The sequence below is a fragment of the Globicephala melas genome, chromosome 21 (genome assembly GCF_963455315.2).
Source record: "Globicephala melas chromosome 21, mGloMel1.2, whole genome shotgun sequence".
In the NCBI taxonomy this organism is placed as follows: domain Eukaryota; kingdom Metazoa; phylum Chordata; class Mammalia; order Artiodactyla; family Delphinidae; genus Globicephala; species Globicephala melas.
Genome location: NC_083334.1, coordinates 20,439,056 through 21,015,771, shown reverse-complemented (window position 1 = coordinate 21,015,771; position 576,716 = coordinate 20,439,056). Strand labels below are relative to the sequence as shown.

At 39.8% G+C, this 576,716-nt stretch overlaps 2 protein-coding genes and 1 pseudogene across 14 annotated transcripts; 2 read left to right on the top strand and 1 right to left on the bottom strand.

Annotated features, from left to right (window-relative positions):
• The first annotated feature begins 62,180 nt into the window (after positions 1–62,180).
• On the top strand, positions 62,181–127,928 carry TRMT9B (tRNA methyltransferase 9B (putative)). Of its 11 annotated transcripts, none has more exons than XM_060291546.2 (7): positions 62,906–63,278; positions 84,812–84,990; positions 88,599–88,791; positions 97,468–97,635; positions 103,972–104,126; positions 111,453–111,626; positions 117,183–127,928. In XM_060291546.2, exons 4-7 carry the CDS (start codon positions 97,616–97,618, stop codon positions 118,214–118,216), a joined length of 1,383 nt encoding a protein of 460 aa, XP_060147529.1. In that variant the 5' UTR covers positions 62,906–63,278; positions 84,812–84,990; positions 88,599–88,791; positions 97,468–97,615; the 3' UTR covers positions 118,217–127,928. The 11 variants fall into 11 exon arrangements, with proteins under 11 accessions (XP_060147531.1, XP_060147530.1, XP_060147529.1 ...); XM_060291549.1 differs by lacking the exon at positions 88,599–88,791 and adding an exon at positions 99,676–99,801 and having other exon boundaries at positions 62,907–63,278; XM_060291550.1 differs by lacking the exon at positions 88,599–88,791 and adding an exon at positions 99,684–99,801 and having other exon boundaries at positions 62,907–63,278; positions 97,468–97,665.
• LOC132594415 (regulatory solute carrier protein family 1 member 1-like) lies at positions 73,018–78,582 on the top strand (annotated as a pseudogene).
• Positions 127,929–172,016: 44,088 nt separating the features above from the next.
• Positions 172,017–570,295, bottom strand: DLC1 (DLC1 Rho GTPase activating protein). 3 transcript variants are annotated; one of them, XM_030832119.3, is made up of 18 exons: positions 570,107–570,295; positions 557,881–559,026; positions 472,418–472,567; positions 465,005–465,145; positions 377,887–377,920; positions 197,556–197,627; positions 193,499–193,580; positions 187,639–187,702; positions 184,502–185,925; positions 183,851–184,027; positions 181,252–181,411; positions 180,943–181,141; positions 179,068–179,281; positions 177,208–177,322; positions 175,413–175,631; positions 174,393–174,610; positions 173,498–173,671; positions 172,017–172,762 (listed from the first exon to the last, which is right to left on the bottom strand). In XM_030832119.3, exons 2-18 carry the CDS (start codon positions 558,901–558,903, stop codon positions 172,642–172,644), a joined length of 4,587 nt encoding a protein of 1,528 aa, XP_030687979.2. In that variant the 5' UTR covers positions 558,904–559,026; positions 570,107–570,295; the 3' UTR covers positions 172,017–172,641. The 3 variants fall into 3 exon arrangements, with proteins under 3 accessions (XP_030687979.2, XP_060147401.1, XP_030687999.1); XM_060291418.1 differs by lacking the exons at positions 377,887–377,920; positions 465,005–465,145; positions 472,418–472,567; positions 557,881–559,026; positions 570,107–570,295 and adding an exon at positions 346,341–346,572; XM_030832139.3 differs by lacking the exons at positions 377,887–377,920; positions 465,005–465,145; positions 472,418–472,567; positions 557,881–559,026; positions 570,107–570,295 and adding an exon at positions 213,655–214,035.
• Between the last annotated feature and the right edge of the window lie 6,421 nt (positions 570,296–576,716).

Here is a 576,716-nt window from a genome sequence, read left to right as displayed (position 1 = left end):
AAGACCAGGATCCTTGGTATTACCTTGAGGATTCTACTGTACCATCCCATGTGATCATTCAAAATGGCAGTTTGAACCAGCAATGGTATTGGTTTTAAAGCTATTGTTCTGGGATCTCACAATAATGAGGCTTGGGGCTTCCCTGGTGGCGCAGTGGTTAATAATCCGCCTGCCAACGCAGGGGACACAGGTTCGAGCCCTGTTCCGGGAAGATCCCACGTGCCGTGGAGCAGCTAAGCCCGTGTGCCAAAACTACTGAAGCCCGCATGCCTAGAGCCCATGCTCCGCAACAAGAGAAGCCACTGCAATGAGGAGTCCGCGCACCACAACGAAGAGTAGTCCCTGCTTGCCGCAGCTAGAGAAAGCCTGTGCACAGCAACGAAGGCCCAATGTGGCCAAAAATAAATAAATAAAATAAATAAATTTACAAAAAAAAAATGAGGCTTGCAGATTTTTTGAGGGAATGCATAGTGGCCACTGGAAAAGGGTTAGGCAGGGAAATGCCTTGTTAGAAAGAAGCGGTGAGAAAACAGTTAAGATGGTATTTTGATTTAAGAGGAGAAGCCCTGTTCTGTGCCGGCAATTAGACTTCATTCATTTATTCTCACCACCGTTATCACGCCTACTCACACTTGTATCACCAAAGCCAGCCTCGTCTGCAAGCGGAATATTTTCTCTTACTGAACATGGCAAGTTCCACCTATCCCAAGACAGACAGCAAACCGGCCATAAAGAACAATGAAAATATTAAAACAAATATTATCAAATGTTATGAATCCTACATGTACAGGTTACCACCAACAACCATCCATTCAAGGACAAGTCTTTTCCATTCACATGCCCCCAACCCCTTCACCTCAAAGCAGATATAAATATGGGAAAACAACTAAAAGTAACCCAACCTTTCAGTAAAATCAGTATTATGAAGGAGCACCACCAAATTAGAAGAGCTGACAATTGTGGAAACAGAGCTAATAGAGAAAACAGAACAACAAACAAACTCAGAGGCTGTAGGGAAAATGTTAATCACAAGGCAAGAACATCAGCTCTGACAGAAAAAGTTCAAAACAAGGCAAACAATATTAAAAGAAGGGTACTTTTTGAACTTTTAATTGAATAGGTGGCTTTTGACTTCACCTGCGTGCAGGTAAAGCTGTGTTTCCGCATGTCTTCTCTAGTGTCCTTAGAGACCTTGTGAATGAGAACAAATGTCAGGAGTTGCACATCAAAATAAGACTAAGCCTTAGTTAAAGGCGAGCCTTACCTTTTCTACCCACACGGGGTAGAAGCATCAAGGTTTTGGCCGTGACAATGTTAACATTATTAAGATTTTAATTTGAAGCTCTTAAGAAACAACACCAGAAGCTAGGGCAACAGAAATATAGTTGGAAAGACATTTTGAACAAAGTAATTGTAACAAGACTATAAAGTTTCCATGTTAGCCTACATGCCTTCACCCAGGGAAGTTACCTTACGTAACCTTACGTACCACTGTTTCTAAAGCTTACTACACCAGCTCTAATCAACACCAGACCAAAAGAAGACCTGTACATTTTCAACACCCACTAGAGAAAGGTCTATCATAACTGTTTCAATTTTTTGAAAATGTTTCTTTTCCCCATACTAGATCCCTGCATCTCTTAATATAACACGCACACACTCCCTCTTCCACTCCCTTCCTCTCTCCTTCCCTCCGATTGAAAGACTAAACTTTTAAAAATCCTAACTTCTTTCCCGCTTAATAAAAATGTCTTCCTAATTTAAACTTGCTGAGCAACAATCTTGAAGTAGAAAATGTGTCTGATAACAATGTGAAAAAGAAATAAGCATGGCCCTTTGGGAAAGAATTAAAAAAAAGAAAAAACTTCGCAGGATTGAAAAGTCTAGCCCATTACCTTACCAACAGCAAAGAGTTTTTTTGGTTTGATGAATAATACATAATTTCTTCAGCTCAAATTGTTATCTCCGTATTTTGTTTTAATTAATTATCGGAATCCCTCTGCTGAGGATGTTGTTCAATAATCAGTTGTAAAGTTTCAGAAAAAAAAAAACATTGTGGAATCTAGATGCGGCCCCCTCCCCAAGAAACCAGAGTCTCCTTGTGAACTGGACCAGAGGAAGAACAACTCAGCTGGTTCACGTCCATCCTAATTATTGAACTGAAACTCCTGGGGAATCTAATTGTTCGAAATCTGGCATTATTAGCCTCCTTGCTATTTGAACTTCAGTCCTGCTCCAAGTAGAACAGAATGAAATGTACTTAAGCACAGGGGAAGGAACAGTCCAACACAGAATGGATGACTGAAAACCCAACTTTCATTAGAATTTCAAAGCTAAACCAAAAAGACCAAATTTTCTGTACCTCTGCTGCCCAAGTCAGACTTCCAGAGCTTTCCTACAAATACAAGGTATCTCTCTGATCTGACATCTTGCAAGCATCTACCCTAAGCAGTTCTCGGTGAGTGATCTGTTGACATTGAGCCCAGGGGCAGATATGAATTTTTCAGGATTGGGACTAAAGGGATCTTCCAGATTCCACCCACAGTGGTTACACCAGTGATAAGACATCCATGAAAACATTTTTGGAGAACAGAACAGCAGTGAAGAGAACAGTAAAAGAAAATCGAGGAAGAGCGGACATGGATAAGTGAAGAACCTACTCATCTTTCAAAAGTCGTTCTATGGCTCTTTTACAAAGCCTTCCGAAATCCCTCCCCACCCCAAATGGAATGACCTTCTTCATTTGAGGCTCACTGCTCCCCATACCCCATTCTGTCAAAGCATATGTAACCCTTGGTTGCATTTATTATTCACATATGAACAAAATTTCTTCTATAAATGAAGCATTAAAAATGAATGAACAAATGAAGAAAACTAAAGACAATATTCTTGCACTGAGGGTTCTTTTTTTTTTTTCTCAAAATGATCATGACAAATTGGGAAATGATCACACTCAAAAAAATACAGAGGGGAATTCCCTGGTGGTCCAAGTGGTTAGGACTCCTTGCTTCCACTGCAGGGGGCACGAGTTCCATCCCTGGTCAGGGAACTAGGATCCCACAAGCCACGTGGTGTGGTCAAATAAATACATAAATACTACTGAATCTAAAAAAAAAAAAAAATACAGAGCCATAGTATTGTGAATTATCTTTGAACATTAAGAGAAGGTCTCTCTGCCAAGTTTTAAAATACAGTTTCAATTATTTCAGTGATTTGCTCTGACCCTCGTTAAGGCGTATAAACTCTTGGTGTGTCTATTTCTAGTTGGAATCTTGCTAGCGAGAGAAGTGTTCTGTAGATTATGAGACTCCCATTTATACAAAGAATCCATATAGAAATAGTACTCTGAATTCTGGGGTACCATGAAGAAAGGCATGCTACTACCCAAGACCCTGACATTTATCAGCTTTTCAGAAACTTAGAAAAGTTATGTTCGACATGGCAGATGGGAATTGTGCTTAAATATGCCAAATTATTTGAAATCTGTTATCTATCTACCTTGCTCTCTACCATCTATCTATATCTGTCTATCTAAAATTGTATGATAATATGCCTTACTAGAAAATGAAAATATGTGTATGCTCCTTTAGTGGGAATAATGACTCTCCACGTGTTTTAAATTTTAAGAAATAAGTGTGTAATTAACCATTGAAGACACATTCAACAACAGTTCAGTTATTATAGACCATCTGTTATGTTTGTGGACTGTCAAGTTAGAGCAGGTTTCAGAAGCCATAAATATCTCAGTTGTGTTCTTTCCTTGGGACAAGTATCGTGTGTGTGTTTGTGTGTGTGTGTGTGTGTGTGTGTGTGTGTATGTGTGTTGGAGTAGTGATAAAAGTAGGTCAAGGGGAGAGATGAGTGTGCCTAATTAGGCAGAGAGGGGAAGGACCAAGGTTTTGCTCCAATGCTTTAAAGTGAATTGATTTTCTCATCTCACACTCTTTTTTTCAGAAAATTTTCATATTATTGAATCTTTGAAACACAGTGGAGCAAAAATATTTATTTTATATATTTACCTATATTATATTTATTTACAGTTCTGAATAGCTGCTCCTTTAAAGTTAAAACCTCTTGCCTATTTGGTTTAAAATGGAATCCTACCATGTTTGCATTTTGGTGTTGTTTTGGGGGGGATCTATCTGAGGATAGAATGTTCTATAACAATATATGAGAGCATGGCTCTCAAGTGGGACTCTAAATTTGTATTCACAGAGGCTTGAGGGTTCTATGAGAGATGTTAAAATTTTTGTCTTCATTTCATTAGAAGTTTTCTCTCGAGGAGGCAAATATTTCTTTAAAAGGACAGGATGCACTAACCACAAGAGAAAAGATTGACCCATCTGAATGCTATTAAAGTCAAGAACTTCTTTCCAACAGAAAGACAGCATTAAAAGAGTGAAAGGCACACCACAGACCTGGAGAAGACATTTGCAATACACGTATCTGTCAGAGGACTCATCTTAAAATAGGAACCCTACAGTTCAATGGAAAAAGGACAACCCAACTTTTAAAAAATGGGCAAAATATTAAAATAGGGCTTTCGCAAGAGGATATCCAAATAGCCAATAAGCAAATGAAAAGGTTCTCAACATTGTCATCAGGGAAATGAAAATCAAAACAATGAGCTATATTATACACTCTCTAGAATGGCTAAAATTAAAAAGACTGAGATTACCAAGTCTCTCATTCCAGCTAGGAGAAGTTTAAATCATTGCACTTGGAAAACTCAGTAGCAGTTTCTACTAAAGTCCAACATACATCTATGGTATGACCCAGCAATTCCACTCCTCTATTTACCCTGGAGAAATGAATGCATATGTCCACCAAAGACATCTCTAAGACTTGTTCACGATAGCCCCAAACTGGAAACATGCCATCAACAGAAACAGATATGTAAGTTTGGTATATTCATAAATAAAACATAACAACACATCAATGAAAAAGAACAAACTACCTGGGACATGGTTCAGCCTTAGAGACATAATGTTGGCAAAAGTAGCCAGACTTAAAAATGTATATCCTCTACAAGTCCATTTATATAAAGTTCAAAAACAGGCAAAACTAATCCACAGTGATAGACTCACAACAGTAGTCACCTCTGCAGAGTTTTGTATTAATTGGGAGATGGCATGAAGGAACCTTGGAAGGTTCTGGAAGTGCTTTGTATTTTAATCTGAATTGTAGTTACATAAATACACCCATATGTAAAAATTTATTGAATGACACCCTTAATAAGATATGTGCAGGTATGTATGTTATAACCCAATAAAAAAATTTTTTTTAAAGCAGGGATAGAAAATGAAAGCAGAGCAGGGCCCATCAAGTTTGAGAAACTGTGCTAGAGCAAATATACTATATTTATGCATGAGGGAAGAAAAACATTAATATTGAGGAGAAAATTATTTCAAAAAAACTAGAAATGAATGATAATAAATATACATTATCTTAGATAGAAAATTTGTTAGCATTATAAATATTCCCTGTTAGAATATATTTACATATTAAATAACATTCCCAATTCTCTTACAATTATAAATGCAGTTAGTTTTATTTGCATAACTTAACGTTAGAAAGGAGCTCTTTTCTACCCTGCCATTCTAAAAGAAATCTGGATCTCTTCCCTGCGTCATTTTCACTTCATTAATTAGCATCTAATTTATAAGCATCTCGACAGTTGAAGCATTCTCACAAATAGGGCAAACTAAAATAAGTCTGGACATGTTTAAACATCTTGGCAATGCAAATGTCCCTTTCCCATTCTATTTGATAATTTCAAAATCTCTTCCCCTGTGAAGCCTTCCTGACTTGCTTAATCACAAGTAATCAGTCCATTCTTCATGTTCCTGTAACATTGTGTTCTAACGTCTATCATTGCATCTGTTCCTTTATAAATAATATTTGCTAAATTGTGAGTTCTTTGAGGACAGAGAATAAGCCTTATCAACTTTTTAATTTCAATTTTTAACATTAGGGAAAAAATTTTTAGCTTTATGGAGGTATAACTGTTCTGCAACAAAGCTGGACACATTTCACATTTACACCTCTTTTTTCTTGTTTTCTATATTCCCCACCCTGTACATTTCATACCCATGTCTCATTTATTTTGTAGCTGGAAGTTTGTACCTCTTAATCTCCCTCACCTCTTTCTCTCAAGCCTTATTAACCTTTTTAATGCCTTTTGCCTTATACACTGTGGGCATTCAATACATGTCTGTTGAATGACTGAATGCCTTAATAGACAATTCTCTCTAGAAACTTCCTGAGAGTCTTGGGAATAACTTCGCCAATAAAGACTGAGCAACCCTACCACCAGTTCCCTGAACTCCACACCCTTGCTTACACTGTCCTTTCTGCCTGGAATGCCTTTCTTCTACACGTCCATCCCCAGCCACCTTCTCTTGAATAACTTTTCATTTCTCCCAATTCAACGCACGAGTTGAGAGCCTCAGGTCGTCCACCTGGGACTGGGTTAGGTGTCACTGGTACCCACTTCTGTGAAAGCAGGTGTGGATCGCCCACCCAGCTCTTACCGAACTTGAATAGTTTTCTGCTCTGTACGTGATTCCCGCGTGTGCCCGGCCAGAACTCAAAAATCCAGTCCAGGTTTGAGGGCTTGCAAATGTGCAAAGGATATTCAGAATAAGGGCACAATTGAGTGGCAGATGCTGTTCCACTGCCTCACTCATTATCAGCGAGGGGCCTCTTCAAGGGATATAGACAAGGTCCCCGGGGGGCGAGGAACACTGCGGGTTGCAGAGCTCCTAGCTACATCTGGGGGTGGGGGCCATGGGGAGCCACGCCAGCACTCAGTGGGCTGTCTTGTACCCCACAAGGCACATTACTGCCCCTGCCTCCTCAGCCCTTGGCTTCTGTAGGGACCCAAGGGTCATGCCCAGAGCTCAAGTGATCACAAGTGACAATGCTGGTCCAGGTTCCTTAGCCCCGACTCATTTTGAATAGGAGTTCCCCTCCCCTCCGTGCCCAGGGAGGAAGGGCACACCCTCCTCAGCCTTGGACCTCTTCAGGGCTCCTTAATTTGAGGCAGTTTAGATGACATCACTGTGACCAGCCTTTGTGCCCATTGCCCTAGCAAAGGCTCAGGTCTCTTTTCAAAACCAGGGTTCTGTTCCTGACTCACCAGCTCCGCCATCTGATGGTGACAGCATCTCATCTCTGCAGTAATGGAGACTCCCCACAGGCCCACTAGCATGTCCTGGGTGATAGTGTAGTGGATGGTTCCCACCAGCTCTGCCTTAGCCGCCTGCTACAAGTCTAGATGCGGTGCTAGTCTTTGGAGAAGAAAGGCCACCACTGCTGTGACTCCCCTTCCTCGGAACCTCCCCACGGAATGAATGGGGAGGGACCCCTGGGATTTCCGAGAATGGCCGTGACAGCACAGCAGCTGGGACAAGGCTCAGGAGGGGCTAGAGTCACTGCCACCACCAGCAGGTAAGCTTCAGCCTTTGTCCCCAGCTAGGCAGCCTGAACCACGTGCTCCTCCATCTAAACCTTCTCCAGATTGATCTGTGTTCGGTTCCATTTGGTGTTGGCCAAGAGGGGGACTTGGTTGTGGCACAAGGTCTTCTACCTCAATCCCCTCCCACAATGCCACGTGCGTTCAGGGCACAGAGTCTGGCTGCTCTGGGCTAGAACGTGGAGGCCAAGAAGCAGGCCTCCTGAAATAGGCACATGAAAATATGCTCAACATTGCTAATTATTAGAGAAATGCAAATCAAGACTACAATGAAGTATCACCTCACACTGGTCAGAATGGCCATCATTAAAAAGTCTACAGGGCTTCCCTGGTGGTGCAGTGGTTAAGAATCCGCCTGCCAATGCAGGGGACACGGATTCGAGCCCTGGTCCGGGATGATCCCACATGCCGCGGAGCAACTAAGCCCGTGCACCACAACTACTGAGCCTGCGCTCTAGAGCCCTTGAGCCACAGCTACTGAGCCCATGTGTCACAACTACTGAAGCCCGCTTGCCCAGAGTTTGTGCTCCGCAACAAGAGAAGCCACCACAATGAGAGGCCCACGCACCGCAACGAAGAGTAGCCCCCCGCTTGCTACAACTAGAGAAAGTCTGTGTGCAGCAATGCAGACCCAATGCAGCCAAAAATAAAATAAATAAATAAATAGATTTATTTTTTTAAAAAGTCTACAAATAACAAATGCTGGAGAGGGTGTGGAGAAAAGGTTACCCTCCTACACTGTTGGTAGGAATGTAAAGTGGTGCAGCCACTATGGAAAACATAATGGAAGTTCCTCAAAAAACTAAAAATAGAGTTACCATATGATCCAGCAATCCCACTCCTGGATACATATCTGGACAAAACTATAAGTCGAAAAGATACATGCACCCCTATGTTCATAGCAGCAGTGTTTACAATAGCCAAGACATGGAAACAATCTAAATGTCCATGGACAGATGAATGCATAAAGAAGATGTGGTACATATGTACAATGGAATACTACTCAGCCATAAAAAAGAATGAAATTTTGCCATTTGCAGCTACATAGATGGACCTAGAGATTATCATACTAAGTGAAGTTAAGTCAGAAAGAAGAAGGCGAATACCACATGATATCACTTACATATGGAGTCTAAAATATGACACGAATGAACTTATCTACGAAACAGAAACAGACTCACAGACAGAGAACAGACTTGTGGTTGCCAAGGAGGGGTGCAGGGGAGGGTTAGATTGAGAGTTTGGAACTAGCAGATGCAAACTATTATATATAGAATGGATAAACAACAAGGTCTTATTGTATAGCACAGGAAACTATATTCAATATCCTGTAATAAACCACAATGAAAAAGAATTGAAGAAAAAAAAAAAAAAAGAAGCAGGCCTCCTGGCGGCTAGGCAAGCTGACCTTTACCCCACTCTTCTTGCTCCTGCTAAAGTGCAAGTTATGCTTACCCACCCTACTGACTCCGAATGACCTGCACCAGGCAATAAATAGCTGGTCCGAGATCAAAGACGGGAAAGAATGACAAATAGGATTTCAGTTGCTTTCACTTCTGTGAAATTCAAATCTGTAATGAGGCTGTGTAACAGATCTAGATCTAGATATGCTGGCTTTTCGAAAATTCACTTTACACCACTTAAACACTTCGCTTTTACAAAAGGCCTACATTAGTACCTGTTTTCCGTAACCAAAATAAGTCTGAAGAGGATATTCTCTTTTACGAAAAAAGGCAAAAAGCGAAAATAGCGTTTTGCAGCAGCCTTTATAGAGGCAGCATGTACCCTGTGCACCTGGAGTGGTCCCACGAGGCTCCTTCCCTGGGAACCACACTCAGCATCTCAGCATCAAGCCACCATAAGCTTTGAACTGTGTCTGTGGGCATCTGTGCTTCATCTTGATGTATTTTGAGCATCTGTTAATAAGATGTGTCCTAAGGTAATTGCTTCTTCCCTTTACACCGTTTCGACTTAGGAAAGGTTTCGTAGGAACGCTCCACTTTCGGACAGCGGGGGAAACCCATACAAGCACGCAGGAGAGTGGCCTCACCTCCCGCTGCCCCACCCAGTCCTCACAGAGGTGCCCCAACAGGAGTCTTGGGTGGGAAAAGGAAACCACCAGTCACAAGCTTGATGGGAAGTTCATGAACTTGCCTTGTAAATGTCAGGCTGGCTCTCCAGGCTCTAGCTACTTGCAGATAAGGCAGGTCTGCATTCTGCTCATCAGGCCTAAGAAGGCTTGGGCCCGGCCATCCACAGCCCCCCATCCTTGAGCTCCTTGCAGGAAAGAGCCACATCTTGTATCGCTATATTCCCAGGGCCCAGCACTCTACCAGGCGCAGAGGAGGCACCAGAAAATGGTCATTGACCATGAGTCGACGGACTGATTTGCTTTCAGCTCCACACCCTAGGGCGGATGAACAGCTCCCAGAGAAGGTGAACAAAACCCAGAGGAGTTGGTTAGACAGTCATGGGGGATGGTTCTCCTCTGCTGCACCACTGCTAGGTCTCAAGGATGCAGGAATGGGAGCCTGAGCTTTCCCACAGCTCCAGCGGGCCTCCAGAGGAGGGTGGAGGGAGCTCGTGTCTGAGCTGGAGTTACTCCGGGGGCATAAGATTTGGGGCAGAGACCAAATGCTATGATGAGGTTAACGCATATGATGATTAACTTAACTGAATCAAATTAAACCAGTAACTATCTATTGAGCAACTAGTATGTAGACACTGTAGAGAGAAAGAAATAAAGGGTGGTGTGGTAGAAAGAGGAACGAATGCAAACTCTGCCACTAGCTGGTTACAGGCCTCGGGGAAAAGTCTGTCTTTTGGCCCTTAGCTTCTTCAAAGTCATCTACTATGATTTAAAAACTCAATCTCAGGGCTTCCCTGGTGGCGCAGTGGTTGAGAGTCCGCCTTCCGATGCAGGGGACATGGGTTCGTGCCCCGGTCTGGGAAGATCCCACATGCCGTGGAGGGGCTGGGCCCGTGAGCCATGGCCGCTGAGCCTGCGCGTCCGGAGCCTGTGCTCCGCAATGGGAGAGGCCACAATAGTGAGAGGCCCGCGTACCGCAAACAAAACAAAACAAAACAAACAAACAAAAAAACTCAATCTCAGCCCTAAATGGATGAACGTTAACTGACAGTCAAAAACAAACAAACAAAAACTCACTTGCTCCTTTGTTCGAGATGATGATCACAAGGACGCCGCCAGTGTCTACGAGCTCGGAGAAGCCCCTCATATCCACGGGAGGGGAACAGCCAATGAAAGGAGGCCTTGCCTGGCAGCTGTTCCAGGCTCTGGCTCCTGAGAATCGTGTCGCCCTCTGTGCTGCATCACAAGAGCTGGGCTGAACAGCGGTCAAGCTGGGACGTCGGTGCCCAGGGGCTTGAGGGGGCAGCTCTATTCTCTGGGATGCAGTAGGCTCTGGGGATAGGAGAAACAAGGAGGTTACGACCAACAGGCAAGAGAAAATTGTTTTCTTTCTTCCTCTCTTGCTAACCTGACAGTGGGATCCATCTGTAGCCTGTGAGTCAGAGAATCAGGCTCATTATTTCTGCTCTATAAAAACACCTTCTGAACCTTGGTTATTTTCATTGTGCTTTTGTACAGTCGAACATAAAATGTCTAAAGGGAACTAAACCCATGCTAATTCTACATGCTAAGTGGACATACTTCACGTACAAAAAGGAGCATAGTTCTGAGCTCCGTGGTATAATGAGCAGTTCAACATCAAGGTGGAGTGTCAGCGATTAAAAAAAGAAAAACTAAATAACATGTAAACTCAATTAGCATCATTAGCAAACTTGCCACATTCTAGGCAGCGCTGATATTAGACCACAAACAAAAATAAATGAATCACAACCTAACAACCAACCAACCAACCCACAAAACAAAAAACCAAGAAAGGACCAAAACATAATTTTAATCGATTTTGTAGATTAAATTGATAGCTTGATAACAGAGTTACAAAATGACGCTATTTGAAAAATAAGATCTCCGCCAATAAAAACATATTTCTAATGCTCTGGTTAGGTTTGCAATGGCTACAAATGCAAATAAGTTTAGAGAAAGTAAAGTCAGAGTTGTCAAATGCAAGTCAATATACTTTTCTTATTCTCCTTAAAATTACTACCTGCAGCCTCTCAGTGTTATGAATGCTGAATTCTTGCTCTAGTTGATGATATCCTGGACAGGCCTCCCTCAGAGGGAGCTCCTTCACTCATTCCTTACATTTTAAGGAAGAACTTGGGGACCAGAGTCCAACGCCTGGATCCTGCATTTAGCTCTTCCACTAACTGTGATTCTGTACTAGTTACATCACCTTTCTACGCTCAAATTCCTTCATTTGTAAAATTATCTGTAAAATTACAAAATGATGTTGGAGTGCCTCTAGGTAACTTTTACACTCTGAAGTTACTCAATTTTATGTCAAACAGATGTAATGCCAAAATTCTAATAAATTAGACACTAGAGAGACTCCATGAACTCTTTCTGGCCACATGACAACTACTGAACACACATGAGACTCTAATACCAATACTCAATGATAAAAATTATTTTGTTAAGATGTAGAAACACAACTTAATTATCTACAAAGTGATAATAATAACCCTGGCTATAAAGCCTGTGGTACTTTTCATTAACATTAAAAACTATAATACAGTACTTGTGTAGCAAAAACCTACACTACTGAGTGTGTCTCTCCTTTACTTTCACACAACCATCACACTCAGAACGCTACGGACACTACCGTGTGGGAGTTTCAAGCCATTCTATGTAACACTAGCTGGGGGTCCTACAATTTAATAACTCAAATCTGACACCATTTACTGGGAGATGGCGTCAGATTTCACAGGTTAAGGGCTCCATCCCGCAAGATTGCCCTCATCCCACTTCAGACGCCGATAGCAAAGCCAGTTTGTCACTTGTGCTTCTGAGCAATTGGCTATACATCAGACGTTCCCATGATCCCTTCTCAGGTTTCATTAATTTGCTAGAGCAGCTTACAGACTCAGGAAAACAGTTTATTTACTGTTTACCAGTTTATTTTAAAAGGATATGATAAAGGACACAGATGAACACCCAGGCGGAAGAGATGTGTAGGACAGGTGTGTGGGAAGGGGCGGAGCTTTCATGCCCTGTGCAGGTGTGCCACTCTCCCAGCACCTCCACGTGGCCACCACCTAGAAGCTCTTCAAACCCCAAACTATTGGAATTTTCATGGAGGGCTTTATCACACAGGGATGATCAATCATTAACTCCACTTGTATCCCCTCTTCCCTCGCTGCAGAAGGGGATGGTGCTGAAAATTCTAAGTTTCTCATCATGGCTTGGTCTTTCTGGTGACCAGCCCCCATTCAGGAATCCACCAAGAGTCATGTTATTAGGACAAAGGACACTGTTTTCATCCAGGAAATTGCAAGGGGTTTAGGAACTCTGTGTCAGGATGGGGGCTCAAAGACCAAATATTAGAACAGAAGATGTTCTCAGTACTCTTATCACTAGGAAATTGCAAGAGTTTTAGGAGCTCTGTTGCAGGAACTCGGGCAGAGACCCAAATATAATTTTTCTGTTATCTCACAGTAGTATTAAAGAAATATCAGCAAGCTTTGTCTCTAACAAAGTAATAATGACCCACACGACAGCTGTCAACTCATTCTAAATTAATTTTTCATGACCTCTAGGTAAATGATTAACTTTCCTGTCCCTGATATGCACAATAGTCTGCTCATTATAAGGAAAAAATCCATCAAACTGATTTATGAGTACATTATAAAAATAAATTGATATCTGTGAGCTGGTGACTTACTGATGAATAGGAGGTTCATCGATAGCATGGGTTTTTCTTTATGAATTTTAGAATTGTATTTATTTTTTTATACAGCAGGTTGTTATTCGTTATCTATTTTATACACAACAGTGTATACATGTCAATCCCAATCTCCCAATTCATCACCCCACCACCACCCCACCACCACCACTTTACCCCCTTGGTGTCCATACGTTTGTTCTCTACATCTGTGTCTCTATTTCTGCCCTGCAAACTGGTTCATCGGTACCATTTTTCTAGGTTCCACATATATGCGTTAATATACGATATTTGTTTTTCTCTTTCTTACTTACTTCACTCTGCATGACAGTCTCTAGATCCATCCACGTCTCTACAAATGACCCAATTTCGTTCCTTTTTATGGCTGAGTAATATTCCATTGTATATATGTACCACATCTTCTTTATCCAGTTGTCTGTCAATGGGCATTTAGGTTGCTTCCATGACCTGGCTATTGTAAATAGTGCTAGATGAACATTGGGGTGCATGTGTCTTTTTGAATTATAGTTTTCTCTGAGTATTTGCCCAGTGATGGGATTGCTGGGTCATATGGTAATTCTATTTTTAGTTTTTTTTGGATGCTAAACTTTTTATTATTTTTTGTTTGTTTTTTTACATCTTTATTGGAGTATAATTGCTTTACAATGGTGTGTTAGTTTCTGCTTTATAACAAAATGAATCAGTTATACATATACTTATGTTCCCATATTTCTTCCCTCTTGTGTCTCCCTCCCTCCCACCCTCCCTATCCCACCCCTCCAGGCAGTCACAAAGCACCGAGCTGATCTCCCTGTGCTATGCGGCTGCTTCCCACTAGCTAGCTACCTTACGTTTGGTAGTGTATATATGTCCATGCCTCTCTCTCACTTTGTCACAGCTTACCCTTCCCCCTCCCCATAACCTCAAGTCCATTCTCTAGTAGGTCTGTGTCTTTATTCCTGTCTTACCCCTAGGTTCTTCATGACATTTTTTTTCTTAAATTCCATATATATGTGTTAGCATACAGTATTTGCCTTTCTCTTTCTGACTTACTTCACTCTGTATGACAGACTCTAGGTCTATCCACTTCATTACAAATAGCTCAATTTCGTTTCCTTTTATGGCTGAGTAATATTCCATTGTATATATGTGCCACAACTTTTTTATCCATTCATCCGATGATGGACACTTAGGTTGTTTCCATCTCCTGGCTATTTTAAATAGAGCTGCAATGAACATTGGAGTACATGACTCTTTTTGAATTATGGTTTTCTCAGGGTATATGCCCAGTAGTGGGATTGCTGGGTCATATGGTAGCTCTATTTTTAGTTTTTTAAGGAACCTCCATACTGTTCTCCCCAGTGGCTGTATCAATTTACATTCCCACCAACAGTGCAAGAGGGTTCCCTTTCCTCCACATCCTCTCCAGCATTTGTTGTTTGTAGATTTTCTGATGATGCCCATTCTAACTGGTGTGAGGTGATACCTCATTGTAGTTTTGATTTGCATTTTTCTAATAATTTAGTGATGTTGAGCATCTTTTCATGTGCCTCTTAGCCGTCTGTAAGTCTTCTTTGGTGAAATGTCTATTTAGGTCTTCTGCCCATTTTTTGATTGGGTTGTTTGTTTTTTTGTTATTGAGTTGCATGAGCTGCTTATAAATTTTGGAGATTAATCCTTTGTCAGTTGCTTCATTTGCAAATATTTTCTCCCATTCTGAGCATTGTCTTTTAGTCTTGTTTATGGTTTCCTTTGCTGTGCAAAAGCTTTGAAGTTTCATTAGGTCCCATTTGTTTATTTTTGTTTTTATTTCCATTTCTCTAGGAGGTGGGTCAAAAAGGATCTTGCTGTGATTTATGTCATAGACTGTTCTGCCTATGTTTTCCTCTAAGAGTTTGATAGTTTCTGGCCTTACATTTAGGTCTTTAATCCATTTTGAGCTTATTTTTGTGTACGGTGTTAGGGAGTGTTCTAATCTCATACTTTTATATGTACCTGTCCAGTTTTCCCAGCACCACTTACTGAAGAGGCTGTCCTTTCTCCACTGTACATTCCTGCCTACTTCATCAAAGATAAGGTGACCGTATGTGCGTGGGTTTATCTCTGGGCTTTCTATCCTGTTCCATTGATCTATATTTCTGTTTTTGGGTCAGTACCATACTGTCTTGAATACTGCAGCTTTGTAGTATAGTATGAAGTCAGGGAGCTTGATTCCTCCAGCTCCGTTTTTCGTTCTCAAGATTGCTTTGGCTATTCGGGGTCTTTTGTATTTCCACATAAATTATGAAATTTTTTGTTCTAGTTGTGTGAAAAATGCCAGTGGTAGTTTGATAGGGATTGCATTGAATCTGTAGATTGCTTTGGGTAGTAGAGTCATTTTCACAATGTGGATTCTTCCAATCCAAGAACATGGTATATCTCTCCATCTATTTGTATCATCTTTAATTTCTTTCATCAGTGTCTTATAATTTTATGCATACAGGTCTTTTGTCTCCTGAGGTAGGTTTATTCCTAGATATTTTATTCTTTTTGTTGCAATGGTAAATGGGAGTGTTTTCTTGATTTCACTTTCAGATTTTTCATCATTAGTGTATAGGAATGCAAGAGATTTCTGTGCCTTAATTTTGTATCCTGCGACTTTACCAAATTCATCGATTAGCTTTAGTAGTTTTCTGGTGGCATCTTTAGGATTCTCTATGTATAGTATCATGTCATCTGCAAACAGTGACAGCTTTACTTCTTCTTTTCTCATTTGGATTCCTTTTCTTTCTTTTTGTTCTCTGATTGCTGTGGCTAAAACTTCCAAAACTATGTTGAATAAGAGTGGTGAGAGTGGGCAACCTTGTCTTGTTCCTGATCTTAGTGGAAATGGTTTCAGTTTTTCACCATTGAGGACGATGTTGGCTGTGGGTTTGTCATATATGGCCTTTATCATGCTGAGGAAAGTTCCCTCTATGCCTACTTTCTGGAGGGTTTTTATCATAAATGGGTGTTAAATTTTGTTGAAAGCTTTCTGTGCATCGATTGAGATGATCATATGGTTTTTCTCCTTCAGTTTGTTAATATGGTGTATCACGTTGATTGACTTGTGTATATTGAAGAATCCTTGCATTCCTGGAATAAACCCCACTTGATCATGGTGTATGATCCTTTTAATGTGCTGTTGGATTCTATTTGCTAGTATTTTGTTGAGGATTTTTGCATGTATGTTCATCAGTGATACTGGCCTGTAGTTTTCTTTCTTTGTGACATCCTTGTCTGGTTTTGGTATCAGGGTGATGGTGGCCTCGTAGAATGAATTTAGGAGTGTTCCTCCTTCTGCTATATTTTGGAAGAGTTTGAGAAGGACAGGTGTTAGCTCTTCTCTAAATGTTTGATAGAATTAGCCTATGAAGCCATCTGGTCCTGGGCTTTTGTTTGTTGGAAGATTTTTAATCACAGTTTCAATTTCAGTGCTTGTGATTGGTCTGTTCATATTTTCTATTTCTTCCTGGTTCAGTCTCGGAAGGTTGTGCATTTCTAAGAATTTGTCCATTTCTTCCAGGTTGTCCATTTTATTGGCATAGAGTTGCTTGTAGTAATCTCTCATGATCCTTTGTATTTCTGCAGTGTTCATTGTTACTTCTCCTTTTTCATTTCTAATTCTACTGATTTCAGTCTTCTCCCTTTTTTTCTTGATGAGTGTGGCTAATGGTTTATCAATTTTGTTTATCTTCTCAAAGAACCAGCTTTTAGTTTTATTGATCTTTGCTATCGTTTCCTTCATTTCTTTTTCATTTATTTCTAATCTGATCTTTATGATTTCTTTCCTTCTGCTAACTTTGGGTTTTTTTTGTTCTTCTTTCTCTATTTGCTTTAGGTGCAAGGTTAGGTTGTTTATTCGAGATGTTTCCTGTTTCTTTAGGTAGGATTGTATTGCTATAAACTTCCCTCTTAGAACTGCTTTTGTTGCATCCCATAGGTTTTGGGTCGTCGTGTCTCCATTGTCATTTGTTTATAGGTATTTTTGATTTCCTCTTTGATTTATTCAGTGATCACTTGGTTATTAAGTAGTGTATTGTTTAGCCTCCATGTGTTTGGTTTTTTTACAGATCTTTTCCCGTAATTGATATCTCGTCTCATAGCGTTGTGGTCGGAAAAGATACTTGACACAATTTCAATTTTCTTAAATTTACCAAGGCTTGATTTGTGACCCAAGATATGATCTATCCTGGAGAATGTTCCATGAGCACTTGAGAAGAATGTGTATTCTGTTGTTTTGGGATGGAATGTCCTATAAATATCAATTAAGTCCATCTTGTTTAATGTATCATTTAAAGCTTGTGTTTCCTTACTTATTTTCATTTTGGATGATCTGTCCATTGGTGAAAGTCCATAGTAGGGGTGTTAAGGTCCCCTACTATGAATGTGTTACTGTCAATTTCCCCTTTTATGGCTGTTAGTATCTGCCTTATGTATCAAGGTGCTCCTAGGTTGGGTGCATAAATATTTACAATTGCTATATCTTCTTCTTGGATTGATCCCTTGATCATTCTGTAGTGTCCTTCTTTGTCTCTTGTAATACTCTTTATTTTAAAGCCTATTTTGTCTGATATTAGTATTGGTACTCCAGCTTTCTTTTGGTTTCCATTTGCATGGAATATCATTTTCCATCCCCTCACTTTCAGTCTGTATGTGTCCCTAGGTCTGAAGTGGGTCTCTTGTAGACGGCATATATATGGGTCTTGTTTTTGTATCCATTCAGCCAGTCTGTGTCTTTGGTGGGAGCATTTAATCCATTTACATTTAAGGTAATTATCGATATGTATGTTCCTATTCCCATTTTCTTAATTGTTTTGGGTTTGTTATTGTAGGTCTTTTCCTTCTCTTGTGTTTCTCACCTAGAGAAGTTCCTTTAGCATTTGTTGTAAAGCTGGTTTGGTGGTGCTGAACTCTCTCAGCTTTTGCTTGTCTGTAAAGGTTTTAATTTCTCCATCAAATCTGAATGACATCCTTGCTGGGTAGAGTTATCTTGGTTGTAGGTTTTTCTCCTTCATCACTTTAAATATGTCCTGCCACTCCCTTCTGGCTTGCAGAGTTTCTGCTGAAAGATCAGCTGTTAACCTTATGGGGATTCCCTTATGTGTTATTTTTCCCTTGCTGCTTTTAATAATTTTTCTTTGTATTTAATTTTTGATAGTTTGATTAATATGTGTCTTGGCATGTTTCTCCTTGGATTTATCCTGTATGGGACTCTCTGTGCTTCCTGGACTTGATTAACTATTTCCTTTCCCATATTAGGAAAGTTTTCAACTATAATCTCTTCAAATGTTTTCTCAGTCCCTTTCTTTTTCTCTTTTTCTTCTGGGACCCCTATAATTCAAATGTTGGTGCATTTAATGTTGTCCCAGAGGTCTCTGAGACTGTCCTCAGTTCTTTTCATTCTTTTTTCTTTATTCTGCCCTGCAGTAGTTATTTCCACTATTTTATCTTCCAGGTCACTTATCCGTTCTTCTGCCTCAGTTATTCTGCTATTGATTCCTTCTGGAATATTTTTAATTTCATTTATTGTGTTGTTCATCGTTGCTTGTTTCCTCTTTAGTTCTTCTAGGTCCTTGTTAAATGTTTCTTGCATTTTCTCTATTCTATTTCCAAGATTTTGGATCATCTTTACTATCATTATTCTGAATTCTTTTTCAGGTAGGCTGCCTATTTCCTCTTCATTTGTTAGGTCTGGTGCATTTTTATCTTGCTCCTTTATCTGCTGTGTGTATTTCTGTCTTCTCATTTTGCTTATCTTACTATGTTTGGGGTCTCCTTTTTGCAGGCTGCATGTTTGTAGTTCCCGTTGTTTTTGGTGTCTGTCCCCAGTGAAGGTTGGTTCAGTGGGTTGTGTTGGCTTCCTGGTGGAGGGGACTAGTGCCTGTGTTCTGGTGGATGAGGCTGGATCTTGTCTTTCTGGTGGGCAGGTCCACATCTGGTGGTGTGTTTTGGGGTGTCTGTGGCCTTATTATGATTTTAGGCAGCCTTTCTGCTAATGGGTGGGATTGTGTTCCTGTCTTGCTAGTTGTTTGGCATAGGGTGTCCAGCACTGTATCTTGCTGGTCATTGAGTGAAGCTGGGGGTTGGTGTTGAGATGGAGATCTCTGGGAGATTTTCGCTGTTTGATATTATGTGGAGCTGGGAGTTCTCTTGTGGACCAATGTCCTGAAGTTGGCTCTCCCACCTCAGAGGCACAGCACTGACACCTGGCTGTATCCTCATTTCTTAAACATCCATCATTGGTTCTTTCTAAACTCAAGGTTAGCAGAAACTAATGTTTTCATATACGTGAGCTAATGCAAATACACGAATTTCACAGACACCACTTGGAAAATTTGACCTTTGGATTGATTTTACTGTGCCTTCAATTTCTTGCATTCTACTGCAGGTAGAAAGTGTTTATAACAAAATGTTCCTTACCACTTGCAAAACCGTTTCTGCTATCCTGGTAAGATATTTATTTTTAAAATAAGTGTTCTCATGCTAGCACAAAATGATGCTATAAATAAGGCTTCTGTTGTTGATGCTGTTGTTTTTGTTTTACTTCTTTTTCCTCTGCTACTTTTTTCCTCTAGCCACTGGTTCTTATGAGATTTGATTTTAGGACAAAAGGCCATTAAACTAGGTAATAATATTCTAGCATTGGTTTCACAAGAGGATTAATTATTTATTTGCAGATATGCTCCAGAAGTCAGGTTTTCTGTCATTTCCATGCAGATTGTTATTTCGCTAATGACAAAACAGTATAAGTTAATTTCTTCAGTAAAACAGAATTATTAAGAAATGCAGGGAAGCTGTGTTTGGGATGGCATGTGGACACGTTCACCTCCTGTGGGAGAGTTTTGTCTGTTGCAATTTGCCATAAGAAAGAGCAGATTGCCTATAGTTTCTATCTGCCTATCTGTAAACATTCCTTGGTGCTAGTCATCCTGTAGATAATTAGGAAATTTTTATCTTAAATGTATTTTATCCAATAGATTTCCCTTCCTGGTTGTGATTGGCACTGACTCTTTTTCCAAAAGCTGTGTGTTTACCGGGCTCATGCTGATACTAGGGTGGTTCCAGAACTAGAAGATGTCCATTTCCCTCAGTTCTAAATTTTGAAGGGCTCTAAACCAGGGTTGAGAGAAGAACCATGGTGTCTGCATAAGTAGTGCAGTTTGCAACAGTTTACCAATCAGGTTGCTAATTGACTTGCTGAGACACTTCCTATTGTCTTCTTTAGTAATCTTTATGTTCTAGGTTGCGTTGACCATAGATTGTCTATGATGTTCATTTTAGTCTGATATAACTAGCACGAAATGGCTATGTTTGGGGAGGGGAGGTTTTCTATTTTCTCTGAGCATAGAAATGTCCTGGGTGGGGAAAGGAGCTTTGGATTAAGACCCAGAAGAACCTGAAATGGTGGGTTGACTTGGTCAACATGACCCTTGAGGTTGAGTGTCTGAATTTTGTTTCAGATGATGTTTCCATTGATTCACGAAATCTAACAGGTATCAACTCTTTCTCTTTGCCCTCCAGGAGTGGATTAGGCTATAGACTCTGATTGAAGGGCCCATCTCAATGCCTTCTTCATCACCAAGAGTATCCAGTTGCACATTTTTTTACTTACTGCCCAGAAGCCAGACATGATAACATCTAGTCCCTGTCAGAGGAAGCTTCAGAAGGACTTTAAAATGCAACTAAATGCTCTTCTACATAACTCTAAATAAGGTATTATGTTGTGAGCTCATTTGAATTATGATTCCCAATGCTATTCAAAGACAGTACTATTAATTAAGCACCAGGTATATGAAATATCTCATAAGCTAAACTACTGAAATATCTGGCATTAACCATTGCCTTAAGATGTTAACCTTGGATAGATGATCCTCACACTGCCTAGAACTGGGATTTTATCCAAAACATCTATCTCTCATAAGTCATGATATAAAACAAATACATAGTATTTGTATTTTAAATGCTTTGCATTTTAGTATTTAAAGTATGCATATGTTGTATGCCATTTTGAAGATTAAAATTCTCCAAAGTTAAATGACTTATCATGATTGTTGTAATCTATCACTAGACTTTTCTAATTACATTAATATATAGCCCTATTTTAGGAACATAGTCTAAGAATGGCTATTCTTAGTGAGCCATCACAGAAAGTTGTTATGATTTCTGAAAAAAATTAAACAAATTCCAATGCTATAAAACAGCTCAGAGTCAGTCTGTTGTCCCATTAACTAAGATGGATCAAGAGGACTCTGGTTTCCTACACCCCCAAAAACCAGTACCTCCAAAACTATTCACATACTGGCACACACAGAGAATGATGGAGAAAGTGGAGGAGTCTGCTCACAGCCTGAGATGAATGACCCCAGGGACTCTGACCATCTAAAGTCTCCCCCAGCAGCCCCAAGGGCTGAGGGGGTCAATAATTTGGCATATCTGTGACCTATGCTATGTATACCACACCAGATGAGAAACCCTGCCATGTACCTAGAATTCAGGATGGAATTACAATATTAAAGTTACACAAGTGCACATGAAGAGATACAAAACATTATTAGTCATTAAGGAAATGTAAATCAAAATCACAATGAGGTACCACTTCACACCCACTAGGGTGGCTAGAATGAAATATATTTTGAAAACAAAACAAAATACAACAAATGTTAAATGAGAAGATGTGGAGAAATTGGAGCCTTCATACATTGCTGATGAGAATGTAAAATGGTTCAGCCACTGTGGAAGACAGTTTGACAGTTCCTCAAAAAGTTATATGACCCCGCAATTCCACTCCTAGATATATACCCGAAAGAACTGAAACCAGGTACTCAAACAAGAACATGTGCACACGTGTTCATAGCAGCACTATTCACGATAGCCAAAAGGTGGAAACAACCCAAATGCCCATCAGCAGGTAAAAGAGCAAATTGTGCAATATATATTAAGTGGATATTATTCAGCTAGTGAAAGAAATGAAGTACTGATGTATGCTACACTATCGATGGACTTCCAAAACATTACGCTGAGTTAAAGAAGCCAGACACAAAATGTCACATAGGTATGATTCCATTTATAAGAACTATCCAGAATGGATAAATCCATAGCCATAGAACCTAGATTAGTGGGTGCCAAGAGCTGACAGGAAGGGGGAGTGGGGAGAAATGGCTTAATGGATAAAGTTTCACTTTGGAATGATGGAAATGTCTTGGAACTAGAGAGAGGTGGTGTTTGCACAACATTGTGAATGTGCTAAATGCTAATGAATTGTTCACTTTAAAATAATTTATGTTACATTAATTTCACCTCAGTCCGTTATTTTTTTAATTACACAAGTGAAGTAGAAGTGGACATTTTTAAGTTCTCCAGTATATTTCATCAATATAAATGCTAGGGATTTCCCTGGTGGTCCAGCGGTAAAGAACCTTCCCTCCAATGCAGGGGACGCGGGTTCAATCCCTGGTCAGGGAACTAAGATCTCACATGCTGCAGGGCAACTAAGCCCACACGCCACAACTACAAGAGCCCATGAGCCCTGGAGCCCGCGCCACAACTAGAGAGAAGCCCGCAACGAAGAGCCCACATGCCTCAACGGAGACCTTGCTTGCTGCGACTAAGACCCAATGCAGCCAAAAACAAACAAACAAACAAACAAATAAATCTTTAAAAAAGTATATAGATGCTAAGGCCAATGACTCAGGTGCAAATTTTACTTAAAATTATCCATATGGCCCAGAATGTTTTTTCCCATTAGCTAGAAGAATTATGCCAAGAAAAGAATGCTTTATTCCATTTCAATTGAGCACTCTTAACACCAGCTACTTTAAAAAGAAAAAGAGGTCAGTTTATTGGGTTAAGTAGACAAAGGAGGAAAAGAAGGAAGGTGGGAGAATAGAAGAATCAAGCATTCTCTTCATATTTTCCTACCTTTTCCCTAAAGCAGGATATATTCATGGTCTCTGCATTTGCTGCTCATGGGGGTAGATGTGCTAGAAATGAATGGGACATTAGAAATCTCTCCTGGAACACAGCTGGACTGCAGCCAGGCTCCACTTTAAATTGCTTGCTCCATAGAGAAAAGAATAGTGGTTGTGTCATTTGAACTCCTCTGAAGCAAATGATACACAACAGTGATGGTTAATTTTGTGTGTCAACTTGGCAAGAATATGGTGCCCAGTTGTTCGGTCAAACACTAATCTAGATATTACTGTAAAGGTAGTTTTATTTGATGTGATTAACATTTACAATCAGTTGACTTTAAAGCAGATTACCCTCCGTAATGTGCCCCATCCAATCTGTTGAAGGCCTTAAAAGCTAAGACTGAGGTTTCCTGGAGAAGAAGAAATTCTGCCTGAGTTTCCAGCCTTCGGACCCCAAACTGCAAATCCACTTTTACCTGAATTTCCAGCCTACTGGCTTGTGGTACAAATTTAAGACTTGTCAGCTTCCCGACTGCATGAGCCAATTCCTTAAACCTCCAGATAGATAGATAGATAGATAGATAGATAGATAGATAGATAGATAGATAGATAGATGGATGAGGGAGAGAGGGGGTGAGAGAGAGATCCTATTGGTTTTGCTTCTCTGGAGAACACACTAATACTACCACCTCAGCATCACCCCCCTTACACGGATCTTGGGCACAGGTCCTGGCTATTAAAATAAGGCCACTGCCACCTTGCCAGTCTCCCTGCTAAGGCCACTACATCAGAAGTAAGTGCGTAGCCCTCACAGGTATATTTACCTTAGACTCACTCACAGAAACCAGGGCTTAATGATTTTTGTTCCCTGATTCATCCTGCTTAGCAAGACAAGGCTTAACGGTACCAAAACCATAGAACACTGGTGTCATCAGGTCTCAGTGACGGCACAAAATGATGGTATGTTTTAAACCAAGTATATTCAATAGCTAAATGTATTCAGTGTTATTTCCTCCAAGAAAATACATTACAACAACATTCAGAAGCAAGAGGCTGACAGCTGTTCTTTTTTCATTATTTTCCAAGATGAGATAATAACAAACAGAACTTTTCAAAAATCCTATACACAGCCTGAATCAAATGAATTTGGAAAAGGCCAGAGTTTTATTTCATCTCATTCCAGGGAGACAGAAGATGTATAATGCAAACTTGTAGGAAAAAGAGCAAAATCAGCTCTTATGTGTGATATGCTGTAACTCAACCAGCTTCTTCAGGGGGAACAAATCTTCATAAGAGACCAGGAGAAAACCACGGTTCTTAGTGTTCTTATAAAATTGAATAGAGATGCTCTTTGTTTGAGATGTTCAGTGTTATTAATAGTCAAGAGAAAAATAAATTAGAAAAATAATGAAACCATTATCACCTATCAGATTTATAAAAATGAAAACATTTAAACCAGCCAGAGCTGATCAGAATGTGGTAAACTTCCATACTGCAGATATTGGTTTCAACTGCTAAAACATTTTGGAAAAAAATTCTGACACTATGGATTATATCTATTCACGTTTACAATGCATTCATTGGTCCAACAATCTCATGGGGAAATAAAAGCATTGGAACGTGGGGATTTATGCACCAGGATATGTATTAAAGCACACATGTAGTTATTAAAAAAACCCCAACAACTGAACATAACCTACACATCTATAAAGAGAGAGTGGGTGAATAAATTAGAACATCATCCTATAAAAGAGAAAGCATCTACCAACAGTAATGAGTTATACCTACAAGCATTAATGTGGAGGGCTGTTCATGAAATATAGTCAAGTGGAAGCATAAGCAGCAGAGAGATGTACAGAATGTGACTCCACTTTTATAAACATTCTTATGTTGGAGTCAGTATGTTTGTTTGCATATGTTTGCCAAGAGAGAAAAGCCTGGAAAAACACACACCAAAGTGCTAACTCTACTTCAGATGAGATGGAATTGCAGAACGGGGTGAGGGAGGGGATGGGTAAGTTTGTTATGTTTCATTTTTATGCTTCTGTTTGACTTTGTATTGTGTATATTTTAAAATTTTCTGTACATTGTGTTGTTTTTTGTTTTTTTGCGGTACGCGGGGCTCTCACTGTTGTGGCCTCTCCCGTTGAGGAGCACAGGCTCCGGACGCGCAGGGCCAGCGGCCATGGCTCACGGGCCCAGCCGCTCCGCGGCATGTGGGATCTTCCCAGACCGGGGCACGAACCCGTGTCCCCTGCATCGGCAGGCGGACTCTCAACCACTGCACCACCAGGGAAGCCCTGTACATTATGTTTTGACACCTTATAAAACCTTTCTGGCTGTGTAGAGACTGCCCCTCCCTGGTGTGGCCAGCCCTTTGAGACAGCAAAGGGCTCAGCCCAGCTTGCCTGTGACATGCAAACTCACCCGGCCAGGGCCACACTTTCTCTCTCTGGACCTTGCACATCTGCAGGCCACATTCCTCTGCCTTGATCACCCCAAGGCCAGGTACCAGGCAGCTGGGACCACCCGTGTACTTTAGAGCCCGAAGAAATTATTGCAACTAGCCAATTGCGAACTGTTTCCCCTGCCCTGCCTTGGCTTCTCGGGAATGCCCAGTACAGGCTCTGGCCTCGGTTTTCCCCTCGCTCTTGCTTTCTGTCTGCTGACCATCCTGAGGCTTCCCCACGTGATCCTGCTCCACGGGCTCTGCTTCCTGTATCGAGGACCTGCGGCAACCATGCACTTTGATTCCCTGAGCTTCTCCTGTGTCCCCTCCTGTGGCTGCACGTGACTGACTGTCACCCAAAAGACACAGGACAGGCATGTTATACAACCCTGTAGAAGCTGTCATTTAAAAACATCTAATATTTATTTATTTATCATTAATTGATCTTTAATTGAAGTATAGTTGACTTACACTATTATTAGTTTCAGATGATAACATTCCATATTTTTATAGATTATACTCTATTTAAAGTTATTGTGGGACTTCTCCGGTGGCCCAGTGGGTAGGACTCCATGCTCCCAATGCAGGGGGCCCGGGTTCGATCCCTGGTTGGGTAACTAGATCCTGCATGCATGCCGCAACTAAGAGTCCGCATGCCGCAACTAGGAGCCCGTGTACTGCAACTAAGACCCAGCACAGACAAAATATTTAAAAAATAAAAAGTAAAGTTATGGTAGAATATTGACTATATTCCCTGTGCTGTGCAATATATCCGTGTAGCTTATTTGTTTTATACATAGTAAAAGGCATCTTATATTTAAATAAACTCTAAAAAAAAAATCTAATATAAAAATTTAACATAGGGATTTCCCTAGTGGCGCAGTGGTTGAGAATCCACCTGCCAGTGCAAGGGACACAGGTTTGAGCCCTGGCCCAGGAAGATCCCACATGCTGCGGAGCAACTAAGCCCATGCACCACAACTACTGAGCCTGCGCTCTAGAGCCCTCATGCCACAACTACTGAAGCCCGCGCACCTAGAGCCTGTGTTCTGCAGCAAGAGAAGCCACCACAATGAGAAGCCCGCACACCGCAACGAAGAGTGGCCCCCGCTCGCCACAACTACACAAAGCCTGCGCACAGCAACGAAGACCCAGCACAGCCAAAAATAAATAAATAAATAAAAGTAACATTCAATTAAATCAAAAGACCTTTAACTTGGATTACTTTTATTACCAAAGGGATAATTACTGACATTTCAGGCATCAGATGGAGGGGGTGCAGGGGCAGAAGGATCTGAGGACAAAGTACACCCCTGTCTATATGTGACGAGAGAGGGGGGCGATTATAAAATGGGACTGCTAAGGAAGCATTGAGAAGGCCTTTCTCAAAGGTTCGCTCACTGTCTCACTGCACTCCTAACATCAAGCCCTTGATAGAGGACTATTTCAATTAGAAGTGGTATGAACTGCTGGGGGTGATGTTTAATTTTAGCTTCTCATTCTTTACTTTTAGTATGATTCACCCTATTTGTCTCAAGCCTTTGGCTTCATTTTAGGAAGCAGATGTTTAACCTCCTGTTCCTTGAGCTAGTAATCTCTATAATTAAGAGTTCCGAAAGAAAACTGGAAGGGGTACAACCTAGTTCTTGGATAAAATTGTATCTGTGCGTGGGAAACTTATTTCCTTCCGACTACTTAAATTATAACTTAAGCGCCTATAGCGTTTGTTTGGCATTTAAATTTTAACAACAAAGCTTCACTTGGAAAAAACTGTGGGGATTCTTGGCTGACTTCTTTCAAATTCATCTTTTATTTTCATTTACATATTTGCAGCCAGTACATTTTTATGGACTATTTTCAAGTTTTAAATGTTTAACAGACTAAACTAGGGGAAGGCTCTGCTCTGCCACGTGAATGACTAAACGCTTGAAACTTCAGTGGGTTTAATGTAATAGCTGCTTCACACAAAGTGAAGTAGACCAGTTGTTCCTCTTCCATTTTCAACTCACGTCATCTGGTGCACGGGGCTCTCCAAGGGTACCGGGGCAGGGGATGAGAGGGAAAGAAGAATGTATGGGGTCCTTTATGGACCAGGGCTTAAGGTGACTTGCTTCACTTTTCCCCAGATTCTAATGGGCAGACTCTCAACCCAACTTAACTGCAAGGGAAACTGCAACATGTAGAAGAGTAGATGAATATTTGTTCATCCAAAGGAAGGGGCAAGAGATGGAAGACAGACAGGGGAGGGATGTTTGTTACGTATCATCAGTGTCTACATTAGACAGAAATGTTTAAAATAACTTCCCAAAGCAGGAAAACAGAGCAGAAGAGAATGATGTTAACATTGTGCCTTTTCTGCTTGTTTGACGATGCTTTAACACAGCATATCAGAATTCTCTAAGGATAGATAAGGAGAGTACTGATTCTTACCTGGGACAGGCGAAACACCCATCATTGGGTGAAGAGTGTGGAGCAGGCAGTGAGGAGGGGTTCAGTTTAGAATGAAGTGAAAATTATACATAGCCCCTGGGAAGGAAGAGACCAGGGAAAATAGGCAGCGGGGCTGGGGTCTGAAAAAGAGAACGATATTCAATTTTCAAGATATTTCTGGAAGGGCCAGGAGTAGCTAGATTTTCAGTTTCAGGAACTTTTCTTCACACATTGAACCTTTGCTCATTCTTATTCCCTAGGATTGTGTCAATATTCCTTTCCATTTCTCTACTCTCTCTATTTCTCATAATTGGTCACACACAAAAAATTGAAAATTTAATTCAAGAAAAAAAAGGTTGAAGATTAGAGACAGGCTAATGTCACCCCAATTTTTATAAAGGAAAGAGTAAGATATCCAGAGACCCCAGAAGATGAAGCCTGAGGTCCACTTCTGTCATGAAGGATACCGAGATGAATAAAATACAGCTCCTTTCCTCAAGTAGCTCACAATCGGCTATGAAGAGGTGAAGACGCATAATACGACGTGGGGCCTAAGGGCTCTATATACAAAGCTACAGTGGGAGTTTAAATTGCACAGCAAGCACAGCTGCCTGGGGGGACAGGGACTTGTCACAGAAGGGATGTGTGAGCGTGTCTCAAAAGATGAGACATGTGCAAAGTCAAAGAAGGCTGAACTATCATGACTTGGTCTACAAGAGTGAGCCAAGCTGGATGTGGGAAAATGACGGGGATGATGCTGGAAATAGAGGCTGGGATCAAAGTGTGCAAGTCCCCCAAAGCCAAATTAAGATATTTGAACATTTTGGGGTGAATGACAGCAAGCCATCACAAGTTTTAAAGGAAATAGAATGATTATATGAGAAGCTTCCCAAACTGGTGCTGGCAGAACAATGTCCCTCACCGAGTCTGCAGTCAACGTGGTTTAGGAAACACATCACAATGTATCTCCTTCTTGGAGATTCACAAAAACTCTAATGAGCATAATATACACTTGAGAATTCTTTTTTTTAGCATTCAAAGGAGGATGTGCAAGGGTATTTGCACACCCACATACCTTGTACTTTATTTTTAACTTTTTAATTGAAGTACAGTTGACTTACTATATTGTGTTAATTTCAGGTGTAGAGAAGAGTGATTTTTTTGCAGATTATATTCCATTATAGGGTATTACAAGCTATTGGGTATAATTACCTGTGCTATACAGTAAATCCTTGTTGCTTATCTATTTTATGTACAGTAGTTTGTATATGTTAATCCCATACTTCTCATTTGTCTCCCCCCCTCCACTTGAGAATTCTTGAAATAAAGAAACTTGTTAACTCAGTTTAGCACAGTATTTCGAAAGTATAATTATGTACGTGTATTAGCTTTCTATTGCTGTGTAGCAAATCACTGCAAGTTTAGGAATTTAAAACCCATTTATTAGCTCACAGTCTGTGGGTCAGAAGTCTGACACGGCATGACTAGGTTCTCTGCTTCAAGTTTAACAAGGTTAACATCAACGTGTTGCCCAAGTTAAGTTCTCACCTGGAGGCTTTGTGGGGCCAGGGCTGGAGAGGGGAGGGGAATCCACCACCAAACATTTTCATTGTTGGCAGAATTCAGTTCTTTGCCTCTTTGCTGTTGCAGAACTGACGTCCCCATCTCCTTGCTGGCTGTGCACCGGGAGTTGCTCTCATCTTCTAGAGGTCCCTTTCAGTTTCCTTCCACATGCCGCCTCCCCTCCCCACCCCCTCCCCAGACAGTTCACAGTATAGCGGTTTGCTTTCTTCTAGGCCAGCCAGAGCACATCTCTCTGTTTTCCCTTCTCTGACTAGGGGCCTCATATGATTAGGTTAGGCCCACCAGGATAATCTGCCCTCTTAAAGTCAATCAGTTTGGGACTCTGATTACATCTGCAAAACCACTTCACAGCAGTAAGTAAATTAGTATTTGATTGAGTAACTAGAGTCCAGGAATCTTGAGGATCCATCTTAGAATTCTGCCTGCCACAATAATAAGCAACTTTTTTTACACAGAAAATATTTTAGGATACTGCAAAATAATGTTCCACACCTGCCCAGTTTGGTAAAAACTGGACGGATGCTGTAGAAAGAGCACTCTCAAGACAGTATCAGAAATCAGAGGTGTGGAAACTTGGAAATTGGTTAAGAGGCTATTATGGTTATCAAAATAAGCTAAAATGAGCATCTAAACTAAAAGAATTTGGAGATAGGCTCAAGATAACTCAATGAGGAAAGAGAGTAGGAAACTGGAAGCTTTCCAGTTTTAGCCCCAAACATCAAGTCAACTGTGATGGTATCAAGGATAGTAGAAATTCAAGACAAGGAAGAGATAATGAGTTTGGTTTTGAACGTGTTGAGTTTGAGGTCTGTGGTATATATGGGAAGAGAAAAGTTTGAAACTTTAAGGAAGGATAGGAATTGTGATACATATTTGGGAGTCATCACAATGCATAAGATGTCCTAAGTTGGGTGAGTAGAAGGAGAATGGAACAGGACTGGGGATGGAGTGAACAAACAAGTTCATTAAACTACAAGCGTTAACCTAAAACACTAAAATAGCCAGTTATTTTACCAGCAAGACAGGTTTACTTGGGAGCAGCAAAGAATTGCAACGTGCAACTATGGTGAACCATGTGCAAGTCAGTAAAGCAAAAGAAAGGAGACTCTTTTATAGAGGAGAAGGGGAAGTTGGGAGGGGCTGTCTAAACAAAAAGTTGATTGGAGGAAACTGGAAGTTTAGCGGCTTTTCAATGTCTAAGCTGTGAGAGTCTCTCATTGGCTGAGCTGTTACCAGATGAGAAGAGAAACCTTTTTTCCTCCTGCGGGTGGTATTAAAGTAGGGTCACTTCCGGCTAGAAATGCAAGGTCCATTTTTTCCTGTTGGGATCTGTATTGGCACTGTGTATATATATACATGTGTGAGAGCTCTCCCTGCCTTCCAGGCTCCATTTTAGTGAAGTTTCCCTTTATTAATTTTCATACAAGCAATGTCAAGTTAAATCCACAAAATCATTTACTTATTAGGGCAGTAGAATGCTCAGTCAAATTTATATTAATATTAGCAAAGGATTTAATAGACTATCCCATGAGACCCTTGCAGATAGATGACAGTAACCCAGGGGCTTTAAGAGCTGCATAAATATCTGTATTCAGCAGTGATGACTCATGATTCTTTGTCAAAAGAATTAGTGGAAAAGAGCACTGGTCTTGGAGTCAGGAGAGGATCTGGACTCCTCCATAAAAGTGAGTTCATGTAATAGATTAAACAACACACACACACACACACACACAATTTTTGAATAAATGAAAAAGAAGTTGTATGTCCTTGAACCATTCAACCCACCTTCCAGGTCTCTGTTTCTCATCAGTATGAATGTTGCACTAGATATTCTGAAAAATCCATTTATCTCCCAAATTCTAAGGATTATAAACTACAGAGGTTAGAGTGTTGTCTTGCAAAGTACCACACGGTTCTCATCTTTGCTCTGCCCTGTTTAACATTTTTAGCTGTGATTTGCGTATGTACATTTTAAGCAGTTATGTAGTTGAAATGAATCTGAGAGACAAGGCTAAGTGATATGGAAAAATCAACATTAAATTGTTGGCAGGAATCCGGAAACAAAACCACAAATAATTAGCCAATACTTTGACTAAATAAAGATTGCTGTTGGAACTTAGAATTTACTTCTTAAAAAATATAATATCAAAGAGTATAATATGGTTTTCAGATGAAGCCCTGCAGTTCTCTTTGGTCACTTCCTGAGCTATGGGGCTGTCATCAGGGGCTGAGCAGTAACATCACCTCGCTCTTCCCTGAGTAAGAAGAGCATTTTCCACCTGCCGTTGCTCGCCACCCTACATCTTCCATGCTCCAGAATCACTTACTCTCTCATTTCTCTACATGCCCTGCCTGCCAACCAGAATTTTCTTCTATGAATGATCTCAACTAGATGTTATTCTAAAATATTTTATTATTTTTAAAATTTTAAAATGATCATGTTAATACAGTGGAGTTACACCTTCCCTCTTAGGGCTGGGAGGTGGGTTTCCTCTGACCCAACCTACCTCATGCCCCTCAAACACAAGGTCCCTTTTCTGAGACGTTCCTTCCAGCCTGGAGGAGCTGGTCATTTGTGTGCAAGTTTTTCATTTACCAGCTGGGGACTCTTTACCAACGTGTATCTGCCTATCCATTTATAGGGTGTGTGGGGAAAGGGAAGGAAAGACGCCTCTAAATGTCCTCTATCATCTCTTTAGCTCTTATTGCTGATGTACACCTATAGGCAGCTAATCTGCTTTTGCTGAGTCTATTCTCCTAAAGTCAAAGCCCGAAAGCACTACTATTTCCTCTTGGTCCAGAGGTGGGTCCTGCCTAGTAAGAAACTTCCCTATCAGAGAAGGAAGATGACTCAAGCCTAGGCCTGTCACTGGAATTAGATTTAGAAATGAATGATTGCATTTAAAGGGCTACAAATCTGTTCAATTACTTTGATTTAATCTCTCCTACTGACTTAATACAAATCTTGATCAGAGGAATCAACCAGGAATACTATGTCATTTGCTAATGAAAAAATTGCATCAAAATAACAAGAAGGTTATGACCCAGCTGAATGCATACAGCTCCCAACACAGCATAGTAATATGGTCTTATTTATTCCTTTCTACAGACACGGAAGGAAGAAAGGAAGGAAGGAGTAAAGGAGGAAAGGAAGGAAGGAAAGAAGGAAGGAAGGAAGGAAGGGAGGGAGGGAGGAAGGGAAGGAGGAGGGGATGAAGGGAGAAAGAAAATAAAGAAAAAACTCAGCTCAATTAGAGGATTTCTTAGCCATCGTAACTATTGGTTTATGTAGCTAAAATTATGCCTCCCTTAAACCAGACCTTTAATGAAAGTTGACTGCAATGTGATATCCCAGAAGGTTTATGCTCCTTGACTGTCCTGCATCTATGGCCTGCACACGGATGTTTCCTGGTGGGTCTCTTTATATGTGTGGAGTTTGATCGATGGCCCAAGGAGCATGTTGACTTGACAGTTTCCTTACTGAGAAAATGTCAACAGACCATGCCCCTTGGTCCAACACCTACAGACCCTGGACTCAGAGAGGAGCATTTTAAATTTGCAAAGGCGATGTTTAGGAGCTGGGTTACATGGCTCTGAAGGTAGGACCATGTTTTTAATTTAGTGAAGCAGTCTCTGAGGATACTCTGTTTTCCTGTGAGAAAACACAAGACACTGGGGAGAGAATGGTCTGAGCACTCTTACCTACAGAGCTTCGGCTTGCTTCCTGAGATGTTAAAACCTAAATGCAAGAATCTTACTGCAAAATTGTACATAACTTCAGTGGACTCCATATTTTGGATCTCGTAAGTATTAGGTTTCTTCTTCACGCTTAAATATTTGTTGAATTCTTTCTACCATGCATAAGGCACTATGCTGTGTGTTCTGGGGTGAGAAAAAGGTATAAGGTACAGGGCTTCATCTCCAAGGGATGTGAGGGAGACAGATCTGAAGTGCAAGGAACGGAACAATATCTGGGGTGATTGGTGGTGGGCAGAGATGTGCAACTGGCAAAAGTCATTAGCAAGCCAAAAATTTTAGATTAAAACCGTAACAGGTAGATGCAGCTTTTAAATATTATCTCAGCATTTGACTGTTATTGTGTTTTCCCAGATCTGGGGGCTGAAGAGAAGATTGAGTAATGAGGTTAATTTAAAAATCCATTCCAGTGTCTGGGTTACAAGTACGAGTCCAACCAAGTACTGTCAATATCTTGAATCAATAGATACCTTTCATCTCTGTTGGCAAGTAAGTGCTTCAAATGTCATAAACTAAGAGCCGGGTGATGAGGACTTAAAAGAAGGATCTGACCCTATGGCTAAATCCCTCCAACGATCTGTTTCCACTTCCAGGTCTTCACAGACAGATGGGATAAATGCATTTTAATATGTCCTTGCTGGAAATCATCTGAACAAAGTGTCTCTGTGAAATTCCTGGAACAGTAAGACCAATAGACTTAAATATTTTACTGCTGTCAGGTTGGAAGGCTCTTGGAACATTGAATTTAAACAAACACATTAAGTTTAAGCTTTTCAATCTTTTAGCTATTGAGTAAGAACTGACTGATAAGAACATTGAGATGGAATTGGAAATATATCAAAAGAGCCTTTTAGATTGTCTTTACCATACTTTGATCCATCAACATATTCCCTTATGTGTGGCTCCCAAGGCAACTGATATAAGTCATCAGAATCCACTTGTAAGTTGTTATCAACTGTATTGAGAGGGCAAGGAACACCGAGATGAGCGGGACTGCTTACGTGGCAATGCTCTCCAATTGTGATTTAGGTATTTTCCATGATTGTTCTTAAAACATAAAAAGGATAAAATCATAAATCACAATAATTGAGAGCTGGAAGTAGGGAAGAGTAAGAACTGATTTTTACTGATCACATACTATGGGTCGGGCACGAGGCTAGACACATCACATTTTACATCTCATTTAATCCTCGAAACACTCATAAAGGCTGAGATAGTCTTACTAACTTATGTGATATAAGCTGAATGTCTTTGTTTTTTCAAATCCCTCAAGTGTTACTTTATGTAAGTTCTGATCACCTGAAAGTCCAATGTGTGCTGATCTTGAGATGGGAGGGAAGTACTGTATAACTTGGAGATGCCAGTACTGAATGGCTCTACTTAAGAAACGCAGAGAAAAATAGAGAGGATAAGAGAAAGAAGAGGCTGCATGAAACAGCGTCCAAGGATGGAGGGAAGGAAGCCAAGAGGCTGGCCATGCAGGAGAGGTGTCAGGAGGGGAAAAAAATGTTTATAGGATTAAAAAAAAATTTTCTTCCTAAATATTTGCACTATAAACCATTTCCTCCATTTCCACTCTTCCTTCCAAAAAATCCCCTATATTTTAATAAAATCAACATTGGATTTGCTTTGTGGAGAAACGTTAAGTCTTCAAAGAGGGCATGGCTGGGAACAGCGGTTGCTGAGGCTAGAGGGGTCTGGAGCAGCAGCTTGTGAAATCCATGGAGGTGGGGCAATTGAGACTCCAAGAGTTTGAGTGACGGCCTCGAGACACTACAGCTAGGAAGTGGAACCAGGATTTGGTACCGGGTCTGTATCATTACAGAGGCCATTCTTCTTTTGTCAATACTAGTAGGGAACCTGCAAGAAATGCAAATTCTCAGGCCCCACTTCAGACCTACTCAATCAAAACTCTGGGGGTAGGACCCAGCAACCTGTATTTTAACAAGCCGCCCACGTGATTCTGATTCATGCTCAAGTTTGGGAACCACTGTTCTATAGTACAGACGCTATACAATGCTGTCTCCCCCAAAGATTTAGGAAGCATTAAGGTCAACCCCATTGTCCTATAAACAGAAAGCTAAGATTCAGAAAAGTGAACTGACATTCCCAAGGTCAAGTAGTTAGTTTTTTTTTTTTTTAATAGGTAAAAGTGGAACTCAGATTTTTGTAGAAAGTTTTAACCCAATTAACTTTCCATATTTTTGTCAAGGTCTCCAAAAAACTCAATATTACCAAGTCCAATAGGACCTTCTCAATTCCATCTCACCAGACCTCTGGGCAGGGTTTTAAATAATTGATCACTTTTCCTTTCTTGAATCATTTTGATCTCCTGGCTTTGATGACACCACACTCTTCTGGTTTCCTCTGAGAAGGAGAAAGGCAACCCCTGACATCCGGGAGCTAGCCTGATGCTAACAGTCAGACCTTGGTGTTGCTAGGAGCTGGCCCTGCACTCACTGCTGGACTCCCCTTAAACATAAACAGTTTCACAGAAAATCCATCTCAAGCAAGGTCACTCTGTGACCACCAGGCATCAAAACAAGAAAAGAGTGCTTCACAATGCTGTGTTAACACAGCCCTATGTGTGAACATGGTCCAAACCACAAAATACTGAACATCCCATATCCTGGCGAATCCAAGGGACTGCTGCTCCTTTGTTAATTACAGCTTTACCCTTGCTCTTGTCTTCCCTTCTTCTCCACAGATTTATTCAGAAATCCAATCATAGGATTATTCTCTCTTTCTGACAGCATCCAAGCCAGATCAAAATCACCCCCAAAATCACCTAACACAAGCCCAAATCTTATAACAGATTCTAACACCCTTGTATCGAGACACCCATGGATCCCCGTGGCATGTGTTCACCTTTGGTGCAATGAGTAACGAACCCAACTCTGTTCAATTACAGGTGTGTTTCCTGGTGTCTTCGGCTGGAGGGCATCCACACCGCCTACCTCACCTCTGCTTTCCCCTGTCTCTTTTGATTTATCATCTTCCTGTTCCAAACGTCTGGAGCTTACTTTGGCTATATCCTCCCCCCTCCTTTTCTTCTCTCTTCACTTCCTCTACAGACAATCTCATCCACAGCATTTACATACTGCTAAATCCCAAATATATATTTATATATTTTCCAGCTTTGGCCGTTCCCATCAACTTGGTCTCTTGTTCTCACCTGCCTACACTACATAGCCACATGAATATCTAATAAATGGAACTGCCATTAATTCAGCTGCTCAGTCCAAAGAGCCTTGGAATCATCCTTGACATTCCTCAATCTCTAACACTCAACATTCAATCCATCCAAGTCCCGTGGGCCCAACCTTTAAATATATGTCCTGAATCCAAGCGCTTCTCATAACCCCACCTGCAGCAACCCACCATCCTATCTCCTGCAAGGTTCTGCAGAAGCCTCCTAGTTAGCCTCCCCCCATGGCTCCCTCTACTGAGGCAGAGACCAGAATCTAATCTCGCTAGTTTAGCAGAAAGGAATTTACTAGGAGCCGTTTCAGCACCTTACAGCAACAGTGGGAAGGCTGAAGAAACAAACACCAGCTTGACCCCTCATTAAAACTTTGATGATCCACACTGTAGAAGCAGGCCACCAACAGAGCTACTGCCACTACCATAATCCCTCAACTGGTAAAGTGACATACCCCAAACTATACAGCCTTGCCACAAACAGGAAGCCAGCATGATCGGAAGCTGCTTCTCCTGGCAATGATACTTGCCAGCAGAAAACAGAGGAACCAGCCAACTCATGGCCAAAACCCTACTAAATCTCATGTGAGTGCATCTGATTGGTGGAACCTACATCAACCCCAGAACCCCAGCTAAACAGGAACCTGGAAGATGCGGGTTTTAGCTTTCTGGTGTCTCCAGGAAGGGGAGGCCCTTTAGAAAGAGGTCGGAATGGGGGCTTCCCTGGTGGCGCAGTGGTTGGGAGTCCGCCTGCCGATGCGATGGACATGGGTTCGTGCCCCGGTTCGGGAGGATCCCGCATGCCGCGGAGCGGCTGGGCCCGTGAGCCATGGCCGCTGAGTCTGTGCGTCTGGAGCCTGTGCTCCACAACGGGAGAGGCCGCGACAGTGAGAGGCCCGCATACCGCGAAAAAAAAAAAAAGAAAAAAGAAAGAGGTCGGAATGGATATTGAACATCAAACCCCAGGACCTGTTATACTTCCCCATTTTCATCCTGTCAAGCATAAGCCTCATCATGCCACCACCCTGCCGGGTCAGCACCCTCACCAAAGGCGTGCCATTGTGCTCGGGATAAGATTCCAAGTCCTCACAAGACATGACCTGGCAGCAGGCACTCCTTCCACTCTCTTTCTTGCTCTTTCTGCTGTGGCCCCTCTGGCTTCTTACGGCTCCTTCAACATGCTAGAATATTTCTGTTCCTGGACCACTTGCTTTTCATTCTGCCCAGAAAGATTTTTCCTCAGATACTCACATTGCTTGCTGCCCTACTTCACACAGCTCTCTGGCCAAAAGGCCAGCTGGCCTCCCCTGACCACCCTGTTGAAACAGCTCTGCCGCTCAGCCTGCATCACTCCTCTCCCAGTTCACTCCTGCCCCTTATTACACTTGTGTCACTTTCTATGTCTGTATCCTGCTTTATTTCTTCTGATAGCGCTTAGACTGTTGGGGATTATATTTTTCTGTTTAGATGTTTATACAGTTGACCCTTGAACAACACAGGTTTGAACTGTGCGGGTCCACTGATACTCAAGATTTTTTCACTAAATCCGTACTACAGTACTACGTGATCCAAGGTTGGTTAAATCCCTGGATGCGGAACCGCGGATATGGAGGGCATACTGTAAAGTTAGACACGGATTTCCCTCTATTCAGAGGGTCAGAGCCCCCAACCCCCAGTTCAAGGGTCAACCGTATACTCTGTCTCACCTCATTAAAATATAAGTTTCACAACTTTGCTTTGTTATACTTAGAACCAGGAACAACAGTGTCTGGTACATGGTAGAGGTCAGAGGTCAATGTATATTTGTAAAATAAATTGATTATTCAGTCCATCAAGATAATTCCCAAAGTGTGAACTAAGAAATGTAGGTATCAGTAATGAAGTCAATGTAGTTCAGGTCCACAGTTCCTTATCCTTAATTCTGAACTCCAAAAACTCTATGAACTCAAAGTTTGGTAACTTTTTTTCTTAATAACTCATCTACTTTTTTCATGGAACACCATTTTTACTTGAAAGAACAAATGACAAGAAAACTATGGTTATTTAGACTTGGGTATTTGGCAAACATATTTTTTAAGTGGAATGAAGTGGGCCTATAGGTTCAAAGAAAACAACTGGCAGTATTTATTATTAATGATAAAATTTAAACTTTTAAGTGAAAATTAGAATTTTGAATAAGTTATATTCACCATAGTAAGCTTGTCAGCTTTCCAATACTTGACAACTTTTTTGATGAGCTCAGTGGTGATATTAATGAATAGAATTTTAAATTTTGTATTATGAAATGTGCTAATATTTGCAAAATCAGCATAACTCAGTAAACCAATATTTGCCAAATGGCCAATGCATCACGTTACAAAATGGATGGGTAAAAGATCTATTTAATGTGCAAGACAGGGCTTTCCTGGTGGCGCAGTGGTTAAGAATCCACCTGCCAATGCAGGGTACATGGGTTCGAGCCCTGGTCCGGGAAGATCCCACATGCTGTGGAGCAACTAAGCCCGTGAGCCACAACTACTGGGCCTGCGCTCTAGAGCCCAACAATCACAACTACCGAGCCCAAATGCTGCAACTGCTGAAGCCCACGGGCCTACAGCCTGTGCTCTGCAACAAGAGAAGCCACCACAATGAGAAGCCCGTGCACTGCAACGAAGAGTAGCCTCCGCTCGCTGCAACTAGAGAAAGCCCGTGCACAGTGACGAAGACCCAACGCAGCCAAAAATAAATAAATTTATAAAAAAATAAAGTGCAAGACAGATCTAGGGATTTTAATGAGTACAAAAATTTCATCAATACGATTTCATATTCCACAGTTTTACTAACCTCTATGAAGCTACTAATTATCAGGTTGTGGTGTAATATCAAAGAAAAATACTCACACTTATATGAAAAGGCTGTTAAAACATTCCTTTCTTTTCCAACTACGTATCTGTGTGAGGCTGAATTTTTTCATATATTTCAATCAAAACAGCATATCACAACCAACTGAATGAAGAAGCAGGTTAGGAATCCAGCTCTCTTTTATTAAGCCAAACATTAAAGAGATTTGCAAAAATGTAAAATAATGTCACTCTTTTCACTATTCTTTCTGTATTGGAAGACATAGTTATTTTTCATAATGAATATGGTATATATATATTTAAATATAATGTGTCTTATGGTTATTTTTAATGAATTAATAAATCTTTCTAAACTATCAGTTTTAATTTCTAATAAGGTAAATATTGATAGATACATTCCATATAACAAAAGCTCTCTGAAGTTCTATAATTTTTTAAGAGTATAAAGAGATCCAGAGACCAAAAATATAAAAACTGCTGTTTTAAAGCAGCTTATCAAATTAATATATAAATTAAATGCAGATGAAATCATAACAATAATGATATATTTTTATGCAACTCAACCAATTAATTCTGAAGTTCATTTGGAAAAGAAAATGTGCATTAATAACCAAGGAAATTTCGACAAAATACAACAATGAAAAGGGACATCCCCACTTATATTAAAACACAATATAAAACTACAGCAATTGTAACTATATTGTATTGGGTACAGAAGTAGATAAGTAGATCAATGGAACAGAAAAATGCAGAAATTGACTCAAAATGTAATTATGGACAGATTTGGGTGAAAAACAATGTTGGATCCTGTTTTGGTTCTTAGTTGCAGACAATAAAATCCACTCAAACTGGCTTAAGATAAAAGGAATTTATTAAGGGGTATGTGGTGCTCACAAAATTGTTTTAGTAAATAAAAAGAAAAAGATTCCAGGCTGAATTTCCAGGAATGACTACCAAAACCGAACCCAGAATTAAAGAGCTAAGGCACCTGATGCATGCACCAGAGAAAGCTGCAGAATTAGGAGCTGCTACCACAGCTGCTGCTCCAGAACTACACCCCTTTGCCATCTCAGGAAGCTGCCAAAACAGGAATCCATCTGCCTAATTAGAAGCAGCCACCATAGCTGCTGACTCTAGTACTTGACAGCTCTGCCAAGATCCAAGTCTGCGAAATGAATACCCCATGCCCTTCCTTTCGCTCTAAATAACTCAGTTCAGCATGGACATATATACACTACCAAATGTAGAATAGATAGCTAGCGGGAAGCAGCCGCATGGCACAGGGAGATCAGCTCGGTGCTTTGTGACCACCTAGAGGGGTGGGATGGGGAGGGTGGGAGGGAGATGCAAGAGGGAGGGGATATGGGGATATATGTATATGTATAGCTGATTCACTTTGTTATACAGCAGAAACTAACACAACATTGTAAAGCAACTATACTCCAATAAAGATGTTAAAATAAATAAATAACTCAGTTCAAATACAAGTCTCTTGTAAGTACCTCCTACTGGTAGAGCCAGACTCACATCCAAAAATCCTAGTTCTATGAAAATCTGGAAGGAAGGTGAAATGGTCTTTGAGTGACGCATTCCATTGTGTTAACCATGATCCTTATCTTGCACCATAACAACAACAAATTACAAAGGTGTTACAAGAAAATATAGGCAAGCATTTTTATAATCATGGGAAGGGGAAAGATTTCATAAACAAAATACAAACCCCAGAAACCCCTTATGAGCAACTGACAGCTTCAACTACCTAAAAGTTTAAAGCTCATATATGAAAAAAGATACACAAACAAAATTAAAAAGACTTGCAGCTGACTGGTAGACAATATATGTCATATGTTAGACCTCTGCAAGGAAGTGGGGCGGGAAGTCCCCCTGGTGCTGCCAGCGCTCTGCTGTGCGAGGCAGGTCATGCGGCTCCTCTGGATTTCACCTGCCTCAGCTGGAAAACGAGGGGCATGACCTAGCTGCTTTCCAGACCCACAGACATGTCCAAAGCTGAAGTCATCACCTGCTCCCAAACCTGCTCTGTCTCCCAGGCCCTCATCTCAGCCAATGGCCCTGCTCCCCACCCAGTCACCCAGACCAGAAACCTGGGGGTCGTTTAGAATGCTCCCTTCCCTTCACCCACCGTCTCCTCCGTTGCAGGTCCTGCCCCTTCTCCCTCCTACATGTCTCCCAGTGCGGCCATCTGAATTCCAGCCCCAGCAACATCACCATCTCTGCTGCCTACTGCACAAGTCCCAGCCTCCACTGCACCCTCCTATTCTTCTTCCACACAGAAGCCATGTGAGGGATCACACTTATATTAAGATCTGGGTTTTTAAAATTTTAAAAATACTCAACACAATGACTTTTAACGTCCAGAACTGATACTTTCATACTGTAGTTGGGACAATACAGCAGTGGAGCTTTTGTGGAAGGTTATTGAGGAACATCCATCAAATTTTTAAATGTACTATAAATATCCTTTTTCTTTTTCTTTTTTTTTTTTCGTACGCGGGCCTGTCACTGTTGTGGCCTCTCCCGTTGTGGAGCACAGGCTCCGGACGTGCAGGCTCAGCGGCCATGGCTCACGGGCCCAGCCGCTCCGCGGCATGTGGGATCTTCCCGGACCGGGGCACGAACCCGTGTCCCCTGCATCGGCAGGCGGACTCTCAACCACTGCGCCACCAGGGAAGCCCGTAAAACATCCTTTGACACTGATATTGTACCTGGCACTTTCCGACCTGCAGGAATACTCACACACGTGCCTATAGGGATGTATGCAGTGACCTTCACTACAGCAATTCAAAATAATAAATATTCAGTAAATGTAAATTTCTATCAATAGAGACATGATTAAATAAAACGCAGTAAATCCACAGGATGGATGTTGCAACCTCAGTTAAAAAAAGAATGAGGCAAATCTGTCTGTATGGATATGAGTTTTCAAGATATAATGGTTGAATAAATGAAACAAGTTGTAGAATAATACCTGCAGTAGGATAACACCTATGTGTTGAAAGCTGCTCTCCATCATATTTGTAGGGGCAAATACTTGTTGGCAACTGCACAGAAGTCTAGAGGCATAACACACACCCCTTAACAGAGGTGACTTCCGGGAAGGACGATGCAGCTGGGGTGGGAAAGAGGTTGTGAAAAGAGCCGTTTTTTAAATCTGTACATCTTCCTTATTGTTTAATATTTTACCAAAATATATTTGGATCTTACAGTTAAAATTTAAAAGCTTATTTTGCTGCCACTATGATATTTGGCAATAAATACATATTTTTACATTTCAGGGCATCATTTGGGGCTGTTCAGCACAATAACAATCATGGTAGGTGTTTTCAATGGTTAGCTATATTTTCTGAAATCAGGTTGTGCTTATATTTTGGATAACAGCCATATTCTTAATAATTAATTCCATGTAATTTTTAACCACCTTGCTTATTCATGTGCGACACATTTCTTGATTTTATAACTGCAATAGTACTAATTCCTGAGCCTTCAGCAATAGTGTCGGCCTCCCGGTTGCCACCCCATTACTTTCTCCCCAAATTATTATATCCGTATTTTCCACCTCCATATAACCATGAATTTGTGACAAATCACAGAAACCACAAGGGAAAAGGAATAAATGATAGAACACTCTCAAAACCCTGTCTTTCCTGAAATAATGCAGCAGTATTGATTTAGAACAGTTGACTCATTACCATCTCTTCTGTAAATACATCAATCAGACAGAAATAGCTCATGAGAACTGAATCTCTTCCTGCTTCAAAGTGCTCTGACTGTAGGGTAACTAAGAATCGTGGAAGATTTGAAATTGCAACAAAAGGAATTTAGGTCAAGTTTAATGATAGATTTCCCATCTGTGAATGTTATTAAATATTCACAGAATTATGAAACCCTGATGAACACCTATTCTAAGAAAAAAAAAATTGCACTTCTCTCCACCATCATTGATAGCACCTTAGCCATTCCACAAGCATTTTTTATTTTAATTTTTTAATCTTTTTTTTCATGGTCAAAAGCTTCTACCACAAACATTTATTTCTGTTAAAGCAGATTATAAATTCTCATCAGTACAAATATATATAACTTACATTTATATATACGTTCAAAATTAAAAATGAGATGGGATCTCATGTTGTTACGAGAGGTCAAGTGGCTGCAACTGGCAAATGGGATGTTCTGCTCACCACAGGGAGAGGGATGGACACACACACCCACACACACATGCAGTCACAAGCATTTTTTAAATGCGTCCCAGGTGCCACGTTCTGTGCCTGTCACTGGGAAATAGAGAAATAAATGACACCTGATCCTACACGCAAAGAACTTATCAAACCTGTAGGAGGAATGACATGCATTCATCTGCCCATTTGATCTTTCACTCAGTCATTTGTTGACAAGCATTACTGACTGCTTACAAATGCCAACACTGGGCTAAGACTAGGGATACAGTGGTGCCCATACCAAACTATGAAAGTACGGTAAGAAAACAAAGTTTGGTAACAGAGTAGAGCAAGATTATTCCATGTGACAGGAAATAAACCTTCACACAAAGGACATTTGAGCTGAGTCATAGGAAGGGTTTTAATAGGTACAGACACAAGAGGAGGGAATTTCAGGTTGAAGAAATAGTGGGAGCAAAAGGAAGAGAAACATGATAGTAGAGGATAGACTGGCCTAGAGCCTCAGGCATAAGTGAAACTCAGTATGTGACAAACACCGTAGGGTATTAGGTGCTTAAAAAACAACACCAAATCTCAGTAGCTCACATCCCATCACAGTCAAATTTAGTATTCAGTGGGTAGCCTTCCACATGGAGATTCATGGACCTATGCATCTACTATTTCTGTCTTCCATATGACTCTGTGTGTGTGTGTGTGTGTGTGTGTGTGTGTGTGTTTGTGTGTGTGTGTATCTGAGAGAGAGAGAGAGAGAGAGACAAAGAGAGACAGAGAGAGAGAGAGAGAGATCATGCCACAGAGGAGGTTGCAGGGAGTAAGACCAAGATCGGAAGGGCATACACATCACTTCTGCCCACATTCTACAGCCAGAAGTAAGTTACACGGACATGGTCCCACTAAACTGAGACGGGGCTAGGTCATTTCCCCGAGTGCCGAGGACGTAAGCAGACCTGGTTTATAATCACTTAGCATTGTCTGTGCCACAGGAACAAGATAATCTATGAAGGTAATTCATTTAAGACGATTCTTGCTTAGCATTTAAGTATTTAGTACTGGAGTATTAATTCACTGACTGTAATCACCATCATGTAAATTGCAAGCAGACGTTTTGCAAGTAACTGTTTTGCAAGACGATGTGCTAGACTCTGAACGTGCAAGAAGTGACAGAATACACTGAAAGAGCTTACAATCGAGGCAGGGATCAGGACTTACACATAATGAGAGAAGTAACACAGTGTAACATACGGTAAGTGCCACGGGACAGAGCAACACTGACTTTGGCTTTAGTTTCTGATTCATACGTTACTACAAAAAAGGAAGCACATATAATGTTCTCTGGATTTTCTTACAGTTCTATGGTAGGCTTACGGTGTTCTCCAAACACAGAGACACATACGGTATTGCCCCTTTAAAACTCAGAGCTTCGAAAAAGAAAACTGAAGACCTTGTACAGAGAGCAGTATTTGCTCTCTGAGGGGAGATACAATTCATACAGCTGTCACGGTGATTTATTCAGTAAGGCTTCTGAAGGAAGTTAATTGACTTCCTGACAAGTAAAAACAAAAAAGGAAATAAAACTTTCGACGTTTTATTGGGATCATTTACATTTGTCATGTAGAGGTGGTCTACCATAATCATTAAGAAAACTGGCGTTAGGGGAGGAGCTTCAAGATGGCGGAAGAGTAAGACGTGGAGATCACCTTCCTCTCCACAAATACATCAGAAATACATCTACATGTGGAACAATTCCTAAAGAACACCTACTGAACGCTGGCAGAAGACCTCAGACCTCCCAAAAGGCAAGAAACTCCCCACGTACGTGGGTAGGGCAAAAGAGAAAAGAAAACACAGAGACAAAATAATAGGGACAGGACCTGCATCAGTGGGAGGGAGCTGTGAAGGAGGAAAGGTTTCCACACACTAGAAGCCCCTTTGCGGGCGGAGACTGCGGGTGGCGGAGCGGGGAGCTTCGGAGCCATGGAGGAGAGCGCAGCCACAGGGGTGCGGAGGGCAAAACAGAGAGATTCCTGCACAGAGGATCGGTGCTGACCGGCACTCACCAGCCGGAGAGGCTTGTCTGCTCACCCGCGGGGGCAGACGGGGCTGGGAGCTGAGGCTCAGGCTTCGGTTGGAGCGCAGGGAGAGGACTGGGGTTGGCGGCGTGAACACTGCTTGCAGGGGGCTAGTGCGCCACAGCTAGCCAGGAGGGAGCCCGGGAAAAAGTCTGGAGCTGCCGAAGAGGCAAGAGACTTTTTCTTGCCTCTTTGTTTCCTGGTGCGCCAGGAGAGGGGATTCAGAGTGCCGGTTAAAGGAGCTCCAGAGACGGGCGCGAGCCGCAGCTAAAAGCACGGACCCCGGAGACGGGCATGAGACGCTGAGGCTGCTGCTACCGCCACCAAGAAGCCTGCGTGCGAACACAGGTCACTCTCCACACCTCCCCTCCCGGGAGCCTGTGCAGCCCGCCACTGCCGGGGTCCCATGATCCAGGGACAACTTCCCCGGGAGAACGCGCGCCTCAGGCTGGTGCAAGGTCATGCCGGCCTCTGCCGTCGCAGGCTCGCCCCGCACTCTGTACCCCTCCCTCCCCCCGGCCTGAGAGAGCCAGAGCCCCCGAATCAGCTGCTCCTTTAACCCTGTCCTGTCTGAGAGAAGAACAGACGCCCTCGGGTGACCTACACGCAGAGGCAGGTCCAAATCCAAAGCTGAACCCCGGGAGCTGTGCGAACAAAGAAGAGAAAGGGAAATCTCTCCCAGCAGCCTCAGGAGCAGTGGATTAAATCTCCACAATCAACTTGATGTACCCTGCATCTCTGGAATACCTGAATAGACAACAAATCATCCCAAACTGAGGAGGTGGACTTAGGGAGCAAAGCTATATATATATTTTTCCTTTTTCCCTTTTTGTGAGTGTGTATGTGTATGCTTCTGTGTGTGATTTTGTCTGTATAGCTTTGCTTTTACCATTTGTCCTAGGGTTCCGTCCTTCCGTTATTTTTTTGTTTGTTTTGTTATTTATGCGGTACGCGGGCCTCTCACTGCTGTGGCCTCTCCTGTTGCCGAGCGCAGGCTCAGCAGCCATGGCTCACGGGCCCAGCCGCTCCGTGGCATGTGGGATCTTCCCGGACCGGCGCACGAACCCCTGTCCCCTGCATCGGCAGGCGGACTCTCAACCACTGCGCCACCAGGGAAGCCCTTTGTTTTTACTTAAAAAATTTTTTTTCTTAATGATTATTTTCTATTTTAATAACTTTATTTTATTTTATCTTCTTTCTTTCTATTTTTTCTTCCTTTTATTCTGAGCCGTGTGGAGGACAGGCTCTTGGTGCTCCACCAGGTGTCAGTGCTGTGCCTCTGAGGTGGGAGAGCCAAGTTCAGGACACTAGTCCACAAGAGACCTCCCAGCTCCACATAATATCAAACAGCTAAATTGTCCCAGAGATCTACCTCTCAACACCAAGACCCAGCTTCACTCAACGACCAGCAAGATACAGTGCTGGACACCCTATGCCAAACAACTAGCAAGACAGGAACACAACCCCATCCATTAGCAGAGAGGCTGCCTAAAATCATAATAAGGCCACAGACACCCCAAAATACACCACCAGACGTGGACCTGCCCACCAGAAAGACAAGATCCAGCCTCATCCACCAGAACACAGGCACTAGTCCCCTCCACCAGGAAGCCAACACAACCCACTGAACCAACCTTAGCCACTGGGGACAGACACCAAAAACAACGGGAACTACGAAATTGAAGCCTGCAAAAAGGAGACCCCAAACAAGTAAGTTAAGCAAAATGAGAAGACAGAAAAACACACAGCAGATGAAGGAGCAAGATAAAAACGCACCAGACCTAACAAATGAAGAGGAAATAGGCAGCCTATCTGAAAAAGAATTCAGAGTAATGATAGTAAAGATGATCCAAAATCTTGGAAATAGAATAGAGAAAATGCAAGAAACATTTAACAAGGACCTAGAAGAACTAAAGAGCAAACAAGCAATGATGAACAACACGATAAATGAAATTTAAAATACTCTAGAAGGGATCAATAGCAGAATAACTGAGGCAGAAGAACGGATAAGTGATTTAGGAAGATAACATAGTGGAAATAACTACTGCAGAGCAGAATAAAGAAAAAAGAATGAAAAGAACTGAGGACAGTCTCAGAGACCTCTGGGACAACATTAAATGCACCAACATTCGAATTATAGGGGTCCCAGAAGAAGAAGAGAAAAAGAAAGGGACTGAGAAAATATTTGAAGAGATTATAGTTGAAAACTTCCCTAATATGGGAAAGGAAATAGTTAATCAAGTCCAGGAAGCACAGAGAGTCCCATACAGGATAAATCCAAGGAGAAACATGCCAAGACACATATTAATCAAACTATCAAAAATTAAATACAAAGAAAAATTATTAAAAGCAGCGGGGGAAAAACAACAAATAACACACAAGGGAATCCCCATAAGGTTAACAGCTGATCTTTCCGCAGAAACTCTGCAAGCCAGAAGGGAGTGGCAGGACATATTTAAAGTGATGAAGGAGAAAAACCTACAACCAAGATTACTCTATCCAGCAAGGATCTCATTCAGATTTGATGGAGAAATTAAAACCTTTACAGACAAGCAAAAGCTGAGAGAGTTCAGCACCACCAAACCAGCTTTACAACAAATGCTAAAGGAACTTCTCTAGGCGGGAAACACAACAGAATGAAAAGACCTATAATAACAAACCCAAAACAATTAAGAAAATAGGAATAGGAACATACATATCGATAATTACCTTAAATGTAAATGGATTAAATGTTCCAACCAAAAGACATAAACTGGCTGAATGGATACAAAACCAAGACATGTATATATGCTGTCTACAAGAGACCCACTTCAGACCTAGGGACACATACAGACTGAAAGTGAGGGGATGGAAAAAGATATTCCATGCAAATGGAAATCAAGAGAGCTGGAGTAGCAACTCTCATATCAGACAAAATAGACTTTAAAATAAACACTATTACAAGAGACAAAGAAGGACACTACATAATGATCAAGGGATCGATCCAAGAAGAAGATATAACAATTGTAAATATTTATGCACCCAACATAGGAGCACCTCAATACATAAGGCAAATACTAAAAGCCATAAAAGGGGAAATCGACAGTAACACATTCATAGTAAGGGACTTTAACACCCCTACTATGGACTTTCACCAATGGACAGATCATCCAAAATTAAAATAAATAAGGAAACACAAGCTTAAAATGACATATTAAACAAGATGGACTTAATTGATATTTATAGGACATTCCATCCATAAACAACAGAATACACATTCTTCTCAAGTGCTCATGGAACATTCTCCAGGATAGATCATATCGTGGGTCACAAATCAAGCCTTGGTAAATTTAAGAAAATTGAAATTGTATCAAGTATCTTTTCTGACCACAACGCTATGAGACTAGATATCAATTACAGGAAAAAATCTGTAAAAAAATACAAGCACATGGAGGCTAAACAATACACTACTTAATAACCAAGAGATCATTGAAGAAATCAAAGAGGAAATCAAAAAATACCTAGAAACAAATGACATGGAAAACACGATGACCCAAAACCTATGGGATGCAGCAAAAGCAGTTCTAAGAGGGAAGTTTGTAGCAATACAATCCTACCTTATGAAACAAGAAACATCTCAAATAAACAACCTAACCTTACACCTAAAGTAATTAGAGAAAGAGGAACAAAAATCCCCAAAGTTAGCAGAAGGAAAGAAAACATAACTATCAGATTAGAAATAAATGAAAAAGAATTGAAGGAAATGATAGCAAAGATCAATAAAACTAAAAGCTGGTTATTTGAGAAGATAAACAAAATTGATAAACCATTAGCCACACTCATCAAGAAAAAAAGGGAGAAGACTCAAATCAATAGAATTAGAAATGAAAAAGGAGAAGTAACAAGTGACACTGCAGAAATACAAAGGATCATGAGAGATTACTACAAGCAACTCTATGCCAATAAAATGGACAACCTGGAAGAAATGCACAAATTCTTAGAAATGCACAACCTTCCGAGTCTGAACCAGGAAGAAATAGAAAATATGAACAGACCAATCACAAGCACTGAAATTGAAACGGTGATTAAAAATCTTCCAACAAACAAAAGCCCAGGACCAGATGACTTCACAGGTGAATTTATCAAACATTTAGGGAAGAAAGAGCTAACACCTAACTTTCTCAAACTCTTCCAAAATATAGCAGAGGGAGGAACACTCTGAAACTCATTCTACGAGGCCACCATCACCCTGATACCAAAACCAGACAAAGATGTCACAAAGAAAGAAAACTACAGGCCAATATCACTGATGAACATACATGCAAAAATCCTCACCAAAATACTAGCAAACAGAATCCAACAGCACATTAAAAGGATCATGCACCATGATCAAGATCAATAATGATCACCATGATCATTATTCCAGGAATGCAAGGATTCTTCAATATATGCAAATCAATCAATGTGATACACCATATTAACAAATTGAAGGAGAAAAACCGTATGATCATCTCAATAGATGCAGAGAAAGCTTTTGACAAAATTCAACACCCATTTATGATAAAAACCCTCCAGAAAGTAGGCATAGACTACTTTCCTCAGCATAATAAAGGCCATATATGACAAACCCACAGCCAACATCGTCCTCAATGGTGAAAAACTGAAACCATTTCCACTAAGATCAGGAACAAGACAAGGTTGCCCACTCTCACAACTATTATTCAACATAGTTTTGGAAGTTTTAGCCACAGCAATCAGAGAAGAAAAAGAAATAAAAGGAATCCAAATTGGAAAAGAAGAAGTAAAGTTGTCACTGTTTGCAGATGACATGATACTATAAATAGAGAATCCTAAAGATGCCACCAGAAAACTACTAAAGCTAATCGATGAATTTGGTAAAGTAGCAGGATACAAAACTAATGCACAGAAATCTCTAGCATTCCTATACACTAATGATGAAAAACCTGAAAAAGAAATTAAGAAAACACTCCCATTTACCATTGAAACAAAAAGAATAAAATATCTAGGAATAAACCTACCTCAGGAGACAAAAGACCTGTATGCATAAAATTATAAGACACTGATGAAAGAAATTAAAGATGATACAAATAGATGGAGAGATATACCATGTTCTTGGATTGGAAGAATCCACATTGTGAAAATGACTCTCCTACCCAAAGCAATCTACACATTCAGTGCAATCCCTATCAAACTACCACTGGCATTTTTCACAGAACTAGAACAAAAAATTTCACAATTTGTATGGAAACGCAAAAGACCCTGAATAGCCAAAGCAATCTTGAGAATGAAAAACGGAGCTGGAGGAATCAGGCTCCCTGACTTCAGATGATACTACAAAGCTACAGTAATCAAGACAGTATGGTACTGGCACAAAAACAGAAATATAGATCAATGGAACAGGAGAGAAAGCCCAGAGATAAACCCACACACATATGGTCACCTTATCTTTGATAAAGGAGGAAGGAACGTACAGTGGAGAAAAGACAGCCTCTTCAATATGTGGTGCCGGGAAAACTGGACAGCTACATGTAAAAGAATGAGATTAGATCACTCCCTAACACCATACACAAAAATAAGCTCAAAATGGATTAATGACCTAAATGTAAGGCCAGAAACTATCAAACTTAGAGGAAAACATAGGCAGAACAGTCTATGACATAAATCACAGCAAGATTCTTTTTGACCCATCTCCTAGAGAAATGGAAATAAAAATAAACAAATGGGACCTAATGAAACTTCAAAGCTTTTGTACAGCAAAGGAAACCATAAACAACCATAAACAAGACCAAAAGACAACCCTCAGAATGGGAGAAAATATTTGCAAATGAAGTAACTGACAAAGGATTAATCCCCAAAATTTACAAGCAGCTCATGCAACTCAATATCAAAAAAACCAACAACCCAATCAAAAAATGGGCAGAAGACCTAAATAGACATTTCTCCAAAGAAGATATAGAGACTGCCAACAAACACATGAAGGAATGCTCAACATCATTAATCATTAGAGAAATGCAAATCAAAAGTACAATGAGATATCATCTCCCACCAGTCAGAATGGCCATCATCAAAAAATCTGCAAACAATGCTGGAGAGGGTGTAGAGAAAACGGAACCCTCTTGCACTGTTAGTGGGAATGTAAATTGATACAGCCACTATGGAGAACAGTATGGAGGTTCCTTAAAAAACTAAAAATAGAACTACCATACAACCCAGCAATCCCACTACTGGGCATATACCCTGAGAAAACCATAATTCAAAAAGAGTCATGTACCAAAATGTTCATTGCAGCTCTATTTAAAATAGCCAGGACATGGAAGCAACCTAAGTGTCCATGAACAGATGAATGGATAAAGAAGTTGTGGCACATATATGCAATGGAGTATTACTCAGCCATAAAAAGAAAGGAAATTGAGTTATTTGTAATGAGGTGGATGGACCTAGAGTCTGTCATACAGAGTGAAGTAAGTCAGAAAGTGAAAAACAAATACGATATGCTAACACATATATATGGAATCTAAGAAAAAAGAAAAAGTTCATGAAGAACCTAGGGGTAAGATGGGAATAAAGACACAGATCTACTAGAGAATGGACCTGAGGATATGGGGAGGGGGAAGGGTAAGCTGTGACAAAGTGAGAGAGTGGCATGGACATATATAAACTACCAAATATAAAATGGATGGCTAGTGGGAAGCAGCCGCATAGCACAGGGAGATCAGCTCGGTGCTTTGTGACCACCTAGAGGGGTGGGATAGGGAGGTTGGGAGGGAGGGAGATGCAAGAGGGAAGAGATATGGGGACATATGTATATGTATAACTGATTCACTTTGTTATAAAGCAGAAACTAACACACCATTGTAAAGCAATTATACTCCAATAAAGATGTTAAAAAAAAAAAAGAATACTGTCGTTAAAGTTAGAACGAAATCATTTCAAATCGCAGCCCCATCATTTATTGGCTTTGAGCAAGTTATTTAACTTCCTTTAAGCTCAGTTTCCCCATTTGTTAAAAAAAAGGATAATAATTATGCTGCCTTGGGCTCTCCTGAGGACTATGTGAGTTAATGCATTGTTGTACTTTGTCCAACACCTGGCACATGATAAATATCTTTAAAATTAATTTTTATGATTATGTTAAAATCAGTGTTTTGGGAGATTACTTAATAACATGTTGCACAAAGATACAATTTAAAATAAAAATGAATATAATATCCCAATTTTGATTTTAAAAGTATTAAACAGATGGACTCACACAGGCAGACAGGAAGGAAATGCACCAAAATGTGAACAATAGTGTCTTTCAGTGGTTGTTATGGGTTTTTTTCCATTTTCATGCAATTCTGAATTCTCAGATGTTTTTAGAGTAAACATTTATTTCTTTCATACACACTCTATTATCTCAAAAATTCCTTCCATCTCTTAAACTTTATATGCACACATAACTGTTTTATTAACATGATGTGATTCTTTTATGTTATTTTCTCATGAAATCAAGAAAACTTCTTGGAGGAAATTCCTTGCTTTACTCCTGTGTTAGAATAATCGGGCAGTAACGTTAAAATTTAACCTGCTGAGAAGCAAATGGTTTCTGCTCCTAGATTTTTTCTCTTTCAGTCAATAGTAAAGAGCTAAAATAGCTTTTCAAATCCTTGTTTTTCCCCTTCTTTCTCTAACATGCACCTGGGTCCGGAATGTTGGATTAATTCCAAATAATTTCTAAGATAAAAATTTCCCTAACAGTTGAACATGACAATCAGAGACATAGAACTCCAAGCAATTTCAGACTTTCTTTAAAGCTGGAGCTAAAATATACTGAATTTTTACATATGCTGTAGTTTATAAATTTAGGTGTAAATTGAATTTTTGAAAAAAAAACTTCATTTTTTTTTTCCATGTGAGATGGCTTTCTCTCTTGCACGAACATTTCTTCAGTCAAGTTAGCCCGTGGGTAAAGAAAATTCTTTTAACCTGGACTCAGTTTGGATATAGGAAAACTGTGCTTGGCATTTCTCTTAAATTGTTCTCTTCAGGTTAGACTGATTTGAGTTCCGATCAGATAAAACAGAGCTCACAAGGGATGGCTACGTATATTACATTACCCTTGCCTGTATGTGGCCAGAATAGTAAGTGCAGAAAAGCCTTGGCCTTCAGGAATGTAAGAGCCACTGTCCAAAATGATGGACGAGTTTGCTTCTGCAATAACAGAAAATGTTCGGGCCAAGGGCCTTCCCACCTGTCTGCCCCTTGGCAATGACTTCAACCTCTGGGCCAGTTCACTTGCAATCTTTCCCTTAGGAAGGCATTTTCTTTATTTTGTTATTCTTGTTAGGTGATGACTGTTCATTTTGCTATTAGACAACAAACAAAACAAAAACAAAATAATCTGCAAAAACCAAAATACCTTTTTCTGGCCTTTTTGTTCAATTGGATTTTTTAATCACCTCCCTACTCATTAACTTTATTTTATTTCCTTTTCTTCTTTCACATTAAATAGGAAAAAGGAAGTACAAATTCCAGGTCAGCAGGTATGAGCACAGTCTTACGTCTCAAGCCAAGGATGCTGTTTTCCCTGATTATCTGTACACAGAATCCTCATGGTCGTTGAGGCATATTCCCTGCTCTGGTCTCGGCCAAATGCCTTGAATAATGGAAGGAAACCGATCTTTGCAACTCTTCCCCATGTTAGTTTATATCTTTGCTTGACTACTATTTCCAAACTTAACCAGTTTCTTGATGAAACTAACTAGAGAAGGAAGGAGAAACCGGAGTGGCAAAGGCTATGTTGTGGAAATATCCGCCTCATTCTTTGTCCAAATGCCTGAAGAGACTTTGTGTTCTGCTGTTTCTCAACACCCATTGTCGATACCGCATCAAAGAATCCCAGCTCTGGAAGGGACTTTGAGATGTCTCGGAAGCATGAGCTCCCCTCTGATGTATGGATTCCTTCTGCAAGGATCAGCAATAAGTAAGCTGGCCTCTTCGTCTGCCTGTCCAGAGACAAAGATTTGTACCTGTTGAAGGAGCCAGCCCGGCTTCCAGGCAGCTCAAACTTTAAAACCTCTTGTTCTTATCAAGTCTAAATGTGCTTCCCCGTAATTCGCCTTCGCTGGTCCGAGTCTGCCCTCTGGAGCCTCTCAGAATAAGTCTCCTTCCTCTTCCATCTTGCAAGTTCTTCCTAAATTCTCCACTAGCTTCCACAGAAGCTAGTACCAGTTATTAACTCCACATCCAATCCTTTGAAATCCAGCTTGGAAAACAGGAAGCTCCTACTCAACCTTTAGATAATAAATGGGTAAGATAAACAAGGCACCAAATCCCCCTCTATATTTTACAACTTTCTAGATCCAGGCAAAAATGCTTACAGTTTGTTTTAAGAACTGTAAGGGACCTCAGTGATCTGAGGTCTAACTCAATTCCCTGAATTTTCAGGCGAGTAATCTAAGATCCAGAGATCTTGGTTGAGATTGGGGTCAAAGAACTCTGGTTATCGTAATTCTGGTGGTAGGACTGTAGGAGCGCAGTACTGTCTTGCTTGTTCTCAGAATATAAACACTGTACACTGACAATTACAAATAGTTTTCCAACAAAATTTTCTTATGGCACAGTTTTCTGAAGCTATTTTACAGTAAGTTAACTTCTAGTAACATATATTAGTACCTAATTTTAATTACTATTCTAGTCTAAATAAAAAAAAAATTTTTACCTCCCCCGAAGTTCCAAAAATATTGTCAGAGAAAAATAAAACCACTTCAAAATTCACCTTCCATTTGCCCCAGAATATCAAATCTCTAGGAACTACATATACACACATAAGTGCACACATAAGCACGTGCACACACACACACACACACACAATGAATCTACTTCTCCATTCTTCTTAGAGCTGACTTTCATATAAACTCAAGATCACCATTAACAATAGGTAGATGTAATCAAGATGCTTACCCAGGGAGCTGATATTTGACGGTACCTAACAAAACGTGATGTAAATACAACAAGTAATTTAAGCACAATACAAGATGGGGCACATATGGCTGTGTCTTTGACATAGCCATGAACAGCTTTCAGGTTTGGAAATGCTATGGTAATTGTGACTTCTATATTTAAAACAACTGGACTTACACTGCTGCGCTTGAGTACTTAAAATAATATTAAAGGAAAGGAACGAGAGGGCCTTCCACATGTTGATATGGCTTCTCACACACTTGATCGGTAACAGCAGGGATGCCAGATCAATAAAATCCATGAGGACAGAGTTGTGGCTACAAATAGGGATATGCCATGCTCTGAAACTACGCACAGTCCCTTTCTCCTTAAAAATATACAGAAGAACGTAAAAGTGAAAATTCCATTACCCAGAGGGAACCACTGTTAACATTTTGGTATACTTGTCCAGTATTTTTCCTGCACATATATGTGAATATATAATTTACCTAACCTAAAATCTTTTCTATGCTGTTTCACTTAACATTCTATTGTATTTCCAGGTCACTAAATTATCTTCAAAATCATGCCTCTGTATTTTTCTACATTCTAGATGTTCTACTTTTTATACGACACATTTTCTGTTGCTGGAATTTCTTTTTTACAGTCTTCCTTTTCCTACCATGAAAATAAGGTCACTTTCTCACTCGCTATCCATTTGAAGCTGAAAACAAACAACACATACAGAAAAAAAAAAAAAAATCAGACCTGAGTTTCTGTGTCTGAGAGTGCTTCTTGAAAAAGCATTATATAATAGCACTGCAAAAAAGTAGAGATAAAATAAACCAGGAGATATGTGTCACTTACTGCTCCAGCAAAAAGCTGACTCCAAAAAAATGACAGATCACAAACAGAAGATGATGAAAGAGCAACATGGCAGAAATGAAGAGAAAAGGGACGCAGAAACAATACTCACACAGCTACAGAGATGAAGAGGAAGTAGGAAAAGGACACAGAGGATGTCTGGAGGACGACACAGCTTCCGGTGGGGCAGAAAAAACAATGCTGTCTTACATCTTCAGCAAACGTTATGAACTATATGGAAGAGGGCTAAAGGGCTGGTACTGCTGAGACAGCAAATTATTAGTGTGTATAAGAACTTCTGCCATAAAGAATGTTCTTGATAATGCTACTGGAATAACAAGAATTCACATGTTGCCATGCTGGCAAAGAAAACAGGATGCTTTTCGAAACAGATGATCCATGGATTTGCGGTAATGGAGCAAAAGCCAACAGCTTAAGTGGCAGTGGGTTATCCTCAGCATTTGTCATGTATTTTATTCAATACTATGTAATATAGAAAAGTATCATGTCACTTACTTGTCGGAAGTAGATGCCTGTGTTCCTTCAACAAAAACTTTTTGAACACCTCCCTATGTACATACAGCTCTGGGCTAGACTTTGAGGATGAATCCTACTGCTGGTTCCCGGGAGGAGACAGATGGGACACGTGAACTCTCATGACATTCTGCACCTTTCCTCCCAGATACTTGCTTCAGTTTGAAATTACACATTTTATTTGTGATATCTGTGATTATTTGATTAATGTCTGTCATCTCACTAGACCATAAGTTCCATGAGGGTATGAATTTTATCTGTTTTGCTCACCACTGTTTTCCTAGCACAGTGCCCGGCATATGACAGATGTTCAATGAATACTTGTTGAAAAAAATGAATAAATACTTCAAAAAGTTAGTATTAGGTTTTATAAGAGGCACATAGATAAAGACTGCTAAAGTCTCTGGACAGAGTGATTCGGTTTTAGATAAAAGCTAAAAGGTTTTAAAGAAGACATGGTTTTGAAAGTCAGGAGACCAAATTAAACAATTATTATAATCATCTAGGTGAGAAGTAACAGGACATAAATGACTTAAGTAGAAACAATTAGAAGGGAGAGAAGTAGATAAATAAAAGCATTACAAAGATCAAATTGGCAGATGGTGGCTGCCAGTGGGATACGAAGGGCCAGGAGAAGCAAAGAGTTTGAGGATGCAGCAGGTGACTGGGAGGATGGGATTCATAGAGAAATGCAAAGAGCAGCTCGATTAGGTCCATGGAGAGCACAGGACCTCAGATCCAAATGTACTGAGGTCACTCTGAAGGGGACGTCAAGCAAGCTGCCAGCAACGTGGGTCGGAGGTTTACGAGAAGACCAACTCAGAAACACAGAGTTTTGAGACATCTTCACAGAGATTCTGCTTGCAGTCATAAAGGTGGATGAGGCTGTCCGGGGAAAGATCACGGAGAGAGAAAAGAGAACCAAGGAGAGGTGCTTGAGGAATGTTGAGATCTTTGGTGGGGTTATTTTTTTACGTAGTTCAGGAAGACAGAGAGGCCCATAAAACTCTATCAGATAAGAAACCATCTTATCTTCCATGTTGGGAAATTCACTATTTACCCCCAAAGGAGTCGTTCTGGGCTTCAGAGGTCTGGAGAATACCAGTTCTATGGATAAAAGAAACAGCACCAGACTCTCTGGAAACAAAGTGGTTGAAGAAGTGAAGGATTTAGGACTTAAGTGGACAGCATATTGGACCCCAGCCCTTGCACACCCCGAGATGCTAAGCAAAGCTTCTGGTCAGCACTCCTGTTTCCAAGATGTGCTGATTTATATTATCAACAGCTGTGAGCTCTTTGACCCCCCAGCCCAGTCTGACTGGTTTGTTGTGGGAAACCCTTTGAAACCAAAGAGGTCACAAAGCTTGAGCCTTGTCTATCCCTGTTCTCAGACTGCTTTGTCTCCAGTCTCCTCCGGTGATCTTTCTGACAGTGCCTCACAATTTCTTCCTGTAATCTGTGGCTAATCTCGCCTCAGTTTACCATTCCACCGGTGGAGAGATCCCACTTTCTTATGCACCAAGATAGTATCATGCTAAATGAGTTAAAATCACTCAAAAATATGGAATGACTTTGAAAGGAGGAAAAATGTGGGTAGATACATGGCAATATTTTTAAAGTCTCCATTGTAGTAATAATAGGTAAGCACCCAACATGGTTAATAGCCAGTACTTAGATCGAGGCCTTGTATGAAGTAGATGGTCGAGGTTGAACTGAATGGAATAGTTATATAAGCATCGTAGCAATACACGTGAATTCATTAATTAAAATACGTGCATTAACCTCAAAGTGCCAAGAATTGTGATAGAAAATGAGGACAAAATAAATAAGATAATGGTCAGAAGCTCTAGAAAAATAGCTTACATGAATTTCTTGCCTTAATTTAAGAAACCAGAGGTGTGGAGCTTAGGGCTGCAGAAGCTAGAAAAATCTCATGATTCTCCTTGGGCCTGGAGAGGTAGGTTGGGGTCGGGGCTCTGTATCCTATTCTATGGCATTCGTGGTACTTAATAAGCAACGGAGAACTGGTCATGGATGTCAAGCAGAAGAGACATGAAGTAATTTGGTTTTAGTAGTTATTCATTACATGTTTTTTTCATATTTCCATTAAACAAATGGTTAAAAATCATAGCTGCTAAATTCTGCATATAATTTTCATAATGGTTCAGGGGAAAAATGTGTTTTTTTAAAATTTATTTTACTTAAAAAAAGTCAATTGGAAAATGTGATTTGACTTGTAGAAATTTATTTGCAGATAACATGTCTGTTTTTATCGGGAGGAGAGAAGCCCACTAAAAGGGCAGAGCCACGGGCAGGACAGCTGTAGCTCCACTTCCTGTCATGGCAGTGTTACGGGCACTGTATGTTATCACACAGTGGTGTTCTTTCAGGTTATAAAGACAGAAGCAGGTTATCTACATTGCTTTATTACGAAGCTTACGAAGTAACGAAGAACAAGCAATAGTCTCTGCAGTCATAAGCAACTCAGAAGGTTCTGGAAGGTCAGAAAGGAAACAGTAGCCCCAGGTAGTACAGTAGGGTGAGCTCTTCAGCGTCAAGGCATCCATTGCTCCTACAGTGTGACTCAGTCATGCAAGTGGCTCTGTTTAACTCTGTCTTCGCTTCTTCTGAGGCTGTGAACAGAGTGGTTACCAACCCAGGCCCTGGAACACTCACTGCCTGGGTTTAAATCCAGGCCTTGCCTCTAAGGCTCTTGGGAAAAGATCTGATTGGGTCTGTCTCGTCATCTACAATACAGCACATACCTATACGGCATCGTTCTCCAGCCGCAGCCTTGTGGGTCACAGGACAAACTAGAGAGCTCCCTCAGGTGGGCATGAATCCTTGTCTGAGTTAGTCACATGATGGAAAGTATGGCAACCTCTGTGTAAGGAACCACTGTGGCTGCCTTTCTCAAAATGGGCAGAGCAGGTACTCAGAGGACCATGGCCTGCCATCTGCTCCTCAAGAAGTGCACGCTAGACGCAGAGTTAACTAATACAGGAACTGAGTTAATGAAGCAGTTGAATAATATTAATAAAATAATTAATATATAGTATTATATAATGTAATTATTATATCAATATAACACAATATTATATACAACATATATAATATGTTGCTATTACAATATATAATAATATAACATTGTTTAATAATATATTATTAGTTAATAATATATATCATAATATATTGTAATATATATTAATAATAAAGGCACTTAGTTAACTAAGCAATGTAAAATGAAGTTAAGTGTGAGTTTAGGAAGAAACAGGAGAACACTTGTTCCACAGTGGTCTAATTTCTGTTGAGACTATGGCCACCACAATTCATAATTCACTGTAAGAGAAAAACTATTACTTCTGTAGAGACTCCACTAATTAATAACCATCTTATAGATGGTAACACTGGCATACTTGTATTGTTTCCTTTTTTTTCCATACAAACTTTCCATTCTAACAAGCTGGGTTAAGAAACGTCATAGGATTGGTTATATCCACCTGAGACATAATAATATTTTTCATGAAAAATGTCAAGCATCACAAATAAGGAGATAATAACACGATACCCCGCAGCATCAGTGACTGCCAATGTTTGGCAGTCATATTTTATCTATGTCTTTCCCCCCAAAACCTTTTGCTGAGAGCTGAAAGTGAAATTCTCATGTACAAAATAATAATAATAATAATAAGTGTTAAAAAGGTCCTGCTTCAAAGAGGGAGTGCTTTGCTTCTGGTAGCGTGCACATTTTCTCTGTACACTTTTCTTTCCCGTCCCTCAGCCATTACTCAAATTCTGTCAGTGGCCATGGAAATGCCTCTTATAATGGCCTCAAATAGAATAATCTATTTTTCTCCCTGCCTCCCAACACGGAAATGGTAACTCATGTTCACAGACCTCTAGGGATTCCACAGATCTGCTTTAGCTAGTCTGTGAAACCCCAGAAAATGTATGCAAATATTTTTACATTCTTTTTTTTTTTAATATAGGAAAGTTCCAAAGCTTCTATCAGGTTCTCACATGGGCCTATTACCTACAAAAGGTTAAGAACCTCTGCCTCTGCCATATCTTGAAAGCATAGCAAACATACTTTCTCATTTCCATTCCTTAGCCAGTTCTGTGTAACAAAATCCTGAACCTGTTGCCTCCTTCAGGATGCCTCCCCTGACTTCGTCACCTATAACTGATTTCCCACATGTTTTCCTGCAGGATTCAAGCCAGGGCTCTTTCACATTTATCACATTCTGTTGAGGTCCTATTCACTGGACAAGTATTTTCTTAGGCACCTGCTATGTGGCAGCCACTGTATTACACTTATTTAGGTGTGCTTTGCCTCCTACCGCACTGTTAGAAGAGCACAAGCAACATCCCAGTATCCAGTATGGAGTCTGCGTCCAAGGAAATAGTGTAGCTCTAATTCCACTGAATGGAAGCAAAAATGAGCAGTGGCACTTCTGTGTGCTGGCATTCAGCTCAAGAAGAACATGTATCACCAGGCTCATGATTTTTTCCCCTTTCAAATGCAAAACGAAACGTTTATATAAAAAGGAAATGTCAATTTGATTATCCTTGGGCATTAAGATAGAGATGCCGAAGCAAAGGTTCCCTCCCCTACCCGGATATAGTGTGGCACTAGAAAACTATTCCAGAATCGCGAACTATATATGCTGATCTCCACCGCCCTCTTGGTAGCGCCTTAAATAGCATCACCGGTATCTATATGAGACATGTAGTTGGGTCCCCACAAAAAACTATGCCTGGAAGTACATCTCCACCCATCCACCCCGACCCCGGAGTCGGGAGGGTCAAGCTCAAACACAAAGAGGGTCAGAACAGTTACTAAACATGTTAACTTTCCCGTATTGGGTACGCGCCTTTTTTTTTTTTTTTTAAGTCATACGCCTCTTAAAATTACTGAGCTGTTTGATAACAGAGGTTGAAGACGACCAGTCTAAGGACCTGGCAGAAAATAGTTAACCCTATTGCTACAGACGCGGAGGGTGGGGGAGGGGAAATCTGTGTCCAGCTTTCGGCAGATACTTCCAACCTAAGTTCCATCCCTTCTTCTGACGGGTTTAGTTTAGAAAAATTCTTAACAAATTACGCAGGCCGTTTGAGCGAAAACATCGGAAAGTCTGACCAGTGGCACCTGGGACTTAACCCCTTTGATCGTCGGTTTTCCCATGTACCCACTGGGGGCCTTTCCGTGGCAGAAGGTGTTTGCCAGGATCAAATGAGAGAAGACGCGCTGAACCGTCACGCTGTTGTCACCCAGGTACGGCGTTGCTGCGCTCCAGGTGTGCTCGCCTCGGCGTCCTCTCCCACGTAGGACGGGCCACGCCGGGAGGCACAGACGAGAAGAGCGCGGGGAGCGGGCAGGAAGGTCACCCCGATCCCCAGGCCGGGCGGCGCGGCAGAGCCTCACTTCCCGGGCACGTTCGGGCGGGGCACTCCCAGGGGACCGGGCAGGCAGGCGGCACTCCCCGGGCTCCGCTCGGCGCCCGCCGCGCCTGCGAGGCTGGCCGCCCTCCCGGCCCGGAGGCGCCGCTGGCCTGGGTCCCCGGGCCGCCGGAGGCCGAGCGCAGCCCCCAGAGGTGAGGGCGGGTCAGGAAGGCGGGCACGGCGATGGGGGCGGGGAGCTGCGCCGCCGGGGCCGCGGGCGGTCGCCCGGAGGCCCCCGAGCCCCGGAAAGCCCGCACCCGGGCCGCGGCGGGAGGAGGCACTGGCGGAAGAGCGGCCCCCAGGCTCTGCCCGAGGCCTCCGGGGGCCGCGCAGCAACTTCTCTTTGGAAGCCCTGGGGGCGCGCGCGCGCGCTCCCACTCGGGCACGCGCGTCCCCGGCGCCCCGCTCCCCCGCGCGCGCTCCGTCTATTTTTTCCCATCGCTTTCATTCTGACACTCTAAAGTAGGTCACCGGGTGGAAGTTACAGCCGGTACAGACCCCGGCTTTGATGCGAAGGCAGATTTTCTCCCCCGGCCTCGGGCGGGGGGGATGCACTGCAACTATTCGGTTCCGTAGAGCTGCCCGCCCCCATACCTTGCAGCCAGCGCCGGCGACCGTGGCGTTGACAATGGTCCGCAGAGCGGAGCGGCGGGAAGCCTCTTTTCCACCCTAGTTCGGCCGGCCCTGCGCCTGCCCCTGCCCCGCGGACCGGGAGGAGGGGGCGCGACAGGTCGCCTCCCGCGCTCTCCGGCGTCCGCGTCCCGGGTCTGACCGCCTGGGTGAGTGCCTGCTCTTCCGCTGTCATTCCAGTGGCCGAGGGTAACATGTTTACCTTGAAAACTTAGACGTGATCCGAACAGCCAGCCGAGCCTGGCGTGCAGTAAGGGACTGCGGGGATGTGCTTCAGATGTTACACCGGATAAATCAGAACCCAGAGCTGTAGGGGACATGTAGTGTCTAAAGGTGAAAATGAATTTGTGTTTTCCTGGAGTACACGTGTATCTTTCCCTTTAGAAGCTATCACTTGGGAATTGATTTTTAACTAGCAGGAGGCGATGAACTAAGATAATTTGAAGCCAGAAAGTTTGTCAGAATATTTTTTAGCTGATTTGGAAGAACTTAACTGAAATAGCCCAAGCTAATGTCAAAAATACAGTCTAAGAAGGAATATCAAAATGCGATGGTAGGATTTGTATAATATTTGCTGTGTCCTTATGTATCATCTGGCTTCTCTGTGATAAATGTTATAAGCATGGGATGCTTTAGGTAGAAAGAGGGTAAGGTTGTGAACACCTCCATGCAAAGCATTTTATGGGTTGGTCTGCATGCATTTAAGTGTACACTGAACATTTCCTGTAGGCAAAGAGCTAGAATGTGACTATATCATTTTGAGGTTAAGGTTATTAGCAGTAATACAGGTAACAGTTGGCTTTTAACCCCTTGTTTCAGGAGCTGAAGTACTATTATTCACGTGACTCATCAGCATAGCGAATCCTTGACTAATGAATGGTTAATCTGTTTTGAAGTTGAGGAAGAGAGAACTGTAGGTTCTTCTGTCCTTGTTGGCCGGCTGAAAATGCAGATAAAGGACTCTCCAGGGATGGTGAGGGATGCTCTAGAGTAGCTCAGAGGGGAAGAGCATTTGGAGAGAATGAAAGTGACTCCCTGATGGCCACTGACTGCCCGTAACTTCTTTTAAAGTGGACCCTGACAGGTTGAAAAGGATCTACCTCCTCACTAAGGAAAACTGCTCCAGAGAACTGCTTTCTTAATGCATTTGGTAGGATTTGAGAGGGGAGCTGTCTACAGACGTTTCTCTTAATTCAAAAGAAATCCCTTTTCTAGAAAGATTCAATTACTGTAATGATGTTCTTTGGAAATAATTTGTCCTTTTGTGTGTTTGTCATCATATAGCAAGAGCACCAAGGTAGTTCAAAGGTTTTAGTAAAATTTTACTTACCAGAGGGATGGGAAATGGAAAATGCTATGTCTTCATGGTTAACTCTGCATTAAAATGGAGGGGCGGGGTGGGGGGCTTCCCAATACATCTTATATCTCTGTGTATGTATCACGATATCTTCTAAAGCCAAATCCTACTGGGGATTAAGAGGGCTGTAAAGAAGGTATTAATACTTTCAGTATTCCTGATAGGTGGATATGTGAATACTTATATGCGTTCCACTTGTAATGAATTAATGAAATTGTAATGAATGACATATCTTAAATGGGAACTGAGCTCTCACTGTGATTTAGCCCTTGGTATGATGAATTGTTGCGATCAGGCTGTCAGCACTTCTCTGTGCAATCTTATGTTTTTACTCGTAGATAAATTAGGAAGGGTTTTGAGGAGAGTGGCAGGAAAGGATGAAGGTACTGGTGATTTATTTAAGGGCAGACGGAAGGAACTAAATATGGAGGCTGATTCTGGCATACCTTGGTCACTGGTTGCTAGTCAGGCTCACAGTATGGTGGTGCTAAATGACCAGTTGAATGTCCCTCAGTCTGTGTGATTCTCTTCTCTTGATGTCATCAGACAGTACATAGCCTGGACCTCTAGCTAAGATGTATGCAAAAGGAGTGACACCATTCACTTTGGGTACTCACTTCCCATCCAGAGAAACTTCTAACCACTTGGAGTTTGAGCTCCATTACCTGGACTGAATCCCAGCTCTGAGCCATTTCCTTATCTGTGAAATGGGAATAATGATACTTCCTAACTAAGGTGGCTGTCAGGAGCAAATGGAGCATTTTACTTGGGGTAAAATGCACATTGTGAGTGGTCTTACAACAAAGAGAAATACTATGACTTAAATATCATCTCCTAGGGGCTGCGGAGGGGTTGCTGTGTAATTGATGGTAGAATTGAATATCTGGGTGAGTGGCTCATTCCACTGTCCTGGTATACTTAGTATACTCTCATAGAATATAGTATAGAGCACACTAGACTCTTAGTAATCAGTGTTTTTTGGGAGTTAGAGGCTCATACTGTGAAACTTGCATCTTCTCCCCCATGCACAGGCCTTTGGCTTACCTAGGTGAAAGAAGTTACCTGTGGTGGCTTTTGGAGATAATGATGAGATCGAAGGAGATGACCCATTGAAATTCTCAAATCAAATTTAAACCTTTAATTAATTAGTTTCTCTTAATGCCATTAGAAGTGTGGCCCTCATAAAATGATAACAGTCCGTAGTTTCCCCCTGGACAGTTATATATTTAGAAATGGAGTATTTGGACTTTGGGGCTGAAGCAGCAATATGATTCATGCAGGTTTTAATCATTCAGCACCCCAAGGCGCCATGCTAAGCCTTCAGAATGCAAGAAAAGCAGACCTGACCCCTCCTGGAAGCATGTCTGCTGGTAATACACAGGTAAACCTGTCATTATAACTGTGCTAAGTGCTATGCAGGAAACATGTCAAAGGCAGAGATGGGGAATTTGACCTGTGGAGGGAGGGGGTCGTGAAGGAAGGTCTTTGGGGAAGGAAGAGCATTTAATGCCCAGTGAACAGCACCTGCAGAGACTCTGCACATGGTGCAGGTTCCCTGACTGGGGAGGACGGTAGAGAGAACAGGTATCTTTGAACTGGCCCCCTAGGGCCATCATTGCCGAAGTCTGGAGGTTGGGATTCAGAGCCACCACCTGAGCTGCTGACATCAAGAGCACACTCTTTGAGCTGTGTTCCAGTGATCAGAGAAGCTGCTACAATGCGCCACTAGTAACGGAACATGGTTACCAACGTCAAAAACAAGATAGCAAACATCTTCCTTAGACACCTGGCTTCTCATTCAGCTCCTCTCACTGGCAGAACCTAAGCTGTGCCCAGGACCCTAGCTGCAAGGGACTCTGGGAAATGTGGTTTATGGCTTTCCAGCCTCAGAGATAGAGGAAGGCACACTTGAAGGAGACCAGAATGAATGCTGAGTGACACTCCATGTCTAACGCTTATTGAAAACGTATTTCATCAGAGCTAGAATATTTCATTCAAAGCAGGTACATGACATATTGTAAGAATCAAAAAAGGATCCAGTTGCTAACCAATTTGCATTTCAATCAGATGGATGTTATAGTCATTACTGGAAAATTGCTGGAAAAAGCATCAAGCAAGTAAATCACTAAAAATTACCAAGCGCCCACCTCTGCCTATGGTGGTTCTATCTGAATGTGAAATAATGTTCCTTTGTTTTGGTTTAATAATCAAAGTAAAATATTGGGAAAATGATTTTTAAAAGGTCCTCCCCGCCAAAGTCCCAGATAGCCTATACGTTTAATGAATAGCAATACAAAGGAAGAACCAAGGTCTGATCATGGAAATAATAGCTCCTGGCAGGCTGGTTCTTTCATTAGATGAACTATGTGTGTATCTGTGTTTGTACTGAATCCTTCTTTGCTCTGGAACTTTAATGGTGCTTTTTTTAAGGATTAAAAAGATAGAAATGTCCTGTTAATTGGAGATTAAAAAAGAGTATGCTTGAATTCACTTTAATCACTTATTTCATGCTCTAGAGCTTGTCAGATGTTTTTTCAAACTACTAAAGTAAATATGATCTTTACAATTTCTAAGTAACACATTATCATTTATTTTTACTCAAGAATTACATGAGCACATCTAGGAATTAGTCTTGATTACTGAATGAAATCATTTTATATTTGCCGCTGATATTTGGAGATAGAAAATGAGAGAAAAGTACCTGAGGCAAATGGAGTTATTTAGTGAATTTGTCAGTCTAATACATATATAATTTTTAAGTGCTTTTCATGTTTCAGAAAATGAGAGTTCATTCAGGTATCTTCTCTGATAGGTGATGAAAGCATTTAAATGCAAAACTACAAATGTTGCCTGGGGTAAACCACACTATAATATGAAGAGTATGTTCTTTGGGGTCCAGTGGTGACACCAAGAGTTTAGCCACTCTGCCCAAGCCACCAAAAATAAACATATCAAAATAAAAACAGTACTCTTCCTCTGTAAATGCAGCTTCAGGACAAATCCACTCTCTTCCATACTGAGCCCCCAACTGAACCCCACCTAAAGTGTATTCTCAGGAAGGAACTGCTTGAATCGAACCTTAATCTGATTAACTGCAGGGAAAAGTAAGTAGTATTCATCTTTCTATGTTACAGTAACACACAAATGACCTAATTCCAGCTTCCTTCCCCTCCCACAGTTTTTCTCTTTCATTCATATTTGAGTAAACATTCAAGAGAAAAACCTGGATTTTTCCTCCCTGTGGGTTACAAGCATGATGAGTTCTTGTCTTCAGCTATATGGAGCTGAAAGCTTATCCAGCTTTGTAGGATACAACTCCTTTTATGGATTGAAAATCAAAATGATCTTTTGATTTGCCAAGTGTATTATAAAGTAGAACATCCAAATCTGAAATCACTCTCTGGTTAGATTAATGATGTGCCACATTGAACTGGGGATGTGGATAGAGAGAGCATGGGCTTTCTGTACATTTTTTAAAGCAAAATTTGAGGACTAGTATTTGAACATCATTGAATGATTTGTTTATTCACTGACTCTGAAGTGGATATTAAGCACCTTTGTGTACCAGGATTGGTACTAGGTGCTAAAGATATATGGTTCTACCTTTGGGAGACTGATGCTCTGGGGGAGATAGCAATCAAGGGGTATAGTAATATGGTACTCTTATAATGAGTATGGAGAACGGTGGCTTTCTTAAAGAGAAAGAGGTGTATTTTCTCATGCTGTGGTGAAAGGTGGAGTTAACTGAACCATAAACATATTTCTGACTTCAAAGAATATCTACTGATATTTTTAAAAGAAAACAACAAGAAGTCAGCCAAGAGAGAGACAAAAAAAATGGCAGCTATCTAGGACCATGTCTTTTATCTGTTCCCTTTAACCCACAGAAATCAAAGTAAGTGAGCTTGTCAAGAGTTAGAAGGTTTCACCAAAGAATACAACAATACATTAAACGTATCATACCATGATCAAGTGGGATTTATTTCATGGATGCAAGGATGGTTCAATACTGGCAAATCATTCAACATGATACACCACATTAACAACGTGAAAGACAAAAACCATATAATAGTCTCAATAGATGCATAAAAATCATTTGACAAGATTCAAAACCCATTTATGATAAATACTCTCAATAAAATGGGTATAGAAAGCATATGTCTCAACATAAAAAGGCATTATATAACAAACTCACAGCTAACATCATACTCAGTAGTGAAAAACTAAAAGCTTTCCCCTCTAAGATCAGGAACAATACAAGGATGCCCACACTCACCACTCCTGCTCAACATAGTACTGGAGAGCAATTAGGCAAGAAAAAGAAATAAAATGTATACAAACTGGAATGGAAGAACTGTCACTATTTGCAGATGACATGATTTTATGTATAGAAAACCCCAATGACCCCACCAAAAAACTATTAGAAATAATTATTAGAAGTTAAGTTGCAGGATACAAAGTCAATATACAAAAATATGTTGCATTTCTATACACTAACAACAAACTAGCAGAAAGAGAAATTAAGAAAACAATCCCATTTACAATCACAACAAAAAGAATAATATACCTAGGAATAAATTTAACCAAGGAAGTGAAAGACCTGTACACTGAAAACTGTAAGACATTTTTGAAAGAAATCAAAGAAGACACAAAGAAATTGAAATATATTCCATGCTCATGTACTGGAAGAATTAACATTGTTAAAACATCCATATTACCTAAAGCAATCTACAGATTAAGTGCAATCCCTATCAAAATTCCAACAATATTCTTCACAGAAATAGAGCCAAAAAATCCTAAAATTTATATGGAGCCACAAAAGACCCCAAATAGCCAATCCTGAGAAAAAAGAACAAAGCTGGAGGCGTCATACTCCCTGATTTAAAATTATACTATAGGGCTTCCCTGGTGACACAGTGGTTAAGAATCTGCCTGCCAATGCAGGGGACACGGGTTTGAGCCCCGGTCTGGGAAGATCCCACATGCCGCGGAGCAGCTAAGCCCGTGCGCCACAACTACTGAGCCTGTGCTCTAGAGCCCGTGACCCACAACTCCTGAAGCCCGTGCAACACAACGAAGAGTAGCCCCCGCTTGCCGCAACTAGAGAAAGCCTGCGCACAGCAACAAAGACCCAACGCAGCCAAAAATAAATAAATTAATTAAAAAAATAAATAAATAAAATAAAATTCTACTATAAAACCATACTAATCAAAACAGCATGTTATTGGCAGAAAAATAGACACACAGATCAATGGGACAGAATTGAGAGCCCAAAAATAAACCCACGCATGTATGGACAATTAATTTATGGCAAAGGAGCAAAGAACATACAAGGAGAAAGGATAGTCTCTTCAATAAATGTTCTTGGAAAAACTGGACAGCCACATGAAAAAGAATGAAACTAGATTATTGTCTTATACCATACACAAAAATATCAACTCAAAATGGATTAAACACTTGAATTTAAGACCTGAAACCAGTACACTCTTTGACATTGGTCTTAGCAATGTCTTTCTGGATATGTCTCCTCAGGCAAGGGAAACAAAATCAAAAATTAAACAAATGGGACTACATCAAACTAAAAACCCTCTTCACAGCAAAAGGAAACCATTAACAAAATGAAAAGACAACCTACCAAACGGGAGAAGATATTTGCAAATCATATACCCAATAAGGGGTTAATATCGAAACTATATGAAAAACATACAACTCAACAACAGAAACCCAAATAACCCAATTAAAACATGGGCAGAGGAGCTGAATAGACATTTTCCCAGAGAAGACATACAGATGGCCAACAGGCACATGAAAAGATGTCCAACATCACTAATTATTAGGGACATGCAAATCAAAGCCACAGTGAGATATCACTCCACACCCATTAGAATGGCTATTATCAAAAAGGCAAGAAATAACAAGTATTGGAAAGGATGTGGAGAAAAGGGAGCCCTCATATTCTATTGGTGGGACTGTAAATTGGTGCAACCAATCTGAAGATTCCTCAAAAACTTAAGAATAGAACTACCATATGATCCAGCAATTCCACTCCTGGATATTTATCTGAAGACAAGAAAACACTAATTCAAAAAGATACATACAGCCCCATGTTCACTGCAGTATTATTTACAATAGCCAAGATATGGAAACAAAGTGCCCATTGATGGATGGATAAAGATGTGGTTTATGTACACAACGGAATATCACTCAGCCCTGAAAAGATGAAATCTTGCCATTTACTACAACATGGATGGATCTTAAAGGTATTATGGTAAGTGAAATAAGTTAGATGGAGAAAGACAAATACCGTATAATTTCACTCTTATGTGGAATATAGAACAAAACAAAATAAGCGAACAAACCAAAAGAACACAAACAAAGGGATACAGAGAACACAGCAGTGGTTATGGGATGGGAGGAGGGCAAAATGGGTAGAAGGATCAACTGTACAGTGACAGAAGCTAAACTTTTGGGGGTGAGCACACCGTAGTGTACACAGAAGTCAAAATATAATGTGGTACACATGAAACTTATGTAATGTTATAAACCAACATTACCTCAATTTTTAGAAAAAGCCAAAGAAAGAGGGGTTTGGTGTTTAAAGAAGTAAGGAGTTTGTAAGAAAAGAGGACTGCTTTTGGTATTTGGTCAGTGTTCAACAAGTCATCAATAATTTTTTTTTAAATGTTAAGGGTGGAAGTAAGGAAAGGGGGGCCTCAGTCTGATCAAGGATTTCAATCCTATGACCACAAGAAATTTAATTCAATTCCAAGAACTGGCCTGGAGGCAGATTTTATGCCAGAGCCTCTAGATGACAGCTCAGCCTGGCTGATGTCTTGATTTCAGTCTCGTCAGAGTCTGAGCAGAAGACTCATCCATGTCATGCCAAACGTCTAAGCAACAGAATTGTGAGCAAACGAGTGTTGTTTTAAGTTAAAAAATAAAAATAAAAAAGATCGGATATGTTTTCCGGGACATCGAGCTTGTAATTAGAGTAATTCTAGAAAATGCGGGCACATTCTAAATGTTAAGACATTTGCCAGTGAAGATGACAGTGCAATGATTCATGCAATTATGAAACAGATCCAGCGTGATCATGTGACTTATTGTTCAACCTGGGACACTTTTGAGAGGGAAAAGGGTGCTACAGGCCGACCTTGTTTTATTGCACTTCATTTTATTGCACTTTGCAGGTTTTGTGTTCTTTACAGTTTGAAGGTCTGTGGCAGCCCTGCACTGAGCAAGTCTATCAGTGCCATTTCTCCAACAGCATTTGTTCACTTTATGCCTTTGTGTCACATTTTGATAATTCTCACAATATTTCAAACTTTTTCATTATTATTATATTTGCTGTGGTGATGTGTGATCAGTGATCTTTGATGTTACTCTTGCAAAAAGATAAGACTCGCTGAAGGCTCAGATGATGGTTGGCATTTTTTAGCAATAAAGTATTTTCTAATTAAGGTATGTACATTTTTGAAATATATACTGCTATTGCACACTTAATAGACTGCAGTATATTGCAAACATAACTTTTATTGTACTAGGAAACCAAAAAATTCATGTGATTCACTTTATTGCAATATTTGCTTTACTGCGGTGGTCTGGAACCGAACCCACAATATCTTCAAGGTCTGCCTGTATTAATGATTGCCCTGGGGAAAAGAAGCACAAGTGGGCACTGCCCCAGCAAACCAGGACTTACGGTCACCCAAGATTAAGGTGCTAGTTGTGTTGTATTACTGCCTTAATTGTAATATTGATTTTTTTAAAACTATGGTAAAATATACATAACATAAAACTTACCATTTTAACCATTTTTAAGTGTATAGTTCAGTGGCATTAAGTACATTCATACCGTTGTGCAACCATCACCATCATTCATCTCCAGAACATTTATCATTTTTCAAAGCTGAAATTATACCTATTAAACAGTAACTCCCCACTCACCTCTCCTCCCAGCTCCTGGCAACCACCATTCCTACTTCCTGTCTCTATGAATTTGACTCCTCTAGGGACATTATATTACTGGAATCACACAGTATTTGTCCTTTTGTGACTGGCTTATTTCACTTAGCAAAATGTCCTCAAAGTTCACCCATGTTGTAGCATGTATCCAAGTTTTACTTCTTTTTAAGGCTGAATAGTATTCTTCTGTATGTATATACACATTATGTTTATCCGTTCATTACTAAATGGATACTTGAGTTGCTTCTGCCTTTGGCAATTGTGAATAATGCTGCTGTGAACATGGCTGCACAAATTTCTCTACGAGCCCTTGCTTTCAATTCTTCGGGGTATATACCCACCATATTGATTTTTAAATGAAGTTAAATGGAGGGAAAAAAGAACATTATTTCCTCTCAGGATCCTTTCTGGTTATACTCCTTCAGCATAATACTCTGTCAGGCTGAAGTCCAGCTATGCCTCTGCAGAATTCATCAGAAAAAGGAATCTGAGATAATCTAAACAAGCTGCCTGCTGGAAAAAACACCCAGGGTCTCAAATTCCACCCTCACACAAGAAAGGAAGCTAGCTTTTCTGTCACAACTACCATAATGCATTGACCACAGATGTCTCTAAGTGAAAAGGCCTGGCATCTAGAATGTCAGAGTTGGAGTCACATGAATAGCCTCCAGCAGCACAAGGAACTAGGGGATCAACAGCATGAGATCGAACAGAATTGGTCCACGTGACCAAAAACATAACACAGGGGACAGTGAACTTCCTGGAAACAGGCAACAGAACCAACAACCATCTGTTGGCTTGGAAGCTGAGATAAAAGGAGATGGGCTACAGTCATCGGCTGTGGACCTTCCACATACAGAGAAAAATATTCTTCCTTTGGCTGTGGAAGTAGATATCAATGTCAAGAACACCGGTGCACCCAAAACTTAGATAATCCCTTTATGGAAATAGATGCATTAAAATATGACCCTTCATTTGAAATTTTAGGTAATTTTATTCCCATTACAGATTTATAGCCCTGGAAAGTTACACCGACATATCTGCAACAAATAAGGAACTGCTGCATTTGCTGGATGGGAACTGCTCCCTCTCTTTAAATCTCAGTGGCAGATACCAGCCTTCTGTGGAGTCAACAAAGGAATCTCGTTCATCTCTAACAGCAGCCTTGAAGAAACTTAATAAACTTTTGGTAATGAGTGGTAACTGAGCTTCAGAAAATACATCTGTATGTAGAAGTTATCTGCCAGCCAGAGATGATAGCTGAGAGCCCAACAGGTGTTAAGGATGTTGAGAAAAGCAGACCCAAAGTGAGTATCTCATGGGTGCTGAAAATGAACAGCGTTCACAAGTCTGCTCTCATTAGACCACACCTGTATCGGCGAGCACTGAAAAATTAACAGGCAGGGGCTTCCCTGGTGGCGCAGTGGTTGAGAATCTGCCTGCTAATGCAGGGGACACGGGTTCGAGCCCTGGTCTGGGAGGATCCCACATGCCGCGGAGCAACTAGGCCCGTGAGCCACAACCACTGAGCCTGCGCGTCTGGAGCCTGTGCTCCACAACAGGAGAGGCCGCAATAGTGAGAGGCCCGCACGCCACGATGAAGAGTGGCCCCCACTTGCCACAACTAGAGAAAGCCCTCGCACAGAAACGAAGACCCAACACAGCAAAAATAAATAAATAAATAAACTCCTACCCCCAACATCTTAAAAAAAAAAAAAAATTAACAGGCAAATCCACACAAAAACCTGCATGTGCATGTTTATAACACAAACATCCCAAATTTGCAAATAACCAAGATGTCCTTCAGTAGGTGAATGGATAAACTGTCTGTCCATACAATGGAATATTATTCCATGATGAAAATATCTATGGAGCCACAAGAAGACATGGAGGAACCTTAAGTGCATAATTGCTAAGTCAATAAACCAGTCTGAAAAGGCTAAATACTGTATAATTCCAGTTATATGACATCTGGATAGGCAAAACTACAGAGACAGTAAAAAGATCAGTGGTTGCCAGGGGTTTTGGGGGTGGGGGAGAGGAGATCAATAAGTGGACACAGGAGATTTTTAGGGCAGTGAAGCTATTCTGCATGGTATGTGGGTGATTGTGGATACGTGACATTTTGCATTTGGCAAAACCCATAAAACTGTATAGTACAAATTATGAACTCTACTATATACTATGAACATTTATTAATAATAATGTACCAATTTTAGTTCATCAGTTGTAACCAATGTTCCACATCAATGCAAGATGTTAATTTTAAGATTACCTACATATTTTTAAAAAATTAATAGGCACTTCATGTGCTAGAGTAGAAAATGTTAACTTCAGGGGTCCAGGTGATGGCATGTCAGGTGGGAGGGAACATGGCTCCAACTCAGGGAAATTACTAAACAACAGCAGTTCTGTCATTCTAATCCCAGCTGAAACATTTCACAAGCTGCACTTACCTTAGGCAGAGAAACTTCACCCAGGCTCTTAGGAAGTGAGGAACATGTGCTCAATCAGACTTCCGAGCAAACTACTTCTTGCCATCCAGTTGCATGTGGGTTCAAGACTTGGATCAGAGGCCAGAGAATCCAATGAATGACAGGCCTGAAACCAGAGAAAATGTCGGTCTTGAAGCTGTAAGGCTTAAGCCTCGGATGAAGTGAAGTCAGTTTGCAAACAAACCAACCTGGGACCAGGATGTAGAGAGGAGGCTGCTGCCAGAGCCCAGAGCTGGAGGGGACCTGCCCTGGTTTCAACTCTGCTCCAGCCTAACAAGGAAAAGCCAGCTACTTTCGGGTCTCTGCCTCTGCCTTTAAGTCCTGATGTCCTTTTCCTCCCCAAGGTTGCTAATTAAAGAATAAAATTTTAAGTGGTTTCTTGAAGAAAGAAAGAAAGAAAGAAAGAAAAAACCTTCATTATCGAGGCTCTCCAACCTTCTACCATTAATTTTTCCTACTGCAGACACTGCCCGGATTCTCCAGGCTGGTTTTCTCTGCAGAAAGCTCTTGAGGCTTTGCCTCAAGTTGCCAGAAATGCAGACCTACCTTTTCTTGTTTTGCTAGCGAAGAATGTTGTTCCTATGTGACCATGAAAAACTGGGCCAGACCATCCGCCATTCCCTTAAAAAAAGCTACATAGACACAGGTGCACACCTGTATTTATGCAGTAGATGTAGAAACCTGCAAGGGGAATGCTGAGCCAGACATTTTTAAAGTAATTTATGATCTTTCAACTGATAATTTGTCTATTCTGCTTGTTAAAATTTAGGCCTCTTGAGATGCTTTGGCAATACGTGCATGCAGAAGCTTTTTATTTTCATTAGGATGATATATTTTGGTATACATGGATGGCTTTATGTATAACATACCACTTTAGGATGATAGTGAATGTTTGAAAAGCAGAAGCTACTAGAAATCCCACCACTTGTGCTGTTAAAAGCAGATGACTGTTGCTGTAGGCAAGACATGCCCTGTTAACTGTCAAGTGGCAGACTTTTAACCACATGTTTGGTGTTTTGAGTGACTCCCAGTGCTCTGTGTATTATGATTCGTCCTTTAAAACAGGAAATTGAAGAATAATTGAATATTTTTTAAAAATGGAGGAAAACGATACGATATATTTTGACATGGAAATTTTTATTACAGGTAATAGTAACCATTAAAACATTTATTCAAGTTTTTGAATACTTTGTGTACCAACTCATTTAGTTAAAGTTGTGACGACTTTAGGTAGATCATGGATCTGTTTATCTGAACTAGACTGCAGTGTGGCATGGTGGACCTCTGGGCTTGTAGAATCAGCACAGGTGGATTCTAGTCCTTCAGTTTTATTTACTCATTGGCTCTCAAGTATTTATAAGTGACACCAATGGCATGATTTTCACTTACTGTGACATAGAGCTTGAACCTCAGTCCACACACAGCTGGTATTTTCCTCGGCCCGACCACGCCAGCATCACATTCTTCCCTCTCCGCCCTTACATCCTGCAACCATTTCCCTTCAAGCCTTCCTCAGCATCCTGAATTCTTCGCTTGAGCAGCACATTAGCTGTTTGAGGCCTCTTGGCTGCTGGATGACCAGTGGCTTCAGAAAGACTACATTCTGGTCCACGTGCTAATGGTCAGTCCCAGAGGTGCCGGCAAAATGACCATCCTGTGGAATTCAACTGTAGTGTTTCTCCAGGGTGGTGTGGGCAGGAGAACCCAAGAGACCTTTGTGATAGAGTGTGTCACACGGCAACCAGGCTGCAGTGGGTTGAGAGGAGAATGAAGGACGAGGAAGCCGGCGGGGCTCATGGACCCCTCTTGAAAAGGAAAGAGAAGTGTAAAGCTTGAGGGCAGAAGGAGGGTCTGGGAATGGCATGCTTTGTGTGTGGTTTTCTGTTTCTGTTTAAGCTCTGTGTCTCCGCCCGCTGAGGAGAGGAGGCCACGGGGCCAGAGCCTAACGCTGGGATGGAAAGAAGAGGCTATTTTCCCCGGAAAGATGGGGTCAACGGAGGAGAGGGGCTAGCCTTGACAGGAGTCTGATGATTCAGAAACAAAAGGGATGTACAAGACTGTGGGGTAGTAAGAGGGAAACTGAAGAAATCTACCTTTTCTTAATGAAGTAGGAGCAGAGTCAGCCTGATAAGGCACCCTTTTGTCAATATCTCAGGCTTTCTGGGGAAATTGAGTTAGGTTCCCAATGTAAACAATAAAAGTGAAAGCTTTTTCTATCTATTTGCCCATATTTGACTTTAGTTTTCTCATGCATGAGCTGTGCAACTTCTCATTTTCCATCAATTTAGGAGGCCATCAAACAAAGATCTGGTGATCGAAGTAGACTATTGACTGGCCTTTCTAAGGGGAAAGCCACTTCTAAAAACTCAAGTCAGTATTGTCCTATTTTTGTTGTTATTTAAAAACTATTTATCAAAAACATTGTATTTCATCCTTATTTTTTAATATTTCACATTTCCACATCATTGGAATTGGGGTACATCTTACAGTTGATGACATAGCATCACCCTTCTTGGTAAAATAAGTGTGCCTATCACAAAATAGATGGTGTCTTCGTCCGCATGGTTGCCATGACCAAGTACCGTAGACTGGGTGGCTTAAACAACAGAAATTTGTTTTCTCACAAGTTCTGGAGGCTGGAAGTTCCAGCACAAGGTTGTAGCCTGTCTGGTTTCTGCTGAGAGCCCTCTGCTTCCTGGCTTACAGATGGCCACCTTCTCACTGTGTCCTCACATGACCTTTCCTCTGTGTGCACATGGAGAGAGAGAGCCCTCTGGTGTCTCTTATAAGGACATTAATCCTGTCAGATCAGGACCCTACCCTTATGACTTCATTTAATCTTAATTACCTCCTTATAGGCCCATTTCCAAATATAGCCACACTGAGGGTTAGAGCTTCAACATATGAATTCTGGGGGAGATGCAAACACTCAGTCCATGAAGATGGCTTCCTGGATTCCATTAAGTGTTGTATGATCATCACCAAGAAATATTTCCATCTTGCCATAGGTGCTTTATGTTAAATCTTTTGTCTTATTTAAGTTTTTTTTGGATTTTATACAGCAGGTTCTTATTAGTTACCTATTTTATGCGTATTAGTGTATGTATGTCAATCCTAATTGCCTTATTTAATTTTTAATTTAGAATCAAACTGTATTTAACTTGTTTTTTTAAGTAGATTATGACAAAACTCTGTGAAGGTTAAAAAATGGTATTTATAGTTTTAAATTAGACATGATAGACTGTATCCTTACAGGCTTATTGCTGAAGAAACAAACACTGTCATAAAATAGAGTATGAAAACTGAAAAAATTAAACTTTCCAAAACAGTCTGGTTTATTCTGGGCACAGACTTAATCACTCTTGCTGCTAGGAGAACTACAATTTGCTGCCACAGGAAAGCTTAAAATGTCAAACATATTCTTATAAAACACAATGCAAGCTGCCTGCAAATCAGACCACTTTTTTTTTCCACCTGGCATAATTCCTCCTTCTACGCAGCTTTCATAACTGTGGCACTTACTTTGAATTGAAAGCCTCAGGTGTGTGAGGTAAACGTTCAAACCCCGCTACTTGCACTGGTTGGTTTTCAGAGGTGTGGACTGCTACAGACAATGGAGAGAATTACGAGATCTGAGCTATCAGGAAGGAGCTCAGTAGAAATGAAACAGAATCAGCACTGATGCGAGCACACAGCAGGGAGCTGAGGTCAGTGGAGCTCTGCCTGAAAAACCAAAGGCTGACAATCAGAGGGCCAGCACCCGAGGATGTAGCAGGAGGCCACAGGTCCAGCAAGCCTTTTCCAGCCTCCAGATCATGACCCAGAACCAACACAGCCTGAGAGCCATCAGTACAGATAGCACCAAACTGGTTCATCCAAAGCTCACCCCTCTACTGACCCGAATGTCTTTTTCTCCATTTTTTAGGTAGGCTTCCAACAGATTTAGTTGTCTGCTCTCTTTTAAGCCCCAAGCCAACGAAGAGCAGCAAATTACAAGGGAGAAGAGAGAGACAGAGTGAAAAGTGACTGCCCACGGCAGGGTAGGGCAGAGAAACAGTCAAGATGCATTCAAAACCTAGTGCCACTTAGCGTAAATGCAGACACTCTGTTAGGCTCTGGAGAGCATCGCTGCTCTATAATACTTTGTCATAATTAACTCCTATGTTATCAATTTTAAAAAATGTGTTACATAGGCTCTTTAGAAAGACATAAGGGAATTCCCTGGCGGTGCAGTGGTTAGGACTCTTTGCTTTCACTACTGAGGGCGCAGGTTCAATCCCTGGTTGGGAAACTAAAATCCTGCAAGTCGTGAGGCGTGGCCAAAAAAAAAAAAGCCACATATACATAAAAAGATTGTGGTATATGTTAGAAAGATTTCCCTAAAAGTGATTAAAATAAACAGTACCTTGGTAATGAAAAGGGTCAACCTCAGCTATTTCTAATGTTCAATTATGTGACCTAGGTTTTTATTAAAATCGGTCTAAATTTTGAGTTCAGTGTCTGTCTATTTAGCACAGGGCTTCCCAGACTAGTACAGGAGCTGGATGGTACATGCTAATACCACCCACCCTCCCAAAGTAGGAGCAAGATGCGGCGGGAGATGGGAAAGCACTCTGGCTTCTAGAACAAGCCATCAGTTGGAAATGAGTGGAGCCCGTCTGCCCGGGAGTTGTCCCCTGGGGAGGTGCATGGGGCAGGGGGAGGGTGGGGGAATAACGGCCTCATTCCTCCAGATCAGAGAAGCAAAAAAATAGAGGTTACAACATCATCTCGTTTACATTTTTCATTGTCCCTTTCAAGTTTTAATTATGAAATTATAATCCAAAGGCATTTTAGGATTAGGTAGCATCATCGTCAGTACAAGCACCAATAGTTAATACTCCTGAGGTATGGGAAGTATAAGTAACAAAATCCAGGTAGCATGAAAATAAACGTTTTCACAGTACACAAAAAACCGGATTGAGAAGCAGAAATCTTCTGCAGATTTTGTGTGCAAACACTGCTTAACTGTAGGGCACAAGGTAAATCAGTTCCAGTATTTGTTTCCTCTCTGAAATGATCATCTAAAGATACGTACAGGGCCCCGAAATCTTCCACCAGTTAAATTAATCACTAGTGTGTTGAGCAAAAGCACAAGTAAAAAACCATCCAGGACTTTAGGAACAAGCGTGTTCCATGAGGGGATGAGACAGTGCAGGAGTTTAGGGCTTCAAAGCCACGTTCTTTACTCCTGTCCCACCCTATCGCTTCCACACAAAGACTGAGCCCCAGCAGAACACAGGGAAGTCAGAGAGACGATGACAAGTGTTTGGTCACCTCAGAGGTTTTTCTTGTAGTAGAGCTGACATTAAAATGACTTTCTCTGTTGGCATTTGACCAACTCAAGCCCACATCATTTCGATTATTTCTTAAGTTTTTGCCCCTAATGCACTATACCTAAGTGTATGTATCCTTTCTAATTAAAGCAGCTATTTAAAATTGGTAATTTCTAGGGAAGGCAAATTCTGAATTTAAAATTTTTCTTGTTAAGAATGGAAGCTGTCATTCCCACGGTAGAATAACAGTCACTAATCAACTTAGAAAGCCAGACCAGTACTAAATACATTTTTAGAACATTGTCTTTATACTGTATTGTGATTATCCATATGAAAGCAATAACTGGGACTAAGCTATTAACAAATTATGAATTTCTTTTGAAGCACTGTTACAAGTTTAGTTTACCACCGTCAATGTACAGGCTGAAGGACTTTGTGATACGGTTTCTAAAAAGGGACACAACACCATAGATGAATTTCTATTTTATTTATTTATTTTTTTGCGGTATGCGGGCCTCTCACTATTGTGGCCTCTCCCATTGCGGAGCACAGGCTCCAGACGCACAGGCTCAGCGGCCATGGCTCACGGGCCCAGCCGCTCCACGGCATGTGGGATCTTCCCGGACCGGGGCACGAACCCGTGTCCCCTGCATCGGCAGGCGGACTCTCAACCACTGCGCCACCAGGGAAGCCCTGAATTTCTATTTTAAATGAGATGCTACCCAGATCACAAACGACATACATGCTAAGGGACTATAAAGGTCTGCAGAATTATGTGCCCTTCCTGGGACGTGGCCTGTTCGATAAGGATGAGGTCAGAAGGGGAACAAAGCGGGCAGAGCTTCCTGATTTTTGTTCCTTTAATCTAGAAAGCCATGTGTTTGCTCTTTGGAATTGCTGGAAAAGAAGAATTTTCCTTTCATAAACAAATATTGATCCTTTAGCAATTTCTGATTTATCTGTCATAAGGAGCTACCATAGCTCTTTTAATTAATTACCAGAGTCTCTTCATGTTCTCTAATCTGAGGTCTGAATGTTTACAGAATGCAGTCAGGGTAAGAGGAATCCTAGTGATGTTGCGAGGTTCGAGCTGGAGTCCACGTGGACTGGGTGTTCAGCTGCCCATCCCCCCGGGCGGGACCGGTCCTTGGGATGAGGCGCACAGGCAGCCCAGGGGGTTCGACTCTGAGTCGCTCACAGGAGGCACCAGCAGGGCACCTCCACCTCTCCCAGTAGGTTTTATGCAATTTAACAACGTCGGTTAATTACGAGAAGAGCTCAGGCGTGATGAACAGAAAAGATGCCCTGTATTAACTACCCTGGCCTGGCCTGAGCAGCGTCACAGAGAGAAGCAACCGATCTGCAGCCCTTCAGAAGTCGTCACAGAGGCATCTCCTCCTCACACACTTAGGAAAACCAGAGTCCCTCCCTCTCGTGGTTACACCCCGGCTTCCATCCTGGGCTCTGAGACAGAGCTGCCTACTTCTGTGCCCACACAGGCTTGTAAGTCTACTTTCCTGTTTTGTGTCATTTATATATAAACACACACACACACACACACACACAGAGAGAGAGAGAGAGAGAGAGAGAGAGAGAGAGAATTCCTTGAGATCCTAGGCTCCCTCGCTGATAGTAAGCATTCCTTTTTAGCCCCTTCCTGGGGCCCCTCCAATACTACTTAGTTTTTTCCAGGTAAGAAAACCGTATTTTCTTATATATATTTTGTACACACACATTGTATTTTACTTATGTGAACAAAATTGTATGTAAACAACAAATTTACTCTGTTCACTTTTGTAGACATGTGCTATCGTTAAACAGACCAGTCTGTTCTTTCACTGTCCTTGAACGTTTGACTCTGTGACGTCTTTTACGTAAGCCTTTTTTTCCTCTGTTCGCGCTATTTCTACAGTAGCGCCGGGCCGACCTCTATACTGTACTGTATTCTCCGTCACACACAACAGTACAGACAGAGTGGTTCTAGCAGTTGTACTCCACTTTATATTGTACCGTTATTCCAGTTCCCTTTTTTTTTGTTGTTTTCGTTTTGTTTTTATTTTTTTTTAATTGGAGTATAATTGCTTTATGATGTTGTGTTAGTTTCTGCTGTACAATGAAGTGAATCAGCTATATGTATACATATATCCCCTCCCTCTTGGATCTCCCTCCCCCCTCCCCATCCCACCCATCTAGGCCATCACAGAGCACTGAGCTGAGCTCCCTGTGCTATACAGCAGGTTCCCACTAGCTATCTATTTTAAACATGGTAGTGTATTTATGTCAAACTTAATCTCCCAGTTCATCCCACCTTCCCTTCCCACCTTGTGTCCACACACGTCCGTTCTCTACATCTGAGTTTCTATTCCTGCCCTGCAAACAGGTTCATCTGTACCATCTCTCTAGATTCCACACATATGTGTTAATATACAATATTTGTTTTTCTCTGACTTACTTCACTCTGTATGACAATCTCTTGGTCCATCCACGTCTCTACAAATGACCCAATTTCATTCCATTTTATGGCTGAGTAACATTCCATTGTATATATGTACCACATCTTCTTTATCCATTCATCTGTCGATGGACATTTAGGTTGTTTCCATCTCCTGGCTATTGTAAATAGTGCTGCAATGAACATTGGGGTACATGTGACTTTTTGAATTATGGTTTTCTCAGGGTGTATGTCCAGTAGTGGGATTGCTGGGTCATATGGTATTTCTATTTTTAGTTTTTTAAGGAACCTCCATACTGTTCTCCCCAGTGGCTGTATCAATTTACATTCCCACCAACAGTGCAAGAGGGTTCCCTTTCCCCCACACCCTCTCCAGCATTTGTTTTTTGTAGATTTTCTGATGATGCCCATTCTAACTGGTGTGAGGTGATACCTCATTGTAGTTTTGATTTGCATTTTTCTAATAATATAGTGATGTTGAGCAGCTTTTCATGTGTCTGTTGGCAGTCTGTAAGTCTTCTTTGGTGAAATGTCTATTTAGGTCTTCTGCCCATTTTTTGATTGGGTTGTTTTTTTTGATACTGAGCTGCATGAGCTGTTTGTATATTTTGGAGATTAATTCCTCGTCTGTTGCTTCGTTTTCAAATATTTTCTCCCATTCTGAGGGTTGTCTTTTTGTTTTGTTTATGGTTTCCTTTGCTGTGCAAAAGCTTTGAAGTTTCATTAGGTTCCATTTGCTTATTTTTGTTTTTATTTTCATTACTCTAGGAGGTGGGTCATAAAGATCTTGCTGTCATTTATGTTAAAGAGTGTTTTTCCTATGCTTTCCTCTAAGAGTTTTATAGTGTCCACTCTTACATTTAGGTCTTTAATCCACTTTGAGTTTATTTTTGTGTACGGTGTTAGAGAGTGTTTTAATTTCATTCTTTTACATGTAGCTGTCCAGTTTTCCCAGCACCACTTATTGAAGAGGCTGTCTTTTCTCCATTGTATGTTCTTGCCTCCTTTGTCATAGATTAGGTGATCATAGGTGCGTGGGTTTACCTCTGGGCTTTCTATCCTGTACCATTGATCTATATTTCTGTCTTTGTGACAGTACCATACTGTCTTGATTACTGTAGCTTTTTAGTATAGTCTGGAGTTGGGGAGCCTGATTCCTCCAGTCCAGTTCCCTCCATGGACCATTATTCCAGTTCATTCTGTGGACCATTTTTCCAGTTCCTTCCATGGACTATTATTCCAGTTCATTCTGTGGACTATTATTCCAGTTCTTTCTGAGGACTATTATTCCAGTTCATTCTCATGGCTGCGTGGGTGCAGGGCTTTTTGCTGTGAGCCTGTGCTGCATTGGTCAGATCTTGGGCTGATGTCTTCTGGTCTGTCTGACATGTTTAGATGTCAGGGAAAGAGAAGAGTTCACTGCCCTGACCTGGTCTTCTTTGAGCTTTGCAATGTATTCCAATGTGTTAGATGTTTCATGCAGCTGTCAGTATTAACATTGCTCCACAGATTAGGGTCTTAAAAATATCCAGCCAAGTTTAAAAAGTATTAGCTACAGAAAATTATAATTTCATTTGGACCTGGAAATAGGAATTGGCACCAAAGCTTTTTATTTGACTGTCAGTCACTCCACACTTTCCCAGGCTCAGTCTGGGTGGAGTGATAGGTTTGGGGACTGTGATAAAAAGACATTCGAGTCTGGGATAGACTGTCGATACTTGAAAGTTATCTTGTGCTCTTGGGATGTTAAAGCACATTTCTATTTGAAGAATCAGAGTCTTAAAAGAAGAAGGGCACTTTAGAAATGATCTCTACTTCTTTATATCTAAGTTGAAGTCACATATACCAAGAAAAGCTAAGAGACTTGCCCAAGGTCACATGGCCAGTGACGACCTGGGCCTATGTCATCTCCCAATACAGTATTTTTTCATCACATCAAAATGCCCCGAGTTCTCCTTTTGAAGTTTTATTTGTGAAGTTTAACGTATTGGTGTTTTGATTTTTAAACTGTGTATTTTATTGATTGAATAAATGTAAAGGAAGAACACACTTGTATTTGTCTTCCCTACTCTCACACTGCTTCACTTCTGCTCCCCAGATGTGGAGGTTTCCCATACGTCTGAGAGTTCTGCCACACCAGCCAAGTGTCCTACAATTTAACTCAATCCTGACATCATCCACCTGCAAATAGACTTGGACACCACAAGTCAAGGGCTCAGTCCCACAAGATTGCTACCCTCCTGCCACACACACACCCCCACACCCCAGATGCCAATGGTAAGTCCAGGTTGTCACCTGTGCTCTGACGGACTGGTTAATAAATCGGGGGTTCCCATGACCCCCTACTCAGATTAGATTAATTTGTTAGAGAAGCTCACAGAACTCAGGAAAATATTTTACTTACTAGGTTACTGGCTTGTTTTTAAAAGGTAAAACTCAGGAACAGCCAGATGGAAGAGATGCGTAGGGCAAGGTCTGGACCTTTCAAGGCCCCAAGCTTCTGTCCCCTTGGAGTCTGAGGTGTGACACCCTCCTGACATGTGGAGATGTTCTTGTCCACCAACATGGAAGCTCTCCAAATCCTATCCTTTTGGGTTTTTAATGAAGGAATGATTGATTAAATCCTTGGCCCTTGGTGTTTGAACTCTCTGGAGATCTGGGGGATAGGCCTGTAGGTCCAACCCTCCAATCACGCACGTGGTTGGTTCCCCTGGCAACCAGCCCCTTCCTTAGGGGCTTTCCAAAGGTCACCTCAGTAACAGAAACTCAGGTGTGGTTGAAAGGGGCTGGTTATTTATTAATAACAGAAGACACTCATTTCGCCTTTATGCTCTTGGAGCTGTTTCAGGAACTGAGAAAAAACTAAATATTATAACAAAAGATGCCCCTGTGGCTCTCATATAGGAAATGATAAGGGTTTTAGGAGCTCTGTGCCAGGAACAGTGGAGGAAGACCAAATATATATTTCTTAATATAAATTGCAATATCACACTGACTGGCTACTTACGGATAACATGCCCTAATGAACAAGAAAAATATGGAGAAACCCCCACTGACTAAAATTATTAAACAAGAAAATGGGGGGTAAAGCACAAAATGGATATTGCTAAGAATTTCAGAAAGAGAGCTTTGCAAACTTCAGCTACATATTTTCCCCTTGGATAAATTTGCACGTGGTTTTAACTTTTATATATCGTAAGCACATTTTCATGACTAGAATTATTTTGGTTTTTTATGTTCAAATTAAATACTTCCTATTCATTTACTCAATTAAGATGATACGGGTGCCTGCTGTACGCCAGGCTGTGTTCACAGTGCTGGGTGTATAGGTCAGTGAACCAAAAACACCTGGTTCCATGGTGTCTACAAACCAGTTAAAGTAGACAGGCAATAAACAACTAGAGCTGGTTGTTGAAATGACACAGCTTCTTGTTTTCATTTCTTGCACGGAAGTGCAGGAATACAGTAGTATTAGTCAACATCCCATCAGGAAAACAGAAACCCCACTAGTTATGTTAACAGGGGGAATTTAATATAAGGAGCTGGTTAAACAGGCATTAGAGGACTGAAAGTCATAGAGGGAACAAGTAACGTAGGAATTGTCATCCTGTGCTGGGGGATCCAAGAGAAGAGAATGGGCTTTTCAGAACCTAGAAGCTTAGAGGAGGGGCCCCTGGAGCTGGGAACCAGCCCTCAGAAACTCAGAGAGGACCCATGGAGTTAGGACCCAGACTCTGGGAAGGAGGTGCTGGCTAGCTAGTGCTGTTACCTTGAGAGCTCAGACGGGGGGCCCTGAGTGGCTGGGAACAGATCTCTTGGCAGGAGTGCTGCCTGGCTTGGAGGTATCTCTCAGGGGTGGGCAAAGGGCTGGTGCTGGGAGAGTGGAAAAGAGCTGGGAACTGATTGCTCCCGGAAGCAAATGGTGCTGTGGGGTGCAGGACTGTTGCCAGGTTACACTGGCAGGAACAGGAAGCAACCAGAAAGGGGCTGGTCCCTCCTCCTTCCTCTCACCTACCGGACTCGCTTTGGTGTGGTGTGCTCTGTGTGCAGAGCCACTTGGCAAGGAAGAAATATTGTCTGCAGAGCCCCATGCCCACAACACAAGTTGTGGAGAAAGGGGGTGCAGGGACCACACTTCACAACAGGCAGGATCCCAAAGACGTTAGGGGGCAGTTACTGTCATGGGCTGAAACTACTTGCTACGATACCCAAGCAGGACTTGCAGGAGAAAGGGCAAAAATCTGTTAAAAATTACCATTTTAACCATTTTTAAGTGCACAGAGCAGTGGCATTAAGTACGTTCACATTGTTGGGCAAACAACTTCAAGAATTATTTTCCTCTTCCTAAGCTGAAACTTCCTAAACAGTAACTCCCCTGCTCCTCCCTCAAATTCCCCAGCACCCCCCAACCTTGACCACCACTCCACTCTCTGTTTCTATGAATCTGACTACTCTAGAAAGCTCACAGAAGCGGACCATCCAATATTTGTCCTTTTGTGTCTTACATCACTTGACATAATGTCTTCAAGGTTCATCCATGTTGTAGTGCGCGTCAGACTTTCATTCCTTTTAAGGCTGGATAATATGAAATCTGGTTTTGTGACCCTTTAGGCCAACATCCATGTTGAAGGACTTGAACACTGGGGAGATGACTGATTTACAGAGATTGTTTCTGGTGTGCTGTGGATAACCCCTTTCCCTGCTAACACACACACACACACACACACACACACACACACACACACGGCTCTTGGGGGAAGAGAGGGAAATGTTTGTTCCATCCTTGAGTCAAGTGGCAGCGCCCCTAGGAAACGTGACAAGGGATGGTGAAGCACGCTGGGGTAGCAGCTGGGAGCAATATTCACCCCAGGCCTGAAGGGGAAAGGGAAAAAGACTAGTTACTTGGCAAGAACTTTGATCTCTGGAAAGAGCAGCCCAGCGGAAGTTGTGGCCATCAGGAGAGAAACAAAGCCACTGTTAAACCCAGGCCCTTGTGGGAGGGAGTTGGCATAATAAATAAGTTCACCTCTGTCTCCTCCCAAATCCTGCTTCTGCCCTTCATTGGCCCAAACCAGATGGAAGCCTGAGGGCAAAGCAGAGCCTCCTGGAGATGGTGCTAGGAGAGGGTGTTGCTAACAGAAGCGTGGTAGGCAAAGCAAGAAAATACAAATCCAGATTGAATGTTTACCCCATCTAATTCCCCTCTAGCTGCTCCCCCTCCATGATGAAAAGGGGCCCCGGACAATCAACCTTTGTATCCCATCGTGGGCTCAGGGTTTACTACCTCTGCTGGTCGACTGAGCACTCGGTCACGGGGGCAGAAAGATCAGCCTGGAAAAAGGATCATATTATTGAGCGCATATATAGCCTCCATCCTTGTCAACGTGGCAGCCCAAGGAGTTCATGCACCCAAAGAGTCAAAGCTCTCGAGTGGTGGAGAAGGAGGTTGTGCTGGCCATCTTATATCCTCTTTTTTTTTTTTTTAAGATGTTGGAGGTAGGAGTTTATTTATTTATTTTTGCTGTGTTGGGTCTTCGTTCCTGTGCGAGGGCTTTCTCTAGTTGTGGCGAGCGGGGGCCACTCTTCATCGCGGTGCGCGGGCCTCTCACTATCGCAGCCTCTCTTGTTGCGGAGCACAGGCTCCAGACACACAGGCTCAGTAGCTGTGGCTCACGGGCCCAGCTGCTCCGCGGCATGTGGGATTCTCCCAGACCAGGGCTCGAACCCGTGTCCCCTGCATTAGCAGGCGGATTCTCAACCACTGCGCCACCAGGGAAGCCCAGCCATCTTATATTCTTGAGTTAAAGATTCTCACACGGTAGAGCCATTCTGAGAGGTCCATCCATTCGATTCTTCCCCAAACTGTGTTTCTCTGTTACTAACAGGCCAATCCGGCAGCCACTACATGGCGTGAAGCGCGTCATCTTGCCAGACCTTAGCTGATCTGTGGCCAAGCAACGTATGGCATCTCAATTCTGGCTGGGCCACCACTGAGTCCAGACTCTGAGGTACCTGATGGGCAAGCTCCTCGGAGCCCCTCACTTTGGGCAGGTTGGCACAGTGAATCCAGAACCTCTGGTAAGGGCGCCCATATGGGTAAATCTGGTACAATCTAAAATTATATTTCCCTCCTTTTGGCAGCCTCCCTCAGAATCCACACGTGTGGACATTTACCCCAGCTCTTTGTTTTCTACCTTCAACGTCTGTAATTCTCCTGGTGTGTAAGCCTTCGGGGTTTGACTTCGTCTCCCTGGGCCGTGCAGGAAAGTGACTGGGTACAGACCTGGGGACAGTGAGAGGTGGAGGGAATGTACGTGAGGAGGGGGCCAACCTATGTCCCTCTTACTAGAAACCCTCTCTGGTGGGGGAACTGTAGGGCCTACAAGGAAATAAGGAGGTGCTGGATCCATTATTTCTCAGTCCTGTTTTCAGGGCCCAGTCTATCCCCCCAAGAAATGTCCTAACTTTCTCATAAAATACTTGGTGACTCTGTGAATGCAAGTAATTCGGCAACCCACAAGCTCTAACTTGGAGATTAATTTTCAGCTGCTTTAGCTTCAAGAGATAAGAGAATCAGGCTTAAGAATGAAGTCATTTGAGTTTGTTTTACTCTTTCTTAAGCTCCCTGAATGTCTTATCTCCCTTCTGGAATTCCTTATCTTCTCTGTACTGTTCTCAGGGATGCAGAGTTGGTCCCCACAGCCTTGCCTCTTTAGGCACCTCATTCCTATGACCACAGGTGATTAACTGATTTAGCCTTTTGCTACTGTAAGCCATTAGATGCCCGATTCCCCTTCTGAAACATTAATGGTGGTTTTCAGAATCTTTGTATCTCTCTGAACGGACTGGACTGTAACAGCTACTGATATTTAAAAAAAATTAGTCGAGGGCTTCCCTGGTGGCACAGTGGTTAAGAATCCACCTGCCAATGCAGGGGACACAGGTTCGAGCCCTGGTCTGGGAAGATCCCACACGTCACACAGCAACTAAGCCCATGTGCCACAAGTACTGAGCCTGCGCTCCAGAGCCCATGAGTTACAAATACTGAAGCCCGCGTGCCACAACTACTGAAGTCCAAGCCCACGTGTCTAGAGCCCGTGCCCCGCAACAAAGACAAGCCACCGCAATGAGAAGCCCGTGCACCGCGACGAAGAGTTGCCCCTGCTCGATGCAACTAGAGAGGGCCCTGCACAGCAACAAAGACCCAACACAGCCAAAAATAAATAAATTTTAAAAAATTAGTTGAAGTTTTTAATTGCAAGCAGCAGTAATTAATCCTAGGCATCTTAAGTAGAGAAGAATAATTTCTGGAATACACTGGGGACTGCACGAAATCCAGAGAGTCTAGGCTGGAAAATGGGTACAAACCAAGACCATCTGTAAAAGACGTTGCCAAGTTCCCACTGGAGCCTCCAGGGGAGGGTCTGTCCTTGCCTCCTCCAGCCTCTGGAGGATCCAGGAGTTCCCTGGCTTGTAAGCATAGCTCCGACTTCTAGCCTCCAGAATTGTGAGAAAGTAGGTTTCTGTTGTTTAAGCCACCCAGTCTGTGGTACTTTGTTATGACAGCCCTACCAAACTAATACACCATCCCACCAGGTGAGGGAAGCGGGAAAACCTCCCTGCTTCAGTGGCCAGGGAGAAAGGCAAGGCCCTGCACCTCACCAGTGCTGCACACTAGAGGCTGTCCCTAATCACAAATACAGCTGGATGTGAGGCAGTCCAAAGACACAAGGCAATGGCCACCAAAATGCTAGTACTGATGTGTTTCTGTATACCACAGAGTAGACACAAGGGAGCACAAGGCAGTGAATCCTAGCTGGGGTCAGGAAATATGACCAAAGCTGAACCTTCAAAGAGAACTGTGTCTGGCAGGTGGGTTAGAGAAGAAAGGTAATTCCAGGCAGAGGGAAGAGATGAGCAAAAAGCACGAAGACCTCAAATGTCTAAACCGTTCAGAGAATCGCAAGTCACAAAGGTGACACCAGGTAAGGAGCTTGTGCCTGAGTGTGAATCAGCTAAGTTGATGGCCTTTTTGGGGACTGGCACTGTAGGGCACAGGGCATGGAGCTGGGGGGTGGGACATCACAAGGGACATTGCTGGGGGTGGGCTGGGGTCAGACTGTGGAGGGCTTTATGACCTGTTGAGATATTTGGACTTTCTCTTTAAGTCCGAAGAGGGGGAGCAAGACATGACTGTGACAGTGCTGTAGAGGATGGGCTTCAGGACACAGAGCTGTGAAGGCAGGGAGATTGGTGGGTTGGGAAACCACTGTATTAATCTGCTCTCCTAAACCCAGTTCTTTTTTTTTTTTTTTTGGCTGCGCCACACGACTTACAGGATCTTAGTTCCCCAACCAGGGATTGAACCCGTGCCCTGGCAGTGAAAGTGCCGAGTTCTAACCACTGAACTGCCAGGGAATTCCCTAAACCCAGTTGTCTATTCCAGTGTTGGTTTGTGACAGTGTTTTCATCAATCTGTAGTAAAATGATAACTTTTTTTTAAAAGGTAAATTTTTCATAAAGCTGAATTTTATTTAATTTTAAAGGACTTCTTCAGTTCAAAATTATGACCTCCCAACATCTGTGGGGATAAACGGTTTATTCATCAATGCAATCATGGTGTCAGTGAATAACAGGTTTTTTAAAAAAATATAGGTGTGTGCTAGCCTTCAAGTGAAGAAGCAGCTGGTCTCTCTGGTTCTCCAAATGTCCCTTTGAGATTTTCCGGGTCCGTGAAATCCACAAGAGTGTGACCTCCTGGATTACTAGGGGAGGGCTTAAGCTCAGGCTGAGGCAGCGGGGAAGGAGACGGGGAGACGCATAAGGGGAATAAGACGGAGGTGGAATCTACAGGACAACATACTTGACAGTCCAGATTTTACTGTACTTTGCACATGGACTCTCTTCCTGAACGTCAAATATACAATCAGATTTTTTTCAGTAATATCCCATGAGTGCCTCTTTTAGGTCAATTGTATTATAAACGTATTTTATAAAATACACCAATATATAATTCACTCTCACATTTCTCCCCTTAATTCCATTCTTAGAATAACCATCACATGATTTATAGTTTTACGGTTGACTACATGGGCTTCCCGCAAAAGCTCCTTCTTGAACAATCATTTGACAAGAAGATTCTAAAATGACCATGAGATTCCTTGTCATGCAACTTGCCGAAAGCTTCTTCCCTCAGAGGAAAGGGGATGGGTATTGTGCTGCTTCTCTTCTGGCTTTGCCTTTCGTGATATCAGAACCATCTTCTTCCCAGCTCCTGTTCTGGGAGCCTATTGCCTCGACTTTAACACAGACTGAGAGCTGGTTTCATCAAATTGTCACGAGCGGCAAATGCCGGAGGGCGGGAAGCTGGGGGTTATATTCTCATTTGTTTTAAATCTCATATTTGACTTTGTTCTTCTCTGGCATTCTCTAACCTACACAATCAAGATGAACTGTGACAGAGTCACAATGAATATGGCCCAGCCAGTGCCCACGGAGAAGCAGCCCTGGATAATAGATCTCATGATCAATATTGTGCTTCCTCATTTCCTACTTTTTTGTATTCTCCACCCGGAACAACCGCCCGCCCCTCACACAGACACACATTCCTCGCCTAGATGTTACCACCTTCATTTCCTTTATTTAGATTTTGGCGATACTATTCTACTCTGACACGAAGCCAATTTAGACACACAGTCTTCGAACATTTTCAAGAAAACCAAGTATTCTTTCGGACTATTTGATCTTTCCCCTAAAAGAACCCCCCTCATTTTGTCCACATTCTTTCCACATATATTTACTCCAGGGTAACCTTTCAGTCCCTGTTGGGATGACAGAGAGGGTCCTATTCTCCCAGTGCTACATATGTTGTTATTTGAAAGCCCTGAGTTTGTTCTGCTCATAGGATTTCAATTGGAAATGCCAGCTGCCCTGCTCCTACCATTTCTACTATAATCTCTGGTGCATCATTAAGTGGTTCTGTGTAGCATAGGCAATACTAATTAGAACAGCACCCTGGTTTACATGCCTCGTTATTTAGAGGGAGTAATACTCAGAGTTAAAGGATCACTCCAAATTATATTTATTTTATTTTTATGGCTACGGCTGGTCTTAGCGGCAGCACGCAGGATCTTCATTGAGGCATGCGGGGTCTTTTGTTGCGGCGTGTGGGCTTCTCTCTAGTTGTGGCGTGTGGGTTTTTCTCTCTCTAGTTGAGGCGCACAAGCTCAGTAGTTGTGGCGTGCGAGCTCAGTAGTTGTGGCGTGCAGGCTTAGTTGCCCTGCGGCATGTGGGATCTTAGTTCCCCGACCAGCGATGGAACCCATGTCCCCTGCATCAGAAGGTGGATTCTTTACCACTGGACCACCAGGGAAGTCCCCGCCCCAAATTATAAACGCTGACACTGCTTGCTACCTTTGCTGCTCTATCAATAAATCATATGCTTGCTCCCTATGGTGTCATTCAACCGTTAGTCGGTGTCACTCTCGTATTCACCTGTAGCTTCTGGAGAGTGAGCACCACCCATCTCTGTTCTCAGAGCTACCAAAAGCAACAGCCGCCTAGTAGTTTCTCAGTCGGTATTTCTTGGATTCAGTCTAATTACTCTAGAACCCTAATAGCACATAGCTAACCTCTCCTCTAACATGTATTGGGGCTGACTATTGGTGACTCATGGTCTCCTAACCTCATTTTTTTTCTTGCTCTGCACAATCTCTTGATTTAATTCACTCCCTTTCTGTGGTGGGCTGGGTTTTAAATTATAAATGCTAACTGCCTCCGGGTGAAAAAGAGTTTTTAATAAACACCTTATTACCTCTTCACTGGACCAGCCCAACAACTTTAATTTTTTAATTGTGCAGAGATTTTTCCATGTAAATAGAAATGATCGTTAACTGGTTCCTTGCCTTTGCCTCTTGGGTCCATCCCCTGGACCAGGCTGGTGCTCAGGAGATTCTGTTTTTTAAGCTATTTGAGTCAGACCAAACTGTATTTGGTTGTGTCTGAACACTATATGCCTTCTCTCTTTGGGAATAAATGGTAAAAGTTAAAAAAAAATGTCACTGCCAAGTCCTAGGATAATGATGATTTTTAAATGATTTCTAATCCAGTCTGCTCCCCTGAGCTTCATATCCTTCTTACTTGGTTGTCCTTCAGATACCACAAAAACAATACGTCCAAACCTGAACCCTCCCTTGGATGTATTCCCTCTGACAGTGAACTGTAGCACCATCTAAAGGGCCTTCTTTTTTATTCTTCTCTGCCTTTCTTCACATATTTTTACCACAGACACCGATTGAGTGCTGTGTAAATTGCAATACTCAACAAGGATGCAGTGATCATGAGATCCACTGTCCCTATCTGGAAAATGTTGCCGTCAATTACAGAACATAAGGAATATATACAAACAGCCCAGGCCATACTATAAAATATAATGTGTTACTGATCACTGTGGCAATTCCGTTACAACACCTAGTCCTTCTTATAGCCTCTTTCCTGTAGATGCATACCTCTTAAGGAAACTTCTCTGGCTGTATTCACATGCATTCCAAAGGAAGCGTTTGTCACAGTTTATATATGGTCATTACCAAAGTTTCCTTCTGTTTGCCTTTCCTTCTCACTCTCTCTCTCCCTTTATTTTAGGATGCAGGTGGTAGATCTTACAGGACCAGCCTCATCAGTATCACTGCTTCCTCTTCAGTGTGTTCTTTGCCTTAACTCTTCATCAGTCACCAAGTCCTATTAATGTGATGCTCTCTCCTTAATATCTCTTGTATTTTCCCCCTCCTAAGCATCCTTGATATCATTCTTTCTCTAAAGTATTTAACTAGGTTCTTTCTCTGTGAACCTGTCCAGGAAATACTAGTCTACACTCTTGCCATAGATTTCTGGAAACCAGATCAGATTTTGTCATTTCTCTCATTGACATAATTCTATGGCTCGCCATTATGTCCAGGATAAAATCTAACTCCTTAGAAAGCTAAACTAGGTCCTATGTGGTCTGACTCCTACATACTCTTACAGCATCACCTGTCCTTCCTCCCTCCCTCCCTTCCTCCCTCCCTCCCTGTCGACTGTCTAGGTAAGAGTGTGAACTCTGGAATCTAACCTTCTGGTTTCAAATCCTGGCTCTGCTATGTGACCTTGGAAAGTCACTTATGTTCTCAGTTTTCTTGTCTATAAAATGGGGACAAGATAGTTCCTATTTCATGTAGTTATTGGGTAGATTGAATGAGTTAATATATGTTAACTGCTTATAACAGGCCCTGGATGGTAGTAAATAATATATGTTGTGTGTACATGTATGTGTGTCTTGCTATTACTGTTAATTTACTTGAAGTTCATCAAAGATTATAATTAGTCTCATTTCTTTTTTTTTTGTATATGCTGCTTCCTATGGCTAGAATCATCCACTCCCACTTTACCTGACTTACCCCTACTGTCTTCGGAGCTCCAACTTGGTTGTCAGTCTCTCAAGGGAGCATTCACATGCGCCCCCCCGCCCACCGCCCACCCCCCCATCCCCCCCGCCAGGCTGGATGAGTTGCCTCTCCTACGTGCTCCTATAGCACCTGTGCACACCTGGATCATAATATTCATCATACCAGATGTGGGCTCTTGGCATTTGTGGTCTTAAATACTTGTGATGGCCCAAAGGTCCATGAGGTAGTAATTTGTAATAGGTTTATTTTATCTGTTAATCTTTCTGTCTATCAATCAATCAGTCTATCTATAGATCGATAGACAAAATAAGGCAAGGCATAAGTAGCTTGGGGATTCAGAAGCTCAGAAGCTCTCGGGATGTATCCATACCGATAGTGAAGGTTCTACCATATTTTAATTTTCTATTTCTTTGTATGTTTCCCGTATTAAATTTTGGATTCCTAAATTGGGGGACTTAAAAAAACCTTTATCCCTAGTGCCTTATATTTATGTAACAGAGGTTTAAATAATATTTACTGAGTGAATGAATGTGTATTTTTAATTTAATAGATTTTTACCCCCAAACTGACTTTGCCCCTGAGCCACAGTTCGAGGTGCTGACCCTCTTCCCAGGAAAATATACACACGTGGTTAACCTCAAAATTTCAGAAGGTTTGAGTCACCTTTGCCCTCAAGGACAGTTTCCCATTTATTCAAGGAGAAAGGGAGGAGGAATGCATTTTTTAATACTAAATACTCCAGAGATGTATGGCTGATAAAGTAAAAGGACTCATTTGAATTCAATTTTTTAAAAGATAGATACTACCCTATTTTGTCTTTGCCCAGCAACTTCTTGGAAAAGTTAACATGATTCGTTTTCAAGAGAGGCAAATTTGGATCATAATTTAGAAAACTTGTAGAAAGTCAATTATCTTTATAGGTGTTTGGGGGCTATGATTTGGGGATATAGAAGAAAAGTTCCCCACCCCTGCTTTCACCCGAGTAGCTCACACATGCCTGCTGCACTATCTGAAATTCTTTTCATTCACTACACTTTGTGACTAAGGCTTGGAACACTCTGTCCTCAGTGGCATATCTGAGAGGGTGAATGCATTTGGGCACTAATGCCTGAAGGAAAGGTGCTTAGACAGCCAGGATGGCTGGTGACAAAGCAGCCCCTAGGTCAGGGCAGGAAGGGTGAATCCCAGGGGACAGCCTTTAGCTTTGCCACTAGCATGGAGGCTCAGACGACAACATCATCTTCTTTATGATTAAGGCAGGTTCTAAAATTGCAAAAGGAAAGATGAGCTCTTTTGGCTAGTAGCTCTTTCAAGACTCTTCCTAAATGTTCTTCCTAAAAAGCCAAGCTTTGTGGCTCTCAGTGGTACAGATTGTATACCTGCATATGACTGAGAGATGTCTCACAGGTGTGAGAGATAACATGTTAAAATGTATATGCATATTCTGAAGACCAGACAGAAGCTTTCCAAAGCACACCCAAATCAGTGCTTCTTAAAGAGGGACCAAGAGTGGGGTGGATGGGGAGCTCGGGGGAGTTCGGGGACCATCCTGAGAATCACTGTAATAAAGGGGTACAGTTCGTGGCACTGAGGTGCACACACGAAGGATGTGAAGACTGAGGAAAATGGTTGAGAACTATGATCAAGATTAAAGTCCACGGGCCTCATTTACAGGTAAGGAATCAGGGCCCCAGGTGTTACAGGATGGGCTTTTCCTACCGCACCAGACATCTCTTCAGACCTCATTTTACATCCTAAGACCTCTCCATTACAAAGTGCTTTCTGTCATACAAGGTCCTTTTTTTTTTTTTTAAAAGTAACTCAGAGTCTTTTGATGAGCTTCATGACAGACCTGCTCTATTATGAAAAAAGAAAAAAGTAAATGCGAACAACGAAGAGTAACTAGGAATACTTGTCAAAGGGACATGGAAATAGCTGATGATATGAGCAAATATTGAACAGTTAAATTGTACTGGAATGACTTAATAACATTTAGTCGTATCTCTTAAATAGTTACATTTAATTAAACCACTGCATTCAAAGTTGACTCTCAGTGCTTGTAACTTTTTGAGGAACAAGATGAAATCATCCAATTTAATTTTGGGAGCAAGTACTGTATGTTCTACAGAAAGCTGAGGAATTGATTCAGAAACTACTCTTATAGTTCTGGTATGTTTCATATATTAACAGTTCTTTCTAATCCCTTCTTCTCTGGGTAATTTATGCATCTGTCAAGAGGTCAACCTGGGCTGTAGCTGGTTCAATATTTTTATTATGTAAAATGAACTTTCGTATTTGTTTTTTTCTCTAATAGGTCCTGTATTCCCTTCAAAGGCTCATACAGGGTGGTCTGTCGTGTGAAGGGCCTCGCTATTTGATTCCACTCCTACTACTTTGCATTTACATTACACACTGAGAAAATTATCAACAACAACTATCACTCTCTGAGGGTGGAAACTGCCATGAATCACAAAGACAAGAAGTAATTTTCTGTAATCACAAGATGACTCAGGTTAGTAGCTTTCAGCTATCCCAGCAATTCACATAATATGAGCGCATTCGGGAAACCTAATTAGTCCCAATTCCTTTCATTTAAAATTTATGACAATGTGATATAAGGTAAGCTGGAGTTTATTGTGTTTTATTAGAGAACAAAATGTTTTTCTAGGACTTAAGCATACTGTGAAATGATAGTTTCTGTCATTCAAAAGGTTGCGGTATAATTTGTACTTGAAAATAATATGTAGGTGTTACATTTGAAGTATCATATATTAAAAGGTTTAAAAATAAACCTATGTGTTTTATAATGAAGTCTTTTTATAATGTAAGCAAAGTCTTTGAACTGTCCAGACCAATTTGTATTTTCACTTTAGAATTATAGTTTGAATCTATCTTTGAGATTTAAAGCAGTTCTATTCTCTTTTTTAAACTATTGTGTCTTCTATGGCATTTATAACAAGAGAACAATTTACAGTTATTTATATTTGTTTTTAGTTATAAAAATGTGACTATTGTGTGTCTAGGGTATATCTCTGAAACAGGCCTCTGCAAGGGAAGGAAATTATGCAACACAAAACACAACCGGGAAAGCTCCGTCTTAGCCCTGCTTCCTGAGTGCCTCTTGACTCCTACCAGGGGATTAATGATTTATGACCGAATATCTGAGGACCAGTTTATCTGGAGGAAAGCACTGTTGTCTTGCATAGGGAGCTAAGGAAACAGCTCACTGATTCATTAGTTCTACAGTTAATTATTGAGTGAAGGCACTATGATATATATAAAAGAAAGATCAAATTTCAGTTCTGCCCTCCAGGAGCTTCTAATCTAGTTGGGAACATATACAAAGTTGAGAGTTCAAGACAGTATCAGGAGAAATGCTCTAAGAGTGATAGTGACAATAAATATGCAGTATATAGAAATACGGAGAGAAATTATTACTTTTATGGATAGCTATCCTTAAAGTCTTTATGGAGGAGAAAGAGGCTGAGCTAGACTTTGAAGGTAAGATTTTGGAAGGGAAGCATTTCAGATGAGAAAGAACAGCCTGCTGGCTTCAGCAAAGACCTGAACGATGAGCTATAAACAAGCCCCACTCAGGGAAAGGTGAGGAGAGGTCTTTGGGTAGAGCTGAGAATTCGAGCTGTGGCAGTTATAGGACATGGCTGGAAAGCTGGACTGGGACCAGGTCATGGAGGTTTTTGAATGCCAGATGGAGGAGTGAAAGCTTCATCTCAAAGAGGTCTCCTGAAGGGTTTTCAACAGAGAGGGGAGATTATCAAATGCACATTATAGGAAAATTATCCAGCATCGGCATGAACTAGAGGTTCTAAACTGCTTTTCCTGGGTTCATGGAGGGAAATTACAAGTTACAGCCATCAGGCTGAGAATAGCACACATGCAACGTGGTCTTTGCAGTTGCCTTTTACTATAGGAGTGTATGGTGTCTCCACCAAGTGAATAGTGATTGAAAAGGAGTATTGCAACCTCCCAGCATTACGGATATATTAGAGGTGACGGGTGTGAGAAGTGGGAGGAAGGCAAGGGGGACAGAGAGACCAACTAGAAAGCCGTAAGAACAGCTCAGATACTAGGTTGTGGCAGCACAGAAAAGAAAGACTGACAGGTGGCAAAGATGGCAGCACTATGACAACAGCTCTGATCTTCTCTTAGTCTAGCATGGGTTCCAATAGGACATTGCATCCCACCATGTTGTTGCCAGAGGGCTCCAACAGGAGTCCTTTCATCTATGTGTGGCAAGTCCTCTTGGGACTCTGGTGGCCACAGCACATCTCTTCCACTGTGACACCCCCTGACGTCCACGTGGTGATCGTGAAGATGAATTCAAGTCTGAAATAAAGTGCTTTGCCTGCAAACATCAAAACAAACGAGGAGGGATTTGTTGGGAGTATACTAAGTAGCTGATAGAACAGAAGAGCTGCAAACCAAACCTCAGCAAAGGTAAGACTTAGGAGAAACTGGAGGACATTTCTTTAGTGATCTGACTTCAACTACCTCTTGTCAGTTTCCCAGGAGAGAGAGAATGATTGTCCTAGATTAGGTCATGTGTCCACCCCTGTCCTACGTGACTGGCAGGCTCCAGCATCACTCGAAGTCCAAAGAGAGGTGCAGTTCCTCAAAGGAAGAGTGGGTAAGCAGAAATTTTAAAAAGTATTTAATCTCTGAAATGTCTGGGATTGTAAATAATGGTCATAAGTGCTTGGGCTCAGGCTTGGGGAGAGATTAAGTATTCCCTCGAATCTTAGATCTCCAAAATTATTTTTCACTACTACCTTTGACAGATTCTCTTCTTTTTCAAACTAATGTCTTACTGTTAAATACACACACACACAAGTTGACAGAAACCGCTTCCAGCAATACCTTGATGCCTTCACGCTTTCAGGTCCACAGATATTACTGTCCTTTCTCCCTGCCTCTCTCCTTTCCTTCCCTGGCTCACAATATTAAATTAAGTTTAAAAAAGTGGGATATAGAACCGTATTCTGTTTTCTCCCAATTTTGTTCTATCTACAGTAAAAAGTATTAGTATTTATAAAGAAAAGACAGGACAAACTCACATGGTAACAAGTTATCTTCTAACAGAATATGATTAATAGTTTTTACTTTTTCATTATCTAGATAGATAATCAAGATCCTTTATGATGAGCTGTTTGTTCCCTTGTTTTTGGCTTAAAACATGTACACTGTCCATCCATAAAGGGGAGTCACTCAGGGACCTGGGCTGATGTTTCCACGATCACAGAGACACACACTGGCTCATAGAGCTTCTGCCCAGAAGTGATTCACATCTTCTCTGATCACATGTAATGGTCAAAGCAAGCCCCATGGCTTTGCCTGAATCAAGCTGGGTAGACAAGTGTTATCCTAGTTACATGCCCAGAACAGGAAAAACAAACATCTGTGACCTGTTACTGACCACCCTGTGGCTAGAAGCAAGAATGCTGACGTTTCTCTCTTTGCTCCTCTCTCCATGGAAAACACACCAAGCCACTGACCTCTCCTATTAACTTCCTGTCACGTTCTCTCCTCTTTCCTGTTTTCCAAGGAACCACTTTCCATTGCACTTAAAGTCCAAAATAGTTCTTCAAGTTTTTGGTGCATTACGTTCTGACTTCTCTGTCCCTTTCAAATTACCTTCTCTTCTTTCATGACTCACCAACAAGGCATCAGCTCCAAGGCCTGGAATTTGTCAGCACACAGATTAAGACGCCTGGCTAAACCAAACCCTACCTGCCTAGCTCCAGCTTGAACCCTATGTTACTACTTTAGCACTAGTCTTACTAGCTTAGTCATATTACCGGATTCACAAGGAATTTGCATATGTGTATACTGCAGGAAATTTAAACCCACAGACTGTTGAAAATGTCATATTAGATGGCCCCAACTCTACAAATCAATTTCATGGTCAGCTATATATTCTGCAGAATATAATCTTAAGTGTAAAATAAACAAAATGGATTTATATTGTTCACACACTTTATAATAGCTCTTTGAGGTTACCTGTTTATAGTAGAAGGAGGGCAACTTGGGGGGAAGACTTAGAGAAAGGTCTCCACGGGGTGTTGTTCAGATACTACAGATTCTGAGCTTGTAGTTGGAGCCAGATGGAGGGGAATCGAGTTTATGCTGATTGCCACTTAACATTGGCAAGTGCAATAAAGTATTAAAATCTATTTGTTTTACGGTTCTCAAGACTGTATTGCCTGATTGATTCCTTGAGGGGGGAAAGTTTTAAACAGACTTAAGTCTACTGAGATTTTGATTAAAGAGAAAAGCGCTCAGTGTTTGGGTTTTTCTCATGTGTAGGCAGTTATAGCCAGCCATATGTTTACTTTGTAAATTCTAGTTGAGGGTGCAACATAAGCTGTTTCAGTTTGGGTGGAAGTTTTGTCAGACATCACAAATGAGATTTGTACTCTGTCAGGAGTTTGCCAGATTTTTTGCAGGGACTGTGGGCAGGTCCGTGGTAATTAGGGATAACCTACTGCTAGTTTGTTTTAAGAGTAAATCCTGAAAAGCTCTATCCTCACAGTTGAGGGAATGATGGAATTAGAATATTATCATTTGGTCATAGTATTACTCAGCCATAAAAAACGAATGAAATTCTGCCATTTGCAGCAACGTGGATGGACCTAGAGAATATTATGCTTAGTGACATAAGTCAGAAAGAGAAAGACAAACACCATATGATTTCACTTACATGTGGAATCTAAAAAATAAAACAAATGAATGTATGTAACAAAACAGAAACAGACTCACAGACATAGAGAGCAAACTAGTGGTTCCCAGTGGGGGAAAGGGGAGGGGCAAAAGAGGGTTATGGAATTAAGAGATATAAGCTACTACGTATAAAATAGATAAGCAGCAAGTTTACATGGTACAGCACAGGGAAATACAGTCATTACTTTGTAATAACTTTAAATGGAGTATAATCTATAAAAATATTGAATCACTATGTTGTACACCTGAAGCTAATACAATATTTTAAATCAACTATACTTCAATTAGAAAGAGGCATCAATGGATTGTATGCTAAAAGTGGCGAGTGAGATGATGAGAAATAGGATATTTACATGGTCTCAAAGTATCTCTCATATTTCTTAAATAGAAAGCCGGGGAGGGGTGGCGGAGGGGTAGGCACTTTACAGTGGAGTAACTAGTCAGATGCCATCTTACCCAAGTGCTTCCTACTTCCTAGACTGGGAGTAATGAGGGGGTGGGCGTATGGAGGGAACACAGAGGCTGTGCAAGGACAATACCTTCTCTTACCATATTCCCATCTACAAGCTTGTGGGTGTAGGGTCCCCTCTCTTCCCACACTCCCCAGGTTACTCTCTTCTACCAAAGCCAATGTTACCCTCTGTACTCAGAGTCCATTCTGCTTGTTTGTTTGCTTGTTTGTTCATTTTTTGAAGGTCTGCTGTGTGCTAACTATTGAGGATTCAGCGTTAAGTAAGATAAATCCTCATTACCTAGGATCTTCCAGCCAGTGCTAGAAAAAAATATCTGACAGACTGTTACAGCCCTTGGTAATCTGTAGAGGATGCATGGGATGCAACAGGAGTACAAGGGGCAGGACTGAGCTAGCTGGTATGCACGAGTAGGGTCAAATGGGTTCTTCAGAGATTAAAAATACTTTCATATTGATTGGTAAAAAGCCACATTCTGAGCCCTTCCCTGGGATACTACTCCTCACTCACATGCCACAATAATTAAAAGATCAAACCCCAAATAAGCAGAGGCCTCTAAGAGCTGCTCTTGTACTCTGCCCACTCCTTTCTGATTGCCCTTATCCTGCATAGAAGTCAGGGAAGTCTTCCTGGAGGAGGCGATGCCTATGCCAAGGATGAACAGGAGTTCGCCTGGTAACGCACAGCACCCGTCCAGCCCCTGGATGACACGGGCTGTGTCATGCCTGAGAAGCCACGATCACTGAGTATTACAGGTGCATCTGATGCTGGGGAAGGGCAGTGAGAAATGGCTTCAAGAGGAAAACGGAGGCCGGATCAAAAAGAGCCTTGTATGCCCCCTGAAATACCTGAACTTGATCAGACAAGCTATAAAATGCCTTTGAAGAAGTCTAAGGTAGGAAACAACACAGTAAGACTTATGTTGTAGAAAAACAATTGTGGCATAATTGAAGGAAAGGGATTGAAGCGCAAACAAACAAAACTGTTTACAGCCTGTTGAAGCAATTCAGGCAAGAAATGAGGACCTTTTCTAAAACAGAATCGGTAGGATATAGAGAAATGGTTGGAATCCAAAAAAATTAAAAAGGTAGAATCAATCGGGCTTTGTGATTGGATTGGAGTGCTGAGCGACATGCTATGAAATTTTAAAATCTATTTAGCATCCGATAGAACGATTTTATCCAAAGTGAACCTTTCTCTGAAAGAATTGATCTTTCAGAGAAACATACTATAATTAGCTCATTCCCAAATGACTGTTTTCTGAAGATGTGCAGGTAAGAAGGATGCATTTGCTAGCCTTTTGACAACTCTGGTGAGGTTCCAGTGAAGGCTGTGTTCTTTGCAGCTTATAAGAAAGTATAAAAACAGGGACTTCCCTGGTGGTCCACTGGTTAAGGCTCCGTGCTTCCAGTGCAGGGGCTGTGGTTCTGATCCCTGGTCAGGGAACTAAGATCCCACATGCTGCATGGCATGGCCAGAAAAAAAAAAGTATAAAAGCAACACAATCTTGGCAGTTGTAAGTTCCCAGTTTTAGGAAATCTGCATCCCCATCAGCCATCTCTGGTGCCTACTCTGAACTGCATTCCTTGGCATGGCCCTGTTTTCCCCAGGATGGATCATGCAGCCGCCCAGCTGGAGAAGCAGCACGTGCACGATGTGTATGAGAGCACCGCTCCTTACTTCAGCGACTTGCAGAGCAAAGCCTGGCCTCGTGTCCGCCAGTTCCTCCAGGACCAGAAGCCTGGCAGCCTCATCGCCGACATAGGTAACCTGGGGCGGTGCCACGTAATCTGAAATATATTCCGTCACGCCTTTCCTTTTCAGATTCATTTTTCATTTCTGTTCTAACCAGAAGTCTGAAATTGTGTCCTTGGCATGTCAGCTCCTGGAATATTCACTTGATAGCAGAAATTCATACAGTCAAGCCAGAAAGTAGAAAAGCCCCTCAAATCTACACATAGACAGTGGCAATTTTTTCAGAGCCTTCGTGCACGTCCTCCCACAAAAATCAACCTGACGTTGCTTGAATAAATCAGGATTGAAATGGCCACTTGTGAAACTGACCATTTTAAATTCAGAGTGGACTTCCCTGGTGGCGCAGTGGTTAAGAATCCGCCTGCCAGTGCAGGGGACACGGGATCGAGCCCTGGTCCGGGAAGTCCCACATGCCGTGGAGCAACTAAGCCCGTGCGCCACAGCTACTGAGCCTGCGTGCTACAGCCCGCAAGCCACAACTACTGAGCCCACGTGCCACAAGTACTGAAGCCCGTGCGCCTAGAGCCCGTGCTCTGCAACAAGAGAAGCCACCGCGATGAGAAGCCCGTGCACCGCAACGAAGAGTAGCCCCCGCTCGCTGCAACTAGAGAAAGCCCTCACGCAGCAACGAAGACCCAACACAGCCAAAAAATTAATTAATTAATTTTAAAAATACTTTAAAAAACACTGAATGATTTAAAAAAATAATAAACTTAGAGACATTCACATTCATGAATACAGTGTTTTGGCGGCTTACGCTGAGTAGCTCTCACGCCTTCTACAGGAGAGCCAGAACTGTGAGATTATAGAAGAGGTCCTGTAACCTCTTAGGAATCTCATGGATCCTTTCCCTTAACTATTCCTTAGGGGTCTTATTATTAGAGCATATCTTTAATTAGATCATATCTTCATAATCAAGCAAATAATGATTTGCTTGGAGGACTTTGGCTCAGTATCTTTTGGAATCTAGAAGTGGTAAATCACAGCCCAGGAGATCTAAGATTACGTTTTAAGACATGGTAGGATTCCTATTTGAAGCATGCCCACTTAAAACTGCTTTCTAGCAATTACATGCATACGGCACCGTAAGAATCGTAAGTCTACAGTTACAAGTTCCGTCTAATTTGACATTCCCTCTAAATTTTGGTAAGAGAAACAGATGTGCCCAGGGCTTTTGGCTTGTTAAAGATGGTGCGAGCAGTGTAGAATCTGGGGAAGGGGTACATGTCACGTAGAAGTGGAGAGTCTTTAAAAACATCTCTATCATGTCAACTTTAAAAAAAAATCTGGTTTCATAAAATGCAGTGAGTTTGGAACTCTTACCACTCATAATATAAGCAAAGTACCAGAATCTTAAATCAGTTGGGAGGAAAAGGTTTGGGGACAACAGAATATATACGCTACTTTCTCATACCTTCCACCAAAAATTCCAAATGGAGCAAAGATTTAAGTATAAGAAAATGAATTCATTAAAGGACTAGATGATGACTATAAAATTTAAAAAAAATTCTCAAAAGCAAAAGGCCTCTCAATGTATGACACAAAAAAAGGGAGAAGTCATAAAATAAAATACAGTTGATTGTCATTATCCACAGTAGTTAGGTTCTATAAAGTTTCCGTGAACCCTGAATTAGTGAATACTGAGTTATTGCCCTAGGGGAAATACTGGATTAGGTTCCTAGGAGCCTGTGGTCACAATGTTTTTGTCAATTGATCAATACCTAACCTTGTTTCACGTGTGTTTCTGTTTAAAGCTTTACACGCATGCGCTGCCAGTACAGACTTGGGCCCTGCAAATAAATTTTAGCAATTAGGTGAAGAGGCAGATACAGAGTCTGTGAGTAATGAGGGTTAATTGCATTGGTATTTTTGACAACACAAAATTTAAAAGGTTCTACAAGGCAAATTTCTAGACAAATATATAAATGAAGTAAAAAACCAAAAACAAACTAGGTAAAAATATCTGCAATATATCTGATAGAAAAATAGATAGTTTTCTTACTCCGTGGAGCCTTCTTCAAAGTCAGTATGAAAAAGACCAACAACCCCCCTGCAAAATGATGAAACCATATGAACAAACAATTCAAAAATGGGGGGAATACAAATTGCCTAAAAAAATTTTTTTTTTTTTTTTTTTGCTCTACGCGGGCCTCTCACTGCCGCAGCCTCTCCCGTTGCGGAGCACAGACTCCGGACGCGCAGGCTCAGCGGCCATGGCTCACGGGCCCAGCCGCCCCGCGGCATGTGGGATCTTCCCAGACCGGGGCACGAACCCGTGTCCTCTGCATCGGCAGGTGGACTCTCAACCACTGCGCCACCAGGGGAGCCCCTAAAATATTTCTGATAGGTAATCCATTTAAATGGCTTAACAACAAGGTACAAAAAAAATGTACAGTGAAAAATATTCTCTCATCCCAGTCTTCCAGCACCAAGTAATCCACATCAGAGGCACCATGCTCTTAGCTTCTTGTATAACCTTCTTGAGGTATTTCACATAAATATAAGCATATTTGTGCATGTAAGTGTGTGCATGGGTGGATTTCCCTTTTTCAATTACACAAATTAGTATGTTACACAAACTGCTATACACCTAGCTCGTTTCTTTTAATATACTGAGATCACTCCATGTTTGTTCTCATAGAACTGCTAACTATTAAAAGCTGCATAGCCTTCTATGCTGATAACACCATACCAACAGATATGTATGTTGTTTGCTACATTTTGCTACTACAAATTATGGCACAAATAATATTCTTTAAGTACCGCTGTGCAAATCAATAAATATATCTAGTAAATATTATTTTACCCATTTGTATCTTTTGATTTTTGTACTATTTACACTTTTTACCACTCAGTAAGTAGATAAGAATATTTTGATTATACAGTGAAAGACAAGTTTTAAAATAAAATTGAAATGAAGAAGAAATCAATGAAAAGGAAAGAAAGAAGCCCAAAGGGATTAGTAGAAAAAAAAGGAAGTAGAACAATATGACTATCTCCAAAAGGAAATATTTTTTCTTTCTAGGTTTTCCACTTAGGTAAAATCATCAACAGTTTAATCTGACTGGTTATTAGATTAGCAATTTATAATTAATGACTAATAAAACTTTGTATAGGTAAAAAACAGGCAGAGGTAATCGGGTTCCAGTTGCCCATACAGGAATTATCTAGCTGCTTCGCTATTTTAGTGGTGCGATTTTTTTATTGGCTAAATTTTATTAAGCTCATCACCCCACTCCCAGCTGATCTGCTGAGATGTGTGATAATGGCTCCTGATGGAACCTAACTCTTCAGGGCAGGTATCAGGAATGAAGTGAGCAGGAACTGTAGTTTATATATAAAGAGCGTTGATGATTCAAAGACAGCAGAAATGCAAAGGACCCTCAGGAAATCCTGCGATCTTTGCAATTAAGGCAATACCTTTTCCTGAAATGGGCTAGTAATTTAAGGCCATTAGAAGATGGTGCATGCCAGGGATAAACTGGGAGTTTGGGACTGACATATACACATTACTATATATAAAAGAGATAAATAATAAGACCCTGCTCTATAGCACAGAGAACTCTACTCAATATTCTGTAATGGCCCATAAGGGAAAAGAATCTAAAAAAAAAAAGAGTGGATATATGTATATGTATAACTAATTCACTTTGCTGTGCAGCAGAAAGTAACACAACATTGTAAATCAACTGTACTCCAAAAAAATTTTTTTTAAATAAAATAAAATGGGCTTCTCTGGTGGCGCAGTGGTTGAGAGTCCGCCTGCCGATGCGGGGGACACGGGTTCGTGCCCCGGTCCGGGAAGATCCCACGTGCCGCGGAGCGGCTGGGCCCGTGAGCCATGGCCGCTGAGCCTGCGCGTCCGGAGCCTGTGCTCCGCAACGGGAGAGGCCACAACAGTGAGAGGCCCGCGTACCGCAAAAAAATAAAATAAAATAAAATAAAATAAAATAAAAAATAAAACTGAACCACATTTGGTTAACCAAACCATTTTATTATAACCTTATCCCTATATATATATAAAACCCATATTTCTCTCAATTCAAGCAAATATTAAACTAATCAATTATGAATAAAAATGGACTGTAACATTTAAGAAAAAAAGAAGATGATACATGGAAGGTGTTCTGTGGTTTGAGGGCTTTACTTGGATTAGTTTAGGAAGCAGAATAAAGACTAGAACTAGATTCTTTTTTGAGCAAGGTGACCTTTTTACGTGACATCAGAGACAACTATCCTAATGGTATTGAAATTTTTATTTTTGTATACATAACTAAAATTAATTTTTCAAGAATTAAAATTCTTCTTGCCTTTTAACTCTCAATTATTTATTCCCATAGTCTATGGTCAGACTTCATTTGCTAAGTTATTCTCTAATTACCATTCCTTCTCTGAGTCAATAAACATTTAGAGCTCCTACTAAAGGGCAGGCACCAGGCCTGCAGAATAAAACATATTGCCTCATCTCTGACTTCAAAAGATGTACATAAAAGGAGAAAGAAATAGGCTATATTCTTCCTTTTCCCATAGCAAAAGAGAATTCTCTTTCAGATAAGGTCTTAGCAAAAAACTCTTAATTTATAAAATGTAGTTCTTTCTGCAAACTTCAGAGGGAACATTCAGATTAATTATTTCTAGCAAATACTCGCCCACCATGGGCCAAAATACCTTGTTGAATTGAGGCAATTATCTGTTTTCTTCCTTAGTTGTAGTGAGGTGCAGAATACAAAATAGAGGGGAACAGAAGCAATGCAGACACTTGCTACGGTATCTCTGCAGAACTACAGAAGGTTATCACTGAGATTTTGTAAAGGAGCATGACTGTTGTGTACAGGAGCTGCAGTACCAAAAATGTTCTGATTTATTTCTTGCATGTTTAAGATAATGAGGGACTAGCCTTGGCAGTATTCTTGATTTCCTCATTAGGATAAAATCTCCCCTCTCTAGCATCTCGGTGTCTGCACTTTGAAAATGGATAATTGCATCATATTCAGGAGTTCCATTACTATCCTTAAAAATGAATGCCATTAGAAATGAATACAGGGGACTTCCCTGGCAGTCCAGTGGTTAGGACTCAGTGCTTTCACTGCCGTGGCCCCGGGTTCAGTCCCTAGTCGGGGAACTAAGATCCCACAAGCCTCGCGGCATGGCTGCAAATAAAAAAAAGAGAGAGAAACAAATACAGGATATCAAAGGTATCAGGGGCACTGGAAACGTTTCAGGAGATGATGAAATCTGAAAAGACCTCAGTTTCCTCGTTGTTACCATATGCTCTCTGAACAAGTCCCTCTAGCTCCAATGTTCTATGAACCTGTTTTTATTAGTATCTTTGAAGTAATTTTCCCTTTCATTTCTCTAAATGTATCCCCTGAGCCAGTTCAAAACAGCAAAAAAATTTACAAGATGATTTTTCTTAAAATATGAGCATCGTCTTTGAAATGTTCAGGATTTCAATTTTAAAATACTTTGTGAATTATATCTTCCCCATGATTGCCCTCAAATATTGGATCCTTTTTTGCAAAAGCATTCTTAGAAACAGTGGCTACGAGATCTAAAATATTTCCAAGACCTCAATCATTTACATTGAAATAATGAAGCTGGAAATCTTATTTTTTATTCACAAGCTCTCCACTGTCTCAGCTGGCATCAATGAATCTTAATTCTGCTTTTAGTGTCTCATAATTTTGAATAGCACCTATTAAGGAGGAGTTATCAAAGAGTGTTGAGATGTATTTCAAAAGCAGCAAACTAATCATCTTTGAATAGTGGTAGATAGTTTTCAGGCAAAAAAATTTAGAGCTAATGCCAGCAGGTAGGGATATCAACTCTAATGACATCTTTAAATATTTCTGAAAAAGGAAATAGATATGTCTGTACTAGAATAAAATACTAGGTACTAGATCACAGAAGGCTTTGTTTCAAGATGATTATTCCTTTACGTTACTACCTTCTTCACCATAATATCTGTGAGATCTGACTGATCTAAATCTTTGGGCTGTGTAAATCTTGAATTACTTGGGTCTCTGCCACCAGAAAGTGAATGTCAAAAATGGTCTATTTAAGGGACTTTCCTGGTGGTCCAGTGGTTAAGACTCCGAGCTCCCAATGCAGGGGGCCCGCGTTCAATCCCTGGTCAGGGAACTAGATCCTGCATGCTGCAACTAAAGATCCCGTGTGCTGCAACTAAGACCCGGTGCAGCCAAGTAAACAAATATATATTTTTTTTAAATGGTCTATTTAAGAAAAAATAGTTCTTTGTCAGAGTTGTATTCAGAGTTAATGGAGATCATTTAAAACCTAGCACTGACAACAGATTGGATAAAAAGATGCTGAAATCCTTTTTTCATTCAAATTTTAAATTTTTGAAAGGCCTGTTTTATTGTGTAAGTTATTTTATCTATACCCATTGAAAAGTTGTTGACAGTAGTCTGTTTTATATAGCCAGCAAGTGATGAAGGTTTGGCAAGATAACACAAGAATAAATGCCCAGAACATGTAGACCTAAACATAATGAAATATGTGTGTGAAGGTAACTTTTGTAAAGAGACTGGACCTTGTCACTAGGATCCTAGGGAACTATTATTCTCTGCTGGAGGCCAGCTGACATTTCTTGATTGTGCTATCCTGTTAAGAAAGCCCTGTGGACATGACCTCATTAAATATACAATAAATAATATTTCTTTTTCCCATTTTCGTTTCCTCTTATCTCCTATATAAAAACATGTATGTGCTCCCTGAAGGCTTTTCTTTTTGTTTTTGTGTGTACCTTCAATCCATGTTGTGTTCTGTCTTGGTTAGTTAATACAGGCAGACCTCATTTTATTGCACTTCCCAGATTCTGTATTGTGTTTTGTACCAACTAAAGGTTTGTGGCAACCCTGCACTGAGCCAGTCTATTGGTGCTATTTTTCCAACACCATTTGCTCACTTCGCGTCTCTGTGTCACATTTTGGTAATTCTCACAGTATTTCAAACCCTCCACCAGCAAAAACATTATGACTTGCTGAAGGCTCAGATGATGGTTAACATTTTTTAGCAATACGCTGTTTTAAAATTAAGGTATGTACATTGTTTTTGTAGACATAATGCCGTTGGACACTGAACAGACCACAGTATAGTGTAAATGTAACTTTTAAATGCACTGAGAAGCCAAAAGAGTCATGTGACTCGCTTCATTGTGACATTCGCTTTATTGCAAGGGTCTGGAATGGAACCCGCAGCATCTCCGAGGTTTGTCTGTATCAATTTATTTCTATTCCCTGTGATAAGACAAAGTAACCGACAATGTTCCACTTTCCATTAAGGATAGCGTGTAACACAGGTTTTTCTCTTACAGGTTGTGGAACTGGAAAGTATCTTAAAGTGAACAGCCAGGTACATACCCTGGGCTGTGACTACTGTGCGCCATTGGTAGAGATTGCCCGGAGTAGAGGATGTGAAGTCATGGTATGTGACAACCTTAATCTCCCCTTTAGGGATCAGGGCTTCGACGCCATCATCTCCATAGGAGGTAAGGCAGCCCCGTCACGCATTCACTCTTCACCATGAGAATAACATTACCTGGTTGAGGCTGCTCTCACAACTCAACATCCATTCTTTGTAGAAAGATCTATGTAATTCATTTTATCTAATTTTTAAAAATATTGCAACTGAACTATTTAACTAAGTTCAAATGTACTTATGGTGGTACATATGATTGTTTTTACTAGTTCAACCCTCAAACTGTTGTTTTCTTCTTTTTGATGACTCATTCCAATTTCTTTCACTTACGAGTAAGAAAGTATTGGAGGAATTGTACTCATTGAAAATAGTACTTTGTTCTATTGAAATGAAGCCAGATTCTTTCAACGTGAAGTAGATCTTTAGAAGTCATATTACCTTTTCCAGGCCACAGGTGTGCCCTTTATTAGCAGAATATTGTGGGACTAAGGCACTGAATGTCACTGGAAGGATGTGTCACCAACCTGCCACTCACTGTACAAAAGTCGCTGGGGAAGATGGTCCCACCTGGTCCCAGATTGCCTTGTTTTTATAGTGCCACTCTGCTCTCTTACTGCCAGAGACTGTTCATAAATCTAGGGAATACATTCCTCATATTCCCCCAACAAGTGTGCCCATGAGATATACATGCCAAAAATGAAAAGAAACAGCAGAAATCCATGCTTGAAATATACACAGGTAAGGGTCATTTTACTCAATACATACAGTCCTGAAACTTAGTGTGTTAGTCATGTTTAAGTATGCTGGGGAATCATGTTATTTAAGGAAATCTCGTGGCAAATCCTTTCCCCAAGTGAAAAATCTTTTGCAGGGCAAATTATTTCCTCCAACACACTTTAAAAAAATTCATGTATTTGAATATAACAAGCTTTATCAAAGCAAGGTGAATCTATATAAAACTGACTGCAGATAAACATATGGAATAAGACTGTTTGCTCCGTCCTGGACTAGATGAGAAATCGGTATTTCCACCATTAGCTGGGGCCTGTATCTTTGCATAGTGAGGGGATGCCGGCTTGGATGCCATAACCTTGGAACTAGTTAGGACTGGCAGGAGGTGGTTGCCATGGAAACCTGCTCTTTGACAGCCCTACTTCTTTGCTTAACAGTTTGAAACTGTTAAGTCCATTTGGTTTTACGCATTAAGAGAAGGGATTCTTGTTGAACCAAGCAACACTATACAATGCTCTGAATCTTTAGTAGGAAGAATTTTTGGTTTGGTCATGCCACCTAAAGAACCAGAAATTGGAGGGAGGTCAGAGAAGTGTATTTTTTTGCTCTTCTATTGTTTACTTTAGTTGTAGAGTCTATACAGCTGGCTACCTACAAAGAGCCTGTGCTGCTGAACCACTGTTGCAGGCGTGGGGCTACTGACCAACTTTCTTACTTTGGGGAAATGCTCCATGTTGTACATGGTTAAGTCTTTCTTTTCTTTCAGTTTAAGTCTCCTGCCCACAGAGGAAATGGAGCACACCTGGTTGCCATCTTCCAATGAAAAATACTTCCTTAGGTGGAAACCCAGCATGTGTTTTTATGAACTGTAACTATAAATTAACGTGGTGCAGTCAGTTTCCAATTAGATTTTACATTTAGAACTATATTATGAGAACTTTCAATAAACCATCTCTCCTATGTTCATATATATTTACTTCGCTATTTAGAATTCTGTATGTTGGCATTTCTTGCTTAACATGAAGCAATATAGTTTTAAATATATAGTTTTCCATGTCATTTAATAATGAGACAGTACACATCATACCTAATTATACATTCCTTACGTTTTACTCACAGATTACAAAAAGAAACAGTCTTTCTGCTTACTTTTAGAATAGTATGACATGTGTCTGGAGAGCTGATTCACTTTGTTATACAGCAGAAACTAACACACCATTGTAAAGCAATCATACTCCAATAAAGATGTTAAAAAAAAGTATAGTATGACCAAAATTTTATAAAAATTTGTTCATCTGTTGAAATAGTGTCAACCAACTATTCGTGCCAGTGGTTCGCAACTCGCGGTTACACGGCCCCCCACCCTCAGGCGATGCCTGTCAATGTCTGGAGACATTTTTGGTTGTCACAGCTGGCTATGTGTATGTGCTGCGGTCATCTAGTTGCTGCCTCCCCAGCTCCCACAAGAAAGAATCATCTAGCTTGTTTACAAACGCCAACAATGCTGAGGTTGAAAAATTCTGCTCCATGCTAAGCCCACGGATTCTGAATGCTTCCAGTTAGATGAGACAAACACCCTTGAAAAATTAAATAACAATACATCATAAAATCCCAAGATATAACAGGACTTTAAAGATGATCTTGTGTAATTTCTGATTCTGGAGTCCAGTCATTGAATTCTACCTACCCACTTGTTCAATTCAACACCCTATCCTACAGGATACATATACTGAGTACTACTTTTGCCTTTAAATTGTGATTATGATTTTTAAACAACAGGGGACATTTTTATCCTTTAAAATTCAACACAGTTTCCTGACATTGATAAAATTCATATAAATATATGTTTAGGTCCCATTTGGGTTACATTTACAATGTTTCTTAATAGAACATGTATGCATAGGCATGTATAATACATTTTCTATGTAATGAAAACTTCATTTGTAAATTTTTTCTTTTTCAAAAGCATTTGGCTTAAAAGTTACTTAGTATTATATGTTAAATATAAATATAAAATATAATATGAAAGATTCGGATATTTCCTGGGTGAGATTATGGTATTAAAATGGATTATCGCATAACAAATATTTCAGGAATGAAAAATATAAAGATGTTCTTCCTTAAAAACAAAACTTCTGGGGACTTCCCTGGTGGTCCAGTGGCTAAGACTCCGCGCTCCCACTGCAGGGGCCCGGGGTTTGATCCCTGGTCAGGGAACTAGATCCCACATGCCACAACTAAAGATCCTGCATGCTGCAGCTAAGACCCGGCACAGCCAAATACATAAATAAATATTTAAAAAAAAAAAAACCAACTTCTGAAGCCAAAAATTCTGAAATGTTGAAGACCTATAAATCTGATAAAAAGAAATTACTGTATTAAAATAGTCCTGGTTTAATAGCGTTTTTTGTTTAATGGCCAAAACACAAGAATACAGTCAATTCTCATTATTCACCGCGGTTATCTTCTGTAATGTCCCATGAACACTGAATTAACAAATACTGAACATTTGCTCCCAGGGGAAATATAGGATTAGGTTCTTGTAAGCCTCTGGTCACAATACTTTTGTCAACTAATCAACACCTCATCTTGTTTTATGTGTGTTTCTGTTTAAAGATGACTTATTTAATTTTGAACTCATGCCAGCAGCACTATAACACCCAAAAGGAGCTCATCTAATTCACATATTTTCTCTGTAAGACACATCGCAGCCTTACGGCTTACGAACCCTAGACAGCACTTCCACCCGGTGCTGGGGCAGGGCTGTGAGGGATCGTCAACAGAGAGACCACCAACAAAACACCAAAATGCGAAAACACACGGCACGAAACAGACTGTGAAAAGGACACTTGTTGACAGCACCAGAGCTGAGACAGGAAGGCAGAGCGTCTCCTCGCTGGACCCCAGCTGGGAACGTGTGCCTTGGGAGGCTCAACTTTCTGGCTGTTCTATGCATGTCAAGGAATGACTACAAAAATGCTAAGCATACTGAGTTCTGAAGTCACAAGACAATTTTAGCAAGTAGGCAAATTTGCAGATACAGAATCCACAGATGACGAGGACCACCTGCATTTAGAAAACACACCCATGGAAGTTCCAGAGCGAATGAGGTGCAAGTTATGGGGGACACTAACGGCCAGGAGTAGTCATAGATGTGAACGTTAGTACTGTCCTAAGCCTTACTCAGTCCTGACTTCTCTGCCCCCTTTTAGCTCATTGACCACGACACTACTTCGAGAAGTGTAAGCTTTCAAACTGACCATTATAAAGGGCCCTTTCTTTGGGGATGGGGATTGGGGAGAACAGCCTGACACCTAGTGAAGTAAAGTAATTGGTCAGAGATCACAAGGCTGGTCACTGGTAGATCTAGGACAAAATACAGTGGTGTCCTGTTGTTTAAATGCATTTGAACCTAATACCTCTCGCACTGCTGCATGGTACAGTAAGAGAAACAAGGGTTTGTGCACTGCTGATAGGAAAGCAAATCTGATTGGGAACAATACAAAGTGTGCCTCTCGTATAATCTTCCTTTGACACCTTTAGCCATATAATCATCTCATTTTAGGCACTTACTATCTCTCTGTGGCAGGTAAACTAAAGAGATGTATTTGCCTGAAACCATTACTAACGTCTGGATTATGCTGAGCTTACAGGAGCTGTTTAATCTTCTCTGTTCCCTCTCTACTCATATCTGAGCAGTAGTGTCCAGACTTTCCTGAGTGCTAATTTCCTACCTGAGATAAGTGATAGGCATATGTATGGAAAAATAATTTGATGTTTTCTCTTGACACAGTGTGATTAAACTCTAGAAGCTAACAGACCAGTGCTTTCTATATACTGTTGGATAAAAATATGCCTAATAACCCACCTAAGACTAGATACAGGCAGTCCTGCTTGACTCTCACTTTAACTTTGCAAAGACTGCAAGTAAAATGATGACCTATAAGCTGCTTTCTCTTAAGTATACACAATTTCATATTATATTAACATTATTAAATACTATAAGCAATCATTACTACATGTCAAAAGTGCATCATACTAAGTGAAGTCAGTCAAAGACAAATATGTGATATCACTTATGTGTAGAATTTTTTTTAAAAATGATACAAATGAACTTATTTACAAAACAGAAACAGACTCACAGATTTAGAGAATGTACTTCTGGTTACTGGGGCGGGGAAGGGTGGGGAGAAGGCATAGTTAGGGAGTTCGGGATTGACATGTACACGCTCCCATGTTTTAAGATAGATGACCGGCAAGGACCTACTGTATAGCACAGGGAACTCTGCTCAACATTCTGTAATAGATAACCTAGATGGGGAAAGAATTTGAAAAAGAATAGATACATGTATATGTATAATCACTTTGCTGTACACCTGAAACGAACACAATATTGTTGATCAACCATACTCCAATATAAAATTCTTTTCCTGAACTTTATTTTATTTATTTATTTTTTTACATCTTTATTGGAGTATAATTGCTTTACAATGGTGTGTTAGTTTCTGCTTTATAACAAAGTGAATCAGTTACACATATCCATATGTCCCCATATCTCTTCCCTCTTGCGTCTCCCTCCCTCCCACCGTCCCTATCCCACCCCTCCAGGCGGTCACAAAGCACCGAGCTGACCTCCCTGTGCTATGCGGCTGCTTCCCACTAGCTATCTACCTTACGTTTGGTAGTGTATATATGTCCAATATAAAATTTTAAAAAATAAAGCATACCTCTCTCTTTACCATTCTTCCACCCAGAAAACAGTTGTGATATAATTCTAATGAAAGTCTTTATTTGGGAAAAAAGATGCATCATTTTTATATGGAAAATACTAGCCTATAAACGTGTAGGTTTACGTGTGTATATACCCACTGAGATCTAGTTTCTTCTTTTTCAGTCATACATCATTTTTCTACAAAACAAAGAAGAATCAGAGCAATAAAGGAAATGGCCAGGGTCTTAGTTCCTGGAGGCCAGCTGATGATTTATGTTTGGGCCATGGAACAAAAGAACCGGCACTTTGAGAAGCAAGACGTCCTTGTTCCATGGAACAAAGCCTTGTGCTCCCAGCCCCTCTCGGAATCCAGCCAGCCTGGGAGAAAGAAGCAGTGCGGCCATCCAGAAAGAAGCCACCCCTACCCCCCTCCCTGCTCTGCGTGTCGCTGTCCCATTTGTTTTAAGGGGCGCTGTGATTCGAGGCGGTCCCGCAGCGTGGACCGTGACTCTGCTCTAGCTGGCACCTGCTGTGCAAATATTTCCAAGGAAGGCGAGGAAGAAAACGGATTCTATAACACGCTGGGGAAATCTTTTCGTTCCTGGTTTTCCTCTAGATCTTTGGATGAATCAACTCTGAGGAAGCAAATTGAAAAAATGAGACCCTTGAAAAACACAGAAAGTTGGGCCAATAGCACGATATCCACCCAGCCTTCAAGACACTCAAGTTTCGACTTAGATCATCCAGAGCCATTTTCGACAGGAGAGCAACATTTAGATGAGGAAGTGTTTGTGGAGACTTCTCAGAAACGCCTGGAATGGCTGAGAGCGCCCGCCACACACAAACACCTAAATGGAGACCATCCAAGAGGCGTGAGGAGAAATGGAGATGGGAATTTTCTGGGTAGCACCAATACCGGGGAGAATTGTACGGATGCAGGTAACTTAGAAGAGGGTACCCCTTCTGCTAGTAAAATATGGAGGAGGATATCTGCAGCTGATTCCAAAGATTCCAACCCAGGTGACACCATTTCTGTCGAAGAACAACAGCCCGACATTTTGGAATCTGGTGCCTTTATGCGCTATTACCACGTGTTTCGAGAAGGCGAGCTCTATGGCCTGCTGAAGGACAGTGTGTCGGAACTCCATATTCTGAGCTCTGGGAATGATCATGGCAACTGGTGTATCATTGCAGAGAAGAAGGAAAGTTGTGATTGATCGGATCATTTCAGACATCTCCTCCAAAAGATGAACCCCATTCTTCTCACTGGGTCTGTGATATGGTCCCCTGAATGGGCATCCAATTTCGTCATTTGGTCTGTATTGAATCCATTTATATTTTGGTCTATAGAGACTATGAATTCATCATCTTTTTAGTCTATAGACAAGCACAGTGCTTGGCATCTGAAGCATCTGACAAAGAGTATTTGTGGTTAAATGTTAATATAAGAGATCTGAAGAAGCAATATAACATGAACTTCAATACAGCTGAATCACTACAACAATACATGTATACTGGTTTTCAGTATTATATAGCGACTTCAAAAGATTCTGCTTTTAAGTATACCTTTTAAAAACATCATTTGTATATAGGAAGGGGGTAATTCCTACTTCTCTGGTTATAATTTAGATCTGTGTGCAAGATAATAGGTAAACTTGTACCAGGGCACAAATGTAATTTGAACCAGGTGATAAATTATTTCGTTGCCAAGGCCTTGCTTCTATTTAAAGTCTTCAGAAAGGTGAGAGATGGTGGAGAGAGACAAGAAGGGTTCCGAGAACTTTTCTAGATGATAAGCGAACTTGCTTCACGTTAAGTAAATAATAAGGTTTTTGATGTTGCTCAGAGGCTTTAAAGGCACTGTCAGCATGTAGAGAGCGGAGTATGTGGGCACAGGGAAGTTGTTGCAAGTTACCCAGGTGGTATTCTTCCAACTTATTAGAAGCAGGAATATCCAGTTACGGCAAGACCAAGATTGACTAATGAGTTTTCATCTGGAATGATGCTTTACTTATGCATTGAAGGGATACTTAGGAAATGAGAATCTGGTTGAAACAGTGCTTTTTATTGGTTCTCAAAACAAACAGATCATTAAGGTACAAGATATTTGGACTTGGTGGAGGACTGATTGTTGGACCGTTAAAAATAATATCTGGGCATTTATCTTACTGAAAGGGACTACATTTTAATAGTTATATTAGGGACTTAGGTAGAATCAAGTCCTATTAATTAAAGGTTCAATTTTTGCCACTTTATAGACAAACGAATAGCTGGGCACTGGTCACCACATCTGTTTGCATTTAACCATGGGTCTGTTTAAATCCATGTCGTGGATTCTGAGACACAGATATAATTAGGAGAAGCAAAAGTAAGTTGACCCAAGAATACAGTTTCAGGCAGTTCCTTAATGAGGAGAGAATCAACACTTGACAAAAGGCTTTTTACTGTATGGGCCACTGTAAACCCAGAGGAAACCCAATTCTTGTTTTGTTTTCCACTGAAATTACTAAAATAGTATAAGATTTCATTTGTGTTGGGTTTATTTTTCCATTCGGTGATTGTGCTCTAACTTAAAATAATGATGCTACTTTCAAAGAAATTTAAAGGACTTTTAAAAAAAATTTATTTAATTTATTTATTTTCGGCTGCATTGGATCTTCGTTGCTGCACGTGGGCTTTCTCTAGTTGCGGCAAGCAGGGGCTACTCTTCATTGTGGTGTGCGGGCTTCTCATTGCAGTGGCTTCTCTTGTTGCGGAGCACGGGCTGTAGGCTCGTGGGCTTCAGTAGTTGTAGCACGCGGGCTCAGTAGTTGTGGCTTGCAGGCTCTAGAGCACAGGCTCAGTACTTGTGGTGCACGGGCTTAGTTGCTCCACGGCATGTGGGATCTTCCCGGACCAGGGCTCGAACCCCTGTCCCCTACATTGGCAGGCATATTCTTAACCACTGCACCACCAGGGAAGTCCTAAAGGATTATTTTTAATGTGCATCTGAAAAGTACTGGTGTTTATTACTCTCTCGTGGCTTCGAAATAAGATTGCATCATCACCTTTTCGTTTGATGAGGTTGTCGGGTGGAAGTGAGATCTACGATTTATATTGTTCGGCACACAGTTTGCATCAGAGGGACGGTGAAAACAGACATAAAAGTGGAATATAAATTAAAATTTAATTTAATGTCTTCCATTTCTTAAATGAGGACATTAAGTCATGAGTGTTAGTGGGGGTTTTTGGTGGAAAGAAATGTTCTCAGAGTCAGAGACATTCTTACAATTAAGGCTTGATGACCTTTTTATTACGAGTGGATTTTTCCTCTCCTTGAAGCCTGTTGTCACATGTATCTTTAATCCCAGCCTTGCTGCTAGAAATCTGTTTCAAGTCAGGGCTTTCTGGTGGTAGCCCACCACTTACATGGAACTCAAGTTTATTAGATGGCTCCAGAAAAGCTTTGAGCAAACCTATATGAGCAACTCCACACACACACACACACACACACACACACACACACACCACTTTGTATAAAATGACTCTCTAGAATAGTTCTTTAGAGAGGAATATTTTCACATAATTTTGACAGGGCTGTAAATTTAAAAAACACTAATAATAGCGATCTTTCGCCCTCCATCTACCAAGCACAAGAATTCTATTCATCCAGACGTTATTTCGTATGCAAATATTTGACTTTGTGGTTGATAACATCTCTTTGGTATTCATGTGCAAAGCACTCTTAAATCTAACTTCTGCCTTTGGAGATATATACATACATATATATGTATAAATCTCCATGGATATATATGGATATGGTATATCCATATACTTCATATATACATGATATATATGCCCTTGAAGACCCAACCTAATGTAAATATCTTGATCATTTAAAATAAATTATGTTCATATTAGGACTGTCCTTAAAAGGAAATACAAATAAGTGAGTTTAAACATACACAGGTTATTTGTGAGTATTCAGTCGGCCTTAACTTGCTCTATTATAGATTTTGCTAATCTATCTGAAGTACATACTTTGAAAACTTAGACTCTGTTACTAACACTGGATCAAGGAGTGTCTTTCCTGTCCATTCCCCTTTACTTGTTGGCATCACTGCAGAGTCCCACTATCTGAAGTGGAGGTGAGCATGTGCGGGGGATTCTTGGAAGGGCCTTAAAAACCTCTGCTGGCTTATTGATGCCTCACTGGCCTACCTGAGGAATTCCATAAACAGTCAAACGATTTGGGGGAAGTGCGTTAACATGGACAAAGGATGCAACCAGGCGAGCGGCCCATTCAAACTATTATTTTTAAAATTGTCACCAAAGTGATTAAATGACACCAGCAAGTCATGGTAACTAAGAAACCATCAACACACGTCTTGGATTATCAATTTCATTTGTTCTTCCCTTCTCACCACACATCCCTATATACAAGATGGTGTGTGATTTCTGTTTTTAGTTTGCCTTTCTGTGTCCTTCCAAATTCTAGATGTCAGTACTTCCTCTGGGTTTTAACTGACCATCAGTTGAACTGGCAAAAATTAGCAGTAATCCAGAGAGAAAATAATCCAGATTTAAATCAGCTAGTAATGTTAACGTACTTGTATATTAATGGCCATCAAAAGAATAAGCACTGGGCTTCCCTGGTGGCGCAGTGGTTGAGAGTCCGCCTGCCGATGCAGGGGACGCGGGTTCGTGCTCCGGTCCGGGGAGATCCCACGTGCCGCGGAGCGGCTGGGCCCGTGAGCCATGGCCGCTGAGCCTACGCGTCCGGAGCCTGTGCTCCGCAACGGGAGAGGCCACAGCAGTGAGAGGCCCGCGTACCGCAAAAAAAAAAATGAGTTGTGAGCACTCAGTTTGGGAGGGAGGGGGAAATGGGGTATAACCACTGGCCGGGCAGCTGCAGTCTGGGAAGAACAAATTAGGGCAAAAGCCTGAGCATGTCTCTCGTATTGTGTAGGAAATATGAAATAATAACAGCAGCTAACTTCTTAAATATCTAACATGGATTATTTTATCTGTAATCCTCACCATTGCTAAGTATACTTATTGCTCCCACTTTGCAGATTAGGAAAACTGAGTCAGAAAGAAATCAATTAAATTGCCCAATGCCACATTCATCTAGTAAAGGGCAGGGCTGAATTTCAAACCAGGCAGCTGCCTCCCAGCCTGTGTTCTTACCCACAACACTGTAAACCCCCAGTCATGATGCAAGGCAGATTATGAGAACATTTCAAGGGAAGTGTGATTAGCCCCTTTCCAAATAAGCTTTAGTAAGGTTAAGCAAAGATTTCACAGTTATACAGTAATTGGACAGGAATCCCTTATATATTTTTCCCTATCTTTTATATTAACTTTTTTCATTTGTAATTCTCTTTCCATTTGATTTTAATTAAAAAAAATAGTAACAAAATGCTCTGTGATCACTTTTATCCAACTCTTCGATCCTCTAAAAATTGGTATTATTGTTTTCCCATTTTATAGGTGAGAAAATAGAGGGCTATTCAGATATTTCATTCCTTCCGTTTGTTCACTGAACCCTGTTATGTGCCAAATACATAGGATAATACGGCAAAGAATATCAGGTATATCGAGGATACACCGAATATAAGAATTAACTGAGCAGAAAGTGCCAAACTGGAGCAGTTTTTTTCATATTCCTTGTGCACCTACTACTGCATTCTATTCGTTTGCTTGAGAAAAGCAATTTACAAAAACCCCTCTTAGAGAATCTCAACGCATATGAGCATATTTAAGGCTTCCCCTAAAGTAAACTGGGATTTGATTTAACTGAGCTTGCCCTCAACATGGTAACATCCTCTGGCACAAGCATTCTGTGGAATACATTTCAGAAAATAACACACCCAACAGAGTAAAATGCAGACTCCTTAGGATGGCCTGCACATCCCCCACTTCATAAATTCTCTCAAGTGTTTTTCAGGCTCATCTCTTGCAATTGCAAACATTTTTTTTCTGTTTTGCAATCTGCTGTTTTAAACAACACTTTCATTAGGATTTACATAATGACAAGTAATTATCACATCCCCTGGATATAAACTTGAATTTTAAATGCCAACTGTAATCCTTCTCCAAAGAAAAATGCATGAAACAGACTGCATTCTGTCAATTCAAAGGGCATCTGAGATAAGTGTCATCACACACCCATCCAACAGATGGAAGAACCATGGAAGTGGAAGGGAATTACAGAAGCATCAGCAGACCTCAAACCAGAACACTCAACCCCCCTCATCCCAATCTCAACTCAAATTTATGATTACTGGTTTGATATTATAGACTCCATATCTGCAACCTCGAATAGCTACAAAACTGGAGTGGGAATATTTTAAAAGAACTCTTACCAACTAAGGACTGAAATGGTAATGCACATAGAAAGCATTTGGCATGGTATGGGGAATGCAATCACGGAAGCCTAAGAGAGCTAATCAAAGAGCTCACTGTGAACTGCCTATTTTTTATTCACCATGGTCCTCCAGTATGTGATGCATTCGTAGGAATGTGAATCATTTCAGTTATAACCCACATTCTGTTCCCCTCTAGAAGCAGGTCTTTCCCAATTGCTTATGCCTTGTCATCACTCTACCTGGGTGGGAGCAGAGCTATAATGTAATCTACATGGCCAATCTGACGGACCGCTTGTGAGAGGTGATTGTCAAATTGGATCTCTCATGGGGCAAATCAATATATATTTTGTCTCTCCTTCAGCTAGAACTGGCAAAAATATAATTTACCCAACCCAACTGATTATTAATTAATCTACATGTAAAAATATATTTTCTCCACACAAAACATTTATTCTTCTCTGGATATTACCTCCATAAAGAAAAGACAGAGGGTCACTGTCATTAATCTGTAGCCAGTGTAACTGAATGTTGAATTCCATGAAAAATTTACATTTGTATTTATGCTCGCCCAGAAGGGAATCTGGCTGAATGACAGGCATTTCTCTAATGCAATCATACCACTTCCATGAGATTTTCTATTAACGTATGTAGACGGACACCATTAGTAAAGGTTTGCTTTTCTATTCTACTTATTTACACTACTTATTACCCTGGCAATACTTAAGGCTCACTAATGTGGACCCCAGTGGAATTTCTCAGATACTTTGAATATGTATGTAAAAACTGTCCCATTTTCTTTAGATGTTCTCTTAAATATGTATTATGTAAATATATATGTATGTATATTCCTCGACATCTAGTGTTTGCTGTCACTAGTGACCTTCTTATGCACTTGTAAAAACGTTAAATTAGCAATTACACTGGAAATGTATTTCATTGAATACATTTTGTTTTGGGGAAATATGAAGAGAACTGTCATATATTATTGTGCCTCCTCTGGTGTTGACGTGTATTTGTATCAAAAGTGCAAAAATCCTTTTCTTCTACAATATAGTTAGTTACTTTAGCTTTTCCCAGATGAAGCTAGCAATAGTTCTAAAAGGACAAGTTGATGTAAAATATCGTGACGTTTGTACTAAGTTGGAGGTATTTTATTTGCATTAACCAATAATGTTTAGGATCTTTTGTAGTAAGTATTATTAAAAATAGTGTAATTTGTATGCCTATGAAATGTATAAGATAGTTTGTTATGTCTAAATGTACTTTCAAAAATGTTACTAGATGAACAAAATTCTGCCTTTCATCTCCACTCTTGAGTGTGACAGGACAGGTATTACCCTCTTTCCATTCACACAGGCACCTCTCCTTAGACTCAACAGAACTGGGCGAATTTGTATTTGGATTCTGTTAGCTTTGTCGAAAAGAAACGAAGCTAGCCATTTAATAACACAGTGTCATTAAGGGGTTAATAAAGGGATATTATTGACTAAAGCAAAAAGACATCTTTTAAGATGAATAAAGATGTATTAGACTATCTGAAAGTGGGCATGTGTGAAAATACAATACTAATATTGAAAGAGCATCATTTTTTATGTTATTGGAATGCAAGCACTTTTATTCTTTTTCCTGACCTGCTCCATCTGCAGGCTGTCAGCTCATTATCAGAGTTGGGGGTGTGACGTAAAAGGGGATTGAGGCCGGCACTGCTGTGGCTCCCAGCAGGGCCGCGTTCGAGCAGCAGATGGTGCCCTGGCATGTGCAGCCCTGACCACCTCCCATCCCTTCAGCATCTCCCCGAGCAATGGAAGAAGCTACTGCATCTCCCCAAGCATCCGTGTGCTGACGAAAACTGATGATGTGGGCTTGGTCCTTGGAGTTCACTGATCAAGGGTTAAAATGAAAACCAACCAGTGACCAATTATCTAGCCATCAGTTACTAGCCCGAGCATGGCCGCTTGGGAGACAAAAATGAAAAGTACCGACGACAAATGAAATACAACCTGTGCCCATCTTTTGGCAAGAATCAACGAAGCCTCCATCATGCACTATGCACTCTTTGGCAGAAATCTCTCAGTTTAAAAACATCACTAGTTCTTGTCTTTAGAAACCATCACTTCTTCCATCTTTGTGCTCATCTTGCATTTTTGAAACATCTAAGTGTAAATTCAGCTTTAAAAGCTCTATGCGTCACGGGTTTGTTAGCAGTTTTTAGAGTTTTCTCGACGGTTGGAATCAGAAGGAAATCACCAGCTTCAGTGCCTGCTTTTTACTGTAGGCATCGCTCCCCGCCCAGTCCCCAGGGTCAGGGCACAGAAGACAGTCCCCATGACGATGGTGTACCTGGAAGCAGTCTCAGGGGGTGGGAAACTGACAGATGCTTGAGCTGCCAGGGACCTAAGCTGTCACTGACTCCAAGAAGGAGGGACTTGCCCCAGCCAAGAACCAGACCTGCCCTTCCCACCACACCACACTGTATTCCTTCGGGGGCTTTCGGCCCTTTGCATCCATCCAGGCCTTTGTCACACTGCAGCCCCCAGCTCAGGTCCCATCTTCAGGGAAATCACCCCGATCCCACTGCTACACGTCGATTCCATCTTCACCCTCCTACAGCCCTGTGCATTTAGGGTAACTGACAGCATTACTTTTCCATATTCACCTTTAGCAATGAAAAAGCCTTCCTGCCTCATCCATGATTTTGTCCCTTATGTCTCTCCAATTAAAAACGAAAAACGGCAAGTTGACTAACACCTTTCCAGCTCCAGTCACTTTTGCACCTGGTGTCTTTCTTCTCCGTGTCACCCCCAACCCTGACCTCCAGAAACCAACCCTCATTTGCCATTTTAAATGGCCCACCTAAATGGACGTAATAACGGAGCTCTCCCACCCACCGACGACTCCAAGCCTGGCTTCTGAGCACGAGAAAGGAAGAGTCCAGCTCTGGCTGCTGGAATTCCACTCCTGGGATCAGCTGCCTGTGGAGGGCTGTGTCTCAACTTCACTGACTCCCCGCATTTTGAGTCTCCTCCCAAGATGTCTTCTCCTCATAGATCCCGTACTTCTAAGTCCTTTCATCTTTCTCTAAGGCTCCCAGGTGGGAAGAGTTAAGTGTTCACTTATCTGTGAGATTTTTATTTGAGGACTGATGATAACTGATGCTGTGGGCTTGGTCCTCGGAGTTCACTGATCAAGGATTACAACCACCAGTGACCAATATTCAACCGTCCGTTATTGGTTTTTTCTTTCTCTTGAAGAGAAAGAGGCCACGGTATTTGGCTAAGTATACAATGAAGGGCATGAGAGTTGGAGATACAAAGGGAAATCCCTTCCTTCCCAAAAGTCACTCCTGAAAACTCAGGGCAGCCAGACCTTCATGTTCAGGGCTCCCTTGCTCCAGAGGAGAACAGGACCATGAACTTAACCCGATCCATGCCTTTGAGAGGCCGGGGCCCCCAAAGGGTTGATCAATGGAGATGCCGCATTAAGAGGAAGGCTGGAGCAGCCCCACGGGCAGGGAGCCAGTTGGGGCCCCCAGTGCTGCCCCAGGGGTGGAAGGAACCTGCCGGGGGGGAGCCCCACACGTACCACGAGCCTGAGCACTGGCCCCATGTTTGGGAACCTTGGCAAAGATTCCTGTGCCCAGGCTTCGGGCTTGGCATAAAGTGGGTGGAGCTGTGACTTTCAAGGGGCACAGTGGGGCCATTTCCACAGGCCTTGTTCTTGCCCTGTAATGAGAGACCACCATCCTTGTGCCCCGGACAAGGCAGTGGGCTGCTTGTGCGCATCCTCATCAGAGGCACCTGAAAGTTTCTCATCAAAAGAAATGCAGTTGGGGCTTCCCTGGTGGCGCAGTGGTTGAGAGTCCGCCTGCCGAGGCAGGGGACGCGGGTTCGTGCCCCGGTCCGGGAAGATCCCACATGCCGCGGAGCGGCTGGGACCGTGAGCCATGGCCGCTGAGCCTGCGCGTCCGGAGCCTGTGCTCCGCAACGGGAGAGGCCACAGCAGTGAGAGGCCCGCGTACCGCAAAAAAAAAAGAAATGCAGTTGGATCCCCAAAGTTCCATGAAACGAGTTGAAGTCCACGTGAAGTTGATCGTTAGGGTGTCCTCATCCACTCCCACACCCCTCTGTTTTATTAACGGGGGACCTCAGTGTGTGAGCTCAAGTGAGCTGCACACTCCATGCAGGAAGCGCTCCCTGCTCTGGGGGGAGGCACAGCCCAGCCATCCTGAAGAAAGTCCCCCATTTCACCTTGTGAGGCCTCAGCGCCCAGAAGTGGGTGTTTATGGAGAACCTGCCTGGTTTTCACTACCGTGATACATCAGTACAGGCAGACCTCATCTGGTTGTGCTTCACAGATATTGCATTTTTCACAAATTGAAGGCCTATGGCAACCCTGCATATGTATCTGTGTCACATTTTGATAATTCTCGTAGTATTTCAAACTTTTTCATTATTACTGTGTTTGCTGTGATGATCTGTGATCAGTGATCTTTGATGTTACTGTTGTAAAAATATTATGATTCCCTGAAGGCTCAGAGGGTGGTTAGCATTTTTTAGAAATAAAGTATTTTTAAATTAAATTATGTACAATTTTTTAGACATAATACTATTGCACACTTAATAGACTACAATATACTGTAAACGTAACTTTTATATGCACTGGGAAACCAAAACATCTATGTGACTTCTTTTATTGTGATATTCACTTTATTACCATGGTCTGGAACGGAACCCACAATATCTCCGAGGTCTGCCTGTAACGGATTCAAAGTGAGTGGAGTAACCACCCCAAGAAGGGTACTGAAAACATAGCAACAGACAGTGCTATTTTCTCCATCATTTTAAAGATGGTGCTTTTAAAACTCTACATTTCTTTATATCTTGTGTTGGACAATTTTTAAACAATTCCTTTCGGCAAGGAGCTATCTAGGGACTGTTGGAGATCTTATGGGGATAAGAGACAGTCCCTGGTCCCAGAGAACTGAAAACTAGCAGGAGAGATAAGATGTGCACAGTTCTCTCTTTCTGGAATATTCTTCCACCCCCCCACTTGGCCTGACTTAACTGCACGTCCACCTCAACTTAAATGTGCCTTTCTGGGGTCGGACCATGCTAACCCAGACCAGATACTAAGTCATGTTCCTTCTCTACGTTCCCAGAGCCGTGTGCAGCCTTCCTCTTGAAACTGGTCACACACATTACTTCCTTAGCATGTTCTTTCTCTAGCAGAGTATCCGTGCGGCGAGGGCGGGGACTCTGTCTCCCCTTCCACTGCAGAAACTTACAGGCCTGGCAGAGTGCTGGCCCCAACAGGAGTGCCCAGGAAGACGGTTCATGGTTGCCAGGCTCAGGCTCAGGGCAGGAGGGGCTCCCAGAGGAAGATGCAGAGAACCACGGGGCCCCGGGGTAGAGGAGGGTTGTGTACGGGAGGTGACACAAGGCTGGACCTTAGACGGTGGCACATCGACAGGTGAGAAGGGTAGAGATCTGGACAATGGCGAAGAGGGTGCAAACTGACGAACTAAACTGACGAAGATGATGGTAACAGTGATGGTGCCCTTTATCACCCGGACACTTTGCGCCAAGAGTTTCATTAATTGTCACACCGACCTGAGGGGAGGCGTTGCTGGGCCCCATGAGTAGAGGTGGGCACTGGGGCCTAAGAGGTCGGGCCACCTGCCAGAGTCAGGGTCCTCCGCTTTGCACTTGGGCTTGTCTGTGCAAACGCCCTGGTTCTACCCACTCGGCGGGGAGGCAGCTCCTGCCAGAGGGAGAAAAGGGCAGGGAAGAAGACAGAGCAGGTGGCAGCTTTGATTCTCATAAGCCTTGAACACCTCACTAGGGGGCTGGGCTTCAACCTAGAATGCTAGAGAGGCTGGAGGATTTTCCAGCAGACGCTTGGCCAGAAGACTGCGGAGCAGCGCGCAGGTGTGGAGGGAGGGGCTGAGGTGGAGGGTCCACGGCGGGGCAGAGGCGCAGGGCGGGGCTGGGCCAGTAGGTCTGGGAATGAAAATAAGACACGTGCGGAGCTCAGGGAGAATGAGCGAGAATCTGATTAGAGAGCCAGGGAGAAGAAAAGGAGGAAATGGCTCCCATATCCCCCCTGGCTGCCCAGGAGGCTGGGAACAGAGCCCAGCCGGGAGCTGGGAGGAGAGGCCCTGCAGCGAAGGTGGAACTAGGGCGCCCTCTTCTGGACAGTAAAAGCCGGCTGTGCACCGTGCTGTCAGCCCCGGCCCAGCACCACCTAGAGGTCTTTCCAGAACCGGCAGATGCTGAGTCATCACTAACTTCCAAACACTTGGTAACTAAGAAGCTGGTAACCAGGTAGTAATTCAGACCAGTCTGTGCAGAGACGAGAGGCGGTCCAAGCCAGCTGCTGCATCTTCTAGTGCATGCTACCTCACACTCAGAAGCTGTTCAGTGATACCAAAGAATCACACTCGACAGAAAGCAGAAGAGAACATAATCTGTGGAAGAAAAATAAAGGCAGGTCTCCCGGGGGATGTTAAAATACGTGCAGAGTTGATAGAGGACTGAAATCGTGATCATTAGCGGCTAAGGCGACACTGGAATACTTAAGGCTATCAACTGTTGAAATGCGGAAGGTGTGAACAACTTAAGAACATTGCGCTTAAGAATTTGCAATTTGGCAAAGAGAACAGGAGGAGAAGGAGACTGGGCTGCACGGGTGGGAGGCGACTCAGTGGGAGGCCTCTGGGGCTTCCTTGCTAGACACACCTCAGCACCCAGCTCCCTCATTTCCACATCCATCCTGTGACAGACACGTGTCCTGGGCCACTGACAATGCCAGTGAAATGGCTGCTCTGGCCTGAGAGTCATGAGAAGAAAACTGTCAGCGACCTTCCAGCACCTACTGCTCGGACCCCATTTCCCTCCAGTCTCATCTCTTACTCTGCTCCCCTGTGTCCGCAGCTCTGGCCTTACTGCCTCCTTGCTATTCCTCAGACATTTCAGGACTCAGGGATTCCGCACCTGCTGTTCCCTCTACTGGGTCCCTGAAGTGAAAGCAATGTTCCCCTCACTTCTTTCCAGCTTTGTCTCGGATATCGGGTTCTCAAAGTGGTCTTCCCGATCAACCCATTTAAAATTCCACACACATACACACTCCCTATTCCCCCTCCATGCTTCTTTTTCTCCCCAAAGCCCTCACCATCTTTAAATATTACATTTTACTTGTATATGTTATCTGCTCCCCACTCCCCAAGATGCAGGGCTCCAAGAGGACAGGGCTTTTGTCCTGTGGTTTTGTTTTTTGTCTGCTGCTCTATCTCCCACACCAAGAACAGTGCTGGCCACAAGGCAATCACTCGGTAACTATTTGATGCGTTCCAGTGAATCAGGTCTTGGCTCGGCAATGCCCAGCGTTCACCCCCATGGAGACTACGCGACTGACCTTGGGCCAACTGGGCTGGGGCGGGGGGTACACCTGGCGGGGGGTTCTCTGCAGCCTTTAATTACCTACATCTGACTGCTCCTGCTTTCTCCTTTCCCAGGCTGGGGGAGGTCTGTGCGGAAGCGAGAAAAAAAAACACTTTGCCTTTCACCTACGCAGGAGTTTAGAGTTGGAAAACCGAGAATTGGGTGCCTCGATTTTCGGATTGTGAAGGGATGCCCCTTCTCAACAGCTGAGGGTGATCACCCCCGGCTGGCTGCCTGGGAGATGGTGTTCAGGACACAAGTGGAAAACTACAGTGAGCACGGCGAGCTTGGACCAGGGGGAGATAAGAGAGCAGATGGCTTCCTTTCTCTGAGGTGTTAAGCCTCCCCTCCCAGGTTCTATCTCTCGCTGCTGGTAAGACCGGCGGGCTTAACCAAATGGCCTGACCCATCCTGAGCCTCAATTTTCTCACCTGTACAATTTCTTCACCTGTAAACTCAGGTTAATGGTAACAGTCCTGGGCAAACTGAATAAGATACAACCTGTGTTCGCGTTTCAAAGCATCAGGAAAGGGAAGAGCTGTCAAGGGAGGCTGCGAGCACAGGGTCAAATGTAACATCCTCTCCAAATGGGTGCCCCAAACATCTTGTTTTAAAGGACAAACAGGACAAGAATAACTGGTGAGTAATGATGCTGAGACATCTGTCCTGTTCTTTCTAGTTGTAAAAAGAAAAACATTAGAGTTTTGTATTGAATAGGAAAAAAAGAAACGAAATTGAAAGAAATAGAGGAAGCAAGCATTTGTAGCATCCACAGATCAAACTCCAAACTTCTAGGTTTTACAAGGGCATTTTCCCAGTAACATATCCAACTAGAAATTGCCCGATGGTGTCAGGGCCAGGTCAGGGCCAGGCTTAGGCAAACCTGGGCAGCGTCCCCACTGGTTTTCACTGTCCCCCCACCCCCAGCACTCTGTGCCCACTCTGGTTCCTCCGTGCCCCCAGCAGGCATTGGTGGTCCCATGCTATTCCCAGGAGCCCAGGGACTCCAAGTGTCCTACAGGCCATACATCCCTGGGAAACGTCTCAAGCCCAGAGCAGTCAATTTCCAGAACTCGGCTCTCTCCTCTCCAACCAGCGACGTCATTCGCTCGCGCCCAGCTTTCTAATCCACATTCATTCAACGGCTAGACGAAACTCCCAAAGCTCCCCTCTCCGGGGAACTCAGGCCTCCTCCTCTACTGCTTCATCCACTGCAGCTCCACGCGGCCGTCAGAGTCGCCCAAAATGCACACCTGCTTTAAAAACCTTTCCCAGGTTCTCCTTTGCTTACAGAAGTGGTTCTCAGCCTGGCTGCAGATGAAAAATGCACATGCCAGTGAACAGAATCCACTCCAAACCCACGAATTCAGACCCTCTGTTTCTAACTCAACTCGGATGTGCAGTCGCAGTTGGGAACCTGGCTCCTGAAGTCCCAGCTCCTCTTCCGGCCACAAGCCGTCCTAAGCCAGGGCCTCTCTCCCGCCTCCTAGTTCACCGTCATCTGCACGAACAGCCCGGGGATGCTCCCCAAATACACCTGACCACTTCATGCCCAGGCGGTTTTGCACATCCCTCTGTAGGTCTAGGACCTCGTGACTCAAAGTGCGGTCCCCAGACCAGCAGCATCCACCTCACCCGGGAACCCAGAGCCGCAGCATAAGGAATCTGCATTTTAGCAACATCCCCAGCTCGCATCTCTGCAGAATTCACATCATGCTTCCATCTCTCACTCGAGTAACCCTTCTGCGAAGTCTCTCCACCCTCATCCTCTTCCCTCCCAGCCCTCTCCCCCAAGGAACTAACCCTCCCCACTTCACGATACCACGTCTGTAGCACCCAAGCACCCAAACCAACGTACTTCCCTGTGCCTGTGTTAAGTGATGTTAGGACCAAACAAAATTACCTAGCTGTTCGCTTCGGGAAATACATGCTCCTAGAAGAACACAATGAACCAGCTAGACAGCTGACTTACCAAGACTCATAGCCTGTGCATCAAGAGTGGCCCCAGGTCCTCACTTCACGGTGCCCGCCGATCCAGAGAAAGCTAGGAAGGCGGAACTCGGCCCAATCCTGACCCCACCGTGCAAGACGCACCTGAAACTCACCCAGCCCAGGGCCTGGAACCACACAAATACCCTGCCCTCATCTCCGCTTTCGAGACACTACCAAGACGATCAAGGTTACGTTCTCCCTCATCGTGATGGATCTAATAGACTTAGCTCTGCTGAAGCAACAGGTTTGTCCAGTGGCCTTTCAGATAGCTGACAGGCAACGCACCAACCACAGAGCACGGCAGCTGTTTATCTGTATGGTGGATATGACCCCATTCCCGCGGCACTGCCCCTTCCTGGGTTCTCTCTCTCTCTCTCTCTCTCTCTCTCTTTCTCTCTCTCTCTCTCTCTCACACACACACACACACACACACACACACACACCCCACAGACTCACACACAGAACATCAAAACAACATAACCAGATGACTGAAAAGCTGAGCTGGCAACAAGAAGAGAGAGGAAAGCAGAGTGAAAGGAAGGATGGGCCAAGGGGCAGCTGAGAAGAGAGACGGGGCCAAGGAGGGGAAGTTTCCCATCAGGCAGCTCCTGGGCTGAGCTTAGCAGGACTCCTGCTCACCCCTCCTCCCCCGAGGAGCTCAGGACGACTGAATTGAATACGGCAGAGGAGCCAGTTTCAAATCCAGACAGCCCAGTGGAATTTTAGGATGGAATATACAACTTGAACCTGAAACTAAAGACTCTTCTGTATATGCTAAGAGATTTATTATCTGTATGGAGTTGTGAGTTACATGTACTGAGTACTGAATACATGTATAATATGTACTTGATCACTCAACTGCATGTGTGTGTATACAGATATATAGAAATATACATATATATACATTTACTGTATATATATATATATACACATTTACTATATATATCTACACACATACACACACAGTTACTCTATGTATATATATACAGTAAATGTGGTACACATATATCAGCTTGGGTACCTCTGTGTAAGAATGCTTCTATTCCTTCAATGTTATGTGACCTCTCTCTCTCTCTTTCCCTCTCTGTCTGTAGTTCTTTGAGAGCTATCAAGACAGAGAAAACATAGGTTAAAATTAAATAATAGAGACAAAAGAATCTTTTGAGCTTATGTTGAAAGGATAGGAGCAAGAATAATTACAAAGTCATGACCTTAGTAGGAAAAAACGTACTTGGATTTATCCAGAACTTTCTAATCCAAATATGAAAATATTATCAGGTAATTTTTCAGCACTGATGAATTAATTATCTATTGCTACATAACAAATTACCCCCAAATTCAGTAACTGAAGACAACAAACATTTATTTTTTCACTCAGCTGAGTGACACAGCTGAGTGGTTCTGAGCTAGTGGTTCTGGGTCTCTTACAAGGTTGTGGTCAAGATACCGGCAGGGTCTGCAGTCATCCAAAGGCTTGACTGGGGCTGGGAAGCCACTTCCCATGAGTTTCACTCGAAGGGCTGTTGGTAGAACATCTCAGTGTCACGTGGACCTCTACAAGAGCCCTCACAGTTTTCCCCAGAGTAGGCCATCCAAGAGGAAGAGCAAGCAGGAAGAGCCCGTGACTTTATGAGCTGGTCTCTGAAGCCTCACACTGTCACCTCCTCTTGAGTCAGTCACATACACACTACTGTATATAAAATAGACAACTAATAAGGACCTATGGTAGAGCACACGGAACTCCACTCAGTACTCTGTAACGGCCTATATGGGAAAAGAATCTAAAAGAGTGGATATGTGTATACATATAAATGATTCACTCTGCTGTGCCCCTGAAACTAACACAACATTTTAAATCAACTAAACTCCAATTACAAAAAGAGAAGTGAGTCAGTAAGTCCAGCCCACACTGAAGTACATGGTAATGAGGCGCCTCCTTTTGAAAGGAATGTTAAATAATTTGTGGACATTATTTATTTATTTGTTTATTTATTTATTTTTGGCTGTGTTGGGTCTTCATTGCTGAGCGTGGGCTTTCTCTAGTTACGGCGAGTGGAGCCTACTCTTCTTCGCAGTGTGCGGGCTTCTCACTGCGGTGGCTTCTCTTGTTGCGGAGCACGGGCTCTAGCTAGGCGTGCGGGCTTCAGTAGTTGTGACTCGTGGCCCCAGAGCGCAGGCTCAGTAGTTGTGGTGCACGGACTTAGTTGCTTTGTGTACATAGTTTAAACCATCACATTCCTCCCACATGCAAAATACTCTCATCCCTCCCAACACCTCCCAAAAGTCTCAACCCTGTATAGCATCAGCTTAAAGTCCAGGATGTCACCATTTATTTATTAAAATATATACTTTACTACTTAACTCAACAATTGTTTACTTTTTTTAAGATTTTTTTTTTGATGTGGACCATTTTTAAAGTCTTTATTGAATTTGTTACAATATTGCTTCTGTTTTCTGTTTTGATTTTTTGGCCCTGAGGCATGTGGGATCTTAGCTCCCCAACCAGGAATCGAACCTGCACCCCCTGCACTGGAAGGCGAAGTCCCAGCCACTGGACCGCCAGGGAAGTCCCCAGGATGTCATCATTTAAACCAGGTCTCAGGACAGGTGAGTCTCCTTAGGTGAAGTCTTTAAGTACGGATCTTCAAGTAGAGTTCAGACTTTAGTTATGAACTAAAGATATTATCTGAAGCATCTATTAGTTATCTGTCACTCTGAGACAAGGTACCCCAAAGCTTATTGGTTTAAAGCAACATTTATCATCTCCGTTTCTGTGGCTCAGGAATTCAGAGATAGTTTTGCTGGTAGGTCTGACTCAGTGTCTCTCAGGAGGCTTCAGTCAAGGTATCAGCTGGGGCTGTGTCATCTGGAGGCTTGATGAGGCTGGAGGACTTGCTTCTAAGATCAGTCATTGACATGGCTGTTGGCCGGAGGCCTCAGTTTCTCACCATGTGGACCTTTCCACAGACCACTTAAATGTCCTCATGACATGAGAGTTAGCTTTCCCCAGAGTAAGTGATCCAAGAGCAAGCAAGCAAGATGGAAACCAGGATGTCTTTTATGACCTAGTGTCTGAGTTGACAAATCATCACTTCTGCTGGGTTCTTTTGGTCACACAGAACAACCCTGATATGATATGGAAGTGGACTACACAAGCGGACTACACTTATGAATCCAGGAGGCAAGGCTCATTAGGGGCCATCCTGGAGACAGGCCAGCATGCAGGCTAATGAATTAATGTTAGAAGCTGGACCCAGGAGCAATGTCAGAGGCCATAGAGTCTTGTAATGTTTCTGCCACTCTTCATATGATCTTCATACAGCAACAAAACTTATGGGTACCATGAAAATTGGGGTCTTATATAATAACTGTTTCTACCAGATGAATGATTATTGAACGGTGATGACTGACCAAGAGGAGTTGTGTGAAAACAGCCCACAGACACAGGTGTTGCAGACACATGTTTATCTGCAAAGAGGGTACTTTAAAGTCACGTGAACCTGGCAATTGTGGTCTTGGAAAAAAATCACTGGCTTTCTCTCTTCCTTGGTTTGTCTTCTCAGCTCCAAAAAGAGCAAACAATAGCTTCTTCGATGACATTTTATAGGAATTCAAAATTACATGTGTAAGGCAAACAGCAATTATTAAATTAAATTAAAAAATAACTATTGTAAAGATTACTTCATATTTCATGATATTGTATGGTAACCATGTGAGTTGATCGATGTCTTTCAGTTTTTGGAAAGAAATCTATAAATTCATAAAACATAAATCTCTCCCATTTTATATCTCATATAACCACATTTCAGAAAACTAATAAAGAAAAAAATCATCCATTACCCTGCAACTCTAACACAACCTCATCACCATATTTCCTTCCAGCCTCCTTTTCTATGCACTTTTCCCGTAATTGAAGTCAAGAGTGTACATAGGGGGCTTCCCTGGTAGCACAGTGGTTAAGAATCCACCTGCCAATGCAGGGGCCATGGGTTCGAGCCCCGGTCCAGGAAGATCCCACATGCTGTGGAGCAACTAAGCTCATGAGCCACAACTACTGAAGCCCGTGTGCCAACAGCCCGCACTCCGCAACAAGAGAAGCCACCTCAATGAGAAGACTGCGCACCACGACGCAGAGCAGCCCCCACTTGCCGCATCTAGAGAAAAGGCCCGCACGTAGCAACGAAGACCCAACACAGCCAAAAATAAATTAATTAAATAAATTTTTAAAAATTGTACTTAAAAGTCTGCTTTTTGTTTCTTTCACTTTATGTCAATACAGAAACTTCATATAGAGTTTGACAAAGAAGCTCTTCAAAATGTGTCACACTCGGGGCAGTGAGCTGAGGGTGGGAGTGGGAGGTGAAAGCTGGGGGAAGGAGGGAGGCATCACGGGTCAGTAAATGCTCAAGAAGGCTGTGTCATGATCAGCTGAGGTTCTGAGAAGCAGAAGTCTTGGAGGTTATAAGAGGCCAACGAGGGGAAACAGTAGGAGGTGCTGAGAGATTCTGGAAGTTGTGGTCTAGAGGTGAAATTAGTTACCTAACCAATCTTTGGTCCAATTTCTCTTCTATAAATCACAGATGCTACGTGCACCTACCTTTATAGGGTTGCTGGTGGGGGGTTAGTCAAATTAATATATGTAAAGGGCCCAGGATATAGGAAAGATGTTATTACTACAATGATAAGATTCCATGAATCAGGATCTAGGGTTTCCCAAAAACTGTTTAGCGGCCTAAGAATCCTTAACAGACCTCTTGGGCATACAATTTAGGCCCTAAAATAAGCTAACTCATGACTAATTTCTATTGTTTAATATAGGACGGTCCGTCTGGACATCAGGTCAGTGTAGGACTGATCATTACTCAAAACCATTGATAACAAATGCCAATGACGACAGGAAGCAGGAGGGCAACCCAAGGACAGGATGCTGGGAGGAGCATGAAACCTGGAGGGTGGAAGCCCACCTCCAGGGGGCAGCAGCTACTGGCCTCATTGCACTGTGGGAGTGTAGACTAGGTTGCCAGGTGACAGCAAGAGAACATTTTCATCATTCATCAGAATTAATGTGCTATCCCACAAAGCAAGGTGGTGCTACAAGGATGTTTTTGGAAAGTTACACACACAAACCAACAGTGGTTAGGTAACAGGGTTCCCAGCACAGGGAGAAGAGCTACACTTTCTGTCTTATCCCCAACTGTTGGGGGTTATTTGATTTGTATATTAAAATACAGTTAATTTATAAATTTTTTAAAAAGCACACAGACATACAAAATGTTTCAAGCAGTCCTACACTTAGAGCCAAGAAACCCATTAACTTTATTCAGCCCAGCAGTTCTCATACCGTTTGACCTGGAAGCTTTGCGTGCCTCATAAAATGTCACCCTAGAAAGCACACTTTGGGAAAGGCTGCTCAGCTTTCAAAAAGAAGACCCAAGCAAACCAATCAACAAAAACACATAGGATGTTGTCACGGTGCCATATGCCCGGAGCCCCCCAGAGCTGTTCCTCCAGTGGTGCTGGCAGACCTCTGCCACCTGCCATCCTTGTATCATCAGCTGGGACACAGCAGTTACTCCTGAGGGCCTCTATCTCTTCTCACTGCTCAGCTCACAGCGAACAGGTCTGAGCATCACATTAGCACTTAAAAATGTGAGTTTCCCCCTGAATCCTTGGAAAAGTTTTTTTTCGTTTGTTTGTTTTTTTACTATTTCTCTAACAATCACCTTACTACAGAGGCTTTATGAGTATGTGAAAGATAGAGAACTAGCTCCTCCAATGAGGCTTGAATACACTTGGTACTGTTGGAACCCTGCCAATGGTGTTATGATGAATTATAATGACAACAGCATATTTCTCACTTGCTTCTCTTTTATCTTCTTTATCAGCCTGTGAACATGGAGAGCAGGCTGTGGTAGCCTTAGATTCCTTGTCTGTAAAATGAGCATAATAATATTCATCTCACAGAGTTCTGTCAGCAAGAATTTTTTAAAGACCAAATAAAAAGGCAAATGTGTGTAAAACAATACCGGAGATGTAGCAGTACCCGATCACTGACAACTACTGATATTCTTTCTATACTTCCTCTTGGAGGATGGAAGGAACCATGGATCTGACGTGTGTACAATCACTAGAGTAAGTCACAGAATTGTAGTGCTTGCAGTTGGTTGAAATTTTTTAAAAGGTTGGAAGGATTTTAGAAATGATCTTTTACAGATGATAAAGAGAGAAACTGAGGCTGAGACAAATCAAGCAACTTGACCATGTTTTTCACATGCGTGTAAATTACCACCCCCCCAACACTTGGATCTCACACTAAGAACACAAAACCTCACTGAAAAGTTCAAAACAACATTCAGGACTCATCTGAGGTGAAGACGCCCATAAATCTTCACTTCACATGGTCCCAGGGATTCTGTAATTTACAGAAATTTGAATGGTTAATAACACACTAGAACTTTCTGTATATCAATACTAAGTGACCTGCTGCAGTTCCCAGTATGTTACTTAGGTCCCTGTTTGCCTGTATTTCACAGTGCACAGGTTCTCTTAGGCAGGCATTGCAGGAATTAGGCAGCAAAAGATCAGCCCATGCCATCACTAGATGGCGCTGCACCCACTCGCGGCGGATCTGGGGAAGCCGGCAGAGGGAGGGACAGCCCAAGCTTGAGGAGAAAACAAGAGAAGTTTAACGTCCGGGTTCTATTTTAAATGTTCATACTGGGCCAGGACAGCAGATGAGTTAAGTTTGCCATTATCCTGCATACTTCAATCTAATTAAATTTAATAAAAATAGAGCACAGCTGGAGAAGTGGCTGCCAGCCCAGCCTCTCTGGGCTCTATTGTGGGCAGAGGGAGGATCCTGACAGAAACCAATCTCCAAACTCTAGATCCGCCCCCAACTGAACAGGAAGTGAACGCACTCTGGACCTTCTTTCTAAGAAAACGGTGAAAAAAAAAAAAAAAAAAAAAGAAAACGGTGACCATCTGTAATGTTATTTTAGAGGCAATGGGAACTGAATGATAAGAGCTAGTGAAAGAGAACCATTTTGAAAGAAGTTAAATACAAGAGCACTTAATGTTGGGATAATAAAGGGACATGGAAGAGGACAAACAGCACATAGAAAATAAAATCAGAAAGAAGAAAAATGAATGTTTCAGAGCAGCAAAGTGTGGTGACTTGGAAAGTGAGGCTTTTATAAGAACTCCAAGTTGCAACATTTCAGAGCTGGAAGGAACCTTATAAGGAAGCAGAATTGGGCCGGAGAACTAAATAATTTGCCCCGAACTACGTAGATAATTCGTAGCAGACAACCACTGGACCCACATTTGTGCTAACCCAGAACTCTTTCCACAGAAACACGTGGCCCTCTGCACATCTAACTGAAAACCTTTCACAAAATCCAAGGAAAACCACGTAGAAACACCCTCCCTTCTGTCTCCACGGGCGGTGTGCACACACATCCACCATTCCAACAATACAGGAAATTAATGGAAGCCATCCGAAACTTCAACGGCGGGCACAGCTGCCACAGATAACATATCACACGAAAGGCTGGAAATCCGTGCCGTGCACATTCACACAGGAAGCCCAACTCAAGCTGTTCTGACCCTATTTAGTAATCAGTTACATGCTCACAAAAGAATGCCAGAGCAAAAACAGAAGGGAAAGAAAAACCACACACACACACACACACACACACACACACACACACACACACACACCTTTTTCTTAGGAAGAAGAATCAGTCCAAGCAATTTAAAGAGAGGCCCAGCTGGTTTATAGTTTTGCAGGAAATCTGGTAACTATTCTGTGATGCCATTGTCTCCGCCAGCCCAGGGTGATGGCACAGCAAGGCAGGCACTGGGGTCATTCAAATACATCAAAACTGTATTTACCTCAATCACACTTACATTTCAAGTGAAAGTATTTTGGACACTTACATTTACATTTCAAGTAAATCACACTTACATTTCAAGTGAAAGTATTTTGGACCTAAACATTTCTGATAATTTTCAGATGGACTGGGGTTTGACAGGAAGTGTTGGGCAGACCTGTGGTTCTGCCACCCACTTCAGGGCTGTGTGATCTTGGGCAAGGTACCTAACTACTCTGAGCCTTTCTTCTACCAAAATGGGACTGAATACCTATGACCTCACAGGCTAGGTCTGAGGAAGAAGTGAGAGCCGACTTCCTACAGCACAAAGGAGCATCCATAGATATTCACCTCCTTCCTTCAGTACTTTTTTCTAATTCACTTCATTGGTGTGGACGTGGCCTCAATTAAAGAGAAACGTGAGAAGAAAACGGTTCACTCTTTGGAGCCACTGCTGAGTTCTTTTAACCCTAATCTAGGCCAGGGGTCCTCCAAACATTTTGGCCTCAGAATCCCTAAACTTTTTTTTTTTTTTAACACTTACACTCACAAAAGGGGATTCTGAGGACCTTTTTTAAAAATGTAGGTTATCAGTATTTACCATATTAGACATTAATACTGAGAAATTTTTAAAATATTTATCAAAAAAATAATAATGCATTACATGCTAACAAAAATTATGACAGTTTTCCCAAACAAAAAGTTTAGTGAGAAGGGTGATGTCATTTGCAAATCTCTTTAATGTCTGGCTTATAGAAAACAGCTGGATTCTCATATCTGCTCTGCTTCTACATTCAGTCTGTTGTAATGTCGTGTTCTAGTTGAGGTTTATGAAGAAAAATCAGCCCCCGTGTGTGAGAGGAGTTTAATAGGTTTTTTTTTTTAAAAAAGATAATTGTACATATCCTTTGATACTGCAACTAAATTGCTCATTTCTTTAAAGTTAATTTTCAGTGTGGAATCTGCAACCTTGTCAATGAACTTTTAAAACTCTTATATGAAATCCATTCATCTATTTTGCTCTTTGTACAGTTCATTTTCTCATGCATGATTCTGTAACATTTGGAAAATTATGACTCACTGAACTATATCGATCATTCCAAATGTTGACCTATTTTATCATACAACATCAAAAAAATCCCACTATTCATATATCACCACCAATCTCAACAGAAAAGTCTCTATAAGGAAGCTCTCAAGCTTCCTGTGACGGACACAAGTTTTCCATAATTCTAATTTTCTCTTGAAAGTTAAAATTTTATTGCTGGCAACTGATAGTGTCATTGTTTCACTTGACAAGCTCACTTTACTCATTTTTGGCAGAATATGTGTGAAATGCCCAAGTCTAAATAACTATAGTTTGTCTTTCCTTCTCTAAAGTAAAAATGATGTTCCATGACAAAAAAAAAAAGAGCCAATTTAGCTCACGATTCAATTGCCAAGTGTTCTTCCTCAAGGAAATCAACATATTTCACTATTCAGCAGAAATGTTCTATGTGTATTTCCCATTTCACACAGAATATGAAATAGACACGAGGTCGAGATTTCATAAAATGAATAGCTTTCACTGATTTATTGAGGACATTCTTCAATGAAACTGGAATCTGTTTTGCTGTGAGTGTGTGGTGACAGTTTGGTGCCTCTGCTTTGGTTCATGCCCTACCCTCTTTTGCTTCTGTGCCATCAGTGGAAATGTCACCACAGTGGAAAAGTCAACATCTTAATAAGGTTATGAAAATAGTTTTGACGTTACAGACTCTCTGAAAGGCTCTCAGAAACCCCTGCTCCCGGGGCTCCGCAGACCACACCTTGAGAACCTCTGCGCTAGCCTCCTTCCCACACCTTGATGTTCCTCCTTCCTCGACTCTCCAGTGCTCCCACCTTCAGTGAGCTCTGGCTGCTCTGAGCTCCCCCCTGGCAGCACTCAGTGGGATGTCCTATTTCCCCAAGTTCTCTGGTTTACAACTGACGATATCCTCTCTCTTCTTCAACAACAGCAACAAAAACGACTGCATACTATTAACGTGCCAAACACTGTTCTCAGAACTGAAAACACAGTCATCAAGAAGACAAGCGAAGTCCTTGCCCTCATTATCTTTATATTTTCGAGGGAGAAGAAGAGACAATAAACTTGCAAATAAATTACATACAAGATAGTTTCCAAGTCCCGCGATAACCATGGACTGATGCTGACGGAGAGAGACAGGTGAGGCCGAATGAGATGGCCCCAGAATGAGAGGTGTCACGTTTGTGCACCCAGTGTGACTAATGGCAATTAATGGGTACAAACGGGGATGGGTGACGTTTCCAGTAAACTAGCTGGCGTAGAGCTGGAATACCTCATGGGAAGCTGGGAAGAGGAGGAGGGGAGAAGGCATGGTTCTTCGTGTTTCAGAGGAGGGCTACCGTGGCCCTTGCTGGGGCAGGGGGGATGGCAGCAACCAGTCCTCCAGGGGGAACGCAAGGCACTGGGGGGAAATGAGCTAAAAAGAGTGGCTGGGACTTGGACAAGAAGCCACTCTGCCCTCCGAGGGCCGATGTGGGGCTGCTGAAGTATTGTACTAGGTGCCACCTGGTCTGCCTGGAGGCTGGTGGGAGGGGACAAGGAGGGAACGGAATTACCTGTAATAGCTACGACCTTCCAATACCCTGGTTGCCACACCCAACTTACACTGACATCCAGAAGCTGGCTGTCACTTCTGCTCCCAAGTATTACAGAGCCACTTCTAGGATACACTAACGTTTCCATCCAAACAGTACACACCTAAATTAGAATAAACAAATAAAACTAAAAAACAAAGAAATCACACCTAACTCGAAAGAATGACTTGGAGTTTCCACTAAGAGAAGCACTTCGCCGTGGAGGCAATCATGCCACGCCCTTGAGAAGGTCTCTCTAGAATTAATTCTTGCCTGGCTTTCCTCTTGCCTTTACCCCAGCAAGACCATGCCGTGGTTCAGGCTGAAGGAACGTGTCCTCTGCGGGGGGGTGGGGGTGGGGGTGCAGCTCTCCGGAAGTTTCCGGTGTTTTCTCTCATTGAAGCTTTTCTGCTTAGTCCTGGGAGTGGTCTCTCCTCTGGGGCTCAGCTTTTCACGCCTCCTTCCCCTGCTATCCCTCTCCTTTGACTTCATGTTCCTCCCTCCAAGACCCACAATTTTGTTTCACAAGTTTCGCACTTTTCCCATGAATTATTGTAACCGCAACAAAGGTATATTTTTCTCTTTCCCTGGTCACGTCTCTTTAGCCACTTCCTGTTTTTCAGAAGGGACACACTGGAGAGGTCGCGGGTCTCTCCGCAGGATACCACACTTTAGGCAGATGGTGTATAAGCGACTGGCAACGTGAAAAGCCTCCCTGCTCTAGAAATGCTCATCCAAGGGCATCCATGCAAACCCGTCTACCCATTAAATCACCAACGATTCCCTCTCCTAATGAAATCATAAAATTCTGGAGGGTGGGGACCTTTATATCGCTATAGCCCCAGGCCTTGAGGATTGCTGAGGCTTTTACGAGAAGGATGTCAGAAAACACGCTCCACTCTACTACTCAGCCTTCTTCATGCTGTTCCCAGAGGCAGCTGGTGTGGGTGGCAGTGATAAGGGCAGTGGGAGGGCGGGTCTTTCTCTAATCTCTGTTCCAAGAACTACAGTACTTCTGCTGTAACCTTCCCTGATCACGTCGCTTATCATATGCTCCCCTTTTGCGTTGCCTCTAAAATGTTTAAAGCCAAATTTCTACGCCACATTTAGCAGCCCTCCAGGACCTTATCACCAGCATCTTAAGAATCAGATACATGCAAGGCAAAGGACCACAGCTTCATCATTTCTGCCCCATCTTCCTTTCTGAACTCTGACCTGTGTCTTGGCTACAGTTTGTCTTCCGAAAATAGACCCTTGTATAAACGTTAACAAGCTGGTCCTGCATCTCCATCGCAGGGACATTTTTCACTTTTCAAAATCCCATGAATCACAGTGAGCTTTCACTTGGGGCCCTGGGGAACAGGGCAGGGAAACAGCACATTTCAATAACGTTAAGGCAAGTCAGCGTCACAAGGGAGCCAGTAGGTTCCCACAGCTGCCTAACCTAGTCCGATACCACCAGCTCGCACTCTAAGTAACACGTCATCAGCGTTGGCTGCCTACTGCCTAGGATGGGGGTAGGTGGAAGCCATGAGGGGGTGGGCGGTGGCCAAGGGTCAGGGAAGCCAGCAGGAAATCACAGAGAAAAGAAGCAAAGCTAGAGATGAGCTGTCCACTTTTCCTTTGTCCATTCTTCTGAGAACTCCTTTATAGTAAATTCACACCCTGCAAAGTGCATCCTAGCTGGTCCCTTTATCCCTCTTCATCCCAGATTTTTAGCTTTATATCATCTTTAATCCATACCTCCAGCTTTTCGGTTTCTGCAAACAGCTGATTCACCTCTTAGCTTCTTGAAATGGAGCCTGCTTTCTGTCTCATTGAGTCTGCTCAACCCCTTGCTGTGAGCGTCTCCTTACAGCCTTTGAGAACCCTAAGAAACCACTGGCTCCATCGCCCCTGGCTGGACCAGTAACCAGTGGTAGGCCTGGGAGAGACTGCACTCAAAGATCTGATCAAAACCATGCTTCTGCTTAAAATCAGTATTAAAAACTAAAAACAGAGTTACCATATGATCCAGCAATCCCACTCCTGGGCATATATCCGGAAAAGACAAAAACTCTAATTAGAAAAGATACATGCACCCCAATGTTCACAGCAGCACTATTCACAATAGCCAAGACATGGAAGCAATCTAAGTGTCCACTGACAGATGAATGGATATAGAAGATGTGGTACATACATACAATGGAATACTACTCAGCCATAAAAGAACGAAATAGTGCCATTTGCAGCAACATGGATGCAACTAGAGATGATCATACTAACTGAAGTAAGTCAGACAGAGAAAGACAAATATTATATAACATGTGTGGAATCTAAAAAAAATTATACAAATGAACTTATTTACGAAACAGAAGCAGACTCACAGATTTCGAAAACAAACTTATGGTTACCAAAGGGGAAAGTGGGGGGAGGGATAAATTAGGAGTTTGGGATTAACATATACACACTACTATATATAAAATAAACAACAAGGATTTACTGTATAGCACAGGGAAGTATATTCAATATCTTGTAATAACCTATAATGGAAAAGAATCCGAAAAAGAATATATATATATATATATATATAAAACTGAACCACTTTGCTGTGCACCTGAAACTAATACAACATTGTAAATCAACTATACATAAATAAAAATTTTTTTAATCAACATTAAGTAAATAAAATGAAAGTTGTATTTTTTGCCCAAATCTTAACTCTCCAAATATCTTCCTTCAACTTTTTCACTTAATTTTTTCAGTATAATTAAGCTCATGGAGACGTGAAATAAAAGAAGCTGAAATCCTAACCCAGGTAGAATTTCTATTGTGTAATATCTGCTCATTTATTTTTAGATGAAAATTTATCCTGTTTTGTAACCTTCCACCCAAGGCCTCCACGGAAGGTAGTAAGCATCGATAATGTTCAGTTTTAAGAAGCTGAGATTCCACAGTTGTTATTTTTCTTCAGCTCCGCACAGCCGAAGAACGAAGCCTGCACACAGCCTCCCTGCGGACACTCCGGCTGCATTTACACCGTTTCCTAAAGCAAGCGCACTCTGGCAGTCTCTGTTAAGGAAGAGGAAACTTTCCTCAGCTTCACTCCCAGAGTACAGAGCTTGAGTGTGTGGGAGGAATCAAGTGGACTTGACAAACACGTGACACTCACACCAGGGGGACAACAGATGGACGGCTTCAGCCTTACCTGCCTAGGTTTGGTGAGGATATTTCCTATAGAAGAGGACCAGTGTGGCCCAATGGAAAGAACAGCACATTCACAGGTACTTTGACGGATTTAATTTTGGTTTTGGTTCATCACTCCAAAAATTGAATGTGTGAGGAAAAGCACTCATTCCCCCACAATGTTATGAATTACATGGCTATGAGCAGAACAACTGTTCTGGTTTATATCCTAGTAGGTGGCCACCAAGGCAGAGCCAAGGAACCCAAAAGCCAGGTATTAATCCCCTGTCCATTCCTCACCATGCCCGTTCCATACTGTACTAGTCGGGGTTCTCCAGAGAAACAGGATCAGTAAGATGTATCAAGAGATTTATTTTGAATTATCTTCTCACACAACTGTGGGAGCTGGCAAGTTCAAAACCTGTAGGGCAGGCCAGGAAGCTGGAATTTCCAGTAGGAACTGATGCTGTGATCCAGAGTCAGAATTCCTTCCTCATCAGGGAAACTCAGTCTTTCCTCTTAAGGCCTTCAACTTATTAGATGAGGCCCAACTCACATTGTGGAGGATAATCTGCTTTACTTCAAATCTACTAATTTAAACGTTATCACATCAAAAAAATATTCTTATAGCAACATCTAGACGAATGTTTAACCAAACAATTGGGCACCACAGTCTAGCCAAACTGACACATAAAATTAAGCATCACACCCAGTAAGTGCTCAACAAATTGATTTGATTGGATAGGAAACCCCAGACAAAACATGTTCCCGAGCCACTATTTCTTCAGCTGAACAACGTAAGGTTTAGACCTCATTCCTCCAATCCTGGTAGTCCAAGAGCAAACATTTAAGTCTTGAGAATATGGAAAATCTATGGCCTCTGGTCTCCTTGGATGAGTTGATGACTTTTAAACAGATGATAACACCATCACCACATGGTTACCCCCAGTGTCCACAACAACAGAACAAATACTATATAAAGTTCTGCAAGGCAAAGAGCCACCTTCCTGCTGTTGTGGTTTTCTCTGGCCTAATCACACAGAGGGGCAGGCCTCAAGTTGCTTATGGTGTCCAAATCACCAGATCTCCATGGGACAAGGGCTCCACCTCTAAGAGTGAACAGGCTGCTCAGGAATTTAGAACCTAGGAGTAAAGGAAACGCCTCTTAGATTGAAGGGAGTTCCCAGAGAAGCTTCCAGAAAGGCTCTAGTTCCATCCTTTACCCCTGGTTCTTTGTTGTTTTTTTAACCAGTCCAGGAAGGAAATAACATCCAGTGTCTTTGGCAGATTATCAGAAGAGGGCCACCGAGGAGGAAGGAAAGTCAAAACACAGTCATACCTTTTTCCTCATCTTGGTGCCCCGATCTGCTATTGAATTCTTTTCACCAGTTTGTTGTATTAGTTTGCTTGGTAGTTCACAACAAACTCCCACAAACTGGGTGGTTTCAACAACAGAAATGTATTGTCTCAGAGTTTTAGAGGCTAGAAGTCTGAAGCCAAGGTGTGAGAAGGGTTGGTTCCTTCTGAGGGCTGTGAGGGAAGGATCTGTTCCAGGTCTCTCTCCTTGGCTTGTAGACGGCCGTCTTCATGTCCACATGGTCTTCCCTTTATGGGTGTCTGTCTCCAAATTTCCTTTTTGTAAGGACACCAATCATATTACCTCTGTAAAGGTCCTATACAGGTCACATCCAAATAGTCACATTCTGAGGTACTGAGGCTAGGACTTCAACATATGAACTTGTGGGGACACAATTCAACCCATAACACTTGTTCTCTGCCTATGGCTGTTAGTTTCCCTTCACTGTAGATGCAATAAAACAGTATCATAGGAAACTGGTATTTCTGTAGTACTTTATGTTTTTCAAGGGAGATAATAATCTCCTGGATGGAAGGAACCTCATCTATTTACCTTGAATACCCTAGAGCAGGAGTCCCCAACCCCTGGGCCACAGACTGGTACCAGTCGGCGGCCTGTTAGGAACCGGGCCGCACAGCAGGACGTGAGTGGCGGGCGAGTGAGTGAAGCTGCATCTGCTGCCGCCCATCGCTCCCCATCTCTCGTATTACTGCCTGACCATCCCCCCACTTCTGTGGAAAAACTGTCTTCCACGAAACCGCTCCCTGGTGCCAAAAAGGTTGGGGACTGCTGCCCTTGTCCGTGACACTCAGTAAGTGTTTGTGGAATGGACCAGTCATCCTCTCATTTTATACTTTCCCCACCTCTCTAAATATTTTCTTGAGCCCCTAATCAGAGGTAGCATCCAATGCTATGCTTTGCTTGGTTCAACCCAAGGTTCAAGCAGATGAAACCAATACAAAGGAGACCCTAAACACCACGGCAAGTCCTGCTCTGAATCCCTACATCAAACACAATGGGCATTTCTTTTAGGTGATGTTCCACAAGGAGAAAAAAGGCAAATATTTTAGTTCAGTTCTGGTAACACACAGATCTATTTCTGTTTCCTGTCCGACTCCATGCATATGAGGACTTTCCACACCAGGAAGGCAATTTGGTTCAGAAATGTTTTCTTTCATTTAGGGTTCTGTTTGTTTGTTTTGTTTTCTGAACTTTCAGATCACTGATTGTGCCAAATAATTAAATCATAAATCTGGCATTTTATGCATGTAGATTACATCTTTTCAAAGTTGTTTTTGTATGTGGAGTTTATCTGAAGCAAATGTACAGGCAAGGAGAAACCCCTGGATTTACTGCCAATAGAACTGGGCTCTTATGAAACCCCAGATGTCATGTAATTTATTTCTACAGTGTAGAATAGATGGATAAAGCCAATGGTTTGTTTTCCATGAGGCTTTGAGGGGTACTATACCTTAAAGGGGTTAACACAGACACAGGTCTGGAATTTCAAAGATTAATTCTGCCATGTTGGATCAAGCCCAGGAAAAACCAGCCTCCGAGTTAGGTGATGTTAAGAGCTATGTTCATTACCCTTTATAGCTCAGAGTCATCCTTCTCTACCAAAGGGACATAACTCTCAAGTAAAATAGATGATCACTTCCTTAGTGATACTGCTTCCTAAGGAGCAAACAAACTGGTACCCGGAGAGAGAATAAAGGGATGCGGGTCCTTACTGTTGGGTAGAGAAAGGTTCTTTTTTAAAAGAAGATAACATTTAAGCTGAGACCTAAAGAGCAAGAAGCCAGCTGTGTGAAGCTCAATTTACAGACTTAGTGATGGATAAGATGAAGGCAAGTAGGGGTGAGGGAGAGGGAGAAATCATGTAGGACTCCCAGGCGTCTGTCTTGTGCACCTGGCTTGGCGGTGCTAATGTTCCCAGAGATCGCAGAAAGTGGGGAGCAGAGGACTGAAGGAAAGTCAAAGGTTACGCTTTGGGTATGTCATGTTTGTGATGACTGTGAGAATTCCAAGGGGAGATGTCAAGTAGATACGGATGCAGCAGGATCCTGGCTGGAAACCAGGGTAATTCGAGGAGAGTTTAATAGAAGGACTATTTACAAAGGTGTGAGCGGAGTTTAGGACAAGCAAAGAGAGACTGTGCGGTACATCTCGAAGCTAGTAACCACGCATAGGCTTGAAAGAGCGAGTGAAAGGGCCAGTAACTGGTAGAGAGAGAGACAGAGAGAGACAGTGCTGGTTAGATGGAGAGGGCGTTCTGGCAGGTGCCGTGGCCCTCACTAGAGAGATGCAGTCTGAGGTGAACCACAAAGAAGGAGCTAGGTACTAAATTCATTGACCTCACTCTCCTCCTGCCTTTCAGCCTTCTGCTGGAAACTTCTATTGGCCAAACCCAGGTGAAGTGAAAGAGTCTGTTGATGTGGCCCACAAAGGTCAAAGTGCCAAGGGCACAGAGGAGGGTCAACAAGAGTAGAGAGTGGATCTAGAAGGACAGACAAAATATACAACACAAGGCAGTTGGATATACTGAGCTCTATTAATGGCAAAGTAAAGTGGTGCAACCTCTATGGAAACAGCATGACAGTTCCTCAAAAAAGTAAAAACAGAATTATGACCCAGGGTCTTGAAGAGATCTTTGTACATCTATGCTCACAGCAGCATTATTCATGATTGCCAAACAGTAGAGGCAACCCGAGTATCCACCAGCAGACAAATGGATGAACAAAATGCGATATATACATAATGAAATATTATTTAGCCTTGAATAGGAATGAAATTCTGACACATGCTATAACATGGGTGAACCCTGAGAACATTATGCTCAGTGAAATAAGCCGTCACAAAAATACAAATACTATATGATTCCACTTATATGAGGTACCTGGAGTAGTCAAATTCATAAAGACAGAAAGTAGAAAGGTTGTTGCCAGGGGCTGAGGGGAGGAAGAAAGAGGGGGATGGAGAAATGTTGCTAAATAGTATAGCGTTTTAGTTTTGCAAGATGAAAAACGTTCTGGAGATTGGTGTCACGACAATGTGAACGCACTCAACCCTACTGCACTGTGCACTTACAAAGGGTTAAGATGGGGACTTCCCTGGTGGCGCAGTGGTTAACAATCCTCCTGCCGATGCAGGGGATACAGGTTCGAGCCCTGGTCTGGGAAGATCCCACATGCCACGGAGCAACTAAGCTCATGCGCCACAACTACTGAGCCTGCACTCTATACACTGAGAGCTACAACTACTGAGCCCACATGCCACAACTACTGAAGCCCGTGCGCTATAGGGCCCGTGCTCCACAACATGAGAAGCCGAGCACCACAACGAAAAGTAGCCCCTGCTCGCTGCTACTAGAGAAAGCCTGCGCACAGCAACAAGACCCAACGCAGCCAAAAATAAATAAATAAATTTACTAAAAAAAAGGGTTAAGATGATAAATTTTATGTTACATGTATTTTACCGCAAATTAAAAATTAAAACATTTTATAATTTTGTTTTACTTCATTTAAAAATATCAACTGAACATCTTTTCATATCAATTGAACATTTTTTCGTACTACCTTAGCAGTTACATAATAGTTGATTTTATTACTGCATATCTTATTTAATCAAATCACTGTTTTTTGAAATTTAGGTTTTCTACAAAACCAAACATCATAAACAAACTGCAACGGACAGCGCTTAGCTACCTCTTTGACACACATGCAATTATTTCCCTAGAATAAATTCCTAGAATGGAATTGCTGGGTCAAAGGAGAATATGGCTGTGTCAGGGGTGAGACTGGGGTGGGCAATGCAATATGAAAGCTGAAATATGAAAACCAATCAACAGAAACCTGAAGTGGGGTGCGATATAAATTAAGTGCTATATAAATATTTCTGATTGGAAAAGGAAATGTGATTTACTCATTCATTTATTCCTTATACAAAATGTACTGAGACTGCCATGCACCACTGTTCTAGACACTGTGATATCACGTTGTCCTATTAAACACTCTCTTCTCTCTCAAGGAACTTAAAGACTAGGGAAGAGAGAAACAAGTAAATCACCAATTTCAGTGCAGCTTGGTACATGAGGGAAGGGAGAGATGCCCAAGGGCTAACGCAAGGAGAAGAGGAAGTTCACCAATCAGGGGAGGCTTCTCCATGGAACTAGCTGTGTGTCAGTGAGCAGGGTTTTGAGGGACAAGTCAGAGTTATTCAGACTTCGAAAGTGGATAACCACATGGCATAGCCCCCCTCCAAGATGGCGCCCAATGACCCTCACCTCCTGGTTATTTGTGCCCTCATGTAGCCCCCTCCCACAATGGATCAGGGCTGTTCTGAGCGCCCAATAGAGAACGATGGAGATGACAGTGTGTGAACTCTGAGGCTAGATTATAAAAAGCACTGCAGTTTCCCTCTTGCTCTACTGGATTGCATGCTCTGGAGGAAGTCAGTGCCCAAGCCATTCAAGCAGCCCTGTGAAGAGGCCCATCTGAAAAGGAACTGAGGCCTCCCACCAACAGGCAGCGCAACTTACCAGTCAGGTGACTAAGCCATCTCAGCAGGGAATCCTCCAGCAGCAGTGGTGACTGCAGCCCTGGCCAACATTTAACTGTGGTCTCACGAGGGAACCTAAGCCAGAACCGAGAGTTATATAAGTGATTACTGGTTTTGTAAGCTGTGAAAAAGTTCTGGGGGATTTGCTTCTTGGCAATAGTTAATTTAATATACTACGTATCAAGCAGAGCTTAAGATGTCTAAAAGTGGGAGATATTTGGAGTGACCCGAGAGAAGGTTACATGTGGGGAAAGCGCAGGAGCTGGAGCTGGAGAGGAAAGCAGGGCTAGATTATTCCTGGCCGTGGTACACTCTGCCGTCCTCCCCTTCCTCCTTGCCAGCGGAACCAACCTTGCTGACGTGTTAGGTGGCCATGTGGATGAGGTCACACTGCGAGGATGCGTGTTAACAAGGTCAGTGGGCTGAGGGTAAGGCCTTGGCTGGAGGAAAGCCCTCCAAGGGTGAGCAGAGGCAGAAAATTACAGCTGCCCAAGAGTGACCAATGAAGTAGGAAAGAAAAGGAGAAAGTAGAGTTCCAAAAGTTAGACTTTCAAAAAAGGGGGAAGGTTAATGGTGTCAAAGGAAACAAAGAAATCTAACAAAGGGACTTCCCTGGCGGTCCAGTGGTTAAGACTCCCTGCTTCCACTACAAGGGATGCGGGGATGAGGGTTCGATCTCCGGTTGGGAACTAAGATCCCTCCTGCCACGTGCACAGAGCAGCCAAAAAAAATTTTAAAGAAAGAAAATAACAAGGCCCGAGAATTGGGCACTGGAAGGGTCACCATGGCAGCCCCTGTGTCCTTTGTTGGGACTGTGGGAGCTTCAAAACACTGGGTCCAACCCTCTGACTCTGGTAAAACCCCTCACCTCTCTATCTCACCCCTTTGTCTCCTCCCATTTTCTCTTTTCTTCGCTTCCCATTGGCCATCTGGCCTCTTCCCTGCTCCCACCTTAAATGTCTTTGCTTTTTGCCTCTCAGTGCTTGGAAGAGTTTCCCCACAAAGGTCCACACTGCTCTCTCCTTCGCCACCTTCAGGCTGACGCCCCTGTCGTCTTCCACGTGCCTGAGTTGGAACCTCCCATCCCCACTGACACACATTCTCTATTCCGTCCTCCCCCCTCTTGCGCCCCCTACTGATCACTCTACAGGCCACACCTTTTACTTGATGGTGCTCATTGCATCTCCCCTTCTCTAGGGTGTCAGCTCCAGGAGTTTGAACTGTATTCCCAGAACCCAGCACTCAAGTGTTCTTTAAATATCAGTTAAATGCTGCAAAAACAAGGCACAGTTCCTGTTTTCAGGACTCGTGACCTCCAACCAAAGTGTGACAGCTGCTACCTTTAAGGCAGGCACAAAGCACTAGGAGGGCTCCGAGGAAAGAATGACAGAGGAAGTAACTTCTGAGCAGAGAATACAGGAGCAGGGGAGGTGGAAAGTGAAAGGGACATCATATTCCGATGTGTCTGGACCATGGGGTGGGAGTGGAGGCGGGGCGTGATTGAGACCAGACTGTAAAAGGTTTGGAGACAAGCACACTCAAGAGCCTTACCTTTATCCTACAGGCCAGAGATTTTCAAACTGTCCCCTGCGGAGCCAGGCCACTCGATGCATTCCAGCCTCCACTGCTTTACATATCGGGCTTCTGATTAGTCCCTCTTTTGAAGGCTTCAATTCCACCACCAGACTTTGAAAACCATCTCTGTTGGTAGTGGAAACTGTGGTCTTAACCACCACGTGCAAGTAGTATCAATCACTCCCTTTGATTGAGGGCAGGCAAGGTCGGGGGGGGGGGGTAGGGGGGCGTGAGAACGTGCAGGTTTTCGGGCTCAGCTTTGACAGCAGTGGGGCGTAGGAACCGAGCTTGGGCTTTGAGTAGAGCTCGCACTTTATCAAGGCTCAGCAAAGGACAGCGGTGGAGCAGACCTGCCTTCCACGCACATAACACACAAGTCCCGCTGCCTCGGGGTGCACCTGCGGTTAGCCCCTGTTGCACTCCCCGCTTCCCAAGAGATGAAGCAACTCGCTAAAGACACACCCTCACTTGCTGGCGAAAGTGGGGTTAGCTCTCCCAGCTCTGCCGTTTTTAGTGCATTGTTTCAAGTCCTAAGCCACCAGATAAAAATAGTGCAACGGCTGGAGTGAGTGAGGCAAGGGCAAAGAACGAGGGGGGGAGGGGCGGGAGCGAGGCGGGTAAGCAAGGGAGTGCGGGGGGACTGGGCCGGTTCCATTAGGACCAAACTCGCTTCCTTATCTGCAAAACCGGAGAAACTCGTGCTCTCTGAGCCACCTGCTCATTCGGTGACACTTCTTTGCTTTCAAAAAGTGTATCAGATACACGAATGTGCCAGATTCCCATTTTTCTGTCAATTTCTAGGAAGATACACCTAAGGGAAGGAAAGGAGGAGTTTTCCCTTCCTGTATCACACCCATAACTCAAAGTGCTGACCTTCAAGAGTCCGCGCGGTCCGAGGGTGGCGCGGAGCGGACTGACTGCCTAGTGGCTACGTGACTGCGCGCTCGCCGCGCCCCTCGACTCCCGGGACGCGTGCCGCGGGCTGGCTCCGCCCCGGCGACCCGGGCGAGAAGGGGCGGATCCCCTCGCCCTCCCCCTCCTCCCCCGCCCCCCTCCCCGCCTCCTGCGCAACTCCTGGCGTCCAAGTCGGGGGAGCGTGCCATGCAGACGCACTTCCAGACGCACGCACCTCCCCCTCCTTCCTGGATCCAAGACGCCCAAGGTCGGCAGCCCTGAGTCTTGGCTTCCTGGTTCATAGACTCACGACTTGGTGAGGCTCCCTGAGGGCCCTTCCAGCTGCTCTAAGGTCTGAGGCTGTGGTTTCATGAATGATGCTTTTCCACTCTGCAAACATTAATGAGACCATATCTGTGAAGTGCCGTGAGTTCCTTGGGATAAAAATGCTGATTAATTTGTCATTCATTGCTTATAAAATCCACTAAAAATGGCATTTTAAAATCAACATTTACTTAGATATAACAACCTTCCTGTACAGCTTGCCAAATACTTTAAACATCAGGCTGGGCTCTGAATCATTACTTCATTTTTACGGATGAGGTGAAACATTGTTTCTTATAATCGTAATCATCATGATATCATTATTACTGAAAGTGGTCCATTCTGAGTGAAAAACATAAATTGCTAAATACATGGATCTCTGAGAAACTCTCCTGGAGCCACTTTCAAAGAACGCTCCCCATCTGACCTTAAACAAAAGGAAAGGGCAAAGCGATGTTATCTTTTAAGTCAGGAAAATAAACAGAGTTTTCTATTTTCTTCCCTCTTTTGTAAGCACTGACATTTGAGAGGTTTCTCACCAGCACGTGAGCCTAAACAAGGCTGGGGCCATCTGGGGGGGCACCCTACTGTATAAGTTGTGAGGCAATGGAAAGGGGGGCTGCGGTTTTTCGGGAAATATCTTCCTGATCTCTTATTGGTTGCGTGGCGTTGTCTCCCTGACCCCTGAAAGTGAGGCAGGGTAGAAAGGAATGAGATTTGTCGGTATCTACTTGCTCCCTTAGTGAGGCTTGGGTGATGAATGTCCAAGGAACCCCAAGGGTAGAGGTCAAGCTGCCTAACTGGTCTGGTGTGGGCGTGGTGAGGGTGATAAAGGAATCCCATCTGCAGAGCCCCTTGGATGCAGTTTAACCTGTACTGCAGGCCTAGGAGACAGACTGCCATGATTCTCTCTGTGGCATAAAGCCCAGGAAAGTTCCCTCAAGTAAAACAGCTGGGAAGTCACACAACCAGCTTTCAAATCCAGCTATCTGAACTCCAGCTTCAGAACTGTCTCCTTGTACTCCAAAGACACAGACATCATGAATGTTCTCATGCATCATAAAGTGTTGGTCCTGGGATGGCAGAGACTACGGGGGAGGGAGATGTGGGTCTCTCCAATCTACCATGATCTGGCTTCAAAGCAGTGGGATTCATGGAAAATAAGGCTACACAGCAGGAGTTGGCAGACTATGGTCCATGGGCCAAATCCAGCCCGTCACTGGTTTTTGTGTGGCCAGCAAGTTAAAACTGGATTTTTACATTTTTTAATAGTTTAGCGGGGAAATAAAAGAATAATATTTTGTGGCATATAAAAAATTATGTGAAATTCAAGTTTCCATGTTCACAAAGGAACTTTTATTGGAATGCAGCCATGCTCATTGCTTGCATACTGTCTATGGCTGCTTTCGCATTAGAAATGCAGAGTTGAATGGAATCAATGTTCCGTAAATCAGCAATACTGAACCATTGCCCCTAAGGGAAATACAGGGTTAATTTCCTGCAAGTCTCTGGTCACAACATTTTTGTGAACAGATCAATACATAACCTTATTTTATGTATTTCTGTTTAAAGAAACTTTATTTCAATATATATTGTTCATTCATTAAGGCTGAACTCATGACCAACTGGGGTGTAACTCATGCTTGGACAGAACTTATGTAACTCATGAATTTTCCCCTTTTAAAGCACATCACAGCGTTCTTACACATAGGAACACTAGGCAGCACTTCAGAGCACTACACTTGGGGGCCGTTTTAAACAGCAAAATCACCCACAAAACGCAATAAACGTGCGTGACACTAAATAGATCCCAAAAAGGACGTTTGTGTACAGTGTGAGAGCTGAAATACGGAGGCAGAAGTTTGCCTTGTTCACCCTCAGTGCTGGGAACATGGGTGTCCGGTGACGCATTTTTTGCTGCTCTGCCCACACGTGACTGCCAAAGCACCAAAGGTATTGATTTGGGGGTTACAGGTAAATGTTAGCGAGTAGGGGGCTTCCCTGGTGGCGCAGTGGTTGAGAGTCCGCCTGCCGATGCAGGGGACACGGGTTCGTGCCCCGGTCCGGGAGGATCCCACATGCTGCGGAGCTACTGGGCCCATGAGCCATGGCCGCTGAGCCTGTGCGTCTGGAGCCTGTGCTCCGCAACGGGAGAGGCCACAACAGTGAGAGGCCCGGGTACCGCAAAAAAAAAAAAAAAAAATGTTAGTGAGTAGGCACATTCACAAATACGGAACCCAAGAATAATAAAAATCAACTCTACTCGCAACGAAGACCACATGGCCTGCAAAAGCTAAAGTATTCACTGCGTGGTCCTTTACGAAAACAGTCTGCCATCTCCTGCTCACCAGTATTCTCAGGCTTTGCCTGAAGAGAGTGAAACAGGCAGAAAGGAACTGACTCCTCCATAACGGTGTCCAAACTAGCGGGAGCTCAGAAAGAAAAGCAAAACAAAACCAGTCACGAGGTCAGGAAACTGGGGGCTCACGTAGTTGAATGTGGGGAGAATTTTCAAACTGTGGGGCAAAGCTTCAATGTCTTCCGTTTGCAGATCTAGTTTTCATTCAACAAACATTTATCTATACCTTTGAATTTGCAGGAGTTGGTGCTGAGAGTTGGAAGCCAATCAGTTACTAGTTTAAATAGGAACGCCCTCCCTTCGTCAGTGTCCTGAGAACTGAAGTGTAAGGGGCCGCTGGGAGGAGAGGAGACTTGAAACGTAAGGCCTGGCCATTTTATAAGTCGAATCATGGGTCTCTGAAACGGATTAAGCACTTTCTTTGCTTGTTAGGACTTTCTAATGTCCAGAAAGGGTTGGAGACAGCTCACAACCCAAGCACGTGCTACAGTAGGAGGAGGGAGACTAACAGGATAGGTGCAGAGGTCTGAGGAGTGATGCAGTACCATCAGGCAGGCAGGAGGGGCCACGGACTTATTCCATTGAGTTTCAACTTAAATTCTGAGGCTCCATCTCGAAAGACAAGGACAGGGGAGAGAAAGTCAGTTCTGAGAGCACACTCGGTGGGAGACAGGCTTTCCGCAGCCCTTAGCAGTAAAAGCCTTTTCTGATTGAGGTCTCTTCTGGTGGACCCAGAGGATGGAGGGGCCCCAGCGGCACAACCCAAGCAGATCCAACCCAATGCCTGACTGCGTCCTGCTCTCCTCTTGGGGCTTCCCGAATGAAAATGCAGCTCTCTGTTTTCTTTGGAACCTAAGGATTAAATGTCTAAGTATTTACTTTTCTGGTGTCTGGCTGTATCCAAAGAAAGAACTCGAAGTACCAAGAAGAGTCATGGACTGCATAATTCTGAAAAAACCCTTCACAAGGAACTCTTTCTGGCCTAGCCTTTGGATAAGAGTTAGAAGGCATCCGTTCATGGGCTTAGAGAGACCCTATTTTGTGTCATTAATTGAGGGGGGATCCATAGACTTTAGAAGTATTTGAGTACTGTGGAAGGTGAAGGGATCAGAGGCCAAGCCAGGAATTTTTTTCAGGAAACAGTTCGGGGTCCGCCCTAGCCCATGAACAAGTCACAGCTTTATTTCACAGAGAGGGCTCAAGGTGATTTCATCCTGGAAGATTTTCAAAGTCCACCACCCCCGGAAAAAATTCCAGCAATGCTTCTACTGTACAGACAGAAAACCGTGTTTCTCCTAAGCCCCTTGTAGAGTCTAGTATACCTGAAGTCCCTTTATGCTTACCCTGACCCTTCATCTAGGTGACGTATTTCTTCGTCCTGTTTCTTGACATGGAGACAGATACTCAGAGAGTTTAAGAAGTAGAGTTCTAAAATTCTGATCCCACTGAATTTCCCCATTAATCAATCATGTCCTGTTTCTCCCAACTACCGGTACTTAGTGGTATCAAAAGAGTAGCCATGAATGGAAGATTAAGCCATGGGATGTAGGCTGGATAACGACAGCGTGACCTTCCCCATCTTCCACCCCACAAACACACACACTGCAGAACTGGCATCTCAGCCTGGACATAAACTGATGTGATTCTCCAGCACTGCAGTGTGGCCTTGAAAATCCTTGCCGGGGGTCAGAATGCATCCTAGCCACCGAAGCACTAATCGTCCACTTTAGCATCTGATCTTATGAAGTGGATCTCCCTTGAGGAGTATCATACCGTGAGTCATTGGACTGGATCTCTCTGCCTTGAAACCCATTCCTCCCTTCCGCCTCCCCGACCCCTACACTCCATCACGAGCCCCTGCATGTTTCCAGGCAGCTTCTTATACCTGAGACAACCAGGTTCTAAAGATAATGCTAAAAAAAAAAAAAAAAAAAAAAATCAGATGCATAGATTATAAGCCCTTTCGTGTAGAGGATTAATTTGAAGGATTTGTCAAGTCCAGAGGTCTCTTCCTGGCTTGGTGGAATCCCAGACTCCCCTTGTGGACCAGGCTGGAGAATTCCAGTCTGAAATCTCATCTTTGAATCAGGATGCAGCCTCTTCCCGTGGTCCAGGCAGTTTACACTGATGCGCTTAAAGGACACAGGGAGGTAGGTGTAAGTAGCAACTGGAGTCTGACCCGAAAGCCTCCGCCCTTCAGCCTCATTTACATCCTTTTATTTTTTCCTCCCCAGATTGTTGCGACCACATTAATTCTCTTCATGGCTCCTAGTTGCTTCTTCCAGAGGTGATGCTTTAGGCAAAGATAAGAGGATATGAGGAGAGGCCCCTTATCTGGGAAGAGAAATGTAGAATAGAAAACAGAAGGTGGTAGTTAAATTACATACAATACGTTTCTTATCCATTAGGGACAGATGTCTGGCAGTTCAAAGATTTTAAAAGTAGCCTTCCCCCAAATGCTTTTGTAAGCCTAGATTTCTATTTGTGAACTGTTTGTGCTGAGTGAAATAAATAATCTGAAGACTCTGCTGCTTGTTTTTTTAAAAGGAGAGCCACTTGGGTAAGTGAGTAGGTAAATGACTGGAGAAGTCAGCTAAGAAGGAGTCACACCTACCAGGATGCACATAAAACAGAGCTCCGCAGAAAATGGGCAGAGTAATTTGAAGCAGAGACAGGAATGCAATTACAAACAGATCTGGTAAAGCCGGAGACAACTGAGATCTTCATCACAAAGGGGGAGAAACACACGTAGCGAGCATCTGGAGTTGAATCTTACTCTTGCCATTTGCCAGAACGGGAAGACCCAGCATTCAATGCAAATACTTTTGTCCATCTTTGCCCTAATTAAAATCTCTTCCAGGCTCCACTAGTCCTAACTCTGAGAATAAAAGCTTATTTAGATCCATTGTCTCATAGGGTGCAAACTGATAATCCGGCCATCCAGTGCTCAGCTGCAGGCATGGCCTGGAGGAAGAGATTCCTGTATCCAGCACACCCAGACTGCAAGGTGGCCTCCTCTCCTCCATCTTGCTGAGCCCAGAGCTGCCGCTGGAACTTTCGTGGTAGAAAATACCCGTTCTTCATCCTCTGTCTTCAAAGGCAAATCTCCTTGTAGAGCAGATTGTCTGTGTTCTGCTCCAGACACATTTTTGGAGCTCTGGAAATATGCCAGGCACTGTGTTCGGTGTTGGGAACAGAGGCAGGAATAAGGTAACGTTTGCCCCTAAGAGGTTGCTGTCTGATAGTAGAGCCAGACCAAAACCAAAACAAACCGAAACACAAACCCAGACAATGACAAAAGAATCTGGCAAAACAGAACCCAGAGGGAGACTTCACCCACCCTGGTGGGCTTCTTAGAGTCTCTGGAAGGATGACTTGGAGTTAGCTGGGCAGGATTTTAAATTTTCCATTCATCTCTTTCACAGAAGTGTTTGGAAATGTGAGCAGGCAGGACCCTTTGGTCACCTCAGGAGATGCCTGTGGCCCTGCCAGGTGGCTCCCAGCTCACTAAGTAGGACAGTGAATAAGAGCAGAGCATTTGCTATGGGTTCCCAGACTTTTTGCCAGCCAGGATATCATTTTATTTTTATTTTTTTAATCCTCAGAAACTTCACGTTTTGAAAACTGATGTCTTTCAATTAAAGTGCGTTAAGTATACCTAACTAGTTTTCTCATAATTTAAATAAGTTAATAATTTAAATGACATATAATTATTAGTAATTATAATTTAACTGCCAGTTGAAGCTTCTGCTTATCACAGGATAGCAAATGACACTACACAGGGGAGGATGTAATTTCTTATAAAATCAACCAAGTGTTTTAATTAGTTTGTACAGACTTACTGTGCTAAGGCATGATTTGAATTAGCCTTTTCTTGTCTTTTTTTTTTAAGATATTGAGGTAAGAACTGGTTCTTTTCTCTGGGAAACACTAACTTGGTGAATCAGGGACTGGGTCTGATATCAGAGAGTCTGGGCAGGGCAATTTCAGACTTTTTTTTTTTTTTTCGGTACGTGGGCCTCTCACTGTTGGGGCCTCTCCTGTTGCGGAGCACAGGCTCCGGATGCACAGGCTCAGCAGCCATGGCTCACGGGCCCAGCCGCTCCATGGCATGTGGGATCCTCCCGGACCGGGGCACGAACCCGTGTCCCCTGCATCGGCAGGCGGACTCTCAACCACTGCACCACCAGGGAAGCCCCAGACGTTTTTTTAATTGATGTGCACACGTATTCCACTTAATTGAGTTTTCTGGTTGCTGCCAGTCACTCTGTTCCATTCCACTTCTCCGTGACGCCTCCAGCTCCTTATGGAAGTGATGCAGAAACAAAATTCATCATCTCCAATTAAGCTAGGGCATTCGGGAACCTAACACATCAAGTTATGGAGAAAAACCCTTAAGTTCCTGGTAATTATCCAGGAAACTTCTCCCCTTCCCACGGCCCTGGGATCTTTCGTACTGTGACCTCCAGGCACGGTGGCCTCTCCGTTCTTCTCCGGGTCAGGACGTTCCACGGTTTCAGCTACCGTTTACCCTTCTTCCATCCATGCCTTACGCCAGGCTTCTCTCAGGAACTCTTGTCCTATATCTTGTCCACCACCCTCAGGACAGCTCCGCTGAGATGCCCTCAGAAGCCTCAGTGCTCTCACAGTTGAACTCACCGCACATTCCACCCTCATCTCCAATGTGTTTCTGCTCCTGATCTGCGTATCTCAGAGGCAGCTGCAACCCCTCCATCCAGGCTCTGGAGCTGTGATTTGGTGTGCAATCCTCACCCCCAATAGCTCATTCCAAAATGACTGTCACCAAGTCCTGTTGATTCCACCTCCTAATTAACTGTGTTCCCAGTACCTAATCCCCTCTGTCCCCATGGCGCTCTCTGGGTCCTGGTACTGGTGATCTTGAGAGGGAGGATTTCTGAAAGGGACTCAGTACTGCCTTCCTGGCCTCCAGCCTTCTTACCGAATCCACCCTCCACACCACCTGCAGACTTTTCCTTTAAAAAGTCAGATCTGGACTTCCCTGGTGGCGCAGTGGTTGAGAGTCCACCTGCCGATGCAGGGGACACGGGTTCGTGCCCCGGTCCGGGAGGATCCCACATGCCGCAGAGCGTCTGGGCCCGTGAGCCATGGCCGCTGAGCCTGTGCGTCCGGAGCCTGTGCTCCGCAACGGGAGAGGCCGCACCGTGAGAGGCCCGCGTACTGCAAAAAAAAAAAAAGTCGGATCTGATTCTATCGCTCCCTTCCTTAAAAGCTCTGCAAGCTTCCCATTGCCTGTAGGGTAACGTTCAGATTTTCTAGAAGGGTATGCAAGACGCTTCTCCATCTCACAGGTCCCGCTTCTCCTGCCACACCTTCCCTAACAGAACACCTCCTCCCTCCTCCCTCCCTGCTTCCTCACCAAGCCAGGCTCCTCCAGGCTGCCCAGCGTTGCCCCTGCCTGGAATGTATTTCTGCCCTCTCCCCCTCTTTCATCCTTCAACACCCAGCTCAGATGTCATCTCTTTCTCTGGGTGTTGGGGTGGAGTCTGCACTCCAGCACATTTTATTGAAATGATTTCTCTGTCTCCTTGAAAAGACTAGAAGCACCTCCAAGTCAAGAGGGATGACTTATACTTCCGTGGCTTTCCTCTGTTGGTACCTAGTAGGTATTCAACAAATGTTGGTTGAATGAATAACCAAGTAAAAATGGAGGGCTAATGCTGCTGAATTCTAGAGACCCCCATAAGGAAACAAAGCTGTCAGGTCTTCACCACTCTGCTCATGGTGTCTGGCCACCCAGGCTTGGATGGTATTAATCTTAATTAATATTAATCTGATGCATATGGATAGTTTATTTTAGGCACAGGTTTAAACTAGGAAAGAATAAGAAACAGACATCTAGAAGGAATGATACTTAGTACTTACTATGCATTGCGCGTGGTTGTAATTTCTTTACTATTATTATGTCTATTTTACAGATATGAAAACTGAGGTTAAGTAACAATTTCCCTGAGATCACACCCTTAGTGTCCATGGTGGTTTTACTCTGAGAATCTGTCCAGAGTCTGTGCTCCCACCTGCTACATAAAATGACCTCTAGTATAATGTTAAAAATAACAACAGCTAACAGACTCTGAGTGCTTACCACATGCTGGGCTCTGTTCTAAATGCTTGATGTGATTTATCTGATGGGAACGCAGACAGTTTAACCAAGTCATGCTCTGTTTTCCTTATCTGTAAAATGGGATGATGCCTCCAACCTTTTGGGTTTGCAGCGAGGATTAAGTAAGAGAATACATGGAAACACCAGAATTGTGCAGACCTACCTGCTTAAATGCACAATTATTCATGCAACCCAATGGCTACTCACAGCTTTAGGGAATAACGACGGAGAAAGTGGAAATGACACTCCTGGCTGACAGCGAAGTGGGTCCCAGGCCTAGAAGAGTCAGAAGTGTGAATGAAAGTCACACCAGAGCACCCGATGGAGGTAAACTCAGAGAGAAATGGCTATCACTGCAGCATGCATGTGCTGTTTTATTGGAGAGAAAAACTTAAGCTCCTCCAGGTGACCGCTGTCACCCTAATGTGACTTCTAGCCCATTTGTTGCTGCAGTTTGAAACCTCAGGGCAGTCATAGCCTCTCTAACCCTGCTTCCACTTCTGGAAAATCAGATGGTGGGATTTAGTTATGTTGAAAGTTTCATCCAGTTCAACATTCTCTGATCACACAGCCCAAGGCTCTGGTTGACCAAAATCCTTTATCAGCCTATCCTTCCTTGCTGTCCCAGAGCAAAGCATCCTCCTTTGTTCCTTAAAGTCACCCTCTATCCTGTGAACACATTCTTTCCCCATCACAGAGGGACTATGAGGCTCTCTGTATTCCCTCTATCTCCACTGGCAAGTTTCCTTTGTCTTCAAACCTGTGCACATGTGTCCCTGAACTTAACAAAACTATGCCCAGATCTGCTTTCTCCGACTACCCGGCTATGGCTTTACCTGTCTAGCTTAGTGAAAGACCATTAATTCTCTCCCCAGTGCCTTACCATGTCTTGTAACCTTCCCTCTGTGACAACTTCATATAGCTGTCCTTGCCCAAAGAGGGCAACGGATAAAGAATTCCTTCGCCTATCTAGCAGAGATAGATTGAATACCTGTAAATTAATAGAAGCAAGAGAAATACAAAGTGACCTCTCTGCTTTGCATTAAATTAAAGGAAGCCTAAGAAACTACAGTGGTTTTTTTGTTTTCTTTTGGTGTGGTTTGGTTTTTTTTTTTTTTTTTTTTGAGGGATGTGGGGTGGGAAGGGGAGGCACGTGGAGACATGAGAGATGGAAAGAGATGAAGGAAGAGACAGAGGGAGTCGTCCAGGCCACGTGGGAGGCCAGGGGAGGGTCCGGGAGTAAAGCTGGTTTGAAAGAACAAGAAGAAAAAAGTCATAGGAGAGAGGAAGCATTCGTGTGAAGGAACAGTGGCCAGCGTGAGGGGAATCCAAATATCAAGAGGATGAGAAAAGGAGGAGGCCAAGGAGCTAGTGTGAAAATTCAAATAAGAAATGGCATTTTATTAGGCAATATAAGAAAGAGAGTCTGGCGTCTCCAAACACAGAGGTAGGTACAGGAGGGGTGATGTAGGCTTAAGAATTTTAGCGAGTATATTTTAGCCATTGGAAACCCAGCACTGGTCCTTCTTTTGTTTGCTCCCTCCCTGTACTGTTTCTTTCTTCTTTTGTTGCTTCAATGAGGGTTTTGTTGGGAGCCAGTGTCCCTTATATTTCCTGATTTTATCTCTATTTGTACTATTCTTGGCATGGAATGGGTTTAGGATCAGAGAAAACGAGAAAGTGGGTGAAACCAAAGAAACGAAGTCATCAGTCTTGGAAATTACTTTCTTATTCTGTTGGGTCTGCTTTGTCATGAAATGGCAAAAAAAAAAAAAAAAAATCACCAAAATTTCAATCCTGAAATTTAAACGGCCGCTAGTCCTTTGATGTCAGGCTGAACTGTCTCCTGGAGTCGTTGAAAAGGGGGAGTTCATGGAGGGTCCTGTTGGACCTCTCAGGGTCAGCCAGGTGGAGGCGTCCATGGGTGACCCTGTGGCGAAGATTAATCTGACGCAAGAGTGTTTACGGCATTAGGTTGGTTAAAGACAAACAACAGCTGTATGCGTATCCTGCCTTACCAGTCAGGTTGCTTTGCTTCTGGAAACTTATCTTCTTTCCTTTCCGGATGGTGGCAGGAAAACATATCCCATTTTCAGTATTCTGGGTCATGGGGTGAAATATCCTTTAGCTCTTTGAGATATTGCAACATTTTGCATGGTCCCAGGGGCTTCACATCTCTTCTTGCTTTAATAATCTTTACAGTCTGTGTGAACTCTTCATTTCCTGCTTTCCTGGAATGATATTAATGATCTATTCATATATTTACATTTTAAAATACTGCAACAAAATAGAGCTTGCCTTATGTTTGTTGTTGAAAAAAATACATCCTATTGGCCAGCCTTGGAAGTCAAGAAAACTAGTTTCTCTGGGGCATGACATTAAATCCCCCTTTTCCTTGATTAATTATCTGAATATCAGGGCTAGGAACCATCACTCAGCTACAGACTGGTGATTGGGAGGAGTCTATGGCCTTTGGACGGTCTTCAGCTTAAAAGACTTCATAAGCTATTTTTCATTAAGAAAACTCTCAAATCATGTGCCAATAAAAGTTAGTTCACACTTATTTCTAAGACGCCTCTAGACTTGATTAGCAGTTTTAAATAATATGTATCTATATTGAAAATTTTAAAAAACACATTACTTTTTTTTTTTTTTTTTTTTTTTGAGGTAAACGGGCTTCTCACTGTTGTGGCCTCTCCCGTTGCGGAGCACAGGCTCCGGACGCGCAGGCTCAGCGGCCATGGCTCACGGGCCCAGCCGCTCCGCGGCATGTGGGATCTTCCCAGACCAGGGCATGAACCCGTGTCCCCTGCATCGGCAGGTGGACTCTCAACCACTGCGCCACCAGGGAAGCCCAAAAAACACATTACTTCTTAGTAAGCTCTACTGTTTAATACCACAAATATTTGACAACTTTGAAAAAGACTGGAAGGTGTTAAGAAGTATAGTGAAGAGTCCTTGGAAGCAAAAAGCTAGGACCCCGTGTGGAATATGTATCTTTACCTTAGAGCTGTTACCACTGACTTTTAAGTTCAGACACCTCACCAAGAACTCTTATCAGTGAAGGATACCTTGGGCTCTGACAGCTGCTGCCGGGTAGCTGGTCTCACCAGCCTGCAAGAAGGCCTGGACACCAGCGACAAGGAAACCGAGGGGACAGGAGCCGACCACGAAGGGACCACTGTGGTTGCTGGGACCGCAGCATCTGTGAGGATGCCGTGGCTTGCAGCAAGCCGAGGAGAATATTTTGAATTACAGAACGTTCTTTCAGATCAGCTACAGCATTATCTGTGGTTTGGTGATGTACAAATACTCTAGCAGCAAAGAAAAGAGATCATCCAACTCAAGCTTGAGAAGTGCGGGAGCTGGCCACAGGCTGGGGGAGACACAGTTTCAGTCTTGTGGCTGGTGGAATGTTGGGTGGGTATTATCTGACCCGAAATATGGATTTTTACAACTATTTACTATATTTCTTTTTCCTTCCTTCCTCCCTCCCCCCTCTTTCTTTCCTTCCTTCCTTCCTCTTTCTTTTCTTCCTTCCTTCCTTTCTTTCCTTTCTTTTTCTTTCTTTCTTTTCTTCCTTTCCTTTCCCTTTCTCTCCCTCTTTTCCTCCCTCCCTCCTTTCTTTCTTTCCTCTTCCTTCCTTCCTTCCTTGGAGGATTATTATAGGTGGAAGAGAGAGAGAAGAATTGGATTGCTTGGAATTATCCTCAGATCTTTGGAACAAAATTTATACTGTCCAGTCCAGTAGCCACTAGCTACCTAGAACTGTTTAAATCTAACTTAATAAAAATTAAATAGAATGAAACATCCAGATCCTTAGTCTCATTTGCCACATTTCAACAAGAGCCGCATGCACTAGAGCAGGGTGTTCTGCCATGCAGTGCTGTTCTCGAATTTCTTGAGTCCCTTTGCAAATACTACATAACTACTTTATTTCTTTAAGCGTTCCTGCCTCTTTAAAGTTTTTCATTTATAAAACGAGGCTAATAAGTTCTCCTTCAAAGGAATGCTATGGGATTTAAATGTAATATTAATTGAATAAGGCATATATTTCAGTACCTAGCACATTATTAGGCTTAATAAATGGTAGCTCAACAGCAAGTCCTCTCAGATGTGAGCCAAACACGTTTGTATTTGTCAAGTACCTGTAACCTACAGAGCTTTTAACAACATTTTCCTTAGGAATCAGACTATTTTTATGGGAACAAGTCACTATTTTTGTGGGAACAACATCACCAAATCATGGCTGATGATGAGTCATGAAAAGAGTAAGGCTTTTGCTTTCCACAGTGCTTTGTATCTTGATAGGAAAAGAGAAAGAAATGAAAATCCCCTATGAGGAACATTTCTTGCCCTCATTTTTTTTTTTTTTTAAGTCTAATGAGATGAAAAATCTCTGCAAAGAGGTGTTTATACTACAGTTGTCAACACAGCCTTGGGTCCACACAGGCAAACCGGCTGCTCTAATGGGAACTGTGTATACACAGAGAGGGTAATTACTTTGGGCTACAGCTGCCAACATGATTTAGCAAACTCCCAGCCTGAAAAAAACTGATCATTCCCTGCAGAATGGGCCCAATTTCACTGCAACTGCACAGACCTACCTGAGCTTTCCCTGCCACAGGCTCTTTGAGGTTTTTTGTAATTTGCATTCCTTAGGCAAATGGAATTTAAATTCCGTAGGCAAATTTCATCCTGATGGAACACCAAGATGACATGCATGCCATGATCTCATGGTTTAGGATTTCTGCTTTATAATCATTTATGTATGCTTCAACAGGCAGGTGGGGAAAAGCATTTGGGCTAAATTCCACTTTGCTTTCATGAAGGCTCCTTTACCTTTCAATAGCTCTTGGTTTTCAAAGCACCTCCACAAATATGTCAGTTGCACGTCATGATATTCTTGTGTGGTGGGCAGCACGACGAATTGCAGAAAGTCACAGGACCGGCCTTCTGGTCCTGGGCTGCAGATTAAGAAGACTGTAAGTAGTTATGCCCCTTGTATCCATGAAGCAATGCAAGCTCAGAGGGGTTGGGTGGGTTGCAATCTGACCACACGTCAGATCGTTCTGCGCTTGCAGGTGGGGAGGAGCAGGTCCTATGCCTCACAGGGAGGCATCCCTGGAGTCTCAGTACACTGCAAATCACGTATTCAATTTGCAAACAGAACTACAAATTCTTTCAACCTGAAACAACACTTTGGCCTCACCTTTATCTTGACCTCCTTAATTTCTCCTTAAGCATCTCAGTAATCGGGTGACAGAATAATTTCTTGGCAACCTTGACTAATGTGGTTATTTTGCTAGGGATCTTCCTTTTCCTTGCATTCTTCCCAATTCTGATGCTGATGCAAAATGAGTGAATCGGCCCTTACTGTGAGTTTGCCTCCGGATTAGAGAAAGATCGGCAGATGGGAGACAGTCTGGGGTAGAGGTACTGAGCTGGAATTTCAGCTGCTCTTTCTGGCTCTGGGCACCTTAATTCGTCACTAAGTCATAGCCATAGTCCTTAGAAGGATAATACCTATGCTTTGTGGGGTGCGTGTGAAAAGTGGACAAAGTTGGCATAAAGACCCATGAGCGTAACGATAACATCCCACACACCTCTCTACTGCCTTTGTTTTCCCCTGGACACACACACACCCCTAACCAGAGGTGTTGGAAAAGCACCGATATGGATTACCTTCCCTAGTTTTTCCTCAGTTTTTACTTTCCCAAAATCTCAGCTGTTCCCCTTAGCCCTGGGAGGGGGAAAAAAAAAAAAAAACCCTCTTAAGAATCCATTTAATTTTGTTAGACTCTTTCAAGTTATGCCGTCTGTAAATTGGTAGGCAGGATGCTATAGGGCGTTATCATTTCTATCTTAGTGTCTCTGAGAGCAGATTTTCAGGGCTTTGGAACCTTCAGGTCTGAGCACTGTGTGAGCTAAATACAAATAGATGTTGGAATAACTGACAAATGAGGTAAATAGGGAAATGGGTCGCGACCAAAGCAATGTGAATCTGCCTGGGTGCCCGCGAGAGCACCTCTTCCATCCTGGTAACCACATGTAGCCTGTTACTAACTCATGACTCCAGAGCTGTGCAAACAACTGAATTATTAGGTATTTCAGACATTTTGATTTTCCATTTTATGTGGCTCTGAGGAAGCCAGGACTGGAGGCAGAAGTAAATAAAAAGGCTTTGGTCTGTGTGTGTCTTTTAAAAAATTATATTGAGATTGGTTTTTCTCCTTTACTACGCCCAGAGTGAGTATTTGTCAAAATCAAATCTAAGATGCATATCACATTGTATCGGAGGAATGAGACTGGTTGAAATTCCAGCACAAAGAACTCTCTAATTTAGAATCCGGAGCATCTCTGTAGAATATCTATGTCATCTTCGCCAGTTTTTGAACTTTAAGATTTCACTAGGTTTAACAAGTTCCAGTCTCTGCCATCTCAAAATGGGCATTGATGAACCAAAGTGAGGACTTAAGACAGACAGCATCCTAGCTTCTCTTCCTTTTCAAATAACAGACGCTGATTCAATCAATTCCATTTGGCAAATAATAAATTTATTAGGTGCCTACAAGTACAAAACACTGAAAGCTGCTGTAGGGGATTATAAAGACGTGTAGAAGAGCCCTGCTCTCAGAGAGCTTACAACCTAGGCAATTAGTCGCAATTAGTAAGTTGTGGCAATATCACTTTAGGTGGCTTAAAGCAGAGTTCTTGAAAATGTTCACATCCTTCACATTCTCCTCTGGTCAAATATGTAAGGAATCCTTTCAACAGGAAAGCCAAACAGTGGGAAAGAGACCTTTTGTGGAATGAATCGGTGACCTTGGCTTTGCTCATGAGCATCTTTCGGTTGCTGTTGCTTATTCTTGTAACTTTCTCAGTATCGTTTCCTCGAGACCTTTGTTTGGAGAGCATCTCTGTGCTTCCTGAACCTTCACCAGGGTTTCCTGTTTGTTAGTGAGTGGCTCAGTTGCAGTTTGGCCTTGGAATGATTTGCAGTCCGATTTTTCCTGTAGCAAATCTGTATTTTCATTTTAGTTGATGCTAGGATGGTATTATGCCTTGCCGTCTGTGGCTTTATGGGTGGGAGTGAGATGTGATACAGTGGAAAGCAGGCCAGACGTTTCCCTTACTTTAAACATTTAATAGTGCACTTATTGATTATATTCTGTACAGATATAGAGCAAGTTATAAACCTCTTATTTACTTTTTTTCACTTAGACTGTATTCATGTAAAGTGTATTTACATTAGCAAAAAACAAACGAAAAAAAAAAAAAACCAAAAAAGCCTTGAGGTACAAAATCCAAAAGAATATCTGAGGTATAAATACAAGCATATTTTAAATAATAATCTTTATCATGCTTTATCTGTGTTGGAAAGCACAGTGGACAGGTAGGCGTACATGTTTCTTAATAGAATGGTATATACAACATATACTCTTACAAATCTCAAAGCCATTAAAGTTGAATATACAAGTATATCTTCATGAGGCACGCTAATATCCAAAATACTCAAATTAAACTCTGATCTGTCCCCTGCCCCCTAATTCTTCAAAGAACCTTTGAAATAACACTGACAATGGTAACTAAATTATAACAAAATAAAAGTCCTTCTTACAACTCTCATTCATACATTATTCACTTTTGATCCACATAAAATAAATTCACTAATACTGTCTTTTGAGCCAACCTTTACCGTTACAGTAAAACCTGTATAAAGACCACCCTTCCAAAGCCCTGCACTAGTGTGTTTTTGATTGTTTGTTTGTTTTTTACTGTGATTACTACTTTCCATTACTACTAAAATATATTTCCAGGGGCTTCATAAAGGAGAAGAAAAAGAAATGTAGGAAAAACAAAATTTAAAAAAACCCTATTTGCTGAGAAGGACAAATCCAATTAACATATGCAGCTTTCAAAAATGCTGTTAATAACCATAACAACAAGCAACTTTTGTGGTTGGGTTAAATTTACAAGGGTTTCCTTGGGACACAGTTTCCTGTGTTCCCATACATAGTGCCTTAAAGAGTTTCTCCTAACATGGAAATGCAAAGAATTTGCGGACACGTAAAAGGTGTTGATATTTGATTCAGGAGTAGATGTTAAGAGTGCTCAGTTTTCACATCTCAACTTAAAAACCAAAAAACAGAACTGTGCTTTGGAGCTAGCAAGGGGGAATTTCCATCCCTGAATTCACCTGTACTGGATAAAAACAACTTTGCTATCTGCAATCAGGTCTAGAGACAAACTGTGTTTAAAATGGGCTATCCAAGTAAATTTATTACAATCACTTTTAAGGTAAAGAAGAGGTTGGTGGAGACGGAAAGTGTTTACTAACTCAGGAAAAAAAAAAAAAAACAGACAAGGGTGGGTTGTCTGACACCCCAAAATAAATGGGTTCACTTTCTGGATAATTCCATGGGTATTAACCTGATGCATCACGATCCTTCTTGGAGGTGTCTCAGTGTGCCAGACACTGTAGCCCAACTTACACATCTATGCCATTCGACCAGCAACAAACACACATACACACACCCCTCTGTGCAAACCTTTCTTTGCTCTTCTCAGCGAGAAAATATGTCAAAGAGGACCAACTATTCCAGTGGATACACCAGTCCCTCCACACACTGCAAAGAAAATGACATAGGTACACGTACACAGACACCGACATCGCAAGAGAATGACGTCTCTTCATTATCTTCCCTAATGTATTTATAGTTTTGCTTCTCAGAAGCAATTCGAATAGGAATACTTTTTTTTTTTTTGCACAGTCATATATTCCAGTCAAGGTCCATAATACAGACCTTAAACGAATAGAAAGCAGCTTTAAAAATGTATCAAATCACTATAGTCAATTCCCACACTCCATCTTGTAGTTTTGTTTCAGGATCAGACACTGAACCCAATCTTCCAAGGACTGGCAAGGGTTCTAGAAACAAAGGCCCAGATAATGGACATGCTTCGGGAATCACCTAGATTTGGTGTCTTTGGTTTCAGTGCTCTGATTACTGAAGGAGTCTCGGATCTTGACAACTTCAGCTGCACACAAATGTCCAAAAGATTTCGTGTACCACTCTGGCATGTGGCCCCTACGACAGACAGGAAAGGAAACGCAAATAAATTATTCGAGTTGGAAAATCCTGAATCAGCTGAAGGGAGTTCTGAATATACTTCTATTTCTTGATCAGCAAAATGTGCGAGCAAAGATCCCTCTTATTATTCCAAAGTAATCTGCTGGCATCTCCATTACACTTTTGGAACCAGAAGTTTCTCAAGGAACAACATATTGAGTGCAGATACTGAGTGAAACTGTTCAGGAAAGAAAGCTCTGGCATGTAGAACAAAAACAGACCATACAGATACTTGCAGTACGGAGCTGTAAAGACTTCAAATGAGGACTTATTTAACAGGAGAGCCACTTTGGAAAGTTTTTAGAGGTTTGTTTTTTTCTTGTTGGTATTGCTGCATTTCGTTCATTTTCTGATAAGAATTCGCACTGATCTATGGCACAAAGTATAGGTCTAATTAATTACTAAAAGGGCATGTCACATTATTCAAACCTCTTTGAATATACAATGAGAAACATCTGATTGCTAATTCGAACTCTCATTTCCTGTGGCTTTAAGTTCATGGCAGAACCACCACATCCACATTGCTTTAGTACCATATTCTCTAAGGGGTGGAAATTAGTAAGTGGTACCCAGAGGACCAAGAAACATGAAGGAGTTACTTTATAAGCACCGCCCTTCACAGAGCATCCAAGATGCAGGGATGTATTCACTCAAGATGTCAAAAAAAAAAAAAAAATCAGCACTAGAACATACCTTAAGTCAGCTCTGCACATGTAGGTGAGTTTGGATTTCCCTGACCCGCAGGGTTCGATTAGATACCTGGCCAGGAGCACATTGACCCTCACTCCCACCACAGGGGCCCGGTCGTGGTCCACGGAGGTGAGTAAAAGGGCACAAGCTCCCTTGGGTAAATTAGTCCTCCATGTTCTGTAGGGACAAAACGAGAGGGGAAAAAAATGGAGTTTCCTGGAAGCCGAGTTTAAAACGGGGCCTCACTCTTAGAGAAGGCAGCTGAAGGGCAGGATGGGGGCCACGCCATGCATCCATTCTTGTGCAAGGACTCCTGAATGACTAACTTCAACAGAGCCCCTTCTGCAGCGGTATTTAAGCTCACACAGGCAGTTCTTGGAAAGAGGACCAATCTGAAGTGGGTCTGAAAACCCTTTTTCTATTTCACAAATGTATTAGAACATGGACATCCAAATGTTAGTCCGTTGGAGAAGTTCTGGACTAATGATGTGACATTTCCTCAAAGATTTTTGGAATTCTTCTTTCAATGATATCTTCAGAGAATTTATGAATCACACATGAATCAGCCTTAACCACAGCTCACTTGGGACCCAAATGTTACTTCCTGGCTTCTGCTGTTTCTAACGAGAAAATCTATCCTAAAGGGGGCAAAAATCAGCTACCACTGAACACGTTCCATGGAATGTGCCTCTCTTTCTGAGCTCGGTTCCAAAAGAGCTCAAACCATTTTCAGGGACGGACACTCTGTTGGAATAAACGAGGATATAGTTTTCATAGTTGGAAGGGTTCAACGCTTTTCTGGAAGCAAACGTTCTATTTTAAATAATGTTGGCATCTTATAACATTCAGTGCCACAGAGGCTCACCCTTGCCGCAGTAATCAGCCCGGAAGCTCTCACCTCAGAACAACGTAGTCCCGAGCGGGGTGGGGCGCCATACTGTTTTGCACATACTGGTAAATCTCAGTTCGGCTGTCCAGGATCTCAATCACTTTTGAATCCAACAAGTCCACGTCCCAGAGGTGCTGCTCTTTAAGTAGGCGCTTTAAGATTTCCTCAGGCGATGCAGGGACTTCAATGGTTGCCCTCCAAAGCCTTAGAGGTGGTCCTTCACTCACCTGGAAAGACGATGTACTCGTCAGTGCTGAGACCATTCCCACACACCTAGTCTCTGAAGGCAAACTACTAGCTGGGTACGTCGTCCTAATGTTTATTTCTGGCTTTAATAGGCTGCTGACCGCAAGTACATTCACGATCAGGCTAGAAAGCAAATAGTACTGCTGGCGTCACCTCCGGTTGTATATGTTTTCCTGGGACCCATATTAGGGTCAATGTAATAAAACTAAGATTTATCTGCACTCCCAAGCCTGCATGGCCATCCGACTGCTCTCATTGTTTCTACTCAAGGTGGTAGAGACAAATCAACAAATACCTCCATGCACCTATCATGCAAAGCAATACAGGATGCCTCTGCCCTTAAGGGGCTTTCAGGTTAACCACCCACCCACCCAGCACTCCCTGCTCATTAAAGGGCCAAGAGAAGAGTGACGGAGAACAGGAGAGAGCCCAAGGGGATTCCAATCAAATGATGGAAATATCTAGGCACGTCACAAAATGCCCAAAGGCCCCATACCATTAGTAAAACATTCCAGGGAATTCTAGTGTGTTTCTGTGGAACCAAAGTATTTCACTAGATATTTTGATTCCCCTGACACATGTTCAATGAGTACTGTTCCTCACTGAACTGGTTTCCACTCTTACCTGGGGAACATGGATCACCTGGCTGCCTAGCTCTATAAGGAAGGGAATGGGTGACAGATCCCCAAGGAGAACTGTGTTGGCAAAAGGGTATCTCGTCTCTGATGAACCCAAGTCCTGACCACTAGAATTCAAATGGCTGACAACGGGGAGATGACATACCTTCTTATAGGATAGCTCAGCCTGCTCAGATGTAGAGTAGCTGACCCAGCCTTTGAATTTCTCTTTGACCTCTTTAAACAGGCTGTCCACACAGTCCTGGAGGAAGTGTTGGTAGCTGGCTGACTCATCATTACAAAGGCGTCCTAATGCTTCTAGGGTAAGTGGCTTCAGCTCTTGTTCGGTGTAGGAATTTCGACATCGGCTCATTTCCTCAGGAACCTGGGAGGGACACGAGAGACATAAAGGAGGTTTGTTGCCCATCAGAGGAAGCGGCAAGATTCTCAAGGCAGTGCAAGCAGTCCAGTCCCCCTGCTTCCAACAGATGGAGGAGTGTCCCTGCCGACCTCATGTGGTATCGTGACGACGCAAGCAGATCACCTTCATAAAGGTACCTAGAAAGCTTATTTTTGTCTGAGGTCCTCTTCTTTAGAAAGTTACAGTAGGAGAGTAAGTGATTAAAATAGGGTGTACGTTGACGAAGACAGATTTTTTTTTAATTGAAGTACAGTTAGTTGATTTACAATAGTTTCAAATGTACAACATAGTGATCCAAAAACTTTACAGATTATGCTCCATTTAAAGTTATTGTAAAATATGGGCTATATTCCCTATGCTGTACAATATATCCTGTCGCTTATTTATTTTATACACAGTAGTCTGTACCTCTTACTCCCCTTGCCCCCCACACCCCTCTTACCTTTCAAGCCACTAGTTTGTTCTCTATTCCTGTGAGTCTGTTTCTGTTTTGTTATATTCATTCTTTGTCTTATTTTTTTAGATTCCACATGAATGCAATAACATACAATACTTGTTTTCCCCTGCCCGACTTATTTCACTAAGCATAATACCCTCCAGGTCCATCCCTATTGTTGCAAATTCAAAATTTCATTCTTTTATTTTTTTAAAATTAAATTAAATTATTTATTTATTTATTTTTGCGATATGCGGGCACTGTTGTGGCCTCTCCCGTTGCGGAGCACAGGCTCCGGACGCGCAGGCTCAGTGGCCATGGCTCATGGGCCCAGCCGCTCCACGGCATGTGGGATCTTCCCAGACCGGGGCATGAACCCATGTCCCCTGCATAGGCAGGCGGACTCTCAACCACTGCGCCACCAGGGGAGCCCCTCATTCTTTTATTTTAATGGCTGAGTAGTATTTCATTTTATACACACACACCCCCTCCCCACCACATCTTCTTTATCCATTAATCTGTTGATGGATACTTAGGTTGCTTCCACTGGCTACTGTAAATAATGCTATGACCATTGGGGTGCATGTATCTTTTTGAATTAGTGCTTTTGTATTCTTTGGATATACTCAGGAATGGAATTGCTGGATCCTAAGGTAGTTCTATTTTTAATTTTTTAAGGAATGGTCATACTGTTTTCCATAGCGGCTGCATCTCAGATACAGAATTTATTTCAGATAATTGGTTACTTCTGCTTTCTAAGTAAAGGGGTATGGAGGTAGGCAAGTTCATTAACATATTAGCTCTAATGAGCTTATACATTATAAAATATATAAATAAGACATTCTCAGACTACATATATAACCTTCAGCTGTGGAAAAGACCTTTTGGTTAAGATGTGAACAAGTTGGGACTTCCCTGGCAGTCCAGTGGTTAAGACTCCACTCTCTCAATGCAGGTGGCACAGGTTCAGTCCTTGGTTGGGGAACTAAGATTCCGCATGCCGCACACTGCGGCCAAAAAAAAGATGTGAACAAGTATGGTGCCCAAGATTTTGTCCTCATTTACATCATCCTTGACAAATAACAAAACTTCCCATCTCCTTACCTGGAAAAGCTTCTTGCACTCAGCAATCATATGGGCTAGCCCTTGAGTGGCAGCAAGATTTTCATTCAAATCTTTCTGATCTGGTTTTCCCAAGCTTTGTTTTCTTTGCATTACCCTAGAGAGAGAAATAAGGGAAGGGAAAGATTCAAATATATATATATATATATATATTTTTTTTTTTTTTGCGGTCCGCGGGCCTCTCACTGCTGTGGCCTCTCCCATTGGGGAGCACAGGCTCCAGACACGCAGGCCCAGCGGCCATGGCTCACGGGCCCAGCCGCTCCATGACATGTGGGATCCTCCTGGACCGGGGCACGAACCCATGGCCCCTGCATCGGCAGGTGGACTCTCAACCACTGCGACACCAGGGAAGCCTCGAAGTATTTATATATTTTTAATCAATGTGTTATTCGAGGAAACCTAAAGGAGAGAAAAAGACTTTCACTGGAGGCTGTCATTAAGTGGTTAAGGAGAGCTTTACTTTGGTGCACAGAAAACATGGAAGGGACTGTCTCCGATGAAATCTAGGTTATTTAAAACCATCACGTTAAATAGGTTCCTATTTAAACAGGGCAGCTTGTAAGGTCTATACGGTGTGGGGTGGCAGGAAGGAAAGGCAGCTTTGAGGAGTATGTGGGTGGCAGGCACTTGTCAAGGGGCTAAACCGGATCATTCTTTCCAGTGTAAATAAGCAGAAGCCCCTCCTGTCAGTGAGAGAAAAGTCTATTGTTTCCTAGAGCTTTTGTCTTAATCTTATCTAATCTCTCTCTTCTGCTCACCTCTAGCTCTCTATCCCATTAAACACAGAACTAGTTAATTAAGCATCGTATGGCTTTCAGAAGCAAAGCTAACTTCACTAGCACAACCAGGCCTCACCCTACAGCTGAGAAATATTTGTCAAATTCCTTTACAGCTGAGGAAAAGGATCAGCAGGATGAATTTAGTAGAAAGGGGTTAGTGACACTTTACCATGAGGCCTTTATACGAAATATTCATATAAGTAAGATGATCCAACTGGTTCTGCCATTTTTTCCTATCAGCATAGGCAAGTTATTCAATACTTACTCAAGTGACCTGCCCTGCAGTCTTGCCTCATGTGTAAAACAGATACTAACTGGAGCTTCACCTCCTACGATTGTTATGAGGATTAAAGAAGATAATCAATGTCCAGGGTGTAGCCCCATGCTGGGGACAGAGTAAGTGCTGAGCAGAAGAGCCTTTGTTATGTTCCAGATTCCTGGACCTCCACAGTCACTTCGATCTTGTCTACATCTAAGGAGAAACTTTGCAACAATGGGCTCAGCTGACTCTTAACTTTGAGGCTCAACGTCATCCTTAGTCATTTCAGATCCAGCTCCTTTCAACTTTCCCATACAGGCCGGCAGCTTGGTTCTACGGAAGAAGCCAAGGCAGCTTGGTTTTATTTATGCAGAAGCCAAGGCAGCAGGGCTCTCGTTCCCCACCCAGTTTTTGAGGTCTGTAAACTCTCTTGTCTGTTTGCCGGCAGAAAGTATGATGACGATGTTACAGAGAGCACTGGGGGGAGGATCAGGGGACACACCTGCCACGGCAAAGCAGTGATGCACATCGCTCTCAAAACCTGGTTGAAACTAGATTGTCTAGGAAGTCACGCCCCCAGGGCCGAGAAGAAAGAATGGAAGCAGCACAAGGGAGAAACTCCTTTTTTCTGGATTCGGGTATGAACCCAACAAAAACACAGGGACAGCCCTACAAGTAAACGGAGGCTTCTTCTGTCTAAAGAACGGAGCATGCGCGTGCGTGTCTCACCATGCACGTGTGCGTCTCAACACCACGCGTGCGCGTCTCACCGTGCACGTGCGCAGCTCACTGGACCCGTACCTTGGAGAGGAATTCTCTCTCTTGAGGGTGTTGAGGTGGAAGAGGGAAGGCGCCAAGCACACGGCCAAGTTGGTGGGAGTCATCTGGTTCTCCTTCACAGCTGCTGTGACATCGCTCAGGAAGTAGAGGAGCGTCTGCAGGACCTCCCTGTTCTCGTCAGGCAGGAGCATGATGGCGGCCTTGATCGCCTGGAGGCGCTGGTCCTTGGGCACATCTGCACGACACCCGCATTTACCCCAGTGATTTTCCATGTACGCTCGCAAGGAAACGTCCCAAAGCAAATAGCGGCATCAAAGACCTCAGCCCAGCACTGAACAAGCACTTGCAAAAAGTGTACTTGAGGTTAATACGGAAGAAATTAGGGATGGCCACCAGCGTCACTACCCTCAAGTGCTTCCTGCCTGTGGAGGAGTTACAAGTTTTAAAAACCCACAACGCCAATATACTCCTGAATCCACCTCAGAGTGCAGCTCCAGATGATGCCTGCTCTTCTCTTTTACTTTACAGTTCTTTACGGTTCTTTCTTTTCTAAGTACTTTTTTGAAACTCCTAGTTTACCATTCTTAATTACTGAACATTATAGGCTATACTTTAGTTTCAACGAGAAATCCTATCAAAGACATACAAGAGGATGAGAACCGAGATTTCTTCACCTTGACTACAAAATGTTCAGCATCTCAGCGGACTCTCCCAATTTCAACTGATCTGTTCATTCTTTAAATGGGGAAAGGAAGATGCTAATATATTCCATTTAAACAACAGATATGTTTAACTAGTAATTTCTTTAAGTTTTAGAAAGCCCTACTGAGAGGCTACTAGAAAAATACACGCTTGAGAAATAAACCCATAAAAATATATAACAATATAATGTAATGTATTATAACATTATATAATATATATGTATAATACAATTATAATGTATTATATATAAATGAATAAAATAATACACGTAGAAAATGTGGAACACAACTTTCAGGTCTCCTTTACTAGGCAAATTTTTCTTTTAAAAGGCGTGCGGTGGAAAACTGAAGTCACTCAAATGCAGCTCCATAGGACAAACTGATTAAACAGCTCCATGGTTACAATACATAACAAATACCTTGGTGGGGGAAATGTGACCTGTGTTTTCATAAAATCTGAAAGGACGAAGCAAATAATGAAATAATCCAGACCAACTCCATTTCTCATAAAATAAAGTCCCACGTGCCAGTTCTAAAGACAATTCAAGCACTGAGAGAAGCTGCTTTTAAATTACATTGCTGTAATAACACACTGAGCCAAGAAAAACACAAGGCTGTAGGAGCTATAATCCTGATCGTGATCATTAATTCAGACCACTGTTTGCTTTAAGCTTTACTTAAAAGTGAGATGGGCATGGGTATTGTTTTCCCAAGTATTTCTGGTAGAAGCTGAGATGAATAGCAGAAAAAGATTATTTATTCGTTTTACAGCAAGATAAAACACACAGACACCTGTGAAACTTTAAACACAACAGGCCCTGCTAGAGAAATGTGAAGCAACTGAAATGCCTACAGACAAGGCGGAGAGAGAGATCTCGGAATCTGCTCTTTTAAGTATCTTAGATAACACTGTTCTGGAAACGAATGAAAAAAACGAGCTCCTGGATCAGAATGTAAAAATGCATAGTTGCTTCGGTAATTAGAGAATGATGACGAGGGCAATTTATTTTTGCATTATTCAACAGGTACACAGAAACCTGTTCCACAAACAAGAAGGCAAGGAAGAAAGAAATCGATGATGTATTTCTAAGAGATCATCATGTAGGTCCAAGAGAATGACATCAAAGGAGGTACAGGTTTCAGCTGACCCCACTTTTCCCCACTGCCAACAACGTCAAGATCAAAGAACACTTACATTGGTAGATCTGCAGAAAGGTTTCCGAGAGTTTGTTCGTCATTAGTGGCTCAGGAAGATCTCGAAAATACTGCTTCAACATGTCTGCCACATCATAAGCAGACTGCCCCTCATAGTTGACACAATCTATGGTGCTTTCATTCATCTGGCGCAGAGCCTGAATCCGGGATTTGACACCTGATTTTCTGAAGAGTCCAACCTATTGTAAAAAAAAAAAAACATTAAGCGTTTCTTCACTGCAAAACTAGAAGAAGATGCATGCATCTGGACTCCCATGATTAAGCGGGACCTGCAGGCAGCGGCTCTCACCTGATCCAGACAGTGGTTGCGGAGGTAGCGCATGGCCTGCTGAATGCTCTGGGGGAGGGGCTGTCCTGTGCGCTGCACGTTGACCGTCAGAGGGACCCCGAATACATGCCGGTCCTTGTAGTCTGGAACCTTGATCCTTTTCATAAACTTGGGCACAGCCCTATTGAAAAAATATTGGGGGTTGGAGGGATGTGTTTACTTGTCTATGTTTCTGTCCATCTGTGCAGTTAAACCCTGTGGGCTCTAGATCTGTGCTAATAAGGTAGCTATTTAAATTTAAATCAAACAGAACTACAAATTCAGTTCCTCAGTTGTATCAGCCACATTTTAAGCACTCACTAGCCATTTGTGGCCAGTAGTTACCATACTGGACTGGGCAAATATAGAACATTTCTACCACCACAGAGAGTTCCATTGGACAGTGATGTTCTACATCCTCTAAGGGCTGGGGCTGTGAGGCCCAGTAACAGCTCCTCAGTTGGGGATTCTCCTTCCACTGGTAACTCTGAGAACTGGGTTTGTGTTCTTAAGGGAGGTGATGGGCTTCCTTACAAAACGGCGGCACAGGAAGGAACAGAAGGAGAAAAGAACAGTCAAGACCCTAAGTAGGAGCTTCAGGACAGAGTTGAAAAACAAGTTCCTATTTGTCCTGAAAATGGACAAGAATCATTTCTAGGTTCTCGATGAGATCCAAAGTATTTAGGGTAAAAAAAAGATCCGGATGAGAAAACAGCAGATGCATGATGTTGGCCTGACATAATGAGAACCAACTCCAGCGCTCAACAGTGGGGGCCAAGCTAATGACCCGAAGTCAAAATAAATTCTCCTGCTGATGACCCCAGAGAATATGACATCTTTAGCTTTCTAAAGGAAGCCGGAGAAGAACAATGAGGGTTTTGTGAGCCTACGCCAGGCTCCCTGGAGTCCTGACACCAGGTCCAGCCGGAGCAGTATATGCAGCAGCAGGAAACCAATGTCATGCATTTAATGCTGTGAAGCAGAAATTTCAGCTCTACAAATGACCTCTCTAAATGGGACAAGAAAGGGCAAGGCCGAACAGGAAGAGAACTTTGTGTAGAATTTCTCCTCACTCCGTGGATTCCCACAGTGCGAGGCTTTAACATTTGGTTTGGACTCACTGGAAAAACTGCCCAGAACCCAGGAGGTATTATGGACTTTCAGATTCTTGAGGGTTCGGTGGTGCTGGTGGGGGCAACCCAGAAATGAGAGCGTAAAGTATGCAGTTTTAAATAGCCAGCCGGGAAACCCTGACTCGAAGCACAGAGGAACACGGCGCGAGGCAGACTGCCTTGACTTTCGAGTGCTTACACAACAGCCATGGCGCGTTACTGTTTATAGCTCTAGGAAAGGTGAAACTGAAGCACACAGCCAAATTTGTGTTTCCATACAGTTAAGTATATGGTATCACGGCTATAAGTGTGCATAATACTCGCTTTGTCGGGGGAGAAAAGCCCAGCGGCGGAATGTGCAAGGAACACATTACGATCTCCACCGAGAATCTGAAGCATGTGGGGATAAACCAGTCAATACTTATTTCTGTCATTCAGAACAAACAACTTCTGTATTTAGCAGGGCTCCCATAATAACAGCCTTTGAACAGGAGATGCTTTGATGCCCAAGTTAACCTCACTATGAGTCCCAAGGAGGGGAGGAGCTGGAGGGAGAAGGGTTACATTGCTCCGCTGACTCTCTGGTTTGCTACCGAGCACTACTCATGAATTGGGCCACTTCTCCATTTTTATAAAGAGCGGTAATTGTGCAACTGGATAATGAACACTTGGACCGGTGAAAAGACTTCAGGATACGCAGCTGACAGTGCAGAATGCGCTGGGATGTCAATGTACAGACATTTCTCTGCTTTGCACTCAGTAGGAAAATTAAAATATGCACATAATGGGTCCTATCCATGACCCATCCAGCCCGACAGTCTGCATCTCACACCATACACACCAAGGGCCATACTTCTGAAAGTATGGACAGCTCAATAAATTTTATCTTCATATATTATTTTAGTCTATGATATCTTAGAGTGGTGAATTCCTTAAAATGATTATCCACTGCTTAAGAGTCTGTTGGAAAAAACAAAACTAAACTCTTTAGTTCAGGTAGATTCTTGTGATGCTGCAAATACTCCCATCAAAAATGATTTCTAAAAATGTGCACAAAGAGGGGTACAAAACCAGGTACTGTACATGGAGCATGTCAGAGTTGGTCTCATAACCTTCTGACCTAAACAGTTTTCTTCCTTTCCTTCCCAGTTATGATCTGATCCTGTACGTGTATTTGCCTGTGGTGGGCTATTCCCACCACTGGGAAGGAAGCGCCTGGACAATGAGATGGAAGAGTCGAGCATGCTCATCCCATCAACTGGCACTGAAAACTCAACCAGCCCTGATGGAAACTCCCTAAAGCTAGATTGGCTTAAGCAGGGTCAAAGGGAGCCTCAAGAGTGCAGAAACTGACGGCATTAGGATGATGGACTAAAGATCCAGGATGCAACTGTCACATCCTCAGTGTTGGGAGAGCACTGGTTGAGAACATTTTCAAATACAGTTCACTGGACAGTTTAAACCCTTACCAGCTAAAACCATGCTTATTAGAAGGCGTGTATTTCTCCAGCAGGGCGGTCAACTTCAGGAGGGAGTATTTCTGCAGCAGGTTCATCTGGGCCACAGATTGGCAGTTAATCTGCAGCGATACAGAGTTTAAGCTCGGCCGATGAGAGCTCTGGAAACTGTGCCATCTCAGCCTGTGCCTGAGAGAGAAGGCGGGGAATGTGAGTGAGTACGAAAGCTTTTTAATGGGTCGATGCAGAGTCAGCAGTGGGCCGCTCACCGGCCTCTTATCTTAGGAACTGAGAAGACTCAACTTCCATTCCAGTCTTTTTTTCCCCCCGTGGTAAAATATATATAACGTAAAATTTACTGTCAACCACTTTGAGTGCACAGGTAAATACACTAAGTATTAAGTACATCCACAGTGTGGTACAACCATCCGTACCATCCATCCACAGAACCTACTTCATTCGTCTTCCCAAACTGAAGCTCTGGTACCCACTGAACAGTGCTCACTCTTTTAGGGTGGTAGGATTTCCCCGTCTGTCACTTTCCTTAGCAACTTTCGTGGCTGTGAATGTCGGACTTATTCCCACCTCCCTACGCAACAAGCAGAAGCAGCCTCCTGATCCCTCCTCCTCAAACTGGGTGGAGAAGGGAAGAAAAGCTCTTACCTGCTGGACCGAGTCAGGGAGGCCCCGACCCCAGAATCCCTCCTTTCCGGGATGTCTGAGGGCTCCTCGGGTTCGTTCAGTGAGTTGCCCGTGCTGTCCAGGTCGCTGGGGGTGGCTCGGTCATTGTCGACGTCCAGGTGTATCTGCTTGGGAGAGGACGGGCATGGAGAGACCGAGTCCAGGGCCGAGTCTGAGTCTCCCTCGTCTGAAAATTTCTCCGACCACTGGTTGACTATCCTCTGCATCCCCTTCACGTGGTAGAGGATGTCGTCCAGCTCGGGGAAGATGTCCTCGTTCTCCAGGTCGGCCAGGTCACCGGAACTGGAGTAGAGGATGGAGCCGGGCACGTTGTCATAGATACTCAGGCGGCTGGTCATGGAGCTTGAGGAATTGCGTCTCTTAAGCTCCTTGGGGCTGTCGCTGCTGTTTTCCCTCCTCAGGCTGATATGGCCAGGGCCGTGGAAGCTTCCAGTCCTCCAGTTCACAGAGCTGCTATTCCCTGAGGGAGAGAAGTTGCCGTTGGAGAGGGCTTTGGGGAAAGTGCCAGGCTTGTGATCTTCTGGGATGTAGAACACCGCGTCCTCCGGGTAGCTCTCGCAGTTTTTAAAGTTCTGTTCCATAACGTTGTTGAACGTGGACTGATTGAACGGATCGAAGCCCTCTAGGTACATGCCTCCCCGCTTGTTGCAGGCACTGAGGCTCCGGGTCCTGGTGACGGGACTGGGCGTGCTGACGTTGCTGCTGGTCTCGGACTGGCTGCTGCTGCTGCTCGTCTGCGTGGAGTTGGAGACGCTCCTCTTCCGCACCGCGGGGACGTTGATGCGGTTGCCGTTGAGGGCGGAGATCTCCACGCAGTTCAGCTGCTTGAGCTTCTCCTCGTCCACCCCCTCCTGCAGGATGGGCCCGCTGATGATCAGCCCCAGCTTGGACGGCACCTTGTGCTTGCTGTGGTGGGAGCCCTTGAGCCTCAGGCTCTCCATGCGTTTCAGCAGGCTGTGCGTCTTGGACTTGGTGTTCTTCTCGTGGCCTTTCACGCTGAAGCTGAAGCTGGACAGTTCCTTGGGAGAGGGCAGGCTGCAGAAAGAGTCATCGTTGCCGACGAAGGTACCGGAGGAGCAGACGCTGGTGACGGAGTTAGTCCGGGCCGTCGCCGCGCCCCCGAGGTGGGTCGCTTGCGTGGCGAGGCTGCTGGTGCTGCTGAGGCTGCGGACAGAAGCCACCTCCTGGCGCTCGCTGAGGTCCGTCAGCACGCTTTCACGGCTGGGGGCGCTCTTCAGGTGGGGATCGTCTGGGGACCCAGGGATGGGGTCCTGCTTTGGAGAAAAGACATCGAACTCTTCAAGCCGGGACCACCTCTTGCTGTCCCTCTGGAAAGTCCATTTGGCACTTATCGCGCAAGGCTCATCCTCGTCCGAATCCTCACTCTGCAGAGACAGAACAGAACCGCTCATGCCCTGGGACTGGCAGGCCGCAGGGGGAAGTATGTGCGCCAAGGGCCAGGGGCCAGGAGACTGATCATAACGCCAGCCGTGTCACTTCCCCCTTGCATCTTTATTTTATTATTTTTTAAAAATAACCAAGATGTATGTAAAGAATGTAACAGGAAGAAGCCTGACCATGTGTTTCAAGCGAAACAGGAGTTATTTAATGGAGACACTGGGATCTATAGGCTGCTCTTCAATTGCTCACAGAGGAAACCTCTGAGATCTGTGAAAATTCCAGGCATGTAAAATATTTTGAACTGGAGTTAGCAATGGGTAGGACTCCCTCTGGTCTGCCTTTAATTTTGCTGTCTGTTGATAGTATGTGTTTATATTCCCTTTTGCAATTAAAATGGTGGTTTTCAAACACTTTAAGAAGAGGGGTCACCGAAATCTCTAGCTACCCTAAAAGTACACAAGATCTCCTCTAACAGATTAACGGAGACACAAAGCAAGGTGAGCCGTCCCATCTCTTCAGTGGGTCAGTGGGTACTTCTCAGCCTCTTACCTGTTCCTTTTCGTTCCCTCCCCCACCAACACGGGAACCAGAGTTAATGCCACAAGTGTCTTGTGACGTTTCAACCTCAGACATGCTCCAGCCTTTTAACAAGGCTTCACAAGTACCCAGTCCTGACAGCACGTAACATTCACAAACACGAAGTAACATCCCCGCTGCTGATGCCTGATTTACCGGTGGGACTCAGGGTTACCGTGTGACAGACTACTGCGTCAAAGCCCTTGAGGCGGGATCTCAAAAGGCACAGTTCAGCGTGAAGCATGTCCTTCCCACTGGTGTGGAGAATCTCCTGTGACCAGAGTTTCCCAGGACAGTGAGTGGAGAGCATTAAACGCTGACTTGCAGGCTCCTCTCCACAGCTCAGCGGGTGTGAGGTTCCAGCTCATTTGTTTAAAAGGTTTAACTCCCCCAAGAAGGCAGCTTGCTGTAGGTTAGATAATTAAAATGGGTACTCTGAACAGTCAGAAATATGTTCTTTGACCACACTTACTCCTGTTTACTCTAATTTGTGGCACTCACTCCCACTACTACACCCACCTCTTCTCCTAAGATCTCGTAAGACGTCCTCACATTTCATACACAGAAGAAAATACCATCTGAATCAGTTACGTGCCACCATTTCACTAGAATGTGTGGGATTTCCTGTCCTCCGTCTTCCTCCTCTCATTCCTTTTCTCCCTCCAAATCTCTATTATTCTTCCATATCCTACCAGCCAGCCTTCACTGCCATCCCTACGGCTTCAAAACACAGTTACTGTTACATATGGGAAGACAGAGTTCCCAAGAACTTCCGCTTTAATTTCTGGAAGGAGGCAATGCAAAAGCCACCGGAATTCCTTAAGCCTCATCCGTTTAATATGTCATAGGCATTGAGCTAATGGGGCAAAAATCACAGATGATCTTTTCAGATCAAAAACAGCAGGCAAGACACAATTTACTGGCTGGCCGCAGCTCTTGGTTTCCACTACATAAGGCCACACAGCTTTTGGTAAACCTGACTGGATTATAACATTTAAAATGTCGATAGTTTTGGACCACGGAAGTAAGAGTTTGAGAGACAAAATGTATCACAAAATTCAGAACCCAGTTGTTGATCTGCCCCCTTTCCTCCCACCACGCTCTCCATGTTATACACTCACTCTCTTCCGATGAGGACTAATTTCCAGCTTCATCACCGCGCATTTGTTTAAAGTATTCAGACGCCTACAGAGCAAAGAAATAACATTAGCAGAGACAGGAAACCACTGATGGGTGGATCAATATTTTTTCCAAACAGCTGACGTGTTTAATCGAGCTTCTTTGAATCCATTAATATCTATAATATAGAAGAGTACTTGAAACTTCTTTAAAAAGTGAATAGTTTAAAAATATTTATGTTTCACAAGTTTTCTCATTTAAATTTAATATTACTATTTTATAGTAAAATGGCACACTGTGGTGGTTCTGTCCGGTGCCTCTTATTCCTCACAGAACAAGCGACCCTCAATGAGGACAGTTATTCTTTCAACAACCCCTAGGTTGAGTCATTAGGTATCTCCACCCAGTGCCAAGAAATAAAAGGCAGTGATGTCTTCTTTCACAGAAAAAGAAACATGAACAAGGAACCAAGCAGAGTTGCTCGTAAATAAAGTGTATTCTATCTCAAATCAAAGTTCAAATATAAAAATAATCTCTGACAAATAATAACCTTAGACAGCCTGTTAAAAAATGCAGTAAGTTCTGTATAGAAGTGTGAGCCCTCTTTAACACCCAATTCTTTTTTACAACTTCCCATACAGGACAGGATAATGCGTGGTATAGCCGCAGCAACAGCATAAATGACTAATTTAAAAACCTGTATACTTCAGCTTCAAGGGTCAACATCTTTAAGAGTTCAAACATAAGCACTTGAATCAGATTCTTCTTTGGAACAGGAGTCACATTTTTACTCTGAATATTTTTTACCCCTGCCAAAGAGTAATAATTTAAAATAAGGAAAGTAATTTAGCTTCACTGAAAATGAAGTACTTAAAACAAAACAAAACAAAACCCACCTCAATGGTAAGTAATGAAATAGCTGAAAAAAAGAAGCCCTTTACACGTGCAGGAATAAATGGCACGTAAAAGTCTGCAGGACAGCTTTTCAAGCCCCAGTTCTTTCTAACATCTTCCAGATGATCATCGCTTAGTCTTCCTCAAACGGACCTTTAACCTCTCTGCCGTCTGGTACCATCAGTTTTCCAATTTTTCCTAAGATTGCAATTCTTCCACTTCCACAGGACAAGCGCATTTAATTCACACAAACTCAAACTGACCATGAGTCCTCTTCAAGGCTCTATCTTTCTGATCCTGTTCTTGCAGCCTGTCTAACAACTTGGATGCAGGAGGGTAGAAAGTATTTTTGCCTGCTGATAAGACTGCCTTTGATTTCACAGATTATGTGGTAGCCTGCTTATAGGATAAACAAAGATAACCCAGAGCACCTATGTTCAGGAAAATTCTCTCTCATGATGGAAAGGGAAAGAAAACAAAATAACTAAAAAACACATCCACAGACATTAAAACGAGTGGATATAAAGTCCCTCTCTAAGGGGCATCCATTACTTAAATGACTTCTACCCACAGTGTTTTAGTTCTCCAATGTTTTTAAGATTTAAAGAATCGGGAGGGTCACAGCTAGTCTTAGGTCTGGGTTTCATTAATCAAACCTGTTAATCAAATACCCATTTGACATCATTTGGGCTGTAATGGTTGAGGGGTGTTTATAACCCAGTTTACTAGGCGTGGATGCCTGTAGGGGTGGGGGAGGGACTTGCTTCACAAGCTCCAGATTTGAGTCAAACGGAAGGGGCCAAGGGGGTCATTTTTGTAAAGGTCAGTGTTACCTTTTTCTCTCCGTAGCACCCAGCTAATGGCGCTTCGAGACTGAAGCCCAGAAGTTATTCCCCGAGGTCTCCGTGGGATTCATTTGACCCCTAGGAACCTCCAAAGTGGTGGGGTGTTACCGATTTAGAGACGTTACGGACACGAGGTAGCAGTTCTGCCTTGCCGAGTCGGGGCCGCGTTCTAGGTCAGGCATTGCGCCTGGAGCCTCATGTGTGTTATTTCGCCTTGATCCTCACAACAACCCTATGGTAGAGATATTACTATTTATCTTCATTTTATAGATGAGGAAATGGGGGCTTGGAGTGGACACAAACCTTGTCCAAGGCCACATGACTAAAACATGGTGGCTCTGGCCCTCAAAAACAATACCTTCTGCATTCCTTTCTAAAATAAATGTTAATCGTGATAATACAAGGGAGCAGCTTCTATCCTAAGTACGGCTCCCTCCAGTGAGTGGCAGAGCACTGGTATCTCCCACTGTCTGTCCAGAAGCCCTGGCCTTTCCCACCCCACAGGGCCCTCACTGGCTCAGCTCCTCAGGAATGTGTCAGTCTTATCTGCTGGGCAACTTGTACTCTGCTCTGAGGGGGGAGGGAGCACAGGGTGAGCCATCAAAGGTTCAAGAGCTTTGCTGGAGGGAGCCGCAAGCGCCCTGATAAAAGCATGGCAGGCAGGGATCTGGGCCTCAAGTATTCCAAGTGAAAACAGGGAAAGCAGAAGAGAAGTGAGAAAGGAAAAAGGAATGATTTCCCAAGTAGACCTGACAAATAAAAATTGTTCCAATCCTTTCTTGGCAATAATGCAATTGCTTTTCTTTTAATAGGACCAAAACAGTAACGTAGTTGAAATCTACTACGTGGCCAGCTGCTTCACAGAGCTTAGGCACTTCAAGGGCTGTTTTACAATAAAGTGCAGACTGGAGATGATACTACGGATATCTATTTGTCATTACATGATTATCACCTTATTTGCATAATTCTTTGCTGTACTCATAGGAGTCAGTTGTAATCCCAAAGGAAGATAGCGAGATGGGATATTTTTCAGAAACTATAAAGAGAAAGAATATTTCATAAAAGGTATTGTAAGAGTAGGTCACAGTTTGCATTATCACCTGTATACGCGTCAAGACAAGCGAATTACTCCTCCAGTATTGATACTGAATGTGATACTCTCAGAATCTGGGCCTTATCATCAGGGTTGGATTATACAGCAAAGCTAGCAAGATTGGGACAAAAGGCAATCTCTCCAAGGAAACAAGTACGTTTATCCCTTACAAGTGTGTGTGTAAGAATGCTGGTTAGCAATCTATACCCCAAAAATCTAGTGGTTGCATACTTACAACTTTTGGTCATTACAAACTATTGAAGACAGTATCATTAACATTCTCAAGAAAACATTAAGCTACAAGTTTTCTGCTCTAAGTAGACTATTTTAAGAGATCAGCTCCTACCAGATTTTTGACCAAAGGAGCTTTAAGATTTGCAAAAGTTATAAGTACATGAATGTTTATAATAATCATTAAGCAGAACATGGGAGTGTATACTAGTGTGTACATGGGAGTACTCCATCCGTGTGTATGTGGGGGGGGCTGGGGTAGGGGGGCGGCAGGAAAGAGAAACCATGTAACAATTATTTCGTTCAAAACAAATCTAAAAATGTTTTACTTAAAGTAAAAATATTAAATATTTAATAATATTTTATTAAGGTAAAACTTTTCAGCTGCGTTTTTGTAACTAATTACCGTATATATTTAAAATCAACTGCTCAAAATATTTCAACAAGGCAAAAGATGGAGGTCTACAAAAAAGTCCGTCCGTCTAGAAAAAAACTTGACAAATGACAAGGCAAAATTTCAAACACTGTAGATTCAAGATTTGCTGGCCCTTTGAATTTCACGGGCTGAGAGAGTACATGGAAGAGGCCAGTCTAGCAGATGAGATGAATATCACATCATCAGTTAAACAAGTATCCTCAACTACTCTGCTGACAGCTCAGGACCTGTAGTGCCTTTTCAAGGAAGATGCCTGTCCCCACCTTTTTCTTCAGAACATTTGTTTAGCCCTCTCGAAGGAAAATCATTTGCCATGAGAAGTCTATTTATGCGAACACGTGGACAAGAGACCTTGGGTTTTCCATTACAAACAAGCTGATGACTGTTCCTGTGAATTCTGACCCCAACCTCAAGCCTTTCTCCACATACTCAACTCTGGGTGTCGGTTTTAGGCCTAATAATTTTTAAAGCACTTGACATCCATCACTGCATTTCCTTCTTACATTTAACATATGAGATATTATTCTACACATGAGAGAAACTGAAGCCGAATCAGAATACACTTGCAGAATCCAAAGAGATCAAGGTCTAGTTGTTTTCAGGCTCTTCTTTTTGCAAAAGATCTAAGAGTATAGATTTACTCCTTTTAAAGGGAGGCAGCTTCTCTGATGGCGTTAAGAGCCAGTGTAGCCAGTGTGAATCACAAAGTACGGAGGATGCCCTTATCCCCAGAAGAGGGTAACTACGTTTCAAACTGATATTTAAAAAAAGAAAAAGAAATTCAAGAATCTAATCACGATCCTTTGGGCTGCAATGCTGCAGTGATATTTTTATGACCCAGGAATTCCTAAGCTGTGGCTGCTGTTCAGAGGGCACGCTCACTAAGTAGCCTGAAATGTGTGAAATGCATGATCTGACGCAGTAACCTAGTAAATATTTCCTAGGTTACATCTTAGGAGTGATGTCATCTCTATGCATTATCACCCATGATGAACTGAAAAGAAATTAATTCTGCTCCACAGCTAAGCATTCAAACATTTCAAAAATGTCTGGAGTAGTTTATATTCCAGATGCAGACTCCTTCTCTCCTAAACTGTGTTGGTGAAATTTTTTCATTCCAGATGACATAGCTATGATATTACACTCTAGGGAGTGGGGTGGGGAGTTGGAATTAAGTTTCTTCCAGAAAAAGTGTACAAACCCTGGACATTTCTAAGCAATCATTCCATTGGATTTGAAAAGTGACAGTATTTCTGTGGTTAATGTGACATTTTTTTCTTTCTTAAGCCAGGAGAACTAGTCTATTACTCCATTTTAAACATCCTACCTATCTTCCCCTAAAACCCTGCTTAACTTAAGTGCTTCAGAAAACACTGTATTACATAAGAGAGGCAAAAATAGTACTTTCACAAAGCTACAACTGCATTCTTTGCCTATAAAGGGGAAATAAATCCCGGGTGCCATTCAACCTTAATGATGTTTTTCCAAGTTAAAATTAATATTGAAATTAAAAGAAAATTGTTTTAATTTTACGATCAAATCGACAAGTGAATTTTGTTCATGTATAATTTTTTTTCTCCAGAGTTCAGCTTTGATGGTTTATAGGTTTTGAGAAAAATTCAAAGGATGATTAACTTAAAATGAATAATATGTCATGAAGAGTCAGCGAGGAGTATCAGTGTCCTGTCATTTTCTGCTGCGTGTTTTATTACTTCCATTTCGTTAAACCCTGCGAGCTGCTCCTCCGCCTGAAGATCCACCAGCACCACGAACGTGGGTTTCTGAACAGTTTTGTTCACATTTCCCATCAATGCTCCTTTGCTGCCTGTCTACTTTATGTTAAAGGCTGTGCTGAGTTACTTTACAGCCTTAGTTAACCCTACTGTTAGGACGGTGTGCCTGGGGAAGCTGAAGAGTTGCGGAAATGCTTTCCTGGAATTCAAGCAACGGCCCTCCTGCCACTAGTCTGCCACAGCCCCTACTTCCATCTGTCCCTCTGAGCGTCATTTCCATTCAATACAACAGAGGCTCTGAGTTGGCGAGGGTACCTGGCTGGGACTGCACAGTCAACTGCACTGCCTTAACCCCCCTATTCCAAGTTTCCAAACTTCCTGGACATTGTCTGCTCTAGCAGTCGTATGAGCACATTCCAGGACAGTGCTATTTGAATGGCAATACTAAATGACAGGAAGTTACTTATTCTAATCAAAAGGCCTATGATTTATAATGAAGTAAATCACTATATCCATTTACGGATCAAAACCTTGACATATTTAGAACAAAAGCAATCTCATCAGTGATAAGTACTATGTTCTTTAAAAAGAAGAAAAGAGAAAGAAAACACTCAAAGTATTTCCTTTTACCTGCACAAAGCCTCAATAGCATCTCTGTCCAAAAAATCATGCTCTCTCTTGACCAAGGAAATATCAATGGGGAACAGGAGATCTATAAGAAAAAGAAAAACAAATACGTTTATTGAGCACCCAAGCTCTTGCCAATCCAGCCCAGTTTAGCAGAGGGAAGAAAACAAGGTAATTTATTGAATACTTACTGTTTGCAGGACACATCACTCCCTATCAAGTGCTGTGGGTATGTAAAGCAGCTTAAGCCAATTTCATCAGTGTCCTAAAGGAGCTTGGAATAAAGTGGTCTGCAGACTCAGATTGTCTGTTGTCAAAGATAAGTGGTTCAAAACACTGTTCCACCTTTACACACATCAGCAGGCAACAGACCTCTGCCATGAAAATTATAATTTAAACCAGAATGAATACCAGAAGGATGTTCACGGTAATGTGGCTGTTTTTTCCCTCCCATGTGTGTCTTTGCTCACATTTGGTCAGGGAAGAGGCCACAGAAAACCGGGCCAAGGAAAGATCTAGAGAACTATGGTAGTTGTCAATGGAATCCAACCATTTGCATGACATCAAAAGCTAAGGAGAATTAAGGATGTGCTATTTTTAAACGAATACTAGCACTTCCATATGGCTTTCCAGGAGCTTATATAACTCCCACTAAAACAAAAGGCCAGCTCTAAAGCAGCTGTAGAACAATAGAATCCCAAATCCTTTCACCCTTGGAAGAGTTCACGACTCTAAGAACACGTAAGTTCTATTACAATCGAAAAGCAAAAAGGGGGGAAAAGTCAACTCCATGAAAGAATTCCCTTCTCTGTCCCTTGTTGATAAATATACTCCAGGAAGAGCAGGGAGGAAGAAGACCAGCAGCCCCTCTGCGGAAATTTGCAACAGCTCTGGAATTGCCACTAGATAAAAGCAAGTTATCCCTCTTTGGTGTTCCAAGCACTTAGGGTAAATAATGGGCCTTCCTAGTAAAACACTTATAAAATATCATGAGGGAGAGTCCTGCTATGCAACTCTGTGGGTCAGGAATAGGCAAAATAAGAGCACTGCAGGACACCAGGATTAACAGAACCAAAAACTCGCTTTGGCCCCCGAAATGGCAAATGCTGCATACTGAAACAGACATGGCTATTGGTAGTTTGGGAGATGCGAGTAGCTAACAATGTTCTACTTCTGGGGTTGACTAGGGAGCACGTGACTGTTCCTTACGTTTTTATGGTTTCTAACTTAGGATCATTGGTTTTACAGGATGGTATGGAGCTCCTTATTCTTGGTCATCTATTTTCCAGAGATGACACTTACGAGTACCTTTTTTTTTTTTTTTAAATAATGTTGGAAACTAACATAATGAGTATGTGGTCTATTCTTTTTTCTGAAGGCTAGCATTAGATTAGTGATCCTGTTCTCTGAATGGTAAGACAGGCAGACCAATGAAGTAGCTAGAGCCTAAAGATTTATGAAGAAATTCATAAAATTCAGTATCACAGGATTTATCTCTTCATTACCTTATAGACCGAGTCTCTCAGGCAAATGATTAGTGGCACCACTATAGTGGCAATAGAAGAGAAGACTTAAAGTGAACGTGAACTATTAGTAAATACAAGCAAGCCAGACTGTAAAGCTGTTTGAAGGTTCTGGCAACTGTATTTCACTTTGAACAGATAACCTGCACTCTAAGTATTAAAGGACAGACCTGATATTAAAAAATATATTTTTAATCCTTAACAAATGTAAATTGTAAAGTTCACATGCCTGTTACATGCATCTGAGAAAGCAACTCTGTTATTTTAGCAATTCCTAACTCAGTGTACCCAGAGCTGTATTTCACTTTCCTGATCCAAATTAACTTTAAAATTCTGTTTAAAAAAAAAAAAAAATTCTAGGATAGGTAGGGACTAAATTCAAGAGAAGAGTGAAATAATTACATCTTTTTTTTTTTTCAGTATTTCTCAGAGTTCTTCAGGTTAGGATTTAATCTTTCAGCTTGGGTTTAAGGGCAGGATGTTTATATTGTCAAGGACCGAAATAAAGGTAAACAGGAATCAAGGAATGAGTGGGATGGCATGTGGTGTGTGTGTACCCACCCTGCACATAGGGGTAGGATGAAGGGGAGAGATTATAAATGCTCAGAACAATGTACAGTATAACTTCAAAAGTAGGTTTATGCTTCAAAAGACTTATAATGTCAAGGGACCCCAAAATGTAACTTGTGAAAATACAGTCTGCATTTTAGGATTTGGAAAGATGTAAGACACAGACCGGAACTGGATCTTAGCAAACATACACATCACAAGAAAGGGCTTCTTGGCAGCAAATCAACACCAAAACTTGACATAATTGAAGGAAATTTAATTTCAAAACACAAGAACAAAAGGACAGCATGTTACTACCACTGCAAATGTAATTATCCTTCCTTATCTCCAGTAGAGCTGTGAACTGAAAATCCAATAGAATGCTGATCCGCACCCCACCGCCACCAAAGCTCTACCGAGAGACAGAGATGCTGTAAACGGCAACAGGTCAGATTCTCCCAAAGGAAGGATAAGCAGCTCCCCACCATAATAAACATGCAGGTTAACCAAACACCTTAAAAAAAAAAGAAAGACGAAAGGAAAAAAGAAAAAGGAATTGGAGATATTCTCTGAAATGGAGGAAGAGTAAGATATTCTACATAGTCTAACTATAAAATAATTTTAAACCCATCTTCATGGAGAAATATCTTACATTCAGTCTGGGCTACAATGAGGAAGGGCAGGCATTATAAACGAGGTAAGGAATTAAACAAGCCGAGTGAGCCAGGGAAGTAAAACGACCTCTGTGGTCTCGCCCCAGTTTGCTTCCGGGGAGCACCCCCACCCCCTCTATATCCCTGCCGACCATGCTAGCATTTCCAAGCTGAAAACCTGTGTCCGTTCTTAGTACGGGTTCATGGCGTTTTGCTCGTGTGTTAAAGAAGGATGCTGGTGACCACCAGCTCCAATTGAGAGCCCACTGCCATTGCTACAGGAAGCAGCCTGCTTGTTGTCATCCTAGAAGGACGGAAGAGCAAAAGACACGTTTTAAAATCACTATTTATCGTGAGAAGAGCTGAACATCCCTGGTGAAAAGACTGAAGAGACATCATTTAACCTGGATCTTTCAGCAGTTTTGTCACATCATGGCTAAATGTCTCCCAGCATCTCCTTCCTCTTAAGTGATAATAAAAAAGATGTATTCTTTAAATGTAAATTAACCAATATTACGCTTGCTTTTTGAGATTTTTGGCAATTTCTTTGAGGTATGAACTGTTTTATTTCTATAAAATATGAAGCGTCTACCACAGTGGTGGGTATCCCTGTTGGTGCAGAATTAATACTGGCTTGTTGATTAGCTGAATGGATGGCTGGATGGCTGGAGGGATGAATGGATGAATGGATAGATGGAGGGATGGATGAATGAGAGACACCAGGTGCTGTCGTCTCGGTACAGTTAAGGAAACAAAGAATGCTCAAGTTGGAAGAGGCCTTAGAAGTCATTTATTCTCAAGGTAGGAGTCACTTCACTATCCACCCAACCTTGGCTTGCAAATCACCCATAAAATAGAGCTCACGAGTTCACAACTGTAGTTTTTTTTTAATGATTTCATATAGAGAACAATAAGCCTCCCTTTTAAATAAACAGCATCTTCCCCTCACCTCGCACAGAGCACACTCTGCCCACCCTGGGCAGCCTGAGGCTCAGGGCATGAGCGAGACTCAACGCGCTCCACATGCTGCGGAGCAACTAAGCCCGTGTGTCATAACTACTGAGCCCGCGTGCTGCAACTACTGAAGCCCACTCGCCTAGAGCCTGTGCTCCACAACAAGAGAAGCCACCGCAATGAGAAGCCTGTGCACCGCAATGAAGAGTAGTCCCCGCTCGCCACAACCAGAGAAAGCCTGCGCACAGCAACGAAGACCCAATGCAGCCAAAAATTTAAAAATAAAATTTTTAAAAAAAGTGCAAAACTTATAAAAAAATTATAATCATGAACCAAGGATATGATTTTGTCCATTAAAAAAGAATGGCATTCCCGGCTCACCTTCATACAACTGGGCGTACTGGGGGAATCCTGCCGCCCGTAGCCAATCACAAGCTTCTTTGGCTTCAATTTCTAGAATAGAACAGAGGACAGACAAACATGTTAGTCACGTGTAACTCAGCGTACTTCTTCTTCCTTAATAAACTCTGGTTTTGTTATATAAGCAAAAGACGACATCTGTTGAAAAGGGATAAGCAAAAAGCGAAAAAGAAAATCCACTTATTCAAATGGTTTCGATTTTTGTGCATCTTTTCAGACTTTAAAAAATATATGTAATTATCCATCTTTCCTTTAAAAGACAAAAAACAAAAATGGAGTCCCAGCAGTAAGTTACTCTGTGCTGCTTCTGTGTTCTGGTTATAAATGATTAAAAAAATAGGGCTTAATGAGAAAGTTGAAGAAGGGTTAAATAATTATTAATTTTAGGCCTAGATGGACTAACTTGCTTTACTTTTCACATCAATAAAAGGCCACCAAGTACATCTGACACCCTGGAAGAGCACTAAGTTGACCAAAGGGACTGAGCTTCTGCCACCCAGTGGGATGCGTGTAACTGCCCAGGGGCTGTGAAGGTGTGCCTTCGGGTGCATCAGGCAGTAAGAGAGGCCTGGGCAGTCAGGGGCCCTGGAGGGCATTAAGTCAACAAACCCCACAATCTTGGCAGGCTGAGATGCCTAATAAAGCTTCTACTTCCCCGTGGTTAACATCTTGTAGATAGTATTGATAAACAGAAAGGCCAAGAGCAACTAACACACCTGCGTTCAAATTCACTCAAGCACTTATTTACAATCCCGTTAGCACAGAGGAGGTCAGCACAGTCATTAGTTTCTCAGTTTGCACAAAGAATATTCTTTCAACCCTCTTCCCACCTTCCTCAGACCATTAGAGTACTTAAGGTATGTAAGGCTAGTCACTCATTTATAAATGTCTCAACATTGCTTAATTTATTCCAGATTCAAATCTTCATTATGCATCTCTCCTCTGAGCCAGATAGGAGGTTGACAGTCCATCGCGGAGAAGTATGTAGATATCACTTTTGTCTAGTGACTTTATAGTTTCAGAGCATTTTTTAAACTATTATTTTATGAGTTCCTTGGGTCTTTAAAGAAAAAAGAATTAAGAACACTCAAATTCATTAAAGCAAGTAGGAATGTCCTTATTGAACCGACATGCCAAAGATAAAAGCCTGCTGCTACCTTCTGATGAGCTAGTTAACACCCAAACAGAAACAATTATGGCAGCAGAGAAGCAATAGATGACACGGCAAGGTTTGTTACTTTCATGAATCTTCTCAGTGTGGCGATGAAAGTAGCATCATAAAACACAAGATTCAGGACTGAATTCGGGGAAGGAGGATAGAGTGACATGAATGTGTAAGAATCTCGATGTTTGTACTAAATCATAGAATTGTCCAATGTGAATTACCTGCGCTAACATTTTTTCATGTATTTATAACCATACCTTGTTTCAGAAAGGAATTAATGAAGATTTATATAAAATCATAAAATAAACATTTTCCAGAGAACTATATTGCTGGAAAAACATATAAAAGCTCAACATTTTATTTTAAAGGATGTGGAAACTACTTTTTTCTCTATCCCCATGGCCCTCGCTCAAAGATAGATATGGAAAGAAAAAAAGCTAAGTGTTTTGTTTTTTAAAAATATTTTAAATATCTCAATTCTTCTGACTATCTGGAGGTTATTTCCACTGAACACATTGTTAGACATCGAACAACAGATTGCTAAAAAGTAAATGTATTCGCTTTCTAAATATTTTACTTAATAAGTGGTGAGTAGCCAGAAATTCTCAACGTCCACCCTTTCTGTGGACACCCTTTCTGTGTGTCATACTCAGATATGACAACAGATCAGTGCACATGCGCATGTGCGCACACACACACACACACAGACACACAGACACACACACACACCTTAACTGGACACAATTCTCCAGCCAGTATCACCACCTACTTAGAGAACGTTCCTGATTTCTTATTAAAATGGCTTCATGCCAAGAGGCACGAAAGATATAAGGTATTATTTTTCTAAAAAACCTTTAAATTTATATAATACTTTACAAATCACAAAGTGTTTTCACATATATTACTCACTTAAGGCCCCACGTAACTTCAGGAACACATAAATGCCTACTGCTGTGTTGTCATCCTTATTCATTTTCCACCACTACAAAAAGAAATGCCCCCAAATGACCAAAATCGATCAAAAAAGCTGTGTTCAAACAGCCACTCTTCTTAGGGCCACTTGGTTAGAAAGAAATGATGTGAACAGGCCAAGGTTTGCTTCTTCAGCAGATAATTTAATGAAAGGTCTACAATGGCTAAAAAGCAGCACTTCCAAGAACTACAGAGACTAGTAATTTTACCTGCCTTTTCCTTTCCCTAAAATAGATGAGAATGTCTTTCTTTTAGATATGAAACCATGGGAAACAGACAAGCCTGTACATTTAACAAAGTCCATTCATGAAAACTTAGGCTGCATAATAATAAATGAGAACTTAAACCCACTGTTTCTATAGAAATCAGAATTAGAAAATTGTAAAAATTGTAAAAAGCTGTCACTGTTTTTTTTTTTTTTTTTTGTGGTACGCGGGCCTCTCACTGTTGTGGTCTCCCCCGTTGCGCAGCACAGGCTCCGGACGCGCAGGCTCAGCAGCCATGGCTCACGGGCCCAGCCACTCCATGCCACGTGGGATCCTCCCGGACCGGGGCACGAACCCGTGTCCCCTGCGTCGGCAGGCAGACTCTCAACCACTGCGCCACCAGAGAAGCCCAACTGTCACTGATTTTTTAATAAATGAGACAGTTACTGACTTCACTCCCACCCCTTTCCAGTTACCAAGTGAAAATGATAACGATCTAAGTACTGATTTTTAAAAAAATCAGTATTTCCATTTTATTTAACATGAAATGAACCTATGTCTACATCCAGGTCAGTTAGGGATTTACCCCTTCTAGTTCCCTGGATCCAGGCCACAACTTTGACTCTTATCCTAACTGAAACTCCAAGTTTCCAATTCTCTCCTCTCTGAGACTCCAGCCACCAACCCTGCCTCATCAAACTTCCTGCATTACAGTTTTGATCTCGTCTCTCCTGCAAAAACTTCCCTGGAGCTCCACTGCTTAGAAAATCAAGTCTAAATATCTCCCTAGGTTTTCAAGGTTCTCCATGTGGCATCCAAATGAATCGTTCAGCTCCCTGTACTCCCTCCATACCCCAGCCAAAGTAAACCTGGCCCTTCCTCATCTCCCCACACATCCCTGGCTGGAAGTTCTCTCCTATCCCCTCATTATCCTTCAAGGCCTAGTCCAAGCGCCACCTCCTCTAGGAAGTCTTCCCAGATGCCTCCTGACAATTCTGTCAATGGCTAACTTTTCTTGAGCGCTGACTGTGCACAAGGCCCAGTTTAAGTACTTAAGGCATATGAATTCCTTGACCCCTCATACTGATCCTAACACGTGGGTTGCACATATCATCCCACATGGGTTGGGAATATCATCCCCAAGATATGCAGATGGAGAAACAAGTGGAGAAACAACCAGCTCTCCTCGAAAACAAGCTTCCTTTCCATTCAAATGCCCTAGTGAACAGGAGAGCTAAGGCTTGCAGACATGAGCAACACCGGATTTTCCTGAGAAAATATGCAACAGTGAACAACATGTAAAATATTAAACAAAACCAGGTAAACATTGCATTACTGCTGTCACTTTAACTCCCCATGCCTGTTTTTGGAGGCCTCTAACCAGTTCTCAGGGTGTGACTTTTCCTTCAGTGGTCGAATGAAAAACTATCAGCACGGTTTTTAAAAAACATTCCCCACCAGGCAGAGGCGCCATCAGAAACTGGAAACACAGTGGAAACACAAGGACACTTTTAGACTTGGGTTTTCTCTTAGCAAACAACAGACAAATGTGTGAAGGAGGAAACAGGAAATTTTTATTGGCGCCACCTTTAATAATTAGTTGTATTAGATGAATGAGGTTCAGGACACCTTTGGTGTAAGGCTTGGGAACCATTAGGCCATATTTGCATGCTTCCTGGCATGATGGGATGACCCTATCTTCCCCTTACCTCTCAACAGTAAGTTAAACAGAAATTCCCCAACACCGTCATCATTCCGCTGAACTCGCTGATCTTAGCGGCTGAGCAATGGTAATCGGGTCAAAGCAGGATGTGATTACTTCCATCTTCCCTTTCCTCTACCTTCACAGTGCGAACCCTCGTGCTTGCTTCCTGCCTTCTTTGCAATGTGCTCCTGAAATCAGGGCTCAAGGCAAAAGCTCCATGGACTTTACCTCTTAAATAAAATTCTAAGGAATTGGAGGAATGTAAGAAAATTCAAACATTTTCTAGATTCCTTGGATTCCCCCAACTATGGCAGACTTGCGGGCAAAGATCCATGGAAATGTTGATGTTCTTACAGCCATGGAGAAGCACGTCAGCTGTGTTAAGGCAGGCAGTGCTTTCTGATCTAAACCAAGATGCCTGCCCTGGTCACAAAAATTCCTTCAAATGGAGGAGTAATTACTTCAAATGATCAGTTCTCTCGCCTCCGTTCAGGTAGCCAATTTTACAGGACTGCCGTACAGCTGGGCACCAACAGCTTAACCTCCCCGGGCACAGGGTTTCACAGGGCAGAGAAGCAAACCACAGCCTCAGACACTTGATCTCAGTGGCTCTGAGGCTTGGATCCTAGTAGGTATCACCTTGGGGAGCTTTCTAAAACCACCCACCACTATCCACTCCCAGGTATTCTGATTTGCTCCATCTAGGGAGGGCCCAAACAACATCTTTTTTAAAAAGCTCCTAAGTAAATGTAAAGGTGGCCAGGATCGGGAACCACTGAACCAGACAACATTTCTTTGCATGCCTTTATCCCAGACTCTTTCTTCCCCAATTATCCTAACAGCCTTCCAACTGAACTCTCTGATAACCCCTGCCCCCAAGAAATGTATCCTAGTCCAAAGGGTTCCTGAGCCCTGGATTGATTTGTATGAAATACATAATTCATCACGTCACTCCTCTGCTTAGAATTCTTCCATGACTCTCCACTGCCTTTCACATACAATACAGTCCCAACTCCTCAGCAGACCCACAGCCGTCTTAACTCGGCCTCTGCCCAGCCATTCCGCTCCTGGAAGGTCTCCAAATGCAAGCTCTGCTCCCGTCTTCCTGAATTCCTTGGGGTTCGCAGGATGCATATGCTCTCTTAACACTTCAAGTTCTTATCTCTTCTCTCTCCTGCCGCAAACAAATTCCCCCTCTGCACCCCATCAACCCCTCTCCCCCACCCTCCTCGTATGGTGAGGTGCAAATACCAGAAGCTTCTTAATTCATTTGTATATCCTGAAAGACTACTTTTTCCACATTGGAAGCACACATACATTTGTTTGAAGGAAAAGAACCCATTAAAATTTCCCTTCCTTCAAAGACAGACTTAGAGAACTACAACTTAAACCCCTGTCTCTTTGCAATTAATAAAAATAAATGTTCAACACATACACTGTCAAAGACTGGTTATCGGGAGTTACCTATGTAAAGTGAATTCCTGGTTGGGCTAAGTCAGATAGCACAACATATATATTAATATTTATTAAACTCTTCTGTTATCTAATCACAGCAAAGATTATGACTAGCCACTAGCAACATTCCTACCCTCAGAAGCCTAAAAAAATTCTAAACATTTGCTGTGCCTATTCTGAAAGAAACCAGTTAGGAAGCTTTTGGAAGACCGGTCAATACTAATTCAGTTTCTAGGCCATTTGGCCTCACAGGAGCTGACCCCAATCCACCTTCAGATATATTCTAGTACAGCCACACATTTATGTGAAGCCAATCACCCTTCATTTCCCCCCTTAACTCAATATTTATTTATTGAACATCCACCGTCTGTGCTGCCAGCTGTGCTCAGGGACAATCAAAGGCACAGGTTCCTGCCCCGAAGCTGGAAGCCAAAGGGAAAGGTAATTCACAGTTAAGGGCATGATGTCAGATGATCCTCTACTTAGGAATGAACTGGTTTCCTAAGGGCTCTTCTGAGATCCCTGTATTTAAGTCCCAAGGGACCCTGTCTGGGCAGCACCTAAGAATCCCCACTTCACAGGTGAGAGCCAGAGGTCTAACGATGGCCCACCCAGCCCAGCTCCTTCCTCTACCCCTTCTGTCACCCCATCTACCTCCGGCTAACCGATCCAGCCTTACTGATCTCACACACCCCATGCCCCCTTTCCTGCTTTATTTTTTCTTCTTCCAAAACGTTTATTGTGTGTATTTTGTCTCACCCCTCTGCAAACTCGCAAGAGGCCAGTTTCTTTGCCTGTTTTACTCTTTGTTATACCCCAAGCACTGCCAACAGTGTAGCGCACATAGTAGTTACTCGACAAATAAGTATTACATAAATAAATAAACTGCAATGTGATTTTCTTCCAGTGAAGTTGTTTTAATTTTTCAGACCAGGATCCACCATAAGAAACACGTTTTACATTGTAACCTGGCATACACATATATGCATATGTGTATACATGCACCCATTCATGTACACAAACACACGTGTGTGTATAAGCATATACAAGAGTGAAACAAGTTTCCCCAAATAACACTTACAATAAGTAATGCAGTCTTACATTTTCCCACTCTATTTTAAAAAATACTATTTGTTACCTCCCAAAGCAACCCATTTGAAATACACTATTCTCACACAGCTTTTTCTTAAAGAGAAAGGAAGGAAGGAAGGAAGGAAGGAAGGAGGAAGGAAGGAAGGAAGGGAGGGAGGGAGGGAAGGAAGAAAGGAGAGGAGAAAAAAAAGAAAGAAAAAGAAAACAGCAAACTAAAACACTTCTGTATAGTACAGAGGAGATTGTGATGTGACAAAGACACGTTATGAATTCAGAGGTGGGAGGGGGAGAGAGGGAGGGGGCTGCTTGGGCACTCATTTTAATGCTCAGCCTCTATTTAAGGAGGCCTTATGATATTTTATATAAGATTGGATTGCAGGAGAGGAGATTTGGAATAAAAGAAAATAAGCTAAGCGGAGAGCTGGCAAAGCACAGGTGTGTGTGAAGGAATGGTACGTAGTCTCAATTTACTGTAACAGAGAACAAAGGAAGGGGAGGCATGCAGTGGAAAGCGGGTTATGCCACAGAGCAGATATAAGCGTCTCCTTAGCCTGGTTACCCAATGAGCAACCAACACTATTTCCTCAGATGTAAAAGAGCTTTGCATCTGAGTTTCCCAAGTTCCTTCTAATAATCCATCACAGAAAGGGGGCAAAGTATGACCTGTAACAGCTCAGGAAAATAGGTCCAGGAAAGAATCCATTGCTTAGTTAAGCAGCCTTAAGAAAATAATCTCTCTGGACCGGTTTCCTCATCTGTAAAATGTGGGATTGCTATAGGCTTCGTAAATTCCCTGTTTCTGACTCTAAGAGTTCCTTTATGCCCATTTCCCTTGCTCTCTGAGACAACCTTTAGACTAGGTTCCATTTCTGTTAATTTTCCAGATTTATCATCAATTACATGGAGACATCCTTCTTCCTTCAAAAAGTTAGATCAATAGTAACTACTTTGAGTTCTCCAATTTTGAAAATTTACTGGCTTATTGCTGAAGTATCTAATTTGCTTCTTAATAATCAATTTCTTTATTTGTCCTATGAAGCCAATGTTCATATTACAGAGAATTCAAAACCCTAGGTGTTTTTGCTTATGTATATCTACAACCCTCAAACTAAAATTAGTCTTTATAGGAAGAAAACACTTCAACCCATAGAAAACTTTGAGTTTTACTTTGTTTATTGATCCTGTACATTCGTGTTTCAGTTAATAGCACCATCCTGGCATCTACCTAACCAGTGAATTGGGGGCTGGAAAGCATCTTGGAACTTTTCATGTTTTCTCTTTACAAATGAGGAAGCTGGTCCAAAGTTTAGGTAATTTGCTTAAGGTCCAGAGCCACCCAGGCCTCACTCCTGTTTAGAGAACTTCCTGCACACTGCAGTCTTGCCTACAAAGACCACCCTCACTTTTAAATCACTAGACTGTTTTCCAGTACAAGTAAGAACTGGGAGTTTTGAGGGAGTTCTCTTTTTAAGTTTTTTCCCCTCTCCTGCTTGAGATCTGGAGGCAGATATGTCGCTTTCTAGTGAAGAACATTCCTAGAAATAACATAAAAGGGGAAAAAAGGACCTATCTCCCCCAATGATGTGATGACAACTTAATAAATGGCTCTGCATCGAAAAACGGAAATCTTGGGACACACAAGGCAAAGCTACACCTGAGATTCTGCACAGGAGGCCACACTCTAGCAATGCAGAGTTAAATGAATTGAAATCCCCTCTGGGGGTCATTTAGGTCAAGTGTTTGCAAAACACAGTTTTTAACACACAAACCGGGAAAAAGCAAGTAGCTCATATCAAAAAATATATGCCCTTCCCTTGCAAAGGCAAACAGCTCTGTATTCGTTTAAGCCCAGGCATGACCAGGCACCTTCAGGCACTCCAGGCTTGAGTTGATCTAGTTATTTCCAGGAACAGAAAACATCTCCCAATGAATCAAACATTGGCACTTACTACCCAACACAAAATAGTCAAACTGAAATGAAAATAAACTATTAAGGAAATGGATACTGCATCATCACATCTTTCTACTTCATTTCAATCTGGGGTGGGGCAAAAAAACCTTCCATTTACACACACATACACACACACACACTTCTAGTATTTTGCATCAAATATTTATGCATTTCAAACCATGCATTACTAAGAAAAGTGATTTGAAAGAGCTCTTTAAATACTAAGTCCTTTAAAGATGATAATTGGGTAGATTAAGAAAATAATTTCAAGAAAGGAAACCATCTTAAACCAACTTTAAGGGCCTTATTTTTCTGAGCCTCATTTTTTTCATTAAGTGAAGTACATGGTTTACGATTACGTAATCCACTTCCTTTTAAACTTATTTTTCAAGGCAAAAATACCTGGTCACAAACCTAAAATAACAACTACCTCCCTATCTTCACCATTAAAGACTGACAGGCTCATCAAGTCTTTCTTTTACATATGTTAGCAAAGCTTATTCTACTAAACAACCCTTCCCCAATCTTTGGCCTTTTCCCTAAGTTCTACAGCGTTATAGCACAGGAGAGAGAAAATATTGTGCAAATTGTAGTGTTACAAAAACCTTAAGTTAGAAATAAAGAGAATAGTGAGAGATTCTAAAGAAACTGTTCACTCATATTTCAGTGCATCCTGACAGAGAAAAAAGATCTAGAATTGAATGAAACATCAAGTTGCCTTATCAAAGACCAATGAAAATAAAAACATGGCAGATACTGGTTAATACAAGCAGCTTTTAGCCACTCCTACGTCTAACCTCAAACAGGAAGCACTACAGGCAGATCTCATGTTACTGTACTTTGTAGATACTGCAGTTTTTACAAATGGAAGGTTTGTGGCAACCCTGTGTTGATCAAGTCTATTATTGGGGCCACTTTTCCAACAGCATTAAAAAATGCTGTTGGAAAAATGCTAAACAGCATTATGTTTAGACATAATCTTTTAGACATCACTTTTTTTTTTGCGGTACGCGGGCCTCTCACTGTTGTGGCCTCTCCTGTTGCGGAGCACAGGCTCCAGATGTGCAGGCCCAGCGGCCATGGCTCACGGGCCTAGCTGCTCCGCGGCACGTGGGATCTTCCCGGACCAGGGCACGAACCCGTGTCCCCTGCATCTGCAGGCGGACTCTCAACCACTGCGCCACCAGGGAAGCCCCAAACATCACTTTTATACGCAATGGGAAACCGAAAAAGTTCACGTGACTTGCTTTACTCTTGTGGTCTGGAACCGAACCTGCAATACCTCCAAGGTATGCCTGTGTTCAATGTGACTTTCTCAGTTTTGTGCGAAAGGTGTAAGAAAAATAAGTATTACTGTTTTCTAGGTGAGCTAAAGAATTATTTTCATCAAAATCGCTCTTGACACCCAGCCCCCCAAACACACAAAATCTACTGGTCAAAATGTGACGCAGGTCCATCTGTTTAGTTTAAGAACATTACTGGTTTTATAACATACATTTTTCCTACAAACACATTAAGATCCTTATTTTGTTGTTTCCCCGTTTTGTTTACACATGGGGCAGGAAGGGGTCTGAAGTTCCATTCAACTCACACATGACCTTGGACTAGTCATTGAACGTCCAGGCAACTCAGTTGCCCCCAGTAGGGAAGAGGCAATGTTTTTCCAGGCTGCCTTTGCAAAGTTCTGTAATTTCACATGGAATGACTTTTACAAATGCATAAGCACAATACAAGATCCCTTTTTGGTGCCACACAGTTTGAAAAGGGGAGTTGTGAGGAGATGTCCTTTTATGAGTTGATGACTTCTCCAAACTCAGGACGGCAGGTGAAGATGATTTCAGAATTTCTGCATCTTCTATCTACTTCGTCACCTGAGTGTGACAACGGGCATAGCAAGGCTGGACTGCACCTCCCAGGTCCCTTCCTCTCTGGCTTCCTAAGTGCTGCAGCCTGGGAAATGCTACAAACTCAGGGTGTGGAAAACTTTTGTCCCTCAGACATCCTCTAGAGACTCCTACAAGGAGGAGGAAGGCGCCTTTCTGTCGAGCTGCAGGAAGCAGCCTCCAGCCCTCTCCACAGGACACTCAGAGGTGGGGCAGGGAAGAGAACAAAATGTGGATGGGAGGTGTCAAAGGCATCTGAGGACTCCATGCACTGACCTCAGCCTTCAGTTCGCCTTTGATTTTTCTCCTGGAGGTGGGAGGGGGTAAGACGTGAGAAGGCCATCAAGTTGAGGTATGTGTGGACAGAAAAGGAGCTTACTTTCCACTATGAAACTCACTCTAGTAGCAGCATTTTAAAAAACAAGGATGAAGGATTAGAGAGAATGATTCCCATTGTGTGTTGGCTTGGCTTTAGTGAGGAATAATATTTTACCTTTTGGTGCCCAAGAACACTATTTCCTGGTAGGTAGGCCTTTTCAAGATGCCATTCAAAATGTTTTCAGTGACGGCTGGGAGAAAACTTTCCCTTAGAAATATTATTTTGGAATACTTTCACTGAATTTCACTGAAGAAAGCACTGTTCAGTACAGTCAATAGGGGCTAGGAAATGGTATCCCAACCCCCTTCCCCAAATATTAAAGACAGAGGCTCGAGTTCTCCATTCATGAGGCCCCTGAGACAGGACGCAGAAACCACTCATTTGTCAACCTGGGACCCTAACATTTCAGCTCTCTACCTACCAGCACAAGCCCCCTAGGAAACCGCAAAGTAATTGCAAGGTTCTATTTGGCCACTAAATATTGTTTCCTCAATTGAATCAACTCCTGCCAAATATATGTCCATAACTGGAATCTACGGCCACACACACCTGGATGAAATCCTAGCTATCATGTACAGCAGGTGATCTCAGGCAAGGTAGTGAACTCCCCCGAGCCTCAGATTCCTCATCTGTAAAATGGGAATAATTATATCTACTTTGTGAGGTTGCCGTGAAGATTACATGTGACAATGAAAGCAAACTTCACAATAAATTTTAGCTTCTATAATGTTATTACTATTCTGTCAAAAGTCTGTGGATTTTTAATAAAAATTAAAAAGGAGTATCCACACTAGAGAAGGATGACTATTGTTTATGTGTGTATCTATCTATCTATCTATCTATATACATATGGGCTAAAAACTCAAGACTTTCTTCCTACCCATTGTTAATTATGATGGCAAGAAGGGAATAGCTAGTGAAAAAAATGTTAAGACACAGTAGACCTAATTAAAGAAGCTCCAGCAGGACTACACCCTACTTATCATTGATCATGATAATCCTTAACAACAACACAGGCTCCCACAAGGAAAAGTACAAACAGACAGGAAGAGCCTTTCTCATCTGGGAATCTTACCCCTTTTACATTAATGAGATTTCTGACTAATTTGAGGCGACAAGAAAACACCACTGATTGTACTCACTCCAGCCATCCGTTCTTATAAAACATATTTTAACCCTATAGCACTGTCCTTCTTAAAAGAGTAAGAATTACCATCAAGTCCCGGAACTCCTCCCTACACAATGGCCACACAATCAGATACACAGACAATTGTGAAAATCCACTGCAGAAGAGCATTTTCCTCCTAATTTCACAGCCATGGAAAAGAGGCACTTGGGACTGTGCTTTTTAGGACACAGTGCTGGATATTTATACTTTATGGTTGAGTATAAGTTCCCCCTGACCACCAGCAAAGAGGACAATTTTTGATGTCTTGAACGCTGTATAGATTACTCCTTTGTGTTGTAGCCCCCAATGCCAAAGTAAGTGTCTTAGAGGTAAACCCAGCTAAAATGAACACTCAGAGAAACTCAAGAGAAATGACTAAGTTTAGAAATTAAATTCTCTCTCCTCCACTGGATTCTAACTCATATAATTCTAAGCATTAGACTAACCCAACTTTAAAAATGAAAATCACCCTTCTCCCCGGGTCTGCTTTATAATTTCAACAGGCTTGGCATGACGTGAGCCTCCCTGACAGTTGTACCATGGGCCAGCTTGTGCTATAATGTTCTAAAGCACTGAGAATTCGGTCTTTAGCGATTTGGCAATGTCCAGGGAGGAAGGGGAAACATCTGAAGTTATTTTTATTTTTGCAAGTCCTCTGGTTGTACAGGGTGAATGCTAGGGTGGGTCAAGTATTGTCTGGAACCTTCAGGGTCTTTTTTTTTTTTTTTTTGCATGGCCTCATTTCCGTCTTCCTGTTGCTAGGAAGGAGAGCTAAGCATGAGAAACGCGTGTTTACAATACTGGACCATCCTGTCCAGCACAAGGCTCTCTTCAGAAAAGTACGATTCACTTCACCCACTGTACTTTGGATGCCCCCATTCTTCTGAACCAAATCACCCTCCCCTGAATATTTTCAAATTGCATATTTACCCACCTAAGTCATAAAAATACCACTCTCATTTGAACGTTGCATCATGGCTTAAAATCTCCATGGGGACACCAAGGGAAACCCAAGTACTTATTTTTGTATTTAAAACCACCTCTTGGAATCCCACCAAGCTTCTGATTGCAAGGCATCTCACTGGGGCCTCCCATACCCTCTTTAAAGCACCACACCAGTTTTACAAGGAAGAGTTTAAGTACTACCTACATTTTTCACCCACTTCACAGGGATAAATTGTTTAATCATAACAAGCTTTTCTATTAATCTGGTATATTTTCCAGAAGCAACCAAACACCCCCCTTTAATGTAAAAACACCCTTAAACTTTGCTTGGTCTTTGGTTTTTGAACTACAATATAGAACAATAACAAAATAAAGAAAAAAAGGCTTTAGTTTTAAAGGGGCATCCGGTCTCTCAGAACCTTTGCTCCAAAACTATAGGAAAATCCTTTGATTAGTCCAGTGTATTAAAACTTGGAACACCGCCTTCACTTAGCCATAGTTAATTGCTTAACAGTGTAACATTTTCATTCTTTAAGGAGGTAAATGGTGTTTCTCATAAGATCCACAATTAGGAAGTTAATACATAAGTAAGTCACTGAAATGACGTTTCTCATCCACTCTTGGGAAAGATCAAGTTGGAAGCTACTTAATCTCATTCTGTGGAGTAGGGAAACCATGTCAGCCCCCTTTCTTGAGCTTCCAGTAAGTTTGGTAAGGCGGCGGTCCCCAACCTTTTTGGCACCACGACCGGTTTCGCGGAAGGCAATTTTTCCACAGACCGGGGTGGGGGGATGGTTCCGGCAGTAACGCGAGTGATGAAGAGCGATGGGCGGCAGCAGACGCAGCTTCGCTCGCTCCCCAACCACTCACCTCCTGCTGTGCGGCCAGGTTCCTAACAGGCCACGGACCGGTATGGGTCCGCGGGCCCGGGGTTGCGGCCCCCTGGTGTAAGGTGGCTTGAAATAAAATAAAATCTGGTTTTGTCAAAAGCAAACTTTTAAAAACAGCTGGGAGAGAAAGTCTGCTGTGCTTCATTTTAAACTCTGAACAGTAGTGCTAATGAAAAAAATATGCACCTAGGATTGGACCACGCTGTAAATCTGGCAGGCCACAATAAAAATTAATACACACAATCGCCAACATTTTCTCAGAAAACGTCTCGAAATAACGTCTGAATGCACACCTGCTAACTATTTGACACTCATTTCCCAGGACTTTAGTTCTATTAGGGGGGCTGTTGACTTACGGGGCACCCCTCGGACCATCTGCTGCAGGCTGCAAGCCAAGATGGCACTGGGTGCCTGCATTAATTCCACACTTATGCTCGGCAAATTATCTCTGCGGAGGACCAGCCTGCAGTCCAGATGGATGCTGAATTAGTCAACCTCTTGGAGCTGCTGATAGATTTACATCCAGAGTTCTGCTGGGCTATTATTTTCCCTCATCCCTTCAGCAAACAGAGTTTTGCAAAAAAAAAAAAAAAAATGTAATTTGAGACTCAGTATTCTGCCTTCTCCATAGCTGTGATTTTTTTCCATCCAAATGCGTCATATATTCCGCCCTCACGCATCTTTGCATAACGGATGGCTCTGCCTGGACTGCATTCCTCCATCTCACCGGCAATCACTGAGGCAGCTTCTGAATCCTAAGAATGTACCCATTTGCTAAGCAAGTTGAGTGTAAAATGACTCAGTCAACGCAAGCATGAGGAAAGGTTTTCTTCTCCACAGTACAGATTAATGACTATATGCAGGGGCTTACTTCTACACTAATTAGCATAAATTGGGTACTGAACATCAGTCCCAGACACTGGGCTAAGCCCTTGTATTAGCTCGTTTGATCCTCAACACCTCCCCACGCAGTAAACACAGTTATTACCCCCATGTTGCAGATGAAGGAGGTACAGAGACGTCCTGTCAATTCCCAGATTCGCCCAGCAAGCAGGCTGCAGACCCAGGATTCCCACCCCGCCGGCCTCACTCCGGGCTCGCTCTGACTCCCCTCGAGACAGGGGCTGTGCGCTGGGGAAGTAGCGCGGAGACAGTAAGTTACACGTGGCGGCGTCGGTTTGCCGTGGCCAGAGGTGTAACTCCTCTCGAAGGATCAAAGGCTCGGCCCGCGACGCTGGAGGTGGGGACAGGGACACAGAGGGGGGTAGGGGTCCAAAAGGCCGTCGCCTCGCTACGGAAAAAGCCGGATCGCGCGGTGCGCTTCCTTCCTTTCGCCGGCCCCGGGACTCTCGGCGCGCGGGCGCCTCCTCCGGAGCCAAGGGCGTGGGCGTCTCCATGGGGCATTTTAGGAAACCCAATCCAACGCCCCAGCACGTGAAGGCATAGCCTTCCAGCAGGCGCCCCACATGTTGGACTGGCTAAACACCTCCAACATTCTCCAGAGGCCGGCAGCCACCAAAGCGAGACTTTCCTGGCTAAGCCTGAGTTATTTTCCAGCGTCTAAAATACTTGAACAAAGACGGCTGGAAATTAAAACAATTTTTTGGTGAATTTACTTTAAAGTAGTTAAAAAAAAAAACTTTCCAAGGGTCACTACGGTCTAAACATCCCTAAATAAGATTCTCAAGAGAGTCAACGTTGATTTTGGACTTGCATGGTGAAGGACAGCAAGTACGGAGCCCGGAACGGTCCTCGAAGGGAAGAGAGTAGAAAGAAGATCGCGCCGCGACCCTCAGAGCCAGAGGCCACCGCCTGGGATTTAGAAAAGAATAGAAGGGCCGCCAGCGCAGCTGGGCAGGAAGCCAACGGGTCCTGCGATCCCGGACCGGCCCTGCGCCCCCAGGCCGGGCGGGAAGTTATTGTGGGTTTCACTTCATCAGTCACGGTCGCCTTCCAGCCCGCAGCCCTTCCCGGAGCCCACCGGGCGTGCCGGCCCGCGGCCCCCAGGGGTCATTACCCGAGATTAAGACCTCCCTCCCCGAACTACGACCCTTGTTTTCCCCACACTCCACCTCCTCCACTCCAAGAAACTCGGGCGACACTGTTCCGAGCCTCCTCGGAAAGCGCTGCAAAAGCACAGAACGTCAGGCACCGACTTGACAAGGCAGGGTGACATTTCCTCCGCGGCGGGTCCCCTCCGCAGCTGGCTCTTGCGGCCGGCCTGACGGCAAGGCACAAGTCTAGCTTACGTGTTAGGATCATGGTGTCCGGCTTCTCTCTGCACATCAAGTGTGGCGGGGGACGGCGGGCGCGCAGTGGGGAAATCGAGGCAGCCCCACGCAGCTCGGCTCCGGCGCCCGGACCCACGGCGGCACCCGAGACGCGCGACCCAGCGGTCCTCAGCGCATCCTTACTCGCCACTCCGGAAAGAACTTGGTGTCTGCCCGAGATCGAAAAGGGAGAGCGCTCAGGGAGCTGGGCGAGAAGCCCGGGAGCGCTGGCTTCCTGAGAGTACGGCCATGGCCAGGACCAGAGCGAAGCGCCCTCGCACTAGCCGCTGGAGCGCTCTGCCTCCCGCGTAGCCAGCCGGCCGCGCCCTCCCGCACCGCCCACCCCTGAGTGGAGGGACCAGGCCCTGCGCGTCGCCTCCCCGCTGCCAGGGTAGCCAGCAGCAGCCTCTCGCAGGCCTCAGGCCCCACCCCGCTCTCCTGGCCCCGCCCCACCTCGAGCTCAGACACCTCCCCTCCCCTCCTCCCTGCGGCCCGACTTGCCCACCGCCGCCTCAGGCAGTTCCCTGGCCCCGCCCCTCCTAGCTCCGCTCCGCCCGGCTCCTCCTCCGCCAGGGTCTGGAATGCTTTCCTCCGGCCCGCGAGTCTGCAGGGGGAAGCCCCTAAAATTCTCCCAACTATTGGCAAGACAAAGGCTGGACCCAGGAGGCATTTACTTGCTGGGGAGGTCTGGGCTCCACGCTGGGACACCACGCACTTTCCCCCTCATCTTTTTCTTGGTAGCTTTGCACACTTTTTTTTTTTTTTTTAACCTCTGTTATTCTGCCTCTCTTCCTGATGGGAACCGCATAAATTCCTGGGAACGGAGGCGAAGTGGGGAGGTAGGGGTGAGTCAGTGTTTCGCCATGTGTAAAATCGGGAGAAGAGGACCTGTCCCTGGGACATTCATCATTCATTGCTAAGGTGCACAGGGGTACAGAGCAAAAGTAAATAACTGACACTGTGGTAGAGAGGGACAACTTATACTCAGCACGTGCTGACTCTGCAGTGTGCAGTCAGAACCAGTGTTTTCCAAACCAAGGCCCTTGGGCCACAACCCAGTGCAGCTCCTGGAACTGGTAGAGTGGACTCTAGGCTGCAGAATTAGAATCTCTGATGTTGAGAACCTGCATTTTTTAACAAGCCCTCAGGTGATTCTGGTGCACTTTAATTTGAGGACCCCTGATATAAAAGGAAGCCTCATTTTAAAAGATCACAATTGACTATAATCTTTGTAAGATTTTTAAAAACTCAGACCTGGATTGCATGAAAATTTCCTTTGGGGCTAATTGATGCTTTCTGCCTATTACCGCTGCGCAAAGAAAACTACTAACCTAAACTCATTCATTCAACAAATATATCCAGAGCATTTATTTACCGTGTGCCAAACAGTGTTCTAGGCTCTGGAGATATAGCAGGGAACAAAAAATATAAACATCCCTTCCCTTCTGGAGTTTCCTTCCTAGTGGGGAAGATGCACAATAAACAAAATAAATAAGTGAAATATATATAGTGTCTTAGATGGAGATATATAAAGGGTAGGGGATACGGAAGCTTGGAGCAGAGTCTTTTTAAGTGGGGTTAAATGCAAATGGGAGAATTTAGTCTCTTGATTATAGTTTAAAATGTATTGATTTCATAGCTGTGTCTTAGTTGACATACGCAAGACTCTTTTTCACCCCATTTTTTCAAAAACAAAATAAAAACACTCATTTCACGACTGACTTCCTTATTTACCCAAACCAGAATTGGGCTCTGAAGAGTGGCATCTCTGGAGGGCGAGGGGTTCCTTTACTTCACAGGTATTTCCAGGGCTTTTACCTACTTAGAACTGCTGGGGACACCAAAATAAGCAAGGGCAGGCCCACTTCTGCCTGCTCAGAGTTTAATCTGCTGAGGAAGCAACAGGGGCTTATGAAAAAGAGGTGCTGTGAGGGCCCCAGGAAGTGGGGACCTGACCTGGCCCAGAAAGACAAGAAGAGGGAGCTTCCCTCTGAAATTCGTAAGCTGCAGGAACTGTCAAAACACCCACAGTGGGCTTCCCTGGTGGCGCAGTGGTTGAGAGTCCGCCTGCCGATGCAGGGGACATGGGTTCGTGCCCTGGTCTGGGAGGATCCCACATGCCGCGGAGCGGCTGGGCCCGTGAGCCATGGCCGCTGAGCCTGCGCGTCCGGAGCCTGTGCTCCGCAACCGGAGAGGCCACAACAGTGAGAGGCCCGCGTACCGCAAAAACAAAACAAAACAAACAAAAAAAACCACCCACAGTTGCCAGCAAGGGGGAATGTGATTCAGGGGATACTGGAAAAGTAAAGGCAAGAACTTTCAATTCCCTGCATGACTGTGTTGAGGAGTTTTAAAAATCCTTAACAGCAATAAACAGTGAGAAGCCACTGTAAAGGAAGAAGGCATCCCAGGATCAGATTTGCATTTTGAAATCTTCGTTCAGGCTGCAGTGCGTACTTCGAACTTAGGAAATAGGAGTATACCACCTAAACTTCTCTTATACACTAACTTCCCTTATTTATTAACAATCCAAACCTCAAAGTTACAGATATTCTAAGCATCTCCTCCAAAGCATATCAATTCTCAGAATAAATTCTTAATATGTATTATTAGCTGGGTGAAGTTGTGGTTTTTTTTTTTTTGCGGTACGCGGGCCTCTCACTGTTGTGGCCTCTCCCGTTGTGGAGCACAGGCTCCGGACGCGCAGGCTCAGCGGCCATGGCTCACAGGCCCAGCCGCTCCGCGGCATGTGGGATCTTCCCGGACCAGGGCACGAACCCGTGTTCCCTGCATCGGCAGGCGGACTCTCAACCACTGCGCCACCAGGGAAGCCCTGAAGTTGTGTTTTAAGTGAATTGGGTTTCTAGGGTCTGTGCAATCTTGATGTACCACCTGCCACTAAGTATTCATCTTCCCAGAATAGAACCTGCTAATCTTTTTGTCTCTTCTTGTTCAAACCTCATTCCTTTTTCCTTGATCACTGATGTTGTCTCCTCTGGATCTTCTCTCATTTCATTCCCTCTCTCTGGAGGTTTGTGAGATATGGATTGCTCATCACCTAGTAGTATTAATAATTCCCGACACATTTTCCTTGGTGATGCATTGGTCTGCATTTGACCTTCCCTGAATCTCATCATTTTCTTCCATTCTTTGGTTTATTGACACAGCCTGTGACCTGGGCCAAATCCCAAATTTTATTTTTTAAATTCTTACTCCTGTTAGAAATGGACATGCTACATTTTGAAAACTGCTACATTTGTAGAATATGGTTGAAAGAAGGACTCTTGGAAAAGGCCACTTATCAGCTGTGTGATGAGTATAGTATTTAGCCTCCCAAACTTCGGTTTCTTCATCTTTGAAAAAAGAGGTTTAAACAATGCATATCTCATGAGGTTTTTAATGAGGATTGAAAAAGCTCAGGAACATTAGTGCTTGGCACATAATAAGCACTCGACAAGGGTAGACATTATTATTATATATTACTAAGTGTTCACATCAAACTAAGCCATGCAATTAGTATTTAAATAATCATCTAGGAGAAGATGAAAACAAAACAAGACCTTGACTTCAACCTTTGGGAATCTGAGGAGTCTTTACAAACTGGGGGAAGGAAGAAGTGAAAAGTCATTAAGAGTTAAACAAACAGTGGTCCTTTCCAGATGAAAGAGGGTCCCCAGGACAGAGCAGAGTCCTTCCTCTCCATGTAACCTTCAACTCATCACCCATGGTGTCATTTGTCTGTCATTGGAAGATGCCATTAGACTGGGTTTGTTAGCTGATGCATGACATGAGATTTGGGTATTGAAACACTGGACTGTAAGAGGCAGAGATTAATGTAGCACATTCCCCAGCCCGCAGTATATATGGTCTTCTGGTACCCCTTCAATACATGAGAATAAAAAGCCGTCACAAATTACACCAAGTTTTTTTGCTACCGTTGTTGCTGCTGTTAAGTATTTGCTCTCAATGGAGGTTAAAACAAACAACAGCAAAAGCTTTGACATGAGGACCTGCGCTGCTGCTGTTCACTTCCTGCCACGCTGTTCTCAGTTGGAGCATCAGTTTCAGGAAGCTGTTCACAGGGATAGCTGTGCCCTGTCATCTACATGGATGTTTCCACATTCAAGTGTTGTATTACCAAGGCCACAAAAATCACAGAGCGAACTCCTAAGCTGCATGACAGAAGGCTGAGTGGCTAAGTGGGCTACTCTCTGGTTCCTACTCTATTTTAATGATTACTATTAGATATCATTGATATTGTCCAAGGGCATTTGTCCTCTTGCATTTTTTCCCACATTTTTTCCATTAAAGAAAAAAGAATAAAACTTAGGTGTCTACAGGCACTCAGGCAGGTAATGCTGGTGAGGGAAGCAAGTCACAGTGGGATGGTGAAAAGTGAGGAACCCAGAAGCCCTCCAAGAAGCACTGCCACTCAGGCTCACTTGGTTGTTGGCTGTGTTAACACAGCAACCCATTGTTCTGGGTTTAGAGATTGTTTTTCAAGAGCCCATAGATTTCTAAATTTTTATACCACACGTCCCAGTTTTTAGATGCTGGCACTAATTAAAAAAAATTGAAACACATGCCAAGTAATTTCAACTTTGGGCTTCATTTAGCCCTGGGGTAACTAGTTTAAACCTCTGCTCTAGTGATAGGAGCCAAGCAATCTCTTTGGAAATTTATTTCTCTCCCACAGGAACTAAAAGACTGATGCTTGGAAAATGTAATATAATTTGTGTTCAATGGAGCATTGTGAAATGAGTGCGGAAAATAGTTTTTTATTTGTAATGTTCGAAGGAAATATGACAAATAGTAGAAAGTTGTTAAAATAATTTGTAAACAGTATCCAATTCAGAGAAATAATTAAATTTGAAATTTAATGGTTGTCCTTAAAACATTCATTTATGGTTAAGCTTCCATGAACCAAGTGTGGGTTCTTTCCCCACCATCTACCCTGGTATTTAGCCTTTTCAAAAATATCTGAAACCCAGATGCCAGGGGTGTAGGATGGTGAAAGAGGAGAAAAAGCAAGTGTTTAGGAGGTGAGATAAATTAGCCTTCTTTTAATTCTACCTAGAATAGCTCTCTTATTCAGTCAGACCTTTTTTTGACTACATCTTTTGAACAAGTGAAGTTAAAAATATGGGGAAGGTTAACTTAATCTGTCAGTGATGGTTTTAGTTCAGAGTGGGGAGTCCCTTGTTCCTGCATAAGTGTGATATAAATCTACTTTCTGAATAATCACTTAAGCCCCAAATATGATCTAGCCTGGCACAGAACTTTTATCATTCAACAACAATTTATTAAATCCTAGAAAGGCAGTGTGCTGATGAAACAAAATTGAACAGGAATAAATAAATCCTGGGATGTCATGTAGAGCATAGTAACTATAGTTAATAACACCGTATTGCATATTTGAAAGTTACTAAGAGGGTAGATATTAAAAGCTCTAACCATAAGAAAGAAAATTTTTTGCAATGATGTGTGGTGATGGATGTTAATTAGACTTATTCTAGACTTACTGTGGTGATCATTTTGCAATATATACATATATTGAATCGTTACGTTTTACACCTGAAACGGATGTAATGTTATATGTCAATTATATCTCAGTTAAAAAAAAAACTTCGGCAAATGACCAACAAAAGAATATAAAAAGAGGGCTTGGAGAAGAAAGCTCTTAGGTAGAAAGTAGAAATAGATACAGTTCTGTCATAGTTCACTGGTGGGTTGGACATAATCCTGATTTGGTAAATCAGTGGGCATGCTTTCCTGAGATAATTACAATATTTACAGTAGAATCTCCTTTGAAAGGCTATTTCATTTAATAGCTTAGATAGCTGATCAGCCCAAGGCTTCACAGCTCAAAATGAAAGAGAAGGGACCCCGGGACACCTAGTCAGTGCCTCTGCCACCTCCAACTGTCATCTGAGCTTCACCAAGGACTGCTCTGAGTCTTTCAAGTGGCTTCTGACAACACAAATGTCAGGCCAGAGAAAAGTAAAAATCGCGATCCTTTTTGAATCCACAAAAGAAACTGGGCTACTTTCCCACTGAATTAGTCGATTTTAATGGCATGCTTTTGATTCTTTGTTTATTCTGACATTATCCTCAATAGTACAGGTTTTTTTTTTTTTAGTCTGTAGCACATTATTGAAAGCTGAGGATGGACAACATTATTTTATAAGCACTAATAATATTTAATATTTTGCTTTCTTATTATTTAACTTTTATGATTATAAAGTATTTATTGTTAAAAAGTTTAGGAAATAGGGAAAGTATAAAGAAAGAAACAAAACTCATAATCACACTACCAGAGACACTGCAGATGATTTACATTTTTATGTCTCTCTTCTCAGTCATTTTTTAAAAAATAAATAAGTAAATAAATTTATTTATTTATTTTTGGCTGCGTTGGGTCTTCGTTGCTGCACACGGGCTTTCTCTAGTTGTGGCGAGCGGGGGCTACTCTTTGTTGCGGTGCGCGGGCTTCTCATTGCAGTGGCTTTTTTCTCGTTGTGGAGCACGGTCTCTAGGCACGCGGGCTTTAGTAGTTGCGGCACGCAGGCTCAGTAGTTGTGGCTCGCCGGCTCTAGAACGCAGGCTCAGTAGCTGTGGCGCACGGGCTTAGTTGCTCCAGCAGCATGTGGGATCTTACCATACCAGGGCTCGAACCCGTGTCCCCTGCATTGGTAGGAGGATTCTTAACCACTGCGTCACCAGGGAAGCCCTCAGTCCGTTTTTTAGGACAGATACTTTTATTGTACAGCATTGAGATCATAGAATATATTGTTTGTAATATTTTATTGCACTTAAAATATTGCTGTATTGAAGAATAGAGGTTTTTATAGTTGCTTCATATACCTTCTTATGGATACGCAACAAATAAGTTAAATGTTGAACTTTAAATTTTTCACCATTTTTCCTTTAGTGAACATCCTTGTATAATAAATTTTAAAGAGCAAGAATGGTAATTTCCGGGACTTCCCAGGTGGCGCAGTGGTTAAGAATCCGCCTGCCAATGCAGGGAACACGGGTTCAAGCCCTGTTCCAGGAAGATCCCACATGCCACAGAGCAACTAAGCATGTGCGCCACAACTACTGAGCCTGCACGCCACAACTACTGAAGCCCATGTGCCACAACTACTGAAGCCTGCGTGCCTAGAGCCCGTGCTCTGCAGCAAGAGAAGCCACCACAATGAGAAGCCTGTGCAACGCAACAAAGAGTAGCCCCCACTCACTGCAACTAGAGAAAGCCCGCGCGCAGCAGCGAAGACCCAACACAGCCAAAAATAAATACATTTTAAAAAGAAATTTTTAAAAAAAGAATGATAATTTCTTTAGGCAAATTCACTTACTTTGACTTAAGAGGTCAAAGGGTATTAGGACATTTGATATATATTTCTGAACTAGAAAGTAATTACCTATTTTACATTTTTACCAGTGTTTGAATGTACCTATTTCTCTTCATGTTAAGTATTGCCAGCATTATAATTTCCATTTATTTTGCTAATTTAATAAGCAAAAATATATTATCTCATTATTGTTTAAGTCTATGTTTGAATACTAAATGGGATAAATTTTTTATTGTGGTAAAACATACATAACAAAATTAATTTTAACCATTTTTATGTGTACATTTCAATGGCATTAAGTACATTTATATCATCGTGTAGCTATCACCACTATCCATCTCCAAAACTTTTTCATCTTCCCCAGCTGAAGCTCTGTTTCTATTCAATAATAATTCCCCATTCTTCTCTTCCCCAGTCCCTGGTAACCACTGTTCTTCTTGCTGTCTCTAGGAATTTAACTATTCTATGTACCTCATATAACTGGAATCATACAGTATTTGTCCTTTTGTGTCCATTCCTTTTGTTATACTGGTTGAGTATTTTCATATTTATTAACCAGTGGTAATTTTAGGATTTGCCTATTTAATCTCATCGCATTTTTTTGATGAAGCATTTTGTCTTTTCTTAGCAATATTAACCATTTGTCATTTATTATAAAAATATTTTTACTAGTTTGTTATCTGCCTTTTAAGCTTGTTTATTTATGATATTAAAAAATTAACAAGATTCAAACAAAATTCAAAGATCTTATTTGTTTTTTTAAATGATTAACTCGGTAGTTTTCTCTATGTGGTTTGAAGCCAAAAATGCTAAGACACAAAATCAATTTGCAAAACAAGGTCACTTAACAGGTAGGATTTTTTGCTTTAGTTATAGGTTTCATTATTTACTCAAAGAAATATTCTAGGTGTCTTATTTGATTTTTCTATCTACTCTAGCATCACATACAGGTGCCGTATATAGAGTAAGCCCTCCGTAAAGATTGCAAAAGGCTGGCAGGGTCAGTGTAAAAGTTGGAGACCTAGGGGCATTGAGTTTCCATAGTTTTGAAAATCTGTGTGAAATCACTCATGAGTTTGTTTTTACTAAGGAGATGTTTTGTGTTCACTTGAGTTGTAATGTGTTGCTTTTCTTCATAGCAGATTGGGTCCTAAAATAAAAATACTATGGCATGGGTTTGGGCAACTGCCTGAAAAATAATAAACAATTCTCTTTCTCAGCTGCTAATACAGCATGTTGGCCATTATAGTGTTATTTCTGGAAACTCCTACACAGCTCCAGATCATCAACTTACTTTAATGGCCAACAGGAGAATGAAGCCGCAGTAAGTTGTCAAGCTTGGCTTTTCATGAATAACTAATTCAGTCAATTATCTCTCATGGATTCAGCTGAATTAAGCTGTACAGGGGGGAACTGCAAGGCACCAACTTAGACATTTTAAAAATAGCCCCGGCAAGAAGAATCATGAATTGTGAAGGACTGGCGATTGAAGATTTATCAGAAGACAGAGTAGATTGGCTCTCTCCTATACAAATATTCTACTGTTGGACTCACAGCTACTTCTGTGCTGATTATTGTTATCTTTTTGATGGGTTGACAAAACAAACATATAATAAAGGTAAATTTCATAACTGAGTTTTCCGGGTCTGAGTTAGAAAAATGAATCTTTGAGGGTCTGTAAGTCCATGCATGTGTAGAAGAAAGAATGCTGATATAAATCATGTTCCTGACCTGGTCACACATATTATCAGTGACCTTGAGTTGCTCACATAATAATATCGCTTGTTCCTTGGTTTATTTTTAAAATTATATATATTAGATATATATGATATATCAGTATTATACTTTATTACATATAAATAAAAATAGATATAATTTATATGACAAAACAAGGATACTGGATCATTTAGCTAAGGATTTTAGGTTGAAGACATAATATAATTTGGAGGTAAACATTATCACAGGTAAGGTATTTAACTCAGAGAGGTTACTTAGTAGCTTGCTTGATTTCACACTGCTAATAACTGAGGAAGCAAGGACTTGAATCTGGGTCTCTCTGCAATGATAATCATGACCAGGGCTTTAAAGTCAAACTATGTGAGCTTGGAGCAGGATTTCAGGTCTCGCCTTTACTAGAATGTAAAATGAGGGGATTGGACCAGATGTTCTCTCCGGTCCCCTCAGCCATCTATAGGTTCTCGTTTGTCCTGATTTACAGTGTAAACCTGAACTTATATTCACATTCACTTCCTTGTATAGGGCTCTAACATATCCAACCTTCAAAAACTCTACTAATTAAAAAAAATGGTGGAAAGGAAGAAGCATCCACTCTGTCGGCCACCATGCCTCATACCAATTCAAAACAGAACATGGTAGGCTTCCCTGGTGGCGCAGTGGTCGGGAGTCCGCCTGCTGATGCAGGGGACATGGGTTCGTGCCCCGGTCCGGGAGGATCCCACATGCCGCAGAGCGGCTGGCCCCGTGAGCCATGGCCGCTGAGCCTGCGCGTCCGGAGCCTGTGCTCTGCAACGGGAGAGGTCACGGCGGTGAGAGGCCCGCGTACCACAAAAATAAAATAAAATAATAATAATAACAAAACAGAACATGGTGCCCCACTGAGCATGCTGCTGCAAAACCCAGAATGATAATTAGAATGGTAATTTCCGGGACTTCCCCGGTGGAGCAGTGGTTAAGAATCCGCCTGCCTGTTCTCGGAAATCCAGAAGTAAAGCTTTTCTCCTTCTTGGACAACTCTCTTGACTATCACTGAGGCCTCACGAGGTATGTGGTGTGGTCCCTATACTTGCTCATGAAATTCAGGCCATGCAGTTTAGTTTGGTAGACTTTCAAGGCGCTGCACCCAAATGACCTTCTTAAAAACGACCTCTTCCTTTTCCGTTTCTCCTGTGTCATTGCTCTAATTTGCCAATCATATTTTGATTTTAATCTTCCCATCCAGATTTTTATTTTTTTTAAGATTTATTATTTATTTATTTTACTTTAGTTTTATTTTTGGCTGCGTCGGGTCTTAGTTGCAGCAATCAGGATCTTTGTTGAGGTATGTGGGATCTTATGTTGCGGCACACGGGCTCCAGGGTGCGTGGGCTCTGTAGTTTGTGGCACACACAGGCTCTCAGTTGAGGAACGCGAAATCAGTAGTTGTGATGCGTGGGCTTAATTGCCCCATGGTATGTGGGATCTTAGTTCCCTGACCAGGGATCAAACATGCGTCCCCTGCGTTGTAAGGCAGATTCTTTACCACTGGACCACCAGGGAAGTCCCCCACCCGGAGTTTTAAATGGAATGTTTCTATTTGTGTGATTTCTTTCACACTTTTCACTAAGAGTAATTTTCCACTTTTCATACACTTAGTCACTCTTCTAAAGTTATTCTCCCTTCCAAGAAACCAATTGTGATTATTATAAAAGAATACAAAACCACCATCCCAAACTATTACTGATAGAATATTTTGGACCCATGCCTTTCCTCACAGTGACACAAACAGTTTTAAAACAACTACCAAACAAATAAAAAGATGACAATGCGTGTGCTGGCTGTCTTGTTTTTATGCACTACAACCTGCTACATCTGAGCCGTTATCTAATCTGTTTGGTATGTAACAATACTCTTTATTTGCATAGTATTCTTAAATATAAATTTCATTTCCCATAACATTCAGTAACTGAGCAAGATATTTTGTTGTATTTTCTTCTTATCTTTTCCTTCTCTCACCTTCCTTCTCCCACCTCCCAAACATGTTTTTTCCCTTTTATAGCCCAACTATTTTACATTCTGGAAAAGGCAAAACTATGAAAACAGTAAAAAGATCAGTAGTTTCCAGGGGATAGAAGGGAGGGAGGAATGAACAGGTGAAGTATAGAAGACTTTTAGGGCAATAAAACTACTCTGTTTGATACTATAATGGTGGATACATATCATCAAACATTTGTCTAAACCCATGGTATGTACAACACCAAGAGTGAACCCCAATGTTAACTATGGACACTGGGTGATAATGATGTGTCAATGTAGGTTCATCAGTTGCTATAAATGTACCACTCTGGTGAGGGGTGTGGATAAAGGGGGAGGCTATACATGTGGGGAGGGGTTGGAGTTATATGAGAAATCTCTTCCCCTTCCTCTCAATTTTATTGTGACCCTACATCTGCTAGAAAATATGAAGCCTATTAAAAAATATAAAAGAGGCTTTAGGTGAACATGGAATATCAAATGATAAGGTCACACATAAGTGTTTTGGTGTCCCAGAAGAAGTGAATATAGAGAATGGAGCACAGAGGCAATGTCTGAGTTCATAGTGACTGAGGATTTTTCAGGACTGATGAAAGACATGAATTCATAAGCACAGGAGGCACACAGTATACCAAGCAGAATAAACAGAAAGAAATCCACACCCAGACACCATTTAGTGAACCTACAGAATAGTATAAGAAGAAGCAATCTTAAAAGCACTTGAGAGAAAAGAGAGGTCACCTACAGAAAATGGCAATTAGGTTGATGGCATACTTCGCGACAGCAAAAATGCAAGTCAGAGAACACTGGAATATGTTCAAGTTGAGAAACACATAGCGAGAAAGAGAGAGAGAGAGAAGTTAACTTTGAAGTATGTGCCCAGAAAAACAATCTTTTAAGAATGAAGATAAAAAACATTTTCAGATAAATAAGAATAGAGGCAGTTAACAATGAATACAACTTTACTAATGGAGATTTGGAAAGATATACATAAAGAAAAGGGGGGGCTTCCCTGGTGGCGCAGTGGTTGAGAGTCAGCCTGCCGATGCAGGGGACACGGGTTCGTGCCCTGGTCCAGGAAGATCCCATATGCTGTGGAGCGGCTGGGCCCGTGAGCCATGGCTGCTGAGCCTGCGCGTCCAGAGCCTGTTGTTCCGCAACGGGAGAGGCCACAACAGTGAGAGGCCCGCGGACCGCAAAAAAAAAAAAAAAAAAAAAAGGGAAAATGACCTTAAAATCTGAGATTCAAGAAAGAATGGAGAGCAAAGAAAATGGTAAAATGCAGGTAAACTGGGAAAAAAACCCTTCTATGGAAAATAAAAATATTATTATTAATAATAAAAAGTTTAATTTGTGGATCTTAAAAAAAGACAATTCTAGAGACAACAATAAGTCAGGGAGGAATAACTGGAGTAGAGTATTCTAAGGTCCTTGTGTGTATTTACTGAGTATGCATAGCAAAATTTCAAGAACAATCTCTAGATTAGAAATGGTCCATTACTTCTAAATTAGTATAGGGAAAAACTAGAATATGAAAACAAAGATTTTTAAATGTTTTGAGGCAAAAAAGGCAGAGCATAAAGACATAGGAGAGAGCAGGTCAAATGAAAAACACAAAATAAGGGGGCATATGTGTTCAAATATGTCAGTATTTATCAGTAATAATAATAATAAATATAAACGGTCTCAAGTTGCCACTTAAAAGCTGAAACTTATAGATTACACTGGTCTCCTAAAAATAAAAATCCAGCTATATATTGTTTATTTGAGCTACATTAAAAATTTTGGGACATGGAAAGGCTTAAAGTAAAAGCATAGAAAAGAATATACCAACCAAATACTAAGCAAAAAAAAAATTAGGGTAGCTACGTAAATAGAAATAAAAGGCTTTAATCCAAAAAGTACTCTAAATGGTGAAGAGTTACTGCATAGCACTAAAAAGCTCATTTAATGAGGAAAATAAAGCGATTCTGAAGTTGTGTGCCTCTAATAAAATAACCTCAAAATTTACAAAGCAAATATTGGTAGAATTAGAGGGAGAAACTGACAAATAGCATATTGGTGAGAGATTTCAACAGACTTGAAACCTATTCCGGATAGGTTGAGCAGACAAAAAAAAAAAAAAAGTAAAATAAGAAAGTTTTAATGACCACATATAGATATATCTGTACCCATCAATAAGAACATATACATTCTCAACACTGCAATATTAAGACCAAACAAGCAAAACAAAACCACTGAGCATATAAATACTAAGCCATAATGCAAATCTCACATTTTAAAGAAGTGGTATCATATCAACCCCTGTGGTGGTTTTAAAACATGCCACAAAACCTTTTGCAATCCTCTCATCAGATGATGGAATCAGTGTCTCCTCTCCTGGAACCCAGGCAGTCCTTGTGACCTTCAATGACTAGAATGTGGCACAAGGGCTTCTCCTTTACTTCCAAGGTGGGTTAGAGAAGGTCATATAGCTTCAGCAAGTTTTTCTTGGACAGTTGCTCCCTCTGGAGTCTTCCACATAAGAAGTTTGGCTACCCTGAGTCCCTAGAGCCTCCAAATGGAAAGGCCAGAGAGTGAGAGATGCCAGAGGAAATCCAGCTGTTTCAGCCCACAGCTGTTTTGAGTTTTCCCAGCCCAGGCACCAGTCATGTGAATGGAGATCCTAATTCCAGCTACCATCTGACTGCAACTGCCCGACAGACCCTGAGGAATGCCTAGGAATGCCTAGCTGAGTCCAGTCAACTCCCAGATCCATGAGGAAAATGCATAAGTGATTGCCATTATTCTATGCCCCTGTCTTGGGATAGTTTGTTATACAGAAATAGATAACCAGGACAGCCACATTCTCTGGCCAAAATGCAATTAAGTTAGAAATCAGTAATGTCAATACATATTTTAAATATTTTTACTTATAATTTAAAAAACTACTAAATATCTCATGATTCAAGAAGAAATTATACTAAAAAAATTTAATACTGAATGATAGTGAAAGTAATGCATATTTAAAAATGTGAAATATAATGGAAACCAGTATTTGATGAAATATATAGCTAAATTATTTATATTAGCAAAGAAGAAAGGCTAAATATTAATTAAGCACCCAGTTTATTTTTTTATTTAATAAATTTATTTATTTTATTTTATTTTTGGCTGCGTTGGGTGTTTGTTGTTGCGCACAGGCTTTCTCTAGTTGCAGCGAGCAGGGGGCTACTCCTTGTTGCGGTTCACAGGCTTCTCATTGTGGTGGCTTCTCTTGTTGCAGAGCACGGGCTCTAGGTGCGCGGGTTTCAGTAGTTGCGGCACGCAGGCTCAGTAGTTGTGGCTTGCGGGCTGAGTAGTTGCCATGCGAGGGCTCTAGAGAGCAGGCTCAGTAGTTGTGTTGCACAGGGCTTAGTTGCTCTGTGGCATGTGGGTTCTTCCCGGACCAGGGCTCGAACCCGTGTCCCCTTTATTGGCAGGTGGATTCTTAACCACTGCACCACCAGGGAAGTCCCAAGCACCCAGTTTATAAAAAGAACAAAAGAATGAACTCAAAGAAGGCAAAACAAAGGAATTAATAAAGAAAAGAGCACAAATTAATCAAATTAGAAGATATGAAAGGCACGGAAAACAAATAGTGAATAAACACATGACAAAATGCTTAAAGTAGTTAGCAATAAAAAAATGCAAGTCAAGACCATAATTAGCTACCACTTTACATGTACTAGATTTACAATGGAAAAGTCTGGCAATGCCAAGTGTTGGAAAGATGAGAACCCATATATATTGCTGGTTCAATCTCCGAGGAAAGCAATTTTACATTCATTTTAAAGCTGAATACTGACTATGCTATGATCCAGTAATTCTTCTGCTCTGAGATTTGTTCCCTAGAGAAACTCTTGCATCTGTGCATCTAGAAAACTCAAGAATGCTTACAGTAACATTGTATTAGGAAAAGCTGGGAATAACCTAAATGTCCATCAACTGGAGAAGAGATCTTTTAAAATGGCGTATTTATACAGTGGAATATTACACAGCAGTGAAAACGAGTGAGCCGTAGCTACATGCAACAACACGGACAAATCTTTGAAACAATGTTGGGTAAAATATCAACATTAAAAATAAAGTGCTTACATGGTAAAAAAATTTCATAAAATATGAAGGGAATAATAAATTCAGCATTCGGGACTGTGATAGCCTCTGGGGTAAGGCAAGGAGATGAGCTAGGGAAGAGTGTATGGGTAGCTTTAACAGGAAAGGTAATTCTAGTTATTCAGTTGGGTTTTGGGTTAGTGGCTGCTATCTTATTATACTTTATAATTTATATTCACATATATTTTCTTGTTGGTATTAAATATTATGTAACTAAGATTTTAAAAGTGAAATAATCCTGGAGAAAGTTTGCTTATTATAACGATAAGAAAATCAACTTTAGAGTCAAGGTCTAGATTTGAATCCTGAAGGTGCCATTTATTTGCTGCTTTACCTTTTGGAAAAGTTACTTTATTTTCAAATCTTATTTTCCTTGTCCATGACATGGCAATAATAATACCTCCTTCGGTAGTTGCGAGGATTGAAATAGATTATGTTTATAAAGGGCTCAATATTTACTTATATATGAACTTATTAAGAAATAGGAACTGAAACCTTAACTCAAAATCTGTTTTGGGGGTATCTGTGTGTGTGTGTTTTATCTGTTCAAGCTTCTCAACCTACTATGATATTATTGTACTAGTTATCCTCTGTTGTAGTGTTATTATTGAAAAGTTCCAGAACTAGTGAATTAGTGATACTGAAAATAAAAACCATTAACTTTATAATATCTGAATTTATGTCATTCAAAGCAATCCCCTACACCTATTTCCTCCTTTTACCTTCATTTGCATTATGAAAAGGTAAATAATATTAATAATAACGATAATGATAATAGTAGTAACAGTAATTTGACTCTGTAAAGGAACATCTACTTTCCAACGTTAAAATTTATTCCTATTACACAGCGTCTAAGACATGGGACTTGCATGCATGTTTATTTCAGTTCTATGTTTTTTTAAAAAAAATGTGTCATATTTCTATTGCTCATACTATTAGAATGTTTAAAGTTGGGAGGATAAAGTCCAAGATAGGGTTATGGAAAGGTTTCTAATACTCCTTAGCCCAGAGGTCCAGAGGGAAAAGCAAACCAGGAAATTGAATCTGGAAGTGACAGGACATTCCTGGTTAGTTTTGACTTAACCTGGTCCTAATCTAGCCCTGCTCCGAAATGACACTTTGAAATCTGAATTGAATTTAGAAAGAATGAAAGAACACGATCAATGTGGTATAAATTTTAAAGCTCTCTGGGATGATCAGTCTCATGCTAGGCGAAATGAGGGCAAGAGCTTTTATTAGCATCCTCTAAACAGTGTTAAATATGAATCTACCAGCTCGCAATTTATATATTTTTTCTTTATTTGTCTCTTAGGGTGGGTTTGCGTGTCTGTGTCTAGGAGCTACACTTCAGTCAAAAAAATGTTTTTCCTCATGAGGTTATAATAGAAACTGAACACATCAGTCGAATCTCTGGGATTCTTGCTCAGAACTGAGCTTTTAAATAACAGTCTCAGTCTCCTGGGGGAGTGAGAGATCTAACCAAAAACCCTGACCTAAATAAATCTCCAGGGCGGAACTGAAGAATGGCAAACTTAGGGAAGCTAAATTAGTATGCATGGATTTTCTTTTCCCCTTTTCAAAATGAATGTAGTGCTTCTTGGTACTAACAGCTTTGTGACCCAAATTGTTCTATCCACACAGCTTTTATTCCATCACCAACCTCAAATCTTGGAATCAGAAACGGAAGTTCTTTCATGCTGATTTTCAGATCTTGTGGCTCATGCTGACAATGTTTCATCTGGATATTCCACAACTAGGAAGAGGCAGGAGCCTTTACCTGAAAATTGCATGTGCGAAGGAGCAGATCTACTGCAACTGAGGCTAACGTTTAAATGGCGTTTGCTGGGATCCTCTGTGACTGAGAAAAGGAGGGTGTCAGGGATGCAGCACATCCACCTTAGGTTTCTAGGCCACTAACAGCCAAGCAGGGACTATAAGGAGAAACTTCAACTAAACCCTGAGTGTGTGTGTTTGTGTGCAGGTGACATGATACATAAATGGGGCACACACACGCTGGCATTTCTTCATAAAGGACTTAAGAGGGCTTTTCCTAAAGACTTAACCTTAAGCTTTTAGCCCTGATGCTCTCATTTCTCACTCTTCCAGGCATTTCCTGGAGAGCAAACACCCAGTTTGATCAGTAATAATGCGAATAATATTTTTTTATGATGCTGATTGGAAATCTCTCAGCAGAAACAAAGTACAGAAGGCACAGTCTTAATTCCTAGTCTCCTGACAAAGCTTAACTCAAACAAACTTTCAAAGCCCCTCCATTTGCACTTCCTCATTCATATCCCACCCAGGAATCAAGCTCTTTTTTCCCTAGCTTCTTGCTCATATATGAACCCTATTCTTTTCCTTTAATTGCCCTGAAATTCCAAAACAGTGCGACTAAGCTGACCCATTACAGTCTAAGCATTAATAATCGCCTCATTTCCTACTCCCAGAACTCGCTCTGAAACAACCTCTTTCTTTCCTAGGGACAAACTATCTGACTCAACTTCTTCTCTTGCCTCCTAGCCCTTTATTGAGGCAAAGACCAGATGACCGTTAGTTCGTAAAAATATTCATATTTGTCCTCTCTCCGTCTACTCCTCACCTCGTTCTACACAATCTGATCTGTGTCCTGCTTCCTGGCTCTATGCAGACCCAACTACAACTTCACTCTCCCCAGACAAACACAGACAACAGTAATGTTACTCTAGTGCTCTTTGATGGTGGATGACTTTTTCCTGCATCTTCAGAAAGGCAAAGAGATATGTAAACTCGGTCAGCCTTCCCACCAGCTGGAAGAACATCTGTAAGTAGGAAGGAATGAGATATAAACAAACTTACATTCCGACTGGCTGGGGCTGGAATAAAACAGGTGACTGTGAGGCCAAAGGCTCCATTAACAGTCACCAGGGTCATCGGGCCTCTTGTTTGCACTTGGTTTGGGAAGGCTTGCCTAAGTGAATTACTCGAAAAGTCTGAAATTGAGACTCCATGCTAGTGGTAACCACAACGCTTGTTTATAGAACTCTTCCAAAGGATGTAACAGGCATTTCCCAAGATCTGTCAGCACTGGGCCAGGATTAGATCAGCCATTTGTCTCTGAAGGGTGTAGTATTGGCCATGAGACCAACACCACCTAAATGTCTTTTGCAGTCTGGGGTGTATACATGTATGTACAGTAAGTCCCCTACATATGAACCTTCAAGTTGTGAACTTTCAAAGATGCGAGCGTGCGTTTGCATGTCCAATCACGTAAGTTAGTTCACGTGTCTGGCGTACACTGTCACGTGCGTGCATCCTCTACAAGTGGTTGTGCTTCTGTGTACTGTACTGTACAGTACTGTATAGAGTACAGTAGTACAGTATCCTTATAAACAGTACTGAATCCAGCAAGGAACCAGAACCTGTGCCATCCGCGTCAGGCGTGAGGGAAATGGCAGCTCGCCCTCCGTCTCCTATTGCTGATGATCCTTCAGCTCTACCATCCCCCACCTCCTCTCCCTCCTCCAGTCAGTAATTCTTCTTGCCTGTTCACTCGATGCCAGCCCCTGTATGCCAGCTGCTGTACTGTACTACTGTACTTTTCGAGGTACTGTACTGTAAGATTAAAAACGTTTTCTTTATTTTTTGTGTGTTTGTTTTTTATGTATTATTTGGGTGAATAGAATTATAAACCTATTACATTACAGTACTATATAGCCGAATGTGTTAGTTGGGTACCTAGGCTGACTTTGTTGGACTTACGAACAAACTGGACTTACAAATGTGCTCTTGGAACAGAGCTCGTTTGTATGTAGGGGACTTTGTGTGTGTGTGTGTGTGTGTGTGTGTGTGTGTGTGTGAATATATATCCCCCCAACCCTCTTAGCAGCTTAAGAGAAACACATAGGAAAGACAGGACTACGGGTTGGGTCTGGGGAGGATCTTCTTTTATTACATACCATCTATTTTCAACAAACATTTTTTTTTAATTAGAAAAAGTTTAATTAATGAGTGTTTTCTTTTAAAATTCATCTCACCCTAAATGTAATCAAGGAGTCATAACCAAGGAGAACTGACAGAGAATAATAATTGTAATGGCTTGTCCAGCAGGCCCAATTATTCCTTTAAAGGTATGTTTCTTTCTTCTAATTACATTAGACAGTGATTGGAAGGATGGTAACTAATAATAAGGGTTTCATTGTCTCTCTTTTTTTCTTGGTCGCCCCTACTAATGACTTACTATATGGTCCTTTACAAGGAGCTCTGGAGGAACCCTGGTGTGGAACCCTGGTCATGTGGCTCACTGGGACAGACATGAGATTGTCAGACACAGGACTGGCTGTAAACGAAAGGAGCCTGGGATGGCTTTAATATCCTGTGAGACAGAAGCATGACAGATTAGTGGGGAGCTCCTTCCTTCTCAGGAAACCAGGCCTCTGGCTATAGCTTTGTCTTAGCTCAGTCTTAGATCTTTATAAACACTTTCCCCTGAACTTTAAAGGACCCATGCTTTTCAGTAACAGTTTAATGCCCATGAAACAAAAACTCAGATAAAGGGTTCAAGCATAAAATCATATTGAAAGGTCTGATTTCTCAAGATACTTTCTATAAACTCAGACTTCACATCCAGAAAAAGATTTCAATAGCGAACTTTTTCACTAGAGAAAACGCCAGTCTTAAAAATGCTTGAGCCTTGGTACATGATTTGGAATCTCAATCGTTTTAAAGAAATACAAAAACTTGCTCCACTAGGGACTGGTAGTCAAGGCCCTCTGTTAAGAGTCCTGGATAAGGGATGTTTAAAGATGGAGCAAGGCGGTTGTGAGGTAATAACTAGAATTCCAGGGGTTGGAATCATATGATGACGAAATATCCAGGGAAGATGAATTGTAGAGAGGGGAATGTGAATCCTCATAAAACACGGATAAAGATCTGTGGGTATATGTCTGACACAAAAGAAGACTTGAATATATAAAAACAAGCACATGATATTTACTTGGGGAGACTCAATATTTACATGTCAGTTCTCCCTTAATTAATCCATCAATTTAATGAAGTACCAATAAAAACAACAACAGTATGTTTTAAGAGTAATGATCACTAATATGTATTACATGTTATGTCAAGTACTTTGTACTTTCTGAGTGTTACATTTCTTAAATAGTTCAATCCCTCAATAATCTTATGATTATTCGTTTCCTTATTTTATAAATGAAGAATTTAGGCAGAGTTTAAGCAACTTGCCTAAGGTCACACAGCCAGTAAGCAGTAGAACTGAGATTCTTAACCCAAGGGTTCAGGCTCTAGAACTTAACTGTCATCCATACTTTCAAGTCAATGGAACTGAATAGTGAGTCTAGAAATTGACTCAAATACAGGAATTTAGATGGTATTAAATGTAGCACTTCATAACAGGGGAGGAAACGATGGATGATCATTCAATACCTAAAGTTGAGGTAAGTAGTCATCTGGAAACAAATAAAGTTGAACCCTAGCCCACTCTTTACTCCAAAGTATTTTTCAAATGTATCGAAGATTTTAAAATGTAAAATGAAAAGAAAACCATCTGAAGAAAATCCGGGTGACTGAATGACAGGAGTCGGGGGAAGACGCTTAAATTTTATACTATTGGCATTTATTGTCCGTTAAAATTAATTACTTTAAAAGAGAAAGAAAAGAAAGTGGTAGGGCTGCCTAACTGTGTGTGTTTGTGTGTGTGTGTGTGTGTGTGTGTGTGTGTGTGTGTGGTGTGTATTAATGCTAGTGCTATTCAGACCTGCTCCTGAAGGAATAGATCTCTGGAGGTTTACCCAGAAAAAGCTGACTGTGTAATAATAAGTAATATTACTTAGTGTAATAATAAGTAATAGTCTTGTGTCTATTCCTATGGGATGTTATAGATGGCTCACTTTTTATACTTTCTTATTAATTGAACAGGATGAACTTTTCCTCCAGGTTACTGAATACAGTGTGTGAGTTGCTTTGACTGAGAGACAGTGCTAGAATTTGAGGCATGCTTTGGAGAAGTGCGGTGCCTATAAAAAGTGGCAATTATGCCAGATTTTCTGCAGTATACATCCTGGTCCCCAAGACGTACTCTCAAAAGGCAGATAGTAGTCAGTCATTGCTAACCATAGTTGACAAGTTTGTGTGCTTTTCCTGACAGGCACTAATCATTCTTTTGGGTTCATTTGCAAGTTTTTCGGATAGAACACAACAATTCTGAGTTTATAAATATATATCCAAAAGAAATGACTCAGTAAATTCGATGGGTTTTAATGATGTCTCAAATAAACCTTAATTAAAGAATCTTCATTTAATGAAGTTACAGGTTGTTCTCGGTAAAGGAAGCAACGGTTTTAATTTGCATGGGATACGGAGGCAGCAGTGGGAAACAAGCTGAACTGTTCCCAGTCAAATATCAGTTTTTTAAAAATCGGATTGATTGTAAGCTCTGATATGAAATGAAATGAATGTTGTATCTTTATTATGCATAAGAAATGGCTGTATGCAACCACTTGGGGCCTCTTCATCAATTATCTGAAAAGCTTCTGCCATTTTTGCTGTGGGGAATTAGCTGGTAAGAGGAATTTGCTTTAAGCTTATGACCTAATCATAAGGCTTGGAACTATGGGGCACTACACACTCAGGAATTTTCCTTCCCACTCTGTTGCCTTTGTACATTTTCCCTCTGCTGGGAATGTTCTGTTCTCTGCTTTAGCATTTTTAAAATTAATTCTTTATTACACAGTTACACGTACAGAGTGTGGAAAAAATAAACAATACAAATGATCAACAAAGAAAAATATAGAGAAGTAAGCACTATTAATATTTTAATACGTAGATAAGGGAACCCTATTACATTGTATCAATCTCTTTTCTGCAAATTGAAAAAAGGTGCATATACTATATGCTCCCATTTAGAAAATCAAATACAGAATCAAGTGAACTCAAAAGTGAAACTCCCCCATTATTGAGGTAGCTAATATGGTTATTCAAATAATTTTCTATGCAATTACTAGTATGTTTTATATATTCTCTCTATATTTACATAAACACATTATTTTTTTGTTCACAAATTTCTATGTGAACTGTTCCACAACTTGCTTAAAAATATACATATACATATATATAATGTACATGTCTTCATGTCAATGGATATAGATGTACCCAATTTCTTTTAAAGTTTGTATAGAATTCTGTTATATGGCTATATCCTAATCATTTAACTAGCCCTTTTTAACTTATTTGGCTACAGCGGGTCTTAGTTGCAGCACGCTGGATCTTTCATTGCAGCACCCGGCTCAGTAGTTGCAGCACAGGCTTAGTTGCTCTGTGGCATGTGGAATCTTAGTTCCTGGACCAGGGATCGAACCCGTGTCCCCTGCATTGGAAGGTGGATTTTTAACCACCTTCCAAAAAGGGAAGTCCCCCAAAATGAAACATTTTTGAGTAGATGAAATGGAGACTAATCCTGTTTAATTTTTCATTCTGAATCCTAATTTTTAAGATTTAAAAAAAAGTAATATGCTCTCTAGATTTATTCTGAATATGGCATCCCTCCATTTTTGACTTTTCAAATTTGAGAAAATGTAATAATTTATTCTCCTGTTGCTTTGCTTAATCAGCAAGGAGAATCAACTCAGCAATCTAGCAAAGATGTGGCTACAGTATTTAAGATGAATAATCTCTAAAATACAGTACTATTCTTTTCTACTGGAAAGTTAGTTTCAATGAACATATTGTTAAGCTCATTGGTGACCAACCACTCCAACCCTTACCTCAAGCTGTGTCTGAGAGCAAGTTCCTACCATCAATATGATGCCCCAAAGGCCATCCCGAAGGATCCAAGTTACAGTCACACAAAGGATACTGAGTGCATAGTTTTGTTCTGAATGTCTTCCCACTGTGCCCAATGATTACAAGGTTAGGAGGTTAAAGTGTGCTGGATGCACCAGAGGCTTTTTATATATTAGGTCTAACTTTGCCTTACATTGTTCTGCCTTGTGAGACGCCCTGAGGAAAACTCTTCTCTTCCTTCCCACCACAGCCTAGAAAAACCCATCAGATATTTTCTCTCGGAAATTCTGACTCTTGAGTCATTGGTGGGCTATGTACTCACACACTTCCCGTCCCTTCCTTCCAGGGTTTAATCATAGTTGTTGGTTTGAAGGAGGAAAGGGTGGGTTCCCACATTTATAAACTCTAGAATGAGAGGTTATGAAAAGTCCAAATGTCGGTGTATCTGCTCTGGCTAAAGAGAATGTTTGCAACTCCAAAGTCAGGGATTTTAGGCGAAACGCTTGCTGAGAGAGCATCCCTGGGCAGGATGCTGCCAGCATGTAATAACTATTACAAGATCTACTCAGGAGCAACCTGATGCTTCTCTCCCTTTGAAAGTGAAAACCTGGCTGAAGTCAATGTGTATTTTCAGAGAATACATTAGGGAGAGAAAGAATAGTTTCCTCCTATTGCCTTTCTGAGGGAATAACGAAAATGTCAGGATTCACTGCAGTGACTGGAATTTGATTCCGAGACAGGAAGTGTAAACAATTGTGTCAATGTTGCTCACGCAGAACCTTCAGACTGATTTACTGGGAGCTCTTTGGGACTTCTCAGGCATGTCACACTGACCTTACAAGCTCAATTCCTAAGTCAGAAGAGGCAGGGTGCTTCTCCACACTGTTACTTGCAAATTAAGTGCAGCTGCCCACTGCAACGACTTTCCCAGTTTTGGTAGAAACCATCCAGTAAGTTTGCAACACTTTGACACATTAAGAACTCAGAGACTTAAGACTCTTTGGAGGTAAAAGAAAAAATGAAAACTTACATGCAACTTGAGGAGGTGGGGTTAGGGAAAGTGCATGAGTGGAAAGTGAAATTGAGCCTGGAGGAGTGCGGGAAAAGAAAATTCACCACTGAGAAGAAGGACATGTGTTTTTGCAGGACAGCCTGCTAGTAGTTAGCTCCAGAGGGAACAATAGGAATAAGTAGAGCTATGAAAAAAAAAGTAAAAAAAAAGTAAAAAAAAAAAGAGGAGGCCTTGATTAAAGGTAATTTAGCATTTGAAAAATAACAAAGCATCGGTAGGTAATCACCACATAGCTATTTATTGGCTTCCAAATCATAGGCTAAAGGAGCTTAATCTAGGCAGGCTGAGTGAAGAAAGGTCAGACCGTCTGTCCCTTCACAAAAATAATATATTACAGGGGCTGCGATATAAGGACGGAACTTCAAAAATGATGTTCTGAGCTCTAGAATCTAAATGTCTAAATGTCTAAATCTATATTTAAAGTCGATCTAAATGTAAAACCTTGGAGATTCTCTGGTATACTTTTCACTCAGAGTGGGAACTTAGCTTTTATAATTTTTACTACATTTGGATCACGATGATATTCTTTTTCCTTTCCCACCAGAGCAATTCACATTCTTCCTCTCAACTTTTACTTGTCACACATACTACTTTATATCAAAAATAAAGCAAATTTTTAAAAAAGAAAAATCTCTTACCAGTTTAGTTTGTCCACTAGTTTACAGCAGTAGCATTCTTTGAAACTAGATACCATGGGAATATTTCAGGGTTTAGAACTTGTGCATATAAACCAGCTGGGCTTTGTTGAAAATTTTAAAGCCTTCAAATATTTCACTGAAAGAAACCCAAGGTATCTTTTTCTATGGATGTCAAGAGGTCACATTTTTATTGGTTCATCTGTGTGTCATATAAAAAGTCCTCAATATTTTTAACCATAGTAGGTCTCTAGGTTCTCTGCCCAATCACTCCATATCATCAAGACGGGTTAATTGTGAGTCTAATTTTTGCTAAAATACAGTACTAATTTGTGGAAGCCACATTTAGCCAGACTTGTTCATCTTTCTATTATTAAAAGGAATGGAAGAGGGCTTCCCTGGTGGCGCAGTGGTTAAGAAGCCTCCTGCCAATGCAGGGGACACGGGCTCAAGCCCTGGTCAGAGAAGATCCCACATGCCGCGGAACAACTAAGCTCGTGCGCCCCAACTACTGAGCCCACGTTCTAGAGCCCGCGAGCCACAACTACTGAGCCCACATGCCACAACTACTGAAGCCCGCGCGCCTAGAGCCCGTGCTCCACAACGAGAGAAGCCACCGCAATGAGAAGCCCGTGCACCGCAACAAAGAGTAGCCCCCTCTCGCCGCAACTAGAGAAAGCCCACGTGCAGCAACGGAGACCCAGTACAGCCAACAATAAATAAATAAAATAAATAAATTTATTTTAGAAAAGAAAGGAATGCAAGAAACAAAAGAAGCAAAATTTTACAGAGCACTTCCTCTTCGTGGGGGTAACCAGGTTACACTTCAATTTAGAAACAGTTGTGAGGAAATAATTTGCATATTTCGGGGAAAGTCATGGTTATTCAGCTAAATCTTTCCCCTAACTTCTTTGTTCTCCATGAAATCTAAGATGGACATTGTTGTCAGATAGGCAGGTGAGGTTCTGGGTCAGATAAGAGAGGGGGAAATGCATCCCATAATAACAGGTTGTTCTTCCCCAGGTCAAACAGTTTATAAGGGGGGGGATATCTGTGAAGCTTGATGATCCTTCCCATAGTGAAATCTGGAACATTCTAAAAGAAGCTGCATATATACTTATTTTCAGCTATAGCCCTATTTCTCTTCCAATGCCCTCTGTAAGGGTTCTGCACTTAACCTTTATTGCTAGTTCCTATTCACAACCAATACACACACACACATACCACACACCTTTCTGTCTGTCTCATTCTTCTTTGATACCTCTGTATCATAGGGCAGTGATTAGCTTCATTTTATGAAAGCATGAAATGAATCCAGGGTCGCCTAGCATCGTCAACAGAAATAAGACCAGTACTTAAGAGTCTGAGTTCCAGACCAGGCATGAGTGCCCTGTGCCCCTTGATGAGAGGTGCTACTTCTGGGAACCAGATCTGTATTCATAGAAACAGCTGCAGAATCTAGCAAGGAAATTTATGTAATTAGCGAAGCAGGCAGAGATAGGATTTTTGGCTTCAGATTCAAATTCCACTTCATGATTCCAAGGTGGAGAGTGTTTTGTTATCTACCCACGTGGGACTGATTTCCCTCTTAGGCCTCTAACTCAAATACCAGGACTGTGGCAGGAGCCCAAGAAACTGTAAGAGATCGAGGCAGAAAATTCTCGTGCGTCCAGTCCACGAATCTTTGGATTCGCAGTTTCAAGTGAAATTCAAGCAAGGGAAGCAAGGCTGAGCATTTCATACTATTCCCCTTGTTAGGCAGTGGTGTTAGCGCCCCCAGAGGCCCAGAACTGGGTCACTCAGGATGACTCCAGAGCAGTGTCCTTTATCACGGGAACGGGACTCAGCAGCACATTCTTGCTTTGAGGTTGTTCTAGGAGTGGGGAAGGGACTTGATTAGCTCTCCTTGTTCTGTGCCCAGACATGAAGCCTGAGAACCCTCTCCCTTGCTTGAGGCACCATGGCATTCAACATTCCCTCTGTAACCTATAGGCGTATCGCCTCAAACATAAACCCAGACAGGGGCTATCCCCTCCCCACGCCCCCATCCCCTGTCGCCTAAATAGTTCTCCTTGGGTGAGCGGGCACAGGTCCTGTGGAACAGATCCCACACATGTCCACCGTCTTTCCAGGTGGCATCCAGGGCAATGTCTGCCTCCATCCTGGAGCCCTTGGTGGGTTAGCTGATGCATGGTCCTCGGAATTGTGAATCTGAAGGGCAAACAGCAAAGAGGAAGAAAGGAGGGGACACGGGGGAGGAGTGGAAACCTGGCAAGAAAAGGGTAACGGGAAGGACCACAAGCACTGTAGTGCCAGCTTTAAGTCATGAACATTTGAGTCATAAAGAATGACTGATGAGTGAATCAAACGCTGTTTGACTCAGAGAGTATTCCAGTACCTGTCCCAGCTTGATTTAAAACCTTGACGTGAGGGACTTCCCTGGTGGAGCAGTAGTTAAGAATCCACCTGCCAATGCAGGGGACATAGGTTCGAGCCCTGGTCCAGGAAGATCCCACATGCCACAGAGCAACTAAGCCCGTGCGCCACAACTACTGAGCCCGCATGCTACAACTATTGAAGCCTGAACGCCTAGAGCCCGTGCTCTGCAACAAGAGAAGCCACGGCAATGAGAAACCTGCGCACTGCAACAAAGAGTAGCCCCCCTTCGCTGCAACTAGAGAAAGCCCACGCGCAGCAACGAAGACCCAACATAGCCAAAAATAAATAAATAAATAAAGTCTATTAAAAAAAACAAAAAACGACGTGTTTCTCATCATCTGCACATGGCTTTCGGGGGTGCTGCCCTCCTGGACTTGGTGGCTAGGCGGTCCCATCTCCATTTCACCTCACTCAGAGGGCGAGGGCCCTGGACCCATCTCCCTACTTTCTACCTCTTTTCCTCTCTCTCTCTCTCTTACTTGGCATCGCCTAAACCTCCAGAATGATTTGGCTTTGAAACCACACAAAGCTTACTGCATACTCTAACTCTCTGTCAAAAGAGAGGACTTTTACCAGGGAGGAGAGGGGAGAGGTAATGATTGTCAACGCCCCTCACTGTTTTGGGGAAACACTATGTGAAGGAGGAGGGGTGTTGGCAGTGGGGGAGATAAGCCTATAAGAGACTATTCTCTATCTAACCTAACCTAATCTAGTTTCTCCTCACCTCAAAGGTACCACCTATGTGTACATGAAACAGGACTGAAACCTCGATGAATACATTCATTCACAATACTAACATAAATAGCTACAACAACAACAAAGCTAGACATTGTAAGAGCAGTCTTCAATGGAGGACAGAGGGGTGGGGGTCTTTTAGCATAACCTGTGCGGGTTTCTTTCAAAGAAAAGTCCTCATCCTGATCCTAAATTACCCCACACTCCCCATCTCTGCCCCTTCTGGAGTGAGACTGACTGGTTTGTGTGCCTCTGTCACTTATGGAAATGTAACACATCCCTTAGAGAGAACAGCCCCTGGCCGGTATCCCTTCTGAGATACAGAACATATAGAACACATCAAACAATAGAACGGAATGGGGACCCACACTAGGAGCCTCGCACTTCATGTAAAAGGTCCATAAATCAATATCTGTAGTATTTACAGACTGAAGGGACAAACTATTTCATTCTGATATGTACCTTGTTATTAAAATACACGTAGGGGCTTTCGTGATGAATAAAACACAAATTCATTTCAAAGTGTACTAAATTTATAGCAGCTTTTTTTTTTGGTACCACATTTCAATCAACAGGAAATAAAAAGAAAGATAAAATTATGCAGGTATTTGCAAAAGTTTTTTCCTTTAATAAAGAATGTATATCTGAAAGGTTAGGAAGCAAGACTAAAGAGTGCCTACCTAGATAAGGGAGACTTCTGATAAAAGAAACACTGTCATTACTGTTACTGGAATAGCTTTACTGCTTAATAGAAACATCATAAGAAGAACTTCAGGAAAAGATAAACAAGTGTAGGGCCCTGGCAGAGGAACTGAAACAATTCTGGAGATTGAAAAGTATCAAAGTTAAAGCAATTATTATCTTGGCAACTAAATGTTGGTAGATTATAGTTTTACATAACTGGGTTTGGGGATGCTTAAATGCTTATCAAATTGGCAGAAGATCTCCCTCAGAGCCATTGTCCACACTGGTGTGTGAGGTTGACACCACATAGCCTCCACAAGTAAGACTGAGCCTCCCTAAGTCATAACCAGATATTATTAGTAGTACAGGCATACTCATTACGTGCATACACAAACAGCTGACGGACAGCCAGGTAGCATATGATTTTAGACCCAACCCTATATGTGTGTTACCTGGCTAGTAGTCCATCCTTTTTTACCACACTTCCTTAATATAACTTAAAATTGCAATATAGCACAAATATTAATTCATACCTTTATAGCACATTTTACCTGCATTCTATTAGTATTGGATTGTTTGGTGAATTGCATGATTAGCTGATCAACTTTGGGAGAAAGGAACATAATTCACTTTGCGTTCAGCACCACCTGCGAGACCTCCCAGAAAGTACCCAGGACCAAGAAATGATTCTGAAAATGAATGGCAAGCTCCTTAGTCTAGGGTTGGCAGACATTAAGGTGGAGGAAAAGTGGCTCCTCCAATCTCATGTAAGGGATTAATTCAGCCAGATGAACAAGGTGCCTGTGGCAGCACCAACTGGGATGGTTCTGCCCCTTGTGTGTGTGGAGCGGGGTAGGGAGGTCATGGGTGGTGGTACATTGTGGTGGGTGAAATAGTGGGAGGCAGAGGAAAGGTTCTTACTGCTTCTAGAACAAGGTGGCTAAAAGTATTCAGTAAGGCAGTCTGGGGAGAAGGAGCTAGCAAGATCAGGATGGTATTCATCATCTCAATGTGGTGAGATAATATTCATCCAATCAAAGCAATTGGGCTGGTCTTTGGGCATTATGGCCTCACCTCTTCCCTTGCTTTCTTAGCATCTTCCTGTAACATCTCACCTCCTGATGTTCCCTTTGAAGACTTTCTGTGGCATTGACTTCAACCCAATCTTATCTCTATGAAAATGTTAACTGGGGACCATAGGTATGGGACACAGGGTGCGGCTTGGTCTAAAAACTTCACCCCTCTGGAGCTAGCAAGGCATACCTGGAGCAGACCCTCATACACCAGAAGAAAACTCTTTTCATAATTATGTTTTATTCCAGAGACTTCTCCTTCAAAGATTTTGCAAATGTTCTACAAAGAAACTTGACTGTGTTGGACCAGGACTAAAATTGTTTGTCAGCTTGGATAATTCAGTAGAATAACTTGTAAAACTATATTAGTGAAGAGGGAGCTATGATGACTGTGAAATTAAATCCAAATCTGAAGAGACTGTGAGCTGGGATTTTCCACTTCCTGGTGGGTTTTGCTGTGTTTTGTGAGCACAGGTTTACGTGCATGTGATAGCCCTGGAGATCAGTAAGGACACTATCAGAACAGGTAAGTTGCAGAATGGAGACAGAGCTGGTTCTGGGATTGGTTCTCAAGTTGTTTTCTCTTTATAGTTGAGCTGCAAGATAAAATGCAGGATGCCTAGTGGCACTGGAATTTCAGATATATATCAAGTAATTTTTTAGCATAAGTATGTTCCATGTGATATTTGGGATATACTTATACTAACCCCCCCCAACAAACTTCATTGTTTATCTGAAATCCAAATTTCGCTGGGTGTTTGGTATCTTTATTTGCTAGATCTAGCAACGTTACTTTATACTGTGGTCTTAATGGATTCTCAACGTTAAGTTAAAAAAAGTAGACAAAAGAAAGATAAGTGGCCTCATTCAGAAGGCAAAGAACTTGAAGTGGTTTGGGCATGATGCACTGAAATGGCAGCTGCTAGATAGACGGCATATGGACTGAGAAGCAGTATTTCCATATTTCCAGAGAGATTCTACCTTGTCACAAAGTACTCCAGTTCTGAGCGCTCAGTTTCAACTGCCAGCGAGTGGTCTCTCCCTCAATGTTCTGTTGGCACTTCTAACACAGCACTGTTAGTTGTGAAGGTGGAAGCAAGGCCAGGATTTCTGTTTGCCGTGACTCTTTTGGAAGGAAAGACTTGGCCCGGATCCCTGAAACTTAAACAGCTGCTACTTCAGCTACATTTTCCTGAAGAGTATAGCCAAAGCAGTGGAAGCTCCAGTGAAAACATTAGCCTCCATACCTCCGTGGATTCCCCTACCCTGGCGAAATGGGCTGACCACACATGGGTGGCAGCGATTCTCTTTCCACTCAGTGTTGTGGCCTTGACTAGAAGTAGGGTGAATGGCCTCCTTGGGTCCATTTCCTTAAGGACACATCGTTATATTGGCTCATCTGGGTCACTCAGATGGTTAGGTGAGTTCAGAGAGCAAACCCAGGAAAAAATGTTTAATCCAGGTCCGTTGCTATTACTCCCCCTAGTGGTATAGACAGATACTATATCACTGATTATGCCACTGAGTCGGGCAGTTTCCTTAGAGGTGGGAAGGCTGCTATGGAGACTGTGAAGACGTTGTACCTCTGCATCTTAAAATGTATGGCCAAATAACATTTTTTTTTTTTTCGATACGCGGGGCTCTCGCTGTTGTGGCCTCTCCCGCTGCGGAGCACAGGCTCCGGACGCGCAGGCTCAGCAGCCATGGCTCACGGGCCCAGCCGCTCCGCGGCATGTGAGATCTTCCCGGACCGGGGCACGAACCCGTGTTCCCTGCATCGGCAGGCGGACTCGCAACCACGGCGCCACCAGGGAAGCCCCCAAACAACATCTTCTTAACTAAACTTAACCATCTTTCCTCTCAGTCTTTCCTTAATGGCATGATATCATACAAGTCACACAGGCTCAGGGCCCTGGCAACTTTTTTGACCACCTACCCCTGCATGTTATTCTCTTCCCGCACAGCTGACGAGTTATTAACCCCAACACATTTTATCTCTGCAGTGCATCTCCCATTGTTATTGCTACTACCCTCATTCAGGCCATCATTACTTTTCACCAGGACCATTGACCATTAACTAGTCTCCTTGTATCTTATTTCTCTCTCTTTTAAGTCATCATATTTGAACTGATTAAATAAGCCAACTTTAGACTGCTGACTAATTTTTCTCAAACACACCTCTGATTATGAGCTTGGCTATTTAAAATCCTCCAAAGACTTCCCATCTCATACTAAGTCCCCCTATGGAAGAGGAAGCAGGTGGGGGATGACAGGTGAGTTCAGGGGCTACTGGGAATTTGCTGCCCTGTGGCCCTTGAGAGAATTCCTTATTTGTCAGAACTGGCAGGAAAGCAGGCAGCCTTCCTGAGCCATGAACCCACTTCCATATGATGAAAATGAAGAGAGTTAGGGAAATTTTGTCCAGTTCATCTCCTTTCAAAGGAAACAAAACCCCGAAAATGGATTGAATTCTGAATGAACAATCAGAAGGCTCCACGTGAGCTGAACTACACAACTAGGAGGAAATGAACAGAAGACCTTTTCTAGTGGAAGGAATCTGTGTACATTCTAGGGTAAACACTCAGCAAGAAGATAATTTGGAAAATGGTTACAAAGGGAGTTAAGGGGGTAAAAGGTACAAAAGCTAACAGAAGCAGACTTTGCTAAACCGCCCTTTGTCTTAACATTTCCTATGTTCTTAAGTCTAATTGGTCAAGACTTTTTCTGAAGGTTGCAAGGGCATTTAATCTTTATGTTAGGGATTTGGGGACCCTTTAGTAAGCGACTCTGATTACACAGAATTGCATATATCATGTGTGTGACCTGGACCACAGCTCCCCTTGGGTTTACCTGGAGTTCTTACACTCATTTCCCTGAGGATTACGGATTAAAACTGAATGGCTTCTCAGTGGGGAAAGTTGGGTATTTTATTTAATGGGTCTTGGCTCTGTTATTTGTGGCCTGATTGACGATGCCTGAAATCAGAGTCCAGCTCCCGAGGAGAGCACAGCTTTTCACGTGAGCCTTGCTATGTGAGAACTCACCATGGCAGCTACGAAAATCATTTTCTAATAACAACTGCCATTGGATCAGTGACTTAACTACAGAGGAACCCCACTAAACAGTATTTCTTGGGTCCAGCAGTCCTGCCTACGGCATCACCTGCATGGATTATTTTAGCTGTTAAATCTCCAGCTGGGCATTTCATAAAACCATGATTTAAAACAAAAGCAAAAACTAAACTTATTTTTAGACCACTCAATCCAACAAACTGGTCTTCTAGGACTCACAATATCACTGAGTACCATTTACTTAGTCCATGCAGAATCTTACTTTGTTTTCTAAAAAAAAATATAACAAATCCAACTTTTCTCTTCATTTTTTCTGGTTTAAGGGAAATTAAGCTTCTGAAAATGAGGATCTGGCTAGAAGTTGTCACAGATAAGGCCTCTCTATGCCACAGTGACAACATTTCTAGTATTGCTGCCACACTGGACTCAATCTCCATTTCTTATTTCTTAGAGCTCACATCTAAGACAAAAACTGTGTCATTAAGGCTTTTCTTAAAAAAGCAAAGCAGCACAAATAGTTTTTAGTTTAGAGTTGCTCCTCTATAAGAAAATTTACTCATATGAATATTAGATGGCTTTCCAAAATTCCAATAGTTGGCCAAGCTAATATTACTTCCCAGGTGAAACTCTTCTTCTCAGAGGTCTAATCTGCATGTAGATATTGTCCCAGATACACTTCAATTCACTGTATCATCAGGTACCAGATAGGAAAATCTAACAGGGTTTTAAAAAAACCTCTTTTGGGCTTCCCTGGTGGCGCAGTGGTTGGGAGTCCGCCTGCTGATGCAGGGGACGCGGGTTCGTGCCCCGGTCCGGGAAGATGCCACGTGCCGCGGAGCGGCTGGGCCCGTGAGCCACGCCGCTGAGCCTGCGCTTCCGGAGCCTGTGCTCCGCAATGGGAGGGGCCACAACAGTGAGAGGCCCGCGTACCGCAAAAAAAAAAAACAAAAAACCTCTTTTACCCCCAACAGCAGCATGATACCATTCCTATTGTCCGTGTCATGAAAATAAATGAGACAAGTCTTCGAAATTGATTTTTATGCTAAAAATACATAGATTAACGGTCAGGATATTATTGCCAATCAGGAAAGGGAGGGGAGAGGAACAGAGGAACCTCAAAGGAAAGGAAAAGACACGGTATCTTTTGTCTTTTGTTCTGAGATGGAAATAAACCTCTCCAGTCTTGATAAGCCTCCTTTTGATCTTCCTCTCGGAATAAAGAGAGGTAAACAACTGGATGCTTTACAGTTGCTCTTATAATTCAAAGTGAAGTCCACACCAAACCAACTGCTGGTGGGCATTATTTACACCAGTGACCTTCTCGTTGTTCTATCTATCTGCTTTCCTAAGGACCCTCCCCGAACCTCCACAGCAGTCAGGAAATGGACTTGATGATTAGAGGGCTGCTTTTCCTGATAGCGACCCTGCAGTTACGACTGCTGGATGGAAGACTCTAATTTATGGTCATAATGTTAGGGGGAGCTCATACCCCTCTTCGCATTGCAGCAAAGGTCATGGGTATAGGATATAGGATTTAGAATTTTCTGTGAAGTTTATTATTAGTCCAAAAATAGTACATAGGCAAATATCTTTTTTTTTAAGTCTTTATTGAAGCTGTTACAATATTGCTTCTGTTTTATGTTTATTTTTTGTTGTTGTTGCAAGGCATGTGGGATCTTAGCTCCCCAACTAGGACTGAACCTGCACCCCCTGCATTGGAAGGCAAAGTCTTAACCACTGGACCCCCGGGGAAGTCCCGGCATATATCCTTATCTTCATCATTTTATGGGTCAGAAGGAAATGTGACGTGTAGTACTTGGACATTTGGGGGCTTTACTTCTAGATAGCTCAAGGTTAGAACCTAACAACACTGCTCATTTTTAAGTTTTGATGTGTTTGTTTCTCATAGATCAACGACATCCAATGAGACACTGTTTTCAGAATATTTAGGTTTTAATATCTAAGAACTAGAAAGAAAAGCACTGGAATGCAATACTTTTTTTTTTTTTTTTTTTTTTTTTGCTTTGCAGTTTGAATATACAGGGATTTAAACCTTGGCTCTGTTGTTGAAATACTTATGAGAACTTTGGCAAATTACTTAATCCCCCAGACTTGAGTGTTTTTGTAAAATGGGGAAATAATCACTACCTTGTAGGGGTTTATTGCTTTTAAATTGAGAGCTAATATGTGTAAAATACCTTGGAATATTGCCTGGATTTTAGTAGAAATGCAGTAATGAATAGCTCTTCTTACTTATAAAAATCACAACTGGTCAGGTGTCAGAGTACCTAGGTTTCAGTCCCTACTTGGGTCCTAGAACTTGCTTGTGGCTTTGGTCAAGTCTTCACCTATGGAACCTCAGCTGCCTTCTCCAAAAAAAGAAAGAGGTGGTCTAAATCAGGATTTTTTTTTAAAAGCCTGTTGTTATTATTGCCTTTCACCAAATTCTCCAAGAGATTAAGAACATGGAAGAACATTTTATGATTTAGATAACTTAAGCACTGAAATCCTGTGATTTATACAATAAAGCTGATTTCAGTAAGTTGAAATCTGATTTCAATAAAGCTTATTTAGCATAAAGTTTTAATTTTTGCTCATTGTTGTTAGGCCATGCCATGCTAGACAAGGCTATTGATGTATATAAAATTCTTTAGAGATAAAAGATATGATAGATGCATTTCTGCATGTTCCCTAATATTTGAAGAGCCAACGGTTCTCAGATGATGAGTCAAACATAGTAGAATGTCTCATTTAAAATGTAGTCATAGTCACTGGGAAGAAATTGTATTAAACAGTCTTTCACAGTTTGAAATCAATAGAAGTCTTATGACTTGAGAGTTACTTAAGATGTAAATGGGCATGTACTATTGATTCCAGAAGACCGCTTTGAAAATATTTCTACATCTTAGAGAACGCATGGGCTAACTATTTTGCAGACATCTAATGCTAGAGGAAACCCTCATTTAGAGTGTCTGTGAAAAAAAATGTAGCCTAGGGGTTTTAGCCTATGGGCCCAACCTTTCATATACCACTCAAGAGGTGTGAGATCCACAGGAGACCACACTGTGGCTGAGGGTCCCCTACAGCTCCCAAATTCTGTGAGGTACAAAATACAACTCAGTGTTTAACAGAGCATGTTAATTTCACTGTTCTTTACTGGTTATTAGAACATGCTATGGGTAGCTATCTCAGGAGCTGCTGAAACAATGGGAGAAAGTAAATTGCTAAGCTTATCAAAGATTTAGAAATCCTTCAATGGTGTAGGGTGAAAAAGGGAACACCCTTCCCCCCTCTAGTTACAATTGAGGATGAAGGCAAGAAAGGAAGAAATAAGGAGCTGCTATGAAACTATCATCTCTTCCCAATAGGGTTTTTTATGAAGGACTAAGTGAAAATTTCCAGAATGGTATGATTTATGCCATTTAGGTTGAACCAACCTAGGTTTATTCTTATTCTCAATTCATGTGATTTTTAGATTTTTTGTTTGTTTGTTTGTTTTGCGGTACGCGGGCCTCTCACTGTTGTGGCCTCTCCCGTTGTGGAGCACAGGCTCCGGACGCGCAGGCTCAGAGGCCATGGCTCATGGGCCCAGCCACTCCGCGGCATGTGGGATCTTCCCGGACCGGAGCACGAACCCGTGTCCCCTGCATCGGCAGGTGGACTCTCAACCGCTGCGCCACCAGGGAAGCCCCATGTGACTTTTAAAAAGTTTCTAATAGATGTGAAGTCCGTGGGGACGGAGGATTCACTGAGCTTTCACACGTGCTCCATTTCCTCTTCAAACATCGTCACGTACCGGAGAAAGCGGGTTCCTATGTAAGGTCTAGCACAGAGCATCTAATTAAGTCCTTCCAAAGGGCACTGCTCAAGATTACTTTCAGGCTCAGATCCCTTGAGGGAAGTCAGTGTTTCCAGCGAAGGTGATGCTCCAGATGAGGACTTTTTGTGGACGAGAGAAAGGAAGAAGTTTGGGTCCAAAGTGAATTCCTAATGAATCCTACTGCTGCAGCTAGAGGGATGGCTGACCTTAGGAGCCAGCTTACATCCATCATAGAGCAGAACTCAGAATTAGTTTACGGGCTCAGGAGTAAGTCTGAGATCAGTAAGTCTAGATGCAATCACCCCCATAAAACAGCTGATCCTAATACCATCAACCCAATAGGAACAATAGTTATGCTTCCTCTATATGGCGCCACGCTTCTGAGAAAAATGTATTTTTTATAGACACCATTCGGGTGATATTTTTATATCTAATTTATAGAGTCTGGGGAGTTAAAGATGTAATTATTTAAGAGTTAAGTTCTTAGCCTTGTAAGACACTTACACAAATATTTCAGTAATACACTTTCAACCTCACTAACAGACCCAGACAGACTGTGGCCAGCGGATCCTTAAACCAAAATCCCTGCTAGGAAAGTATTTGAATCAGAGAAACTGAAGGAAGGAAATCAACAGTTACTTAGTACCTAGTATGTTCCAAACACAAAGGGTTGGGTTTTTTTTTTAACATTTTGTAGCTCAGTTATTCCTCACACTTAATCATTTCCTGTGAGATAAGTAGTAGTATTTTAGTATTATTGTTATAGTAGGATTAAATGAGGCCATATGTATAAAGAATTTAGATCTGACTTGGAAAATAGCAATTCCTCAATAAATGTCAGCCATTATTATGATTCTCTTTTATAGATGATGCAATTTAGACTCAGTTTATTTTAGAGATTTCCCCAACTCACATAGTTAGCAAGTGACAAAACAGGGATTTGAACCTGCCTCACTTCAGTTGGTCAGGAATAGGTACTATTTTGAGCAAACTTCTGATATAGATTTATTTATATTTTATTTTTGGCTGAGTTGGGTCTCGCTGGTGAGCAGGGGCTACTCTTCATTGTGGTGCGTGGCCTTCTCAATGCGGTGGCTTCTCTTGTTGTGGAGCACGGGCTCTAGGTGCGCAGGCTTCAGTAGTTGCGGCATGTGGGCTCAGTAGTTGTGGCTCACAGGCTTAGTTGCTCGGCGGCATGAGGGATCTTCCTGGACCAGGGCTCGAACCCACGTCCCCCGCATTGGCCAGGGGACACTTAACCACTGTGCCACCAGGGAAGTCCTGATATAGATCTGTATGATTGTTCAAAAATCAGAAAATGTAAGTTCTATTCTTTGGTAGCTTAACTGATCTAACAGGAGTTTCCTAATCCCCTATCAAAAGGAACACAGGAATCAGCTACCAGAATCATCCAGAGACAGGAAGATTCAATTTAACAAACCTCAGATTACTTTCATCCTGAGTTTAGTTTCTCTTGTTAATTTCTTCTACTTCTCTAACTTTGTCAAATTGATGTTGCTGCTTCTCTGATTTCAGACCCTCACCAGGTCACCCAAAAACCATTAATCTATATACAACATTTCCTTTTCTCTGTATGTTTAGTGATCATTGGTACTAAACATTTCTTCCCAGCACAGCTAGGATGATTGTTTTGAAATGTTCTGAACTTTGAATAAACACACACATTTGAAAAATCAACATATTTTTGAAAGATGCATTCTGGAATTGTCTTGAATATATCAAAGCGAACAAAGATTCGAGCCCTATTTTTAAAGGTCCCCATCAGAGGTTTGGCTTCTTGCAAATCGGTGGGGGAACCTCTTTCTGGACACACTCCATTATTCCCTCAGAGCTCATGTGGGACGGGAATTTCAGCACTCCACGTCGTCTCCTTTTTCAGACCACTCTGATTAGTTAACTTTTGGTGCTTCTAAAGAAACCAAATAACATTTCTTTTTCTTTCTTCTGCCTCTCTCTCTCTCTCTCTTTTATTTTAAGCTACTGGATTAAGGATAGAACTATTTAGTATATTGAATTTAAAGTACATATGAGACTAGAGATTTGGAATGATTTGAGAATTAGAATGCATTTTGGAACCTGTATTCATTTAGCTGGTCCATGTCTCCACCAAATGTTAAACCATAAATAAAGTCCACTTTTTCTAATTTAAACATTGCAGACAGATGTTTAAGTGCTTATCTTCAACCTTTAACCATCTGCCCACACTCTCACTTCTGTTTTATAAACATGCATTTTAAAAAGGTCAACATATGTGTGAAATAATTATAGACTCACAAGAAGTTGCAAAAATAGTTACAAACATCACTCAGCTTTTCACAATGTGCATTATCAAAACCAGGAAATTGACTGGCCTAATACAATTAACTAGACTACAGACTTTAGTCAAATTTCACAATTTTTGCATACCTTCATTTTAAAAAAAGTCTTTGTGTGTAATTCTATGACCCTTCATCACATATATGTATAGATTCCTATAACCATCACCACAATCAAGATACACCACTGTTTTGTCACAAGGGAATTCTCTCCAGCTGCTCCTTGAAAGCCACACCCTCTCTCCTCTTTCCTAACCCCTGCAAGCACTTATCTAGTCCCCATTTCTATAATTCTGTCTTTCCACAGAATGTTATATACATGGAGTCATACAGTTTGTATTGCTTTTTCATTATGAATAGAGAATAAACTTAGCCACTTTTTAGACATGAATCTGTAAAACTCAAACTTCCCTTGGTCTTATTTTGTTAAATTATATTTCTAGCTTTCTGCTTTGTTTTTCTGGATACAGACTTTCTTATTGTATTTCATAAAAAGTAAAATGTATTACAGTCAGGTTAGGACCTGGTTTGGTTATGGCTTCTGAAGCAAGATGTTAATATGCTTTCCATTCGTTCTCCATTTCCTCTAGGGGAAAAAAAATGGAACAAGAAGTTTTAAATTGCCAAGAGAAGGATGAAAATTGCCTACAAATAAGAACTTTCTTTGTTGTAGAAAAGACGGCTGTGGTAGGAAGATTAATGCCTCCCTCCTCCCCTGCCTCCAATTCCATGTCCTAATCCTAGGAACCTATGAAGATGTTATGTTACTTGGCAACAGAGAATTAAACTACAGATAGAAGTAAGTTTGCTAATCTGTTGATCTTCAAAGGGGGACATTATCCTGGATTATCCAGGTGGGCCCAGTGTAATCACCAGGGTCCTTACATTCAAGGGACATAGAAGGTTGGAAAGATGCAATTTGAGAAGAGCTCGCTGGCTGTTGCTGGCTTTGAAGATGAAGAAAGGGGCTGTGAGCTAACGAATGTGGGGCAGCCTCTAGAAGGTGGGAAATGCAAGGATTCTTCCCCGGAGCCTCCAGGAAGGAATGCAGCACTGCCAACACCTTGAATGGGGCCCAGTGAGACCCCTTTTGGACTTCTGCTTTCTAGAACTATAAGATGATAAATTTGTGGTTTTGAAAGTTTGTGGTAATTTTTTATACAAATAATAAATTCATTTTGGTTTGAGTCCTAGAAATATTAAGTAATATGAAGTTAGAAAACTAACACAATGGTCAACCTTAAAACAATTAGAGGAGACATTTTGTACAAATATTTCTCCATGATCTTTAAGAACAGAATAAAGTTTTGCCTGTTTAGACTGGTGGTGAGTTGGCATAGGGAGTTATATCAATTATTGTTCAATAACCTAAATGGAATGTAGGCTGCAAAAATACTGAATCACTATGCTATACACCTGAAGCTAACACAATATTGTAAATCAACTATACTTCAATAAAAAAATCTATTTCCTGCAAAAATGAATTCCTATTTGAACCACTAAAACAATAAACATTTCTATTGTGTCAGTGCACCTTTGCTGTGTATGTGCATTTATATACATATATAAATAAATGGATATATGATTTCATATGTGAAGTATGCATACATATGCATTCAATGTTGTTATTTTTATTTTTAAATTAGATAGAACAACTTTCCAAAGTGAAACAGCATACCCCTGTGCCAATTTTCAGAAGACAGGTATGTATGTAAGAGACACTGGTAGAACTCAGGAAAAGCATTAAATAGTAGTTCAAGTAAAAATACCAAAAATGGGGAAGAGTTACTGCCTCAGCATATTAATGAGTATCAGAAATAAAATATTTTGAAACTGATTATGGAAAAATTCAAACATAAACAAAAACAGAGAAAAATAATATAATCAATTTCTATGTACCAAACAGTCAGCTTTAACAATGATCAGTCAATTCACTGTCAGTCTTGTTTTGTCCAAATCCCGCTCACTCCATCCCAACTTGAATGGCTTATTGTGAAGTAAACCCCAAACTTCACATCATTTCATCCATAAGTATTTCAGAATGTATCTCTGAAAGCTAAATTTAAGTTTTAAAAAACTTAACAATAAACACACCTAAAAAATTTAATGATAGTTTATCATAATATCTATTAAACGTTCAAATTTCTTAACTCTCCCACAATTTTTAAATTTTATTTTTTACAGTTGAGTATCAGAGTGGAACAAAATATTTTTATGTGACAATAATATATTAGACATTGAGTCTACTGACTCTGAGGGTTTCAAGTCTAAATTTTGTTTTAGGTACAAATTTTGTTGGATACTTGGGTTGTATGAAACTTCATAATATATTTCCCACCTTTCCTGTTATTCTCTGAAAGTCTTTTTATAAGAAGAGCTGGATAGTGGATGATATTGCCATTAAATCTTCTATGTATCATCTGTTTACTTTGAGAAGTAAAAATTTTCATTGTCTTCATAATTAAAAGAACTATAAAGAACTAAAATGCACATTTAAGTTATTTAAATATAGCAGCTCTCAGCAAACTGAGTGTATTGCTTATAGAATTTAATAAGTGCAGTAGTCTCTAACCATACTTCCCTCAAATTCCTGCATGAGAGATGTGGTAACACACTTGAGGTTTAGAGGCTTATTGGTATATAAATTACAAAGCAATCACTCTTTCAAATGGAATTTGAAGGAAATAATGCACAGTGATAGCAAGGGCTGCAAATGAAATTGTGGTGGTCTAGAGCAGCAGTGCCAACATTCCTGTCCACTTTGCTATTTTATATTTCAGATGTTTTTCCAATCATTAGTGTAACCAGGAGAAATTCTGGTTCTTGGACTGAGGAGCACATAAAAACCACGTGCTATTTCTGGACAGAATGGAAAATGCAGAATCACAGTGGAACTACTCCAATTTAATATCTGTAAGATAGATTTATAGTAGTGAAATTAACTTATTCCTTCTCTAATTTCCTCCCTACTATTTGCTGGAAATTTGAGTTAGTCAAACACACACACACACACAAATGCCCCTGACACTTAAACTAAGATTTCAGATGACAGAAAACATTTAAGATGATAGCATATAATTGATTCTTACTCATTTCAGTGGATATAAAACAACTTAACTGAATTTAAATAATTGCCTATTTTAATAAAATGGTTCTGAGTCATCTGGATATCCATACAGGATAAAAACTTATCTCAATCCTGATCTTATAGCAATTAAAAAAAAAAATCAATTCCATGAACTGCAGATCTAGGCCTGAAAAGTAAACAATATGGCTTTTGGAGAAAAAGTAGAACTTCCTCCTGACCTGGAAGTAGGCAGACTTCATAGATAACCCCAAAACTGCCCACTAACGATAGAAGAAAAGTGATAGATGTTTTATATTAAAATTAAGATCTGTTCATCAGAAGACAGCATTAAGAGAATGAGAGAAGATTTTTCACTATATGTACATCCAACAATGGTTTTTATACCCAGAATGTATAAAGAATCCTAAAAATCAGTAAGAAAGAGACAGACAATGCTCTACACATCCACCAGGATGGCTAAAATGAAACGGATGGGAAATATCAAGTGTTGGATGTGTAGCAAATGAAACTCTCATAAACTGCTGGTAGGAGGATAAAGTGGTACAGTTTGGAAAACTATTTGGTAGTATTAATCAGCTGTGATACAGCAATTCTACCAAATATATACCAAATAGAAATGTACATATTTGTTCACCAAAACGCAAGCATTAGAACATTTATAGCAGCATTGTCTGTAATAGCCCCAAACTGGAAACCACCTAAATGCACATGAATAGTAGAATAGATAAACAAATTGTTCACCTTTGGGCAACATGGGGGTTAGTGGCGCCAAACCTTCACACACAGTCAAAAATTCACATATAATTTATAGTCAGCCCTGCATACCCCGGGTTCCTCATCAGAGGATTCAGCTAACCTAGGATAGTGTAGTACTCTAGTATTTACTACTGAAAAAAATCCTGCGCAGTTCAAACCCAAGTTGTTCAAGGGTCAACTGTACATCTACACAACGGAATGCCACAGAGCAATGAGAACTAATTACAATGACGCACAGCAGTACTGGACGAATCTTAGAAGCATGGCTCTGAGTGAGGGAAGCCAGACGCAAAATAGTGCAGACTGTGTGACTATGTTACGTGAGGGCAATCTAAGCTCTACTGTTAGAAACCAGGAACCTTGGTAGTGGGTAGTGGTGGTGACTGGAAGCGGGTGTGAGGTGTCTCCTGCAAAGCTGGGGATGTTTCGTCTTCTTGGAGTGGCTTCTCAATAAACAGGTGTGTTCAGTTTTTAAGAGTTACCAAGCTCGACACTAACACATGCATTTTTCTGCGTGTATATTATCGTTTAATAAAAAGCTAAAAAGGCAATAATTACTTTGCATGCGTGCTTGGTGTGCCTATTTGGATTGATTCTCTTTACATAAACACGTCCTTTGTGATACTGGATTTGCTGTGGATTACTGGATATCAGTGGCAGCCCCAGATGTAAACCGTGAGTTTGCAGTGAGTTCATATAGACTATTAGTAATCCAGGTACTTATCAAATGCAGATTCTGTTTGCAAACATTCCTATACCTCCTAAACTCACATTTCAAAGTATCCACTAAAGGCTGTCTCTTTCCTGAAGCTGCCCTATTGCCTTCAGCCCAGTAAAACTCATTGTCCTTTGCTCTGGCTTCCATTGTTCTTGGTTTGTACTTCTGTTATAGCACCTACTCTGTTGCCTATGAAGTTGTACTTAGTTGTTTATGCATCTAAGCTTACCCACTAGATTGTTAGCCTCCCCGAGGGGAAGCACCTTTTCTGAGTCACAGAGCACAGTGGCTTATACATACCAGATATGAAATAGATGTTAGATTGTCTTTAGGACTCCAGAGTTGTAGTCTTTTGAAGCCAGGCATTGCTAAAAAGCAAACCTAAGTTTAACCTTCAGAATTGCTGCACTGTATTTTTTTATGAGATCCATAACAAAATGTCAGCAAAATACATATCATATAAGCAAATAAGGAGCTACAGATTCTGTGCAGAAGGAAGGACAGGAGGAGGGTTTGCTTTGCTTGTTCTGGTTGTGTTCCTGATGCTCGTCTTAAGAAATGCACAGACCAATGCCATAAGCCAATAAATAATTCAGATAAAGGACCCCTGCTGAAACTGACATTTGCTTTAGGCATAACCAGATTGTGCATTTTATTGACACAATCACATCAACAATTTATGACTTATTTATGAATATGAGAATCTATTGAAGCAGGGAATGTGGTAGACTGACAAATCTGTAGATACAGGGGTCAGAACACAAATTCTGAACACAGATTGAAATGCTTCTCAACTATGTTTTTCAGTGCCTCATCTTGCATGAAAGATCATGCTTCCACATGGCAAAAGTCTAAAGTTTTAAACACCTTTGGAATAAGGAATTGATCTGAAAAAGATTTTAGCAGAATGCACTTAAACTGAGCACTTTCTTGAAGTTTTTCACTCATTCAAATGATATTAAGACATATTTACATAAATATCTATTAATCATCCATCCATCCATCCATGACCCCGCTTTATTCCTAAATAATGACCTTGTTAAAAAAAGTCCATTTAATTATTTTGGATAAAAGGAACCAAAAGAAGCATTTTGATAATCTTCAACGGATAATTCTTACTTTTTCCTTTTCTCTTTCGCACAATCTCTCCCTACAGAATTGTTTAATGATAAATTATTGTTAGATGTAAGAGGTTAAATTGTAACACCTAAAGGAAAATAACTTTCATACACTTTGCTTAAGAAATGTAATTTAAACTAAATTTGAAAATTCTTCTTCAATAGCTGCTGAAGATTAACTAACCAAATAAATGCTTTGCTGTTTTCCAAGTGTACAATGAGGTAAGCCCGCCTTTTAAATTGTTCTCCATCATGACTAGACTCCAAAGCCTTATGTGGCTTTCAGAATTCAAACTGAAGTTACCTTTGGTTTTCAAGACTTTCTGTTTTGTGGCCATAGCATGTGTTCTATAGAAGAGGGTCCTAAAATTTCCACAAGGGTATAAACTTAGGCTAATTATTTAAACTCAGGGAGTTTCACTTTAAAATGATAAAAACAATCTTCCTACAGAAATGTTGTGAGGCCAACTACCTCAGGAAAGGGTAACTATTATAGTTATGAACTCCAAACTAAGCACTTTGGGGGCCATTGTTCAACAGACCATGAATAGAAAGAGTGCAATTTTGGCAATTCAAGTTAAATTAAGATGTTCCTAAAATGAATTATGTGGGACTGGTCACTAAATCAAGTCAATCATATATAGATACCTGCTATACCTTCTATATTCATTGTACAGTTTACTTCAGTTCTTAGGCTTATATAGTGCTATATTGACCAATTTCTCATTAAGAATCCTGTTAAAACCAAACAATCACATGAAATTAACTTTCTGAAATTAGAACATTTGCTGCATTTAAATCCTGAAAATGGTCAGTTGCCCCATGTGGGTAAATCCAAACTTTTACTATCAGATATAAAATGTAGATAAAGAATCAATTTTATTTTCTCATTCAGAATTTCTACATATTATTAATTGATAATTTTTTGCTGTTGAAGATATGTATCTCTTTTATATGTGTACATACGTATACACATATAAAATTTATCAGCAGTAAGGTCCCATTTTAGCTGAAATATATTATTATTATCAATGTCTAGTATGGGATTCCTTAGCGGTACAAATAATCAATGGGAACAACACGAAGTTTTAAAAGGTAAGATGTAAGTCCAAATGTTTTTTTTGTGCGAAGTGGAGCTGAGAGAGGGAAACACTTCAGTATGATAATTTCCTACTGTCTTCATCTCTTTCATCTGTGCTTATTTGCCAGGTTGTCATTAATCTCATCTCTACATTCATCTAAGAGTAAGCATAGACTGGCTCCCCCCTCCTCTTGCCCACTCAAGGGCTCCAGAGATCCTCCCTCTTTCTTTTCTCCTGCATCACCACATTCTCTCTTTCCTCTAAGTCATTCCCATCAGCAGAAAAACCCTCTCTTGAATTTGTTTCCCACTTCAGGGAATCAATTCATCTGCTTGTTGCCTTTACTGTAAAACTCTGGAGAGCCTTCTACACTCAACTGTCAATTCCCTCCTTCCTGTCTCTTGTGAACCCACTCTACGTCTCCACCAGAACCGCTCATCTGGAGGTCACCACCGACTCTCATGTTACCGGATCCAATGGTTAATTCTCAAGTCTGCATCTTCTTGACCTACCACCATTATTTGATAAGTTAATCACTTTCAGTCATCCTTGAAAAACTTGTTTCTCTTGGATTCCAGAGCACTACCCTCTCCTAGTTTTCTTCTTACCTCACTGGCCGTGCCTTTTCAGTCTCTTGCTGGGTTTTACTTTCCCAGACTTTTCATGCTGGAGTGCCTGAAGCTCAGACAACTTTGGCATCTTCTCTAGTTAAACTCTCTCTTTGGTGAGCTCATCCAGTCCCATGGTCTTAATACCATCTACATGCTAATAACTCCTAAATACATATCTTTACTCCAAACATCTCCCCTGAATTCTACTGAACGGCACAAACACTTGGATGTCAAATAGGCACGTAAAACTTAATTACTGAACCAATAATGAACTCCTGATCTCCCCCTCAAAACCTGCTTCTCCCTCAGTCTTGTCCATCTTGGTTCCTGATAACTCCATTTTCTTTTCAAAATGTCTTCTAATTATTCTCACCTCCTCTCTTTCTCTTATCCCCACCCTCATCCATCAGTAAATCTTATTGGCTCAATCTTTAGCCACGGCTAAACCCTTCTCACCATCTCCACTGCTGTCAACTTGGTCTAGGCCAGTATCATCACTTGCCCCGACTGTTCCAATAGCTTCTTAGTTTCCTTCCTTCTACTCTTGTCCCATTTGAGTCTATTACAGTATAACAGGGTGATTCTATTAGAATTTAAGTTAACTAACATCACTCCTCTTATAATCCTCCACTGGCTTCTTATCTTAGAGTAAAAACCAAAGTCCTTCCAATATCCTACCAGGTCCTTCCTTCCGTTACCTCTCTGACCTTTTCTTCTACACCCTTTCCTTCGCCACTCTCATTCCCATACTGGCCTCCTTGATGTTTCTTAAGAAAGAACCTTGGTGAGAAAAAGGGACCTGAGGCTTGCTCTCACTTCAAGAACTTTGCACTTACTCTTTTCTCTGCTTGGAAAGCTCTTTCCCCCAAGACCCACAAGGCTGCTGCCCCACCCTTCGTGTCTTCACTTAAATGTCACTTTCTCAGAGGGTCCTTCTCTGACCACCTTGTTTCAAATGCCACTCACATTCTCCTTACCCTCACCAGCTCTGTACTCTTACTTTTTCTCTGTTTTATTTTTTTCCCCATAGCACTTTTTACCTACCAACATAATAATATATACACAATATATAATTTACTTATTTATTCTCTCCTTGATTTGCCTCTCACCAGTAGAATGTAAGCTCCATGACAGCAGAAATATTGTTTCAGTCATTGATGTGTCCCCAGAGCCTAAGGGCATTTGACACATAATAGGGGCTCAATAAATATTTGTTGAATGAAAGAGTCTCTTTAATCTCTCTGCTTTTCTCACTAGAATAAACATAAATTGCTTTCGGGCAGGGATCATGTCATGTTCATCCTTCTGTCTTCAGAGCTTAATATGGTATCTGGCAAAGCGTAGGTGGCCATTAGTATTGAAGTGAACTGTTGAAGAAAAAACACAGTCTATGATTCTTTGAGTACTGCGTTCGAAGATGGACAGAAGGACTGGATACATGATAGAGAGGAGAGACAGAGAAAGTCTCAGTTAACCAACAAATACACAGATATTAAGTTTTACATTACATAAAAATGTAGACAGAATTTGGGAAATAAATTGAGGCTAGGGAGATTCCGGACTTTTACTATCAGGAGAGTAGGGAGTGAGGATATTAATCATAAGTACCTGGGAATATTTGAGGGATTTAACATCACTACCTCTTCGGGAGAGCCACTAACATTTATGGAATATTTATTATGTGCCAGACTTTTGGATGCGATTTCCAGTGGCTGCCTACTGGTGTTTTCTTGGCCCTCACCCCTCTAGCCCCAGCCTGAATAATTGCATTTCTCTATGTGGTGACACTTCCTTATACAAGAAGTAAGATCATAAAAGTTAGTAATATTTTTTCTCTTGCCCCCTTTCCTCCTCCTCCTTCTCCTTAATGGAAAAGTATTCGTAAAAATAGAATAGTTGCTTTTGGAGTTTAAGTTGCTATATAGAATCCAGGATAATTATTTTAAGCAGGTCCATACAACAGAGGCAGCTTTTAAATGGCTAAACCAGCTTTTAAAGCAGCTCCATTGGCAGTAAAATTTTTACTAAAAGGGAAGTAATGATAAACATGAAATTTAGACTAGTGGTTACTTCTGGAAGGTGAGAGGAACGTTCTAAGGCATTGGAGACACTTAGTTTCTTAAGCTAGATAGTGAGTATATGCTATTACTTTTTAATATATTTCTATGAGACATATTTTATGAAATATTAAAAAAAGGAACTGCTCCTCTGGACCACGACTTTTCTCGAACAATCATTTAAAGATCCTTAATGCATATTAGAATTAAACTCACCAAAGTCACTTCAATAGCATAAAAAGTCTCCACAGTAAAATAATTGTAAGCATTTCAGCTCTCCCTGTGGAAAGCTTTTATGAAACAGTCTTTCAACAATAGAATCTAAAATAGCCTCTTCTGGGCTTCCCTGGTGGCGCAGTGGTTGGGAGTCCGCCTGCCGATGCAGGGGACACGGGTTCGTGCCCCGGTCCAGGAAGATCCCACATGCCGCAGAGCGGCTGGGCCCGTGAACCATGGCTGCTGAGCCTGCGCGTCCGGAGCCTGTGCTCCGCAACGGGAGAGGCCACAACAGTGAGAGGCCCGCGTATGGTAAAAAAAAAAAATAATAAAATAAAATAAAATAGCCTCTTCCTATGAAGGTTGTATACAGATTCCTTTTGTTTGTTTGTTTATAAGTCATTTGTTTTAAACTCTAAATATTCTTCTCTTAGTGCCAATATGATTGGAATTGCAGCCAAGAGAGAAAAAGCCTATTTAACTCAAAGAACTCTAGTGATGGGCTTCCCTGATGGTGCAATGGTTAAGAATCCGCCTGCCAATGCAGGGGACACGGGTTCAAGCCCCGGTCGGGGAAGATCCCACATGCTGCGGAGCAACTGAGCCCATGCGCCACAGCTGCTGAGCCTGTGCTCTAGAGCCCACGAGCCACAACTACTGATCCCACGAGCCACAACTACTGATCCCGTGCGCCACGACTACTGAAGCCCCCGTGCCTGGAGCCCATACTCCGCAACAAGAGAAGCCACCACAATGAGAGGCCCATGCACCACAACAAAGAGTAGCCCCCGCTCGCTGCAACTAGAGAAAGCCAGTGCGCAGCAACGAAGACCCAACACAGCCAAAAATAAATTAAAAAAAAAAAAAAAAAAGAACTCTAGTGATGATCATCAGGCTCTAACCACTAAATGTAACTATAATTAAATAAAAATGCATTCAGATCCAAGCTGGGAACACAACTAGCACAGGGGCAAAGGAATACGGGACTCTTGGGCTTTTCTTCCCTACAAGCTCCGGGCTTTAGCAGGGCAGGAGAGAAGCATGTGGCCTGACATAGGTGTGTTACAAGAACTTGGAGCTATAGGAATATGAGGTAGCTACCTTTGTCATTTAAAATTTTCTAGGAAACACTTTAAGAAAAGAAACAGGTGAAATTAATCTTAATAATACATATAGTTTATTTAACCCAATATATCCAAAATATCATCATTTCCACAAGCGATCAATATAAAGATTATTAATGAGGGATTTTACATTCTTTATCTCACAGTAAGTCTTTGAAATCTGGTGTGTATTTTACATTTCAAAGAGTGGATTCATTTGTGAGACCTACTGCTTTGCAGTTTTGGATGATGCCCTGTTTAACAAGAGGACGACAACATTACTAATACAAAATTAGATATGAAAGTGAATATCAATTTAGAATGAAAAAAGATATCACAAGGAGTTACTGGAGATTTGAAGTTTCAGGCCCTTTTCTTTTGATATCTCTCTTGGCAATTTACCAGACACACTTACACAGAACTGTTTCCTGATTCCAACCTGGCTTCCCCTCCCCAACTTGACCAGTACAACTCCTAGCACTCACAGGGGCCCATCTAAGTCAGGGTGTCTGAAGTGTTTAAGTTTCATTAGTGTAACGGGCGAAATTATGTCTTTGCAAATTCACATGTTGAAGTCTTCATCCCTAGTACCTTAAAATGTAACTGCATTTGGAGATAAGGTCTTTAAAGAGGTGACTGAGTTAAAACGAGGTCATCAGGGTGGGCCCTAATCCAATATGACTGGTGTCCTTATAAGAAGAGGAAGAGACACGGAGAGGACAGGGCACAGAGGTACGACTGTGTGAGGACAAAGCAGTGAGAAGGTGACTGCAAGCCAGGGAGGGAGACCGCAGGAGAAACCAACCCTGCCGGCACCTTGATCTTGGACTTTCCACCTCCAGAACCATGAGAAAATAAATTTCTGTTGTTTAAGCCACCCAGTCTGGGGTACTTTGTTACGGCAGCCAGAGCAATCTAATACAATTAGCTTCTTTTTTTTTTTTTTAACATCTTTATTAGACTATAATTGCTTTAGAATGTTGTATTGGTTCCACTGTAAAACAAAGTGAATCAGTTATTTGTTATACCTATATCTCCTCCCTCTTGGGCCTTCCTTCCACCCTCCCCATCCCACCCCTCTATGTTGTCACAAAGCACCGAGCTGATCTCCCTGTGCTATATAGCAGCTTCCCACTAGCTATCTATTTTACACATGGTAGTGTACATACGTCAATGCTACTCTCTCAATTCATCCCACCCTCCCCTTCCCCCTCTGTGTCCACAAGTCCGTTCTCTACGTCTGTGTCTCTATTCCTGCCCTGCCACTAGGTTCATCAGTACCATTTTTCTAGATTCCATATATATGTGTTAATATACGGTATTTGTTTTTTGCTTTCTGACTTCTCTCTGTATGACAGACTCTAGGTCCATCCACATCACTATAAATGACTCAATTTCATTCCTTTTTATGCCTGAGTAATATTCCATTGTGTATATGTACTACATCCCTCCTGCACTGTTGGTGGGAATGTAAATTGATACAGCCGCTATGGAGAACCGTATGGAGGGTCCTTAAAAAACTAAAAATAGAACTACCATATGACCCAGCAATCCCACTACTGGGCATATACCCTGAGAAAAGCATAATTCAAAAAGAGTAATGTACCCCAATGTTCATTGCAGCACTATTTACAATAGCCAGGACATGGAAGCAACCTAAATGTCCATTGACAGATGAATGGATAAAGAAGATGTGGTGCAATTAGCTTCTTGATAAGCTTCCTCTGCTTATGGACTTTGCTCTTTCCTGCCTCATCCCCTTGCTAACCAGCACCCTCCTCCTCTCGGTCTGTTCCGATACAACACAACCTGAGCCTTTTCTCCTTCAAGTCTTCCTAACGGAGAGACCTCACGGGCTCAGAGTGCACTCGCACTTACTGACCCTCATTATTTGGCTGGGGAATGTGAGTTTCCATGTGACTGCTCCTATATTAGTCCCACGCAGTGTTACTTTGACTTTTCAATACATCTCTTTTCTCCCTTATGAGATGAGTCTTTTGAAGACTATCAGGGACAATGTCTTATATCAAATCGGAACATTACAAACATTTCTTTTTTTTTTTTTTGGCCTCGCTGCATGACCTGTGGGACCTCAGTTTCTTGACCAGGGACTGAACCTGGGCCATGGCAGTGAAAGTGCCAAGTCCTAACCACTACACCACCAAGGAACTCCCTCAAACATTTCTTGAATAATCTTTTTTGAATTAGGAGGGAGGAGGCCCATCTAATACTGTGGATGATAAAACAAAAAAAAGGGGGCTTTTAAAAAATGTTACTTTCAAAGTTAAAGGAGAATGGACTCTACCATATTTGCTGATAGTTTAGTGCTATATCTGCACTAAACAGATAGAAACAGCATAACAACTGTTATGGCTGAAGTCCCCTAATCCCTCCCACTGCTTCCTACTAATGCAGTGGGTCAGGGGCATTTATCTTTGTTTCTGCTGCAGCCACCCAATCCTGGTTGTTGCCTTCTGTTTTTCCACTGCTTACAACAGTAACGGAAGTTCACAAGAATATCTTCCAAAGGGCTTTGGCCAGAACCAAAGGAAGTGAGTACATTCAAGGGTGAAAGGATGATTCAACCTCTTTGAGTGCTTAATTCTTGGTTTGGTATCCCTTCTGAAATTGCTGAAAAGAATGCCAACAAGTTGTAATTACCATGGTGCTCCCTGGGATGTGGAAATCTGCCAATATTCATTGGATTTCAACCAACAAATCCATTTTAAGTAAGTCTTCAAAGGAAATGAGTATCTATTTTGGTTATTTATAGGGAATACTTGTGGCCCTTCCGAAGTTCACAAGCATGCTTGATTTATGCTTCTTATCAGCACTGTTCTGGGTGCAGGTTTAAATGTGCACTAAATATAATATAGTAGTTCATTAAAGGGTTGATAAAAGAGAGTGGCCAGTACTTAGTCCCAGAATAACAGCACCCCCAAATCTGCATTAGCTACTCATAGAGAAACTGCACACTTACTCTCCTAGTAAGAAAACATATCTGGGTTCAAAATATTTATCAAATGCCATATTTTTCCAGTGAACCAAGGTCCTCTAGGGGAGACATCCATCACCAACCTCAGGAAAGTGAAAGGTCTGCTTTTGCAATCAGAACAGCTTTCCAAGGCCCTCGTGCCAATTGCTGCGTGGAATGATTCCACCTCAGCTTTGGAAACTTCCAGGGGAGCTGAGTGGGCAGCCATGAATCATTTCTCACCCTTTACACTTATCATTACTGATTTCCTTGGAATATTATATGAAAATAATACTTTGCATTTTTGTAAAGAATGCTTTTCCTGATGGCATTAGACAGTCCCAGAGTAAAAAAAGCAGGCCCTGGTGAGCTGTGTACCCTGAAATTGGATATATTCCAAAAATGTTTGCAAATGCTATTCTGAGTCTGAGTCAACACACCTGATCTGGAGGGCTGCCTGTCACAGGCAGAGGCTGGTGGTGCTGGCAAAAGCCCAAGGACTCCGTTTTGGGAATGAAAAACAAAAATCAAAACAAAACAAAAACTAATTTTAACCCCTTCATAGGCAACTTGAAAGAGCACTGTGATCTTGAATTGTCTCGTTTTGTTATGGATAAGAAAGTAGACCTAAGAAAACAACCTCTCCTTTAAAAAATGCTATGCATACAGTGAGAAAAATACTGAGAGTGGTTTTTCTAGCTATTTCTCATTTATTTGGCCAAAGCTGATGTCATAATATCCTATGATGTGGGAAGGAATAGCTGGAACCTCGAAATCTTTGGGTGCTAATGCCAAACTCATCACCAGTTTGCCTTGTTGTTTTGGAGTTGCACAGACTCCCTGGGATACCTGACGAAGTTGACTAATATAGTTTGTAGCAATTGGAGATGGCAGTCATTCTGTTGCAAGATCAAAAGCAGATGAGTCTTCTCATCAAAATGTTCTTACAAGTAGCAACAGCTGCAATGGCGTTTCTGAACCTTCATAGATAAATAAAGAGCTCCTGTCAGTGGTGAACATCAAGCTGAAGGGATTGTGAATGCAGCTTGTTGCTACTGAAACCATGTCCCATGAAGAACAGTTGATGGAAATGAGGATACTTAATTTGTAAAAAAGAAGAGTCAGAGAAAATCTAGTAGTTTCTCTGTGTGATTGAAGGACTTCTGTGAAGAAGGAGAATTAAATCTCAAAATATAGAACATGGCCAACAGCAGAAGCCATGTGGAAACAGATTCTAGACCAACTCAAGGATTATTTTGTAACACAGCTCCTTAAAGATGATGCCACAGTACCAAATGACATGCCCTTTCCTGGAGGTGTCCAAGTAAGATGTTACGGGAAAAAATCTGAACGAACCCTTTGGCCAGCCCAGTAGCTGCTTGATGGTCATGTGGCAGAAACACTGTGATTTAACTACAGAAGTATTCCCCTTTTCCTAGATTTCAAGGAGCATCTAAAAATAAGCAAAGGGTCATTATAGAAATATAGGCTGCAGCTTTTTAATTTTGCCACTTAAGGATATTTTAATTGCTATTTATTACTACCACCGTTTAACAGGATAAAGGATAAAGCCAAGAAGAATAGGAAAGAAATAATCTAAGAACAAAGAATAGTTTTTGAGTAGTAAATAAATTCAGCTCTATGAAAGATGTACCATCTATGTAACTGTAAACACACAACAACCAATACTGTACATTCTATGTTGACACACACACACACACACACACACACACACACAAATGGGGATGGAAGAAGAAATGTCAACTCATGACAGTGGAAGGGGGGAGAAAATGGGACTAGAGTGGTGTTTAAAAAGGACGTCAACTTTATCTACACTATCTTACTTCTTTATGTAAAAAATAACACAAATATGATAAAATGTCCACATTTGTCAATTCTGGGTGCAAGAAGCAAGAACGTTTGTTATCTTTTTCTTTTGTATTTTTCTGTATTAAAATAATCACCCTCTTTTCCCAAACAAAACAGAACACCAAGCTTTACTGCATTGTCTGCATTTTTTCTCATTTCAACATGCACTAACGTAAATGAAATTCTCTATTACTACTGATCCACAGGTCATTATTTGGGAGACAGGAGTCTTCATTTATCAACTGTATCTTACAGCCTACTGCAGGCCAGGCACTGTGTCTGTGCATCCTCTAGTCCCGTGAGTCTGCGGTTCTACGATTCTTAATTTTCAGCAGATACACCTTTTACAGTTTCTTTCAGATCTTACATTTCCTCTGAAATCAGGAAAAAACTGCAATTATATCAACGTAGTTTGTTAACAGCAGCTATCCTATGCTGATCAGACTCCCTAATTGTAGCTATTTAAGCCCTTGATTTATTTTAAAAAGAGGGAGTGAGATTGAAGAAAAAAGGTTTTCAAGAAAAAAAAAAGATTGAAGAAATCTCCTAGACGCTAAGGTCAGTCTTAGAAGAAACTCACTATCAGGAATAATAATTATTATTAATTATATAACATATAATATATTAGTAATTATATAAAAGTATATGATGATATATAATAATTATAGCTATATTAATTTTAAAAAGAGTGTTGGGAGAGGACAAAGAAAAAAATGTTCACTCCTCAAATTAACGTCAGGAAGTCTCGATACCATAGCTCTGCCATTTGCTTTGAATTGGTACCGTTTATAAGGCAGCGTAGAGATGGTGCACCTGGTTTTAGATGTTACTTTGTCCCAACTGATCAACACCTCAGATAAAAGCCGCAACTCCTCGGCATGGCATTGGCATCATGAAGCTCAACCAACCTATACAACTAATAGCAGTTTACAGCTTATAATGAACTTTTACACATAAACTCATCCCTAGCCACTCATCACCAAACGTGACTTTTTTTTTATGCCACTGAATACACTGACTAGCAAATTTCTCCTCGTTCCTTAGAATACCACTGAAACATCACTTCCCCGGGAGCTTTTCTTCCTGCTCCGCTAGTCCACGCTTGGTGCTCTCTTCTTTTCGTTCTCACTGTTTTGTACATACTTTTATTAAATAGTTCTCACTTTATATTAAAAAAGTATTCTTTTTTTATTAAAAATAGTTCTTATTTTATATTTAAATTATATTTTATAAAAGTCTTCCACACAAGACAGTGAGGAGAGGATGTCATTTCTATGGATTTATGGATGATGACATAGAGGTTAGGGAAATGAGTAAAACCACAGAGCTGGTCAGTTTAAGAGCCTGAGTTTGAAACTAGGTCTTCTGTCTCCAACTCATGCTCTTTCTACTCTGCAGCACTACTCTTTTTTTTTTTTTTTGCTGTACGCGGGCCTCTCACTGTTGTGGCCTCTCCTGTTGCGGAGCACAGGCTCCGGACGCGCAGGCTCAGCGGCCATGGCTCACGGGCCCAGCCGCTCCGCGGCATGTGGGATCCTCCCTGACCGGGGCACGAATGCGTGTCCCCTGCATCGGCAGGCGGACTCTCAACCACTGCGCCACCAGGGAAGCCCAGCACTACTCTTTATAGCATGGTAGGATGCTCAATTTCGCTAAGTATTACAAGTATCACCATTGTTTTTGTTTCTTAAAATTGTAGTAATTAAAAATTTTAAGATAAGTAACAATGATTCTAACAGTCTACATTTATTGAGGGTTTATAATATGCCCACAATGGTCTAAGAGATTTAGATTATTAATTCATTTAATCCTCATAAAGATCCTATAAGTACTATTAATATCTTTATTTTACAGGTCAGGAATTTGAGATGCTGAATGGTGAGATAACTTGCTTGAAGTCACCCAGCTAAAGAGTGGCAGAATTGAAATTCACACCCAGGTGGTCTGGCTTGGGCACCCATATTCTTAACGGAAGTAGACTTAACTACTGGTGTTTTCTCTCCTCAATGGAATTTTGGCCATGAACACTGTCTACAAGATTGGTTTCAATTTTGATTCTATACTTACTATGGAACCAAGATTTGGCTCTGGTTTTCCATTTATAGCCTCAACTATAATTATATAGCACAAAAGAGAGATGGAGTTGATTCAGATGATTGAGTACATTGCGTTTCATGTGGATAGTTATTATGAAACAAGTTGGTTTTTTATTTTTGAATTTTTCCCCCTCCTACCCTACAAATAATAAAGGAAACTGGCAATTGAGGGAGAAAAAGAAAAAAGAGAAAACAAAGCAGACAGTCTATTTCTGATTTGTTTGGGACTCCATTCAAGGTTGTAGGAATCATTCAGAATTGCATTTCGAGTGTCCAAAGCAACTGTTCTCCTTTGAAATATCTTTGAGATGAAAAATAAAATTGTAAAACATGTTGTGACAAGCTGCCATATGAAAGACTCTTTACATGTAGAACAATAAAGAGTGGAGCAAACATCTTCATTACAGTTTACCTTGTAAAGACTACCCGAGTATAAAACCTAAATAATAACAAACTAAAAGCACAAATAAGAACAAATCTTCATAAATATTTTGTGCCATTTGATAGTAATCAGAACTTACTTTATTAAGAAAGTAAATTTAATAAGGCAATATTGAACAACAATGAGAACCATAAAATATAGCTGAGAATGTGTCCAGGAAGAAAAACTTCTCATTTCTAACATATTAAAATAAAATTCACAATCACTATTACAGTTATTTAAATACTACTGTAGTTCAGTAATTAAGAAGGAAAAACAATTTATGCTGCTGAGATTTTTGGAGTCTCCAAAATCCCTGACATATATTCTGGACATTCTCATCTATACTTTAACAATACTGAATATACATACATCTCTCATTGTTTCCCTAAAACACATCTTGAATGTTATACATAAAGTTTTATTCCTAGACATTTAGGCCAAATGACCTCGTTCTTTATTCTCCAAACTTTCTTAAATTACTTTTCTGTCCCTACATTTTTATTAACTTGCCTATCTCCTTCACTTCTCCATCTTTTCCCCCCTTATTAATTCACCCATTCATTCAATATTTATTTCACTTCCTACACCATGACTTTGTATTTATCAAAATCAAAGCTTCCCCCTTTTAACACGTTACATTCGTTATCTTTTTCTAGGACAGCTTGAGATTTCAGTTACAGAGTCAGTCTTTTCTGAGAAATGAATAGTGGAAAAGTAGGATCCACTCCTATGCCTCTCCTGAACACTCATCTCACTCACTTTACCTTTGACCTTCCTTAAACCTAAGATCATGTGGACCTCATAGTTAGTTAGGTGATGTTCACGTACATACTGTCCTATTACTAATTTCTGTGTTTTCTGTTTCAGGTTGTAAGATACTAGAGGAACTCAGCATGAAGTGTCAATACTCACCATGCTTACTTCTTTTAAAATTTTTATTGGGTGATTTTTTTAAAAAAACAATACCCGGGCTCTACTCAGCCAAGATAACGAGTAGGGAATTTCACTCAGAAATGAGAAACAAGGAAGATAAGTAAGAGGTGAGAAGAAGTGTCTAGATTGCTTCTGTTGGCTTTGGAATTATGCTGGGATGAGTATTTGTAACTTTGGACAATTCCCAAAAGGGACATGAAGAATGAATTTTCTATGAAAAGGAAGAAAGTGAACAAACCTGAAGTTGTGTATAACCCTGTCTAAACGAGTCAGCTGTCTGTGTGGCCTGATAGAGTGAACTGGTGTCCCATCCGTTTTTTTGGCTGGTTTTACGCTAAGAATATCTTTTCCCTCCTGCTGTACTTAGTTGTAAACACAGGGCCCTGCTTTTTAAGGTTAGTGTTCCTCAGGGTTATGGACAGAAGAGGAAATTCCTTTTAAAAGAGCTTTGTGATAGGACTTTTGTCCTTTACACGAAATAAACCTTTTGGGAAACAAAAGAGAATGGATGGGAAATAACATGATAAGAAAAGAGCTCTGTAGTTTTGTGTTAATTTTAAATCCAACCTCTTCACCAGAGGAGTTGTTAAAAGCCTGTTGCTGACTCATTTCCCTGCCTGGGCTGTTACCCTGCGGGGAGACACCATTATAAGTCTCGCACATACTCATAAGCATTAGTAAATTCTTGGGTCTTTGATGTGTTTTGGGTCAACAGAATCATTGCAGCGCACCTATCATGGGAGTGGCTTTGAAGAGAGTCTTGAGGCTTGTAGAGGCAAAAACACTCAGGGAGAAAAACTCCTGTTAAGAAACATATTTCTGTAAAGCCAGAAATATTTCTGAAGCCTTCATTCAGTCTAGGGAACTCCAAGGACAAATGGACCCATGGACTAATAAACTCTGCTGGGTGTGGGCTAGGGGGTTGGAAAACAGAGGGCCTGTGGGCAGTGCTGAACTCTGACAGTAGTAAATGTCTCGTTACAAAGTTCACTTTCAGATATTTGAAGGTCAAGGTAATGAGAACCCCCAGCACAAGTTAAGGTTAAATACACTATTTCCCTCAGACTTTAAAGATAGCTTTAGTATTCTGTTGATAAGTATTGATATGGGTAAAGCTCAAATTCCAGATTTAAAAAAACATTTCTATGTAGAAATAAATAATTACTGTAGATCTAGAAAATCTCAGGGTAATTTATATATATACATATATATGCACATATATACACACACACATATACTCACAGGTTTTAGAAGCAATAAAATATTTTATTAAGCTAAAGTCATGGCTATTTCATTTTATTATGAGTAGGATACTTTACAAATAAAATAAATCATCAGCAAATAAAATGCTGCACTTTAATGATCTTAAAACAACATCTTTTTAAATGGTCACTAGATATTTTGCCGATTTCGCCAATTACTTGTCACACTCTGGCCGGAAATTCTCAACCATTCCATTCATTTATTAACTCAGCCAGGGAACTGTTTTTAAAATTTATGAGAATGCTTGTGGTCAAATTCCTCCATTGCCTTTACTTATGACTCAGTGAAGAGAATGCTTTTCAATTGGTTACTGGTACAAGCACCTGTCTTGCATTTTGGACCGTAACTGTAACTATGACACTAATTGGCTTGCTCCTTAGCACCTTCTTGATCATACTGCCTGAATCGGGCCAGTCTTGTAATGGAGCATTCTGTGATCACATGTTAAAATGAAAGTATTATAGACCAGATGGCATTACTGAGAGGTCACACTAGGAAAAACAAAACGGCACTGCAAGTTTTAATTTTCTATAGGAAAACAGAGTTCCTTTCAGTCTGCAGTGCAGTCTAGTATACATCATTTGCACCTCTAAGAATAGCTAGTACTTATTGTAAGGCAGGGGTCCTGAAAGGCAGGGGCCCAGTGAGTGTGCAAGATGATTCTTTGGGGTCTGGGAAGAAAACACGATTAACTTCTACTTATATTTTATTAATTTTTTTTGATTAACGGAGAATGACATTAGGCTTTGCTAATATTTAATACATAGATTGATGTTGATTCCCACCTTCATCCACATGTCATGTGTCACTTACAATACTCAGAGTCTACTCTGGGAAGACTGTGAATTTCATGTCTTGGATGGGTTATCAGTCTCTGTTACGCATCGGCTTTCATCATATACATATACATTTCAATTTACCTATGAATAAACATAGGTAATCTTAAGAGATTTAAAAGATATCTTATCTCACCTGAGAAGAAATTTGACTGAAAATAATGCTAATCAGTCAATACATAATGAAAAACAAGATGAAGTTGATATTTCTTCTACTCCTAATATAAACTCTTGATATGTTGGCAATCTGATCAGATTTGGCAAAATGTCGGCCTCCACCTGCCTCCACCATGAAATTATCAAGAAGACTACCAACATATTGATATTCATGATTTTTCAGAATGAAGCTTGACCTGGGAGAAAACTGTGCCTTGAGATATCAGATAAGGATAGAATAAAGTTATAATAATTAGCATGATGTATCCATCCTATGCATCCAAAGTATACTCTTTTGATTTCTTCCATGATGACTGGTTATGTGATACTCAATCTAATGTTTAATTTTAAATGTTTAGAAGCCACACTTGAAAATTTTCACTTAATAGCCAATAACCTAAAGACACATTAAGGAAACACTTGCTCTTCTTGCCATGATAAAAATGCTTAAAATAATCCTAGAAAAATAATATGATGTCAAGTTAGATTACATTCCTTTGATAGTAAAAACTAATAAAAATGCACAGTAAATATTATTAAAATTTGAAGAAACAAGTTTTATAGCAAATTATGTAGTGTAAGAGATGTGGTATAGTTAAATGAAAGTACAGATGTTTCTAATAGTTCTCAGCTTATATAGTATTTGCTAAATTTTATTTCAATGATGGAGTATGAACGATTACCTTTTCACTTTTATTATGAGTCACTAAAGGAAAGAAAAACCAATGAGGTGATATTCTCAATAATAAATGGCTCTTTCAGTAAAAATAATATTTTTCAAAAAAGCTGTTAATTTAACCACAGAAAGTATTCTAGGCTAAGTTTACAGAGATAACATTGCAAAATTAATAGGTGAACTATTTTAGCAAAGAAGTAAAAGCCAAAAGTGTACAAAATGCTACAGGATGATAGTGACATTCTAGTATTTTAATTTAAAAATCTAATAAAGTGTAGTGAATTCTTTACAATATTTGAAATGAGGTAGGGAGTGACCACAAAAATCATTCTTTACCATACAGTGGTTCATTGGTTATTTCATAGGAAAGAACTTGAACCTGAAGATGAGTTATTCATCTTTCTTTTAAAAAAAGGTATACATTTCAAATTTGCTAACATTTCTGTGATGGGAGAAGTTGCTGTTATTATTATGTTACCTGAGCATACATTTAAAAAATATCCTATATGATTTGTTCTCAAAGATAAAGGTGACATTTGAACAATGAGGGAGGAAGTAACTGCTTTTAAAAGCAGACAAACAACAACTTGTGTTATCTACAAAGCATTCTGAAAATATTTTGGTGTGCATTGGTATGTGAATTTATTATTGAAAATGGTGTGTATGTGTCACCTATTAAAACTCCCATAAGCAAACTTAAAAAAAAACAACAACCTGAATACAGTTTTCTAACCAGCTAAAATATTTTTCTAAATGAACAGTTGCAGTAATTTCAAACATACATGTTAAAAATATAAAAATGCAATTTCTTATTTAATCTTAAAACATCAACACAAAGATGTTTTATTAATAAAATTTCAGCAAAATCCTTTTGTTAGACTGAATGGACAATTTTGTATCATGATAGAGTTAAAAAGTTGCATTTCGTCCAACTGAAGCTACCTATCTTTTTCTACCTTTATGGCCTTTAAATTCAAGTACTGAAATAAACTGAAGTTTGAATCAGGATGCCACCTCTTGTGAAATTAAGATTTAAAAAACAAGTTGAAGCACTTTCTGTCACATTTCTTGCCCTAAAAATTATTAATGATAACATTTATATAGAAAGCAAAAAAAAAATGTTTAGCACTACTAAAAAGTAAAACTCAACCTTAAAACAAGGTATTTTTCATGTTCGCTTTACATAATATATTAGTATTATTACCTATAGAATTATGTGTAGGTGATTTAGAGTAGCGGTTCTCAATTGGGGCAATTTTGCTCCCCAGGAAACATTTGGCAGTGTCCAGAGATGGTTTTTGGCTGTCATAACTGAGCAAGGTGCTTTGACATCTAGTCAGTAGAGCCCAGGGATGCTGCTAAATATCCTACAATGCACGGGACAACCCGCCATGACGAGAATTATCTGGTCCAAAATGCCAATAGTGCACAGGCTAAGAAACCCTACTTTAGAGATCTATAAATATATATAATACATAGTATGTACTCAAAAATATTTTACTCATGTGTGTACTCAATTTAAAAAGTTTGCAGACCACTGTGAGTTATGACTTCTCAGAGGCTGAATTATGAGTTGAGATGCTGTTTGGTTTAAAGTGCAAAATATCTGGTATTTGCTTCAATTCACCATAATATTTTTCTTCAAAATTCACCTAATTTTTACCCCTGTGAATTATAAATCGTGGGTTGACAAGAGAAGGACTTCTCAGTAAGCAAGGTCACATCTGTATGATATCTTCAGAGCTGTTTTGTTGTTGTTTTTCTAAAGTACCAAAATGTTTAAAACAAAGTTAGATTTTCATGAGGTTATATATACATTTGCATACAGAATTCAAGAAATGTAATCTCAAGGTAGGGGCACTACAATGAATTGCATAAAACTTATTCATCTTATCACCTATGAGTTTCCAGGCAGAGAATAACTGAATTTAGAAACGCAGCTAAAGAGTTTTGCTATCAGGATCTTTGTCTCTATTTTGGTCAGTCTTCACAAGAAAATTGTGCAGATAAACATGATTGTTAGCAGTTACCAATCACTTTTTTTTCCAGTAAAAGGGTATTAAATCTTACAAAAAAGTTGCAGATTCACAATTTCAGTTTTAAAGTCTAGTATATTAGTTTTCCTGTCTTTGGTGTAGGGGTTGGGGATTAAAAATTGACCAGAGGTATGAGAATCACTCTCTAATTTTAAATTTCTCTTCTCTGATGGTTTATCAAACTTCTGTTTCCTTTCTGCAATGCCCAGAGTTTCAGATCAATCATGAGTCATGATTTCGGACCAGAGATTTAGGGACTAAGTTATAAATTTAAAAAGGCAATGGACTTTTGAATATAGGACCAGACAGATGGAGACAGACAGACAGACAGACAGACAGACACACACACACACACACTCACACACCCCTTTTTAATATGCCTGACAAATGCAACGAAGGAAGATAGTTTTACAAGTATTTCCTTAGAACCTGGAGGAGTTGATGATGGAGGAAGGAGATCATAAAAACCTTCTATCAAAAAAGAAAAATTAATTGTGTAATATTCATTATTTGGGGTTGGGGGGAATGAGTTATTTTAGCTTCAGTAGCTTTGAATGTCTGTGGGGCATGGTTACATTCCTGTGAGAATCTGGAGGAAGGTAGAAGGAAACCGACTTTGAACACCACCAACTTAAGTTGTGAAAATGTTATTTATAATTGTCTGTATTGATTAAATTCCATATATTATTTTGTTTGAGTTGATGTTAAAAAATATAAAGAATGTTAAAGAATATGGAAAGAAAGAGAATGCTGAGTCACTGACGGCTTTGTTTTTTTCTACTTATTTTTCCTAAAGCCTGTACATTCTAGAAAAATCAATATTCCCTTTGAAAAAAAATTTTTAGGTGGTAGTGGGGAGGGGGGAACTGCCTGTTTAGGAAGGGCCTACAGTTTAGTAGATATATACTGATATGCAGGAGTACATCTGTGAATATCATTCTATCTTTCTTTCTAGATATATATGTAGACATATCTATAAAGATTATCTCAAGATTTTTGAGAATCTATGTAGTCTTAATTTCCACAATTGTATATAATTTTCCCCATTAAAAAGCATAGGTTTTTAGGAGAGTTACTGAATATGAAACTTTAACCAGAGAACAATAAAGTTACAAAATATAGATGTTGAGAAGTTGGTTAAATTCACTCACAAGCTAGATGACTTCTGCCCATAATCTTTCTGACAAGAAATTGAAAGTTATTTGAGATTATGGCATTGCTCACAGAAATATCATAGAAGAAAATAGAAAAAGTATCTGTAACAAAATCATGTAAATGTTCAATATAAGAATGGCAAGTCTAGGCAATAAGCTAAAATTGATTATGAGCTCTCCAACGCAAGGATTACAGTTGATACATTTTAGTATTTTGGGGAGGATGGTGAGTAGAATATAAGTGTTTTTATCTTCTTTTCAAGTTTCCATAGTTAAATGCTACAGCAAAGGTAGGAAAGTATGACAAACTTGTCACCCATCTGTCATTATTGATTGCTTGCTAATAATTTCTTGCCTTTATTTTCTTTTAAATCGTTAAAACACACCATATTCCCACAGTTCTCTCCTGTTCTTCTGTGCTAAGCAAATGGTTTTTTTCCCCCCAATTGTGGCTATTTTTAAATAGTGTTTTAGTAATACCAAAATATCCACTAAAGGAGAATATCAAAGGTTACAGCACTGAAATATATCAACACAGCTTATACAGTATTTATTGGGAGCAAAAAACTTCAGAAGAAGAAATAAATCAAAATACACTGAGGCTGCTAATAAATTGTAAAATTGGAACATAAAGTGAACAGAAACAATGGATCTGATCTTCGACAGAGATCCATATTTCAAAAACATTTTTGCAAATTCATTTACCATGTTAAATCAGTTTTGGAAATGCTCTTTCTCAGACTTTTGGAAAGAAGGAAATTGATACTTTGGTATCGCAAGGCAGATGGTCCTTATTTGTTATTTGGTACCTGGTGAGTCAATAGAACCACTTTAAATTTTCCATCCTTTAGTGACTTGATAGTTAAACACGTATTTTGACATCTTTTGGAGAAATTGTTTTATGCCTTCATTATCTTCAAAATGAAAGCTACATAAAGCATCTGTCATTCTTGCTGTTTTTAAATCTCTTTCTCTGGTTTGAAGTTCTTTATATAAGCCTTAAATAATCTATTAATCTAGGTCATTTCATCTGTAAGAATAGAAATATAAAACGGATAGAATTTTAGTTTTCTCATTCTTCCAGACTGAAAACTACCAAACAAATAATAGGGTAAAAGGTGGGGTAAAAGGAAAGAGAAGGAGAGCAATATCTTCTGCAGGGAACTTTTACGATGCGTATCAACCTGTTACTAAAACTCATCGGAAGCCACTGTATTAGTTAACAACAAATACAAGTCATGTTTCCTCTGTCTACTAGACAAATAACATAATAATACCATACCATGATTGGTAAGGGAAATACCAAATTTTTTTCTAGTTCCTTATCATTGAAACTATTTGTTATTACATGATAGCTATAAAATAGAAATGAAAACTAGGCTGGCATTGAAGAGAACAGAAGAGGAGAGGAGAGGAGAGGAGGGGAGGGGAGGGGAGGGGAGAGAAAAGAAACCCCCAAACTGAGGAGTGGGGGGCTTTTTCTAAATCTACACGAAGTAGATGTGTTGTATACATTAGTGTTCTAGAATGAAAATTGAACAGAACTCACACATTGTATGTTGGCAAACTGAAGCTGATCAAGAGTGAGGTTAAATAAATCATAACCACAGAAAGGTTCTCCTACAAACAGTTGGCACCTTGCCTGATGGATAAGAAATAATCAGTGCCTTCCGTTTAAACAAACAGTGGTATAAATATGTAAACACTCTAGGGAGAATTTAAGTTAATAATACAAAGACTTCCACCTCAGTTGAACAACAAAATAAATGGCATTCTTTTTATTTTGGTCATATAAGACGACCAGCCATGCTGGCCTTCCAAGCTTCCAGAGTTGCCTCTTCCCTCTCTGTATCCCTTATTCTCTCCTGGAATAAGTTAGGTCACTCTGTTAAGACACAATTCAATAGCACTCTGCTTTTCTTTGGAACACGCGGTAATTACTGTTTTTTCTGTTGAACTGTAAGTCCCATGAGGGCAGGGGTTGTGATGGCACTGTTTATTGATACGTCTCTAGCACCTAGGACAATGCTTGACATATATGAATGAGTGAATGGATGAACAATGAACCCATGTTTGTTCATTTCCTAAGACCATATTTTCTGCTTATCTTGCTTCATCTGAGGGTTTGGTTTTGGTATTGCTTTTGGCACTCATTTTACCAAAGAAGACTGATTTAGAAAATGTTCATTATGATGTGATATTTTAATGTCATAAATTTGAGAGAAAGATGAAATGGATGAAAAATGATTGTCTGGTTTTAATGACAGGCTGCCTGGTATCATTGACAGTGCTTGTGTTTTCTCAAGTAGCTTTCTCAGAATAGTTTCAAGAACTTCAAACATGCCTTTCATCCTTGTATTATCTCTGAGATACGTGAAGTATTTTCAATATCACCATATAACAGCTGGGAGGCAGGCAGGTCTGAAAGGCAGAAGTCCAGAAATGTTTTCCATTTGACCAAATGTTTGTTTCTACTTCTGGATTTCACTCATTTTCGTTTGACCTAATCAAAATTTGCTTTATTCCAGGTACTGGATTCATTTTTGTTTGTATAGCTTTCTATTTGCTATAGTAGAGATTTTTAAAATGGCTTATGCTTTCCTTTTGAATCTTTAAGTTTCCAGAAGAGATGTTTAATGTGGTGGGAGCTTAAATATAATTTATTTGTAATTTCACAATTACAAGAAACATTTATTCACATTAATTTTACTAACTTATTGCCCTTCTTTATAGTCTCAGAGACAAGGTGAAAGACTTCTAATAAAAATTCTGCAGGATAATATCAACATTAAAAATGCCCTAATAATGAACTTAAAAACACTGAGAAAACAGACTTTTCCTCAGGAGTAATTACTGGCTATAGGTAGTTTAGGAAAGCAAAGTGACCATACATACCTCATGAATGTACACGCATACCCACTGTGTACAGGCTCACAGTTGTGTACCACACACCCTCAAGGACACTGTTCCAATCTATGACACTGTATTCTTGAAATACATAGACCTAACAACATATACTCCTATATTTCTATATAAAGATTGAAAAAGAAGCCCTGGGACTTCCCTGGTGCCGCAGTGGTTAAGAATCTGCCTGCCAATGCAGGGGACACGGGTTCGAGCCCTGGTGTGGGAAGATCCCACATGCCACGGAGCAACTAAGCCCGTGCGCCATAACTACTGAGCCTGTGCCCTAGAGCCTGTGCTCCACAAGAGAAGCCACCAAAAGGAGAAGCCCTCACACCGCAACAAAGAGTAGCCCCTGCTTGCCACAACTAGAGAAAGCCCGTGCACAACGACTAAGATCCAACGCAGTCCAAAATAGATAAATAAATAGATTAAAAAAAAAAAAAGCTCTCACTGAATTTATCAGAAATCTTCATATTTTCAGAAAACATATAACTGGGAAGATGTTGGAAAGTTATTGGTTTTTAACCCAAGGATACACTATTTTAAAAGACAGCACATTAAGAAAGAAAACTAATAAAGCTGGCTTCTCCCATGAATCAAATCTGAAATAGAGGGCTCCCGTTTCCAGTGAAGAAATTCCCCTCCTTGACGCCTCCTCAGTAATAAAACTGTATCTTTTAGGAGCCTTGGCTATGTCTGCAGTAAGGTTCCAACAACGCAGTAACATCTCAGACTAATGTTTCATGAGAATTTGGTACTTTAATGCATGTTACACTAAGTACCTTTTTTGTTTATTTGTTTTCCTTTATAAGAAGATACATCCTTGAACTTCCCCCCATACCACACGAAGAGTTCAGGTATCATAAAGAACATCTTGCAAGCTGATGCAGAAAGTGAGGAAACATTATTCATGGCTAGGAAATACTCAAAATGGCTAAAGAGAATGGAAACCATGCAAATGTGGGTCATTCGAACCATGGAGAGCATCCTTAAATGATTGAGTCAGTGTTCTTACATTGTTTCAGTAGTTCTTTAGGAAAGCCACGTTTTACATTTTCAGAACTCTGATGACAAGCTGTCGAGATAACTCTCCTCTTTGCTTTGTTTGGTGGACTTGCAGCCCTACCTTGGGAAGTACAGCCTGTGGCCTGTGGTGACTGTTGGTGTTCCAGGCTCCTCTTATCATTGTAGAACTGACGTATTGTCAAGTCTTACTGAAGAGCCCTTATTTCTGTAGCCGCCGAGGAGGTTGGAGTGCAACGGTCCTGCCAGGCGCGCACCCGCCCGGGTGATGTTTTCTTCCTCGGGAACATGGAAAGGCCACTTTTGGGGAAAGGTGTAAGAAGACAAACCAATTGCCACTTCCGAGGGGGAAAATTTGATCCCTTTGTGCTCATATCTTTATCCACTTCCAACGTTACTGATTTACCTCTGCTGGGTTCCAGAGGAGGTAAAAAGGGGAGGGGAAAACGCTTGATTTGAGTGCCCATGGCAATGAACCAGTGAAAGAGATGGGTCTCAGTGGACAGCTTTGATAACAGCCTTGGTTCACGATGGTGGTCAGATACTGTCATGCCCAGCCCCACAGATGCACACAGCATTTGATCAATCACACAACCTAGGAAGAATGCACAGACAGCACACGCTTCTTGTTCATTTGTACATTCATTCATTCATTTGACAAATAACTTATTGAGTGCTACCGTGGGCCGGCACTGTCCTAAGCACTAGAGTTATAGCAGTGAACAAAGCAGCCCCAAATCCCTGCCCTTTCAAAGCTTATATCCCAATGGAGCCTACATTCAACAGTCTCAACAGTTTTATGCCATGATGAAACCACTAGGCTGTTTCTCAAATGTCATTAAATAAATTATTTTAATTAAAAATAATTAACGTGTGAAATTTTCTGCCTCAGTGCCAGGCTGGGGAAATTTGAATTTAAGGACTGAACGTGGGAAAATTAAACCTCAAAGAGCTATAAACACACATTCCATTATCTATATATGCTTCAAAAAATATTACCATTGTAGTGCTCTGGAAGGTGGGACAAATTCAAGGAAAATTCAGAATCTACCTTTTCTTAGAATTCTATGTTGATTATGAAATATTAAATACTCAGCCTTAGAAACCACATGTATTGGTTTCACTTGTTCAATTCCACCTTATTATGTAGGACTGGTGCACAAGCTGGTGGAGTAATCTGCCTGTGCTTCTGTCCATCTCCGCAAAGGGCCACGACTCACTCCCCAATGTATCCCCAGAAGAACCTCTGGAGTCAGTTTACTGCCGACAGGTCTCTGAGGTGCACCCACAGGGCAGCAGCTGCCTGACATGGTGGGGTGGGGCCTTCCCCCAGCTGCCTCCACTCTGGTCCCTCCTGTGCTCATGCTGTTTCCCCGGAAAGGTGTCCTAGATGGTTGTCCTCACCACACCCTCTCCCTGCTCCCTTCTTTCCTGCACACTGTGACAAAACAAACCGCCCATAGCATCATTCTCCTCTAACACCTTTCCTGCTCCAGATGGTCCCGTCAGACCCAACCTTGTCTCCTTGCCAGGCTTTCAAGGCCCTGACACTCTGCAACCAACTTAATTTGGTAACAACCACAATCATAAAGTTACCAGCAATATTTTGTATTTTTTCTTATAAATCGATTGTACACAGAAGATCTCATTTGATTAAAATGATCCCCCTTGAAAGAGGGTTACACTGAATTTCAGAAAGGTCAAGTGATTTGCTCCAAGCTGCCCAGCTGGCAAGTGGAAGAACCAGGGTTAGAGCCCAATGCTTCTGAATTCCAAACCAATTCTCTGGCCGCTGCTTCTCCTTTTCATGACGTACACTTTGCTCCAGTTAGCTCCAGTCCATTGCCAGTTCCCACCACCAGCCACACTCCTCCTGGCTGGTAATACTCTCTTGCTCAATTTGCCCCAAGCCTGTCCCAGCTGGACCTGCCAACACTCTTAGGGTCTCTTCCTTGCCGTAGTCTTCCCACACAGTTGCCTCTTCTTTCTCTGAAACATTTCTCTAGTGAAGGTTTATTCGCCTAGGGTTTCTCAACCTCAGAATTATTGACATATTGAGACAAATAACTTTTGTTGTGCAGGGGCTGTCCTGTGCATTGTAGGATGTGTATCAGCACCTCTGGCCTCTACCCATTAGACGCTAGTGGTACCTCCAGGTGTTGACAACTAAAAATGTTTCCAGCTATTGCCAAATGTCTCCCGGGGGCCCAAATCACCCCTGCTTGAGAGTCACCGGCTTAGCCTGTAGTTATTCTCTAGTTGAATGATGTGGGTCTGGTATGTCTCCTCATGAGTTCTGAAGTGTGGGCAGAATGTATTTCCTTTGTATTCTCTGAAGATGTTCTGCACTCAATATATGTTATGGACCCTTGCCTCCCCTTCCTGTTTCAAATGGGAGCCGCTGACCATATCTTCACATTTCTGATTGATTTTAAGCTCTATGGCATAGTAATTAAGAGCCTAGGTTATGAAATTTTAAGAAATGGGCATTAATATCACCTCTCTCAGTTATTAGTTTGTAGCTGTGAGGTACGTGCTTGGTTTTCTGTTTGTCTATGCTTAGTGTTGACCAATGGAAACATGAGCAAATCACATTGAAAGAGTAAGAAGAAACAAGCAAAATTAATTTCATAATACATTTTATTTAATCTAATACACCAAAATATTACCATTTCAAAATGTAATTAATATAAAAATTATTAATAAAAGCTTTGACTTTCTTTTTGTGTTAAGACTTTGAAATGCAGTGTGTATTTTACTCTTACAGCAAACCTCAAGGACTGTTAGCCACGTTGCAAGTACTCAATGACCACGTGTGTCTAGTGGCTACCAGATATGCTAGTTTCCCTCATTAGACTGTGAGCATCTTGAGGGCAGAGACTGTCTTATTAATTTTATATGTAAAAGCATTACAAATTGTCTTTTAAATAAATTACTGATTTTTCTGGGTCAAAAGCTTAAAAGCTCTTGGGTTCCTTTTTTCCTTCTCTGGAAACCATTTTAGCCCTTAGATAAAATACTGGACATGAAAGAAGTTAAGTTTCCTCTCTTGAATGGGTTCCTGTAGACTAAGAGAAAGAAGACCTACATGTATGAACAACTTAATAAAAACAATGTATAATTATTAAGTAAAATGCGTTCAACTAGAAGCTTTCAAAATTGAACGACTGAGAGAAAGAATAGTCTCTTCAGCAAATCACGCTGGAGGCCTACATGCAAAAGAAAGAAGCTGGACCCTTTATATAATATACAAAAACTAACTAAAAATGGATCATAGACCTACATTTAAGAGCTAAAACTACAAAACTGTTAGAAGAAAACATATGTGTAAAGGTCCATGATCTTGGACTTGTCAATGGATTCTTAGATATGACATGAAAAGCAGGAGCAACAAAAAAGAAGTGAGATTAATTGGACTTAATCAAAATTAAAACTTCTGTGCACTATCGAGAGAGTAAGAAGACAACCCACAGAATGGGAGAAAATATTTGCAAGTCAATAGACGTTTCTCCAAAGAAGGTAATGGCAACAAGTACATGAAAAGAAGCTCCAGGTCACCAGCCATCAGGGAGAAGTAAATCAAAACCACAATAAGATACCACTTCACACCCACTAGGAGAGCTATAATTTAAGAAATGGAAAATAACAAATGTCAGTGCGAATGTAGAGAAACTGGAACCCTCATACATTGCTGGTGGATGTAAAATGGTTCATCCTCTGAAAAATAGTTTGGCAGTTCCTTAAAAAGTTCAAAATAAATAACTATATGACCCAGCAATTCTACTAGGTATAGATACAAAAGAATTGGAAATTGGTGTTCAAACAGCAACTTGTATAAGAATGTCCACAACAGGGGGACTTCCCCGGGGGTGCAGTGGATAAGATTCTGCGCTCCCAATGCAGGGGGCCAGGGTTCGATCCTGGTCAGGGAACTAGATCCCATATGCATGCCGCAACTAAGAGTCCGCATGCCACAAGTAAGGATCCTGCCTGCCACAACTAAGACCCAGCACAACCAAATAAATAAATAAATATATTAAAAAAAAAAAAAAAAAGAATGTTCACAACAGCTGAACGATAGCTAGTTAAATATTGGCTTGGCCAAGAAGTTCGTTTGGGGTTTTCCATAAGATGTTATGGAAAATTTCACAAAAAATATATTTTCACAATAGTTAAAAAGTGTAAACAATCCAAATGTCCACTACTGTATGGACAGATAAATAAAATGCAGTATAATCATACAATGGAATACTATTCAGCCATAAAAGGAATGAAATACTGGTACATGCTGCAACATGGATGAAAATTTAAATATTATGCTAAGTGAAAGAAGCCAGACACCGAAGGTCACATATTGTACAATTGCAGTTACATGAGATATGCAGAATAGGCAAATAGAGAAAGCAGATTAGTGGTTTCTAGGTGTCGGGAGCAATGAAAATGGACAGTGACTGCTTACTGCGTTTGGGGGTTTCCTTTTGGGGTGATTAAAATGTTTTGGAACTATATAATGTGATGGTGCATAGCACTGTGAATACACTAAATACTCCTAAATTGTACATTTTTAAATGGTTAAAATGGTGAATTTTGTGTATTCTGCCACAATAAACAAAATTGAATGATAATGGTTCGGCAGCAGGGGTGTCAGTAAGGACATTTTTGAACAAGGTAGGTTTCTGAGCACAGAGGAGATGTAAAGTTTGAATTTTCAGCAAAGAAAGATAAGGGTGACGCAGATAAAGGTGGAGGCCTGGGTAGAATGGCCGGTAGGACACGTGGGGTTCGTGTAGAAATGCTAAGGAAAGTCCCTTTATATTCTACAATTTTGATCCAAGCAAGAATTGCTTCAAAACACAAAGTGTATATTAATCAGATACTAAATGCTCCCACACTGTTAAATACAACCATCAATAAGTGAACACATAAAATAGGATGTTATATTCTTTGGATTTTGTAATCAGATATTGTCTTATTACCCTTAAGAAAAGGAGCAAATACCCTCAGGATCACTCACAGTTCATCAATTTTTATAACATTTGTTTTATAAACACTGTGCTCCTGTGAAGGAGAGAGGTGTGGACACACATAGCATATTTATTTTTTCTACATCAGAGTGGATCCATACATCACTGCTTTGGGAACTAAATACAGTCTTTGATTTACTGTTGCATTAAAGTGCCCCCTGAAATATACAGTTTAAATAGGGACTGTTAACTGTTCATGTGGAGATCAATAGCCTCGGGAGGCGTGACTGTGTCCTGTAGGTGAAGCTCGGTGACAGCCACACAGTCACAGCCCAGGATGTCGGCAAGAAGGGCTGTGGGCTGAGTGATGAAAGGCAGCCCCACATAAGCAGGTGTTAGGTGATTGCATTTTAAACCTAATGGCGTAGACTTGGGCCAAGGGGGTACTGGAGGTGACTCCCGTGCACAAGGAGGTGAAGGGACTAGCTTTCAAGTCTTCAATTCTTAGCCACTTTAAACTCATTGGGTTTTCTCAGCCCTGAACTAAGGTCATCACCTTTCATGAGTTTTCCCTACAAACTAAACAAACGCTGTTGTGTCGCCACCGCTTTCTCTCCATGGGAGATGTTAGACACCACTGACCCCGATGATTGCTGCTGGCAGCACACCCAAATAGAGACATCTAGATTGGAAAGAGACCTCAAAAACTGGCTGGCAACCAGAATCCTTACTCAGGGACCCATTCCGCACAATGGGAAAAATTGCTTCCAAAGGCTTCCATTTCTTAACGCCAAGGAAAGCATTGCCAAGTACAAGTTAGGCTTAGTTCTTCTTTTAAGAGACAACAAAGAAGATTGAAATTCTGATGTCTAAGAAGGCCTTTTTATTTTATTTTTAAATTTTATTTTAATTAAAAAATTTTTTTGATGTGGACAATTTTTCAAGTCTTTACTGAATTTGTTACAATATTGCCTCTGTTTTATGTTTTGGCTTTTTGGCTGCGAGGCATGTGGGATCTGAGCTCTCCGACCAGGGATCGAACCCCGCACCCCCTGCATTGGTAGGCGAAGTCTTAACCACTGGACCATCAGGGAAGTCCCAAGAGGGGCTTTTTATTATTTTCATCAATTAATATTTATTTGGTAACCTTTGGCATTCACGGTACTGTGTGGCAGAAGATATCACGGACATATTACATGAGGAAATTTAGGACCACCCTCAAAAACATATATTTTTATTAGATCACTTAATCACCCACCCTTGCTATTGTAAATAAGAGGGGGGTAGAGGAAGCACCATATCTTCAAACCCTTCAGATTATGGTAAGAAAATTAAACCAAAAAAGGTAGTTAGTATAGATTATCCTATGTTGGATTTTGAGACATTGTGCTAAAAGTGTTTTGAGAGAGGAAATTTACATTCCACATCAGTATTTTGTTGAGTATACTGATAATGTTTTATGTAGGTTAGATACATCTTTTAAAAAGGCAAGTTAAGATATTAATTTTAAAAATTTTCCCCTAAGACCTTGCCATCCGATTGCTCCTTCATCAGAAGCTCCCAAAATATACTTGCTAAAACTTCAAAAGTATTTCTAAAATCCAAAGACCACGTGGTGATTCCAGAACTCTTTGCTTCCTACCATAGCTTCCCTCCTGCTTCTGCCGCTTGTTTTTCTGTGATACTGTCCTTCCACATGATTCTGCTGTCTAGGAACTGCATCTTCTGTCTCCGTTATAATGAGAGGAGCTTAGGATTTGGAATCAAACAAACCTGGTTGAAATCCTAGTTCTATCAGTTACTAGTTGTGTGACCTTCTTCAATCTTCCTAAATATTTGTGCCTTAACGCCTTCATTTGCAGAATGGGGAGACTGGGGAGAGTAACACTATAGGTTTGTTAAAAGATAGTGTGAAAGACTATATTTAAATCGCTTAGTACAGAGTACTGCACACAGTAGGAACTCAATAAAAATCATTCCCCTGGCCCATCAGACAAGAACTATACCTCCCCCCCCAGGCCCCGCCCCACAAGCCTCTCAGTTGGTGCCTAATATCTTGTGTGGTATCTCTGCACATAAGGCAGTTGTGCTTTTTTGAAAGAACAATAAATGTTCATTTAAACTAACATTGTAATCTGTTTATGTCTGTGAAGCTTATTTTTTGTGTTATGTCTATTTTTCATCATTCCCTTGCTACTTTTCTGCAATGCCACAAGGATTAAAAAGTCTAGAAGAAGAAACTGACCACCAAGGATATTCATTAAACATGGTAAAAAGAGAATACATAAAACTAACTTTAGTTTAACTTAATGTTCCAAACCAAACTATCAACATTAATTGGTATAGAAACATTTCTTTGTACACATTTTTGAGCAGGAAACTTTAAAAAAGAATTACTTGGTTGGTTAACACCATTGGAATGTCAATTTCCATTAACCAACAAGCACTCCATTTTATTGGTCTGCTAGGAATACATATATATATGAAAGTAGAGCATTATAATTTGAAAAATTTATTTTAGCCTTAAAGTCTTTAAAACTGGCTTCAACTGTTCCTACTTTTATATTGCTTTTAATTTTTCAGTAGTTAATACATTTCAGTAAAAGGTGGAGGGTTTTAGATTACACAGTAAAACAGAAACAAATCAACAGATTTCCTAAAAATGTGAAGAATGTCTGAAACCAACTCAAATAAAAAGGAAAATGTACAGAGTATGTTTAAGAAGCTCTTTCTTCCTGCATTTATTTTACCCTGAATTGCCATGACCAGATTATTTAGTTTTTGGAATAACTATAGGCTCTGAGGGCATATAAAATACCTGACAACAAAACTTTTTCTTTTTGATTAAAAATATTTGGGATCTTTTGATTATAAGAAGTTACTTAGTAACTTCTGTTACTAAGTAACAGAACACTGTTACAGTGTTAGTAACACTGTTTCTGTTTAATATCTGATGATGTTAGAGTGTGGTGGTCATTAGGGATGCCCATCAGAACTTCAGTTCTCCTTTTACTGGGCGTATGTCAGGTTTGTCTTTCACTACCTCCTTGAAGACAAATGTGTCCACGTGGCTTGCTTTGGCTAACAGAACATTTCTAAGTCGAAGTCTTTAAGAGCTAGTGGGCAATTCACCCATTCCTTGGCTCTACCACTGTGGAAAAATTGCAGGAAAAAATGATGTCTGCTCATCATATATGTTTATGCCAGGGTGAAGGAATGCAGAGTATAAGAAATGAGAGGAAACCTGGAGAAGCAGTGGTCAAGGTTATGGAGACATTCAGGGCCAAGTAAAGTGTTTGAACTCTATTTCAAAAGCAATGGAGGAACTTCTGAAGGTGTGTGAGCTGGGGAATGAAGTGACCAGAGCTGGGCTACAGTAGAAGCTGGAAAAGTTTTCAGGTGCACGCTAGAAAAAGCCTAAGCAAAAAGGCCACTGTCACAAATGGACTGTTCAGGCCAATTCTGATGAGAGCTCGGAAAGAAAAGAGAAGTGAGCTCACAGAAGAGACTGAATCTGCCGGCACTTTGATCTTGGACTTCCTGGGCTTCAGAATAAAATAAATTAAATATGTTTGCTCCTAAAGCAACCATAAAGCTTTTATGAAAATAGTGAATCTTCTGTAAAAACAATGACTATCTACTAGTTTTCTGAGACGTGTACACTAAACCAGAGCTTATTTTCTAGAGGATCTCATTGCCTATGAGCAGATGGCAGTCTTGCTGGCCAGAAGAGCTTATTCATGAACTAAGGGGTCACTAAATCTCATTAATGTTTTTTGCTTCTTGGCTGTTATTGGAGGAATGTAAAATTCTCTGCAGAGTGTGAACAAATGGTGTAGACTCATCTATTTATTAAGGACTTGAGAGCCTAAGTAGTATCTGAGAGCTACAAATGCCAGTGAAGTTGATTTTAGAACATTTGTGATTGTTTATGGGCAGGGCAGGCTTGGACAGGTTTTGACATGTGTATCCCTGTCCAACAGGACTCGGATACGGCTTGGGGAGTTTTAAGTGGTGGTCAAAGGTGAATTCTATTCTGGGAAGGCTCTGATTTGTTTTTCCTGCACTGCCCACTTCCTTCCTTAAGGAGTTACTTCTTCCTAAACAACATTTCCTTGATGCAAATTAGCACAGGGCAGTGTGTACACTAAGGGTGAAATATGGCAGTATCCACAGGGGTGTGTACTTACAGATTATCTCTCTTCCTACTATGTCTACTGTAGCTGCTCCTCCAGGGCCAAAGGTCAAGTTACTCATCGCACAAATAGTATAATGCATGAAGTAAGTTAACCACCAAAGACAAAACCAAAAAATGGAAGCTTCTTTAGGAATTTTCTAGGTAATTTCAGAACATGGGCTCTTGGATTAGGGACTCAGTCATTCATTTCTTTGCTAGGTTTTCAATGAGTTTTCCTATCTATATCAGGAAATGAAAGGCCAATCTGAAGAATTCTTGGAGAGCTCAGCCACTTAATCTCAACTAATTAAAGTCTGTTGCATAGGCAGCAATGTCTGTCTCTTCAACACTTCTGTGCGATTTTAAATAGAAAGCTGATATTCTTTTGTAAAGGTGGGGGTTCTGCCGGGAAGAAAACCATACTTCTTTGTCAAAGTGGCTCTTGACTGAGAGCATGTTTCCCCTGGACTGTTGAAATAGTCCCAGGATGCTTTCAAAGGCTTCATTCTCCAGGCACTCCAATCAATGTAATCATCACATCTACATCTGAAGATTTCCCAAATAGGGTTAAGTCAAGAGACTGGTCCAACAGAGTTCAGGAAGGAATGTGAACAGCCTGGCTGGCATCTACAACTAGAGCGGGCAGATAGCTCATTCACTCCCTTGCCCCTGCACAGGTATTTCTGAACTCACCACTGGTTAGAAGGGAGCTAAGGACTCTAAACGGCATGTACAGCACATAGAAGGGGAGGTGCCCATGTCCAAGAGTCCACTTTGGGGGGAAAAAAATAGAGATTGCCTTTTTTCCTGCAGTTGGAGAATTACTTTTTTCCAAAAATTGATTACTTGATTTGAATGTAACACTCTTGGTTAATATTATTTCTGACTTACATTTTGAGTTTTTTCTAGGGAATTAGAGGTACTTTCACATATGCTTTCATATTTTGGTAGAGATATAGAGAAATCAGTGCTGTTTACATGATAGTGAATAGCACATTTACACTACACTTTATGAGATATATATCCTATACATCGTTCTATACATTATAGAGATCTGCCCCATTGTTTCATTTAATATTAATAAATGCTGATAGATGGATTCAAATAGACTTAGAAGTTACCCTTTTCCACAGTTGACAACATGGTTAGCCTGTATGGTCAAGTCTCAGAACTTAAATTCTGGGAGTGTGGACTTCTCTTTCCTGGCTCCAAGTCTGTCCTTTGGGGGACATGCCAATGGCAGGCTCAAGAACATGGCAATCATAGGTCCTAGATTTTCCAGGGTGGTCTGTATATACAGTACTCTCTATTGTAAGACTATGTGAACTATTTTGTTTCAGAAAATATTTTTCTTTATATCAGGATAGAAGCTACTCGGATTTTCTGTCACGAATTTGAGTCTCCCTGACTCTTCATAGCTTTGGGAAATGCTTGGACTTTGGTCTGAGGGAAGATTCTAGTGCACTTTAGTAGATTGTCCTGGGTATAGACTTGATTCTTTCTGAGCTTTCCTCAAGTGGTTCAAATCAAAGTCTTGAGTACAAACCAGATTGGAACCCCAAGGACTAATACTATGAGGTAGTAACTGCCACTATCAACCATGGCAAATAATAGGGCACAAGTGAGAAACAGTTCATTAGTCTTCTGTGTAGACTACGGGGAACGGGGACAGGACTGATTACTGAGCTTAATCTGAATTTTCTGCTTGCTTCAGTGAAAATATTAACACACACAACTCATCCTAGTTCTACATGTAGTCTCACATGCTGCTTAGTCAACAAGACCTGTATCACCATATCATTACTGCTACTTCTCTCCTATGCAGCTACCAGGAGGCCACGTCTTCTCTTATGCTCCTTCCCCTTTTATTTAAGCCCTAATCCACATCATTTCAGAGCTCACGGGGCAGAAACCCAGAGGCCTGAGGGTCTAGGGACAGGAATCTCAGTGGATTTCCTAGATGATGAATTTGAGGCTGGGAGAAGTTTGTGGTTTGCCCAGTTTCACACAGTAAGTTAATGGCAGAGTAGAGTGTGTGCACTATTTTCTCAAGTCCATGCATTACTATTAGATACAAACTCAAGATACAGCCTCCATGGTCATGTTGAGTCCCTTAACAGCAATCAATGCACACTCTCAGGGGGATAGACCTATGTGTTGCAAGACATGATAAAAGATAAATTAAGTTTTTTGGATATTCAATATCTGTAGTTATACCATGGCTAATTTATTGTGACACTGGCTACTGTTTTAAGACTCATCTCACATTTAGGCATCACATACAAAGAGATAAATTATTTAAAAAATCATCTTACACAACTAGTTTGATGGCTTTTGTATTTCATTGAATGGACTTTGGCCTGTATATTCTGGCATTTACGTAGCGGGTGTTTAGGTTGGACTTAGTCTTAGGCGTGAGAAGGTACTTTACTGAATGTCTCTACCCCGTTCCCTTCCCTTCGTTTTTTTCATTAGTAAATGGGATAATTGTAATATTTCAGAGAGCTGTTAGGAAGCCTACCACAGAGTATGTATATCAGGGTACTTTGTAAACTCTAAATCTATAAACAGACATGAATAACTCTTGTTGCAACAAAACTGAAGGGGCTATGGTAACGACTTACTAATTTCTTGTTCTAATATTATTATTAGAGATTTCTTCTCTTTGAATCTGTATATTTGGCAAAAGGGTGCTCTGAAACATGTTTTATTTCCTCTATTGTGACTCATGGTTCCTTTTTAAGGAGTTTCCTGTTCATATTAACAGGAAACACACAATTACCATAGAACATGTAAACAAAATTAAAAAGAGAAAAAATTTGCAAATTATGTATTCGAGGATTCATATCTAGAATACATGGAGCACTCATAACTCAATAATAAAAAGACAACCCCGTTAAAAATTAGGCAAAGGGGCTCCCCTGGTGGCGCAGTGGTTGAGAGTCCGCCTGCCGGTGCAGGGGACATGGATTCGTGCCCCGGTCCGGGGGGATCCCACGTGCCGCGGAGCGGCTGGGCCCGTGAGCCATGGCCGCTGTGCCTGCGCGTCCGGAGCCTGTGCTCCGCGACGGGAGAGGCCACAGCAGTGAGAGGCCCGCATACCGCAAAAAAAAAAAAAAAAAAAAAAAAAAAATTAGGCAAAGGATCTGGATGGACATTTCTTCAGGGAAGGCATACAAATGGCCAATACGCATAAAAAGATGATCAGCAGTATTAGCCATGAATACAGAATGGGAAATGTAAATCAAAACCACAAGAAGATACCATGTCACACCTGCTAGGATGGCTATAATCAAAAAGACAGACAGTAACATTTGTTGGTGAGGATGTGGATGACTTGGAATTCTCATATGCTGCTGATGAGAATGTAAAATGCTGCTGCTGCTTTGGAAAATAGCCTGGTAGATCCTCACAAGGTTAAACACAGAGTTATCATATGATAGAGCAATTTCACTCTTAGGTATATACCCAAGAGAAATGAAAATATAGGTACACACAACAACTTGTATAAGAATGTTCATAGTAGTATTACTTATAATAGCCCAAAGCAGAAACAACCCAAATGTCTATCTACTGATAGATGGATAAATAAAATGTATATACATATAATGGAATATTTGGTAGTAAAAAGAAATAAAGTACTGACACATGCTACATATTATGAACCTTGAAAACTTTAAGTGAAAGAAGCCAGTCGTAAAGAACCATATTTTGCATAATTCTATTTATATGAAATATTCAGCACAGGCAAATCCATAGAAACCAAAAGTAGATGAGTAGTTGTCTAGGATGAGGGGGCAGGGAGAGGTTTGGGGGAAGAAAGGAGAGTGACTGCTAATAGGCACAGGGTTTCTTTCCTTTCATTTATTCCCTCTATCTTTGTTTCCCAACTTTATTTAGATAAAATTGATTTATAACGTTGTATAAATTTAAGGTATACAACGTGTTGGTTTGATCTAGGGTTTCTTTATGAGGTGACGAAATGCTCTAAAATTGCACAACTCTGTGAATATACTAAAAACTATTTGGATTATACACTTTAAAAAGGTGAATTGTATAGTATGTGAACTATATCTCAATAAAGCTTTTGAGAGATGGTGGGGAGGGGAAATACCCTTCTTTTTCCTGGATTCTAAATTGCATTTTTCCTTAGGAATAATGGATGACTTCACAAGATGCAGGAACCAAGAAGCTCTCTACCTCCAGACTGATGAAGAGAACCCGGGCCCTAGAAACTAATGATAAATTCGGGAAGTGTTCATTTCCTTCAAATTGGTGACTTGCAGTTATCGGGAACATTTCTATCTTAGACCAGATGGATTAGTAAAATGAATTTGGTGCCATGCAGACCAAAGAAACTAATGGTCAAAAGCTTTGATGCTGTCAAACAACTAAGCAAATAACACGTTAGATGAAAAGAAAACAGACGCACAGACACCACCAAGGGAGGCTTTGATCTCCTCTGCGGTGACTGCAAGCTCCTAAAGGACACTGAAGGCTGTTGCTTTTCCTAATGAGCCTCCCCTGCCTTATTAGGGTCACTGACTTCATGCGCACCAAACAGGCGGGAAACTGCACGGCCTTCTAAGAGGGGACTTTGAAGTTTTACTGATACTAACCAATAAACCATTTCTTGCACTGTCAGCCAGTAAATAGTGATTATAGGATATCTTCAGAAATACTATATTTAGCCTCTGCTGGTGTTGCAGCCAAAAGTCAAGAACACCTCGGAAGTCCTAATCAGACTCATGCAACAGTTTGCTTTTTCTAGTTTATTGCCCTTTTTTTTTTTTTTTTTAAAGCTTAAAAGTCATTGTTTGTCTCATGATCCTGGTAATTTCAACAGTAAATCGTAAAGCAAGGTTAGGTTGTGATGCATCTAGGAGAGCACACGTCACTCCTCTTTTAGGTTTTGACACTTGGGGAGTTGAGGGGAGACAGGCTGCTTACGTGGAGTGTATGGAGTATGTATAGAGGTGGCTTTGATCCAGATAGACAGCGTTTTCAGGATTACATCACAAAGAAACACCACACCAGAGGGTTGTAAGTTTGCCACTTTGTGGTTGAAGAAGGGGCTGGTGGGTCACTGTGTCACATGCACATGTGACTAACAGGGGAGATACACTGGGGCCAGGATACCCAGCACAGGAGAAAGCGGGGCTCGCCTATCACAGGACTTGTGTACTACACCAATAAGTGCCTGACCTTCAAGTTCTTTAAATTCCTGGTTTTACTGCTAAGTGTCGATGTCTTTTAAATCCTGACAGGAAGACAAAAAAAAAAAAAAAATCAGGAGAGGGTTTTTATTTTTGTTAACTGTTGGAGATGATTGCCATTTTCTGTCTAATGTATCACCAAAGAGCAACAGCCTTGGGGTCAAATGAATTTGGTCAGAATCCTAGATTCACCATCGACTACTGTATATACATTTGGGCAAATTACTTAACCTTCTTACTCTTCCATAACCTCATTTATTAAATGAGATGGTCTCTAGTGCTTCTATTCTTCTAAATATTTTAAATTAAAATAGATACAGATAAGTTATTAATTCCTAATTTACAAAAGGAATATGTGTTCTTCGCAGAAAATTTAGAAAGCACAGAGAATCAAAGAGTTGGAAATTTCTTTCCCTTTTCTCGGTCACTGAGTCTTTATAATCTTGTACGCTTCAAGTCAAAGATTATTAGAGCAGGGAGGTACGGCAGCAGTTATCTTGTCCAACCCTCTCACTTAGCAGATGAGGAGACTGAGATATGACTTCTCCAAGGTCGCACAGCATACTTGATTGAGCACATCACTGTGCTCAAATTAGTTTAAAATGTCTTGTTCCCTAATTGTCTGCAAATGGCATTGTTTGATATTCCCCTTGAATGTTCTCTACAAAAGTGGGAAATTTGAACCATCATTTCTTCTATATAGGTATGCTTGGTTGCATTTTCTTCACAAAGGGAATCTTTGTAGCTTTAAAAAAAACTATATATCTGTGTCCAGCTGCTGGCATCTCCAGAAAACACAAATAACCCAAGAATCCCTGCATATCTGGCATATCCGATTTAGCCCACTGTGTGTACGTTGGTTCACTCTAAGTCTGTCACAGTGGCCCTTCTTCTTGAGTTCTTATTTCTTTAATCAGTGTGGTGGCAGCTGTTCTCCTAAATAGAGAGGTGACCCTATCTCACTTGGCCACTGGTGTCTGCAGCAGACACAGTATGGGGTCAGGGGTAAAGCAATATCAGGAGAGGAAAGAGCCAAGCTTACAGGATGGGGGATAATGACAGTTCTGGAGCAATGAATGTTGGAGCTGGGCTGGGGGATGATGTGTGGGGACAGATTAAGATTCTCGTTCTCTGCAGTCAGCCACACACACTATGTACCCAGTGTTGTTTTTTTTGGGGGGGCTGTGCTGTGCAGCATGTGGAATCTTAGTTCCCAGACCAGGGATCGAACCCATGCGCTCTGCAGTGGAAGTGTGGAATCTTAACCACTGGACCACCAGGGAAGCTCCTGTGTAGCCATTCTTACTTATTGATTTCCCATTCTTAACCTGACGATTCAATTAAAGTCACAGGGTGTAAAGACAGCCATGGCTGAAAGGCCACCCGCCCATTACCCACCTTCATTTCAAGTGACATAAAGGTTGCCTTGGCGATTGTAAAAGACTCGTTTGCCTCATCGTTTTCTGGAATTTTAAAGTCAAGTACAAGTAAGCTGTACATTCATAAAATACCACATTGTATTAGGGTTCTTAAAAATAGCTATTTATTTCATTTTATTGTCTTCTTCTGTAATAGGTGAAAATTCTTTTTAACATGAAAGAAATAAAGCTCTTCCATTATTGGTTCTGTTTGTTTGTTTTCTCTGAAGGAGCAATAATACTTTGGGAGAAATAATGGAATATTTAGCAAAATAAAGTATTAAAAGTACAGTATTTATTCACATTTTTGACTACTGCTAAATAGGTATTTTACAACTCTGGTTTATATTTGTTTACAGCCCTTGGCCATTGTTATCCCCACTTCAGACAGATACTCCTATTTTCAACTGAGAGAAATTTCAATACATTTTTAGTATGTTATCTTTCTTCCTAAGAGTTAACAATTTTTTCTCAAAAAATAAGGTATTTTAAAGACTATTATTTTTAATATTTTATTCAAATCATGGAGTATATTCCATAGAAGGAAATTTGCATAGGATAAGAATGTATTCGGTAGGAATTTCAAATAAACGTCCTATAATCCCACTATCAATATGTACCTCATCTTCTATCACAGTGCTTCAGTTTCAATAAAATATTTAAACACATTAATGAAAGTGTAATAATTTGTCCTGTCATCTGGATATTTCATCAATGCAATGTTTTGATACTTCGATATGCCTGAATTGTTCATTTTCATGAAGCTGTTTGATATTAAATAAACATGATCTTCATATGCCATAAATACTTAGAGCAAGGGAGTCTGGGATTGGGGATCTGGTTGCAGGGAGATGAATTCTATTGGTTTACTGTCTCTCTCTGAGGCTAACATCATAACACTGAATGCCACAAAGTCTCAACCACTCACAAGCTATAACAATTTAATGTTTTCTTTGTCTTTTTTTTCTTTCTTATTATTGAAATAATGGGGTATATTCAAGGCATGTAAAACCTTGAATCACACTGTAGTTATTTTTCACACAACTTATTTGTGTGTATTCAAAAAAACTGATAACAGCATGCAATTCACTCTAAGCTAGATACTGGTCCCTCATCCATTAGTTGAAGAGAAACGCAGGTTTCAATAAAACATTTAGTAAGCAGCTGGGTAATTCAGGACAGGTCTATTTCAAGCCTATTTCCTGTTTACATAGGTATCCTAGTCTAATTTTAATTAGCATCCTGAGATCAGCCTTAATTAGTACTTATATTTTGGCTATGTAGTTGTTAATTTAAGATGACACAGACTATGAAGAAAAGATCTGTATATATGGAGATCTGAAGACAATATTACAAACGAAGAAAACTGTTTCTAAGCACTACGATCTCAGAGCAAAGGAGGCTATCCAGGAGAACATCTGTTAAGTGGTAGAAATACCTTTGCTTGGTTCCTTTTTTTAAACATCTATCTTAGGTTGAACTTAAAACCATGGTGCATGTACATTGCATTTGTCAAATGAACATTGGAGAGTTGCATGGATTAAATTTTGAAGCCACACTCAACCAGAAAAGGCACACAAATGCTGAAAAGTTGAATTTTCTGGGGTCGGTTTGCCATGGGATCCTGGCAAAGAAAAGAGTTATGTATTAAGAAAAAAGAAGTCCAAATTACTGACTTATAAATAATGTTGTTTTAAAAGAAGAGAAACCAAGGGCTTCCCTGGTGGCACAGTGGTTGAGAGTCTGCCTGCCAATGCAGGGGACACGGGTTTGAGCCCTGGTCTGGGAAGATCCCACATGCCACGGAGCAACTGGGCCCGTGAATCACAATTACTGAGTCTGCGCGTCTGGAGCCTGTGCTCCACAACAAGAGAGGCCGTGATAGTGAGAGGCCCGCACACCACAATGAAGAGTGGCCCCCGCTTGCCACAACTAGAGAAAGCCCTCGCACAGAAATGAAGACCCAACACAGCCATAAATAAATAAATAAAGCAAACTGTCAACTAGTAAAAATAAATAAACACTATAAAAAAAGAAGGAGACAAACCAGAAATTATTTTGAGACCTTTAGTTAAAAGTATGGATGGTCAAGACTGAATTCTGGGGCCTGTAGTCTTGACCAGCCTTATCTGTTAAGTGCTGCTCTTATTCTGCTTCTTTCAGGAAAGGAAAGAGAAGGAAAACCTCACTTCCCAAGTGTTGGCTGTGTTCCAGACACTACAGTCAGAGGATGACCTGAGGAGTTGTCTCATTTAAACACTATCACCATTCTATAAATTAGACATTATTGTGCCTATTTTTGAGGTGAATCACAAAACTAAGATTCAGAAAAGTTAAGTATCTTGCCCAGGCCATTCAGCTATTAAACTACTGAGACAAAATTTGAACCTAACTCTTATTTATTCCAAAGCCCATGTTCTTTGCTGCTTACACATTTGGCAGCCTCTAAAAGTTGGTCTGAATTGATAAGGCAGAGGCTGAATTCTGAGTGGAGTCAGGAGCCCATGAGACAATGAGGCCAGGCTACCTGGGACAGGCCTTGCTGTGGGGACAGAGAAGTGGGTGGGAAGTGGTGCTCCTCTGCATCCCTGTGGTGGAGAAGACGTCACACTCCTGCTGCTGACCTGTGAGCACTCTGTATTATCTACAGGAGTCACCTGTACTATGCAGGTAGGACAATCTTCATTACTGTGCACGTCACACTCAAAGCACCAATTACCATGGTATGTTAATATTAAAAGGTAAGGTAGGAGATTGGTTCAAGATGGTGGAGTAGAAGGACGTGCTCTCACTCCCTCTTGTGAGAGCACTGGGATCACAACTAGCTGAACAATCATCAACAGGAAGACACTGGAACTCACCAAACAAGGTACCCCACATGCAAAGACAAAGGAGAAGCCACAGTGAGATGGTAGGAGGGGCACAATCACAATAAAATCAAATCCCATAACTGCTAGGTGGGTGACTCACAAACTGGAGAACACTTATACCACAGAAGTCCACCCACTGGAGTGAAGGTTCTGAGCCCCACATCAGGCTTCCCAACCTGTGGGTCCGGCAACAGGAGGAGGAATTCCTAGGGAATCAGACTTTGAAGGCTAGTGGGATTTGACTGCAAGACTTCGACAGGCCTGGGGGAAACAGAGACTCCACTCTTGGAGGGCACACACAAAGTAGTGTGCACATCGGGACACAGGGGAAGGAGCAGTGACCCTATAGGAGACTGAACCAGACCTACCTGCCAGTGTTTGAGGGTCTCCAGCAGAGGCAGGGGGTGGCTGTGTCTCACTGTGAGGACAAGGACACTGGCAGCAGAAGTTCTGGTAAGTACTCCTTGGCGTGAACCCTCCCAGGTCTGTCATTAGCCCCACCAAAGAGCCCAGGTAGGCTCCAGTGTTGGGTCGCCTCAGGCCAAACAACCAACAAGGAGGGAACCCAGCCCCACCTATGAGCAGACAAGCGGATTAAAGTTTTACTGAGCTCTGCCCAGCAGAGCAACAGCCAGCTCTACCCATCACTACCCACCATTACTGAGCTCTACCCACCAGTTTCCCTCCCATCCGGAGACTTGCACAAGCCTCTTACGTAGCCTCATCCACCAGAGGGCAGACAGCAGAAGCAAGAAGAACTACAATCCTGCAGCCTGTGGAACAGAAACCATATTCACAGAAAGACAGACAACATGAAAAGGCAGAGGGGTACGTACCAGATGAAGGAACAAGATAAAACCCCAGAAAAACAACTAAATGAAGTGGAGATAGGTAACCTTCCAGAAAAAGAATTCAGAATAATGACAGTGAAGATGATCCAGGACCTCGGAAAAAGAATGGAGACAAAGATTGAGAAGATGCAAGAAATGTTTAACAAACACCTAGAAGAATTAAAGAACAAACAAACAGAGATGAACAATACAATAACTGAAATGAAAAATACAATAGAAGGAATCAATAGCAGAATAACTGAGGCAGAAGAACGGATAAGTGACCTGGAAGACAGAATGGCGGAATTCACTTATGTGGAAGAGAATAAAGAAAAAAGAATGAAAAGAAATGAAGACAGCCTAAGAGACCCCTGGGACAACATTAAACACAACAACATCTGCATTATAGGGGTCACAAAAGAGAAAAGAGAGAGAAAGAACCTGAGAAAATATTTGAAGAGATTATAGTCAAAACTTCCCTAACATGGGAAAGGAAATAGCCACCCAAGTCCAGGAAGTGCAGAGAGTCCCAGGCAGGATAAACCCAAGGAGAAACATGCTGAGACACATAGTAATCAAATTGGCAAAAATTAAAGACAAAGAAAAATTATTGAAAGCAACAAAAGAAAAACGACAAATAACATACAAGAGAACTCCCATAAGGTTAACAGCTGATTTCTCAGCAGAAACTCTACAATCCAGAAGGGAGTGGCATAACATATTTAAAGTGATGAAAGGGAAGAACCTACAACCAAGATTATTCTAACAGGCAAGGATCTCATTCAGATCCGACGGAAAAATTAAAATCTTTACAGACGAGCAAAAGCTAAGAGAATTCAGCACCACCAAACCAGCTCTACAACAAATGCTGAAGGAACTTCTCTAAGTGGGAAACACGAGAGAAGAAAAGGACCTATAAAAACAAATCCATAACAATTAAGAAAATGGTAATAGGAACATACATATCGATAATTACCTTAAACGTGAATGGATTAAATGCTTCAATCAAAAGGCACAGGCTTACTGAATGGATAGAAAAAAAGACCCATATATATGCTGTCTACAAGAGACCCACTTCAGACCTAGGGACACATACAGACTGAAAGTGAGGGGATGGAAAAAGATATTCCATGAAAATGGAAATCAAAAGAAAGCTGGAGTAGCAATACTCATATCAGATAAAATAGACTTTAAAATAAAGATTGTTACAAGAGACAAGGAAGGATGCTACATAATGATCAAGGGATTAATCCAAGAGGAAGATATAACAATTACAAATATATATGTACCCAATAGGAGCACCTCAAAACATAAGGCAACTGCAAACACCTATAAAAGAGGAAATCGACAGTAACACAATAATAGTGGGGGACTTTAACACCTCACTTACACCAATGGACAGATCATCCAACAGAAAATTAATAAAGAGAAGCTTTAAATGACACAATAGACCAGATAGATATAATTGATGTTTATAGGACATTCCATCCAAAAAAAGCAGATTACACTTTATTCTCAAGTGTGCATGGAACATTCTCCAGGAGAGATCACATCTTGGGTCACAAATCAAGCCTTGGTAAATTTAAGAAAACTGAAATTATATCAAGCATCTTTTCTGACCACAACGCTATGTGATTAGAAATCAATTACAGGTAAAAAAACGTAAAAACCACAAACACATGGAGGCTAAACAACACATTACTAAATAACCAAGAGATCACTGATGAAATCAAAGAGGAAGTCAAAAAATACCTAGAGACAAATGACAACGAAAACACGGTGATCCAAAACCTATGGGATGCAGCAAAAGCAGTTCTAAGAGGGAAGTTTACAGCAATACAAGCCTACCTCAAGAAACAAGAAAAATCTCAAATAAACAATCTAACCTTACACCTACAGGAACTAGAGAAAGAAGAACAAACAAAATCCAGTTAGTAAAGGAAAGAAATCATGAAGATCAGAGCAGAAATAAATGAAATAGAAACAAAGAAAACAATAGCAAAGATCAATAAAACTAAAAGCTGCGTTCTTCGAGAAGATAAACAAAATTGATAAACCATTAGCCAGACTTATCAAGAAAAAGAGGGAAAGGACTCAAATCAATAAAATTAGAAATGAAAAAGGAGAAGTTACAACAGACACCACAGAAATACAAAGCACCCTAAGAGGCTACTACAAGCAACTCTATTGCAATGAAATGGACAACCTGGAAGAAATGGACAAATTCTTAGAAAGGTATAACCTTCCAAGACTGAACCAGGAAGAAATAGAAAATATGAACAGACCAATTACAAGTAATGAAATTGAAACTGTGATTAAAAATCTTCCAAAAAACAAAAGTCCAGGACCAGATGGCTTCACAGGTGAATTCTATCCAACATTTAGAGACGAGCTAACACCCATCCTTCTCAAACTCTTCCAAAAAATTGCAGAGGAAGGAACACTCCCAAACTCATTCTATGAGGCCACCATCACCCATTCAACACCCATTTTTTGATACCAAAACTGGACCAAGATGCTACAAAAAAAGAAAATTAGAGACCAATATCACTGATGAATATAGATGCAAAAATCCTCAACAAAATACTAGCAAACAGAATCCAACGACACATTAAAAGGATCACAGACCATGATCAAGTGGGATTTATCCCAGGGATTCAAGAATTCTTCAATATATGCAAATCAACCAATGTGATACACCATATTAACAAATTGAAGAATGAAATCCATACGATCATCTCAATAGACGTAGAAAAAGCTTTTGACAAAATTCAACACCGATTTATGATTAAAAACTCTCCAGAAAGTGGACATAGAGGGAACCTATGTTAACATAATAAAGGCCATATATGACAAACCCACAGCAAACAACATTCTCAATGATGAAAAACTGAAAGCATTGCCTCTAAGATCAGGAACAAGACAAGGATGTTCACTCTCACCACTATTATTCAACATAGTTTTGGAAGTCCTAGCCACAGCAATCAGAGAAGAAAAAGAAATAAAAGGAATACAAATTGGAAAAGGAGAGCTAAAGCTGTCACTGTTTGCATATGATATGATACTATACATAGAGAATCCTAAAGATGCTACCAGAAAACTATTAGAGCTAGTCAATGAATCTGGTAAAGTAGCAGAATACAAAATTAATGCACAGAAATCTCTTGCATTCCTATACACTAATGATGAAAAGTCTGAAAGAGAAATTAAGGAAAAATTCCCATTTACCACTGCAACAAAAAGAATAAAATACCTAGGGATAAACCCACTGAGGGAGACAAAAGACATTTATGTAGAAAACTGTAAGACACTGATGAAAGAAATTAAAGATGATACAAACAGATGGAGAGATATACCATATTCTTGGATTGGAAGACTCAATATTGTGAAAATGGAAAGGACCCAAAGGAATCTACAGATTCAATGCAATCTCTATCAAATTACCAATGGCATTTTTTACAGAACTAGAATAAAAAATCTTAAAATTTGTATGGAGACACAAAAGACCCCGAATAGCCACAGCAGTCTTGAGGGAAAAAAACAGAACTGGAGGAATCAGACTCCCTGTCTTCAGACTATACTACAAAGCTACAGTAATCAAGACAATATGGTACTGGCACAAACACAGAAATATACATCAATGGCACAGGATAGAAAGCCCAGAGATAAACCCACACACCTATGGTCAACTAATTTATGACAAAGGAGGCAAGGATATACAATGGAGAAAAGTCAGTCTCTTCAATAAGTGGTGCTGGGAAAACTGGACAGCTACATGTAAAAGAATGAAATTAGAACACTCCCTAACACCATAAACAAAAAGAAACTCAAATTGGCTTAGAGAACTAAACATAAGACTGGACACTATAAAACTCTTAGAGGAAAACATAGGAAGAACACTCTTTGACATAAATCACAGCAAGATCTTTTTTGATCCACCTCCCAGAGTAATGGAAATAAAAACAAAAATAAACAAATGGAACCTGATGAAACTTCAAAGCTTTTGCACAGCAAAGGAAACCATAAATAAGAGAAAAAGACAACCCTCAGAACGGGAGAAAATATTTGCAAACGAATCAACGGACAAAGGATTAATCTCCAAAATATATAAATAGCTCATGCAGCTCAATATTAAAAAAACAAACAATCTAATCCAAAAATGGGCAGAAGACCTAAATAGACATTTCTCCAAAGAAGACATACAGATGGCCAAGAAGCACATGAAAAGCTGCTCAACATCACTAATTATTAAAGAAATGCAAATCAAAACTACAATGAGGTATCACCTCACACCAGTTAGAATGGGCATCATCAGAAAATCTACAAACAACAAATGCTGGAGAGGGTGTGGAGAAAAGGGAACCCTCTTGCACTGTTGGTGGGAATGTAAATTGATACAGCCACTCTGGAGAACAGTATGGAGGTTCTTAAAAAACTAAAAATAGAATTACCATATGACCCAGCAATCCCACCACTGGGCATATACCCAGAGAAAACCGTAATTCAAAAAGACACATTCACACCAATGCAGCATTATTTACAGCTGCATTGCAGCTGTATTGCAGCACTATTTACAATAGCCAGGTCATGGAAGTAACCTAAATGCCCATCGACAGACAAATGGATAAAGAAGATGTGGTACATATATACAATGGAATATTACTCAGCCATAAAAAGGAACGAAATTGGGTCATTTGTAGAGACGTGGATGGATCTAGAGACTGTCATACAGAGTAAAGTAAGTCAGAAAGAGAAAAACAAATATCGTATATTAACGCATATATGTGGAACCTGGAAAAATGGTACAGATGAGCCAGTTTGCAGGGCAGAAATTCAGACACAGATGTAGAGAACAAAGGTATGGACACCAAGGGGTGATAGCAGTGGTGGGTGGGCGTGGTGGTGTGATGAACTGAGAGATTGGTATTGACATGTATACACTAATACGTATAAAATGGATAACTAATAAGAACCTGCTGTATAAAATAATCAGTAAAATAAAATTCAAAAATTCAAAACATAAGTGGCTATTATGTATTACTGATTCACTTTGCTGTACACCTGAAATTAATACAACATTGTAAACAGCTATATCCCAATAAAAATTTTTAAAAAGAAAGATAAAAAAAGGTAAGGTAAAGTTTAGCAGATTTAAAGCAATAAAAAATGGTTTAATTTGTGTACTTTTAACATTTGCTGCATTATATCAGCCATAGTTTTCCCCAAAGGAAAGTCAAGGTGTTTCGAGCATATAAATAAGCTGTACAGGGGTATATAACACATTTGATTAACAGGAAATTTACTCATGATAGCTGATATCTTCTGGTCATTTTTATTGTGATAGGTTGTATACAGCATTTAATAAAAGCATGTTTGAGGTTGCTTGCATTTTTATAAGCATATCCATTTAGTAATGAAAAGCTTGGAGTGAGGCAATAAAAGGAACAGGTATAGTTTATCTTTTACTCTAATTTTACAGATGAAGATGCAGTATCTAATGTCTCTTTGACTATGGAGTGACATTCAATGGGCCAAAGACAATGGTGGCCTTATTTACATTTATAAAATGAGGTAATAACAGCTAAATGCTGGTCTAAAGCTGGTACCTCTTTTCTCTGGGAGCTATAAGGAAAATGTGGGGAGAATGTATTGCATTTCCCTCAAAGCTTAAGGCCAAAAGGAAATTTGTATGTTCAACTAACTTATCATTTTCATCTTTGCAGAATGATAAATTTCTTCAATGAGTGATATTCTGAGACTGTGTATAAAAATATCAATCTGGGGCTAATTTGTGTTAATTTTCTTGTGCAGTAGAAATAGATGAGATGTTGAAGGACAGATCCTCCTAAACAGAAATTTAACAATAATTAATCCATAGGTTTAACCCAGAGGATAACTAGAGTCTTTTTTTAGCTGAAAGATAATTAAACCTTCTCCCAGCAATCATTCTCTTGGAGGATATTTCCTAAGAAATGGAGCCAGATGGCTCATCATTACCCACCAGGCCACAGTAATAAGTCAATTTGGACAAATTGCCATGTACACATTCAGCCATGGCGGCCTTTAATTTCTAACAGGTTTAAAAGCATCCATTAAAGCAAAAGAGAGGAGAAAGGACTATAAATAGCTGACAGTTTTTAGAAGGACTGTTTGAAGACTAGAATCTTGAATACTTATTATACAAAACGCTAATAGTAGGAAGCAGGAAGAAGCAGTAAAAGGTAAAGTGAACTTTAAAAGCCTACAAGTAAGGTAGTACCCATTTTCTGATGTTAAAATGGAACCCATTTTTGAAATTTTGAATAATTTATTTATAGTAAATCTAAAATATATTCTGCTAACACAAAACATTTTAAACCATGTAAAATAGAAGGAATCATTCATTTACTTAAAGATTAAAAGAATGCAGAAGGCAGGCTCTACTGTGCTGTTCCAGCAGTGGAAAATACTGCAAAATCAAGGTGTGTAAGTCTTTCTTTGGATATAATCTCTTCAAGTCTCATTCACTTTTCTAAAATTGTTGCAGATTCTTGGTTTTCTGTAAACTTCAAGGATTATATTTATTACTTCAGTTCTTTGTAACAACCTTAGTTCCAGTCGATTGCCATCAGTGAACGACATTATTATACCTTAACTAATGAGAAATGTGATTATAAGATTCTGTCTGCTCCTCTTTGTAAATTGATGTTAAAAACAGAATTAAAACTTAAAATCCCCAACTCCCTAATTAGGCTGTCAACCTTGTCATAGAGTTGCTTTGCCCACATCCATAGGAAATTACCTATATAATGTCCCCAGTGGAAAAAAAAAAAACAGTAATTCATTTGAGTGTATTAAACCACAGATTCTTGGATTCTTTTTAAAAATTTATTAATCTCTGACAATATTCCTTTTACCACTCTGAGCCAGGTAAGTCTTATTGTATGTGTTTTGGAGATGGATTCAAAAGAATAAATTAGAGATATTTAGGATAAATTTTGTGCAGGGCAATGATTATTACTTTTTATTATGAGTTTATCGAAATAAATACAACCTGAGGTTGATATTACAATCTCATCTCTCTCTAAAAGAATTTACTACTTGCCCAGGTGAACTGTTAGGTTCTGGAAAAACAAAGCTATAGCTAGATGTTCCTGGTTTCTAGGAGTCAGGGGGATAAAGGAGACGTGGTTGGCTCTGAAAATAATTTGACCTTTCTAAAATAAGAAATAAAATACAAAGCCTTGAGCCTTTTCAGATATCAAGTTTTTTCTCTGTGAAATGAAGAGACTGATGGCTTAGACGGCTTCAAGGTCCCTTCCAACCCTAATCTTCCGTGATTATATACCAATTATCCTCATACGGAAACCCTTACATCCTTTCAGGTGTTTTGATTGTTCAAAGAACCTGCAGTACAGTGGACAGAACCAGGCACAATGATCCAGGGGTGGAGGCACTCACATTGTACAAGGGGAGGACAAAGCTTTCTATTGCTCAGATTTCTCAAATTTTCTTGGAGTTTCTGACCACACAGGAGAAATATTTATAGTATTTCTAGAGTAGAGCAGTCAGAGTCACACATCTCTTCCTGGGTTATGACTGATCAATTTTAAACAGTATGCACCTAATACATATGCTGGAAGAATGAATGAATGAATAAACAGGTAAAAGTATCATTCTTTTTTTTTTTTTTTTTTTTTTTGCGGTATGTGGGCCTCTCACTGTTGTGGCCTCTCCCGCTGCAGAGCACAGGCTCCGGACGCGCAGGCCCAGCGGCCATGGCTCACGGGCCTTAGCCGCTCCGCGGCATGTGGGATCTTCCCGGACCGGGGTACGAACCCGTGTCCCCTGCATCAGCAGGCGGACCCTCAACCACTGCGCCACCAGGGAAGCCCTAAAAGTATCATTCTGACATCCTCTGGAATAAGTTAATAAATATTGGGTAGCTCTATGCTCTTAAACATTCAGGTTTGCATGTATTTTCATTTTTACCCCAAATCAAGTTCTTCTTGTGTGTGTGTGTGTGTGTGTGTATGTATAAATATGCATATGTTAACACATGTATTTATATTGGTATACAGAAGCAATTTATGGTTTTTTTATTATTTATTTATTTTTTGGGCTGCGTTGGGTCTTTGTTGCTGTGTGTGGGCTTTCTCTAGTTGGCCGTGAGCGGGGGCTACTCTTTGTTGCGGTGCACGGGCTTCTCATTGTGGTGGCTTCTCTTGTTGAGGAGCACAGGCTCTAGGTGTGCAGGCTTCAGTAGTTGTGGCATGCGGGCTCTAGAGCTCAGGCTCAGCAGTTGTGGTGCACAGGCTTAGTTGCTCTGCGGCATGTGGGATCTTCCCGGACCAGGGCTCGAACCCGTGTCCCCTGCATTGGCAGGCAGATTCTTAACCACTGCACCACCAGGGAAGTCCGCAATTTATGTTTTTAAAGGAAATCTAAAAAAAAAAAAAAATCTATATATACTCTGTGATAATATAAAACTAAAACCTATCAGCTCACTAAACTAATTGTGATCATCTTTCCTCCTCCTATGTTAGACTTGAACCTCTGCTAACCCACACAAAACCATCGAGGAAATTAGAAAATGTGCCCTCTCAGGAGCCACTGCCCCATAAGTATGTGGCTTAGTGAGGTATTAGTACCTTTTAACAAACTAGAAAAAAGCTTCCCTTCCTCTGGTGGAGCTGCTCCCCTCCAAGGCTTGGAGATCTGAGGACGGGCTGGACTTCAGCTCCCAAGGGTCCTCTTGGCTGGGAGCCCTTGAGCAGGGCCACTGCTGCCCCACCGTGGCCCTGGGTTATAGAGTTAGCAACTGGAGTCAGCCGAATTTCCTGGAAGCTCATAAAAACTGTTCCTCTCCGGAACCCTCAGAAGCTGAGCAGGCATTTGCTGAGCCTACTGTGTGCCTTGCACTCTGCTGGGAGGTATGGGACTGTATAAGTGAAGGGAAGACAGGTCCCTGCCTTCAGAGCACAGTCTGGCTGGAAAGTCAAAACAAAACTAGGCAACGTGGTGTGATTGGAAGTCGGGTTCTGAATACACAACCACTCGGTTTTTCTCTTTCTTCTTTATATAAAAAGGAGATTGGGCAGGAGGATTTTGAGTGTATCGACCTAGAGCAATAGGTTTCTTATCTCTGATCTACAAAGAACAATTTCCACACGTCATATCTAGTGTTTGTGGTGAAGATACAACTACAAGAGTAGCTGTGATGTGCAGATGGCTGGGGAGGCTTCCGAGATTAAGGACTTAGTGTTCAATCCTTGGAGAAGACTGGGGTGAATATTCCAGTATTGGGATGCTGTGGAGCAAAGGCACAAAGATAGGAATTGCTATGTGTGTGAAACATTGAAAAGCCCAAGGTAACCGAAGCAGGTGTCAAGGTTGGGTTATACAGCGGGAGGCAGGTAGGGCAAGACCAGACTGGGGTCTGCCATTCTATCCTCTCCAACGGATCCCAGGCACATAATTGCCAAATGATTTAATATTGTTTGGGGACATAAGTTGGATCTGTCGCCATAGAGCAGCCTTCCTCAGTGTGAAATGTTGCAGGACTGAATTCAGGATCCTGGCCAACATTATACCATATTCTAAGCACCCAATGAAACAATTACCCAGCTCAGACACAGAAACACACACACACACACACACACACACACACACACACACACACACACACACACACATACACACCTCAACAGGGAAACAATCCTGATCTGTAATCTCAGGCCTGTGCCATGTTCTCTACTTCAAAGAAGAATCCAATGAGGGGAAGTATTAGAAATGGGAAGTTTTCCAGAAGCAGAGTGTTAAAATATTGGCTCCTGCAGAATTGTAACCCAGAGAGAAATGTTCTCCTCAAACAACAAAACAATTTACAAAGTGGCTTGAAGTCAGTCAGAGAGAAAGCAGAGTTTGGGAGGTGAGCCAAGGAGCGTGCATTTCTATAACGCTTGTTCTGGTGCCAGTGATAAACATGAGTGCATCCCTCCAGCCCTCTGGCCACTGCAAGCTATCTAAGTGGCTGCAAGGCTCTCCAAACATAAATAATCTTAATCTTCAAATGAACAGTAGACACATGGGAACAAGATTAGGGGGACTTTTTTCCTTAGCCCTTTATGGAAACTTCCAGAGGAACAAACTTCAGCCTACTATGGAAATTTCACTTGAAGTAGATGTTTCTGGAGACCCGGGTGTATCTCTGTGCAGTTTACCAGACTGGACTTGCTCTTTTCCCATAATAGTGTCCTCTAAGCCACAGAAGCTTTAAAAGAAGTAAAGGGCTTAACCAGATTCAAAGGTGCAGAAAGGGCTGCTTGTTCAAAGGAACAGGAAAATGACCTTTGCCTGAGTCATGTGATGGTTCATCTAGTCTTCCTTAAGACGTTTTTAATTTTGGTGGAGGAAAAGGATACAATAATCACTTGGTAATTTTTTTTTAGCAACTTTGGATAACCAAGTTATTCATGACCGATTTTTATTCAAATGGAAATATAGGCATTCTCTTTAATTTCGTAGTATCTTTGCTTTGGTGGGGAAAACCCCCGGATGTGTAAGATCTGAATCTTTCCTGAAGATGCACATTACCAGCATAGATCAGGCTGTTTGCTTCCCACTGTCACACTGGCAGCAGGTAAGGGTGGCTCGGCATGCAATCTATTCAATTATGAAGCGTTCTGGATAGTATTAGGCTCTCTCTCCTAAACGGATTCAGGAGGCTGAGAAAGACAGGGTAAGAAAGGCCGAAGAAGGGACTGAAGAGAAAAGGGATAAATAAATCTATGAGGAGAGAGAGAAGCAGACAGCTGGGAAGGAAAGGAGAAAAGCTCTGGGGCTTTTTACATCTACATTATTCTTGCACAGACTCAAAGTCTAGTTGTGAAAAACTGCACTTCCACAAGGGGGCTTTGGGAGGTCCAATTGCGGATTTCTATTGTCCCTGTATGCACACTTTGAACTTCTCTTCACCTGAAATAAAAGCAGATGTTCAGATAATATCCCAAGAGGTGAGAAGGGCTTTCAGTTAAGACTTAAGGTCACTTAGGAAGGTATTATTATGCACATTTCTATGGGAAACACCTTTCGTGCAGACAAGCAGGAGACACTATCACACTTGCATACACGTTTTCCCAGGCTAAAATTCCCAGCCTGATTTGGGGTACAGTTTTCTTTTTCCTTTGGTTTCTTTTTCCTCAGTTCCTGGTCTTCAAACTCATTATACCCTTTCGTATGTTTTTATATTCTAGCTCAGGTTCAACTGTAGACCATAAAAGGAAGAGATCTGGAAAATGAATATTTTGGTAAGAAGCTCTATGGATGTAGCAGAGAAAACAGAAGAAAAGCTTTTTCCCTTTCCGTCTTCATCCCCCCCCGCCACCCCCATGTTCTCTAAAGGGCAAAGGAACACTGTGAAGAGCAGCTCTCAGTCTTTTCAACAGGGACAAAGGCTGCTGGTGGAGAATCTCCCTCTTGGTGACCACACCCCCCCAGTTGGTGAGGTCTCCTTCTTAGGGGACCCTGCTGAGCTGTTAGGAAACAAGAGGCATTAGCACACCACTCACTATTTTTCCGGGGCCAATTAGCCGGTTTGGACTCTCCAGGCTGTTGGTCCCTTTCCTTCCCCCTTTAGCAGCTTGCCTTCTGCTCGTCTCCCATGCTTCATTAGCAGGGGGAAGGTTCAGATCTGCCCCTGTGTCTCCCTTAGGGGCGCTGATGGGAGTGTTCTTGGGGAAGGCAATTGAAGCCACTGAACGGATATGTGTGGATTACCTATGGATTTGGATTATCTAAACCAGTGGCTTTCAACCCTTTTAACTAGGAGTCCTTTTATAGATTAAAAAGCAAAAATAAAAACAAAAACTTGTGCACCCTGACAGGACAGTAATTATACTGTTTGTGTCTGTTGAGGAAGGTGAGCATGTGCTCAGACAAAAGAAAGGCTTGTTCATCTTGTCTTCTTGGTCTTCAAACACATTCTGTTCCCCTGCCAACTCCTCTTGGAAAGAGATCTTTCCTAGGGCATCAATACTCTGAATTCCTTGTGGTTCAGATTCAAGCAAAGCAATGAAGATTTACAGGAGAAGCCTGGTATCTATCATCTGTTGGAAACTCTTACTGACACACAAATACAGATTGTTGAGATATTTTGGAATAATGAAAACTAAATACCAAGGGAAAAGGAAAGAAAAATCTCTTTCCATTTCATGATAGGTGTTTCCATGTGTGAAGGCTTAAATTTGAAGATGGTAAATGATTTTCTTGCTCAGTGATGATTCAATATATGTGTGAATCCAAAGAAACTGAAATCAACTGTAGAGTGCTGATATGACGGAGAGTATGACCCTAACGTGTTTTTAGCAATGTTGTTGCCTAGGCAGTGATGGGCCTCAGGGTGAGACTTTCAGGGTACAAGTAGAAGGCATGCTAACATCAGGAACAGTTGCAAAAACATGCATGGTACTAAAAGAGCAAACTTTTTCTCCTGTGCTGTGATCCACATTTGTTTTCTCTTTGTTCACTGCTTTGCAAATTGTTCTCAGTATTTGGACTCCATCTTCTCTCAGCAGATAACTTTGTCTTCATCATCAAGAAAACAGAGATGATCAGGTGTGAATTACTTCAAGTTATTAGCGACATCTGCATTCTTGGAACCAAAAAAGCTGCTCTTGTCTTTCCATGGATTATTTTACTCCCTCATTTTTTCCTATCTGCTGATCACTCCCAAATCAGTATCTCCTGCCCCATCTTCTCTTTCCAGTTTGGACTCAGATATGCACCTGACCACTGGCCATATGCACCGGGATGGTCACAGGCACCTCATACTCACGTCTTCCTCCTTAACCTGCTTCTCCTCCCAAATTCCTCATCTCACTGGGACCACCATTCCTTCAAGCATCCAGGGTAGGAAGCTGGTGGTAAATTTAGACTTCTCTCTTTCCTTCACTCCACATTCTCGAGTATTGTTAATATTCCAGGTATTATTTTACTTTCTAAATATTTATCAAATCCATCCCCTACTGAGGAGCCCAGCTAAACTTCCTTCATGCAGGCTCTTGTAGTCTTTGCCCTGGATGCTTACAGGGACACTTAATGACTCTCCACCGCCTAAAAATAAGGTCCCTGCCTGTTCTTGTGACATTCAAGACTTTTCATGACTTTCCGTTTCCACTTTCATCTGCCACTTTCCCTGGTCCACTTCACCAAACTGCACATACCAAGTGATTACTTTTCTTCTTCTACTTGAAATCTCCTCCCTACCTTTCTTCATCTGATTGACTGTAACCCACCTTCTCTGACTCTTATAACCAAGCTAAGTGCCAGTCCTCTGCAACCCTATGATACCTTGTACATACCTGTCTTTTATCACCTGCATGTTACATTATATTCTAATTATCTGTTAATTCATATTCCCTCCCACACCCCCTCCCTTTGATGCTTTCAGTCAAGAAGACAGATGGCTGCCTACACTGTGATGCAATTTTTTGATTTTAGAAAAAATGCTGGAAGTTTTTGACATACTTTAATTGAGAGCTGAGCTCCAGTCTCCCTACCCCCTTGAATCAGGGCAAGATTACCACTTGCTGATGACCCACAGAATGTGGCTGCATGACTTCTAAGGTTTGGTCAGAAGAGGTGATGCTGCTTGGCCTTGTTCTCTGGGCCACTCGTTTTGGGGCCCTGTTCTACCTGGTAAGGAGTCTGACTGCCCTGAGGTCAGCCCGCTGGGAGGAAGCCCAGGTCATATATGAAGAGGCCACGTGTAGGTGCTCTGTTGAGCCCCAGCCGAGGTGCCAGCCGACCGCAAGTATCAAAACCACCAGCCTTTGAAACTTTCCACCCGAGGCCCCAGATCTTGTAAAGCTGAGGCCCCTGTGTTCATCCTAACTCCTGACCCACACACTCTGGGAACATCATTAATGACTGTTTTACACCGCTGCGTTTGGGGTGGCTTTGCAGCGATGGTAACCGAAACACACACCCACAGCAGTAATCTGCTCATTAACTCTGTATTGGTTCCTCACTGATCTCTCCTCCTCATTCTTTCATTGTGCTCCTGGAATCACATCCTAAATAAGCTAATGTATTCACATCATTGTCTCAGGGACTTTTTTTTTTGCGGTCCGCGGGCCTCTCACTGCTGTGGCCTCTCCCGTTGCGGAGCACAGGCTCCGGACGCGCAGGCTCAGCGGCCATGGCTCACGAGCCTAGCCGTTCCACGGCATGTGGGATCTTCCCGGACCGGGGCACGAACCCGTGTCCCCTGCATCGGCAGGCGGACTCTCAACCACTGCGCCACCAGGGAAGCCCCTCAGGGACTTTTTTAAAAAGGGAAATATAGGTTAATGTAAATCCCAGCCCCCACCTTCAGAAGTTATTCAGGTGGATGTAAAACATTTAAAAATGCTTTAAGTAACACTTTAAACAAGCTATAGTGGTCCTAAGAAAGCACAATTACCAGAGAAGGCAAAGTAGCCTGCTTTACCTCCAAGGCTAAATACCAAACACTAAAGGCTTAAGGAGTCCAGTAACAACTTTTGCCCAGAACTGAGATTTTTAGAGGCCGTTTGCAAAGATGGCAAATTAAACGAAAGAATTGAGGTTAATGATATGTTTTCATTTATTTTTCATTTGGAGAAAAAAATAACTTTCTTTCCAAAGGTCTGAAAGCATGCCTTCCAAATATCTTAGATTTTCTTTTTCTATAGGATTCTCAGGTAACTATTTAGAAAAGACTGATTTGACCAAGACAGAATTAGGAATTAAGATGGCAATAACTTTACTCAACCCTTAGTGTTGAGTGAAGTTATTGATAATTCAACATATACAGTGTTCTTCCTTTTACTGGGTAGATTCAGTCATATGGCAGCATTATGGATTGGGTGTTTGTGCGTGCGTGTGTGTGTGTGTGTGTATCTCGTCTAAAATAGAAGAATTTGATGCTTCAAAAGCATTAGGAAATGAAGACCACTCAGAAATCTTATTGAATGAAGAGTCCAGAGACAGAGGTTGACCTCAATCTAGTATTCATAATAAAGATACCTAGGAAACTATGACTGTTTTACATGACCACATTCCATCATCCAACATTCCCCTGCAGACCACTGCCTCACTCATTTCTTTACCACGTTTACCTGAGTTCCTGTCTGAATATCTGGAGATAGTCTGGGGAGAAGGGCTATGTCCCAGGGTCTAGTGCAGCCCCTGACACTTATTTATATTATTTGCTGAATGAATAAAGCAGGGCATAAGGTGATGCATCCCATCATTTAGATCATAAATACTGTTCATTCCTGTTTTGTTGTCAGTACAGTGCCCCACCTAGAAGTGACCTTGATTGCAAAACTATAACGAACAAAACCCAGACTGAGTGTCTCTCATCAACACAGGCCGAAACAGCCTCCTCTGTTAACGAGCATACCATCCTGATATCCCGTGCCCTTAACCACGTTGCAAGGAGTTTCACCTACTGCCCAGAAAGGAGCAAGCAAGTCGCTTTTTTAAGGTAAGTATTGAATGCAAGACCACTGCAAGTAGAGAGAAAAAGAGGTAGAAATATGGCTGAAATGATGGCAAGGATTCATGACTTGGTTGGATGCCAAGTAAAAGTCAGTTCCAGTTGTTCCATTAACAGTCCAAACTTCAGGCACTGCCAGACGTTACTATCTGCTTGTGCAATTTGGCACAGTTGCTACTAGGTCAGGATTATAATTGCAAAGCTAGTACAGCCGATACTTTGCCCTGCAGGATCCACTATAGAAGATACAACACCTTTTAAAAGAGCGACACACTGTATGCAATTACAATAACTTAACACTTACAGAACACTGAGAATATGCCAGGAAGCTTTCTAAGTGCTTTGATTAAAGTGACTCCTTTCACCCTCACAACAACCTTATGCGGTAAGATGTGTTAATATCATGCCCATTTCACAGATGAGGACACTGAGGCACAGAGAGGTTAAGTAACCTGTTCATACTTACCCACGTTGTAAGTGGCAGAATGGGGATTCAAGCCCCGCAAGTCTGCCTCCAAGATCCATGCTTTTAATTGCCACCCGCTACTGCTTCTGACAACCACAGCAGCGCCTGCCCCGACGCAGCGCAAAGGCCTGACTGTGAAGACATGTTACGAGTACACTCAAACAGGTGCAAAAAACAGATCTGCTTTACCTCCAAGGCTAAATACCAAATGCTGAAGGCTAACAATGGTGCTAAAATAATTTTCTAACCCAACTAGGCAATATTTTGTTAGTATTGTAACTAGCCCCATGGTCCTACCTGAAACTGCTCAAAGTTAAATGTTCTTTCTGGTCTGCAATTCATCTTAGTGGGATATTGTTTATGGCAAGTCTAGTAAATAACATGTAAATACTCAGATGTAGTTTTGCAGTCACATGAGACCACGCCTCTGTTCTCTATCACCTCTAGTTATGAAGCAAAAGGCAAACCATTTGATAATGAAGCTCCAGGAAGGCAGGGACCTGGTCAGTCTTGGTTATCAGCTGTATCTGCGCAGAGCGGGGCGCTCGATAGGTAACTGAAGCACCTCTTACATCGTGTTGCCCAGCATTTCCTCACACCTGCCTCCTTGCTCTCATCCGCCTCCCAGTTCTTGTTCCTGTATCATCAGCATCCTCACTTAATTGTTAACATCCTCTCTTGCATCCCCGTTTGCTGCAGTTTCTGCTCCGACTAGAGACCTGGATCTCCCCGAAGCACACCTCTTCTCTTGCAGCTTTCTCTTGCTTCCATATCCCATAAAGTTATCTGCAGGAAGAGCTGTTCTCTCTGAACTGCTGTTTCCTAATCCTTAGGCTCCCACTTCTTTTGAAGTTGAGGCCACCAACTCTATGTCAATCTGCTCTCTTGCTGCTCCTCCTTCTTCATGGAAGACTTTAGCCCTTAGTTCATACACTTCCCTTTCACTCCAACTCTGACAGACTCACCAGGAGGCAAAGTCCCTGTAGACACTGCAACCTTACAATTCCATCTGTGCTGTAACCTTGCAATTCCAAGACCATCACTGGACATAGTCTGGGTCGTTTAATCCCTAGAGGGCTTCCTTCAGAAGTTCTCAGCTCCAATACCTCAGTCTGATATCAACCTCCCATCTTATCTCTCTCCTTCCACGGCTGGGCTCTGGGTAAGCCACTCACTCCTTCCTCTCTGACACTCACCCTCAATTCCCTGGAATCCTGGCTTCTTACTGCCTTCAACCAGAAAAACCTCCATATTGAATTAAAGTTGCAATTCACCCCTTCTTTTTCCTCCCTGCGATAGTGAATTACTGCTGGAGAAGACCCCATAGCTTTGCAGACAAGGAGCCATTACCACTCCAAGCTCTCTAACCTCAGTGGGGCTCTTGACTCATTCCTGGACCTTTCCCTCTCCACCCCTTAGTGATTCCTCCAAACCTTCCCCACTCATCTCAAGCTCTGAACCATTTTTAGTAGATTGCATTGCCCGAACTGCATTAAGAAAGTTGAGACTATCAGTTACACTCTATGTCAGCTCCCCAGACACTCCTTGCCAAGTAATCTCTTACCCCAACGATCTCCACCCCATTTCCACTAGTCTCAGGGTAGGGGTGCCCTTCTCCTAGGCAACACTCTTCTCCCCTGTGCTTTTCATCGTCTTCAGAATTCTTGCTTTCACCATTTTCTTATCGCTTTCTCAGAGTTTCAACTTCTATTTCTCCCTTCCTCCCTCCCTCCCTTCCTTCCTCCCTCCCTCTCTCCCGTTCTTCCTTCCTTCCTCTTCCTCCTTCCCCATCTTCATCCTCTTTAACTGGCAACTTCCCCTTCAGCTTAAGTCTCTCTCATCCTGATTAAAAAACAAACAGTCCAAACCAAAATAACAAAAGCAACAATTAACAGAAAACCAAAACATATCTGGAACCAATTCTCTCCTATCCCAAACAATCCCCGTCTATCACTCTTTTTCCATATCAGACAAATGTCTCCAGATGACAAGCCTCCACTAATGTCATCCCTTCCTTGACACACCTGGCTGTTTCTTGTCTTTCTACGTGTCATCCACTCTCCCTGAAATATCTTTGCCTGCCAGGACCCTCTAGGCTGGGTTGGGGTTTCTCCCTGGAATTGCTTTGGGACATTGTGCCCACTTCTACTACTTCCACCATTTCTATCTTCACTCTACTTGAGTAGTAGGCAGTAAGACCCTTTTGCACATGGAGCATGCCATGTTCATTGTTGTATCTCCGTTGTCCAGCACAATGCTTGGCACGTGGGAGAGCATCAGTAAGTGTCTGTTGAATAAATGTTTCCATATAAAGTTCTACCAAACGGCTCTGTTCCATTCATTTTACCTCTTTATTGCTTTAATATGATTTGATCATTTCTGACCCAAGTAATCACTGCTCCCTGACAGAACAATATTGCTCCCATGTGCTTCATTAAGCTTCTGCAAATATCTTAGATAGTTCTTTGTAGTTCAGAGTTCTGGTTGAAGTCAGCTGGCCAACAGAACATCATTTCTTCACTCATGTGTTCTCCTCCGATGACTTCTGCACTTAGGGAAGTCATAGACTAATAAAATTTCCAAACTATGTGGGCACAGGATCTGATTGCTAATTTTTATTACCTTAAGTAAGTGCATTAATCCACATAATCCAAAACCAACTTCTAGATCACTATAATTTCATAAAAGTTAGGATATTCTAATACAACAGAAAAGTAAGAAGGAATAAATAAAGACAGAATAAAGGACAAGACTCTAAATTGAATGCTTAAAAAATTAATACTGATTTAGTATTAATTTAATAAAGTATTAGTGCATTCAATACTTTCAAAAATTCAGTATGTTGCTGTATTAGTCTGCTCAGGCTGCCATAACAGCATACCAGAGACTGGGTGGCTTAAACAACAGAAATTTATTTCCTCACAGTTCTGGAGGCTGGAAATCTAAAGTCAAGGTGCTGGCAGGGCTGGTGTCTGGTGAGGACTGTCTTTCTGGACTGTAGACAGCCACCTTCCAGCTGTGTCCTCACACGGCCTTTTCTGTCTGCGTGCGCTCTCCTGGTGCCTCTTGCTCTTCTTCTAAACGCTAGCCTTACTAGATTAGGACCCTGCCCTTTAGACCTCATTTCATCTCAGTTACCTCTTTATGGGCCCTATCTCCAAATACAGTCACTGAATTCTGAGGTCCTGGGGGTTAGGACTTCAAAATATAAATTTGGAGGGGCCACAATTCAGTCCATAATAATTGCTCATTTCTCATTTTGTTGTAGGTCACTGGAAATTTCATCTTGGATTGGCACGAATCTGCAGGCCAGGATTTGGGAAACATGGTTCTAAACATTGCAAATATCACTATACTGCCTCTAAAAAATTACTTATTTTATTTCTGTATAGGTTTAGACCTTTTTGCCATACCTCTTGGTAGTATATAGTATTTAATTTTTGTTCTTTGTGAAATTTTCCATTTCTTTTAAATGCAAAATGCTTTGAGGCAAAGTCCTAGGATGCAAGGATTTCTTGGACAAATTTATCTGTCCTATCAAAAATATTCACTGAGCACCTACCATGTAAATAGAATGCAATTGAATCCTGTCAGCTGTGGTGTCATGGAAAGAAAACTATGCTTAAAATAATAAGATCTGGATTCTAGCCACCTCTCTGGGACTAAACTTCTTCATTTTTAAAATAGAGATAATAACATATGTTTCCTTAATATCTTTGAAGGGATTCCATGAGGGGGATTTATGTTGAAGTTTTTTTTTAATGTGTAAAGCACTATACAAATAAAGGTACAATAATAATTATTAGAGATAACATAGTTGGGTTAAAAATATCTTGAAACATGAAAGAATTAGGTGAAAAGGCAATTGTGTAATAATACACAATCCACTTTATAAAGTTATTAGACTACTTGATCAGGGAAATGGCCTGCCTCCTGATTTCAGCAAAGCATTTTACAAAGTTTTAACGATGTTCTTTCAGACTGGATGGGTGCTGGGAACAACTAGACAGAGTCGTATTTTGGCCAAGCAGCTGACTTTTAAGAGTATTGATAACTGGATGAATATGGAGACAAATCTTTATTTTGTCATTGATCTTGTCCTAAGTAACATTTTGGTTAAATAAAATAAAAAAATCCTTGATTATCAGTTCCAAGTGGCATGCTTACAAAGTCTATGGATGTCACAAAGCTAAAATAAAGAGCTGGTATATGAAGAGATAAAGACTCAAAATTATCTCAGGAGGCTGGAATGATGGGTAAGGGGAGGTGTATGTAAAGTAAGCAAGATAAGATTTAACTGGGACATATGCCAACCCTATATTTAGATTAAGAAAAAAGCAAAACAAAACAAAACCCTGCTGCACAAGAGAAAAGGCTTGAGGATTCTATGTCCTGTTAAAAAGACCTCTTGCTTATAGGTGATCAAAGCTTATTATGAACCATCAATATGATGTAAGTGATAAAAAGACAAAGAATAAATATATAGCAATTATAGACTACATTAATACTGTCACAGGCCTAGACTAAGGAAGGAAAGAATCCTACCACGTCCTACCTTGCTCAGAGCAGATGGAGAGTATCTTATTCACTACACAGGGCTTCTAGCAAGCTAGGAAGCATCTAGAAGAGACTGTTTAAAGATCCTGAAACCCTTCCCAGTAAGAAAATGCTGACATAATTAAGGAGATACACCCTGGAAATAAGAGATGGTATCTTTCTTGTCTTGCTTTCAAATATTTGATGGTTCATCATGTAGAAAAGTGAGCAAACATTTTATGTGATGCTCCAAAGAATGGCCCCATTATAACTGTCCTGCTAAGGTGTCTGACCAAACGGTAATAGCACAATACTGTGAGTAAGAAGAGTGTCTTGACCCTAAAGGCACACTTGTATTGAGGCTCAGGATTTACACAAAGAAAAGGTAAGTTTGATCAAGAGCTGTAAAATAGTTAGCTGGTTGGAAGCAGCAGCAGAGCCCAGGGAGATCACCTCGGTGCTTTGCGACGACCTAGAGGGGTGGGATAGGGAGGGTGGGAGGGAGGCTCAAGAGGGAGGGGATATGGGGATGTATGTATGCATATGGCTGATTCACTTTGTTGTGCAGCAGAAACCAACACAGTATTGTGAAGCAATTATACTCCAATAAAGATCTATTAAAAGAAAAAAAAAAAGAACTGAAACCAGAAAGGTAATCTCACCATGGATAGACCACATAGGTTCACTCTTAAACTACCATGTATATCTTAAAGTCCATTATCATGAAGCTATAAAATGTTCACACAAAGTCATCTGAAGGACTGAGGGAAATGGGAAGCTCTCATATGATCCCCTCCTCAAACCTTGCAATAGCAGAGCAGAACTTGGGGTAACTCCCAGAAAACAGTCGGAATAGTTTCAGGTTAAACCAAAGCTGAGCTATTAACACCAGTCTGAAAGCGTTCGGAATGCATGTGGAATTCATTAGCATGAGAGGTGAAATCAGTTAAAATTATGAATAGCCACGCAAATATTATAGATAAATTAATGGATACAGAGCTAAAATGAGTTTTGAAGGAATACATTGTTATTGGGGATTTTCTGAACTTCTGGTCATGCATGTCGGAGAGTAACAGTAACAATGCTTTTCCCAACTGTTCTGGGATGTTCATTGTAACGTGGATCTGCTCCAATGTGGTTGCTCTTGTGTGAGTTCTCCTCTAGAACAATAAATATTGCGTGCGTGCGTGTGTGTGTGTGTTGTGTTTATATACTTACAGATGTACAGGTATGTGTATACATACAACTAACATCAGATGAAAAGAAAACAACTACCAAAAATTTCGAATATTTATTATTGATTTTATTCTTTTTCCTGTTTCCTTACTACATGATATTGAACCTAAGAAGAGTTAACAAACCACATAACCTGTTTTAACTGAAAATAGCAACTGACTAGAAATATCCTTATCTGAGCAGGTCCTGGGGCTGGTCTTCCCACTGCACATCCTGTGATGGCCTGAAAGTGTGCTTAAAAAGAGGAGGAATTGTTACTCTAGGCCTCTGCCATATGCTAATTTCATTTCCCCTCTTCTCTAATACCATCATGTATTAAGAAGTTAGAGTCTGAAAAACAACTACAAAAAAAAAAGACAAAGGCAGCAGATGCTTAGGAGTAACAAAAACATGGCTAAGTTATAACATCTGGACTTCATCACTGCAACCCTGATGTCAGGACACAGCCCAGATGTTAACTATAGTAACCATCTAAAGTTTGGGTGAATGTGGTCTTTCCTTTAATTTGCAAAATCCTTTTTGCAAAAATCCTTGAAAACATAACAGCTTAGGGATAGAAGTAGTCTACCAAATATTTAGGAGACCAACTTTGGGATCACACAAATACACTGGCTTTCTACGTGCATTCATCTCCTTGGCATGCTGTGGTCACCTACCTGGAATCCCACTCCCCCAGCCCGCCGGCCCCCAGGAAAAGAATAATGAAAAAAAAAATACTTGGAAAGAATAGCAAGAAGGGAAATTGTGAATGTAAAAATGAGAAGTGACTAGTCCTGAGCCTTAACAGACATGTGGATATAAATCAGGACACTCTTCCTACACACTCAAGGGCAGGCTGTCTTGTCCAGTTGTAGCCTGCTGGGATGAGCATCCAGATTTCCGTGTTTTATGTATAGTCTCCACATTTTCTAGGCAGTTGAAGAACAAGGGAAGACTTATTAGAATGCAGATGGAAAAGAAAACAATAAACTATATCTTAAATTTCTTTCCGCTTTTGATTACTATATTGAATTAATGGGTAATTGACGCCTTATATACTTTTGTATAGTTAATGAAGCTATGCTACATGGGCTTGTCTTTGGGCTGATATTGAAATAAAATGGAACAAAATTTCATTCCCTATCTCCTAACCCCCCCACACTCCCAACTGTCAAATATCACTGGAGAAACTGATTAGAAAAAGACCAAACTATGGTTAAAAATCTGACTTACTCATAGATGGAAGTTCTGAATATAATACATATACCTTTCTGTGATTTCATATCCTGGGGCTGTGACATGACTAAAAGTCACTTTGCATTTAACAAAATATTTAGAGTTCATTTAACAAATACTTAGAAGGCAGAATAGTGCTGGTTAAGGGCACAGACCCTGGAGACAAATGATCTGGATTCAAACCCTGACTCACTTACTATATGATCTTAGAAGAGTTACAGCCTTCTGGGAGGAGTTTAGAATATCGCTGAGTGTCGATTTATGTATTATAAAATGGGGAAAGTGATACTTAACTTACTGTATTTTTGTGAAAATTAGTGATAAATGTATGAAAAGCCTACAGTAGTACGTCATAAAACAGTTCAGTACATAGCAACATTCATCATATTAAAGGCAGAGATAAGTCCTGTCCATCTTTGTATCCCGATATACAGTGACTTGATAAGTGTTCAGCAAATAGTTTTTTTTTTTTTTTTTTTTTTTTTTTGTGGTACGCGGGCCTCTCACTGTTGTGGCCTCTCCCGTTGCGGAGCACAGGCTCCGGACATGCAGGCTCAGTGGCCATGGCTCACGGGCCCAGCACCTCCGCGGCATGTGGGATCTTCCCGGTCCGGGGCACGAACCCGTGTCCCTTGCATCGGCAGGCGGACGCTCAACCACTGCGCCACCAGGGAAGCCCAGCAAATAGTTTTTGAATACATAAATGAAAGAGCAAAGAGTAAATGAACAGATTCAGGGGTTGAAACCACAGCCTTCCACTGTAGCCAAGTGAGTTTACCCCAGGTTTCCTGAACTAACCCGGCTATTGTTTTCACTGTCTCTGTGCCCTTTGCCAGGGTTCACAATGTTTCCTCCTCTTTCTGCATCTTGCCCACTTTTGCCTGAATTTACTAGCCTAGTCCCATCCTGTCACGATCACTTTGCAGATGACTTCAGGGATGCCTTCCTTGTAATACCCACAGCGCTGGGCATTAATGTCGTCCAAAGTCATCTCTGCAGTGCATGGCAGAATGCCTAACCTACAGGAAGTTATTAATATTTGTTAAATAAAAGAATATTGCCTTTTTTGTTGTTTAATGTCTAATGTACCTGTCTTGAGAGTAGGGCCTCTGCTCTACTTTTCACCGCAACACAGCATCATGATGCACAAATACCTAGGCACATAGCATATTTGGACTTGAAGGACATTTGGCAATAACGTAATTGAACCCCATCTCTACAGATGAAGAACATGAGGATTCTATAGGTTAACGACTTGCTCAAGTCTCACAGAACTGGTCTAGTCCCAGAGTGGGGAATACAAATCAGACCTCTTGACTAATCATGTTTGATTGAACAGATGGAAAAAAAATGTCCTAAAGGAGGTTTGTAGTGATCACATGTATTTATTACTAAGTAACTCAAATTTTCAAAATTCCTGAGAACTCAAACAAGGTCTTACTTAGATTAAGTTATTGCAAGAACAACAGGTTTTTTGGTCACAGATTTCTAAAGTAGTTAAACTAGTCAACAGGCAAGGGCAGCCTCCTTGGAGATGGCCATAGGTGACTTGCAATAAAAACCAGTAACATATTGATTAACATGCAGAATGAAGGATACTCTTAAAACACATTTTGCAGGCTCTGACCCTTCTATTATCTGCAGTCTGTGCACTGTCTTGTTTGTATTGGAAGGTATTATCAGGGACCAAGTTCTCCCCTGAACCTCTTTCTGCAGCACCGCAGTCAGGATGGTTGTCCATGGTGGTCATGACTTGTGTTGCAAGACCAAGTTTTCTGACGAGAATTTTCTATCTAATCTTCACAGGCAGTTCCCAAGAATGCAAATGCTTATCTTAAAAAAGAAAAGCCAAAAGTCTGACATGCCCATTGAGCAAGTGAATAGCACCACAGCTATTGGTAGGGATGGATGATCTTGTGTGATAATCTATATGTTTTAGTCATCGTGTGAATGGATGCTCTGGTTAAAATGCAGATTCATGAATAAGAAATTGTTTGCTGAATTCAGCATTAAAAGCTTTTTAGGGGGATATCCTGATTATATCAAACATGTTAGCTGCATACAGGATATGATGCTGACTTTGTTTATGTCAGCTACAGAAAAATTTTTAAAAGAGGAATAGAAGCTGTGGGAAAGCTGTACGCTGAAGGTAGAATGTTCTCTTAATCCTAAACAGCTGTCCTTGTTTGAATGCATGGGAATTTAATAGCAATCTCTCTCTTTCTCTGACTCTTATAATGTGCTTGGTGAGTAGCATGCTCTGTATGCATTTTACCATAGCAATGGCAAAGCTGTTTTCTAGCCACCAAAGTGTCTAAGGCAATGTAAGAGGGAAATATTGAAATGTCAACTTGAAACAGAATATATGTAAGTACCAACAACAGACTTCTCTAAGGATGTTAAATGCCAAGGAGCCACAATTAAGTAATTACTGAAACACAGCAAGTTTCAATTCACTTAGACTGCTTTTAGAGTGGTTGCTATCTCAACTTGAATCGCCCCAGCAAATCACAAGTGCAAGGGTGATAGAAACACAACATTCCAGTACCTGAAGATAAATAGTCTAAGTGTCACACTCCAAACTCTTCAGATCTTTCAACTACTACTCCTTCACATTTTTCTTTAGGGACTGACAAATTATAAATCCTTGACTTCACAGAGGAAACTGTAGCTTTACTCTGGATCTCTTGAAGTAACAGGTCAAGAGGACAACCAGAAGTAAGGAAAGAAATAACATTTTTACTTTTGGTTTACAAAATTATGCTATGGAAAACAATATGTAAGGAGGAAGCGATTTCGACTTTTGTTAGTTTCTAAAAATGGTTACCCACATATGTCCCCATTTATTTATAATATCTGCTTCCTGAGTTTTGTTTCATTCCTATAAGGTTATAGGAACATCATGGACTTGGGATTCAAGAGAACTGAGCTCACATCCATATTTAAACTCTTACTAGTTATGTGACTTTTGACAAGTTGCTTAACAGTTTGGGCTTGAGTTTGCTCACTCGTCCATGAGGAAAGGCTATCTGCCTTAAATGGCTGTAGCAGCACTCAGAGAGATGCATGTCCCATGTAAACTACTGGGCTACAGCAGGTCCTCAATGAAAACTGGTTTCTCTCTCTTCTGATATTTCATTCCTGTGATTTCTCCAATGGACAGGAGACTGTCTAGAGCTAGCCTTTAGAACACTCAATTTCATTTTGCAACTAGGGAAACAATGACAAAATAAAAAAGTTTAAAAATTATAATTACAAAATGCCCACTCAGTTACACCAGTGGTACTTGGCATGAAAATTACGACTATAAAGAAAGATCTTGGCCACCCCAATACTATCCAATACGAGAAATTATGAATGTCAAATGCCCACAGACAAACCAGTGCCGTGAATCATAATGAACTGTAATGATCCGAGTTGAGTGAAGTTAGAAATATCTTAATTTAACAAATTTTACCAAAACATTTAAACACAGTGCTAGGATTCCCTTACGACCTCAGAGGGATGTGGGCAAGTGAGGGACTCTGAAAGTCATTAGCCTCATGTAAATCTGCCTCGGACTGTGGGGTGTAGGCAATCAGTGCTTTTTATTATTACTATTATTTTTAAAATAAAGATACTACAATCTTCAAAAACTTTACAACTCTCCAAACCCATCATATTTCCTTTGTTTTTTTCCCACCTGCCCTACTTGAATTGGCATGTAAACTTGTTTCTTCTAAGTAAGTGATGGGGATGTTAACTTGTTTGAACTGGTGTGTGTGTGTGTGTGTGTGTGTGTGTGTGTGTGTGCGTGTGTGTGTGTGTGTGTGTGTGTGTGTGTGTATGCTGCCTGAAGAAAAAGTACTGGTATGCTAGGTGGGTGCATACCAGCTCTATATACAAGCACCAGAGATGTTTTTTTCTGTTCAAGTAGATTCCCATCTAGCTGGGTGGAGAAGACTAACATATGAAATAGGAACAAAGAGACGAAATAAATAAAAAGAAGTATATAATTGATTACAGACATTTAAAAATTCTGTGTTACAAGACTGCAAATAAAATGAACATCAGTAAAGGCTGACATTGTTCTAAATGTTATAAAAGCAAGAGAATTGAAAGGTGGAGATGACTTGGATTAGGGCATCCTGCTCCGTTTGTTGGAGGAGAAATGAACACAGTGCTTTAGTGGAACCTAAGGAGAAAAGGATGACTAGATAACAGAGGACCTTCACAAACACATAGAGGTGTTTTGGTTGTGAGTCTGAAAATTGCACAACACAAGGTTTCTGAGCAAAAACAGTAACAAAGTGAAGATGGCAGTGTCATGCAAGATGGATTGAAGTGGTAGATGCTGGAGTCATAGGGACAAGCTTAGAAGAATAGTTAGACTTTATCTATGTAAAAACAATGGCAGTCTGTGCCCTCATGGTAGATGTGGAACTAGAAAGGAAGGGGCAGACACTGAGATACACAGAAGGCAGATTTGACAGGATTTGGTCACTGATGTGGTATGAGGGATGAAGGGTGGGGGAGGCAACCTATAGAAGGCTATGAGGTTAACCTTGCAATTGTTGAGTTTAATCTGATGTTGCAAGACCTCCAACATTTACTGGACATGTCCAGTAGACAGTTGGAGATAGAGGATTAGAGTTTAAAGGTGAGGACAGGACAGATAAAGTTGGCTAGCTAGCTGGCTAGCTAGATGTGTAGATCGATAGATAGACAGATAGATAGATAAAGGAGAAAGACTCAACTGATGTTGGATGGATACAAGTGTAACTATCATATCATTTATATATATATATGGTACTTTGAGCTTTAGGAATTATCAACATAGAAGCAAGAATATAATCCAAAAATAATTCACAAAAAAACAATATATGTGATGTACAAGGGGGAGGGTACTGATTCAAATAGCTTCTGAGTGTGTAGTTGATTGAGAAGGAATGTGAGGTAGACGTTTTGCCTCAACTCCCTGATACTTATTTTTTTCCTTTTAGTTGGTCCTATACAAAATGAACTTGTATATTTTGATATATTATATTCATATATGCATTTCTGCATTTGGCAATATGTGTATGTGCATTTGGTTTTGGCTTCAAAGAAGAATGTAGATTCTAGAAGGAGAGAAAGAGAGACAATAAACACACATACAACATACTGGGATAAATGGATTGCAATTGGTTGATAGGAGAATGCGATTTTAATGGAATGAGCCAGAATGGCCTCTCAGTCGAGGTACCATTTATCAGAGACCTGAATGAAGTGAGGGCGAGAGCCATGTGACTATCTGAAAAAAGAGGTTTTCCGAATGAGGGAACAGCAACTGCCAAGGAAGAGCAGAGGTCAGAGTGCATGGAAAGGAGTGAACTGGGGGAAGAATATAAGAAGGAGACGTAGGAGAGGTAGGCAGGCCCCAGGTCAGGTAAAGACTTCTTGGCCACAGGATGGATTTTATTCTAAGTGTGAGAGAAAGACACTGGAGGGTTTTGAGCTGAGGAGTCACGAGACATAATTTATATTTAAAAACATCCCTCAGGCTGCCACGTTTGGAATACCTTACTGGAGGGGGGCAGGGGTACCAGTAGGGAGGCCAGTTAAGAGGCGATGGTAAGAATACAGGTTGGAGATGATGGCGGCTTGGCCCAGGGCGGTAGCACTGAGGATGGTGGTCAGATTCCACATGCATTTTGCAGGGAGAGCTGACGTGATTGGCGGATGGAAGGAACTTGAGGTACGAAGGAAGAGAGAAGTTACCGATGAACTGAGATGAAAAGACAAGTTTTATGAGAAAGTGAAGAACTTGTCGATTTTGGACATGTTACATGATTTTTGGCAAGTTACTTAACCTCTCTGGACATGTTTCCTCATTTGTAAAACAAGGATAAAACAGGGCTAATAAATCTACTTCAGAATCTACTTCATCGTCTTATGTAAGCATTAAATAACAATGCAAGAGAAGCTCTGAGCAGAGCCCTGCACTGCATGTCAGGGGCCCAGCTAAAATTAAATATCAGGAAGTTGAGGAAAACACTTCAGTCTTACCTTCTTTCTGAGTTTTAAAATAAAAGCTTAAAAACCTTTGCTACAATTTCTTCCATGACCCTTCTTTTGGGGTATGGGTGCTACTGTTGTGGGAGAGAGTGTTAGTTCTAAATGTCAAGTATGCCACGTGTGCTAAAAATAGAATAATTTTGATGGTGATTGTCATTGAATAAGAAAATTTAGTATAAAAATGATGGTTATTAGAGAGACGTTCTAACTGCAATTAGGAGACTTCAAAGAAGAGATGGAGTTTATATTTTGAAGAAAAGAACAGAGAGAATTTACAGAATTGCTTGAGGGGAACATATTCCATGAGAAATGATAAAAGTCATTAAAATAAGGAGAAACATCGATAATCATGTGATTATGAAGAAAATCAACACATGTTTTACAAGCATGGCTTGTTTCCATCTGCATTTCACGTTCTCAAAGAAATGACTTGTGGTCAACTTAGTAACATGAAAAGAGATCATTTAACTAAGAAAGCTGTAAATTCACCAATATTGTCAGGCAACTTTGAAGAGCCTATTTTCACAATGACATTTGAGATCTTCACAATACCATGCAGTGCACTGCTCCCAACTTGTCGATACGATAAGAAGAAAGATTGCTAGGTGGATGGATAAATGCATGCACAGTGGTCACCTTGCCCTTACTCAGCAGTCTCAACTTTAAAAGTGAATAACCCTCTTTAGTTATGTATCTCTGAGAAAATGTCGAGGGAGAGACACCGATTTTTAACATGCATATCATTCTAAAGCATGATGCTTTGCCTACAAAAGACATCTTAGAAATAAAGTATTGCTACTTTACTCATTTAACAGAGAAGAATGAAAAAATAAAATCAAAACTTATTTTTGCAAATTAATGCTTCCTCCACTTGAGGATAATTATCCACTGTTTGAGGAAAGACTTGCTCTTCAGTGACATTTAAATAGTTGGTCCCCTAGGCCAGGTTTTCCCACTTAATTCCACAGAACCCTTGGTCTTCATGGAAGCCTTCAACGGATTCTTTTTTTTTTTTTTTTTTTGGTGAAGAGGAGGTATTCCGTTGGGTGTTCTTTTTTTTTTTTTGGTATGCGGGCCTCTCACCGTTGTGGCCTCTCCCTTTGCGGAGCACAGGCTCCGGTCGCGCAGGCTCAGTGGCCATGGCTCACGGGCCTAGCTGCTCCGCGGCATGTGGGGTGTTCCCGGACCGGGGCACGAACCCGTGTCCCCTGCATCGGCAGGCGGACTCTCAACCACTGTGCCACCAGGGAAGCCCCTAAGCATTTCTTAATATAGGTTATTGTGAAAATATTATTTCTGAATATTTCTTTTTTGCTTCCTCTAATTCTCAGACAGACTCTCCTTCCATTTTTTATCCTCATCACCTACCTAAGCGGCATCTGTACCCAATACAGGCCCAGAACAGGCATAAATGAACTTGACATTTATTGTCACCTTTAAACAGATACTTAATTACATTTAGCTCAAAAAGCAATGCTAAAATGAAATATTATTTATTATTTACAAGCTTCATTCCAACCCTTATTTATCTAGTCTTTGCGTAATTCTATTAATAATTTTAAAACTCTTCATGACGTACTTATATATGAAATATACAAATTTATATATGTATATGACCATGTATATATATATGGACACATATATTTATGTGTATCTATATATGCATATTTATATATATATATAAATTTGACTTTGTTAATATCTATACTATTTACATTTGTGTTTTTTTAAAGTAAATATTTTATGACTTTTATAGTACTTGAAAAATTCTCTTCTATATTGGGTATTCTTATATACTATTGGTGGGTGTGTAATACATGTTGAACAGTTTGGCCACATAAGATGTGCATATCTTACTATGAAATTCCATCCTTAGATGAATTACTGTGTCATAGAGAAACTTCTATACATATGTACACAGAGGTGTAAACAATAGTATTCATACCTAATAGCAAGTGCTTGTAATAGTGCATAACTGGAAACAACCTAAATGCCTTCCAACAGGAGGATGAATAAGTAAATTACGGCACATTCATATAATAGTAGTAAGAATAAATGATCTTTCTGTTTCAACATGAATAATATAATTCAGAGGAAAACATAGGCAGAACGCTCTTTGCCATAAATCTTGGCAATATTTTTTTTTGATGCGTCTCCAAAAGCAAAGGAAATAAAAGCAAAAATAAACAAATGGGACCTAATTAAACTTAAAAGCTTTTGCATAGCTTTTAAGGTATGCATCAACAAAACAAAAAGACAACATAATGAAAGGGAGAAAATATTTGCAAATGATATGACTGATAAGGGGTTAACACTCAACATATATAAACAGCTCATACAACTCAACATCAAAACAAAAACAAAACCAAGCAACCTGATTAAAAAATGGGCAGAAGACCTGAATAGACATTTTGCCAAAGAGGAAATGTAGATGGCCAATAGGCACATGAAAAGATGTTCAACATTGCTAGTCATCAGGGAAATGCAAATCAAAACCACAAGATATCACCTTACACCTTCGGAATGGATATCATCAAAAAGAACATAAAAAACAAATGTTGGCAACGATGTGGAGAAAAGGAAACCCCTATACACAGTGTTGGTGGGAATGTAAATTGATGCAGCCACTGTGGAAAACAGCATGGAGAGTTCTCAAAAAACTGAAAATGGGGGACTTCCCTGGTGGCGCAGTGGTTAAGAATCCACCTGCCAATGCAGGTTCAAGCCCTGATCCAGGAAGATCCCACATTCCGTGGAGCAACTAAACCCATGCGCCACAACTACTGAGCCTGCACTCTAGGGCCCGTGAGCCACAACTACTGAGCTCACGTGCCACAACTACTGAAACTCGTGCGCCTAGAGCCCGTGCTCCACAACAAGAGAAGCCACCGCAATAAGAAGCCCGAGCACTGCAACAAAGAGTAGCCCCCGCTCTCTGCAACTAGAGAAAGCTGGCACACAGAACGAAGACCCAACGCAGCCAAAAATAAAAAACAAAAACAAAAAGCTGAAAATGGAAATAACATATGACCCAACAATTCCACTCCTGAGTATATATCCAGAAAAAAACAAAAACAGTAATTAAAAAAGATACATGCACCCCAGTGTTCATAGCAGCATTACTTACAATTGTCAAGATGTGGAAGCAACCTAAGTGGCCATCAACAAATGAACGGATAAAGAAGCTGTGGTATATATATACAGTAGAATGCTACTCAGCCATAAGAAAGAATAAAATTTTGCCATTTGCAACAACATGGATGGACTTGGATGGTATTATGCTAAGTGAAATAAGTCAGACAGAGAATGACAAATACTGTATGATATCACTTATATGTGGAATCAAAAAAAAACCCACAACAAACTAGTGAATATAACAAAAAAGAAACAGACTCACAGATACAGAGAACAAACTAGTGGTTACCAGGGGGGACATACAAACTATTAAGTATAAAATAAGCTACAAGGATATATTGTAAAACATAGGGAATATAGACACCATTTTATAATAACTATAAATGAAGTATAACCTTTGAAAATTGTGAATCACTACACTGCACACCTGTATATAATATTGTACATCAACTGTATTTCAATAAAAATTTAATTGATAAAAAATATAATCAAAAATATAATTCTGAGGGCTTCCCTGGTGGTGCAGTGGTTGAGAGTGTGCCTGCCGATGCAGGGGACATGGGTTCGTGCCCCGGTCCGGGAAGATTCCACATGCTGCGGAGCAGCTGGACCCATGAGCCATGGCCACTGAGCCTGCGCATCTGGAGCCTGTGCTCCGCAACGGGAGAGGCCACAACAGTGAGAGGCCCACGTACCACACACACACACACTATATATATATATATATATATATATATATATATATATATATATATATATATATATTCTGAGCAAAATGTGTTGCAGAAGGATATTTGCAGTATGGTCCCACTTAAAACTTCTAAATGTGCAAAACAATAATTACTATTGTTTTGGGTTACTTACATACGTAGTAAGAGTACAAAACCAGCACGGGAATGATTAAATCCTAAATTCAGGATTGGAATTTCAGGGGGAGTTGGGAAGGAAGTGGAGGGAGGGAATGGGATCCAGGAGGGGCATGCAGTAATTTTAAATTAAAAATGTTAAAACAGTAGCTTTAATGTTTTATTACTTTAGTTAGTGGTTGATACATGGGTTTCTTGTATGTCTAAAATATTTAATAATGATAATCTTGCTATTAGTTAATTGATAACATATCTAAAGATGTTTTTGGACAAAAGAGTTTTGGAAAGCAAAGGTACTGATTTCAAATGTTACCTGAACTCTTTCTAATCAAAAAAACGAGTATGTTATGAAAACAGCAACTTAAAGCCACATGAGACACTGTGATCAAATGTCCCAGGGTAGGACTGCATGGACCATTAGCTAAAGCAACCTCACCTTCATTTTACAAAAGCAATTAGTACATGCTTCAGTCTTCAAAGTGAGCAAGGATTACCTACTCTTAAAAAGTTAATAAAAGCACTTGGCTTTTGACCCTTTGAGCTCAGCTGGTCCAAGATCTGGGTCAGCTTTTTTCCACTGTAATAAAAGTTGCAAAATGTCATTTTCCTAGACTCCTTTTAAAAGCAGAGACGTTACATAAGTTATTGTGATTCAAAAGCATGCACTTTTATGTAGAGACAAGTGGATAGCTCATGTCATGGTGTTTTATTAATCAGTTAAAATACTTTAAGTCTGAGTAGGGAGAAGAATATGGAACAAGGACAAGAAAGCAGGCACACACAGGACAGATTATGCATTCTGAGCTGACTCAACTCAGTAGCTCACTTTCAGTGCAAATTGGGTAAAGAAAAAGAGCAGACAGTCACAAAATCAGCTGGAGTCAGGGTCTGTGTGGGTCGGTGGTGGGATTAATGAGCACGGAAGGCCACGGAAGGTTCACTCCGGGAATACTTCACGGGCAAAGTGGGAGTTGTGCTCTGGGTCACAGAAATCAAAACATTTTCTGCGAACTGACCTCACAAGAATGGGAACTCGGAATGTGTGTGGCGGTGGCTGAGAAGGTGGGTGCGCTGTTTTGACCCATCCATCCTGGTGGCATCAGCGGGCGGGGGTTTACCCTCACCTCCCCGTTAGGGCCATTCCCAGACTCCATTTTCTTATTTTCCTTTCTTTCTTTTTTTTTAAAAAATTAAATGTTTATTTTTTCCCCTTTCCCAGCTTATTAACACTTGGCTCTGATGTGGCAGCTAATCCTTGGGGTATGAGCAGAGTGGCCAGTCACAGACTGTTGTTACTGTCTTAAATGGGGCAAAAGGGCATTTACGATAGATTTTCAGGCTCCGCTTTGAAATCATTTTTCTGAGGTTTACCCTCCATGTTTACCTTCCGTTGTGCAATGATTATCCTGTGCCAAAGAGCTTTGGCTGGAAACACAGCCTGGGTTTTAAGTCATCAATTTATATGTATCACTGAAGGAAACTTTCTCTGTTCTTACCCTAGCCAAAAAAGAAGAAGAAAGAATCACTATTATGCACAAGATGTCGTACGTAAGTTGGAATTCATTACTGAACGTACATTTTATAAACTTACAATATCCTATGTGTAACATTTCCAGTGTTGTTCTCATAGTATTGCTATCAGTGCCATCTGCATACAAAGGACACAAGGCAAACACTTTGGGTTGTCTTGTCACCCCTCTACATTTTCCACCCTGGTGCTCCTGGCTGCAGGCAAGTTTTGTTGGTGTTTGGTTGCATGTGGTCTATAGCCCCAGCATAAAAGAAAGGGCCTCAGTCTTTCCCTATAACTCAGTGGCACAATATTCCACTCTGTTGGGTTCTGGCTCTTAAATAAGCCCTCTGCATAGTTCCAATAAATCAATAACTCTTAGAATACGAAAATCTACCCACATAAAATAAGACTTGAGAAGGCCTGGTATCATACTCATACCCACATTGCTCTGGGTTTGGTTCCATCACTCCCTTCTCACCCCCATTGGTTTGTCATCTCATTTGTCCACCCAGGAGCTACACATGAGTCAACATGCGCGTGCTAATTTCATTTGGCTGGAATTCACTAAATGAAATTCTAGCTTCTTGTAATAGCACAAAGGAAAGATGTTTCTATTGCAGTCTGAAAGTTACATGTTCTAACTTGTTTCCATCAGTGAAAACTTATAGTCCAAAGTCTGCCTTATCTGAGTTGAAAAGCAATACATTTGATGGCATCCTTTTCAACCTGAGATGGGGTTCGTTTTCAAAAGTTTTACTTTAAATATAGCATATTGTAAAGGTATATTAGGAATGTCCTTACTCATCTGGTTTAGTTCTCTTTTTTTTTGCCAGATGTTTATGTTGGTGAGAAACCAATAACACTGTCTAGACCTCTAGGATATAGTAATCAAGCACGAATGGAAAACATTCAGAGGTCACACTTCAATCTGGACCTACAACATCCTGCTATTCAAAACCAGATTAGAGATGATGGCTCATGATAAACGGAACCACACTGAATGCTGAGTCAGTGATTTGAGAGTTGTCTGCAAAAACTAAATATGTCACAAAAAATCTGAAAGATAAAACAAAGTCTAGACATCATTAAACGAGTTGAACCCCTGCCCCCACTCCAAGTTGTCAACAACCAGATGCTACATTGTGACTTTTACATCGGCATCCTGTAAATCAGGACTCCTTAATCTTTTATGAAGAGAGGTTCCCTGAAGTCATGGCTTCCTGAGGGTGTGTGTGTGTGTGTGTGTGTGTGTGTGTGCACAACTGCCTAGATGTGTTCATACTAATAATAAATCCTCTAAAGAGACAGAGAGGGAAGAGAGAGAAAAGTGATTTGTGGTGTTAGGATGTTCAGAGATCACCAGGTGAGATTTTCAGCAAGCAATAATATGCCATGGGTTTTTTGGCTATGTCCTGCTGATTTCCATTGTCTAGAAGTTGTTAATTTGTTTTTTATTAATAGTGTTTCAGTTCTTGACTGAAATAGTTTACTGATTGGAGATTCCTGCAGGAGAGGATCAAAACTGACACCCCTCTGTCAGGATACTGAGTTCAACCCAAAGATATTTTTACTGTCAAATAATGAGGAGACTGGGTCAGTATCTCAGCAAGTCATAAAAATGGCCTTCTGCTCTCTCCATTTCCTGGCTGCCACTCTCAAGCTCTTATTGAACTTTCGACCTGGAACACATCTGTGTTATACTGAATGCAAGATGTGGGTCAATAACTGTCTCAAAAAATGGCAAACCTTACTGCTTCCCAGCCTATACTGGAGTAAAATCATGGTGGAGTCCTTTATGCTTTTATTTTTATTCACTGGAGGAAGCAACCAGGTGAAATCAGTCCAGTTACTAGCATGAGAATTGTTTCAAATGTTGAGAAACATCCAAATAACTTACCTGGCTGAACATACCAACGCTAATGTGAAAAACATTTTCAATATGTAATCCCTGTATTTACCACCCTCCTGGCATACACACATACACACACACCCTACTACCGTCACATCCTCATAGTGACACAGAGGCTCTTCTCTGCAATGATTCAAATGTTTTCATTTCCATGTGAAATAATGAGAAAGTGATAATTATGACTTGAAAAGTTAGTTACGTCAAGGAAATTTTCACTTATAAATAATGTTCATTGGGATACAAATGAGCATGAATACCAAAGTACAGAAAAACCAGTAATGATGAAATAGTGTGGATATCCTTTGTTACAATGAACTTGGGTCAGCAGTCAGTTCCTGCTGAAGAGAGGAGAGAGGGAGAAAGGTAAAGAGGGAGGGAGGGAAGAAAGGAGGGGGGACAGACACTGGCTCAGCAAGTACCTTAGGGTATCTGTCACACCATGCCTTAGAGGCTAGTTTTCTCTGTAGGTTACTTCTTTCCTGCCAAATAGACTCTAGACTACTGAAGTTCGGAGACAGTTTTGAATTTATCTCTATCTTTTCTACCACATAGCATTATACTCAGTGCACAATCAATATTAGCTAATTTGTAGTTAGTACAAGGTTATGCCCATCCAATATAAAAACCCTCTGTTACTCTTTGCTTCAGTGGATGCTGTCTGCCTTCTTGATTGTACAGTGTCTGAGCCACGTCTCACGTTTTCTCTGTTTCTAAGGACCCTTATTTGAAAATGAAACGTTCAACCTTAAAAACTTTCCTGCTTTCTTTCATCCTTTGGCCTCTCTATCTGGGAACAGTAAGATGCCACAATTAACTATATTCTTTGGAATACATTAGTGAAGTCACTTCTAAGAAAAACAAGGCCATGATATATGAACATATTGTCAGTATTCAAAACATGCTTTAATTAAAATGTGGAAGCTGATAAAAGAAGTACTAATACAAATCATATTTTCTTTGGTGATTTTCTCATTGATTTAATTAACCTTTGCATTCAGTAGATAATTGATTTTCAAACTACTGAAAGCTATCTAGAATGTCACTGATCTGAAATGAACTAGAATTTTTTGAGATCATTTTATATATATGAAAATATAGAATTGCTTCACTATGATTGAATACTTAATCCTCAAATTCTATTATCTCAAGTATTTTTCTGCTCAGAGTGTGACAGAACCTTGGTGACTGGTAAACATTTAAGAATATAATAATTATGTCATAGTTTTAATAACTCATCTATCATTTTTCTTTTTTAAAAAAAGATCCAAAATAGGAATATCTCTCAAAGTTATTATGGGCACAAAAGATGTCCTTACTTCCAGATTGGTTCCATAAGAAATTCTGTGAAATAACAAAAGACTTAGGACAATCTATTTCAGGTCTATAGCCCATGTATATTGAGATCTGAGACCTATCTTGGCAATAAACTTTAGTTCATTCTGATTTCTGAATCAGTCAAAAAAAGCACCCTGTTTTAGATAGTAATATATTTTAAACTTTAGTACACTTCAGCTCTGTAAAAAGGTCAGTATCTCCTCTTAAAACAATGATTAAAGATATGACCTCATAGCACTTTGGAAGTAACAAGTTTTTGTCCCATAAAAAGAATGGCCAGTTCTTTAGGAAAGATGCACTCATTTGTCTGATCCTTCTTTGCAGAGAGGGTCTCCCTGGTTCCACGGGGGCACCCACCGATGGTTTGATTTACTGATTTATGTTTACAGGTTAATCTGCTCATGAGAGGAGCTGGGCCCACAGGGATGCGCAGAGCAGTTTAAACGTGTTTCTCAACCTTTATGCTCATGTCCCGTCCCTCCCACCCACCCACGATTTCTCTATCTTCAGCATTTTGTAAGATGCAGTTTGCACTATGAAAACAATAAATCAATCGTGTATATTTTTAAAAGCTACAAGTGCTCTTCCCATCACTGCCCCTTCCAAGTGTGTCTTTTCTCATCCCCCCCGAGAGTCACTGGTTTAAAGATCAAATCAGTGATGAGCTTCAGACTCCCCTCAGTGTCCAAGAGACACTATATAGTTCCTCCTTAATAACATGGGGCTCACACTGCCCAAGCTGGGCCCCTCTTAAATTCAAAGGTAGAATTCAGATGTCATCTTCATGGCTGGCAGATAAGGACTGTGTCTGTCTTATTTGTCCTTTGGTGCCTAGCACAGTGTTTTGTGTACGATAGGTTCTCAATAAATATTTGTGAGATTAATTAATAATTATGGGCAGATTTGGATATTACTGAGTTTTGTCCGTGGACACCCACGAATGGATTTTTAAGGTATTGCCAAAAAATACCCTAGCTTAAATGGGGATAAAAATGGCAGTCTATACCTCTCAGGATTATTTTGAAGATTAAATGGGAAAATGCCTTTAGAGCTCTCAGCACAGATTCTGGCACTTAGTAGGCAATCAAATGACAAATTAATTATTGTTATGATATTATTTGTCATAAAGAATGCATCCAATGATAATAACCACCTATGGCTGGGTGTCATGTTTAGTTCATATTACAAAACAATTTAGTTTGTATTAGCTGCTTAGTCTTTGGCTGTGCCTGAGAAAAGCAACAGTAGCACTATAGTTGTGAGTTTGATTATTAAAGGGATGTGTAACTTTGGTTTTCTTCCATGGTTAGGTCTTCATCAATAATTCCAACCAAATGCTTCAAAAATATCAGTGGTTGTTCACAAGCAATGCGGGAAGAGCAGAGAAGGATCAATGCAAACCCATCATCATCACAAATAAACGGCTCCAGCACATGCCTTCTGGACAGCACATCCTCTTTCTTCAAGAATGGCAGATTATTATTAAGTGACGGGAACCAGAAATTGAAAAACACATACAATGGCAAGCTTAACTTCAATCTACTCCTTAATCATTTCTCTGGAATAGAGACCTTCCAGTGGAATGTTCTTTTAAATCCAGTTTTGGCTTCATGATATAGCTTCTGATGCTTAGGCAGACCTGTGACTAATATATCCGTTCTATTAAGCCTTTGACTTTGGACACATCCCATTTGTGTAATTATAGTGACCTTTGGCAAACTATGCAGACTGTTCCTACATACGATTTTAAGTGAAGAAAGTGACAGAAGTTTTGCTCCAGAAACAGAGGCGTGCGAAATATCCCTTCAAGTGGCAGCCTTGGTGTTGAACACACTCCTTCCCATCCCAGAGCTGGGCCACGTGCTTGAAATCTCACCTGCTGGTACCGCTGCTCTGTCCCATGTTTGCCTTCATCTACAGAGCAATTTTCAAAGCAGGTTCCAACTCGCTTGGGAAGACTCTCAGATATCGTATACCTAGCCTGACAAAGTCATATGCGAGGACTGATTCCCTCATCAATGTGCGAAAACAGTTATTCTCTAGTCACTTCATTTTGGATTTCAACACGGTCTGCACAAAAGTCACCTTCATTAGATTCTTCTTTGTTTTGCCCCGCAGGTACAGAAGTAAATCCCATTTCCATTGAAATGTTACCTTTTCTTTTCATTTTTTTGGACTTGTTGAACTACTTTTGCCCAAAAGGCTTAGGCAAGTTATAGGAATGTCACACTATAGTGGTGAAGCTTCCTTGCAAGCAGGGCATAAGGAAAAGAGAAGTCAGACCAACCAAAACTGATGGAGGGTTTACTTTCGCCAATGACTTTTCTGAGTACTTTGCAGAGTAGCTCATATGGTCCTTAAAATAATTTCATGACACAGGTACTATTTTCATCCTTTTTATATTGGTGAGGAACAGACCTGCCCAAAGTTACCCAGTACAAGAACCAGGATTCAAACCCAGGCAGTCTGATGTCACAGCCAGCTCTCTCAGCCACTATAGTATATTTCCTCTCATCAAAGCTGGCCTCAACAACAACATGCTTCTCTTTTTATTGAAACAGTCACATCTAATTTAATACATGCTCATATCCACCCTCCAGAAATGTGACCGTGTCTCATGAAGCATCATTAATGGCTGTCTCTCAGGCCCTTCGAAATGTTCTATCGCGTTGCATTCTTCTAGAGAAGTCTTTGTTTACTGGAGGAGCCTGCATATTTTGAGGCATACATCACTCTTGGTTAAAAGGCATTCTATTTGCCCTTACTTGCTTTTCATGGTGAACCAATGAGCAGAAAACAGTTCACAGGAGTCAGTGTTTGTGGTTGCCTGTCATGGGAAATGGCCCAGAATTCTTGATGCCCTACTGAATTCGGAGCCAATATACTGCACAGTATGTTAAGCATTCTTTTTGCTGGTGAATTGGAGACCTGGTCAGCTGAAATGGAAAAATCTATTTCACAAAAGACAGAAGATGCTGAACATCCAACAAAATACCCCCAGGAGCAGGGGTGGGAGGAGGGTCCAATCTAACGTATATACTTGAAGCATTTATTTTATGTCCATTGAATATCATCTGGATTGAGACTGGTCTAAATTTTCCTAACTTCTTCATAGGCAATTCAGTTTCTCTTCCTTCTCTTCAACGTTTAGCAATGGAACTACTGACATGTGTTCATAACATGTTGAGGTGTTTAGATTTTTTTCTCCTTATGTTTCCCTAATAGAGAGAATAGATTGAATACTTTTTTAAAAATCAGTGTTTTAAAAAACACACTATAGAAGTTGTTCTTACCTTATTAGATGTTTTTAAATAAGAACTAATAATTTCTTTTTGGTTTATTTATTCATTCCACTTTCCAAATTGATGAAAGCGACATATGTCTTCTGGCTTTTGCCTTACTTTCAGTCTCTCTCTGTCTTTCTCATCTGAATTTTAGTTTCTTTTCTTTTTCCTTAGAGGCAGTCCTATTGGTGCATCAGTCCAAACCTGTTTGTGGAGCTTTGTCAAATATACACCAAAGAATTCCAGCCATCTCATGTAAGACAGCCCAGCATCTCAGGCTATAAGAATTTTTGACTATAAGTATTTGAAAGCCACAGTAAGTATTAAGCAGGAATTTTTAATTTAGGGTCTATGGATAGATTTCAAGGTGTCCATGAACTTGGAGGAGGAAAAATTACATTTTTATTGTCACTAAACTTTAATTGAAAGGTAGCATTTCTTCCAATTATGAATGCTGACAAACTGCCGTCCCTGCACACACAATGGTACTAGCTGTCCTGTGACTTTGTTACCAATAGAAATTCGACTTTTCCAAATCACATTACACTTGTTGCAGATATCACAAAATCTCATTTACATTCATCTCTCCTCCACAGTTATGGTAGCTGTCAAACCCATTCCAGAACATACATGACTGCAGTTTTTCTCTCCACAGATGTTCATGGGATGCTGCCGGCCCCATTCAGCCACTAAACAGGAAAGCTGAAGATTTGCATGTTGGTCCCCTAGATATGGATGTTGTTCCCAAGGATTTCCTCTCTACTATAATGGTTGGTGACAAGGAGATGAATCAAAGATGACTTTCAGTTTAATGCTATTAATTATAGCTGCAGTAACAATCTTCACGCTGCTATCTTTAAAAAACATCAAATTTACATTTACTTCCCTATATTTTGAACACATTATCCTGTTACAGAATTCATTCATCTTATATTGCCATATCAGAAAATTTTGGTTTGAACACCTTGATCACTATATTTCATTCTAATTGGTTTCTGCTATAACTCTATATCTTTTATTTATATATTAAAAATACTTTTCTGAGAAGTGGTTCATATGCTTCACCAGAATGCTAAAGAGATCCATTGGCACAAAAAAGGTGAAGAAGTCCTATATGAAAGGATTAAGGGGTGACAGGTTTTCAGGAATAAAATGCTCCCTGGAACCAAGATGTCCTTGTGCCCAAGGGAAGGAGTGGCAAGGACACAGCAGACATGTAAGAAAGACGCACAGTTTGCCCAGAGGATGGTTGTCGGCCCCATCTGTCACCCACTGTTAACCTCAAAGTTCTTATTGCCTGAAAACACAGTGCCATCCTATGCTTTTAGGAATAATGGTTGCAGAGGGAACAGGAGTAAGAGAACCCCTGTGGGCTGTGGGTAGGCAGAACATAACAATTACATATAAAGGAAGATGCAATTAAGACAGTCTGTTCCACCACTCCTCATGACTAGAAGGCCTTTCCCTAGCAGCAATTCTGTATTTTGTTTATATAAGGCTGTGAATCCTTAAAAATAACAGACGGAATCCTTGTTTTATACATAAGGAAGTTTAAGGCAGGCAGAGGTAAATGATGGTTTGCGTACATAACACAATTTGGGGTAGAAGAACTGGGAACTTCTAAGTTATGTAGGTGTGTGTGTGTGTGTGTGTGTGTGTGTGTGTGTGTGTGAAAGAGAGAGAGACAGAGAAAAATAGAGAGGTAAACTGATTGAGAGAGAAAATACCTAACAAGGAAACAAAACTTTGTCCCATGGCCAAACAGTCCAGTCAGGTAAAACCTCTGAAAGAAACTGAAATCTCAGGTTAGTTTTTGAGAAACTTGGTGAAAGTCATCAAGGTAACAATCATCATGGAAACAACATTCCAGGTACTATTAACAGAAGTATTTCCCTCCAGAGGCTTCCAAACATGTTTTACCTGTCATCTCATTAATTTCACAACATAAGAGCAGCAGGAGGTTTGGACTTTCTACTGTTCTCCATTCTGCAAGAGAGGGCAAAGTGGTGTGATGTAAAATAAAGATTGGATCTGATGTTTAGAGAAGTGGCTTTTTGTGGATAATTAACAGCTAATACTTAGCCTTTGTCCAGTGAGAGGGTGGGGTGCAGAGGAGAAGTTTGAGGGAAAGGATAGAAGTAAGTTGTCTTGAGGTCTGGATGTGCACCAGATGGGTCTCCACTTGATTGAGCTATGAGCCTAGGATAAGAGAGAACACAGAAAGAGTCCAAGTCCCCAGTAATCAGAGGCAGTTGTGGTAGCCAAAGTCCTTTCTTTTCAAGTATCATGTCTGGATATTCTACTGTGTGAATCACCAAAGAGGTCATATTTGTCTTAGAGAAACCTGGAAATACAAAGAATTTCTTCCTTCAGTGGACCTGAAGCAAAAGTCCTACTTGCTGTTAGAGCTGGGGAAATGTTTAATTTTTCATCACATGTAAAAAGTAACTATTTTTCTCTAAGTGCTCTTCATTCAGTGCTATATTTTGGACTCCATACAGATCCTCAATATATAACAGATAACTGACTAGGCAGAGACAGCAACTTTCCAGGGATAGTATCTTTTTTTTTTAAAGAGGTCAACAGCTGTCAAAAGCTCTTCATTTATGAAAATTTAAGAGGAGGTCTGGGAAGCAAGACTGAATCAACCTTAGTCTCAAATCAAAACACCAAGCTACAATAAGATATTTTTGTGTTATCTTTAATAAGGCATTATTTGTGGATTCTTTCCATTTGGGACGATGGATTTATCAAGAAAAACAACAATGAAGCAACAATTTTTATTTTTTGTCCAAGGCTCAACCAATTACAGTCATGAATTTTATACTCTCATATCTTATGTCTTAAACTTCCTCTGGCCAACTGGAAATTGCTATCCCTTAAATCTACCTTAAAACCCACTTATTGTAAAGTTGGATTTCTTTAAGGTATCACATTTTACTCTAAAGCTATAATAAAATGATTAAATTTAAAATAGTTTACTCTCTCCCCTACCTTATGGTAGGCTTGACATTGTTTACTCTCTCCCAGTCCTGGGCAATAGGGTTTAGTTTAAGAAAGAGAAAGATATTCATGAGCATTTGGGACAAATTTATAGCCTACAAAGATATGTTATCTTCCTAACCTGCTTTATCACAATCACAAACCTTAACTTTCACCTCTTCAAGTAATGTCAGGACAATTAGGTCTAAGTTAAATGGGCTTTTATCAAGAACACACAGCACGGAAATCTGGACTGACACTTGGAGGCCACATCTAATACTTTTAACCATTCAGAACTTCATTCAATATATGGAAAAACAACTGGATTAACCAAGAAGGTTAAGAAAACACAATCTTTGACCCATCTATGCAAATGACGTAAGTATACAGACTTAGCAAACAAGGAGCCATTAAACACTACTGGGGTACCTTCCCTGGATTCGGAGAGGATTTTTTTTTTTATTGCGGGATGCTATTCTTTTAATCAATTTATGAATATTCTTAATACCAGAATCAAGCAGAAGTTCCCTTTTCCTTAATGTACCCTTTCAAACAGTCTGCCATTTGGTGGCTGTCACATGAGCCCTAGAATGTTTGAACTGAACACTGTATTTATGTTTTATTATATTTCAAACGCCTGCCTCTAGCATACCTGACACCCTCTCGGACCTCAGAGCAGCCCCGGGCTGCCAGAGGAAATACCAGCAGGCTTTCACCAGGCAGGGCACATCACTCCCCTGCCACTCAGCCTCCCAGGCCCCTCTCCTGCTCGCGCCAGGCCACCTCCGCCAGACAAGCTCCACAGCCGACCCTCACCAGCCGAACAGACCTCGGTGCTTTTGCCTGGTGGTGTTCATCACCACTGATTTCCTGACATTTCAAAGGACCTTGCTTTTCTTTTCAAGGTTAAAAAAAAAAACAAAACCCCACAAAACCTCTCATAAAACCTTATCTAGAAATAACAAGACCAGAAATCAGAGAGGCATTGGAGTTAAAAAACGAAAACAAAAACAAAAAACAAACCCACTCCAGAAACGTTAAGCCCCAGAACAAGGGAGATTGAAATCATTGCCATGACAGTGATGAACTTTATCCAGCTGATGAGATCATGAATTATCCGAGTTAATAACTGTGCCTGTGTATTTCATTGTTTTGCTTTTCAAACCTCTCGTCCTCACCCTCCACCCTTCACCCCTCACCTGCCAGCCGTCTGTCTCGGGTGTTTTTCCAAATGACATCCAGGGCTCTGGCCGTGGAGTCTCGGATGTGATCACTGAAGGACCTCCGGAGAGGGGCTCTCAGGCGCCGCGCCATCACGTTGGCCTCGGGGTCCCCCATCCGCCGCAGCTGCAGAGGACTTTAGCGCAGCCTTGGCGCAGCGACCATCCCTCGGGGCCGCTCCTGCGGAGGTCCCTCCCCGGCTGCGGGCTGTCGCCGTGCCAGGCGGCCGGGCTGCGTGCGCGCCGGGCCCGGGGGCGAGCGAGCCGCGCGCGAGCCCTGCGCCCTCAGGAGCCCGGCATTGCGGCTGGGCTCGCGCAGCTGCCCAGGGAACGCCGACTGCAGGCGGTCGCCTGGCCGGCCGCCAGGCCCGCGCGGCAGCCACATCTGGAAAGGCTTACAAATGAGCCCACGACACCCTCGCGCAGCTCTCGAGCTGCCTTCGTGGCTGTCTAGATGTTTCTCGCTTCCTGTGTAATCCAGTTACTTGACTTGGTAGAGCTCGGCTGATGCTCTGGTCAATAACGTGTCCCCCTGCCCTGGCAAGCCAGGTCCCCTTGCAGTTTTGAAGGAAAGGCCGGGCAGGAGGCAGAAAAGGGAGGGAGGGGGAGGAGGGGTGGCAGGTAGGGTTCTCTTCCATTCTCAAGGATAAGTCTCACTCACATTTATGTTTTATCAACTCACTTGTGTTTTCAGATTGGGCTGTTTACGGGACAAAGTCCAACCTTTAGTCGTGTTTGTGGGAAGGAGATAGGCTGTAATGAACGTTCTTCACATCGGTCTGGATTCCGGCTAGGAAGCAGACACCTGAGTTTTAAACTTAATATTGATCAGCTCCTCGTAATTCCCCTCTAACTATGCTTCTACTTACATTCAGTGGTTTCATCAGATAATTCTAAATAAGGATCAAATGTCCCCTGATTTTGTGAATCTTTTGGTTCCCAGTAAGCAAACTTCATCGTTATAATTGCACATCAAAAATTCTGCCCAAAAGAATTTAAAAACTAAGTAGTGCCAAGCACCATGAAATCAAAATATTGGCCTACTGCTTCTTTTACAAGATATGTTCTTGAGTTTCCAAAATGCCAAATGAATCAATTTCTCTGCCAATGAATTTGGCTGATTTTTTACCTTTCAATGCATTAATAATCCTCTCTTTTTTTTTATTGTCCCCTAAATACAATATTATAATTTTCAGTGTTTGGCATGGAGGCTTAATTATGGCATCAGATAGTATCTAAGGGCTAGTTCGTCACCTTTGCAAAATTACATAATGCTGTAAAAGCACTTCATAAGCATTGCGGCACCACGCAAATGCTAATGATTATCATAATTATTTTTATACATGAAATCATCTTTCAGTCTCCAAATTTTCACAGCGTGCATCCTCTTTCCCATCAACTTTGACAGCTGAATTATTCAAAGGATGATGATTAAATTAGTGCAATTGTGCTCATGAGTTACAACTAACACTAGTACCACTGCTTATTAGTAACCCATGTGTCCTAAACTGTATTGTTTCCAGATTGTTCATGCTCTACCAACGTGCTTCTGGTAGATACTTACTTCTCTGCCTTATTATTGGGCTGGACATAGATTAGGAGGCAATAAGTACCAGCTGCTGAGGCGTGTAGACCTCTGTGCCTGTGGAAGCCAATCCCAAGGGAAAATTCTCCATAAAATCTCAAAAAATCTGACTGCCTAATACCCGGGTCCATTTTAAAGCGAAGTACCCAAAGTCTGTGTGTGTGTGTGTGTGTGTGTGTGTGTGTGTTTCTCCTTCAAAGAAGTCTGGGTACCTTGAAGCAGGTTGACTCATTTCCTGGTCACATGGACCAGGACAGGTCTATGTGGACCCCTTTTGCAGAGGAGCAGCATGAGGCAACCATAGCACTAGCAGCGAACCACACACTGTGTTAGGCATGGGGATGTTGAGGATGAATAAGACACTGGCTCTGTCTCTGAGGAGGAAGAATCACATTGGCCACAAATAATTTCAAAATAGTGTGATTTGTTCTATGATCGAAGCATGTGCAAAGGAGCACAAAGAAGGAAAAGGTAGCCCGGATTCCTAAATCGTCTTAGGCACTGACTTCACCTGAATTTCTAGAACTATGACAGAGTCAGGGGCATACAGTCATTCCGAGCACCGATATCAACAACTGATTGTCTGAGTCATGCAAAGTGACTGACTGTAATGGCACAAAGATTTTCTATACCCAAACGCAGAAAGGAAGGGAAAGCAATAAAGGGGAAATAGCATTTACTGAGCACCTATGATGTACTACAAACTCTTCTAGCACTGGCTATAGACTCATGTATATAGACCACTATTGTTGTTATACAGACCACTATCGGTGTTGTTACCTCCACTTTAGAGACGAGGAAACTGAAGCACAGAGAGAAAAGGTCAGATAGTAATTGGCAGATCCAGGATTCATACCCAGAACTGTCTGCATCCAAAGCTCATTAGCCCCCCAATCAATTTGAATGGTCAGAAATGAATGATAGTGATGGTAATGACTCATTAAAACTATCCAGGCTCAGTTGATACTAAGCTATGGGCCAAAGCTCCATAATCTTACCCAAATAAAATCACCGCTGGACCCATGGTATAGAGGAAGAAGCCTGAGCTTCAGATGAGCTTTAGGTGATGCTAGCTATGGAAACTCAAGGGCAATGAGTCAAGAGAACCAAGACAATCAAGTCAACACATACTGTCTAAGGATGGAGCATTCAAGTCTGAGCTCCAAAGTGTTCCCAAATGACCCTCCTTCTCCTCTGCAGCACTCGCTTTCCAGGACAATACTCCTAGTACTTTGCTTCTTGGAAAAAAATCTACTTATCCTAAGTACAAGTTCCATTAGGTAGAATGACCTAAGCTATCTGAAAGGTTTTTATGTCTTTTAAAAAAGGAAACTTACCAACATAAATGTAACATTTATCGATCGATGATTGGAGAGGAGGAACACAGCTAAATGTTTTCCAGCAAGGTGGGCTTTCATTATTGATTTAACCATAGCCCAAAGTGGGGCTGGCAACTTGGTCCCTCATTTCTAAAAACTCATTAAATCCAAATTTCATTGTGAGGCTATTTCAAGTCCTTATGGATGAATCTTGGCCACATATCATGGGTATAGTGTAAAAACCATTCTAATAGACAGCCAATTTTAAATTATTTTTATTTCTGTTTTCTGTCTGCATTTATTGGCTGTTAGAAATGTTCCACACAGAAAAAGTGCTTTTCAGAATTCACTGTTTATAGAATAACTCCCCAAGTTTTATTTCTACAAATTTGAGATAATCCAAATCTCCTGTAACTGTGAGAAGTGAAGATAGTATGTGATAATTAGTGTCGGTCTCAGCTTGGCAGATGGGAGGAGTGGGAATATGAGAAGTCATTTGGTGTTTTTCAAGATCCCACTGGGAATTTTAAGAGCAGTCAGAATAGCAACATTATGCTCTGATTGCTTTTCAGAGCCTTCTTTTTGTGATAAAGGGCTAGTTTCAGCCATTGGTGGAGCTGCCCTCTGACCTGGGGAAGCTTTGCAAACTCTTCTAGATCCCTGGAGAGCAGAGATTCTTGTCAGTATACTAAGCTAGAGATTCTGGCTTAAGTACATCTCTAGTATTGTCCATCTAAGAAGATCATCCCACTTTGGTAATGTATTACAGATTTTATCTAATTTTGTCTAATTTATAAATTTCATCTTCTTACTGCAAACAAAACTTTTAATTTTATAGTGTTTCTAGGCACTGTGTGCTTCGATCTAATGACAGGGACATCTTCTTTTCCAAGCCCGTATAACATAAATCCACTTGGGCCTTATGACCACTCTCATTTGCTGATGTAACTTATTTATGCCTTCTTTGGAGCAGTTACAACATTTAGGATTACCTGAAGTTCTGGTAGGTTCCTTCAAAACAATGTGAATAATGAAGGGAAATGGAATGTTTATTTAGAGTCACTGCCATGCATGGATCTAGGTCTTTGGTGCAGGAAGGAAATTACTAAAACTCCATTTGGTTAAGTCTTGTGAGTGATCCAGCCCCTGCAACAGGACAGCTGGTTTAGTGAATGACAGTGTCTACCCTGGCCCTACAGGTTGGCCTCAAGGGCTGTAACTCCACAAAGGGAGTTCTCTTCCATTAGGTAGGTATCCAGAAGCCCATGACAAGGAGAATTCATAATATGAAGCTTCTGAAATTCTGGGGAAGGTGTAAATGGTTTCTGTTTGCCCCAGTGAACAACATCTAGCATGTAGATTACATGCTGCCAATGACTGTTTCACTTTGAAATTTGTTTAGTTAGCATGACCATCATTAGTACACTTGCTCTGGCAACTTTATTTCTTAATTGCTTCTGCATTTGGGACCCTAAGGGTTACACTGAATTCGTTGAGAATCTCTTTTGTGACAAACTCAAATGTTCTCAAAGGGCTCAAGTCAAGGTTGTGTACACTGTTAGGTATCTATTTATGCTTGATAGACCAATAGACCACAATGACAATTTTCTTCAAATTGGTGATCTCTGACCTGGGGGCAGACAAAATCCTCCTTAGAAGGCAGGAAGAAAATCTTAGAATCTGTATCTATGTATATAGTTATTTAAATATTTCTATTTTTGTAAAATGTGCAAAGGATATAAGTATAGTGATTTATGATCTAATTTATAAATAAGTGTATATGCTCAGAAAGTTTTACTGACGGGAGTTAGTGATCAAAGAAGTTCAGAGACTGTTTCTCTGCAACTACTGATATATACCATATCACACTATCTTTCAGAGTAAAATCAACTTGTTTGGGGCATAGTGTTGAATAAATGTAGAAGAGGAAAGGGTGTAATAGAACAGGAAGTGAATATAAGGAAAGAGAGAAAGACTTCCTTTTCTTCTTGACTGATGCAACAATACTTTATTTCCTTTTCAACTATGGAATCTCATTACTATCTATACTTTCTGAAACAAAGTTCACCTGGGCTGAGAAAATTCACCTTGCTTGTGAGAAAGGAAACTGCTATTGACTAAATGTTTGTGTCCCCCCTCACAAATCCATATGTTGAAACCTAATCCCCAATATGATGGCATTAGACGGTAGAGCTTTTAGAAGGTGATGGGGTCATGAGGGTGGAGTCCTCATTAATGGGATTAGTGCCCTTATACAAGAGACCCCAGAGAGCTCTCTTATCCCTTCTGCCATGTGAGGGCTCGGCAAGAAGATGGTGTCTATGAACCAGGCAGTCAGCCCTCACCAGACACTGAATCTGTTTGCACCTTGATCTTGGACTTCCCAGCCTCCAGACTGAGAAATAAATTTCTGTTGTTTATAAGCCACTCAGTCTATGGCATTCTGTAAAATCAGCCAAAACAGACTAAGATAGAAACAGGCTTCATTTCAGTCCTGCCCCTTGACGGCTTTGTGATCTTGAGACAGCATTTTCACAACTGCTAAAGAGGGGATTGACTAGTTCGCTGATTCTGGCCCAGAGCAGAAGATGGAACTGGTGAATATCAGACTCACACAGGATAAGGCCTCTCCTATTGAAGTGGAACAAAAAGGTTAAATAATTCTACTGGGCTAGATGGTCTCATTCCACTTCTAAAAATTACCTCAACAGAATCTTAACTATTAGTAAATTAATTGCCCATTTTTATCCTTTCCTCAAGCTATTTTCAAGTGGCTTTGAATATATTTCTTTGGAATTGTTCATTTGTTTATTTTGGTTTACTCCTTTCTCAATTATTTCTTTTTTATTTTCTGTAGTTGACTCATTTTCTATACTGGAATTTTTGGCAAAGAGACAGGAAATAAAAGATACTAGGGAATAGGAAGAGGAAGTAATGATGTTCCCAGAATTTTTTTAATGTAATAATTTCAGATTTTCTTCTATGTTATGATTTCAGAAGGTTAAAATATTTTTAATTTCTATAGAAAAAACAAGGATGCCTCACCAATACTAAGACTAAAGAAATAATGCATCTATAATTTATATTTCCTTATAAAAGAATAGGAATAATGGTACCATAAATTTTAGGTACAGTAAAAACCTCAGAGAAAATGATTTCCTTTTTCTTATTCTTCATTTTCTTTTAATTTAAAATTCTTCCTTTTATCCTTTTAGTTTCCTATCCTTCATTCTTCAGTGTAAAATTCCAGTATGTTATTAATTAAAGGAGTCTAGCATTATGACATAGAATTACAGTGATTTCTCTGCTTACTCAGAAGTATATTATGACTACTTGAATTGCTTTTAAGTTGTATTAATTTCAATTCATACTAGCTATTTTATGTATATTTCTATTGAGATTGGGACAAAAAAAAATAACCTCTTGCTGATTCTGAATTATAAGACTTCCTTCTGAGAAATAAATAAAATATTCAAATGTTTTATTTTACCTTTATGTAAGTCCACTGCCACAAATCTCGGTAAAGAATGCCAGATAGGATTATCCTCTGGATTATAACAATCAACAATAACCTCAAATAACATGCTACACTAATAATAAAATCAAAAGCAATTTTGGATGATGGCTGAATGGTATATCAAGCATATACATTCAGGCATAATTTCAAAGTCAGATGAAATAGGAATCCAAATATTTGTCTATGTTAATATAACCTATTGATTACACCCTTCCAATAAATGTCATATATTGTGACAAGACCCAAAACACTGCCAATACTAACAGGCTTGAATGTTTTTGTAAAAAAACTCTTTTACAGTTTGACTTAGCTTTTGTCCATGAAGGGATCCTGCTCATAAACACAACACACACACACACACACACACACACACAAATACAAAACACTGTTTTTCAGAAAATGTAAAATAGGTAATGCAGGACTGTAATCTCTGAAAGAAGGTTAAAAAAAACAAATAGATGAGCTATACTGCCCCAACCTACTGCCTGGGAGAAGTTTCTGGGCCACAGAGTAGAAACAGGAAAACCAAACATAACCTGGCAGTCTTGAGGTGAAAAAGATCAGAGTTCATGGAGACTGAGGCAGCTAGAATTTGCAGGTCAAAGGGAGCGGCATAGAGAGTGAGCTCTGCAGATCTGCAGGGGGATCTCCCCAAAGCTTTGACTGAATACTGATTGGCACAGGTGTAAGAAGGAATTCTCCCAAGCCGAGGAAAGAGGTATTGGAAGTCAGTAGGCAGATAACTTCCTGGTCACACAAGGCTAGGATTAGTTTCTGTTCCCACCAGCTGGCATGAAGAGACCTTGTGTAATCTGGGGCACTGGGTGAAATCCCCAAAAGAGTCATGCCTCAGTAGTGGGGCTAAATTAGTGGCAGAAAAATGGCTCCTCTGGATCTGCCAGCAGAAGAAAGGAAATAATAAAGATAAAAGCAGAAATCATGGAAATGGAAAATGGATAAACAATGGGGAAGATCAAATCTGTTTCTTTGAAAAGATCAATAAAATGGATTAATCTCTAGTTGGATTAACTAGAAATAAAAGGTAAGTTTAACAAGGTCACAAGAGTCAAGGTCAATATACAATAATCAATTGTATTTCCATATACTAGCAATGAACAATTGTAATTAAAATAAATATCATTTATGATATTAAAAAATATGAAATACTTAGAGGTAGATTTAACAAATATGTATACAAAAACTTGTACACTAAATGCTATAAAACATTGCTGAGAGAAACTAAAGACCTAAATAAATAGAGAGATATACCATGTTCATGAATTTGAAGATTCAACATTGTTAGGGTATCATTTCTCTCTGTAATCATCTATAGATTCAACACAGAATCAATCAAAGTTCCATAAGGTTCTTTTTTTTTAACTTGAGAAGTTGATTCTAAAATTTATTTGGAAATACAAAGGGCCTAAATGAACCAAAAAGATTTTGAAAAAGAAGAGCAATTTTGGAGGATTTACACTACTTGATTTCAAGACTTACTATAAATTGACAGTAATCAAGGAAGGGTGATACTGATTTAAGGACAGACATATAGACCAATGGAACAAAATAAAGATTCCAGAAATAGGTCCATACCACATGTTCAGTTGATTTTTTATAAAAAGCCAAGGAAGACAATGGGGTAGGATAATCTCTTTCAATAATGTTGTTGGGACAACTGGGTAACCATATGGGAAAAAATAAACCTCCACCTTTACCTCACACCTTAAACATTAGCTCTAAATGGACCATGAGCCAGAGATCTAAATATGAAGAGTAAAACTCTAAGACTTGTAGAAGAAATTTTGTGACTTTAAGTTAGACAAAGCTTTCTTAGGCCTCAATAAGCATGAATCATTAAAAAAAAAAGAGAGAGAGAGAGAGAGAGAGAACAAAATGGAACAAAAACCTCTGTTCTTTTAAAAACACTGCAAAGAAGAGAAAAAGTCAAGCCACTGGCTGGGAGGAAATATTTGCAAAACACATCTAATAAAGAATTTGTTTTCGGAATATATAATGGACCCTTATGATTCAATAACAAAATGGCAAATAACCAGACTTTAACAAAGGGGCAAAAGTTTTGAAATGACACTTTATAAAAGCAGATATATGAATAGCCAGTAAGTACATGAAAAGATGACTGACTTCATTAGTCATTAGGGGAATGAAAATTAAAATCATATTGAAATACCACTACACACTAAAATTAAAAAGACTAACCATACCAAGTACAGTATTGGAGAGGATATGGGGCGGCTGGAATTTTTCTTCACAGCTGGTGGGAATATAAAATGGTTTAACCAATTTGGAAATAGTTTGGAAGTATTTTATAAAGTTAAATATGCCCTTACCAACTAACTCCCCTTCTGGGTATAACACAAGAGAAATAGTAACATGTGTTTACACAATACTTGTATGAGAATATATATAGCACCTTTTTCCATTTATAGGTAATTCTACAAAAGGCATGACTATAGTGACAGAGATGGGCTTGCCAGAGTTTAGGAATGGGGGTGAAGGCGGGGTGAGATATGCTATAAAGTACCTGAGGGATTTTTTGAGGGTAATGAAAAAAAGCAAATTGGAAAACAGGAAAATAGTTGCAACATAAGTAACCAATAGAGTGTTACTCTCTATAATAAATAAAGCGCTTCTACAAATCAAAAAGAGCAAAAAAGAAACCATCCAACTGAAAAAAAATCAGTGGATTTTGTGAACAAGCGTTTTGCAGAACATATGGAGGTGATAGAATTGGGAAATAGAAACTCAGTATTCAAATTTTGATCTTGCTGAAAATTCTCTGACAAAAGCAAATCATCAGAACTCTGAATTCTCTGAAAATCAGATACACGCCTTCACAGAGAGGTGGGTACGGAATTGCTGCTTAGAGAATGATCACTGTCTTGGAGTATGTACATACAGAAATGACATTCCCAGTGCTGTGTTATTAGATCAAATTATATAAGAGAATTATAATAAGGCACTTCAGATGTGATCAATAATAAAATGGATTTGAATAGTATCATGAAAGGCTTATTCTATGAATAGTTATTAGTATCATTTCATGCAGTGTTATTAGTATTGGCATGTTAGTAACCAAAACAATAAAAACATTTCAACTCAATAATGATAGTTTATTATTGAATTGCACTATTATATTAGGATATAATATATCCTAATTGTGTGGCCATATATTCCTTTTCAGCGTACCTAATGGAACTTTTAAAAATGCTTATTTAAGTGAACAGGCATTTTTCTAACAATGTCAGCAAAAGAACATATGGTTTCTTCCTGATAAAAAATAAGCCAAAAATCTCTTCTTGAACATTTTAAACAAGAAGAGAGAAAAAAGGAAAAAAGTGAAACTCTTACTCTTCTGACTGGCTTACAAAAAGCTAAAGAAAGACAAGTCAGAAGAAGAAAGTAAAAAAGAAAAGCCTTGAGAAAAAAAATGGTAGAATTAAGGGAGATGAACATTAGCAGTCATTTGCATAAATTAAGCGGTACAGGAAATGACAGTGTGCAAACTTCACTGAAAAAGGGCATCTGAAGTGAAGGTTGAGCTGGTCCCCACTGAAGGAAAAAAAGAAGATGGTGAAGGGCAGTGGAGTTTTTAGCAAGTTCTTCTTTTGGACAAATTCCTTTTCTTTTGTTTGTTCCTGCACTGCTTCCCTAAACATGAATTGGAGACTTGGGAAGTTCTGACCCTAACTTCCCCTCACACTCATTGTTGCCTTGGGCTTCTTGGTCTCTGAGACTATTCAATGTGTGGCCAGTGGCCACAATGTGTGGCCATCTCTGACCATCTGTTCAGACGGTCAGGGTCTGGACAGATGGTCAGAGATGAGCACAGAAATAAAGAGGAAGCATTTAGAAACAGCTGTAGTAGTTTGACAGAGTAATTCTATGTCTGTTGAATCTAATGATAACATACTTTGGCTTCTATTTTTTTCTGTTTTGTGTTTTCCCCCCAATTTTATTTTTCTAGCACTCTTTTTTTCATTATATTTTGAAATGATATGTGTCCATGAGAGATTGAAAAACAGTTGGTCACCATAAATAGTTTAGGAAACCCTGCTCTAAATGTATGTATAACACATCTAGAGAAAATGATTGCTTGAGTATTTCAAGGGGGTGATACTTCAGCTATCTTGTATCTACATAGAGAGAAAAAGTAAAACACTGTTTTGTGAAGTGTTTAATCAGCCGCTGAATTAAACAATTGTCAGTATTTGCACATTTCTTGCTATTTGTTGCTTACAAATAAAGCAACATGGGAAGAATTGTTAATATCTCAAATTGGAAATTGAAAAAAAACATTAAAGGAAATGGAAGTATTTTTTGCCTTTGGAAATTTCACGCACAGTAAGTGGTTCATGTCTACCACCAAGACTATAGATCATCGGTGATGCAAGAACATCCAAAACTGAAATATTTGAAGAAAAACAGAGGATGGATGATGGTAGGAAACAGATCAGGCGATTTTGTCAGTTAGTGTAAAATATGATTGTTTTAAAGTAAGCCTCCTTTTAATCTAGCTAGTTTTTAAGAAATGGTTAGCGTTTCTTAGGAGGATGATTTGCTCTAAAATCTTTAGAAGCAGCTCTTTTCTTTAGTTCTCTAAATTCATATGTTATCTCTTTTTTATCTTAATGGTGTCACTTGTTATTTATTATCATGAGCAATGGTCGAATTATAATAAAGCAGAATCCAAGTTTCAAAAGTGTATCATCAAAACAAAAACATAATTCAAAATCTTCTGACTTTTTTCTAACCTCTTCACTAAATCCACTGTGATGTATACATATTAAAAGTCCTCTTCAATAGTGACTACAGTTGCTATCTAATGGGTTTCTGGTATTGTAGCTCATCACTGAAAACCATTTCTGTCTCTTTTTCTAAACTGCTTAATAAAGAGTTAAGAATAAGGATGTCTAGATCTTTGCAGCTGGGTTAATACCACTGATTAATTTTAAAAGATTGACTATTCTTAGTGAAAATTATAATTACTCTCTGAGGCCTGTTGGAGTCTGGACTCATCCCATTTTTCCAGTCTTCTCTCCTTCCAAACACAAACTCCGTGCTCCTGCTGGCTGGGCTGCACCATTGCATCACGGTGCCTTGTGCATTCCCACTAGCCTAACTTTGCCAATACCATTTTCCTTGCCTAGAAATGGCTCAGATCGTCCTTTCCAGTTTTTCACAGCTTTCTGTTCCCCCAGATCCTTTCTGGATCACTCCAGCCCAGGTGACCTCTCTCAGCTGAATGTCTAGAATCTCCTGACTTTCTTACCACTTAGCTGTTGCTACTCATCTTGCCCAGCAGTCTGGAGGCATTCTCAAGGGATGTGTCCTCAAGGTCTAGAACAAGGAAATCCTGAGCCAACTAAACAGAAGAGGCAGGAAAAGCAAGATATATCGACATCACCTGTTCCCAGTCCTTCCCCTCCTTTAACCCTGGCCCTCAGCTTTTTGGTGGAAGGAAGAGAGAGAAAGAGGGTAAGAATGGGCTGACATTTGCCTGGACTTGGATTAACCTGGAGTAGGGATAATAGGGTTCACTGAGGGGAAGCTGAAGACTGTAGACTTACTAAATAATTATAATATTTACATCAGTTGTCAGCAATATATGGTAGTGATTTTTCAGTGTCACTTGGGCTGTTTCTAGGATTCCAAAATTGCAAATAAGGTATGTTTGTTTGTGTCATTCTTCCATTTCCCTCTCTGAACATCTTCACTCCTGAAATCTCTTCCTTTTCCTTAAGTCATCCAGGCCTTCTGTCATCTGACTGTTCAGAGTCACCACTGCACAGTTTATTCCTTCACCTCCAAATACCCCCCCATCTCACAGTGGTTGGAATTCCTGTTATGGAGTGCTTGTTAATACTTGCTGGGAGATTCCAAGATGAAGGTCAGCTCTGTGAGAGGAGGAGAGGGGTGTAGGGCTGTAGAGAAATTTATATCTAAAACAAGAACCTGGTCCAGATAAACATCTCCTTATCAAATGTGAGTGAGGGAACAACCAGGACCTCTAGCTCCTCATTGCAGTCATTGTTCTTTTTATCTCCTCCTATCATGTCTGCATCTGGAATTATTTCCACTGCTTTAAAATGCTGTTATTTTTGTTTGATTAGGCAATGAGTAGGCTGGCTAGTGGCAAATATGTGAAACTATATGACACAATAGGGCATCTCTGATTACTTTGCTTGTTCAATCAACTTCTCATATGTGTGTATCTTTTCTCTCACCTTTACCATAAGCTCTCTGACGCTAGTGTCTTAAACAGTTTTATAAGCCCTGCACACTATTTGGTAAAAATAGACATTCAGAAATATTTCTGATTATATTTATAAAATATGACATTTCTCTAGTCTTTCAGTGTCATGATAATTTTTCTTAAGCCTTAGGATTTTGTTATGCAGTACAAACTCTGAAGTACATAATGAAATTTATATGCATGTGGAAGAAGAATAAATGGGAAGCTTTCATTGACATTAAGCAATGATCCTTAAACTTCAGTGTGGATAAGAATTCCCTGGAGAGTAGATTACATTGAAGATTCTTGGGCCTAAGAAACTCTGATTCAGGAAGCGTGGAGGAATCCAGGTATCTGCATTTTAAAACAAATATTCTAGAAAAATTTGAGGCACATTTTAACAAATCTTACATTAAGAGAGTATGCTTTTACTTTCAATTAAAAACTCCATTTTTCTTTCAAGCAGAAAATTTATAAATGTTCTTTATGTATAAGACATTCAAAGATAAATCAGACATGGATTTTATTATATAATATGAAAAAATAAGCCCTAATAATCATAACAAAAGGCATAAAAGGATAAAAACCTTGTGAGAACTTCAAATATAGTATTGAGAGTTCCGGGAAAAAGGGCTCATTTCAGAGTAGTGGAAATCTTGGAAGCTTTCAAAGAGGAGGTATATACAGAAATTTGAGATAGTATAAAAGGAAATTTTAGGAAAAGGTAACAGTATTAGCAAAGACACTGAAGTAGAAAGTGCAGGATGTGGAGAGTGTGGGCATTCCTGTGATGGAGTCTCAGGGGCGGTTGGAAATGAGGTGGGTAGTTTGGCTGAGTAACTAGGGCTGGAGAGTGTGCAGACATATCTTTATTTGGATGAGACCCCTAAGAGAAAGTGTAAGGACAGACAAGAAAAGAAAATCCAAACATCTAAGCCATGTAACATTTTTAAGGCTTAGGAGGGGATTCAGTGAGATTCAATCATAACTATTATTGTTAATTATATTAAATATGGTATAAATGAGTTCTATGATACGAATATGTAACTTTATTTCTTTGTGCTCTATGATATTAACATCTATTATTTGAGGCAAACAAAATAAGACTCCCAAATTGTAAGATTAACACCAGTATTCAATCTATTAAAATAAAAATCAAAGCACTGTCTACCTAAGGTATTTCTAAAATATAATTCCATAGAATTGACCAGACACATATATATTTTTTAACGTCTATATCACTTATGCAGACACTTAAACAAATATAAACCAGGCTAAATTCTAGAGAATCACAAAAACATTATGAGATATTCCTTTGCTCTCCTTCCTCTTAAAGACAAAACAAAACAAAAACCTGAAACCCCTAAGGGTTAAATAATTTCACTAAAGAAAACAGAAAGGAGATAAGCTGAAGTCATGGGAAATGGTAAAGAAAGAGCAAGAGGCTGGAAACCTACCACAGATGCAGCAAAGATTTTCCAGATGTGGAATTCTTCCTATGGATCTGTGCTGTCAGCCTGGCTCACTTAAGTTCTACCAGGAAAAAAAAAGGCTTCCTTCTAATTTCTATATGTAATCTAACTAAACCTCCTTTGCTGAAATTTTATATTTTGTTTCCTCTAGGAAAAAGTCTTGCTATCTGTGATCTGCAGTTATTTTTTAAAAACTAGCTTCCATTCCAGATGGGAGCGCCTTTGGAACGCCTGAAGGTATTTGTCTGTGTGTCGGATATCTCCATTGCGAAAGACATTTCTAACGTCTCTTTGTCACAGTCCTTGTGTCCACATCACAGAAGGCCAGGGCGCTGCCTGCATGTGAGGATGGCAGGGTCACTGCTCTGTTTATGTTCTGCTGTCAGGGACCATCTGGAAGCATGGCTCCTGATTAGCTGCAGAGCGATGACTGCCGTCTCAGAGTCAGGGCCACACATCAGACTTTTTTTAAAAGGCCCCCAGATTTGGTGCTCAAAAATATTACAAAACAATGACGGTTTCATGATATAATAAATAAGCTGGCACCTCGATTCACCAAAGTCACAAAATAAGAAAATCCTTATATCCCCCCTTCCAGTCACCTGGCTGAACTTTGTTTTGCACAGAGGAAAGCTACTGTTTCCCTCATTGCAGCTGGAATGCAGTCATTGGTGGTCTTAGGGGAAAAAAAGTCATAGAAATGCCCCCACATCCCACAAACGTAGGTGACTTTTTAAAATAAAAAAGTGCTAAGTCATAAAATACAAGTAAGTCTAGTAGAATTCAGACTTTTTTCTTTTAAAGGCAGCTTATTTTAAAAAATGTATCAACTGTCTCACTCCCTGATCATTTGTTTGTTTGTATTCTTTCCTCTTTTGGTTTTACATTGTTAACTCTTATTATTTAATATCTTACTAATTACATTTAGTGGAATGAGAGAATGTGAAGCTAGTCTACTGAAAATATGAAATTGTTGAGGGAAACAGCACTTGACTGAAACAACTTACAATGCACATTAAAAACCAAATGGCATGGTCAGGATGACGTTAAGTGATTTCAAAAGGTAAATACAAGATATGATGGTGTTGACGTGGTTGAGGGTGGCTGAAAGAGGGGAGACATGTTCTATGGGCTGAAAGGTAATTACAAAGTAGTGATATAGTTCTGTGGCCTAAAAAGGCAGTATAACTGTGAAAAATTATAATTTTATTGAACATCCACTATATATGTAGTTCTTGTTAGATCTTTTAGAGTAAACTATAAACAGGAGACCAAAATATGCCATGGTTCTTCACTGTGGCTGATTATAACATACTTTGAAGGCTTCATATATATATGAAGCAGAAAATAATGTAAGACAGGTAAAATTAAATGACAGACTATTTTTGATACTAATTATATTCAATAGGAATTTGGAGAAGGATGTCTAATCATCTGAGTGCAAGGAACTCTTTCATGTTAGGTCTAACTAAAAGCCTGAGGCGTGAGGATACAGAGATACCCTGCAGGTGTGGGGTAGGGACCTCCTGAGAGTTGCAGCTGACACCTAGGGAGTCACTGGGACAGATGCAGCTAAATTTTCCATCTCTTTCTCTAGTTTGCATTGTCTCTAACTTTACTTTATTGGCTCAGTTGTCCCATTATCCCACTCCTCTTTGCAGAATGGTTTTCTCTATGACTCCACCTAACACTATATGTGAACTTTCAGCCAAAGCACTTGTTGCAGGTTGATTGAGTCTGTCTGGATTATAATATGCAGGAGAGGGAGAGGGAGAGAGGAGGAAGAGGACGAGGAGGAGGGAAAGAAAGAGAGAAGGAGACTGTCCACCTGTCAGGTCACTCAGTTTTTCTCTGACCTTGAGTCACATGTGCCCCTCACCCCACCCGCCTGCCCCCAGTCCAGTGGACTCCGGTCATGGGTTAGGATAGGGGGGTCACAGTGCACATAGGCTGCCCCTTTCCAGGGCAGAAGATAAAATGAGCAGTGAAATCTGTCTGACTCAAAGGAAGAGTTCATCCAAGAGAAGAGCAATTGAGGAGGCCTTGGGCAAAAGAGGCCCTCAAGCGAATCCTTGAAGGAAGCGTGTCATTTGGAGAAAAAAATAATAGAAGAGTATTTGGGGGACATTAAACTTCAGGAGCAAAGGCATAAGGGCAGAAATATGTAGATCATATAAACTATATGAATTATTACAGTTTTATTAATTTTGGTCATACTTTTATTAGAATCAATGGTGCTGTTAGGTAGGAAGAGGTAGAAAAAGCATCAGCTTTGGAGCAAGAGAGAGTCATGTACTGTGGAGCTTAGTGTGTACTAAAGATAATGCAGAGGAAGCATCTCAGAGATGGCAAGGTAGGTACACAGCAAATAACAGCTGTTGATAACATATTTAGTAGTAGTATTTTTCTTTTAAAAACTTGGAGAATTCCGAAGGAGAGAAATGAAGAAATCATGATCAACGGTTAAGAGAAGAGAGTTACTTTTGCCTAAAGAAGAAAGGATAAAAGTTAACAAAAGTGGACTGTGTAATATATTTTATGATCAATGAGTTTAAAAAGTTTTTACACTAAAAATGTGTTAAATAAGCACCTTTAACTGTGGTATACCCAGACAAAGCAATGTTAATTCAGTACTTAAAAGAAACAAGCTATTACGTCATGAAAAGACATGGAGGAACCTGAAATGCATATGTGTAAGTGAAAGAAGCCAGTATGAAAAGCCTACATGCTGTACCATTAAAGCATCACAGAGTAGATTCCCTGCCCTAAAAATCCTGTGTTCCATCGATTCATGCCTCACTTTCCCTAACCCCTGGCAACTCCTGATCTTTTTACTATGTCCATAGTTCACTTTAAAAGAAGGTCATATAATTTGAACTGTACTTCCCATTCAGTTTTTCTGTGAATCGAAAACTGCTCTAAAAAATAAAGTCTATTAATTCAATAATCTCCTCTTTCGTGCACACCAAGTGTTTTTACATTTTTTTTTTAATGATTGCTCTTATTTATTTATTTATTTATTTTTGGCTGTGTTGGGTCTTTGTTGCTGCATGCGGGCTTCCTCTAGTTGCATCGAGCAGGGGTTACTCTTTGTTGCAGTGCATGGGCTTCTCATGGCAGTGGCTTCTCTTGTTGCACAGCATGGGCTCTAGGCATGTAGGCTTCAGTAGTTGTGGCACGTGGGCTCAGTAGTTGTGGCTTGCCAGCTCTAGAGCGCAGGCTCAGTAGCTGTGGCACACGGGCTTAGTTGCTCCGTGGCATGTGGGATCTTCCCAGACCAGGGCTCGAATCCGTGTCCCCTGCATTGGCAGGTGGATTCTTAACCACTGCATCACCAGGGAAGTCCCAGTGCTTTTTAAAAGGATGCTGACAAAACTGTTGGGAGGCAAGGCTGAGACAAATAACACACTCCATGGACAATGACAATCCACATGTGATTAAGAATGAAAATGACCAGTACAGACTATATATGCTATAGATGTATCATTTCAAAAAATATGAAATTATCATGAGCAGGAGTTGTCATAGGAGACTTCAGGGTGAAGGTGGGACCCAAATGAGACCTTGTGGGATGGGGGAGTTAATTTCTGGAAGGGAAACAGTTGGAACAAAGGTCAAGTTATGCAGAAGCAAATTCAGGAGAAAAGCGAGGCTGCTACCATGGTTACAGCGGAAGGTGCAAGTTAGGGGAGGATGGGAGATAAGGTTGGAAAGGAAGGGAAAGGTCTGATTAAGGAAAAATTTGTTCATCAGCCTGAGGAGTCTTGGCACTTAAACCACTATGTACAGCACAGTGGTTAAGAGCAAGCACTCTAGCCTGTGTTGCTTGCTTTGAATCTTGCCTTGGCCATAGGGTGACTTTGGTTATTTTAGGAAGCCTGAGTCTCAGCTTCCTCATCTCTATAACGTGGAAAACATTATGTCTCCCTTATATGGTTGCTAGAGGATTATATGAGGTCATATCTATAAAGTGCTCAGAAAAGTGCAGGCACAGAGTAAATGTTTGATATTATTATTCATTCCACCATTCATTTGACAAACACTACGTCAAAAATCTCCTAAGAGGCTGGCACTACATAGGTGCAGGGAAAATGTCTGCCTTTCAGGACATCACAGCACAGCAGGGAAAATGTCTGGATAAATATATAGAAGACCATAGACTTAAAAAGGTAGATAAAGAAATGATGAAGTGTACTGTGTTGTCCTCCATTTATCTACTTCCTTAAATCCATAGGAAAGACTGATTTAACATTTGTTTTAAGAAGAAGTTTATCACCAGGATTAACAAAGTGTTGTAGGTAAATATACTTCAAAAACAAACAAACAAGCAAACAAACAAACTCATAGAAAAAGAGATCAGGTTTGTGTTACCAAGGGCAGGGAGGGGGAATCAGATGGAGGTGGTCAAAAGGTGCAAACTGCCAGGTATAAAATAAATCAATACTAGGGATGTAATGTACTACGTGATTAATATAATTAACACTGCTGTACGTTATATATGAAAGTTTTTAAGAAAGTAAATCCTAAGAGTTCTCATCACAAGAAAACTTTTTTTTCCTATTTATTTTGTATCTTTATGAGATAATGGATATTCACTGAACTTATTGTGGTGATCATTTCATGATGTATCTCTGTCAAGTCGTTATGCTGTGCACCTTAAACATACACAGTGTTGTATGTCAATTATATCTCAAAATTGGAAGAAAAAAGAAACAGTTTACAAAATTAGCAGTTGGGAGTCACTGGAATGTGTTTTCTGGGGAAGCTCAATGGTTAGAAAAATTACAAAACAAAAAGCAAACCCCAATTTTGTGGGCGAGTGTGGGCTTTTGGTGACCATTTTGTTTAAACATCACTTGTAGAATTCTATAAGATCATTTCTACCTGATTACAGTAGTCAGGACAAAATAGCTTCTTGTATTCATAATCCATTCTCCTGAAATGGCCAGATTGGTGCTCTGGACAGCCTGCATACAACAATATGGGTACCAGCCTTTTCTTGGGCATTGGTTAATTTGTTATGGTTGTTAATTACTGTCTTAGATTTCCCGCTTAGATAAATCATATCTCAAAATCATATATTAATTCTAAAACACAAATGTTTATGGATCAGTCTGGAAGAGATGTTGAGCTCAAACTTTTGCCTACAGAAACACAAATCAAAGCCCTTCAAACCAATGGAAGGTCAATAAGAGAAAGAAAGTACAGTCACACCAGCAGAATTTTAGGTCATTTCATACTCAGACAGGTCAAAGTAATACCTAGTTATAGGTACTTTTCCAAAGTAAGTGTACCTCTCTGAAGAAATTAGAATTAATGTACAATTAACTTGTGGGTACATATTTGTGTATATATTCAAACTATAATAAAAATAACTGAACTGCAAACTGGGCAGTCTATAAAGGTAAATATTTGAAGGCATCAGATGATCTGATATGATGAGATATGATTTCAAACTAAATGAAAGTTGCATCGCTTTGTAAATAAAACTGATAGAAAGAGGCCTTTTCCTAAATTGTATTTCTTCAGGGGAGATTGAAAATGACAAATAAATATTTCTGCTAATAAGGTCAGTGTCACAGTTCTAAGAGGGAAGTTTATGGCAATGCAATCCTACCTCAAGAAACAACAAACATCTCAAATAAACAAACTAACCTTACATCTAAAGCAATTAGAGAAAGAAGAACAAAAAAGTCCCAAAGTTAGCAGAAGGAAAGAAATCATAAAGATCAGATCAGAAATAAATGAAAAAGAAATGAAGGAAACAATAGCAAAGATCAATAAAACTAAAAGCTGGTTCTTTGAGAAGATAAACAAAATTGAAAAACCACTAGCCAGACTCATCAAGAAAAAAGGTGAGAAGACTCAAATCAATAGAATGAGAAATGAAAAAGGAGAAGTAACAACTGACACTGAAGAAACACACGGATCATGAGAGATTACTACAAGCAGCTATATGCTAATAAAATGGATAACCTGGAAGAAATACACAAATTTGTAGAAAAGCACAACCTTCTGAGACTGAACCAGGAAGAAATAGAAAATATGAACAGACCAATCACAAGCACTGAAATTGAAACTGTGATTAAAAATCTTCCAACAAACAAAAGCCCAGGACCAGATGGCTTCACAGGCGAACTCTATCAAACATTTAGAGAAGAGCTAACACCTATCCTTCTCAAACTCTTCCAAAATATAGCAGAGGGAGGAACACTCCCAAACTCATTCTACGAGGCCACCATCACCCTGATACCAAAACTAGACAAAGATGTTACAAAGAAAGAAAACTACAGGCCAATATCACTGATGAACATAGACGCAAAAATTCTCAACAAAATACTAGCACACAGAATCCAACAGCACATTAAAAGGATCATACACCATGATCAAGTGGGGTTTATCCCAGGAATGAAAGGATTTTTCAATATACGCAAGTCAATCAATGTGATAAAACATATTAACAAAGTGAAGGAGAAAATCGATATGATCAACTCAATAGATGCAGAAAAAGCTTTTGACAAAATTCAAACACACATTTATGATAAAAACCCTCCAGAAACTAGGCATAGAGGGATGAATGAATCAATGAATTTGGTAAAGTAGGAGGATACAAAATTAATGCACAGAAATCTCTTGCATTCCTATACACTAATGATGAAAAATCTGAAAGAGAAATTAAGGAAACACTCCCATTTACCACTGCAACAAAAAGAATAAAATACCTAGGAATAAACCTACATAAGAATACAAACGACCTGTATGCAGAAAATTATAAGACACTGATGAAAGAAATTAAAGATGAAACAAACAGATGGAGAGATATACCATGTTCTTGGATTGGAAGAATCAACATTGTGAAAATGACTATACTATCCAAAGCAATCTACAGATTCAATGCAATCCCTATCAAACTACCAATGGCATATTTCACAGAACTAGAACAAAACATTTCACAATTTGTATGGAAACACAAAAGACCCCAAACAGCCAAAGCAATCTTGAGAAAGAGAAATGGAGCTGGAGGAATCAGCCTCCCAGACTTCAGACTATACAACAAAGCTATAGTAATCAAGACAGTACGGTACTGGCACAAAAACAGAAATACAGATCAATGGAACAGGATAGAAAGCCCAGAGATAAACCCACACACATATGGTAACCTTATTTTTGATAAAAGAGGCAAGAATATACAATGGAGAAAAGACAGCCTCTTCTATAAGTGGTGCTGGGAAGACTGGACAGCTACATGTAAAAGAATGAAATTAGAACACTTCCTAACACCATACACAAAAATAAACTCAAAATGGTTTAAAGGCCTAAATGTAAGACCAGACACTATAAAACTCTTAGAGGAAAACATAGGGAGAACACTCTGTGACGTAAATCACAGCAAGATCCTTTTTCACCCACCTCCTAGAGAAATGGAAATAAAAACAAATATAAACACGTGGGACCTAATGAAACTTAAAATCTTTTGCACAGCAAAGGAAAACATAAACAAGACGAAAAGACAGCCCTCAGAATGGGAGAAAATATTTGTAAATGAAGCAACTGACAAAGGATTAATCTCCAAAATTAACAAGCAGCTCATGCAGCTCAATATCAAAAAAACAAACAATCCAATCCAAAAATGGGCAGAAGACCTAAATAAACATTTCTCCAAAGAAGATATACAGATTGCCAACAAACACATGAAAGGATGCTCAACATCACTAATCATTAGAGAAATGCAAATCAAAACTACAATGAGGTACCACCTCACTGGTCAAAATGGCCATCCTCAAAAAATCTACAACAATAAATGGTGGAGAGGGTGTGGAGAAACAGAACCCTCTTGCACTGTTGGTGGGAATGTAAATTGATACAGCCACTCTGGAGAACAGTATGGAGGTTCCTTAAAAAACTAAAAATAGAACTACCATATGACCCAGCATTCCCACTACTGGGCATACCCTGAGAAAACCATAATTCAAAAAGAGTCATGTACCACAATGTTCACTGCAGCTCTATTTACAATAGCCAGGACATGGAAGTAACCTAAGTGTCCATCGACAGATGAACGGATAAAGAAGATGTGGCACATATATACAATGGCATATTACTCAGACATAAAAAGAAACAAAACTGAGTTATTTGTAGGGAGGTGGATGGACCTAGAGTCTGTCATACAGAGTGAAGTAAGTCAGAAAGAGAAAAACAAATACCGTATGCTATATATATGTATGGAATCTAAAAAAAAAAATAGTTCTGAAGAACCTAGGGGCAGGACAGGAATAAAGATGCAGACATAGAGAATAGACTTGAGGACATGGGGAGGGGGAAGGGTAAGTTGGGACGAAGTGGGAGAGTGGCATGTACAAATATTCAGTACCAAATGTAAAATAGCTAGCTAGTGGGAAGCAGCCGCATAGCATAGGGAGATCAGCTCGGTGCTTTGTGACCACCTAGAGGGGTGGGATAGGGAGGATGGGAGGGAGATGCAAGAGGGAGGAGATATGGGATTCACTTTGTTATAAAGCAGATTCACTTTGTTATAAAGCAGAAACTAACACACCATTGTAAAGCAACTATACTCCAATAAAGATATTAAAAAAAAAAAGGTCAATGTGAGTTAAAATATGGAAATGCAGAACTGCCTTATTAGCCTGTTCTGGTAGTTCATAGCCACCTCTTCAAAGCTGACAAGCCATTCTTTCAAGGGATCAATGGGGGAGCAAAATGTGCAGAAGACTTTTTCGAGGAAGAAATTTCAAGGTTGTCAAATACTGTGAAAAGTTATGGTCATTGACAGACCAGAGATTAACAAAGTGCCTGCATGAGTTGTTTGGTATGTCACATAAATGGATTAATTTAGAACTATTTCTTGAGCATCTGCTCTGTGCAAGATCATACACTGGGTGAGGGGCTGACAAAGATGAAATGTGGGGTTTATGCCTTTAAGGCAGTCACAGACTGACAGGGAAGAGACTACATTAATCAAATTTAGGAATCACTAAATGCTGTAGAAAGATACAGCTGCCTTTGGATAACCACTCTAAGTGCAGGAGGTAGGATATATATGTGTGTTTGTGTGTGTGTGTGTGTATATATATACACACACACACATATATATACATATATATTTTTAAATTTTAAACAGTTCTTTTTAAAGGAATTTTTTTCTTTTTAAAAAAATTTAATTAATTAAATTATTTATTTATTTATTTTTGGCTCTGTTGGGTCTTCGTTGCTGTGCGCAGGCTTTCTCTAGTTTTAGCGAGCAGGGCTACTCTTCGTTGTGGTGCACGGGGTTCTTATTGCAGTGGCTTCTCTTGTTGCAGAGCATGGGCTCTATGTGTGTGGGCTGAGTAGTTGTGGCTCGCGGGCTCTAGAGTGCAGGCTCAGTAGTTGTGGCGCACGGGCTTAGATGCTCCGTGGCATGTGGGATCTTCCTGGACCAGGGCTCGAACCCGTGTCCCCTGCATTGGCAGGTGGATTCTTAACCCTTGCACCACCAGGGAAGCCCGGTAATATCTGAATTGCAACTTGCTAAAAGAGAAATTATCGTGTACTCATGTTGCTTGCAATGTAATTGAGAAGAAAAGGAGATATGTTTGATTGGTTCTGGTGATACAGTAGCTTTGTTTTACCTACTTGGTAATAAAAGAAATATCAATAGAACGTTAAGAAATAGATTTTAAAAATTATCTGTATTGAAAAATATCCTATGAATTCGAGATCTCTGGCATTTAAGAATAGCTTACTTGTATTTTTCATGAATTCCTTGATACCTAAAAGCTAATGTGTTTCCTCTCAACAGCCCGCTCAGCACAGCCAACTTTTCATGGATTAGTTTACATTAAGTTTCAGAAAAACTGAGAGGTTATGTGTGGGCATACCCTAAATTCCTTTCTCATAAAAAAGCAGGCAAGCAGAGACCATAATACTAAGAAAAATGAAATAAGTGAGTGTTCATAAGCCATTAGTAAAGAAATAATGAATTTCATTTTCTGAGGGTGAAAGGGAATAAAGAATTTGGAATGCTGGCCAAAGTCCAGCCTGGCCTGATAAAGACAATTTTCAGATCCTGTCCAACCCTGTAAAACAGCTGGGGGTCTTTGCAGTTATAGAAAGTGCTTCACCTACAATAGAATGATAGGATTCTACATTTAGCTTTGGGAGTATTGTGCATATAAAGTATTTGCCGATTTATTTATTTATTTAATTAAAAATTATTTATTTATTTAATTTAAAAAAATATTTATTTATTTAATTTTAGCTGCGTTGGGTCTTTGTTGCTGTGCATGGGCTTTCTCTAGTTGTGGTGATTGGGGTTACTCTTCGTTGCAGTGCATGGGCTTCTCATGGCAGTGGCTTCTCTTGTTGTGGAGCATGGGCTCTAAGTGCTCAGGCTTCAGTAGTTGTGGCTTGTGGGCTCAGCAGTTGTGGTACACGGGCTTAGTTGCTCCGCGGCATGTGGGATCTTCCCGGACCATGGCTCAAACCCGTGTCCCCTGCACTGGCAGGCGGATTCTTAACCACTGTGCTACCAGGGAAGTCCCCTTTGCCAATTTTTTTAATATGTCATTTGTTCTTTCATTTCCCAAACATCAAGCAACTACAATAATGCCAGGCACTGGAAACAGAATTGAATGAAACAAAATTCCATCTTTCAAGGTGCTTACGGGCTAGTGAGTGAGACAGCACTAAAAACGACCTGATCTGTACTAAAATAGAGACATAAAATAAGGCAGTCTTTCAAAGAACAACGCTGCAATCTAGCAGTTCTAGTTTTGTCTTTTCATCAAATCCCTTTGGATCTATTGATACTGGAACATGACAGAGTTGAATAGATCACACTGGTAATTCTCTGAATCAAAGAAATGATGATCAGACTAGAAAACGAGGAATGTCTTTGCATTTCAGTTTTTTGTGGGTTTTTTTGGTTGTTTGTTTTTGGTCCTCTGCATTTCCCTTCTCCGTGGTCAAAAGCAGCCAAGAAAATTAATACCAAAAGGCGCCAAGTCTGGGCTTTGTTATTTAGTATGTTTACAAGGAGCTTGGAATGAAATTATGAAAATCCTATTTTTCCCCCTCACACGGGTCACAAAGAAGTGCTTGATTTCTATGTTCTGCCTTACTAGCCACAACACAAAGTTTGGAGAGACTATGAACCTGTCATAGGCTTCTGAAAGCTATCTTTCACAAGTGTTTCAGGCTATAATTATTCATTATCTTGATTTTTAACATTTTTCTGGCCAACAAAATAACCTAGAGGCAGGAGAACAAACATTCTAGGAAAAATGACCAAGGAACGTAACCAAAGTTGGATTCTGAGTCACCTTTCTCAATGGTGCCCTTCACACACTTGTATGCGATAGATCCCCAAATAACATCATTAAATAGTTGCCCAGCTGAGATATTTGGCAGTTGTGGGGGCAATAGGCATAAAGGGGGGGCAGTTTTAGAACCATGTTAATTCTAAATGATTAAGATGGGAGCCAAAGCATCTTTGTGATAATTATAATTAATTGGTTAATGTGTATTTACAGAACACCCACTATGTGCTAATAGCTGTTTTAATTACGGACCATGCAAAGACCATATTCCTGATCTAGAAAAGCTCACAACCCAGAGAAGAGAACATACAGCAAAGCAAGATGATAAGACTGTAATTGAAAACACAGAGTGTTCTAGGAACACCAAAAAATCAAGGACTAGCCCTGCCTGGGAAATAATTCATTAAGGAGGTGTTATTGTTGGACAAGTAGAATTTTCAAGACAGAAAAGGCAAAAAGAAATTTGCCATTTTTGGCTCATGATTGTGGTCTGTTTTCTATGGGCTGCCATGTAGTCTGACAAAATTTGTGTTCTATGATTTAATTTTAGAATGAGAGATTTCGTATTACTCCTTAATACTACTTCTCAAATACGCTCAGAGAGTCACATTTTGGTGACTAAAATGCAACTCTAATTTTCTAATTTACATGCTTCTAGGCAATAGGGAACACATTCTAAATCATAAGGGTAGATATTTTTCTCCTTCATGTGATTGAATGAAACTATATTCATTTAGGATGAAGAAAAACACGGTCCGTATCTTCTCTTTTTCTTGGATAAGTCATTTCTCTCTTTCTCCCTCTATCTTTACCTATCATCTGTATTTTTAAAAAGGCAGGGCACGATCTACGTAGAAGTAGAAAGATCCAAAGTTAGAAGGGGTTCTGTGGCTGTATGTTGTGGCTGAAGTTGGACAAACCAACCAACCAATGAACACAAAGGAATAGAAAGAAGAGTAAACATTGGTAGGTCTATCAGTGAGACTCCTAGCAGGAAACAGATGGCACCCTGGATAAACTGAGGGGAGTTTAGTAACAGAACTATTGATAAAGGTGTAGGGGAACCACAAGGCAAGAGGAGAGAATGGTTGTCAGAACCTGGTAACCTGGGTGGAAAAGGCCAGCAGTGACTCCTCGGGAAGCCGAGCGGGGAATAAACTACCCAACCTCACAGCCGTACTGTCCTCCCAACCGTCAGTCTCTTGCTGGGCCTCCTCACTGGTGCGACAGGAAAACTGAAAGGAGGGCAGCCCATTGATTTTGCCCACACTGGTCTGCCTGCAGGTCACAGAGCTGGGGAGAAGCAGGGTGGAGGGCGGGTCTGAGGGGTGAACTGGGCATATCCAATACCATATACCACACCCAGATTACAAATGGCCCGCTACGTCAAGCAGGAAAGTTTGATCTTATCCTGTCATTAGTAAGGAGGCCCAACAAAAGTTGAAGTAGAAAACGATATGATCAGGTGATGCTTTTCAAAGATAACTTCGGTGACAGCGTAGAGAGTGAACAGGTGTAATGATCAGTTAAGGCAGGGAAACAGCTCTGGATGCCATCTCAAAGTCCAGTGCAAAGTGAAGGCTGCTTTAAAACAATGGCAGAAAGAATGGACACGGGATGATTAGGTGGCAGTGTTGACAGGACTGTGTGCAGGAGGTCAGGGAGGGAGGATGGGAGCTGGGTAGACAGGATCCAATTACCCCAGGGTCTAGGGATGCTGGGGAGTCCTAGGAAAATGGGACTCAGGGTGTACATTTCTTAGGGACTAACCTTTTGTGAAAATCAGATTATCTGTTCACTAGAGAGAATTTCACCTTAATTGAGCTAGGAATTTCTAAAGAGATGTTACAATATGGCCAAGTCTGCCTATGCTATGATGACCTCTGTCTGAATTAACTTACTCAGAGGCTTTTGGAGAAAGTGATCTCTTTCTTCCACATGGACAGCTGGCTCAGCTGTTAATTGGTGCCCCAAGGAAGCATTTAAGAACTCTTGGAGCATGGGAGGGAGGGAGACGCAAGAGGGAAGAGATATGGGGATATATGTATATGTATAACTGATTCACTTTGTTATAAAGCAGAAACTAACACACCATTGTAAAGCAATTATACTCCAATAAAGATGTAAAAAAAAGAACTCTTGGAGCAGACCAGAGCAGCAGTAACACAGCTAGCTTCTATTTGGCTTGCACACATACTGGTTATAAGCACAACTCATTACCATAAGAAACAGCTACCATGTTTTAGAGCCTACTTTGTGCCAAGCATTGTTGCCTTACAATAACAACATGGCAACTTCTTTATTTATACTTTAGAAATGGGACAATGAAGAGGTTAAGTAACTTGCTCAAGGCCACATGGATAGGAAGCAGATGTGCTGGAAAATATATCAGTGGCACTGGGCCCATTCTTTACAGATTCTGGTGGCATAAGGGAAGTTAAATGAAATTATTCTGTGTTGGATACAATTACACATATTGATGCTTGTGTGATTAATTCTGATTTTTAAAAACAAATTTATTGGACTCTATTTCAGATCTGGAGAATACACATTCCGATATAGGATTTCTTGAGAACAATATTTTTATTTGATTCTTTTCCTGGGAAGCTTTCTGAATAACCTGGGTTAAGAATTTTTCAATTGAGAAGAGGAAAAGGGGGACGCTGGCCCAATGAAATATGCTCAGCTAGAGTTTGAGTTCCTTCCAGGCAAGGACCATGCCTTGTTCATAACTGCTTCCTTGATAAAACCTAATATGATGCCTACTATATGTGGCTGTTCAGTAAGTATTTGTGGAATAAATGAACCAATGGGATGCTGTTTCAAAATAGTCTCCCCTTGGAGGGTTTTGTCACAAGCAGCAGAATGATTCCACTAGGCTGAATTTACACAGCAGCACGGATCAGAAGAGAAGATGGTTACTTAAAGCACACACTGGGGCTTCCCTGGTACCACAGTGGTTAAGAATCCGCCTGCCAATGCAGGGGACATGGATTCGAGCCCTGGTCCGGGAAGATCCCACATGCCGCGGGGCAGCTAAGCCCGTGTGCCACAACTACTGAGCCCATGTGCCACAACTACTGAAGCCCGTGTGCCTAGAGCCTGTGCTCTGCAACAAGAGAAGCCACCACAGTAAGAAGCCCACGCACTGCAATGAAGAGTAGCCCCCGCTCGCAACAACTAGAGAGGGCCCTGTGCAGCAACAAAGACCCAATGCAGCCAAAAAATAAATAAATAAAGCACACACTGGGGCAACCACACAACTGCAACTCAAGAATTATTAATGGAATGTTCCCAAAATGATTTTGTTTAGAGCTTCACAAAGCCTGGTGGAGTTGGTTCCAGTTGGCGTGGATGAGAGGTCACATAGATTAAAATAGATTTTCTTAATAAGAAACAATAGGCTACATTCATCTAGCAAAACAGAGGGGAAAAAAAAAAATGACAGGCCTTATGGGTGGGAATGAAGCTTAACCCTATTTAGAGGCTCAATTAACCCCCAGAAGATTCAGTGGGTCCTCTGCCTTCCTTGCCATTCCTCTGTCTAGCAGAGCTTAAAAATAGAGATTCATAAAGAGGAATAAAGAGATTCACATTTGTGCATAAAACACTCAAAATATTTTAAATATGGCATAATAAATTTTAGAAATAGAAGAAATTGATTGGACTTTCATGGTCCTTTAAAACTTTTTGAAATAAATCATACTGTCTTTTGAATTGGCAAATCCGTTACCAACTGAATAAAATATTCAAACATAACCCTTTATCTTGACATATAAATTCATTGATTAAAAAATCATTTCTTTCTTATATTTATATTGTCAAACAAAATTGTATTTCCTCTTAAAATAATCAGTACATTCTCAAGAAATCTAAATTAAAATCCATTGTGGAGTAAATTTCCATCATTCTAATATTTTAATACACAGAAGCCAGGTTCTGCAGAAATCAGCCCATCCTGGGTTAAACATCAGAGATGGGACATCCAGGGGCCTGGTTAGGTCATACATATCCATTGGTGGATCCTACCTTTCATAGATCGTCTTGCAGAACCTCTGTGAAAGGAAGTTATCAACTTTTAAAATTTGTGCCCCAGCAGTATAGAAATGACCAAAAGATATCATTAAATAGTGACAATTAATTTCATGTTTTTGTTTTTGTTGGGGAGGAAAATATCCAGGATTATGACAAAAAGTGGTGGTTGCATTATATTTATGCTCTCTGTTTAATTAGCTCTTTGATTTAATGAAATTATCTTTAAGAGAAGCTTGATAACTGAAATGCTTCTCCCTATCAGATTGACATCATTTTAGTGGCAGAGGGAGAAGTCTTTGCTTCTCCAGTCCCTCAAGCAATGGCATTTCCATCCCTCCTCACTCTTTTCCTCCAGCCAAGAATTCCTATTCTAATTTTCTCCTTGGGGTATGAAAGAATTTGCTGATTTTCTGGAATAAGATGACAACTTTGCTCTGTTACACACTTTGTTTAAATTGCAGCCACTTTTGCGAATTACAGAGAATGTCACAACTCAAGATAAAGCACAACTTTGGCTAAGTTTCTTTCTCTTTGTGATGCAAATGCTCTCTTAACCATTTATGTCTTGTCCGAATGAGATAGCTGATACATCTATTATTGAAGGTATTAGAGCTCTGGAATGGTAATTTGAATTCGTTTAGTATATATTATTAATCCAAGTAATACCAATGCATAGATAAACTAAGCAGTTTTTCTCTTGAACTGACACATGATGCCAGTTCAATATTTTCCTTCTATTCTGAAGGCTTACCTTTCAACGTATTAGAGAGAAGAGGCCAGACACAGCCTAAACAGAGGAGAACACTTTAGCTCATGGAAGAACACAAACTATGAAAACTTGTGTGTGAAAACTATCTGGCAGCAAAAATCAAATCACTGAACTTGACAGAGAACATTCCCCATATAACAATCCTATCAGATCAACTCAAATGCGTTAGTGTAAAGTCACTTGAAGTCGTGACACCTTTTAGATGATACTCTAAACTTTTAAATTGGCTCAAAAATTACACATGTCTAAGAGCTAAGTGATATGCTTCAAGTTTGGTAAAGCACCTTTAATCAGTTTTTTAAAAAGATGATTATTATTACACAGAAAACATAAGACAATATTGAGGAGGATCAAAAGATTTTTAAAAAGCACATAATTCCATCAATTCAAGTCTAATTTTTCTGTATTTCTCATTAGTCCTTATCCATTTCCCATAATACTGTTAAGTAGTTATTATCATAGCACAAAGCATAGAAAATATTATAATTTTTCTCTAGTACAACTATTCATATTGCTTCACAATTATATTTTTGATGGTATCAGCTTTAAACAAGTACAACTTTTTCTAGGACTACTAAATAAGCTACTAAGATTTTTAAAAATCTTGATAATTATAGTCTTCCTTCAGTATCCGCAGGGGATTGGTTCCAGGACTCCCTGATGGACACCAAGATCCACAGATGCTCAAGTCCCTTATATAAAATGGCCCAGTGCTTGCATACAACCTACACACATCCTCCTGTATACTTTAAATTCATCTCTACATTACCTGTAATACCTAATACAAAGTAAATGCTATGTAAATAGTTGCCTTTATGGCAAATTCCAGTTTTGCTTTTTGGAACTTTCTGGAATTTTTTGTTTTTTCAAATATTTTCAACCCAGGTTTGTTGAGTCTGTGGATGCAGAACCCATGGATACGAAGGGCCAACTGTATTAACAACAGATGTCCAAAGACCATTCCTCAGTACACTGAATGACATCTAATTATTTTCCTCAAGAAAAAAGTTGTGGTTGCAGTTACAGTTAATGCTACAAGAAGTACACACCTTATTCTAACAAAATGTAATCCTATGCTAGAAAACCATATTTTTTCCTACATTTTGAGCAAAACTTATTTTTCAGGAATTCAACCATAACTTTTGCCCAGAGACTGACAAGATGTATACATTTTAGATATTTAATAAAATATCTATACGAAGATGGAATTTTATTCTAAAATAGGTAGGAGTGAAAACACAACCAATGTCAACTTACCAGCCTTTTCCTTCTCTGAAGTACCTGGAATAGCCTGAAAGAGAAAAAAAGCCACAAAATTGTGGTATTATTAGAAGGAAACAGCAAATAACTTTATTAGGAACAAAATGATGTCCCATAAATGAAGCAAAAATTAAATAGAACCTGACACTAGAAATATGAGAGAAGAGGAACTGAATAAATATTTTTTTTCCAAAGAAGGCATACAAATGGCACATGAAAAGGTGCTCAACGTCACTAATCATCAGGAAAATGCAAATCAGAGCCATGATGAGACATCACCTCATACCTGTAGAGTGGCTATCATCAAAAAGAAAAGAGATGACTAGTATAGGCAAGGATGTGGAGAAAAGGGAACCCTTGTGCACTGTTGGTGGGGATGTAATTTGGTGCAGCCAGTATGGAAAACAGTATGGAGCACAACTACTGAGCCTGCGCTCTAGAGCCTCGAGCCACAACTACTGAGCCCGTGCCATAACTACTAAAGCCCTCGTGCCCAGAGCCCGTGCTCCACCACAAGAGAAGTCACTGCAATAAGAAGCCCATGCACAACGAAGAGTAGCTCCCACTCGCCGCAACTAGAGAAAGCCTACGTGCAGCAACAGACCGAAGGCAACCAAAAATAAATAAATGAATTAATTTATTAGAAAATGAAAAGAGGATATCAAAGAGGTATCTGCACTCCCATATTCATTGCAACATTATTCACAATGGCCAAGATATGGTAACAGCCTCAGTGTCCATCAATGGATAAATGGGTAAAGAAGATGTGGGGTGGGTGGGTGGGTGTGTGTGTGTGTGTGTGTGTGTGTGTGTGTGTGTGTGTAACGGTATATTATTCAAAAATGAATAAGAAGGAAATCGTACCATTTGCAATAACATGTACCTTGAAGGCATTATGCTAAGTGAAATGAGCCTGACAGAGAAAGACAAATACAACATGGTATTTTTAATATGTGGATTCTTTAAAAAAAAAAAAAAGTGTGCAACTGATAGTATGAGAGAGTAGAAAAGTGGTTGCCAGGGGCTGGTGGAGTGGGGGAAATAGAGAAGAATTAGTAGAAGGGTATAAACTTTCAGCTGCATGATGAATAAGATCTGATGAACTAATGAAAGCATGGTGATTACAGTTGATAACATTGTACTATATAACTGATATTTGTTAAGAGAGAAGAACTTAAATATTCCCACCCCCACAAAAAGTATATGAGGTGATGGATGTGTTAATTAACTAAAGGGGGAATCCTTTCACGATGTATACATATATCAAATCACTACAATGTACACTTTAAATATCTTACAATTTTATTTGACAACTACACCTCAATAAAGCTGAAAAGAAAAAAAAAAAGAGTTGTGGAACTATTGGTAAAGTCACTACAGCCAGTTATGCTAATGCTAAATCAGTCATGTAATTGTTTTCCTCTCTGAAGACAGACCCATCTTACCCTTAAAAGATACTGGCAGTAAATGAGACTAAAACCACGTTCGAATTGGGGTTGAATTTTTGTGGTTCGATTTCTTTGTCCTATTTGGGGAGGCAGAAAAAGTAAATTGTTTGGTTAGTGTCTGGGCTTTCAAGTCTCTGCTCTGTCCCCTCGAGGTTCAGATTCCTCCCTTATAAAAGGGGGATAAACACCTCTACTTCACAGGGCTGCTGAAAGACTAAACGTAGTAGCTTCTGTAAAGCACATGAGGTCCCTGGGAAAAGGGAGCTGCTCTTACTATTTGTTACTATGGGCACTGGGCCAATGGACCAAATTACCGATATGAGAGGTTTAGAAGTTCAATTCCCAGTATCTATTATCTATCCCTATTATTTAGAAAATAGAGTTCAGAATGAGAGGTCTTTAACAGACTTTAAAGTAGAACAGTATAGTTCTACTCCTTGTCAATATCCTAAAACAAACTAAGGAAGTGAGCTTTTGGTTGCCATTCACCTCAGTTACTTATGTATAAAATACAGCTAACATGAGTGTATTAACTGTTATTGGAAGCCTTTTATAAATCTATCTGGCCCACTGGGATTTGACGCCTTCTACTCCACAGCCACTGACCACATAAGATGTCTACAAGCATGTCTCTCTCCCCTTATTTAGGGGACAAAGTCTTCAGAGTTGAAGTAAGAAAACTAGGCTCAAATGGGTAATTAATTTTGTTGCAAATGTGTGTGTGTGCACACACGTGTGTGTGTGTGTGTGAGAGAGAGAGAGAGAGAGAGAGAGAGAGGAAGGCTCAGGTGCACCTCTGTTGTAGATCAGCCTAAGGAAATGATAATATCAATTTTCATTTCTGGAAATATCAAAGATCAAGACACCTATATCTTTGTGAGATATTGATTATTTTTGAGATCCTCACCTTTGGAATTTACAGGATTTGGAGATTGAAGTAATTTTTCAAATAAGGGAAAAAATCTTTCTACAGATAAAAAAATAGAGGGTTTTTTTTTTGGCAAGATTGATCTATAGTGAAAGCATATTTTGACTTAATCTTGATCTACATTTAGTTGTTCACTTTTTGTTCTCTGGGTGTGAACACTGACTCTGTGTCCTGGCAAAGATGCAGCCATGAAGAGAATATTAGGTTATTAAATGGCAGAGTGGAGAACCATGTCCAGAGACCAGGGCATCAGAGGGACTGTATAGGCTGTAAGCATCTTCCTCAGCATCCTTTCATTTATAGCAGGATCATCGGATTTTTCCTTTGTTTCAAGAACTTCTCTGATTCTATACTCCCTTGACAAGAAAGTCTTCCTACAGTTTTAGTGATGTTTGATTACTTTTTATGTCTATATTTGGGGAAAAGTCTAAAAATGGAATTAAATCCATACTATATATTATATTTTAAGCCTAGCCCCTAGATTTGCCCCCTGACTGGAGATCAGGGCTTTTAAATTAAATTTTCTCTTTTGTTTTAAGCAAATAAACAACAAAACAAAACAGAAACCCTTTCATTGACTAGACTGTAAAGGTTGGTGATAGGTAATTAAAGGACGTTCATGGAGAAAGTCCCTCAGTGTATGAAGAGCTAACACTTACTAGGGTCTCAGAATGTACAAAGTACAGTTTTAAGCTCTTACCTGCATAAACTCACTCAATCCTTAGACCAACTCTGTGAAGTCTTAAAAAATAGAGTAACTTTTGCAAGGTCACAGTAATGGAATGGAAGCCAAGACACAACAACTGGCATGCTGACCTCTGAGATCACTAACACTAATTTCAAAATACTAATCAGAATATTTTGAAATGAAGGAGGAGAAAGGTTTGGAGAGGTCCTATGAGAAGACATTGACTTAGATTACAAAATATTTGTGCAGGAGTATCTGTATGAGACATTTAGAAATTCTCTAAGTAAGCTCTCTCTTCTTATAGCTAAGGCATTTTAGGCAAATTGAATGTCTTACACCAAATCACAAGTTGACCAGTGACAGGCCTTTTCCACATTTTATTCTACTTGATTACAAAATGTGTAACCAAGCATGGATAAGTAAATATTTAATAAAGATGTTAATCAATGAGCTACCCTACAAACAAAAATATTTTAGCCTCCATATAGCCAAAACCAATACGTCATGTAGACAATGCCAGTTACTTTAGAAGCTTACCCCATGTTCTGCATGAATCTTTAAGCTACCAAAGCTCACTTCCATTAAATAACTTCAATGGCCATATTATTATGTGGAGAAAGAAAAGTCAAAGTTTAATGTACCCAAGATTTAATAACTTCTCTTTTAAAGTAAAACCACATAGTAATAACAGCTGGATATCCCTCAGCTGATTTATCTTTGAATTTGAGGGAGAATTGTCTCTTTAGAAAATGGTTTATGAATACATTGATTAGATTTGTGAAATTTCCCAGTGTTGAAAGGCATTAACTTAAAAAAAATGCTGACACTTGGTTTTCAATTAATTAAAGCTATTGGTTGATTCTTAATTAGATGCCTCACGTTATTCTATGTACAAAAGCTGTAAGCAAAGTTTTCTTCTTTGTGGAATTCATAATCCAATTGACGAAGATACATGAGAATAGTTCCATGCAGAAGTTGCTGAATGACAGTGATTAGCACCCTCATTGGTGTGACATTAATAGGTATAGGAAGATAGTAGGTAATTAGGACTACCTGGGTGGAAATGGAATGGTTTTCCTGGACATTGAACCCATGGGGAGGAAGTGCTAGTGAGGAGATTTCTTTTTGTCTTTGACTCCTGAGAAGTGGCATGGCTAGATCTGGGATCATGTCCTGAGGTTTCATTGTCTAATATCTGTTCCTGGGTTTGGGGAAAAAACATTTCATGCAAGTTGCCTGTGTCATCTGGTACAGAGTAGGTGTTCATCAAACCTTTGTGGGATTAAAATGCCAAGTGTGTATTTGTATATATAGTTTAAATAACATGTATGACTTGCTTATGAGAAAGCTCCCATAAAAAGCATATTTTTGAATTCATTAGGGGTTTTTGTTAATAGCTGCCATATGTTTCATTTGAACTGTATCCTCAGGAAGTGATTTAACATTTCTGGCAATAAAGCAATTAAAGAGGATTTTCCTGCTGGCCATATGGGTTCGCTGTAACTTCATATTTTCTTCTCTCATTTCTCAATGGAACAAAGGGAAGTCTACTAATAACTTCCAAATGAGAGAAGAAAATTATTCATGGTCTTTTGTTATTTTTCTCTGTGATATTCAAATGATAGGATAACAACTTTTCCTATGGCTGTACTGACCCTCCTGTAGTTCTCCACATGCAAAGATTTTCATTTATGTTGATTTGTTAAGGTATTTTACAATTGAATTTTTAAAAAGCCATTAAAGAGAAACTTTTTAGTAAAAGGGGAGGAACCAATTTGCTTTCTCTAAATGAGGTCTTTTAAAGCTGTGTGTGGGAGCCTGGACTGTGTGTGTGTCTGTTTATGTTTTTAGACATGAAATGTGGCTGGGGAAATGCTCATTTTGACGTGCCCTGCGGAAATGTTGTAGACATATGTTGATTCATTTGGTCTGTTGCTAGAATGGCTTTCTGCACTTACAGAAGGACCTCAGCTGGATACCTTTTAGGAATTTACACCAACTACACAGAAGCTGCTAACATAAATGGTAACATAAGTAATGGGTGTCGTATCTGAATCCATTTTCGTATAATGACAATTGAAACATTCTAATTGATTCAATTTCATCTTCATGATTTCAGGTGAAAATAGAGTAGGATTTTTCCTCTTTAACATGTTAGTTTTATTAATATGTCATGTCATATAAATTATTTAATATAAATTAATATATATAATATATATTATATAAATGTGTTTATATATCACCTATATAAATTATTTTCTTCTTAGTGTTTTATAATCGGGATGATAGACTACTACCATTAAGAAGGCCCTTTGAGGGAATTCCCCAGCGGTCCAGTGGTTAAGACTCTGTGCTTCCACTGCAGGGGGCACGGGATTCTATCTGGCTGGTCCCACAAACCACGCAGCACGTCCAAAAAAAAGGCCCTTTGAAAGTCAACCCCTTCAAATAATGGACACGCTGAAAGATTCTACGTGTAGTTTCCATGTAGGGAAAAAATGCTACCACTTATTTTGTGCTTTCTCTCTTTATAGGTAGTGCTTGTTCTGCATGTTTTCAAATATTAGAGATGCTCATGCAGAAGTGTCTGGAATATTCTGTTTTGTTCTATAGGAATTTCCTCTATTTGCCTTTTTAAAAATGGGAAGAATCAGTGACAGTAAATTATTCCTTTCCCTTGGAAACATTCACTTTTATTCCCACAAAAATATTTTACAGTAAATTTCAAAATGGTTAATTACATCCTTAGAAATTGCAGGCAAATGCCCCTCAGTGATGGAACGGCCTCGGTCTCAGATGAGAGCACAAGAGCCCATTGGGGCACAATGAATGTCCCTCAGTGATGGAATGGCCTCGGTCTCAGATGAGAGCACAAGAGCCCATTGGGGCACAATGAATGTCCCTCAGTGATGGAATGGCCTCGGTCTCAGATGAGAGCACAAGAGCCCATTGGGGCACAATGGACAACAGGAAGAGGTTGGGGAGTCACATTTTTGGGGAACACATGAAAGACATTAAAGAAAAGAAGGTACACTGGAAAATGGGTTTGTTTCCATGTCTATTTAAAGACTCTTTTGAAATCACTCCAGTCTGTGATATTGTTAACCAGTCAATGATTTCTGTTTGCTTTCATCTGAACAAAGAAGTTCATTGAGAAGCTGTGTCTGATTGGCAATCTGATATCATCTGTTTTGGTTTACGAAGTCTTTCTCCAGCTTTGACAGTCATCGTTCTTTCACTGAAAACATAGACTTTATTTTTAGAGCAGTTTTAGGTTTACAACAAAACTGAGAGGAAGGTACAGAGTTTTCACTTAAATCCTCTGCCCCACACATGCAGCGCCTCGCTATTAGCAACAGCCCCCAGCAGAGTGGTACATCTGTCACAACTGATGAATCTACACCATCACATTATTAGCACTCCAAGTCCATAGTTTATATTCGGGGTTCACTTTTGGTGTGGTCTACTCTACAGGTTTGGACAAATGTATAAGGACACGTACCTACCATTATAGTATCATACAGAACAGTTTCATCGCTCTAAAAATCCTCTGTGCTCTATTCATCCCTCTCTCCTCCCTAACTCTTGGTGACCACAGGTGTTTTTACTGTCCCCATAGTTTTGCCTTTTCCAGAATGTCATATGTTAGGAATCATATGGAATGTAGCCTTTTCAGATTGGCTTTTCTCACTTAGTAATACGCAGTTAAAGGTTCCTCCATGTCTTTTCACGGCTTGGTAGCTCATTTGTTCTTGGCACTGGATGATATTTCAATGTGTGCTGAAGGACATCTTGGTTGCTTCTAGGTTCTGGCAATTAATTATGAATAAAGCTCCTATAAACATCTATGTGCAAGTTTTTGTATGAACATAAGCTTTCAACTTCATTGTATAAATACCAAAGAGTACAATTGCTGTAAGAGTATGTTTAGTTTTGGAATGTTCATTTTTTTTGTTTGTTTGTTTTTTGCGGAACGCGGGCCTCTCACTGCTGTGGCCTCTCCTGTTGCGGAGCACAGGCTCCGGACGCGCAGGCTCAGCGGCCATGGCTCACGGGCCCAGCTGCTCCGCAGCATGTGGGATCCTCCCGGATCGGGGCACGAACCCGCGTCCCCTGCGTCGGCAGGCGGACTCTCAACCACTGCGCCACCAGGGAAGCCCTGGAATGTTCATTTTTTGATGACATAAAATTATGAATAATTGTTTTAATATACGTCAGAGTGGGTTTGCCCTTATGACTTCTACGGTCTCGTCTGTGACAGTGTGTGAGATTCATGCGCAGAGAACAAAGTTCTTACTTTAATATATGGTTATATTCTAAAGACAACTAGGGATAAACTGACTCTTTCCCTGACCCTTCCCAGATATAATCTAACAAACAACTCCCTTTCAAGAACAGCACATAGGTTGCTCACTGGTTTAACAAAATGCACTCAGACCCAAGTGGCTTGGGACAGCTGACTCCTGATTTCAGATGCCCTACCCATCCTTGGTGCACCAGCTAGCTGTGCTCTGGTGCCATCTGCAGCCTGCAGAATACACAGAGTCTGATGGGGTAGGAGGGAATTGTGGGTTAGGTATATGTGACACATGCATATATTAAATATGCAGGGAGGCAGAGGTGGAGCAGTTTCGTCACAGAATGTATAGAGTAGTAGAGGCTTTCCTGCTACAGCTGTATTCGTCATTTATTGAATGGTATAAAAATCTACAACAGTTATGTAATTGTTGGGTAGCAACTTTCTTTTTTTTTGCAGTAGTTACAATTTTAACAACTCCTTTAACTCTCAAAAGTGTCCCAGTTTGGATGATAAATTATATGGGAACACTTTGCATGGACTCCATCAACAGCATCCCATGTCTCCGGCTTCAGGGTAGGTTGGCCTATGGGGAGCCCCAGTAGGGGATATAAGGCTGTAATATTGTCATTTATAATAAGAAATACATCTTTTTTTTTTTTTTCCCTGTACGCGGGCCTCTCACTGCCGTGGCCTCTCCCGTTGCGGAGCACAGGCTCTGGACGCGCAGGCTCAGCGGCCATGGCTCACGGGCCCAGCCGCTCCGCAGCATGTGGGATCTTCCAGGACCAGGGCACGAACCCGCGTCCCCTGCATCGGCAGGCGGACTCCCAACCACTGCGCCACTAGGGAAGCCCAGAAATACATCTTTTTGATCTTCCATCTCATTCCTAGCACAGAGCTCTTAAAACCCTTGGAATATCCTCAGTTAGGAGAGTGATAAAAGTGTCTTTTGTTACGTTAATGAGGTGGCTCTTTGACCCCACCCAGGATGGGGGCTGGCTGCCAGGGAAGCCAACCAGCCTCTTGGGAGGGGAGGGGGCTGGGGATTGAGTTCAATCGCCAGTGGTCAATGATTTAATCAATCATGGCTATGTAAGGAACCTCCATGAAAACCCAAATGGACAGTGCTTGGAGAGCTTCTGGGTTGATGGACACTTGGAGATTTGGGGAGACTGGTGCACTTGGAGAGGGCATAGAAGCTCCTCGTCCTTTCCCCATACCTAGCCGTTTGCAACTCTTCCATCTGGCTGTCCCTGAGTTACATCCTTTTACAACAAACAAAGTAAGTAAAATGTTTCTCTGAGTTCTGTAAGCCACTCTATCAGTTTAATTCAACCCAAGGAGGGGGTCATAGGAGCCTCTGATCTATAGCCTGTTGGTCTGAAGCACAGGTGATAACCTGGGCTTGCAACTGGCAACTGAAATGGGGAGGGGGGTGTAGTCTGTGTGACTGAGCCCTTAACATGAGGGATCTGATGCAATCTCCAGGTGGATAGTGTCAGGATTGAGTTGAATGGTAGGACACCCAGGAGGTGTCTGGAGAATTGCTTGGTGGTGTGGAGGAAACCCTCTCCCTCATTGGGAATTGGTTCCAGAACCTCTTCAAAGGGGGAAGGAGTATTTATTCCCCTGGATCCTACATGGCGTAGTTGCCTTGAACTCGTTGTGTCCTTTTACCCAAGGTCATTGCTCTTCTCAAGCAGCTGACTTTGCAGACTTTTTCCCTCTGGGTTCTGTTAACTGTTTACTTCTCTTTGGGGCCTTGAGGTGGTGACGGCTCAGCTAGGACAAAGCCCCACAGGTTACAGCACTAACCCTTGTGTTTCTCCTTCTGCACACCTTTGTAAATAGTTCCTTTGTAACTAATCCTTCCCCATATAATCCTATTTTAAGTGTTCCTTCTATTTCTTATTGGAGCCCTGACTGGTACACTTCTATTCCTTTCTTTCTTCTATGAATGTGCATGAAAATTCCATTTCTCTTCCTGTCTCCCTCTCTCTGTGTGGGGCATTATGTAGGGCACAGATTGTAATAAATGAAAAAGTCTTAAGAACCACTGATGTGTCTTTAATGTCTTAGTCCCAGAAAATTGCATTTCAAAATGGTCAGTGAATTCTGAGCCTTCTGTGAGATGAAATTTGTGACACTGACACATTTTCCACTTATGCTAATGTTGACAAGGTTAGAATCATTGAGTATAATATTTGGGGAGAGTAATGCACTCAGAGAGGCCATGAAAGCTTATAAGATATAAGATTAAGTAATAATATTACAATTAGCCACATTTTTGTTTATAAACTTAGATGCAAGAATAATTATCCATAGCAAGCATGAAATCATTAGTGTCCTGGTTGAATTGCTTCAATACTAATTTTCTGTAGAAAACTTGTTAAGTGTATCTTGCACATTAGCCATAAAAGTGAAGACTTTGTAGACACAGCACGGCTAACTGAAATTTACACATAACTTTAGAAGTTAGATAAAAATTTGACATCATCATTAACTAAATGTTTTACCAATATGTTTCCAACAAATATTTATCAAAGGCTGAGTAGGAGATAGGAGATGGTGGGAGAAGGCAATGATTTAGAGTTCTAGGGAAAAGACACGGATGAAATGACCACATGCAGCACTTTTTTAACCAATATCACTAAGGAATGAGTGCTCACATCTTTTGGGGGCTGTGTATAGAGGCGGGGAAAAAAAAGGCAGGGTGGGGAGGGCCTGGATTAAAGGCACTAGGCAAGGCCAAATAGGAAGGGAGAGTACAGAAGGGGAGATGTTTGAATCTGGACTATTAAGAGACCTGCATTTACAAGGGCAGACAGAAGCCGAAGAGAAGGGAAAGAGGTTGAGAAAAGAAAGGCAGAGAGAGAAGCTGGTCAAGAAGAGGCACGTGAAAGTAGGCATCAGAGGGTCAGCATTTCATGAATAGTTAGACAAAATGATAGTAAAATGCCTCAATGCCACAGGGAATAGGCAACACATAGTAAGAGGTGACCCTTATCCAGCACATCCTCTGTGCCAGGCACTTTTCTAAGCACTTGGCACATTTTAACTCATATAATATTAATAACTAATCCTACAAAGGGAGAACTGTCACTATTCCACTTTATATATGAGGAAACCAAGTCATATAGAGACAAGGCGACTTACTTGCCCAAGGTCTCACCACTTGTAAACGGTCAAGCCAAGAACTGAATGCACTACTTTAGCCCAGATTGTCTGTGTTCTTAACCTCTATACTACACAGCTGCTTTTGGACTTTTCTGTAAATATTTTCCACCATAGGTAGCAACAGGAAAAAAAAAAAGGAAGTTAGAAACCAAAGATATTGGTATTCTTTTTAATTACTGGGGAAGAAAAAAACCTAACTGGAATGTGGGCTTAAAGGAGTAATTGACCATTCATCGTCCTCGAGATGCCTAAACAGGTAGGTGCTGTGGATCTGAAAGGAGCAGGGAACTTTAACACAAAGTGAGCCCTGGCACATTTTCCTTTTCTACATGTCAGTCCTGGGCAGGCTGCCCCTTCCCCCTCTTCCTTTGCAATCAGACATTGCTGGCTAAGAGCTTGTGTCCTGGAATAAAAGGAGAAATCACTTAATTTTTATGACCACATTACAAAATGTTTATACAATTTCACGAGACAGTTGAATGCTCTGTAGTTTAGCCTCATGTAATGTCTCTCTTCCAAAGAATCACAACTAAGTGAAGCTCTATCCAAAGCCGGTGCTGACAAAGGAGCACTTCAAATGGTGCTAGTTTTTACAGATCTGGAATATTTCATCAATCAGCAGGGATGCCCAAGGGTTGATTTATACTTAGAACAGGTATACCTTTCATCAAGGTCAAAAGTAACTGGTTTAGTGGTTGTTTAGTTTATAAACATGTTTGTGATTATGAGTACATCAACAAAATAAAAACATCCCACAAAAATGAAAGCAATATAGGAAGCATAGTATAGACACTTGACCCTAGAAAGTAACTGCATGATAACTGAGATCCCATTCTCCCCCGTGGCAAAAAATGCTTGCGAAACATCGTGCTGTCAACACCACCCCATTACTGTCTGCTTTCCCCAGCCCACTCCTTTCAGGATCCTCCTCCAAACATTGTTCAATTCTGTGACTTGCTATTAAGGCTGACAAAAAGTTGGTTTGGGTTTTAAATGATCAAATTGGCACTAAGTCAAATGATTTCTATTCTAAACATCAACAAAATGCTGCTTTATTATCTTAAACCTCTTCCTGATCTCTCCATTTGGAATATTTGGCCTCTTGGTGACTTCTGCTCTCTATGAAATGGGTTAAAAACTTGTTCTATCAATTCTTCACTTTGAGAACTCAGGCTCCTGTTGGGGTAACTCTAAACCTTTGTATTGAGTGCCCAACTTCATCCAATGATCTATTTTCTGTACTTAACAAACAAACATATTTGGCAACATGTTTTAAAATTAAAATATGAAAACAATGTCATATTTTCCTTTTTTAAGGATTACAATGCAGTGAAATCGCCAAACCACAAAACTGATATCATCCCAATTACTTAAAATGCAAAATCTAGTACTAGGAAAGAATAACACATCTTTGAATATTTATTAATCTATGCACTCAACAGGGAAACAGTCAATAAAGGGACTGGAGATGGTAAAGTGATTCCAAAGTGAAGCAGTTCAGTACATTTGGGTAACAAAGAGAACAGTTCCCTCTGTAATGAGGCCTTTTTTCTCTTTCCTATGAGCCACTGTCTTTTCTATAGGAAGTTACCATTATATGAGCCCTGACTCAGGAGCATAATTCATCCAGTTCTCAGGGTTTTCTGAAATTTCTATCTTTATTTAGGTAAGAAACAAATATACTCTTTAAAGTGTCTGTTATTTGCAGGCTCTCCTGATAATGATTCACATCAAATCCACATGGCCCAGATGAAAGAGTGACCTATTTTTAAGTGTCTTTTGTAGGAATTCAGTTAAATGTACTACATTTTCTGGTAGGCCTACTTTTAATTCCCACAACTGTTTTCCTTACTATTTGGGTCAAAATTCAGTTAACGAACAGTACTTTTCCATATATTCTCCACGCTGAGAACCTTGAGTACTGGAAAATGAAAGATTTATTGAAGTAGGCCTGAAAAATATTTCTATTCAAATGCCTTATTTCCATTAGGGTTTTGAACATGTATTTTTTTCAAGAACTATAGTAAATTTTCTTATTATGGGCAAAATTCAGAATAAAAATAAATAAAAATTGCTTTTATTATGCTTTAATTTGTTAATCAAGATATTTAAGATAATATCTACTGGCTCTTCTAGCTGGTACCTACTGCTATACAATACCCTTGATCATTTTGCCTTTGAAAAACAGCCATATGTCAGTTGCTAAATTAAACAAATACTATAGTCTTAGTTGTTATACTTAAATGTTTGGAAGCATTTTGCTCTACGTAGGCAAGGACCGTAGTATATTTATCTATTTTTACCCCCTGTAAAACTTTCGTACTCTGATGGGCACAAACTGTTACACTGAATTTAGATTATTACCTTGGATTTCATATAGGGCTAACATTCTACCATATAATTAACCCCCAAAAGACTTAAATTGGGTATATAGAAAACTCAGAGCTAGCTCTGTAGCCTCAAGAAAATTAAACACTTTAGATCACAGTTTTTTTAGTTATAAAGTTTTAGCATATCTTTAAAGTTCCAAACATTAAATAATTCTTAATTTGTGCTGAAACGTCAGAGTTTCTCTTGAAAATGTCTGTCAGCAAGAAACTTAGCCAAACTGAAACCATATGAGTTCTAGGAAGTAATATTTCTTTACTGCATAGAGATGGTATCACCCATAGAGTTTACTGTGATGGTTTTTATATATGTTCACAAATCTTTGACTCTCCTTCCTTTAAAAGGTGGAGACTCATTCCTTTCTCTAATAAAGTATGGTGAAGTGTGACTTCTGACATGATGTTATACAAAGCATTGCAGCTTCCCCCTTGCGCTCTCTTTTGTGTGGCCTGCACTGGGATAAGCTAGTTGCCATATCATGAGGACACTTAAGTCCCCCTATGTGGTTCACGTGGCAAGGAACCAAAGTCTCCAGCCAACAGCCAAGTGAGTAAGCCATATTGGAAACAGATCCTCAGATCCTAGTCACGCCTTCAAAAATCTTGACAGCAACCTCAGGACAGATGCTAAAGCAGAACCATCCAACTAAGCTGCTCCTGAATTTGTGACCCACAGCAACTGTGTGGGATTATTCATTGTTATTTTAAGTTGCTAAATTTTGGGGTAATTTGATATGCAGCAATAAATAACAAAGCCATTTACCTATATATTTAAATAAGGAGTTTATGAATATCTTTTGTACACATCTGCAAAACTATAACTAAACTAAAATTCACCTTATTTCCTTGAGATCTAGATTTTGTCATGCTCCTTTAAAAGACTGTTTCATGCTCAAAGACAGTAATTTACCCCTAATGTTCAAAATCACAAATTTCCCCTGCTACAATTAAATAGCATGTTCTTCATGGCAGACCTGGTGGAAACAGGAAGAACAACTGGCCTCTATTCTTCATTATTTTTCTCTTTCATCATTCTTTGCAACTAAGTGTTCTGCTTGGGTTGATGGCCATCATTTATTAACTTATATTTAGTGAATTCCTCTGCACATTTTAAGCAAAAATAAGAACTATATACAGCATAATACAATAAAAACTTAGTTCTACCATTAAGGAACTTAGATTTTTCAATCTAAGAGTGATGTGAGTGTAAGAGTGATGTGAGCATACACAGGCATATGGTGTTCATACCATACTGACATATACACAGAGATAAGGTAACGCAGCAAAGTGAATACCTATTGTCATTATATATATATATATATATATATATATATATATATATATATATAGTATCTTAAGTAATCCTTACAGTAATCCTATGAGGCATCCAAAAAGCGTTTCACTCGTTGGTGGTATTATTTCTTTTGAAAATAGATTTCCTTCTGATTATTCTTCTGATTTTAAGTATATCTTAGAGACTTAAAAAATACGGAAATATACTCTAATGCAGTGTTAGTGTAAATCAACCCAGCAAGCTGGCTTCTGAATCATGTGAAATAGCTACTGTATCTCAATGCATCCCATTCCGTGGCTTCATTAGAGCCTGTCAGCAGGTGCCACTGAGCACAGTAGGGACAATCTGTTACTTGAAAACACTCCCTACAGAGTCTGACAAATCAGACTGAATTTTGAGTCTTACATCAGACAGAGATCTGGCCATGTTTTTTTACATTTTTTGTTGTTGCTGCTGTTCTCTCTCAAATGTGTTCATAAGGAAACTCTCTAAAATGCAACTGAAAGCAAACAGAAGATTTTTAGTAGCTCATATTATTCAGGAACATGTAGGAGACATGTCTCTAGGGAAATTCCTTAAAGGTGACTTTAAAATAAGTTCTAACTTGATCAATAGGATACAGCATCCTTCTTCGTTTTCTTTTCTGTGTTAATCTGAGTAAGCCTTAGCTTCCAAACCAAATTCAAACCAAGTACTTGTGAAAAATGGAAGATTGCTTTTATAGATTAGAATCTTATTGCACATCAAGCATTTGTAGAGACTTTACTAAACTAAAATATTTGGAATTTAAAGCAACCAAAATGCAATTATAATTGTGTTTTCCTTGATAAATATCAAAAGTGTTATGTTTGCGTGTAGCATGTTTGTATTTAAATATATACACATGTATGCATTTTAAGGCAATCATTAGAGTATCAGATAGTCTTTTGACGATACCTTGGTGATGCTATGTAATGATTATTTACCATAAGATAATCTAACTGATTGTTCGATTTGTTTAAACACTAAGTGCTAAAAGCAGTTCTGCTTTTCTTGAAATTACATGGGCATGTATATGACTACACAGAAAACAGACACAACTGGGAATGAGGATCATAACAGAGAATTTTTTTAAGAACCTTGTAACTGATGGCAATTATTTTACAAAACAATTGGAAAAAATAAACAAGAAAAGGGAAATCTCAGAAGTTGGTCAGTCTTTGCCTGTGTAGCTTGTTTAGAGCCCTGATAGCTTGGAAAGGAAGTAAAAGTGAGGCTAATGAGCTTCTGGTTTTTGGACCAGAGCCGGTCCCTTGAGGACACTGTTGGATTATTTCAAGTATGGTGAGTAAGGATAATATGATACATAGAAAAAAATTTTGTCTTGCTTCCAGTAGTCCTACTAAATTGTACAATCCTTCAACAACACTTCTCAAACATTTAAACATATTCTGGAACAATAATTTTATACATACACAAAGAAAATCTCAAAAGGCCATAAATGTTGTCCTGCTACATGAAAGGCTGACAAGTGGGTGGTTTCTAAGGACCAATCATAAGGTAGAGACATAAATGAAGCAGGCTGAGTAAACAATTTTCAGTAAATAATTGGTCTTTCATGTGAAGACAAACAGCTGCTAGAACTTTTTGGAAAATTCTATAGAGATTTAAGAATTCATTGAAAAAGAACTTTGGCACTATAACAGATGTAAGTTAGGACTGAATGATCTCTGGGAAAAGACTGCCTTCTTGCATCACATTTTAAAACATCCGGTGGTTTATATTTATTCCAAATTAAACTAAGAAAATGGCTCTATCAACCACTCACTCAATATATACCAAAACTTAGTATTACAAGGCAATGAGGAGGATATTAAAAATTATGAAGTATAATTCCTAGTGTCAGGAAACTTGAGATTTAAGAGAGAGAAAAAGACATCCACATGCCAATTTCACTAACAATGCAATAAACTAAGGTGATATTTGACAGTAAGAGGGGCTAGCTCTTTATTTAAGGAAGCCTTGCACTCAGATTATTCTATGAGTATCAGCTGACCTCTACTTAGAGTTTGGAATGTGGTACAGTAGAACACCTAAAGGCTCACAAAAAAGTACACGTAAGTGTATATATATCTTGTCACTCGAACTCAAAAGTCACCCACTGCTTTCCCCAGTCAACTTATTAAGTTGGACAAGCAACGCTGGGCCCCAATCTCTTTCTTCCACAAAGCTCCCCAAAAAAGCCTGACTAATCGGTATGTCTAGGTAATAAAACAGGTAAAACTGGGACTTCCAGGCATTCCCATCTCAAATTAACTGGATCAGTGGTTCTCAAACTCAAGTGTACATCAGAATCACCTGCTGGGCCCTGCTCCCAGAGTTTTCTCATTCAGTCAGTAGGTCTAGGGTGGGGCTCAAAAATTTACATTTTCTTTAAGTGATGTCACTGCTGCTGTTCCAGCGACTGTACCTGGAGAACTGCTGAGCTAGGAGACCACAGTGGTTTGGTTCTAGTTCTGAAAACAGAATCTGTGGCTGGAGTCTGGTAAGTTGATGGAAAGGATGGCATGAGATGATGCTACAGAATTAGGTGACGACTAGGTTATACAGACCTTGTAGCTTATGTTAAGCCCTGACAATCTCTCCGTGGGTTTTAAGTAGATGAGTGATGTGATCTGATGTGCAGTTTTCAAAGACTACACTGGCTGCTTTGAGGAGAACGTATTGGGAAGAAGAGGATCAGACCCATATACTGACAGGTAAGAGGTGACAGTTCAGGAAAGAGAAATGACTGCTGCTTAGGCTGCAGGGCTGGTGATGATGGTGGGAAAAAGTGGTCAGACATCACTTACATTTTGGAGGGAGAGTCAACAGCAGACACTTGGCAATGGGTTGACTGTGGGAGCATGGGAGAGGCAGATGCCAAAGAAGACGGTCAGCCTCCTGTCTTAGGGATCTAAGAAGGTGGAGTAGTGGAGGCAGAGCAAACTGCAGGGTGGGTGGGCTGGGTGGTAGCAGTAGCCAATTTCCATTTTGGACAAGCTCAATTAGACTGTTTTAAACCACTGGTTACAGGAGTGTGGAGATCAGAAGAGAGGTCTGGGCTGAAATATGAGTTTGGTGGGACCTGAAGCTGGGGAGATGAGGCTTTAGAGTATGGGGGTGCGATGTGGGAAGGGAGTAGGCCTGGACGCTGTATTTAAGGGCCAAGTCAAGAAGGAGCCAGCATGGAGAACTGACTAGGACTGGAAGAGAAGAAAGTGAAAACCCAGAAGTGTATGATGGCGTGGAAGCTGAAAGAAGCAACGTTTTTGAAATGAGAGGGAGCAGTCTGGAGATGGGAGTGATGCTGAGGTCAAGGAAGAGAATGCAAATGTGATCACTTCATCCAGCAACAAGGAAGTAGGGGAAGGCTGGAAAAATCAGCAGAGGCGAAGTGGATACCTGGTGGGGAAGAGAAGCTGGACTGAGAGAGCTGAAGAGTGAGAGGGAAGGGAGGAATCAAAGACGTTTATTCACTGAGTCATTGATTCAGCCATGGATTCATCCAATTCAGTTTTAAACAAATATTACGTGAGCTCAGACCTGGGGAAAAGAGGAAGAATTGGGTTCCTGCCTTGGAGTGGCTCATTACAATCTACAAGTGGAGACAAAACAGCAAACACCTCTCCTTTCCCCCTCTCCCCAGACTTTCCTCAAAGAGTATTACTTTCTGGAGTCATGACTATCTGCTGATCTCACAGAGCTTCCCAATGTTTTCATGTTGTGTCCTAAACAAACACACCCCTATCCTTGGCTCAAGCCTGTGGGATAAGCAGAATCCTTGTCATCCCAGACTGGTTCAGTCTGCTGTCACCTCAACCCAGGTATGGTCTGTTCTATTCACATCTAGGCTCCAGCCATCAACACTATGGTTCAAGAGCCCTAGTGGAAAGAAAACTTTTCCAGAAATAAAGAATTTTCTACTGAATTTTGGGGTGGCCTGGCTTTTGGGTATTTTCTTGACCTCTCCTCTGTTCTATGAGTAGGAAATGTTATCACTACTAACGTAGTATTTATCTGATATATATTATTATTTAAAAATCTTTTTACATATTCCTATTATATATTTATTATTTCTCCATGGAAACTCTAAGATCCTCAAGGACAGGCGCTATGGATACATTTTCTTTCTTTTTGCCCTGCAGTGTAGTGTCTTGCACACAGTAGGTAATGCTTATTGATTGATACACACACAGGCATGTGAAATCCACATTCCATGTTCAGGCTTTGTTTGTAGTAGAAGAGAAAGCATTGCTTTCTTATCCAATGTTTAAAATCAACACTGATTTTTGCCTTTGGTTGGTGGACTCATCTGAAACTAAAAAAACCCAGCAAAAATCTGGCTGAGGTGAAGCATTAGCAGACTGTGGGCACACAGTCTATTTTTAGAAAACTGATTATAGATATTTAACTCAATACTTGTGAACTTTTGACTGAACACGAACGTCTACCTCACTAAAGTAGGGGTGGGGTCTGCGCCTCTTTCTCTGTGCCACATTTTTTGAGTAGGATGTTGAATATTCTGTGAGCTCTGAGAAAATGTTAGTTATAGTTAATAGTTTTGAGGCCAACACATTCAAACCAGTAACTAGTTACCTTTCTCCAAGTCTTCTTGGCCAACAGGGACCTTCCTATTGTGTGGCTGTGATACTTCTCATCACATTCCCAGGCCCCCATGTCCCAGGTGTGTGACAACACTCAAGGAGAGGTTATGAGGTGACCATCTAGTCAGGGGCTACGATCACATACATCTGTCTTTCCTCAATACTCACCTTTTAAATTTTACTTTTGTTTGCTTGTTTAACTTTTCTCCAGACTCTCTGTGCAACAACCGGCTAAAAACAGCTATTCCAAAATACTTTCCTCACAGCAGGGTGTCCTGAGCCTATGAACAGGTCAGCCTTACAGGTGGGGTTTCCTCTCTCTGAAAAATGCTTGCACACTTGAAATTAGGTTGAAAATAACATAAAGAATAGATACGAAAAGGAAAAAAGATAAAGCAAAGAATATGCCCCCCAAAGCTTAAAATAAAGACCATCTAGTTTGAAGAATTCTGAGGATAAGGTATTGTTTTGTTAAAATAGCTATTGTCGTGGAGGGTTAAGAAAGAGAAAGAAATCAACATGCCTGGTTTTGTCATTTAGCTGTATTCACTCTAGAATGTCTTCAAACGTAAAATGTCTATGTTCTAATTTAGAAATGATGCAGATAGAAACATCAAAAAAGAAATAAATCCCCAAACCAAAAAAAAAACCAAAACCAAAAAACCCAAAATGCTAAAACTCAGGATATTCCACTTTTTCTTGAAAAATACAATCTATTTTTTTTGAAATTTCTAAGATTTTAGAAGCATAAATATTTTTACATACCAAAAAGAGTAAAATATTGATATTGGCATCAAGTCAGGCCTTGCTCCTTGTTTTAAGTGGCTTTAATATTATCCTTTCCTTGACTTATTGCTTTTTGCTAGTCTATTCCTTGACATAACGCATTGAGAATGTGACCACCGGACAATGTGTGTAACTACTGAAGATGAAGACTCAAACCATGTTAGGTTGAGTTCAGCTTCCATAAAATACAACAGAATTTTTTTAAACTTAAGAATTAGCGGACTTTCCTGGTGGTGCAGTGGTTAAGAATCTGCCTGCCAATGAAGGGGACACGGGTTCAAGCCCTGGTTTGGGAAGATTCCACATGCCCCGGAGCAACTAAGCCCGTGTGCCACAACTACTGAGCCTGCGCTCTAGAGCCTGCACGCCAAAACTACTGAGCCCATGTACCACAACTACTGAAGCCCGCAAGCCTAGAGCCCATGCTCCACAACAAGAGAAGCCACCACAATGAGAAGCCCACTCATCACAACAAAGAGTAGCCCCCACTCACCGCAACTAGAGAAAGCCCGCATGCAGCAACGAAGACCCAACACAGCCAATAAATAAATTAATTAATTTAAAAAAAAAAAGGATTAGCTTCAGCATTTTTAATGACCTTTCAGTTGCACATAATAAAATCTTGATTGGCCAGACTATTTTGGAAACGGAACATAAATTGCATTTTTTCCTTAATGTAGCTTTAAATTTAAAAAAGGAAAAGTTTATTTCAACCATTGTTGAAAATCACTGGAAAGTGGATCAGGATATTTTCTTGCCCTAGCAAATAAAGCATAATGAACACAATGCAATCTTTCTTTGAAGACTTTCGTTCTTGCAGTGTGTTCAGCTCCTTATCATCTGAGCTGCACACCCCACCCTCTATTTTCAGGAAGTAGCTGTGAGGGTCAGAGAATGAGCAGAGTACACACAGCATACCCTGGAAGCTGTTGTAATAGTAAATATACACTGTAGGTGATCTTCTTGGGTTTGCCTTTTGTCTGAGAGGTAAATTATAGGTAACTTGATTAACCCAGGTTAACTGACACTTTCGAGAATTAAGATAGTTTATGTACAACAATATATTTAAATGTGATGTTTTCTGAATTATACTGAGTCTCTACTAAAATGGATGCATAAGGGTGATTCTGTGATTCTGGAATCTCCTGTCCAGAAGTTAACAACAATGGGATCTCTATCCTCCCTGAAGACAGAGAAATGGATTAAATCACCTCTCTGGAATTTCTACAGCACTGTGAGTCTAGAATTACTTAAGTAAAATTTAAGTAAAAGTTATTTAAGTAAAATAACTAATTAAATTTATTTTTTTAAAAGATGATGTATTTTCATATAGGACTTATTACTTCTTCATATATAATTAAAAAAAATTTTGTTGTCTTTATTATTATTAAAATGCATGAAAAATTCTTGCAAAATATCTTTTCCCTACCAATATTATATGAGTTTTTCTTTGAGATGCAGAATAAGAATTTTGTGACTCAAACTGCTCAAAGGGAGAATTTATTTATTTTTTCCCATTTATTTAATTTTTTCTAATTTAATTTTTACATTATAGTTGACTTATAATGTTGTGTTTGTTTCAGGTGTACAGCAAAATGATTCAGATATATATATCTCCATTCTTTTTCAGATTCTTTTCCTATATAGGTTATTATAGAATATTGAGTAGAGTTCCCTGTGCTATACAATAGGTCCTTGTTGATTATCTGTTTTATATATTTTATTATCTATTTTATAAATAAATATATATATATATATATATAGTAGTGTGTATATGTTAATCCCAAGCTCCTAATTTATCCTTCCCCCCACCTTTACTCAAAGGAAGAATTAAAGCTGCGGTGGGAAATGGCTCTCCAATTTCTTACAAGATTGTCCTTCGTTTCTTCCCATTTAAAATAGGACTTTATTTAGAATATATAAAACAAAAAGCACAGCAACCCAAACTCAATGCGAGTTCCTAACAGGTTCAGAATGCCTCCTTCTCCTTCATTACCTAACATCCACTTGTCAGATATCTACAAACACGGTCACTTTCTTAGGCTCTACATCAGCGTAGGAAACTCACTATAAGATGTTAGCAAGCCCAGAGTTAGTCAGACACAAAGCATTTTTCGAGCATCTTCTCTGTGTGCCAGGCACTGTTATAGTACTGGGAAAACCATGACAAACAGAACCAGAAAAGCCCCTTCTCTCAGGAAGCTAACTTTGCAGGAAGGGAGATTGACTAGAAACATCAAAACAAATAAGTTAATGTCATATTCAGATAAATATGAGGAAGAAAATAAAATAAGGCCACGTGGTTTTGAGTGACCTAGGCTGGGACAGTGAATGGGAGGTGGCTTTAGCCAAGGCAGTCAGGGAAGTCCACTCTCTGGAGGTGGCATTAGAGCTGCAAGCTGAGCAATGAGATACAGGGAAGCACCAGCAGGTGCAAAACCTTTGGGATCGAAAGGAGTCTGGTGTGCTCTTAGTACAGAAACTAGGTTAGAGTCGGTGTAGCAGAGTGCAAGATGGGGGAGAAGAGAGGAAGAGGTCAGGGAGTCTGTGAGCCCTTGTAGGAATTTTATGCTGGCTGCAGGGGAAAGCGACTGGGAGGGTTTAAGCAGGAAGAGTAGCTTGATCTGATTAGTGCTTAGAAAGATTACCCTGTGCCCAGGATCCACTGAGGGTGGGAGGGAAGGCAGGGGACCAGCTGGGACACTGGGAAACAATGGAAACTTGAACTGGGACTGTGGGAGACAAACATCACTTGTCTCTGGCCAAGGATAAGGAAAGGGGAAAATAGCGGAATTTTTTTGTTGCGGAAGTGGGCGGAACTTCCTGAGGCATGGACTAGATGGGTCATTTGAAGGAAAGTGAAGAATCAGAGATGGCTTCCGGGTATTTGGCTTGGATATTGGCTGGAAACCTGGGTGTGTGGAGGAGAAGAAACCAAATGTCCTGCTTTGGGCATGTTAAGCACGAAATGCTTGGTAGATATCCAAATGGAGAGAGGTCATAATTTTGGCTATGCTTTCTCCATGTCTGCTATGCACCAGACACTGTCCTAAGCCCTTTCAGGCACAATAGCTAATTTAGTCCTCTCAGTGATAGCTGCACGTAGGGGCTACTATTATGACTGCTAAGTTTATAATAAGTGGCATAGTCTGAATTAGTCCCCAGAAAACCTGGCTCAGGACCCGAGCTGGTCATCACTGTGCTGAGCTGAAGGAAGAGAGAAGAGTCTGGGCTTACAGGAGAGATCTAAATTTCACACATACATTTTAGAGTCAACAGCCTTCAAGGTGTCTTTAAAACCATGGGGCAGGATGGGATCTCCCATAGAAAAGGTGTAGATGGAGAGGAAAACATGGCTGAAGACAGCATCTTGGGGCCTTCAGCAGTTTAGAGGTCTCTCGAAGAAGGAAGAGCAAAGGAAGGTGAGAAATAGCAGCTAGTGTGATTGGAGGAAATTAGGCAAATGGATATAGAATCTGTCCAAAGTTCACTGGCATTCAAGTATAAAACTTAAAAAAAATATTATGTTCAGAAGTTATGGAAACCAAGGACATGTGTGTCCAACATTCTTCTCTATGAGATTTTAATATTTTTAGAGAAAGCAATGTGAGCACACAAGAATTTCTTTTCCAGATAACTTCATGTTTCCTATCAAGTCACGAGGCTTTCTGAGGTTAGGGTAGAAGACGATTAAGGGAGGGTTATCTGAACCCTGACTGAATTTCTCAAAGTATATTTGAAACTAACATCCTATTTTCCCTCATGGTAAAGTCAACCCTTGGTCAAGCTGATGAAAAATCCCTATTTTTCATAAGAATAGACTTGAAGAAGTATAGGATAATATATATCACATATTCTGCCTTAGAGAAAACACTGTTAACAAAATGTTCAAGCCAAATCTAGATCTATTGTTCCATAAAACCACAGCACCAGTTCACTCATCCACACGACATAATGTCTGTCATGGTGCATGACAATATGAAGAAGAAAAATTAATCAGCCATTGTTCACTGGACCTATACTGAGACATGTATAATTATAACTTTATTAATTTCAAAACAACCTGACCTTTTGACAAGAGATAGGTTTTCATAAACAATTGCTTTGCAATTTATGAAAAAAAATTTTACTTTATATTTTTGTTTATGAAGGTACATTTTAGCACTTATTGTACTTGAGTTATAGCTGGGAGAGGAAAAGATATGATATGCAGAATCCTTCCAAAAATTGAAAAGAATGCATATTTCCAAAGGCTCATCTTTCTTGTGAAAATATAATTGAGAGAGTTTTTTCTTCTAAACCTTCCAATAGGAGCTAGAGCTCATTCATCTAAATCTATGAAGCATATTTCATTTCTGCTAAAATTCAGGGAAACAGATCCTTTAATAAAGTTTATTTTTCTAACAAATATACAGTCCTAAGGTGAAGTTGCTTGATTATGAGATAATATGATTTATTATCGGGACTAGAGGTTGAATTACAATGTAGAAATTATAATGTATCAAGATGAGTTATGATATTTGCTAAATTATTTTAATATTTCAGACTAGGAAATTTAACAATTCCAAGGGAAGTTTTTTAACCTTCAAAAAGTGAAGTCCTATTTTTCTCAGCGTAAGAGATTAGCTTTTGCTTTGAAGTTAAGTATACAGCTATTGAGACCTTAGAGAGAGAAAGCAGTCAAGATTAAGCAATTGTATTAGCGCACACAGGTAAGCCATGTGTTCTACTGTGGGGAGCTGCTGTGTGGTTAAAAAGAATTGGACTTATCAGAAGGCTGAGTTTGAATACGAGCTCTGTCACTTACTAGCCACATGTTCTTGGCTTTAACCTCATCTTCTTTATCTATGAAATAAGAATAACACAGTATTTGCAGGGTTGTTGTGATAATTAATAAATAATTTTGAAAACACTATGTAATATGCACCCAAACATAAACTGATATTACTACTATGTGACATTAATGGTACCTCGAGAAGACAAAACCAAAACATTAAGACTGGAGTCAGGCTTGTCATTTTTTTCTAATACACTATAGATAAATAAGTCATTGAATAGAAATGAATGATTTACTAAATAACCAGCTAAAGGAGATAAAATAGAAAATATAAACAAAGTATAAAAAGAACCAATTGTTTCTGGCCAAAGGCAGAAGGGAAAGTATAACCTCCTTCCTCGATGAAAACATAAAAATAGAATGGAGACTTGTTCAAATACTTGCTTGATGATACCTTGCTGTAGAACTGAATTCCAGAATATTATAAGAGCATTTAATTTCTTTATATTTTTTCTATCCTAAAATCTTGATTATATAGCACTTAAAAGGTCTATATGAAAGAATATAGTAAATGGATATTATTTCCATAACAAGCATTGGATATTTGCAGTATGGTTTTTGAGTTCAAGTAAAGATACTTCTGATTCAATTAGAATTATTTTTAAATTAAATTACTCATTATCTGCCTCATTTCAGAAAAATGAATTACCTCATTTGTAATTAAGAATGAATTCACTCATAATTACATAAAATAATTGGTCCAATATTTTCAAAGGTCATGATGCAGGGTAGTAACATATTCTAGGAAATTTGTATTTTGTAATTAATTTTAATGCCTTGTTTTGGTTTGATAACCATATTAGCATCACCAATTGTAAACAGAAAAATAGTGGGTGGATTCTGGTGTCTTGTCATGTTGTTCAACTTTACTGCATATACATGAGAGAATTTAGGAGGATAAGACAAAATAAAGAAAACTGAATTTCCAAGGTAATATATATATTACAATATGTATATACATAATTGTACCTACAAAGCACTTTTCCCATAAATTTGGTAAAATGAGACTAGGAAGTGTAACATTACTGATGTTTAACAGAGATAGATTTGCAGCAGTAAAGAAAAACTTAATACAGTATTAACTAAATTATTGAATCAAGCAAGAGTCCCTTAGTGTCAAGAAGTAAGTCCCATTCTTTTGCTCACCTCCTTCTATAACATGCTGTGGCTCTATGCCCACATCACAGGTGAGTTACTAGTCTGACCAGCAAATGGTAAGCCTCTGCTTACTCAATTCTTGAGACAGTGGAGTAATAATAAATAGCTTTTATTGTTGGTTTGCAGAAATCAAACCATTCTATAGAATCAGCAATAGTTATGGACAGCTAGAATTCTACTTTCGTATACTTTGTTTGATTTTTGTTTTTCCACATAAAATGTCTGTAGGTTAATCAAGTGATTAAATCAAACACATTTACGGATTTGGATTTTTTTTTTTTTTTTTTTTAACCAGAAGCACTTCATATATAACTATACATGTGTTTGGTAACAAGAGAGGGAAATTTCCATAAGAGCAGGAGATCAGTAAATATTTTTGGAATGACTGATAATGAATTAATTAACTCAGCAGTCCTCAACCTTTTTGGCACCAGGGACCGGTTTCGTGGAAGACAATTTTTCCACGGACAGGATGGGGTGGGGGGGGGATTGTTCAGGCGGTAATGCGAGCGATGGGGAGCAATGGGGGGGCGACTCTAAATATAGATGAAGCTTCGCTCGCTAGCCTGCCACTGACCTCCTGCTGTATGGCCTGGTTCCTAACAGGCCTCGGACTGGTACTGGTCCATGGCCTGGGGGTTGGGGACCCCTGAATTAACTGAATCATCCTCTTGCTCGTCAGATAGGAATTTTACAGACTAAACTACTTTTATTATAGAGTTGCTGTGAAGTTAAAAGACAATGAAATGATGCACATAAGAACAAGTTTCAAATTGAAAACGGCTATAACAAAGGGATGAACATAGCTCAAATGATACAGTAATTGACCTCTAAGTCAGAGAGGACAAGGTGTGACTTTTAATTTATTTATTAATTATTTATTTTTGGCTGTGTTGGGTCTTCGTTGCTGCGCATGGGCTTTCTCTAGTTGTGACGAGCGGGGGCCACTCTTCGTTGCAGTGCACGGGCTTTTCATTGTCGCAGAGCATGGGCTCTAGGCACTCAGGCCTCAGCAGTTGTGGCATGCAGCCTCAATAGTTGTGGATCACAGGCTCTAGAGTACAGGCTCAGTAGTTGTGGCACATGGGCTTAGTTGCTCCACGGCTTGTGGGATCTTCCCAGACCAGGGATCGAACCCGTGTCCCCTGCATTGGCAGGCGGATTCTTAATGACTGTGCCACCAGGGAAGCCCAAGGTGTGATTTTTCAGGCCTCTGGTAACAATCTTTCTAGCGTATTTATAAAAATGAGACGATGCATGTGAAGCAGTCAGCAGGGCACCAGGCAAAAAACAAGTGCCCAAGAAATAAAGTATTATCTTTTCAATTCTCTAGCCTCAGTTTACAGCTTGTTCCTTTTATAGGGTACATCAGGCAACAGACCACAATTTATTTTAGAGCTTTTGTTGACATTTGTGTGTGCTTTAAAATCACCCTTCATTTCTGACTTGATACAGGGTAGATATGTCCTGTCGTTACTTCATTGTTCTTAAATAAAAAGAGTAGATGGCTCTCATTGCCAGAAAATTTTATTAAGAATTACAGATTATTGCTGATTTAAGTTAAAAAGTTTATTTTTACAAAAGTAAATCTGTAAGCACATAAAGCAGGGTTTTTTAACCTGGGCCCCTCATTTTCGAACCCCTAAAATTGCATGCCAAATCTATTCCTGCATGTGTACGTTTACTTCTTCAGAAAACAATCCCTCAGCTTTCATTAAATACACACAGGGATTATGATTCTCTCCAAATTCAGAATTATTGGTATAGAAAGTCTATAACAATGAAATAGTTTATGATATGTTTCATTCGTGGCTCAAGGGTTCACATTCATTTCTTCTTTCTTTCCTTTTCTATTTGTTTAACAAATATTGATCGAATGTCTACTATGCGCTTAAAGCAGTGGGAACACAGCAGTGAATAAAGCATATAAAATATCTGCTGTTCTCATTGGACTTATATTCTAGAGGGGGGAGACAGACAAAAAGTAAATAAAATACAATATAAAATCATGTAGCAACAAGCGTTATGAAAAAAAGCAGAGCCAGGAGCAGAGCATGATTGGTATGGCGTGGGAAACCAGGGGTTCAGGGAAACCTCTCTGGTAATGTGTCCTCAGAGCAAAGACTTCAAAGAAAGGCAGGAGAAAGCCATTCACATTAAGTGGTGAGGACCATTCCAGGCACTCTTTTAAGCTAGAAATCATCTTCAATTTTTTACGCTGACTTTTCTCTTGTCTGCGGTCCTGTTTACTTTTTGTTGCTCCTTTTTTTGGCTGTTTTTTTTCACAGGCCCAATGCATGTGAATTTTGGCTCTCCATTTCCTCTCCTGTAAGACGAGGGTGTTTGACAAGCTCGTTCCTTAACATGTTAACATATTGTGCTACCTGTTGTTGTTTTATTATTTTTATAAACTTCACAGGTTTCAGAGTTCTCCCAAATTCGGTGATAATTTGGCCTAAGCCATACATTCCATAATTAATTCATCCACCAAAGATTCACAAAGAAGTAAAATGTATGTCCTTGCCTCTGAAGAGCTTAAAATCTGACAGCAATAAACTTCCTGGGAACTTCCCTGGTGGCGCAGTGGTTAAGAATCCGCCTGACAATGCAGGGGACACGCGTTTGATCCCTGGTCCGGGAAGATCCCACATGCTGCGGAGCAACTAAGCCCGTGCACCTCAACTACTGAGCCTGTGCTCTAGAGCCTGCGAGCCACAACTACTGAGCCCACGTGCCACAACTACTGAAGCCCGTGTGCCTACATTCCGTGCTCCACAACAAGAGAAGCCACTGCAATGAGAAGCCCCTGCACTGCAGTGAAGAGTAGCCCCCGCTCCCTGCAACTAGAGAAAGCCTGCGTGCAGAAAGGAAGACCCAACGCAGCCAAAAAAAACCAAAAACAACTTCCTGGAACGTTCAACTGTGCTCTATGCCTGTATCCAATTGTAAAGAATTGTTCTCTTATTCCTCGGGGTGGTTTTGCCAGCACAAGTGTCTGTCTGAGATTCCCTACGTTGTGGCACCAAAAAAAGGCATAACCTCCTCAAGCTACAGGGATGTCCAGAATCAATATTGCTCCTTTGAGACTCATGCTGGGGGAAACAGGTGTTTGGTAGGACTGGAATAAAAATAATGGATGGAGGGTCACATTTCAGCAAAACTACTGTTTTTCCTGTTGAACCAATTTCTCTAACTTAGAATCACAACATCATACAAAAGGAACTAGTGACAAAGAAAAAAAACAGAAAAGAAAAGAAAGGAAAGTGAAAGAAAGCCCTTAAGATATTGGAGAGCTTGACGCATGCCACCACAGAGAACAGAATCACTGGGAATTGTCCATTGTCTACTGTCTTCCGCAAAACTGAGACCAGCCTGCAGACAGGAATGAAATCAGCGGACCTGTAATGCAGCCGTGAGTGTCACTCACACTTTGGGTGTGGGCACACGCTGTGCCTTTAGCTTAGAGCAGGTATTGAAACTTTTGAGGGTCCCTGAACTCCAGTGTGCATGGGGATCCCCTGGACGGCTTCTTGAAACACAGGTTACTGGGCCCCAGGCATAGTCTCTGAGGCCCAAAAGTTCTTACTTCTAACAGTTCTAGATGACGCTGATGCTACTAGACCACATTTTGAGAACTGTTGGCTTAGAGAATTCCCAGATAGTTCCTGATTGGAGAACTGCCACTGGGCTGCTGAGGGTGTCGCAGCAGTTGGAATGTCATAAGGAATCCTTGCAGAAGGCCTTAAAAACAGGGCAGCCAAGGTGGTGACTCCAGTAAGTGGAACAGGCAGGCTCATCTTCTTGGTATGCAGTTGCTGAGATGCAAGACGCTTTTCAGACACTGTGCAGCTCTTAGGTTTGTGCCCCAGGGAAGAATAGGCCCCGTCAAGGCCAGTCAAGAGCAGACTGATTACATCTATACCCAAAGTGTGAAGGTCCAAAAGTCATCCATCAGATTCTCTAATCACACATGAACACAAGAGCAGCTGAACAATCTTTCAATAAGTAAAATAATAAAATACCTAAACTGTTTGCCACTGTATAAGCCAGGCAGTAATTATCCTAGCAATAAAGAGACTTTTGAAATTGAAATGTATCACATCAAGAGGGTACATTTAGCTGGTGTGAAATAAAAGTTTATTTGCTTTCAATCTGTGAATTCCAAACTAAAAATCATTTCTGATCTTGAAGAATCTAAATATGATTGATGAGCTATGACAAAATGAAAGCAAAGCCCTACCTTTTCTTATCTGTAAGAAAGGTGAAGTAATCCACAACAGGTGATAGGAACTACCCTATTTACAAACTATTTAATGCTTCTATTAAGAAACTATTACTTCATATGTCAGGGAAAAGTGTTTAAAAGTACATAGGAAATTTGGAGGAAACTCCAGAAAATTCTATATGATTAAAATAGCAAGCCAACAAGGGAACTATACTCAATATTTTATAATAACCTACAAGGGAAAAAATCTGGAAAAAAATAGACATATATGTATGTACACCTGAAACAAACACAACATTGTAAATCAACTATACTTCAATTTAAAAAAACAAGATTAAAAAAATAAAATAGCAAGAAAAGTAAACAGTTTGTCGCGCAAGGGATACGTGAGAGTTACTTTCATGTGTCAACTTGGCTAGTCTATGGTGCCAGTTGTTCAGTCAAACTGAAGTCTAGATATTTCATAAAGGCATTTTTCAGATGTGATTAACATGAAATCAGTTGACTGAGCAAAGCAGATTACCCTTCATAATGTGGGTAGGCCTCATCCAATCAGTTGAAGGCCTTTAGAGCAAAGACAGATTTTCCAAAGAAGGAATTCTGCCTCAACATAGAGACCTTGCCTAACTTTCCAAGCTGCTTCCCTGTGGAATTTGGACTTAAGACTGTAACATCAACTTTTTCCTGAATTTCCAGCCTGCTAGCCTGCTTTATAGATTTCAGACTTGCCAGCCTCCAGAATCACATGAGTCAATTCTTTAAACAAATCTCTCTCTGTCTCTGTCTCTGCCTGTGTCTGTCTCAGTGTCTGTGTCTATCTCTCTCTCTCTCATATTACATCTATCTATCTATCTATCTATCTATCTATCTATCTATCTAATCTCCTATTGATTCTATTTCTCTGGAGAACACTGACTAACACAGTATATAACAAAGACAAAACAAGACCAATCAGGCTAGAATTACTGGACTTCAGACTGTTTTTAATGTGACTATGGTGAATGCCACAATAATCTTTGACTACTTGAAGGTGATTTAATTTTCCTCTTAATCTCCATTGTCTCCACCCTTTACCCATCAAAAAGCAGAGACACGTATTGTCTATGTATTGATGATACTTCTGTGAAACAGGTTCACCTGTGCTTTCTATAATTTCATTTGCTTGGAAGATGTCAAGAGCGGTAGATTTATGATTCTTCAGTGATTTGATCAATTTGAGAGATTGGATCATCCTCTGCTGTGCTTTCTCCAGGTGTTTCATGTCCTTTGCAGCCTTAAGTGTAGCTACACCAAGTCATTATTCTGGCCAGAAATTAATGGCTCATTGCCTGAGACAGGGACATTATGTATAAGGCCATCTTCCACAACTTCTGGGACTGTGCGATGTGGTAACCCAAATCAATTATGGTCACTGAACGGAAGAAAGCATTAAAGCTACATGTCTCTGTACATTTAGAGTTAAAATGTGCTCCAATAAAAGTTATAAGATGGGGAATATTGTCTATTCTGTGCAAGGCACTATGCAAAGTAATTAGATGAATAATCTTATTTGATTTTTTAACATGTCTATGAAGCAAATGATGGTGATGACAATGACGATGATGAGTCTTATTTTCTGGGTAAGAAAAAAAAGGTCAGAGATATTAAGGGACCTCTGAAAGTCAAACTGTTAGTAAATGAAGGGACATGAATTTAAGTCATATCTGATCCCAAAGCCTGTACTCCTTTCCTACCCTAGGAAAGTTAGACTTTTACATAGTTTTAATGCCTTTAGTTCAATTTATAGATACGCCATTCTGATTTTTCTCAGAGAGGCACCCTTTCTAGACATTGACCTGAAAATAAGTCTATAGCAGGTGAATCTAAGTTAACACTGCATATCATTCTGAATTACCTAGCGACCCAAATTTGAAATAGCTGATGTTTACGTTTCCAGGATGGCAGCACAAAATGGTCCAAGCCATCAAGATGTTTGGTTAATACCATTTTCTCTGGGAATGTGGTGAGTGTTTCTCAGAATCTTGGGATTTATTTTGCTTTGATGTTTTCTGAATCTATGTATCCTCTAAGCCACACATTCATTTACTCATTTATTTTTTCATTCAATACTCACTGAGTACTTATTATATGCAAATTCTGTATTTTATACTTAGGAAGGTATGAAGATGAATTAGCTATAGGTTCTCCTTTTACAGTACTTTCAACCTGAGGAGAAGTTCTAGTAAATAAGTGGAGGACAGAGCACAGAGTGACAAGTGGCTTTTGATGTCTGCCACAAAGCATTACCAGCAAAACAGTTCTTGGAAAACAGAGGCAGAAGTGGTTATGCAAAAGGTTAGCCACTGTTCCTCTAAATCCATCACGATGAAGACCATGATCATAATAATACAAGCTAGATTGATCTGTTAGGACAGCAAGTATAGATAAAAATTGTTTGGGTAGATTTTTTTTCCTTGTGGCTAGAAATAGAGAAAGAAAGTAATAACCATAAAAGTGAATTTCACTTTGTAATTAGACATAGTTTGCATGTGGTGTGAAAGGAAAGATGTCTAATTGTGTGCACACATTTAACCTAGTAAGTCTAGTCAACTTCTAATTATTTAATTACTTCACCAAGTTGGATGATAGGTGGATAATGAGAAATGATGAAAAAGTGACTCTGGTATACTGAAAATGCAAACAGTATCTATAATTCCAGTACAGTGAAGTAGGACAGGAATTTAGAGTCCTCCCTCCCCACTAACTTTGCACACGAGGAGAGTAATCCTCAGAGGGGAAGCACACTTGCCCATGTGTGACAGACAAATTAGGGTAAGAACTTGGGATAGGACTTGAGGGGCAAGGAAAAAGTGGGGATGGAGCTTGTAAACTTGTCCCCCTATCCCCCCACCCCATGACAATATCCAACTGTCATGTATTGTGCCAAACATGTCAGGAGTTGCTGTAATTACAAGCAAATCGAGAATTAAAAAGAGTTGATTTCAGTTCCCCTAGAGTGAAAACAAAGTAATGATTGCAGAGAAAGTAAAGGAAATGAATCTCCTTGAGGCACTGGTTAAAGCCTATCTTGGGAATGAGAGTGAGGGAGGGAAGGAGTCGGCAGACGGTTCAGAGGGTGGGACCTCTTGGAAGAGATAATAGGCTTATGTGGTTGATCAAACGTTAGCTGAAGTACATTTCTCATTCGCACTTTAGAACTCAGCAACGAATTAGGGTAAAAAGATAAAGTTTTCATTTTAACTTAGAAAAGGATGACTTCATAAACCTTTGGTGATGTTGTTTAAGATGCTTATAAATACTATAAAGCCATTCACATCTGTTATTGGGAAGTTGTGGTCTGTGCATCTGCCATATCATGTTACATAGGGTAGGTACCTTCTACCATATTATGAAACAATTTCACAAGAATCTGACACATGAGAAAATATTCTGAAAGTATGTCCTGAGTGGTACTTTGGGACTATACAGTGCTATGCTTGGAGAATATATGTTACCTGTCCCTAAAACTTTGTTAAATATTGAGTGTACTTTTTTTTTAATGTAAAGAGGTTCATAACAGTATTAAAATAGGCTCTTTCACTTCAGCTGGAGTTCTGAACCGTATTTCAATTCTACTGGGTTTGAGAGAAGTAAAATTGTTTACAATCATAGTCTAAGATTTTTCAATTAGCAGGAGGAATGAAATGTAGGCTAATTTGAATTTGCAAACAAGTTGTGATCTAAATGTCCACTTTCAAGTCTGCTATTTGGAATTCTGAAATCATCTTCTTATAGAAAAACAAAACTAAACACCTGACCTGGTAGCCCAGATTGCCAAGTCTGCTCACTAAATCCCTTTAGACAATAATGTACCTAAAATTTAACTGCTTTTCTTGTTCTTTGTAACATAAGCCACAAGTACAAGAACCTAATGGCAAAGTGCATAGTTCCTCTAATGTATGGACTTACTGACCTTCCCCTTGTACAGAGTGGAGTGTGTCTAGGAGGGAGGTGACAGAAGGAATGAATAGTCTTGCCAGTGTAACCCCCCAGCACACACTCCCCTTCTTATTTCACAGCCCCTGTGATTGGTTCTCCTGATTCCCTTTCCAGGCACAGCAGATATTCCTGACTAGGTTTTATCTCTTCTTGGGTCCAGAGCAAGAGGAAACATACTTAAACCAGAATCCAGAGGGATCTTCAAGATGGCAGAGGAGTGAGACATGGAGATCACCTTCCTCCCCACAAATACATCAGAAATATATCTACACGTGGAACAATTCCTACAGAACACCTACTGAACGCTGGCAGAAGACCTCAGACTTCCCAAAAGGCAAGAAACTCCCCACGTACCTGGGTAGGGCAAAAGAAAAAAGAAAAAACAGAGACAAAAGAATAGGGATGGGACCTGCACCAGTGGGAGGGAGCTGTGAAGGAGGAAAAGTTTCCACACACCAGGAGCCCCTTCGCGGGCGGAGATTGCAGTGGAGGAGGGGGAGCTTCGGAGCTGCGGAGGAGAGCACAGCAACAGGAGTGCGGAGGGCAAAGCAGAGAGATTCCCGCACAGAGGATTGGTGCCGACCAGCACTCACCAGCCTGAGAGGCTTGTCTGCTTACCCGCCCGGGGCGGGCGGGGTCTGGGAGCTGAGGCTCGGGCTTCGGTCAGAGCACAGGGAGAGGACTGGGGCTGGCTGCATGAACACAGCCTGAAGGGGGCTAGTGCACCAGAGCTAGCTGGGAGGGATTCCAGGAAAAAGTCTGAATCTGCCTAAGAGGCAAGAGACCATTGTTTCGGTGTGTGCGAGGAGAGGGGATTCAGAACACCACCTAAATGAGCTCCAGAGACAGGCGTGAGCCGCGGCTATCAGCGTGGACCCCAGAGACAGGCATGAAACAGGCTGCTGCTGCAGCCACCAAGAAGCCTGTGTGCAAGCACAGGTCACTCTCCACACCTCCCCTCCCAGGAGCCTGTGCAGCCCGCCACTGCCAGGGTCCCGTGATCCAGGGACAACTTCCCCAGGAGAACGCACGGCGCACCTCAGGCTGGTGCAACGTCACGCCACCCTCTGCCACCACTGTCTCACCCCACACTCCGTACCCCTCCATCCCTCCGGCCTGAGTGAGCCAGAGCCCCCTAATCAGCTGCTCCTTTAGCCCCATCCTGTCTGAGCGAAGAGCAGACGCCCTCAGGCGACCTACACACAGAGGCAGGTCCAAATCCAAAGCTGAACCCCGGAGAGCTGTGCGAACAAAGGAGAGAAAGGGAAATCTCTCCCAGCAGCCTCAGGAGCAGCAGATTAAATCTCCACAATCAACTTGATGTACCTGCATCTATGGAATACCTGAATAGACAACGAATCATCCCAAAATTGAGGTGGTAGACTTTGGGAGCAACTGTAGACTTGCGGTTTGCTTTCTGCATCTTATTTGTTTCTGGTTTTATGTTTAACTTAGTTTAGTATTTAGAGCTTATTATCATTGGTAGATTTGTTTACTGACTTGGTTGCTCTCTTCCTTTATATATATATATATATATATATATAAAATTTCCTTTTTCTGTTTTTGTGAGTGTGTATATGTATGCTTTTTGTGTGATTTTGTCTGTATAGCTTTGCTTTTACCATTTGTCCTAGAGTTCTGTCTGTTTTGTTTGTTTGTTTGTTTTGTTTTTTGGTATAGATTTTAGTGCTTGTTATCATTGGTGGATTGGTTTTTGGTTTGGTTGCTCCTTTCTCTTTCATTTTTCTTATTACATTTTTTTAATAATTTTTATTTTAACAACTTTATGTTATTTTATTTTCCCTCCCTCCCTCCCTTTCTTTCTTTTGTTTCTTTCCTTCTTTCTTTCATTCTCTCCCCCTCCCCTCCCCCTCCCCCTCCCCTCCCCTCACCCCTCCCTCTCCCCTTCCCCCTCCCTCTCCCTTTCCCCCTCCCCCCCCTTTCCTTCTGACCCATGTGGCTGACAGGGTCTTGGTGCTCCGGCCGGTTTCAGGCCAGAGCCTCTAAGGTGGGAGAGCCGAGTTCAGGACACTGGACCACCAGAGACCTCCTGGTCCCACGTAATATCAAGTGGCAAAAGCTCTCCCAGAGATCTCCAGCTCAATGCTAAGACCCAGCTCCACTCAACAACCAGCAAGCTACAGTGCTGGACACCCTAGGCCAAACAACTAGCAAGACAGGAACACAACCCCACCCATTAGCAGAGAGGTTGCCTAAAATCATAATAAGTTCACAGACACCCCAAAACACACAACCAGACACGATCCTGCCCACCAGAAAGACAAGATCCAGCCTCATCCACCAGAACACAGGAACCAGTCCCCTCCATCAGGAAGCTTACACAACACACTTACCCACTTTACCCAGCGGGGGAGACACCAAGCAACGGGAACTACAAACCTGCAGCCTGTGAAAAGGAGACCCCAAACACAGTAAGTTAAGCAAAATGAGAAGACACAGAAATACACAGCACATGAAGCAGCAAGGTAAAAACCCACCAGAACAAACAAATGAAGAGGAAATAGGCAGTCTACCTAAAAAAGAATCCAGAGTAATGATAGTAAAGATGATCCAAAATATTGGAAATAGAATGGAGAAAATACAAGAAATGTTTAACAAGGACCTAGAAGAACTAAAGAGCAAACAAACAATGTTGAAAACACAAAAATGAAATTAAAAATACTCTAGAAGGAATCAATAGCAGAATAATTGAGGCAGAAGAACGGATAAGTGACCTGGAAGATAAAATAGTGGAAATAACTACCAAGAGCAGAATAAAGAAAAAGGAATGAAAACAATTGAGAAGTCTCAGAGGTCTCTTGGACAACATTAAACGCACCAACATTTGAATTACAGGGGTGCCAGAAGAAGGAGAGAAAAAAAAAGGGAAGGAGAAAATACTGGAAGAGATTACAGTTGAAAACGTCACTAATATGGCACAGGAAATAGTTAATCAAGTCCAGGAAGCCCAGAGAGTCCCATAGAGGATAAATCCAAGGAGAAACATGCCAAGACACATATTAATCAAACTATCAAAAATTAAGTACAAAGAAAAAGTATTAAAAGCAGCAAGGGAAAAGCAACAAATAACATACAAGGGAATCCCCATAAGGTTAACAGCTGATCTTTCAGCAGAAACTCTGCAAGCCAGAAGGGAGTGGCAGGACATATTTAAAGTGATGAAAGGGAAAAACCTACAACCAAGATTATTCTACTCAGCAAGGATCTAATTCAGATTCAACAGAGAAATTAAAACCTTTACAGACAAGTAAAAACTAAGTGAATTCAGCACCACCAAACCAGCTTTACAACAAATGCTAAAGGAACTTCTCTAGGCAGGAAACACAAGAGAAGGAAAAAACCTACAATAACAAACCCAACAATTAAGAAAATGGGAATAGGAACATACATATCGATAATTACCTTAAATGTAAATGGATTAAATGCTCCAACCAAAAGACATAGACTGAATGGGTACAAAAACAAGACCCTTATATATGCTGTCTACAAAAGACCCACTTCAGACCTAGGGACACATACAAGACTGAAAGTGAGGGGATGGAAAAAGATATTCTATGCAAATGGAAATCAAAAGAAAGCTGGACTAGCAATTCTCTTATCAGACAAAATAGACTTTAAAACAAAGACCATTACAAGAGACAAAGAAGGACACTACATAATGATCAAGGGATCAATCCAAGAAGAAGATATAACAACTGTAAATATTTATGCACCCAACATAGGAGCACCTCAATACATAAGGCAAATGCTAACAGCCATAAAAGGGGAAATTGACAGTAACAAAATCATAGTAGGAGAATTTAACACCCCACTTTCACCAATGGACAGATCATCCAAAATGAAAATAAATAAGGAAACACAAGCTTTAAATGATACATTAGGGGCTTCCCTGGTGGCGCAGTGGTTGAGAGTCTGCCTGCTAATGCAGGGGACAAGGGTTCGAGCCCTGGTCTGGGAAGATCCCACATGCCGTGGAGCAACTAGGCCCGTGAGCCACAACTACTGAGCCTGCGCGTCTGGAGCCTGTGCTCCACAACAAGAGAGGCCACGATAGTGAGAGGCCCGCGCAGCGCGATGAAGAGTGGCCCCCGCTTGCCACAACTAGAGAAGGCCCTCGCACAGAAATGAAGACCCAACACAGACATAAATAAATAAATTAATAAACTCCTACCCCCAACATCTTCTTAAAAAAAAAAAAAAGATACATTAAACAAGATGGACTAAATTGATATTTAGAGGACATTCCATCCAAAAACAACAGAATACACTTTCTTCTCAAGTGCTCATGGAATATTCTCCAGGATAGATCATATCTTGGGTCACAAATCAAGCCTTGGTAAATTTAAGAAAATTGAAATCGTATCAAGTATCATTTCCAACCAGAGAGCTATGAGACTAGATATTAATTACAGGAAAAAATCTGTTAAAAATACAAACCCATGGAGGCTAAACAATACACTATTAAATAACCAAGAGATCGCTGAAGAAATCAAGGAGGAAATCAAAAAATACCTAGAGACAAATGACAATGAAAACACGACAACCCAAAACCTATGGGAGGCAGCAAAAGCAGGTCTAAGAGGGAAGCTTATAGCAATACAATCCTACCTCAAGAAATAAGAAACATCTCAAATAAACAACCTAACCTTACACCTAAAACAATTAGAGAAAGAAGAACAAAAAACCCTAAGGCAGCAGAAGGAAAGAAATCATAAAGTTCTGATCAGAAATAAATGAAAAAGAAATGAAGGAAACAATAGCAAAGATCAATAAAACTAAAAGCTGGTTCTTTGAGAATATAAACAAAATTGATAAACCATTAGCCAGATGCATCAAGAAAAAAAGAGAGAAGACTCAAACCAATAGAAATAGAAATGAAAAAGGAGAAGTAACAACTGACACTGAAGAAACACAAAGGATCATGAGAGATTACTACAAGCAGCTATATGCCAATAAAATGGACAGCCTGAAAGAAATGGACAAATTCTTAGCAAAGCACAAGCTTCTGAGACTGAACCAGGAAGAAATAGAAAATATAAACAGACCAATCACAAGCACTGAAATTGAAACTGTGATTAAAAATTTTATAACAAACAAAAGCCCAGGACCAGATGGCTTCACAGGCAAATTCTAACAGACATTTAGAGAAGAGCTACCACCTGTCCTTCTCAAACTCTTCCAAAATATAGCAGAGGGAGGAACACTCCCTAACTCATTCTACAAGGCCACCATCACCCTGATACCAAAACCAGGCAAAGATATCACAAAAAAAGAAAACTAGAGGCCAATATCACTGATGAACATAGATACAAAAATCCTCAACAAAATACTAGCAAACAGAATCCAACAGCACATTAAAAGGATCATACACCATGATCAAGTGGGGTTTACCCCAGGAATGCAAGGATTCTTCAATATATGCAAATCAATAAATGTGATACACCATATTAACAAAGTGAAGGAGAAAATCGATATGATCAACTCAATAGATGCAGAAAAAGCTTTGGACAAAATTCAACACCCATTTATGATAAAAACTCTCCAGAAAATAGGCTCAGAGGGAACTTACCTCAACATAATAAAGGCCATATATGACAAACCCACAGCCAACATTGTTCTTAATGGTGAAAAACTGAAACCATTTCCACTAAGATCAGGAACAAGACAAGGTTGCCCACTCTCACAACTATTATTCAACATAGTTTTGGAAGTTTTAGCCACAGCAATCAGAGACTAAAAAGAAATAAAAGGAATCCAAATCAGAAAAGAAGTAAAACTGTCACTGCTTGCAGATAACATGATACTATACATAGAGAATCCTAAAGATGCTACTAGAAAACTACTAGAGCTAATCAATGAATTTGGTAAAGTAGGAGGATACAAAATTAATGCACAGAAATCTCTTACATTGCTATATACTAATGATGAAAAATCTGAAAGAGAAATTAAGGAAACACTCCCATTTACCACTGCAACAAAAAGAATAAAATACCTAGGAATAAACCTACCTGAGGAGACAAAAGACCTGTATGTAGAAAACTATAAGACACTGATGAAAGAAATTAAAGATGATACAAACAGATGGAGAGATATATCATGTTCTTGGATTGGAAGAATCAACATTGTGAAAATGACTATACTACCTAAAGCAATCTAAAGATTCAGTGCAATCCCTATCAAACTACCAATGGCATATTTCACAGAAGTAGAACAAAACTTTTCACAATTTGTATGGAAACAGAAAAGACCCCGAACAGCCAAAGCAATATTGAGAAAGAAAAACAGAGCTGGAGGAATCAGGATCCTGGTCTTCAGACTATATTACAAAGCTACAGTAATCAACACAGTATGTACTGGCACCAAAACGAAATATAGTTCAATGGAAGAGGATAGAAAGCCCAGAGATAAACCCACACACATATGGTCACCTTATCTTTGATAAAGGAGGCAGGAATATAAAATGGAGAAAAGACAGCCTTTTCAATAAGTGGTGCTGGGAAAACTGGACAGCTAGATGTAAAAGAATGAAATTAGAACATTCCCTAACACCGTACACAATAATAAACTCAAAATGTATTAAAGGCCTAAATGTAAGGCCAGACACTACAAAACTCTTAGAGGAAAACAAAGGCAGAACAGTCTATGACATTAATCACAGCAAGATCCTTTTTCACCCACCTCCTAGAGAAATGGAAATAAAAACAAATATAAACACATGGGACCTAATGAAACTTAAAATCTTTTGCACAGCAAAGGAAAACATAAATAAGACCAAAAGACAACCCTCAAAATGGTAGAAAATATTTGCAAATGAAGCAACTGACAAAGGATTAATCTCCAAAATTTACAAGCAGCTCATGCTGCTCAGTATCAAAGAAAAAAACAACCCAATCCAAAAATGGGCAGAAGACCTAAATAGACATTTCTCCAAAGAGGATATACAGATTGCCAACAAGCACATGAAAGGATGCTCAACAACACTAATCATTAGAGAAATGCAAATCAAAACTACAATGAGGTATCACCTCACACCAGTCAGAATGGCCATCACCAACATATCTACGAACAATAAATGGTGGAGAGGGTGTGGAGAAAAGGGAACCCTCCTGCACTGTTGGTGGGAATATAAATTGATACAGCCACTCTGGAGAACAGTATGGAGGTTCCTTAAAAAACTAAAAATTGAACTACCATACGACCCAGCAATCCCACTACTGGGCATATACCCTGAGAAAACTATAATTTAAAAAGAGTCATGTACCACAATGTTCACTGCAGCTCTATTTACAATAGCCAGGACATGGAAGTAACCTAAGTGTCCATCGACAGATGAATGGATAAACCAGATGTGGCACATATATGCAATGGAATCTTATTCAGCCATAAAAAGAAATGAAATTGAGTTACTTGTATTGAGGTGGATGGACCTAGAGTCTGTCATACAGAGTGAAGTAAGTCAGAAAGAGAAAAAGAAATACTGTATGCTAACACATATATATGGTATCTAAAAAAAAAAAAAGGTTCTGAAGAACCTAGGGGCAGGACAGGAATAATGATGCAGATGTAGAGAATGGACTTGAGGACACGGGGAGGGGGAAGGGTAAGCTGGGACGAAGTGAGAGAGTGGCATGGACATATATACACTACCAAACGTAAAATAGATAGCTAGTGAGAAGCAGGTGCACAGCACAGGGAGATCAGCTCGGTGCTTTGTGACCACCTAGAGGGGTGGGATAGGGATGGTGGGAGGGAGATGCAAGAGGGAGGGAATATGGGGCTATATGTATACGTATAGCTGATTCACTTCGTTAAACAGCAGCAACTAACACAACATTGTAAAGCAATTATACTCCAATAAATATGTTTAAAAAAATATAACAGAATACACTGGTTTTGGTATTTTATGAATGTTTTAGAAAACAAAGGGAGAAACAACTATTAAATGAATCTCTATATGCAAAAACATTACATTTTCATAATAATGGTTATAAAGAAAGCTTTACCTAACTTGTCAGGAAAATCAGATACAGACAGTCCCAAGTGTGTCCTCATGGGAGCCTGAGGATGTGCAGGTGCTCTGAGGCTGAGAGCTGCAGCGCTGGGGGTGGGGACACAAGCAGGTGCAGATCTGGGAATTTAATCTCTCTTTTGCAATATACACCCATTCTGGACCACCCTTGGTGTGCAGATTTAACCCTTAGTTAAATCAGTTAGAAGGTTAGAGATGGCAGAGAGAGGAGGGAAGAGAGAAGAGAAGTGGCTGCTATTTCCATGGCTACCTCCAGGAGGTCTTGGTCACCAGTAAATCAGGAAAGACGAATAAGCAACAGTCCCTTTCCCACAGGCACAGAAGCATGAGAAGCTCATTTCAGTATATGAAGCATGCATGCATGGAAAAGGCACTTTCTATAAGAACATAGAATAGAGGCTCCAAATCCTTAAGGGATGGGGGAGTATTAAAAAAGACTTCCTGGAGATCTCACTTGCAGCAATATTGTGTAAATGTGGAGGGAGAGAAAAAAAGGTGTGTATGAAGGGAAAGAGGTGGGAAAGAGTGCGGCCTTCATGGGGGTGGCATGTATGTGCCTGATGGTTGAGCACAAGTGGTTCTTTGTTGCTGGAGCTTAAGGTCCACTATGTGGCAAGGGGTGCAAAACAAGCTAGAGAGATAGGCTCACTCAGGGCTGAGTGCCAGGCTAAGGAAGTTGGATATTGTTCTCTATAGCATAGGGAGCTACCAAAGCTTAGCAGAAGTGACAATGAGAGATTTGCATTTTGGATGGATGACAGTGTGTGTTGGATTTAAGGATGACAGACTGGAAAGGATACCGGTTAGGACTGTTGCCATAAGAAAGATGATGAAGACTGTATGAAAACCATTGTTGGAGTGTTGCTAGTAGGAATGGAGGGGATGGTTTCTGATTCCAAAAATATTTGGATACTTTGGTTAAATATGACTGAATAAACACATTCACTTAGATTAGATCCCTCCCCCAGACAAATTGTAATAGTAGAGAGAGAGAGAGAGAGAGAAAATGGAAACAAAGGAGGACACAGAGATAATGCAAGCTATATCAATAATATTTTTACTCTGTAAAGTATTGATAGATGGACTGTTGGTAGCTACATAGAGGCTACAGAGAGCTGTATTCTCAGCCTTCCTGGGGGAAGTCAGTAAGAAGGAAGCAGATTCCTTGAGCTTAAAGAAACCTGAACTTGCTCAAAGAATGGAGGCACCAGTTATTAGGGATGGGAATGTGGGGATGAAAAGAGGAGGAATGACTTTACATGTAGCACTTAGATTCCCAGATCCACCGGCCCATGCTGCATAGCCAGTTAACTGCCTGTCTGCCACTTCAACAGGGCACAAGAAGTTTATTCTCTCCAGAGACTAATCACACAGGTTCTGGACCCAAAGAAACTGGGCAGAGCTGAGGGCAGGATAAGATGCAGGAGTGGAAATAGAGAGTAAGTGAAAGGCTGACACTCCTTTCTCCTGCTCACCCCTTTGGATTTTGACAACCAGAAATCACCTAGCATTTGTGAAACTTCCCAAAGAGAGCTGCAGTTCAACCAGATCATTAGTCATCACTAGTAAACAAGTCTTAGAGTGGCCCCCTCCCATCTTCGTTCCAGCATAGAGCATCCAATCAACTTTTAGTGACTTATCTTTATATATAAAAATACAGCTAATGCTCACCAGATATATAAGGAAGGCTGCTAATATCAAAGGCAGAACAAAAAAGAATACATACAAAAAAATGAAATTTGGAGAAAACAGAGATAATGCAAGGAGGAAAAGAAAACTGCAGAGAAAGCCATAATTAGAATCAATGGAGAAATGATTTAAAAATACCATAATCAGAACAGGATGCCATAGAAAAGGACTATCTAGAGAACATGAGTGGTCATATATTTTTTAAACAAAAATTTAAAAATTCAATAGAATTTTGGAAAATAAATTAGCAAAAATTTTCCAGAAAGAAGATAAAAATGAAAAGGGCACAGAATATGGAAGACAAAGGTTTAAAAAAGTAGAGGATAAGTCCAAGAGGTCTAATATCTAAATCATAGGAGATACAGAAAGACAACACAGAAAACCAAGAGGAAGAACTTATTTTTCAAAATACAAGGATATCACCAGAAATGAAGGAATGAGTTTTCAGATGTAAAGGGACAAACAGATAACTAGAAAAAAAAAAAAGAGAGAGAGAAAAAAAAAAAAGAAACAGACTAACATTAAGGTATATCACTATAAATTCTCACTCCACTAGAGATAAATAGAGAATCTAAATTTTTGATAGGGAAGATGAAAACAGTTCACATATAGGACTGGGAATAAGAGTGTCATTGGACTTCTCAAGAGCAAAACTGCAAGCTAGAAGGCAATGCTTAGACATTTTAAAGGAAAATTATTTCCAACCAAGAATTCTATACCTATCTAAACTATCAATCAACTGTCAGGGCAGATTAAAAGCATTTTCAGACATGGAAATTAATTTTAAAAATGATACATTCCATAAACTATTTCTTAGGAAGCCATTAGAAAATCTATTCCATCATAACAAGGAAGTAAACTGAAAAAGGGGAATATAAATGAATTCCAGGAAGCAGGGGATCCATCCCAGGATGAGTCAAAGAAAACCCCCTGGATAATGGTGACAGGCTGACAGGTGGGAAGAGGGATAGATAACAGATAACCCACAGGGAAGCAGAAAAATAGAAATCTTCATGAGAAATACCTTCAAGGAAAAAATAAAACAAGACAAAACCAACCAGATGGATTACCAGATCAATCATGTCAACATATTGAAAAAAGTTTTACAATTCTGGCAAAGAGTTTGGAGATGAATAAGAGAAGAATATAGAGAATAAGCCCTGTTTCCCTCAAAGGAGGCAACTAAGGGGGAAAAATTGTTTCCAATAAAGGAACATAATCATATTATAATATTATGAGGGGTGTGTGTGTGTGTGTGTGTGTATGTGTATGTGGTACAGGAGATAAATCCTTATCTTTTACAGCTAAATAACTAAAAGGGGAAATCACGAAATTCAGTTAAGCATGTTATTTAGAAACATAGAAGCAAATATCAATAGAAACAGCAAGACATTTAAAATGATTGCTCTGGGGAGCAGAAATTAGGAGGGGGAGAGATGGGGTAGGGAGTTGCTAATTTTCATTATACATGTAGTTATACTACTTTGACCATTAAAACATGAGCATGTTTTTTGTTGATACAAATAAAAAATAAATATCACAAAAGGAAACAAAGGGAAAATCATCTGGATTTGAAGTTGGCTGGGTAGGTGAGGTGACAAAGGTAGAGTATTCTACGTGAATGATTAGATTAGGCAATGTGAAGCTGATTTTAGGAAAGGAGCAGGTATCTGGTGGCAAGAGTTATGAGGAAGAAAAAGAGATAAGTTGCATTGTAGATATCCTGAGTTTGAAGGTGCATGTGGCCTCAGGATGATTTGATCAGACTGTATCAGGATTCTATCTTTCCTCTTTGCTTTTCTTTTGTTTGCTGACCTTAATCTCTGAGAAGAGCTTCTCCATGCAGCAGACGATATGGCTGTAAGCATGTTGAGAATTACATAGTTTAGTTTGTGACCAGAAACTAAAGTATGCAGTCTTGTTTGACAGGTCTGAAAATTTCTGGAGATATTATGCAATCTAAGCTGGATGATGACATGCTCCCCTTCATGGCCAGAGGCTGGATGTGTTACCAGAAGAAGGTGTCTTAAGAGAAAAGTAATATACATCACATCCATAACTTTTCTTAAAAATTGTATTCCCTTCTTTCAAGGCCCACCTCAAAATATACCCTAATGATAGACGTTGTGACTACTTCAACTGGAATTCATTTAACGTTCCTTCATGACACCCATTGCTTTATTACCTAGTATGTCCTTTAACATTTGTTGCATTTAGTTGAATTTTTTATGTGTGTATATTATATCTCCTCTCTGAGATTTTAAGCTCCTTATGTGAAAGTGTAAAATGTAACTATAAAGAAAAACACTGGAAGGTTTCTACCTAAATAAGAATGTCCAATAGTAAACTGGGAAGTCTGCAGATTTTAATGATTCCACTACTCACAGCTTACCTAGAAGGCCCTCTTGGTAATTGTTTTTGAACTTACTACTCATTCTTTTCTTAAAAAATATTTTTAATAAATTTTTTTTAAATTTGCAATTTTTAAAGATTATTTTCCATTTACAGTCATTACAAAATATTGGCTCTATTCCCCATGTTGTACAATACATCCTGGAGCCTATCTTACATCCAACAGTTTGCACCTCCCACTCCCCCTCTCTCCCCACAGGTAACCACTAGATTGTTCTCTATTCTTCTATATCTTCTTTTGAAATATTTGTCCTTTTCAAGATAATTACATTTTTAAACAGTCAAATCTAGTGACAGGTTTCATGAAGCAGAATTTTTGAAGTAAATTTTTGGTAAAGATGTTTGATTTAGATTTAGATTTTTGAAATGGACAAATTCAAGAACAGTTTTCATGAATAAAGTAATGATAATATAATGATGTTTTTTTCCATGGTTTGTACTGTAAGTTACAGTTTTTGACGTCTGAAAACAACAAAAGAGAATATATTGTGGTACATGAAAATTATATGAAATTGAAATTTTAGTATCCAGAAGTAAAATGTTATTGGAACACAACCACGTACATTGCTTTACATACTGTCCACGCTGCTTTTGCAATATAACAGCAGAATTGAGTAGTTGTGGCAGAGACCAAATGGCCTGCAAAACCTAAAATATTTGCTATTTGACACTTTATAGAAAAAGTTTGCTGACCCCTGACTTAGAAAAATAATATTTTTGTGGATGTCTATGTTCTGACATATTTCTCAAAAGAAATTCCAAAAGAAACTGGTTTTAGTAGTTTATATTATAGTGATTTGATTTGACATTTCTTATTTTAAATTAAATTCATTTTCATGGCATATAACATATATCCATTCATTTAAGAAATGTTCAATTCATATATGCCAGACACTGCTTGTAGAAAACAAAGGAAAGTATAAAGAGTAAAATAAAAATTTTAGTATCATTATTTTACTGTCAGTTCTCATGCTCTCAAAAACATCTATAGAGTGCTTTCCACACTGTTAAGAGATCAATAAATCTTTATTAGTAATTAATTTTGTTGCATTTTACACATAGAGTGTGTTTCCCATTATGTGCTGAATGGCTCCATATGCTTATAAAGAGATAAAAGGAAGTTATGCAGAGAGCTTTATGATTTAAAAAATGTAAAACATTAATGGAACTAGAAAGAGGCAATGGAGCACTGCAGCTGAAGGCAGGTCTTGGAGCCAGACTGTCTGCCTTCCAATCCTGCTATGCTACTAAGTTCCTACTCAAGTTACACATGGAAGCCCTAGGGTGGGAGATCACCCCCTCTCCTGGCTTCAGTTTCCTCGTCTGTAGACTTCTGCGCTTGAGATGAAAGGATCTGTAAGGTCTCAAGGATTTTATGAACAGATACACTGGCTTTTGATTTTTAACATTTCCATTAAGAGACATTGTTTGGTGTGATGTGGGATAACAAGGAGATAAGAACGAGGTCAAATAAATATTTACCATTGGCTAAGCATTAACCATTGCTTTGTAATATTAGATGAATTATTTTGTCCTCCTTTAAAAAGCAGAATCCTCACTCATGCGTGGATAAGCATATTGGTCCTTTCATTTTTCAAAGTGAAGTGAAAAATATATAACAGTAGAGATGAGTTTGATTCCTAAACAAATTGTCCAGAACTATAGTTAAAGCTGAGTAATTTTTTGTCAAATCTAAACAGTTGGAAAGTCCTCCTTTATTCTCCAATCCAAAACATGATTCATTTAGAGATTTGTAGAGATGGGTAATAGCTCTTCTTGGGGACATATTTTGCACGTAGACTTTTAACTTTTATTATATCGATAGGACAGTAATATGAAAATACTTATTTTAATAAAGACATACATTTGAAATATCGATAGTCTTTTAAGAGACTATCAACAAGACATTGCATGAGAAAATACTCACGAGTCTTCATTTAAAATAAAGTCTATGTCCTGTTAAACAATAATTTATTTTTAAGTTTTAGCTTCTTGGGGCAGTTGCGTTAAGAAAATTGTTTAAAAACACTTTTCAATTAAAAGGCAGGTCACTGTTATCTGTGATGTGTGTGTGTGTGTGTGTGTGCACTCACATGACACACGTGTGCTGTGAACATAGGCTTATATTCACATATGCACACCTAGAAAGCCATCAGATGGAAAAGGAAATATAGGGGGATCCTTTTGTCTAGGAAGCTCCCTATGTGAATTTACTTTAAATAAATAAAATAATAATCTGTTAGCCCAGTCATTATTTTGTCATTAATATGCATATGGTACATTGTCTTTTGGGGAAGAAGAATCATTAGCCAATTGTGATAACTATGATTTTGGAAAAAATAAATTAAATTTGTGGCCTGAACATTTACAACACTGACTCCACACCTATCAGCGATACCAGTATTCTAACTCACCCAAGTAATCTGCTCGTTCTGTAGAGAGGATAAACAGAAGCCAAAATGCACAGACATCTACTTAAAGAAAAATCTATCTTAGCAAAACAACAAAGCCCCACAGTAAATTCGTTTTATTAGAAAATTAAGCCCTTTTTTTTCCCCAAAGATACTATATAATTTTCACGTCCCAGATGATATTCTGCCTTCTAAGTTGTCCTTGTTAACATAGATCTTTGCCCTGAATGGTGGCCAGGGTGGCTTTGCTCTTTGAGGCTACAAACCAGACAGGCTACAAGAGTTAAGCCAAGGGGAGGCTTGCCCTGTCCAGTTCTTGGAAGAGGAACTCCCAGGGAGAGGATGGGCATCTCCAGATGGGCATTCTGGTCAGGGGTTTCAGACCATCTAAAGAATTCTTTTCCTCAACTACATATGTGGCATTTCTTCTGAGTCAGATGGAAAAAATATGTTTGAACTCATATATAAAACCTGTGAAAGGTTTCACAACCTTTTACTGCTTGTTTACTTAAAACAACAAAAGCTTGTTTTCCTAAAGCCCTTCTAATGCTGATGTTCTACAGTGCTTAGTCAGAGGCACAGTTCTCGATTTACTCAGTGAAGGTCAAGGGTAAAACAGGCTAATGGATCCCTGTTTCTCTGTGTTTCAGCCTCTTGGGATTCTGCCCTCCAGTCACACTGAACTTCCTTTTGTTATTGTAATTGGCAATGCTCTTCCACCTCAGACCTTTGAACATGATGTTTACTCTGCCTAAAAGCTCATACTCTGCTTCTTTGCTTGGCTAATTCCTGCTGATTCAATGTTCTTCATTTGACATAGTTACTGCTACCTTATATATGCCAACCTCCTTCCAGGCTTTGCTTAAATAAAACTTTTTCTAGGAAGCCTTTACTGGCTCTTCTAACTAGTTAGATGATCTTGCTACAGGCTCCCACAGCAACTTGCACTTCTATCATAGCCCTTAACATATTTTATTGTCCATCACTTCCAGTTTCATTGTCATATGGGCTTGACTTGTGAGCTTAGCGAGAACGTGGAATGGGTCTATCATCTTCACCTTTGTCTATTCCCAGGGCCCAATGCAGTATCTGGCACTAAGCAGTTGTGAAAAGATTCTTACTGAGTGATCACCAAAAATAATTACCAGAGCTTTTAGTATAGGTATGAATATAAACAGAACTCCTTTAGAAGTAGAAAAAAGAAAACTGAAAATTGAACACGTTTGGTTTGAAATTCATTTATGCACCGAGTTCATTAGCCACATAGCATGTTTAATATTTAGCTCATTGAAAAAGTTCAGATATGTAGAAAATTAGAAAATCAATGGTTTTGATAAATCATTGATAAAATCAGTGATTGTTCTCATTTCAAATGAAATAAGATATCATTGGGAGGGTTGTTATTTATAATCATCATATTGTTGCATATCAGTTAAAATATATTATTTTCTAGAGCTTGACCATTATCATAAAGACTAATTCAAATATTCTAAATATTGCAATCACATTTTAAAAACACTTTGCTATGTGAAATGAAACTTAAAAAAAAATCTAGCCCACAGCACATAATCATTTATTGGTTACCTGTATTAGTCAGCATGGGCTGCATAACAAAATACCATAGGCTGGGTGGCTTAAACAACTGAAATTTACTTCTCACTATTCTGGAGGCTAGTAGTTCAAGATCAAGGTCCAGCAGGATTGACTCCTGGTACCGACTCTCTTCCTGGCTTAACAGATGGCCACCTTGCCGCACCCTCACATGGGCTTTCCTCTGAATACATGAGGGAAGACAGCAAGCTCTCTTGTCTCCCCCAATAGAGACACTAATCCTGTCGAATCAGGGCCCCACCCTTATGACTTCATTTAACCTAAATTACTTCAATATTCTAAATACAGTCACATTGAGGGTTAGGGCTTCAAGATATGAATTTTGGGGCACCCAATGCAGTTCGTAGCTTTATCATTCTAGAATAACATTTTAAGTAATACAACTTGAAGCCCTGGAAAGAATTCTTTTGGTGTGTATTACACAAAGTAGTACTGATTCATTAAAAAAAGAAATCTTTTTTTTTTTTTCAATTAAGCACTGTTACTATGATGCAAGGGAAGTTATTTTTCTGGAGTTTGGAGTAATAGTTACTGACTTGGCATTATCTTTACAGGAATTGATATCATTTGGCCAGATATCACACAAGGCATTTCCTCTTGAACTTTTTAATGTCATCTTATTTAGACTTTTAGACCTGGTCATGAACTCAGAAGTCACTCAGTCCAATTCCTTTATTTAAAGATGAGGAAATTTAGGTCAAAGAGCTTGAGTTGCCCAAATACCTAGCAAGTTAGTCAAAGTGTTTCATAATTTGTTTCAATTTACATTTTATCTAAATTGTCCTTCCTTCTCCTGCACTGTATATTTTCACCATACCAGATTACTTGGCAACTACTTTTCAAAGTCCTGATTGAAATCTCTCCAAGACAATTCTGTCTGCACCACCCAAACAGAATTGATTATTCATTTCTCTCTGTCTCTTTAGAATTTTTCCAAATGCTTGCATATCACTTCTTGAATTATGTAAAAGTAATCTGTGTTAATTTACATTCTTCATTAACTTATGAGCTTAGTATAGGACCTTAATAAATGATTTCCAAACTTCCCTTCTGAAGGTCATGTGGCTCATAAATGATATGTCAATAATGGAAATCTGGGTCTCCTGACTTCCTGATTAATGTTCTTCTTATTCCTAGATAACACTTCACTCTTCAGATACTTATTTTAGCATTCTGGAAGGTCGTCGAGGGCGCAGCATTTCATAAAGGTAAGTCAGAGAAGCCTCACAAAAGTCCTTCCCTGCGTTAGACACGACATCCTAATTCACTGTCTGACGCCTACATAGTTCAAATACACCACAACAAAGAAAACTGTTATATTTCTCAGGGGGCAAATTTACCCCAAGAATTCAGCACCAAAAGTCAAGTCTGAATTTTACTGTTATGACTCTGGCTTGTGGAAGAACTGGAAGAATAGTGCAGGAACTGAGCGTGGTCACGTTGTAGGATGCCTCAAACAGATTAAAGGTCATGAAGTTAAGCCTGGGGCAATTGTTCTCTGAACTCTGGCACATTCTTACCGGGTTTCTGCTGTTTTATTGCTTTTGGCCCTTCCCTTAGGGTTTAGCAAGGATTGTGAAATTCTGAATAAAGTTACAAGAAGACAGGTTGATTCTCCTTTCATGATTCAAATTCCAATTCTTTTCATCTTCAAATTTTTTTTTGTCCTGGGAATTATAATAGTTGGGATATTTTGCAACAGATGTGTTGTAGTCTTATGAAAATCGAGATGGACAAAAAAACACCTATTTTTTAATGTTGTATGAAGATTCAGAAGTAATAAGATATTAGAAATTTTAATAAGAAATTAAAATTCTTATTTTAATAAGATATAGAAATTAATAAGATATTAGAAATTTTACATCCTCTGAAGATGTAAAAATGTCCAGAAGAAATTAGAAGAGGGCTACTTGATAATAAAAAATATAAATTCCACTTAGGGTACACATTTTATAAAAATACCTGTGTATATATTCTCATAAACTAGGTATTATCTTAAAAGAGATAAGGACTTTCTTAAAATCCCCAGTTAAATCTTTAAAGCTAATCGAGCTAACATTTTGTTCTATAAAAAACATTCTCTTATCCACCTTAAGTTTTTCTGGAACTAATAGCTGTAAGTCAGAAGATTCTAACTTACTAATTAACTGAAATCAATGTTATCAGAACAAGTCTCTTTTCCAATATGCAAGTCGAAGATAGAGGGATGACCTTTGATTTGCATTTACTCCAAAAAGTGCTTGATTTCTCTGGGTTTCTTGTGGGTTTGCTTAGCAGCATAGACTATTATTAATTTACCTCCTTCGTTTTCTTCTGGTCTACAATAGGTGAAAGAAATATAATAAGACTTTTTTTTTCTTTTAAGAAACAAACATTGAATATTTTTCCATTTTATCCATTATAGTTTCGTTTCCCAAATAATCACAGAACACAGGGTTACAATATCCTTGAAAGTACAACATAAAATTCCTGCTAAGGAAGGAGTCAGATGAAAACGCTAACAGAGAAAAGAAATAAAAGAGAGGTGGTGAGTAGAAAAGATTCCCTTTGATCTGAACCCAAGCACACAAGATGGCCATTACTTTCAGATTTTCTTTCTTTTCCCTTTTTGTATATACTCACTGACAAAGTTACTCAGAAGAAGACTATGTTACATTGCAAGCTTGTGGAAGATATTTGCTTCCAAATTATTTGAAAGATGATGCCTATTTTATTATGCAAAAGCAAAACAGTTACAAATTGTCTCTTTAAACAGTATTTGTTCTCTGTCCTCTCTGCTGTCTCACAAAACCTGGCCCATTAGCTGATCTGGAATTCCTGGCAACTGAAGTGGCTTATTTTGTATCCTTAACCCATCAATTTGGCTTTATTGGGTAATGTATGCTCAGGTAATGCTATGTAAATCTGGGCAAATGAGTTTTACTTCAAGACCTCGGACTCAGATTATAAATGAAAAGGGCCCAGTTCTGCTGTCCATGTGCACCTGCAGCTCTGCTTGAGGTCAGGGGTAATTGCTACTATTGGAAGAGGTGAAGTTTACTTTCAACCGGTTTAGCAAAACACAACTTATTCTAAATACAACATCAGAGAGGAAATCTCAGCAAATCCAGTGATGTTGAAATTTGTGTGGAACAGCAATCCAAAAACTGGTTTTGTGACATCCAAGAGTGCTTTCAATTGTCTAAGGAGTTTTGCAAAATTCTTAAAGGAATTCTAGAAATATTCTTAACTGTTTATTACCAAAAAAAGGATAAAAAATAAAATAAAAATATCAACCATGCCACGATTTCAGGAGAGACAATGGACAGTGACATAAAGTTAAGAAATGAGATGCTGTTATAACTTTTAACAAGTAGGAAGTTTAAGTTCTAAAGCATTACAATATGTACCAAAACATACATGAAATTAAACTAATACTATTTAGGCATCATGGAAAGAATAAACAGAAATGCGTAGCAAACTGCAGATGTGTTTACACTTGATGGAGTTTGACAGGAATGGGACAACTGCTAAAGGCAAAACTTATGAAGAGCTACTGTATCAACATTTTAAAAGTGGGTAAACTGGGTTCTCCATTAGGGTACTTAGAAAGCATCCTCCCAGAACTGGAGAGAATACATTCTTTGCCTATCTCCACAGGAGACAGAACAACCTGGGTTCAAATGAGCTGTGTTGCCTTGAGCAATTTATTGTATGTCTCTTGAGTCCTAGTTTCCTCTTCTGTAAAATGAGGATAATAAAGCTCACTTCATTGGATTATTTTGAGAATTAAATGAACATAAGACACTCAGCACAGGGCCTTGCCCAGGGTGAATACGCAATGCGTGTTAATTTACCTAAGGGGGTGTGTGTACATCAGAATCACTTGGGAAATTTTAAAACATACTATTTCCAGGGCCCCACTACAAACCAATTAAAATCAGAACCTGGGGTTAGGGACCATACATACATTGGTATTATAAAAGCTCCCCTGGAGATTCTAATTGCAGTCAGGATTGCAAACCACTGATCTAAGCTATCTAATTAGTCTAACAGTGGTTTTAAACCCTGGCTGCACTTTGAAATCACCTGGAAACTTAAACAATACTGATGCCTGGCTTTCTGTTTCTGATTTAATTTATACAAGGTTCAGCTTGGGAACTGGAAGTGTTAAACGTTCTTCAGTTAATTATTTTTTAAAAATCTCACTTTACTGAAGTATGACATACACAGAGCTGTACATAGTTAATGTTTATAACTGATGACTTTGGAGATAAGTATACAACCCTGAAGCCATCACCACCATCAAGGTCACACACATATCCATCACCTCCAAAAGTTTCCTCCAGCCCCCTTTGTTGATTTTTATTTATTTTTTCCCCAGTTAATTCTAACGTGCCCCAGGTTGAGGACCACAAAGAATTAGGAGGATGACACTTATTCTGTGTGTTCTGGTTGCATAATGTGTTTTCTTTTATAAATAGTGTAATTTTTCTGATTATACAAGTAATCCGTGTCTTTAAAAATTATTGAACGCAGAGAACTGTGAAGAAGATAGTAATTTAAAACAATCCATAATCTCACCGCCCAGGTAGAAACATCGTCAACAGTTTGGTTTGTTTCGTCTTTGTACGCTGATTGTTTTACATGGTTGAGCTTATGCTGCGTACACAGTATTATATTCCTTCTCTTTTTTATTTTACATTACAACACAATATTTTTCAATGTCATTTAATATACATTTCAGGTATCATTTTAAAGAAGTAACCCTACCTTAAAAAAAACTCCATTACATATTATTATTTTGCATATTTCAAAGAAAATTCCAGACGAATTATCTAGGAACTTTTTGGCAAACTTCCCCTACCAAAATCAAGTTTCCCTGAGGAAGGAGTAGCCTCAAGCTTCTTGCTCAAGGCAGAATTCAAGAAGCTGACATTGGTATTGCTGCCCAAGTCCTCCTCATCAATCCCATTTATCAGTAATCTTCTAAAGGGAAGTCATGGCCTTGGATGCTGGGCAATGGGCCAGGTAATGATTTGAATGCCAAGCTAAGACAGACCTCCAACAGTCAAGGCAGGAAGAAGATGGATGAATGGAAAATGTCCTAAAACCAAAGAAATAAATCCAAACTCAGAGTCAGAGTCTCTGGACACAGTAGATTGTCAACTACTAAGCATTTGAGAAAATCAGCAGAACTTGCCAGTTTCTTGCCCGTACGGAAGAAGGTATCGAGCAGTGGCTTAAACTGAAGCTGCTTACAAGGCAAAGATGAATTAGCACAAACTAAGTTCATCTAGTCTGCGGAATCAATCTAGAAGCTGAGGATAAAATTTGCAGGGAAGATGAACTCAGTGACACTAAAGGATGTAGAAGCTGAGCAGTGAAGATTCAACGACTTGCTGGAAGTTAACCAGTAAAACTGGAGAAACAGTCTGTGTTCGGGGGCATTGTAAATAGTCTGGCTTGGAAAAATTTCCTCGACATCCTCCAGAGTGGAGGCACCAAAGTGTGAAATTAGAACACTTGTCTTGGTGCAGTCAGATTTCTGCGTACTCTCTAAAGTGGGAGCCAAGCACCTGATAATGCAATCATCTCAAGGCTAAGCCTTAGGTGAGAGGTAAACTCAGATATAGGTTCACCTTTCCTGGATGCATTACCTCACAACTCTTCCATTTTTGAACAGGCACCTCTGTTTCTCATAATCCATGATTAATTATCTGTCCTCTAGTATTGTTGCCTATTTTTTAAATGTATGTTAATCTTCTTACTACAACAAAACTATAAACAAGGGGAGGTGTGGAAGAGGGAAAGGAATTTACATTACGTTTAGAATAAAACTCAAACTTACCATAGTCTGCGGGCCCTGTGTGAACTCACTGCCGGCCCCTTCCCATTCCCCAAGCATTCCACACACTTTCCTGTCTCAGGGCCTTTGCTCTGGATATTTCCTACCTAGACCTCTCCTCTTCTGGCTCTTTTCATCCACATGGATGGCTTCTTCTCATCATTCAAGTAGTACAGCATCCTAGAGAGGCCTTTCTAGACTATCCTACCAAAAGATTTACTCCCTCTTACCTCTATTTTTTTTTTTTCAACTTTTTCCCCTTATCACAATGCAGTCATTCCTTTTTTCTGGACTTATGCATATCTGCCTATTCTGTGCATGCTAATGGCATACAATAGTTGGTCTCTACCACCAGGAGCCTACACTTTAGTAGGGGATAGAAACATGACTCATACACTCTCATAAGTCATTGCAAAATCCTAATTCTGTTAAGATCTATGAATGAGAGCCCATGGAACTAACCTGTAAGTATCCGACTTTGGATTTCTTTGTAGTTTGTTATCTGTCTCGCACTTGAATATGTGTTTCCTAAGGGCAGAGTCTTTGCTTTGTCTGGTTCTGCACTGTAGACCCATAGCACGCACATTGTGAGGACCTAATAGGTGTCATTGGATAAATGAATGCTAAGCATTTACATCTACACTTTCCGTTAAACTTCATGGTAACCATGAGAACTACGTACAACTATCCCTATTTTATGGGTAAATAGGCTTGAAGCTCAGATAAGAAATTAGTTCAAGATCATGAAGCTGGTGACAGAACCAGAAGTTGAACCTAGTTCTTATCCCAAGTCATTGCCCTTTCTATTCCACAAAAGGCATGGGAGAGGCAAAGAAAAAATTACTGTGAATTGCTTTACAATGGTGTAGAAACTAAGCACATTAGTTATTTTCGTATGTCCTCATAAGATCAAAAGCAAAAACCAAAACAAACAAACCTACTACCATGCAAAAAAATCCTACAACTTTATTTTCCAATAGCATTGCAGTACCAACAAGATCTAACTTCACCAAGCAACCTCAAATATTTCTAGGGTTTGGTGATTGCAAAATTGTATTTCGTTTGGATCTCTTTGTATCTGGCACCAAAACAACAACTTGAACAATCAAGAACAAAGCTGTATGCTTGTGTGGCATTTGCTTGAGTCGCTAAAGGAAACCAGGTACAAAGGTACATACTCTCTTAACTCTTTCTACACTCTAAGAAGTTCTCTGAAATTTGGAAGAAATTCCTACAGTGGCTTCTTCGTTAATTACGATGTGAGCGTTAGCAAGGAGAGGCGCGCATGTGCGTGTGTATGTGTATGCATGTGCAGGTGTGTATTTTGCTCACATATTTGCTTTTATATCCTCCTTTAATTCCTCCAAGATCTCTCCTTCCAGATCCTGGATAATATAGGGCTAGCCTCCAGCTTTAGAGAAAAGGCAAGAGCTCAGGGGAAGTCAGAGAACACTAATAAAGTGGTTTCTGACTCAGATTCTCAGATGACACTCTGAACTCTGCATGGAATGCCAGCCCATCAGCTTTTTCTTCAGATTTGCCCCACCCAGTTTGCTTCCCTCCTCGCAAGTCCAGCATTGGTTTTAAGTTTCCACATCTCTGGGTTATGCCACTACTAGCTCCCCTTGTGCCTGGTGGCCCTAAGTACTGGCATAAAAATCTCTAAGCTTACATAGATTCCCTTTTTGGCACAGGGTTAGGTGATTTTTAAATTTATCACATACTAAAGACTTCTTTCCAAACCTTTCAAAAATCAGTCAAAACTAAACACCTTTTCTCTAATTAAATAAAACCATGTATATTTTAAGAAAAATCGTCTCATATTTCTAATTCATTTACCTGTAAACCATCAAAACAATAAGAGCTAATTGTTGTCTACGAATCTCTTTTGAGCTTGTTAAAAGGTAATTGAAAAGTTTTCCCCTCATGCTTAATTAACCTCATATTTTGCCGAGGATTAAACTTGGTATGTTTGAGACTGATGAAAAATCAGTGCCCAAAGACTTTTAACACTTTCTTCAACTGGGACAAATGTCCTCCTGTTCTGATACTTAATTTACATTTAATCCAATCTGCATTCCATTAGTATAATCCTTTGCCATCCAATTCCATTTTTAATTTCCATTTCACAACCTCTATCCTATTACTAGCTTTCACATAGGTCAAGAGAGTACCCTGTAGGAATACATTCGTTTACATAAATTGAGGAAAATTACTTTGAGTTAAACTGATTACCTCTATCCTTTGGAATTAGGGGCACACAGGGCCATAGAATCCAATCAGTCAAGTCCCACGTGGCTTGCTGATACCCAAGGTTATGTAGGAGGAGCTGACCCATCCCCTTTGGTGGTGTATTATCCTCCCTTGTAGGAGGACTAACTGGTCTCAGTTCACCTTAAGACACTAAGATATTTCCAGGATCCTCTGGAAGGTCAGTGCCTTCATCCTGCTATAGGTGTGATCAGCCCTCAAACAAAAGGCGCCTTGGAGTACATCGGATTCAAATGCATAAGGTGCCACACATGTCGCTTTGAGAGTCCGGGAGTCTGCCTTCCTCAATTAACCTCCTACAGCACCTTCATTGTATAGCACCGAGCAAGCAGCCTCGAGACGGTGTTGCTGCTGGGTTTCCAGACATGTGTCATTTCCATTGCATATTTAGTAGCACATAACTGCCTGAAGTGGGGAGACGGGAATGTGAGGCATGTCTCACCGAGGAGGAGGGTTTTTATTTAAAAAAAAATATCACTCAACTGCTAATGGAAACGTCAACCTCCCAGCCCTATTCTTAAAAATAAATAAATACTAGAAGTTCCTCGTGTGAGAGGCACATTAGGGACACAAGATATTCATTTCCATGAAGTCACTCACAGCAGGCCTGTCTGGAAAAATGCTTTCATCTTCTGTGAAGGAGGGGGAATGGTACCAGCAAGAAGGTTTAAAGACCAAGACTTTGAAGTAGAGGGTGAAGTGGGAAAAGTGATCTTCCAGTCAGGTGAATGTGGGCCAAACCAGATTAATTTCTACACTCCAGCGTGTGCTGCATGAGGACCATAGAGTTATGCTTTGTAGAGGAGAAGGCTCTACGTCCAGTCCAGTGGTGTTCGCAGGGCATTTCCTGCAGTCCTGGCGTTCCCCCCCGGGACCCCAGGGTGCAGAGGGCAGCTGAAGTAGGGGTGCCATGTTGCTGCAGCCAGGACAGCTCTGCTTTTAGCTGCTTCGTAGATTGTGGTGGTGACGAATTTAATTCATTTAACGCACACTCACTGAGCATTTACTATGATGCTGACACTTTCCAAGTGTGGTCTATGCGATGGTGATCAAGGCTAGACGTGGCCTCGGCCTCATGGAGGCTGTGGCCTCTGCAAGGTTCTTTGTGGGCTGTTGGGAGGTGTGTGAGTGTTAACACCGTGATGGTGTGAGTGCTAACACCTCATTTTGAGGATTTATAAACTGAGGCCCAGACAACATCCCCCCAAATAATTAACTGAAGAGCTGCGGATAGAATCTAGATGCCATGACTTATATTTCAGTGTTCCTCCTCCTAAGCTCAGAGCACACACTGGAAGAGAATGAATAAAAAAGTGTAGAAATGGCTCAACTGCAGAGGATGTGAATTTTGGTCCATGACTGGGTCTTGTATCTCTTTCTATTCATTCAAGTGCTCTCTCAAGATGCCAGTGAAACTGTACACCCATTCTTGGGCTTGGGGCAAATCAGTTGCATGGGCCTCACTCCTTCCAGACCACTGTCTCTGATTCACCTCCGATCAGAGGTCATTTGGCTGCCCTTCGTTCCAAGAGCCTCCCCATCAGTCCCGTTGTGTTCATGCGGCCCCTTCTGCACAGGTTTCTGTGGAAATCGCTGGGGCTCTCTTGCATTCTTCGCTGCCCTGCATCACTTCCTTCCTTCCCTTCTTGCATGCACCGGAATACTTTCTCCCCAACCCCCATTCCTGCTGCTCATTCTCCCAGCCATGACCTTTGCCATTTTTCCTTTCCTTTCTCTATTCTCCCTGGGGCTCTGTTACTGTACTTTTATAATGCTGAAAACCAGGATGGGGTGGGGGGATACAATTCAGTGTGCTTTCCTTTTGACTCTGCACTCCTGCCTTGTTCTCTCACTGTCTGTTTAAATGCCCTCACTCTTTTAAATTTTTTAAATAAATTTATTTTATTTTATTTATTTTATTTTTGGCTGCATTGGGTCTTTGTTGCTGCACGCGGGCTTTCTCTAGTTGTGGAGAGCGGGGGCTACTCTTTGTTGCAGTGTGCAGGCTTCTCACTGCGGTGGCTTCTCTTGTTGCAGAGCATGGGCTCTAGGTGTGTGGGCTTCAGTAGTTGTGGCAGATGGGCTCAGTAGTTGTGGCGCACGGGCTTACTTGCTCCGTGGCACGTGGGATCTTCCCGGACCAGGACTCGAACCCGTGTCCTCTGCATTGGCAGGCGGATTCTTAACCACTGCACCACCAGGGAAGCCCCCTCACTCTTTTTAAAATGTTGGGTATCAATTTAGTCCTGGTCGCTTGTCCTGCCTGCTGTGCCTCTCTCCCCTTCACATCTGCAACCATCTGCAGTCCTATCTCCAGCAAGGTTAGATCTGATCAGACTTTTACATGTGGAAGGGCAACCTGCAATGTGTATGACTCAGGATATGGAATATTCCTTACTCAGTCCGTCCAATCCAGACCTTGACCTGCTGAGATGTGTGACACAGAGAGTTGCTGGCAGTGCTCTTACGCTGTCCTTAAAGATCCTGTAATACATTCAGCATCCTGTTTTGGGGAGCTGCTTACATGTTAGCCCACATCGCTCAATCCTCATTAGGGGGCATGATGGAAGGAAAGGAAAAAGCAGCCTCCACCTACCAAAGAGCTTCTCATGAACTGTTTCTTTGTACAACATTGTTTCTTTATTAGAGCACAAAACAAAACAGTGCTTATTTGTTTTTGAGAAGAAGAGTTTGTTTTCTTTACAGTCCAACACACTGAATCTCTCCTGTATCCTTTGAAATCCTAAAATCAGATTCTCCATAATCTTTAGTTAACATTGTTTGTAGAAGTGAAACATTCTATGGTTTTTTTCTTCCCTTCTGTGTGTTTTCCTTCATCAAATTGGACTGTTTGAGGATGAATTTGGTGCTTCGCCTACCCGCCAGCACGAGTACAAAGCAGGCACGATAGAAATGAGTTTCGAGAGATTCTTTTGAGTTAAATTGGCAAATGAAGATGATATGATATAATTAGGACAGGAGCTTTGGGGAGGTTTTCAATTGAGAGAGCAATTTTACAGAAATAAGCATACTCTTGTCTTCTGGCTCCGATTATCAATTATGTTGTGGGATTTGAATGTGGCTTTTGGACAGTTTTCTGTGCGTAAGCTGACCAGTCCAGTCAAGGACCAAATCTTTGACCCTGGCCTCAAGTGACCACTGTGTTCCAAACAGCTGAATTTTTTTTTTCCAGTAATGTCTAACTCAGAGTGGAAAAGAAAATCAGAGCTGTTTTGTTGGAATAAGTGATAGGGAGTTTTCAGATAAGGTTCTGATCCCCACTTCAGAGCTGAGAGACGAATGTCCCACAGTGATAAAGGGCCTTAAACACCACGTCGTCTGTCTCCTCGAGAAGTATATTTTCCATGACACCAAATCCAAGTTCACGTGGTGTTCTTTTCTTCCTTCCCTTCTCCACCTCCCGTCTTTCTTTCCACAGAGCCCTGGCCCCTTCTCCTTCAAGGTCAGGGCATCTTTGGCTGATTGAAGCGTTGGCTTTACCCTTCGTGCAGCAAAACAATAATAAGGTCAAGTTCTTATTTGCTGCAGGGAAGTCACGAAAGACCTGAGGTTGATACAGAGGGACCCTACCCAACTGAAAATGCAACGCAGTTCTTCCTGACATGGAAAAAAAATTACTACAAAATATTAATGTTTTATCAGCTGTGGGGGGCACCTTCCACGTTAGCCATTCTTATGTGTGCACTGAGTTGATTCCTGGGAGGTGAATCTAGGTGGGCTGGATTCACCTCCAGAACACATATGTTCTGAGCTTTCAGGCTAAACAGCCCTTGCAGAGGGCAGGTGAGGGTTGAAATAAATGGTTCACAGTTTCTAGAACAAAGAGAAGTTTTTTTGAGGAAAGAGAAGTGGTACTGATGTTAGCAATGCTCTTTCTGCTCGGCCCTTCTCCAACAATGCTTACTGTGTATGACAGCGTGTTCATATTCATATATGTAGCCTGTGGTCCCTAAGCACCTAGAGAGCGGGCATCATGTCTTCAACTTCTCCCCATCTCCCAGCGTGCTGTGCACAGAGTAGATTTGTTGCATTTGGTTGAGCTTCAAATAGGTTCATTCTTTCTATTCAATCTGTAGACACATCTTCTTTCATAGTCTAGTAAGTTTGGTATCATTGACTTCGGCAAAAAAAAAAGTGATTTTTCTCACCAAAGTCATCAAAGATCTGCTTTTTTGTTGTTGTTATAAATCAAATAGGCAATTTTTACTCTTTATTTTATTTGCTTGGTTTTTCTTAGGCATCTAAAATCATTCACCATGCCCTCCTTCTCAAAACAATCTTTTGTGTTCTGCGACAATGCTCTCTGATAACTTTTTGGATACTCCAATACACTTTCTTCTGGGGTCTTCCCTGATTCTTCCAGTAGCTCAGGCAGAAACTCTGAAGACATCCTTGACTTCTTTCTTTCTCTTACAGATGACATTCAATCCATCAGAGTATGTTTTCTCCCCCTTGAACATATATCTGGAATATGAACATCTTTGCCACCACCATTGCTACTACCGTGGCCCAGCTCCGTCTCCTGTCTGGACTGTTACACTTGCCTTCTAACCGGCCTCCCTGATTCCTCCCTTGTGCAAACAGGCTATTCTCAGCACAGCAGCCAGAGTGGTCCATTTTAAGCCCAAGTCAGATCCGGTGACATCTCTACACAGAACCTTCTCCAGGCTTCCCATCTCGTTCAGAATCAAAGCCTAAGTCCTCACTATGGCCCACAAGGCTTCCGATGCCCTGGTTCCTCTCCCTGCTCACTCAGCACTAGCTCACTGACTCACTTGCTGGTTTCTCAGCATACCTGGTGTCCTCCTGCCTGCAACCTTCAGCCCTTGCTGGTCCCCCACCTGAGATGTTCTTCCTCAGGAACCTGTATGGTCTGCTTTCTCACTTCCTTCCAATCTTTGCTCAAAAAAAAGAATGTTAACTTCTTAGTGAGGCCCACCCTGATCACCAAAAGCCCACATCTCACCCATTCTGCCTATCTCTCTTTTTCCTGAGAACATATCATTATTAAACATACTAATATACTTTACCTTTTTGTTGCTTTTTTTCCCTCCTGTGTACTATCAGCTCAAAAAGGGAAGGGACTTATAATAATTATTATTATTTTTGTCACTTTTGTTCACTGATGTAGAGTTTGCCATGTGCTCAATAAATGTTTGTTGAGTGACTGATTGACCTAATGTTGGTGTTCCCCATGGTTTTCTCTCAGTCCTTTCTCACATCACTTGGGTGATTATCTCCCCTTTAAAATCATCTATCTGCAGATAACATTCTATGGCAGATCTCTCCTTCTTGGAGCTCCAGACATGTATATTAAAATTCCTTCCCAGGAATTGGCCTTGGCATTTGTATTCAATAGGACTCCTTCTCCTGCAAATGGCTTAAGCACATTGATATGCATAACTGAGAAGTCCAGTTGTAGGGCTGGCTTCAGGTGTGGCTGAGAACAGGGCTCAATGTCAACAAAACCTGCCTGTTCTGGCCCCCTCACTCAGCTCTCCTTCTCTATTTTGGCTACCTTCTTAGTTTCTCCTTCAGGGGTGGCAAGATGGCTACAGCAGCCCTAGCCTCATCTTCTTGTGACTCTAAATCCAGTGCAAAGGAGACAGCCTCTTTTCTAGTAGGTCCCAGAAAATTCATGATATTCAACCTCTAATGGGATTGGCTTAGGACAGGTGGAGCCCAGCCCCCCTCACTCAGCCACCAGCAACACAGACACACACACTCACCCACACCTCGGGCCAGGAGAACTGCAGGATGTTTAGTGATGCTGGTCTGGCTTACATGCTGCACTCTTGGGGGTAGCCTTGGGGGTTGCCCATGAACTGGATGTTGCAGAAGGATCCTCAAATGAAAACTGAGGGTGGTTTTCAGAAGGAGAAATGGATGTCAAAACATTCCCTGCTCGGGTATCATCGTCTTTCTAGTTGCTCAGTCATTAAGAGGTGTTGCTTCCTCCCTCTTTGCTCCTTACTTCTGATACATTACTTTACTATACGGATTACAATTCTTCAGTATATCTTGGCCCCACCCATGCCTCCTCCTCCACATTCCTATGACCTCATTCATGTTTCAGTTATTTTTTGTGTGCCCGGATCACCGCAAAAGCCTTTAAAATAACATCCCTTCCTAGAATTATTCCAATGTGTTCTATCTCCATGCAAAAGAGATTTTTTCCAAAATGCACACATGGTCTCCAGCACAACCCTTCCTCCCAGTGTCCTCTGATGGAGCCCCCTCATCTTTGTTATGCTGTAGGAGACACTTTCGGATCTGACTGTAACCGTCCTCTGCAGCTTCCACTCTGAGCTCAAAGCCCTGCACTTAGGCCAGACCGAATCACCTGCTTTCTCACCTCCATGCCATGGTTCCCACTGACCATTTTGCCTGAAAAGTTCTTCCCTTGGCTCTTGACACCTCCACCAGGGTAGCTCCGTCAGTCCTTAAATACTTAAGAAATACTTTTGAGCACTCACCTACATATCGTTTTTCCCTGATTCCCTCAAAACTAGTTTAGGTATCCCGCCCCTAAGTTAGAATTGGTTGTTTATTAGTGTGTTTCCCTATTTAACTGTGAGCTCCTTGATGAAGTCTGTTTTATCTTAGTATCTAGCACATGCTTGGCACGTAGTAGGCACTCAATAAATGATTACTGAATAAGGAAATAAACTGTAAATAACCAAAAGGTAAATTTGGTATTTAAAAGCATCTTCACTACTGAGCAAATACATCATAAACAGGTCAAATAAAAGCTGTGGTTCTATAATGATTCATTCTCAAGGGCCAAATCCTCTTGTAAACATTCACTGGGGAGTGATGGAGGCAGGTAACAGATGCATTAAGATAGACTGAGAGATGATTCATTTGACCTGCGATTTGAGATTGCGCTTATTGGGAAATAGTTATAGCTCCTTACTATTTACATTCCATTTATTACTTCCTTCTAACATGTGTGTATGTGTGATTTTGATAATGGGAAATAGGATACTAAATGTCTGAAAAAAAATGGGGCTAAAGGGAACTGACCTGTATCATCCATTATTTTAAAAGCTCCAGAAAATTCCAAGTCAAAGGTTCAAACTCATGCTTTCCTTAATAATTGCCAATAAAGACTAAACATTTATAGAGAGAACTGCAATCAGTATAAGTCATTGTTTACATGGGTAGCTTGTTACAACCATTTTGTACACAAACAGCAGTATTGTTCTAAGATTCATAGTCAGTTCACTACCATTCCAAGGAAATGTCCAAACAAATTCTTCTATGATGGTGTGACAAGAACATCATTTCTTCAGAGGTGCCAACACAGGCGCTAACACAGAAATCCCTTTTTTAAGTGTCTCTATTCAACATTGATAAAATGGATGCTTACTTGCTGGCATCTGAATTATTACAAATATGAGATAAATACGGTTCGTGAACTTTCTGTCATATTTTGACCAAAGGGTAAAGTATTTCCTCATCTTCTCAACCACAAAGGAACACACCATTGATAGAAACAGGCAAGTAATAGAGGTACACAATATGCTTCATTTTAAAAGACACAGAACTCTTAATATTCTGTTCAGCACAAGATTTTTGCTCATATAGAAAGAAGCCTATGTGTTAAGCCATTAAGAAGCCAGATAAACAAATTTTCCAGGAACATATGCATTTCAAATTTATAATATATATACTTTAGAATATTCGCAATGAGGTAAGATGGTTGGGATGCCCCCAATACCAGCAGCCACCATGGTATGGCTCAGAGAACAGCAACGAAGAAGCATAGCTACAGAAAGCAGCAAAGATGGCTATAACTGAAACCCAAATGGCAATTATTAAGATGGATGCAGAGAGGGGTGACTGGATTATTAATCTTTTTCATCATCCTCAGCTTCCCAGATAATGACCACATTCATTAGTGTCATTCTGAATACAAAAGTGCGCAGTGGGGTTTCCCCGAAGATGAAAGGGTTCCTTCCTCTTTCACTTTTCCCTGTAGTGGAATATCCCAATCTTTCTGGGAACTTGACGCTATAAAGCGCTCCTCATCTTATGACAGGACATGTAGAACAAGCAGGTCCTTTATGGACTGTTGGTTTGCTTATTTGTTCCCTTTCTAAATCACACATGTGAGTCGCCTTAATTCACCCTAGTACAGAAAATACCAGAATTTGATTCAGCTCACAGAAAAATCTTCCATAGAATTTAGGCAAAATGCAAACATGCTATTTAAAATAGTTGTAAATTTGCCAAAATAATTTTATGTTCTCCTTTTAAAGAGCACATCTGTTGTATAAACTGAAGTATAATAACAGCTATCATTGGTAGAGGGCTTACTATGCATCAAGCACTCTGATGAGAAATTTACTTTATAAATCACTGAATCTTCATGAATAACCTTTTGAAGCGGCTAGTTAAATTATTTAATTAAAATAAAAGTATTTTAAAACTAGCTTATTATAAATAATAAAAAAGGTAAAATGCGTAAATGTACATTCATATAAAAGGAAATTTTATAATTACCATAATTATTATACTATAATAGTATACATTATCATTACAGATCATATATAAATCTGTATTGCTCTGGTTCATGAAAATATTTACTATAATTTCCAGGTTTGGAGTGCTTTATTGAATTTTAACCTAAATCTAATAATTTTCCAAAAGAATTCAAAAAAATAGAAAAAGCATTAAAGAAGGACAAATTATACGTACCTATAACGTGACATTATCTGCTCAAGAGGTTTGTGTGGAAATGCTATAAATGAAAGAACTATATCTTCTTTTAAGTTGTGATTTTTAATATTTAAAATTTGCCTCTTAAAACAGGACTCAATCCTAAATAGACATTTCTCCAAAGAAGATATACAGATCGCCAACAAACACATGAAAGGATGCTCAACATCACTAATCATTAGAGAAATGCAAATCAAAACTACAATGAGGTATCACCTCACACCAGTCAGAATGGCCATCATCAAAAAAATCTACAAACAATAAATGCTGGAGAGGGTGTGCAGAGAAGGGAACCCTCTTGCACTGTTGGTGGGAATGTAAATTGATAGAGTCACTATGGAGAACAGTATGGAGTTTCCTTAAAAAACTAAAAATAGAACTACCGTTTGACCCAGCAATCCCACTACTGGGCATATACCCTGAGAAAACCATAATTCAAAGAGTCATGTACCACAATGTTCACTGCAGCACTATTTACAATAGCCAGGACATGGAAGCAACCTAAGCGTCCATCAACGGATGAATGGATAAAGAAGATGTGGCACATATATACAATGGAATATTGCTCAGCCATAAAAAGAAACGAAATTGAGTTATCTGTAGTGAGGTGGATGGACCTAGAGTCTGTCATATAGAGTGAAGTAAGAAAGAGAAAAACAAATACCATATGGTAACACGTATATATGGAATCTAAAAAAAAAAAAAAAAAAGGTTCTGAAGAACCTAGGGGAAGGACAGGAATAAAGATGCAGATATAGAGAATGGACCTGAGGACACGGGGAGGGGGAAGGGTAAGCTGGGACGAAGTGAGAGAATGGCACTGACATATATACACTACCAAATGTAAAACAGATAGCTGGTGGGAAGCAGCAGCATAGCACAGGGAGATCAGCTTGGTGCTTTGTGACCACCTAGAGGGGTGGGATAGGGAGGGTGGGAGGGAGGGAGACGCAAGAGGGAGGAGATACGGGGATATATGTATACATATAGCTGATTCACTTTGTTATACAGCAGAAAGTGACACATCACTGTAAAGCAATTATATTCCAATAAAGATGTTTTAAAAAAAATAAATAAAAATATAAAATAGGTCTCAGTGGAATAGAAATGCTCTGTTAATTGTCATGTAGTTGTTATGGATTTAGATCCCCCACAGTGAGCATTTCAAATCCAAGCTTCAACTTAACCTCTGACCCAAGAGGCCAAAGGGCAAGCTGGCTCAATCCTTAATTCTTTAAATCTACTATCTAAATTGGAAATTTCAACAGCTATTTTTTTAGGCATATGAGTAAAATTAAAAAAATCATTTATATACTTCGAAGCTTGGCTACCATTCTAATTCAAAGAAGAGCATAATGTACATGTAACTATGAGTCATTTATTAAACTTGGGTTAAAAAAGCCCTGGAGATTATACATATATAATATTTTATATATTATCATTATAATATATATTATGTGTTATATGTATATTGTCAACTTAAAAAATATCAGGAAATATTGATATCTAGGATTCTTGTTAGAGTGTCTTGCAGATTTTCTAATTTTCTCCTGATTTTTTCACCAGCATGAAATCTGAAAAAGTTTAAATTGTATTCTAGTTACTACTCCAAGAAAAAGTATCCAAAAGAAGAAAGATGTGCCCCTGTAGTCTTAGTTCTGTCTTCTGAATGAAGAGATGGTCTGACTGTGAGGAACTAACTGATCCCGTGAACTATTACACTGACTGTCTGTGCAGTGGCTCCTACCTTCTGTTATAGAGAATATGGGGAGGATTTTCACACCACCCAGTAAACACCATTCAACAACGCATGTGATCAGTTCCCTGCTTTCTTTTAATAAGGCAGAGAACAGTGAGGTGCTGCCAGTGCGGCTGGGAGGATTAGTAAGGATGTGTGCTCCTCCTGCCTCTAAGTCCCCCTTAATGGGGCAGCCCTCCCTGGGACCTGGCACTGAGAGGGCACAGGGTGACCCTCTGGTCACGCCCTGACCTGAAGTCCAGCACCCTTTCCTTTCCTTTCTCCCCACCCACGACCACCCTACTCATCAGGCAATTTATGAATATAGGAGAGACAATATAGTTAGAATAGAAAGTGTGATTTGGGGATAATAGAGTTAGAAATGTTAAGAAATAAAGCAGGTAGGTGTGGGGGAGGGGGAGGAGTGCTTTGTTTTATGGATTCATAACTAGCACAGGGAGAGTGGAAATTTAGAGTTGTCAGTACACTTTTCATCTTTCTTGAGGATTCTGTCTCATGATATCATTCCAAAACTCTGACAAAGTAACTGCCTGCTTTTACCTACAAAAGTCTTCCATGTGACGGAAGTAAGACAAGACTGCTCTTTTTAGCCACTATTAATCCTAGCTCTTGTCAAGTGACTCAGATCAGTGGGTCTGTGTCAGTGTTCTCCACCTGTTAAATACTGATGACCATGGCTGATTTCATGGCTATTCAGCATGGATTATGTGTGTCAGCAGATTGTAAATATCATGGAAGAAAAAAAAGAAAATCTGGTAGAAACCATCAGTGACAAAAAGCAATAGCTAATGAGTCTTTTAGTTGTTCCGAACTCTTGCACTGTGATTTACTAGTTTTTGGTTTTGGTAGATGAAGATGTTTTTGGTAGATAAGTTAAGGACAGTGTGGTAGAATGAGATTTTTAGGACTTGGCTAAAAAGAATCTACCAAATTGCATGCTTTTAAGTCCAGGGACGGCATCTTATTTCTCCTTCAATTTTCAGTGCCTATAGAGATCGGCACATGGTAAGAACCCCACTTTCTGTTCAATGAATCAATGAAAAGGAATAAAAACTAGTGGAAATAAGAAGTAATCAAAAAGTAATTTATCAAATCTAGCCCTTTAAATTATGTATCATTTAATGAATCATTCTAAAAGAAGTTATAAATATGAACAACTCTATGACAAGAAGACAGATGTCTGCCACAAGAATCCTCTTTGTTGTAAGAAGGCAATTAAGGGTGTTTATAAAATATTATAACAAGATTCTTTCAAGGGGAACCACTTTGAAAATTAAAAGTTTGTAGAGAGGAAATGGCAAATATATGTCAAAATTCCCTAATCATACTAAGCCATAGATGCTTACAGAAATACTGCAAAACCAAATATCCCCTAGAGCAGGAGCCCCCGACCCTTGGGCGGTGGACTGGTACCTGTCAGGAACTGTGCTGCACAGCAGGAGATGAGTGGCGGGTGAGCTAGCAAAGCTTTATCTGCCACTCCCATTGTTATCCATAGTTCACATTATCGCCTGAACCATATCCCCCCCACCCCCCCACCGTCCCCCCATTCAATGGAAAAATTGTCTGGCACGAAACCGGTCCCAGGTGCCAAAAAGGTTGGGGACTGCTGCCCTACAGATACTTTGCCTTACCTGTACTTCCATTGGCATTTACTGTGCAATATACATTTTTTGATAGCACTGAAAGTCCTCAAATATCCTCTGTGAATTTAACTTCTTAAAGTTCCTGAAAAGTCACCTAAAGTTCTCCGGTTTTGGAACATTGGAGGCACAATTCTTAAATAGGTGACTCCTAATGATGAAAGGTGAATTTATAGAACCTAAATTGCCTCATAGTGTGGATCTATTTTGTTTATGAAGTGATATGTAATTTGACCAGAAGATGGCAGCATTCTGAAAGAAAAAAAGAGAACCAAAACAAAGCAAACATGAAAACAAAAAGCAAGATACAGCAATTACCATGCTTTTTATTGTTCAAGGTCTTAATGAGGACACTATTTTAATTAGGGTTAATTTTTTTGTATATTATTCTTTTCAAGGTTTAAGATTTCCTCATTCCAAGAAAAATAACGAGTAATTGTAAGAGCCTACCTGTACTATTTTCTCATCAAAGTCCTTTGAAAGATACAATAATTATCTCTAGATAGAATTTTTTTAATGAATTTATTTATTTTATTTATTTATTTTTGGCTGTGTTGGATCTTTGTTGTGGTGCGCAGGCTTCTCATTGTAGTGGCTACTCTTGTGTAGAGCATGGGCTCTAGGAGAACGGGCTTCAGTAGTTTGTGACTCGTGGGCTCTAGAGCACAGGCTCAGTAGTTGTGGTGCGCGGGCTTAGTTGCTCCGCGGCATGTGGGATCTTCCCGGACCAGGGCTCGAACCCATGTCCCCTGCATTGGCAGGCGGATTCGTAACCACTGTGCCACCATGGAAGTCCCTCTAGATAGAACTTTAAGTTAGTAATGTAGTTTTACTTCTCTTGGAGTAAAAATAATATCTTAAAATAATACATATGGAACTCAAACTTATGTTCCAGAAAGATATTAAATGTGTTAAAATTTTTCTCCAAAATATCTGTTTGGGTTGAAGGAATGTTCTTGTATGCTGTAAATGCATTATATAGAAACATAATTTAAAAAACATGAAAACATTCTTCCATGGAGAAATATCTATCTATCTATATATCTACGTGTAAATTTATTTAGTTAGAAATATTTAAAAGAAGAAAAAAGCCCTACATCAGCCTGAAAGAGTAACAGAACTTCCCTTATATGTGTAACTTACTAACAACTTGAATTGAATTGAAAAGATGCACAGGGAAGCATATAGCTCATGTCCTTGTAATGTCCCTTGCAATTTATACAGCAAATGGAATTATGGACAATTCACTATGACAATATTCTTCAAGCCAGTTAAGTGAGTAATGTTGTTTATTCTATGTAACTCAGAAATATGCTAGCATAATTGTAAAAAAAATAATAAATACATGATGTAACTAACGAAAAACACTGAAATGATTTAAATTTTGTGCCTCCTGCTTTTAAATGGCATCGTATAGTTTTTGCCACATAATTATTTTCTGGTTTGATGGCAATATTTTAATGAAAGTTTTCAGGCATTTCGTAAGAAAAAATTACATCTAGTACCCTATTACTTCAAAAAGCTTAAAAAATAGTCTATCAGCTTGAGTCTGAACATAAGCAGGTATCCCTGGGGCCTATTCCTGCTGCCCAGGCATCTCCCTAGTCAGAATATATTCCTTTACTCCCCTGAATCAGCCTGACCTAATTCCCTCCATCCATGCTTTATCTGACCATTTGAGACTCAACAGGTGTACTTATCACTGAAACCCATCCTTCTTTATCCCAAGAAGCTACTGAAGTTTCTAGAGCTCAGCCCCAAACTGAACGTCCAGTACTCCTGGCCAGGCAGGGTCCATCCCTGGTCATTGCATTGGACCTCTTTCCCAACACAATTCCCAAGAAATGGACTCTTACGGGAAGGATGTTTCTTCAGTACTTAGAGCAGAAGAAGAAATCAAGCCCCATAATAGACAAAAAATTATGTCACGTAGACCCCAAAGCAGAAAAAAGGGAAAGTCTAGGCAAACTGCTAAACACATTTTATTCTCTCCGCAAGAATACAAGTATTCATTTTAAACCTGTCATCATCAGTTTTTTTTTGTTGTGTTCAAATTTGTTAATCTACAGCTCAATTGTTGGTCAACATACAAACTATTTTGTAATATTTTAACATGTCACCTGATCAGCCTGTGTTCTGACTTAATGTTTTTAAAGAAAACACATATTTAAATATTTTTCCCTCCTTTGGGGGTTATAAGCTCTGCCTTTAGCTGGGCCTATCGAGGAACTGAAGAGTGGTACTCATTCAGTTTTGGGTTGTGTGTACCTATCTTTAGTCCTGTCTGAATACAGTTTCAGTGACTGACAAAAAAGTACCACCATAACCTTGAATTTGTGGTTTCGTCTTGTTCAGTGTTCTTGTCTCTCAGACAGCAGCAGAGCGGAAATGTGTTCCCTGGCAGTCATAATCACAGCTCAGGACACAGATCCCTGTGATAGGATGATAAAATTGAAGTTGTGATTTAAACCCTAAGGTGACAGATTCGATATCAAAGTGAGTTGTGAGACAGAAAAAAAGAGTAGATCTTGCAAAAAGTATTTGGAGGAGAAAGCATTAGAGCAGGGGTCCCCAACCCCTGGGCCACAGACTGATAGCGGTCTGCGGCCTGTTAGGAACCGGGCCACACAGCAGGAGGTGAGCGGCGGGCTAGTGAGCAAAGCTACATCTTACGCTCCCCATCCCCCCATCACTCGCGTTACTGCCTGAACCATCCCCGCCACCACCCCCAACCCATCCCGGGCCTGCTGAAAAATTTTCTTCCACGAAACCGGTCCCCGGTGCCAAAAAGGTTGGGAACCACTGCATTGGAGAACTCTCAAAATTTCCCCCGAAGAACCTAATAGCCTCAGGAATCAGAAGATATTTGGGATAAAGTGATTTTGGAGAGAGATTTGGGGGTGCTATGAGTTCTCTCCCACATCTTTCCCTATAAGGAAAGCTGAGTAGGGAGCCTGCTCTAATTTCAAGGCTGGTTAAAGGGACTTCAATGGGATCATTCAGACATGGAGAGGATATGTGTCGCTACAGCACGGGGTCCACGGGAGCCTGACAAGACCTGCTTGGGCTGCCTAGCTGGGGATGAGCCAAAGGAAAAGTGGCTGTCCTAGTATCAGGTGAATTCCTAGACTGCTCAGGGAAAAGGCAGTGTTAGTGTTTCTTATGGATCTCAGATGTACCACATGGCATCATTTAAGGACCTGCTCAGAGGGCTGACTAGAGGTGTAAGCTGGCCTTAGCAGGGAGAAGCTAAAAATGTCCTTACATTCCTAGGGGCTGCAGGAAAAATAAGGGACCTGCAAAAATAGAAAAGAGAGTTTACATTAAGAGAATTGGAGATACAGTAGCTAATGTCCAGGATGGGTCCCAATGATCGTTTTCTCCTGGTCCACGTGCACTGGTTAGTCCCCTCCCACGTTGATCAGTATTGTACAACCAATAGAATATAACAGACATTATGGTGTGGGACTTTCAAAACTACTTCATAAAAGGCATTGGAGCTTCTGTCTTGGTCTTTTAGGTTGCTCACTCTGGGAGAAGCCAGCTGCTATGGTGTGAGGACACTAAGGCTGTCTCATGGAGAGACTCATGCAAAGAAAAAGCAATTTGCCAGCTAAGTGAGTAAACCATTTTGGAGGTGGATCTTCCATCCTTAGCCAACACATGACTGCAACCTCATGAGAGGCCCTACAGTACTAGAAAGAACTGCGTGAACAGGCTGCTCCTGAATTCCTGGTCCATGGAAACCATGAGACACGACAGATGATCACTGTGGTTTTAAGCCACTAAATTAGGGTTGATTTGTTATGCAGCAATGGATAACCAATCCAGATTTCGACACTAGGAATGGGGTGCTCCTATAACAAAAAAACCTAAAAACTGACAAAATGTGGGTGTGGCTTTGGGTTCGGGTGGCAGGTGAATGCTAGATGGACCATGAGGGGAGTGATATTGAAAGACTAAAGGACGTCAAAGATACTGTTGCATAAGCATAAGCTGGATGGCCTTTGAGGAAGCTTTCAGTTATAGTTTAAAGAAAAGCAAGGGAAATGTTATTAGGAGAAAAGGGATCTTTTTTATCTAGTGGCAGAAAGTTTAGCAGTACTGTTGTGTAGTAATGTGGAAAGTAGAAAATGTACCTCGGGTACTTAGTAATCTAGCTAAGGAGATTTCCAAGTTGGGTTAAAGGTGCTGCCTGACTTCTTATTATATTAAAATGCAAAAGGGGAGAGACAAGTTTCTTCCCAGTCTCTGTTTCTTCCCAGTCTCTCCAGACAATAAATGTTGCTAAAATTAAGTGGTTTCTGGGTAAGATCAAATCCAGGTTACAGCCAAGACAGTATGGTCTAAAGGTAAAGTCCTCAGATATATCTAAGCTAATACTTCAGAGAACTGTTCAGACAAAAAGCTCTCCAAGGGTTTTTGGGGTATATGTCACAGATCCTTTACATTAAATAATAGAGTTTTTAAGAATCACCAGGGCATTGTCTCTCAGAAGCCTCAATAGGGGTGTCTAAGGTAGAGAAAGGTTTATCTTGAAGAGATTTGTAAGTGTGGCTTTTGTCTAATGGAGTGAGCCCTGATAAGACAAACAGGAAATGTACAAAGTTTTAAAGAGACTGCACTAGTAGAAACATCTCCATCTTGGATCAAAAGATTCAGAGACAGTGCAAAAGCAATAGAAGGTCATGAACCTCCCAACCCTCTACAGGCAGAAACCAAGATGAAAACTGCTCAGCTGCAAAAACGTTGGTCATTTCATAAGAAAAAGGAACGCGTCAAAAGGCAGAACTAAAGGCATCTCAGAAGGCTGAACCAGAAACCACGTAGTAGTAGAAATGATTCCCAGCCAAGAACCTTCACGCATATGCCCTGCTGTTTTTTAGACTTTCTATAGACAAGTGGCTTCTAAGTGCCTCACATTTTCCCTTTTTTTGAATGGGGGAGTTTATAGTGGTTCTGCTGTGTCTGTCAAACCGTTGTATGTTGGGTGTGTTCACATGTCTTCAGGTCAAGAGGAACTATACTTGAGGGACTGTACTTGACGAACTGTACCTGAAGAGTCTCATCTGAACCTGGATCTGATTTATACGACAAGACCTCAGACTTTGCAAAGATGTCATGAGATGAGTCTTAAGGGGGTCTCTGGAGGAGGTGAATGTCTTTGCATGTGGGAGAGACATGACAAATTGTGGTACCCAGTTTTCAAAATGTCCCTCAATAATTTTCACTTTTGTAAACATGCATTTGTTTAGTCCCTTTTCACAATGAACCAGAGCTGGTCTGTGTGACCAACAGAATATGGCAAGCATGCCAGTTTGACTTCCTTGGTTTCTTTTACTCACTCTGGGGGAAGCCAGGTGCCATGTCATGTGGACACTCAAGTAGCCACACTGAGAGACCCACATAGAGAAGAACCAATTTTCTAGCACTCATCTGCCAGTCACATAAGTCAATTTACAAGTGGATCTTGAAGCCCCTGTAAAGCTATTATATGACAGCATCCCAGCAGGCACCTGTCTGCAACCTTATAAAAGACCCTAAGTTAAACCAGAATTTCTCTCAAATTCTGAACTTACTAAAAACCATGAGAAGTAATAAATTATGTTTCAAGCCACAAAGTTTAAATATGATATTTCACACAGCAAAAGATACTGATACAGCAGGTGAGAGATCCTTGAATATCTCCTGGACCCACAGAGCACTCATGCTCTTCCAGTGAGGATTTCTCTGTGCTCCTCTCCCTTTCACCTCCCCGACACAGCTGCTGGCAAGTGACGTACGTGGTGAGCTAGAAAAGGAAGCCAACCCTCCACCCCCAATCTTCCCTGGCTGCAAGCAGACACTTGCCTTAGCAGAACAAAACTAGCAGAACAAAACTAGAAGAGAGGGAGAGCCTTACAGAAAAGGAAGACTGAAATGTTGATTATTATAGGGACAGAACTTTTTCATTTCTGATTCAAGAAAGCAGTATTCCAAAAATTCCATATTTTGGAATTTAAAATGATTGTGTTACTTAACAATATCTGGAAAGAGCCATGAAAGTCCCTAAGTTTTTGTCTAAGCAGGGAGGGAGGAAAGTAGCTGCCATGGGTGTTTGTTGTGGAAAAATTAATCTGTTTTGTGATTTCTTCCATTAGGTGGTACATGTTTAACAAGACTACATTCCTAAAAAAATTAAACAGTGCAAGAAAAAATGACAAATCTTCCCTCAGTAAAACTTCCTCTGCTAGCCTCCGTCTTTCCTTCTTTCCATTATTATCAAAAACATCCTGGAAGCATGTATACTTAAAATGGGTACATTTTATTGTATGTAAATTTTATCTTAATAAGGTTGATTTAAAGAAAAAACACTGCTTTTCCTCCTCATACCTACTTCTGCTTCTTTATTCCTTATCTTAGACAATGACCCTATCATTGTATTACTTTTCCAAGACACAAATTTTGAATCCACACTTAATCCTTCCTTTCTCTCGTCTTTTTTGCAAAAGCTCGGTTTTTAAAGCCTATCAGTTCTACCTCCAATAGTGTATCTTCCCTGTTCCTTATTGTTGTTCCTTTCAGGTCATCACTCTCCCTGGCCTAAATCATTGTCACAAAAGTTTATCTGCTCTTCCTAGCTCTTTTCGATGTCTCCTAGACGCCCTACACTCTGATTCCATTTTTTCCTGCATTTGTGGAGTTCTAGTTCTTTAAAATATAAATCAAATCATTTTGTTTTCTTATTTAAAAGCCATCCTCGCATTTCCCTTAAAGTAGATTTTTTGGACAGGGTATGGAAAGTTATCCACAAACTTGCCCAAAGGCTATTCTAGATATGTTTTCTGCCAGGTAGAGTTATGTACCCCATTCTTTACTCAATTACCAATAAGCCGTGAGGAGACTGCTTTTTTGTTTTCTGATGTTTTTTACACTCTATTCCTTTTCTCCTTTCCTCACCTGGGAAACTCCTAGTTATTATTAAAGACCACATTCCATTGTCATTTCCTCTGGAAGTCTTACCTAAGGGTTCCCATCTTCTCTAACAGAACTAATACATTTCTTAAACATTTAATCCTTAGATTCGGTATAACTTTAATTTGGTACTTATTACATCTTTTCATAACCACGTGTTTGCTTACATCACAGAGTGCTCCTCATGAAGGTGAAGGCCATGACATGTGTGGTGGAGACTGCAGAGCTACTCCCAGATTCCCCCTCCAGGGCCGATTCCCCTGCTCCTGGGAATAGTGGCTGCCAATGGTTACATCTGTTTCCCTCTTTGGGAAATGCCCTTGTCAGCCAGGAACTGCCTCATTCAAGACTACATCAGTTTCTAGGGGCAGCCTAAGAGTGCAGGGATACAGAGATCCAGCCTCCCTGTCTCAATTTGGGACAACTCTGAAGGGCCATCCAAGCTCCAGAGAGCTGCAGAGAGTTAGCCGAGGCTGCAACTGTTACTGCATTGCAGCTCAGCCAACTCTGCTGTCTGACCAGTTCTGCCTTCCTCACTTCTATGCATGTCTGTCTCCCAAGAACACTCACCAATAAAGCTTCTCCGGCCAATTCCTGGTCCCGGAGTCTGATTCCAAAGATTCCAATCATGTCATTTCCCCCCTCTGTTTTTTCTTAAATTCTATCCCAGTGTCCAGCACAGCTGCTTACACATAGCCATAGTGGGTTCTTATAGTTTTTTGGGAAAAAAAAAGAATTGAGTTTTATAACACTAATGTTCACAACATTAATAGTATTAGAGTTCAGCTACATTATTAATTAGAAAGGTTTTTGTTTAATAAAAAGTAGAATAATTTCATAAGGACATGACTACATCACTTAGATATATTACACATGGATAATAATATTTTTCTTTACATTCTGATTAAATTAAGGGGTTCTAATAAATATTTTAAAAGTTCAATATTATTAGAAACAAAAAAATTGCTCTTTAACAAATATACAAGTCCTTTTTAGTCTATGTAACTACATGAGAGGATATTAGAAATTCAGACAAAAATATTTGTAGAACTATCATCATAGTGTTATATAATATTGTATTTAATACAGAAAAAAACTACAGATGTGCTATAAGTAGGGAAATAATTGCACGATTTTGATATATTCACAAAATTCAAACTGTAAAATTTAACACTTAGTTAATATTTGCTTAGGAAATACATTTAAGTGGAAATTCTACTAGTTCTGAATTCTAAATGTTTTTATCTATTAAAAGTTATTAAAAATTCTGACTTTACTCCCCAATAGACAGTAAAAAATAATGTAAAACTATCTATCTACAGCTCAGTGTCTGCAATATAGAATTTAATAATCTGCTTCAGCAGAATTCCAGACCCAGGCTAAGTCGAGTTGCTCTGATCCAGAGTCTGCTCTCTCTCCCACTTTTTTTGTTTCTTATTGGCACCCAGAGGTTGTTGCCCTGACAACAGAGAAGTTCTGGAGGCAACTTCGCCAGGATGCTCTTGGAAATCAGAGGCTATCTGGACCCAAGAAAAAATTCTCCAATGTTTTCCTCACCCGTATAGTTCGTTTAGTCTGGGATTTAAACAAAATTAATGCTATGGATGGATCAAAGAGGATTTTATTCAGAAGGCCAATATATAAAAGGGATAAAAGTAAATAAGTCTGGCTGGGGCAGGGAGAGGAAGGCAGCTCTGGGGGTGCCCAGAGTGCACAATCTGAACAGCACTGATTTATTGTTATTATCGCCTATTTGTATGATTCTCTGCATTTCACAGAATGACTAATGTGGTAAATTCCCATTCAGTAAATTACTATAGTACTTATACAAAGGTAGGGCCTTCAACATGAATCAGCAGAACAACAACAAAACAAAATGGATAAAGCAATCTACAGTAAACAGGACACAACTCTTTTCATGAGTGTCGATTGATATTCCTTTGAAGCAGTTTACTAATTCAGAAGTTGCCTGGATTACACCAAGTTGTCACAGTGGAAAGAACAGAGAATCACTAAAAAGTGAGAGTGGCAACAATAATCTAAGGAATATGAACCATTCATTCATTCAAAAAAAGAAACTAGCATATAAAATTCTCATTAAATAAGCAGAATATCAAGAATATTGATATTTTTCAAGTGATTGTGCCTTGAAAAAGATAAAGAGTGAAGATAAAGAGTAAATGACACTTCATATTTTTGTTACAACACCAACTGTTCAGATGTGTGATATTCAGAATACTCAAATGCTTGGTTGCTGTTTTTACTTTTTCATTTAGAAATCTGGTATGTGGTAGACAGCTCAAAACTATAGTCACAAAAGCCCTCTGTATAAACTTTGTACAACGTCTACTGAATATTCACACGGAATCCCCAGTTAAACATTTCAACTGACTTTAACTGTCTTTAAGAAGTGAGGGTAGAGGCCACCAAATGCCAGGGGCAGCATTAATTATCAGTCAAAGAATAAAAGTAGGGAATCAGAAAAAGAATGGTAACACTAAATATATAATTAGAACTTGGGGACAACTCTGTTTGAGATGAAGAGAGCTCTGTGAAAATGGCTTATGGGTTATTATTATTGCTCAATGCTATGAATTATATTCTTGGTTGCTGTGATGTGGCGTGCCGTTGGCTTGCCATTTTACATTGCCCAGAAATAACTGGAAGTTGTTATTTCTCTTGGATGAAAATATGAGCTGGATTCGAGAAGTAACATCAGCACATGGAAAAACTAAATTTTCCTCATTGTAATGATGATAACATACAAAAGTACTATTCATATGACCAAATCTTCGGTTGCAGAGATTATTACTTTTTTTTACTGTTTCTTGCCCTAACGGAATCTGTTCCATTCTTACTGTCCTCTCAGTTTTAGGTTCCATTTTCCCCATCATTCTTTTGGTTGCAGGAGTTCTGCTCCAGACGTCTAATTAGCCAGGTTATTATAAATGAAACACAAACAAAATAGAAAAACAATTTTTCCAACTCAAAAGATTACTTAAACATCATGTGCTCAGACTTTAGTATTAAGGATCAGTATATCTGGATGCAAGTTGTACTTATTCTTGGCACAGTGAAACTCCTAGATTCTGAGTGAAAAGTCTTAAGTGAGGAGGTTATTGTGGAGATCAAATAATCCATCCCTGGGCTTCTCTGGTGGCGCAGTGGTTGAGAGTCCGCTTGCTGATGTAGGGGACACGGGTTCGTGCCCTGGTCGGGGAGGATCACACGTGCTGCGGAGCTGCTGGGCCCGTGAGCCATGGCCGCTGAGCCTGCGCGTCCGGAGCCTGTGCTCCGCAGCGGGAGAGGCCACAACAGTGAGAGGCCCGCGTACCACAAAATAAATAATAATAAAAAAAAATCCATCCCAAACAAGACTATCATGAATTAACATGTAAATAGATTGGAAACAGATATCAGTATCTTCAAACACAAGAAATGAGAGAATTTTGAATAATTTTAAATAGAAAAGCAAATGGTTATGAAAAATGTTTCTATTTTTCAAAGCCCAAAGTTAATGAATTACATATTTATTATTTCAAAATCCAGAATATGTGAATGGAATCCTCTACACTTTAGAATCAGAATTCTAAGAAATATCTCATTATAATAATCACAGAATGATTTCCTTTTTAGAAACATTTTTTCCCCAGCTCTCTGGTGGCTCAATTTTCCTTAAAAAAGCTATAAGATTTGGCTTATTTTTCTTTCTCATAAACAATGAGGATCTTAGTGAATAAATACTTCTTTAAAAATCCACATACTTTAATGTTATTGCTTGGCTATGTCAAAATTAAATTGCCACATTCAAAAGCATTACAATCAAAGGCATTTTTCTAAGACCATTACATTTTTGTTTGCAAAGTGGTAAATTGTACTAATTCAAATTTTTTGATGTTTCAGACTAAACTTTAAGAATTCTATGTGTGTCATTTTTCCTTTTACTATGCTATTTTCTTTACTTATCATATGTGACATTATGAAATACTCTTTAAATTCTAGTCAATTTTACATGTTACCTAACATTTTTCCCCCAAGAGTTCAGTAAAAAGGAGTATTTGCAGTTCCCAATGTCCCAAAAAAGACAATGTTTTATCCCTTTATTTTGTTTTCAATAGTGAGCAGCATTAGAGAAAATCACTAGCTTTGTTAAAAAAATCTGATAATCACTTAAGCAAAAATATAGAATATCCTGGTAAAACAAAATAGGGACCTACTAAAATTCTGCATATGAATTGCGTTTTAAATGATGCTTGGGAGTAATGTGATTTGGACTCCTGAATCTACACGCTATTTTTCAATTTTAGTGCCTACCATTTAATATGTCACAAGCATAATGACTTTAGCTAAATGATCACATGTATGAGATATGTGATTGCATTTAGATATAAAACCTGGTTTACACTGAAAGTAATTATGAGGAACCTCTGATGGTTTTTCTCTTCTTTCTTGAATCAGCCTTAATTTCCTTAATATGCTGTATAATTGGGACTAATGCCAACAACATTTTATAGTTTCATAGCAGATTAGACCATATCTCATTGGGTGAAAAAAGGAAAAAAATAAGATCCTGTTTTTTAAATGACTTAAACATTAACAGCATTCATTAAAAATAACGTAATGTCAAAATTCATACACAACGTCATCACCCTCCTTTTTACCTCCACTTCAAAATATTTATGCTTTTTAGGGAGGACAATACTATTGACAAGTGAATGTCAGACCCAAAAATTATTGTTTGCTTCCATCATGCCAGAGGGGAGAAAGATAATAGACTGTATGTAAGTGTCTCACTAAGTTGACTATAGCATAAACAGTTGTGTTTCAGAGTCACATTGAGAGATTTTTTTTTTCTTCAACAATAGGTTACACTGACCATGCAATTTTTGAAATATCAGGTTAAAGAGGCTAAAATATCAGGTTGACGGTGGCATTGGAGTACCACCTTTTTTAAAGTCATCTAGAAACGATCATGAACTTGCAGTCAGGACATACTCCTGAAGCTTTATTTCGGTCACACTCCAGCAGCATTTAGGCAGGATTTACTCTGAACCATTCTTGGGAGGAGTTGGCAGTCTCTGGCATTCAGCCTGCCCTCAGCTCCCACCCTCTCCATGAGCTGCTGTCTCCACCCTCATCTATCTCATGGATATTTTGGTGGTAATGATGAAAAGATTAGGGGTGTATTCGGTCTGTGGAATTAGAGCTACTGTTGGCAGCTTGAGCTGGAATAAGATATATTTGTCTTTTTTCATCTTGTAGCAATTACAATAATGAAGGTTAATAATTTCTGCTGTTTTTTAACATCTTAAAAGGAGGGTTATTTTGTAATTCCAACATTCAATACATTCTGATATGAATGCTGGTATCTTCCAACATTCCTTTAGATAGTTTAGGATACACTCAAAACTATCTAGCTGGGGTTCCCAAATGCCCAAATGATTGAGGTTCTCATTCTGGTCGTTAGAATTCTAACACATGGCAACTAGTGGGGTTGTCTTCTCTATGAAGCTGATGTTACCTTACACAGCAGAACACCTTCTCTGTTCCTCCAGTACTTATTTTACAAATAAAATATGTTGTTTTTCTTATCTCAGCCTTGGTCTCTTTCTTCACAAATGTATGATTAATACTAATTTAATGACCACCTACACTAATCAGTATCTTTAAGAAAAACAACAACCACAACAAAACCTGTGGGGTTTTAGTGCCCAGCTTTAAAATCTTTCATGTAACAACCCTATATTAATTAATGCAGGAACAACTCAAGCAACTGAATACCCTGGTTAGAGGGATGTCAGAATATTGTTCTGCAGTGAATGAAAGCACTGTATAAAAAAATGATATGACTATACATGCGTTGTTCGCAGAAGTGTCTAGTGTGAAAGGCATTATGAGACTGCCTCGAAGGAACAAAACCAAGAATTTAAGAGAGAAATTGATGATATTTTTGGCATTAAGCACCAGACTTTGTTTTTACTAATGTGTTTTTTGGTAGTGGATATCCTACCTTTTAACTTTTAAATTTTTTTGTGTCAAATACATTTCAGAAATCTACTTTAATGCTCAATTTTCAGCATGATATATACACAGTATTTATGAAAAATCTGAAGATTACTCATTGGTCCCCTTCTAATAATAAATATAAAAGTAGAAATCTTATTGAAAAATTGGCACTTAGAAATCCAAAGACCTTACACACAAAAGGAAAGCCAAATATTTGTGGTAGTCAGTCACCATTATAAATAGGTTCATAGCAGCAAATCAAATGTAACTTTAAATAATTCTGAAATGAAAGTAAGCATTCTGTAAAAATGTGACACTATGGAGCAGAAGGCTGGTTCATTTTAGGTGGATGTTAGAAGTAGGTGTTCTTTGAATTTAATGTTTCTACTTAATATTAAAATTGAAATTTTAGTTCATAGTGAAAAGAACAGCTCTGTAGGATACTAGAGTTTTCTTTCTTTTCACAAAGTAGCCAGGCTGCCATTATTTCCAAAGCTCCAAATTGAGGGGAAAAGTGTCTGTTTAATATCTAATAAAATAGGTAAAATTCTTCATTCTAATATTTTAACCCAGGAAAAACTAAAAACATAAAATTGATCCATGGCTCAAGACTTACTTTCTAACTTTAGTAAAAAGGAAATACTCAAAATAATAATAACACCAAAACCAGCAAAAAATAAAACACACACATGCTCATATTAAAGCAGCCCTTCCACCAACACAGAAGCCTGTTTTCCAAGCTTACTTTTTTTTTTAATCTTTATTGGAGTACAGTTGTTTTAAAATGTTGTGTTAGTTTCTATTGTACAGCAAAGTGAATCAGCTATATGTATACACATATCCCCTTTTTGGATTTCCTTCCCACTTAGACCATAGAGCACTGAATAGAGTTCCCTGTGCTATACAGTAGGTTCTCATTAGTTATCTATTTTATACATAGTATCAATAGTGTATATATGTCAATCCCAGTCTCCCAAGCTACTTTTTAAATTGGTCATTTTCTTTACGAAATTTCCTAAAAGTCAGTTGCCTTTGATAGCAAAGTGTTTTCTTCCCCTCTGGGTACTTCTTGTGGCCAGTTAGAGAATTTGACTAAACTACAGTTCAGTAGCTGAACAGAATTGCATTTCCAGTTGTCTAACTCCACCTGCAGTATTGATCAAGATGTGTTAAATAGGTTTTGGGTGTCTTGAAGTGGAATATTGTATTTCAAGGCTGAGTCAATTGCATAATGATTCTCATCACTCACTGACTAGTGAGTTGTGGCATCACTACGAAGTTGTGATCGTGCGCCCAGGTCACACCTGAACAGCTGGATACATCTTCACTTCTGATTTTATTCCAAGTTGGCAACTTTTCAGTTAATATTTGATTTGCAGTGCATGAAAAAATATGTTTCTGTTCAACAACTGATTTTAATTATTTCTTAATTTTGCCTGTGGGGTGAATAGTTTGGTCAACTGATATGGCAAAACATGAACAATTTGAAAAAGGACCCATTATAAAGTACTCTAAGGGATTAAAGCCCTAGGAAAAGTGATGGTTTTATGTTTCTCATTCTAAAACTTTACTGAAGATGGTTACCATAACAATACTCAATGGAAATATATTGACCACATTTATAAGCATGGGAGCATTGAAAAAAGACTAAGGAACTGCACACAGAGTTGTAGCAATGGTTACAAATTATAAGGTGACTACACTCTAAAATATGTACGTTTCAAGGGAGAAATAGTGGATACCAACAGTAATTATTCTAAAGTAAATGATGAACACAGAAAAAATGTTAGAGTGAAAAGAACACTCTTAGGGACAATAGAAGGTGCTTTAAAAAGCTAATTTAAGCATAAATACCTTTAAAAAAGGGAATTCACCTTCCTTTCTACTTACTTCTTTTTTTAAAAAAATACATTTATTTCTTTATTTTATTTTTGTTTGCATTGGGCCTTCGTTGCTGTGCGTGGGCTTTCTCTAGTTGCAGCGAGCAGGGGCTACTCTTCGTTGCAGAGCTCAGGCTTCTCATTGCAGTGGCTACTCTTGTTGCGGAGCACGGACTCTAGGCACGCGGGGTTCAGTAACTGTGGCACGTGGGCTCAGTAGTTGTGGCTCGCGGGATCTAGAGCGCAGCCTCAGTAGTTGCGGCACACGGGCTTAGTTGCTCTGTGGCATGTGGGATCTTCCCAGACCAGGGCTCGAACCTGTGTCCCCTGCATTGGCAGGCGGATTCTTAATCAGTGCTCCACCAGGGAAGTCCCTCTACTTACTTCTTATATGTCAGCCCCACACCTGTCCCCAGTGTTCAAAAAGCCAACGCTCCAATTGTTCCCAAACCTTCAAGCTAAAATTTTTTTTTTTTTTTTTTTTTGCGGTACGCGGGCCTCTCACCACTGTGGCCTCTCCCGCTGCGGAGCACAGGTTCCGGACGCGCAGGCTCAGCGGCCATGGCTCACGGGCCAAGCCGCTCTGCGGCATGTGGGACCTTCCCGGACCGGGGCACGAACCCATGTCCCCTGCATCGGCAGGTGGACTCTCAACCACTGGGCCACCAGGGAAGCCCCAAGCTAAAACTCTTAAGAGGCTTGTATCTTTTCCCTTAATAAGAACGTGGTAAAATGAGATTGTTGAGTTTCATATTTGAATTTTGCATTTCAACCTTCTCTAGCGATTGTGGAAGAGAAGAGCAACACGTCACTGCAGTCTGCCCATTGGCACACATTATTTTTGACCCTATTTTTTCAGTGTACCGCAAAATAGCATTGGGTAGTATGTCATTGGTTCCTCCTATTTCCTGTATATACAGCACTACCATACAGCATGTCATTGCATTTCATTGTTTACATGCCTCCCTCCCTTGCTAGACTGTGAGATATTTAAAGACAGAGAATATATTTTTATTGCTCTCCAAGTCTTTTTTATCTTGCATAACACACGGCACATCGTAGGTGTTCAATAAATATTTATTCCATCAAAAATACTCTAGATATTCTTGCAGTTGAACATACATACTACATTTTAAATTCAAGTTTTCTCTTTTTAGTTTTATTTCAGATTTGCCTTTTATTTTAAAGGCAGGCAGAAAAGCAATCCAAACTTGTTTCTCTGTGTTAAGCTAACATGGGCATTTAAAAAATAATACGACACTATGATTTTCACTAAACTAGGAAAGGTTATTTTGGAGCTGCTGGGACTTTAGATATTTGAAGTAGTAATTACTTCCTCCATAAATGTTACCTTTAGAGTCAAATACTGCTTTCCTGTTGCAGTTCAACTTTTTACTTAAAGGAAAATGTCTTCTATTCACAAGTCACTGTGCTATACTACTACATGTAGTGATTCTCCTTTTCATTTGTTTTGGTAACACTGTAAAGTCTATGAAGCATCATAATAATAGCAATAGTAGCTTACATTTTTTCAGTATTTTTTCTGTGCCAAGCATTTCACTAAGCACTTGACATGTGCTATGTCATTCAATACCCACATAAAACTTATCATGTGTGTGATCTTATATATCTCTACTTTTTAATCTATCTATCTATCCATCCATCCATCCATCCATGCATTAATTTTCCCATTGGTAAGCCATTTAGTCAGAATAATAATACAGGGAGAATCATCTTTACATTTTGCATTCTTGGTTCTTTCAAGTTTTCAGTATCCAGTAATAAAATTTAACACCATATTTTGCATAATTCTGGAACAATGACCTATGTTAGTAAAGTACTTGTGTAAACACTTATAAAACAAAAAAACAGCATATGTTGGGCTGTATTTAATTAAGTACTATCAAGTCACTGCAACTAAGAATCCAAGAGTATTTCTTCTAAACTGAATAGATGAGATATCAACTCTTACCTGAAGATAATCGACACTTCATGTGGAAACTGACTGTTATAATTAACAACTTACCATAGACTTGGGTTTGGTTCCAGAACTGGCCACTGAGGTGGAAGATGGTAGGTCAGTGGACTCGGTGTTAGAAGACAGATTTATTTGTGTCTGATTTACCGAAGTGTTATCTGCTCCACTCTCAGATCCTGATTCCAGATCCTATGAAAAAAATGCATTGATATGAAGGGCATGTCCACACTCTCTACATGCCTTTCTCCCACCTCCAACACCTTTCCACCTCCTCCTTCTCCCAACACACATGGACACACCACAGAGTTATGACAACAGACAGTGACACGTCACCCATAACCATGCATTATTTTGTATCAACAATTGTACTCTTCAGAGGGTCTGATTTTGGAATGCAAATACTGAAAAAGAGGTAGCAAACTACTTTGATAATTTCACAGCTGATTGTGCATTGGAAAGGGCAGTAGGGGCAGCTAGCCGGGACACTGCAATAAGTCAGGAGGAAGAAGCCCATAGACAGCCCTTGCTCATTGTGTGACTTTGAGTAACCCACTCTACATCCCTCTTGCAACAGGGTTATGAGTGTCAAATGAAAAGATAGTTCTCAGTTCTTCTCACCTCACTCTCTTCTATGTTCCCATCAGATCTCCATGGTGACACCTACCATAATAGCCTGGAATCATTTAGCTCAAGTGTATGTCTATCTAACGAACTATAAGCTATTTGAGGGCAGGAATTACTCTTTGTCATGTGTGATTCAATTCCCTCATTTGAAAATGAGTGTAATGATAGCATGCACTCATACAGGTTTATGAAGATTAAGCAAGATATATGCAAAGTGCATGTAACAGGCACATAATCATTTTCATTAAATGCTGGGCATTACTGTAAATATTGTTATTATTAACATCATATGCCTTCTGAGCAACTAGTGTACAGTATGTGGATAAGACATGTCTGTTGAATGAATGCAATTACAATGTAATCCCTCCAAAGGCTGTGCATTTAATTTACCAAATGATATCTTTGTGTTATACGTGAGAACACAGAGGAAAGGCAAGGGTGAGGAGAATGCAAAGGGGAGGGTGTGAAGGCACACATCACTCTATAATGTTAACCTGAGAAAATTATGATTTGATAATCTTTATGTCCACTCTTTCTACATCTCAACTTCACCATGGCCCATATGGTTAAATATCATCTACGCTGCACCCCGACTCTCTGGCCTTATGCTCTATCATTCTATTGTTTCTGTATGCTCTGCCATACTTGCTGTTTGTCAGTCCTCCTAGTACACCAAGGTGGTGTTTACGGCAGGGACTACGCCCTTTCTTGTCCCTTGTCCAAGTATTTCCCTTTGCTGTCCCTTTCTTGTCACTCAGCTCTCAGTTTGAATATCACTACCTCAGAGAAGCATCCTTTGACAGTTCAAACTAAAATATTTTCCTCTCTTCAACCTCCACAGTGTATCATTTTCTATTTTACGATCTTATTACCTTGTTTATCTACCACGTATCAACAATATCCGTCCATCATCTCTACCTATGTATGTACGTATGTATCTATCTCTCTATCTGACCATCTATCTACCTTTCATTCATTTCTATTTCAAATCTTTTTTGTCTCCCTTTATTGGAATCTATGCATCACAAGAGCAGGGGCTTCACCTGTCTTGTTCACTGATACATTCCCCAGGCTTAGAATAGTGCCTGGCACCTAGAATATGCTCATAAATATTGTTTTATGAAAGAATAACCAAACTGACAAATATTAATATGTAACCAAGGAGGCACAAGATCTGTACACTAGAAACTACAGGACACTGATGAAAGAAATTGAAGAAGACACAAATAAATGGAAAGATAGCTCATGTTCCTGAATTGGAAAAATTAAAATTGTGAAAAATGTCCATGCTACCCAAAGTGATCTATAGATTTAGTGCAACCCCTGTCAGAATTTCAATGGCATTTTTCACAGAAATAGGAAAAAGCAATCCTAAAATTTGTATGGAACCACAAAAGACCCTGGGTAGCCAAAGCAATCTGAGAAATAATAACAAAGCTGGAGCCATCGCATTCCCTTATTTCAAATTATAGTACTGTAGTAATCAAAACAGTATGGTACTGGCATAAAAACAGACACACAGACCAATGGAATAGAACAGAGAGCACAGAAATAAAAGCATGCATATACAGTCAACTAACATTTGACAAGGGGGCCAAGAATATTCAATAGGGAAAAAATAGTCCTTTCAGTAAATGGTGTTGGGAAAATTGGATATTCACATGCAAATTAATGAAACTGGACCCCTATCTTACACCACTCATAAACCTTAACTTGAAATAAATTAAAGACGTAAATGTAATATCTGAAACTATAAAACTCCTAGAAGAAAGCATAGAGCAAAAGCTTCTTGACATTGGTCCTGGCAACAATTTTTTGGGTATGACACCGAAAGCACAAGTAATAAAAGCAAAAATAAACAAATGGGACTATATCAAACTAAATGGCGTCTGCACAGCAAAGGAAACAATCAACAGAATGAAGGATGCAGCCTATAGAATTACGAGAAAATGTTTGCAAACCTTAGATAAGGGGTTAATATCCAAAATGTATAAGGAACTCATTCAACTCAATAGCAAAAAACAAATAATCTGATTAAAAAATAAGCAAAATACCTGAGTAGACATTTTTTCCAAAGACACAAATGGCCAACAGGTACATGAAAAGGTGCTCAAATCACTAATTATCAGGGAAATGCAAATTAAAACTACAATGAGGTATCACCTCACACTTGTCAGAACAGCTATCATAAAAGGGAATCCTAGTGCATTGTTGGTGGGAATGTAAATGAGTATAGTCACTATGGAAAACAGTATGGAGGTTCCTCAAAAAATAAAAATAGGGCTTCCCTGGTGGCGCAGTGGTTGGGGTCCGTCTGCCAATGCAGGGGATACGGGTTCGTGCCCCAGTCCGGGAAGATCCCACATGCCACGGAGCGGCTGGGCCTGTGAGCCATGGCCGCTGAGCCTGCGCGTCCGGAGCCTGTGCTCCACAGCGGGAGAGGCCACAACAGTGAGAGGTCCGCGTACCGCAAAAAAAAAAAAAAAAAAAAAAAAATTGAACTACCATATAATCCAGTAAGTCCACATCTGCATATACATCCAAAGGAAATGAAATCACTGTCTTAAAGAGACATCTGCGCCCCTATATTCATGGCTGCATTATATTCACAATAGCCAAGACACAGAAATAACTGAAGTGTCTATAGATGGATGAATGGATAAAGAAAATGTGGTATATATATATATACAATGGAATATTATTTAGCCATAGAAAAGAAGGAAATTCTGCCTTTTGTGACAATATGGAAGGACCTGGAGAGCATTATGCTAAGTGAAATGAGTCAGACAGAGAAACACAAATACTGTATGATCTCACTTATATGTGGAATCTAAAAAAAAGGCCAAAATAGAAACAGAGTGAAGTGGTGGTTGCTAGGGGATGGAATGTGGGGAAAATGGGGACATGCTGGTCAGAAGGTACAAGCTTCCAGTTATAAGAAGCATAAGTTCTGAGGATCTAATCTTCATTTTGGCGACTACAGTTAACAACACTGTATTATATATTTGAAAGTTGTAAGAGAGTAGATATTAAATGTTCTCACCACACACATACACACACACACACAACTGTAATTATACCAGTTTATGGATGTGTTAACTAACCTTACTGTGGTAATTATTTTGCATAAAAAAACTGTATCAAATCATCACATTGTATACCTTAAACTTATACAATGTTATATGTCAATTCTATTTCAATAAAGCTACAAAAAAAAAAGAAAAGAAAAAAGTAGAAAACAAACATAAAAAAGAAAGGGTATAAAAGACATACATAACAATAATAAATATGAAACATAATACTAAATTCTTTAAGTGTGTGTGTGTGTGTGTGTGTGTGTGTGTAAAACATATAACCATAACCAAATTTCTCATGCCCTGAGTGCTTTCAGATTAAGGGTCATCTATTCTTTTTTTTTGCACAGAAAAGACATTTTACATTTTACCATAAGAGAAAAATGGTTCATTAAGATTTCAAATTGAATCAACATCAAATGGATAGTCATAAATAGCAGGTAATTTATAAACATCAAATGCACAATCATAAGTAGCAGGTAGTTTATAAGCCATTTATAGTTTACATTTATCAGAAATCATTTGCACTAATTTTGCCTTCCTATTTATGATTTGATTAGGCAAATAACAGGGTAACCTTGCATCCTTCTAACAATACAATAATTCTGAGGTAAAATAATAAATATTAATTTTTTTTTTTACCATTTAAAGACAATGCTGTACAGCCATTCTCTGTTTCCATGTTCACAAACTCTATGTGGAAGATATTTTTATCACTACCTGCTGGATGATGAAGCCAAAGCTTAAGGCAAGTAACCTGACCAAATTCATGTTCTGTGGCAGGGCTGACATTAAAGCTCAGATCTGCCTGACCCTCACTTGTCAGGCTCTATCAAGGCAGCCTTCTATACATTTTTACATCTACCCTTATTTTAATATGTTTTTCTCTTTGAAGCTATTCTTAAAGACTCCAGCCCATATTATTCTTTACCCCCTTTATTATATGTAGAACTCACTCCAGCATTTTCTTACAAATAATCTCAAACTGAGGTCACTGTTTCATTGTATGTCTTGCCCTCCTTGCTAAACTGTACGTTCACAGTGGAGTATGAGGGTGTGGCAGAGGGGGTTTCTCCTCTGAATCTGGGACAGCACTCCTTGGTGGACAATCAAGGTCATAATTACTTGTTATAATCCACTTATTCCATGGTACAATTATCAAAAGGAATGAAAATCGCATGTGGAAAAAATTCTGATGACGAGAGAATGTTAAAATTAGCTTTAAATACCAAGGAACAGAAATAAAGAAAAAGGGACAACCTAGAAAAACACAGACACAAAAAGAAGTTTCTAGGGATGCAGGCTATGTCTTATTTACCTTTAACCCAGTGTCTGGTGTGAGTGAGCACATGAGAGAAGGCAATGGCATTAACAAATACTAAATATGTACTCTGTGCCAGATCTTTGTAATGCATCTCACACGTGTTCTTTCATTTACTCCTCCCAACAAGCCATTAAGTAGGAAACAATGTCTCCTCTTTTTACATGAACCTGAAGTTGAGAAATTAAATACTTTTCTTATGTTCTCAGATATTCAGTTGTAGAGCTGGCATGTGAACTCAGGCCTGCAGACTCCAAAGTTTATGTTTCTACTGTATTATTTGGCCTATTTCAAGTATCTGTTGAACTAAAAACTCAGAAATACATCTTTATTTACAGAATTAACCCTTGTTCAGCAAGGGTGGTGATGGTCCATGAGATAGTGCATGCAATATAAAATCCAGTTTACACTTTAAATGGAGGCAGAGATGTAGATGCAGACAAATCCTAATCATCACCCACCTTAGCTCTTGTTTTGCATTGTCTTTACCACTCAACAAAGAACCATATCTAGCAGGTAAGGGCTGTTTTGCTCTCTGAGATGGAGACAACAATATGGAGTTGTATTTAGCAGAAATCTGGGCTGTGCTTTTTTCCCTAAATACATGGGATTGAGGAAAGGTCAATATAGAGGGAAAAGGGGAGCAAGTAAAGAGATAGGGAGAGATAGCAATTCACACCAGAAAACTTTCAAGAGAAAATGTATTCCACACCTACATTAATGGCAAAAGTACTGAGAAGCACCTCCTATTGAAAAATTGGGCTTTAAAGTGTTGATGAAAATGAGTTTGAAGCTTCTACACCCTTCATATGTAAACGAGAAAACATCCCTTCTTTTTGGCCTCAGGAGATCACTTTCACTGCGTTTCCTCCATCTGGGTGCCTGTCCTACTAAAGTATATGCAAGACGCTATGGCGGCACCAGGGAAGGAGTAAGCGATTCTGTCTGGGAAGACAGAAGGAGATTTAGGGAAGACTTCACTGTAAAGAAAACATTTGAGATGAATCCTGAAGGATGAAGAAAAATTATTAAAAGAAAAATGTCATTCCTACCAGCTTTCTAGGTCAAAGCATTTAATTTCATATTTATTCATTTTTTAATCAAAAATGTTTTTTGCTCAAGCTATCAGATTTCCATTATAGCCAGCTAGGAAAGGCAGTATGGGATAGTGGTTGAGTGACATGGCTCTGGATCAAGACTGGCTGGGCTTCTGTGCCAGCTCTGGCACATACAATTACTGTCTCTATTCTTTTTACTCATCTGAACAATGTTGTAAGGAATGATTGTGTTAACATACATAACGCATTTAGAATAGTATTAATACTTCGTTTATACTTAGGTTAGCCATTATTTTAACTTGTTTATTGACTTTAAATATTCTGCACCACAGTCAGAATGAGTTTTGAATAACTTCAGAATCAATAGTAGAACTATACAAATTAAAGAATTTGATACAGAATAGTTCTATTTTGAAAGGTGCTTTATATATATATATATATATATATATATATAACATTTTCCACCCCTTTGATCTTAGGTAATTACAAAATTTCTTGAATTAACGTGTTGATTACTGAATATCAAAAGTGATAGATTAATTGAAAAGGAATGCATGGCTTAATTATAAGTAAATTCTACCATCACATTTGCTAGATCTGCAAAAACTAAGCCATTTAATTGAAGCTAATATTAAATATGTAAAGTGTATAGACATTTTGGGATCTATGTCTTCTAAATTTTATTTTGTGTTAGAATCTGATAGGAGTGTCTATCTTATTTGAAACTAATGCACAGTAGAATAAAATTTTCACCTCTGTCCTATTCATTGTGTTTCACTAAGTGAATTTTAGAGTGTTCTCAAGCTGATTTCATAAATTCTTTTTTGTAATATGCTTGGTTAGTTCAACCAGCAACCATCCATCCATCCCTCCGTCCATCCATCCACTTACTCACCCACCCATCTATACATCCATTCATCGACCCACACATTCATCCAATGAACCATTCATCCATCCAACCATTCATCCATCTGTCCAGCAAATATTTATTAACCATCTTCTATATGCAATGTAAATTTGTGGGACACTGGAAATAAGACACTAAACAAGATCAACAGAGCACTGCTAATGGCATTTATAGCATATCAAGGAAGACCAACAATTAGGGAAACAATGACAATGAAGAGAATCTGATCAGTAGGAAGCAAAATAATTTCCCAAAATGACCCTCTTTCCTGTCTAGTAATAACCATTTTCTTTTGAATCACACACTTCTCTTATGGACTCTGCATGAAGCCTAGAATGATTTGAGTGACATTTATGGAACACTATCAGGGTCCCATGTGGGTAGTGGGGCCATCCAACATGTTTCATTTGCAAGAGGGGCTATACAAAGTAGAGACATCACGTTCACATGCAAAGAAGTGGGAAGTGGGAAGCTCACAGGGACTTGCCGCCGAAGGTTGGTTGGTGTGCTGGACGGAGAGGAGCTGGTGCTGAGAGCGTTCTCAATGTCCTGATCAAGCTGGTCCAGTTTCATGATCAGCAACAACATCGAGTCTAGCCGCACCCTATCTCGATCTTCTCTTATTTCCTGAGGAACAGAACATGTTGTTACTGAATCTGAAAGGCCATTTCTTGGAAAAAATAAAAAGTTCTCTGTTCTTCAATGTGACAAAAAGGACACTGAATAATAGGCAGTCTTCTACTTCAGGGGGGAAGGGAAGTTCTATTCTGTACCATCAATGTGCTCTTCATTGGAAAGATACTGACCACCTGCCAAGAAAGCATTTTACATGCATATTAAATATATATTTTCTAGAGCAAGGCACAATGAAAAGGAAGTATAACATCATATCAGTACTGATACTTACTTACAATTTCCAATTAATTATTCTTGAGAAAAGTTGTATGTTTACTCTTCTTTTGTCATAGTACAAATCAATTATAACATACTAATAATTGTTTGCGGGTTAGACATTTAAGGATGCATACAAGATGATATTTTTGGATGAATATTTCTGAGTATAGTAAAACATAGGAAAAGAATCAAACAAGGCAGGATTGTTTAGTTTAGTTTTGTTTTTTTGCATGGGGCCATTTACTCACTGCTGCTTCAAGCTATGTCATTGCCAGTATTTATTTTCAAGCTTCTTTTCTTTCACACACTTTTGAAAAAAGCCTCCACAATCGTATGAATAATGGTTACTTATTCTGAGCTCTCTATAATATAGACATATTTATGGATATAGTTTTGTTTATAAAAGTAACTAAAGCTTCTTACTGACCATATAGAGTTATTTGGGCATGACTGTTTACTATTCTTGGGTGTTCAAATCAATTCAGTTAGTATTAGAAAACTTTCAGACTTTCTGTAATGTGCAAGATATCAGGGTTGGGGAGAGTACCGGGTAAAAGAACAAAACAAAACAAAACATGGAAAGCGCTGTAAGTTTCCTTAGAAGCATAATCTATTGAGGGATGTCACAGGCTCAGGACCAGCCCTTTTGAGGCAAGTCATCATTTGTGACTCATGTTGCCCTTGCCATCTTCTCATCTGTCTGAGATATTTACCTGGGTGAAATCAGCTTTAAAAGGACCATCAGTGGTGACCTCAAAGGGAAACTATACCATGATGGAAGCCTGAGGGGTGCAGGCACAAGGGAGTAATTTGGAGGCTTTGCTGAGGTGATGGGATTAGTAGTGGTATGAATGAGGTGACTGTCTGAATCAGATCTTTTGTTCTGGGCCTTTTACTTTTAATCACCCTAAATTCCCTAGTCAACATTAGGGGGGACCCCAAAGAACAAGGACTCGGGTAATTTCATGGATTCATCTAATGCTATAGATGAAATTAGATTAGCTAATATTAACTATCTGTTAATATTAATAGCAGACTGTTAATAATAATAATCTTTCACATGTCAAATAATTGGTTAATTAGATTAAGTTGGTCAAAAAATCATTAATTCAGCTAACATGGACAAGTTATTTGTGTAATCTGAACTTGTGCTTGGTTTAAAGATTAATGTCAAATTGAAAGACCTAGCCCTGTTTCCACAAAGTCATTAATTTTGAGAATAAATTAAGAATTTTTTTGAGTTATGTTAATTCCTTTAGGGTACTATGCTATGATTATTTCTTCAATTTCCTTCCATCGTCCCTGCTGTCTAAAACATTTAATGAGTCTCTGACAGAGAATTACAGAACTTTTGTCATAATAAAGTTTTATTGTGCCTAAGAAGGGCCAGGATATTTGCAAACAGACCTGAACCTTACTATACATCATATTCCTCAATGCTACAGAACTTTGTTATATTTAAAAGAATGTTATTTATAGTAAAACCCTGCTTATACCTTAAAATAGAGTCCCAGACATATTAGAGATTACTCAGTTTGATTCTCTTCTAAATAATCCAGTAAATGGAAGAATCTGCCTGAATAGAAGACTCAAAGTCCCCTTAATTACTCCCCCAATGTGTTTACTTATATAATTTCCTTCTCTTTTAAACCAAAGTTGTGTTTGGGAAGATAATGTTCTTTGCATCTCTACACATATCCACGTATGTTTTTGTGTGATTGTCTTTCATTCCCCAGTAATAACATCCTCAAGCACAAAGATGAAGTTTTTCTACCTGGCAGACACAGAGTCAAGTTCTACACTGCATACGCAATACATTTTCAGGAATAATAATAACAATGAAATCAACAGGAGCAAGTGAAATAACACTTCCCAAAGCCTTAGAAAATATATCTTGATATTTTTCCAGCTACTAAGTTAATGTTGGAAAAAACAGTATACCCTGCAGCTATCCTAGACCTATCAGTAGTAGCCTCAGAAATAATTTGTTTTTGAATTAACTAGATGCTGAGTTTGTGCTTTAAAACCTTTCTGAAATCCACTGGCTGAGCATCAAATTATTTTAAATTATCTGCCAAAAGAATAAAACAAAACAGCCTTGGTCTAAGATATTTCTTTAGAGAAATAAGCCTATTGATTTTCCCTTTTCTTCATGGATGCTTCTTTATTCACCATCTATTACAACGTTCAGCCTGAAGTGTCAAGTACACAGACTCATATAGTATGTTACACATTAGTTAAACGTCACAAAGTTGAGTTGGCTACAAATCAGATGCTTTGGATACATTTTTTGTCCTTGTTGTTAAAGCCCAAGTATGAATATTTCGCAAAGTTCTAACCTTTCATATGTCCATGGCTAAACTCCAGCGAACAGCTCATGCCTGAAAACAGAGTTGTGCATTTGCAGATTCTGGCGAGGTTGAACCCTACAGTGGAGCTTCCATTTCATGCTGTCACTATAGGCCAAGAAGAGGAACTTCTTAATAAGCGAAGCTGCCTTAGTTCTAGGTATTTCAGTAACTTAACTTAACCTCCTTAAATCAAAGCCAAGATGTACAATTCTCTCCCTTCCCATCTTTCTTTCCTTCTTTCCTGCAGTCACAGCTATTCTGGGCCAAGCACTATGAAAGGGACAAAATGTTCATCAATGAACAAGAGATAGAAAATCTCTGCTGTCCTGAATATTATAGTCAACATGAGAAGACAAATAATTAAAGTTAACAAATTCATAAATAAGATCGTTTCCAATAGGAACAAGTGTAAGAAGAAAATAAATAGGGTAATGAGGTAAACAGTAACTGCAGGTGGAGTGTCCCACCTTGTAGAGGGTGGTCAGAGAAGAAGTGGGAGTAAATCATGATGGGGTGAAAAAAATGAGGTAGAGGAGAGAAAGATGGAGATAGAGATGGAGAGAGAGAAAAGGAGAGAGAGAGAGAAAGAGAAAGGGCAGGAAGGAAAGAAGGGAGGGAGGGAGGGAGTGAGGAGTAGTAGAACTGGGAAAGCAGTGTCCCACGCAGGGTGAAGAGTGATACGAGGACACTGAGGTAAGAATGAGTTTGGTGAATAAGAGGATTTGAAAAAAGGTTAGAGAAGCCAGGAGAGGGAAAGTGAGTGAGGGAGTGAGTGGGTGCTAGGACAAAATGAGGTTGAATATAAACAGGAGTCAAATTATATTCTGTCATGAAGGTCACTATAAAGAGGTCAATTTTATTCTTTGTGTGCTATGGGGCTATGGGCAGGATGTAAGCAAATGAGTGATTTACTGTGCCTTTTTAATCTTTTAGAGTTCTCACCACATATTGACAACCAAACATTTTTGGAACCTCACCATATTGTATGTCCAGCAATGCCACACGACTAATACACCCTGGTTTCCATTCTTTCCAGCATACAGAAACTATGTTTTGGAAGAACACCAATGACCACAATTTATTGCAAGACACCTTTGAAGCATCTGGTCCAATTCTTTACACTTTTATTTAACAATCGTTCAAGATATGTTTATTGACCATCTACTACGTGCTATACATCATTTCATAGGAAGCAACCGATTTCATATTTGTACAGTTATAATTTTTAGAAATGTTATGGAGACAAATTTTGCCTTCCTCTAACTTCCCAGTTTCTCCCCCCAGAACCAGACAGCATAAGTAGTGCCTATTCCATGAAACAGCCTTTCAAATATTTGAAACACTATGTTGTGCCCATTTTCTTCCTTTTCTAGGTAAATCATCCTCAGTTCCTTTACTTCTTATATGACATGTTTTCAAATCCTTATTAGTTCTGTTTACTCTTCTCTGGATATAACTGTCAATGACCCAATTAATGGTTGGTACCAGGATTAAATATATTACTCTACATGTTCTCTGACCATGAAGACAGAGAAGGCAAGTATTTCCCCATGTTCTGTACACCCTCTTTAATGCGGCCTAAGAATTAAGTGCCTGTTTAGAATATGAACAGGGTATTCTTAATGGGATAGCCACAATCTGTTCTTTTAATGAGGAAAAGTATTTCGTTGGCTGTGAGCTGACCTTGAGTCAATGATATGATATATCTCTCTTTTTCCCAGTATGTGTCTGTCTCCTGCTAACAACAGAAACATCCTGTTGTCTTGAGACTATAACCAGCTGATGTCAAGGCATAGATAATACATGTAGCTACTGTGGAAGAAATCTCCAGTTGTATCTTTTTCAAACACAAGTCAGTAGATACTTAGGAAAATTACACAAGAAACTTCTTTTCAATTTGATTTGTTGTCAAAACCTAAAATGGCCAAGCCACATGGTGTTCATTGGGCAATCCGAAAGATCTCCTTCTTTACTTCCAAGAGCTACTTAGTCCTGGGCAGTGAAGTCACTTTGATCACATGGTATCTGGGGGAGATAAACAGAGTTTTTAGGGGGCTATTCTCTACAGGGACATAAACTGAAATCCTTTGAACCCGAGCCTCTATGCTCCTTCTTTCCTTCCATCTGAAGAATATAATTCTGACCCTCCTCTTTCTCCAGATGCTCTTTATTGAACAACATAGAACAGAGCACACACAGGGAGTGGGGAGGAACTGTATGTTACTGGACATTTCACAGACGGGGCAAACATGAGGTCCAGAGAAAAGGGTGCCTCCCTCAGAGACGCACAGGCTCTGTTTTTCTTATGCCAAGCATTTGGAAGAAAACCAAAAAATTCGGTGAAATACCCGGATGCTTCCAAATAGTAGATATCTGGCTCAGCAAACACAGCACTGCCTGAATGTTCTGCTTGTCAATGAGTTGTGGCATCACATAGACAGGCATAATAAATTAAAGACTAGGCCAGGAATAGAACTAAGACTTCCTGATTCCTAATCCAAGGTTCTGGTCCGTACACTGCCTTTGATTCCATACACATCTTACTGCTATTCTGGGCTACTAATGCTCCTTGCTCACCCGTAAAAGAAAGGGACCTTTTAGCAAAAAGCTTGGCTCAATTTCATTCTGAAATTATTTGATCTACAGCCAGCTGGACTAGTATGAAATCTCATATCAGTGTTATAAATTTCATTTGACAATAAATTCCTCATTCTAGACTTTCCTTTCTTAACATAATATCCTGCTTAAAGAACCAGAAAGTTATTAAATCTGTGTTTCTTTACAAGCAGTGAAGATTTTCATCTGAGGTGACCCACAGAAGCTAAAAATAATGTAATTATTTTATGTCAGAATTTCTAGGCAAGTTAAATAAGTCAGCCTTAATTTTTATTTGGGTGCATTTTAAGATGAAATTGATGTAGACTGGTAATAAAGGTAATAAAAAAAAAAAAACCCAGCTACTATCTTCCACTTGCCAGATATAGTCTGTTCAAACACAAAAATCTTTGTATATTATCTTTAATGAATAATAACATATGCAATATCTTTTTAATATTAGATGGTGGAGAGAGAGAAATATTATCCTCACTTAAAGTTACTACAAGGAATCTTTTAACTGATAGGTAAATTGTGGCTTTACATTAAGTGTTTATGTTCACTCCCTATTTATCTCCTTTCATTTAAAAGGCATGGTGAAGAATATTGGTCTCCCCTTTGTTCACTTTTTAAACTCCAATGAGGCTTCAAATGGAGCATTTCTTAGCTGGGACTTTGTAAATTGCCTAAGTCTCCTGAACGATTTAGAAGGACATTTATGCAACTGGTCCTAAGGAGCGCCTAGAAGTGGCAGGTGTGAACCGGGAGAGAGCTATGTGGGCAGCAGTTCCTTTCTGTCCAGTGGAACCTGAGGATGACTTCCTCCACTGGCGTTAAAGTCCCATTTTTGGCTGGGATATAATTTCTACCTAAGTAATTTGGTAAGCATTCTGAAACCAGTCTTCACTCTAAGTACTAATATATTAAGTGACCTTGGATGTCAATCTACCTTGGATGCAGACTTAATACATTTATAGACACAAAGTCAGCCTTTCTGGGTTGGTTATTTCTCCTGTGTCATCATGCCTACATGATATCTGCAAATCCCTGCAGTTTTTTTTTTTTCTTTTCATTTCTTTTTTCCTCCCTCCCTCCCTCCCTCTCTTCCTCCCTCCCTCCCTCCCTTCCTCCCTCCCTCCCTCCCTTCTTCCCTTCCTTCCTTCCTTACTTTAGCATTTCTCAGTAGTTCTTTGCTTGGGCTCATTGTATTAAAGGAGACAGGACTTTTTCTGGTTTGAAAACATATAAAAACATCTATTTAACATTAAAATTCCATAAGCTATTTTCAGGAATGTGATGGTCTTTCCTTAGGTGTGGATAATAAAGAAAGGCATAAGTAAAAATTTATTCCTTTTCCATAAAAATACATGACTTCATTTAGAAAAAGAGTCCTGTATTGACCTGGCTTCTGTCTACTTTTCTAGTTTTACCTCTCATCATTCTCCTTGATCCTGCCCAGTGTTCCTCAAATTCAATCATTCTGAGGACAACTATATATTTCTTAATGTTTTTCTTTAATTAGACAATTTTTACAGCCAAAACTGCATTTTTAGGATCTGAGTATAGACATTTTTCCAAATAAGATGTACAGATGGCCAACAGGTATATGAAAAGATGCTCTATATCACTAATTATCAGAGAAATGAAAATCAAAACAGCAATCAGATACCTCTTCACACCTGTGAGAATGGCTATTACAAAAAAGACAGGAAATAACAAGTGTTGGTGAGGATGTGGAGAAAAGGAAACCCTTGTGCACTGTTGGTGGGAATGTCAATTGGTTGCAGCCACTGTGGAAAAGAGTATGTAGGTTCCTCAAAACATAAAGAAATTGAACTACCATATGATCCAGCCATCCCAGTTCTAGGTATTTATCTGAAGAAAACAAAAACACTAGCTGAAAAAGATAAATGTATCCCCATATTCACTGCAGCATTATTTACAATAACCAAGACATGGAAGCAAGGTAAGCATCCAATAATGGATGAATGAATAAAGAAAATAAAGAAAATGAACAACAGAATATTATTCATGCCTAAAAAAGAATGAAATCTTGCCATTTGTGACAACATGAATAGACCCTGATGGTATGACGCTAAGTGAACTAAATCAGAGAGAGAAAGAAAAATACTATATGATCTCACTTAAATGTGGAATCTAAAAAACAAAAAAAAAAAGTTGAACTCATAGATACAGAGGACAGATTGGTGCTTGCCAGAGTCAGGTTGGTTGGAGGGTGGTGGGAAAAATGTGTGAAGGGGGTCAAAAGGTACAAACTTTCATTTATAAAATAAATAAGTCATGGGATGTAATGTAAAACATGGTGACTATAGTTAATAATACTGTATTGTGTATTTGAAAGTTGCTAAGAGAATAGATCTTAAAAGTTCTCATCACAAAAAACCGTAACTATCTGTAGTGCTGAATGTTAACTGGAGTCAATGTGGCGATCATTTGCAATATGTACAAATAGCGAATCATTACTGTGTACACCTGAAACTAATATGCTATATGTCAATTATATCTCAATTGAAACAATGAATTTTTAATATATAAGTGCTGTATAAAATATAAGTGAAAATCTTATATTTTTCTAATGTGTATCAAATGCCAAAATTATCAAAATAAAAAATCCTTATACTATCTGATGTAATCTCACATAAACCACACTATATTTTAGGAAATACTGTACTAGAAGTACAGAACTTTTGGTTTCTCAAATATGCCATGTTCTCTCTCATTTGCAACTAGGATTACAAGATTTAGCAAACAAAAATTATATTTGAATTTCAGATAAATGCAAAATATATTTTTTAGTATGTGTCCCAAATATTCCATGGGATAATATTGCATGGGATATACTTATACTAAAGATGTTTTGTTGTTTATTTGAAATTCAAATGTAACTGGGAATCCTGTATTTTATCTGGCAACTCTATTTTTGACTCATGTAATAATGCTGCTTCTGCTTAACACGCCTCTCCCTTGCCTGGGTATATCAGAGGAAACTCCTTGGTTTCAAATTCCAATGCAGAGGTCTTTCACAAGGTTGTTTCCTTGAATGAATGAACATCAACTGCCTCTAAAGTTTCGTTATACAACTTCAAAGAATGTAAATTTTTTTTCTCAGTATCTTATTCAGTGTTATAATAATCCCAAGTAAATCTAAGACTTGTCACTTTTTCTTTTTAGTAGCAAAATTAAATGTGAAAAATGCATAAGGCTGCTCTTGTGATATTTTTAGGATTACAGATTTACTTAAATTGTTAATGTTTGGTACTAAATCTTCCATGAGTGAGCAAAGTCAGAGTAAATTTTTTTCCACTGAATATTTTCTAACTACTAATTATGTGATGTGTGTTTGTGGCTTTTTTGACATTAATGAAGAGTCCTCACACTGAAGAAGTATAGGAACTATTTATCTAGCCCAATCCTCTCATTTTTTTCCGATGTGATAATAACCTTGGCAAATTAAGGCAGTTAATGGCAGAACTGGAAAATCTGAGTCTCCTGATTCAATTCAGCTTTGCTTCCTGTTAAACAGGTAGCCACTAACACTTTTAGTCCTATAAGGCACTTTCTTCAACTCTACAGGTGACCCCAAAGGTTATATTTCCCAAACAAATTCACATGCATTGAGAGATCTGGGCTGAATACAGGTAGATTAAAAAATAGACTTAGTCACACATGAGCGGTATCTTCTTATAGTTATCAATCTATACATTTAGAAGATAAATCATCCTATTAATGATTTGTTCCTTTCTTCCCCCTTCCTTCCCTTTCTCCCTCTGTCCCTTCTTTCTTTTTCTTTCTCTCTCCCTTTCCTTCCTTCTTCCTTCTCTCCCTCCCTCCCTCCCTCTCCCCCTTCCCTCCTCCTTTTCCTTCTTTTTTTCTTTCTGTCAACAACAAACTCTACCAGTGGTTCTCAAATATTAGTGAGCATCAAAATCATCTGAAGACCTTGTTAAACACAGAGAGCTGCTGACTTAGTAGGTCTGTGATAGAGATGGAGCATTACATTTTTAGCAAGTTCCCAGGTAATGCTGCTGTCGCAGATGCTGCTGGGAGCCACACTTTGAGAACCTCTGACCGCTCACGGGAGAGCAAAAGTCCTCAATAGTGGCTGATTATAAGTACTCTTGTGTAGCTTTGAAAACTTCCACATGCTAAGGCTCCACCCACCAAATTCAGATTCAGTTGGTGTAGCACAGGACCAAGCTAGTGTGTTTTTGAAAAGTTCCACAGATGTATTCAAAGCATAGTGGGGGTTGAGGAACATGGAAATATATCACAGAGAAAGCCATTCCATGGCTTCAGACAAAAATTAGGACAATAAAAATTAGATTCTCCCCCAGAGTAATTCCACAATAAGAAATCCATTAATTCCCTACGGTAACAGATTAATATAAAACATACAACAAAAAATGTCAAAAAGACACTTATAACATTGAAAACCTATTTCAGGCCACTTATTAGTGATTTGATAAATAGAACAACAACAAAAACTCTCTCAGGTAGCAAGTATTTGGAAGGCAACATTCTTAACTTGATTAGGAGTATCAGACAATAGAGTAAATATTAAGGATAATGGTGGAACATTAGAAACACTCCTACAATATTAAGAAAAAGTAAGAATGCTTGTTATCACATATTCTATTCAACATTGTACTTGAGGTTCTGGCTGATACAGCAAAAACAATAGCAGCAACAACAAAACAGTGATTATATTACAAACGAAGAGAATTTGTGCCTTGAAAATCTCAGAAAATAATCTGATAATCTATTAGAACAACAACAACAAAAGGATTTGGCTCAACAAAGAAAAACACAGGAGCATTCTTGTGTCACCATTTAAAAAACGGAATAGAAAAAACAATCATAGTAACAACAAAGACTGTACAATATCTAGAAGTAACTGAATGAGAAATAATCAAGATCTTTTATGGAGAAAACCAAAAATGTCACCAAAAGACCTAAAAGAATACTGAAAAAATGAGGAGCTATATGATTGTTCTGGATAGGAAAATTCTAATATGTTTCACAGCTAATTTGTTGTGTATATTGTCTGTTTCCCCACTAGAATGTAGCAATCCTTGCTTGTTGTTCACTGATGTAACCCAAGAATCTAGAGCAGTGGTTGCATATTGCCACGTAATAAGGGTTTATTGAATGAATGAATGAATGAAATGTTGTCCTTCAATTAATTTAATTTATAAACCCATAGTAGTCTAACCCAAAACTCCCATGGGATTTTTTTTTTTTTTTTTTTGCGGTACGCCGGCCTCTCACTGTTGTGGCCTCTCCCGTTGCAGAGCACAGGCTCCGGACGTGCAGGCTCAGCGGCCATGGCTCACAGGCCTAGCTGCTCCGCGGCATGTGGGATCTTCCCGGACCGGGGCACGAACCCATGTCCCCTGCATCGGCAGGCGGACTCTCAACCACTGCGCCACCAGGGAAGCCCTCCCATGAGATTTTTAATGGAACTTGGAAAGCTGATTCTTAAAGAGCAAAAATAAAGATAAGGAAAAAATCCCAAAGGAAGCAGACAAAAAATCTTGTTTAATATGAATATCTTTAAACATATACAAAAACAGAGAAAGATAATATCAGCTTAAAGGCTGTCATTATTTTGTCAATTTTACTTTATTTATCTATCCCTACTTTAAAAAACATATTTTACTCACAAATGCTTACATACGATAAATTGGTTTTAAAATTCTCTTGCAAGAGGAAAGGAGTATTAATCATAAATATCTTAAAAACAAAACAAAATAAAACAGAACAATCAAAATATTCTATGAGACACGACAATGTATAATAACCTACAAATGAAAAGACTGATAAAAGTTAAAATACAACTGACAAACTAAGCAAAAATATTTGGATCATATATAATGAAGAATTAAGAAGTTATAAAAAGGCAACCTAGTAAAAATGGTCAAAGCATACAAAAAGGCTATTCACAGAAAAATTATAATGATTTAAAACCCTAAACTGCACTGGTAATCATAACAATGCAAGTTAAGAATGAGAATTACTGTTTTTCCCCTATCAGATTGTCAAAAAAGAAAAAAATATCTTGACCATGTCTTCAGAAATGTAAATTTCTGCCTTATTTGGAGGGCAGTTTAGCAGTATCTATTAAAATTAAAGTAGGAGTATCCTTCAACCTGGCAATCTAATTTTAGATACCTAGCCTAGAGAATTGCATACATGCAAAAAATTAGTATGCCCAATACTATTCATTAAAGAATTTTTTCCTAGTGGTCTAAGAACTGGAAATATCCTATGTGGCCATCAACAGAAAACTGTTTAATGTAATGGTACCATAATCCCTTAGATCACTACCCAGTAGCTACAAATATGAGGTAGATTCACATGCACTGACAGAGCCACAATAACTTATCCACCACTTCCATTTGAGTTAGAAAACTGTTTCCCTTGGGAGGGATGCAGCCCCTGCCAAGGTTCATGGCTTAATGAATAAAACTCAGATTACCCATCAGCCCCCACTAAGTGCTTTAGTCTGGTGTCCTTGTGTAGGGCACAGCCTATACAAATGAACTTAGGGCCCTGCTACTTATAGGGAAAGTGCTTCAAGAGGGTTTGTTAAGTGGAGAAAGGAAGGTAAAGAACAACACCCTATAGCATGAAACCCTTTATGTACTGAATGAACATGCACACACGCGCACACACACACACACACACACACACACACCCCAAAGTAAAATTCTGTATTTCTATATGCATACATATAGATGTGAAAAAAAAGATCTGGAAGGATACCCATACTGGAAAATGGGGTGTAGCTGGGAGGGGGCAAAGGGTAAATAAAAAAAAGTTTTGAGACAGATGAAAATGGAAACACAACATACTAAAACTTATGGAATGCAGCAAGAGTAATTCCAAGAGGGAAGATTATAGCAATAAATGCCTACATTAAGAAAAAAAGAAAGACCACAGAAAACAATCTAAACTTATATTTCAAGGAAAAATAAAAAGAACAAATTAAGCCCAAAGTTAGCAGAAGGAAAGAACTAATAAAGATTAGAGCAGAAATAAATGAAATAGATACCAGAAAGACAATAGAAAAGTTCAACAAAAGTAAGAGTTGTTTTTTTGAAAACATAAACAAAAGTGACAAACTTTTAGCTAGAGGACTCGAATTAATAAAATTACAAATACAAAGGGTTATAAGAGACTATGGACAATTCTATATTAACAAATTAGATAGCTTAGAAAAAAATGGTAAATTCCTATAAACATACAACTTACCAAGACAAAATCATGAAGTAATAGAAAATATGAACAGACCAAGGAGCAAGGAGATTGCATCAGTAATCAAAATTCTCCCAACAAATAAAAGCCCAGACGAGATTGTTCCACTGGTGAATTCTACGAAATATTTGAAACCAATCCTTCTCAAATAGGATTGGTTTCAAATATGAAAAGGAACAAACACTTCCAAAGACATCTTACAAGGCCAGCATTTGGTTGATACCAACGTCAAAAAAGGACACTCCAAGGAAAGAAAATTGCAGGCCAATGTCTCTAATGAACATAGATGCAAAAATCCTCAACCAAATATTAGTAAACTGAATTCAAGCACACATTAAAAGTGTTCTATACCATGATTAAGTGGGATTTACCCCTGTGATGCAAGGATAGTTTAACATATGCAAATCAATAAATGTGATACACTACATTAACAGAATGAAGGATAAAAATCATATCATTTCAATAGATGCAGAAAAGGCATTTGACAAAATTCAACACCCTTTCATGATAAAACCTCTCAACAAATCATGTTTAGAAGGAATGTACCTCAAAATAATAAAGGCCATATATGACAAGCCCACAGCTAACGTCATATTTTATGGTCAAAAGTTAAAAGCTTTTCCTCTAAGATTAGGAATAAGACAAGGGTGCCCACTCTTGCCACTTCTATTTAATGTAGTACTATAAATCCTAGCCACAAAAATTAGGCAAGAAAAAGAAATAAAAGAAATGCATCCAAATCAGAAAGGAAGAAGTAAAATTATCTCTATTTGCAAGTGATATAACCTTAGTTACAGAAAACCCTAAAGACTCCACCAAAAAAACTGTTAGAACTAATACATGAATTCAGTAAAGTTGCAGGATAAAAAATCAACATACAAAATCAGTTGTGTTTCTATATATTGACAACGAATTATCTGAAAGAGAAATTAAGAAAATTATCTCATTTACAACAGCATCAAAAACAATGAAATACTTAGAAATAAATTTAACCAAGGAGATGAAAAACCTGTTCACTGAAAAATATAAGACATTGATAAAAGTAATTGAAGAAGATATAAATAAATGCAAAGATATCCCATGCTCTTGGATTGGAAGAATTAATATTATAAAAATATCCATGCTACCCAAAGTGATCTACAAATTAAGTGCAATTCCTGTCAAAATTCCAGTGGCATTTCTCACAGAAATAGAACAATCCTAAAATTCATATGGAATCACAAAAGACCCTGAATAGCTAAAGCAATGTTGAGAAAGAAAAACAAAACTGGAGGTGTCGTATGGCCTGATTTCAAACTATATACCAAAGCTGTAGTAATCAAAACAGTATGGTACTGACATAAAAATAGGCACAGAGACCAGCACAACACAATAGAGCCCCAAAATAATCCAATGAATATATGGTCAACTAATATTTGACACGGCCACCAGGAACACACAATGGGGAAAAGACAGTCTTTTCAGTATAGCTGATTTCACAGAAATAGAGAATATAACGGTGGTTGCTAGGGGCTGTGGGGAGGGGAAAATGGGGAAATGTAGATCAAAGTACATACATACAAAGTACATACATTTTCATTTATAAGAATAGTAATTTCTGAGACTCTAGTACAGCATGGTGACTATAGTTAATAATACGGTCCTGTATACTTGAAAGTTGCTGAGAGTACATCTTAAGAATTCTCACCACACACACACACACACACACACACACACACATACACAAAAGAGTTAACTATGTGAGGTGATGGATGTATTAATTATCTTGATCTTGGTAATCATTCCACAATGTATATGAATATCAAATCATTGCATTGTATACTTTAAGTATATACAAATATATTTATCAATTGTTCCTCAGTAAAGTTAAAAAAAATCATGGATTTAGATCATTTACTTATAGCATAAGTATTTCATTGATCTCTTTTTGATGATTACTAATTTGAAAAGGAATAGCTAGTGAGTAGTAGCTCCCTTATATTATCAAGTATTTCATGCACATATAGCCTCCTCAATTAATTTTTAAAACCCACATCAGAAGAGATGGGGCCTCATGCTTCTCTGTAACCTTACCAAAGGACCTAGCAGAGAAATTGTCCATAGTAGGACTCAAAAGTATCTTTTGATTAATTAACAATTAGTTATCTACTAAGTCCCAATCTTTAGTGAGCATCCACATAATATTGTCAATCTCTAAAAATTAAAGATTCTACAGAGAGAAAGCATAAACAGCTACTATGGGAAATTTCCTTTTTAATTGAAGAGAACTTTTCAGATGCACTGATTAGAACATGTGTTGGCAGTAGAGTGGTTCATTGTTTGTGTCCTTACAAGACTTAGTGAAAACTCAAAAACGTCTTTGTGGTATAATATTTCTGAGGGAAAGGGACATTTGAAAAGTAGCCTTTTGCTTCCAAAATATTGAGGTTACTCATCCTCCAATTCCCTGAGATCATTAAGACCTGTTTGTTTGCTTTTCTCTTGTGCATAAGGAAACCAAACAATGCCTTCTTCTTTCCCAATATGGCCATAACTCTTAACCCAAATTTCTGCCTAGGGAATCTCTCCAGCACACTGAAGAGGATTTTTGTCTTGCTTGTTCTCCATATAAACCATGGGCCCGTGAAAGGAACCCATAAGTTTCTATGGTTTTTAATTCAAATGGTCATGTTCAATAACATGAGTCACCTGTGGAGTTGTCTTGCACCTACTTCCTATAATGAGTAGTAATTATTTAGCTATTTATTGTATAAACACAAATAAGCACAAAGTAGAATGTGACCGATAAAGCTTGTGAGTTAAAGAATAATATTAAATAGCATTTGAAAATGGGATTTAGGTTTGCTTAAAATATTATAATTTGAGGTATATATATATATATATATATATATATATAGTGTACATATTTAATGAGGGTTGAACCAACGAATAAAAGTAACTTTCTGTGTTTTCAAAAGGTGGGGTTTAAGACAATATAGTATCACTCTTCTCAGAAGCCCAAGGGAGATGGACTAGTACTTAGTGATAAAAATCTGTTATTTTCATGGTAGAATTATGAAAGAGACCACAGAGTTGTAATTTAGAGCTGGAAAGGACTTCAGATGTTTGTAGCTTTTTTACCAATGAAAAAATTGTCTAAGATTAGTAAATCAAGAAACAATTGGCTTGTTAGGTTTTGACTGCAAGAGAGGGTAGTTGGAGAGAAGGTTAAAATATATACCCTAGAAAACTACACACGATTAATGTACACATTAGTTGACAAATGGGTATGTCAGACAATGTGAATCTCTTCTTTTTGAGCGTTTAAGTAACTCTTGGAGAAAGTTTGGCCAGCCTCTCCTCTAGTCTGGGTTTCAGGGAGGGGGATGTATAAAATTTTCCCCATATTGAGCAACTATTAGATCAACAACACTGTGTTGCATACAAGAGATAGAACAAATCTTCTCTTCATTTAAGAAGTTTATATTACACCTAGCAGACTGCCATGCAAACAAGCAGCCAAAACAAAATGGGATGAGTATGAGTTTAGTGCTAGAGCAAAGTGCTATTAAAGCAAAAAAAATAAAGAAGAGATTCTGTTTGGGTGATATGGGGTCAGCTTCATAGAGAAAGCAACAATTAAACACCCTTGAAACTGAATAAGACTCGGAGGGATGGAGGGCATGGAAGTGCAAGGAGTGCTGGGAATATCATAGGACATGAAACATGTTTGAAAAATAGATTTGCATTGATTGAGTTGAGGCATGAGAGGCTAGCTCTGGCTAAAGGCTTGTGCAAAACACTGAAAGATAAACTAAATGCACAGAGAGCAGTTGACTTGAACTCCACAGGTCTGTCCTGTCCCTCAAGCTTACCATGAATGTACCTTTCTATTTTTTCTCTTCGCCCACCAACTTCCCTTTTCCAGGTCTTCATTATGATATTTTTACAAGGTAAATAATTGTAAAGTACAAAAAGCAAATGATCTCTTTCTACTCTCTCTGAAATCCCCGTTGCCTCATGGTGTCATCTCTGTCTGCGGTTTCTAGGGGCACAATATATTTCCCCTATTTGTTTCAAGATGAACCTAAATTTACCAGTGAAGTGATGTGCAGAAGTAGATCTGTTTTATAAGCAGGTGAGGAGGGGCCCCTTCTAGGTCGGTAAAGTTTCACCTCACTGTTCTTTTGGTAACAGTTGAGTCCTAGGATAAAGCATTAAAATATTTTTTACATTTACCAAATTTCCAGGCATTTCTTGAACATTCTGTGGTTATTTAATCAGAAATGGCATTTCCAGAGAATTTCTGCTTTGGTGTATGCCATTATTCAATTTGATAAAATTCTATTCAAATTTTATTTAACCACAGATGTTTGCTGATGAATAAATGGTCAAATACATGAGAAAGCATAGATCTTTTAGTAGAACCTGGCACCATTACTGATAAAATAATTTGAAGTACATATTTTTCTACTGCGAGCAAGTTAAAGAAAGGACTGGATGTTTTTATTCTAAACGTCTCCTTCTGAATTTTAAAGCGTTGATCCATTACAGACTTAGAAAGTCCAACCAAGGGGAAAATAAGAATTATGATCTCATTTTTAAGACCGTTATTTGCTGATCAAAATATAACCCAAATGTGAATTTTAGTATATCTATAAAAATAAGAAGTAAATAATCTTAAGAAATGTCTTTATTCCATATAATAGGATTTTAAGGTGGGTATTTCCTTATGTTATTGAAAATAGAAACACATCAATACTCCTCTGGCTGACGGTTCTCACAAGTTTTGCAAATTAAAACAAGACAACTCATTGTCCTACCTGGAAAAGATAACAGTAATGGTAAAAAAAAAAAATCAGATCTCCATTATTTGCCTTAAGATATTTCTTGTGCTCTTGGTCAGAAATTAGTTATTTAATAGAACTGACATCCTTGAGCAAGTATTTATAACAGCCTCTGCATTTAGTAACAAAGCGTGCCAATGCATATTGAATATAAATGGCTGTAAATATGATAATATTTACATATTATCATAATATTAATTGCTAAATTTTGTGAGGAAGTGAGTAGTAAGAATTCTATGAACTTTCTCACATACCACGTCGCTAAGAATATTGTCTTAAAAGCCCTCCAAGCATTTAGATGGCTCTTTCTGAGTTCCTAGGACACAACGTGCAGTAAAAGAAGAACGGTTAGGAAGAAAGAGCCACTATCTCTAAGGGAAATATGCAAGCGCCACAGATGCACACATCAAGCTGCTGTTTCCCACACACCCCACGACTCCTCTTGAGCACAGGAAGGGAAAGAAAAATCCTCTAAAAAATTAACCACATGTTAGTATTGAAACGTTGCCAGGAACGCAGACGACCCTAGAGGGTTTGTTTCAAATCAATATTGATGGAGCCATGTGGGGGGTCAAGAGAGTGGCACATCTTGCTCTCAGAGTTCACAGGACAGAGTATTTTTATTCAGCCAAAGAGGAAAACTCAGAAAACAAACAAACAGTGGTGGGAACGACACAAGCAGCACTAACAGTCTGTCTGACATCTTTAGATTAATGTACAGTGAGAAGGTGGGTCACTATCTCAATCCATCTCTGATTTATACAATCCCTGGGGGGCAGAGGGTTCTTTTTCAGCAGAAGGTCACTTGGAGTATTACAAAGCCCTCCTGGTGATTAAGAAATTGGATTTTGCTGGAATTTCTGAGGTATCAGATCAATATCATTATTATACTGGATTGTAGCAAAAATATGTCACATTGGCATGGTCAAACTAATTGTAGTTTAATACATGTAAAGCAAAAACAACCTACCCCACACCCCCCAAAACACCTAAAAACTATTTCTCCCCCCTTTTTTGAATGGACCAATCTGTATACAATCTGTATACAGATGTCTATGCTTAATATTCCAAGTAATTGTGAAGTAACAGTCATTTTTTCCACATAAAGTAATTGCAGGCATTATGTACAGACTTCTAACATAAAGCTGGCAAGCAGTAGACACTCAAAAAATTTCTTTTCCCTTCTTTTCTGAGCCTCAATAGCATTTTCTAAATTACACATGGCGATACAGATGTGAAGGGTTTTTACTAGCAGTATTAGCAACAATTGCAGTAGTAAGTACATACTAATATTTTTCACATTTGAATACTTCTGTATTGTAATAAATACCTTCTTTTTATATCTCAGATATAATTCTTCTGACTCACTCTCTACATTCAAGTAAACCTTGTGCTTAAGCCTCTTTGCTTCATTTTCTCACTCTGCACCATCTTTGTTCTGAGGATCATAGAATTTAAAGCTTGAAGGAGAACTTGAGACCATTTAGATTATCTTTATCTTTAAACAGGTATGACAATTGAGGCCAAGGAGAGGGTTAGTCAGGACAAGTCTGATCCAGAAATCAGTCCTTACTCCTCCCAGATGTGTTCCACCACTTTCCTATGTACTTCATATCTCAGAGTGACTCCTGACTTTATAGTGCCATTGCCTTATTTTACATATATTTTTTCCTTCTCTTTAAAAATTGCCTACATTTATCTCTCACCCTAGGATTTCCTCCAATTCTCCTTGTCATTATTAGAACGTCTCAAGATTACTTACAATGAGACCTTACTGAAAAGTTTCTTGTTACGTGGGCTTTTCTTAATGTTGTCCAGTGTTAGCCTATAACTTGCCACCTCTAAGGCCTTTGTCTGATGCAGATGTGGCCCAAACTTTAATCTGTATTTTGGGACTTCCTGCTCTTTGCTTTGATTCCACACTCTTGCACTGTCCTGACACTGGACTGTTCTGTTCTGTGCTCTGGTTTCCCATACAAGGACAGCCAGTTCAGCTCCCAAGAATCACTCTACTCTTCACTCATTTCTTCTTTCCTTGAATTTGTATCACTAGTCTAGTGAGTGCAATATGATTTCACACCAGTTCTTCCTAATCGTACAGAATGAGATTTTTTTTTTTAACATGTGAAGATGAGAAAAATCTTAATCTGTTTCTCTGTCAGCTTGAAATTGATGCTACTCTTCAGCTCAGAATTGACCTCGTTTCCTACTTTGTGTGGAAAATCCTATTCGTTCTCCAGGGCATAATTTATTAGTTGTCCTCTCTATGACTCCTTTCCTATTCCCTTTTCCCCCAGAATTAATCAACCCTTTTGCCTTGCACTCATAGGTCCCTTGTTCTCTTATAGTCATTTTTGTCTATTTTCTTGAAAAAATTGTGAGCTCCTAGGGTCAAGAAAAAAAAATCCTGTTCCTTTAAATTGTATGATTCTCTTTAGGGCCTTTTACAATTTCTAACCTTTCTAGAAAATAAACTCTTAATCCTTTATTAGACTAAAGCTCTCAGATGCAGGAATAATGTCTTCTTATTCCTTTGCACCCCTCACTGTACCTAATAAAATGTTGAGCACACGGTGGTCACTAGATATACTGACTGCTTGACCATTTGGCCAGAAATCTGGTATCAGAGTTCTCAGTTTGGTCTTAGAGAGACAAAACCTTCTGTACAAATGGATTTGGGAACGAGGGAAGGGCCTGGTTAAAATTTAGGGCTCAGGAAGAAAGGAATTTAGTTTTTCTTATTAGTCTTTTAATCTCAGCATTCCTAGGTCTTTGTGTGGATGTGTGCTGGTGTAGAAAGATAATGTAGCAAAAGAGAACAAAGGAATGGAAGTTAGAAACACATTCACTGGGTCCACTGGAGTCTTGGGATAAGAAAACATGTCATTGGCAAGAGATGCTGTGTGCTCTACTTTAATCATAACTGGGTTTCAAGTACATACGTGGGCCTAGCTTAATGTTCCCCAAACTGATATTTGAGGATTTTAGCAGGGACTTTTCATTTGAGATGTAAATAGTTCTGACTTGAGAAAAATGTTTGAATAAACAAATATATTTGTGAAATTCTCTTTTCTGTGATATTTATTTCCTATAATTGTTTACTGAAGCATTATAATGTTCATTAGCATATTGAAAGCTTTGAGAATTCCTGAAGTAAATAAAATTATTTAGCTTTATTTCTCAAATATATCTGAGCACGGCATCCATTTATCCATTCATTTGTTTTTCACAGAACACTAGTTTGAGGAATGCTGGCCCAACTACTCCAGGGTGACTTGAGTTCGGAAGAAAAGATACTCCCTGGGAGATTGTAGGTCACCCCTTCTCCATCTGCTGGGTCTCTGAGAGGTAAGAGCTCTCTGGAGACTGGCTACAGCTAATGTTGAAGTAAATCAATTTTAATAAAGCGCTGTTTCTCAAACTTTAATGGACATAATACACATAACCTGGAGATTTTGTTAAAATGCAGATTCTGATTTAGTAGGCCTGGGTTGGGGCCTGAGATTCTGAATTTCTAATAAACTCCAAGATGATACTGATGATGTTAGTCCTGAAAAAGCCCTTTGAGTAGCAAGGCAGTAGAGTCTTGAGATGGTAGATAAGGTCTGGGAGCCACTGTGCTATCATGGACCCCAGCCCCATTAGGATTCCAGAGAAAGGGTTGGTACCCCCCAAGCAAGGAATGCTGGAATGGCAGAACAGGGATCAAGGCCAAGGTTCTGCAATGGCATACGGTATTTCGTTCCAGTTCTGACTTTCTCAGAATCTGATGTCTGTTCCAAGGTATTGTTCTTGAGTGTGATGGGCAGTGGTGCCACTCCTGTCTGTTTGTTCCCCAGTATCTGCCATTCTAGAAAGTCTATGAGTGTTCTGCCTGGCTTCTGTTTGACAGTCTTTGAGTACAAATTTTCTGAGTAGAGACAAAGAGGAATTGGGAAGTTTAAGAAATTAGGAAATAAGTTAGGAAGGAATTATTCATATTGTTCTTCAAAAGGTCCTCCATATAATCATCCTAAACCATCAATTCAAACTCATTTTCTCCTTTTCCTCAATCCAGAGCTTTTAGACCCATTTAGTCTAGTCTCTTCCTTAGCCTACTCACATGCCGTACTAAGTTCCTCCTTCATGCAAGGACACAGTCTGTCCATCCCTGTTTTCCTTTTCTTTCTAATTCTCACTCAAATGAGAGCCTAGCTCGAGTTCTGCTTCCTTCATAAAGCCTCTCCTGATCATCCCACAGCACACTCTACAGAACAGAGCTGGCGCTACTGCTCTTCATTTGCTATTTTAACGTTCTTGGCTCACAGTTACACTTGGGGTTCTTTCAGAACAGGGTACATCTTATTATTTTGTAAATTTTAATTTTACTTTCTTGTTTTCTGCTTTTCTAGCCTCTTGCGTTTTCTACTTTCAAAGCAAAAAAGAGAAAGTTTTATTTTATGTATCCTTTTGCCATGCTCATTGCAGTGCAGAGCATAAAGTAATGCTCAATAAGTATATTTTTATTTATTGGAAGAACTCTTGCATTTCTTTTTTGGTGCCTCTTATTGTGGTGGTAAGACCTATAGATTTAAAAAAATTATTCTACTTGCTCAAAAAGGCACATGAAAATATTGTCAGCTAAGTATAACTCTAAGAATACCAAAATATTTGTTTGAAAAATATGCTGATAATTAATAATGCCTAAATACTTTTATTAATTATTGGGGAACACAAAATCCAAAGGTTAAATCCCCATTTGTTTTTGATAGCTTTCATTTTTACTTATACATGCCATACTTAAATGCTACCTGATGTCTACATGAGCATCTAAGTGGTTCTCAACCTGGACTAAACATTTTTTTTTAAAGCCTAATGATACCCAGGCCACACTCCTGAATAATTATATCAGGATCTCTGAGGGTGGGACCTACCTCCAGTATTTTATACAGCTCTCTCAGGAATTCCAATGTGAAGCCAAGGTTCCAGCTTTAATCAATAGTTCTCATATTAGAGAATGCATAAAAGTTACCTGGAGGGTTTATTGGAAATGCAAATTCCCCTCTCTCCTACAACTGAGATTCTGATCCAGTAGGTTTATCTGAAAATTTAGATGTGATTGTGCTGCAAGTGGTATTTGAGAAACCAAAGCCCATGAAAAAAAATCAAACAAATTCTAAAAAGAAATCTAAAAGTAAATGCTGGCATAGGAAGTAAAAATGTGCTCTATCGTTCCAATGCTGTTTAGTTACCCTTTACCAGTGGACATAATTGGAGACCTCTAATCTGTGATAGATGCTAGGCCACAATTACACATTTGAGTCCTGGAAGCTTTTCTTTCACTTACCCACTAACTGTGCGGCAGGAGACACACTTAAAGACAACAGACCACTGAGACACCTTAAGTCAATCTTCTGAAGAATGATTCTTAGTTATATTTTGAAGTGCTGCTCACTGTTTTTTTCTCTGCTGAACTTTGGAAGGTAAAAAGTAGAGGTTCAACTTGGAAATGCACCTTCTTGATTAAATAAAAACTTTGGAAAATTACCTGAAATATTTTGACTTATGAAATTTGGCAATTGATTTAAAAAACTCTATTCAATGGGAAGGCTGAGAAGAATCAATATTATATTGCTTAATATATAAATTCTCTATGTAAATTCTCAATCTTAAAACTAAATGTTATTAAACAGAATTTTATAAACCACTAGATTTTTTGTGAAATGTATTTTATGGCCGTTAAATTACCAACAATTGGTTATATTATGGATAAATAGTTATTGAGATAGAAAAATTCACAATATATTTTGATACTTAAAAGCATTAAAACATGGCATGTGCAGTTAACTGCCAGCATATCTAGCTGCATGAAGGACACTGATAAATTAAAAAAATAAGAGAGAATGAAGAGACAACAAATGAGGATAAGCTATAAAATCCTCAACAATGTGAGGATAAACTCTAAGATCCACAATTGTTTCTTGCATGTCAGTCAACCGAGGGTTGATTAGGTTATGGCATTAGTTTGAGTCCCTCACAGAAATACTATTCAAACTAGTTGAAGTAAAAAGGAAGTGTTTTGGGGATATCAGTAAGAGGTCCAGGAGGTGGATGCAGGCACAGATGCATTTAGGAATCTACCAAAGTTTGTGGGTTTTTTTTTAATCTTTGTACACTGAGTTTTTTAAAAACATAGTTTTTATTTTATATTAGAGGATAGTTGATTTACAATGTTGTGTTAGTTTCAGGTGTAGAGCAAAGTGATTCAGTCATACATATACACACATCCATTCTCCCTCAGATTCCCTTCCCATACAGGTTATTACAGAACAGTGAGTAGAGTTCCCTGTGCTATACAGTAGGTCCTTGCTGATTATCTATTTTATATATAGTAGTGTATATTTGTTAATCCCAAACTCCTAATTTATCCCTCTCCCAACCTTTCCCCTTTGGTAATCATAAGTTTGTTTTCGAAGTCTGTGAGACAGTTTCTGCTTTGTAAATAAGTTCATTTGTATCATTGTTTTAGGGAATACCAAAGTTATCACAACTCTGCCTCCCTTGTCTCTGTGATGGCTTCATTTCCAGGTAAGTTTTCTCAATGTGATACCAAACATGGCCACCTGGGGCTCAAGACTTTATTTGAGCTCAAGATACTTTGAAGATAATCTTTCTTAGAAAAAGTACTCTCAGAAAACAAAACAAAGCAAAACAAAACGGGATAACTGCGGCCAGGGGGATAATTTATGGCTGGCCAGAATGGGTGACATGCTTACTCATGTCTAGGGCTTGGGACAGAGAGTTGCGGGTGGGAAAACAGGGGGTGCAGAGTGGAGGGAAGGGGGTCATGTGATTGACAGTCTCCTAAGGCCAAGTAGAGCAGATATAGAAATAAAAATATTCTGGGCAAATAAAAGTTAATGGCTTCCCACAATAGTTAGTATAGAAAATGAGTCCAAAGAAAGGAATATTTTTTGACCAGATCTTAGAAATTCATATGTAACATTTTATCACAGCTCTTGTATCTGTCTATTTCAGTTAGTGGCTTTCTGCCTCCCTATTATATTTTCTTGTTAAAAGTAACAAAATATGTATTTATTGGAAAGCATTCTTAGGTTGACATTTTAAAATGATGGAGCAAATTTAACAATATCAACAGGCTACTAAATTTGACCAAAATAAATCCACTTTCTCACAAATTGTAATCAACTCAACAACGCATTATGTTGAAAATGAAACCTAATTAACTATAGTCAGCTTCATAACGGATATTTATTGCATTTCTTTAGCTAAAAGCAAATGTGGATGGATGACAGCTTAAAAAATGGTGTACATGGTAATCATGATCTAGTTTGAGAGCAAAACATACACTCAAGAAAAATTAGTGTGAACAATTATAAAACAATTTATCACCAATCACTAAATGATATAATACATCCTATATACACTCATGCTAAAAAGAACATTAGAATTCTCATTTTAATCCTACAGTTTTATAAATCCTATATACATAACAGGTTTATTTACATTCTATTAAACATTACTGGAGAAGTGTTCAAAAGTGTTCTCTTTTCACTAAGAAAGGCAATACTCTAAATCAGTTTTAAGGCTGATCTTTGCTTTACACCATTCAGGGCTGGAAAATCTCTTTTACCTACAGGAAGATGTATTGACAATGTAGAGTATGAACTGCCTCAGTGAAAACGCAAGAAAAAGATTCAAATGTTTTGAAATTTTGGCAACTAGGAGATGGTTAGCGACATCTGTAAGAGTAGTTCGAGTAGAGTAATGAAGCTGTGAGACAGTGCAGGAAGTATAAATAGGAAGTGAAAACATGAAGACAATGATATTAGACCGGCCTTACAAAAAGCTGGGCTGAGAAGAAAAAACATGTTCAAAAGTAGCTGCTAGCTGGTTATGTTCAGTTGCTGCAGGTTCCTTTCCTTTTCTTGCCTCATCCTGCCTCTCCTTTTTTTTTCTCTCTTTCTTTTCCTCTTTCAAAGATTGGGGAGACTATATCTAATTTGCAAGTTGAAGACAAAGAGCCAGCAGAGGAAAAAGTTGTCGATAGCATAGAAATGTAGGAAAAGTGATGGAGCTAAGCCACTGAGGAGGTAAAGGGGATGCGATGCAGAGCACAGGGGAAGGTGTTGGCTGTGGAAGGGAAGACGGATGCATATTCCATTAAGGCTGAAAGGAAGAATTCATGAAAAGGCATGTACACGTGTGGGGACAGGACAGGGACTTGAAGGAATTAGCTGACCCATGACTCTAATTTCTCTTTGAACAAAGAGGCAAGTTTCACTGCTGAAAGTGTGTGAGGGTGTTCTGGGGCAAGGGTGCCCAGTAAGGCTTGAGGGATGTGGGGAAAGAAATCTTTGGCATAGTCATTCTGGGGCTGGGGAGTGTCATATTTCCACAAAGGAAACTTCTATTAAGGTAGCTGCAGGTCAGGAAAAGTCATGGATTAAGAGCTATTCTTACACAAATCAATCACAAATGCCTGTCCCAAGTGGGAAGAGTTAACAACCAAGTCTGGTTTTCTGATTAACTGTCAAATATCTAAATGATAAATCCAAGTATAAGTTGTAAGACTATTAAGCTTTCTTCCTTCAAAATGGCAAGTAACTGACTTTTGTTTTATCTCTAAAACTGACAGGCTTAAGTGAGATTATGCAATAATATGCAGGCTGTTATCTTCAATTATGTATGATGTCAGGGTACTCTGGTCCTATAAATTTTGCAAGACATGCTCTGTTGACTCAAAAAAAAAAAACCTCTCTTTTTTTGGGAACAAATACAAAAAAAATGACAACGTTTCCTCCAATTACAATGTTTTGATTGGAGGTAGAAAGAAAAGTGGATGTTCATATAGAACCATGGATTTGATGAGAAACTCTAATTTAATTCTGTAGTATTACAAATGAGGATGCTATTTCAGATAGAGCTCCCATAACTAGCTAACAATAGAGTTGAGATAGAATAATAACTTCTAAGCCACTACTCTTTTTACAAAATAGAAGAGGGACATTTGGACATGGACACAGACACACAGGGGAGAAGACTATGTGAGGACAAAGGGAGAGAATGGAACAATGCACCTTCAAGACAAGGAATGCCGAGGATTGCTGTCAACCACCAGAAGCTAGGAAGAGGCAAGGGGGGATTCTTCCCTAGAGCCTTCAAAGGTAACATAGCTTTTCTGACACCTTGATTTTAGACTTCTAGTCTCCAGAACTGTAAGAAAATTAATTTCAGTTGTTTTAAGCCACCCGATTTGTGATACTTTGTTATGCAGCCCTAGGAAACTAATACACACATTTTCTGATAACCCACCAAAGGGATACGAATGTGAAGTTTACCAAGAATAAGATATAGATAAGGAATTTTAGAGCTTTAATACAACTTTCTCACTTGTAAATGAGGAAATTCAGGACTACTGACATAATAACTACTATCCCCAAACTGATTATTGGGAAGCAGGGACCAGAATCCAGGTATCTTACTTCCTCCCATCCTAACTTCTTTTTCCCATATTGTCCAAATGTACATAGGAAACATGTTGTGCTCTGTAGAGCTACACTGGAAAAAGAGACTACTTCTATTCCTGATTTTGCCGTATTGAATTTGTTCATCAGGTTTTGTGGCTTTCTTGAAAATAACGTATCAAATTTTACTGTCCACTATTTGATTACCAATATAGACTAATCCTTGAAATGACTGTGTTGGTACTGCAAAAGGACTGACTGTATTTCAATACTCATTATTTTCACTTTTCCAGACTCTCCCATAAAAACAGATTCTGAGATTTAAAAAAAATATATCACTGTCTTTTCAATGTAATCCCTATCAAATTACCAATGGCATATTTTACGGAACTAGAACAAATCATCTTAAAATTTGTATGGAAACACAAAAGACCCTGAATAGCCAAAGCAGTCTTGAGGGAAAAAAATGGAGCTGGAGGAATCAGACTCCCTGTCTTAAGACTATAGTACAAAGCTACAGTAATCAAGACAATATGGTACTGGCACAAAAACAGAAACATAGATCAATGGAACAAGATAGAAAGCCCAGAGATAAACCCATGCACCTATGGTCAACTAATCTATGACAAAGGAGGCAAGGATATACAATGGAGAAAAGACCGTCTCTTCAATAAGTGGTGCTGGGAAAACTGGACAGCTACATGTAAAAGAATGAAATTAGAACACTCCCTAACACCATACACAAAAACAAACTCAAAATGGATGAAAGATCTAAATGTAAGACCAGACACTATAAAACTCTTAGAGGAAAACACAGGAAGAACACTCTTTGACATAAATCACAGCAAGATCTTTTTTGATCCACCTCCTAGAGTAATGGAAATAAAAACAAAAATAAACAAATGGGACCTAATGAAACTTCAAAGCTTTTGCACAGCAAAGGAAACCATAAACAAGAGAAAAAGACAACCCTCAGAATGGGAGAAAATATTCTCAAACGAATCAATGGACAAAGGATTAATTTCCAAAATATATAAACAGCTCATGCAGCTCAATATTAAAGAAACAAACAACCCAATCCAAAAATGGGCAGAAGACCTAAATAGACATTTCTCCAAAGAAGACACGCAGGTGGCCAAGAAGCACATGAAAAGCTGCTCAACATCACTATTAGAGAAATGCAAATCAAAACTAGGAGGTGTCACCTCACACCAGTTAGAATGGGCATCATCAGAAAATCTACAAACAACAAATGCTGGAGAGGGTGTGGACAAAAGGGAACCCTCTTGCACTGTTGGTGGGAATGTAAATTGATACAGCCACTATGGAGAACAGTATGGAGTTTCCTTTAAAAACTACAAATAGAATTACCATATGATCCAGCAATCCCACTACTGGGCATATGCCCAGAGAAAACCATAATTCAAAAAGACACATGCACCCCAATGTTCACTGCAGCACTATTTACAATAGCCAGGTCATGGAAGCAACCTAAATGCCCATCGACAGATGACTGGATAAAGAAGATGTGGTACATATATACAATGGAATATTACTCAGCCATAAAAAGGAACAAAATTGAGTCATTTGTTGAGATGTGGATGGATCTAGAGACTGTCATACAGATTGCAGTAAGTCAGAAAGAAAAAAATGAAAATCGTATATTAACGCATGTATGTGGAACCTAGAAAAATGGTACAGATGAACCGGTTTGCAGGGCAGAAGTTGAGACACAGAAGTAGAGAACAAACGTATGGACACCAAGTGGGGAAAGCCGCGGGGGGGTGGGGATGGTGGTGTGCTGAATTGGGTGATTGGGATTGACATGTATACACTGATATGTATAAAATTGATGACTAATAAGAACCTGCAGTATAAAAAAACAAACAAACAAAAAAACAACGAATACTAAAATATATATATATCAATATCATTGTCTGGACAATTGGGGCTTTACAAATTTAAAAGCTCCTTTAGGAGTAAACAAAAAACTTTTATTTTTTAAGCAGCTTTTTAACACACAGCAACTGGAAAATGCAGATAACATACAAGCTAAGGAGGAAACTGTATCTTCCCAGAACTCTGCTTCATTGCTCTATCTTGTAAGATCTAGTACCATGTGAAAGATGCTTGATGCTATAATGGCCTATTTATTTGACCCCTTGCCAAAATGCATAGAATATTAAAAAATTCACATACTACCAGAAATGTGAAAATGTATTTGGTCACTGTACTCACAGATTTGAGGTTTAAAAAAGGAACTTTCCCTACATCTTTGTGCTTTTGGCAGGGCCGGGGTGGGAGGGTAGTGGAGGGTGGACCGGGGTTAGTGACTCAGCTCTGTGTTAAAAAATGATTGAGGGTTTCTTGTATAAAATATTCTATAAAATCTGCATTTCTAAAAATCTATATATTAAAAGGTGAACTTTGAGAGAATATGTTTGAATTTACAGTCACATAGTTTTTGAGTTGATCATCTTGAGGCATCTTAATGTAATCTAAGACATTAAAATAGTTTTCAGTCATCTCTCAGAGATTTTCCAAAAGCTCTGATGGCCCACGGAACTTCGACTTTGTCCTCAAAATTTACACAGCTCCCACCTCTTTTAGCCCTCCTTCTCTTCTCTGTGCCATTCCTACTGCTTCTCAAGTTGACAAGTTGAGAAATGAAGGCTTTAGCAAACAGACTCAGTTTTCCCTTGAATGAAAACATTAATCAAGGTGAAGAAAAAACAGGGGCAGGAGATGAAGGTGAGAGAGTGTATTTTAAGGCCTGATGCCTGATTTTCATTAGACATGCTGCTGGCTTTCTTTTTGGTTCATGTTGATTTCTTATATTTCTAGGACATGCTGGTGGATATTTTAGTCCATTGAATATCTTTTGAACATTGAAATATGTCTTTTATTTTCTTACAGTCAAAACAGAATTCTATCTTACACATGATCTAAGCCAAGTGAATCATTTTCACATTAAGTAATAAGGTTTCCTTTCTGGTGATTAATTCTATGTTTATTTCTTTCAACAAATCACATCAGCACACATGACCTCATGTAATGGCTATGCCTGAGGCTTAGAAGGTCCACATGCTTACGTATAGCAAATAATATTGTTGTATTACTCTGGTAACTAGCTCCTAGGGACCACTGTGTACGTGGACCTGCAGGGGCCTCTTTGCTGTCTTTTAGGGGATGGTCTGGGTGCAGATGATGGTGTTTAAAACTCCAGAACTATGACATTTCCTGCCAGCAAACACCATCATGTCATAAATGTAGTACAAATTGATTCAAATAACAGAATCAGAAGGCTGCCTGGGACCTCTAAAGGCCATCTGATCCTGACACAGCTCCTAAGCAGAGTTATATCTGCTTCAGACAAATGGGTCCCCCGTCTGATTTTAAAACTGTTCAGAACAGTTTGTTTGTTTGTTTGTTTTAATTGGGAATTGTCCTGCTTCCTTCTTAGTTGTCTCTCTGGAGTCAGTTTTCAACAAAACAGCCAGAATGACTGTTTTAAAACAAATCAGTTCATGTTATTTCCCTAACTCAAAAGTCATAGCCTTCTTATCACTCGACATCCAAATTTACTGTGGCTAAAAAGATGTGATCTGGCCCATCCCTAAGACCACATCTCCTAAGATTCATGCATCTCTCACATCACTCGCCTCCCACTGGATTTCCAGCCGGTTTTCAAACACGCCAAGTGCAATGCCGTTGCCAAGAAAACTCTTCCCCAGATTTTCGTAGGCTGACCTGCTCACTTTTTCAGGTCTTTCTACGCTCAGATGCCATCGCCATACAGAGACGTTTTCTGTCCAAAACAGCCACCTCCCCTCCATGATTGCTCTTCATCCACTAACCCTCATTCATTGCACTTATCAATACACACAACAATACCCTTTGGGCTTCCCTGGTGGCGCAGTGGTTGAGGGTCCGCCTGCCGATGCAGGGGAAGCGGGTTTGTGCCCCGGTCTGGGAGGATCCCGCATGCCGCGGAGCGGCTGGTCCCATGAGCCATAGCCGCTAGGCCTGCGCGTCTGGAGCCTGTGCTCCGCGGCGGGGGAGGCCACAGCGGTGAGAGGCCCGCGTACTGCAAAAAAAAACCCCCAAAACAATACCCTTTAAAACCAGGGGACAGCAAATTTTTCTGTAAGGGACCAGAAAGTAAATAAATTAGGTTTCACATGTCATATGGTCTCTGTCACAACTACTCAACTTAGCTGTTATCAGTGTGCCTGTTTGGTGAAATCTATGAATGTAATCAAGGACAACCATGCATGTCAATTACTAAACATTTAAAATATATTTCTAAACAGAATGGGCTGACTCTGTCGCAGTAACTGCTGATCTCCATAGACGAGCAACCCACAAAGACATAGCACTGACTTTTTTTTCCCCATCATCAGGGGTGAAAAATATATAACTTATTTCTGAACCAAAACCACAATTTCCACAGTTAAAAATGTTTCACTGCTAGTATGGCTCTGGTAGAAATTATGTAGTTTCATTTCCTTAAAAAAAAAAAAGTTAAAATTTTTCCTAAGTCACTAAAAAAAACCAAACCAAAAAAACCCTAACGCATTTGTCTCTACTTTTCCTTGTACTTTTCCTGTTTGTAATTTGTGTCATGTACCCTTATGATCACTATGTATTTTGTAAATAATAAAATAGTATTTGTTAAAAAAAAAAAAAAGTGAATTCCCTGTCAGTCCAGTGGTTAGGACTCCATGCTTTCACTGCTGAGGGGCCTGGGTGCGATCCTTGGTCAGGGAACTAAGATGCCACAAGCGGCCAAAAAAAAAAAAAAAAAAAAAAGAATAGATGGATACAAAGTTATGGAAATGCTAAACTTGTTTATTTAATGGTTTTCTTATATTTTGGGTGTAATAGTCCTTTTTTGGCTTTTGTTTTGTTTTTAAGGCAGGTCTGTCATTTTTAATACTGTAAAACTGAGATAAACAAACTTTATATTGAAGTTGTTTTTTAATATGACCACTTTGAATCCTTACATGAAAATGTTCTGGGAGTTGTTATAAACACATCCCAAAGAAGCAATATTTAATAAAACTAGGTTAGGACTTCCCTGGTGGCGCAGTGGTTGGGAATCTGCCTGCCAATGCAGGGGACACAGGTTTGAGCCCTGGTCTGGGAAGATCCCACATGCTGCAGAGCAACTAAGCCTGTGCGCCACAACTACTGAGCCTGCATGCCACAACTGCTGAGCCTGCATGCCACAACTACTGAAGCCTGGGAACCTAGAGCCTGTGCTACACAACAAGAGAAGCCACCTCAATGAGAAGCCCGCGCACCACAACTAAGAGTAGCCCCTGCTCGCTGCAACTAGAGAAAGCCCACGCACAGCAACGAAGACCCAACATAGCCAAAAAAACCCCAAAAACCTAGGTGAAAAAAAAGCAGCTGCAGACAATACGTAAACAAATGAATGTGACTATGTTCCAATAAACTTTTACAACAGATAAGTCCCGCTCTTATCTGTGGGAAATACTTCCAAGACCCCACAGTGGATGCCTGAAACCACAATAGTACCGAACCCTTTATATACTATGTTTTTTCCTATATATACATACCCGTAATGAAGTTTACTTCATAAATTAGGCACAGTAAGAGATTAACAAAAATAACTAATAGTAAAATAGAACTATAACAGTATACTGTAATCAAAGTTAGGTGAATATGGCCTCTTTCTCTCTCCCTCAGAATATCTTTTATACAAATTTAACGCTTTTTTCCATCTTAACTAAAGCACTTATCACGCACTGTGGCCATAATTTTTGGAGTCTGAAGTGCAACAGCAAAACCTCATGAATTTCTTTTTCCATCTTCACTATTTAAGGGACAGAAGATTCTTTCTTACCATAGCTCTTAGCAACCTCAGCATACGACGTTTTTCCTTATTAAGTCGAGAACTTTCTTTTCACTTACAAGAAGCACTTCACAACTTCTCTTTGGCATATCTGAAATGCCAGCGTCACTACTCTTGAGCTTTGGTGTCATTATTAAGTAAAACAAGAGTCACATAAACACAAGTGCTGTAATACCACAACAGTTGATCTCATAACTGAGGCGGCTACTAAGCGACTAAAGGTCGGGCCGCTGGGTGGGACGGAGCTGGACCTCGAGAGATTTCATCACGATACTTCGAATGAAGCACAGTTTAAAATTTAAGCGTTGTTTACTTCTGGAATTTTCCATTTAATATTTTCAGACCACAGTTTACCACAGGTAACTGAAGCTGGGGTTTAGGTACTGCATTTTCTGTTGCTGATACACCCCTCTCCATTTAAAAAAAATCCAAATTAATGAACCAAGTGTAAATTAGCAAACTTCAAATGTAATTAGTATTCGAACCAATCCCGGCATTCTTTCCACTTCTAATGGAAACATATATCTTGTATGCTCTTTTTGAGTTAAAAATCCTTTGAGGGATAAAACCCGAACTAGCTGTTTGTTCTCCAGTATTTTGGGGATTCATAGCAGATCTGACATCAAAAGACTACAGCTAGTTGTTTGTGATTTCACAGAAAGAAGACTTACATCACCTTGTGAGTACTACTAACCAACTGCTGGAACATCCCTTGGTGTCTCTGTTTTTCCTAAACCTGCTTAGTATAAGAAAGCATGTCCTTCCCTTCACAATTCATCTTTGATGAGGACGATTATGATAAACACAATCACCTAGTAGACGTTTTTTCTGAACCATCAGCTTTTTGAATTTACTCTAAGAATATCCTTCCCAGAAGGAAGATGAAATGTCCATAAATATAGTTTAGTGTTCCTCAAAGTGTATTCCACTGAACATTGGATTTGTGAGATAACAGGATTTAGGGTGGAAAAACTCTTTGGTCACATAAATTTGGGAAATACTAGTTTCTTTACTGCAGGGTTTTCAGAATATTGTGGATTAAAATTTCAATGGATACTTTTATCCATTATGAATTTTCAAGATGGAACTAGAGCATGTACAGGTTTCTCATTCTTTTTTGATCATAGAAACTTATGGTATATCTTTCAGAAATAGGGTATCACAGAATCTACCTTAAGAAAAACAATTAAATCTTGTGCCCATTAAAAGTTATTTAATAACCTCTGGAAATGCTACTGATACAAACTGCTTTGATTAGTATTATTATTTGAAAACATGTTAATAAATATAAATAGATATGTGAAGTGGTTTGCCCATAAGAATCTCAAATATCCTATCTTAGCTCTTGTTGAATAGCTACATATATCACATATATCAATGTAATGCCCAGACATAGTGATACTGCTTTTACATGTTTAAAATTTCAACAAAAACATTAAAGGACGTTAAAGGAACCCTGATCATTTTTTTCTGAGATGATGCATTTAGTTCTATTTCCACGTAATACAGAAATATTTCAAAGTAGGTCGTCATAGTGATTCCTCAAAAATTAAAGCTCAGTAAGAGAGTAATGTTCATGGAACTTTAGGTGAAAAAGTGAACCAAAGGAACAATGCTGACTAGTAGAAGGAAGTAAGTCAGTTTTAAAAGGCAGAAAGAGCCAAAAACTACTTCTCTTCAGCAGTAATTTCCTTTTCACTTTCCTACCTAGCATTTTGTGTTGAACTGCTTTTACTTCCTACTTACTATCTACGTATATGCTTAGAAATATTTTGCAAGAACACTGCCTTATTCAACTTCCTCACAAAGTGAATTCTAATTATGATAAGTGATATTAACTGTCAAACAGTTCAAATTTGAAATATATCCTGGGATAATTCCACCAAACTACCATTATGGAGAATTTGATTCATCTTCAATATATTTAAAACTCCCAGATGGACAAATGTGTCTGATTTGAGAGCCAGAAGAAACACGGTATTCTCTATATATTTCCTTCATCCCCATTTTGTTTTATTACCCAATTTGAGTTGAAACCAAAGGAGAACATGAGGGAAATATTAGGAGCACAGAGATCAGCTTTGCTTTCCTCTTAACATTTATTATCCACAGTCCTTTTAGTATTAAAAAAATAAACTAGAGAAATAATATATAAAAATGTTGTAATTCCAATGTCTTGAATTTGTCTATTAGACACATTGGTCCCCATGATCTGTTAAATTATGCTGACCTAATATGAAATCACCCCTCATGGCCATTGGAAGCTTCAAGGGCAGCTGAAGTTCTAGACTACTTAGTATTTTATCAAAGTGTTCCATCGAATGTTAATTTCAAAAAAATATATATATATATATAAAAGGTCTTTCATGAAAAAAAGGATTCTGGGGGCTATTTAATTAGGGAACCACTATGTTAAATACAGGCAAACAGATCTCAGAGAAGCTGTAATATTTCTCGCAGCCTTTGTGTGATCATGAGCTTTATGAAGTTCCAAAAGGCAGCTGTAGTATCACAATTCTATAACACGTCTTCGCTAAGGAGTACCTCTGCTTCTTAATGTCAAATGTTTGGAACTTTTATCTATCCCTTTTACCCAGGATTTACTGTTCTCATTTAAGGTCGAAGTTTAGTCCGCAGTATACTATAGTTATCCAGAATCTGCAAAGCATCATTATCAGTCATATCCCTGATGTAAATACATCAATATATTGTTTAAACTCTAGAGTAAATACAAAATGCACAAATTCTTCTTACAGAACAAAGCAAAAATAGTTCAGAATCATAAGCTCAGAGGATAGGTTTAGAATTCCCAGTCTTAAGATCGTTTCAAATGAGTGACAGAAGATTTCAATGATTGATGTGTTAAGTTTAGGTGCATTCTAATGAATGAAGAAAATTACTATGTTAAAAACTTTAATGGATTATTCTTAAGACCAAAATAATATTGAGTTTTTGATTAATACAAGCTCCAATATTTCTCTTCTCATACATTTGTTATGATCCAGTTATTTTTTAGTATAAAATATTATTCCACTGTATTGATTTGTAAAATTACAAGAATACAAGCAAATATCATTCAGTGTTAGAAGAGATTCAGGGTGATTATCTACAGTAATCTATCTCTAATTACACTTCTTATTAGTCTGTACAGTTCAATTTTCTTCTTCTCCAACTGGAGGCTGTATAAGATCTAGTCCCACTTTCTTCATTAATATGTCATTTATAAACCAATAGTTATAACACTCACACATAGTTCTAGCCTTTTTCCTTATTTCTCCCCAAAAGTATGCTCCATGATATCTGACTAATAAAATGCAGGAATCTGCACGTTTATTCATTGTTGAGACTTTTGTTCCTTTAGGTCTTATTGTTGCCTTTTAAGTGTATGGCTGTTTTTCTCTACTTAATTTTAAACAGTTATGGCTGGTTTTCTCTATTTATTTTTTTACATATGTATATAAATATGTAAATATATATACATATATATATATATTCTTTTTTTACATTCTCTTCCATTATAGGTTATTACAAAATACTGAGTATAGTTCCCTATGCTATATAGTAGGTCCTCGTTGGTTATCTATTTTATATACAGCAGTGTGTATCCGTTAATCCCAAACTTCTAATTTATCCTTACCCCTCAACCTTTCCTCTTTGGGAACCATAAGTTTGTGTTCTATGTCTGTGAGTCTATTTCTGTTTTATACATAAATTCATATGTATCATTCTTTTAGATTCGACACAAAGAGAGATTATATGATATTTGTCTTTGTCTGGCTTACTTCATGTTTTTCTCTACTTTTTAAGATTATATTTTTGACTGCTTTTTTAAATGATGACTTGCTTAAAAGTGGATATCATTGCAATTATTTTTACTTGTATTTGTAGCAGTTCTTGAAATTGTCTTTCACCTGCTTTAGAAAATTCTTGGCCATTTTCTCTTCAACTTTTGTTTCTGTCCTTTTTTCTCAAACTACTCACCTTCTGGAAATCAAATTACATGTATGTTGATATTTTCTCTGTGCTGATATCACATTAAAAATGTTCATTGTTTAATCTGTGTATAAGTCTGGCTACTTCTGATTTTCCAGGTCACTAAGTTTCTCTTCTGTTGGTTAAACCTTTTGTATAACTCATATAGTGAAATCTTAATTTTAGTCATTGTAGTTTTTTTTTTTTTTTTTTTGCGGTATGCGGTCCTCTCACTGCTGTGGCCTCTCCCGTTGTGGAGCACAGGCTCAGGACGCGCAGGCTCAGCAGCCATGGCTCACGGGCCCAGCCGCTCTGTGGCATGTGGGATCTTCCCGGACCGGGGCATGAACCCGTGTCCCCTGCATCAGCAGGCGGACTCTCAACCACTGCGCCACCAGGGAAGCCCATCATTGTAGTTTTTATATCTAGAATTTTCATTTGATTGTTTTTAACAGATGCCTCTGGTAAATTTTATGGCTACGTCTGTTAAAATTCTCTATTTTACTGTTTGTTTTCTTGAATGTTATAGTTTTTAAAAGTCCATAACCGATAACCCTAGTAACTAGATCACTTGTGGGTCTACTTCTAGTATCTGTTTTTCTTTGCTCCTGTTCCTTGGTATGCCTGGATATTTTTGATCATCTATTACGAATTTTGCATGAAATATTGTAGAGACTCTGGATAATATGTTTTCCCTTCAGAGAGAGTTCAGCCTATTTCCTGGTAAGCAGCTATAGTGGGGGGCAATCACAACTCAATTGGGAACTGAATTACCTTTTGGCTGGGTTGAAGTCTTGATAAGATTTTCTCTCTTTGTTCACTCCCATTCCAGGTGTCTTGCCCTCAGGGGTCCCAACTGAGGACCTGAGAGGTTTAATAATTTCTTCTTAGTTAGACCTAAACTTCAGTTTTTCTCTCAGCTCCATGTGACTGCTAAAAGCTCTTCTTGGTTTCTCACTCTTTGGTCCTGTGCAGCCTTAGAATTCATTAATGCCTTAAACGCAAAACCTCTGAATATCAGACCTGTTTCCCTGGTCCTCTTTCTCCATGGGTCATATCCCCTCATGTCTTGGATGTGATGATAGCTCTCAATGCCAATATTTTTCTTTCTCTAACTATGCGACTGCTGAAAGTTATGCTGCCTTCTTACCTCTTAGCAGTGGCTCTCTGCCTTTGTCTCTTTTCCCTTGCCAAATGCTTGACAGGATGAGGAAATATTCTGAGAAGAACAGCACCTCACAGTATGTGGAGTTATCTCTCCACATACTGTGGAGTTCCCTTCTTTCTGATATCTTGGACACTAATTCCTATTTGCCTCAATAGCTCTCTGATGCCTTCACATAGAGAGTTTAAAAAAATTATTTTTTAGCCTTACTATTATTTTTGGTGGGAGCATTGGTTTGCCATGAGCTATTCCATTATAGCGAGAAGTTAAAATCCCTATTTGATTTTGAATTGACAGATTCTCAGAGACTATGAAAATTTGAGAAAGCAAACTCTCTGTCATAGTTCTGGAAAAAGTTGGAATGAACCTCTTGACCAGTATATTCAAAGATGTATCAATCTGACATTTTGAAAAAACATATACAAACTGAATCATAAAGTGTGGTAAAAGTGACTTAAAACATAAATAAATATATTCTTTCGGGGAAAAATTTACTAAGAAATTATGGATGTAAGGAGGACAAAAGCAAGATATGAAAAATATATGGAAATACAATTAGATAAAATTATTTGCTTGATGTTTTCCAAGATAATATTCATGTAATTGATGATTTTTCAATACCTTTATTTGGATTGGATTTTATGGGGTGTCAGCTGGATCAATATCAGCAAAGTGGGGGAAAAAGGCAGAAGCTACGGTATTTAAACTAAGTGGAAGTCAAAGCCTGTCTCCAAGATGGTCATGTGACAAGGGACTCAATTGACTTAAAAAAGCACTGGGATCTGACAAATGAAAATGCAGTACAAAACATCTTACTTGTGTGCAACATAGAGCAACCGTGGAAAGGAAATTCCATTTAAGTGTATTATTTGTGTAGGTAATTACAAAATTTTCAAATGTAAAACACTCCCTGCATTAAAGAAGTCACTCAGTTCACAAATTCCACCAAAAAGGGAAAAGGCCAGGACATTCATGTTTAAGGTCATGTATTCTCCAAACTTCATATTTAAAAGATAGAAGAAGGAAGGCAGAAAGGCAGGAAGGAAGGGAGGGAGAAAAGCAGGGAGGGAGGGAGGAAGAGAGGAGTAAAGAAGAGAAGAGGAAGGAAAGTGGGAGAGATTGAAGAAAGAAAGAAGGGAGGAAGGGGAGAAAGAGAGAGAGAGCGAGTTGGCTAACAGCTTCATAGTTTGATCTTAGTGCATGCTATTGGTGTCTTTCCACTTTTGTCCAAAAGTCAGTAGACAGTTAGCCACAGATCGCTATACTCATTATGTCTTTAACCAGGAACAGAAAGCAGAATCATTTTGGAGAGGAGAGAGGCAGGAGGGTGAATGAGTGATCTAAAGAAAGAAGGAGGAAGTTCTAGGCACTAACAAACGAAAGCCTGTACTTCAGAGACAAGCACAAATACACAGCCTAGATCTTCACAGAGCCTGTAAACCAGGGAATGGAACAACAGCTGCAGGGCTTCTAGTATGACTTTCCACCCTAAGCCAAAAGATATAAATATAGGCACAGAGTAAGGAACCACCAATTATTAAAGATATCACCTAGAACAACCCAAAGAAACGGAACATCCGGTTAATTCCACAAAAGCCACAGTAATGAGTAGGGACGGAATTAGTATCTATGACACGCCGGTGACTACACACTTACTAACATTACTGTAGGAAGGCCTCTTTTTGTTTTTGAATGATATCATCCTACCCTGAGGTGCAACAGCTATAAAAGAAACGAAAAAAAAGCAAGAATAACCCAGACATCTCTCTTTTTCTAGGTTAAAAACCTGAGGAATCTGCATACTCAGCACCTAAGAGTTTTCCAAGGAGCCAAACCGAATTCAGCATATCTACATGCAACTGAGAGATACAAAGAAATACATTTCAAACCCTTGTACCCATATTCAGTATACTTCATCTCTAAGGAAGACTTAGAAAATCCTAAGAAAAGAGTTAGGAGACAGTGTAAGTCATTACTGAATCATAGGGTTGTCAACTGAAATAGTGATCAGCCCATTGGTAAAATCGCTTATATCCATGTTCACGACCTGAAAAGATTTAGTAGTATGTCAATTACAAAGCAGAATATCACAAAAGACTTTTAATTTGTTTTCTAGAAGTTAAACAAACAACCCCCCCATGGCTAATTAGCCCTGAACTAGCTTTATAACACTCAATGAAAGAATTGTAAAATTCCCTCCAAAAAGAATAAAAAATGACCAGAAATGTTCCACAACTGAGAAAAAAGAAACGTGACAAATGAGGATAGAAATTAACAATATCAATGAAACTTCTACCTTGCTCATCTTATTGTCGTGAAGCTACTCAAGCAACAATCTTCAGGGATATAAAATATATGATATAACATATTTCAGCAACACTATAACAGAATTTAATTTCATGCATAATATAGTACTTCTGGGCATTTTAAAATAAGCTTATTTGTTTCCTTACTCTATTACTTTCAAATTGCAAGGAATGAAAAAATAACATTCATTTTTTGTTTACATTTCTTTTGTTCCGCAAACCCTTCCCAATGGGAAAAACTGTTATTGGAAACCATGGCCTGTGCTTGTTCATTTAGTCATGACCAAGTTTTAAATCATCATATACTCGAGGCAGAAACTTCTGGCTCTATGTAAATTAAAACTAAACAAAAACCAGAAAAGAGAAAAAAAACAACAACTAGGTCTCAGTTCTAATGTCTCTTGTGATTTTAAAAAAGTTCCCCAAACTTTTACTGTGTTCAGGGCTCCAGCCTCCACTGCACTGAGTAACATGTATTCTATGAGTCTCAATTTATTAGCAACCTATTTTCCAAATGTTCATTTTTAGAATCAGAATGCAACTCATTTTCCCTAGAAATAAAAAATGTCCCTGGAAGTTGACTCATCTCCAACACTGAGATTAAAATATATGCTGTTTTTTACTAAATATTTTTTTGTGCATTCATGTAATTCTTATATTTTCTTATTAAGTATACAATTTATGCTACTAACTCTTTTTGTGACATTGAGTAATATCAACTTGGCATATGTTAGATTTGGTTCAGGTGAATGTGTGTTTGTGAAGAATTGGTCTGCCATACATTTTCAAATATTTTTTCTTTATTGACCAGATTCACTCAACTAGTAAGTAGTGGAGATGGGATTTTTGTCCATGTAATCTAACTCCAGAGCCTTTGCTCTTTACTGCTTCTCAGTACTATATTAGAAAAGAAAAAAAGTTGCTTGCTAGATACTATCTCTATTCTAGGTGATAAATATTACAATAAATCTTCTTTTTAGAGTTAGTCAATTTTGGTTTATGCAGAGGATAGGCTAAGATTTAAGGCACAAGTCATATAAGAAAACTTTTTTCTAATATTTGCTGCCATTCTGGAGTGGAAGATGTGGTTACAGTTCCTTGCCTTTTATTTTTATTTTTTGAATTTTATTTATTTATTTATTTTTCAGTTAGACCAATCAAATTGGTTTTCCTGATCCTTTGAGAATACTTTTGAATATTTTTGAATGGTATATGGGTAAATCCTCCTAAACTGTGTCCCTAGTATAGTGACATATGTGAAAGATTCAAGGTCCAGGATATTGGCAGTATGGATAACTAAATGTTAATATATTTTTTTACTCTGAAGAGCCCAATTTTTGAAATAAAACTCAACTTGGAAACTACCTCCAGTCAACTTGGTCAACATCAGCGATTATGGCTGGGCAGGCCTCTTAACAGGTGACTCACCCCCATTCGCAATTGCTCCGTCTATGGTATATCACTGTGGGTATCCACTGACACTTACATGGAAAAAAGCTCGGTAATGAATCATGAAGTCCTGGAATAGAAGCATATTTTCAAGCAATGTTCATGGGATTTCCCAGGGTTGAAAGAATAGTTTCTCTCCTGTATCTCCTAAAATTTCTTTTAGGAGTAGTGTCCACATTATCCTTAACATGAATCCCACCCCTCTCTTTTCTCCACAGTGTTCAGCGTTTAATTTTTCATTTTGATTTCAGAAATAATACACCACCTTGGTTTAGAAAATTTTTGGGTGTAGGTGATGCAGTTTCTAATATACTGCCACAAATACACAGTAGCCGATTTGGCAACAGGGAAACACCATTGTTTTTGATCATTTTCTGGGACTTAAAGGGGTTTTGGGGCATTTGTGCTTTTCTACTAAGATCCCTTTAGCCATTCTGTTTTGAGACCAAGATGAACTCAGGCAACTCAGGCCAGTTTGCTGGCACTTCATGGATTACTGAAAAAACCAATTTAAGGAACATCTTGTACCTTATAAGCCACAATCATTCCAGAGGTTAACCTTACGAAGCAATTAAGAAAAATCATCCCAGGATTGTGAAATGACCTAGAATCAGAGATCACTGGGCTTAACAAAGACTCTTTTTATGTAGAAAGCTAAGTATACAGTCGGACTTGAGTAATAATAGTCTTTGGCGAGGTGGAGATTGGCAGATAGCTCAGCTCCGATGGAGTTGATATAATAGAGAGAAACAGAGGTAACCTTTAGCCTTTGCAAGAGAAAGAACAAGGGAAGGTCATTTTGGAATTCATGAGACAACATTTCCAGTGTCAAATGAGAGATAACTGTCTCTTTCACAGAGAAGAATATATTGGTGTTTGTTTTAATTAACTCAAGAAGTAAAATTTTCAGGACTTCCCTGGTGGCACAGTGGTTAAGAATCCGCCTGCCAACGCAGGGGACATGGGTTCGATCCCTGGTCTGTGAAGATCCCACATGCCGCAGAGCAACTAAGCTCGTGCACCGCAACTACTGAGCCTGCGCTCTACAGCCTGCGAGCCACAACTACTGAGCCCGCGTGCTACAACTACTGAAGCCCACGCACCTAGAGCTCATGCTCTGCGAAAAGAGAAGCCACTGCAGTGAGAAGCCAGCACACCGCAACGGAGAGTAGCCCCCACTCGCCACAACTAGAGAAAGCCTGCACGCAGCAACGAAGACCCAACGCAGCCAAAAAATAAATATATATATTTTTTAAAGTACAATTTTCAAACTTTACCTGTTATTTACTGGATATTGTATGCATCACTGGCAAACTCCGACAGGATTTAGGAATCTGACACAGGAGACATGAATGCCATGTTGTAACTTTGCATGCTAATAATGGTAGGTTGTGATGTGATGTGAAGAAAAATCAAAATCTTGATCAAGAATGCAGTGAGGTATTATCTAACTGAGGAAAAGTTTTTAATTTGGTGGTGGCTAAAACTTGGTAATATCAGATTATAAATTTCCCCAAATCTGAATTATTGTGAAAGTCTCAGTAATTATATGTGCCATTGGGATTCTCAGGGTTTAGTCCCTGAACCTAATTATAATTCACAACTCTTTTGATATCATTTTCTTACAAACTTAGGAAAACATGTTTTTAAAGAATCAAGGAGGGCTTCCCTGGTGGCGCAGTGGTTGAGAGTCCGCCTGCCGATGCAGGGGATGCTGGTTCGTGCCCCGGTCCGGGAGGATCCCACATGCCGCGGAGAGGCTGGGCCCGTGAGCCATGGGCACTGAGCCTGCGTGTCTGGAGCCTGTGCTCCGCAACAGGAGAGGCCACAGCAGTGAGAGGCCCGCGTACCAAAAAAAAAAAAAGAATCAAGGAGAAATTCTATAATAAAACATATTAAAATTAGAGATAATGAAAGTTAGAAGGTTTAGTATAAAAATAAAATTAGAATGAGAATATGAAAAGTGATTTAGTTTTAACTGAAATTGTACTCTTATTTTCTGAAAATTTTTTCTTTTTCTAGCATATAATTTAATAATATTTTGATGAATTCACAAATTCAAAATAATATTTATTATTATATATATTATATATATAATTATATATATTGTAATATATCAAATATTATTTGATAATATATTATCAAAATAATATTTTGATGAAAAGTTTTCCTGAAAAATCTTGCAAAATTAATGGCCATGAGCAAATTTTTCCAAAGAACATTATCATCACAATAAAAATAAAAGCCTATACATATATATGTCAAATTTCCTTAAGATAACTGTAAGATAAAGGAAAATAGTAAATATATTTGAGAAAAGAAAGGTATATAATTATCTTTTGCCTGGTTTAGGTTACACTGAATTCATTTACTGGCTATTGCTTAATCAGACTTACTGCCATTAAGCCCGACTTGCTTTTCAGCAGCATCTAGCATCAAATTTTGTTTGAGAGATAGTCTTTAGAAACCTTACATAAAAATGCAATAAGACCACTGCAACATTTGAAGAGTTATCTAATGAGAAAAGGTAAAGTAAATTTAATATTTTAAATAATATTTTTCCTTCATAAATATAATTGTTTATAAATATATTAAACATTAGCTAATTTAAAAAATTGTACCAGATCATAATTATATCTGTATCTGCCTATAATTTGACTGACCTCAGTAGTTATATCTGTTCTAGAAATTAAACATCATAAAGTGAGAGTAAAAGGGTTACTCAACTCCTGTTATCCTATGTATGGTTGGTGGAGATACTGAAATATTTTCTACTTAATATCAAAATATCCAGATATCCTCATGCCAAATTGGTGACGTGACTGCTATATCTCACAAGGATTTTTACTTTTCAACCATTAACTGAAGCATTAGATACAAATAACTATCATATAATCGCTGGAAGAAAATAAAGTGGTTAATTGAAATTATTGCTCTGTTCTCCAACTTGAACTGCTTCAGTATAAGACACTGATCTCAACTGATCTTAGAATGAAAACAGTATAGAGCAACAGTGGTAACCTAGATCTAAGAATGCTGCCTTGGCTATACATCTGATCTGTCCAAACTATTTTGCTCACTGGGCCAAATCTGGAGTCTCAGGGTTAGGGTTAGCCCACAATCATACATGCTTGGTGGTTCTGGGACTGCTGGGTTTCCTCACTGGGATATTCTAACGTCAAGATAGTCTCCCATTGCTGTGTTTGCTCAGCTACCTCCATAGCTGAGCTGACTCCAGCTTACAGGGGAGAATGGGTATGGTATGAATAATAATGATGAAGTAATAACTGTGGCTCACAGTTTTTTGCTTTGTTCTTATCAGAAAGAGTTCACAGTCATTACCTTACTTGCTCTTCACAATAACCCTACCAGGCAATTTAATTCTTACTTTACAGAAGAACTGGGAAACAGGTAAGTGACTAGCCCACTTCACAACGAGTGTCTTCAGTATTTTCACCAAAATCAAAAGATTAAATATTTTAAATATATATAATTAGTTCTAAAAATAAAGAGAAATGGAATATAATTAGGTATACATAATAAGTAATACATTTGCTTTATAAAAAAAGATTAATAAATCATTGTCATTTATAGATATTCCTGTTTTTGTTTGTTATAATTATGAAAATAGAGAGAAATTCCCTACATATTTATCAACAGAATACACAGCCTAGGATATTTTAGTTTTGGGTTTTTTCAGATAGATATGCTTACTGAGTCTAAATTGAGCAGCCAATTCATCTGACTGGTTTAAGAAAGCACACTTCACTGGAAATATCATGACTACCCTCAAAAGAATTTATAGAAATGCCACTAGCCTGGCTAGATTTTTTTATTCGACTTCCTGTATTTTAAAACTCAACAGTACTCAATTACCACTTTGGAAATGTTATTATTTTACAGTTAAACTTAATTACAAATATGCCTTCTTTGTCTGCTAAAATGTTTTAGAATGTAAAAGATACTGATTTCTGCTAATTGTTTAAGCAAATAAATACATTCTGAATTTGCAAAACATGGCTGCCTTGTTTTTAATTCATGTCCACTCAGATGACAACCAAAAATTGAGAACACACTGCAAAACCTTTCTGAGAATATTAAATTATTTTATTATATGTGCTGTTTTAAAATCCTCTTCATGATTAAATGGTAAAATGTTTCAATTGCCACTATACTAGAAGTTCTTGAATATGGCATTAGAAAAGAATGCGGTGAAAAAGGCAGAATTATTTTTTGGACTACGTGCAGTTCGGCTTGTTCATGTAGTTACAAAAAACAAATTGTTTGTCCAAGAAAATGCTGAGAGTCATGTCTCCTGGGAAACTTATACAAGGTCATAGTTTCGTGAGCATAAAAATATCTTGTAAAAGCGCACTAGCCTGTAATATGAGAAAGTAAAGAGGTGGTTGGGGAAAAAATGTGATTCTGTTGGTTGAAACATCTATTAAGGAAAAAAATAAGTTACTGTCTTCTTAAAATAATAGTTCATATGCAAAACGCATTCACAAAGTACATTATTTTCTTAAAAGATCATTTCTAACATTCCTGAGAAGGCAAAGAGTAATGATCAAATTCCAGCATTTTTACAGAGAAGGGAGGAGTTAGACTGGGAACAAAACTGCCTGATGGCTGCCCATGGAGAAGCGGGTATGAAAGAGCTTCATAACATTTGTAGAATGGGCAGTACTGGGACAGGGTGGTGGAGGTATGTAGGTGGGAAAGATTATGCAGCACAGACAAGCATGGCTGTGACTCCTATCAGGTCTGGGATCCTGTTGGTTTCATTCACCACTGAATGCTTGACACATGGGAAACTCTCAACAAATTTTTGTTGAATGACTGAATTAGTAAATAGCAAACAATTTAGTTAAACAAAAGTGTGAGAATTGATTTGATATCAGAACCTATGGACAGGTCATCACAAATGAGGTGAAATGACTCCTTTGTTTACAAAAACAAATATTATAAACAAATATAAACAAGCATGAAAATGTTTGCCTTTGGTAAAGAGAAGTCAGGAGATGGAATGTTGTAATACCAGAATCATATATGTTCAGATGTATACATTGTACATGTGTTGCCCACAGAGAAAACTACTTGTCTGGCCCGTTAAAATGTGTGCATCAGATCATGTTACTCCTCTCCTAGGAAACCCTCCAAAGCGTCACATGACATTCAGGGTAAGGGCCAAAAGTCCTTAAAGATCCTCACTTCTTGGACCTCTTCTCCTCCAGATTGCATCTATCTCACTCTGCTCCAGCCACACCTGCCTGCCTAGCTCCTATTTCAAGCCCTTCCTGCTGGCTGTAACTGTGGGCACTACAGCTCCCTGACCCTCACCCCCACCTGCAAAGCTGGCTCACCCCCTCATCTGCTTTAGGTCTTTACTCCAATGTCACCTTCTCAACAGGGCATTCTCTTGCCACCCTGTCTAAAATTGCATCTCCTACCTTTTTTCATGCTTTATTATCACATATCACTATATATCTTCCTCTGTATTTTACTTATATATTGATACCTTTTATATTATATCTCTCTCGCTGCAATGTAAGCTTCTTGAAGGTATGGATTCTTGTCTGTTTTGTAGCTATTGTGTCTATTTTTTGTATCCTAACCCTTTAGAACATTGTTTGAAAGACAGCACTTACTGAATTAATGAATGAGCAAATGAATAAATTAACCAAATTAACAGAAATTTTGAAGCTTTCTGGTTGAATTTCATCATCTATTTTCCTTCATTTCCAAAAGTTTTAAAGATGCAAATTGATTGAAATGACAATTAAGGTGAAATGACAACTATTTTTTTCTTGGCCGTTTAAAAGTGTACATTTTAATGACTTTTAATACAGTCACAGAGGTGTGCATCCTTCCCCATAATATGTCAATGCTACTCTCTCACTTCATCCCAGCTTCCCCTTCCCCCACCCCATGCCCTCAAGTCCGTTCTCTACATCTGCGTCTTTATTCCTGTCTTGCCACTAGGTTCATCAGTACCGCTTTTTAAAATCCCATATATATGCATTAGGATACGGTATTTGTTTTTCTCTTCCCAACTTACTTCACTCTGTATGACGGATTCTAGGTCCATCCACCTCTCTACAAAAATCCCAGTTTTGTTTCTGTTTACGGCTAAGTAATATTCCATTGTATACATGTGCCACATCTTCTTTATCCATTCATCTGTCGATGGACACTTAGGTTGCTCCCATGTCCTGGCTATTGTAAATAGTGCTGCAATGAACATTGTGGTACATATATCTTTTTGAATTACGGTTTTCTCAGGGTATATGCCCAGTAGTGGGATTGCTAGGTCATATGGCAGTTCTATTTTTAGTTTTTTAAGGAAACTCCATACTGTTCTCCACAGTGGCTGTATCAATTTACATTCCCACCAACAGTGTATGAGGGTTCCCTTTTCTCCACACCCTCTCCAGCATGAAATGGCAACAATTAAAAAGAGAAAAAGAGCTCTGTGTCCAAAAAAGGAAAAATATCAATTCTTCCGCAGATTTCATGCAACACAATTTTCTGTAAAAGTAAAATTTTAAATTAGAGGTTCTTAATCTGGGGTTCATGGATCTCTTAACAATTTCAGAAGGAGTCTCTCAACCTTTATATTTTTAGGCTAATTTGTATTATGTATAGTACTTGTTTTTCTGGTAAGATAAACTATAGCCTTTGCCACATACTCAAAGACAGTGTTTACAAAAGTATGGTCTCCTTACCATCCACAGGGCTATAACCAAGGTTGGGGGGTGGTGCTTATAAAAACTGTATATTCCTGGGCCCTCTACAGACATACTGAAGCCATAATCTCTGGGGGATGGGCCTGGGATAACATATTTTGCAGCAATTTTTCTAGTTGATTTTTAATCAAAATTTTATTTCAAGATTCACTGCTTCCAGTGGGTTGTGACCCCCTGAAATGTGATAACCAGTTCACCTGTCTTCAAGGTTACATAGTGTCACTTAACATCTCAGCAGGCCAGTGAGGCCTATAAGGGTAGGTAGCTTCTCCTTTGTGCCCTGGTAAGGAAACTGATGCTGCAGAGAAGTGATCTGACCTAATTCTTAAAGTTAAGCCCAGGGTTCTTTTACTCTATGTGTATACTTTCTGACGAGCTTCTTCCATATAGAATTCAGAGATATTCCTAATGTAGCAGCCATAACATTTCCAGTAACACTCAAGACATTTATTGAATCTTTCAATGCTATCAAGTAAATATGTAGAGCAATTAAACAGTAAATAGCTCAAGCAAAATGAAGTTTTAGAAGCATTTTGTGACATCGCTATGTGGTTTATAAAATTTTTGGCTTTTCCATCTACAGGTGGTTCCTTTATGTTGCATTCCTCTACTATTTCTGTTCACATTGCCCCCTCTCTTCTCAATTATTTTTGCTTTCAAATCCAGAATTGTACAGTCTAGTACTTGTAGGCCAATAGTTTCACATGTGAAAGTCGTCTTGCCTATGTTGCCCTCGAAAGCAGGAATTATGTGCTTCCTTTTCTTCTATATGGGACTCGACAGGTAGTAGATCCCCCAGATAAGATGGCCTTTGTGGCCCTCAAGTTTGAAAGCTGGAATCAGCTCCAAATAGATTCTACTAACATTGATTGAGCTCATACTACAGCACTGTTCTGAGCGCTTGCACAGACTATTCTGGCTGTATATCAAGCTGCAGAAAATCAACTCATAATGACATAATTAAATCTGCTATGCTATCAATGGATTTCAATGGCGGCATTGTTTATTTTGTAGTTGTCATAATTGAAAACACTGTCCATTTTAGAATACAACCTTAATTGTGGACTAGGTTATCTGTATTCAACTCAAAAATTGGATTTAAAGTCTTTGTTCTTGATACATTTCTATTTCTGTGCATGACTCTGTTTGTATTTAGCATTTTTAAATGAGTTTCTCTGCAAAATAAATGAGTTATGAGTATGAATGTATAGAGTGGGGGATATAGTCAATAACTATGTAATATCTTTGTATGATGACATATCATAACTAGACTTACTGTGGTGATAAGTTTGAAATGTACAGAAATATAAAATCACTATGTTGTGTAACAGTAACTAATATAGTGTGGTAGGTCAATTATACTTCAAAAACAAACAGACAAACAAACCAACCTATGGAGAAAGAAATCAGATTTGTAGTTACCTGAAGTGGAGGTTAGAGGAGGGGGAATTGGATGAAGGTGGTCAAAGGTACAAACTACCAGTTATAAGATAAATAAGTACTAGGGGTATAATGTTAAACCTGATAAATAATTAACACTACTTTATGTTATATATGAATGTTGTTAAAAGCCTAAATCCTAAAAGTTCTCATCGCAAGGAAAAAACCACTTTTTTTCTATTTCTTTAATTTTGTGACTATATGAGATGATGGATGATCACTAAACTTGTGAAAATCGCTTCATGATGTATGTAAATCAGATCATTTTGCTGTACAACTTAAACTTACAGTGCTGTGTGTCAATTATAGCTCAATAAAACTGGAAGAAAATAATAAAAATGTGTCTCTCTTTCTCAGAGTATTGTGAACTCCTTTCCTGAATCTACCACTGGGCTCATGTTGTTCGACAAATGTTTAGTAAATAAAAGAATGAAAACAAAATATTTTAAAAACCACCATTTCTATGTCTATTTTGTTGAATTATTTAAAATACTCTCCTGTCAAACAAAAATTACGGTATATTAGAAAATATACTCCTGTCCTATTATATTATTATAATAATGACTGGAAGTTTCTTAGACATTAAATCAGGAGAAATGAGGCTAGAAGTAAAATGTGTCTTACAAATTGTATAAAATGAAGTAGAAAATTATTTAATAAGTATATCAGTCATGAGGGAAAAAACAGAAAACTTGCGTTATAGTTATTTTTAAGAGTGCAAGGCAAGAACAAGTGATTTAATTAAATAACTTGATGTTATAGGATATTCTAAGGATACTAAGAATGAAATATGAGCAGTTTTCTAGAGGAAACCAATGTAGAAACAAATAATGCTAAGTGAGACTATGAAAGTAAAAACAAAGTTCACACAAACTCTCCCTGGGAATCTGGTGGTTTAGTTTAATGATGAGATTTAGTCACACTCATGCTTTTACCCTGCCAAGAAGTAATTAAACCTTTACTTTTTACCTCTGTATTATGGTAGAGTATGAGAATAGTTGAAAAGAGGAATTATTTGTCATTTCTCCAAATTATCATTATTTATCATCCTCTCCAAAATACTTTACTAAAATATAGAATAGGTTCAAGAAGAACCAACACAGACCACAACATTGGATAGTAAAGAGAATTTTGAGCCTCAGTGCAAATCTCAAGGTATCAGTGGGCACTAGAAAAAACCTCTAAATGCTGGGAAAGGGCTAGTGCCAAGTCTTCTTCCTTTCAAAAAGAAAATAGGAAGCTTCTAGAAACTACAGAATACAAAGTTTAAGTCATATATGAATATAAAACAATCAAATATTAACAGAGTTAAAAAATTAATTTTATTCAAAATTTGAGTGCTATAAGTTTATTATCATTAGATGCACAACTTCAATGGAGGCATTTTGGCAAGATCCATAATTTTGGAGTTGGAAGAAACCTTAACCATCATCTAGTCTCACTCCTTTGCATTTCTGATAAGGGACAGGAGGTTCAGAAAGATAAAGTGACTTTCCCAGGGTCAAACTGGGTAAGAAGTAAAACACAGAACTCCTAACTCTCAGCCCACTGCTTTTTCTACTAATTGAAGTTTTGATATTCTTGGAGCCTTGATAAGATATAGTCAATAAAATATTCTAACATGGGGTGAACCAGTTAAAGAATTCCCTTGCTATTTGAAATGCTAAGTTGACATTTGAGAAAACTCCGAAATATTACTTTGTTCTCTGTTACTACAGAGCTCGCACTGTACAGCATACGAAAACAGTGATCTGATATTAAGTCACTATTACAATTTTGAAATCACAGATGTTGCTGACACATCGTAAGTCAGTAGTTGAAAGTACTTCAAATGACCTTTTGAAATATGGGTTCAATCTATAATTGCAATTTTTTCCCCCTCAAACCAGATTTGGTGACATTTCCACCACTCTCCTACCCCTGTCATTTATGATGAACACAAAAAAAACAAGCCCATAGTTTTCCTTCACTTAGAAAAAAATATTTGCTTATTACTTTTGGTAAAGCCCCCCCATTTACATATTATTAAGTTTGTAACCAATTTCGTAAACTAGGATATTAAAGATAAATCCTCATATTACATAAGAATATATTCTTTTATAGAATAAAATCCAACTAACTCACTAACCACCTAAAAATGTAATGCCTTCAATGCAGTTCCTATAGCACAGATCAATATATTTCTTGTGTCCAGCTAGTGAATAAGAATTCTTTCCTAATAAAATATAATTTTTAAACCAACCGAACTGTAGTTTGATTTTCTAAATGTAGCACATCTTCTAAAAGTTCTTTAAAGCAGTTCTCTTGAAAGTTCTTTTTTTTCCTTGATCTCTGGAGGATTTCTAAGTTCTGTGATTCCATTCTGCCTATTCCTGAACCGACCCATTTTTCCATGAAACTGAAATGACTTCCCCCCTCTGAAATTTCCCCAGATGATTCTGCTCACTGCTGAAGGATTAGCACCTAGGGCAGTGCTTGGAAGGTATTGAGCACTTAATAAAGATTGTCAAGCACATGAACAAATGAATCCCAATAGCCAGTGAGGTTGCCCTACCCTGAGAAGTACTGTCTGTGTCCTTTGCAGATTTTAAAGGTATGTTGCTTTGTATTCATTTACATCTGAACAGGTCTATCTGTCTAATTGCCTCACAGCATTTAAAGGGTTGTTTCTTCTCTTCTTAGCAAATTTTTAACTCTCATAGCTCCTTGTGAAGTGCCTTGTGAAGCTCCTTGTGAAGTTCATGATAAAAGCTCAGCTAATGTTGGTTGTCTAATTAATAGATTTCCATAATGATTTTCCTCAGGCTCACGGTAAATGTTCTATGCATCTATTCATTTAGTCATCATGACAGTTATTTAGACCTCATTATGGGCTGGAGTTACAAAGGCAAACAAAAAATGGTCTTTACCTTGAGGATCTAATCTCCTAGGGTAGGGACAAAGTTAATAAACATTGACAGTTCAAGGTCACAAGTGTCAGTCTAATGGTAAGAGAGTACAGCTGTGGGAGTGTAAGGTTCTGAGATGGAACACAGTATGGGTTAGGAGACACTTGGGGAGGTGGTGATGTGGATCAAATTTAGGGGGACAAGGAGACACTTTCCTCCTGTGTTTCCTGCTGGTACATTTCTGCTATTCAAAGGGTAAAAATGATCACTACTAGTAAGGAGTAAATGTCTGAGACTAAGGCCAGGCATACCTCGGAATCATAACGATACAGCAAACACTACTGCTGTGAGGGCTAACACTAAAGACAGATTCCTTTCTTCTGCGGAACTATGGTGGTTCATGCTTCACAGTGTGAGGGAAAAACAGGTTCCTACGGCTATAAAAATATGTGTAGAAACAACGCGATGATGGAAACTACCATGCCAGTGAATTAGTTTCCCATGTCAATGTGTCTCGGGATGGTTTCACCACCTCTTTATGTGAAGATCCAGCACTTGGGTCCACACAGTATTTCTCAACATTTAAATACATGTACAGTCATCTCCCTCTACCTCTTTAACAAACATTCACATCTTCAGCCTCTCCCTGCCCTTCCCCTTCAACCCCTGCCCTGCCCACAGCATGCCTCTGCCTTCGGGTGGTAAACGCTATGTATCCTGTCACTCCCCATCAGGCCAGATTTTTGTAGCGTTTATCTCCTATAGTTTTTAATAATAATAAATGAAAAAACAATAGTTGTTTGTCCCTTATTCAAATATAAAATTATATTTAGTACTGATTTCAAACTACACATGGTCCTTTAAAGAGGGCATTTCCCCCAACCCTGCTTAACACCTTGCAAAATGTTATATTCAGTCTCCTTTTTTCTGCAGTTTAAGGAGCAAGTTCACTGACTTACCCAAGATCACAGAGCTAGTTAGTGGTAGAGCTGGGACGAGCCTCACCTCTTCCCTCTGACACAAGTGCTCTTTTGTCACCCCATGGTATCTTCTGATTTATATACAAGTCAATAGGCATGGTGTGCAAGGCTGCTGCCTGAGACATACTGGGTGACGCTTCTGCATGTCTGGCAGCAACAACTGTAGTGGGGCATTTATCTCTGCTAACATTTAGCTCTTTTTACCTTAGCAATAGTGCAGAGAAAGTCCTGTTGTAGCATTGTTCTTCTTTTACCACCCTGCTCCATATCTGCACTACCAGGGGGAAAGGGGAAAGCCATATCATAGGGTCAGATGGGGCAGAATGAGATTCTTAATGTCCTTCCACTCCAGCCCTTTCATAGGAGGGCACAGATCTACAACTGCAAAGCCATGGGCTACACAGGCCTTATCATTCAGCAAATATATTTTCAACTTAGAAATATACAAATATACAAATTCTATCCAAATCTATTCAAGATCATTTTAATTAAAGATCTACCAATTCTTCAGCTGTCATTTCATCCTGTAGTCTATAGTAACATATACCACATATGCCAAGAATAATTGAGAAACCCTGAGTCCACCTGGGAACCTTTCTTTTATAACTCAGTTGGCAATCCATCCTGAACAAGACGAATAAAATACCTTTGCCATTCTTGTTCTTATTGCAGATGTATGTGTTCTTTACATCTTGATATAATACCCCTTTAAAGCAGAAGAAATGAACAGGGCTGTAATCAAAGAACTTTACAAGGTGTTGAAGCTCATGCTCTACCCAGAGTCTTTAGAGAAGAGCATTGAACATGTTTTATTAGCTGCTTCTGGAGCTCCCATAACCCTACGGTTTTATTGTTGATCATTATGATGCATAGGTATCATTCGTGCAAAGAATAAAAATAAACCAGAAGTTACTGGCCTCCTTCTTTGTCATTACAGATAACATACAGTTCTAGCAGTTCTGAATTGAAATATCTCAACTATCCAAGATAGCCTCTTATACATTCTTAGAAAAGCAAGCAAAGGAGTTCGGGTGATGTTTTTTATCTGGTTGCCAACATTCAAGGAACTTCACAAAAGACTTATCTAGCATGATAACTTGGTGTGACTGAACATATATTAGGTTTGCCATTCTGTGGGAAAATGATCACTGGAATTTGGGCCTTGATTAGGACCACAGTTTCAGATTCTATTAGTTGTAAAGAAGAATAACTGCTTGGGGGTGATTCTGACCTCTTAGCTATAAGGTAAGAGAGAGGAATTATGGAAAGAGAATGTTTAAAAATAAGACCTGATAGGACATGAATTACTTTCTTCAGATCTATTCAAGAAATAAAAGACTGGGCTTCCCTGGTGGCACAGTGGTTGAGAGTCCGCCTGCCGATGCAGGGAACACGGGTTCGTGCCCCGGTCCGGGAAGATCCCACATGCCCGCGGAGTGGCTGGGCCCGTGAGCCATGGCCACTGAGCCTGCGCGTCTGGAGCCTGTGCTCCGCAACAGGAGAGGCCATAACAGTGAGAGGCCCGCGTAACGCAAAAAAAAAAAAAAAAAAGAAAGAAAAAAATAAAAGACTAATTTGATACATTTTCAGAGTACTTGGATATTCACTATTTTGCTTTTCCTATTGATTACTTACAGATATTTGTTTATAAAAAAGCCTTAATTGTGTTTATTTTTGGAGTAGGCCTATTGAAGCTAGTGAATTTGGTAAAGATTTCATGTAGATTAGATAAATTATCTTGATTTCATGCCTAATTGTCTCCAAATTGGGACTAGTCGTTTCTGGTCTTGAAAAAGAAACATTGCTCCTATTATTTTTGGTTTATTAGTCTCTGATGAGGAAACAGAAATCTGACATTTTGCTGGATTCCCAGGACCTATGTCTTTAAAGACTGGGATTATCACCCTTCCCCAGAGAGATGTCTGTTAGGGAAAGAGGGCCATCTGGGACTAGAGTGGCAGTTCTATTTGTGGGGACATGAAAGAGCTCAGAAGAGCTAGAAGGAGAAAATGACAGCCAAAATGCTTCCTTCTCTGCAGTCCAAGGGATGAAATAAATCAGAGAGACAAACTACAATAAAGGAGAAAAAAGATGAAATTTGAACACAGTGAAAAGTTTTTCTCCAGAGTCAAGAAAGACTCAAGCTGAAGGCTGAAAGTGAGCAAAAACTCAGCTTCATTGATGTGGGCTGAGGCCTTGGGGCAACTTATAGTGTTGGTGCCAGAGGACACAGAGAATAAAGCTTCCTTAAAGCCCTGAGCACCTTAGGAAGAGAGACCTTTATCATGTCAGTCTGGAGAGCTAGGTGTGTTGTGACCAAGCGCATGGGGTCCAATATCATCTAGACTCACACAAGCGAAAAAGCAACACAGACAAACCAAAGGCAACGGTAGACATTCTTTCTTCTTCACCAACTTAAGGCACTCATGCATCACATTTACCAAATGTTACTTAGAATTAAAGTCATAATCTTTGCCTTTGGGAAGTTTACAACTCAACTAGGGAAAATAGATCTCAAACACAAGGATATAAAATGTGGCAATAAAAATCCCTCTAAATCTGTATGGTTAAAGCACATTCACATTTGCTATCACATTTAAGCATTTCTCCATATTGTACATTAATATATAAATTGATATATGAAACATATCCCATATATGTAAATTATAAAGCATGATATTACAACAATTCCCTCTGAATCCACCATCTCACTCTAGAACTAGAACATTACCAATGATTTAAATCCACTTATATGCTCCTCTTCTATCTTTTCCTTGCCTCCCTCCACTCTTAAGTTTTTTCATTCCCTTGCTTTTTAAACAATATGTTTTAACTTGCATGTATATGTATGCCTAAATAAGATATTACTTAGCTTTTTTTTGAGCTCTATAAATGTATTGAACTTTACGTAGTTTTCTGAAACTTGCCTTCCTCACTCTGTACATTATTTTACAAACACCCAGTGTTGTGGGTTGAGGTGGTTAATTTACTTTACATCTGCATAATATGCCATTGTGATGATATACCACAATGTATTTATTTTCTTATCAATGAATATTTGAATTTTTCTAGCTTTTTGCTATTACGAGCATTAATGTAATGCACATTCTTGTGCACATTTCTTGGAGGACAAATTCAATATTGATCTAAGGATATATATCTAGGAGTAATATTGGTTATTTCTAGAGTATGTGAATATTTAACTTTAAGATATAATGCCAAATTTTTCTCTAAATTTATTATGTCAATTATATTGATACCCAGAATGTATAGGGGTTTCCATTGAGCCTAGTTGACTCTTGACACTTGGTATGTTAGACTTTGTAATTAATGCCAATCTAGAGATGGTAAAGTGGTACATCATTGTGATTTTAATTGTCATTTATCTGACTTGAAAGCACTTTAAGATGCTTCCTTTATACTTTGTTTTGGTAAACAGAATTTCTAAATTTTAATATATTAAATATAGCCATCTTTTCTTATGTACTTAGTGTTCGCTCTATATCATTTATTAACTACTTACTATAGTACCTCAAAGTCACAAGTTTATCTATTTATGCTTTTTAAATATTTCAGGTTTTCTTTTCACATTTAAATCACTAATCCATCCATAATTGTGTGTGTGCGTGTGTGTGTGTGTGTCTGTATGAGAGAGAGAGATGGATTTAATTTTACCTTCTCTATATAGATAATCAATTTTCCAGGTATCATCCCCCTTACTTTCAAAAACACCTCTACCTTATAATAAATTTCTATCTACATGGGGTTCTTCTGGGCTTTCTCTTCAGTTCCACTAGTTAATTTGTCTATTCCTTCGTAAGTATTACATTATGTTAATTCAATACCTTTAAAATTTTTTGACATTTGGTGGGTCAGTTCTCTCACCTTGGGCTGCTTCTTCAGTAATCTCTTGGCTATACTCTGTCCAGTGCTTTTCCATATACATTTTGGAATCAGTTTGTACAGCTTCTTGAAAAACTTGAAACTTTGACTTTAATTTCATAGAAACAATGGACCAATTTTGGAAACATTGGTATCTTTACAATATTGAGTCTTTCTATTTGTGAGTATGATGCATCCCTCTACTTATTTAGATCATCTTTAAAATATTTCAATCAAGTTTTATAATTTCCTGTATAAAGCATAACATAAAAAGGTACAACACTTAAAGATTTACTTCTTTGTAACATACTTCCTGTTGCTCTCATAAATGGCAAATTTTAAAATACACATTTTCTAAATTTTTGTGGGTTTCCTAAACTCTTTCTTTTTAATAATCTGATTGTTTTTGAGGGGATTTCTGAGTAGGCAATGATATCATCTGCAAAAACTCTGATTCTTCCCTCATTGGTACTGATCTCCAGCATAAAATTGAAGACAGGCCATGAAAGTATGTCTGCATTAGAAATACTGTTTGCTGTAGGCTTTTTAAAAGAAACAGATAACACCTTGTTAGTTTAAGACAGTTCTAGGATGTAATTATCTTCTTAATTAAAGAAACCAAACCATAAATGGATGTTGGATTTTGCCAAATACTTTCTCTGCATCTCTTGAGATGATCATACATTTTTTTCCTCCTTTAACCCATAAAGAAATATTTAAAATGACATACTGAGATTTTCTAATGTTAAAACACCCTTTATTTCTGGGATGAACGCAATTTGGTTAAGATGTTTTATCTTGTTTTATACTGTTGTAGTCTGTGTGCTAATATTTTGTTCAGGTTTTGCATCTGCGTTCCTGAGTGAGATTCATTCTTTCCTATTCCTTGGAAGAGTTTACAAGAGGTTGAAATGATTTGTTTTTTCAGAGCTGACTAGAAATTGCTTGTAAAACCATCTGGGTCTGGTGTTTCCTTTGTAGAAGAATTTTAAAGATGTTTTATTTTTTAAAGTGTTATAAGATTATATTTTTTCTTGGTTAAGTTTAGTTGTTATATTTTCTAGTAATTTGTCTATTTTATCTAATTTTTCAAGTTTATTGACCTAAAGTATTGTATTCTCTAATTAATCTTTATCAATCATTATATTCTACTTTCTAATATTATTTGTGAATTCTCTCTTTCTTTCTTGATTTGATAGAAGTTTTGGTATATTTATTTTTCAGTTTTCCAAATAATCAACTTTTTGTTGTCGATGCTTCCAATTTTATATTTGCTTTTTTCCTTAATTTTTGTTTTTGTCTTAATTATTTCTTTTCTTTACTTTTATTGAGTTTATATTATTCTTTTTTTACTCCTTAATACACCTGCCTCAGTATCTTTCAGCTTTTCTTCTTTTATAAGACTCTTGATTTTGCTTTTTAATTCAATTCCATACTCTTTTTTATCCTAAAACTGTTAAAACATACAAAAATAATTGTGCAAAGCAGTAACACACTAATACTGAGGGGAGGCAGAACCAGGATGTGATCAGGGGTTTTGTTCTTGTAGAAGCAACTGTTGTTTTTAAAGAATATGTGGAATTCAGTCACATGTGTACTACTTCTCATATTTTCCTAGTACCACCAACCCTTGCCAATATCAGTTCCCAGGAGTCAGATCATTATCATCAAGTTACTCTAAACAGTATGAAATTAATGCATACTCTTGCATAGGAATTCATTTATTTGTCTCCTTTGTGACAGATTTTGTGATAATAATTTTCCATACTTAGGTCTCATTGTTACTTCAACCCTACAGATAGATACAACTAACAGATTAAATAACTTCCTCAGCATCACCATCTAATATGTGGTGAGATCCAAGAATCAAGCTGGATATTTGAATTTTTCCAGAATCGAGTCTCTTATACTTTCTACCTTTTATTAATTTTGTGCAGCAATAATGCTTTCTAGGAGTGTGAGAATACTGGACAGTGATTATAGTCTGAAGAATAGCACTGACTTTTAGATTTCCATAGGCCCATTTTCCAATGAATAGGTCAAAGAGTAAAACTTCCTTTCTTTTCGATTTTGTAAATAAACAAGTCTTGGAAGTTCTGGGAGTCATTTATATTTTAAATAAAGCCTTAAAAAATAAAATTAATATTGCTTTTCTAAAAAAATCCTATGTATTCCATTAGAATTGGGTTTTCACATTAATGCCTGGTCCTAGAGCCCATACCATGGCTAGAATAATGGGCTTTGGAGCCCTAACTCACTGAGTTCTGAATAATAGCTCTGATACCTAATTGCTCTGTGACCCAGAAGTATGTTCCTTATTTGTCAACTCCTCAGTTTTTTTTTTTTTTTTTGCGGTACACGGGCCTCTCACTGTTGTGGCCTCTCCCGTTGCGGAGCACAGGCTCCAGACGCGCAGGCTCAGCGGCCATGGCTCACGGGCCCAGCCGCTCCGCGGCACGTGGGATCCTCCCGGACCGGGGCACGAACCCGCGTCCCCTGCATCGGCAGGCGGACCCTCAACCACTGCACCACCAGGGAAGCCCAACTCCTCAGTTTTTTCATCTACCACTTTGTACCTAATTTGTAAGTTGTTGTGATGATTAAATGAGGTAATGCACATAAAGAGTGGATCTGGTGCTAGCACATAGTTAATGCTCAAATTATAGGAATTACAGGTATTTGCAAAGGTAAAGTATATATAGGCAGTGTAATTTTCCATATCCTGAAAGTTTTATTGAAATTTGTATTTGGAGGCTAAGATTAACATGAACTATTTCAATAAGAAATGATTGATAGATATTACTGAAATATGTAACCTATCTAATTTGGCATGATTTTGACCTTCTAAACAACTTTAGTTGTTGAAGTTGCATGTCTAGAGAAGTGATATTGCTTTGCTAAGATCTATACAGACATCTAAACAGTCTAAAGCTCTTGAGTTTTCCTGAAGGAAAAGTATAATTTTTGAAGAAAATTAAATATATAAGCAACTCTAGTTTCTATTCACCAGAATAGTGGTATAATAGCTCAATATTGTAGAACATCCAGACAGGGCAGCTTATTTTGTATAAAAAGTGGCAACTGGATTTCCCTTGATTGTTGTTTATATAAAGCACTGCCTAACAATAAATCCACTTGTGTTCAGCCACCCATCCAACCTCATTTTTTTTCCCTTAGTGAACAAAGTTACTTCCTCTTGTGGAAGAATTTAATATGACATTTGAATAAAATAATCCTTTGATACAGCTGAAAAAGGGGAAAGCACATTTGTCTTATCTGACTACATCACTTAAAAGTGATTCAGAAAAAAAGTAATTTATTGCGCAAGGGACTTTTATTTTTATTTTATTTTATTATTTGAGCATAAAGTGCTAGGTGACTATTCCAATGGCCATTTAGTATAAAGAATGCCTTTCAGTAAAGTCCCTGGAATGCTCCTGGCGGATTCCCTTACCACTTCCACTCTCACCCACTTCTCTGGGTGACATCAGCTTGGGGCCGCTTGGGGCCTTTCCCCAGAAGATCTCAGGGCTGAGGGGCAGTCATGGGACTCTCTCACTCTGGGACCATAAAAGTCCCAAAAGTTTCTTAGCTGACACCCTTTAAAAAATTGAGGCCTGGGGCCTTCCCTGGTGGCGCAGTGGTTGAGAGTCCGCCTGCCGATGCAGGGGACACGGGTTCATGCCCCGGTCCGGGAAGATCCCACATGCCGCGGAGCGGCTGGGCCCGTGAGCCATGGCCGCTGAGCCTGCGCGTCCGGAGCCTGTGCTCCGCAACGGGAGAGGCCACAACAGTGAGAGGCCTGCGTACCGGAAAAAAAAAAAAAAAAAAATTGAGGCCTGTGGAAAACCTATGCGGGGAAAGTCTGTTTCTATTTCAGTTGTGTATCAGTTAAGATGGAAAAATTTTAAAGTCCACACAGATGGTAAATAAATTTCTGCTACATGAGACAGTTCCTGGAATAAGGCAATTTTCTCAAATAACACGTGCCAACTTATTTTTTCAGTGGGACTTATTTTTAACTTTCCCAGGGAAAGGTTGAGAGGCTGGGAGCAGTGTCCTTCACCTTAGGAATCCTAGTCTTCTTCCAGAAGAAACTAAGGCTGTTCGCACTACAGACTTACATGTACGTAAGACAGACACATATATTAAGTGAAGGGAGTGGTTGTTCATTTTCTTGGGAGAGGGAAATGAGAGAGGTAATGAGAAGATGGAAATTTTGCAGAAATATTTACGTTTTCATTCAATGTTTAGTTTTCTATAACTTTCTCCAAACAGTATTAAATTAATTCATATTCCTGCATAGGAATTCCTTAACTGTCTTGAACGAATGGCCATTAATCCTTAGGAATGCTTTACCCGCTGTTAGACTTGGCCTGTCCCCAGAAATCTTCAGCATTCGTCTCCTAGGACACAGTTGTACTCCCCTAATGGTTTGCTGGGTCAGGCTTCACTGGGAAAAGCATCCCTGAGCTGCAACTGGCAGGGAAGGCGTGTGTCTTAAACAAAACTACGCCATTTGCTAAAGGGTTCCCTATTCAGAAAAAACACAAAGATTGACTATTGAAAAATTACATTGTGTTGTAAACATACTGATGGTTTTAATGGGTATTATAGCAGAGTGCTAAGTACACAGCCTTTACAAATTCAAATGTATTAACTTTACTTTTTTCCTTTCGGTAAAACCTTTCACTCAGCACTACAAAGGGTCTATCAATCAATCAATCAATCAGTATTTACTGAATGCCTGAATACTAGTCACTATAGGAGTAAGGAAAAAAGAAAAACCTGTCTCTACCTTAAAGAGGTTATAATTGAAGAGATAAATACAGGCGTACCTCATTTTACTGCGCGTCGCCTTATTGTGCTTTGCAGATATAGCATCGTTTTTTTAACAAACTGAATATCTGTGGTAACGCTGCGCGGAGCAGTCTCTCGGCACCATTTTCCCAACAGCACCCGCTCACTTCGCGCCTCTGTCGCGTTTTGGTAATTCTCGCGATATTTCACGTTTACATTACTATTATATCTGTTACGGTCATCTCTGATATTTTATATTGCTATGGTAATAGTTTTGGCATTTTTTTAGCTATAAAATATTTATAAATGAAGGTATGTACTTTTTTTTTTAGACATAGTGCTATTGCACGCTTAAAAGACTACACTATAGTGTAAACATAACTTTTTTTTTTTTTTCTTTTTGTGGTACGCGGGCCTCTCACTGTTGCGGAGCACAGGCTCCGGATGCGCGGGCTCAGCGGCCATGGCTCACGGGCCCAGCCGCTCCCGGCATGTGGGATCCTCCCGGACCGGGGCAGGAACCCGTGTGCCCTGCATTGGCAGGCGGACTCCCAACCACTGCGCCACCAGGGAAGCCCTAAACATAACTTTTATAGGCACTGGGAAACCAACAAATTCATGTGATTAGCTTCATTGCAATATTTGCTTTATTGCAGTGGTCTGGAACCGAACCTGCAGTATCTCTGAGGAACCACCAAGGGCCAGACTATGTGATGCTGAACACTGGAGTGTGGAGCACAGGATAATATGCTGACCTGGTATGTGAAAAGAGATACTGCTAGGGACCGAATATTTGTGCGCCCACCCCCAATTCACACACTGAAGTCCTGATCCCTAGTATGATGACATTAGGGGTGTGGGTGGCTATGGGAAGTATAGGTATCCATGGCTTTTCAAAAGTTTGATTTGCAGAACTTCGCTTTTAAGAAAGGCCTATATTAGTACCTGTTTTCACTAACTGAAAGAAATCGGAAGAAGATTTTTGCTTTTATGAAAAAAGGCAAAAAGTGAAGATAGTTTTCAGTATTGGTTTTGCAACCATTATAGAGGCTCCCAGAGCAGTGGAATGGCACTGCCAAGCTCCTTCCCCAGGAACTACACTCAGCATCTCAGCATCACACCCCATAGCTCTGAATTGTGCCTGTGAGCATCTGTGTTTTATCTCGATTTATTTTGTGCATCCATTAGCAAGATGTGCCCTAAGGTAATCGCTTCTTTGCTTTATGCCATTTTGGTTTAGGAAAGGTTTCATAGAAATGCTCTACTTTCCTATAGTGGGGAAACCTATAATTAGGTTTAAATCAGGGATCCTCAACCCCAGGGCTGTCCCTGGCCTCTTAGGAACTGGGCTGCACAGCAGGAGGTGAGTGGTGGGCGAGTGAGTACAGCTTCATCTGCCTCTCCCCATAGCTTGCATTACTGCCTGAACCATCCCCTTGCCGCCGGCCTCGGTCTGTGGAAAAATTGTCTTCCACGAAACCGGTCCCTGGTGCCAAAAATGTTGGGGACCGCTGGTTTAAATAACATCATGAGTTTGGAGCCCCCATGATGGTACTAGCATCCTCATAAAAAAAGAAAGAGACACCAGAGCTGAGCTTCCTCTCTCCACCATGTAAGGACACAGTGAGAGGGTGGCCATCTGAAAGCCAGGAGGAAACACTTCACCAGAATCCAGTCATGTTGGCACCCTGATCTCAGACGTCTTGCCTCCAGAATTGTGAGAAAACAAATGTCTATTGTTTAAGCCACCCAGCCTATGGTATTTCGGTCAGCAACCTGAGCAGACTAAGACAGACACCCAGTGCTCAGGTGACATCTCTGAGTAAAGCATCCACATGTAATAGGAAGATGGATTTTTGAAAGATAATTTTTAAAAAAATAAATTTATTTATTTTTGGCTGCATTGGGTCTTCGTTGCTGTGCGTGGGCTTTCTCTAGTTGCAGCGAGCGGGGGCTCCTCTTTGTTGTGGTGCATGGGCTTCTCATTGCAGTGGCTTCTCTTGAAGTGGAGCACGGGTTCTAGGTGTGTGGGCTTCAGCAGTTGTGGCATGTGGGCTCAGTAGTTGTGGCACGTGGGCTGTAGAGCGCAGGCTCAGTAGTTGTGGTACATGGCCTTAGTTGCTCTGTGGCATGTGGGATATTCCCTGACCAGGGCTTGAACCTGTGTCCCCTGCATTGGCAGGATTCTTAACCACTGAGCCACCAGGGAAGTCCCTGAAAGAGAATTTTTAAGTTCTTTTTTTGTGACAATGAAACTTCTCAGTTTCAATGACAACTTTGTGTGCTTGTGAGAGATAAATTTAATGCTTGAAAGTAAACACTGACAAATAAGCAATCATTACATTGAGACACAAACACAATTTACTAACAAACAAGTATGTTGGGGATTAGAGAAGTGAGGAGCTGGGAGGAATGTGCAGGTTTCTAATTCAACGCCCTCCCTTGAATAATGAGGACGCAAGCCTGAGGAGGGGACAGATTTGCTCAGAGGTGCTTTCAGAGGTGTTGTCAACACTCTTCCTCGAGCTAACTCTGTGTCCCCTCCATTATAACATAAGAAGCAACAACAGATTCATTGTTGCTGTTTGTAGTATGTATGTGAAAATATGTGAATCTGGCTTCCTGAGAATAAAATACCTCTGAGATTCATTCCCCGATTTTTTTTCTCTGTTTTCTTTCATTTGGTCACTAAGTTTCCTGTGATTTTACACTAAATCAAAGGGCAATTGAATAAGAACGTATTTTGTGAGTGATATAATTATAATGGCCTTTTTAATAGACAAAGAAGACCACACTATAATTTCAGTTTTAAATTTCTTAGTATTTGTAGCTAGTTTTCTTTTTTTGACTTACGTTGTATCAGGGTTGAATTCGTTTAAAACTGCCTTTAAAAGGTGTTTTTGACAGTACAGTACAGATATCTTAATAATTAAAGTTTGTTTCTGAAAATCTTTACTCTGGAAAAAAACCTTGATTTTCCATTTTTGTTCAAAAAGACTTGAGTCTTCTGACTTTGGAGGGCCCAGCAAAAGGCCATCTTTCCTATCAGGTCTTTGGTTAAAAAATAGTGGTTCAAATAATGAATTTCCTGTTATTGTTAGCATGTGCCCAGAAGCCATGGAGACTTTTGGACATACTTAGTGAATTAAAGAATGAAAGTGAATAAAAGACTCTATTATGAATAGCAACCATAGAAAATAAAGATTATAAACAGTACTAGTTTCATGATGAAAAGAAAGACATAAGTGTAACCACAAAATCCCTTCCGGAGATGGGGAGCCTCCTGGGTGTATTTCAGCCCTGAGGGTAAATTGAAAGAAAAAACAAACCCTGAGGCTTCTTCTTAGAAGAACATACTAAGGACTGAGGTCAGTGATCAACAAGTGTTGGGTACCTGGGGTTAAGAATTGAGTTTGTGATGTGAAAGAGACAAGGATGTCATCTTGGAAAACTAATTAGCAAGAGTGAAATGATGTGGACTCTAAAAAGAGAATGAACTTACACTCTCATCATTTCCTTCAACCCCATATTTTCTGTCATTGCCACATGCTTGGGTCTTTATTTCATAATCAGCTCTCCACTGAATTACAAATGGGTGACACAGAAACTTCTACAAGAATCAGTTCTCAGTACATTTATTACTTCCCAGGGAATCAGAAAAGTGAGTAGGTTGCCTCTTGGAACAAAAGAAGCTGTAGGAGTGAATTGTGATGTGGAAATGTATCCATTTAAAAGCAGTAAGCATTTATACTTTTTGAACTTTAAATAGAATAAATGAGAAATTATTTTAATATTACTTCAGCAACCTAATTGCTTTGCAAATCATTTACTGCTTTGTGAATGTTGGTTCTTCCATGGCTTTCTGTGAACATACAGTTTTAAGAGCTTTATTTTTATGATGGTTTTAAAACATTATACCAGTTATCCACAGCTGAATCTCTGTCCAAGCAATTGGATTGAGGTTTCAAAATATTAGCAAAATTAAATACATAAGCAAATATAGTCTAATAATTTCAACAGAATTTTCTTATGCCTCGAAGAAGTTTAAATTTAGAGGAGACAAAGAATATTTTCATTTTTACATACACATCCATGCCACGGTTTTTTTTAGGATGGCTCGTTCATAAGTCAAATAAGTAATCTGTCACCTAAATGGGACACTTCAGAGTGAAAGTGGGAGCTAAGCAGGCAGGATGTGGGGACAACGGCATAACCAGAGCAGCCGGACCAACCAGGATGAACAGTCACTGTGTTAACGGAGAATGTACCATGAGAGCTGCAGTTATAAATGTTTTTCCTTCAAGTTTTTTTAATTTCTTGAAGATAATGACAGTAACTTATTCATCTTTGGTTATCTGGCAACTAATAAAAATGCTCAAATGTTATATGGTAAAAAAAATGCTAAATGAATAAATTAATGATTGAGTAAATTAACAAAATTATATGTTCATGCAATTATAATTTTATTGTGGAATACATGCCTTCGTGTATGTGAAATCAAAGAGTAAAACATCAGAGTCAAGGACATGAGAAGACAGCATAGTGAGTATTTCTTTTCCCCTTCTTCCATAGTAAGGGAAGCTGTGTTTTTCTCCTACATCAACCTTACTGAAATTGGAGACAGTTCTGTAGTCAGCTGTGGATGGGGGAGTACAGAATCATTCGTTTGTCCACCAGCCCATCTATCCATCTATCCATACATTCACTAGACAACTTCCTGTTTTTCACTATCCCACATTGGTCACTGAGGCTACACCGGGGAAACACATATTCTCTGCCCTCAGTGAGCATATATGTACCACCAAATGAGGGCATTTGTTAGGTTCGTCCGCAAACAAGATGAAAAAAAAATATTAATCTTCATTCATTTTACTTCTTTCCTCAATGAAGACATTTTCAGGATGGAGGGAGGAAGATAATAGCTTTGGGAACTTAAAGAAAGTGGAATGAGTGTGGAACATTTAAGTGGTAAATGCTGGAGTGAGGCAAGTTAAGTGTATAGAGTAACTGCTAAGAGACTCTAAGAGCCCATGGTGGCCAAAGAGCATGGATCTGTAGTGTTTCTATAGGACTCATTAGAGTAGTGAGAATAGGCTTAACCTTTTAACAAGGACTAAATACAGAGGACTTTAAAATACAAGCTGGGGGATATGATCTTTTCTGATAAAAACCAAGATTGGATTAGGTTTGTTTGTTTTAATGAAGGGAAATCACCTGGTGATGATGTTTTCTTAGGAAGGTTAAATCTGATTATACTATGTAGAACGTGCTAGTATAAGAGAAAAAAATGGATCCAGGGAGATAGCAAGGAATTTATTATAGTACCTTTTCATGCTGATATGCATGTGGATAAGGTAGACCCACGAGAAGTGGTCACACATAAGTGATATATTCCTACAAGAATCACAGAGAGATCAAACCGGCCACCTAGTCTAACCAATTTTCCTTCGCCACACTAGGAAAGGCTAACCAAAATCACTGTATCTTTAAGAAAAATCAGTAGCAGGGAAACAGACCACTGCACAAAAGGAAATAATTCAGGAAATACCACCAACACATTAACAACCTCAAAACCTCACATGAAATTGTTTCCATAATTGGTATTCTCAGAGAGATTTGAGAGAATGTCGCATCTATAAAACATGAACATGTTACCAGCAAAGAGAACATGTTACAGTTCAAGGACATCACTCCTAGAGCGGCCTCCTCTCCTGTATCAATGATGTTTCCTCTACTGGGTCATTTCTATCAGCTTCCAAATATGATGTCCAAATATCTCCCATTAAAATTTTTTAAAAAATCTCTCTTGACACTACATCCTCCTCTTTCTTCATGTTCTTTTACAGCAAATATTGAATCATTACTTAATAGTTGGCTTTGCTCACTTTCTTCAATTACCATCCTCCCTTTTGCTCTCAACCTCACTGAAAGCAAGCATCTGTTCCTACCCAGACTGCTACAAACAAGCTGGCCAATGGACTTTACGTTGTTCAATGCCAAATTTCTCCTTGATCAACCCATAGCATTTTAAAAGTTTGATTTCCCTCTTCTTTTAGAGTCAGCTTCTTTACATGGCTTCTAGGCTCCTACTCTTCGATTCTTTTCCTTCATTTGTTCAGCTCACTCCTTAGTTGGTTTATTTTATGCTTCCTTACACTAGAAACTAAGTCCTTGTGAGAGAAGATATTATTTTGTATCCCTCACATCCAGAAGAGTGCTTTGTACATAGTAAGTGCTCAATAACTGTTTATGGACTAGGTGATTGAGTTAAAACAGAAAAAGAGCTATGTAAGTTAAAAATATAACCTAAACAATAAATAGTTTAATGGATAGTGAATAATAAAATGGATACATCTGAAGACCAAGCTGCTGATCTGGTAAATAAAGCAAAACATAAATAAAGCAAAAAATACAAATAAATGTCAAATAAGAGATGGAAGTTAAGAGACTTAGTTACAGGTTATTCAAAAACATCTAATAGGAATTCTGGGCAGAAACAACAGAAACAATGGGAGATTACATCCTGATAAATTTTTATATCTTCAAGGATAAAGAAGATATCTTTAAAACATTCAGAGACTTGAAAGCAAAAACAAAAAACAAGTTAACACTGTGATGTAGATCTTCACAGTTTAAATACAGGGTCACAGGAAAGTTGAGGAATGCCATCAACTAAGCCTAGAATTCTAAACCTGTTTACTCATTAAAATGTGGGCAAAATAATGATTCTTATGGATGTAAAAGAACTTAAAAAATATGTACCCTATGTGATGAAGTTTTTCAAAGAGATATGTCAACCATAAAGTAAATAAGAAAAATAAAGAACATAGATAGAAGACAGTTGTGTGACACAGAAAATGGAAACAAAGTAGGAGAAATTTAAAAGAAAATCTATTAGACCTTGGTGTCTGAGTGATCCCCCTTTTATAATATAGGCTATATCTGCTTCTCTGTGGGTCCAATTTCACTGTTTTTTTCTTGAGTGAATATTTACATATAATAAAGCCTTTTATGGATTTTGAATTTTTATAATTAAGCTATAGATGAAGCATGGAACAATTAATTACAGTCACAAGAGAGAAGATATATGTTAAAGTCTTGAAACTCTAGAAATAATATTATTAACAAAAATTAAAAGACAGAGTAGGGGAGAACAGACAGACCAATGGATATGCACTAATTTTCTAAACTTTTGAAATGGTAATACAATAAGTATTATTTAAAATGGATAAATCAACAAATAGAGGAAATAAGCATTTTATTTAGCAGGCATATTCATGAAGGCAGATACTAGAACATAAATAATGAAATAAAAATGATATAAATAAATAAATAGCATAAATAATAAAACTCAGTTGGTGCCGGGGAAAAGCTTTGAGCTAGTATGAAAATGCTAAATTCTATTGAAATGTATGTTTTTGGTGATAGAAAATGTGTCAGCCCACAGTTCTAGTCCATTACATCAACAGTCCTTGGCATAACATCAGCAGTTGTTATAGGGTGGACTGTGGCTCCCTTCACCCTACAAATTCATATGCTGAAAATCTATGACGTTTTACTGGAGGAGGGTGAGCCTCCACTCCAATACAAGTATCCTTATAAAAAGAGGAAATATGGACACACACACACACACACAGCACCATTAGAACATAAAGGCAGAGATCAGGTGTTTATACAAATCAAGCAGCACTAAAGATGACCAGCAAACCACCAGAAGCTAGGAGAGAGGCATGCAACAGGCTCCCCATAGCAGTCACCTGAAGGAACTAACTCTGCAGACACCTTGAGCTCAGACTTCTAGTCTTCAGAACCGTGACAATAAATTTCTGTTGTTTGAGCGCATAGTTTAAGGTCCTTTGTTATAACGGCAAAAGAATATTTGTTAAATATACAAATAAAATACCTCATCTTTCACAAATGGACATCATAAACTCTGTGTCATGTCATTAATTAATAACTATAACTAAAAGCTTGTATTTATAGTCATATAGGTAATGAACCAGAATTGGAAACAGTTAATGATTGTAGCCTTTGAAAAAATGAGACTAAATCAGGAAATGTAATTTTTCATTTTATACTTTATTTTGGCCATGTGCATGTATCACTTACATAATAAAAGGATAGTTGATTAATAAACCAATGTTATCTTACTGAAAGCATCCTTTTTGTGAGTTAAACGGTGAGGCAGTTTAAATCTTGGAATTAATTCAGGAATTTTGACTTCATATAATTACTTGTGGAAAGCATGCTATTTCTCAAACAAAATTAGGCATATTTTATGTAGAAAAGTCCTCATATTATTCACTATAGTTTACAGTTATTTTTAATTACAATTTCCTAAGAGCTATCAGGTAGTATTAAAGATAAGGAAATATAGTGTGAGGTGATTAAGTGATTTAATTGGAACAAGAAGACAGTGAAAAGAGCAGTTTTAACTATTACTGTGCGCTAAGATAATGCTTGAAATACCGTGCTCGTCTCCACTCAATCACTCATTCTACAGAAGTCTAATAAGTGCACACTATTTTAGACAGGCATATGCTAGGCGTGATGAGAGAATAATGAATAAATTGTGAGTATCCTAGTCTCTGCCTTCGAGGAATTTAGTTTGAAGTGTACATATGTGTTCTGGTTTCCTGAGGATGCTGTAACAAATTACCAAAAACTCAGTGCCTTAAAACTACAGACATTTTTTCTCCCGTAGTTCCTGGGGCCAGCAGTCAAAGTGTGTTGGCAGAGCCATGCTCTTTCAGAAGGCTCTAGGGGGAGGGGCCTTCCTTGCCTTTTCAAGCTTCTGGTGGCTCCAGGTGTTCCTTGCCTGTTGGCCTGCATCACTCCAATCTCTGCCTCCATCTCCAAATGGCTTCTCCTCTGGGTCTCTGTCTCCTCTTCTGTCTCTTATAAAGACACAGGGCATTGGATTTTGGGTTCATCCAGATAATCCAGGATGATCTTATCTTGAGATCCTTAACTTAATCACATCCGCAAAGACCATTTTTCCAAATAAGTTCACATTCACAGGTTCCAGGGTGTAGGACACACACATGCCTTCTGGGGGCCACAACTCAACTAACGCAGTATGAAGAAGGGAATAGATAATAGATAACGCAGCGAGGTAAGCATGATGGAAGGGTACGTGGGGGTTACAGTACACAGAGAACACCTGGAAGGAGGTCCCAGTTCAGTCTGAGGGGTTCAGGGAAGACTATTTGGGTGAAGTGACATGTAAGAGAAAATCTGAAGAATGGTAAGGACAGGAAGGTGGGCTGGGGAGAACTTTCTGGGTGAGAGAGAGAGAGTACGGTGAGCTTAGGTAACTAGGGGAAGTTGAATGTGGCTATAAAATATAAGGTGAGCAGAAGCACAGCAGAATGAGACTATGTAGGCAAACAGGGCCCAGAGTGTGATTGTCCTTGAAAAACCTCGTCTAGCGTATTGGAATTTTAAAGCTATGAGCAGGAGTGTGACAGAACTGCATTGTATACGGATAATTTGAACTGCAGTATAGATAATGGACTGATAGAGATTAGAACTGGAGACAAAGAAACCAGTTAGGATGATGTAGCAGTAATTTGAGCAAGAGACTGTGGGAAGATTAAGAGGAACGGCATGAGAAATATTGAGGATGTAGAATTATCATTTCCATAACAACTACTCATTATAGCTAAACTCACTGGTGCTTGTGTGCCCAAAGTAAAGATGGATTCCAAATCTCTAAATTTTCACCTGAACTTTCTAGAACTATGATTAGTCCACAGGTATATAGGCATGGAACAACATGCATCTAACAGCAGTTTTTAATAAACATTTTGCATTTCTGAAACATGTCTTTGATGCATGGATCAATTTCCAGTGATTCTTAGAGCTTTATTCGCATTGCTTCAAAGTAAATTTAAACTCCTTCCTAAGTGAAAGGATGGGACTGTACGTTTGAGTGGTGAGTACTGCTTGTGACTCACTCTTAACTGTCTGTACCTGTTTAACTGTTTTGGTTTCAAAAAGTTGCATGAGCAGAAGGTGAGGAATGCAGAAGGGTGTTCTCAAAGTGGCAATGGAATTCTGTGCCGCAAGAACCAAGGCAGCAGCAGGGGGTGAAGGTAAATATGTCACTTTGAACATAAGCAGTTCTGTCTGCTTCCTCTCACCTGGGTGCCCACTGACCACGACCGGGGCTTGTATAATAATTGACCTGCAGGAGAGAGATTCCCAGGCATCTAAAAGTGGCCAGCAACCTCAGGGGGGGAAATATTTGCTAATTTGCTAATAATTCTTCCAGAATCGAGTTTTATTGGTAAGTGGTTGAAATGGTAACACTAACTTCAAAACACTGTGCCATGTATAACTCCCATGGATTTGAAATGCACAACAACAACATCAAACATCCCTAGACAAGGTTATGATTCACCTTAAGTGTGTTGGCTACACCTCTTTGGTATTTTAAGCATGACTTTGTACTGCTTTATACTCTCTTCCAGTAGCGGGGGGTCCTGGCTTCCACTAACACACATCTACTATTTCCTCCTTAGGAGAGACTGACTTTTACTTTTTGTGCCACAAGCCCCCATATTGTGTAGGAAACTATGGTGTGGCCATTTTGATTATTCACAATACTCTGTTTTGGTCTTTCAGCGTAAACCATAGATTTGAAATGACTTCAATGTAGATTGATAACAAAGAGGAGCCTAAAAATGTTCCTTCCCCCTTAGAGCCTGTACTCTCCCAGTTCTCGTATACCGTCCCCACCCATCCTTCCCTGCTTCAAACAACTTTATGTGCACCAATTTTTGTTGTGATGATCGGCACAACAACCAGAGCGCCAGCTGAGCAGAGCACAGTCCTGTGATTTTAGAAGGGAATGCTGGGAGCACACACACTGAGCAGCAACTCAAACGCATCACTCACTCACTCACTCACTTAGGTATCAATACATCTCCCGAGTAAACGCGGTCCCCTTAAAAATGAAAAGATTTATGTGAAAGTTAGAAATTAAATTTCCTAATCAACTGGCTTCATGTAAGCAATACAACTATTGCCCATTCACTCTCTATCAAGAACATAACATTTTCTCAGTGGTCAGGGTTGGAAATTCAGGATTACAGTAACTATAGGGTATTGCATGGGAAAAATGGATTTATTTCCATTGTAAGTTGCCCAGGACAGGCCAATGTACAACTTTGCATGCTTTTTGTTTCTAGTCTAGATAGAATTTTAAGCATAAAAATTTAGTGCTTTACATGATTACTAATACGTTTAAAAGAAAAATTTGCATGAAGATGATGCTGAAATGGCTGGCTAGCTTCTTTTCTCCTCTGGCCTCCTTAAGGATTGCTCACAGTATGGAAATTGTTTGAAATACTTTTCAGCTTGTTTAAAATTTATCATGCCTCAACCCAAACACAGTGGACATCTGAGAGAAAGCACTTTGTAACTTCTAAGTGGAGAGAGATAATATTTATGATAAAAGTCTAGGTTGATCAAGGGAAAGAGTACAGAATAATTGAATTAAATGAAAATTCATGCCTCAGGAAAGAGCCTTTTTTTATTATAAAACTAGAAAGCAAGAGAAGCTGAGAAAAACTTCACTTTAGACTCTATTTTCAGCTTCTAAAAATTTATTTTATATTTTTGTCAGCATATACCTGAAATGGTAGTTAAATTCTCAAAGATGTGTTTTTTTTTTCCCCTGCACACAAAGTGGACGAATGTCTGAAATAGGAGGATAAAACATTTCCTTTCATCGTTCAAAAAAACCTTAATATTAGGTTTGTGTTACATTTCGATGTTGGCCAATTCTTTCTGATTACTTTTAAATTATAGCTTTTCCATGATAATATGCAAGTCAGCATCTTCCCCATGGGGCAGCAACTTTGCATTGGTAACAGGACATACCACTATTAACACTCTAAATTACAGCTCCTTGGCCTTGTCAAGACACACACATTATTCCAGTTTAAGTGAAATGCAAGAATGTTTTAAGTCTCTTCCTGATGGAACATTCCATAAACCTATGAAAAGCAAATTCTCCATCTCTCATCCCTTATCTGTCCGTAGGATGCTGCCTACAACAGACTAGTCGACTGAGCAACATCTTACTTGTTGGGTAAAGGAACACATGACAGGACATTCAACATCATGTGACCATCTTACAGCAAAATGGAGACAAAATGCAAGGGAGTTTATTGAGGGATGGATTGAAAATTAAAGTCCCATGTACGCAATGGCAAATACACACTGTAAGAAATTCCTCTGCACCAAGAATTCAGCTGTTTGTTTCTTAATGTAGGCTCTAGTCGGCTGCGTTGGCTCAAACTCCATTTCCCTGTGCCTTTGAAGGGTGAGGGTGTGAGAAAATGGTCCACAGCCCTCAAAGGTGATATTAACCACAGAGGCGGAGCCTGCTTCTGGTTTCCTTTGCACTCATGGGAGCAGAGCACCATCAGCTGACTTACTAACCTCCCTGCAATACAGACCACTTAGTTCCTGTGTGATTTGTCCTCTATTCCAAGTCTCAGTAGAGACTGTACTTACTGCAGGTAGCCAAATATTGCATCCCAGATTGTGCTTGATTACTGCAGCTATTGAAACTTAATTTATATGCATATATTCTTTATTAATTTTGTATATTTATAGAATATTTTTGTTAAGTGAACTTATTTTATCCTTAGATTTCCTGCTATAGGTTTGGGCTTTATATATTTCCTAATTCTCTTAAGAAAAAGGTTAAGTCATTCAGAAATTCATAAATGCATTTTGTAGTATACATAGACATTTAATCTAAATAATATTTAAATTATAATGTCAGAAACGAAGGCTGTTACCCAGCACACTGAACGTGAGCACTAGTCTTTTTCACTCAGAGTCTGTCGTGTAACAACACTGTGAGCCACATCGTGGTTGAATGCTGTCCTCTGAGCTTGTCATCCATCAGAGAATTCCCATTACTCATAGAACCTATGGGCTCATGTTATTAAAGAACTGCTTGATTTATACTCAAGTAAAATGAAAATGGAAGCTTTACCTTTTATGAGATATTTATAAAGCACGTTTCTCATCTGTTACATTTTGACTGAATCAACTTTGGGTACCTCGTTGAAGCACTCTAAAGAAAATTTTCAATTTCCAAAGGCCAGTATGTGAGTGGAATACAAAACATCACAACTGCAATTTAATTTTTAGCAAAAAATGAATTATCCTTTTGCTTTTACTTTTCATGATTTTAGGCAGTTATGCTTTTAAATAACTTTGTGACAGTCGTCCTTAATTATAAAAAAATTGATAGCATTCCCTACATGATCCTTACATATCTATGAGGGTGTGAAAGTTAGTGGGAATCACTCTCTCTTCTCATCATTAATTTATAGTCGAACCATTTTGTTGATGCTTTAGTCATCAAGCAAATTTCCGTAATTCATTTCAATTTTCTGCTAACTAATCAAACACTAGCTGGGGAGCAAATGAACATGGCTAGCATTTTTTTCAGAACCCATTAGTATATTGAAACCTAGATTATGTATTTATTTATTTAAGATAAAGTGAGCCCAGAAATTACTTAGCTAAAATCTAAGTTTGAAAACAGAAAGCTGTTTTGCCAAAGCTAAAGTCTGGCATATGAAGTACCGTCCATCCTCTTTTGATTTTCATATCACCATGAAATATTCTGTAAAAAGAAGACCTTAGCATTTAAAAGTGTCTGTTTACAAAAGGGCCTTTTGGAAGTATTTGCTTATTTCACTTATTCCCTAAGATTTAAGTCTGTGTATTTAAAAACAAAATTACATTTCCCAAGAACAGTTAAAGTAAGCACAGAGAGATCCCTCTCTCTCATTCTCACAAATGCAAAGTCATTTCATCCTTCAAAGCTCAGCTCCGGCACCCCTTGGTGAAGCCTTCCCTGACCTCATCTGGATGGGGTCCCTACCCTAGCTTTTAAAGCTCTAGCTCCACAGATCTTAATACTTTCTACCTTGGAAAGGTAGGAGCCAGGATGTTTCTGTACTTGTGGTTCAAAACCTAATATTACATTAGGTTCTAATAGTAATAGCTGTTAAAGTTAGTTTAACTGATTATTTTGTTATTTGTTATTTTGGTTACATTGCCCCTACTAATGTGTAAGCTCCTTCAGCTAAGGATGCATATATGATTCTTATTCAAATTCTACACCATACATGGCAAAGTGCATGGGGGGAACAGAAGGTACTTAATATTTATTTAGTTAATGAATGCATATTCCAGACTCTATTCTATAATGATAATTAGATAGCAAAGATGTACATGTGGGTTGACTTACTTTCTAAATTCTCTCTCAAATGTTGTCAGTCTTTTTCCACAATTATTCCCAGACAGTTCAGCTTATTCTTAGATCTGTAACTAGAGCAATTTAGTAAAAGAAACAAACAAACAGAAAACAACAACTCCTACTACTAATAGCTGAAGTCACATGGTGTTTACTACGTGTCAGGCACTGTTCTAACTACTTTATACTTATGAACTTATTTAATCTTCCCAAGAACAAAATGAAGCATCCCATTATACAAGTGAAAAAACCAAGGCACAGAGACAGTAAGTAACCTACGTGATTACAAAGCTGTGAGTGAGGGAAGCAGTTTGCTTTTAGAGTCCATTGGCTTAATTACTTCGTCCTATGTATAGCACCACAGTGTAGAAGCTGTGGAGATTTACCATGGGCTGTGAGGCGTTGGAGGAATCTCCAACTAAAGTAGCTACTATACCCTGGTTGACTATATATACTGTGACTATAGATTCCACTAGCACTTAACCTATTCCCAGATCTAATTCTGCAATTCTTCAGTTATTTATCTGTCAAATCTTCACCTCAAATTTTGGTTAAGTAATGGATTGTTCTAGTGGTTGTGTTATGTAGCGCTGAACAATATTTTCCATCTCATTTAATAACCCTAACGACCTTGTGATATAGGGACTGTTGTCTCCATTTTTCAGGGACATATAAAGTGCCCACAAATTAAATAACACCCCTCAATTTAGATGATACTCCTCATCACAGCTTAATTTCTTGGTTAGAAAATTAAGCTCAGACCAAAGCTATTCATTTCCTAGACTAAATAATGATGCTATTTCAAACTTAAAAAAAAAACCCTCTGGGTTAGATTTCAATGTATATGAAAAACAGTATATCCTTTTGAAGTTTTACTGGCTCAAAAAATAGAACCCAAAATGGAAGAGGTTCATTAATCACTAGTTTTATTCCTATGCCAATGTAGAAATAGAACTGAAAAAAGAATAAAAGTGGACTTTCCTATTTGCTTGTATTTCCTTTGAAAATTGTGAGGTTATCTGTAAAGTACCACTATAATTTTCTTGACAGAAAATTATTTGTGGGATAGAGATCTTGTTGGCAGCAGGGATAAGTACTTTATTTCTAAGAACACGAGCCAGAAAATGAACAGATTCCACTGGCACCATTGTGCTTAGTGCCCAGATAACAGAGGCAGGGCTCTGTGTTGTAGGTTTTGCTAGTTATCCCCACTTTTGTGGATACTGGCATTTCTTCGAGAGAGGCAGCCAAAACCTATGCTAGTTTTGTTGGTATTAAAAGATTAATTAGTTGGTCCTGGTTTATAGTAACAGAAATCCATCAGGAAGAAACTAAATCAGTTTCACTATTACGATAGCCTCTAATGTGCAGTTGGCTCTGAAATACCCATTAATTATTTAAAATAACATCATAAAAGTGTATTAATTCTTGCTCCAACAAAAGCTGATGCTGGGTTAATGTGAACTTATTAATGATCTTTAATAATGTAAATTTGCAGTTTTGGTCCAAGTCACTGCTTGGATCAGAGGCCCATCACACATCATAACTACTTTTTTTTCAAAAATATCTGGAACAAGAAACATTTCAAATCTAATTGTTCTCATTCACAGTATATTTTTCTGCCTTAAAGGCATCTAGCATCAAATCTCCCTACTTGATGGGTTTTCACAACAGAAATTAAAAATAAATTTACTATTGTCTGGCACTCTCTGAACAGGAGCCCCTCTCTCTCCCTTATTCATTTGTCTTTTAATTTCTTACTCTGTTATTCCTGTCATCTCTCTTCTACTCCCAATGTCCTCACAATGACATTAACCAGAAAAACTAGAGATTTTCTAAACCAGTGGCCTCCCAACATTTTTGATTATGTACTTTTCAGGGAGGACGTGTATGCTATTTACTTATAAATTATAACATATGCTTTCATTTAATATATCATATGTCTTATAAAATATATACAAAGTGAAAGGATAAATTACAAATAAATGTGAACGAATATTCTAATATTTTCCTCCTTACACTCACCCTTGTCCACTCCTTTCAGGAGACAACTGAGTACTTTCTAAATAACGTTTACCACTCAGATTGCTATACAACTATTTAGTGACAATTAATTGTTTTGTGGCAAAGGGTAATAATCATCTCAAATTTGAAGAGACCAGAGCAACTAGAGATCAGAGACCCAGATTTTACATAATTCTTCCCTCCCTCTTGTCCCCTCATGCCCTGTTTTAGCATGGAAATAGCAGGGAGTACAGAGAGGAGGTTATGGATAACTGATCACTGATTTTGGTTGTATGACTTCATTTCTTCTGTATCCTTATGACTCGGGTTCTTGACTCCTGATATTGTCTTCTGAAAGTAAATCCTTTACCATGACATGGCTATTCATTCATTTAAACACTTATGAACAGGGTTCTAAGCTCTGAGATGGATGCTATAGACACAAAATTAAATTGCTACAGACATAAAACTCTCCCCAAGTGAGCTGACATTTTCGTTAGCAACGGTGGGATCAGATGTATTTGCAGTAAACATTCTAATAGGAATAAGTGCTCTGTGGGTGAAGAGAATCAAGCAACTAACTTGGCTGAGGAAACTGGGGAAAGTCCCTCCAAGGTGAAGACATTTGAGGATCCTGAAATATGAGCTTATCCGGTCTTCACCTTCAGCCTGGTGGAGACACAGCCCACGAGGGCTGGCTCTAGTCGGCAGAGTTCCTCCTGTGAAATGCAGGAAATATTATTTGTCTCCACCTGCTCTGTAATTGCGGAAGTCAAAATCATGTTACTTGTCTCCTTGTTAAACCTGTGCTGGTGATAACCATAACTGCATCCTGTTGAGATAGGATCTGATTCTAGCCTCCTACAAATCCACTTTTTGTCAAGGAATTGTGTCATTGCTTTTTCTTGCAATTGACCGGTGCTTCCCTTGGTACCCTACTTTAGCCCATCCTTCTCTCTCTCTGTCCCTCTCTGTCTCTCTCTCTTTCTTCCTGTTTTCCTTCTTCTCCCCAGCCCTACTCCTCCTGTGCCCTCACTCCCCTTCTCTCTCACTAATGCTTCCTGCCTCAGTGCTGGCCTTACGTGTTAGTCAAACAAAACCCTTATTTGGAGACTTCAGCAGTGTTTCAGGGATTATATGCTTCACAATGTAAGGAACTCTACCATCTGGCTCATGGTGGTGTCCCACGTCCACAGAACAGGACCTGGGATATTGAAGATGCTCAATATTAATTACTGATTAATTTTACCAGACAGTATATCTAGTGTTATCCTGTATCATATAATTAAATGTTTTTGCATTTCTGGTTGGATTTAGGGGAATTATGTTTGCTATGAGGCAAAATATTTGAGCCCCAAATACCTGCAGATATAGTTTTGGCTTTCTTGTTGTTTATGAGCCAAAACCCTAGTTTAAATAGCATGAAAAAAATCTGATGGTTTTATGTGGCTTAACACACAAAATGAGCTACTCACAAAGGTGCCAGTTTTACCTGGGACACAAATCCAGTTAAAAATATGGCCGAGAAGACCTGATGTTATCCATCTACACATTGACTTTCCACCTGGTAACAACTTTTCTCTGCCAGCCCTAATGTTAGAACTAGGGAAAAAGGTTTAACAACAATACAATCTGCTCAATAAGCCTGTGTCTTTAAAACCAGTGTGACCTTCATGTGAAATCATACTGTCATTATGAATCTATCTGCAGAGCTGTGTATACTTTACTCTGTTTCCCATCCCTTCCCTCTTTGTCAACTGATACTAGGCTTATTAACAAACTCTAATTCTTCCACTAGTCCTTGCTTTCATTCAATGTTGGGGCCACAGCTTAACCATCTTTTAGGTTTTTATTTCTTAGACAATTTTTCCCTTCCCTTTAATATTTTTCTAGCTGACCTCCTATCTTGGTCCATTCCATCTTCTGCATAATTTACTATGTACTTTATGTCACCCATTGGTCAATGTTAGCTTTCTCATGCTACAAAGCCCCCATATAGGTATTCAGGACATAGAAAGGATCAGGAAGGTTATAGCAAGAAATGAGAAAGTCTTTTCAGGTATAGGTGTGCTTTTATCAAATACGTACATATTTTAAAGATAGGGTAAGGAGATAATATTTGATTTTTTTCAGTCATTGCTAATCAATGTATTACATTTATCCACGGATAAAGTACAGTATATACAGTATAATATTTTGGTCCTGAGCAATTTTTCCGTAAGAAAGAGTATAGCATTTGATCCACATCACTTCCACACATAAAATAGTTTCCTAACATGGAAAGGTATTCTGCAGTGTGAAGTTAAAGCGTCAAGTGTTTATACAGATACCAATTGACACTCCTAGTAAGTATGTGTGGCTATCCTTAATGGCCACAGAACACATACACAGCCTGTTTATTTCACTCACAACATGCCATGATATACTGGAATATATTTATGTTAGGTGTTGTTCCTCAACATATTCATGTTATGAGTTATCCTTCGATAAATATTTTCTCTTTCTTCTTTGATAATAGAATTTTCAGCAGACACCTTGCCCAGGATGCAGACTCCATTTCTCAGCCCTTATTGCTAGGTGTCGCCATACAACTAAGTTCTAGCACATGAAATATGAGGAAAAAAAAAGAAGTGTACTCTTTCTGAGTCTTGCCTTTACCCAGGGGTGTGGCCATTCCTGCACCCTTTCCTCTTCTTACTGATTTGAATATGGATAAAGGCTCAGGGTGGCAGGGCAGTTGGATAAGAGGGTCTAAGGTATTGAAAACATAAGGCCTACATATTGTTCCAGAACTACCTATACCCAATTATATCTGTGTGAGAGAAAGATGTTAGCCAAGCCACTTTTTTTTTTTTTTTTTGTGTGTGTGGTACGTGGGCCTCTCACTGTTGTGGCCTCTCCCGTTGCGGAGCACAGGCTCCGGATGCGCAGTCTCAGCGGCCATGGCTCACGGGCCCAGCTGCTCCGCGGCATGTGGGATCTTCCCGGACCGGGGCACGAACCCGTGTCCCCTGCATCGGCAAGCGGACTCTCAACCACTGCGCCACCAGAGAAGCCCTTAAGCCACTTTTATACTGGTTTTCTGTGACAGCAGTCAAATCAATAGCATAAATGATACAGTTTCATTGGCTGCTGGAATGTGAGGTTTTGTTCAAATGTGGAATTAGGTGTCTTTTCAAAGTTCAAATCATTTTTATACTATCTTTTGTGTTTATTTTGCTTGGTAATATGGAATATGCTTTATGAAAGCCAATAAAAATATTTTATATATTTATACAACTATTATGGCTATTCAAAAGTTTGGGAACTATTTAAATAGTCCCTAGGGAAGACTGAATTTTGGACTCTCTTTAATTAGTAAACCACCATCAAGAACAAATACACTAGTTCTTTAAAAAAAAGTCTAACCTCAAGTCTTTCCCTACATATTTTCCATCTTCACATCTCATTTGGTTTGAAGAGACCACTTCTTAGACTGTCTCCCTCCTCCACATTTCTTTGGAATTTGTCTCTGAGAATTGCTCTTAACCAGCTGCCTTACCCCAAAGACCCACCCACGCCCTATAAGCGCTGGTCATATGCCACACGATCTTCCTGGCTCATTTACTGATGTCTGCTCATGATTTATTGGTTCCCCTTTGATTTCAGTGGCTCCAATTTAATGATATATTTCATCATATTTAAGGAAATTATTAGCTTAAAGGTCAATATTTACACATACTACAAACGCAGTCATCTCCAATTGACACTCCTAATAAGTATGTGTGGCTATCCTTAATGGCCAGAAATATCATTGGAAAACAAGAAAAAATACGTCATGCTGAGCAACAAACACCTGCCAATATTTATAGGTTTGAAGGAATGATAATTTGTATCTAAAGTACAATGATATCTCTAGCGTAGTAGTTCAGTGCATTCTGAGCATTACCCTTATAAACTCTGTTTTTGCTTTCTTTTTTCAAGTTTTAGAACCTGATTTTATCCTGAATCCCTCCCACAAAAAATTCATGTTCATAAATTCTATGTAGGATTTGGTTCACTCATATCAGATAATGAGCTGATTAAAGTTCCGTGACTAAAATTTTATTAGCTTATATTATATTTCACCTTTTCTAAGCTCTTAATCTCAAAGCTGTCACAGTGGTTGACAAATAGTTTAAAAGATACAACTAAGCCAACTCTTTTCAGAATCAGTCCCCTAACACTTTAGTCATGAAAATGGGGTCCATGTGGCTCTCCAAAAGGTTTATCTGTTTTAAACTAGTTGCACTGGCATTAGAATTGGAGTAGTTGATTGAAACTTTTGTTGATATTTTGAAAAACTTCATATTTGTTTTCATTTCATAAGAGTAATAATAATCATAATAACTATATAGATAAAGGGTTGTTTTGTGCCATGCAGAAAATGCTTCAAATAGTTTATATATCGAATATTATTTTGTTTTTGTACTTCTGTTCATTGTATGCATTTCACCCAGAATACTATCACCTTTTATAAAAATTATATAGGCTAAAAATTGAAAATCCCCTGCTTCTATCCTTTTACTTCCATTCTCTCAAAGTAATTGCTGTCAACAATTTTGTGCCTATTTACCTAGAATTTTGCATATTCTTATTTAGTCATCTAGAGAGGTTTATAACCCATCTATATTTCTATCTGTATCTGTATCCACACATTTCATCAGATAAGGTTGGGATGTGCTACAAATATTGGTCTGCCACTGTCTTTTTCTATGTATACTATATCATGAGCACTGTTCAGTTAGAGCACATGGATCTCACTCCATCTTTTTCATGGCCACATAGCATTCCAAACTATAGATTAAACAATCATTATACATCCTTTATTGATGGAAATTTGGATTGTATCTTTTTTGTCAGTAACACATAATACAATGATGAACATCTCTGTACATATATTTTTATGAATTTATTTTGTTTTTTCTTTTGGTAAAGTTCTAAAATGGTTAGTGCACAACTTGAAGGTATTCCAGCGCTCATTCAACATCAGATAGAACAAAAATTCCTACACATTTTGCTTCTAGAGGCTTCTCCCATAATCATACTTCCCCAGAGTAAATTCCAAACCTGAAACTTTGCATTTAATCTGTTCATTACAAAGCATCGCAAAAGAGTTGTAGAGTCAAAACAAATACTCCACCAGACAATACCACAACACTTTAGAATGATGAAATGCTTAAAATAGAATATTTAAGTTACAACTTGTAAATGAGATATAATTATGGCTCTTGTAATGCAACTATGCTATAGTGACATGTCCAAGAGCAAATTCTTTCCAGCATTCTTAGTATTGATATAAATGTCCAAGTGGTGAGCATATGTTTCTGGAATGTTTAATGTTTCTGTCGGCAGTTGGGCAGGGTCTGTCTTATTTTAGGGAAGCTATGTCATAGGTCAGTTAATACTTTCTTACGTCATTATTACATTCCCTCCAACAGACTTGATAGACTATATGGACATTTCTGAAAAAGCGACCTGAGCAGTCCAATCATAACAACATTATGCAGCATTAACTTTTTAATACAATTTATGTAAGGAAGGAAGAGCTCGCCAGAAGCACAGAAAGCTCTGTTGGCATGTAGTTTGAGCACATTGATCTTTGCTGTAAAGTCTTTGACTTCACTTTAACTTATGACATGTTACTGATCTAGTTTGTTAGCAAAACTACAGTTTATGGAAACCAGATTTCTTCACCAAAAGAGAGTTGAAGATTTTTTTTTTCTCGTTGTAGATAGCCCCAGTTGAACAGAACTAAGAACCTTAGTTTTGTCTTAGGAGAATAGGAATTATGGATTAGTATTATATCAAGAGAAGGGCAAGAATGTTGCACCAAAGTGTCCAATCTGCAGGGTTTTTTTGATGCCAATGGGCATGTTGGATTTACAGAAGAAATTTTACTTGTATTTACATCAGGATTATAGAGTACTACAATGTGGGAATAATGCTGGGGAAATCCTAAAGGTATGACAAACTTTGGTCAAGAGTTCTCTAACTAAATCATGATCCATGTGGTTCCTTCCAATCCTTGTGTCTCTCACTTGGAAACTTCTTGGGGGACCATGGCATCTACAGGATTAGTCAAAGGTGCCTCAGCATAAAAATTTACTTCAGTTAGTCATCCTTTATGGTCAAGAGTTTAAAAAAAATGTTCATGTAGCTATGGATAGCAAATGTACCAGGGTATCATTTAAAATAGCATTAGCATATTTTGGGGGAGGGGGTACTGTTGCCTTGGTATATGCAAAGGGCTCATTTAAAATATGTGATTTATACCACTTTTATTATAATAAAATATACTTTTTAAAGGGAAGAGAAGCAAGCTGAAATAAACAATTTTAATTAAAAATTACCATGACATTCTTTCTAAAAATCAGAGATCACTCTTTAGATAGGCTTTGAACTATCTGGTGGCTATTTAATTCCAGCCAAAGAAAGTGAAACCAGTTCTGTCTTCAACACAATTCCAACATAGAATGTTCATGAGCCATTATAAATATTATTAGTGAAGTGGATAGGTTATCCTGTTTTAATTTTTACGTATTTTGATGATTTTCCCAAGAAGATGCTCTTTGAGTCATACAGCTACACTACTGAGCAAAAGAAATGTCCACATATCTTTTTAACTCTAGCAAAATAATAAGTGACAGAAACAAGGATATTTACAGAATTCCAAAAGCCAGATAATAGGTGCATGTGTCTTACCTTTCTTTTACGAAGTCTGACTTGGTTATCTGTGGGTTCATGGGTGGCCAGAGTCTCCTTTATGTGTAAACACTGCATGCCATCTCCTGAGTTGACCTTTGGAAGACTTCTGTTTTGATGTTCTGAGAAACCACTCTTCTCCAGGCCATTTTCAGCTGACATTCCACTAGGGCAGGAAGGAGGCTGCAGAAGGCAGCTTCCAGAATCTGTTTTTAATAATGGCAGTCCTCTGTCTGCACAAGGAATAGCCAGGAACTCATCTTGTACTGCACTGCAGGTGTTTCTTTCATGTTCATCTTTAGGGAAGTCGGGTTTCCTTCGATGCTGAGCAATTACAGCAGAATTAAGCAATTGCTTTTCTGGCACAATATCTTTCACATTCAAAGAGTCACATGCATTCATTTTGGATGCATCTTTTATTTCACTTAGGCTTATATCCTTACAAAGCTCCAGGCGTTTACTCACCATGTCAACAACTTTTCTGTCCCCCTTTTCCTCTACCAGCACTAAATCAGCTCCACCAGCCATTCCCCAGGAGTCATAAGAACCTTGGTTACTTTCCATGATGGGCAGCGTCTTTACTAAGGAGCCTGCTCCTTTGATGCTATGTTGGTCTGACGTTTTAGTCCCTTGAGTAGTTAAAATCTGTTTATCATCTGTAAGATATAGATCAGAATCAGTATCCTCGTCAGAAACATGCACTAGTGTTTCCGTGCTGGCCTCCAGAGAAAGAAACTGATCTTCACCTTCATGGCTGTCATCTTCATCCACCTCCTTTGAAATGTGACCCATTGGACTCCCAGGAATATCTCTCAGCTCTGAGCCATGACAGCAGTCTGGTAGTGAAACACACCTTTCTTTGCGGTCCACATTTAGAGTTGCATCTTTTTCCATACTTGCCTTCAAGCTGTCAGCTACTAGTCCATGATGACATGCTGTGTTACAATCATCAGAATTAAAAGGCTGTCCCATCCATTGGGTCACATGTTCTTCCCAGCTTCTCTTTCTGATAGCTACAGACATGTCATCGTAGTTTAACAACAGATAGAGGGATATATTCCATATGAGACTAAAGGAGATGAAACGATGAAAGATTACTTCAAAATCACTGATTGAAGAAGAGAGTGAGTTTTGTCATTGCACCACCTATTAAAAAATTAAAGAAATATACATAGTTCAGGATATAGTTCTAAAGTCAAAATATATCTTGGAAAAGAGAGCACTTAAGCTGTGCTATGAAAGATTAAGAGATTGTATAAAGCTTCTATTTAATAGCCTCAATAAGGTTATTTCTTTAAGAAGCAGCCTAATAGTAGAAGACAATTTCACAGTCAATATTTCTGGTCAAAAATCATTAACAATACTTTTAAATGCAGCTGGATTGATTGATCTATTAACGAATAAAGATATACATATTGAATATTTAAAATTCCATTAGGAAAATATTTGGATCGCTATACTAATAAAATTCACTGGAAGAAACTAGTTGCTCTAGCTTAGATGCTTTCCTGATTTACTTTTGTGGACACAAATCGTTACAGAAATCTATTGGCTGTTTGGTTTGAATTGCACTGAAGGCCACCAGGGAACTGTTCATGCAAAACCTGAGCTATAGAGACAGCATGTGTAATGTATTAGTGTGTGAAAGAGCTAATACAGATCCCCAACTACCAGAATGCATTTACTCCAGGGAGTGACTAAGAAACATGGAGTAATCCAGTTTAGCTCATATTAACACATAATTCATGCATAAGAAAGCATAACACACACCACTTAAAATGTCTTAGGATAAATACATTTACATGCATCTCATTGCTGCTACGACCCGCTAGCAAGCTAGTACTGTTGAAGCTTACCGAAATTAAATAAATTGCCCAAGGTCATACATCTAGGAGGTAAGCCTGGATTCAAAGTAGGCCCCGGTTCTAAGACCCAGGCTTAGAGAGCCAACAAACTTCATCCATGGAATGCGATTCTACTGCCACCTCTTCCCTCCACACATCTTTAGTAGATATAAAGTCTAAACTCTTCAGGCAGGAATTCGGGTGACCCAAAAGGAAGATGTGAGCCTGACAAGACAACTGAAATAATTCTTCAGAAATTTCAGTCTCATTCTCTTTGGCTTCTAAGGAGTTTAGTTTGTATACTTCTGTTAGCATTTGGCCATAAAATTTTAAGTAAACAAGAAAACCAGACCTAAGATAAGGTCAGAATATAAACACATTCCAGGTATCCATCCTTTTTGCCTTAAATTATTCAAAGCCTTAGTTAAAGGCAACAAATTATACCAATGTAAACTCAACCTTATAAAAATGACTAGTCCAAATGTTGTCCCATAATGAAACCTAATGACTGGACTGTAAAAGAAAAATCTTGTTCAAGAGCAGACACTTCCAGTTTTTACACCACACAAGAACTGTCAGCACATGACATAGATTGGCTTATTGATTTCAATCATAAACAAGATTAACTGAAGTGCTGGTTTTGGGTCACTTCAGTCTATTGAAAAGGACTCTGACTCCCCACCAAAAATCGCAAGCTATTCTGACTAAGCACATGCCAGAAAGGTAAATATTCCCATCTTGTAAAGACCAGGAATGTACTAGAATTTTGGTATCCCAGACTGACCAAATATCATTCTGGATACTATTCCGTTTCTTTAAGGGTCTGTGAGTATCTTTGAAAATGGTCAGCATTCACATTTTCTATGTTGGCATTCATAAGAAAATATAAAGTCCCTGAATTCCGTGCATAAGTCATTATATGTGGGAGGCTACGGAAAAGTGGAAAAAACGAATAGATGCAGGCCAGAAAATTTCTGCTTTCATGGGCAAATTTGGGTTGTAATAGGGCGGTTCTGTTTTAGATGCTTTCTTTTCTTTATTTTTATCCAGTGTAGAATGAGCAGGCTAACTTAAGAAATGCCAAGTGGTATTAGTGTCATTCCTAAGCCACATTTACATTTAAGTTGAGACAATTCTGGTTTTCTTTCTCTGATGAAGAAGGAGAAAGAGTTTTATTAACCCCTTGGGGAACAGATTACATAAAATTTTTACCTTTAAGTCCTGACCATAATATTAATTAGTTTACTGCACTCAACCCCTTGGCAAGTAGGTAAGTATTTTTATAACATCAAAGGAAGACAGTTCAACAAGTTCTGAGACAATCTAGCTGCAAAGAGAGATTATAAATTAGATAGATTTGACACAACATTAACTCCTTCTGTCCTAATTTCTAATCTATGTTCTTTGGGCATTTCCAGATCATTCCTGTGAATTTATAGTGTCTTTATTTTGAAGACATAAAATTTCCTAACTCTCATTATGACCATCATCACTACAGTTTGAATGTTCATTCCATATCCTGTGGTCTGATAGATTGTTTGAAAAACTTTATCTCAACAGGCTTTCTTATTCATACTTCCTATTTTAATTCTGATTTGTAAGATTTATAGTTAAAACCTGCCTTCAGGATCTAAAGGCTGAACACCGTATTAATTAAAATATATTGTCCATCACATCGTAGTATATCGGCCCCATTTTCTAAGTCATCTGAATTGACTAGAATCTGTCCTGTAAGATTTAGAAGTCTTTGTAAAAGACCTCACTTTCCCTTTGAGCCTTCTCACCATTTCTAATTACCAGCTACTTATTTTGCAAACTTCTACTACTTTTTCTTGTAATCACTTTTATGCAGTTTCATTCAGAATGAGCTCAGCTGCTGAGGATTTGGATGAAGGATCTGGAAAAGTGTAAGTCATTCCAGGGTGTTGATTTTATGAAGCGAATTTCCATGGGGATTTTTCACTTCTTAAATGCATGTGTTCAAACACCACTGTATTAATATTACAAGAAACTCTGTGTACCTCTAATTATGTAATGATTCTGGAAAATATTTGTGAAATGCCCACATTTGCTTTTTGTGATATTAGTGCATAGGCTGTTTAGACACAGAGTGATTTAAAATTTATTGTTTGGGTTAATTTCATAACACCACTCTTTAACATAAGCATACAGTGGCATGCAGTGTATATTTTAAAATTAATCAAAATTGAATGTTACTGTACTAAAAAACAATTGAAGATATTCTAGTTTGAGAATCCCTGACCTATGTCTGACATCAAATGATCATGCTCTCTTTTGCACTTGCTCCTGAAATAAACACATACCTTGTATTTTGACTTGGCAAGTGTTCCTAGGAAAGAAGAGCCTGATGGGAATCACTACTGCCGATACTATAGCCTGGGAAAACACGGTGCAAATGAAGTACTTGTGGCTGAAATCAAGTGGGCGGTACTTTAGAACTGAGAGCAACATTGCCTGATCATAATCATTTATTCAACAAGTGTTTATTTAGTGCCGAATGGGCTGCAGACAGTCTACTAAACATTGGGAATATAAGCCTAAGTATATATGATCTTGTTTTATCCTTTCAGAAAACAGATGACATATACAGGTATATGTATACATACACATATACAAATAAATACGCACACACACACACACACACATGCACATGATTGACTCCTGGGTTGTTTTTAAACACCTTCACACAGCTGCTGCATATTTAATAGAAGGCATAATAGTACTGCCAGTTTCTCTGTATTTTCCTACTTTCTCCTTAGATGGCTGGAGTTACTTCTGGTTTCCCATCAGGTCTTTCTTCTTAATTACCCATCCCATGTTAAATTTCTCCTACTACTCTCTTCTCCTACTCTTCTCTCTTCTACTACTGCTTTAGTGCATATCTATATGTAATAGCTACCACCTAGCGTGTACTCAGTCACTGGGAGAAAGAAGAGAAGACATGAGGGAAATAATCTCCTTTTAATTAAAGGTAGGTTAAATTCTCTAACATGTACTCTTGCAAGAATAGAGAATGCATCTGAACCAAGAAGGGAGCATTTCTACAATGGCCCACATTGTTGCTAGTATAAGGGTCAAGTTGGTGAGGTGGAGAGATGGGGAATCTGGACATCCTAGAGGGATGTGACATCTTAGTGTATCTTGGCCTACGCTCAAGGAGTCACCTTTGCATGTAATAAGTGCCACCCAAACACTTATTGAATTAGACGATTACAGCAGAATCAACATATAAACAGACATGATCACAGCTTACTGTAGTTCTTCAAATGTGTGCTCATTGATGGCCAAGTAAATCTGCCTGACAGTGAGCATTTGCGGAGGTCAAAATGAAATTCATTTTCTTGATGGAGCTGTCAAAGAACAAATTATCTAGCAAACTAAATTGTGGAACATTTGGGCACCTTCCACTGCCCCCAACTCAATGATAACACGAGAGGAATGCTTTTCAACGCAAAACTGTCAAATATTCAAGAGGCTTAGGATCAGCGAGAATGCCTAGAACAGATATGATTATTCTTAATCTCTTTATGTAAATGAATGAACAAATAGCAAAAAAACCCCAAAAAACAAAAAAGATACCACATTCAAAGAAAGCATTTCTAAGAGTCTAATCAGGGTAGCCAACTTTTAGTAAAAGACAAGTAGTGCTTTTTCTTTAAAATATTCATGCTAACTAATTGAAATGAGACAGGGCTAGAATTAGGCTTAGGAGAGAGAAACCTTTAATAACGATGCAAAAACCTATCTCTGTATGACTACAGACAGATTTCCTTTCTTTAGTGGCAATCTTCGTCTTAATCCTTCACAAAATCATTATCCATCTACTTTTACATACTTTTTCAAATGTTGGAATTTACTCATTATGCCTCATTAGCTGTCTGTGGAAAAAACAAACTCCTGTTAAAATTCTTTACTGGTAAATTACTTAACGAAGCTTAAAATATTATATATGAAAAAGCTTCCATGTCTTTAGGTTGTCTGGAAATCATCAAAAGTCTTAGTAAATTACAGAATAAACCATCTGTAATGAGCTAAGTCAGTGGATTGAGTAGTACATCACTTTTTCCGAGAGACACATCCAACCTTCCATCATTTTTGGTCTTTAGAAGAAGAATGAATAAATAGGTACCCAATTAAAATATTTTTTTAAATGTTTACCTATTTTTATGTATATATTAGTTTTACTAAGCTTGGTAAGTTTTTTCTCCTTCTTAGCTCTCAAATATGTTCCAGGAATCAAGTAAATTTGAAATTAACTCTGTCAATCCACTAGAATTCTGTCAGCTCATCAGAAAAGAACACGCTGTTACAAAGTTGCAAGTTAATATTTCTGAGGTGCCCTATTTTTACCTCTGGCTTCCTACTATTTAATGTAGCCCCAGTAGTTTCTAATTCCCTTGCAGGGAGGAGCGCAGATACTGGCAGTGTTTGACTTATCACCACTTTGCCGCTCAGGTCAGCCAGGTTTGCGGATTCTCAGAACGTTTTTTTAAATAACCACGTGTAATTTGAGTAAACTTTAAAAATGTCCTATTTGTCTGATACCACTAAGACTTTTCTGGGGATAATTGGTTTCTAAGAGATCCCAGAATTAACACAGTCTTGGGGGACAATATTGCATCATGGATGCAGTAAGTATTTATAGACACCTGTATTTCCTTCAGGATTCCATGTTTTATTTTTTTAGAAAGTACACAGTCTTCTGAATAACAGTGTTCCATCTGGTACAGAACCCTTTGAGCACCTAGAACTACACTGTATTTTAGCTATTTCTGCAAATAAATTCATTAATGAATAATTAATCATTTGGTTTTTTGATTCCTATCTCTCTTCTGCAGAGTCCCTTATAACCAAAGAAAAGTATTGCCTTTGCTCCTAACTTATTTCACTTGGAATTTTTCATGCAGCAGGAAATAGCTTAGAGTTAAATTTGATATCAAAAGTTTGGTTGTTTTTTTTTTTTTAATGGCAAAGCAATATGATTGAAATGTGGTTTTGCCTTATTATAAAAAAGATACTTCTATTCCACAATGGACATGAGTTATAATGCTTTATCATCAGCATGGTGAGATGTGGCTTTGCTTTAAGTGGTCACTTTCTATTTTTAACTTTGCTATCATTTCTAAGAACACTCTAAGGGTAGACACAGTAATCACCAAATATAAACAAGAGGGCTACAGCAACACAGGTGCTCGGACAGTTAGGTGACAACAGAATACTGAGATTTCAGTCATTTGGTAAGTACAACTTTCACTGCAATCAGGAACATGAAATCACTGAGAACTTAGCTACTTCTGTTAGGTTGGTATCCTATCAGGGATTGATGCCTCTGATATCAACTTTTTTCTTCTGTATTTAATATCTATAATTCTTATCTTGTTTTGTCATCTTCCTATGTACATTTGAGCTTGTTTTTACTACCAAGAGTCCCATATACCCAAGGAATAGTAGGTGCATTAGAAACTTTTGGTGATCGTGATAATAGTAATAGTAAAAGAGCTTCCATGTATTAAGCATTTACTGTGGATCAGGCCCTGTATTTGGTGTTGCACTTACACTATCTCCTTTAGTAATAATACTCACAAATACTCTATGAAGTAGGTACTATCATTGTCCTGATTTTACAGGGAGAAATTTTGGCAGGCCTAGGTAACTAGCTCAATCTCTAACACCTATTGATGGGTAGTGATTATTACCTCTATTTTTTGTGAAGGCAAGATGTCTGTTAAAGAAACTTATTTTTTTTTTCCTGGTGATTTGCATTAGTTACTTAGGTTTTGTCTTCCCCAGTTTTCTCACTTCTATAATGGGAGTAATGAAAATTGTTGAGAGAGAATAATATTGAACTATAATAATAATGAGCGGATAATATATATAAAACACTTAATCCATGGCATATTGCAACAACTCACTAGATACTAAATGATGATGACGATAATGATGATGATGATGACAAAGGTGGTGATGGCAATGATTCCTTTAGTTTTTGACGGATCTTAGCTGCAGAAACCATGGCTGAGTAGGAGCTGGAACTATCCCTTGCATGCCCATGTTATTTCAATAGAGATGAGTGATTTGACCACAAGGTGAAACACCATGATTCTTTCTTTCTTGATTCATTTGACCTCTGCTTTTTAAAACAAAATTTTGTTTGTTATACTGTATGCGACCCAGTTTGTACGTACAAAGTCTCATCTAATGCTCAAAATGACCCAGTGATATAAATATTTGCATTATCTTCCAGACTTTACCAATAAAAAGCAGAAGCTCAAAGTAGGATGGGGCATGCTTGAAATCACAGAGCAAGGATTTCAAATGGCAAAGATGCAAATCTGAGCCAGTTTTCTGTCTCTTCCCACGAGCTTTCCAGTACACCACCCCCATTTAAATTGTGGAAAGTTCACTAGTGCTCTGCTCTCACTGGCCTCGTGTAACTTAACTTTGAACTATTTTTGGATACTCATGCTTTCTCCTGGCTCTTAATGAACTTGTAATGTCATCTTATGAGAGTGCTATTAACCTCTGGCCTCAGGCTCTGATGACTTTTGCCAACCTCTTATTTTCCTTCCTCTTTAAAAATTATTATTCTATCATTACAGGATGTCTGGAAAATTTTAAAAAAGTCTCACAGCACCAACTCTTCAATGCTGGTTTTCCTTTCCTTTCTTTCTTCTTTCCCTCCTATTTATTCCACAAACATTTATTAACAAACACGTATTGACAATACCTGACATGCTAGGTATTTTGCCAACTGCTGGGAATAAAAAGAAACACTGGTTGAATTTCTAAGCTTGCTTTCTGATCTTCCTACTTCCTTTGGATCTCATTTCTATTAAAGGACTGATTTCCTCTGGATGATCTGAACTGTATTGCTAAACCATTTTGTGATTTCAGTCTAATAGGAAAACCTTTTCACGCATACAAGCAGCTACAACTGCTTTTTTCAGTCCTCTATCTTAATTCATGAGCAAGTTTATACACATGCTGTTTACATTGCCTTTCAGCCTTTTTTACATCGGAATTCCTATTTAATCTTTTCAAGTTCACTTATATACTCTATAATCCACTGAATCAAAATCAATAATCTCTTTTAAACTAGGTCTCAAGATCTACACTTCACCTTTATTCTGTTTACCTTCTTCAAAAACTAAGCACATCTATTTCTCACAACTCTATGAGCTGACCGGCAGTTTAATGCCAAACTAGAAGTAGTATGCTGTATCTCTATATCCACCCCAGAGTCAATCTGTATCTGGGCTTCTCTGTAAACCTGTTTGATTTGTGCAACTAAGGGGCTTATCATTCACCTGGGAGAAGAAGGTATAATACTTACGCTATTTCCTTCAAATCTGGAGGAATTTTCCCTCATCCTCTTTAAATTCTCATGTACAATTCTTAACATTTATTCAGATAATAAAATTTTCTGATCCAGATCTAAATCATCTCTCTTTTGGAACTTCGTTGTACTATAATGATTTCTACAGAGAGAATTCTCATCGTAAGATGATATTGACACCAATTCATTCCTTCTCCAAGAGGAAACAAATGAAGTAAAAACAAAAGACACATCTTAAATGTCCCAGTTTAGACTTGTTTTAATCCTCTAACACCCATCCTCTATAAGTAAGATTAAACCATGCCTAAAGTATTTGTAGTGAGGTGTATGGTATGAGCAGGTTTGGATAGGGCCAGAAAAATTCTCTTTTTTATTATAACGTCCTCTAGAAAAAATTAGATAAAATGGTGTACTAGACCCTCTAGTAATCACGCCATCAGTTATATAGGCTCTTGCTTTACTGCATTTATTCCTCACTCCAATCATGCAGAGTGTGGAGACACTGGAAGTGCTGAATAGCCTATTTTTAAGTGGTAATAGCATCAGGAAATCCAATCTGGTTCAGGAAAATGGGGAGAAAAAGCATCATGCCTCACATTTTCTCTAAAGAAATGGGATGTACTAGAAATGACACATATTAGCTTTATTAGAAGGGCTCTTGCCACGGAAAGTGCAATGTTTCGGCGTGCAAAGCAACATATACTGTCATATAAGAAGAATGTACAGATGAAGCAGCCACCTCCTCCATTTGACACTGCACTGGTCAGCTATTTATATACTATAACAAACTCTGGATTCTACAACTAAAGGACTTTGTAGAAGGCTCAGAGGAGATATATGAACCAATTAAAAGACTGTAAATAAGCTGCAGAAGGGAAGATGAAAGGAAGTGGGTTTATTTGGCCTAGAAATGTACACTTATGTTTTCACACGTCCATTTAGGCTTTTCACATTTCCGCTGAGGTAGAAACCCACAGAACTGGAAACAGGCTGCAGCAATAGAGATTTAGGTTAGATAAATAAAAGGATGTCCGGGTACGTGAGATTCTTAAACCGATTCCAGTGGGGGGCAGTAAAATCTTTTCCGAATGCCACTGGTTAAGTTGATTTATAAGGATACCATTTGGAGGCAAGGATATGAATCAGACAACCTCCTTTCTAGCTCTATGTTTTTAAGAAACATCAGTTTAAAATTAATATAATTATTAGCATATGGATTGATTTTCTTGGCATAAACATGAAATGTAACAAAACAGTCACAAACAAGTTACTCCTTTAAAATGTTTGTTGAAGGTGTAAGAAAACTTTTGCATTTGAGGAAATTTCATTACTTAGTAAATTTGATTCTTTTTTAAAGCCATTATTATTTTTTTTCTACACTGTAATACTGGTGGCAGCTGTAAACCTTTTTTTAAAAAATAAGCATTACAATTTTCTGTTTAAGGTAGCCTTCTACTGGATACGAATATATTCATACTTTATTATGAGCAGTTATTATTTGAGAACAAGGTGATGTCATATTAAGTTACCTGAATTATGATACAGGGTACCATGGTTCCACTGTCATCTCTTCTACTAACTAGCGGTGTGACCTTGGACAGGTCATTTTTGAATGTCATGCTTCACCTCCCTTTTTGGCACCTTTAAGAGTGTTAGAAGAGGTGACCTCTTATATTCTTTCCTTCCTTAAAATTCTATTGAGGAATTTTATTAAATCATAATTTAGACAAGTCAATATTTTATTTTTAACACACTTAAAAAACAGATTCTTTTTATCACTTTTAGAAGTCTTAACACAACAAATTGTTAGTGAGTAGTTAAAATTTGTCAATATAACTTATTCTAGCATAAAATTTAAGCATAATTAGCTAATACAGCAAATGGTCACCTTATACTATGTAAAAGTTTATGATGAAAACACTTGATTTCTTACGATCCAACTGTCAAATAGCTTTCATATTTCATTTGGGATATTTTGTGTTCATCTAATAGATTTGGAAATATGCACGGGTATTTGTTCCCTTCATGTACCATTCCATATGATTTCTATAAAATAATGATTTTCATTCTAAATATTCAGAAATATAACAGTATGTTATGCATTAAAACTCTCTGTTATGTCAGTCGTTACTAAATTTCTTTTCTCATATATTGCACATGTAAACATAACTTAAATATACTATAGCCCAGTGGAAATGTAATTTTATGATTACATGAATTATGAATACAGATCAGCTTTTCATATGATTGTAGTGATTTCCAGCTGCCTTAAAATAGTAACAATGAATGTCATTGTCATTGAGATTTACTTTATTCAAAAATATTCACACAGAATATGATCCGAGCAGTGAATAGTGAATTCAAGAAAGTTAATATAAATTAAATCCAATTCTGATCTTTAAATCTTTAAAAATCAGATTAAATACTGTTTAGGATAGAAATATTTGTAAAATTTCATGTGTTTACTCTTTTTAAAAATAAACCATTTAAGCTGTGCATTAGCAGTTTGACCTGTGGTTGAAACTGGGTGGGGAAATATTGAGGAATCCAATCTTCATATTTTAAATGAGACTCAAAATTTTCTTTGGAGATGCATTATTAAGAAAAGTCACTCTATAGCGGGATCTACTTTTCCTGTTGGCAAACGATGGGGAAAGAAAAAAAATCATTTACACCTCACAATGTGTGAGAATATGTATCTGTTTCATAGAAACCATATAATAGGAAAACTGGTCTGTCTTCTGGCTCCAGTCATAAATAAGTTAAGGATTGAAAAGGGATGAAAATAAGATCTCAGTTTACGGAGAAAAATCTCCATGGAGCCTATTTTAGAGTTGACATTTTGCTAAAACAATTTGACTCACAGTTTTTTACTTACTAAACTTTTTCCACTTCTGATTTTGTGGCTCAGCTCTAAAACCTAGGAAATCACCACTCCGTGCAAGATGCTAACATTTCTCTCAATCTTTCTGCCTCTTCAAAGATTGCCTCAAAGCGTAAAGATAGATAGTCCACAGCGTCTTACCTAGACGAGGAGGAGCTGAAACGCCGAGGCAAGACATGCTTCAACACTCAGCCTAGGAAAGGAGTCCGTCCCCGTTAGTTTCTCCAAAATATAAGTTCACATTTCGTGGTTGAGATCATGGCTCTATTCTAAGCAGTTCTGCGCAGTGTGTGATTCTAACAAAAACAGCCTCCGCAGCTGGAGGGAGCCTTAGCTGAAGCCGGAGTCTGTCAAGGCGTTCCTAGTGACTTCTGTCTAGTAAATTCAGACTGATGTTTTGCAAAAGGGGCCTCCACAACCAGGCCCAGATTGCCTGGGAAGCATTTCCTGCCTCTGAGTGGTGTGCATGTGAGAAAGACTGAACTGAGAGGAGGGGAGGGGGGCAGAGCAGAGGCCCGCCCAGGCGATTTAGGAGTTCTGATTTTACACAGAACTTAAGTGAGTTTGTCAAAACCCTTGAGGTGATTAGCTGGAGAGTCATAAAGCCGTGAGCTTTTTCTATCCCACACTGCTTATGAAAGAAAAAGAAAGAAAGAAAACATCGTTCTCTCCTTCCTCTACAACTTTTCCACTTTATTCAATGTATACACACAATGTAAGCAAAATACCTTTGCAGTGCTCCTTTCAAAAGATCTTTTAAGGGAGCAAGATGCAGTTAGTTTTAATACCGTAATTCTTCTAAATTTGAAAGCCTTTTTAACGCTCCTTCATTTAAAATGCTGCAGCCTGATATACCGTACCTGAGAAGGTCTGTAAGTAAAATCCTAGGAATCCAGTGAATAGAACGTTTTCTCCCAGATCTCTCCGACCCCAAGAATCCTTCCCGGAATTAAAGTAGTTTGTGTCATGGCATAGGCAGCATTGCCTCTGGTCAGAATCTTCCAGTTACACACATCTAGTGCTGGAAAAGCAGAAGACAGACTCCATCTTGATCCTATTACAATCTTGCTGACATTAACCACTTGCAACTGCTTCCATCCAGCAGGACAGAGTGCCCGAATCACTCTAAATCAGCTCACAATATCTGCATCCTTCCTCCAACACAAATGTTGTGAACTATCGTCTGTTTATCTTTTCTGCTTTCTTGTGCCTCCACTGGATGACTTCCTCCTAGCTGCTCAGGGCTGGGAACTTGGACTACCATTTGGTTTTGATTAAAACCAGACAGCCAACTCTGGAGAATTTAGGGAATAAGCTAATGGAAACTGCAAGTATGGCTTTAATTAGTACATCAATTAATAATAGATGTTCGCTCGTCTTATAATAAGATGACACAAATATAAACGCAGAGGAAGCTCAAGTCGTTTCAGGAAAGAAGTTGCACCAATTCTCCTTCCTTTATGACCCAGAATTCTCTTTAGGGAAAGTGGAAGGAAAGAAGAGAGATGTGGCTTTGGGACATCCAGGTTGTGGAGAGGCCAGTGGAGCAGCCTGGTTGTTTATACCAGAGAAACAGGAAACAGCATCTCTGAGTTTAACTATCTTGCTTGGTTGAAACTGCTCAGTAATGTCTCCCTTTACAATCAATGGATTCTCTTGCTGTTTATGACTTAGGCATTTCTTTCAGTGATTAGTGACCAGATTAATCTGATTATTGGGTCTACATGGGGCTTGCAAATATCCAGAGATTTCCAATAATGGGAGGCACAAGAACAATTCCAATTTCAATATGATAAATGAGTAACATATAAAGAGGTACAAGAAATAGTAAACCTGTTAGCCCTAAGATCTATGCTGTACATCTCTGAAATTGTAATCAGTTTTCATTATTCATGTTTATTCTCAGTTGGCTCTAATTTTTATAAAGGCTGACAGACACCTAGATATTGCAATGATCATCTTTTGAGTACTTCCTGAGAATACTGAGTAGGTGATAACTCAGAGAAGTACTATGTTATAGCCATTATTTCTTTTCTTATTGGAGAAGAAAATCTCTCGAAATTAGTGCAAAGCATGGACTACTAGAAATATTAAACTTAATGTTTAATATGTGGTTTATATGTTAAATTTGGTTAAATGGCAAGAATGACATATTACACATTGATTTTTCAGATGAGAAGCATTCAAATAAAGACATGGAGGCAGAAACAATTTTTAGAAGTTTATGTCAAAAAACGTTACTGATTAAAAAATGAGCATTTAGATTCCTTTAAGTTAACCTTCAACCACATGGCAAGAAGGAAGTCCATAATTTCATAAATTCTTTAAAGAGTTATTTATGTTCATACTCGGAATAATTCCACTGAAACTACTGCTCATTTAATCTTCCCAACTATCGTTGTATGTATTCTTATTTTTATTTTACAGATAAAGTATTAGAAATTTATGGAAGTAATTTTCTCACAATCAAATAATGGAGTGGCCAAGTCTACACTGGAACCCAAATTTTCTGATTCTAACTCCCTGAGTCCAACTGTCTCTCTTGACTCTCACTTAATTGCTGTGTGAAATTGGGAAGACTTCTTAAACTCTCTGAGTTTCAGATTCCTCCTTATAAATAGGGACAATTCCACATAACTCCCAGATTGGAAAACAGGATTAACTTTATATACAGATATATTTATAAATTATATTTCTTTCCCTTAGGAAAACACTGGAGCAGAATGGAATGAGAATTGATGTAAGTTCTTTCCTAAAATAACTTGTATATCTCTATCCCTATCTGCCTCTAGCCCTGCCTCTGGTATATAGAGGGCTAGAACATTCGCACTCTGCTAATTCTTCTTAGCTAGATTCTTCTCATGAGTACTATAATCCCCACCCCCCCTTGTATAATTTAGCCTTGTTTCTGTTTATATTGGCCTGAGGAAACAACAAAACCCTATTCACAGAGATTTATAAATGCTTTTTTAGATATCTAGACACTCTTATTAGTAATTTTCTCCTTAACGTTCTCTTCTCTAAACAAATAAGACTTCATGATTTATTCTATTATTAGAAGGAATACTTCCCAAATCTTTAATCACTCTTATTTATTTTTCATCCTTCAGTTGCCTGACTCCAAACAAATCCCAGAACTTATATTCTCATAAAGGCTTTACCAAATATGAGTATAAAGATAACTAATGAGATCGTTTCCTAAATATTTAACATAGTGTCAGGCACATAGAAGGGGTCCAAAATATTTGTCCTCTTCTCCTTTCCGCTTGTAAATCTCCATACATAACTCCCTTAAATGTTTGCCTATTACTCTATACTTGATCAGCTAATAAAATATGGTATAGAGGCAGTTAAAAAGTTGAAAACAAAGTATCAGGAAAGGAGTCTGGCTCCAAAACTAACAATCATGATGACCCCATGCAAATTACTTTGCCTGCATAAACCTCAGTTTTAGCCTCTGGATCTAAGGGTTTTTCAAAATTAGAGATAATAGTCCATGTCAAGTCATTAGACTTCATGGCTGGTTCAGTATTCATTGTTAACTAGAATTATTTTTACCATTTAAATTATTGCCCTTTTCATGTTTACATCTCTTTTCTATGATTGTTTTCCTGAAGAATCTGTCTATCTGTTGAGCTCAGTTAAATATATGCATTTGGAACAATTTTATTGGTGGAACGATTAGGTACTTTATTTTTTTTAAAGAAAAAGGAATTGTAGAATGAGGATTAGAAGCTATTGTGAAGATCAACTTTCTTCCCCTGTACTGGGATCTAAATAGTAAACACTGGCTATGATTGATAGTAAACACTATCTAATCCCCAGCCACCTTTAGGAAGTTTGAATCTGCACTTTTACAGAATTGTTCGATGACTCTAAAATAGTCCAACAACATTTTGACTGTGCAAAGTGGGACGTATCCTTTGAAAGAAATATCTTATTCTTTATGAATTGAGTAGCAAGCATCATTAATTCAGCACTCACATTTAACATTTGTGATATTGTGGGTGTAAGTAGGCTTTTATTCTTTCTGTTTTAATGAAAAAATACTGTCTTAATAGTAATTAATTTAAAATTAATATATAGAGAGATGGAATGCCTTTAAAGCACTTTAGAAGTGTCCATGCAAGTACAGTTAGTGTAATACATGCAGGAACACTTTGTCTACGAAAACTGATCCTTCAAAAATCTGTTTAAAAACTTTGCTTGCAGTTTATTAGAGTTACCACATGTGTGTCAAAGCAATAAAAATAGAATGTATTTGACAGATTTCTAGTTATTTTTTCAGTAATATTTATGTGTACTTTCTTCCAACAGTTTCATTTTGATAGACATATACCCACATAGGAAAAAATACAATTTTGTAGTTTTTATTTAATAATCTGCATACTAGTTTTTTGATCAAATTTGCAACCTTTTGACACCCCACTTTTGCTAAACATTTAGTATTCATCCAGAAGAATTTATTAAAGGAACACAATTAAGTTGGATGTTAAACTAACAAAAGGATCAAAATCATATAAATTCTCCCAAACCGGTTACACCTACTTCTTGGATTTTTATGTACCTTGCTCCCCTTCATTGAAAATTATTACAACTCAAGAATAGCTATGAAAAAAGTATCTTGATAAATTTCAAATAGAAATGAAAACATAAACTTAGCAAGTAGTTAAAAAAAAGTTACATTGGCACAGACACTAGACTGTATATGATCTCAGAAACTGAAGAATCTCCCTGCCTATTCAAAAGGGCCAGGATATTCTCAGAAGCATGAAGATTCCAAGCCATGAAGGATGTTTTAGAGAAGGCTAGGTGTGCCCAGCTAGTGGAAGTGGAGGTTCGTTCTATATCACACAAAGATTTGTTCTATATGAAAACGTACGCTAACATCGCCATGCAGTACTCTTCAGCATCCTTGTTAATGTTACCATATTGTTCTCTGAAATTCTCGTTTCCCTGTATCTTCAGTCTATCCAAAAAATGTTTCCTCTTCACTTTAGGCTGAGAGCTCATGCTCACTCTAGCTTCTCCTATTGTCCTTTCAAATGTTCTTATTGTTCTTACACATTATCGCTTACACCCTCTGTTCGCCTGGAAAAAGAGGTGAAACTATCTGTGTCCAGATTCCTTCATCTCATAAAATTTTTGCTCCAGTTAAAGGTCTACCCTTTGAGAGTCATTCCACCTGACTCCTTATCCTATACTCTACTACGGAATACAGGGCAGCATTCTCAGTCTACCACTGGGGGGTGGGGTGGGAGGGAAGGGACAAGGGTCATGAACTTGTTACAAGGGCTTGTAGCCTTGAAGGAATATCTGTTCAATTTCTGTTAAAATACAAGTATACTTTTCATCTTTGTCCCTTTAAAATGGAACCACTGGAAAGCCTCAGTATACATACCAAATGAACATACCTAATATCCATCCACACATTCAAGTAATATTTACTGAGTATTTACTATACATAGTACTATTCTATGCACTTGGGATACATCATTAAACACCACCAGACAGAGAAACGAAAGAGCTTTGCCCTCATGGAGCTTAAATGGAGGGTAGAGGATGAGTAATCCACAAGAAACATAATAAATATGTAAATTATCTAGTATACGGATAATTACTAGGGAAAACAGAAAAGTGCATAGCATAATAAAGGATATGGGGAGTGAGGGGCAATCGTGTTACAGAATTAAATAAGAGATATCAAGGGAGGTCTCTCTGAGGGACTTTTTAGTAAAAAGTTTTAAAAGGGGAGGGAGATGGCCATATAGATATCTGGGGGTCACAGAGTTCCAAGCAGAGTAAACAAGGTCCTAAAAAAGGAGTGTGCCTGGCAGTTTCCAAAAGTAGCACGGGAATCAGTGAGGCTGGGATAGAAGGAGAAAAGGGTAAAGAAAAAGAAGATGTGCTCAGGGTGGTGAGGAGAAGCATGTTAGGTGGTATCCTGGAAGGACTTTGACTTTGACTCTGAGTTAAAAGTGGAGCCCTGGCAAGGCTGAGTGGCAAGGTCTGCTTTACATTCTAATGGGGTTACTGTGGCTGCTGTGTTAAGGATAAGGTAAAAGGAGTTAAGGGCCAAAGCAGGGAGACCAGTTAGGAGGTTACTATGGAAATCCAGGTGAAAGAAGTGGATGGCTCAGATGGAGGTGATGAGAAAGGTATCCTTTTTTTTGATCTTTCCTGAAGAATTAGATTTGCTACATAAGAAGAAAAGAAGGAGTTGAAAAAGCTTCTTGAGTAACTCAAGGATGCGGTTACCATCAGCTGAAAAAGAGAAGCCTGGAGATGAAGCTAGTTTTGCATGGTAGAGACCAGAATTTTAGTTTTGAACATATGACATTTGAGATCTGTTAAACATTTCTAATAGGCGTGTCAAGGAGGCAGTTGGATACACGAATTCAGGTTTGGAAAGGAGTTTGGAGCTGGAGAAATAAGTTTGGGAGTCTTAAACATATAGTTGGAATTTAAAGCAAAAGACAATGAGATCGCCATGAGACTAACTGTACTGTAAATGGAGAAAGCAAGAGTAGAAAGAACTAACTGGACATTGGATTTAATGATGTAGAAGTCACTGTTGATAATGACAGGAACAAGTTCAGAGAATCATATGGACAAAAGCCTAATTAGCATGCTTTAAAAGAGAATTTGAGGAAAGGAATTGAAGACACAAGTAGAGTCAACCCTTGAAATTTTACTGCAAAGGAAAGCACGGAAATGGCATGATAACTGTCTGGGATATGAGAAATTTCTA

What these genes read in the sequence shown, in the direction of transcription:
- TRMT9B (XM_060291548.1), top strand. Translation starts at nt 97,616, where the DNA reads ATGAATCACAAAGACAAGAA. An exon ending in ATGAATCACAAAGACAAGAA is followed by an intron (nt 97,636 to 103,971) that starts GTAATTTTCTGT and finishes TGTTTTCCCCAG; the next exon opens with GATGGATCATGCAGCCGCCC. An exon ending in CGCCATCATCTCCATAGGAG is followed by an intron (nt 111,627 to 117,182) that starts GTAAGGCAGCCC and finishes CTTCTTTTTCAG; the next exon opens with TCATACATCATTTTTCTACA.
- DLC1 (XM_030832119.3), bottom strand. Translation starts at nt 558,903, where the DNA reads ATGTCTGTAGCTATCAGAAAGAGAAGCTGGGAAGAACATGTGACCCAA. An exon ending in ACCTTCGGCGGCAAGTCCCT is followed by an intron (nt 465,146 to 472,417) that starts GTGAGCTTCCCA and finishes TTTTTTTCATAG; the next exon opens with GATCTGGAATCAGGATCTGA. An exon ending in TTAGTCCTCATCGGAAGAGA is followed by an intron (nt 185,926 to 187,638) that starts GTGAGTGTATAA and finishes CTGTCTCTGCAG; the next exon opens with AGTGAGGATTCGGACGAGGA.